Source organism: Zootermopsis nevadensis, unplaced genomic scaffold (assembly GCF_977971745.1).
Source record: "Zootermopsis nevadensis isolate Lab colony 2312 unplaced genomic scaffold, Znev_1.0 Znev_ptg000013l, whole genome shotgun sequence".
Lineage (NCBI taxonomy): Eukaryota > Metazoa > Arthropoda > Insecta > Blattodea > Termopsidae > Zootermopsis > Zootermopsis nevadensis.
Window position 1 is genome coordinate 16,039,159 of NW_028259145.1, and position 486,626 is coordinate 16,525,784.

General features: G+C 37.5%; 8 protein-coding genes and 1 long non-coding RNA gene across 16 annotated transcripts; 4 read left to right on the forward strand and 5 right to left on the reverse strand.

The window, feature by feature from the left end:
* The first annotated feature begins 1,845 nt into the window (after nucleotides 1-1,845).
* On the forward strand, nucleotides 1,846-13,174 carry LOC110832904 (gustatory receptor for sugar taste 64f-like). The gene is made up of 8 exons (XM_087348732.1): nucleotides 1,846-3,244; nucleotides 3,675-3,793; nucleotides 4,913-5,098; nucleotides 7,549-7,823; nucleotides 8,991-9,145; nucleotides 10,365-10,527; nucleotides 10,859-10,948; nucleotides 11,085-13,174. The coding sequence occupies exons 1-8, from the start codon at nucleotides 3,150-3,152 to the stop codon at nucleotides 11,205-11,207; spliced, it is 1,206 nt and encodes a 401-aa protein (XP_087204858.1). The 5' UTR covers nucleotides 1,846-3,149; the 3' UTR covers nucleotides 11,208-13,174.
* Nucleotides 7,126-13,277, reverse strand: LOC110832917 (uncharacterized). Its single transcript, XR_002544088.2, has 2 exons — nucleotides 13,159-13,277; nucleotides 7,126-7,802 (listed from the first exon to the last, which is right to left on the reverse strand). It is a non-coding gene; the product is annotated as an uncharacterized LOC110832917 (long non-coding RNA).
* A 1,317-nt stretch (nucleotides 13,278-14,594) lies between these two features.
* On the reverse strand, nucleotides 14,595-62,639 carry LOC110832853 (gustatory receptor for sugar taste 64f). 3 transcript variants are annotated; one of them, XM_022070263.2, is made up of 10 exons: nucleotides 36,761-37,278; nucleotides 22,730-22,883; nucleotides 21,295-21,592; nucleotides 20,975-21,093; nucleotides 19,755-19,940; nucleotides 19,161-19,435; nucleotides 18,618-18,772; nucleotides 17,990-18,152; nucleotides 16,357-16,446; nucleotides 14,595-15,894 (listed from the first exon to the last, which is right to left on the reverse strand). In XM_022070263.2, the coding sequence occupies exons 2-10, from the start codon at nucleotides 22,734-22,736 to the stop codon at nucleotides 15,778-15,780; spliced, it is 1,410 nt and encodes a 469-aa protein (XP_021925955.2). In that variant the 5' UTR covers nucleotides 22,737-22,883; nucleotides 36,761-37,278; the 3' UTR covers nucleotides 14,595-15,777. The 3 variants fall into 3 exon arrangements, with proteins under 3 accessions (XP_021925955.2, XP_087204863.1, XP_021925945.2); XM_087348737.1 differs by lacking the exons at nucleotides 22,730-22,883; nucleotides 36,761-37,278 and adding an exon at nucleotides 62,596-62,639; XM_022070253.2 differs by lacking the exon at nucleotides 22,730-22,883.
* Nucleotides 26,738-33,643, forward strand: LOC110832842 (uncharacterized). The gene is made up of 3 exons (XM_022070227.2): nucleotides 26,738-26,811; nucleotides 28,550-28,696; nucleotides 30,356-33,643. Exons 1-3 carry the CDS (start codon nucleotides 26,790-26,792, stop codon nucleotides 33,148-33,150), a joined length of 2,964 nt encoding a protein of 987 aa, XP_021925919.2. The 5' UTR covers nucleotides 26,738-26,789; the 3' UTR covers nucleotides 33,151-33,643.
* Nucleotides 38,246-53,663, forward strand: LOC110832846 (sodium channel protein Nach). The gene is made up of 11 exons (XM_087348777.1): nucleotides 38,246-38,618; nucleotides 39,697-39,903; nucleotides 45,704-45,866; nucleotides 47,112-47,257; nucleotides 48,198-48,330; nucleotides 49,341-49,626; nucleotides 49,723-49,730; nucleotides 49,910-49,991; nucleotides 51,193-51,361; nucleotides 52,025-52,131; nucleotides 52,801-53,663. The coding sequence occupies exons 1-11, from the start codon at nucleotides 38,437-38,439 to the stop codon at nucleotides 53,025-53,027; spliced, it is 1,710 nt and encodes a 569-aa protein (XP_087204903.1). The 5' UTR covers nucleotides 38,246-38,436; the 3' UTR covers nucleotides 53,028-53,663.
* On the forward strand, nucleotides 56,464-60,993 carry LOC110832920 (odorant receptor 49b). Its single transcript, XM_022070391.2, has 6 exons — nucleotides 56,464-56,947; nucleotides 57,140-57,341; nucleotides 57,998-58,094; nucleotides 58,431-58,535; nucleotides 59,409-59,564; nucleotides 60,741-60,993. Exons 1-6 carry the CDS (start codon nucleotides 56,587-56,589, stop codon nucleotides 60,798-60,800), a joined length of 981 nt encoding a protein of 326 aa, XP_021926083.2. The 5' UTR covers nucleotides 56,464-56,586; the 3' UTR covers nucleotides 60,801-60,993.
* Nucleotides 61,862-80,309, reverse strand: LOC110832860 (E3 ubiquitin-protein ligase Siah1). 4 transcript variants are annotated; one of them, XM_022070311.2, is made up of 4 exons: nucleotides 80,195-80,309; nucleotides 75,301-75,477; nucleotides 72,027-72,203; nucleotides 61,862-62,758 (listed from the first exon to the last, which is right to left on the reverse strand). In XM_022070311.2, exons 2-4 carry the CDS (start codon nucleotides 75,474-75,476, stop codon nucleotides 62,068-62,070), a joined length of 1,044 nt encoding a protein of 347 aa, XP_021926003.2. In that variant the 5' UTR covers nucleotide 75,477; nucleotides 80,195-80,309; the 3' UTR covers nucleotides 61,862-62,067. The 4 variants fall into 4 exon arrangements, with proteins under 4 accessions (XP_021926003.2, XP_021925967.2, XP_087204866.1 ...); XM_022070275.2 differs by lacking the exon at nucleotides 80,195-80,309 and adding an exon at nucleotides 79,912-80,135; XM_087348740.1 differs by lacking the exon at nucleotides 80,195-80,309 and adding an exon at nucleotides 78,777-78,791.
* Nucleotides 80,310-82,909: 2,600 nt separating this feature from the next.
* On the reverse strand, nucleotides 82,910-91,737 carry LOC110832893 (TBP-associated factor 6). 2 transcript variants are annotated; one of them, XM_022070352.2, is made up of 13 exons: nucleotides 91,305-91,737; nucleotides 91,138-91,224; nucleotides 90,307-90,460; nucleotides 89,421-89,577; nucleotides 88,580-88,715; nucleotides 87,562-87,741; nucleotides 86,880-87,114; nucleotides 86,618-86,766; nucleotides 85,821-86,070; nucleotides 85,317-85,444; nucleotides 84,496-84,672; nucleotides 83,781-83,892; nucleotides 82,910-83,109 (listed from the first exon to the last, which is right to left on the reverse strand). In XM_022070352.2, the coding sequence occupies exons 1-12, from the start codon at nucleotides 91,452-91,454 to the stop codon at nucleotides 83,800-83,802; spliced, it is 1,896 nt and encodes a 631-aa protein (XP_021926044.1). In that variant the 5' UTR covers nucleotides 91,455-91,737; the 3' UTR covers nucleotides 82,910-83,109; nucleotides 83,781-83,799. The 2 variants fall into 2 exon arrangements, with proteins under 2 accessions (XP_021926044.1, XP_021926036.1); XM_022070344.2 differs by having other exon boundaries at nucleotides 84,496-84,699; nucleotides 91,305-91,736.
* An 856-nt stretch (nucleotides 91,738-92,593) lies between these two features.
* LOC110832887 (uncharacterized) lies at nucleotides 92,594-450,573 on the reverse strand. Of its 2 annotated transcripts, XM_087348735.1 has the most exons (6): nucleotides 450,537-450,573; nucleotides 449,355-449,407; nucleotides 351,663-351,781; nucleotides 275,892-275,979; nucleotides 146,030-146,064; nucleotides 92,594-97,809 (listed from the first exon to the last, which is right to left on the reverse strand). In XM_087348735.1, exon 6 carries the CDS (start codon nucleotides 97,477-97,479, stop codon nucleotides 95,455-95,457), a length of 2,025 nt encoding a protein of 674 aa, XP_087204861.1. In that variant the 5' UTR covers nucleotides 97,480-97,809; nucleotides 146,030-146,064; nucleotides 275,892-275,979; nucleotides 351,663-351,781; nucleotides 449,355-449,407; nucleotides 450,537-450,573; the 3' UTR covers nucleotides 92,594-95,454. The 2 variants fall into 2 exon arrangements, with proteins under 2 accessions (XP_087204861.1, XP_087204860.1); XM_087348734.1 differs by lacking the exons at nucleotides 351,663-351,781; nucleotides 449,355-449,407; nucleotides 450,537-450,573 and adding an exon at nucleotides 321,203-322,334.
* Nucleotides 450,574-486,626: the final 36,053 nt, after the last annotated feature.

The window sequence follows — 486,626 nt, forward strand, 5'->3', positions numbered from 1 at the left end:
GACTGGTTGTGTTCATACACAAAGCGATATATCGGAGAAAGGAAAAATGAAAACATGCTTACAAAAAAGTTGCCTCAAAAATATCAGTAGCAGTATCCACAAGAGAAAAGTCGTAAAGAAGACATTTAATTTTCTGTGCGAAAATAGCGAAAATGAAACACAAAATTTTGCACAATATGGCTGACAAATATGTTGATCTTGTGACAGCCGCTCGATATTGCACAGTAAATTAAGATACATAGCCCTTTATGCACAATAATATTGAGATACCTAGATTACACAATCATGATAAGAAACGTATTTCACAACAGCGGTACATGTATTACCACTTTGAGGACTCTTGTCGCTAAATAAAGTTACTGAAAGCGTAATTTAATTAAATTAAAGTAAATAAGGACTGATTTGTGGCATGGGGTTAATTACATAGTACGCATGCTCAGTTATTAATTTCGTAATACGAAAGCGAGAGCAGGATTTGAGTTTCTCACGGCAATGAGCTCGAAAATGGCTGTCTTCTGGGTTGTAGAGCCGTGTAATCTGGTAGAAGGAATTTACCGACGTCTACCAGACTACATGGCGCTACAATCCAGGAGACAGCCATCTTTGACAGTGGCAGTATTTGTAACGTGAAACGCATGGCTTCGTTTCAAAGGACCATGCTGACAAGTTATTTTCTCTTATATTCTACTTGTTTATATATTATTTGATATAATTCCACATCATGTTTAAAAACGTGTTTATGTATGAAGTGCGTCGTGTTATTTTTGCAACTGCCTAAAAAATAGGTGACATGTTGTGGACTCAAGTAGATGTGTACAGTCTGCATCCGTAGGTTCTGAATAATTTAGCTCTAGAAAGCGAACAAGCATTCTTCTTGTTTTCGCTTGTGTCCAGCGGGAAGACAAATTGTCTGATGCCTGTAGTAAACAACATGTCACCTCAGTCATTCATCCAACAGACATTGAACCAATGAACGCTTCCTGTGGGAGGGTTCGAGAAAACCTGTGAAAGTTTCGGAATGCAATAGAACGGAAAACGTCATTACAGCTGAATGTTTCCTGTTTGTCGTCGTTATTTTCAGAGCATACGTCTGGGAATTAACAGGAGAAAACACGCTTATTTTCATTTCTATTACTATATTCTTTTACATAAAATTATTTTTATTAGGCCCAATACTGTTAACTACCCCACATTTAATAATACATCCTTAATTACCATCAGTCTTACCAAATGGAAAACAAAGCTTTGATAGCCATTGGTTAACCTCATGAATTAAGCCCTTTAGAGGCTGATAGTCACTCAGCTGGCCAGGAGATTTCCCTCGTTTTACAGGACCGAACTTCTATTACAATGATAACGTCATTCAGTTCACAGCCTCTTGCATTACGATCAGTTTCAATTCCTCTGTAGACGTACGTGTTTATGTATCGGTATTTATGCGTATATGTGACGTATCGAAAGTGCTGAAGGATTATTTTCATGTTTTGTGGGTTTCTTCTTTCCTTCCTATATAATGTTTAACTCGGCCACAACCACTTCATTTTATATTATTTAAAATTCATTATGCACAACCAACATGCTATGTGGTCTGAATTACTGACGGACATTTTGCATGAGAAACAAAAAGTATGCAATTAAATATAATTATTTTCTTTCCAGGAAAGTGTCAAAAGTTTGTAACACAGTTGCAAAGTTGCATCTACATCACGCCACATAACATAGGCTGGCCTGCGTAATGTCAGACCTCTTCGATTCGTTGTTATTTTTAATAACTGTTCTATTTACAGTGCTTATATGCTTATTACTGTCACTCCTAATGTGTTTTGATAGTGAGACCAAACATTCAATTACGTCGTTCCTTTGTTCTTAAGCACCGCATTGATGGGCACGTGTCAAGTTGTGTTGCCATTCTGACCAAGTTTCATACGCATTGACGCAGTCATTTGTTTTCATCATCGAACACCGTACGCAATGCTACGTCTAAGCTTCTGTATTCTCTCACGTGGGCACTGACTTCATATTGGGCGACGAAGACGCACAATACGGAAGTAGTACAAGATTCTTCTCTCTTCCTTCTGATTGTAAAACTTCATAAAGAAAGGAGGAATTTAATAATCACTTGACACAGTGTTTATTGTTATTTTGTTTATTAAATTCATGTTACTGGATGCATATTTTTCTTGAAAACGCATAAGTATGTGACGTACTTATTTGTGATATACCACGCCAATATTGTGAACTGATATAAATACTGTTCTAATTCTATAAAACATACATTTTAGAAATTCAAGACATGGTCAAAGAACGTAAGTTTTGTATAACATATGGATAAATTGTCGATCTCTGAATAAAAACGACAGTACATCATCTCCGTCCACATGATATGCCTACAATAATTATTTTGTAAACGTGACAAGGACAAGATAAAATTATAGAATTTGCTTATTTCTTTAAAGAAAAGTGGGAAGAATAATGGAATAGCCAGCAATCCTGCGCTGCATACGTCAGGTCCCGAATTCAAATCTCGGCACTGAAACCGGCTGTCCTGACTAAAGATTCACGTGGTTTTCCTTGCAAATTTCGGGACAGTGCCTTAACGTTTGTCACAGTGCCTTCATCACTTATCATTTCCAGTTCATTTTTCATTAAACGTGAAACTGGTAAACCATTCACATCGTTAGCAATATCAAAATTTAGAAACATGAAATTTACGTTCCCTTAAAATGTATATAACAAAACATTCCTGTCCTAATTTTGAAAACGAACCTATTATAAGTGATATATCAGGTTCTCATGGTGGTAAATGTGAAGATGTCTCCTTGGATGTAAAGTCTCGTAGAAATTGACCGAAGTTTCATAAGTGATCGCTGTCTTCATAATGGCATCCTGATCGATGCTAGTTGTGAACTGAAGTTTTTGTCAACAGGATCATTTTCAGCATAAATAATTCTAAGTGCACAGTTATTTATCTTTTCGCAGGCCACAGTCACATTTTCCAGAATAATCAACTATTGACTTTGTCGCGAAGCGAAAGTGTGGCTCCTGTGGAAGTGACTCGTAGGCTGACTCTGAGACACGTGCAAAGCGACTTCAAGACGAATGCCCTCAGCACCAGGAACCTTGTCTACTGCGACGACGATGTCAACTCAATGCTCAGTTCCTTGTGTTGCGTGTTCATGGTCGCCCAGGCGTTCGCGTTGTGTCCTGTCAGAGGAATTACAGGACGTCGGGCTGAAGACCTCTCGTTCGTATTATTCACTTACTGATACTACTAACATTAACAATTATCCACTTCTACGCCTAGTATAATAGCCGATGCAAAAAGAAATTTAACAAATTTCTGACACTGGCGACTCTGGTAGCAAGAGAGCTAGGTAGATTTTGAAGGCACATGGGTAGAGAAACAATGAGTTTGTTTTCTGTGAGTATCCGTAGATTTTATTCGAATCTGATGTATTGGCACTGCTACATATTATAGTCTTCCCTGGACCAGAAAGGAGTCTGTTTTCTTATGTTATTAATTCTCCACACTCTGCCATATTAGACACATAAGTTGGTAGTAAGGATTAAGTCAATAAACCAAAAATACCTTACAGAATACAAAAGAAACTCTAATACAAATTTCTGCACTCAGTTATTTAATATGCGCGTGTCTTAACCAATTTTTCCCGCAGATTCACATGGCGAAGTATTCGAGTGTTCTACACCATTGTCGTGATTCTGGCTTTGGTTGTCTCTCTTGGATTCTCCTTTACATGGTTTCTCATCGTAGGTTTCACATTTACGACTTCAGGTAAGTGATTTCAAATATTGTAAATATTAATATAATTATAAAGAATTGTTACTCGAGTGTAATATTTCGCAGGTTCTTAATTATTCTTCAGCTGTTAACGATTAGTTCTATTGGCCAGTTCCCATTCGAATATGCTTCTAAAATTGTGAATCCGTTAGACATTTGGAAGGAAGCCTTGGACGGGTAGGTAATCAGCTTTTCGCTAGGCCTCTACCTACGCAGGACAGCAAAGAAAACGCATTTACGTTAATTGGCTGTATTATTAATTAAAACGTAAACTTGCAACGTATGAGTGGGACTAGACAAAAATGAGTCAGGGCCCATAATACTTTCCTTTAGGGTTATATGTCTCCGTCGCCAGCCATGTTGATGGATTTACTAGAGTTCCTACGTTCAGGATAAATGCCCACCAAGGGATCGAGGAGTGACTAGCAGAATACTCAATGGCTCCCTTACCACAAATTACAAAAGAATACATTTTAATAAAAATACAAATTAAACCGAACCATGGTAATATATTTGCGCATGAATATAAGAATCCCCAGCAGCCAGATCAATTAAATATGTATTTGTCGTCGTGTTTATGTTAAATTCGAAAGATAAAAATTGAAACTTAAGAACACTAGATCAATTGTACCAACGAGCTTCCAATTATCCACACCGATTCACTCAGTAAACGATCACTAGCAGACTTTCACATATTCGATGACAAGAAATGGGTAGCTTTACATCTCGTACATTGTAATAACACAAATTAAGGGCATTTTAGAATAAGGGATGCAAAGAATATTTTGACCTAAATGCTAAGAACTTAAAAATATTATGAAGAAAATTACGCAACGAAGATATTCATAATTTATCTTCTCCAATAGGTATATTATTGTGACCCTCATATCAATGAAGATAAAAGGGAAGGAATTTGTAGCCTGAATGGGTGAGATTGGGAAGGCGTAGAAATTATATTCATCAAGTCTGAAAGAAAATTTCTCTAAGGAGACTACGTGTAAATTGGAGATTAATATTAAAGTGTTGTAGTAAAAACAGATTTAAACAGTTTACTTCTGCAACGTCAAGTTATTCGCACTAATTTTTAAAGTATATTTGATACAATTTCCACAGGAGCGATAATGTTCTACGTCACTGGACTTACATGCTGTGTATTATTTCTGAAGCTTGCTACAAAGTGGCCAGAAGTGGCAATGCTGTGGCAACAAACAGAACACAACCAAATTCGCTACGGATACCCGACCAACTTACGCTTGAAGATTAGAGCAATGACAGCTGTTATATTAACGCTAGCCTTAGGTGGGTAAGAAATATATGTTTTACCAGTGCTACTATTTAATTATAAGTCCTTTTTTGTTGCAAATACAGTAAACCCTTGTTAAACACACTGCGTAAGCACACAAAAATAAATTGAGCAATATTTTACTAAAGGAAAATTGAATACACCCTCAGTTTGCGAAACGTCCTCTGATATTGTAGACTCAACACACGTATAATTTTAATCTTCCTCATTCATACATACGTAATTTACAGCAAACTATAAAAGTTTAATGTTGTTTACTTTTCCGTTTGTGAATGGTTTTTTATGTTTCTGCACAATTTAACTACCACCTAAAACGCAGCCCAATAACAATCACGTACCGCGGTACAGAAATAAAATCAGAAGTTGATCCATCCTCATGTAAGTGTCTCTCCCGACCCGAACCCCCCCACCCGCATATGCGCGCTTGTGTCCAAAATATGTACATGTCTAATTATCAATGTCGATAATACACAAACTAACCCCAGCGCTGGAAAAGGGTTTATTGTGTTTTTATTATTCATTTTGTAAACAAATTTCAAGCCGAAAGCTTAAAACAGTGTTCATAAGAGACTTAATCGGACCCTATCATAAGTCAGATGAACCCAATTTGTCTCTTCCAACGTGTTAAGATTCGTATTAATATTATATACTCGCCTGGGTTCTCAAAGTTATCTCTTTCTCACAGGTTTCGTGATCGAAAGTCCGTAAGATTCAATTCTAAAGGGTTCTGACGATGGTGGATTACACTTAAAATTATTCACTACCTGGACTTTTCCCATCGTCCTTATTTAAAAGAAGAAACCACGACGTTTCGGAAACTGGCTCTGTTTCCGTCTTTATGCGAGAAGTACCTACTCAGTTGGGTCCGCTAAGCACAGGGGTACACTAAGCAGCGACAGCTGAACAATTATTGCCATAAATATGTAAAGTTTCAGAATATGTCAAGGAAAACTTTCACTAGGTCACAGGTCATGGCGTAGTGTTTAATGGATCTTATAGCCCACTGCAATCGATTTATGTTTAATAAACTGTTGTGTATACAGGACCTATAAAATCATAAATTATTAAGCTTTATGATGGTTTAAAGCAGGGTGGTCCAACTTCTTTCCTCGCTTGGGCCAGAAAAGTTTTCCTGTTGGATCCAAGGGCCAAGAAACCCCTCCTGTCGCTATTTTAGCATTGTCGTTATCTTTTCTAATACTTATTCAGAAATGACATATTACCATTGCATACGCTGAAACACAAATTTTATTTAAACGTACACAAACTACTCCAGAATTGTATATTATTTTAAATTTGCTCCTGCAAAAGCTTGTATCTCTCACAATTTTTAGCTGGAAAACTTACACAAATTATTAGTACTCCGCTACTTTAACAGCTTGTATCTGATACAAGAACAATTTGTCAATGGCTTTGGTGAGAACACTGAGTAGAATGTTCTTTTACCAGTGATGGAACATCAACTTCGAAAAAAATGGGTTTGTACTAACTTTCGCGGGCCAGATTACAAGTGGTCGCGGGCCGGATCTGGCCAGCGGGCTGCCAGTTGAACCACGGTGGTGTAAAATATGTGCGGGCCAATAACCCTTAGTTCTGGCATTAAAAACATGTTGACGAGTTTTCCACGTGCAAGAGGGAAAAGGTTAAACAGCCGGCGAGGTAATAAATCATCGGGCTCCATAAAGGAGGGTAATTTCTTGATCACGTGAGCGAGTCTCAGGGCAAGTAGAGCGCGTTTGTTGATGTGATTTTGTCTGTCTTGTTACTTAAACTCTGTTGGGAAATCATATGACAAAATTTTTTGTGAGGGACAACTATATGTCGAGATGAATACGTGTTGATACTTAGTGTGTGTGTGTTGCAGTTTTACTTACTTTTTCTGAATTAAATCGATGATTTTAGGATGTTATTCTGACTACTCTGACGCAGTTTATAAAATGTCCTGACTTGTACCAAGTTTTTTCTTAAATTTAATCGTCACAGAACTTCGGTGTGACCTGTACTCATAAGTGGTAATAAAATATTTAAGTTTCATAATGTTTATTTAGATTGTGGTATTCTGGGTTGTCATATACATAGTTACAGATTTTACAAAGAAACCTACTGCCACCATGCTCAGGATAGAACACCAAAATCCAATTTTTCACGGCCGTGGAAAGCTAAAATTTTACTGAACTGCCATAATTATTTTATCACACATTGAAAGTGAAATATAAAGCTCAAATTCATTACATTTATTTTGTATAATTACTAGCAATCAGCATAAGATGCAGGAAGTGTGTTTAACCTATTTATAAATTTATATTCCACAAATGTCAGCAACTTTCTCGAATTGGTAAGATGAATGGGATTATTAGTGTTCTCAGTGAACAGTGAACTGTCATAACAATATAGTTATAAATAACAATGTTGAGAGCATATTGCTACTTATTTTTCTTATTTCCAGTCGAATACGTGTTATCAAATGCAAACAGAATGTACATCGCTTCGCAGTGCTCTACTGGAACTTTCGACCTGGTGCGACGTTATATTATGGTGACGCACAGACACGTATTTGGGGTAATCGGGTACACAACTTTCATGGCTTTATTCACTTCGATCGTCAGCGTAATTTCATCATTTTACTGGAGCTACGCTGACATGTTCATAATGCTGGTCAGCATTGCACTGGCGAGCAGATTTCGCCTACTCAACTACCATCTGAAAGAAGTCAGGGGAAAGGTAGGTAATTCACCTAATCAAATGGTGATATTTTTAGGCTACTCAACTATCATCTCAAACAGGGCAAAGGAACAGAAAGTCATATTTCATTTGCTCTTTTTTAATATGTACCGACTAATAAACTACTATCTGACGCAGATCAGACGAAAAGGTAAGTGGTAATTCGTCAGCTCGCATACTTTAATAGGTTACTTACACTCAGCTACCATCTTAAACAGGTTAAAGGAATAATAAGTGATAAATCGCTTACTCAGTTGTCCACAGACTCAGCTGCTCAACTGTCTTGTGAGACTGATCAAAGGAAGATAAGTAATAATTCATTTTCAGATTTCTTAATACATTACCACTTAAGATAGCTTATAAAATAAGTCAAGAAACGTATGACAGGTCAATTTTCTAGTGCTGAACTAACTGTAATATGTAGTGAGCTCACAGGTTTCGAAATTACTCTTCTAACTGTTCTTATCAGGAAGTTCGTAGGTCTTTATATGTCTTTCAAATCAGTGATGAAAGCAGTTAAGTTCCTCAGAAAAGTCAGTGAGTGTCTATCAGATGACAACCCAGCTGTTTTTAGTTGTGTGAATAGTTCATATAGGCTACACGTCTTTTGTTGAAAGTTCATCTGAAAATTATTTTCTTGTTCAATCCCAGGCCTTTTGGAATGTAATGTAACCACCCTCTTCTACTGGAACGAAGGGTGGTTTTAGATAAAACACTTTTTCATATTTGTATCTTTCGTTGCCTTCTTCTTCTTATATAAATTACATTCTTGGTCATTTCTGTCTTACAAATGATTTTAAGCTAATTCAGAGACGCTGTATGACTTCTCTGATGGAAACGAGCTCTAAGGTCAATCGCGAGACACCACAAAAATGCAGAAATAAAAATTTTAGTCAAAGTGTACTCTGACTGTAAGGCGTAAGATCTTTAGCGTTACCGCCTTCTTGCGTCAATAACATTTGGCTGCGGTCCGTTACAAAAATTAGATCAGTACTAACCTGGGCATTAAAAAGCAACGTTATTTCTTCCTTGGTATGTGTGTATTTTTAGATCTAATTACAGTATTTTGTGTTGCAGAGAGATAAAGATAGATGCATTTTAGTGGAGTTATATTTAACTACTGGAAAAGGCCGTTTCAAAACCGATATACAATCCTTATAATTACAGGTAATGCCAGAATGTTTCTGGAGATCAGCACGAGAGGACTATAATGCCTTATCGCACTTGACGTCATCTGTTGACTCCTGTGTCTCTAGCATTGTCCTGCTCTGCTTCGCAACAAACCTTTTCTTCATCTGTCAACAACTCCTCAACAGCATAAAGTGAGCGAATTTTAAAGAAGTGTTTGAAATATGTCACCTTAAGAACACACTGAATATAGACTGATTCTGATTTCGATTAATCGTTAAAGATAATATTGTTTGGAGGTATGACAAAATAATCATGAAATATGTGTGAGTGCACAGATTATTTCCATCTAATCTACCTGCTTCTAGACGTAATAAGTCCAACGCTCCTCAAGTTTCCTGGCTGCTAGAAGGAAAGAATTTCGGTTTTGTCTCATATCACTTCCAATCTTACACTTTCCATAACTGGCGTTTGTTTCAGACGGATTTTCGTTAAATCTGTTGTCCCAGATATTCTGACCGATCTAATTCTTACTCTCAACACGTGTTACATTCAATAACTTCCCAGAGCACACTACACTCGCCTCCCAATCATCAATCTTTAGGCTTGCATTCACACTGAAATGCCAATCTTCTGTAAATTTTACACAACTTCTGCAAAGCTCCATAGGATAGATGTAGCAATCATGTGCAGAATTTTCTTAACAGTTTGAAGGCATTTAATGTGGAATAACTGGAATGATTTTAGAAAGATGTTCTAATAAATCTAAGTATTATACCAAAGTTTAATAATTTAAATGTATTTACCGACACAAAATTTAGTCGAATCTCTCCATATTAACACTGCAGGCACGTTTACATTCATTTTTATCAGATTCCGTAGTCGGTGAAAGGTAAATAAAAGAGATTGTTATAAAACCACGCCAATCGTTATCATTTTAGGAGCGACTGTTTCATATTAATTTTAATTATGCTCAGATTTTTCACTAACAAAGACTTTTGAGGTCCCACAACCGTCCTAATTTCGAGCTACTTTTAGTGGCGGAAGACTTTCTTCGTGTCGCGTAACATTAGTTCATGAATAACTGATGTACTAGTTGCAACCTCGTCTGTTAGTAACGAACAGTCATAAAAAAACATTCTAAATTATTCTCTGAACACCGCCCTGATGATGGAGCCAGCAAACATCGGTAAACTTCTACCGGACAAAACGGCGCTACAACCCAGCAACGTTAGATGAACAGGTGGTAAAATCATGGTTTTAGAGAGGTAACGACAAGGTTGGCAACTGAAAAAGGCTCGTTGACCATCGCTTGTCACAGTACAAGACAACTTACTTCAGAAAGAACTACTAACAAGTTCCTGAACAAATGTGAATATGTAGCTTCAATATATGAATGATTCTCTTTTTCAGCCGTTCCCTTAACACAATACAAATAGTGTATTTTTACGTGTCCTTCGGTTACCTGTTGCTAAGGACCATCGCCATGGCTCTGTACGCAGCCAGTATTTATGACGAAAGTCGAGTTGCTAAAGAAGTTCTCTACGCAGTTCCTGCTCACAGCTATCAAGTGGAGGTAAGATATTCCACACATTTCAGGGTCTCTGTTACCAATCTGAGACAAAGGCAGCGAGTGTGAAGATTAAGTGTCTTCAGGAATCTTCCACGATATTGTCTGATGGAAGTTTACCGACGTATCGGAGGTAATTGCTGCCTCCATAATCAATTCGAATATGAAGGCAGCAAGCACCTCTGAGACGCCCAGTAAACTTCTAGCATACTACACGGTCGCACAACCCAGAAGACATCCATCTTCATACTCGCCGCCGAAAATCTTGCATAAAATGTTAATATGGAAACCAGTGACATAAAGACGTCTGTCCACTTTTACATGATATTCTTTGCAGGTTCACAGATTTCTAATTCAAGTTGCTACTGATAATGTAGCTCTTACCGGATTAAACTTTTTCCCAGTTACAAGAACTGTCCTGCTCACTGTGAGTAATGAACAACTTTTTGCAAAGCACGCTTGGTTTCTAACTCATAATCCAACGAATGATACGTTGGGAAGTCATTACTGTAGGTTCTAAGTATCAATGCAAAACAATAATGACAAATACTTGTGCTTTCCAGCTAGCTGGGACTATTGTAACATACGAAGTTGTGTTGGTGCAGTTTGGAACCACGTCTGATAGCAGTTCCTCTAACATGACAGCCCTGTGCCTCGATCTGACGACGGTGCACTACATACAGTAAATCCACAGTGTTTTCTCCAAAACAAAGCTAAGATTCTCTGAATAATAGAGTTACTTACATGTTTTATATTTATTGAATAGTCGTAATATAAAATATGAATTCATAACCACGAGGTTGCTTCGCCATATGAAGAATGATTCTATACCGCGGTTGATATAATGATTTTAGCTGACTATACGCATATAACCAAGTATAACAATCTTGACTCAACACTTATAAATCTATTTGAAACAAGCTAATCAGTACATTTTAGAGGTGCGTATTAATGTACGTAACCTATATACGCATGAATGTCTAGCTGTATGCATGTGTTTTCTGTATAACCAACTCGAGTCATAATTAAAATTCCTGCATTCATCAAACAAATTAATATATACAATTTATATGAATGTATTATGTTCATATTTAGTGCGTATATATCTGTTACGAGACGAATCAGTATCAGCAGTTAGTATGATCTCTGCTCAGTTCACGGATTTGCTATAGGATCGAAGTCCTTTTAGAAACATAATTTCATAATTTAATTTAATAAAAAAGATAGCGCATACCGCAATACACAATAAGGAGTTACTAAGTTCCATGTGTCATAAATATGAAGTGTCTGTTACAATTAGTTTTATGCAAAAAAATATTCGCCCACCGAAGAAATTCTTAATGAGTGCTCCGTTTCAACACCAAAATAAATTAAATTGCACGCAAAGAATGAACTTTCCATCATGATATTTTTATTTTGTGTTTCGTTGCTGTTTTTTAACATAAGTCGATTATGATAGTCATAGTATTTTAAGGCCAAATGTTCATTACGTCTCTATCTCTACTGACATTTAAAATAACTAAGCATTTAAAACTGTTCGTCTAAAGCTTTATGATAAACACGTCAACTTAAAGCATGTTTCCAATGTTATTTTCTTTGCTTATAACGTAACGACGACACAGTTAATTTGTAAAAAATATTATTGTCGCTATGTGTACCATATTTATATGCTGTAATCAACAGAGTGCCACAAAAGGATACCTGTATGGCTGTATAAAATTTTGCTTCCTACATTGGCACATAAAATCCAATTTAACTCTTGTACATTTATGTATTCCTGATATGTCACAGATACAAAGCTAAGTAAACATATTTGATCTATTATCAATCATTAACAATATTTCTTTCAAAATATAATGATCTCTTTTGCGTTCTGTATTTTGCATCGGCAATCTACCACGTAACACAGATGAAACATTTGAAAACCGAAATTAAAAAAATTCAAGCAATCCCAGCTACATAGGTCTACTTCTTGAAATGGTTCAGAAATTCATACAATTGATATTAATTCTTCTAATTTCCTAAATAATGAACAAAGTCCATTTAGACTTGCCGATCTCGGCTTTGTTTTTCATGACGCTGTGTGGTCGGCCTTGTTAAACGATTATCAAGGTTTTGAAGCAACATGCCCTTTCTATTTAGACTCCTTTATGTGGGGCTGTGTTAAGGAAAGTGTTTACATTCCATCACTGCTTGAAACGCTCGCTGAACTGAAGGAACACATTTCCATAACCAAGAATCATTTAATGTGGATATCCTACTAACATCTTCGCATCAATATTAAGAACTAAATGTTTACCGTGCTATTAGATTTTACCATGTGGAGCACTTGAACACAAATTGGCTTCTCATCCTTGCCAAATGCTGTTTGATTAGCTAGTATTCCTAAATTATCATTAGAGGTATAAACAATAGTAACTGGCGTCTCTTTCAAACAGCCTGTATTGAGAATAAAAATAATTAATAAAATGGCTCATAAAATTAAAAATAATTTCGCAATTATATTATTCTGTACCTAGGATCTAAGTATCAAAATACTCAGAAAGCTCTGGAATGAATTGGTAAACACACTCTTAAGATTGCTGTATTATACTGTACTAAGAAATTTAGTAACTAAGATAAATTAAATGTACTTACAGATTTGGTGATAGAACTGAAATATTTCTTCTTGAAAGTCAAACCACACTGCGCAGTTACGTACGGTTAACCGTAAAAAAGATACCAATGACGTTTGGCATAACCAGCTTCAAGCAGCTACACATGCGATGTAATGACGTATTCCTGGAAGTTGTCAGTCGCCATTAATCCTCACTCCTAGTGCAACCAATGAGAATCTACAGCCCTCTCCTAAACGTTCAGAAAGCAGGGTGTCTAGTGCTGACCTCAAATAATGGAGTGTCCACTGCTCCACACGTCTTCACGGCGGGTGTTTAAAGAATTTTTAGCGTTTTAATTTTTTACCTAAGTTTTATGGTAAAACATTCACCACCACTACTTCCCTCACCGTTTCGCCTTGCTTCAAACAAAAATACTGAATACGTAAAAATATATTATATTTTACTAGCATAATAGCCACGGTGGTCTAGCGGTTAGAACGCTGGCCTTGTAATCCTGGCGTCTCGGTTTCGATTCCCGGTGGTGCCCGAATTTATAACTTGTGTTTGGCAAGGCCATGGTCTAGGCAACACGGAGTTTTCCTCCGGGGGCTTCCCCGGTTTCTCCGTGGCATTGAAACAATTACTCCATTCACACACAGAAGAAGGCAATGGCAAACCACTTCTGGATCATCTGCCAAGAACGTATATGAACAGGTCCCAGTCCGAGAAAAGGATGGAAGGATCCTGTTCATATGGACCTGTCGTCAGACAGAACACTAAATAAATATACTAGCATACTGCAGCATCCACCATACAAGGAAAACAGTAACTGCGACTAGTAAAAACTATACAAATGATTATAAGCTTACCATATCTATAAGACTTATGAAAATATGCATACAATTTTATGGCCAGTTGAAACTGTGGTTTTAAACTCAGTTAACCGCACTAATTTCCATATTTAAATTTTCGCTATTCCCACATAAAATATTTGCTCCAAATTATCATGTCGTTGTGTATTAGATTCACTGCGTTTAAGAGTTTATGGACTGTGACTAATAATTCGGAAATGTAGAAAGGTACGTCTCTGTCTAATTTATTTGTATCAATAGAAACATTTGTATATTTGTAAAGCCATTGGATTTTAATGTTAATTGCTGTAGGTGGTCAATTTGTTAGTCTGAACGCAAGCTTAATCAAATGTTTGGACGTTGAGAACCTATATATTGATAATAATCCGTGGCGTAACAGCTCCAGAAAGCCATAGCCGACTAGCTGGCTGCTGGCCTCACGTTCACATGCCTAAGCAGAGGTGAACGATCATCCAACCAGATACAGAGTGACGTGTAGTCAGCACGATGAACTCCCAGCCATTGCTAGCTTTCCTGACCGGATTACGCTATTCATTGTAACTCCCAAATTTCCTCACGATGCTGGGTTAGAACCTATATAAAGGATCTAAATAAATATCATATCTGTTATTTAAAGCAGGCGTATTTTATTTTATATGAAATCATTAGTCATACATTTATTTTAAACAAAAAATTACCTTTCCTGTTATGCTAAAGTACTTTGTACATGTTCTTTGCAAAATATCAATTTGCAATGATGGCACTGTTCACATTCAATATCAGATAACAGGAAAGGTCAACAGCTTGTTTGCATCGACTGAAGAAATATGAGAATGATACGTAAACCATAACAAGGGAAAAGTATTCCCAAATAATTATGAGAAATCTGAGGATTTGCTGCACTTGAAATAAAATTTAATTTGAAGATGGCTGTCTTCTAGGCTCTGGTACCGTTCACACTACGCCAAGCGTCATTAGACAACCATCTTTATGCCACCTTAATAAACTCAAATCTAATTTAAAATTAAACTTGTTTAAACCCTTAAAACCGTTCTTTAAAATTCTGCTAATACTGTATAATGCATATTTTATGAATTCCACCCTTGTATTGAATGGCATTAAACTATGATGTAGGCTGCGTATAAGAAGATTACAATCCTTTAAGAATCGACTAACACTAATAGGCACTCAGGTGTAAAATAATGAAAACCAGGACAGATATTTTGTTGATGCGATAGCTCTAGAACAGCACGACATAACAAATGAATTCAATACCTAACCTACCATTTAAACAGAGTAGGGTCATATCATGTCAAAGGTTGTCTCCTGGATTTTGAGTTATAAATGGAAACATAGAAACATATTTCTTCCATCTTCAGCCTTGAAGATGGAGGATATATATATATATATATATATATATATATATATATATATATATATATATATATATATATATCCGAAAATGTTGATTCCTATCTACAAGTCCACACGATGTCACAACCCGGCCAACCACTAACGACATTAATAAAGTCTTCTCGGGCTATCAGCCGTGTTAGTTTGTGATCAATCGCCGACGTTTCGAGAACCATCTCTGCCCTCATTTTCAAGACTTTATTAATGAAAGCCGCCGTAAAAGCTTCACATCATATATAACGACATATTTACCGCTCTTATAATCACAAATTACATATGTAGTTAAACCAAATTCTAATTGTAAATGAATTTACGTATAGATACATTTCCTATATTCAACCCTTTACGTGCAAATTTCAAGTATTGCTATAGCTTCACAATGAACATCAATAGAATTAATGTAACCTTGCAGTCATCTTGAGGCACAATTCTGTATCATTAGTAGCGTATCCGGACGAGGGGCTGCTAAACTGTACCATCACCACCACATACGTCACAACCGTTCCGCCCAGCTGAAAGAAAATGAAATGATGGAGTACGCAGACATTCAATTACAGTCATTGACGGATGTAACAGTCCGCATGATGTTGGTGCGTCTAAGAGGACCACCGAGTTTCGGCTATGCAAGAAAAATGTTTGCAACCAGTCTCACAAACTTTCGTCTCGGATCTTGGTGAGGGGCGAGATTCATGCTAAAGAATATTGTGCGTTGTGATCATGAAAACACCCGTTGTCACAAGTCCCTTACGCTAAAATTCGAATCGTGCACAGCCAAACAAGACAGACAGCAGACAGTCGCTGCTGGAGTGGTGTAAATGTAAAAATAATGAGTAGTAAATCTCTAAATCTCGTGGAAATTGGCACACGGAAAACATTGGTGAACAAAATAATAACCATATCACAGGATGGGAAACGCAGGGGAAAAAATTGAAAATGAGGAAGGACTTTATAGACTACGAAGTGTCAAAACCTACCGTGAGTAGCAACGTTCTGTTGACGGTGAAGAATCTACATCCAGTAAGGGCGACTGCATCTGTGGAAATTTGAACCAGGAATCGGTGTACCTGAAATTCAGTTACAAAATCTTTTTTTCGAAGCTCCAAATGTAATCAATGTCATTGTCCTCTGTCAGCTTAAAGCTACCTAAGGGTTTTACAACAATAACGTATTATTTGCCTAGGTTTGTTAGTCTAGACAAAGTAATTTGCATTCAAGAGGTAGGAAAAGAACACAGTTATTAGGAAAGACACATTTTAGATGCAGAAAAGTGTATGTTACACTTACTGACAAGGCGTTGTGTTTCATTAAGGGATCTGTCGAGTGCAAATAAACCTACTAATTTCTCTGTTTGACATGTGTTTCGTAAAAGTTTGAACCCATGGCAGAAACTGACGTTAGACAAATTGTTGCAAGTGGAGGGGAATTATTTAAAGAACACTGTATTATTTGAAGATGGCTGTCTTCTGGGTTGTTGCGCCGTGTAGTCTGGTAAAAGTTTGCCGACGTTTCAGAGGTCGTTGCTACAGTGTGATTTTATCACGCTACATTGGTAAACAATCCAGAAGACAGCCATCTTCAGACTCACCGCCATGAAAACCTCAAATCCTATACCTTATTATTTCTTAGCAGAGACTACACACAATTTCATGTAATTAATTAACTAAGAAGATGCTTATGTTTTGTCACCAAGTTATGCTTCTTTTTAAACAAACTTATATATTGTGTAAAAACATATGCAAGAAGTTATTGCTGGTTAAGGAATTTTTGGCTGGTTCTTCAACCCAAACTTTTATTAACGTATTTCGAAGAATTGGTCACTGGAACCTAATGCAAGCCAGTTTAATCCAGTTTACATCATTTAAACCTACTTGTTCAAAATAATTTTCAACTTTTCACTTTACGAAGATTCACATTGCAATATTCTGATCATTTAAACTTTCATGATGAAGATTATGCCCTCCTCGAGGCGTCTTCCGAACGAAATCGAGCACGTGCTAGGGAGAGTGCAAAAGACGCAGCGTCGTCCAGACAGCGCATCATGAAGCACCAGGGTCAGTTCGCCTTACTTTTTGATTTGGTGTGTATCTTGCGTAAGCTTTTGCTCTATTTATAAACACATACGTAACAATCAAACGCCTACTCGTTGCCTGTGTTTTTCGTTGCAGACAATAAAGTTGTTGATTTTTAATTTTGCTTTCGTAATTTTTCCGTCGTTCGGGAACGTAACGCCAATTATAACCCTGCGCTTATGGGAAATGAAATAGCGTCTCGATTTACGAACTGTCTTCGGGAACCTAACCGTCCACGCCAGTAAGAGTGCGGATTGCCTGCACTCCGATTTCAGCTTACGTCTCTAATGTAGTCTCCTCCCTTCAGGTTTTCCAATTAAAAAGTCATCTTCATGCTACATGTCCCGCCCATCTCATCCTCCTTGAATTTATCATTCTAATAATGTTTGTTGAAATATGTAATTACGTGTAAAGGCTAAATTCCAGACAACTTAGACCAAATGTAAATCTATTCTAATTTAAAACACTTAAATAAAATGTAATAATGTTGCTTGCAGTATACGCCTGTAACTTAAGCTAATATTTCAGTAGACAGTACTTCGATTTTGTAACTTTGTGTAGGCACAGCGTATAAGAAATCTTTGGCAGCTCGGCTTTCCTCGTGTATGCTGGACGCACAAAGGGACACGGCAACTGTTCTGAACAACAGGTAGCTGAACGAAACGAAGAAGTAGACCAGCTTCACAGTTCCGACGGATTTCCTGCAGAAACGAAAAGACTCTTATGTAAGCGCGAAGAGTTTCACTCTGATATATCCAAACAAGATATATCAATCTGTTTGTCGAAAATGTCAACTCTAAGATTAAAATTCTGAATATTAATGTAATTAACTAAAGTTTATGAACTTTCCACATAGCATCTAATCGCAGGTGATCATTAATGGCAAATTTAAAGAAATTTAGGTGTATATTAATTAATTCATAGTGCTGCATCGTTATTTGACAGGAAAAATACTAAACATATTAACACCTCAGTAAGAAGAGTGGACACAGGGCCCATTTTCGAACCTGGGACCCCCAATATGAAGTGTGGTCACTAAAAACTCTAAGGTTATGTATGTATGATGTATGTATATGATGTACCTAATTTAAAAAAAACACAGCTGAAGTTAGAACATAAAATAAAAACTACTTACAGGTCAAAGTGTTCAGTGAATAACTAGCTACCTGAGAGTGTTGTAAAGCTGCTGACAGATATAGAACATGTTTGTAGCAAACGAAAGCAGTACGATGCTGGATATGCAGGAGTCGAGGTACTTCGTCAGGACTGAGAGGCTGTTGTAGTCCTCACGAACCTCTCTCCAAAATTCTTCAGGTTTAACCTAACAGAGGGTCATACTGTTTGCTAAGAATATTTTCAATATTTCCTTCACAACATATTTTGGAGCGAGTACAAAAATATTCCATATGTATGAGGCATACTGTGAGACTCTGGATGAGTAATTTAAGTGACACATTCAAGCTGAATTTCTATGGCCCTGTGTATACATAATTCTAACTTGCACTCCTTTAAAAAAAAAAAAGAAAGGTCATGTTAAATTGAAGCATTATGTATTGAAATATCACTGAAATTGCACCTTTCAGATACGAAGTTCGTAGATTCATACTATAATAAAATATGCTGAATGGCCACTGATTCTATTCTGAACCGTCAAGGAGGCGAGCTGCTAGTTTTGCTTCTCACTCAGTAAGTATGAAATAGACAAGTACCTTTCCCAGTGCCAGTCTTAGGTGGTTGTTAAGCAGGCGGAAACGACTTGATAGCGCCATGCTAAGAACCATTACAAAGAGGTCAATGAAGTTCCAATAAAATGAGGCAAAGAAATTTACGATTTCACACAAAACGGCTAGAGGCGGTGAAAACTTGACGAACTGAAATACATAGCTATAGTCCATGAGATAGTAGAGTTCAATGAGTTCTGCCTTGGTGTCTGAACAACGAGCTACAGCAGAGATCACAGTATACTTTTCTAGCAGGTGTTCTCCTGGAACAAAGTATATTAATACATCTTAAGCGTCTTAAAATGCGTGAAACTTATTTTATTTCGCTCCATCTGCAAATTCATATTCACAAATTTCTTTGACATTGGCAGCAGAGGTTGAATTCCTTTCAACAAATATTTAATTTAACACAAGCTTTATTATAAACTATAGGATTATTCAGAGCAAATTTAATTTGCGTATATCCTTCACAAAATTCTACAAAAATAACAGTTTGTCAATTCGCCTTTTGTTCATAACTATTACGTACTTATTAGTTTCTTTAGTTATTTGTTACTTCTTAATCAAATTAATTTAACTCACCAAGTGCTACAGCGAGTGTTACAGTCGACATAACGTTAATCTTCAAATGAAGATTCTTTGGATATCCGTATTTAATTTGTTCCTGTTCAGTTCTTTGCCACAGATCCTCAAGACGTGGCCATCTTCGGGCCAGATTTAAGAAGCAGACACAGCAGGCAAAGCCAAGGGCATAGAACACAAAAGTAGCTGTAATGAAAGTATTTCAGCATTTTATCATACAGGAATTTAAATTCTGTGTTTACATATGAAACAGATATTCGACCTAATTTCATCAGATAGCGAAATATTTGACAATGTAACACTCTTATTTTATAGAAACTAATATTATGTAAACAAAACTTTCTTATTTCAAGGAAACATCGTATTTTTCGTTTTACATATACCTAAAAATTTATGCCCATAACCATGTATATACTTTTATATAAACCACTACATGTTTTCTCACCTACATTTTCCCGTGAATCTGAATCTGCGAAAGCGCTATGAAAGTCATGCACAAATTACAGTGGAACCTCGATATCCCCAATACGAGTACATACGTTTTATATCGTACAAATGTGTATGAAATGTTCTGGTTGCATTATAAGACCGTATTGCAACATTCTTGCTGTACAGTGTGGGTACAGAGCGTAAAGTCTATAGTCTGAAAAAAAAGCACATCGATTCCAGTTAACTACATTACGTGACTATTTTCGTAAGGAGGCTTAAATATTAAGTAATTTAGAATGCTCTGTGCCAGCAGCATAGGTGAAACATAAGTTTGAAATGCACCTTAAAGGTCATGTATTTTAGTCACTGAATAAATAATACAAAATATCAGGGATTCCATTGTATTTTAATTGCATCTTTCTGTTACTTTGAGCTGGCTTATATAGTTCAGTGTCATGATTAAGCCTTACCAAATTTGTAAACATTGACAAAACAGTTTATATAATAAATCAGAATAATTTACATCGAATTTTATTCTTTTTATTCGATATAAAGAAGACTATTTGTATCATAGGTTAATTATCAAGAGTATAATTAAAAATTGTAAAATTTAATTATTGAAACAAACAACAAACTGTTAATACCTGGATAAGGAAGCGATCATAATTTAAAATAAGAAAATATTTCTTAGCGAATACCACTGTTCTGAAAAGCAGTGCCAACAGTTCTTCAGGTGGAATAGTATAAGATAGAAACGCGAACTTAGAAACGTGTCAGTTCTCTGTACTTACTGGATGTCTCGAAATTAAAAAAGCCTTTCATATAAAAGGCGATGGTAAATACAAATGTTGTCGCCATTCCCAACGTCATGACGATGGAATACACGACACGCAAACAGCGCCATCTGAACCTGGAGGAACGAAAGGGAAACATTTAAATATTCGTTCCTTACGTAACTCCTTCATAATTCATTCGAATTTTTCAGTACTGAGTCGAATGGTAGACATTCTTAAACACCGTATTGAAGTTCCCTAAATAACAAAACCGCAGAATGTCTTATTAATGTTACTGTTGAGATGAGGTGGTCCACGACCTGAGTCACCACACCTACCTCAGATCTTGAACTTGTGGGCTGGTGATCCCCTGTACGGGACAGAGCGCGAAGCACTGAGCAATCAGCATAAAAGAACTCATAGATCTACGAAGAGAGTTTTGATCATTTTCGCTGTAATTAATAGGACGTATATCTCGGATGCGGTTGCTAGGATACAGCTTTATGACACTGGGTTCTACTGCAGATGGCGGGGCAAGATGTTTCACTCCTGCAATTCGCCGCCACTCATCGGGAGCCCGTGTCATGTCTTTTCCAGAAACAGTGAAAATCTGTCTGTTGTGAATATTTTCCGCACCTGCACAGAAATTTGTTATTGATGTCAAGAGCTGATGTGTGATATATATATTATGGTCTTCTGGGTTTTTGTGCTGCACAGTTTTAAATGTCAATACCTCGAAGATATGACTGCCTGCATTGACGTCAATTGATATCCAATGGAAACTTAGGCAGAACAATAGGCTGTTAAATGCTCTTTCCCTTGCTGTGAGTAATAAATTAGTGTAATTTTCTAAAGTTTGTATTATCAATGTTCTAAAGCAAAATTTACAAAAATAAATGTTAAAATACCACAAGAATTCTTTGTCTGGATACTGAGTCGCCGGGTCGAGACTTGAACCTGGACATTGAGAAACAAAATAATTACACAGGTACGCTGTGCAAGATAGTTAAAGGCATCTGCCCTGTAAAGACAGATTAGACCGTGGTGGAGGAAACGGGTGACATTTAACAGCGGATTTTTTACAATAAAGGATTACAGAGTCCTACATCAGCAAGTAGACCTCGAACCAGATTAATATAATCCGATTACATTTTCGAAAACTCTCACAAGTTGCAAAAAATGGGATTATAGTTTCTAACGTAATGTCGTTTTTACATTTTTATGTGTGTAAAACTTAGTTTCTCGCCGTACGAGATGAACATGGATTGATGGTGGTTAAGAACGAGGTGTTTGGGAGAATGTATGAACCTAAGCGAAAAGAAGCAACAAGGGAGTAGAGAAAATTACATCAAGTGCAGATTTATGTGTATTCGTCGTCATATATTAAAGCTATAGAAATGCTCACCATTCTTTTCTTCGCATTCGGAAGGTGTTCGGTTCTGATCTCAGCGCTAACCACCCAGGCCGAGATAATCTTTTTTTTTTTTAGTTTCCCGAGTCCTTGCAAATGTTCATGTTCTTCCGTTCATAGCAATTCCTACTGTCACTCTCCAACATCCTACCAATCGATGTTGATACTCCGGTGTATTTGAATAAGTTTCGCTAAGGAACCCATGAACAATGGCCAGAAGAATTTACTACTTTTTGTTTGTTGAGAAATACAGAAAACATTGAGAGTTTGCCGAAATTTAAGACACTCTGGCACATTACTTGTATGTAACGAGTCTGAAGTAATTGCATTAGGTCGGAGTACTATTACTGCAGGGAACTTACCTTCCATCACTTCTGTATATAAGCTCAGAACTATTACCAGATATCCGTGTAGTTTTCTTATAAATTCTTATTTATATATAAATGACGGATATGTATATCTTACTTTAAAGACAAATATTCTGTTTGAAACTGGTATTCCAAGCGTCCATCATACCTATTATAAGGAAACACAAAATTAATCTCGCTTCTAAATATGAATGAACTTGTAAAATCCTTGGTAGATAAAACACTTAGGAGTTTTCTGAAGTTATAACTTTATAGTAACATATAACTACAGTTAATCCGTTAAAATTAATATTATTTTTAATATTCTAAATAAACAGATAACCTACACAAATATATTTATTCAGCGTGAATGTTTTACTTACTACTTCTTTGCTAATAACTGTGTCAAAAATTCACATTCCTTGCAATAAGACATAGGATTAATTATTTCTTAGGTGCATATATATATATATATATATATATATATATAATGATTTTATTCCTTCTGTTATGGAATTTAAATTTGTTAATGTCTACTTTCTTTATATAAATATCTCGAAATTAGATTTTCTGTTATTCGAGTACAAAATAATATTAACCAGTCTTTGTGATAACTTACATTTATAAAATTACCATTTTACTTTAACAAAAACAAACGTGAGGGTGTTGAAGTTATAAATTCAAGCCACTATAATAACGTCAATAAATATCGAATCACATTCGTGCATAGAGATCACTTAAAATTTTACCAGAAACGTTGTATTTAAGCACAATTTTAGTAATTATCTGTTTTAAAAGAAATTAATGCTTTGTGTTCATGTGCCTGGTTCCAAGATTTGTCTAAAACTGGTTTCGCTTAACGCAAAACAGAAGGATAAAATACCGGCTTTCATAGTTGTTCAAATTTGACATGTTACATAACATAACGCAACACCTGTGCTCACACAGCCTTCATTATTGATGATTCAAACCTATTGATAATTTTAACGACTCTCAGGGGTGACGGGCATGTGAAGGAAAGCAGAGCGAGCTTTGTTTATAAACAAGAAGCTTCGAAATGACGTACGACTTTGGAACAGTTTCTGACAGTCAATTTCGTTCTTTAAGTGAGAAAATTGCTTTATTGCACCGTTTAAGCACGTTGTATACAATTAACTCATAGGGGAGAGATCGCCATGCATCATCTCAGAAATTACTCATCGAATGTCCTCAAAAAATTTCATTGGAGGCCAACGCTGAAGCATGTCGCGGGACACTAATCTTAGTGTCATCAGTCAAATATAAACCCAACTTCACATGAAGCTAAACCCTACCTTTATCAGTTTACTCAGAAAGAGGTAAACTGAATACGATTCTGTCAGACACAAGAATAGATGTAATTAACATCACAATTATTTTTTTGAGTATTGTATAAGACGATTGTGTATTGACCAAGAAATGCTCCACCTTTCATGGAACCAGAAGTTTCATTGCGTATTTGTAGATCCTTCCAGTGGATCTAATCCATAGTCAGTTTAATCCAGCACACATCCTCACATACTATTTCTGTAATATACAATTTAATAATATTCTCCCATCTATGAGTCTCAGAAGTGTTATAATTTACTTTAGGTGATTAAAATAAAGAACAGCAAAATATGCTGTATATGAGAATGTTCATAGGACCTATTTCTTTTACCTTACAATAGCCTATTTATTGGAAGAGGCAGAACTGCAATGTGTAGAGGTCTCTACTGTCGAAGACCGAAACTGTTCTTTGAATTTGTAACCGCCTTCTGGCACTCAATATGTTTATAGTTATCTTTACAGCAATTATCCAACTTGTCAAAATGTCTTTGACGAAGATGAAAAGATTTTGCTTAATTCTTTGTTCGAAATACGCAAGAGCTAATCGCTCATTTTTCTTATAATTCCAGTTACATAAGCGCGCTACCGCGCATAGGTACGAACCCAATTTGATGGATAACGTATTCCGCATTCTTCATACCAAAATCAATATTTTTAGGGGAACGTATTTAACACGTACTAACAAATTCTTTTTTCAAAGTCAATTTATTTTTGTAATATCTTATTTGCCAACGACTTGTAATTATGTCAGTACTTAACATTAATCTGGACTTTACCAGTCGTTAATATTTCCACCTACCTACGTTCGCTATTATGAAGTCAGTCGCCATTACTCGATTGTTTGTACAAGCAAAATGACAGCTTGTAATGAACGTTACAGTTCCATTGTTTTCTACTGTAAAGTACAGGCTGGCGGAGAAATACAATCATTAATGTAAGTACCTTTGAGTTTCCATACACAGACCAGTCCGTGTGGCCGATAAACTGACCATCCTGCTATATGCCGATCTGGCTATGGAGAAGGCACGAAATCGCATTTACCTGATCAGAACTGGCAGAAATAGAAAGATGTGTGTATGTAAGTCTGAGTTACGAAAGGGTGGACATCCCTTTAGAAAAGTGTATTGATACTAGATCATTGTCACAAACCATTTACGAAAGAACCAAAATTATTTATGTCTGTATCAGGCACCGTAAGATCATTCGATTTTTATTGTTTTCAGACAATAGCCTATAAATACCAAAGTGCCCTTTGTGCTGAAGATTAATAGTGAGCGGATAACACATTCAAGGGAATGAGCATATCCGTTGTCGTTACCAGAAAAGTATGTTTCTTTCCATATTCATCAAAGTAACATGTTATTTACTCAGTGTCATCAAAAGCTTGAAGTAGCATATATGTAGATGCTGTCTTCAATATAGTATATTGTCTTCTTCCACATAAAAACAATAATTTTTACATACTTTACAAGTTCATGCACTTATTTTATTTACAGTATATAATAAGATATTTCTAATTCTTTCTTAATCATTAGACTCATCATTGTGTGGCAGTATTTTAACAAAGAAACTGGACAAATTTGGGGGACGAATCTCAACTTGTGGGTCACACGACCAAGGAGAAAAATTCCTCCCTTATTACACGACGATTCAGTTTTCTAAACGACGGGTCTGAAAATCTTCTGCTGATGGCCAATGCCCAATATAACGACACAGTTTGTGGTAATGGTTTGATGTAAAACAGGAAGAAGGCTGTTTCATTTTGATGGACTTAAATTCTTCCTCTTAGGTGTGTACCGCAGCCCTGCGGAGCGCCTATTAAAATCGACCTATTCGTCCGTCTGTCCGTACTTGTTAAACAAATCTAGAATTGATAAACCGATTATGATTGAAACGGATGTTGGAGAATTAAGAAAAAAATGTTGAGTCATATTGGTTTTAATTTAGATCGGGAAATATTAAGGACCGCTTTATATGAGATCACAAATGCTTTTTGAGTTCAGCTCAATAAATACTATCAAAAACTGTTGTACAGATGGATTTGTTAGCTGACTTTGGTACGCCTTCATTACAACATTAATTTCAAAGACCACCCACAACACGAACATTTTCAATAGATTCCTTATGTAATCTACACACAGTACAGGAAAAAATGCATAAGTTATTTCAACACAGAGTCGCAATCAGAGAAACAAAAAAGAAAAGTTTCATTGAGTTTAGATTGAATTTAAATCAAATTCATTTTATTCCAATAATTTACTGTTCTACAGCAAGTAAAAAACAATAAAAATAATGAAGAAAAAATAAATAATAATAAAAGTTCAATTCCTTTATTTAAGTGTTTGCCAAAAGCAAAATCTTATGAGATACAGAAAATATAATAATAACAATAACAATTTTCGAAAGTGGCTATTAGCATGTGGATTTTTTTTAAGAATGCACCTGTGTTTGCAGCACAAAAATATCATCGCGTCTGCATTGATAACTTCAATGTCAAAGTTTAATTTTCCCCTGCCGTGATTTCTCAGAAATTGAAACGATGCTGTGTTCTGCTATGAACGCACCACGATCTGTCAGTTTCTGAGCTGAGCTGGCAGTGTCGTTTTATGATGCTTGACGTAAGAACACTGAGGCCAGTACATGCGATATCAGAATGAGGAATATAATAAAGGTGTGGAAGTTACTGGACGTTACCAGTAGCGGTCGAGCCAGTGACGATAACACCGCAATGGAGGCCAGAGTTCTTCTCCGTAAGTAGGCCTAGCTTTTCTCCACTCACAGATATCTTGAAACCAAGTGCTTTAATTACTAGGCAATGCTGTTCTATTATATGTTGTTACATCGAAATACATGGGTTGTATATACCATACATTTTTTGGCAATCATTTTACACTTTCGATGACCACTGCATTGTTTCCGATCATTGAGATATGTCATGGCAATCCACCACATACAACTTTGCGATAGTCATTTTAAATCAACATGTTTCGTCTGCACGTTAAATATCTTCAGGGAGTTTCTTCGTGATATTATTTTCTAACTCATTCTATCTTTTAAACAATTTGTTGAAGATATTTAGATAGAAATTTAACATTATGCTATGTATATTAATTTTGTGGCTTATTACGTAGATATGTTCTTCTGTTCTTTGTTCTCAATGTCCCGATTTATTGAGATTTAATCTTCTGCGCCTATAGGAGGACGTTAGAGAAGACTGCTTGTTTTTAATGAAATCACAAAATTTCCTTTTTACTGCGTTAAGAGAAATAAAATTATGGTGTTAACATATTCGAAAATTAGCATTTCTCTGACATTCAAGCACACGTAAGCGAACAGTGATTTCGGATTATGTACTGCATTAACTGAATCACACGGTGTATTTAAATGTAATATGTCGCACAATCTTTAGTGGAAAAATATTCATACTTACATCCGGAATAAGATACAGACGACAGGCACGATACAAATTACATGAAACTTTTATGCAGGCCCATATTGCACATGACACTAAATTTTCAGAGCATTAATTTTATAATACGCACTGATGTAAAAGAGTCGAGCAAACACGATAGTTATTATAGATGTCTGAAGGTACTTACAATATTAAAATATGATTAATAACGTCAGTAGACACTGAGAAATTGATTTGCATAAAAATATTTTACAAAATACAGAAATCATCCACTTTTTCGTCTGCAGAAATATCATAAATCAGAAAATTCTTTTAGGTAAGCAAATTTAAGGTGTAGTATATGACTTAAACATTTACTCGAAGGACTCCCATTCAAATCATGGTGGGTAACTCTTAACATTCATACATACAATATTCTCGTAGTCACATAAATATATTATTTTCTCAGTGTTTTATAAAGTGTTGATTAATGGCTTTTGTGTAATGCCAAACGTTCATTAGATTATACTAGTCGCATTCATCCTGCCAGCTATTATTTCAAGCGACCTGTTATGGTTTCATGCTGTCTCTTCTGTGGTCCTTCTGAACTTGTCCTCCTAAGCTTTTAAGAAATAATGTGACTAATGTAATAACATTTATTACAAATGTCCGGTTGTTAGCCTGCCATTTGGAATTTTATTTGTTTGAGTGTTTTAACACATGTATCAATATTCCTGAAGATGGAAACAATGTGTTCCTCCGAATCGTTGGTTTCTTGTTAGTAGAATTATTTCAATGATGTTCGGGTATGCGGAAGATCCTAACCCCCCCCCCCCCCCATTTATAAATTATACCATGAGACTAGCCTTGGCGTTGTCGATTGTATGGATGTTCTAAATTAGAATAAATGCAGACGGTAGGATTCACTAAGTCGAGAATCGCATTATCGCCTACAAGAAAATTGAAAAATATAGCTATATTACTCCAGCGTAGATTGAAGCCTACGCATTTTTCAGATACTTCTACAGTTAATTAATTAAATCTGAAGTACTTCGTCTTAATGTATACTTGATGTTTCTGGAAATTTCTTCTCATAGTTACTGCCTTGTTGATGGCTGTCGATAGCAGATGGATAGTAGATGGTGATGGGTTTTATCACTTGCCGCCCGTCTGCGGTTCAGATGCTCGTGTATATAGCAGCATTCACGAACTGGAGTACGCTAAATATATCACAGGGATAGAAGGTAAGGAGACTTATGACAATTTAAAAAATATGCCCAAAGGCATTTAACGCTTCTAGAAAATGGCTATAGGATCGCCCTAAGATTTCCTCGAGGGTCAAGCCAATATAGCGTGAAGTTGAGCAACCTTAATATCTGAGCGCTTTCTAACCACGCGTTCATGATGAGTTTTTGCTATAGAGGCAAATTTATCTTTGTTGGTTAAATATATCTACTACTGCGATACAATATCACGATTTCACAGAAAAATACCAGTCCGGAAGCACGGGTCGAATAATTATTTTTACTCTCTGGTCCAGTGAGGCTGATTAAAATTCACCGCTGCCTAGACAGACTTGAAAAAAAACTGTTTATTAAATGCTAATTAAGTATAAATTACTTTTGCCGACTGGAACATTAGCAGGAAACGTAAACATAACAGCATGCACGCATACTGCATTTAATTTGAGTGAAATTAAAACGAACAGAAACACACACACACACACATATATATATATATATACGAGGTGCGATCGGAAAGTTTCTAGACTGCGCCTATAAAAACCCGTACACTTATCTCAGATATTAAATTCATCCATCACCCTCGAAGTAGTTCCCTTGGGAGTGAACACAACGATCCCAGCGCCGCTGCCAAGCCTGGAAGCATCCCTGGAAATCTTTCTTTGTCAGCCTGTCAAGCACCATCTGCGATTCTGCCTGAATCTCTTCTATCGTCTCAAATCTCCTTACCTTTAGCTGAATTTTCATCTTTGGGAAGAGGAAGAAGTCACACGGCGAATAAGGAGGGTGCGGGATGACGGCCATGGTGTTTGAGGCCAAAAACTGCCGAACTTTGAGGGCGGTGTGCGCTGGCGCGTTGTCATGATGCGTCGCATGTGGAGTTCTTCCTTTAGAATCAGCTGACAGGTTCCATAGCCTATCCCAACAATGTCGCACAAGTCGTTGATGGTACGACGTCGATCTTCGTGAATGGCCTGCCGAATCTTCGTAACATTTTCGGGCGTTGTGCTCGAAGATGGTCGTCCAGAACGCTCGTCATCATCGACAGAGGTTCGGCCATTTTTAAAACGTGAATGCCACACAAAAGTTTGTGCACGACCCATTGCGAACTCCCCAAATGCTTGCTTTAGCATTTCATAGGTTTCCGTAGCCGTTTTGGCGAGTCTTTGGCAAAATTTGATGCACACGCCATTCCGAAATCGCAGGAGGGTCGGTGTAATGCACTACCAAAACGCCCGTAACTAAGAAACAAATGCTAATTCGATGATGCCGGCTGGCACACTAATTTACTATGAATGTAGGCCGCACCCCCTAAAGGTAGAAGCTCGTACTACATCCGGTTCGCCATCTATTTACACAGTCTAGAAACTTTCCGATCACACCTCGTATATTAGACAGTATGTCTGTCAAAGACGTTGGTAGGTTCTTATAAGTCTACACGGCACCACAACATAGAAGATCAGTCAATTGTAATTTGATATAGCTCATCATTGTAAGACCAGTATTTTCATTGTAATAAAATTAAATAACATCGCGTATTTGTCATCGCAATCTTTCGCTCAATATCGTTAATTTTTAGGCTAAATACAACGAATTAGGCCTATCAGTATGTGACGATGCTGTCCTTATTAACATTCTCTGATTTTTAACGTGTACTTACAGATTTGTATGAGGTACCATTTAGTCACTGTGAAAACCAGGCATCAACGAATCCAGCCATCGTTAATCCTACAGCACCGGAGTGGAAGAAATTCGTATTCCCACTTCATTTCAGAACAAAGGACGAAGTATATCCTAACAACCAACCTAGGAAGTTTGCGCTAGGTGACGACAGCGAGCATAGAGATGTGCCATACATTAAGGCGCAGCTTCAAAAAGTGACGAAACAACCTCACGAAGTACGCTATCATAAATACAACGAATTTCGATATGAGGCTCCAGAATCTAAAGAATCTCAGATACATCGTTCAGCCCTAGTGTCTCGTGAAGACAATCTGATACAACTCAGTCCTCGTATAGGCGAAAGTTACCTGAACACACAGCTACCGACTCGCTTACAAAATCCAAATATCCGACGGAATGATTTCGCTTATCACCAGTCTATTATTCCAAACCATCCACTGGACTTGTTCGCACTTGCAGCACAACATAAACAAAGTGGAAGATATCCATACGTAACCTACGAACAAGTGCAATATAACACAGAAAACTCACCAATTGAAAATCAATACACAGCTTCATACATTTCGCCATCGTACAATGAAACGAATGACTCTAAACCATATTTAAAAAAATGGCCCGAAATAATAAGACACCGATATTCAGTTCCAAATCATGAAATAAACAAATATCCTCTATTTCTTAGCGATCTTCGCCAGTCCATAGATGATTCTGCTTATGTTTCACGAAAGAACCACCAACTCACAAAACAGAAATATCAAAAGATTGAATATCTGTTGACAGGAATAACGCGTAAGAAAAATCAACAAGAACCGCTTGAACAAGCAAAGGGATATCCAGATGATAAACAGATGCCTGACCAGACTCCAGTAATAAGCCAGCGAATAGGCACAGATTTGTTGCTTGCCAATTTTGCAGAGGGGCAGAATGAAAACACAAGTGAGAGCCAAAGCAACGATTTGGATACAAACATTCAGCACTCAGAAAATACTAAGCAATCAACGTGTCTTTGTGGCCAGTCTAAGTCAAATGCAGACCCCCTTAATGATCACGGTTCATTCGCAAACCAGCAAATAGGCAGTGAGAAATTGTCCGCAGAAATTTCAAACCGACAAAATAAAAGTGAAACTGAAACACAACCCAATGACTTTGTCAGTAACATTCAAAATTCACTGAACGGCCAGCAAACTACACGTGATTGTTACAAAGCTAATATACAACCAGAAACAATTCGTCATGAAACACCATTCATAAAGCAATCGACAGATACCGACATAAAATCCGCAATACTTCCAACCGAGAAAAAACCACAAATAAGTGTTTCAGCTACCGGCATTCAAAATTCATTAAACAGTCAACAATCTTTGTATCCTTATAAGCAAGAAGTACAAGAACAAATTCTTAATCCAATCCCTTTCACACAGAAACCAGTAGGCGTTGATATCATTCCCACAGAGATTCCAGCAGAACAAAATGCAACTGAGAACGGGACACAAACCAACTCCTTACCTACGAGTATTAATAATTCATTAAACAATCAGGAATTAGTACAAACGGAATACATCCACAGCCCAACTTCTCTCGAAAACGAACCAAAAGGCGTTAACACCTCCACAGAACGTCGCTCGAAACTAAATACAACTTTGAGCGATACACAAACTAAGTACATGCCTACCAGCGCACAAAACTCAGTAAACACTCAACAACTAATTGTGCCTTCTAAGGGAGAAATACAAACGCAAAATATTAATATTCAAAGTCCCTTCATACACCAGCCAACAGGCGTTGATGTCGTCCTTACACAACGTCCAACCCAACAAAATACAACTGACAACGAAACACAAGACCATGAAATAGCAATCAGTATTCAAAATGCATTAGATAATCAACAATCAAGACAACAATATAAAGCGCAGGCAAAGCATATTCGCCAGCCCACAGGAAATAGTGAAGTGCTCCCAGATGCCCCAAATATAACTGGCAATGAAACACGAACCAAAGAATTCTTAGACAACGACCAAAATTCATTGAACAAAACAGCCAACAGCCAACAAGAACCACAGCCAGAAGACATTCCTGGTAAAATTCCTTTCATAGACAAGCCAATAGGTATTAATCAAAATGTAACTGACAACAAAACACGAATCAGCAACTTAGCTACCGACAATCAACAGTCATTAAACAGTCAATCATCATTATACTCTTATAAGCAAGAAGAACATCAACCTGACCAACAAATTTCTACTTTAGCTCCATTCACGCAAGAGTCTGAAAACGAAAGTGAAACTAAGGGTTCAATTAGCAACGTACAAAACCCCCCATTAGATCAGACAGGGAATGTGACTAATGAAACCACAATAAGTGAAACAAAACTTTCTCATGATTCTGAAGCAGAAACTGATAAACTGATTATTAATGTAACACATACGAACGATGTGACAAATATTAAGCAATCTTTCATTTATCTTCAAAAGTCTAACACAACAGACGAAATCAATGATAACAAGACTAATAAAACTGGTGTGAAGAATACATCCAATACATTGAAACCAACACCTAATAAGCCAAGTAATCAAAATCCAGAACGTCAGAAATCTGTTCCTCGGAGACCAGTCACTCGAAAAATTTTCATACGATTACCAGTCATTCCAAAGCGGGCAGTTTCAGAATCAGGCGCCCTAGATCTGTCTACACCACCAACCGCATCGACGCCTTCACACACCTTCGACGGAAAGCGTTCAAATATAAGCTCTCCTGATAACATATCAGCAAGCTAAAGTGTAACAGAAGAATGTGATTCGTGAAAGGGCGTTAAAGACGTGGACCTGCAGATCTGGAATGGAGTTCAGCCAATTTATTAGGCTCGTATATTTAAATATTATTGTAGTCATTAGCATTCACTATTCCTAAAAACGTGTCTTACATTTAATTTTAATTGCATACATTTCAATGTTTTTGTGTAGATTACCTTGTTATTTAATGAGCAATCTAGCACTTGTCTGCAACAGTGTCTATTACTTGGGGAATAAATAATTAAATCTCATGAAACAAATGAAAATGTCTTTATAAATGGAGTTACACACAATATAACAAATAAAATACGCTGAAACTTTGTTGTTATTACCTTATATTCAAATGTATTTTTTATCTTGGATTAAAGTTTTACATATTAGCTTAATTTCACTCAATCATTATGTCTCTAGAACATATGCCTGAGACTTGTGTCATATTTAATTACGGTAATAGTAAAATAAAACTGTTTCATGGCCATATGGGATGTTTTGATTCAGGTTTCTTATCTGTCCGAGCGGAAAATTGACTCGACCTTGAAGCCGTGTCGTTTGCTCAATGCAAAAAAAAATATATATCTTATGATAGATATGCAAAGTTGAGGGCTGTTTAACCAAATGCATTGGAAAGTAAACTCTTGAAAAAATAAAACACTTATTTTTACTCTGTGATTATTTTGACAAAACTTACAATAAAATAGTGGTAACTTCTCGCCTTATCTTCAAATAATAGTGTCCATTATATAAAACATATAAGAAACTCGGAAATAAATATACAGGATTTGAGGTTTTCACGGCGGTGAGTTTGAAGATGGCTGTCTTCTGGGTTGTTGCGCTGTGTAGTCTGGTGGAAGTTTACCGACATTTCAGAGATCCTTGCTGCCTCCATCATCAGGGCGATGAATTCATCGCCCTGATGATGGAGGCAAACTTCTACCAGACTACATGGCGCAACAACCCAGAAGACGGCAATCTTCGAAAGTAAATAATTTGACTATCCTCATCATACGTGCTTTTTAAATTTGTTTCACAGATTGAGATACAAACTATTTTAGGATATTTAATTGTCGTGTCTATGTTTAAGAGTTGGCAATGTATCATTCTTATTGGAAGAGTATTTGTATATGTGGTTTTAGTTGTTCGTAATAGTTCCACGACGATGCCAATATTTTGTAAAATCATGCTGCGATATATTTTCCGAGTTATTTTTTGCACCTAATTTACTGTACGTGGTAACCTGTATGTCAAATTATATTTCTCGTGAACCGCCAGAACCAAACACTCGATGTTAGGAAACTCCCCGCGTAGTTTCTGTAGTACAGAAGTTGCTAGTTTCTGACTCGAAGAAAACTGAAGTTTCTGAATATCTCTGCATCCTTTACACAAGGAATCGATAAGTAACGGGGCATCGATTTCATGACTTAGTATTAAACATCGGAGCATCGGAGCCTGTTCAACGACACTTCTTATAAAATCGTCTGTTGTTCCTTTGAGTGGACGAAACGCCAAGTCTTTCCATAGCTTCGGGTCTTGAGATACTTCCTTCCACCTCTTGTTCACATGCTGGATAGATAAAACCAAGTCCTCCACGCGGCAGTACGAGAAGATTTCCAGCAATATCTCGTCTGGAAAGCTGTCGATTGTGTTTGTAGGTATCATTACTGAAGACTAACTTCTTCAGGATTCTGAAAGACAAATGTATACGGCACATCGGGCTCAGATCGTCATAGACTACACATCTTTCACATTCTAAACTCCGGAACTCAGTTAATTTGCGTTTGCTTCCTGTCGGAAAGATGGACAGTGAGAGAAAGGAATATGCATAAGAAAAGGGAGAAAAAGAAAATGATAAAGAAAATAAGAGAGAGACATGAAGTATGAGAGAGAGGAAAAACAATATGGAGGAAGGATAAGGGTCAAAATGTAGGTAAAAATACATGAAACTGACGAGTGTATTTTCAAAGTCTACGCTGAATAAACTTCCTTTATTAAAGATTGCAGAAATATGTTCCAGAGAAACGTGAGGTAGCATGAAGATGGCTGTCTTTTGTGTTGTAGCGCCGAAAGGAGCCAAAAGAAAGCTTACAAATTAGTGGAAAGCTTCAGGGGAAAGAGAAAAAATTTTGTTAATGGGCACTTTCTCTGTGGCCAAGATTATAAAATGCGTAAAGGTTAAGGGGCACAAAAGCAACCATAGCACCCGCAATGACAAAAATGCATTTGAATTCTGTATAAATAATGCAAAATTTGCAAGACTTCTGTCCCGATGAAATACGCAAGCCGTGAATCGACGTGACTGTGAAGGCGATTCCATAGAAGAATGAGAATGCTTAACTACATCGTGACCACCTCTTACAATCTTATAAAAATCTTACACTTAATTACGTGCGTTTTTTCGTACAAAATACGTGATCACGTGACGTCCGATAATTCGTTATTCCGAGACAGTTGTCTTTATTAGTTAAACGTGTTCATACATCCAAGAAAAGATTTCGGTGAGAAGGTAGAGAAAATAAAAAATAAATGTTAAATCTTTAAGATATTTATCGTATTAATTAAATTGTAATCACAATGGAACAAGACATTGTGTATCTGACGAAATAATTGGTACTTGTTGATTATCGGGACACAAAACGAAAGAGTCGAATATCTGGACCTGCTTATCCAAATAAAATATAAAAATTTGTCATTTATTGAAATAAAATATAATAACTTTCAAGCATATGTCCCTTATCCACACACATTAACCTAACCTAACCTAACCTATTTTAAAGCGATGTGTCCCGATAACCCACAAGTACCAAATAATTTATTATCTGTTAATTGTAACCTGCACCCAAATACGATGCCATCGTGGCGTATGAGAGAGTGATAATAATGCACTATGCAATCTTAATTTTTATATTAGACGTATGGTTTATCGACTTCAAACCCCGACCTCTTTAACCCATAAGAATGTGCGAACTTGCTTGACGAGATAGTGAAGAACAAAACAGTCAGTAATTTCATTAACAACTATCCAGGCTCAATAAGCTATTTCTGCGATGAAATAAAAATAAACTGTTAGCGTCTCCGTAATATTTATATTACAAGTAATCATGACGCTTGTAAGTTACGTATGGCGACTGTATTTGAAAAATGAATGAAGGGTCAAAACAATTTACTTTACACTCCTATATATACATGTATAGTTCGGTAGTTATAAGTATTTACCACCTCAAAATTACAGAAGAGGGTAGAAACAAGTAGTAGAATTTTGGTTATTTACAAAGTTGTATTGATAGTTCGCTCCGATTCCCAATATAGTACCTGTGTCCAACAGGATACAAAAATTAAAGATAAATCAGCGAGTCCTTTCACTGACAGAATTAACATTAATAGAAAACTCTTCTTAGATCAATTTTTACCAACGTGCTAAATTTTAACTACTACACCAACACTAATTAACAAACTGACGCCACTAACACTTACGCTGCGTCTAGCTCAAAACAGCTCATTCCAGTTTTAGACACGTGTAATTTTATAAAGCAACACCAAAAATGAAAGTTTTTAAATAACAGCTTTGGATTTAATTTAGAACAGTGAATAAAATACTTACAATTGGACATATTTTCTGCAGCTATACGCCGTGGCGTATTCGTCTGTTTGTTTACATCTCAACTACTACCTGCAACGTGCGCAGTAAGACTGGGATATGCGCAGTTCCTGACGATATGGATCCGTCCCGCTGAAACAAGAATAGAACAGACGAGGAGGGCAGAGCATAGTCCACTCAGGAATTCTGTAAAACCTGTCCCTTACCCAAACTGTATCCCTGTGAAGACTACATTTACAGTGACTGTACTTGGCGCAGCATGGACGTATGGGCGTATTGTAGCACCATGAATAAACTCCAGGGTGCAAATATGAAATTTTCGTACACAGGCCTATAGACCTAGACAGTTTACGAAGACTCGTATAATGAAATTTCGTTCACACGAATTTTTATATTGAAGGGCAAACCCTCCGTGTGGCTCGCAATCAGAACAGGAACTCATCCTAAATCTTCAGAACAAATTCCATCAATTAAGCAAACAAATAAGAAGATGAAACCAAGAAATTGTTGTTATTATTCCACTGTTCACAAAAATAATTTGGTATTTTATAGCATACATAAATATCTAGTGTTTCTGTTGCTTGAATGTTCCGTTTCAAGCAACAAAACTCTTGAAGATATCCGTCTTCTGGGTTATTGCGCTGTGTAGTCTGGTCGATGTTAACCAACGTTTCAGAGGTCATACTGCCTCCGTCATCAGGGCGATACGGATATCTTCATACTCACCGCTGTGAGAACCTCAAGGCATATTCATCGCCCTGATGACGGAGGCAGTATGACCTCTGAAACGTTGGTTAACATCGACCAGACTACACAGCGCAATAACCCAGAAGACGGATATCTTCATACTCACTGCTGTGAGAACCTCAAGTCTTAAACAAAACTCTTCATTTTTAATCTTTATGACCACTATAACATTACGTTTCTCGGAAATAGCGACTCGCTTTACGACGTTTCGCTTTAAAAACTCTCTCCAGCATCGTAACTGTTCATGAGAGTGGTTACTGAGAACGCGAAACAGTCCGGATAAAAATTAAAAAGTCGTGTGTGAACTGAGTAGGCGTTCAAATCTACCGCTTATTCTGACAGAAGCGTGTTTCAAATTACACCGCATCAGAAACTTTATTAAGAAATGTTAGATCGAAACAAACTGGTTGCGTAAATAAACTTCAGTTATGTAGGATTTTAGGTTTTCACAGCGGTGAGTATGAAGAGAACTCCCGGAGAGAAATTAGAATTCAGAGACGAGAAATGTAAACGTCAGAAAACATAAAATGATGATAACGAGACAAATAAAAATTGAAAAATAAATGTTAGAATGTATGTATATTTTATTTATTTGTGTTACATTAATGACTGTCAGTAGCTCAAAGCACGTTTAACGTAGGGAAATAAATACGAAAACCAACAGGACTAGAAACGAAATGAGGGCAGGAAATTATCAGCAGCATCGAAACGTCATGCAAAACCGATAGCACACACCGGAAGTTCGTTGCTATGGTTACATTTGTACGTATGATTTATCGAACTCGTTTACAAATTATTTTCCCTTTTCTGTACGAAAGCAATCCGGATTTATGCACTGTGAAGAGGAACCTCAAGTAGGTGTCTGCAATACCTCCTACCAGCCGATTAATGCGCCTAGCGTAGACGAAAGATAGCGTACCTTCAGTTCTGACATGACGCCTGTCACTGTGTTGGGGCTGCAGCCTGTTTATTTAGAAGTAGACGCTGTGAGGTCCACAGCGAAGTCCAGGACATGGCAAGACCTGTTGTGGGCGCAAGTGTGCGATTACTGCGAGAAAACTACTTTGCACGGATGGCGGTATCTGACAGAGCCTGACAGACACAGGGTGGAAAGGTAATGTGTTCAGATTCTACAATATTTTATACCCCAATTCCAGGCTGTGGATCGCTATTCTAATAATGTCCCTTCGCTTTCATTCTCTTTCGAAATAAAGAGTTTTGTTTTTTTCGTGCATTGATAAAACCTATGTGAAACAAATGTTAAATGCAATATATAACAGAAAACCTTCCAAAATAATTCAGATCAAAGTAAAAGAAAACAATTTTGCTCGTTCTTTTGTGCACTAAAGAGGAATGTTATGGAATGAACATTAGAACTCATTGAGGAAATATTAGAATAACGCGTTTTAAACTTTGATTTGAAAACACGTAGGAAAGACAGCAGTTAGACAAAATGAGCTTCTAGGGGAAAATGATCCTACATTGAATCATATATAAATAGTGTGACAGAAAGCGGAATGGATTCAAGTGACTTCGAATAGGGGCACCAGTAACAAATCTTTGGGTGCATAAAAGACAAAGAATGTCTTGACTAGTTGAGAAACTATTAGCTTCTAAAGAAGGACTCTATAGTGTGTTCCGCAGACAGATGGACGAAGGTGCATATGTGGAGACAGGTGAATATAAGGACAGACAGACAGATTAACAACCAGTTGATCAATTAGTCAGTTATATCATTTTACAATGGATTTAACTACGTTCTTAATGCACATTCTTCACTGAAAACAAAGTGTCTGAAAGTAAGATGCTCGGGAAATAAGTAAAGAATTTGACATATATTCGACTTTGTGATAAATCTTGGTGAGATGTGCTGTGAGGATGGCAGGGGGGGGGGATGAAGCTGGCTCAGCATAATATTCAGTGTTGTTCTATGGTACTGATGATGATCAAACGTCACGTTAAGTTTCTGAAGTTGACACTTTTAGCAAAGGATACTGTCGTTGCAGACGCAAATTTAAATACTGTTTACGTCAAATTCGAAGTGTAAGTAGATGTGAACAACATCAATTACGAACTTTAATATAAGAGCGTTATGTATTATATTAAGGAACTTGAATCGGACGATGGAGGAATGTCATAAAATGTAGTAGGATTTAGAGGAAAAATATTAAACAAATATTCATTTTACACAGGTTACTGTGGGTGATAATTCAGTTTCTCGCCACTTGGGGAGTTATTTTTATAATTCTGGATGTATGGAGTGAATATGTCAACTCGCCGACAGTGACAACTGTGGACTCCACCACATACCCGATATGGAACGTTCCCTTCCCTGCTATAGCCGTGTGCAATATCAACAAGATCAGCCGTTCGGCAACTTGGAATCTCGCTCAAAACCTGTACGTCACAGAACAAAATTAGCATAATTTTTATTTACTACCTTAATTTCAAAACATCTATTGCCATGTAAAATTTGAGATTTTCACAGCAGTGAGTTTGAAGATTTCTGTATTCTGGGTTGTTGCGCTGTGTAGTCTGGTCGATGTTTTAGAATCACCCTGATGACGGAGGCAGTATGACCTCTGAAACGTTGGTAAACATCGACCATACTACACAGTGCAACAACCCAGAAGACAGAAATCTTCATACTCATCGCCCTGATGATGGAGGCAGTATGACCTCTGAAACGTTGGTTAACATCGACCAGACTACACAGCGCAACAACCCAGAAGACAGAAATCTTCATACTCATCGCCCTGATGACGGAGGCAGTATGACCTCTGAAACGTTGGTTAACATCGACCAGACTACACAGCGCAACAACCCAGAAGACAGAAACCTTCATCTATTGCCATGTTTCGCTACAAATAGCGCAGATACAGCAGCTCCCAAGGGGGCGATAATAAAAGATCTCCTACGAGTAGAAATCAAGTTACTCGTATTTCATGGAATTGAGACATTATGATATTCTCGCCTCTCTACTAAGTAATCCCCGAGAAGAAATTTACTTAACGCGACGCGAATTAAAATGGATCTTAACTAGAAAAAGCGTCTGATTATCTGCTTATAATATGCCACAATGCTTAAAGACAGTTAATACCTGGTAGAAAGTTCTGGTTAAAAACAAATAGGTCTCCACCATAATTGTAGGTAACCCTTGAATTCGAAACTGTAACCCTAAATAAATTTTTAAAATCAATTTATTATCCCCACTTATTAAAACATTTTAACCCAACATTATTTCTCGATTAGAATTTCACTGCGACGTATGTATCATGCGAGGAATTAATGTCAGCTTTTCGACGGAAATTGAGTAAATAATTAATAAACTCATGCTGGTTTGTATTTATCGTGCCACAGTAGCAAAAGCAAGATCTCTGAGTAATTGCTGAATGGCATGGCAATTTGCATTTCCCTTATCAAAACTAGCAGAATGAATTATCTGTCGATAATTCATTTATATATCTCGATCGAGGTCATCAGCGTTTTGACGCTAAGTAGCCTTGTAAATGGTTACCAACTTTTTGGAGAAAAAGTGACTAATTCATGCCATACAGATGAGAAAGATACGGTCCTCCGAAATGATAGCAATTACCTACAGATTACAAGGTATTACAATGTATAAGACTATGACCAGCATCTTTAAAGTCTACAAATTTCAAATCTCACTTAACTATGAAGCTACTGTCATAAGTAGGTCATCATACATTTCATATTTAATTCATTAAAAGGATAGTTTTAAAATATATTAAAATTGTCCGTCAATCACAATAAAGTAATATAAGATAATTAAATGGTTAAAATATTATCCTTTGTTCCGTATCGAGTACTCGATTTACATATGGAACATTCTCGACATGTTTCAGCTTTCATAGAGCCGTCATCAGGTGTATGTTATAAACTCTTAATTCAATTACTAATTTTTAATTTTCGTATCATTTCTTCCCTTCTCGAAGGTATCACCACCTTGTCGAAGGCAATCTGCCGGGTGAGGAGGCTTGCGTGCTCAAATGACCCTTAGGGCTATGCCGGCCTGAGCTTCGGCTCATGGTAGGGTCACCCAAGCCGGACAGGTCTAAGGAGATGCGCTAGACTAAGAGTGATACCCTGGTCCTCCAGGTTGGGGGTTGGGTGTAGGGCTAACAACCTTTCACCTTTAAAAAAATATGTGTTACGAAAAAATCAACCAAGCCTCGGATCAGGACGGACTCTTTGGCACGACCACGGCAATTGAAAAAGGACATGAGATTTGGTACCTGGAACATTAGGAGCCTCTATAGGGCTGGGGCACTGAAATCAGTGTGTAGGGAATTAGGTAATTATAAGTTAGACTTAGTGGCAGTGCAGGAAGTGCGATGGGAGGGGGAGGGCACGATCCCAGTGGACAATTTTACATTTTTCTATGGAAAGGGGAATGACAATCATCAGCTAGGGACGGGTTTTTTTGTTCATAGCAGAATTAGGGCAGCAGTTAAGAGAGTAGAATTTGTTAGTGACAGGTTGTCTTACGTAATTTTGGAAGGACGTTGGTGCGACATCATTGTCCTTAATGTTCATGCCCCAACTGAAGACAAAAGCGATGATATCAAGGATAGCTTTTATGAAGAATTGGAATCAGTATTTGATACATTTGGCAAGTATCACATGAAAATTCTGCTAGGAGATTTCAATGCAAAAATTGGGAGGGAGGATGTCTTCAAACCCACAATAGGCAGCGAGAGTCTCCATGCACTTAGTAATGATAATGGCGTCAGAGCAGTGACCTTCGCTACGTCAAAAGATTTAATTGTAAAAAGTACAAAATTTCCACACCGTGATGTTCATAAATACACTTGGACTTCCCCAGATGGCAGAACACACAATCAAATAGATCATGTTTTAGTAGATAAGAGAAGGCAGACAAATGTAATTGATGTGAGATCATTCAGAGGAGCAGATTGCGACACTGATCATTATCTGGTGGTAGCAAAAGTGAGGGAGCGGCTTTCAGTAAGTAGACGAACTAAACAAAATTTTGACACAGAAAGATTTGATTTGAAAAAATTAAGTGAGGGAGAGGCAAAGGAACAATATCAAGTTGAAATTTCGAATAGGTTTCAAATTTTAGAGACAAATGAGGATAATGAAAGTGTGGACATCAACAGGGAGTGGGAAAATGTCAGAAACTGCATCAAAATTTCAGCAAAAGAGAAACTAGGATACTACAGGAGAAAGCAAAATAAACCGTGGTTTGATGAAGAATGTTCAAAATTAATAGATCGAAGGAAGCAAACAAAATTTCAATGGTTGCAGAACCCAAACAAAACAAATGCGGATAATCTATGTAACGTGAGACGTGAGGCTAGTAGAACCTTTAGGACTAAGAAAAGGGAATACCTGAAGGGCAAAATTGCTGAACTTGAGACAAATAATAAGGAAAAAAACATCAGAGACCTGTACAGAGGCATTAATAACTTTAAGAAAGGATATCAACCCCAGACTAATTTGGTAAAGGATGATAGTGGCAATTTGCTTGCAGATCCAATAAAAATTGTGAATAGGTGGAAAAATTTCTTTAGCGAGCTCTTAAATGTTCATAATACTGGTGATATTAGACAGATTAAAATGCATACAGCTGAACTGTTGGTGCCAGAACCTAGCTTAGATGAAGTGGAACTAGCCATTGGGAAGTTGAAAAGTTATAAATCTCCAGGAATTGATCAGATTCCGGCCGAATTAATTAAAGCAGGTGGCAAAGGGTTGCATATGAGGATCCATAAGCTCATTCAGTTAATTTGGGATAAGGAAGAGATGCCACATCAATGGAAGGAATCCATAATTATTCCTATTTATAAGAAGGGGGACAAGACTGAGTGTGGTAATTACCGAGGAATATCGCTGCTATCAACCTCATACAAAATTCTATCCAACATTCTTTTGGCAAGATTAACCCCATATGCGAATGAAACTATTGGGGATCATCAGTGTGGGTTCAGACGAAACAGATCAACGATTGATCAGATCTTTTGCATTCGTCAGATACTAGAGAAAAAATGGGAGTTCGGTGGGACTGTACATCAGTTATTTATAGATTTCAAAAAAGCCTATGACTCTGTGAAGAGAGAAGTGCTATATAATATTCTTATTGAATTTGGTATACCAAAGAAGCTAGTGGGTCTAATAAAAATGTGCTTAAATGAAACCTGCAGCAAAATTCGAGTAGGTAAATATGTATCTGAGACATTCCTCATCAAGAACGGTCTAAAACAAGGAGATGCTTTGTCTCCCTTGCTCTTTAACTTTGCTCTAGAATACGCCATCAGGAAGGTCCAAGGTAGGCAGGAGGGTTTGCAATTGAACGGGACACATCAGCTATTGGCATATGCTGATGATGTTAATTTATTGGGGGACGATATAAATACAATAAAGAGGAACGCAGAAGTTTTACTAGAGGCTGGTAGACAAGTGGGGCTGGAAGTAAATTCAGAAAAAACTAAGTACATGTTAGTATCTCGTCATCAGAAGACAGGCGGGCAAAATTATCTTAGGGTAGCTAATAAATCCTTTGAAAGGGTTACAAAGTTCAAATATTTGGGAACAACAATAACAAATCAAAATGATACTTGTGAGGAAGTTAGGAGGAGACTAAATTCCGGAAATGCTTGCTACTTCTCAGTCCAAAATATTTTGTCTTCCCGTCTGATTTCTAAGAACCTGAAAATTAAAGTATACAAAACAATAATCTTGCCTGTTGTTTTGTATGGGTGCGAAACATGGTCTCTCACTCAGAGGGAGGAACACAGATTGCAGGTGTTTGAGAATCGGGTGTTGAGGAGGATATTTGGGCCTAAGAGGGAAGACGATGGGGCGTGGAGAAAACTGCACAATGACGAGCTTAAAAATCTGTACTGCTCCCCCAGTATTGTGAGGGTGATTAAGTCGAGAAGAGTGAGATGGGCGGGACATGTAGCGCGCATGGATGGGACAAGAGGTGTGCACCGGGTACTGGTTGGGAAACCTGAAGGGAAGAGACCGCTGGGGAGACCTAGACGTAGATGGGAGGATAATCTCAGGCGGGATCTATGGGAGATAGGAGTTGAAGGAAACTGGATTTTGTTGGCCCAGGACAGGGTCCGGTGGAGGGCTTTGGTTAATTCGGTGATGAACCTTCGGGTTCGGTAAGCCATCTAGTTAGTTAGTTATCATTTCTTCATTTTTCACATTTTTCAACAAATGTTGATACAATGTGAAAAATGAAGAAATGATACGAAAATTAAAAAAAAATAGTAATTGAATTAAGAGTTTATAACATACACCTGATGACGGCTCTATGAAAGCTGAAACATGTCGAGAATGTTCCATATGTAAATCGAGTACTCGATACGGAACAAAGGATAATATTTTAACCATTTAATTATCTTATATTACTTTATTGTGATTGACGGACAATTTTAATATATTTTAAAACTATTTTTAAATAAAATCACAATATGACGCACCTACAATATCTCATTAAAAGGAATATAACATGTTCCTTGTAGGATGTGATATTTCCACGGCAGTGAGTCTGAAGATGGCTGTCTTCTGGGTCGTTGCGCCGTGTGGTCTAGTAGAAGCAGGAAGGACCTCTGAACGTCGGTAAACTTCTACCAGACTACACGGCGCAACAACCCAGAACACAGCCATCTTCAACATGCTATTTAGCACATAAAATTAATGCTCTTAAATCTAATTCATTCCAATGCCGTGATTAAACTGAAATATGTATAAATCAATAGCAGACTTTTTTCTCTCAATGACGACTGACGAATTTATCTCCTTCGGCTTTAGGTCAACTTACCACACTTTTACTCTCACTTGTTACTTGCTACATAAATATTCGTTGTTTAAATACTTTTTCTTTCCCTCAAGGGATTTAGATATCCATTAAAACCAAATATTTAATTTAATAATAAGGAAAAATTAATTAAAATTTACTTAACACAGTATAAAACATGTTTGTTACTATAAAAATTAATTTTCAGTCTTTTGCAGTCTAAAGCACCTCGATAATATGGAAGAGTAAACAAGTATTTCTAAAAATACGTGCATCTACTCTATTCTCGCCTCAGTTTGTAAATCTACACTCTATCATGTAACCTCCATGTGCATGCAGAAATGTAATTTATACACATTTACGAATTATAAAGATACGAAATTAAAATGTTGTTATTTCCACAGGAGCAAATCACGTAACGTTTCGACAGAAGAATTATTTAGCTTGATGCAGTACCTCGGACGTCTTTATGACCATGACCCGGATGACATCAAAAAAATGCAAAAACTGCACAGTATATTGGCAGACAAAAACGAAAACTACGATGTGGACTCCATGATGAAGAACGTAGGTCCAATTGCAAAATCACCTTCTACGCCCCCATGCTTTCTACTTATGCTCCTTTAATACTTCATAGACTCTTTCCCCAAATTATTGCTTCTTTATATTGCAAAAATGGATGTTTGTACCATTTTTCAGCAAGGTTGACCCTTCGTGTTACAATGCAGACGACTTACAAATTAAGGAGTTTGACGACATTTTCCACATCGTAGCTTAACCAGGCCAAGGCACAAACCCGTTCGATTCTCTCTACCAAGTTTGTGTCTCGGCGCTTCTTTAGAATAAATTGCAGAAGCTAAATGTAATGTATTACCATGTAACGTGGTCACTAAAAGCCTAATATACACAAAACGCAAAATTAGCTACAAGCGTATAAGTGTTGCAAGAGGTTTCCTGTTTCATTTCATTTCATTTTATTTTTATTTAATTTAATTTGTTTTATTTCATTATAATATAGTTTACATATATATTTTAATATTTTTAATTTACTTTATACTAATAGTTTCATTTATTTGTTTTATTTATTTTATTGCATTTTTTGTATTTTGTTTGATATATATTGTTGATTTTATAATATTTTATATATATTATTGTAATATTTTTATCTTACTGTATTCTATTTTGCTATATTTTATATTTCACTAGGAACCAAGATATCTGAAATATAACATCATTGACATAATTTTAACTATTTTAAGGAAATGCAAATAATTCCAAGTACTATCCACACTCTTAAAAAACCGAGTTGTAATTAGTATGTGCTTTAATACTGCAGTGAAAAATAATAGGAAAATCTGAAATAGTGCTTAAAATACCTTTTTAAGGAAAATGTAGCAAAGTAGATATAATTTGCATAGTTAATTATGTTTACTTAATTACGCGGAAGTATCAGCACATCTGTACTGCTGTGGTGTTTCAATATGGATTCTGTGATACATACATTCAGTTCGTCAGTCACTTGGTCTCAGGTATCAAACTGTGTTAAAACTGTTTCAAACCGTTTCGTAATAATATAAGAAACAGGTTGTCAATATCGCTTGCATTCCATTATAGCCCAGAACGTAAACATTCTCTGAAAACTAAATGCCACATTTGTGTCCTTATGAAAATTATACATCTGAAAAGTTACAGTGGTGTCTACTTTGTTACGTAAGTGTTAAACATTGTTTGAAACACTAAGGCACGATACACTCCAATTCATCAGTGGCTTGACGATTGTCTGTAGCACTTAAGTTTCGTTTCTTTGGTCAGCTGACTCCTCAGTGTGACCAACTTCTGGTACGTTGTCGTTGGATGGGCGTAGTTAAGGACTGCTCAGAGATGTTCAAGATGAGAAAGTCAATGGAAGGCTATTGTTGTTCCTTCAATTACATTCGGTCTTCGGATGACTTTGAAAGGTAAGGGGAGGTTCTCTTTTTCTTTGGATGACAGTACACTACAGTTGCAAAGTATATTGGTATAAAATTAATACACTTAATGTTAAATTATACGACAAATAAAAGAAAAGTTCCATTCCTGCTGCTCACAGGTTTAACAGCGATAATTAACTGTAGTGGATTTACAACGAAAATTTCACAATACTGTTTACGTAAAATGCTAAAAATTTAAGAATTTTCGTTACCAGGCAGATAACCTGGGCATGACGCGGAATAGATGACAGATTTGAATCGTAAAATTTAAAGAGAAGAGATCACTTGTGACTCCTACACACAAGTTTGCGCATTATATTAAAACAAATCTTAGATAAAAGTGATGTGACGACATGAACACCGTAATCAACTTTCTGACTTCATAAAAGCGGATAATTTATTGACCACTGATCGACTACGTATTAGCTTCCGAAGAGGCGCTATGCTCTTTGTAATTAATTTGGTACGTACTGTACGTTACCAGAACAGTTTCAAATGTAATTATAAGCATACAGCAAGCTTCAAACATTCATCAGAAAGAAACTGTTTCAATAAATTTACGTAGAATCATTTGTAAATCAGCACAATTTTATGCACGTTTCATTTAATAGACTGTGCCTTAATTTAGAGGACTGCTATAAAAATGTTAGTATTGTGGGCAAATTCTGTGATTAAAATTACCAATAATTAATTCTGAGATACTGTTTGAACTTATATGACATCGCATCATCACGCAGTTCTTCTTTCTATGCAGACCAAACAAATACAAAATCATTATGTAATTGTTCATAATTAGGTTTAGGTACCACTTTCTTTCCAAACAACAATCTCCTTTTTAATTACATTGCTGACGACAACACTTTTATATACAGTCAATTTTGCTCGTCAAACTGTGTTGACTAATATTAGGCGTTGTTTTATCCGACAGCAACAATGAATTCGCGAATGTCTCAGAAGGGATGTACGCGACGGCTCCAGGACACTACATGGGTCTCACAGTACTCGTTAATCCACAACCTGAGGATTATTACTATCCACTTCTTTCATCTTATGGCACAAAGGTAAAGAGAGTATAAAAACTCACTCAAAATTAAACGTGAAGATTTCTGTCTTCTGGGTTGTTGCGCTGTGTAGTCTGGTAGATGTTAACCAACGTTTCAGAGGTCATACTGCCTCCATCATCAGGGCGATGAGTATGAAGATTTCTGTCTTCTGGGTTGTTGCGCTGTGTAGTCTGGCAGATGTTCTCCAACGTTTCAGAGGTCATACTGCCTCCGTCATCAGGGCGATGAGTATGAAGATTTCTGTCTTCTGGGTTGTTGCGCTGTGTAGTCTGGTCAATGTTAACCAACGTTTCAGAAGTCATGCTGCCTCCATCATCAGGGCGATGGTGAGTATGAAGATTTCTGTCTTCTGGATTGATGCACTGTGTAGTCTGGTCGATGTTTACCAACGTTTCAGAGGTCATACTGCCTCCGTCATTAGGGCGATGAGTATGAAGATTTCTGTCTTCTGGGTTGTTGCGCCGTGTAGTCTGGTCGATGTTTAGCAACGTTTCAGAGGTCATACTGCCTCCGTCATCAGGGCGATGAGTATGAAGATTTCTGTCTTCTGGGTTGTGGCGCCGTGTAGTCTGGTCGATGTTTACCAACGTTTCAGGGGCCATACTGCCTCCGTCATCAGGACGATGAAGATTTCTGTCTTCTGGGTTGTTGCGCTGTGTAGTCTGGTTGATGTTTACCAACGTTTCAGAGGCAGTACGACGTATTTAGCTGATCGTTTCTGCTCTGTTCCAGCGTATGGAATACCACTGAACCACGAAAATATGGCTTTTTATTTTTCGTTTTTCAAAGTGTTAGCCGGGCTAACACTGCTGCCATGAACGCTCCGCCCCTGACAATATTAATAATAGTTGAATAAGACAAGACGCGAATTAGCTGTAATTAAAATGGATAAATAGTCTGAAACAAAGTTGTTTTTGTTGTTGTTTTTTGGGCGAAGACGTTAAAAGCTTTCATAAACATTTTACAAGCATCGGCATGTAAATAAGACCTTTTGTCGTTCGTGTCAGTTGTTGGTGTTCAACCCGAAAGACTTCCCCGACACACCCAGTGGCGGTCTGATCGAGAAACTAGTGCCTCCGAGGACCGAGGTGTTCTTCCGACTGGAAGCGACTTCGGTGTACGCTGTACCCAGCGTGCTGAATTTCGACAGGAAGCAGCGAGGTTGCCTGTTCACGAGCGAGTTGTCCACACTTTTCCTCGGCTCCTACTCCTACAGCGATTGCCTTATGAACTGTCGAATTCGGAGCATCCACACTCTCTGTGGCTGTCTGCCCTTCTATTTCCCCATTCGAGGCAAGTTCCATTCAGACACATCGATTTAAACTACTCAAACGCTAGTCTACAAACTCTAGCCGTAAGAACTGCTGAGAAACCAATAAAAGCTTTTAGATAATTATGTATACAGATTAACTAAAACAACACAAATATTGTAAAAATTTAACTGTTTATAAAAAAATTCACTTCTTTTACACCTTCGGGTGGGTCAGACAATGAGTTCTTCCGGTTTTCCTGCATATGAAATGAAAGAAACTAGAGCGCAATTAATGTCTTTGCAAATATCGATTGAACTAATCAGATAATATCGATTTTAATTACAATTTCAGGAAAAACCAGAAACTGTAACCTGCTGGATATCCCTTGTCTCAACAAATATAGAGGTAAGTACGTATTTTTTGTTGTAGTTTTTTAACCATAACTATTCAGTGACACAAATACTCAAACAGAACGTCGTAGTTGAATGGTTAATACTCTTGCTTCGTATTCGAGAGGTCCCAACATCAAATCTAGGCCCGGAGACGACAATGTTGAATAAGGTTTTCCGTGGTTTTCGTCAGTTCCTCTAGGGATACTGCTTACGTTAGTCCACGACCGCTTCCTTCAATATCCTTTCCAAGTCACTATTCACGATTACATCTCATTCGACACTACATAGCCTAGTCTGAGCTACTGAAAACGCCATTACAGAAGCTATAAGACAATAAGAGAGACTGAAATGATCTATAGTTAACAGAACCAAAATGACGTGCATCGTAAGTAATGCTGACGTTCCTTAAATATTGTCGCTTTCAGCAATGTTCACGAAGTAAAAATGCAGTTTAAAAACATATTATTTGTCACAGATGTGAAAGATATTCAGAAATGAAAAACGTGTAACATTTATGCCACAGAATTCGATTATTTATAGACTACCGTTCAGTCGGTCTGTTTTTTTAACAAAAAACTTCGAAAATTTTGGAACGACTCTGTATAGAGTATAAAATGTCACACAATTATTCAAATACTATTCTGCACATATGAAGAAAACGGTGAGAGCATTTTACGTACAAACACGTTAACTTAAAGAGTCGTTATTAAACGTTATCCTATTTTGTACGTACCAGTAATTAACAATGGCTAAGTAGAATAGTAATATATTTAATCCCATTCTATTAGCAAAATTTTCACCTTCAAGTTAGATAAGCATACAAATATGTACTATTTGCTAAAATATCTTCCAGTGTGTCATTAAGCTGATTCATAATTTTAGATATCTTCCTTCGTCTACAAATTTTAAAAAAATATAAAATGTTTTACAAGCATACGACGTTTCGAAAGATAGTTCTGATTACATCATCACGTAAAACCATACAACAGTCATTTTGATTCATTAGAAGGATCAAATTCCAATTCCCGGATATAATTATGGAAGACGAGCCAGATTCTGAAACGTTGTGTGTTTTTAAATTTGTTTGAATACTTTTGAAGTATTTAAATTTATAGACGAATAAACAGTCTAAGAACATTAATCAGTTTACCCCCAACCTACTTTGTCCGCGCTAAGAACCCTGTCTGTGAGTATTCGCCATTACGTTGTTGCAGAGAAGTGGTCTACCCTGCGACCCACGGAAAACATTCCTGGCTTGGCTGCAGAGATGCAAGAGTCGATATCGTGCGAGGAATGTTACCCGGCATGTTCCGACACGTCTTACCACGTGCAGACTTCCTCAGCAGACATGTCGCAGACCCCGTATTTTCGATCCCAATTCATGTGAGTCCACTTCAAACTGGCGTTTGCCAGCTCTTACTTCTCCTCCAGTCATTAACACATGATGAAAACATTGCCCATACCGAGAAATAGCGTGTCTCCAAATTCTTCTTGAAATTTCTTTTGACTTAGTTACGGTACTAAGCTTTACCTCTGCCCCGTCCTCACCTTCTAATACAAGCATAAATAACACAAAAATAGTGCGTGGTGAGTATAATGTATTATGAGACGAGAATATTTGTGATAAATTATGAAACTGTGGAACAGAAGATTTGGGAGCAGTATAAACGAGGAAAGAATGTTTTTCTGCATTCTTGGGGACAGCGGATGGTGAAACAATTCATACGGAATTTGATTAAAACCTATCGATTTGTTCAAGCATTATTACGCTGAACAAACACATAACAGACATTCACACAGACAGCAATTTGCAATCCAATCCAATCCAAAGTTTTGTTCGTTAGTTTGACTATTAATTGCTTGTTTCAGAGGTTTTAACCCCCACTGAGTTGAGTTCATTTACTTTTTCTGTTGTACCTTCTGGAATAAAACCAAAACCAAACTGTAAATTGTGTTCCGTCGTGAGATATTTGTACTTGGCTGCTGCTGGACAGTTGTGTCAAGCCGTGTCATATATTACTGATTATGGTAACTTTCACATTGCAGGGCAAACATAACCCTGAAAAATCACAGCGTATTTCACCTCTACTTTGGAAGCAAGAACACGCTTCGTTTGAAACAAGATGTGCTGTATTATTGGTATGACCTGCTAAGTAAGTTAACTCAGACATTCATTCTCCTCTACTTAGAACTTAGAACAAAAGTAATCTTAAAAGGTAGCATCCTGTTCTGTATATTAATCTTTAAAGTTCTATGAATACCGTCTACATAACTATGCAAATGTATATTTCAGTTACAATAGAGGAATATTTGCACTTCATGTTTCGTCAACGAGGAATCATCGGATGTTCAGGTAAACGTACTAAACGACACTGACATACATTAAAATTTATAATTTACGTAGCAGATGAGTATGTGTAGATTCATATTTACAAAATAAGAGAAAATACAGTAAAAAAATAAGTAGCTAAAAACTTATTAAAATTTTCAAATAAATAAAACAGTAATACTAAGTATAACAAAATTTGAACTGGAGTCTTCTTTTCTGCGTTATAAAATGAGGTTTCGTAGATTGGTTGTTCGGCCTTGAAGACTATGGAATTAGTAGTTTAAACTCAGCCACCTTAGATTCTTAATTTCACTGTATATCTTCAACCACAGATAAGAAATCTGCATCATGTGGCCGTTTCGTCGTAACCGCACAAGAAAAGTATAGAAGACATCAACAGCCTCAGTCTTCAAGGCCTTACAACTGGCCGATGACCTAGATCGAAGCAAGGATGTTAATCCTTATTTGCTGATTGAGGTTTCTCGTATTTTAGGTAACTTCGGCGGAATCTGCGGTCTCTTCGTGGGTTTCAGTCTCATCAGCATTGTGGAGTTCGTCTACTTCTTCACACTGAGACTCTTCTTTGTTGTGAGGGACACCAAGGAGGAGGATACGAGAGACAAAATCGAGTCTCGGAACAAAATTACACGCCGTGCTCACAACAATGGAAATATTTATTGGAGAGAAATCATGCCACGCCAAGTTGCATCTCGCTACTGAATTAGTCCGACCATGGCGTCTAAAGCAGTTCTTGTGCATATTCACCATTCTATCCTATAGGTAACAGTATGTATTTACCCCAAGGTATAACCTTCCCCCACTACACAAACATAGACGCACGGTATCTTTAGAGTGTACCTAACTACAGGAACAAATTATACTTAAAATTAAATATCACGACTTACACAAAATGTGTGTAATTTCAGCTTTGCCCTTCATTAAACGGTTTACCCACAGAAGTTCAATCATAATATAGTTCATATTTTGTTTGCAAGACAATCTCCATTTGTAGATTACGAAAATGGAAATAATTCTTAAGACACGTTTTATCTCCGTTAAAGATACACTCAAGAATACTAATTATTTTTGTTCTATAGAAGGCTAAAAATTCACGAAACATTATGTTCACGTTTAATTAACATTCATGGCTCCAAAGTAGTTGCTTTTTATTGGGGGGCTGAGTAAAAATAGCAGAACATCAATTATGTTTCCATGCACTGTTTATCATATAAGCCTATGCAGATCACATTTTCAATGTATTATATTATTTCAATGTGAGTGTATAGAGTAAATTAATTAACAGCACTGTATGGACCGTAAAATGTATTTACTGTACCAATAAATTCATCACAAACAAGAAAACACCGCCTTTTAAATGTATGATCCTCCCTACAAACAAATCTAGGAACATTACGTCCATACGTTTATTTATGTTTAAGTTTGTTCTGTTTCCAGTAGACGTAGGTCTCATTGCTTACAAACGCCATAAAAATTTTGGCTAGAAATCCTGAAGTGAAGAGACAATACGGGAGACCTAGGCATAGATGGGAGGTTAATATTGTCGTACGTATTAAAGTAAGGCATTAGAACGCGAAGTGGGTTAAACTGACTCAGGACAGAATCCAGCAGCGTGTTCTTACTAACACAATCATAAAACTTCGAATTTTGCGGATTTATTGACCAGCTGAGCGACTATTATCTTCGAAATAAAGACTCTATCCCCACGGAGTTAGTAAATTAGCCTCAAAAACAATTTTCAAATTCAGAGTGTGATTCTTAAGTAAATCTGCTCGACTGATGTATCATTGTATGGATGGTTAGATGGATGCGAGAAATAAAGTGAGATTTGTGAAATAGTAGGATATTAGTCTTAATATCTGTGTTTCACATTTAAATATCGATGCAAGAATTTTCCAGAATTCCTCCAATTGCATGGCTAAAAACTGGACACAGTCGGCTAATCATGTTCGTAAACGGATAGAAGATTTTCTAGAATGTAAGAAGTGCATAACACATTAGGCAGCACCAGCATACGTATTGGATTGTATTGGCGCCATGACAAGAGGACTTTATCTGGAATCCATAAACATTATTCAAAAATCGATCTGAAGGAGCTCCATGACTCAATTTGAAACTATGTGGGACAACGAAAAAGAAATTCATTTACATTCAGACGTGCAATTACTTTACATAATAGATTACAATACGGGATATTTTTAACTTCATATTTGATATGAAACAGTATTATAATTCTTAAAGGGAATATAATATTACTTATATCTACAGTGAAATAAATACACATGAAAGAAAACCATTAATATGTATACTGCATTACAGAGAAGATTCTTTTACATAACGCCACGCACTTATTCGTTTACATACAGGAATGATAGTCTCCGATCACCGAAATCTACATATAGTTGAGCAAATATTGTTTGAAACAAGAGGGCTTACGAGAACATTTAGAAACACTTCGACCGATCTACTTTCAAAATTAGGCATAATACCTCATTCTTCTTACCCATATAAATAGAAGGGTGTTCCAAAAAATAATCACATGTGAATAAATTCTTCTGAAACAAAGAAAGAATATAAAAATACAAAAAAATTAACCCAATTAAACAAATATATTTGCGTACTGTGAACCGAATAAACGCAATGCTAAAGAAAATCATGTCTATTGTACTTTAGTCTCACCAATAATAAATTATTTTAATGACAAATAAAACTGACTTCCTAGAGTGCATTCCAAACTTACTTCTTTCCTGAACTGAAACGCAGCTTAAGATGAATCGGAAATGCCTTTTCTTGATTACGGATGATAATGAAGTAAAGGGAATTTATGACGTGTTTTCCATAAAATGACTGTCAACCATAGTTTTCAAGGAAATTAAAGAGAAGAGAAAACGGATACATAAATTCATTATTATTAATTTGTAAGACAAACGACATATACACATTAATGAACATATTTTACAATAAGCACATCAAGAAGCAAAGAAACATACTCATATTGATAACCAATAATTATGCACTTCGAATATCATTATCAAATTTTTCAATAATTCCATGCAAAATAATCGAAGACTATTATTTCTTCTCCCAACATTCTCTTTTATTCTTTATTTTTTCTATCTTCGTACATGATTTATTTTACTTCATAATCTACTCGTTCTCTGTCCTTTGCTTTATTCTACCTTCATTTTTATATGTATAACTATTAATTTTCCTACTGGTAGTATTATTTTCAAGGCGATTCAAAATTGTTCTTATTCTTTCCACGATCTATACAACTCTTTCCCTAAGTCTAAAACCAAATCGTATGGAAAATTTTACCTAACATTCTTTCTTTTATATAATTCAAGCAGAATCTACATAATTCATGGCTTGTGTTATCCTTGGTCAAAAAAGCATTGTGATATCTGAATCGTAGATGATCCGGACTGTTACAAAAGTGAGAGAGCTCAAAGTCTTAAAATAACGCTGCTTTACTGCATCAATTTAAGGCACGTATAGAATTATTTTCTTGCTGGTCATCCGTGTATTACCATAACAACAAAGAGGACTACAACTGTTTAATACAAATGTATGTAATAAATAATTCTTTCTCTTTTGGATCTTTTGAAATACGAAATAAAGAAATATAAAATAAAGCTCACAATTTTCAGTTACTTAATATTTCTACAGTTTTTTATTTCTTTAGGCCCATAAATAATAGACCTATAAATAAGATATAAATATAAAATGTAAAACTCATATTACACATTTTCGTACCGGCTGGAATGTTCTTTGTTGCTTACGTCAGGTGGATGAGACAACATCAGAGAACTCAAAAAGCTATACGGTCATGAAGAAGTCAAGCGAGGAACCGATCCCAAAATGGCTCGCAAAAGAAGACCCCTTATCCTTGAACAATCGCTTATTGTCATATTGCGGACTTTTACCAGCAAACACAGATGCTGAAGAGCGAAGAAACCTAGTAATCTGCACCGTCATGATTATTCTAAATCTCACGATGATAACAGGGGCATTTATTCAGGCGTATTTTTCACATACAAATTTCATGGAAATTATCGAATGTGGTACTGTCTGCATTACTCAACTCAAATGTCTCTTAAAATTTCTAACAATGCTAATTTGCCACAAGGATCTTCGATACGTTATAAATAACGTTACGAGAAATTTTTACGTTCATGAAAAGTTATTCAAGGAAGAAATAATATCGAAGATTAAAGCTGGAAAAAAGGTGGCCTGGTGGATCACTGTGCCATACACATCCATGTTCATCTTGACCATCGGTTTGATTGCTGCTGAGCAGATCGTGGCAGCAATCAAGCACGCGGACAGATTCTCAGCTGAAGGGAACGAGACAGAAGTCACTGGAGTTTATCATCGGAAACTCCCTCTAAAAATATGGTTACCAATTAATGTAAAGGAAAGCCCGTCCTACGAAATTGGCTTCATGTATCAGATCGTTTGCTTCACTTTCGAAATCTACAGCACGTGCATAATTGACACTTTCATCGTGGTTCATGTAATGTTCGCTTCCATTCAATACGAGCTGTTAGGAGAAATGATACAGCTCTCAGCTGATAAGGTGGTCATGTTACTACGAGTCCGGTCTGAATCTTCGCAACAAGGTAAGTCAAAAAACCACTCTTATCACATTTTCTAGTGATTAGGAATCGTTATTTAGACTCTCAGATGAGAAAATTCTTATCACCTTTCTCCTTCTAAGAAAAATACTTCATTCCGTACAACATCGACATAAAGTGTCGTCAAAAATAGAAAAGTCATAATATAAAAAAAAAATAATAATTTTGTGATTGCAGATTCAGAACATAAAGCTGGTTCATTACACAGCGAGTACGAGACGGAAACAGTGGATAAACAAAATACGAAACTTAGTAACGGTGAAGTCACCTACATCAGCAACAAAGAAAGTTTGATGTCAACACCCACCACAGACGCTTTCCGGCGAGAGATGAACATTTATTTGGGTCGATGCATTAAACATCATCAATCTCTGTTAAAGTAATTCGCTCACTCTCCTTACGTAAATGTCACTGACTTAATTAGTCTTTGCCAAATGCGGTGATTGTATTTTGTAGTTTCCAGGCTTGTCCCTAGGAATTATTCTTCGAAACTCTATATTACTGTGGTATATATATCAGTCGGTCTGCCCACAATTTTATATTCTAATATTCTCCTCCGTTATATGTTCTTTAACGCTCTAAATGTGCATTACATTTAGGTAGAGAAATAATTTTAAAAGGAGAAAATTTATATTTTTGTACAATCCAATACTTATAGTTACAATCATGAACATTAGCTGCAAAACTTTTATTAATAACAGGCCTAATTAGTTTTAAAGTAAGAATTATGTTTACATCTCTCTGTTCATCAGACTTCGTAATTATATCTAAGATAAAATACGAGAATAATGTATTATAAACTTTCCTTTCAATCTTAGGTTCAAGCCTTATAATTAACAATAAACTTATATATTTAACTTATAGGCCTAACCCCTACACAAGAAAGTTAAATAGTATTTATAGAAGAGAACTTTGATGTATTCAGTTATGTATTTTGAAGAGTTTATTATTTTATATTATTATGAATAGGTATATGTTTTCCAAATTTGCTGACAATATTTTCTGTTTATTACGACAACAAATTTGTGCTTTTAGGTACATCGTGCATCTGAATATCTTAAGCAGCCCAATACAATTCCTGCAAGCGCTGACATCTTCGTTACTCATTTGCACCCTTGGCTTTACAGCAATAGTAAGTGAAGTTGTGGCATTTATAACGTTGTAGCTCAAAATGTTCTGGGGACCACAGACAAGTAGCGTAAAGTTGATATTAAGTACGACAGTACCGAAAATTTAAGCTTCAATAACGAAAGTTTAATGATGGGCGTGTAGCATATTAACCGTAGAAAACTGTTTTTGGGGCAAGTTTTACCCTGTAATCTCTTACATAATGTTTTAATACTATTTTAAAATTGTAGTGTGATTACCTTCACAAAATGGACACAGTACATAAGTATGTCAATATTTTTCTAATATATTTAAGTAACAAAGTGTTGAAATGACATATGAGTTCGTTTGCATTAAACAGGTTTCTGGAAGCACATCTATCTTACCGAAGGTCCTTATGTACACCTTTGATGCTCTTCTGCAGATCGGACTACCTTGCTGGTTCTCAACACAACTGCGGGTGCAGGTATATACATATATACATACACCCGCGTTAATAAAACGCATGCAAGTAACCTACAAGGGCTACGAGAAGATCCCATTAAATTATACGCAACTTAATATGTAAATACGTAAGCAGAGAAAGAACTACAATGAGACACGTATGTACGTTCATTAACTCCTCAATTCAAGTAGATACTATTGTTGTGAAATGGGACAATACTTAATTACAACCATTAAACTTTCTTGGGACCGAGAGGATATCATTGGCTCCTGTAATTAACGTCTGTCAGCCCAATATATCCAGGAAAAAATCCTTAGTCCTTTAAAGACTTTATGTGTCGTGTGGCGGACAGCTGAATTATAATTATTCATTAAATACCTCAACTTAATCGGGTAGTGAACGTCTGTGGAAAACCAACTCCATGAAACGAAGACTCTTTGAGAAATTAATAAAGACAATTACATCGTATTATGAAAGCAGCAATATCATTACTGTCTCTGCAAGAGCCAATCACTGGTCCCTATCCTGACCCACATGAACCCAGTCCACATTCTACCAACATATTTTCTTAAGGTCCATTTTAATATGATCTTCCTGTCAACGCCAAGGTCTTCAGAATGGTCTGTTGTCTTCAGGACGTAGAACTAAAATGCATTATGCTTTTCTTATTTAGGTTATGTTTGCTAAAGACTCTCCATCTCATCATCCCTGATTTGATCTCACTGATAGTATTTTTTGAAGAGAACAAATTATAAAGATCCTCACTATGCAGTTTTCTGCAACCTCCAGTCACTTACTCCTCTTAGGTCCAAATATTCTCATCACCCTGTTTCCAAACACGAGTTTCTCATATTTACTGGATTGTTTTCAGTAAAATGCTTCCTTGTGTCCCAGGGCGAGAGGATTGCAGAAGCCGCGTACGCTTGTGAGTGGTACAACGAACCTGCGTCCTTCCAGAAATCAGTCGGTTTTGTCATAATGAGAGCCCAGCAACCCGTCGTCCTCACAATGGGTCCATTCGGAACCGTATCGCTAGAACTGTTCGCAGCGGTAAGTTGGCACTTTTTGCAGATTTCTCGACAACGCTGTACCAACTACAAAGTTTCTACGCGCTGAATAGTATGAAAGAATGATTATGCATGATGAATTGGAAAACAAATAAGTAGCACAGTCTACTTCTACAGCAGAGTCTATCAGCATTCTCCTACAGATACCAGCGAGGGAAACCACAGACAATCTCAGAATACTCGACTTCAGACAGATACTTGAATCTAATGAATTTTCTCCTTCCATTGATTCAAATATTCAGCTTTTACGGATTAAGAACTCTGTCCTGTTCTAGTTCAGAGTTACTTCTGAAATGTAAATCTGTTTATGGACACTTTGGCAGGACTCCTTCCTTGGGCGAGTCGATCCGTCGCAAGGCGTTTCTTTGCCTGCACAGGACAGCGCAACACAGAAGAACGAGGACAAACATTCATGCCTCGAATTTGTTTATTATTCGTATTGTTTAATGAATAGCATGAAGTTCGACTGCCTTCCAACGGCATGCCCTTCATCCTTCCAATTTGACGAAAATCTAGCACTTAGCGTACGGTACTTATCTTAAGCAGAAAGTAAATACCCTCATGAAATTCGCTGACACGGTTCTTAATTTCTTCTAAAACCAAACGACAGACAACAAATTCGTAAAAAGTATATCATCGTCGATTTCTTCAGAGATGATACGATTGTTATGATGACCCTAATCTTTTAAGCACTAGTATGATAACCGTTACGACAAGCACATTGCATTCGAGCGGTTAATACTCTTGTTTCGTAATCAGGAGATCACGGTTTCGAATATTGGCCTGGATATATCTGCTTCAACTTCTGTTCATTATGATTTTCCTTCCTATCTGCATTCAAATTCTGAGACAGTAACTTAAAATAGGTTATCTTTCCCAACTCATCATTCTTGTATTATCCTACTACTCAACACTATATATATCCAAAGCAATTTAAAAGCGTCGTTAAACAACTAAAAACCCAATAAATTTAGAATTGAAATTACAATCGCGCAAACTGTAACTCAGCCCTATTCCACATCAAGGTTTTGAATAATGGTCCAATATGCCTGACACGTTCTACATAAACTCGTTTGTTTGTGTAATGATCTATAAATAAGAAACAGGAAAATTATATTCTGGATGTAAATACGCAGCTTGTGTAAATTTTTTATTTCAGGTGGTGCAATCAGCATATTCTTACTTGGCATTATTGCGGAATGTGTATGCAGAGCAGTAGCAAGGACTGTGCAACGGTTACAGTAACCCAACATTTCAGAAACAGTATTAAATTCAACTAGAAAATTACCCGTCAATAATTGTACGGAAAAAAGCAAACAGCAGAATGGTTATCTTATTTGTTGCACTAATATTAAGTCCTTCAACAGACACATTTGAGATTACAACAACTAAAAATAATGATTTTAATAAATGTTCACCAACCAACCAATAGCATTTACATTGCATTGCATTGATTAGTTTGCAATAAAAAAGTCGAGGCTGCTTGAATCTACAACAGCCAGTTTACAAATTAATAGAAAAGAAAGAAAACATTCAAAATGTATGTTTGTATTGAATACAGCTCACAGGAGCACTTCGAACATCTATTCAGTGGTTCTCATCCTTGAGCCACGAACTTTAACCAAGTGCGTAGCGGGGCTTTGAACATAAGAATGACTATACAATGCAAATTAAAGAATCTAATGTAAGATTTGAGGTTTTCACAGCGGTGAGTATGAAGATTTCTGTCTTCTGGGTTGTTGCGAATAATCGTTCCCTGTGATTGCGTTCCACGTGGGCGACAAGGTTTTGAGCTGGGCCAGTCCACGAGCATTTAGCAGAAAAACATTTGTAGAAACGAAACTGGTCGATGTTTACCAACGTTTCAGAGGTCATACTGCCTCCGTCATTAGGGCGATGAAACGTTGGTAAACATCTACCATATTACACGGCGCAACAACCCAGAAGACAGAAATCTTCATCGCCCTAATGACGGAGGCAGTATGACCTCTGAAACGTTGGTAAACATCGACCAGACTACACAGCGCAACAACCCAGAAGACAGAAATCTTCATACTCATCGCCCTGATGACGGAGGCAGTATGACCTCTAAAACGTTGGTAAACATCTACCATACTTCACGGCGCAACAACCCAGAAGACAGAAATCTTCATATTCATCGCCCTGATGACGGAGGCAGTATGACCTCTGAAACGTTGGTAAACATCGACCAGACTACACAGCGCAATAACACAGAAGACAGAAATCTTCATAAAGAATCAAATATCTGTTAACATCACATTATTTCTAATTCGGTGTTTTTATTAATTAGTCCAAATTTAACAATAAACACATATTTAAAACTTGGAAGCAGAAATTGTCAATGGCCGTATCAGTTATTGTTGTTAATGGTGTTTTAGCAATGACAATGATTGTAACTCACCCCACTTCTTGTTGCAAATGAATTCATACTGAGTGTCTGTTAACAAAGTCTGCCATAACATAACCTAATGATGACCAACAACTTCTATGTTCAGTTTGATTATAAGAATATCATTTTCTGCAAAATATTTAGCAATATTTATAGGAGCCCAAAAGCAATCCTGGCTCTCAAAGATCAATTCGAAATCCATTACATCTGCATGTGTTGTTCTTCTGAATAAGAAATATCTTTCAGAGGTGAAGCCTGAAGCTTTAATTTCAAAACAATATTTATAATTATTAGCCATATCAGTTTGGCCGATATATTGAACAGCTCCAAAGAATGCAGTGGCTGCTTTCTTGTAAATTAACTTCACCCAGAATTTCTCATCTCCACATGAAAATAAGAACATCATGTCCATATCTTCACGATTTTCAATTTTCGTTATTTTGAAGACTTTTTCAGACCCCACGAATAATCTTTCCCTGTGATTGCGTTCCACGTGGGCGACAAGGTTTTGAGCTGGGCCAGTCCACGAGCATTTAGCAGAAAAACATTTGTATAAACGAAACTGGCATCGCTTTTCATGACCGATCATATCGCATGCACGTACCATAACCTCAGGACAGCCTTCAGAGCGGTATTTGCATGTGGTCAGAAGTTTTGTAGCAATTGCTTCCAAGGCACGATTTCTTGGCTCGATGATCTGTGTGCCACATATTGGACACAGTCGATGCAGTGACTCAGAACAGCTGAAGCAAAAGCAGTGGCCAGACCTGTGACACAGCAACAACCACATTTTAATGAAACCGGAGATATAACATGAGTGGGAAAATTTTAAACAGTGTCTAGGTGAAAAATGTTAACGACAGTCTTATGTAAATATTTAGTCTTTTTCAGAGTTTGAGGACAAACGTTGTAGACGGCACTGAGGTTCTAGGAATATTATCTTTTACCCAATTACAAAATTCATTAGTTAAAACATTTAAATCGAGAGAAAAAAGTACCCGGTACTCTTCTCCGTGAACTACTACGTGACGTATGGACACATTCCTGGAAAAATAGCACGTTCTACAATACACGTTAGTCCAAGGATAACCCTTAGTTTTGTGCGCTTTTTGGACGATTTCCCACGTTTTTCAACTTTTCGAAAATGTTCGAAAAATGGAAATTTCTCAAAGGGCGTGAAACGCGAAGAAAACTAAGAATTTTCGAAATTTTCGACAAACATTTTGAATTCAGGTTAGGTTAGGTTAGGTTAGGTTAGGTTAGGTTAGTTAGGTTAGGTTAGGTTAGGTTAGGTTAGGTTAGTGTTAGGTTAGGTTAGGTTAGGTTAGGTGAGGTTAGGTTAGGTTAGGTTAGGTTAGGTTAGGTTAGGTATGTTAGGTTAGGTTAGGTTAGGTTAGGTTAGGTTGGGTTAGGTTAGTTTAGGATAGGTTAGGTTACGTTGGCGTCTTCGGTAAAATTTCATCCTTCAAGAACCTTGTTACGCAAGGCGTCGATTTTCTATCATCGTGCCAAACGTTATACCAAGGGTGGTATGATTCATATGGTGTGACAGCGGATGGCGTCGCGACGCCAGGCGTCGGTTTTCTAATTTCATCAGGAATGATATTTAAATTCATGTGCGATAACATTGGCGCCATGATAGAGCGTGGCAATGTTCGGCGTCGCGACGCCAGGCGTCGGTTTTCTAATTTCGTCAGCAGTGATATTTAAATTCATGTGCGATAACACTGGCGCCATGATAGAGCGTCGCAATGTTCGGCGTCGCGACGCCAGGCGTCGGTTTGCTAATCTTGCAGCCAAAGTTATCCAAATCGATCGAGTCACATTCCTGGGTCTTGTGATGACGTCTTGAAGACGCATAGACCTTGTTAGCCAGAGACGGAGTCAAGCACAGACCTGGTGAATCACACACAGTGTACAGCAGATACCGATTGACTCACAGAGTGAGTACGGCTCAGACTGTGTGAAATAGACAGCCCGGCGGAGTCTAGTCCTGATAAGGATGAGCCAGGTCAAATTTAGAAGAAAAAATTTCAAATTTTTCGAAAAATCAAAAAACGCTGCAAACGCACTGAAATGCGCACAAAACCGAAAATTCGAAAGAAAATTAAAAGTTGAAAATTTTCAAAAATTCTTAGTTTTGTGCGCTTTTTGGACGATTTCCCACGTTTTTCGACTTTTCGAAAATTTTCGAAAAAATTGAAATTTCTCAAATTTTCAAAAATTGTCGAAATTTTAAAAAAATTAAAAATGGCTGCAAATGGCGTGAAACGCGAAGAAATCTAAGAATTTTCGAAATTTTCGACAAACATTTTGAATTCAGGTTAGGTTAGGTTAGTGTTAGGTTAGGTTAGGTTAGGTGAGGTTAGGTGAGGTTAGGTGAGGTTAGGTGAGGTTAGGTAAGGTTAGGTTAGGTTAGGTTAGGTTAGGTTAGGTTAGTGTTAGGTTAGGTTAGTTAGGTTAGGTGTGGTTTGGTTAGGTTAGGTTTGGTTAGGTTAAGTTAGGGTTAGGTTAGGTTAGGTTAGGTTAGGTTAGGTTAGGTTGGGTTAGGTTAGGTTATGTTGGCGTCTTCGGTAAAATTTCTTCCTTCAAGAACCTTGTTACGCAAGGCGTCGATTTTCTATCATCGTGCCAAACGTTATACCAAGGGTGGTATGCTTCATCTGGTGTGAACAGGATGGTCTAGCCACCTAAACTTCCATTCGAGAGACACCCGGTTAAAATTAAGCCCGGCAAATTTTCGTGGGATTTCCTTGTCTCCCCAGGGGAATCCAAGCGAACATGAACGGCTCCTTCCAGATCCTTACCAATTCACTATTCAAGATAATCTTTCTATCTCATTCTCTTATTAATAAAATACTAAGCTGAAACTAACTCCATTACGCAGAGGCCATCTTCAGAATTTAAAACTAGTTGAACTGGTTCAAAACTTTCACGCCATTTTTGGAACTGCAACGTTTATTATCGAGTTTGCAGTAAGTATTCGGCCACTGGACCTTACATTGAGTAAGTTAGACGCAGTTCACTCGGCCACGTCACTTTTCGTAACTGGCCAGTTTATATTTATTCTCAAATCAAAGCATGTGTCCCGAGTACTCTTTTTAAGGATTTCTAACTAAAACTGAATGGGCAAATTTTTCCATCCTCATTTCACGCTATGTAACCACTGCATTTGGAAGCTCGTCCTTAAAGAAGCTAAGATAAATACTCCACAGCAGAAAATGAAGTATTTCATTCAGAAACTTCGATAACAAGTATGGTAAGTTTAATTAAATAATTACATTATTTTTCGTGAATACGTAGGGAAGTTAATGACTGGTATTGAACAATAACGTCTATCAGTATAAACTAAAATCACACTCAGCTTGTGCACACATCTCCGCCATGACAAGTAAACTGTGAAAAAAACCCAACTGCAGGAAAGAAATAAAAGTGATTAATCCTCATTCCTGGTTTATCACATGTTTGTGACGTAAAGTCACGTGATTTTGACGCGTGAATAATTGGGAATACCCGTTCCAATCATAAGTAAAATGGTGGTTCTTTTCAACTAAAGATTAATACCTAGTACTGATAGAGAAGTGACAAACAAGAATTGTTGTCCTGTCAACACATCAAACTCAACATGCTAATATGAAGTGGTCTATCAAAATTATGAAACAAAGGATTTACAAAATAAATGTGTATAGGTACAGCTGATTTGCATTTAATAAGACGGTAGCCTTAATAAAAGGTACGAAATTTTTAAATGTATTGCGGCTTATCGCCTGCATTACTTTCCGTCAACCTAGATTTTTTCAATTTAGTGAAAGTTATTTACTATCTCAAACGTCAAAACAACGACGAAACTGCTTGTAGAAGTGATTCAGCTGGAAAATATTACTTACATTTACAATTATTTGTCACTGGCGCCATGATAGAGCGTCACAATGTTTGGCGTCGCGACACCATGCGTCGGTTTTCTAATTTCGTCAGCAGTGATATTTAAATTCATGTGCGATAACACTGGCGCCATGATAGAGCGTCGCAATGTTCGGCGTCGCGACGCCAGGCGTCGGTTTTCTAATTTCGTCAGCAGTGATATTTAAATTCATTAAAAATGGCTGCAAATGGCGTGAAACGCGAAGGAAACTAAGAATTTTCGACAAATATTTTGAATTCAGGTTAGGTTAGGTTAGGTTTGTTAGGTTAAGTTAAGGTTAGGTTAGGTTAGGTTAGTGTTAGGTTAGTGTTAGGTTAGTGTTAGGTTAGTTAGGTTAGGTTAGGTTAAGTTAGGTTAGGTTAGGTTTGGTTAGGTTAAGTTAGGGTTAGGTTAGGTTAGGTTAGGTTAGGTTAGGTTAGGTTAGGTTTGGTTAGGTTAGGTTAGGTTAGGTTAGTTAGGTTAGGTTAGGTTAGGTTAGGTTAGTGTTAGGTTAGGTTGGTTAGTTAGGTTAGGTTAGGTTAGGTTAGGTGAGGTTAGGTTAGGTTAGGTTAGGTTAGGTTAGGTTAGGTTAGGTTAGGTTGGGTTAGGTTAGGTTATTATGGCGTCTTCGGTAAAATTTCGTCCTTCAAGAACCTTGTTACGCAAGGCGTCAATTTTCTATCATCGTGCCAAACGTTATACCAAGGGTGGTATGCTTCATCTGGTGTGACGGCGGATGGCGTCGCGACGCCAGGCGTCGGTTTTCTAATTTCGTCAGGAATGATATTTAAATTCATGTGCGATAACACTGGCGCCATGATAGAGCGTCGCAATGTACTTCGTCGCGACGCCAAGCGTCGGTTTGCTAATCTTGCAGCCAAAGTTATCCAAATCGATCGAGTCACATTCCTGGGTCTTGTGATGACGTCTTGAAGACGCATAGACCTTGTTAGCCAGAGACGGAGTCATGCACAGACCTGGTGAATCACACACCGTGTACAGCAGATACCGATTGACTCACAGAGTGAGTACGGCTCAGACTGTGTGAAATAGACAGCCCGGCGGAGTCTAGTCCTGATAAGGATGATCCAGGTCAAATTTAGAAGAAAAAAATTCAAATTTTTCGAAAAATCAAAAAACGCTGCAAACGCACTGAAATGCGCACAAAACCAAAAATTTTCCGAAAATTCGAAAGAAAATTAAAAGTTGAAAATTTTCAAAAATTCTTAGTTTTGTGCGCTTTTTGGACGACTTCCCACGTTTTTCGACTTTTCGAAAATTTTCGAAAAAATTTAAATTTCTCAAATTTTCAAAAATTGTCGAAATTTTAAAAAAATTAAGAATGGCTGCAAATGGCGTGAAACGCGAAGAAAACTAAGAATTTTTGAAATTTTCGACAAACATTTCGAATTCAGTTTAGGTTAGGTTAGGTTAGGTTAGGTTAGTGTTAGGTTAGGTTAGGTTAGGTTAGGTTAGGTTAGGTTAGGTTAAGTTAGGTTTGGTGAGGTTAGGTTAGGTTAGGTAAGGTGAGGTTAGGTTAGGTTAGTTAGGTTAGGTTTGGTTAGGTTAGGTTAGGTTAGGTTAAGTTAGGTTAGGTTAGGTTGGGTTAGGTTAGGTTATGTTGGCGTCTTCGGTAAAATTTCTTCCTTCAAGAACCTTGTTTCGCAAGGCGTCGATTTACTATCATCGTGCCAAACGTTATACCAAGGGTGGTGTGCTTCATCTGGTGTGACGGCGGATGGCGTCGCGACGCCAGGCGTCGGTTTTCTAATTTCGTCAGGAATGATATTTAAATTCATGTGCGATAACATTGGCGCCATGATAGAGCGTGGCAATGTTCGGCGTCGCGACGCCAGGCGTCGGTTTTCTAATTTCGTCAGCAGTGATATTTAAATTCATGTGCGATAACACTGGCGCCATGATAGAGCGTCGCAATGTTCGGCGTCGCGACGCCAGGCGTCGGTTTTCTAATTTCGTCAGCAGTGATATTTAAATTCATGTGCGATAACACTGGCGCCATGATAGAGCGTCGCAATGTTCGGCGTCGCGACGCCAGGCGTCGGTTTGCTAATCTTGCAGCTAAAGTAATCAAAATCGATCGAATCACATTCCTGGGTCTTGTGATGACGTCTTGAAGACGCATAGACCTTGTTAGCCAGAGACGGAGACAAGCACAGACCTGGTGAATCACACACCGTGTACAGCAGATACCGGTTGACTCACAGAGTGAGTACGGCTCACACTGTGTGAAATAGACAGCCCGGCGGAGTCTTCTCCTGATGAGGATGAGCCAGGTCAAATTTAGAAGAAAAAATTTCAAATTTTTCGAAAAATCAAAAAACGCTGCAAACGCACTGAAATGCGCACAAAACCAAAAATTTTCCGAAAATTCGAAAGAAAATTAAAAGTTGAAAATTTTCAAAAATTCTTAGTTTTGTGCGCTTTTTGGACGACTTCCCACGTTTTTCGACTTTTCGAAAAAATTGAAATTTCTCAAATTTTCAAAAATTGTCGAAATTTTAAAAAAATTAAGAATGGCTGCAAATGGCGTGAAACGCGAAGAAAACTAAGAATTTTCGAAATTTTCGACAAACATTTTGAATTCAGTTTAGGTTAGGTTAGGTTATGTTAGAATAGGTTAAGTTAGGTTAGGTGAGGTTAGGTTAGGTTAGGTTAGGTGAGGTTAGGTTAGGTTAGGTTAGGTTAGGTTAGTTAGGTTAGGTTTGGTTAGGTTAGGTTAGGTTAGGTTAGGTTAGGTTAGGTTAGGTTAGGTTAGGTTAAGTTAGGGTTAGGTTAGTTTAGGTTATGTTAGGTTATGTTAGGTTATGTTAGGTTAGGTTAGGTTAGGTTAGGTTAGAATAGGTTAAGTTAGGTTAGGTGAGGTTAGGTTAGGTTAGGTTAGGTGAGGTTAGGTTAGGTTAGTTAGGTTAGGTTTGGTTAGGTTAGGTTAGGTTAGGTTAAGTTAGGTTAGGTTAGGTTGGGTTAGGTTAGGTTATGTTGGCGTCTTCGGTAAAATTTCTTCCTTCAAGAACCTTGTTACGCAAGGCGTCGATTTACTATCATCGTGCCAAACGTTATACCAAGGGTGGTATGCTTCATCTGGTGTGACGGCGGATGGCGTCGCGACGCCAGGCGTCGGTTTTCTAATTTCGTCAGGAATGATATTTAAATTCATGTGCGATAACATTGGCGCCATGATGGAGCGTCGCAATGTTCGGCGTCGCGACGCCAGGCGTCGGTTTTCTAATTTCGTCAGCAGTGATATTTAAATTCATGTGCGATAACACTGGCGCCATGATAGAGCGTCGCAATGTACTTCGTCGCGACGCCAAGCGTCGGTTTGCTAATCTTGCAGCCAAAGTTATCCAAATCGATCGAGTCACATTCCTGGGTCTTGTGATGACGTCTTGAAGACGCATAGACCTTGTTAGCCAGAGACGGAGTCATGCACAGACCTGGTGAATCACACACCGTGTACAGCAGATACCGATTGACTCACAGAGTGAGTACGGCTCAGACTGTGTGAAATAGACAGCCCGGCGGAGTCTAGTCCTGATAAGGATGATCCAGGTCAAATTTAGAAGAAAAAAATTCAAATTTTTCGAAAAATCAAAAAACGCTGCAAACGCACTGAAATGCGCACAAAACCGAAAATTCGAAAGAAAATTCGAAAGAAAATTAAAAGTTGAAAATTTTCAAAAATTCTTAGTTTTGTGCGCTTTTTGGACGACTTCCCACATTTTTCGACTTTTCGAAAATTTTCGAAAAAATTGAAATTTCTCAAATTTTCAAAAATTGTCGAAATTTTAAAAAAATTAAGAATGGCTGCAAATGGCGTGAAACGCGAAGAAAACTAAGAATTTTTGAAATTTTCGACAAACATTTCGAATTCAGTTTAGGTTAGGTTAGGTTAGGTTAGGTTAGTGTTAGGTTAGGTTAGGTTAGGTTAGGTTAGGTTAAGTTAGGTTTGGTGAGGTTAGGTTAGGTTAGGTTAGGTGAGGTTAGGTTAGGTTAGTTAGGTTAGGTTTGGTTAGGTTAGGTTAGGTTAGGTTAAGTTAGGTTAGGTTAGGTTGGGTTAGGTTAGGTTATGTTGGCGTCTTCGGTAAAATTTCTTCCTTCAAGAACCTTGTTTCGCAAGGCGTCGATTTACTATCATCGTGCCAAACGTTATACCAAGGGTGGTGTGCTTCATCTGGTGTGACGGCGGATGGCGTCGCGACGCCAGTCGTCGGTTTTCTAATTTCGTCAGCAGTGATATTTAAATTCATGTGCGATAAAACTGGCGCCATGATAGAGCGTCGCAATGTTCGGCGTCGCGACGCCAGGCGTCGGTTTTCTAATTTCGTCAGCAGTGATATTTAAATTCATGTGCGATAACACTGGCGCCATGATAGAGCGTCGCAATGTTCGGCGTCGCGACGCCAGGCGTCGGTTTGCTAATCTTGCAGCTAAAGTAATCAAAATCGATCGAATCACATTCCTGGGTCTTGTGATGACGTCTTGAAGACGCATAGACCTTGTTAGCCAGAGACGGAGACAAGCACAGACCTGGTGAATCACACACCGTGTACAGCAGATACCGGTTGACTCACAGAGTGAGTACGGCTCACACTGTGTGAAATAGACAGCCCGGCGGAGTCTTCTCCTGATGAGGATGAGCCAGGTCAAATTTAGAAGAAAAAATTTCAAATTTTTCGAAAAATCAAAAAACGCTGCAAACGCACTGAAATGCGCACAAAACCAAAAATTTTCCGAAAATTCGAAAGAAAATTAAAAGTTGAAAATTTTCAAAAATTCTTAGTTTTGTGCGCTTTTTGGACGACTTCCCACGTTTTTCGACTTTTCGAAAAAATTGAAATTTCTCAAATTTTCAAAAATTGTCGAAATTTTAAAAAAATTAAGAATGGCTGCAAATGGCGTGAAACGCGAAGAAAACTAAGAATTTTCGAAATTTTCGACAAACATTTTGAATTCAGTTTAGGTTAGGTTAGGTTATGTTAGAATAGGTTAAGTTAGGTTAGGTGAGGTTAGGTTAGGTTAGGTTAGGTGAGGTTAGGTTAGGTTAGGTTAGGTTAGGTTAGTTAGGTTAGGTTTGGTTAGGTTAGGTTAGGTTAGGTTAGGTTAGGTTAGGTTAGGTTAGGTTAAGTTAGGGTTAGGTTAGTTTAGGTTATGTTAGGTTATGTTAGGTTATGTTAGGTTAGGTTAGGTTAGGTTAGGTTAGGTTAGGTTAGGTTAGGTTGGGTTAGGTTAGGTTATGTTGGCGTCTTCGGTAAAATTTCTTCCTTCAAGAACCTTGTTACGCAAGGCGTCGATTTACTATCATCGTGCCAAACGTTATACCAAGGGTGGTATGCTTCATCTGGTGTGACGGCGGATGGCGTCGCGACGCCAGGCGTCGGTTTTCTAATTTCGTCAGCAATGATATTTAAATTCATGTGCGATAACATTGGCGCCATGATAGAGTGTCGCAATGTTCGGCGTCGCGACGCCAGGCGTCGGTTTTCTAATTTCGTCAGCAGCGATATTTAAATTCATGTGCGATAACACTGGCGCCATGATAGAGCGTCGCAATGTTCGGCGTCGCGACGCCAGACGTCGGTTTGCTAATCTTGCAGCCAAAGTAATCAAAATCGATCGAATCACATTCCTGGGTCTTGTGATGACGTCTTGAAGATGCATAGACCTTGTTAGCCAGAGACGGAGTCAAGCACAGACCTGGTGAATCACACACCGTGTACAGCAGATACCGGTTGACTCACAGTGTGAATACGGCTCAGACTGTGTGAAATAGACAGCCCGGCGGAGTCTAGTCCTGATAAGGATGAGCGAGGTCAAATTTAGAAGAACAAATTTCAAATTTTTCGAAAAATCAAATACGCTGCAAACGCTCTGAAATGCGCACAAAACCGAAAATTTTCCGAAAATTCGAAAGAAAATTAAACCAGGTGACAAGACTGTTCACGAAAAAGATACCGAAAGTAATTTGAAAATAGCTACTATATTAAAATTCCAGTTTCAAAGAAATCATGGGGGAAACAAATATCTCAACACGTAAGTGAGTGTGTGTGTGTTTAAGTGCGTAAGGGAATGACTAAATTCTATGAAAAAATTTTAAAGTTTAAAAACAAACAAACCTGCATTGTTTGATAGGTGGGTACATATACCGATGACAGAAACGGTCAGTACATTGCAGGGATTTAAGCATAACAGAGCTCAAGTCGTCTCCCTTCTCATCTGCTAATGCAGAGCTCGACGCACTCAACTGTTTCACTGCAAACTTCTGTATCTTCAGCTTGTTTGATGGAAACATTCTGGAATGCAAATACAAGTAGCCAGTAGATAGCCACTGATAGGGAACCTAAGATGACAGCCACCCAGCGATATGTACCTGATACGTGTTGCTTTACAAGAATGCATAAAACCATGGCTACTACGCCATTATATGAGCCTATTTGGCGACAGTCGACAAAGCACGATTGTCGTTACACGCTGTCTGCCTGCACAGCGATTAGTTCGAAATCACCCACTGATGATCATCACAATCTAGGCTTTCCGACCTGCGTAAATGAACAGGATGGTCTAGCCACCTAAACTTCCATTCGAGAGACACCCGGTTAAAATTAAGCCCAGCAAATTTTCGTGGGATTTCCTTGTCTCCCCAGGGGAATCCAAGCGAACATGAACGGCTCCTTCCAGATCCTTACCAATTCACTATTCAAGATAATCTTTCTATCTCATTCTCTTATTAATAACATACTAAGCTGAAACTAACTCCATTACGCAGAGGCCATCTTCAGAATTTAAAACTAGTTGAACTGGTTCAAAACTTTCACGCCATTTTTGGAACTGCAACGTTTATTATCGAGTTTACAGTAAGTATTCGGCCACTGGACCTTACATTGAGTAAGTTAGACGCAGTTCACTCGGCCACGTCACTTTTCGTAACTGGCCAGTTTATATTTATTCTCAAATCAAAGCATGTGTCCCGAGTACTCTTTTTAAGGATTTCTAACTAAAACTGAATGGGCAAATTTTTCCATCCTCATTTCACGCTATGTAACCACTGCATTTGGAAGCTCGTCCTTAAAGAAGCTAAGATAAATACTCCACAGCAGAAAATGAAGTATTTCATTCAGAAACTTCGATAACAAGTATGGTAAGTTTAATTAAATAATTACATTATTTTTCGTGAATACGTAGGGAAGTTAATGACTGGTATTGAACAATAACGTCTATCAGTATAAACTAAAATCACACTCAGCTTGTGCACACATCTCCGCCATGACAAGTAAACTGTGAAAAAAACCCAACTGCAGGAAAGAAATAAAAGTGATTAATCCTCATTCCTGGTTTATCACATGTTTGTGACGTAAAGTCACGTGATTTTGACGCGTGAATAATTGGGAATACCCGTTCCAATCATAAGTAAAATGGTGGTTCTTTTCAACTAAAGATTAATACCTAGTACTGATAGAGAAGTGACAAACAAGAATTGTTGTCCTGTCAACACATCAAACTCAACATGCTAATATGAAGTGGTCTATCAAAATTATGAAACAAAGGATTTACAAAATAAATGTGTATAGGTACAGCTGATTTGCATTTAATAAGACGGTAGCCTTAATAAAAGGTACGAAATTTTTAAATGTATTGCGGCTTATCGCCTGCATTACTTTCCATCAACCTAGATTTTTTCAATTTAGTGAAAGTTATTTACTATCTCAAACGTCAAAACAACGACGAAACTGCTTGTAGAAGTGATTCAGCTGGAAAATATTACTTACATTTACAATTATTTGTCACTGGCGCCATGATAGAGCGTCACAATGTTTGGCGTCGCGACACCATGCGTCGGTTTTCTAATTTCGTCAGCAGTGATATTTAAATTCATGTGCGATAACACTGGCGCCATGATAGAGCGTCGCAATGTTCGGCGTCGCGACGCCAGGCGTCGGTTTTCTAATTTCGTCAGCAGTGATATTTAAATTCATTAAAAATGGCTGCAAATGGCGTGAAACGCGAAGGAAACTAAGAATTTTCGACAAATATTTTGAATTCAGGTTAGGTTAGGTTAGGTTAGGTTTGTTAGGTTAAGTTAAGGTTAGGTTAGGTTAGGTTAGGTTAGGTTAGTGTTAGGTTAGTGTTAGGTTAGTTAGGTTAGGTTAGGTTAAGTTAGGTTAGGTTAGGTTTGGTTAGGTTAAGTTAGGGTTAGGTTAGGTTAGGTTAGGTTAGGTTAGGTTAGGTTAGGTTAGGTTAGGTTTGGTTAGGTTAGGTTAGGTTAGGTTAGTTAGGTTAGGTTAGGTTAGGTTAGGTTAGTGTTAGGTTAGGTTGGTTAGTTAGGTTAGGTTAGGTTAGGTTAGGTGATGTTAGGTTAGGTTAGGTTAGGTTAGGTTAGGTTAGGTTAGGTTAGGTTGGGTTAGGTTAGGTTATTATGGCGTCTTCGGTAAAATTTCGTCCTTCAAGAACCTTGTTACGCAAGGCGTCAATTTTCTATCATCGTGCCAAACGTTATACCAAGGGTGGTATGCTTCATCTGGTGTGACGGCGGATGGCGTCGCGACGCCAGGCGTCGGTTTTCTAATTTCGTCAGCAATGATATTTAAATTCATGTGCGATAACATTGGCGCCATGATAGAGTGTCGCAATGTTCGGCGTCGCGACGCCAGGCGTCGGTTTTCTAATTTCGTCAGCAGCGATATTTAAATTCATGTGCGATAACACTGGCGCCATGATAGAGCGTCGCAATGTTCGGCGTCGCGACGCCAGGCGTCGGTTTTCTAATTTCGTCAGCAGCGATATTTAAATTCATGTGCGATAACACTGGCGCCATGATAGAGCGTCGCAATGTTCGGCGTCGCGACGCCAGACGTCGGTTTGCTAATCTTGCAGCCAAAGTAATCAAAATCGATCGAATCACATTCCTGGGTCTTGTGATGACGTCTTGAAGACGCATAGACCTTGTTAGCCAGAGACGGAGTCAAGCACAGACCTGGTGAATCACACACCGTGTACAGCAGATACCGGTTGACTCACAGTGTGAATACGGCTCAGACTGTGTGAAATAGACAGCCCGGCGGAGTCTAGTCCTGATAAGGATGAGCGAGGTCAAATTTAGAAGAACAAATTTCAAATTTTTCGAAAAATCAAATACGCTGCAAACGCTCTGAAATGCGCACAAAACCGAAAATTTTCCGAAAATTCGAAAGAAAATTAAACCAGGTGACAAGACTGTTCACGAAAAAGATACCGAAAGTAATTTGAAAATAGCTACTATATTAAAATTCCAGTTTCAAAGAAATCATGGGGGAAACAAATATCTCAACACGTAAGTGAGTGTGTGTGTGTTTAAGTGCGTAAGGGAATGACTAAATTCTATGAAAAAATTTTAAAGTTTAAAAACAAACAAACCTGCATTGTTTGATAGGTGGGTACATATACCGATGACAGAAACGGTCAGTACATTGCAGGGATTTAAGCATAACAGAGCTCAAGTCGTCTCCCTTCTCATCTGCTAATGCAGAGCTCGACGCACTCAACTGTTTCACTGCAAACTTCTGTATCTTCAGCTTGTTTGATGGAAACATTCTGGAATGCAAATACAAGTAGCCAGTAGATAGCCACTGATAGGGAACCTAAGATGACAGCCACCCAGCGATATGTACCTGATACGTGTTGCTTTACAAGAATGCATAAAACCATGGCTACTACGCCATTATATGAGCCTATTTGGCGACAGTCGACAAAGCACGATTGTCGTTACACGCTGTCTGCCTGCACAGCGATTAGTTCGAAATCACCCACTGATGATCATCACAATCTAGGCTTTCCGACCTGCGTAAATGAACAGGATGGTCTAGCCACCTAAACTTCCATTCGAGAGACACCCGGTTAAAATTAAGCCCAGCAAATTTTCGTGGGATTTCCTTGTCTCCCCAGGGGAATCCAAGCGAACATGAACGGCTCCTTCCAGATCCTTACCAATTCACTATTCAAGATAATCTTTCTATCTCATTCTCTTATTAATAACATACTAAGCTGAAACTAACTCCATTACGCAGAGGCCATCTTCAGAATTTAAAACTAGTTGAACTGGTTCAAAACTTTCACGCCATTTTTGGAACTGCAACGTTTATTATCGAGTTTACAGTAAGTATTCGGCCACTGGACCTTACATTGAGTAAGTTAGACGCAGTTCACTCGGCCACGTCACTTTTCGTAACTGGCCAGTTTATATTTATTCTCAAATCAAAGCATGTGTCCCGAGTACTCTTTTTAAGGATTTCTAACTAAAACTGAATGGGCAAATTTTTCCATCCTCATTTCACGCTATGTAACCACTGCATTTGGAAGCTCGTCCTTAAAGAAGCTAAGATAAATACTCCACAGCAGAAAATGAAGTATTTCATTCAGAAACTTCGATAACAAGTATGGTAAGTTTAATTAAATAATTACATTATTTTTCGTGAATACGTAGGGAAGTTAATGACTGGTATTGAACAATAACGTCTATCAGTATAAACTAAAATCACACTCAGCTTGTGCACACATCTCCGCCATGACAAGTAAACTGTGAAAAAAACCCAACTGCAGGAAAGAAATAAAAGTGATTAATCCTCATTCCTGGTTTATCACATGTTTGTGACGTAAAGTCACGTGATTTTGACGCGTGAATAATTGGGAATACCCGTTCCAATCATAAGTAAAATGGTGGTTCTTTTCAACTAAAGATTAATACCTAGTACTGATAGAGAAGTGACAAACAAGAATTGTTGTCCTGTCAACACATCAAACTCAACATGCTAATATGAAGTGGTCTATCAAAATTATGAAACAAAGGATTTACAAAATAAATGTGTATAGGTACAGCTGATTTGCATTTAATAAGACGGTAGCCTTAATAAAAGGTACGAAATTTTTAAATGTATTGCGGCTTATCGCCTGCATTACTTTCCATCAACCTAGATTTTTTCAATTTAGTGAAAGTTATTTACTATCTCAAACGTCAAAACAACGACGAAACTGCTTGTAGAAGTGATTCAGCTGGAAAATATTACTTACATTTACAATTATTTGTCCTCACACAGAGCTTGAATAAGTTGAAACACTGAGCTACGAGTAGATGATCGATATGAAAGCTTTATCAACACTGCGTCTCTCCGATATTTTTCACGGCAACGTTATCTGCACTAGATAAGACAACAAGAACAAGGGTCACTGCATAGTTAATTTATGAGAATCTTTGTATGGCTTACGGATGCAGAGAAGTGCTAGTGTCTAGTGTAATTTTAAATTTGAACTGATATTTGTTTAAAAAACTCATTGTATTTTAGAGAAGCTCTAGTAGTATAACGCAAGGTTCAGCACCTATAATACGAAAGAAAAACGCTTATCTAGTTTAGTATGCCTGCAGTTTTCACCATATATTCTCTCCAGGATCCGAGGCTCGATTTCTTTGCAACATTCCAAGTGACCCTTTTAAAAAACAACCTCTCTAGAAAATTCTAGGTTTCAGTTTATCTCCACCGGATTACATATAGTGCCCATATCACCTTGATATCTGTTAAAAACAACATAGGAGACATGTACAAGTCACGAAGTTCTTCGTTATGTTTACCCTCTAAAGTCAAATTTGTTCTCCATTCTTAGGGTTAAACCACTTTAACTGATATTTTCATTCGAAGAAAGATACAACGTTTCACATCCACACAAAACAATTAGCAGAAAAAGTATCGCTTTGTGCAAGGTGTTCCTTGAAACTTAATCAGTTAAGTAACCACCTCAAAGAATTAACATACAATTCAACGCAAATGGTATCCGTACAGTTTGAACTGCAATTTAGCAAACAACCTGACTTCAGTAAAAACTTCCTAGAAGAAACTCTTCAGCTTGTTAAACAGCCCGGTCCAGAAGATGACGCAACACGATCTTTGAATCTGCACAACTAAACACGTATTTTCCGTATTCTGATAATTAGTTAAAGTGCTGTCAATTTTTAATATACCTTGTGAAATGTCTGTACACTAATATAAAATATTACTGATTTACAAGATGACACCTCGTGTGTTTATCTAAGAATATAATATTAATTTATGTTAAAATCCTGCAATCCACGCTACCCATTATGCTCTGCTCCCGGAATAAAGTCTCGTCTTGCTACCCTAGTTCCACCTATTAACGAATGCCTGTTATTATAAAATAAAGTTCCTTCTTAGATTATTTATTTAGTGTTCTGTCTGACGACAGGTCCATATGAACAGGATCCTTCCATCCTTTTCTCGGACTGGGACCTGTTCATATACGTTCTTGGCAGATGATCCAGAAGTGGTTTGCCATTGCCTTCTTCTGTGTGTGAATGGAGTAATTGTTGGGATGCCACGGAGAAACCGGGGAAGCCCCCGGAGGAAAACTCCGTGTTGCCTAGACCACGGCCTTGCCCAACACAAGTTATAAATTCGGGCTATAGATATACACTCTCGTAATACTATAACCATTAGTCCATGCGGCTTAACGATGTTCTCCTGGATTCCAAAAGTTTCCTACATTATCAAATGCTGTAATTGAAAGCATAACTAAACCTACAGAAAAAGTTGACAGCGGAACCACCGTTCCGGAGAATTTGACGTAAATACGTCTCTGTATTTAAATTATATTTACGTCTCTGTAATGTAACGTAAAATAATGTTATCTTCAATGTCATGCATCTTGTTACGAAAGCGGATTGTTGACGGCAGTAATATAACACAACAATGCCGAGTAAACATATGACGTTTCCTAGGTAACCATTGTTGTCGATTTGATACAGATCTTACACATTTTCCTTTCACTCTTTTGCCGAATGACCCTTCCGTATAGGCGTATTTACGTCAAAAAATTAAAATACTTACCCACTGCGCCGACTGCATCCACCGAAGACCGAGAGCTGGCATTGACGTAGTCCACACAGAGAAATAAACACCTTTCACTACTCACAGACTTCGTTGACCCAAATGATTTGTAATTCGTATTAACTGCATGTTTATTATTTACACTTCACCAAATGTAACTAATAACATCAGACCTAATGTACAGCAAAAGAGACCGAACACTTTAAACGTCATTAACTTATTTTCACGTTTCATCAAAACTTCATAATACCGGCAATATTGGAACATTGGATGTCGTTAAAAAAATATTTATAAACTGGTTTACTATTATTTTGCTGACGTTTGCATAGAATGAAACGTAGTTGGCACTGTTTCGTTATTTCTATTAAATAATGAAGAGGAACTCTTCCTGAGAAAATACATAATTATGTCATAATATTTTATTATGCGTTTAACATTATAAACATATTCCCATTAAAAACCATCATTCAGGCAATGCCATATTTCTAATAAACTCCTGGCAAAACTCGTGGTAAAACCGTGATAACAAGTAAACCTACAATTAAAGTTTTCACTTCACAACAGTGGAAAGAAATGTCTTTTGCATCAAATTGGTTTCTACACGAAAGCGGTTCCACTATCGCAAATCAATTACATCATTTTAGTGCGTTGCATCAACAGTCAAATGGCCACTTGCGGATGCAGGAAAAGATTAATAAATACAACAAATAACGATAAGCGAATTATAATAAAACTTGCACCGTTATCATAAATACAATAAAATATGCAAAAGCCATCAACACACCAAGGCCTCTACTACAAAATGGAGACAGACTTTTAGAGGTCTCAAGAACGAAATATTAATGTTGCAGTAATCACTACTTCTAGTTCTTAGCAGTAATACAATTCACAGAGTCATATTTACGTGCGACGTGACGATGGCATGTCGGAATAAACTTCTTCGCGTACCTGAGTAACCCCCAAACAATCAACATAAAAATACCTGTTCTTGACTCCCTACATACGAACCACAGCTAAATGAACTGCATATTTTTACGTACATCCGCGGTCTGTACGATCCAAGAAATTTGCAACACGTATAAATTTTAAAAGACTGTATATCAAAACAAACGTTTCCGGACCAATGTGTATTTACATTTTTACTTGAAGATGGCTGCCTTCTGGGTTGTAGCGCCCTGATGATGGAGACAGTAAGGACATTTAAAACGTTGGTAAACATCTACCATACATTTGTAACTTGTTTCCACTAGTCTCATAAAAGTAGAATTTATATTATAACAGAAACTTCATAGAACACGCTGACATTCAAAAACAACACGAAATCAACGGTTATAAGGTACCAATTAGTAAAGACATCTAGGCCTATACTAAACGCAACTTTCCATCGAGACTGCCACACCGCACAGCACACAACTCACCGTAAAGCAAAAACGAGTAACGTAACACAATCATAACGTAACTACGGTTCCCACGCCAGCAGATGTATGCTGGAATGGGGGTGGCCATGAATGGCTACGCTATAGTCTGTCGCAAAACATCAATCCAATCCCGCATGCACAATGTACTGCACTGCTGGAAACTATTGGCGCATAAAGTTATTGGAACTGGAATAAGCGGTATGCGCTTGCGTACTGAGACCACCGCCTTCATCAGCTTCGACTTCTCAGCGGATTTCTTACGGCGCGCGAACAGTAGACAGTATGTCCATACAGAAAGAAAGAAATAGAAGCATTTGAAACTTCTCTTGTCAATTAATGAGCATTTTGTGTCAGCCATCCACGTCCGCCTTTCCATATTACACAAGATGCAGTATATAACGCAGAAGAATATACATTTTAGCACGCTTATGAGATGGACATGGCTGGCTAATCGCCAAGGATTTTAGAATTAAAAATATAATTTGTGCATTAATCATTAGTATTCATAGCATATAATTTAAAGACGACCAACTACCTCCGAATCTGGTCACTCACTTCACGCACAACTATGACCAACAAACATCCGAAAAGGAAGCGGCGAAAACCGACAAGAAGGTTGCAGTGTCGAGAAACAACTACATCCGAATAGGCCTGATATTAAATATAAATGACCAGTAAGCACGTTAATCGCAACACTAATTAATTGCCCGGTCACATTAATTATTAACACCAATATGAGCAACTGAAGAACTCCAAATTAATAATTCCACATCATTCTGAAGAATCCCTCTTTCACTCTGCCCTTCAAACTTCTGAACCAGATGACCAGCTATCTCAAAATCTGGTATGTGCGTTATGCTACTTGTGGCCTCATACTCTGAATTACTTACAATCCAGGGACGTGGGAAGTGGGAGCGACATAAGAGCCAATACGGTTCTGAAATTGGTGTGATTGTACAAATTCGAAAATTGCAACTTTTGTTAATTCTTTTTTGCACAATGTAAACCATGAACATTACAGCCACATAAAAATGGTTACATGACAGTAGTCATGGCAGCTCAGTCAGCATAGTGGCAAGGCTACAAGCCGGATGACCAGGGTTCCTTTCTCGTCACCACAACGTCGAGTTCAGCGCTGGGGACCACCTGGCAGGTACCAGGCTTCCTTCCTCGGGAATGTGGCTGGGTACGCAAACCCTCTAAACATTGGTATGTTACAAGTAACAGCAGTACAAAAAATTTCTGAAGAGTTCTTAAGATCATAGGTTCTGATGGAATTCAGTCTGTAACCCATCATCATTATGCACGAAGGTTGTGAAATATAAGAAACAATGCAACAGAACATGTGAACCCTGCTGCGCAAAATTGGAAAACTTACAATTATTAATAATATTAAAACTCTCTGTAACCTTGCTATATGAAAAAGAATAGAACTTGGTGAATTTTTATCTTCATATTTCTTATAGGAGACGCACATCATGGCACAAAATCAAATTCAGGACAATTACAGAATTATTCCAATATAATAAACTGTAATTTCTTTGAACTGCTTTATACAAGTCCTAGCTCTTTAAGACAATATTTTTAACTATGAAACTGTTGAAAGAATATATTTTCACTTGAAACGAGCTTAAGAAACTTCGGTGTGCAACACAATTACATAACTTAGAGAGAGAGAGATAAATTTATGAAGTTTGTGGCATTCGGTTGGAAGCTGCAGTTGTTTGTAAAAGACTTATTTTAATCTATTATACACCGGTAACTTTTCTCTTTGGAGATTCAGAAATTAATCTAAAAACTAATTATGCAGAATCAAGGTTTCATATCAGACTTCAGAATACTATTTCTACTACACTCTAGCCACTGAAAGTTTAAGTTTCAAGAAGCAAAATAATAGACTGCCCAAAATCAAAAATAGAAAAGACATAACTAAGAAACATAAATAAATTAAAAATCATCTTCTTTTTCCAGTTTAACAATGTTTGTATATTTTCTGGTACCCTTTACGGGTCCCCAACTTTTCAGTTGGCTTGATCTATGGACATTCGGTAGGACTCCTTGGACGACAGATCGGCCCGTCGCAAGGCCTCACCTGTACACAGGACAGCACAACACAGAAAAACATCCATGGCTTGAGTGGGATTCGAACCCACGGTCCCAGCGACCAAGCGGCACAAGGCCCGCACGGCCAGTGCAGACCCCCAAAAATTAGAAATGTAAATTTATTTATACAAACCTAACATAAACATGGTGTGCTTTTCAGACATAACAACAAAACACTGGTATTAGTGCAAATAAAAAGAAATAAACTGTATTAACAAAGCAAAGTATTTTCCAGGTAAAAGAAGCGCCATACTATAGGATGCAACAAGATTTTAAAACAAAGAAAATTTATTTCAGTGATATTCAGTAAAATGTCACTAAACAGATGTCAGTGGACCCCACAAGTTATCTGTAATAATCAAAGGTTCCCTACAATTAAATAAAAATTAGTATTGACACCGGAAATAAGCACTATTCGCAGTATAAGTCAAACGTACCTGCAATAAGCCACTCTGCAGTACAGAATTTCGTACTAAAATGGTCCTTATTACATTTACTCATAATTGTAATCTTGGTCCATAGCAGACAACTGCTTTATATAAAGGATACATTTCAATAAACAGTCATCAGATTAAAATCAGAGTAAAGTTGAGGTTGCATTAAAACAAACAGTTGCATTGTACGCAAGTAAACTTTATTGCTCGCACTTTCCCCGCTCCTCGAGATCCCGCGGGTCACAGCGAATGGGATGATGAACAAGTGGGCGGATCAAACGTACAATTTCAATTCCTGCCTCTAAAGGTGGTGTCACTGGCAGACCCAGTGTCTGCAGAAACCAGACGCCACACCAGATGCGTATATGGGCTTCATGACTATGGCAGGTTCAAGACATAAGAAGCAGGATAATATTACGTGATTTCTTAGAACAAATACATTCTACTGTCTGGAAGAAAAGGTTCTGAACAATGTTCAACCAGTGTTAATTAATTAATAAAGTCTTCTCGGGCTATCAGCAGTGTTATTTTTATTTTATATTTATTTAGTGTTCTGTCTGACGACAGGTCCATATGAACAGGATCCTTCCATCCTTTTCTCGGACTGGGACCTGTTCATATACGTTCTTGGCAGATGATCCAGAAGTGGTTTGCCATTGCCTTCTTCTGTGTGAGAATGGAGTAATTGTTGGGATGCCATGGAGAAACCGGGGAAGCCCCCAGAGGAAAACTCCGTGTTGCCTAGACCACGGCCTTGCCCAACACAAGTTATAAATTCGGGCACCGCCGGGTATCGCTCATAGCGCGAACTAGTTCGCGCTACGAGCCACACAGTCAACAGCCTCGAGAATGAGGACAGAGATGGTCCTCGAAACGTCGGTGATTAATCACCATCTAACACGGCCGATAGCCCGAGAAGACTTTATTAATGAAAGCCGCCGCGAAAGCTTCACATCATATGTAACTGCTAATTAACTTCAGCAAGGTTTATATTTGCATATTTTCATAACACAGCCAACCTTTCCTTCTTTGTACTTTTATTTCCTCACCCTCTTTGATGAGATGTCGTCACTGCTCTTCTGTTCCAGACTCTATTTTGACTTGCTGCTGTGTTACAAAAACAGATTTTACTCCTAAATTTGACCCTGCATTGGTTACTGCCTGTAAAATCCAAGAAAAACATCAATCAGCATAAATGTCACAAAATTAAGTGAGAAGCACTGTGGAAACATATATAAAGAGAAAAAGGTAAAGAAATATGTGCTTAAGCAACATACCATGAAGATGGTAGTACAAAGCTTCATACAGTTCACAGGTAAATTGATTTAAATTGCTTCTTCCCATATGATAAAGGTTAAAATACATTAACATTGTGCATTTCTGTACGATCTGAATTCTAGACAAGAATTTGCCACTGTTATTGATCGCAAATGCCGAGATCTTTCAGATATTTATTTGCAACTCTCTTCTCCTTTTATAAGAAAATGCAAGTTCTCCTCGACTGCTGCTTTTACAGTTCAGATTATTAACTTTTCCACTATTTCTTATTCCAATACTTAAAATTCACTGTTACGTTCCTACGCCGTCCATAAACTTTGTGTACCTTGTACATCACAACAGAAACCACTTCTTTGCAGAATGAATCTCAGTATGAAAGAACAACAAAACTCAGAATTTTAATATTTTTCAGTTCCATACTTCCATAAGAGTTACAGAAGTATGGATCTTACTTCGCCAAGAAACTCTAAAACCAGGACCCAGTACCTGAGTTGTGCACGTGGAGCTTCCAGAGTTCGCCATGCATACTACGACCAGCTTCGTCATCTGTTGGTTGGAGGCCGTTGCCTGGACAATTTTCTGTGTTGCGACTGGTTGCGATGCAGTCACAAACTTTACAACTGTCGAACTATTACTCGTTGGGACAGGTGATGGCTGCAGGGCCTGCACAGGCAACCGAACTATGGACTCCTAAAAATTAGATGCTAAATCGTTATTTGAGCTGCATTAAGTCAGACACACCCGAAACAGATACTAAGCATATCGGGTTTATAAAATAATTAGAAGCAGAGTACTAATTACTGTAAGAGCAGATAACAAAAATTTCTTTTCCAAAATCCTAAAACAAAATATCAGTTATGCTTCTGAATGTTGGGGAAAAAATGTTGCATGCAGCTATGAGGATTCATTGCATCCTTTGTTATTCGATTCATAAAAAGAAATCAACAGAATAGACTTACCTGTCATAAACTTGTCTCTTCTATCACAATTACTCATTTACAGATTTAATTTACAAAACAAATGTAAATTATTGGCAGAACAGATAATTCTGTAACACCTTAGGTCCACAAGGAATCATTAAAATAAATACAATGTTTACACACTAAAACACTAAACATATGCAATATGAATTTACAAAGAAAAACAGAAATATATAACAACTCTTTTTCTTCACATGGAATATAACCAAATCAGACTAAGAAAAAATATGACATTACACTACCTTAATGATGCTATTTTTTTTTAAAAATCAGTCCTGTAATTTTCTGAACATACTTTGAGATTGTAGCTAATAACACGAAACTCACTTGGCTTGGCGTGGTCGGACGAGATGTTACGATAACATACTTTGATGCATTACTGCTACCAACAACAGGTCTTGGTGCTCCAGCACCACCCATCATGATTGTTCTTCCACTTCCTGGTTGGGATGAACCTAACAAAATCCACCAAGATCTGTCACATGTTCTATATTTAGTCCCTACATACGCAACATACAGTCTGTTACAACATTAACATTATTAATTTTTATATTTGGAAATATTGGCAAATTAATGGATTTTGAGTGCTCGACATTTCTGGAGATGACTGTACATTAAATACTTTGAAATTGGACAACCCTGGTCATAAATAGTAGCCATGGCGCCTCCACCAAAAGTTGTTATTCTGACTGCACTACTAAGCACAGAAGTGATTACGGATCTGATAGCTATATAGCGGCATAATATATTTTTGTTTGAATTCAAAATCCTTTACAAGCTGTGCCATATCGCACGTATCATCATTTCATAAAACAAAGGTCAATGACAAACCTGTCTGTACAATGCCAGTCTGACTTGGCAGACCTCGCGGTGTTGGTGCTGCTATTGTAGGGGGTGCTGGTGTTGCCGTGGCAGTAGCATTAGTGGTGCCAACGGCAGAGGCCGCTGGGTTAGCCGGCTGAGCGCGAGCCTTCAACACTGCTGTGTGCAACGCGGGACCCAGGTAACCAAATTCATTTCGGTATTCCTCCACATAATCTGGTGGTTGTCGAAGGGTCTTCAGAAGGGGAGACAACACTTTCTGTGTATAAATGATAATGACAAGAAGTTGTTATAGACATTACAAAATTATGAACTCTTTATTCCTTTCTTCTCAGTTCAATCATTCCTTCTATGTCGCAGTCTTCATTAACGTCATCACTATCCACCTTCCCAAAAACCTATTTAGATTGTCACAGACAGTCAAAACAGAACCCCACTTAATGGTACCTGCATCTTCTCGTGGTGGTGGGGCTCGAGTACCTCGGTGACCCCAAGAGCTATGCTGGTGGTAGCATAGCTACTGGTAGGGCCTCCCTAGCCAGAGTGGTCAAGCGGGAGAGGTCAGACTAAGACAGGTACCCTGGTCCTCCAGGTTGGGGGTTGGGGGTTGGTCGCAAGGCTAACAACCTTGCACCGTAAAAAGGAAGATGTTTCGAAACCTCAATCAAAGCCTCGGACAGACGGACCTAACAGAGGACCGAATCAAAGAGGAGAATTGAGGAGGCCATGGACCGAATACGGACCGGAGCGCCATAGAAGAAGAATAGAAGTCAAAACAGAATCCATTTGACAAGAGTGCTACTCACCACAAGAAGATGCTTGATGTGACCTGCAGCAATCTTATCAATATTGCTCAATATAGGACCCTCTGTGGCATTCTCTATACGATCTGCCACATGTTTTACCCTTGGCAATATGAACACCTTCACAACCTCCGTACCCAACTCAGACAATCCTGCAAACATAGAATAAGTTACCTACGTCTGTTTCGTGTCGTACTACATCAATGAATATTAAATAATTGTCAAAAGTGTACAATAAAGAAATATTCTCTATCACACCACTCACCTTCTATGGCACCGTAAAGTGAAGCCAACTGCATCTTCTCATCACGCAATGCTTGACTAAACATGCGAGTCACCCTCGTCTGAACATTATTTGTAGACGTGTTGAAGTTCTTGCAAATCTGCGCCATGAGGCGAGATGCGAAATCACGCAATGCCCAGTGATTATCTAGCTCAGGCCTCATACACAACTGTTTGCTTACGATGCACGTCGCCACTGATGGGATCAACTCGTGCAACTGAAATAGCAATCGAGGAACTTAACGCAAAGAAAGAGAAATATTTTAGCATTAATTACCATAAAAACTCTACAATGTTACTCACATGATACGTGAAATGAAATCTGTGTGCAATGACACGTACGGGATCCATTTAATACATACAATTTCTTCCTAACTATTAGAATCAATTTTAATATTACACAAATGCTTTTTCTTTTACATTTCAGTAGTTCCAGAGAACAGCACTACATATTTAAACCAAGCTTTTGAAACACTGAAGTACGTAGCTTTGCTCAAATGTGCAGGTGTTTGCAACGCACAGGACCCCACCAAAAATAGAGAACAAAAGGACAACCAAATTTCCACATATATTGTATCTGTGCATCAAATACTCCGCCACAAAAACGCGATATTAAATTCTCTGATGCACCAGCTGTACGCATGAGCAGATGTAAGAGTACTTACATACTTTTCCAGGTAGAGTGACTGGTTGTCAAGGAGAGCCTTCACCATCCTCATGAGGTAAATAAGAAGAGCAAGGTTATTCTGCACTACATTCACCTTCACGCCCTCCGCTATGAAAGTGCACATACGAGGTAACATCTCGTGGAGACCAGGGTCTGATGCCAAGCTCTGCAGAGCTTCCTATAAATGTCATAAATAACAGAATTAGTCCTTACAATTCTCCTTTCAACCACGAGGACAAATAAGAAATTAAACAGCTATAATTTCATAAAGAAGTATCACTACCAACTTTGTTATATGGAAGTGAATCACGGACAACTAAAACAAGACACATAAATAAATGAAACGTAGTTAAGAACAGTGAAAAGCATTACTAGACTTTCCCATATTAAGAATAAAGATATTAGGAAATAACTTAAAATACAATCAAGACAAAATATTTAACCACAGACAAAATTAGAAAAACCATTTTGAAATAGTAACACGTTACCCAAACAGATTCTACGGTACAAAGCAAAAGGATGCCGAGACAAAACATCTTCGAAAAGATGGAATGAGTATGTGAAGATCGCATAGGCTTGAGCGACTATATCAGACAAACATGAATTCTGCTTTCAGAGGCTCAATAATTTTAAATATCAACCAGAGAAATGATCTTTGCGGAAGAAAGAATATTGCTCTTATGATGACTGCATTGCAATGTATAAAGCAGGCCACCAAGATAATTGCAAACCAGAAATTAAGAGTATGGTCAATTTATAAACATATTTGAGTTTTACAACTTATTTCCAGGATTACATTAACAAATGTCTTATGCATGCAGTCCCATGACAATAGGTTCTAATGTTGCTTAAGAATCTCAATGGCAGTCCTGAAGATGGAGACCAATGCTTCTCTGAAACGCTGATACCACCTACAAGTCCATATGGCATCATGACCTAGAAGACCACAACTGACATCTTCATTGCTGTGGAAATCTCAACTAGACAGAATACACATTAATTTTTCATGAACGTACCGCTCTGCGAGCTTCGTCTGATCCGACACATGCCTCGGTAATTTCTTTGTAGTAAAGCTGCTGTTCCACGGACAGCTCGTGTGTGGCCAACTGCTTAACATGCACCGTTTCCACGTTGCGTAACTTGTGCATTTTCCTGCAGAAAAGATCACGGAAAGCTATCCAATGAATTGAAACAATCATACTTTCAATTGAGCTTATACTACTTACCTAGTAACAAATATTAGGATCAAATGCATAGAAATACCAGTAAGAAAAAATACACTACAAAACCTGCAGAGTGATCATCAGAGCTTTAAATTATGGAAAATTAATAAACAAAAATTTTGGGTACTTGTGGGTTACGGGACACATCGCTTTAAAAACAGGTTAGGTTAGGTTAATGTGTGTGGATAAATGACATATACTTGAAAGTTATTATATTTTATTTGGATATGCATGAGATGTTAATTGTTGTTACTACCTGTCTCTGGAGGCCAAATTTCGCTTATAGATTTTAGAATCATTTTAAAAATATCGCCGTTATCATTTGTACACCGCCATATGAACTCAGTTAAACATGAATGCAGATGATGTCGGGCCGTGCCTCCTGTTTTGTGTCCCGATAACCCACAAGTACCGAATTTTGCCTTATGAAGAATATTCAATAAATTGAGGCACTGAATTCTACTGCACTTTGAATACAAGGACAAAATACATGCATCACTCTTGACTCCAGAAATCACTGTCAACAGAAGTATTTAGAACCTATACACGTCCTGGCTGCAAAATATTCTGATAATGTTACAAGTGGTAGGGGTTAATTAATAAACCATCACATAATGTTACATATGGATTTTACCCTGTTGTAGGTTTACCAGCTGCTTCTCCTTTCTCCTTCGCTGTTTTATTCAACTTGGTCACAGGATCAATACTCTCCAATTTCTGTTGCTCCTTTGAAACTGGTGGAGGATTTTCTGGTATGGTTGGTTGCACACCGTCAATACATAACCAATGTGCTGCAAGAAATCCATCATCAGATTTACCTGCTAAGCTACCTTCCATGTAAATTGGGAAATCAGAAGTCCAATCAAAACATATCAATACTGAGTTCATGACTCATGTATATTACAATGCACAGGAACCCTGCTGTAAGCAATAAGTCCTCACATGTCCAGGCATGTTGAGGTTATGCCAAAGTAACAATGTCCAGAGCACCGTGGAATGAACGTAAATTAATTTTTTTTAAGTTTGGAAACATGGTGACAAAAACTTACAAATTGAACGAGTTTATAGGTGGTTCAATAATTTTGACCACCCCCAGTTCAATATTTTTGACGTAAATACGTCTATATGGAAGGGTCATTCCGCAATTCAAATTCTCCAGAACCGTGGTTCCACTGTAACTTTTATGTGAATTCTAGTAGTCTGGTCCAAATTAATTTTTCAATTACCACTTAGAAACTAAAATGATTCACCATCATTGTTTTCTGTCTCACTTACTTGTCCAACTACATTCCCAACATTTAGGCTTTTTGCAACAATATGTTACAGCATAATGCATTATTTACAAGAAAAGCATCAGACTACTAGCTGGCAATATAAATTAATTTGGATGCTACTCAGATAAAAATGTGTAGTTATATAATTTTGTGGAGATTTCCATGAGGAAACTACAAATAATTCATATGGCCATTGACATGTGGCAGGAGTCTTCAAATACAGAAAGATATCATTACTGTACATACCTCTTAATGAGACATCTAGTGGCAGTTTTGGTAATGGAGTATTGATCAAGTCATTCAAGTCCAGTTCTTTCTCTTCAATAAAATGTAGTTCTCGACCACCACCAGAAGCAAATCGGAAAGGAATGTTATCATGTGCAGAGAATCCATACAGTGGCTGGCAAAAAATATCAGTTAAACACTTACAAGAAAGCATAACTTAACATAACTCAGTGTATAAGAATGTCATAAATGAAACAAGGCTAACCTGTGATGCACGTACAAAATTTTAATGCCAGCCACTTGCCTTGTGACATTTTTGAAACACTGGTAACCACCTAAAATACTACATGGTATTACCACCCATAAGAGCACAATCCGCATTTTCACCAACATGAAAACCTCAAATCTTAATATTAACTGTTTCAGTAATTCATTCATTATACAAAAATTAGTCTCTGTAATTAAGGGAAATCTATTTAATGCTTTATTCCCACATTCACCAGAAAGCCTGGATAAAATTATGAAAACCTATCACTACAATTTGTTCTTGGTATAGGATTTAAATTAGAACACTCCTGAACACAATGCATAAGTTATGGCTTATAGTCAACATAAATAAGCAATAATAAGGTTTATAGTTCCTTGTTTAAAAAATAAACTAAGCAGATCCAAGCTAAATTACTAACTAACTGAATTCACATCTGTCAATGTTAAAATAAAAACCAAAACGATTTAAATACGTACTATTGTTCATGTTCTTGAGTGTAATTATGTTTTGAGAAGTGGGGCAGTGTTTCGAAAGTATCACCCTAGTAGTACCACTAAATATGCCACAATATAATGCAAACTTACCTCGATATTTTTAACTTTGAGTGCATGATCAATGTCTGATGTCGATAGCTTCATTCTTTTAGCATGATGCATAAACTTTGCTGCATCCTTAAAGAAAACAAAAAAGGAATTTCTTACAACAGTATTATACTATATCCATATCGTCAGACTATTCGCACGAAACTAACCTGTACAATTTGTTTCAGCCTATACGAAACGTCATCGGCCAACTGCTTGGCGGCTTCATCTGGAAGATTTCCGACACCTACACTTTCTGCTATCACTTTAATTGATTCTAGGGACAAAGATGTCCCGTATAACATATCTGCTTCAGTCATATTTAATTTTACAGTAATAAGTATTACTACTCATACACCAATAAAACATTTCTCATGGTACATTCTCACCACAGACTACTACATAACAACCAACGCGTTGTTTGGTGTCCTAGCCAACATCTTACAAACACATCACTCTAACAGTTCACTTTGAAACGTAAAACTTTCTGCATATAATTCAAACGTCTTTCTAATTGAAACTTATCACAACCGAAATAAATTTCTAATACGTGTCTAATAGTCATTATTAGCAAATTATACAGATATATTTACTCGATTTTCATTTACACATTGGCTAACCTGAGAGAACTGAGCATTACGTGCATACTATTCACCTGCCATCTATTGGAGAGCCAAGACAATGCATGAAGGACATAGTGTTCCGTTTGCTAGCACCATACGTTACGTCTACAACGGGAGATCCGGGTGTTAAAAAGGATCATTAGTAATGGCGTCATGATAATGATACCGATGATAGTAGCATTATACACGCCTAATAAAAAAACATAGGAATTAAACAGTTGGATTATGAATAGGCTGTGCTTTACACCACGCATGATGAGAGTAACAAAATCAAGGAGGATGGACTGGAAAGTACCATTGGGGAGATTAAAAGTGCATACAAAATTTTGGTGGCAAAGCCTGTTTAGGCGATGCTGTTGATGGCAGTCTTCGTACTCACCACTGTCAGTTATTTGGTTTTCCCTAGCTAATCATCATTCCCTTGCTCCATATGTGTCTATTACAATCCCATGCCATAGTTCTGATCAAGTAGAACACTACTATCACACTTTCTATCCTAAGTTAAGAGCTTCATCCCTGTCCTAGCACTTTATTGTTTTCAGAGCAAAGGTAAATTAGTTTTAACAAATTTCTTTAAGGGCATGGTGTATCCATAAGCAATGTCATAATGCATGCAATTTGTCTGTTAGTCTGTGCCTAAATTATATTAGTTTTGTCTGCGGAGATGGGACACAAATTTGAACATGTACAACCACAAGTGTATGGTAAGAATGCTTATATTCTGACACTCCATGTTGTTTTCAGGCACAGCATTAGCATCTTCTTCCATTTTATGATAACTGGAAAGGAATCAGTGGAAAAAGTAAAGGTCTATGGCAATCATATATGTTGCGACATTTTCCATCCAATAAAAACCAAATCTCTATATTACTCTAATATTTCAGTCAGTTATAATATATTACAGTATTTCATTCTGAATACTACAGTAAATAGAAATTATAATAAAATCTGAATTCTAATTCTAATACAGTTCAACAAAACATATAAATAAAAAATATTTCCTCTATGTATATATATATATATATATATATATATAATATATGTCAAAATATTGAGTATATTTATCATCACTTGCATCAGCATTAAAAGTAATGGAATACTTATTGGCAACACAATTTGGCCTCTACTTTTCAGTCCAAGTGGTAATCAATGATAAGGTTATCAAAGTTGATAATTATTGCTTTCTATAGAAGTGCCACGTTCTGGTAAATTATTGAGTATTTTCAAGGGGCAGTTCTATTTTATAAATGTATACATATATAAAATTAAATTACATATAATAGGATTTTTATATCTCTCAACTAGTACATGGCTGTGTATTATTTTATGCTAATGTAATCTAGACAGGCAAGATTATTTACCGTATACTTGTGTCTAAACCGAAACAGAATTTGAAACAACATAATATTTACTGTCATAATAAAAATAATAGTTATTATTATAATGATATATATATTACTTTCAAAGGATTTATGATCTGGTAAAGAAAACATCACAGCACAAAACAATAAATTTGCAACAAAGCATAGGAACAAATTTTCTGAATGGATAATACAATTCTATAATATAATACAATCTTGAGATTCTCTAGGTTTCACTTTGAAAATGAAAAACTGTCACACGTTGGGTGTGTCTGCCAACTAAGATAATCTCAGTTGATGAACATATCTGGCTAGTCGCAGTTTAAACCATTTTGTACACAAAGTAGGAATGTCGCTCTTTAATAAATTCTGAAGCTAAGGTACTCGTTCATATTGGCAGCTCTTGACATAAGATCTGTTTGTATTACAATATAAGGCTCTTTCAGATACATCTTTGTTTAGAGGTGTTACAATATTCAGTCTTCGTTAGGTACCCTCAATGTCTTATCAACATTTCCCTATCTATTCTTTACATGGTAAACAGATACAAACAAAGTACTGACGTCATAACAGATTACAACTGAAGAATATAAGCTGTATGAGTAAACCATTTTGAAAAAATATTAATGACATTGTTACTTTCACTCGATATTACAAAACTTTGCATGAAAAATGAAGCGATAATATCATATTTCCAAATTTCGATGCGTTATTCCTCTGCGTCTTCTGGCACAAAGTCTTCTGACGTGACAGACTGCCGATGGATGTGCTTAAGTAACGTTTATGATAGCAATACTGAAGCAAAAATGTTTGTAGAAAGTCTTTCACTCTGCCAAGCATTGCCACTAATTTCAGTACACTGTCGTTAATGTTTTGTAATTATTTCAGAAACTGTTTATAAGACACCCCACTTAATGGTACCTGCACCTTGTGGTGGTGGGGCTCGAGTACCTCAGTGACCCCAAGAGCTATGCTGGCGGTAGCATAGCTACTGGTAGGGCCTCCCTAGCCAGATTGGTCGAGGGGAAGAGGTCAGGCTAAGACAGGTACCCTGATCCTCCAGGTTGGGGGTTGGTCGCAAGGCTAACAACCTTGCACTGTAAAAAGGAAGATGTTTTGAAACCTCAATCAAAGCCTCGGACAGACGGACCTAACAGAAGGCAGCGGAGGATAGGACCGAATGGAAGAGGAGAATTGAGGAGGCCATGGACCGAATACAGACTGGAGAGGAGGAGGAGAAGAAGAAGGAGAAGGAGAAGAAGAAGGAGGAGGAGGAGAAGTAGTAGTAGTAGTAATTTATAAGACAGCAATGTAGAAAAGTTCTCTGATGTACAGCAGTCAGCTATTTAGAACTATACAGTGTCACAGTTGGACAGTAAAACATTTTAACTATTTTATGGAGCCAGTTTTTAGGGGATGAAGATTGGGATTTTAAATGGAACACAAATAATATTACCAGAAAGTTACATGAATTTGATGGATTGCATCTTTACTTTCTGGTAATCAACATTAATGTCCTATATAAAGTTTGGAATTTTTCTAAATGCGCCAAAACACAAAAGGTACTATCTGATTTATACAGTGGAACATTATGTACACAATACTATTATATAATTGTAAAACAAAAGTTATACAACCACTTTTAAGAGGAAGACGTACATTTAACTTTAGTCAAGTGCAGTTTATACTCGTATAAAGTAACTTATGAATGTCACTGGTGAAAATAATATTTTGTACTGACCACTTCATACTACTCCTGCAATGAATTAAAACAAAGTCCTCTTTTATTTCACAAACTAGACGTTAGCTCATGGACTTTTGAGCTCTCACGGATTTAATCATGGATGGTGCAATATGTAACATTTAAATTTAGCCTTATTTAACCTTAGCCAGATTTATTCTTTCAAATGTTTCGATTACTAAACTTTACTCAGTTACATTGTAGATTTTTTAACATTACTACAGTACGTATTTATTATATGACATTTCCTTTGAAAAGCTGAATTGTTATTTCTCTGTTTGTACACAAAAATGTGTATTAATAACTGATCACTTTAGTGAATATATAATCTACGGTATTACCAATTACTTGTAATTGAGAAAAGAGAAACATCAATGCAACCAGTGACAGAAGTTTTTACTAATACTACCGAAATGCTGCATTTAATGATTACAGTGCAAAACCACCTCTAGTTCCACTTAAATCAAATATATATCTTATTTCTCCAATCATTCTTATTTCTAATGATCAGATTCCCTGGGTTCAATCGTTAAGCTTTGTGCAATATTTACTTCTATTGTCTTCAGAAGCATCCTCATGAAGACTGTAACGATGATCACGAAGACTTTGCGCTACTGTACCTCCCCTTGTTAGCTCCTGGTTTTGTTACGCCATTGCTGTTGGCTGCAGTGTTTTTCTGTGCCATGTGGGTCTGGTAATGCTTAGCAAGATGTGCCTTCTGTCTGAAGCTCTTGCCACATAAAGAACATGCGAATGGCTTTTCTCCCGTGTGCGTGCGAATGTGTACATTTACCGAGTACTTATCTTTGAAGCCTTTACTACAGATATTGCAGTAATGCAGGGACCTCTCCTTGCGCACGCCATTGCTCTGTAGCTGGTGACTGCTGTGTGCGGCCTTGGTGCTTCCACCCCCACCACTTCCACTTTGCTTCTTTGTATACTTCTTCCCAACACTAGTTTTTGTTGTGGATTGTGAAGTGGTAAGAATTGTTGAGAGATTTGCGTGATGGTGGTGGTGGTGATGGTGGTGAGTTGAGGACAGTATGGAATTTGGTACGAGGTTATCTGCTGATGAAAGTTGCGTCGAGATGTAGATTCCAGAGGGTGCGTGTTGGGTTGGACTTGCAATGCTGTTTTGGTCCAAGTTGCAGTACTGATTCACAGATTCTGCGACCTCATTGGCAATTCGCTTGAGTTTCTCATAATCCTCAGGGTAGGATGCTGCATCGAGTTGTGACAGCAGAATATCATCCATGCTGTGTGCCGAGGAAGGGTTATCTGAATCCGTCAGGCCTAGACCTCTGCTTCCACCTCCACCATCAAACATGACCACAGCATTGCCCTCCATCGTCACAGTCATCAGCGGAGACGGCTTTTGATCTCCCCCACTGCAGTCATCAGTTATATCACTGGCGATAAACACTGGAGAATGTTCCATGGGCGTCTTTGCTCCATTAGGAGGTGTGGACAAGACCCGTCTAAGTTCAATGTGTCCTTCCATAGGTTTCCCGTTCTTGGGATTCGTGCCGTTGTAACGGCCAAGCAGACTCTTTCCTTGCAAAGCATTTCGTAATAACGAATCTGCGGTACTGTTGGAATTGTTGTTTGCCAACTTCCAGTCGTTGTTATTGTTGTTGAAGCTGGCACTGGGATCTCTACCATTGGCGTCTTGTTGGATGAGTGATGGGCCATCGACAATGTGACTAATACAGTCTTTGTTAGCGTACCCACTGTCTTCATACGTGTATTGTTGTTCAGACTTCACGAGGCCATCCTGACTAATTGTATGATGTGGACTCAAGGTCACTGCAGAATCGTTAGTCTGGTGGAGGTGATTTGAAGAAAGTGAGTGATTCTGACGGTAACCGTTCTGGTGGAACTGATGTCCGGTTGATGTTGATGATGATGTAGGTGTGGGTGTAGCTGAGGGTTGGTTAGGTATAATACTAAGAATTGAATCGAGATCAAGAGCTGATGAATGGTTCTGTTGATTATTATGAGAATTTATTTGCTGGCACTCCATATTATGTGGGGAGGATAATGATTGTTGATGATTTTCATCTTCATCCTTCAGGCTTGTAGGAGCTTCCGGTGTCCGATACCAGGTGGCACTATGATCGCCGCCATTCAGTACTGTCAACGTATATATCGCTCCATCTGTGTTGTTATGTGTACTGTTACTGATGCTTACTTTGTGGCAAGAGCCGCCATTGCTATTTGGGGAGGCGGATTCTGTCGAATCTTGGCTCCAGCAGAATTTGTTCAAGTCCTCCAATATGGCAGTTTCAAGTCTTACGGTTTCTTTGTCGCAAGAGGAGGATGTCCAAAAGGAGTGATCGCCGAAGTTGCCCATACTGTGATCCGTTGGTGGCAGGCCTGATGGTGCCGTCGTTGTCATCATAAGGTGATTGTTGTTAGATTCTTTGACGTCCTGATAGGTCGTGGTTCCAGGGTCGTTGTTGTTATTGCTATTGTTACTTTCGATAAAGATTCCCATGGATTTCAGTGTTCTGTTAAAGTGCAAAGTTTGTTGATGTTCTCCTACATCTGGCGTCACGACGAAATCAAAGAAATCTGTTTTTGAAATATCTTCCCCTCTGAAGGCTTCCGTTATATCCATTATCACGATGTAATGGACGGCTCAGTATCTTGTACAAGAAAAGCGAAAGTTTGTTAGCTGTATTTTCGAATTGGGTATTATTTACATTTGAACTTTAATAATTTGTTTTCGACTTCTCAGACAGTTTCTTCTTTCGAGTGCTCTTTTCAACAGATCTCTCAGCAACTTATCTGCTTGATCTGAACTGAGTTTTCTTCGCTGGTGTTACTTGGCGACTGTGCCATGCAATGGTGTCGGTGCCTTTGTACGACACTGATACGGCCGTGGGCGGACCCGATTCGCAGCTTTCAGTGTGTCGTCGCTGGCGCTTTGTTTTCATCACGAACCGTCCTGAAATGCAGAAAAAATCAAACATTACATAATGCATTCTAAAAGTGATAAAAGGTTAGAAAATTATGGGACATCTTTGTTAAACCTTTATGAAAATATTCGAATTTATTTTAGGATAGAGCCTAAAAGTGCGCACTGGATCGGCTGGGAACGTGGTCCAGTGGCGTACTCTTGTGAATACAGTATTAAAGTTCACGGTTCTACAAAGAGCAGTATTCTTTTTTCACCAGTCGAGCAAGTGTTCGTTCTTCAAGAACTACCCTGTACTATGGAATTAATTATTTCAACATGAATTAGCCCTACATGTAATATCAGCCATAAAATATAGCATACATGTAAGCTAACAAACAGTAGTCAAGGGATTAGTTGCTCAAATTCGAGGCCAATGCTGTCCAAGGTATATTGAATATTGTGTACGGATTCGAGCAGTTTGGGCGACAACCACCGGGTAGGATTTTCTAGTAACTGGTATAAAAACAGATTTTTATATATAATTTTAATATAACGTAATTTTTGGTCTAGTAATCGTAATGAAATCTGATAAACATGTGAGTACTCTTTTGTGAATTACAGGGCTTCTGCTGAAATCAGTCAAGGAGAGGGCGGCTTAATCAGAGTCTCCACTTCTTTAAGCGACGTGTTAAAACTGTAATCAATGAAATGTCAAAAACATCGGAGAGAAGGTCAATTTAAAGTTCATGGAATAACTTTGAACTCTTTATGCCACATTAAGTAGCACAGAATTGAAACAAACTACAAAATTTAAGAAATATTGGTCCAGTTTTCTAGTATCCATATTTCTTCTTTCGGGCTTCCAGTTTTCATTTACACTAAGGTACACTCCTAGTCACTTAGGTTAAAATGCATGAAAGAATTAGTGTGTGTAATCTAATATTCTCCAGACCAATTGTTTTTACACGAAAACAAGCTTAAAATGTTGATGACTTAACTGTTAAGTCACCGCACTTTCCAACACTGCCATGTACGTAACTCAAAAATCAGTCTTGCAAACGACGCTTAATGAACCGTTCTTTCTGCTCGTTGAGACATTCTCGGATCCATCTTAAGAGTGTCCCAACAAACTGAACACTCTTAACAATTCAAAGTATTCGAGTCATTGCTCTAACAGCATATAGCTTAGAACGCGTGTCGCACAGTCGACCACCTGACGTAACAGAACACTAGAATTAATTCAGGAATACTTCTTCGCTGTGCAAGACATCATACGTTAATAAAACTCAATTACATCTCCCATATAAGTGAGCGACTTTAATGTCATTACTCTACTGACTAGCAGAACGTGAAGAAATCTTATTTGGTCGAAAGCGTAATGGCCGATATCAGCAGCAGAGCCGCCTAGAATACGCACTGTGCTAGGTTAGTCGAACACTGGCTGGAATCACGAATTCAAATCCCGTTTCAAGTAAGAATATCTGTTCGTGCTTTCTTATGTTGTAATGCGAAGTTTGTAGTTTTACGATGACTTCATCGTTAATTAAGGATCTCTAAAGTTTGTGAGAGCAATGAAACCAGCGCAACAGAAGAGAACAACTGGCTCGAAACAGGCCGAAGACGACGAATGATTAGATTATAAACTGATGGGTAGGGCGTAAAGAACGCTAGAAGTCACGTTGCAGTTTTCACTCTAAGTTCTCTGCTGTGCAAATCTTTAATATGTCCGCTTCCGAGGTTCTGTGAAACACTTATAGATATGGTAGTTATTTTCCGGTGAGAAGATCTATCCCCGCCTGTTCGCTTCTATTTATTTAATACGTACGAAGCTACTCTTACATGAAGTCTGAATTTTTTATGATGATGGTAAGTAAAATCTGTAAAATTTGTATTTTGTTCTTTGTCCATCGTCTATATTTCAATACAATTACAACGTATCGGAAGTTGGATTTTCATGTTGTCTTCTGGTAAGAAGGGGGGAAACGGAAAAGGATCCAGTACAGACGATGGATCCACATTCTGCAGATTTAGGTCTACAAAGTTAAAATCTCGTTATTGTGAAAAGGTACGCTGATCCTTTACTTAAATTGTATTAAATTTAACAAAACAGTATAAACATTTCTCTTGTATTAATAATTCAAACTGTATAAAATTAAGACTTGAGATCTAAAGAATTATAAAAATTTGTGATTTGTCGTCGTCGCTAACCAATTTATAGCCATTTGTTTACTCGGCGTTGTTGTGTTGGTAGCGCTTTGCGCTAGTAAAGACAAATTTTCCGACCCCTGACTTAAGACGATAAACAATTTGAAGTGTTCTGTATTCTTCCCTAAACAATATCTCACAGATAACCGGCACAATGCAGAAGGGATGCCAACATTCAAGTCTGTAATATCGATTTCTATAGAATAACTTTTATACTGAGAACATTATTACAACGTTTCTCCGAAACTACGGTACGTCTCACATGACGCAAACTGCAACAGACTGCTATTTTATTTACGGTAAACTTAAAACTCCAAACAGGAGAAAACCAGTTTTATTGTTTCATGGAAATAGGTGCCTATAAATTCTTTCCTTACAATGTAGGACTGAGAGAACTGATGCGCCTTGATCTTCCACAGAGTAATAATGTAGTCCATAGTCGCACTTTTTCGAGAAATGTGAGTGCCCTAGGCACTTTCTTTAGAAGATAAAGAAACTGTTCTGGGAGTTACTCAGACTCTCGTAAGTGGAATGACGTTTCACTCTTATTTGGGAATAAACAAGGACAAAGACTGTACTGCAAATGAGATTTTAGGTTCTCATGGCCGCGAGTATAAAGGTTATTTTCTTCTGCGATGCTACGCCTTGTAATCCGTGCGATTGCCCTGTTGGTGGAGGATTTGGACTAATTCTTTGTGATACGGACGGTGCTTGTAGAAAGCATGGGGGTGTGAGAACGCTTAAACATTTCTATTTGAAAGCTTGAAGGGAATAGACCACTTAGAAGACCTATAAATAGTTCGGAGGATATTATTAAAATAAATGTTTTGGAAATATCAGGTGTAGAGTGTGGGCAGGATTTGCTTGGCTTAGGTTAGAGACCGGTGGTGGACTCTTGTGAATAAGATAATGAACAATTTGGTTCCACAAAAGACGAAAATTGTGATTAGCTGAGCGTAGGCCACTGTCAGCGTCTCGAAGCATAGGAGGATTAGGAATCTGCAATTGGTCAGTTAATAGTGAAAAAGCAAGATACGAAACAAGATTGAAAAGACGTACCCTTTGGCGTATACAGAGATTTTTAAAGTATTCTTCACGCCATGTCAAAAAGGTCAATGTTGTAATAATGTGATCCAACAAAACTCTAAGTCATTTTTAAACTCATGTAATCAGAGTTGCGGAAGCACAGGGGGTGTCTAAGACAGGGGAGAGGCGGCCTGCGGAGCAAAGTCCCTAGAACAGCAATTTGTGGGGGCAGGCCCTAACGAAGCAAACATTTTGTAGAACTGAATCCACCGATTATGGCCTCTGACCTTGTAGGGGGAGTCCAGTATGCGGACCAATCGATGAAGGAAGGAGTTTTCGTCTGTCAGTACAGTCTGTGTCAATGCAGCGGTGTAGAAGCCTGATAATTGTTGTCTTGTGACTGTGCTGTGTTAACAACATGACACCTGTTCGTTGCAGCTCCTTTCTGGTCATTGACAACGCCTCGTATCACAACACTCAGACACACAAACCACCGACGTCTTAATCAAAGAAGGACGAAATGAAAGCCTGGCTATTGGAAATAAATATCCCATTTTGTGACAACGTGTTGAAAGCTCAACTGTACGATATAATCAAATTAAATAAGTCAAAGAACAAATAATATGTGATTGATCAGATTTTAGCAGACAAAGAATGTACTGTGCTGAGACTTCCGCCGTACAATCCCGATTTAAACCCCATTGAACTTATTTGGGCAGATGTAAAACAATGGGTTGTAAGCAAGAACACAACATCTAAGATGAAGAACGTCGAGCATCTGTGTAGCCAGAGATTCGAAGAAATTGGGCAAGAGGAATAGGATATTGTGTATGTCGGCATATGGAAAAACTAGAACAAATTTGTTATGAGCAAGAAGGCATAATCGAAGACGCTATTGAACGTATTATAATTGAAGACAATGGAGTGGACAGCTGCAGCGGCAGTGATGAATCGAGTGATGTCAGAAGGCGATGGTCTGAGAGGAGTGGAAGAATTGGAAGAGGACCGAAGAGTTGTGAAGAAGTTAAAATTATCTAATACTCTCTGCAATGTTAATTTTCTAGTGATGTGTTGTGTAGTGAAATCGACTTTCCTGTGTTGCAGAACGTGGTGATATTCTATTTGGAGCGTACTGTACGCGGCCTGCTGCCATCGCTTCCAGGAAATGTTTGGCAACTGACTCGCTCCAAGGTTCCAATTCACAAATTTCAGCGGCCAGAAATGCTGGAACGCAGTATACAAGGATCTGGATCGTAAAGTCCCTCTTTTGAGTACTAGCAGGGGATTACCTGGTGTGTCCCCAGGGTTTGCGGTCACCGGAAGTAACTTACCCCCGTGAGTGGCATTCTCAGTCATGAGGCCTGGATGATTTAACCTGCGACGGTGCATGCAAAGGGGTGTCAAACCCGGCGAAGACAAACAATGAAATAACATTAACTTTAGGAATAAGAATGGAAACCATGACAATAGGAATAATAATAATAATTAAGAACATCAGTATGATCAACAATAATAAATTCCACTGAGTAATGACGAATCTCGGTCATGCAGGCTGCGTACCCGGTAATAAAAGTGCGACAGACGTACTTGAACCAGCCGATACATTGTTCTTCGCTCACGCTAGAGCATTAAGAGCCCCTAATACAAAATGAATTAGAGAAAAGAACAAAGGAAGAGGACAGAAGTTAAAGACACGAAAGCGGAAGGTTTTACAAAGACTAAATGCCTCTTTGATTCCAAATTAAATCCAGCCAGCCTCTTCGTATACGTTCGAAATGACAATCGTACGTTACTTATAACGAATGCAGTATATCCGTTAACGGTTCAGTTATACTCGCAACTAATGTCTGATCTAGACACATTATCTGCATCCACACAATGTTTTCGCTTTCAGCAAATTAATATAACATTGCAGAAGACTGACGCAGATCTGAGAGTAGTTTACATATCACGTTGACAATCTGTGTTCCAGTTAAAATTCCCACCTTCCAATTATGGCTGAATAATCTTTTCGGCGCCAGTAGCAATGCTGCTGTGATTATCTGTCGTCTGTTTTACTAACAAAACTGAAAGTTGTTCGGAGCACCAATTAAGTCGTCCAGGATCGGTCAGCTTCTTTCGTGCCAATGAATCATCATGACGACGGAATTACAAATTCGAAAATAAAATTAAAAAGTAAAACTGTTTTCGTTCTGCTTGAGGGCTTACAGAGGGTTGAGGCAAGTATTGTGAGCATAAACGAAATATATCGGCTTGCACATATAGAGAGTTTATATATCATAGTCTGTATCAAAATATTTTCGAGTGCAGATGCGGTTTATAATGTTAATACAGCAGATAAGAAATGCAGAGCACTTACGTGACAACGCGAAAATCTCAAAGTGCATTTTGCACGAAAAGAAAGGAAACAGAGAAAAATTAGATGGAAATTGTAAGAATTAAAAATTCAGAAAGAAAGAAACTAGAAAATTTAGGAAATATGATGCAAGAACGAAAGATAAGAAAGGGTGGAATTTTTATTTAAATTTTTGTTTGAACTTAAACACATCGGACTATCAATAAGGCTTTAGAAGACTTTTTTATTGCATACAGAAGTAATTGTTTTTATAAAGTGCCTTTTTCTGACGACGACGATGATACTACCAAAGTTTCCCCGCAGCTAAGGTCAAATCCTGCAACAACAAATTATTTGACGTTTCTCATCACAAACTTTCAATTTCATTCAAAATACAAATATAACTAAAGTTTTTCACATTTTTAATATATTTATATTCTCTACCTCGTGGCGTCTTCCCCTGAACTACTAAACTGTACCCAGACAAAATATCGACTATGAGTACTAAACAGGTGTCCTCTATTGTGACAAGTACGTATTTATGTCTCGTCAGGTCAATGAAGTCTCATAAGAAAGAGCAGATCAATTTCTGCCTGCATCACAAATGAAATGTCCTAGTTGATTCTGCGTGCCAGTGCAGTCTCCTTGAGCCCCAGTTACGTACATTCAGTTCTTGCGTAAATGCTAATTTTTTACTACAGTAAACACAAAATGTCTCTCCACCTTCTTGCCGATATAAATTTTCTCGGACAGAGCGAGATTTCCCGGCGTGGACGAGTCTCAAGATGACTGTTTTCGGAGGCGTTGCGCCTCTCAGACCGATACAGATTAACCGAAGTTTCAGAGGCACTTGCCTCCATCATCAGAGACCGATCGCCCTAATGACTGAGGCAGCAAGTAGACCTCTCTCTGAAACGTGGCTAACTTCTACCAACCCACATGGCGCAACACCCCAGAAGACGTCATCATCTTTCTCGGACATGTTTACGTCTTTGTGTTTTCGAGAACTTGTCCATGCTAAGTGGTTTCTTCGCAAAAGAGATTTCAAACGGGAAACCTGAAAGTAATAGAGCATTAGAAGATAAAGGTCTACACAAGAGGATAATATTAAAACAGATATTAAAGAAACGGGGTATGAGGAAGTTGGATTGTGCAGCTGGGTCGAGGCGTAATAGCAGATTTATGAGCCCCGTAACGAAAAATCGAGTCCATAAATGTCAAAGAATTATACGACCAACAGAGCTACTATTAGCTTCCCAAGAAAATTCTGCTTCACTGGTTATTTATTTATTTATTTATTTATAATAGGAACTGGCAGTGAACCGATGAGCAACACAGCGTGCTCCCCAATCGCTATAACATCCATCCGTTCGTAGACGAAGAGTAATAACTTACTCTCACACTTAATATACAATTAAATAGGAGCGATTATTTCCCAAATGCTGGTTCTACCTTATAACGCCTGATTATGAGACTGAACAATGACCTTCTAATGCCCTCCATTAGAACTGCCTTAATGGCAGTGCTCCGGAAAACGCACCGAAAGAAATTCAGTGGAGTACAACCCCCTAAGGTGTGCATTACGGGGGGTCTCATCGCATAAGTGAAGCCCGGGAGCATCTGTCAGTTACCATCTCATTAGGCGGACGGTCGTGGGCACTGAATCCATGCAGTAATTCCTGAAGTGCGCTTTGTTTGTGGAGGATAACATCGGAATGTAAGTCTCTCCGTGGTCTTAATTTACGTCCTAAAAATCAAGATTTTCATGACGTCATCGAATACATAACTCTGTGTCTGGAGTTCATTTCGCGAGTATTCGATACGCGCTTAACACGTCATGTGGAGGACATCGTCATTTCGCAGTTCTGTTCATCTTTTGACATTATCAGTTTTATCGAACCAACTGAACAAATGACTCTATTAGGCAACCCATCTACACGTCTGAATAATTTGTTTTAATTTACACATTATCGCAACAGCTTTGTGAAGTTGAGTGGTAGGCATTTTAAACTGTCACGTATTGTACAGCGTTAACTTACAGACGACAGTAATGACGATGAACTAAATGCATGAAGAAGAGGCCGTAGCCTGCATTTGTAAGATCTGTGATTCTTCTGGCGGTGAAAAATTCAATGTTGGTCTTGCGGATTGTAACGTCGTGTGGATTTGTAGGCAGCAACCAAAGTTTTCGACTAACATACTGCCTGTATCTTCGGGTCTGAAACATCGATATATCTGCATTGATCTAGTAAGGAGAATGATTGCAGGAGCCCCGATCGAGTTTCAAACTCAGCGCGTATCGAACACAAGTAATTTTCGTCGCCAATCAAACCAGCTTAGTTGATAAAGATTATGAAATTGCACTGCGTAACGGCTGAGACACCAACAGAACATACACAGAAGACAGGATTAGTTCTCGTGCCTTTTCAATAAGAGACATAATACATAGCTCTGGAATAAAGGCAAACAGACGTCCCTGTGATAAAAGTAACACGCCGTGAAGAAGTGGAATGGAGGTAGAACTCCACATACTCTTAAGGTCGGTATTTGGTAAAGGTAAGTGAACAACTTTACTCTTCGCCGTTTTTTCCCGAAGGTAGATCCTCCGGTCTGGACATCAGCCGAAGAGAAGGATTTCTGCCCATTTGGTAGTCGATTCTTGGTCGTCCAGCCCGTAGTAGGTGACTTCAATTGATTTGATATTATTTTAATCGGATCATAAAACCTTGCGCTGATATACTTCAAGACATGTTACCACGAACTGTCTCCACGCAAAGACAGACGAACTAAAAGTAATAGAACAAATAAAAATGAACGTGTAGAGTATCACTAGCAAAATACTAATTTGGGTTGACCAGAATAAGAAACTCACTTCCTGGTTTTAAGCTTCTTCGACGTTGCAGAGTGTACCACTCGTAATTTGTTACATCCCGCAGCGCAGTAAACGTTACGTGGCTAACCATCGCTGCGTCTTATCGGAAACAACTGTCAATAATAACTTACGAAGGAGACAGAACAGCTAACACTTATTCATACTGTAGTTGGGCTCAGTTTACAGCTTGCCTAACATAATTGATTATGCATTTAATTGAATTCGTGACGTGTGCCAAAAGCGTTGGGCTACCAAGGACGTAACAGATGCCTCACGTCAAAAACTCTAGTCACAGTAGACAAAAAATACTTTTTTATGGATGCGTATTTTAAGGATTTTATTATTTATTATTATTTATTTTGACTGCAAATGGGTTTTTACCCGGTGGCAATGGCCCTACAATAAGACACAAAGAACATAAGACGTCTATTCAGCTGCCCTTCCTTAATTTTTAGTTGTTTTCGCTTTACTATAATAATACTCAGCCCATAATGGGCTTGTTTTACAAATGACATAATTAGAGTCCTTCAGCGAAAATGTTGTTATGATTTATTTTGCCTAATCTATATCTGTATAAGTTTCGTTTATTATATTCCAGTTACATCGAATTTCTCTCTGTCTAAAAAGTAAACTGCATTTCGATGTAATGACGGCCAACGAAGAAGTGAAAAGAAGACTAGTGTCCGTTATCCACGGTTTTATAAATCTGCATTTTATGAGGCTGAAGTTGTTGCCTTATTTCTCTTAGTAGAAGGCTACAAAACATTTCCTACACAGCAGTTTTCTCTTATTTGCCCTTTACTTCGAAAACGTCTCTCCCGCTGGCAGTACTCAGCTTCTGCTGCTGCCATTATCAGTCTGCATCGCAGGTTGGCAACACCACGAGGGAGTGAGCCGTTTCTTACGTCTTCCACATTGCCGGCCATCTGAATATCCTCTACCTGAAGAAACATTTTGTTATTTGATACACCTAACATTTTTTCTTGGGGAAAGACAAATTGAGGGTATTTCAGAACAGGGTCTGAGGATGGGAGAGGGGGGGAGAGGGGGGGAGATAGGACAGACAAATAACTGGAGGTTCCAGAAAAATACTCACTGAAGAGATTTATAATATGTACTCTTCGCAAAATAGTTGTTATTATTAGGGCGATCACGTCAAGGAAAACGAGATAAATGTAAATCTTTTTTTTTTTCGAAAAAGAAGCAACAGTTACAATTATAAGTTATGCAATAATTAATTATACAATTATAGGCATATTTTCGAACTTTTATAAAGTTCAAGAAAGGAAAATATATTATTTCTGACACTAAATGGACAGAGGTTTTAATTATCCAGCTACTCTAAATTAATAACATTGGTATTTAATGGAACATTTATGAACATAAAAATTATTTCTTGATTCAGCATGTGATAAAAGTGATCAATTTTGTGTTTCCTGTGCTCCTTTTTCAGCTCTGTCTTTAATTGATGGTCTCGTAAATAGCTGTTAATTAACAAAGTTTACAACTTAAAAGGGAACCAGTTTGTAAATTTCGTTTAAATCTTCACCTCACAAAATCTTATCTCTCGCTGAAATCACTGCTCAGTTCCCTGTATTTGTGGCAAAAGGATACATTTCCAAAAAAGGAAAAAAAATAACACTTCAAAGGTTGGTATAATTGTCAAAATGACGGGTAAAAAGTTAAACTGAGATGTAAGTAATATGGAGAAACACTAATATAAAAGAGATAATTAAATATTGTGCAAACAAAATGTTTTTGGAATAAATCCCTTCAGCTGCTTCAGTTTACATGATGAGATTAGCAGAAACTACAGACTAGTACTCATATATTTTTGTAAAATAATTTTATAACATTCGACTACGTTAAATCCAGAAGGCAAATTAAACATTTGCGACGAGACGTTGTTAGCCCCGGTACAAGCCCAAATTGGAGTATCGTCCCTTTTCGACTGTCCACAACAGATTATTCAATATATTTGAGCTTTCTTTCATACCCGGAGGTTTTACTCTTTATCTGCAACCTGCTGACACCTCGCAGGCCAGTAATTCAAAATGCCAAAAAGGTCATGTGACTATTCATTGCTACATGTTCCGATGTGTTTCCCAGAAGAATAAATTGATTGCTGCCCTAACTTCGAGCTAAAGCAAGCCGCTGGAAATGAAAGCGAATAGAATTAACTTTCTTGGTTGAGGTATCTTTACCGATCCGACTTACCTTGAACCTTCTGTGAAAAAGTCATAAATATAAGGTTTTTTTTAACATAAGCCGCAAAACCATTGGCGCGGAAAGGAATGGGTTGAAACAGTTGGTAATACCAAAGTACTGACGTCAAATATATTTAACCACATCCAATGCCATTACACACTGACACCATTTAACTTCTTGGCACTGCTGTACGTACCAAGTACGAAAAATATTGGAATTGTCCAAGAAAAAACACAAAAATAACAAAACTCTAACACCTATGATTTGAGGTTTTCACAGCGGCGAGTGTGAATATTTCTGTCTTCAAAACTCTAACATCTTTCCTTGTTCTGTTTCAGTGTGGAATTTACTGTGTCAGTCCTAAGTAGCGAGAAATAGGCAGAGAATATTTACGAATATGGTGCTGATAAGAACATTCAGATCGAAGGGAGAGGAAATATCAACAGGACGAAGAAAACACAACGAGAACCATAGTAATTTGTAGTGTTCGTCAGATATAATGGGGGTAACAAAATCAATGAGAATGTGACGTAGAGCCCATTAGCGAAGATGAGAAATGCATAAAACATTTTAGTCTGAAAATATGAAGGAATAACTTATGCGAAGTTGTGAGAATAATATTAAAATGTACTTTAAAGTTGTGGGATATAAAGATGTGGACAAGACTCGGATGACTCAAGGTAGAATCCAGTGATAGGGTCACATAATTGAGGAAATGAACTTTTGGTTCCATAAAAGTTGGGGTAATATCTTAACCAGCTGCTCGACTGTCAGCTTGCCGTGAAAGATTGAAGTTGCTTAGCCAGCAGCTATGTCAAGGATGACAGGTCAGTAAAGTTTTAAATATTTTTAGTTGTCTTATGCATTTTAAGCCCGACAAGACATAAGAGAATTGGAGTCATTTCTTTTCTTGAGAATTTTAAATTATGATAAAAAATTAGTCGTTTAATTCCAGTGAGAAAGAATTTCGTTCGTCGAGCGGAAAGTGATTTCATTGTGATGGGTTTTGTGGTAAGACGATTTCTCTAGAGGCCAAATCGTTTAAGTGGTCACAAAAAAATGACTGACTACAGTTGTTAAGAGTTCTTAACGTCTGAAAATCTTCCCCTTTATACTGCAAAAAAGTAAATGATAACGACCAACGCCACCTAATTCAGAGAAAATTAATTGGGGAACAAAAAATTTCAGTATAATAGAAACGTAATTAAAATGAATATTGCTTTGAATATTCATGAACGTCTATCTACGCGTAGCCATTTAAGTAATCTGTATGCACGAAGCATATTGCTGAAACAGCAGTCGAATGCGAAGAATACATAGCAACTATGTTTGTTGAATCTGGTGTTTCATTTGTATACTCGAATGAGCAGGTTATAAACACAGAGCTTAACATTTAGACGTCATTGCACAAACACGTAACACCTTTACATTTACATACAAACAGTCGCACCGCAATTTACCTCTCATTAATCCGAATTTTCACCTGCAGACATGAGCGTGTAATTTTGTTGAATTATACGTTAAAGTCATAAATTGCGTTCTTGTTTGTATCAGAGATTCATTAATTCAGAACGGACGCCATACATCGATGGGATCTACTGCTCCCTCACCGATTGCAAAACGCTGAAGTGGAAATAAATGGGGATTCTACATGCCCACAGACTGCCTGCTCCCGTAATCTCCAACTGTTTATCATTTTGAACCCGAAATTTAATTATTTCTATCCATATTTCAAGAATTTTTTCCAACGACCAAGTCTTATAGCTGGAGAGTCACTTACGACGGAAGTTCAAATGGCAGGAAATTTTGATTTACGTTAGAACTTATGTTAGCAGCACTGAGAAATATGGCAGGCATAAACAACATGAACATTCACTTATTGTGATATACTTGGTCTTTATTATCTCCCAATGGTGACAATTCTCTGATACATGTGAGATTTTAAGTTCTCCACGGTAATCTTCTGTATTGCGACAGAGTGCTGACATGCAGATGAGCACTAACGTTTCAGAGATACAGACAACATCTTCATAATAAACTTTCAGCACGAGCACTTATATCAACCTTTAACTGATGGAGAAGACCTTTACTTTAATTCATTCCTTGGTCGAAAATTTGCAGCTATCGTTGAAAAATAACGTTCCAGTAAATTGGTTACACCGAGAATGAAGAATCAACACAGCAGGCAGTGAATGGGTTTTTGTACTTATTTTTCACGTACTCGCGGTAGGTCGCTAAGCCACGTGTAAGTAGACATGCCTCTTGTCTTAAACATCACAGAAACGTTTCCCCTGCATATAAACTACATGAATTTTGTCTATGGCACTGACAATGCAAAGCAAGCATTTGTATTCATTTCCTCATCAGTATTACTAATACGTAACTATCGTTTTAAGAAATAAAGAGAAAAATATTGCCATTTTACTACCATATATTTGAAAAACTTTATTTCGCTGTACAACAACCAACATCATAACTCACATCACTTTGTACGAAAATCTTAATTTAAACTAAAAAATGTTTCTCAGTATGAATAGAAATTTCAATTTGTTTTCTGTATGCTACTGGCAAAAGTGTATAACCTCTGGGTACTATGTTTAATACAAAGTGTGCCCAGAATACATTTCCATACGTAATTTCACGTGTGGTAACTTCAGAAAAGGCCAACATATTTTATCATATTGTACGCTGTAATTATCAGAGAACCTGAAATTATAGACTTCCTCATACTCTGAATTTCACTTTTCCATAAACGTATTTGGTGTGAATGTTAAAAGGAATAATTATGGCAAACACCAGCAGAAAGAAGTACTAAAATTCTTCTTGGCTGACGAGTTTAATTTCAGGATACTGACGTTGTAGACCAACACATTTCTTTAAATCACTTGTTCTATTCCTAGATGATTTTTCAACATATCACCAAAAAAAATTTCATGTCAGGCTATAATCACTCGTCTTCTCGTCAGTTACCCATCATCACACTACAAAATTTTGCGCAGAAGCCATGAGTTTATATCCCATTTTTACAATATGTATTAATAAAAGTTACACATTTTCCCAAGCCACTTCAAACAGCCAAACTTCAGAAATCTACGCCAGTGGCACCAGTGTTTAATATTTTATATCACCCATAATCATCCAAAAACTTTCACAAATTCGAGCAGTCTTGAGATCATCTTTGTACCAGTCCAGGCAATGCAATGTAAAGTACAATGCTTTATTTTTTAAAGTATGGAATTTGAAATTCATTTTTAAAAAGTGTGTTTAAATAAATGATCAATTCGAGCAGCTCACAGAACTGAACTTGAGACTTTTTAAAAGTTACAGTGTGAGAACCTGAAACAACTTGAAGATGGCTTCTTCAGAAGACCTCTGAAACGTCGGCAGACTTCTACCAGACTACACGACGCAACAACTCAGAAGATATCCATCTTCAAGTTCACCGCCGTGAAAATCTCAAATCCTACCTGAAACAATTTACTCCTTGCTTTCGTAAGAAACTTTTAATCCCTTTTTTTTGGAGCTACAGGAAGAAATTCCCCCCTTCCTGTCTTCCCCTCCCCCCTAGCGTATTTGACGGGAAGAGATCTGCTGTCCAGTTAATGTAAAATACAAGCAACAAGGAAGAATATGAGACATTGAAGCGACTGTGGTTATGTAAGGTGTGCTAGCATTTACCTGATAGGTCAAACGATGATGGACTACTCCTCAGTCTTATGCAACTCGCGTAACGTTGCCCTGCCATGGTTATAGTTGTAATATAATTCTGTATGTCGACTGCGTCAGAGACCGTAATAAATAAACAACTGTTTCGTGACTGCAGAGAAAATAGTAATTGATTTTTGGTGTTGTTATAAATTCAACCTAACCGATAGCCTAATAGTTTATGATTTATAATAACACTACGTCTATGTAGGTGCTTAATTACTACTCCTTAATACACAGAAGAAGCAATTTTCTTTCAATATGAATATTGCAAGGGCTTAAAACAAAATAAAATTTAACCACGTTTGTATCTGAGTGACTGATTTATTGATAAAGACCAACATACCTGGCGAAATTATCAGATAACAAAACCATCACATGTACAAAGCACATTTAAGGAGCAATTCTGTAGCACGAGTTTGGTGTGATCGAAAAATGAAAATACAGAATTCGTAACATATTTTCTAACCGAAACGTGATCTTCTTACATTTATCGCATTTACCATAGACGTTTTGAAGAATATGTTTCATTTCATCTCTTCCCATCAACATATTTAAAAAAAATTGTTGTCCACCGTTTGTATCGAAAAAATAATACAATGTTTTTATGAAACAGAGTCCTCCTTAAGAAGCTGACAGTCGCTCAGAGTGTCAAGAAATTATCCGTATTTTATAGAATCCTAATTTCGTTGTCGTGTTTATTAGAAGACCGCCACTCTTACCTATATTCAACTCTAAACATAATAAAAATTCCAAATGAATATTAATCAACCATTTAAATTTGAAGCTGTACTAACCGGGGTCAGTTTTGTCCACTGCTAACCCTCACATCCCATTTGTTGAAGTTCCATTTTAACATGTCTTCCTATCTACGAATAGGTTTGACAAGTAGTCTGTTTCGTGGAGATAAACAGAGAACATTTTTGTACGCATTTGAATTCCTTACCTCTCCCATACGTGCTACATGATCTGCCCATATCACCAGTCTTCATTTAAACTACAGTAATTAATATTTGATTTAATTAACATACAATTTTCAATGTGGAGTTATTACTTTTGGTCATGCTGTTACATAACCCCTTCTTCAAACCTCACAAGCACATAAATAACAAAATATAAAATTATAAGGTTCTATACATAAATTCTAGTTTGTTTTTTTAGTTGAAGGTTTTGGTAGCCAGCATTTCCCAAATTTAATAATATTTTAACTTCTTCATGTATGTAATTTTAAATTATCGTCGTTCCGAAACATGTGAACAATGACATACTGAGAATATTAAATCGTCTCTCACCTTGATATTAAACCTTCCGCTGATGCTAACTTCTATAACCACTGGTACACAAAATTTGTATGCGTGGTGTCACAAATTATAGGATCCACATCCTTATTGAACTGGCCAATTGGAAGGGGTCTAAACAACAGGATATTAACGATGTCACTGACAACATATGAAGTCCTCGCGTCTTTGGAAAAACAACGTATTGAGCAGACGTCACGTTACGTGACGTGACCGTTTTAGATTAGGCAGCTTACAGATGTTATGTAACTGGAAATAACTATTATTATTATAACGTGCAGGAAGGCAAGTGACGGCCATGCTTTTAAATCCTGTATTTCTTTGCAACTCGTATGATTCCGATGATGAATGTTGAAATGATTACGCATCAGCAACTCAACGGCATAGACCAAGATAAACAAAGAATCTTCTTTCGGGAGAGTCACATTTCGGATTGGATCCAGAGCTATGCAGTGTATGAACTGGGAGTAAATTGTTCCACAAGCTTACGAACTTGTGATGGAAATAATCTAAACACGCCCGCAACGGTTTACGCTTCAGAGAACACTAAAATGTCTTAAGTTCTTTGCGCCAAACCATAGGCAATAACCAACTGAATAATAAAAGCGGCAAAGGCCATTGTTGCGATAATATGACCCCAAGGTCATTGTTTTAACATTAAAAAACGAGGCAGGCTGAAATGGACAAGCCCATAAGCCGTTCTTCGCTTGCGCTACAGCTCAAAGAAATACTAAAGAACAGGCAAGTTGTGAATATACACAAGGCGGCGTCCTACACGCACTCGTTCACACGCACACGCGCGCGCGCGCGAGGGCACAGGGCCCAAATTATACCCTTCTTTGAATTCCATTCTGCATGCATTTATAAACAATCTGAGCTGTGAAACTGCTGCCTGTACGCAGAGTCCCTCTTCAGGAGACGACAGTTACTCAGTTGAAGATGGCTCTCTTCTTGGGTGTTACGCTGTGCAGTCTGGTAGAAGAATATCGAGAAGCTTACCGTGTCTATCATCAGAATCACAACATCCCAGAAAACAGTTCTCTTCATACTCCCAGCCATTACAATCTGAAATCAAATTCAGGTACTCGAGAAATATCCGGCCCTTAATTAAGCTGGATGTTCATTACCGTCTTCAAGAGACCCGCAATTGACCCCTAGCCTAAGTCGGATGGATCCAATCCATGCCCTCATGTAATGTTTCTTTGGAATCATTTCAATATTATCCCCTACCTAGCTACAAGTATCTCGAATGATTATCAACTTCAAATTTGTGTACATTTCGTGAAATTTTATGATATTTAATTTATTTGTCATTAAAATAATCCTACTTCTTTTGTAAATGTTTATATAGTTACTCACTTTATAGAAGACTGTCACTTAAAGACCGCGTTCGTATTTTAAGGAGTCAATGCATCTTTCTGACTGCTTACTGACAAATAACTCATGTTGCTAATGCCCATCTTGCTGTAACCAGCCTGCAATGCACCGGCCACGCTGATTCCTCTCCAGAGTCGTCGACCTAAAACAGTTGCCGCCATGAAAATCCAACGCGCGTTCGTCATTCAGGTCACGTGGCGAATGCCCCAAGTAACCAACGCTGCTCCTTGGTAATTAGGAGCATTATCATTACCCTAATAAGATATCTATCACATACTCTATTCTCTGCTTTGGTCCATTACTGCTAACCATAAAAAACAGTTCTGGTCTTACCAGGCGCGATATTTTTAAATGGCTTTTAAATATTTTTTATATTTATTGCGCTCTAAATGTAAGAGTGCCATAAGAGAAGAATTTATATGGGCTGTATTACTATTAGTAGCTACTTGTCTAAGTTAACGATGTTATTTACTTACACATTTCTGTATCACATTCAAGTTTAAGGTCTTAAACATTTTCCAGAATTCTTTTACGAAAACGGTCATACCACGAAACTTTATTCGGGTTCATTTTTGAATTCTGTCTCACAAATTATTTTTTATGTTGCAAAATCCATATTATAGCATAAGAACTACTTTAATAACTTTTCAGAACAAAGATGCAGTTTCATACTGGCATTTTTTCATCGTTAACAGACACAAATTAAAGGAAAGCCACAATTTCCTGGAAATCTTAACTATGTTTCAACAGTTAGATGTCTATTTAGTTACACTTTATCAAATATACCGGTTATTTTAGATTTGAATTAAATCAGAAAATTATTATGCACAATTCACTCGAAAGTAGGTCTATTTGTGATCGAGCGACAGTGCCCTGTTTTAAGGAACTATCCCGACATTTGCCTGGAACGCCAAAGGAAACGCGTATGTAGGAACGTTCCACATCGATTCAGCTAATTAAAGATATATAGTCCATTATCTTATTTTATTGATAATATTTTTAGATATATCTTTAAACAGTACAACTAAAGCTTACCTAATCCTAGGTTAAATGTTCTTACAGAGATAGCACCGTTACGAAAATCCTTTCGACGCCATGTTTTCGGTCACCCGTTATACCATGTCACTTTGTGTCCCCGGCTTTACATTTTCTATGGCCTGCGGTAGTTACACCCCCCCCTGGCACCCCCTTTTAAGTAGTTTTACGATAATTTTCTCACATGATGTCCCTGGCAGGACCAAAAATTATCGCAAATTGGGCAAGAAAAAGTACGGTCCTTGGTGCTTCTCAGTTATATTTTGATGGTAAAAAAATAAGTGTCGAATGTAATGGCACGGAATCCAATATCAAGTATGTAATTAGTGATTTGCATCTATAAAGACTACAATTATAAATAATACCCGTCTCACGCCCCACATATTATGGTACATAATTTATTATCAGACACAACTTTAACTTTTCGCCTTTCACCCGTATTCATACTGATCACCTGACCACGCTCGTTCTGGGTCCTGAGGGATTTTTATCCGGGTCAAAGCGGTCGGAGCATGAATCTGAGGACTCATTCCATATAATTCCAATATTATTAATGCATGAAGGTGCGTCTTCATTGCCCTATACGTCCTAATGGCGTGGTGCTTATTTTAGGACAGGAATAGTTTGTCCTTTACTCGCATCGACAGGCTATGACGTAAAAGATATTTGCTCTAAATGTCGCGACGTGTTTCTGTTACGTCAGTAATCTCCAAAAATATTTAATATTTTTCCGGTTTACTCATTTATTTTATTATTTATTTAGTGTTCTGTCTGACGACAGGTCCATATGAACGGGATCCTTCCATCCTTTTCTCGGACTGGGACCTGTTCATATACGTTCTTGGCAGATGATCCAGAAGTGGTTTGCCATTGCCTTCTTCTGTGTGTGAATGGAGTTATTGTTGGGATGCCACGGAGAAACCGGGGAAGCCCCCGGAGGAAAACTCCGTGTTGCCTAGACCACGGCCTTACCCAACACAAGGTGCTCATTGCAGCACGAAATGTTGCGTTCTGACGACGTTTCGATAGCTTGTACCTCTCGATCAGACGACCTCCGAAATCAACAGATGCTTTCAATCACCATAGTACGTCACGGGAGTAACTAAATACACGATTATGGCACCGCCTATTCACCGTTTCCGAAAAATCGAACAGAGAATTTCAAATTCCAACTTAATTATTTTCCTTAACAAGAGACCACACCCTTCATAACAAATATATACACACATCAGACTACTTTCGTCCTGTTCAAGGTGGTCTGAAAATCTGGTAAGATTAATTACTTAATTTATTAATAATTACCACGGCATTTATGAAAACAAAAATTCGGCAACTTATAATTATGTTCTGTAATTTTAGGAACAGTTAATGTTTTAATTGATTCATTTGCTTTCGTCTTCCCATTAACCACCAGCGACCATATAACGAGAGAATGTTAATTATACACCGGACTTAGTTCTTAACTCTTGTTTACACAGCAACGGAGTTGGTGATACCACTGTTTTTATGTGAACTTCAGTTCTATTTTGAAACGGCATTGATTTAAGTTTTCATAAAATTGAATAAAAATATTTTGCTATTCTATTTTATAGTAAGTCAAATTTTTATTTTTATTTACATAATTAGGCCTATGCCATCTTCCAAAAATAAATAAAATTAATTTCTATTTATTCCTTAAATGATAGTACGTGTGTGATATACCATAAAGTTCTATAAAACAATGCAGCATACGATCCCCTGCAGTTCCAGTCAATAACGATTACTGAGCGCCAAACTTTTCACGTAAGCGGTAACATCACTTCATTAACAACTTAAATGCACGAACTAAACTGTACAGCACTACGATTACAGGAAACAGAGTTGGATACAAGGCACGCGTGACTCTTCTAAACGAGTTCCCATTCCAGTAATTGGGATATCACGGCAAGCATTTAGTTCGTTGTCCAGCTGAAGAGATAACAAAGTCGTTACAAGTGGTTCAGATTACAACTGCTGTTTAATTTTCTTGCAACAAACTAGGTATAATGCATAAAGCGACCACTAAGTGGTGCCGCCGTGGATATAAAAAGAGACGGATATTTCACATCCTTTCGTCCTTTAGGTACCATTTATGGCACTTCGCAATAAAATTCTTAAAAAAACAAATTAGTGTATTTCGCCTTGCATAACAAATCGAGAATTGCTGAAAAGATTTTCCTGAAACTGATATCGGTGGAGGTTTACTACATTTTGTTGACATATTCATTTTTTTTATAAATCTCATCAATAACAACACTGGACATGAAAAATACCAGCGTTTTAGAGCGTAACTCGATAAATAATCATGAGTAAAAATGTTTCGAAGAAACGTTATAGAGGAAAATTAAGCACATATTTTATGGCGGGCACATTTTATCACAATTCCTGAAAATATTGTTTGGATAATTAAAGGAATTTTATGCTGTCAAATCATAACTCTGAAAACTTTATTGATTCTGATCATATTTTATACTGAAGCTCTTTCTTCGTCTGCCTTGCATGTTTTGAGCTATTTATAACGCTGCATTAATACTTAGGAATCAGAATAGATAAATTATAATTGAGCTATAGCGCCACAGTTTTTAAGACATGCTTTTAATAACTTGTGGTTTTTTGGCCAACAGAAATATAGCTTCATGAGATTAAATATTTTGATTACTTGAGTATATTCTGTTTTAAGACTAATACGGTCGAAAAGTTTGCGAGCAATTTCGCGAGTGCGGAAAAATGAGAAAGACGAATTATGGTAAAGAAGGAGTAAAGTTTGACGTTAATAATTCGATGTAACGTAGTTAAAATATCACTTCAGTCTGTGGTGCAGACGGTGTCTTTACATATGCAAATTCGTAAGAACATGGTGATGGAAATGATGACCAACCAGTCGAACTACTGCGGTAACAGGCCACTTCCTACTCAGACCCTTCACCCGCAAGCAATTTTTGGGCTGCCTTATCATCAGGGTTCTAATCAGTAAATTAATCATAATCAACACTACCACATTCACCGAGAACAAATACATTTAAGTCTCTTTTAACATGAGTCAAAATCACTTTCTTGAGATATAAATTGTTCTACAAACGAGACACTGGCGACCAATCATTAATACTGAAGGGAACACTATTATTAATATTTAAACTTAATTTCAGTAGATGTGCGATATTTTTCATTAATATCTGTAGGACTATCTTTATAACAACCAGTGCTGTCAAGTTGACTTTCAGCATACTTCATTATTCTCCTGCTTTTATCATTATCATTTTCATTAAATTCCTCTCCTTATTTTATTCATCTTTATATCAAGACGCCATCTTGAGATATGCTACAACAAAGTAACTGCATGGAACATTGAGACTAACAGTACCCTCAGCTAATCAAGAAATTCCTCGCATTTTATGAAATCTAAATGTTCAGCATCGTGTTCACAAAAGCCTGTCATCGGTCCCTATTATGATCCAGGTAAATCCAATCTATACCCTTAAATCCAATTTCCCCAAGATCTAATATAATATTGTCCTCCACGAGCGTCAGATTTCCGAATGGTCTCATTCCTTGAGACTTTATAATAAAAGATTTTTACGAATTTCTCATTTTCTCCATGCAAGCTACATGCCCCATCCACCTCATACTCCTTCATTTCTAATCGCGCTAATAATACTGGTGAAGAGTATAACTATGGAAATCATCATTAAGCAGTTTTATCGGACCTAACGTCTCATCATAGCTTACTTCCAGATAATTTCCTAAGCAAATTCGTCAAAATTCGTAGCCTAGTAAAACATTTTGAAACATACGAGTTCTTTCACAGTGGACAGTTGTTAGCCTCCACCTAACCAACAAGGTGGAGGACCACTTCTTATCGGCCGTCCAGGACTATTTATTCAATATATTCACAGCTGCAACCCACATTTAGAAGCCCTCTTCTCCACCTGCAACATGTGGACCTGCCATGTCGTGGCGACAAGAAACACATTTAGTAGTATCCTCCCAAACCATGTCTCTTCTTCTCATTCTACAATAAATAACCTCCAAAGGTAGGAGAGAATAGTTGAATAACTTACCAAGCAGCCGTATCGCTGTCCAATAAAATAACACTGGATAAAATGTAACTACCAATACACTTATAACTCACTCCTTGAAAAGATGACGTTTGCTAGCCGAAAAAGAAATTTCCCGACTTTTACGAAAAGCGAAGGTAGGCAGGACGCCACATTAAGTCAGTCGAATCCAAGTGATATTTGAGGTTCTCAAGGCGGCGGGTATGAAGAGGACTCTCTTCTGAGTCGTTGCGCCGTGTGGTTTGATAAGATGATGATCGCTCTTCAGCAAGCACCTCTGAAACGTCGGTAAGCTTCTACCATACTACACGGCGCAACTACGCAGGAGACAGTCATCTTCAGTTGAATGTAGTCTACACATTTACGACATTTTCCAATTGGGTTCCTTCCTCTGGGTTTTCTAAGATTTTGTATCTGTCCCCCAGCTAACTAAAAGTGCTAAATGTTCCGCCCATCTCATGCTTCTTCGTCTGATGAAACTATTAATTTTTTATACAGGCTACATTACAAATTATGACGTTCCTCATTATGTAATTTTCTCCATCCCCTGCTATATCCTCTCACATGTGTACAGATATTATCCTAAGTGCTTTATTCTCAAACACATGTACAGACACACACGTACTAACTTCCCTGTCAGCACCAATTTTACAATCGTCGAGCTGTTTAGAGTAGGGATTTCAACATATGTCGAAAATAATTAACATTTTTCGAAGACTGTTTATTCACACATGCAGTGTCGGAATTATGAGTGCGATGCTTTGGATAATGACGTAGCTTACTAATGGCTGCAGCAACATGTATTGCGGGGCTTTCGCCAGGTTATATTTACACCACCAAGACTGTAGTGTCTTTTATCAGTATTATAAATTTATTATATCTACCCATTGTCATGTGGAGTGGTCATCACTGACTTCGAAAAACAGTTTGCGGTGCTAATCAATTTAAGTTTCATTAAATATTCAGTGATTTACAAAATGTTCCATCCATGATGTATCATTGTCATAAATAAACTGTTTATGATGTTGAGTTGTGACTACTGATGAAAGGTCCAACTAAGTGATTCTGCTTTCGGGCTTAATTTTAGTTGATCATTCCGATCAGACTCGTTAGGGATTTTGTACGTTGCGAGACCCAAGTTTCAGAAGCATCGTGTGTGTGTGTGTGTGTGTCTACAGCAGCAAACAAGTTGCTAACTGGCACAATGCATCACTTATACCCGGAAGTAATCAAGAGAAAGCTTAAATTTAAAGTTTACAAGACGAGCATTTAATACAGTGACCTGGCGCCATTTCTCCGGAAATTCTTGACACATCTAAAATATTTCGACAACGAAATAAAACTATCAGTCACAGGTTTCTACTCTACATACTTCCGGCATCTTGAAAGGAAGGCCTGTGGTTAATGTAACTACAGCTGTTTGGATGAAGACGCCAAGTTATTTTGTAAACGGAATATTTTATACTGCGGTAACACAACCAGCTACTGTAATTGTGAAACTGTTTGTGGTTTCTTCTAAGACACTGATGACAAATGCTTTCCTTCCAAGTACCATCAACGCACTTCAGTTACGTTTATTTAATGGACTACTTCATACACCTGGCCGCATTAAAGAAAAACATGATTAATTATGATAATTTATCAATCAGTTCTTCGATTTCTCCTGGTACATAAAATGAAGAGAAGAAAATTTCTTCTCTGTTTACAGATGAATGTCACTGTAATTAATACGAAACTTTTGTTTTATGTTCGCACGTTCCATAGCGACAGATCTATTTTATATCAGTAAAATGTTACGCTGCAAGTGGGTCCCTTGCAACCACAGTACATCAGGTTCGCAGGCTTCGGAGAAAGACGGCAGTCTACAGACATGCAAGGTATCCGCACAGCCACTGAATAAACAATTGTAAATAGCCGAAAAGGAGTAATACCAGCATCGGGTTTAAACTGGAGGCCAACAACTCTTTACTGTAAAAACTAACAGTTACGAACTATAAAGGGTATTCACGGGGATGAAAAGACATGAATACAACAGTACAATCGGAAGGGCCGCTTGGGTACTTCCAAGAAGAATATCTTAATATTTGCACCAAATATGAACTGTCACATTATAAATGGTATGGACGTGTCATATACGTGTTGTAGGAGTGATAGAGCAAGATTTGCTACGTTCAGGCACTGTGGACGTTGTCATTAACTTCAATATTGCCCAATTCAAGTGTTCGCCCTCTGTCGGATATTTTTCCTAATTTTCTATCCAGAGACGTAGAAAACCTTAGATGTTGGATCATACGGTTACCTAGCCTCTACTGTTACGGGGTAAAAGACAAAATCCCAGAAAATGGTCCATGTCTCAAGCGGGATTCGAAGCCCTGATCCCACAATACGATTAGTAGAAGCAGAAGTAGGTTCACATAATCGTCGAAAATGAGCTCTACAAACAACAAATTACAATGGGAACAATAAAATTAGTAAGAATTTGAAGTAAAAAGTTTATTATGATGTTAAAAAATTCCATTCCTGGGACTATTACGATGGCCAGTCATCAATTAGAAAGTTGACCGCAGTTAAAGCAGAACAAAAGAAGTGGTACTACCGAACAGCGTTGCTTTATTTATCAAAGAAAGAACTTGGTGTCAAATTAGGCAGCTCAGAAACCAGTCGAACGTGACAGCATATTAAAGTTTTGCTGCCTTCCGTATTCATGTTAACATTTCTTATTAAACAAACTTGCAACATTATATTACGATACTTATTAAAATATTACATTCAATAAGTTGTGCCTCATTTCGTTTATCTTTACACTGAAGCATGTTTTAATTACATGGCTGTAACATAAATCAATAGGTGGACCCACGACGTCTGTCGTGTTCCTGAGCAATTACGGGGCTCTGGACCTGAACACGATCAAGTATAACAAGATTAGAGAGGGCTTTACAAGTCCATACTCGCGCCGTTTGAAGCCTGAGATAACATTTGCACAAATGTTCCTAAACTTCACTGGTTTCTGTCTGACGAAAATATAATCGATTTAGCGGACAGTGTTTTGTCTTTTCACCTCATAATTTCGACTAAACGCGTTACTTATTCTGAAACCAATTATTATAATTGACAGTTCCTTAATTATTTTTAGTTCTGGTGATGAAAGCAGTGACATTATTATAAAAGGAACACAACTATTTTATCATCAATTTTCATTTTCTCGTTAATTTAATGTTTTCTTCTTTCTTTAGTTCTTTCGATTCTATTTTCCTATTTTAAAACGTCGTTTAATTCAATATTCCATTTCTTTTAGTTTATATCTTTGTTTCATTCGCATTCCACTCGTTCTTATTTGTTTGCTTATTTTACTTTTCTCATAAAATCTCTAAATTTTATATAAAATCTTAAACAAAGAACACAACTTTTACACATGGCTCAGGTCACAAAATACAGACAAAGCCTAATTGGATTTCAGCACTTTTCCGCTTTGAATTGAACATAATGGACAGATAAGCCGTGAAGCCGTGGCTTTTATTAAAGTAAACTGATGGAAAGGAAAATAAGTATAGCAAATTGATTCACGTGTACCTACACAAATGCACATTACCCCGATCCTAAACTTACGATACACCTCTGAAGTTCACAGGGATATGTGGCAGGGAGAAGAAGTCGAGGTCTGATTAATATGCAACGGAAGACAGTCCACACATCAGCAGCTCCATGAAAGCTGGGAGTGTCCCAGTCGGAGCTGTGTGCAAGCACCCAGCATGTATCCCACCTTATCATCAATCATTTCAGTACCTGAACCACTGCTACCTGTTCCTGACTCTGAAATCATGGGAACTATATTTTCTCTGATGTAGAGTGTAGTTTTATATACGGCATCACAAAGCCATGACCGCTGTGCGATTTCCCTCTGCCGTGGCATCGGACTAATCAACGCTCAAAGTGCAACATTTGAGGGGTTCACAGCGATGGAAATTTGAATTGTGGGCTCTGAGTTATGACGTCGTAGAGTCTTGTACATAATTATCATATAGATGGTGGCAATAATTTTCTCCGAAGCGTTCGTGACCATTTACAAAACTACATGGACTCATAATCCAAAAGACCAGAATGTTAACTTCTTTAGTTGCATAAAATAAACAAAGATAAATCAAAAGTCGAGTAATAGTTTCCGAACTGGGCATGTCGCTCGAGTTCTTTCCGCTTTGACGTCACTGACGGTCTAATCGACCTATTTCCTCTTTGTCGTGTGTTTTCTGGTTTCATCACGCTAATGAAAACCCTGATCCGTATATTGACTGAGTTATAAATCACACCGCGGTTTCATAATTTTCCGAACTAGTATTCTCTCTCTCTTATTTCCCCTCAGTGTAGATAAATACTTGTGTTACAAATTTTCTATTCAGGGCAGTCTGGAAAAAGGAGACGATATTCAATTAATTTCAATTCAATTAATTTATTTACGTGTTTGCCAACAGCAAGAAGCCAATAACAGGCAAACACTGATAATACATACAATAATAGTGAAATAATAATGGATAATATTACACAAACGGATTAACTAAACTTATACATGTACAGTATTAAATGTAACTGCCAAGTACAGACAAACCAAAAATAGAAACAATATTAACAGTGCAAAAAATTAAGAAATATAAATAAAAACAAATAATCCACCTAGGGAACACTAATATAATTGTAAAACGTTAAAGAAATATAAAAAGCAGATAACGAAGCTAGATCATCTACAAGACAATCTATCTAGATCATTTCCCTTGTTGAGAACGTTCGCTCAAGGGAGACAATGTTTATGCTAAATACGTCCAAAGATTTACATACGTCATTTGCAGCGATGACGCACCTGGCTGAAGGACTATGTCTTAGTGCACTGCTCACACTAAAAGTAGAAAATTCTCTTATTTGCCTCGCCGGCACACGTAAACCAACAGTGTCCATAACGGAATGACAATTTATTTTGCCCTTAAATACATTAATAAGAAATAACGCATCGAGATGTCGTCGTCTGGAATAAAGTGTTCTAAAATTTAAAGTAGATATGATCAGTTCATATTTGCGGGGGATATTAAACTGGAAAAATCGGTAATTGCACAAACGTTCTAACTTTTCTGTAAAATACGTCTTTAAGAAAGTCTCAGAAAATCAAGGGGTGTTGAAATTGAATGCGGGACATCCGACAGTGGCCTGTACTGATAACCCCCTTGAATTAATTTCATGGACAGAGGAACTAACACCAAAATAAACACATAGTATGCTTCTAGGATGGAATGTGTAGAAATACAAACGGATAAAATTAGTCTGTGGTCACATGAACAAAGTCTTCGGAAACATGTCAAAGTTAAAATATTTTAGAACAGCTTAAATTTCGACTAACAGAAATGATCGACGTCTACGTTAATCGAAACCATTAAGATCATATTAACACGTACATTACACGACAAGAGCAGCTTAAGGAAGAGGTTTAATTTTTTATATAAGAATTTACTAATAGTTTAATTGTCGCATGCAAAGAATCGTTTTTGTTTCCTGATCTGATATGAGCTGAATATTTACTGAAGCAAACGACCCTATTTTTACATACGATTCACTAAATATTTCTAACGCAATTCTTTTGAGCTCTTGAACCTTGAATTAATAACTAAACTACGCATAAGCACATTTTAGGGAGGCGTTTTCGTTTACGTTAAGGAATGTGAAATCGAATCCTACCGAATATATAATCATTAAAATTATATTCAAAATGAAGGACCAGTTGGAGTGGAAGTCACTTAGAGCCCTTTCTCTTTACGTTGGCTCATAACCTAACATCCAGTAGTTACCAAATAATAATGGGTTTCAAATGAACCTAGTAAAATATGTCTAACGCTATTATGTGTGAGTAAAAAATAAATTAAAACTGAAGTTAAAGATTTTGGAGCAAGCTGTAAATGAGTTTATAAGTATTCACGAAAATATTCGTAGTTTAATCGGACGGCTTAAGGCTACGAACCCTCGTAAATTAGATGAAACAAATTGGGAAGATGTGTATTATTTCATGGGTATTCTTTACATATACAAAACAGAAGTGATGTGATGTTGCCATAAGCAGAAGGACATTTTCGTTCCCCCAATTTAAAGATCAAAATTAGAGCCCGAAGGCACCAATTCCTGTTACAGTAAACTGCTATGTTATCCTTCGAATAATGGACGCACAAACCTTGGGAAAAATAAAAACAGAACAGAATTCATTGGTCTGAGAGAATATGACACACCAGAAGCAGATTTTCAGGATTATAATCTGACAACGGTAGGCAAAAAGCTGGTTTAGAATACCCGATTCTTTCTGACAGAGCCTTCAAACTTGAAATCTCATTTGTCACTACGTATCACAGTAATGCTGCTGGCTTTCCTCTAGTGGTCAGCATTAAAAATAAGGAAAGGAATAGAGTGGATCATGACTTGAGATGTGTATTATATCTATGACAAAACCCCGTATCACGTGGCTTGTCAAGCAGACGAATATCGATATTCATGCTGATACATGCAACAAATGACGCGTTTTCATGTTCTGAGTAACAAACCTAACACACAGTAAGTTTCAGATCTAATTGGTGTTTAATTTTTCAGCATTTTTGTGAGAAACATAAGAAAACTAAATACATTAACATAATTAATCGTACTTAAAATTATTCATTGTCAGTACTTTTTCCATTGTCTGTTCTTTAAAACCACGACTTTTCGGAGGCTGGTTCTGTCTCTGTCTTCAGGTGAGAAGTGTCTACTCTGAAACGTTGTGGTTTTAAAGAACAGACGATGGAAAAAGTCCTGACAATAAATAATTTTAAGTGTAAACTACCGTCGACAAAACCCTTTAGAATTGAATAATTAATCATAATTTTCCTTTTGTATATTACAATGATTCTTAGACTCTTCGGCGTGCTTAAGATAAGAGGAGGGTCGTTTTAATTGGTTAAAACCCGCGGAGCAAAAACTTCAAAGAGGTTAAGAACCACTAGTTTCCAAAGTAGGACTGTTTAGACGACTGAGCGTCTGTGACTGTAACGTCACGAGGAGTGATGGTGTGATAATTGTGTTAGTTCTGGTGTTAAATCCGGTATGCAACCTCACACGGTGATACTGATTTATTGCAGCTCTTAATTTGTTCTGTGGTATGCTCGTAATTCCGTAGTAAAACGATGTGTGGATAATTTGACAAAGATGTCAACTCAACACAGACATTTACTACAATATATTTTTATTAACAGTGTAGAACGAGTGCACAGGCGTCAGAAAACGCACGACTTTAAGGCATGACGTTCCAAGACTTAAACTGTGCCCAGACACCGTTTATCAGCGATTCTCATTGTAGCCAATCACACTACGTCTCATAATGAATCGACGATGTTTAAAAAAATTAAATTAATTTACTGAAATTATTAAAGCCAGAAAACAAAGCCAATCACAGCCGAGCATTGACATATTATTCCAAAAAGCAATTAACAGTGTAAAATAAAATATACAGGTAACGTATAGATTAACACATAACACAGAGAGCAGAATCAATATGTATATTATAAAACCTAAAGAGTGTGGATAAAAGAAGGCCAAATTAAAATAAATTTACAAAATTAATATTAAAATTATTAAGCTTTCTTAGAAATGCAGCTAGTATTAGTAGCAGACGATCTTACTTCTAATTAATATTTATAATTCCATTCAGTTCATTTATTGAAGCATTTTAAAACTACAATATCAATAATAATTTATAATTCAATTATAATATAATAAAATGGCACCTTGTTTTAATATTTTGTGCCCTAACGACTAAAATGCACAAAGCTGCTCACCGTTTTACAAGGGTGTGAATCTTGACCTATTCTGAGGCTACGTTATATAATCAGGGTATTATAAGAAGTGAGTATATATTTTACAGAAAAGAAAATCAGCATCCTGTCTGGTTCGAACAAAGTCTACCTTTATTCGGTATTAAATGTCTTCGACCAACCCTTTTCGAGAGCCTACGTTCCAATCCTGAATGGGGCCCTAGATAAATATAAGTAAATATACGGCTTTTACAGTGTCAAATGAGAGAATTTTTGTTACTGAAAATTTGTAATTAAAGTGGATGTAACATAGGTATCCATTTTTTTTATATTGAGGCTAAAAATCTTCGTTAATTCTCAACTAGAAAAGCCAGATTCGGGGCCTGTAATAGAAACCAAGTCCTTCGGAAAATGGAGCATGAGTGTTAATTAAATCTATGCAATATTTGTACATGGAGCGAAAATACACATGTAATCCAAGAAATTGTAACTTTGTTTTGAAAAATGTATCAACAGCTCGGACTTTCGATCTTCCTTCCTTATAGATTTCGCAAGTTAATAATTTATTCCACGATTCTTAACGTGTATAAGTTATGAAATGGTTCTTTTGCTTTAATATTGTGACAGGAAATTCTGAAACAGGTTTAGAGTAGGTCAGGTTATGCATCGACTGATTTCATTACAGTCACTCCACACACGTGTAATACTTCTTCAACGTCATTTACCTGTATCTTCCTGGCTTCAGAAAAGCAGGCATGCAATATGGAATTCTCAGGATAGTAATTACGTATTTCAATGACAATGACAATCTCAGAAGACGACACAGATAATGCATCTATAATTACGTGGAACCTAGCTGAAACTGCCCTGAATTCGGTCGGTTTTATGAAGAAACTCAGGAAGAAAAAATCATAAATCGTGACGCACAAAACATGGGCCATTAATATTTCTTTTACACACGAATTTTGCGCATGGCTAGCAGTGTGACGTAAGGTGATTCGACATATAAAACGGCCCGAGTGTATTCGCGTACAGCACGTTACTGTTTCACTTCATATTTACGTAAAGTTAAAACTTCTCATAAAACAGACTGAACTTAATAGCATGGAACACTATCAGACTCTAGGCTAGGGCAGTGGGGAGCTCTCATCCTCAGGGCTGCTGCGTAAAATACTCGTAATACAGACACTCGGTGATATCTTGGCGAAGACGTTGGATCGAAGAGTTTCAAACAGCAGATATACCGGACAGCCCATATATGGAAGAGTAGTACCGTTTATGAGGAGATACAAAATCTGGCAGCGACCTATATTCTACAATCTATATATTGTAAAATCCTTGTTCTTTTCCAAGGCATGGCTTATAATCATATTTTAACTTTATATCATTGTGAACAGTCGACGTCAAACCACACTGTAATTACCTTGCTCGAAACACTGCAGTGTATCATGGCCGTCCCTGTATTAAATATAAAAACAAATGGAAAAGTCATGAGATCATTCTTCAACTTGCGTAATTTACTTCACTTTCATACTGAAAATGTTTCTCCTGCATTGGTATGGCAAACGGTAAATCTCTTTCCAAGACGTGATCAATTAACTACAGTGATACTGAAACGTGTACCAGATGTTATGTGAACAATTAAACACACTCGGTTTAAAGTCAGTAAAATAAGGTTAACCGGGATTTGCAGATAGAATGCCTCTAGCTATGACTGCTTGTTTCTAAAGACTGCCTCGATGCAATATATTCTCTTATTTTTCCACTGAAGATGCCTTTTTGTTTTGTATACCAGCCTGTGCGCCCTAAATTGGAATATTCATTTAGCCTGGAACACAATTACATCGGCGGATTTCTACAAATTATGGAATTAAAAGGAAATTTTCTGCCTTACGGTATAGCAAGTGTTTGTCGACTCGTGTTGCAACAATTATGAAGTTGTTTTCGCTAAACTGAATCATTCAGCTGGCGGCATCTTGATGCCAAACTTCTTATTAACGTATTTAAAAACAAAATTGGCTCGTCCATATTTGTTCCTACCAGTGAGTGTACGTATATCTACTAGGATAATTAAAGACTACTTTAAATTTATGGCAAGTAACAATTCCAGATCACTCCCTCAGCTAAATGTGTTTCTGCTGAAAATACTATTTGCAAGTATATTAATATTCTAAAACAGATTAAGTATTGCTTATGGGCAATGTATCATATAACATTTCATCCGCTTATAATTAGACATCCACTCATTTTTTACATCTGGCCTGCGTTCCTCTTGTATTTCTCTAAATATACTTATTATTATTATATTTAACCACTGAAAGTTGTTTATCATCATCGCCCATTGATATTGTGGCAATTGTTAAAATTTATTGACTAATTTTCTCTCTTCCAGAAATAATACGACCTTATTTCGGGGCACGGGCGTCTATGAAAGCATTGCGTATCAATCTGTTGGAGCACACACTGTCGGTATATTTTGTGTGTCGATGAACTAGTAAATATATTTCTTCGTTACAAAATGTACGTTCCTCTCATTTACGCCACGTGTTTTCAAACGAATATAATTAATAACGTATTGCACCAATCGACGAAAGAGAACACGTTGCATTACTACCACTAATTCATTCAACTTAAATGGTTTACTCAGGAACTTACTTAGCGTAATATTCGAATTTAAGACAAGGATGACGTTCTTAGAGTTACGTATGCATTTCATTTCTTACGCCGAGTTATTATCTGTAGTAACTACACGGAGGACGAGATCTACGCACGCAATGTGAGCGAGAATTAATAATTACGCTTCGCACGCACAAATTACCCGCAAGATTCCTTTAACATTACACACTACTTGTAGGCTGCCTTTATATCAGATTGTAGCGTAATTGAGCTACACACGCAGAAAAGCGTTTGCTTCAAAATTCCTATGTTACTCTGCAGCCCGTGACAAGCACAAGACAAAATTATATTTATTAGTCCCTAAATTATTATAATTCTTATAAAGTGGGGACAGGGGGTCCCCTAAAATAAATTTCTGAAATAACGAAATTATTTATTTATTATGTAATTAATTTCTAATCCGTATATGCAACAATCTACATATTACATTGGTCTTCTTGTAGTTTTGGGTATAATGAACATGAGATATGGGTGCATTATAAACAAAACGAGGACACCTTAACCCATTAACTGGCGCGTAAGAAAGTTATTTTATTCACCAGTACCCTACAAATGTTACAATGAGGCTAGACGATTTTGGAATCTATTAATGGACCTCTCTTGCATAAGACAGCCACACTAACCATTTCAAGTACAGAGATAACTAAATTCAAAACCTTTAACATTCAAAAACACAGCACAAAGTGAATTTATGATTTTCGCATGATGTCCATTGTAAACAGCTATTATTTCAGGCGCTAATAGCCAGAGTAACTGATGCACCTATAGACACACTACTACATTTAGTAAATTTAAAGTAGGATAATTGGTTAATTTTTAGTTTCGATTAATTATGTCCTATGGAAAAGAGGCTTCCAGTATCACTATGTCCGTGGGTCTGTGACTCTAATAGGATTCTAATTAAGAAGTTCAAACGTGCGTGATACACTTCTATGCCGTGAGAGGGCTTCCATCCCGCGATCTCGCTGTATTTAATTATTCAGTTCTACTAAGGAATTTTACACTTGGAAAGTTGCCGGAGACGACAAATTCGATATGGTTGATACGATTTAAAAAGTTGTCCTCCTTTATTATCAGTTGCTGTCAAGGACTGAATGCTACTAAGCAAGTAATCGTCTATTTATAACCTGTCAGCTGACCTCGACAACGAGGAAGACGAGATAAAATAATTCGTTCCGTAAAATAACCTGGACCGCTTCATTTTTAGGTGGATTACGAGCGCACACGTGGAAGGGCTCTTACGTCTTTAAGAGAAAAAATAGGTAAATATATGCACCAGTGTCTTATTTTCAAGAAATCTTGCTCTTGTACACTGTATTTGCCTACAGGCGTGTTGATCACGAACTTAACCAAATAATATTTCCAGATGAAAGTGTAAACTTGTACAAGAAAAAATAAAATAACTATGTTATTCGTTCTAACACGGGAATGTATCCTTACAACAGTAAATATAGCCACTAACATCACTACCAACAAAAATAATAGAAGTTTTCTATATGGAAATTCCATTAATAGATCAAAACTTGCAGACTAAATAATTGGCAAATACCATGAAACAGTCCCTGCTGGAAACCTAAGATAATAAATATATTTTTGAGAATTTCTTGATTGGCTGAGCGACTGTTGGCTTCTCAAAAAGGACTAGGCTCAATGGAATAAGTAAGTTGTTTAAGCAAGCTTCGACTTTAAATGTTTAAAGCTGTCCATCCATCACCTTATTACGAAACAACATTAACTTTTATTTCATTGCTATTCAAATTTATAAACTGTTACCCACCTACGCTGCATACGGTTTATGCTTTTGGCTGTGGAAAACAGTAAATATATACAAATCTCGATTATTACGCATAAAATCATGGAAGGATTTCCAACTATGCTGTGGAAGGTACATAGACGCCCTCATGTATGTATTGATAATAAATATAAACTCATATACAAAAATATATCCGATAAACTAAATTATTTCATATTGGACGTATTTACCAGATACGATAGGACTGAAAGCCGGAGCCCTGAAGATGGAAGCAACATGTTCCTACTAAGGGTTGGTATCTACTACCTGCAAGGCCGCACAGTGTTAGAACCCTGAAGACCAAAATCGACATCTTCACAGCCGTGAGAACCTTAAATCTCACATGAAATTAATTTATGTGGCGGCAGAATAATGGAACACGTTCATGTGGTTAACACATGAAGATTGAAGGTTGTGCAATTAAAAAGAAACCAATTGTACATAACCAGTACTCAAGCGAAACTGTTCTGAACAAGTGTAATAAATAACATTTTCAAGTCTTGAAAGTCAAAATATTGAAACGTAAACCAGTTTTAATATTAACGCTGTTTCCGAAGTTGTTATAAGTTTAATAATTATAAGTAGGCCTATTAAATACACACTACACAAATTTATCACAGTTTTAGTTGTACTACCACTTCATAATAAATTAACTATTCTAACCTAACTCCAAATTAAACTAACAAAACTTTCGTTCTTCAAGAAGGAGTCTTTAAGTCTGGTGTTGTCATGAGTCAACAGTCAGTTACTTAATGCCCTGTTTTTAAAAACAAGTGGAATTATAAAGTTATGTCCCGCGTGCCACATAGGTAATTAATTTTTGTTTTTCTTTCTAGCTAGCGTAGGGGCATTCCAAAATGAGGGTTGTGAAATACTTCTTACAGTTGACGTGTTATAATATTCGAAATGTTATTGATTTCTGTGCAGTCAGACAGACCAAGATCGCTGTTTATGAAACAGCAGACACGTAACGAAACAACCAAAACACCCACACAATAAGGAACATTTTAATTCAAATAACAAAGTTTCCATTATTAATTCATACGAAGTTCTTTTAAAAATTACGAATCTCAGAATACGGTATGCGAGCTATTGGAATGCTTCATACATATTTGAAAAATCAAGTATCTAGACCCATAATAAATAATGGCTGTAAATACAAGATGAATGTGCCTTAAATATAGCAACGAATCTACGTCTTTGGCCTCAGAAGTTACTAGTTCGCACTCGAGAGCGATTATAATGATGATGATGACGGTGATAACTCTCTTTTGGGATGTTGAGCCGTGCAGTCTGGTAGAAATTTACCGACGTTTCAGAGGTGCTTGTTGCTTCCATCATCGCCCTGATGGTGGCGGCAGAAAGCACCTCTAGCAGACTATACGGAGCAACATTCCAGAAGACAGCCATCTTCAATGTCCAAGAAGTCTGTCATTGTAACAGTTTCTTGTAGACCATGAAAACAGATGTCACCGAATTCGTCCTACTTAAGACACGCGTTAGGTAACGTGTGTGAACAGAGCTGCCACTGTGCAGAACTGCTGGCAACGCACGGACAAGCACTGCAGCTGTGGGATTTCCAGGCGAATAAGCGACACAGCCCTAGGTAAAGACCAACTCATTATAAAACAAGCCACATATTACGCTTCACATGTGTTAATTTGCCGAAACCAACCTGACGTAAAATTTCATAATTGCAGGGCAGAGAAAAACCAAAAGATACTTCAATTATCTTATCCGGTTCTGTGATTTGTTCAAACTGCAGAACAGATTCCCCACGTTAACACTATCCGTCTTTAATTTCTGACCCCTAGCCAGAGCTTAAATTAGATGGAAATTTATGGACTAAAACTTATCCTGAAATGTCAGCGAAATATTTCACAACTTGATTGAAAAAGTGAATATTTTGCGGTGAAAGGACCAACATTTATCAAACAGAAGTACAGTCTATGTGAAAACATTGACCTCTCCACATCACAGTTTTCCAGAAAACCTAGATTTATTGCCGAAAGAGATGTTATACTGAAATTTCTACGATTTGTTTCCCCAGCGAAGAGCAGCAAATCCCGTAGATCAAAAATACATATTTTTTTAATTTTGTTTAGATCTCATATGTTTTATTCATATACATGTAGCTGGTATGAAAAGTAAGTAGTGGTACTTCGCGATCCATCTCTGACAACAATACCGAAAGCAGAAGTTATAAATATAAGACATTCGTGTCAACTGTTTTATAACATGGATCATTCACATTTTAATGCGTACTAAGCACAGCTTAAGATTAAGCAAAAAGCCATTAAATACCTGGAGATTGCTGTCTTCTGGGTTGTGCAGTCAGATAGACCCGATTACACGGTGCTTCAACCCAGCTACAGCCATGACAACCTCAAATCATACAACTGATACCTTCATTTACTGGAAAATTTGTTACGATAGAAATTAAAAGGCGCGTATCTGTTTTCCTGGACCGAAACGAGTAATTTCGTGGCTTGGTGCTGTTGTTTTGTATTATCTGCAAACACGATGAGCATTTCACTGCTACAGGTGTGCGCAGGTTCACTGATCTAAGGATTGCTTGGCTCGCCTTCCTTCTTGGCACGGGTCCCTTCATTAGTATAGAATAGCAATGCGTTGGCATATCCCGATTAACGGAGTTTTGACGTAAATTAAGGTTTCATCTCCCCCCCCCCAAGCTGCAGTCATAGGCATAATAACCCAGTCACAACTACCCACGACATATTAAGATAGTACAGAATATGACGTCACAGGCCAAGTTTTTGCAGAATCTTACCCATTTTATGGATTAGGCAAAACTTTGTAAGGCGTTTAAAGGTTGAAAAAGAGAATGTTTAAACCCCATCTGTTTTTAATTTTGCTCCACAAAGCAGCAGAGGACGAGGTAGAGCTAAAACTGAAACTGATATTTTTACTGAACAGAATCATCTGCTGAGGAAATAGAAGAATATAATTCAAGAGATGAATGATAAATAGCAGGATTATTGCGAATTGAGAGAAAAACAGGGGTGTGGTAAATAGTGTGGCATTTGCCAAGGTTTGAACCCCTCAGTTTAAGTTCGTCCACATTTAATTTAGAAATAATATTACTATTATAATATTAGAATCTTTATTATACACTATTAGTATTCATAAGATGATAGAGTTGCGTCATATTGTGAAAATATATATTTAATTTATTAATCTTGTCCGTGTAATCACAATTTAAAATTTAAAATTAAGATAGTTAAAATACCATGTGATGTGAGAAAGTGGTGTTCCAAATGTAAATCGAATGTTTCGATAAGGAGCATCACATGGTATTTTAACTATCTTAATTTTTAATTTTAAATTGTGATTAGACGGACAAGATTAATTAATTAACTATTAGTATTATCATAAATATTCACATTAACAAATTATAAAATAATCCAACTATTTGTGAGATATAAATTCTCAAAATATTACAGAAATTCTGACCTAGGCTGAGAAAAAGTGCTGAGAATTTTTCAGGCTAGCGTAGAATACGTAATAGGGTCAACCCAAATCATTTTCACTACTCATCACATCATTCAACGCTACACACTATGATTTACTAACAGCGTTGTTAAACAGATCTTAAATAAAAGTCCACAAACGGCTGGACATTTGTTGATTTTCTGAGCGACCATCAACTTCCTCTCAAGAAATCTGAGGGGTTTTCTTCTTAACTTCAATTTTCATATTAGCATGTCGAATATAAACAGCGTCTTTCTGTTCCTGTGTAGCGTTCATTCTACTTCGTGAAGTTCACTTCGTTGACTACTGACTCCACACTTTTAAACAGAAACCTCTAGAAGCGTGTCCATATTCGTAAAATAATAATCTGGTATGAAATAAAGTTCACCTCATTCTTAAGATCTAGGTCAGTGTTACATTCATCAGCTCTAATGGTTAATGAGAATGCAAGCTGATTCACAGATGTTAATATACTCTATAACAGTTGTTTTCAGCTGAAAGGAAATGAAACGTATGTAAGCCCTCTGCTCTCCTTCCTGAGAACACAGAACTGCACCTTAAGGTAAGACAACCGGAAATTAAATACCAGCCGCACAAAATAATTCATCTACTAAAACACAGAAGAAATAAAAAGTCTGTAATAGTAATTATAATCCACACAAATACTGTACATCTCTTATTCCACGAAATATACAATAGTTATTATAATATTTAAAAGACAACGTATTTTAACTTAGTTTTATCATATACTGGTACGCGGCATTAAATATGGATATTGTTTTATCTTCACACGTTTAACATATTTATAATACCTAACATTTTAACATTGAATATATTCTATGAAAACAACATAGTGTTAATGATAACTTTTCTTTCTAGTATTAATAATTACAATAATAATTTTGTTTTGGATACACTACTTGTTCGGCCTGAGGACAGGCCAAAATAGACCAAAACATGTCGCTCTAGAAGATATATAATATAGAATAAGGGTGCTGAGTGACTGATTTTTTATTTTAATTCATAAATACCATAAAATTATGTATAGAAATATGATCAAAGTTGCACATTCAATCATCCGAACTTCAATTCTCTTACTTCAGAATTCGAAGCAAACTCTCTGAACAAAGCAGAGATTTTCTTCTCTCCGTGTAGGCAAATCTTATTATAGTATCTTCCCTTTTTCCCTCACCTTTTTGCACATAGCATTAATAATCGTCTTGTCATTTGTTGTTCGACGCTGTAATCTTAATGTACTTGAAAGTGTAGCTAAAGAATTTAGTAATTATTAATTGCTGTTTAGAGAGTTAAACAATTAACAATGTTAAACTGGGTACACAGAGATATATTCTGCTATAACGAAAGTAGTATCCGACACCCATGTTATGTGGTCCATGTGTGTACCACGGGTTGGGGGAGTGTTTGGATAACCAGACTCCAAGCTTGTCATAAATGAGACATTTGTTACCGGTAAAATATTAGGAGCAGTTGGACAGTAGCAAACACGTGGAAACATGTCTTCTGGGTTGTTGCGCTGTGTAGTCTGGCAGAAGTTTACCGACGTTTCAGAGGTCATACTGCCTCCGTCATCAGGGCGATGCATCGTCCTGATGATGGAACAAGCAAGGACCTCTGAAACGTCGCTAAACTTTGACCAGACTACACAGCGCAACAACCCAGAAGACAGCCATCTTCAAACTCACCGCCGTGAAAACATCAAATCCTACACGCGGAAACATAAGCCGACACTGACTCGGTGTTGTAACCCAGAATCCTTTGATGGTCGCTAGCAATGATTGCCGCGAACCAGACAAGAGTGAACGATCCAGTTACAATACGCACATCTGCACATTCGCTAATTAATTATGCTGTTATATTACAGAATCACTTGCATGCGTTTCCTGCTTTAGGTTAGAAAAAACAACCTTGTAGTGTTAACTCGAGGAACACAGTTCAAACATTTTGGGTTCAATTCATATGGAATATTACAGGTATTTTTTTAAATAAATTATTCCTCTGCATTTGACGTACATGTATATCAATCATTAAGATTATCCTGGCGATGTGTATGCTTCCTGTTAATTAATTGTTTTAATACTACTGACCTACAGCCGAGTTTGTGTGGGATTAGGAATCGCCATTTACCCAAATGCATGCCATGCCATGCTGGTACCTTCTTGTGTATAATTACAAGAACTTCTTCCATCGCTGATGCTATCTCTGACCGCGTTCTACTGCCTCTTCACGTTTTTTACCTGTTAAATCTTGCTGCATTTATCGTGTTGAAAGTAACGAAACGAATGACCTCGGCTGACATAGTACAAAAACTTCAGTCGTTCTTAATTCGTTCTATGTTCCGGGTTCTTTTGCCAAAGTTGTTTATTTTATTACGTCACGTCACCGGTCTCATTTCGATGCGATTGACATCTGACTGGGTGTCATAACTGGTCATGTTGCGACAATTCATAACATTCGTAATTGTGAAAATAAATATGGTAAATAACTGTTACAGATAGGCGAGATGGTTTATGTTACTTTACGTATTTTTACTTTACCTTCCTGTCTCAAGTAGCAACAGCGGATTTGAATGCTTCTAATGTCACGTTTTATCTGCTCCACCACGAAAATGAGTACAGAAGTTACTTATCACAACAGTCGGGTCATTGAGCAGTTTAAGCTGTCTTATTACTGATGAAATGACGTAATTATTACCTAGTTATTATAAACACATTATATTTTGGAAACAGGTTTGCATACTAACTACAAAAAACGGAGATCCATTTCAGATGCCAATTTACTTTAAACTGGCGAAAACACTTTCTGGTTTTATAAAAGCTGAAAGTTCATTGCAGTATTTATAACAGCCCGCCACTGAAACCTATCATCAGACCAGTGTTCTGCAACCGCTGTGACGAGATATAATGGTGGCTGCTACAAGGCTACAGGTGTGCCGTGAATTTTTATAATACATTACACATTCGCACCTTATAGTCAGAAGGCAATATCTTATCTTTCGTAATTAGAATTTGTAATACACACAAGGGTTCGTCATCAGTAGTTTTATTCATGTGTTGTTTTTTCACATGCCTGCATTCTTACAGGGAAAGGGTTTTATTGTACGTAGATGGATATTTATGACCACATATAGATTCGTAACCCTTCGTGAGGCCAAATTTTGTGGTGTGCCGTCACGTTTCTGACAAATTAGAGTCTACATCGAGTAAAAAACTTTATGGAACATTGCATTAGACAGATAAATCTTGTCTATACTCTAATCCTTACATTCTACCTCTTTAAAATCCACTTTAATATTGACCTCAGGTCTTCCCACTTTGATCTCTTGCCTTACGGTTAGTTATCCTATTTAAATCTTGAATTCAAATTTCTCATTTAACCTTTGTGCTACATGTCTCGCCAACATAATCATAACGAGAGAGTTTGGTGTCAGTAATGTGAAGAAGGGCCATACCTCTGTCTCTACCTGTTTATGGTCCGATTTTCGGTGCAGGGAGTGACACGCGAAAAGCTGCTCAGTGATGTGGCAAACGCGAACACCTCTTACCGGGCGGGAATCTTTAATCTGACTGCTGCATCTTACATACACACACGCGGGCGAGCGTTCTAATCATTTTTTGTAGAATTTAGAACTGACCTCGTTCGCCGAGAAACACGAAAACATGCAAAACAAGCTAAGAAGCAAGAAATGGATCACGAATAACAGAACTGAAAAACATCCCTCATCTGTGTCAATCGTTTTTGTAATCCCTACTGTTCTGAACTCAGGATGGTAACTTTGGCACAAACTAGATGAAATCTAGATATAAATGGTTTTAAATCTTGGTGCGTTGCATTTAGTATTGCTGTTTCTCTGGACTTGATCCATCGTTATATATTATGAAAACGAAGCCACTACTCTTCGGCAGTTGACTCTGCTTCCGACAGAAGGAGCTAATCCCAATGCCTGAATTAACGTTAGGCATTCTCACCTGAAGATGAGAGCAGATAAAGCTCCTGAAACGTAGTGAATTCCTTTCTAGAAAATTTAATTATGGATTAAGTCCAGCAAATCAGCAAATACTGGATTTAATCTGCGTCTCTACCTGAAATTATTCTTCTACTACCTATTCTTCCTTAATCCTTAACAGATATTTTAAAGTTTGGCAGCATTCAAACGTTTAAGAACAATATATATAAACCAAAATTTCATTCAGGAAGAAGTTAATAACTTGTGTTGGTCTAGGCAACACGGAGTTTTCCTCCGGGGGCTTTCCCGGTTTCTCCGTGGCATCCCAACAATTACTCCATTCACACACAGAAGAAGGCAATGGCAAACCACTTCTGGATCATCTGTCAAGAACGTGTATGAACAGGTCCCAGTCCGAGAAAAGGATGGAAGGATCCTGTTCATATGGACCTGTCGTCAGACAGAACACTAAATAAATAAAAACAACAGCTACCACTCGGTCCTCCATGAAATGTGCGAACGTGCAAAATTATAATTTGATTTCACATGAACGTGAAGATTTTGTTCTTTACCACGATGAAAGAACATGGATTGAGGTTTTCTGATGATGTGAGAGAGCAGTATTTCGACTAAAGTAACAGGCAGCGACAGCAGGACGAGGAAAAATACAGAGCGAAGAGCTTCTTTATATGCGACCATTTTACCAATAAAGTAGGAAGTTCTGCATTGAGAGTAATTTGAATTTAGAATAGCCTAGGATAGAATGTCCTCACTGAAGATTTTGTTCTGTCACTACTGGTAAATATCGAAGACCATGGCTACTTCCTCTGCAATCATTTGTATTTCACTTCACACTCACGCATGCAAACACATATACTCGTGGATCTCATTCGAAGATAATTTATCTTCAAGCTGATATACTGCCATTAAATAATGCGCGGAAAGATATGTTTAAATAGAAATTATACGCTACAAATTTGCATTCCTTCAGAAGGTATTTATGTCGTTAGATTTGCATTGCATTGCATTATACTGAGCATAATGCTGATTCTGTTTGTAGTGCCATTGGTTACACAAAGCAAGTTGCCTGCTTGATTTACTTACGTGCTGTCATTGAAAACATACTATGATTACTATCCAGCAGAACTGTGTCCCTCGGAAACTAATCGATTTATTTATGCTGCTTTACTACGCTCTTTCAACCGCATAATGTGTAAGGTGACGGGAAAATAACCATAAATAAAAAGTAGGCACGAATTTGGAAGAAAAGCTTTATGATCTTACTAAATAAACTATCCAAGTATTTACAGGAAATACCGAGTAATACCGTGAAACAAGTCGGTGACAATTTTGGACATTGTAACAGTGAATAAAACTCTACAGTCAATAAAATCTTCTCGGGCAATCAGCCGCGTTAACTGGTTACCGTAGTAAACCGACGTTTCGGGAACAAACTCTGTCCCCATCTTCAGGGTTATGATGTGTCTCGGAAGGATTCAGTCACATTAGAAGATTTTATTGACTGTACTCGCCGCGAAAGTTTCAAATCCTATAAAACTCTACAGCATAAACGTTATGCGAACCTGCTCGTTGGAAATAGCTTACTAAACATCGGGAAATGAATACAATTCATCAAAGTGTAAATTATATAAAGAAAACCGGTGTTCGAATATATAAAATAACAACAAAACAAAAAATTGTCACCTAATGTTGGTTATTCAATTCTCTGTTGCAGACAGTTCGCTGTTGACATGACACTGTATTATAGCGTTAATTTAAGTGACCTATTTGGGGACCGAAAACTGGTTTTTCCGACTGCAAAGCGGAAGTATTGCTATTGTCTTCATGGCTGATTACTCATACAGAGTCACACTGAAGTTGTGGGAAAATAGCAGTAAGGACAGTCACAGGCAGTTGGCAAGTACTCTTGGAATCCAGAGACCACATATGTCTCTAAGCACACCAAAGTATAATAGCGCTGTGTTGCAATGCCTGTCAGGAGTAACAGGTGTCTTACTATAGCTACATAAGGCACCGTCTTTATTATGTACTTACAGGGACAGATCATCAATTTCCATTTTCTTGCACAGGTCTGAAATATGGGTTACAGCGTATCCACCCACTGCCTAAGAACAATAGACAATGAGAACTCAGGAAGATAATAGCTCGATCAGCTGGTGACGTTAAAACTCTTACTAGAGCACGCCCAACACGATTATATCCAACACGTAATATTTTGCGTGTGTTTTGATTTAAAAGTACGAAAAATAAAGAATACGGAACGAACGCTTGTATCCGGATGAACGTATATTTCAAACAATGATTATTGAATAGGCGTAGTTCTATAAAGTTTAATTGATGTCGCTTAAATGAACATTACATCCATTGACACAGTGTAATTTGTGCTGTCATAGTGATGCAATAAAAGTTGTCGACGTCAGATTAATTTTACTCAGTTCAGACAGATTGCAGTAACATGTTATTTTTCACTCTCTTTCAGAATTATTTGTCTTGCAGTTGAAAATTTTTGGCTAATGTTCCATCTTTCTACACATTAGCATTCTGTATTTTCGAATTTTCTAAACCAAGAACTCTACTAGCACTTGATTAAGAATAATGATAAAATATTATAATAAATTAAGTTTATGTTGATGTCTGTCTTTAGGCCTGTTTCGCCGTATAGTCTGGTAGAAGTATACCATTTATCGCCCTGATTACGGAGGCAGCATTTACCTCTCAAACGTCGGTAAACGTCCACCCAACTAACGACGCTACAACCCAGGAGACGTTTTCACCTCCGAGAGAATCTCATATCTATTTAATTGATGTTGTACACGATTTCCAGCATCTTAGTTTTTGTAATATTTTGCTGACTAGTGTGGATGCATTTATATCTGAATAGAAGATCGGTAAGTGGGTTCTTCCTATTACCTTCTGAATACCTTCTGAAACAGCGGACTAGTAGATTTAACCCACAGTTCTTAGAAGAAAATTTCCACCCGAAGAAAATCATTCATTAACAGAGCCAATAATTGTTGTTATTGTCAACTTTTTCACGTACACACAAACCATTATGTGACTAATTTTACTCACATTCAATTCTGTTTTAGACTTGTAAAACCAATACAAAATAGTTCTAAGAAAGTAAGATGACTGGCAGGGAGTAGGTCTACATTGGACAGCCCTTCCAGCCAATTGTTTTAAAGTAATTAATTAAGTCTATTTAATTCTTGTACGAAGAATACCCAGAAATAAGTGTGACGAGCAAGAAATACGAAATCGATCACGCATTTCACCCACATAATCTGGGACACGTGGTTTTATATCACACACAGACTTGCCCAAACAAGTATTCTAACCTGTGGGATCGTTGAATCTACATGATACATTGTGACCAACACGTAAGTGTTTAAATAACCAGTTACTAAGTTACTGCTGATAACTATGCATACAGCTTTTTACCTGGCTGCAGTTCGTCTTTTCAATGTGTTCACAATGTATTGAGAATCCTTATTGTGACGTATCACACATCCTTAAGATGATAATCATTCTCTGACCTAATCTAACCTCAATAAGAGACAAGTATGCTGAATAATGTTATAAAACAGATGGTAAGAGCAAACACGTTACAGTTCAGTGAAAAACGCGTAACATAAGATGTAGCAAATAAACAACCGGATTAATTCTATGAGAGAAAAAACGCTGCCACCTACTGTAAGTAATGCACTCATTTTCCAATTATTTGCGTTCCTACTTCTCTGTCAGACGCGCAAGCTTTCATAAAAACAATTTTCATTAAGTTATTTATGTAATGTCGTCCCATTGTTCCGTATGTCTGCCAGTGTTTAGAAATCGGTATTTTATGGAGAATTTTAATTTCTTGGAAATGAAGCCATAAGGCGCCAGATCAAGCAATGCCACAGCGTTATTTTCTCTTAGTGAAAAAGTACCTTTAATGCAATTGCTGGTGAAATGTAAAATTTATTTGTTCCGCCAAAAGATTGATATTCTCAGAAGATTAATGCAATTAAACGTTCAGTGTGGTATTACATGAAGTACAGTTTTATAAAGTGCGACCTTTTTATGCTCAGTGATTTATAATAAACCACCGTCTTATGAATTGTATGATTTCATATACAGACTAATGAATTAATGTTTCGTCACTGATAATAACCTCTTGAATCCGAAACGTGTTTTCCAACGTGTAAACAGTTTTGTTTGTATGCATGATTCTATATATTTTAGATAAATATTAAACACTTCACGGTAAGAAAGGTTTTAAGATTCCTGTTATTAAACCACTAGATTTTCATAAAGTTAGATTGTTAACAAAATAATATCGGAAAGTCTGAGCAAATTTCTTTCTGCTAATTTTTTGACAAAGCAAGCAGAACATCGCCCCATAAAATATTTATATCAAACATAAAAGAAACAGAATCCGAAAGACGTTTCGTCATAAAATTGCTTATTCATTAGTCACCCTACCCAACACGCCTCATTTTGGCCAGTGTTGCCAACTACATCACAAATTCACAACTACTGTCACTTGTCACACGTTGTATGCAATTAAATCCCTATTGATCAACGTTTCTTAATTTCGGGTAAGTCAAAACAGAATATTCCTCACACCATCGCACTCTTCGGTCAGGAGCCCTGAACTTAGGACCACATTGTTACATCCGCTATCACGTGCTTCCGCGGCCCCATTTCTCTCCTAAGAGATACTATAGTACCTGGAACCGAAAGACGACCGATAACTCAGAACCCACATTTGCAGTCCTCTGTCTAACCACGAGGAAACATATCACGATTTGAGGTTTTTACAGCGGTCAGTATGAAGATTTCTGTCTTCTGGGTTGTTGCGCTGTGTAGTCTGGCCGATGTTTACCAACGTTTCAGAGGTCATACTGCCTCCATCATCAGGGCGATGAGTATGAAGATTTCTGTCTTCTGGGTTGTTGCGCTGTGTAGTCTGGTCGATGTTTATCAACGTTTCAGAGGTCATACTGCCTCCGTCATCAGAGTATGAAGATTTCTGTCTTCTGGGTTGTTGCGCTGTGTAGTCTGGTCGATGTTTACCAACGTTTCAGAGGTCATACTACTTCCATCATCAGGGCGATGAGTATGAAGATTTCTGTCTTCTGGGTTGTTGCGCTGTGTAGTCTGGTCGATGTTAACCAACGTTTCAGAGGTCATACTGCCTCTGTCATCAGGGCGGTGAGTATGAAGATTTCTGTCTTCTGGGTTGTTGCGCTGTGTAGTCTGGTCGATGTTTACCAACGTTTCAGAGGTCATACTACTTCCATCATCAGGGCGATGAGTATGAAGATTTCTGTCTTCTGGGTTGTTGCGCTGTGTAGTCTGGTCGATGTTTACCAACGTTTCAGAGGTCATACTGCCTCTGTCATCAGGGCGATTCATTTAATTAAAACGTTCCAGGAGGCGTTTAAGCCCAAATCAACTAACAACGTGTGTATACAACAAAACTACGATGTTTTATGTGAATTCTAAATAAATTAATCCATGTGTTCACTATCTTATAGAATTATGGATGCTGCGTACTAGGCACTGAACTAAAACAACTACTAAGTTTCGAAATTTACAGTCCAGTATATATTAGATATTTAATGAGAAGAGGTAATTTTTGTGCACTACAAACTTGCAGACTCAATAACATTAAATTTTACAAAACGAGTAATCCTAGAAATACTAACTGAATATTTGTACATAATTTAGATGAGATGCAGCAGTTGCCGACTAAGATCTTCCTGCATTTGTTTTTTTAACATACCCTTTCATTAAATGTTTAACAGGTTTCGAATGTATACCGTCAACTACATTTAAATTAAATTATTTTACAAAACTGGAATTAAAAGTAATATACACTTACTTACTGTTTATATGTTCATATAAAAGTAGCTACTTACAAAATTAATCGATATTTTACATTTATATTAATTATCTGAAACTCGAAGTTAATCTTTACTCATATTATTTAAATATTTTGATTCTCACCTCTAAAAAGCCAATCGAATTTCTGTTACACAAATCAGTCGATTTAGTGGATGATGTAAAGAAACCTCTTTCTGAGAACCAATCACATTGCTTGAGTGATATATCGATATGAACATGCTGTTATCAGGCACGTAGGTATGAAAAATATCTACGTCACCTTAGTTGGAACAATATGACGTTAAATCACATTTACTCGTATTTCAGTCTAACGCCATTACATGTGCTGAATGCATTATTGCAGAATATTACTACATTACTAATATTACGATAAACTGTAATGAAAAGCAATGCAAGACTGGAAGTCAGACTCTCATATAAACATTCAAATTTTCCAGCCCTCAGATACAACATAGTAGTTGTATAAATATTCCATAAAAAAGGACTTACGTCTATTTGGAAATCTGTCTGTCATTCGCTCGTATCTGAAAGTAGAAAAAAAATTATATCAGACATCTGTTAATCAAAATCACAAATTCAAATAAGATTTGATAATTGTATACTTTGTGATTAAGGTGCCATTTCTTGAGTTTGGTTTGGCGTTAGCCATCGTCTAGGTGGTATAGAATCACACCATAGACCAGGCTTTTGTCCTCGTTTGCCCTGAAGATGAAAGCAGAAACTACTTCCGAAATGTTGTGATTTTAGTAACAACACCTATACGATGGATACAGTAAAAAGGCAATGACGCAATATGTCGCCCGAGCGTCAAAAATTTTAAAGAAAATCGAGTAGATTTTCTTGACTCCCCTTTTTAAGATTTTCGGAATTTCACCACGCATGTGTTCGAAACTGTCTTTCATTTATGTTAAAATACAATTATTTCACACTTAAAATCGAATTCTGTTAACGTGTGCTATTCTATTATTTTGAAAAATACGTTGAACTCCCAATTGAGGGTTATGCCTTCACAAGGTAATATTGTTGTGACTTAATTTACTTAAACTACCAAATTTAATATATTTATAAAATTATAAAAATGCTTTGTAATTCACTTTTTGATTATGAAAATCACACAGAAGCTCGTAGTAAGCATTCAGAACTGTTACTACTCTTCCATGTTTAAAGTTAATTCCAATGATGATATTAGTTACTTCGATTTTCAGTGTGCCATATAACACCATTAGAAATAACCTTCGAAATTATCGAAATCCTTACTCTACGAAGATGATTACAAATTTGTCCACCTTTCAGCAAACACGAAGGCTCATAGCTTCGCTCACATCACGCGAATGGACCCTGTGTGGAGGCAGATAACTGACGCCATATTTGTTTATGGTCTTATTAAACATTATCTTTCAATCTATGTCAAAGTCTCTACCTTTCAAATTTTCAGACCAAAACTCAGCATGTGCTTCTCTCCATAACTCCTTGAGCACTTAAAACAGTGTTTCATAAAAGTACGTGGACTGTGCTGTATGAACGTTCATGTATTTTGTTCTGCTGAGATTTCATTGGACGAACAAAGACTGAGAAACACTGACTAGACGTGGCTGACAAGAAGTACGCGGTGCAACATCTATGAGGTATTCTTTGGCGTCCAACCTGTTTGTGTGTGTTTTGACAGAGAGAAAGTTGTGCTAAATGCTTCGTCTCTGGCTAATTGGCGGTGGGGAGTCATCGTGATGATGATGAAAAGTGACTTGCGGCCGAAACGTGGTTGACACCTTGCAACGTCGATACATCAATGCAGAGACAGCCTCAGGAACTTTTAGAATCGATTTCTATCAACGATTAACTGAGCCAAAGTGTCGGAACTATTACGAAATTTGGTAGGTGTACTTTTTGTAAATACGTAGCTACATCGAGTGGAGCGTCTGAGGTAAATAAAGAATTCTTACCTCTTGTCAGAGATGATAAAATTTCGAATTTAGGGACTGAGATCAGCTGCAATAAATTTGCTTTTCTGTGCATTAACTCGGCCATTTCATGTAAATAATGGGAAATGTATTTTTTTAAATAGGCCACGATCTCATTCTATGTTTAATACAATAATGCTTTGTATTATTGTGACATATACAAATTTGCTAATAAACGAAACGAAGATGGCTGTCTGTTTACCAGCGTCTACAGACTACACGGCGCTACAACAACCCAAAAGACAGAGACTTTAGTCATCACCGCCGTGAGAAACTCGGATTCTGCGGAACGAAAATTATCGCCTATTTCTTGTTGGAGGAAAATGATGTTTTGCATCGTGTTGGCTATCTGTACGTTGTAAAATCCCCTGAGGGCGTGGTCCAAAGAGAACAAACTGAACCAACAATGCAGTGGCTCCACAGGAAATTAATTTCTTTTAAGGCATTATTATGTCTAAATGGTAGCCCTGTCTTATGCTGTAAAGCCAAAAAATAATAACAACAAATAATAGCATTACCATATAAGGAACAATGAAAATCGTGTTCAATTGTTTTGTACTAGAATTGTATACCGTTAGAACTTTGTTCTAAACTATAATAATACAGCACAAAAATGTGGCCCATATTTCAAGTTTTATCTAATGTAATTTACTTAGAAACTAATGCTCTTAAGAACATGGCAGATTCTAGTTTCCGTGAGGTACGAGTAATTGGATGGACGTTTATTATTGACACTAATCACGCTATTGCAATATTATGAACAAAATAAGGAACACTTGATTGTTGAAAAAAAAAATCATCTCGTGAAGAAGTTAACAACATCTCTTTGGACAGTTTTAGCAATTTGTTTCCATGACCTACATCGGATAAATAATCTAATCTTTCAAGTAATTCAGAAAGGGGAGAGAGAAATGCAATTCAAAGACACAGAAATTCTTACAATTTTTAAAACCGCAGTTTTCTTATTTGCATTCTATTACTGTCAGCAATAAGAACAGGATTTTTTTTAAATTAAAGGAAATATCAGATGAATGAAAGCAAATAACGCTATCTTAAATCACTTTATTAATTTATGAACCACTCTAATAAAAATTATGTTAATAAATAACAATAAAACTGTGCACAACGTCCTAGTAGCTAAATTGCGGGCTTATTAGATGATAACGTAAAAACGCGTTACAGCCTGACTTCCTGTTTTATTTTAAACAAGCGGAAATAAGTCCATAAACAAAACCGAATTCTTTTCTGACAATTGACACTTGTCTTCATTCATGTAAAAACCTGTCGTGGACCAAGCGTTTCTAAGCTAACCAATTGTTACCAACCAATCATTATAAACTTTTTGCTACTCCACTGTAGAGTGGCGTCAATGATTATACACGTATATTTCCGAGGAATGAACTTAAGTCACTAGTGGTTATTGGGGCACTCTCAGAACAGCTGTTTACTAACAATGCAAAAAGAAAGATTAAGTCCTCCATCTTGAGTAGCAACTATTATTTCCGGTCCAAAGACACTGTAGTAATTGTGGACTTCAAAAGGCCCCGCAAATCCGGAATTTTCCTACGTCCAGTTCCAAAACGTTCTCTCAACGTGCGTCTGAACTACAGACGAATCGGGATTGTGTTACAGACCCGGAGTGACCGTTGCCGGTATGTGAAGTCAGCTACTCTACCGACATTGTAGCGAACCGAGCGAGCATTATTATTGTTACTACAGCATTATAATATTATCATGATCATCATCACCACCACTTTCGTAGTTTTCGGTAAATGACGCTCAAGTCTAATAGCTGGTCAACAAAATAGCCTATAGACACTCGTGTAGAGACAAGTTACGCTCCCAAGAAAGAGTAGAGTATCTGCTTCTCGTATGTTCCGTGCTGGGCGAAATCCACGTTTTTTACGAACAACAAATGCCTGAATTTTTGCTCATGGCCCACAAAATGATTAAATTTTTATGACGTCTAGGGAAGCAACTGCATATCTGATTTTATGACGGCACCCGGGTGGTATCCGAAGTATGAAGACAGCTATCTTCTGGGATGTGCCATCATTTTATTTGGTAAATAATGACCGAAATTTCAGAGGAACTTAATATCTCCATAATTATCCTGATTGAGAGGGCAGAGACTCAGGGGCGCGCAGAATTCATGATTACCGAAAGTCTAATTTCCTTTAAGATAAGGAAAGTAGGGTAAAACGGACAACCTAAATTTGAACGTGAAAGCGGCGTCTTTATTAGTTATGGAGATGCTCTTTACAGAGGTATATATTAGAGAACCACACGTTCGTTGCTTGAAAACGTACTCATATTTAAGTGTCCATTAAGAGACTTGGCAGCCGCACGAAGCTAAATGTTATGGGACGCATCACTGCACACACTAAGACGGGGCATTTATCTGGTTCCATTACCGAAAAGCAAGGACAGCGTGCGATACCGACGAGCTTACGTATTGTTACAGACCTTGTGTACGTGGCGCTGAGATCTCCCGACAGTTTTATCCTGAGGTATTTACTGGCCAAACTTCATGGCCAGAGAGATGAGTTGATCTACTCAATTCTTTCTTTCACTTTCTGGTGAGACGGTCAAGATATTACTGAGTATTCGGCTTAATCTTGATAATGTATGTTCGGCTTATCCAAAGATTGAATCAAAGTACTGGTGAAATTCTAAGAGCGAAATAGGTCGCTCTCTGGCCTGCAGATACCTATGTCGAGGACGTGATCTGTAAAATACTCAAGTACGACGGTGTCTTTGATCTTGGTTGTTGCCTTCACCAGAAAACACTTCACATTCCGAATTGTGTTCACCAGCAAGTTTGTCATAAATATCTGCTGGTATTCCACTTTTATTCTGTATCCTAAATATTTTATTCCATCGTCATATCTCCTGCTGCCGTTTCTCAGGTACTGGCAGTTCATTAAGCCGACAGACAACAAAGAGGAACGATACAGTTTGACACACTGTACTAAACATAACCTATCGAATTACTAGTCGACAGTAAATGTATTTGATTTGCTGTAGTCCACACGGCAGTGAAAATGAAGATTGTAAATGTCTACCAGAATACGCGCTGTAACAACCCAGAAGTCAACCATCATCAATAGCAGTGCTGTTTCTCGGACTGAAAATTACCAAATATACCTAACGTCATAGTCAAATTGTTGGCATCCCTACTTCGTATTCTGGAACTAGCGGGTTCAAATCTCGGCAAAGAGGACTCTACCCCGACTGACGTTTTCGGTTTCTTGCTGAAGTCCTTTCAGGCATATACCGAACACGTTACGACCACCTCCTTCTAAATATATCCAATTCATAAATCATAACAAAATGTGATGCTTCGTACGCATCATAGGAAACTGAAAAATCACCCTTAAGCAAATCAAGAGTCACTGATATAAATACGGCATAGCTTCAATTACATATTTATATCTACTCAACAAAAACAGTGCATTAACTGCTTTGAAATATATATTTCCTGCAGTAGGCTGTCCAGATAAATGATCACGAACTCACCCATTATCGACTCTCTCCTAGCGTGTGTCTTCTTGCGTACCGAATTAGGAGGTTCAAGCTTATTTCGCAGACCCTTCAGATTTACTATTGTAATGTGCATATTACTGGACAAGAAACCTTGGCTTATAAAGGAATAGTTCGCTACTTATAATATTCAGATTTCATCCACTGATTTATTATATAATGGAAGTAATTCTTATTGCTTTGGTTTAAGGTGTAGGAAGTTTTATTTTACACAGAACTTTGTACTAACTTTCTCTTTGCTTTTGGAAGTTGTTATACAAATACATAACTGAGTAAAATTACGTTTGCGCAGATGAAGAAATAATTGCGAACTAGAAAAAGAAGGTTTTTACATGTTTGATTGTTTGTTTGTCAACACATGAGAAATGGTGGTAGCTAATGCGGTAGTGGACAATTCCAGAAAATAAGAGAGAGAAAAAAATGACTTAAAAATGAAAATAATTTAAGAATCAACTATGGAGGATGAAAAACAGATGGACAGCTACGAATAAAAATATTTGAGAATGAAAGTTGACCTTGGATTGAAAAGTTGACAGCGGACGAGTAGCGGAAGATGTAAGAAGTAAAGAATTAAGCAAGTATATAATGTATATAATTACGCCAGTAAATGTCGAAACTTTATTCACAATTTTTCCTTTTCCAACATCGTAAACATTAACTTAGCATTTCAAAGTGGATGTCACAGCACCAAAGATGTTTATTCACTCAGGTGAAATAATCTTCAAGTCATCGCGAATAATATAAGTAAACTTTCTCTGTAAGAAATCTTTAAAAAAGACGAAAATGCCGTGGACTAATTACGGCTCCTTCTGCTTCACAAATTTGCAGAAAAATGTGGGAGTTTATTTCTACTGACTAACTGTTGTTATTGAAAGACAAAAATTGATTGAGAGTCTTTCGTTGATACAAGCCTACCAGAAACGAAATGTCAGATCCTTGAATAAAATTGTGGACTGGACGAAATTTATCACAATGAAATACATTGAATGGTCAGGAACTCATACTAAACCATTAAGACGCCACTCGTCAATTACGGCTATCGAAACTAAGCGTGTCACATTCTGCCAAATACTGTAACATGTCACAGTAAAACATACACCGAACGGCGCTAAAGAGTAGTTAGCATTCCTGCTTCGTATTCTGAAGGCCCCCGGGTAAAAATATCACCCTGACGAACAGTTAACGCTACAGAGAATGTTCGTACTCTTCCTCAGTCCGTCCAGACGCCCGATTCCATCCATACAATTTCGGTGTTATTATTCATTAATCATCTATCATTCAACGTTATGCAGTCGGAGATAATAACATCGTGGTTAAATTCTTATCCTTCAAAGTACTGTGCAATGTTCACCTGTCGAAATAAAAATTTAAAAAATAACATCTTTAAATTCGAGAACATTTCACTGTGAAGAAAGGTTTCGCTTTGTAAAACAGGTTTTCTTGCTTTTTATTCTGTAGCATCGAGCCCTATATTTAAACTGTTGGGCACAAGACTGAATTTTGTATGTGCTTACTCACCAGTGATTTATTTGAAATAATTTATCATAAAAAAATAAGGTACGCTTGTATGATTTGAGGTTTTTACGGCGGTGAGTATGAAGATTTCTGTCTTCTGGGTTGTTGTGCTGTGTAGTCTGGTCGATGTTTACCAACGTTTCAGAGGTCATACTGCCTCCGTCATCAGGGCGGTGAGTATGAAGATTTCTGTCTTCTGGGTTGTTGTGTTGTGTAGTCTGGTAGAAACTTACCGACATTTCAGGGGTCCATTATCGGGCATCGCCTTGATGATGGAGGCTAGTACACGGCGCAATAACCCAGAAGACATCCATCTTCAGGACGTCTTTGATTTGAAAATACGCCAGGTCTTGTAAATTACTTGCAATTGCAAGCAATTCTGTGTCGGTAATGGGCATTGTACCAAGGTTCCTAAACGATATCATATATTTTTGCAAATAGATGACACTGCACAAATAATCTGTAATTTATTTGTCACGATTGGTGCAAAATGTATTAAATCAGTTACACGACATGATATTTTAGACTGATATGCGTTATAATTAATTGTAATAAATGTAACTGACCTCTAAGATACTATATAATTAATAAACTTATCACTCCGAATCGTATTGAAGAAGTCACACGTCCTTCTGTCAATCTGGAGACAGAAAATCCTGACCGAGATATTCCACGGTTTTCTTGAGTCCCTGCAGCAACATTTTGTGGTAATTATGACCACTTGCTTAAACACCTTCTGAATCACTCTTCTCGACATTCGACACACTACAAACTGCGAAGTTGATAAACCATCGTTGAAGTCATAAGAAGCAAACGACGTCAACTTCAAGACCTGTGACTGAAATTAAGCCTTTCCCAGACGCAGTGGGTAAATTCGTTGTTCTTATTTTAAAGAACTGATTTTTTTTATTAAATCGCACCTGAACACAATTAAACTGTGAATTACATGGTGAAATTCTTCCGAATTCTATGCCATCATGCCATATGGTAATTATCATCAGCCTTATTATTAAGGAACCTCATTTTAACCACGAATGAAATCTTAAAATGCATTTTTCATGACTCCTTCGGATGATTACAGATTTTCGTGGCTCGAGTCCAGCCATGACAGAGTTACTTCGGCCATACCAGTTAACAACTCACAAGCTCCATAGTAAGAAAATAATGATCGTTGAATCATATGGAATAACATAGAATTACCCTACAAAAGAAGGAGGGAAATAATAATTAATTAACTTCATGTAGCAAAGTTCCTCAGAAGTTCAGTTGATCATGAATAGTCCCGTCTTTTGTAAAGCATTAAAGTGTAAAATAATGTTCATAAGAAGGTAAAACTTAGGGTATTTTACATTTCAACATTCGAGTTCTTGGATAGTAAAGGGGATAATAAATTAGTCATCACCACTTTTCTTTCTCATACGTGAAAGAAGTCATGTTTATGACGTAGTACTGTCAACATCCGAGTTTTCCAGACTCGAAAAGTTTTCAAGTAAAATACAATAACTTCACACTGTTGAGGACCCACGTATTTCGAATTCCTAAGGTAAGCAAGCTGCTGTTGGAATGGTGACTTGGCAAAAATCTTAAGTCAGGCAGACCAAGAGCCAATGACCGTAGGATTCTGGATGTTTGTGTCTAAAGGACACAGTTCCGCGGTTTCTGGCGTTTTACCCGACTCTCAATTGTGACCTGTGTTCAGGTATGGAATGCGTGGAACAGAGGGCTAGGTAACATGCACATCAGCCGTGGGCACTTCGAAGAGACAAGAAAAGTACGTGCTGGCAATTATCGAGCGCAAGTATAATTATGGTGTATTCCGTCACTAATTGGAAACTAGTGTTAGGGTAAATTAAATCTCCATTCCTATTGTGATGCTGTGTAATTTTACAAATGGTTACCTCCGTCTCGGAGAAACAAATCAGCTTCATGGTTAAGGTTTTGTCTTGAGGACTAAAGCTGTTAGAAATTATGAGGCTATGATCGACTTCTTTTACCGTGGTGAGACCTTCTGATCGAATCCCCCTTTCTAGTTCTAAGTAACATGTCTGAAAAATGTTGTAAAATTAGTATGAACAGAGATAATTTCATTAGAAATAAATGTTAAAAAACTAAAATTGTACTCTGAACCGATCTTGGCTAAATCTGCTTGCTTCCAGCCTAATGAAATTTTTATTTTAGTACGTAACTATGTTTCTATACATCAACAAATAATTTTCACAGTTTAATAACGAATATCACAAACTTCATCCCAATCGCGTAACACAAGCAGATTGGATTTTAATTACCTGTTCATATCACAGGTACTCTAACTCTTCTTCCGTTGTACAGGATATCTACACACCAATAGTCTGTGTTCTGGTATTATATCCTATTTATCTTCATCATCGATATAAGTATTTTGTAAGTCTTTAATTTAATTGATAATACTTTAAACGTTTAATTTTTCAAAACATTGTGCAACACTTCTGTTTTTGAGCACTTTCTTCTGTTGGGGGCAGATAAATAAATAGATGCTTAAGACGACTGAATTTTAAAATAACCAAGTGACACTATAGAAAGTACAGATAAATTAATATAATTTTAATTTAATATTTGATTTGTCGCACAATATGTATCCCTGTCCACTCGAATTTAATAGACCGAATCAAAATAAATTGTTATTTTTTTTGTTAGGTTAGCTGGCTCACTCTAACATGGAATGGGAATGAATGCATTTATAAAACCACAACAATATTTTAAGCATCTCTCTGGTCTTTGTATGTCAATGATACTTCACGTTGAAAAGAGATGGACGAAGAAGTTTTGTTAAGTATGCAATGAAGTTTAAACGCGCAGGACGAGGATAATACAACGTGTAGGTCAGCCTGGGACTCTGCAAGAAATGAGTGGGCGATGAGTGGCTCCTACAACGATGTGCAAATTATGACGCGTGGAACTTAATCACATCCTAATACGAAACGAGTAATGTTTTATATAAGAAACGTAGACCTTATACTGGCTGTTCTTTTATATGTAAAAGGTTTATGGTAAAAAGCATTATACAGTGTGTCCGTAAAATAATGGTGGGGTAACAAACAATCATAATTTTGGAACAAAGCACGATAGAGACATGAAATCAACGTCAAAATAAAGAGACACTCTCCAATGTTTCGATACTTAAACAGGTTCTAGCGCAAGAGCATGCGCGCTGTGTTATAAGGTCAATAGATCATGATGGGGAATGTTTAGACAAGTTTATGTACAGTGATGAGGCTACGTTCATTCTCCAGTTAGATGGAGCTCCTCTACATTTTGCCACATTCGTGCGGGATTACCTAAATCAAACATTTCCTCAGCGATGAGTTGGACGAGGAGGGTGGATAGCCTGGCCTCCACGCTCTCCAGATCTTACCCCTATGGATTTTTATTTGTGGGATTATGTGAAGTAACAAGTTTTCTCTGTCCAAGTAACAGATTTGGACCATTTGAAAGAACGGATCACTGAAGTTTTTCATCTATCATACCGGATGTTCTCGGTCGTGTATGGCAAGAGCTTGAATATCGTCTTCATGTCTGCAGGACAACTAGAGAGCACATATCGAAATCTACTGAACAGGTAAGATTCGTGGAGAGTTTCTCTTTATTTTGACGTTTATTTCATGTCTCTATCTTACTTTGTTCCAAAACTATGACTGTTTGTTACCCCACCATTAATTTACGGACACACTGTATATGTAGTACTATAGGGAAATAAAATTAAAGTGAGGAACTTCTATTAGACTACACAGCGCAACAACCCAGAAGACAGAAATCTTCATACTAAGAATCGCCCTGATGACGGAGGCAGTATGACCTCTGAAACGTTGGTAAACATCGACCAGACTACACAGCGCAACAACCCAGAAGATAGCCATCTTCAAAATTAAAAGATCTCTCTCTGTTGCGAAACGTACGAGTCTACATATTTACGTAATAAATGAATTTATTCAATTAAAAAAATTGGTACAGGAAATCAAAAGTCTTGTCAAGTCACGTGAGATATAATGTATCTACACGTTACTGTGTGAGGATGCAAGTTACCTACTGTTTTGGCTGGGCATCATATTTGATATGTCATTGTGAGGAGTGAGAACAGAACTATAAGGATAATATATAGGCCAAAGTTAGAAATACTAACAGGATAATGGAGAAAATACCACAATGCGGATCTTTATAATTTGTTGTCCTAAAATAATATTTAGTGATGAAATCAAGGAGGATAAAGAGGGGAGGGGTGTTGCATGAATGAGAATATAAACTAATACAAAATGACAGTATAATATTAAAACTGATTCTGAATAGAATGTGGTGGTGTAAACTACATTCAGCTGGCTCTGTGCAATGTCTCATAAAGGTTGGGAAGCTTCTTGAACAGCTGAGACTGTCAGCTTCTCAATACAGGCTCGGTTTTCTAGTGTTAATTGGTTAGGTGTACTTTTATTTTTAAATGTACCGCAAAGCAGTGAAACAAGTGACGTGACGTAATAGGAAAGCTACTGATTGTATAAACAAATTGGCCAAGACCTATTGAAATAAATGTCGAATGTTTGCATAAAATCTTAGGCTATTCACTTAATCATTACATATGCAACTTCGTTTTGTGAAGCTGTCTATTACTCTAATCTTGAAGTGTTTACAGAGATGTTACATTTTTAACTGCAAAATAGCAACTTACCGAAATACAAAAGTCAAAAGTGCTTGAACATTATTTACTCTATACTTATATATCTATGGATTTATTTGAATAGTTTATGTTATTGAATAGTTACATTCTTAGCTGAACTTGTACGTCTATTTGCATGCATCAAATAACCGTGTACGAAACTGTCTTAAAATATATTTTGCTATTTAAAGTTATTAGTGTAGAATACCTTTACTTTTCAACTTCACAGGTTCCGCTGTGTATGTCGTTGTTACACTCAGATCAGGTGTACGAGATACGCAAATGAGAATGAAATGTCTCACGAGCTGAAGGAACGACTAAACACATTTTCCATTATTGAAACATATATCTTACATAAAGAATTGACAGGATTACGAGGAACGAAAAAAAACATCGATACCCACAGGGGGGAAAATGAGAATGGGGTATACCTACAGAAAGACGGAAATATAGTTTCAGGGTTTCAGGAGAACAGACTATTAAGTCTAATCTCTCAAGTTGTTGACAGTGACGACTACTTTTGTGGCATTTCCATGCAACATGACTTCGTAAGAACGTTCGCATTTCATCTTAAAAGTGGATATTATGACTGCAGTCGTAGCAGGAGAATTGACAAAATTACATAATTATGTTAATAATTTATTATTTTTTCCAAAATATTAATAAAGATATGTGACGAGTGGGACGTGTGACACGTACGGAGGAGATGAATGCAGAATTTCGGTCAGAAAACCTGAAGGGATGACACCGCTAGGGACACAAATGGCAGTATAATATTAAAACTGTTCTTAAATGTGACGGCTGTGTGTGGGCTACGATTAACTGCGACGGGACAGGGCACCGTGACGCTCTTAAGGAGAAGGTAATGAACCATCGGGTCCACAGAAGCCGGCAAACGTTCTTGACTAGCTGCGAGACCATCAATTTCTCAAGGACTCTGGTCTATGGAATTAGAACAATGCTGGTAGAAGTGGTCACAAAAAGAATTTGCTCCATGCCCACAGCCTTGACAAGAAACTGAAAGCTACTGTATTCCTTTAGTGATCTTTTAATACTAAGCTCCGCTCTGTTACGGTACATTTGAGGGACTATTTAGAAAAAGAAAAAAAAACTTCACAGCTATTCGAACATCATCCTATTTCCACCATCACCGAATATCTGCTCTCGTTGCATTCACGACATTTTGATTTACGTTCCGCGTAATAAGGTCTTGCAGAAACGCTGAGTACCCAATTACGTAATGCAGATACGCCATCTTAGTCGGTAAGCAGGCGTCAAGACCAGTTTCCTATTGTGGTCAGATTTTCATACATGTACGTGTATATGTATGCATACGACCGTAACAACAGACTATCAGAAACTTCAGATCTGACGAGATGCTCAGGGTTCGATAGTTACACCGATTTATTCTCGATGCACGGCAGTCAGTGAAATTTACAACCACGCGTTCTTGTACCAGACATCTGAACGTATAATAACTTCCTGGTGAGGACCTTTGTTATGATACCAAGAGTGACATATGATCAGGCACACCTAAATATTACATTTGCACCACAAAGCTAGGCCATCAAGTTTCCCCAACACGCTTATGGATCTTATGGTAAGAGAGAAAAATATTTACATGATGAGTGTTAAAGTATGAAGACTATTGTAATGGATGAGATTTTATTTTTCCATGATGACAATTTAGACATATTGATTAACGTAATTTTAGTGACGGATAAAACAAAAGCACGGTTACCACGCGAATTGTTTCTTCAGAGATGATAATTTAAGCATTAATTTAAATGCACATGCGAAATATGTCAGAAACATGTTAGTATTAGTGTCATTAAAATCTGTAGTCTAATACTTCGGAACCCTGTAGTTTACCGCTTACTTATGAGGTATTTAAAGCTGGTTTTAATTTGAAAATTTTGGCCGATTTTCGTCCACTATCGTCTAAAAGATTAACTTCAAATAGCCTGTGTGTATTATGTGACTATATAAATGTAACGACCTTTTACTTACGCTGTCCCCACTTTAATATTGTTGTACGGTGGTAATTATATTCACCACCCATTGTAACATTCAGCAAATCTGCACTTTGTCCACACAGTGCATTCATGGGTTTTGTATAATTCTCAGAAAAAAACAGCGATTATTTCCTAACCAGCATTAACTAGTCGAGCTTTGTAATGAAGACTGGTTAAATTTTATTTGAGGTACGAACTAATCTCTGTAAATTAAATATGTTAAAATTTTCAAAATAAAGAAATAGCACGGATAAAAATTACAGCTAGGGTTTCAGCATTTACATTCCAGACTTCTGGAAAGAAGTCAGTACACACCCATAAGATTCTGTGACCAGACAAATAGATCACGATTTTTTCCGTAGTCTTTCTCGGTTCTACAGCAAATGGTGAGTTGTTAGCCAAATTTTACGATTTACTGCATATTTCTCATGCAGGCGCCCCCCCCCCCCAATATCAATATCAAGATTCTCCCTAAAATATGTCTGTTCACGTTAGCATAATTTTAGCCATCCCGCCCTTCCAAGGTTAATACGAATGAACATCTAACAGTTATGTATCATTTTCATGAGCCGTGTAACGTCCTCAGGGCAAAAGTTCATCACATAATATGGGTAGTTAATTTTCATGGAGAAGGATAATGATCAATACAAGAGAAAAGTAGTTCTCTTTCCAGGCACTGCGAGTTAAATGTCTGAATTAGCCTACACCACAATTTCGGATCACTCTGTACCTTTTTAACGATCCTGCTAGTTGTTCATTTAAGCGCCAAATCTGATGAATGATCTTAACGAAACATCAAGCATTTTAAGTTTGGCATGCATCTGTCGAGTTCTCTTTGCCATTATAAGAAGCGCGTACTTATTAATTCAATACGAGTCAGAACTAGCCTGCTTAACACCTGTAACTTTCTCGTTTAATCAAGAGGATCATCGTGAGAGCCAGTCCTGGACGTGTAGCACGAACAATTTTTAACCTTGCATTGGCTGATGTATTCCGCCTATTTCTTTCAACCCGATTCCCTGCAAGTAAAAAAATTTTGAATACGCCCTTCCAAATTAAAGATGTGACTTCACGTCTCATCATTCTTACCACATCTTCGGTTGGACATTGATTTTTATAATTATACCCGGAATCCTGTAAACAGCTTCCAGGTTCGACTACTATGGTTTTACAGTTGTGCATTTTCTACGCCTATCTGCGAAGAAACCCGGGTCATCCTCTTGAAGAAGTACAAGGTGGAAACGTATCGCTGCAAACTGCTGCTTGATTTCCAGTACATAACTGAAAACGTAACTTTAACGTCAGACTATATTCCATAAACTTATTCGTTTCTAGTACACTTATTGGTACACGGTGGTCTAGCGGTTAGAACGCTGGCCTTGTAATCCTGGGGTCTCGGGTTCGATTCCCGGCGGTGCCCGAATTTATAACTTGTGTTGGGCAAGGCCGTGGTCTAGGCAACACGAAGTTTTCCTCCGGGGGCTTCCCCGGTTTCTCCGTGGCATCCCAACAATTACTCCATTCACACTCACACAGAAGAAGGCAATGGCAAACCACTTCTGGATCATCTGCCAAGAACGTATATGAACAGGTCCCAGTCCGAGAAAAGGATGGAAGGATCCTGTTCATATGGACCTATCTTCAGACAGAACACTAAATAAATAAATAAATAGTACACTTAATATGGCTATATGCTTTTGTAATAAAGACAGTCTTATAACAAAAAACTATGCATGTTCTACTCAATTCTGAACAATGCGATCTTTCATCACAATAACGTCACATTTTTATTGAAACTCTTCGGCATCTATCATTTGGTTTATACAGAGATTCGATATTCAGGAATTATTTTCTTATATTATATCTATTTATACGTATATATTTCGGGGGTGTATTATGCCATTTCCAACATGGACATTACTTATACGATCCGGCATTCTGAAACCTGTGAACGATCAGAGCAAATGCATTTATGAGGTCTCACTAGGTTAATACCTACATGTGATGTGTTTAAATAACATCTGACATTAATACTGGTATAATAAATGAACTACAATTGCAATACGTGAACCGTGGTATTACGATATTTGACGCAGTGTCATCTTGCACGTAATTACTAACAACCACCGACAATACCACAAAAAGTCAAAACCCAAAATTCCAAGATCGACACTTTACATTCGAGTGATTCGATTCCACATAAAATCAAAGGTAAAACTTTTATTGTGGAATGCTAATAGCATTTGCTTCTGGTAGTTCGCAAAGAATGCAAGTCTTATGGCTTCACAAAAATACCGAAATATAATTTAATTTTGTATTATTATCATCACTGTCTATCTCAAAACATAAGTTATACCAGAGCATAAATAATCTAAATTTCTCGCTTGACCAAGTGATTTATTATCTAAAATAGTTTTTGTTCCCACAGGTTATTTTCCTTAATGCAGTGTTCTTTACTATTATATATGAATAGCCTAATAATGAGGCGGATAGGTTTACCAAACAAGACTTTAATGAAATACCGACTAGGTAGGAAACATTCTTTACAATTTCCTTAAATTAACACTTTTTGTGTAGCTCTGTGAGATTAATTAAAGCTGCTGCAGGCTATAATTCAAGGTTTCAAGATAGATTTACTTTTAATTCTATAATTTTTGTGTATAAAGGAGTCAGTACTCTGTTATGCATTAGGTTACTACAGGCGTTAAGGTTGGGTCTACCTAACCTAACCTAAACTAAACTACCTAACTCTGAGACTATCCAAATGCTAGGTCGAAGATAAAGCACCTCAGAACCGAAGACATTTTAAAATACTGCTTGGTCAGGGCGGTGGAGTACTGATTTCCCGTCGCTCACTGTTTATCAGAGTTGCATCTTTAATGAAATTTCGATGAAAACTGTCAGCATTTAAGAATACACATAAGGTAAAGTAAAGTTTGTCCCGCTATGCGCCATGTAGGCGCTTGGGGTGAGCGGAGGTATAGCTCCTCTTTTCCTTGACCCCGGCACTAGATGGGGGTGAGTGGTCAGCATCACGCCCCGGCCGGCTTTACCCCCGGGAAAGGACCCCGGTACCCATTGTAGAGGAGGCTGGGTGGGCCCCAGAGCCGGTCGAAAATTGTTTCAGGTGTGTGACAAGAAATGAAATTATTTCAACAAGTTTTATATTAAGAAACCTTTGGTCCAAGAATAGGTACTTTAAAAAAAAGAGCTGGATAAATTTTTATATGAAAGATGCATATAATTGGATAAAACTTAGCCGCTGTTGTGTAGTATCAAATTAAGGCAATCTAAGTCTTTGTGATAGTATCAAATCGCTGCTGCACTGTCAAGCACTTAGCCAACATGAACCACTTGGTTGTCGCTGTAGCGTATCTAAAGAGCGAAAACAGCCATCTTTGTGCCAACTATGCGCGCAACATCAAGTTTGTATTGGTCGAAGATCGTTCTTCAGGAGAACAGGAAGTCAAGACTGTTCACGCATGAGTACGCTACATCCACAATGCCACGGCTTCAAAACTAAAGAAACGCTGAAATTCTTCATTTTCTGAACAGTTATTTCACAAGAAAAAATATTCATGTCGGGGAGGAGGCTATTTTATTTCGCCATTTATGTAGATCTATGAAGAAGTATCGTTTAAAAATAATTAGACCATGCACCATTACTGAAGTGCATTATAAGAAGTCATAAGATCAATGGAAGCAGCCAGAGTACCTTCCACCTTGGCAGCTTTGAAATCGGTTTGACAGACTCGTATATTCGTGTCTTGCACTCAGAAAACGTCCGACACACGACTTCAAATTGTCCACACGCGGCGACTCATAAAAAGCAGAGCTTAAAACAGTCTTTCTACAGTTGAATCCTAATTGTGGTGTCTCTGCATGCGTGTTAAGAAGTTGCTATCACCGAGGCCAACATACGGACCATCCAGCTACGTCATTTCTGATTATCTGCACAAAGGCAAGACAAGTTTTCACACTTTGTTCCAAGTATAGCTTGTCTTCTCCGAGGGTGGTCTTATGTATGCACACCTCTCTACTATAGATTAATGGGCAAAACGTCCCACAAAGTTCATGAACTTCTCTTCACAGTTCCTACAAGATATACTATCTCCTTCCGTCAAATTCGCCTTGTTACCTCTCTTTATCTGGTCCTGAATAAAATAACAACAACAAAACTGCTTATTCCATACCTTTCTCAACTTTAAGTTTCACGATATAGTTAAATTTGATGTAATTAGAGTTATCATACGAGAAGGTTCTGTTGGTGATTCAAAGAAAGGAGACACAGTTTGTGTGTACGTTAACAGCACGGGGAGATAATGCATGGTTCACTACTCGTGGTAAAACACTGAAACAAGTGGCCTCGTTAAATCAATTGTTTTCAAAAGAGGGAAGGACATTTTCAAGGTAGACACAATGTAATGTGCCTTTTCGAACGAGGAAGGACGACTTCGCGAACAACGTTGATTCGACACAGCGTTCTGAAAATGATTTGCATCTGGCGACAGCCAAGCCAAGGTGAATGGAACTCACGAGATGAAAGTGACGCAAAGAATAAAGTGTTCTTTCGATAGCGTTGGTTGCTTATCCCCGAAATATTTCATAATTATTGACTTAGCTAACAAGTAATGTTTGCTTTCTGCTATAAACAATTCTATTCGATTCCAGAAGCGAATGTAGAAATTTTACCACTAGAACTAAATTTTAAACACGATGTAGACCTACACAAATTTTTGCCGAAATCACAACTTACTTTACTTTTTCCATAGCTCTGGTTGTTCTGATGACGGCGGCAGTATTGACCTCTGTACCGTCGGTCAGTGTCTGTCAGACTACGCGGCACAACATCCCATATGACAGGCATCTTCTACTCGTTGTGAGAACACAAAATCTCAGCAGGATATTTATTAATTGAGGGAGAAAGTTGCGTGGCTTATTTAAAATTTAGGACTTTACAAGCGTAACTGAAGAAAACTTCGAGAAAAGATATATTACTGCAAGAAACAGCCGTGAAGAGGGAATTATGTTAGAGGGAGCTAAATTGCTAAGAATGTTACTGGAGTTCTTCACAGTTTTAATTGTTAATTTTGTAGTGAATCATTTACAAGTTCTAAGATTATATAGAAATACATAAATAAAAGTCTTACTATTGATATTAATAATCAAAGCATTATTTCAAAAAAAATACTCCACAAATATTTTCCGGTTGATACAGTAGAATAAACTGCCTGTAGGTTGTAGGATTTGAGGTTTTCAAGGCGGTGAGTTTGAAGATTGCTGTCTTCTGGGTTGTTGCGCCGTGTAGTCCGATAGTTTACCGATGTTTCAGAGGTCCTTGCCGCCTCCATCATCAGGGCGATACCTGTAGGTTAGCATACACAGAATGTGGATAGCACTGAACAAAACGGTGATTATATGAAGTCACCTCTGACTCAGTAACGGTTTATACTCTTGTCTTTAAAATGTACAGAAATAATTAATCCACACCTTTACATAAGCCTCTCCTTTAATTAAAGCCTGCATATGAACGGAATACATCTTCTCAGAAACGTATTAATTTTCATACGATGATTATTCAAAATTTGTGCCGATGTGAAAATACAATCATCGTTTCGTGCTTTAAGGTTTCTGACGTACTTACAAACGTACACAATTCAGAAATTTAAAACAGTAACGTGTTCATTTAGGAGAAAACTACACACACTGTTATTACGCGGTCACATTATCGAACCACTTATTCGCTATCTTTTATCGCAGTTAATTAATGCAGAGTACATGAATGCATATAGCCGGAGTTATTTTATTTAAGACTACTTATCGCGACTTCAATCACGGCTCTATTTTGTGTGCATGATCTACAGAAACGAGATACATACATCGTGATAGGGTACACTAGGGTACAAAGCAGACAGCCGCAGGAGTGGTTTAAACCTGCCTGCACGTGTTCTTAAGGTTTCGTTTTGTTTAGGGCGGTCATTAAGAATGTTATTCGGTTACGGGGATTCGAAGGGAGGAAATCTCTGGAAGTTTTGACAGATACAACGATAAGAAACTTTAATATAGATTTATTTGTAGTTTCCGTCTCCCTCATAATCTTCGTCAGTCTCATGACGTGGTTTCGTGAAAATAACTCAAAAGCCCATAACTCTGATAAATTAACAAGTGTATACAATTACGAGTACAGCTGGCAGTCAAGATACATATGGATACACATACATTCATAGCAATGGTGCCCATTATTTACAGTTGTAACTATGGAGGTGTGAATCACGCGAGCTCGGAAAGCAACGTAGTTCTCTCATGCAAAAGACCATGATAAGAATCCACTTAAACCACACTTGAAATTATTAAGGTACAATCTGGCTACACGCGACAGAGACAAGCAACCGAGGCAGGCGACAGAGTTACGAGACCGAGACTGGTCGCTTCCTGTCTGCTCTCCGTACAATCGTATGAAGTACAATTACGAGCGCGAGACAAAGACAGGCGACAGAGACAAAGCACAGGAGACCGCTCTCGGACCAGTAGTGTCTCGCGACGGGCTCAGGCAGCACGTGTGTTATTGAGTAAAATAATGGCAGAAATTAAATTTACTGGTGACCAAGATGAGCAATTGGTAGAATTAGTAGCAGAAAACCGACCACTGACAACCGACAGAAAGATCCTTCTTCGCCTCTGGTTTTGAATATTGAACTCATAGGTTTTCTTTGTTTCTTTCGCAACAAATAACACAGCAACACATCATCTTCTTCTTCTTCTTCGAGTAACCTTTTTAGAAGCACTTTTGTACTCATTTTTCACAGAATATGTGCACGTATGTCTCAACAAAACAAAGAAAACAAACACTTTGCCGCATGTCTCGGTCGTCACCTCAAAAGTGTGTGGCGACAAGCTGCGATGTGTCCGTTTCCCGTCTCTGTCGCCTGCCTCGGTCGCTTGTCTCTGTCGCGTGCAGCCAAATTGTACTTTTATGTTATCAATTCATGCTGTCGAATTAAGCTACGTACAAGCAGACTTCTGTACAAAGCAAGAGATGTATAAGCAATTGACCAATCTGGCTCAGAGGTCAAGGAAGATTTAAAACTGAGAATAAAGTACGAATTTCACCAAACTTCTCTGTTCGCGATGGAATGCTGCCTGCAAACAGTAAAATGCTTCTGTCTCCACGTTTCTGCCGTCAACGTTTCGTTCCTAAGCAACCGTTTTATTCAAGGACTTTTCGTTCACATTCTTGTTCGAGAATATTGAGTCTTGTTATGGAGTACAGTTCTCCTTCATAAGCAGATATTTACCTATTTATCCCCACATATTTAAGAAAAACTGAAAGTTTATTACCGTAAACAATAACGCATCATTACATCCTATTCTGAAGCAGACGGAAACCAATCCACAACTTCAAAAACGATTTAATTAAGATCCATTTTAATACCGCCTTTATGCCTACATCAAGGTCTTCCAAATGGTATTTTGCCTTAAATTTATGACGAGAATTTTGAGTAAAATGTTCATCTTCCCCATGTGTTTTCAGACCATCTTATACGCCTTAATATATTCTTCCTAATATTAATCAGTCGTGAATCTCCTTAGTGTTTCTTACTTCTAAATAAATTAAACTTCATAACTCCTTACTTTTCAAGTCAATTTACACTAAAATCTCTATGAAGATTCACTTTCAATAAAAATAAACCCGCCGTGAACACATGTTGTCCATTGCCTAGGAGTCGATGATTTATGGACCTATTATTTTTTGACTTGACTGGAACCGACTAACACGCGACTGCAAATGACTGACACGAGTCAAGGGAGACCGGGCAAAAAGTTAAAATATAATTTAACCAACTGACTGACACAGGCGGTGAACAACACTTCCGTATTTTTATTCAAACGTACTATTAAAAATGTCTAAACGCATAATTCCCCTGAAAGTAATAAAGAATTGTTTATAAATTCTGTTAAAGTAAAACTGATGATGCTGTTTTTCCCTTCTATGAATAAAATATAATAATAATAATTTTCAAAACAAACTCTAATTCTAATGCTGAAATACGTTGAAACCACACACAGTGGATTAATCCTTCGAAGTATGAAGCTGAATCTAAATTATATTTACAAATTATGTCCCTGCCTTAAAAACAACAGGTATTCTATGAAAGATTAGTTCGTTATTGCTGTTTAGGGAACTAATTGCTGTTTACTCTGAGCATTATACAAAGCCCATACATAAAATTTGTTGGCAAAATGCAGAGTTGTTCAATTTTAAAGCAGATGCTACATCATGCAGCCTTACCGAGTCTGGCGTTCGTGCAAGAGAGACACTTGGTTTAAAAGAGACTCAGTTTTAATCTGTCATGACAGCCATATATCATACATCCTTACACTGCCGATCGAAACGAAGCTGAGGCAGCTTACAGATAAAATAAGAAAACAAATGAAGTTATAATATGTGTGAGTAATAAAAGTTATCACGCATCAACATTATCATTAAGAAGTCCACTCTTCAAAATGCAAATGTCATGTTCTCCGCTTTCTAATCAGTTAGCAGTCGCGCACATAAAGAGGGAGCGAACATGACTACATTGTTATTTGCATGTGGCTGTCGTCATATTGAATTTCGGTAGCACTCTTTCGTTGTACAGCACAGAGCCAAATACAGACTGGCAGGAGCTTTGCGTGAAACATGAAGAAGTCATCGAAACAAAAACAAAAACAAAAAACAACAACAACAAGACACGCGCAGCTCATAGGTCAACGCTGAGCCGCTTAAAAGCCCCTTATCTCGTCTGCAAGAATCGTAGGCTTCCCATTGAGATGTTCTGTGGCTCTGATGGACTAGAACAGCGGTCTTTTACAATTTAAAATTAACACTGAAACCACAGTCCCTCAAACATTTTACAGGATTTCTTTGCTGGCTAACCGGCAACATCGTAAGATCTAAATTTCTGTAACAAATTTTTATAATTTTAAAGTCTGTATTCTATAAATCATATAAAGCTTCGGATGTGAGGTTCTCATAGTGGTGAAGATGTCGATGTAGCCCTGCTGGTTCGTGACGGCGTGTGGACTAGTAGGTGAACTCTTGGCTTTACTACCCAGAAAATCAACACGGACGTAACAAGATTAGTTTATGTTACAAATAATACAGAAAAACAAGTAATGTTCTCTCTGCGATTAAGCATCTAGCCATGAAGACATATGGGGATTGGCGGTCAGCTTTAAGCTACGGTCGACTTTCTCCCAGCAAAAGAGTCTCCAATAAAATCTTCTCTGGCAATCAGCCGCGTTAACTGGTTACCGTAGTAAACCGACGTTTCGGGAACCAAATCTGTCCCCATCATCAGTCGCGACTTCGAGGTATCCAGTCACATCAGAACCCTGATGATGGGGACAGAGTTGGTTCCCGAAACGTCGGTTTACTACGGTAACCAGTTAACGCGGCTGATTGCCAGAGAAGAATTTATTGATTGTACTCGCCGCGAAAGTCTCAAATCCAAAAGAGTCTCCAATAACTATTGTACTGAATCCTAAGTGGGTTAAAAAAAATCCGCCTGGACGTAATGGCGTAGAGGAAAAATCCAGTTGCTTCCGGTCAACAAACCAATTTGTCTAGTTAGTCATTATAGAGACACAAAAAACTTCAACAAATAGAATATGTCATTCAACGTTATTTTCATCGCTTAAAAATGTTTAGTAGCTGCAATGAAAATACACTGAAAATTACAAATTCGAAATAATTTATTGCTCGATACATCCGTTTTCTGCCAGAAGGTCACTTTTCGGTATTCTTAGGCTCAGTCGTAAGCAAATAACACAAGGCATCTGCATAATAAAAGCTAATTTTGCTAACGTCGTCGTCTTTTCTGACAATCACATCAAACCCACAAACACACACTTCGGGTCAAATACAGAGATAATGAATGTTAAAACAGTTGTTAAATACAGTAGACTGAGAATTAAAATTTAAATATAAAATGATCCAACGTGGTTCGTTTCGTGTCTCCATCTACAGTAAGGCTTCGGTATTACCACGGTCTCCAAGCACTCTTTATGAACAAAATCGAAAGTGTAAAATCGTGTGTTATTAAATCGGAGGCAATCAATTTGTTTCATAATCGTGATCTAGAAAGCTCCATTTAACTAGTAATACAGATCAATTTCAACTTACTTCATTGACTTAAATATACATTAAGTTTTTGGGGCCCATTATTAGAATCGTGACTTTTAAAGGTAATTTATTGCGTTCACTTATTGATCAATGTAACTCAAATTATTCTTTCGTATATTAACAGTCCAGGTACAAGTCGTCAATAGGTTAGCGTTGCATGTGTGAAGTGGGTGTATTAATTGCTTAAACTTCAGTTTGGATCGGTACGTGCCACATGACAACCGAGCTACATTTTAGTAAGAAGTAGGACCCAGCCCAAATTATGCAGATAGCCTATCAGGTTTCATGGTCACAGTTGCAGTCTCTAAGGCTGAAGCATGGCTTTGTATTCACGTTACTTAGTGAAGGGATATACGTCTGCTATTATCGCTAGATATTTAACATTGCACTGACATTCAAACAAACTATAGCCTGTCATATCGTATTGTGCAGGCTCAAAAGACTTCTTTCTTTTTATTTTATGGTGCACCAATGTACCAAAGTGATGTATAGAGTGTAGAAGTTAATAAGGTCGCCGGTCTGACTTATCTACGCTGGTGTTTTAAATATAGTTTGATATATATATATGCTATCTTTTGTTTTGGTTTTAGGAATGAATGCTGACATTCGCGAAACCTTTTGTCCAGCGTGCACGAATTTTGAAGGTAATGGTATCGACGTATTAACAAACTAGTCGTTTCATGACTTAAGACAACTTATCATTATTGATTTTATGCAAGAAACAATTTAATAACTACATAATACAGACTAATAAAATTACAATTGATACTTAAGAATGTGAGAGGGGTTTTGTTTGGAGCGATTTGGAGAGTTACTTGAAAGTTAATTACATTTTAAAATTCTTTTAGAAATTATATTATAAAATCAGGATTCATTACTTTTCTCATACCACGAGATCTAGGATTTTCACGGCTGTGAATATGTCGATGGTGGTCTTCTGGGTTGTGACGACGTGTGGATTTGTACGTCGGTAGCCACCTGCAAGTCCACACGGCGTTAAAACACAGAAGACCACAACGCCATTCATCCATCGTCCTTCCTAAACAAGCAACAGGTGATTGAGCGTCATGAAGCTGTCGACTGCCAGGTCGTATTCCTGTTCCCTGGAGGACAAGTGCCTTAACAACTCCAATTTCAGTAAGTTCCTTCTCTTGCTGTTTTATGACCAGTTCCTGTAAACTCTCTCTACTAGGTGATAAAGCATTAGTATGCCTGTAGAGCATTTACAAGTTATAGACATGCTCATCCTTTAAAACTTTGACTCAACAGTTTGCAAACCAGCTGTTCTTCGTTGTATTATCTGATGGTGACTAACATAAAAGAATTATTTTAATTCTTATAAATAATGTTTCCAAGTGTTAGTTCCCACGGTCGCCTTGCCCTCTGCGCTAAATGTTACGAATATTGTATTTTTTATCTTTATTAAATGTGCCATGAAGCTAGGCGCTATCCGTGGACCTCTGACCGATGGCAAACAGCCAACTCCCCACGCCCAGTTCAGGTGTTCTCTCTGTATGAATTCTGCGCATAATTATCGATACCTTAGCGCAGAGCGGATGATGATGATGGTGATGACTGGAGCCTGATGAAATAGATTTTAAATATGGAGGATGATTCAAATTTATTGGTGGCATATTTCAGGTGCATACAAAGAGACCACCTCAGCAGCTATAATCTTTTTTCATTGACGACTCTACACACTTCGGCTATTAATTCCCCCAGAAATGTGTAGACAATTTTATTAGCTTATTTTAAATAAATTACGTTCGTCACATTTCTTATACAAATACGTATTATAACTTAAAAAATACAATGACATAGCCGCTGAAACACTGGTTAAAGTGTCTGACAAAGAAAGAATAAACTGTGGTTAATTACTTCCGCAAACATACACTTATAAACTTGATTTTTTTGAAGAGCTGTGCAAACGTTCTGTACATTGAATGTGCAGTTTCCGTGGGTAGGAGTGCACTGAAGAGACACCATTGTCATGCGTATCTGCAGCAGAAGAGAAGAAAAGTACGATCACGGATCGAACGGAAAGAAACTGTATGTCGGCAGGTTTTCTGTTCTTCAAAGAAACCGCCGAGATGCTGTTTCTTGTTTATGCCGGGTTGTGCACCTGCTATTTGTCCATTTAGTATCTTTCACATTTATCGTATTAGTCGTGCTGTTTTCATTATTAAAGTTTAGTGTCATTGTTTTTTATCTTTCTGTACATCGTATTATTTCAGGTCCTAATTTCTGCATCATTCTTAATCACAAGAAAATAACGTCTCGATTTTCAAACTCCCGCTGAGTCACCAGCTTCCATTATAAGGCCAAATTCTTTGTATCAAAGGATCAAGGATATTGCATTATATTCAGCCAAGTCACTTACAGAACACGCTTTACGAACGAAAAGAAAAAGAGTAGTAAAAATAAAGAAAGAAATAAAGGAGTAGAAATAAAAGAAGTAACAACACCCAACCAGCATCTTGGTGGGACAGGTACAGCAACAGACAAACACTGCCCGGCCGAGCATGGCGAAACTGTATGTAGGTCAAATAGAATCGTGACTTCCAATGCGTGACGAAACAAGCACTGCTGGGACCACAGACTGCTCATGAAATATGTACACCATGCTGAAAACCTCTCCGATAGTGATCAAATATTTGCGTTCCGTGAATATAAGTAATAACTATCTGGTACCTTTAAACACGTGTAAGTTACATCTCTATGTACCATAATCAAAGGAGTGATCTTAATATTATACACTTGTCCACTTTCTTTTCCCGGAAAATGGTAATATAAAAAATAAAATATTAAAACTTTGTTTTATTATAATACTACAGAAAAGGAAATTTTGCGGTAGATGGCAGGCCGATAGTATTGTTACTCAGAACACGATCTCTGCTTTCTCTTTGCACTTGAATTTAATCGCTGTACCGTGTATTTCTTTGACATTATCGTTATGATGACATTGATAGACGACAAGTAGGCCCGATGATTAAATAAAACAACGACCAACGCGCGCAGTGCCAAAATATGAGAACCGATTGTATCATTTCTGTGCCGTATCACGACCCATTGCATCACAACTTTGGTATTATTCTTTCTGCAATAAAGCTCTTAAAACATGATTCATACTGAATGACAGTACAGGTTTCCAGGATAGTAAAAATATGGACCGTGTTCTGATTTTTAACTCCGTGTAACATTGTACGTACTTAACAATATTTTGGAGGAACGTACATGGTAGCCTTTATCTTCAAGGTAGAAGTGAAGATAGAGATATTCCTTTGAAACGTTGAAGATGGTTGTCTTCTGGGTTTTTGCGCCGTGTAGTCTGGTAGAAGTTTACAGACGTTTCGGGGTCTTTGCGATGAGTAATCATCGCCCTGATGATGGAGGCAAGAAGGACGGAGCAACAACCCAGAAGACAGCCATCTTCAGACTCACCGCCGTGAAAACTTCAAATCCTACTTTGAAACATTAGTAACAACATACAAAACTACACGATGCCATAAGACTGTTTCGTGATAGAACTCCTTGAGACACATTTTTATTAACATTGCACCTGAACCACCACATGTGAAAAAGAAGACGCCAATAAGATGTGATAGGAGCACGCGCTGAGCAGCATAATCAAACAAGTTGCCTACCGTGCACGGCGTTCATATTTTCTTTATATGCTATGTAACGCTTATAACGTTTCCTCCAGGCTCTTTTACAAATTTACGATTCTGCAACCGCATATGATATCGTAGACTTGTTTGGTCTAGTACTTTAAATACATTCTTACTGCACAAAGACAATTTACATATTCAAATTATTATTATTATTATTGGATTTTAAGAGAGCACGCAAATAATTTAATTATTAAACAAGCATATTGATATTTATGGGTTGTTTACTCCGACAGAAGACAACTATAAGTAGCTGATGGTATTCAAAAGAGCTTCTGATTTCCTAGAAATACTCAACACTGGTTCTTTGTCATCACTTTTAATATAAGAATTCAAAGTGCGTTTGTTACGTTTTAAAAAGGAGTGTGTTCTACAGAATTTAGGTTACTTCGCACTATAAAACTTTCATGTATTTCCTGATCCAGCAAATGACTTTACTGTTACAAAACCATACTTTTAAATCTACTCATAGGCATTTCAACAAGGTGGTTGTGTGTTCATTGTGCGCCAACCTAACCTAAATTCCCAATTACAAATTACGTTGCATAGCAAAAAACATACATTTGTCATTTGTCGTGTCGTTTGATATAGTTAAAGAAAGCAATATATTCTGGTCAACAGACATTTGGAACCTCTTCCAAAAAATTTTAATTGGAAAATTACTTTATTAGAAAAGTTATCTTTGTGTACAGAATTGAAACAGTTCATCCAAGACTTTACAACGATTCGCCATTTAAGAACACTTCTATAGCATGACGTCCAGGGTAAAACTGCTCTACAGGGATGTCAGAAGCTGCTTTCCTTTCGAGCAGGGCACATAATGGATGTGATTCATTAAAGAAATCTGTAATGGGTGGATTTATGTGAGGGAAATACACAAATGTCTGAATTTAAATTATATCAGACAAATTGTAAGACAAAACAAAACGTATTAAAAATAAAGTTCAAAACCGCATCCAACTAATATGACAGAGTCTAAGATTTCTGGCATTAGATCCAAATATCAACCGATATTTTTAGCAGTACTAACTGAAGAATTTCTAAGTGGTTCATAAACAAAGTCAATTATATTTAGGAATCACAGAAGACCATGTTTTATGAGGTTTGTTAAAAGTGGAATTCAATTCTTATGCAAAGCGAGTAGTTGACTAAATTGGAACTCCGAAAGGGGAGACATGAGAAAATTTGGCAGTGTTTCAACTGGCTCACATGGCGTGACTCGGGCGGAACGGATAGGACAAAAGGAAGAACGAGCAAAGGGCCACGAGACTGCATTCGGGCCTTCGTCTGGTGCAGGATTCTTCACTGCGCGTGACCCAGTTCGTATGTTTGGAATTACAGAGAGCCGACCAACACTTCGAATTCACCGCGCAGTTTGCTAGGATTATTCGTACGCCATGTCCCTGAGACTCTCCTCAGTCGCTCAACGTAAATCGCTTCCTTCCACAGATTTATGTCATCATTCGCAAGTCTTCTAACTTTCGACAACTTCCCTGTTTCCAAACGACCAGACCTGATTTCGATTTCGACTTAAGGCGTACATTTCTCTCTCTTTACTTATTTCTTCCTGAATCTAACATCACTGACATTAAAATGTATTATTATCCTTAACCGATATTACACCTTTAAATAAACACGTATCTTGGTGTAAAAATCAATAAAAACATAATAACTGCATTGTCAACGTACGTAAGTTGCCGGTTTACTTTTCAAACGTAACTTATAACATACAGATCAGTTGAGTTTTCTCTCCAATATAAAACAAAGGTGTTTCCTTAGACTGTAATTTTGTCCCGTCATATTTTAACATTGTCCGTAAGGCGCGTACTGAATGCGTGTGTGTTGTCTTGAAGATCTCTGACGTTTTTATGTGATTTTAACAAGTTTCATCCTGTGTGACCCACTATACACGTTAAAGATATACTGTTAGTTACCAAATCTTCAATCTATAATAACTCATATCTAACTGTCTGGTAATATATATTTAAGAAAGAGTTCGATTCCACAAGGCGATGAACTAGGTACACTGTCACAAGATGTCTTGCTGTCGCTGTAAGAACTCATTTTAAAGTAAAAGTAAATGTAATTTTGCTTAACGGTCAGACTGTTGGCTGAGGAATAATGGCCTGTAAGATCAGGGTCAGGAAATGAAAACGCTGCAGTTGCTCCTAGAAGTCCTCAACGCGTGTACCAAACAATTTCTTGATGCGAGACTGAATTTTTATGTGATTGGGAGACGTGCCTTGAATCCAAGAGAAATCTGCACCAGAGACCATAATTCAAAGCCTTACGCCTTCGTATGTATCAGCGCGCGGGAGAAACTCAAGAGAACGCTGACCAATAGGTATTCAAGTCTTGGCAGGGAGTTGAATGAGATTTCTGATCTTGAGATATATGGACAGCAGAAGTGAAAACACTCGATTTATGCCGGAACAAGTTATGGTGAGAAAACGGTTTGGAAATAGTCGTGGGTTGTAAACTCGGAACAATTATTAATTTCATGACAGCAATACAGAAACGAAATACTGAGAATAAATACATACGCAGTGTACAAATAATTTAATTCTTTGCTTTTATGTTTCGGGTTCCTCGTATTCCGCTTGATGGATCAGTTACATATAAATCTATCATGACTTCTCTTCACCAGCATCAGCGAGTACAGAAAGAAAATTAAAAAGCAATACTTCCAAACGAACCTCTTCTCTAGGGACTAACAGAGATTCGTTGTTCATCTGTATGACATTTATCTTTTGCCAAATAAATGATCATTATACGTATATTCCAGAAGCTGGTGAGTCCATTCGATTCGAATCCCTACTCATTGTATTGACCTCCCTAATTTGTTATTTTAAAGCAAAATTGAAAACCCGTTGGTGTAAAACTTATGCGTGTTTCATGCCATCCGGAACAGAACACGAACCAGGAAATTTTATGCCTATAAAGGCTTGACCGTAGGTTAAGTTTAAAACCACTTTAATTATCCCAAGACTCACATGCACCCAAGTTCGAAGTAATTTTGTGGAATAATTCTCTCCTACGTGTGTTTACATAGTTTGTTGAAATAAATTAAATAGCTAATTTATTATTCCATTACACTCCCATTTTTCCGCTAACTGACGTCTGCTGAATATTGTATCATAGTTGACAGGACCTCATTACGCTGAAATTCACATTGATTATATAAAACAATTTCATCTGCGTCCAAAGTTAACCTTTATAGAAGAACGTCGAATGAAGTTTTGCATGAAAATTAATTTTAATACCAATCATATTCCTCAGTGATAATAACTATAAGCAGCCATTTCTATAAAGACATTTTTATTATTATTAGTGTTCTGTCTGACGACAGGTCCATATGAACAGGATCCTTCCATCCTTTTCTCGGACTGGGACCTGTTCATATACGTTCTTGGCAGATGATCCAGAAGTGGTTTGCCATTGCCTTCTTCTGTGTGAGTGTGAATGGAGTAATTGTTGTGATGCCACGGAGAAACCGGGAAAGCCCCCGGAGGAAAACTCCGTGTTGCCTAGACCACGGCCTTGTCCAACACAAGTTATAAATTCGGGCACCGCCGGGAATCGAACCCGATACCCCAGGATTACAAGGCCAGCGCTCTAACCGCTAGACCACCGTGGCATACAATAATATAAATTTCGCTTAATACTAATAGGATTATAAAATGCAGAAAATGTCTTAGTCTTCAGAATTTAAGTATACGAATCAATAACCCAAATCATTTACAAATACATTTCAGACATTCACCCATTTGATATTCAAAAATCTATAGCATGTTATGTTTCAATGTTTCTGGTGATATAAGTCTGTTCGCTTAAAACATCGTTCAGCAAACATTTAATCGTGTTTCAGAACGCGTAAAAAGGTAAATCTTGTGTAGCAACGTTTGTTCAAAAGGCAACTTTACTCATGTGGGAGTGCCAAGTGTGTAACAAGATGTTATTAAGTTAAACTCCATCTATTTTAATAATATTCAAGATATTATCACCTTACATATACGGAGTTGTGCCAAATTTAATAATAAATTGAGGTGAAGCTACATACGATGCGGGTCCCACGTCATATAGCTATTGTGCCAGAACAGAAATCCTTCAAACAGGATAATATTGCCATCAATTTACCAGCACAAATACAACCGTGCAGCTATAATCAATCAGCAGTGTAATTAAGTATTCAGTAACTTCGTATCAGACTGTGAAATTTAGAATTTTTCGCAGAGCGTAAAGCAACTGCACGTATAACACATAAAAAACCTTCTTTTATAGCCATATGCATACGAAATTGAACATGTTTTGTATGGTTGTGATACTTCATCTCTCACCTTCAGGGTACAACACAGATTGAGGGGTTGAGATACCAGGTTGATAAGGAAATCATATGGACATAAGAGAAAGTAAGAGAATGCTAGAAGGTGAGTAACGAGGTAATGAGGAGCTTAATGAGATGTTTTATTTACAAGCTATTATTAGAAACACCAAATCAATGACAATGAGATGGGCGGGGCATGTAGTATGCATGAGAGAGGAAAAATGTATGCAAAAGTTTAATCTAAAACCATAAGAGAGCAGACCATTTCAGTTACCTCGGTAAGAATAATATTAAAACGGAAATTTAATACAAGGTTGAGTGTGTGGGGACTATACTCATTTGGTTCGGAACAGGGACAAATAGAGGGCACTAAAGAATGTGTCACTGAATATACGTGCTCCTTGAAAGGCGGGCAGCTACTACGAACTTCAAGAAGGATTTTTTATTCCGTGTAATTAATTGGTTAATTAACGTTTCAAACTTCGTGTATTTTATGAGAACGTTTATCACACAAAGTCCAAAACCCAAAACTTCTAAATTCGGAAAAATACGTGTGGATGCATAGCTTTTATTATATGGTGGTAGGAAATGCAGGAACACTCTTTCATCCCATCTTTGATTTTAACAGACATCTTCAAATACAGAACGCGCTGTATGTGCAATTTAAACATCGACACTTGGCCTATGTGTACTATATTTACAGACTGATTTAATATTTTTAGAACTGTGTTTCCATTACCTACCTTCTACAACATACTATAAACCTGACGTCATTGCACTACTGATGTATCATCACTACGTCATTCACGTCTGTTACAGTCTGCTGGGTGATTACCAGTGCTTCGGCGATAAAGAAGCGTACCTCTCAAGCACTGGTAACCACCTACAAGGCTACTCAATTCAGAAGACCAGGATCGACATCTTCACCGCCACGAGAACCTTAAACTACAAATGGAGTCCACTCCTTCTTTTTTATTCTTTCAAACGTTGTAGCGGTAATATTAAGATAAAATTTAAAATGTATAAGATCTGAGGTTCTCACAGCGGGAAAGATGTAGATGTTTCATTTCTCGGTTGTAATTCCGTGCGAGCTTGTAATAAACTACTCAGCAATTATACAGTAATTTATGGGATCAGTTGAACGTATTGATTGATTTCATGAAGTTCTTGGCTGTACGAGTTTCGTATTAACATCTAACAAGCTTCTGGGATCACAGGCTGATGTGAAAGTTAATTATCATAAAACTTTATACGGAAATGTAACACAGACAGCTTATGGCAACATTCATTACGGAAACAATGAGATAACTGTCCTTCGAAAGGCTAAATCCAACATATTTCTTCCTTCTTAACAAAGCGCACTAGTTTTTATGCCACTTCTTCAGCTTATCGTTAATTTAGATACAGTAAGATAAATTTACATAGCAATATACTGTCCCTTTACTTTTTATAATGATAGAAAAGTCTCAATCTCTTAAAATCACAAAGAAAGATGGAAACAAAAATTTTACGTGGGCGCAATAAAAATTAATTTCTCATAATAAAGGGAACGATTACTGCAATTAAACATAAAGGAATGTTTTACTTGACAGTTATTCAGTAATTTTGCACAGTTACTTCTCGAAATTTAACCTATGAAGTCCACAAACTTCCACCAACGACATGTACTTTTGTCAGTTCGTCACGATAGAACTGTTGGTCTTGTTTTACGGAACCACATCGCTGTCTTGACTTCATCGTCTGATAAGAAGTGATATCCTCTCAGATGTTTCTTCAGTTTTAGGGAGACTCTGGAAGTCAGACGTAGAGAAGTCTGGGATGTATGGTGGGTGGTCTAAGACAGTTAAAACCAAGGCAACGAATCTATGCAGATGTTCATGCGCTCGTGTTAGGCCTCTCATTGTCGTGCTGGAGGAAAACCTTGTGCATATCAGAACCAGTTCTTCGAATACGTGCCTTCAATGTTTTCAGCGTTTCAATGCAGCTCTCAAGAGTCGATGGTAGTGCCAGTAGGCATTAATTCCGAATGCACCAAAACATTAACGCATCAAAATGCAGGGATCATGACTTAGCCACTAGCACGTGCGGTCTTGAACTTTTCTGATGCTGGTAAATACATGTGTGGTATTTCACTGGCCGTCTCTTGCTTGCAGGCTCGAACTTAAGCAAAAAGCTTTCGATAAAGGGCACAAGGTTTCTCAAGAACAAGTCGCCATCAAGTTCACGTCGGAACAACAAATGTTAATAAATCTTTCGGCATTCAAGATCAGCAATTATCGCCTGCATTCGCTCACGTGAAAGTCAGCAATTTTTGCCATTGCCCGTCGAAATACGCACTAATACTCCTTGGTCAACGCTATTTCAGCCACCCTCGTAGGCTGCTTGTCATTCAAGCTGGCATGTCCGAGGGCTGCGTCGCGGACACGTGCAGTCCAACGTCGAACATACTGAAGTCTACACAATGGTCCTCCATAAACAACATTCATTCGCAGATGAATGTCAACTAGTGGGACGTTATCTGTAGTCAAAAACTCAATCACTGTGCACTGCTTATTTCACGTTGGTATAGTCTCCTGACGAAGCCATTTTTACGTCTGAAATTTAAAAAAATCTCTAGTGGAAGAAATATGAAACATAACACAAACGTGCGGGAAGGTCTAATTGAATTAGTGCAATTTAGTTCACACCGCTAAGTGGGTTTGTTCCATAGATCAAGTTGGAAGCGTTACTTTTCAGCACGCCTTCCTAGATATGTAACCTTTAAACGAGATATTCTCCCAAAACTGGGATTATGAATTTGAAAATACTATTCAGTTCAAATGATTACGTTCCTAAGAGAAGAAACAACGTAATTTCAAGGACGCCAGCTTTTACTAAGAGTGTGACGTGGTAATTTATTGTACTGAATTACAGTAACGGGTGTCGAGATGTGGCCATTTAGTTATAATTATTATCATAAATGATGAAGATTATAGAAAACAATAATAACCCTGACTTCTTTGTCCTTCCATCCTTATCCTGCAGTATATTTATTTCTTGCAAAACAGTGATTTCACTAGGGATTTCAGCCGCAAAACTGACGCCTAGTAACTCAACGCATTTGCAGCTGCAGGCACAAATTCTGAAGTCCTGCAGTAAAACTGGGAAAGCAGTGTTATGCTAATTGTTCTACTGAAATTACTTACAAATGCGGACGACTCATAAAAGCAATGAGACAGGTTGTTTAATTCATTTTTTAAATTTTAGTGCGCTATATCAATATTAAAATTTAGTAGCGTAAAATAATATGTGTGCAGAAGACCAGAAAACACGATTAGGGTAGTATTTCAAGAATGAATTTGATGTTTTAAATAGGAAGGGAGAATTCGTCTGGCGAGATTAAGGAAAATTATAAGACAGCTGACCGCAGTTTCCCCCTGAACCCGTTATGTGCTGGATATCTCATTAGTGAATTTTAGTAGACAACAAATTTTACTTAGCTTTTGAAGAGGAACGTTTTAAACATGCCTATCATGAAGTATGGCGAATGACGTATTCTTCTCTTTTATTCCTACTTTTCCAATATTTATGAATGCTGTGAATATTTAACCAAAGACACATTAAAATTAATATATGAAGTAAATGTCTTCTGTGGATGGCGTTAATATTCTGAGTTCATTACCTTATTTACATATATTTTTGTTTATAGTTTATTTAACAAAGATTCCAATAGCACGGAAGAAAATGGTCGTTGCCTAATACGTTTTAGGTACTACGGCAGCATTTGCCTAAGAGCTGAAGAAATCTATTTAAAAAAACACTCAATTAGGACAGCCAGTATATGGCTAGAAATTTGAACCGAGGACCTCCCAAATATGAAGCAGGTATACTAACCTTTCCGCCGCGAACTTTGGTAACAGTATACAGAAATCAGCATTCCAAATGAAACAGCCTGGTTAAGAAGACGCGAGGCAGTAGGCAAGCAGGCAAGAAGGCCGACTGGATGGTAGGCGGTGGGCTTGCTGGCAGGGAGAGTCACTCAAAGGGAACCGGTCACGTTTTTCCAAGTCGTGAATTCTCAAAGCCGAGTCACATCGAAATGCAGCAAACCTCGTTCTGTCTCACCACGCATGCGGCAGAAATAAATATTGTATTGGTACGGAGCGTGATAATAGGGATTCGTGCCTTAGCCATGCGTTGATATCTCCACAAACGAACGTTGCTGAGATTCTTTCAGACATAAACTTCAAAGTTGTTGCTTGTACTTTACTAATACTGTATTCGTAATTTAAAGTTGTGTCACGAAACGAAATCGGTTGACAAATTTATGCAAAGAAGCTAGTCCATTAGCTCTATTAGAACGGACATAACATGTGCCATTGTACATGACTGATATCCGTTTTCCATTACTATTGCAGACACATCCGGGATAGATTTATTAGAATAGCGACTAGGTTATGAAGCGGGCGACTTGGTTCAATTCCGGGCAGGATAATGTTTTTCTTTACCACAACGTTCAGGCGGTATGCGGTCCATTATCCAATGACTATCCTGACGAGGTTAAGAATGCGTGGAGCTGTGCCTCCCCCCCCCCCATTCGTCTCTATAACTTGTTGCATAAATAAGCATCAGGAACAGCTTTATCTTTCAAGTTTGTTACTTGAACAGCAAAGTTACTGCTAATTCAATTAAATCTAACAGTTGATTTGAAACTGTAGGTCTATAAATTATAGTATACATAATAAGGTATGAAATGTGGATCCACAGTCTAATCGTTAGGTTTCGTTGACAATATGACATGGAGAACAGTCAACTTTTAGCAGTAATTGTTCTTTCTCTCTTTTGTGGCTATTCAGACGATGACGTGATGCCAAAATATCGACACGAATAAATTTCTTGTATGCAGTCAGGACGAATAAGAAGCTATGAGATCGAGATGAAAATTGATCAATGTCAAAACTGACCACACGTCAGTTCTTCATTGTTCTTCTTCTTACTACATAAATACAGCAGCGGGTTAACTTCTATTGTTCTCATGAACTACGACATCAATCATTAAATGAAAATGAGGTCTGGGTTAGGAAATTTTTAATCAGTGCCAGATGACGTGTTTTCTATTCAACAAAAGTTGTATTTATGTTCGTATGTATCAGTCTGCGACGTGATACTGTAACAAGTATTATTGAGGTTACTGTTGGGAAAATACACGTAATTAACTCACGAATGTATTGTTACAGAAAACCATTTCTACGGGCGACAAGGTCTCTCCGTTAAACTACAAGAAGGCATATATACAAAGCTGCAAATCTCACATAACACAGGCGGTATGATCAAAGAAGCAACTTCCTCGCTTAATGGTTATCGTTAACTTATCATAAATAGTACAAGACAGTTAAAAATTATGAAAAAATGCTTGGTTTAGGGAGAGTTTGGATCTCTTATTCATATTTGTGTTAAATGTCTACGTTTAAAGAAAAATAATAAAGTGAAATTTCATATATACACGTACAGTATCAGTACACGGTGGTCTAGCGGTTAGAACGCTTTCCTTGTAATCCTAGGGTCCCGGGTTCAATTCCCGGTGGTGCTCAGATTTATAACTTGTGTTGGGCAAGGCCGTGGTCTAGGCAACACGGAATTTTCCTCCGGGGGCTTCCCCGATTTCTCCGTGGCATCGAAACAATTACTCCACTCACACACAGAAGAAGGCAATGGCAAACCACTTCTGGATCATCTGCCAAGAACGTATATGAACAGGTCTCAGTCAGAGAAAATGATGTAAGGTTCCTGTTCATATGGACCTGTCGTCAGACAGAACACTAAATAATAATAATAATAATAATAATAATATTGAAATATTACGGCTATAACTTGATACGGCGTAGCACAGCTCACACTGTTTACAGTATCAGTTGTCTCACAACGTTTTGGACAAACGTCGATTAATGGATACGTTTTTGTTTTAGTATTAGTTAAGCAAATAATGACTGAATTTTACATAGTATTTTTGTCGGAAAGTCCTTTTAAATTGTGAATTGTGGTAGTTTTCTACAACAAAGTGTGCATAAGTGAATACAAATGTTTAAATGCAGGGGAAAAACTTTTTTCTAATGCAGGTAAATAAGGGCGCGAAAAGATTAATCATCGGTGCCGATTCATGTTAAAGAAATAGGTGAATTTTACCAGGGTTAATTTAAAAATTCTGAATGAAGTTTCCAATTTTTTGTATTACTTTATTTCCAGCACGCTTCATAACGGTGTAATAAACAATATTATCTCAAGGGTATTTTGCTTCATCAGTCTTTTAGATTTTGTATAACTGAAACTTAGTTTTTTAATTTGGTATTGTGATGTCCAGGTAAAATACATTTAAAAACAATCTTGCCTAATTTAATTCCATGGCTGTCAAAATAAAACACGCTGCAAACCATGTTTTTAAATGACACAATTTTTTTATATTCAAGGTGAATCACGTTTAATTTAATATCTCGGCTAAACCGCTTGATGGTTGTGAACGAAGACATGCGACAGGTAGTTACCATGGTGAACATGGGGGCAGTATATTTCACTCAAATGCTAGTTACTGTCTATTATTTCATGGTGTCACAAGACCACAATCTGAACACATGGGCGACAAACTTAAATGGACAAATCTCTACATTTTTGGCAGAAGGCTAGAAGTAGTCTAATTTACATTGCTACTCCTACATGCACTGTGTATCGATTCCTATCTGCTTCATACCGCCTGAGGAACATATCGGGACCGAACAAAATTTCTCTTACCTACAGAATGAGGCAGAATTTGCGAACTTTCTTGTGAAACTTGAACGCGTTCATCAAGCACACATTTTCTTAATCTCCATGCTGAACGACACATAATTGTCTGAAAACAGGTTTCTGTAGAACTTGACTTATTTCGACACAATTACGTAATAGTAACTTTGGTTAGTATCTTGTGGTAATTCCATTATTGTCAGCAACATATTAAAGGAAAACAGAACTACATAACTATAACCGACACAGAGCTAACACAGGAAGGTGAAAAAAATGCCTACAAAATATTTGTCAGAAAAACTACGGGAAGACAAACTTGTAAAAGTATAATTTTTGAAGTGTAACTAAAATATATAGTAAATGAATAGTTTGTTGCATCCTTCTGGCTTAAGATATGATTCAGTTGCAAGCCCTTGTGAACATGGTTAACGAATCTTTGTGTTAAATAAAAAGCGACGAAATTCTTGACCAATTTCTCAACGAGAACTCTGATGTATGGGGTTAGGAGTATTAAAACATGGGAAATTAAATGTCTGTTTATGTTTCTGAAGCCAATATCGAATCTAAAAACCATAATTCTGACACAGTACCTTAAGTATTTTAAATAATTAATCAACCTCCATTTTTAAAACGAAACCCAAACTACAAATGGTTCTGTTCTTGATACCGTTTCACAAATACGGTATTGCTATAAATGTTATTTTATTGAAAATAACTACCTTGATTTACTTATTTTTTTATAGATTGATACCGAAGATGAGTCGACTGAAGTGTGAATATGATCGTTAATCCACTCTAAGGAATGGATTGGATTATATTCAATCAAATAAAATTTATAACAATATTTTATCAGCTCGTTATATCAAAAATCTTATTCTTAATGGTTAAGAGAGTGTTGTCGCTGAATTTCTGTCAGCAACTAATTAGTCTACTAGTTTGTACGAACATTTACTCATCTCCTTATATCGTAAAGCACACCACGATACTTTGGTCCCGTGTCATTAACAAACCGCAAATAGTAATGCTCAACAATATATTCAATTCCTTCTAAGCATTTATTCGTTTAAAGCTAGTGCTGTAATCATCACCCAAACGTTTATCAGTTATGCAACCTGCAACTAATGTCAGCCACAGGATTGCATGACAACAGCTGAGATTCTTAAGGCATCCCTAATGCTAATGGCCTACAGCTGCTTAGTGAAACTGCATTCCCAGTCTTGCCTTTTATTCTCCAGAATAAATTGTTGGAAATCACTTGAAAATGTTCTGCTCCGTTAATTTTGCGGTATTGCTATTTGGCGATGGCAGACAGATAAAAAAGCAAAGTTAAAAAATAAAATCTTCCATGCAGTGGATCTGTTGGGAATTAAATGAAATCAGTCGTATGGCGAGTTTTAAATCTTCCGTCCAGCTTGGTTTGGCTTAGTGCAGAACTTAACAGAATGTTACATATATTCAGTTAAAATGTTGAGCGATGCTTTTTTCCTTTGTTGACAACATTTCCGTATATCAACTACTGTAATTATCGTTACGAAACTAAATTATATTATTTAAATGTCATAAACATTATAGAAAATTTTAAGCTTTTCTTCACTTATTAATTTTTTTTAATATGTATATTATAAGATTATATTATTATGAATACAATTATTATAATCATCTGTTATCTATGTAAATTTATTAAAGTCATTGTCACAAATGTATTCAATAAAGATAACCTACAGAAAACTTAGCTTACTTTGTGCCCCTCAACCTTCTGACACGAGACATGAAATTGACATGAAATATGCCAGTAACGTCTGTCATTCACTTGCATTTTCCAAGTTGTCTCGTTAATTGTAATCATTCGGAAAAACGTGCTCCATGGATGGAAGAAAAATAATCCACCAAAACTACCGCACGTTTGGCCAAAATAATGAATAAAAAAGCACAATCAACCCTGCAGCTAACAATTTGAGGGGCGTTGCTTTTTCGCAAAGTTACAATTTGGACCGATGAAGCCCTAACATCGCGGTGAATGTTTAGCGCAATTTCTTCGTCGTACTTCGGAGATCCCGTTGTTCAAACATTGACCAGAAGATCAGAATTCTTGAGGTTTTCTAGTCCCTTCAGGAAAATTGCGTGTATCACCGTAAATGACGGCAATACGTCCACATCGTTTCGAATATATTATTCACTGATCGCCCGAAGCTATGCCCGAGTATTGATGACATCGCTACATAAACCATAAACGAATACTTTGTAAAGTGAACTATTTTTTACTTGTCGTATATTTTATTCTTCGGAATGAATTCATATTCGATTCACTTATGTCTATTACATCCTCATATTACTAAGGATAGTTTCAAAATTCTGAGTAGGCTCTCTTAAAAATTCGTAAAATTGAAAAAAAAACCACCTAATTTACCACTTATAAAACTAACCTCTAAATTTAATTAAGACAACGCATTAAATATAACTTTCTTAAAACTTTATTGGAATATGTATTATTCAGACGTGTTCATGCCTTACAGTCTTCTTGAACTTACAGCAGCCCACATTTTGATTTACAAACAACAGATTTACATGCGTGTATTATGTACGCTTTAGAATGGCAAGAATATTTAGGTAGGATTTAAGATTTTCACGGCAATGAGCCAGAAGATGGCTGTTTTCTGGGTTGTATCGTCGTGTGGTCTGGTAGAACTTTAACAGTGTCAGCGCCCTGATGATGGTGGCAGCAAGGACCTCTGAAACGTTGGTACACTTCTGTCAGAATACACGGCGCTGCAACCTAGAAGACTGCCATCTCAGGAGTAGTTAGTTGCATACATTTTACTCGCTGTTTTGGAGAGCAAAATTTGTTGCTAGAAAGTGTAAGAAGAATGTTAATTCGAACAAGCTTGAAGTCCAGACACTGTAGCAAAGATCTCGAGAAATGAGGCGTGTGAAATGAAAGTGCCGGTTGGTGTGTTCATAGACTGCGGCCTTTTCGCGGGCAATAATGATACTGGTTCTCGAGTTGAACTGGTTGGCAGTCAATACAATTTGGAAACATAATAAATAACTTGAAGGCAAATATCATTATATATACGTATAGTGAAAGTGGACAATAAGTTGTTTGATTGTACCCATAGAGTTGTCTTCACTTGTAGGTCCTGAATAAACTCCTTCCCCCGGCAACCATTCATTGCGGACCATAACACATCAAGTTACTACCACATCCTGTTTGCACAGACGATGAACAATACCATCAGAATTCCAACAGGACTTCTTTTATCTGTTGTTGCTGGCACACTCTCAATAAATCTACTGCACGAGTAGACAACTCCATTAGCAAAGAGGCGACCGGATGATTTCCATACTAGGGTTCGAAATTTGTCAAGAACACCGCAGTAATGGACGCCCCGCTTCAGTTACAATAATTCACTGCCGAAGATATTTTTGAGATGGGACGTAATCGGTATTTGTTGATTAATGTGAGGTTAAGCACTCTTGCTAATGAAACTACAATATTTTTTGTTACATCCCTTATTAATCGTTAACGAACGTTTATGGTGTGTATAACGTTTGATCGATGATTTTCCAACACACGTAGGTCATATCTCATTATTCAAAGCACAGGCTTCAGTCGCACTGCACTTAGTCATAATTGCGACCGAATACGCGTCTGTGTGTATACACTAATAACGTCGGAAGAGTTATAGACATTTCGAATTATCAATGGTGTCTGGAGTTTGATTGGCGATACTCTGTATAAGTGACCATAATCCTAATGGGAGAAACTAAGACGTCACAAACTGAGGGTCAATTGAACTGAACAGTGTATGATATCATCTTTTATTCTAATAATAAATTTAATTATTAATGATGTAATAAATTTTTATCGAAGTAAACTAAAATAAATTTATGTTATATATTTTTCATATTTATACAAGTATTCTAAACACTTATTTTATGTAACATTTAACGCAAGTATAAAGTATTCACGCTCGTATGTAAAGTGGCCGTTAAAATAGTACATTGTAAATTAAAATTAAAATGGTACGATAATTGAGTAAAATTCTCCAATACTAAGTTAAATTAAAATAAGATTATTTGCTTTCGAGGTGATTCACTTAGATACCTGCGGTGTATTATCACTCTCTAGGTCATCAGCTGGTCATTAATACATCTTACTTATTCCAACCATGCCTATAATGAATGGTCCGTGGACACTTGGAATACAAGCCCGTCCTTCTGACATCACCTGAATTATCGTGAAACTAGAAAATATATTAGCTTAAGGGTCAAAATACAACACAGAATCTATTACTTCTGAAAGTTAATTCACTGTAAGGTACGCTTCTTTACAATAAAGCTCTGTTACTTTAGCTTATGAAAGTTGCAGCATCTCTTGCTCAAGGAGGAGAAATGTATTCACACTTAAATTTTCTTTACAGCTTTTGCCGAAGGCTTTTCGCTCATTTCTCAGGCACCTGGCAATAGACATGCAATGATCAAGATCCTTAATGCACCAATCGCTAGAGATAGTTAATGCCAATAAGAAACGTTTGCTATGAACCGAGATAAAGATATAATAAAACAATAATTCTACCGTAAAAGCAAACGTTTCGCCTCAAGGGGCGTCTTAATGCAGGTAATCGTGACTCAGCTGTATTTTTACCCAGATTATTATTATAACGGCCACAACTTGTTAAGCTTATGTAAAAGTGGTTTAAGTTAAGGTAGCTCTCATCACATGACCCCTCTGAGCATTCAACTTCAATCATGGTCCTAGGTGAAGTTTTGAAAACAAATTTCAAAAGTCATTTTGTTACGACTCGACACGGTTGTCAGATGCACCTCAATACATTCGTTTCGTAGCCTATCACGTATCTGCATGTTGCACAGTAAATCTAGACATACAAATGGCCACATGAAATTCAAACTGTCGAGCGATAAAAATGCAACACATTGTATTACTGTAACTCACTCGGAAGAACAAAGTCCTTCTTGAGAAGCTACAGAATCTGTGGTAATCAAGAAATACTCCCACCTTTTATATAAACCGAAGGTTCATTGTATATACAGACACAAATGATAATGACGTTCGGCGACAATAATTGCATCTTCATTAAATCAAAAAAAAAGGAGAATGAACGCGGTAAGCGATTGTTCATCACGCCTGCTTTGTGTTCGAAGGTCCCGGATTCACGTCCCGGCCCAGAGACAGGCCGTCCTTACGAAAGGCTGTTCGTTATTAACTTCAATCCTTGGGCAGTTCTTAAATTAGGCAACGATCGGTACCTTCCATACATTTTCGAAATGGTTATTCATCAATCATCCTACCGTTCAACCGTATACAGTATGAGCTATTGACGAGTCGCTAAATAAACCATAAACAAAGAAGATGGTGGAGTAATTATTTTTTATAATCTATACTAAATTCGTTATTTTTTTAGCTGTCGTTTACACTGCTTAGATACTAAATATTTTAACCGATCAGGGCACACATTTTACCTTAAATCACCATTCATTGCACTCCATACAAAAATTATAAATGAATATTAAGCTTTGCCACAATGAAGCCTGTATTTTTAAAGTTACAATATCATAGGCGTACATAAAATGCATCCCAGAACAGATATAGCATAGATGGACAAGATTTAAGTTCGAAAGAAACAATGAGACGCTAAGTAGCATTTCAGGTTTTCACGGAGATGAGTCCAAAGATGACTGTCTTCTGTAGCGCCATGTAATTCGGTAGTAGTCTACCTCATCTCCCTGTTGATGGAGGCAGTAAGGACCTCTGAATCAGTGGTAAACCTCTACCAGACTACACGCGCCTTCCCCTAAGACTATGTATGGAACTACGGTCGCTTAAGGGCCCTGTGTCCAACCCCCAGATGATAAAACGCCTGAAGGTGATAATGACAACTAATACATTATTAGCACAAAAACTGAAACACAGATTTGAACTTGATGTACGTATAACAAATACTAGGCATTTAAGACAGATAAAATATTTAAATAAAGACAAATTATTTATTGAAACAAAACTTCTTAACCAGTAAAGTGTATGCAAGTGAAGGCGAAATTGAGAGATCTGATATCTATCTGAGTCATTATCGCACTAAGCGTCCCGCAGAGACCGTTAATTACTTATTGGTTCTTTGACTATTTTTCACGTGCTTACTTTCGAGCACTCCAGACGTGACCAGACAGTTCAAGACGTAATTCTTCGTTCAATATTTCCATGCGGTTCCTCTCATTGTATGCCAAGAAATGTTCAATTATTTAAATCTCTGTAGTTAAAATTTATTATTTTCATTGTTTTGCATTACATGTCGGTAATGATAAAACTAGGCAAGTGGCATGTTTCTGCTCAATCATCAGAACGCATAGCAAAACTATACATAAAGAAACTCCATAAATCATTGGAGAAATGTGGCAACAGTAAATTACTTTCGAATGAGAGTAACGAATAAATTACATCAGCAAGGAAGTTAGAAAGAGATTAAATTTGGTGAATGATTAGTATCATTCTGTTCAGAATCGTTTGTCTGAAAACTTAAAGACAAAGTGAGCTAGCATTTAAATTCGCATATTATTTTATTCTTAGCCTTTCACACTAATCGAATAAGAATGATTGCGATGTCTCACAACAAAATGGCGAAGATATTTTTAGATCATAAAGAGAGAAAATAATGGAAGCTTCATCTGCACTCTTCCTCAAATTCTATCAGAACGACCAAATCAATACATTATTACTACACGATAAATTAACACAAAATATTTCTCGGAAACGTTGATTAAATATTACCGCTCAAAAGGCATAAATGCAGAAAGGAGGATAATATTAAAATATATCGCAAAGGCTTAAGGTAAGAACTGGATACATCTGGGTCAGGTACACTGGCAGTCTCATAAACGCAGTAATTAACCTTCGAGTTCCATAAAAGACTTAGTTTTCAGAAGGTAAGAGAGTACCAGTTTATAAATGTGAATTCTAATATTTAAATTAGTTACGTAGTTTTGCCACGTTGCTCCACGATCTTTGAACTTCCTTTTATGGTTTCTCATTTTTTATCTGTCGCTTAATGCACACTGAAATGATAAACCCAAGTGGGGTGTAGCTGAAAATCTGAAAGTAATTCAGGAAAAGTTTCTGCATGGTAGACGGATAAATTGAAACAATAATGTGCAGTCTTTTATGTAAATTTCGTTACGGGTGTTACTTCATTGCACACGTTACTAGAATAACGAATTACCCTTCCTGTATGCCCGTCAACGAAAGTTTTCTGCTTGTCACTTCCACGTACCATACTCTCTTAATATTAGATACAGATCTATGCATTCATTTGATTGACATACGGAACATAACAGCAGATTATCTAAACAATTGTTCACAGCATCGTCTAAGAATGGTGTGACTTTCAAACTTCCCATCCGCCAAACTGAGTAGAAGCAGATTAGTTGTACTGGGCAGCGAAAACAAAGAATATTTTCACCACCCACAAATCAGAATTTAAACAAGGAGAAAGTTTCTTTCCATCAGTCAGCCCTGAACAAGGTTTTACAGCTTCGAGCCAAGCGAAGTATCTACCGGACCACAGAAAAAGAAAATGCCCGCTCCGACACCTGGCATGCTACATTATATGCGCTTATGTTTACACCCTGAAAACCGATGTTTGCCTCGAGACCAGCCAAGGGCAGGGTCAGAGATGAAACCCCCGACTTAGGACGGAAGATGAGATAAAGTATGGGTTGACCAGAGCCACCTCACATATCACGGGCCAGTAATCGGTGAGCATGAAGCAATAACGGAATGATTATTAGCTGTCGAAACTGAAAGCAGTCGGAGAAAACTTGCTTCGGTGCCTTTTTGTCAAATTCGAAGTTTATTTGGTGTTAGCCGTGATTGAACTCGGATCTCTACGGCGTAAAACCAGCTTCTAACCTCCTGAATTATAGCAGAACCTATACATAATCCTTGAATAAATGCAATGAATAATCACGTTTGATTAATATTGCAATATCATTTACATAATATACAATTACTTTTTACTAATTAACTACGTACATTTTTTAACAACGGAAATAAACCAAATGGAGGCACGTCCTGCAGTTCCGTTACATTGCAGAAATAAATATATTGTTGCAAAGTTGTTACATTATCTGGGATCACAATTACTTTCATTTTTTTATTTTGTCCGTAGTTCGATTTTATCGACATAATCAATCGATTAATAACTTATATCATAGATCAGCCTTCCTTTTCATTAAAATCTTCTCAGCGTCAGTGATTAAATACGCAGACGGACGAGCGAAAACAGATAGACGCGTACCTGTTGAGAGTAGGCTGCATTTCATTTCTTAAATTTGTGCGAAGAACGCTGAAATGGAGATGAGATAATATTTATTCTAGGAGTGTCGTCTGAGCGGGCTACATTCACTACTCCCACACCATAAAAAGAGTGTACATTCATCAACCACGGCCAATTATAAAAGTTTTGTTCATAAAAGGTACTAAATTATCTGATACTCGTTCCATAATGGCTGTTTGATAGGCGTACCCATCATTTGTAATTGGGAGGAGTCGTGTGCTTCTCGCAGAATACTAAACAGATTCCTGATTATTGCACTTAAGTTCAAAGAAACTTCTCATTACTTCCCAGTTTGTAAATTCCTCCCAGCTCACTGTATAGGTCGGTGAAGTAACGAAAAGTGGCATTTCTGTGGCATGCAACTGATTTTACGTACATTAGAGACTTGTTATTTTTTGCGAGGAATTTTTCATTATTTTACTGTAATTTCACAGCTTCAGTATGGGTTTCCCTTACACTATAGAGCAGAGTCGTTCTTTGGAAGCTAATAGTCACTCAAATAATCAAAAAAATTGGTTCTTATAGAACCAGAAATTCGACTAACGTATTCGCAAGATAACGCCACTGGATTTCTCATAGTTTCCATGTGTGTTACGTGCTCTGTTCGTCTTGTCTTCTTACACTTAGTCATACTAATAACTATTTGCGTTGACTATAAATCAATTTTCCAAAAAATTACATTTCATTGACATTATAAATTTTCCTGTAATTATTTTTTATCAGCGACAGATTCAAAGTATCTTTAAATGAGATGTATCAGGTACATATAAGTGGACAGATTGGTGGAATGGCTAGCAGTTGTAACCGTCATTCAAGGTAATATCTCGGGGTTCATATGGAGGAACGAAGGAAAATCACGAGAAACTCCGACAAGGACAACCCTTCTTTCCCGAAAATCGAATTGGGCACGAACAAATCTATGACAGAATAGTGTGTAGTATGCAAGTTGGCTCCTGGAACGCCACGAAATGCCGGCACTACATTAAAAATATTTAATAGGTTAATTCGTGGGTTCTTGATTACGATACTAAAATTATTTCATCCCCATTCAGATGGGAAGAAGGCCGTGTATGTTAAGACGAAATAATGTATATAGTCGGATATAATATATTCGAAGGTAAATATTGTAGTATTTATTCTGAAGGGAATGATAAAAACATCGAAATACATCAAATCAAGACTAGAACCGGATATGGATGTCAGGAGGGTATTGCTGCATGAGCTAACCGGCCCACTGATCGTCTGTTTACGGACTATATCCGCAATGAGAATGATCGGTGTTATGAGAATCAACTTAGAAGCGACTTCCAGGGTAACATCCTTATTTTTAAAATGCAAATATTTTATGAAACATAAATTTGTTGAGGACTACAGATAGTGGCATCTACGAGGTGCTTCTGTCAGCTTCCAAGACTGCCTAAGCCATGCAGTACCAAATATGGTTTCAGAGAATTAAAAGCTACTAGCCGTAGTACTGTATGCCCGATATAAACGTATTCCAATTTACCTCCCATAAATGTACTGTAAAATGAGGAACAACAGAACGCTATAAGTCGTGACAGAAATCGATTCCCCGTGCCACAACATACGGTCGTCTGTACCGTTAATACAAAACACGACCTTACCGACCTTTACAAGATCTCACCCACTGCGCTTTGGTTAAACTGCGTTGAACACGCCCATTCCGTGCACGATCGACAACTGAGGAAAATATCTGAACTTGTTCAGGCTTACACACCTTTCTGATTGTTTGCGCAGGATCCACTGTTCTGTCAACGCCTATCTCTAATATTTGTTAATAATTTATTTGTCAGTGACAGTGTCATGACATTTAACACAATTTATTTCTAGAACCATTATCAAAACACACACAGTACATAGGGAAGGCAGATAAACTATGATCTGGAAGTTGTAACAAAATATTCACAGATAGTCACACGTAGCCTTTTTGTCTACGTAAGAGCACTACACTTGAATGCATTTAGTCAACAGAAAATTAAAAGCGTTTCATATGGTCGCAAAACTTGGCTAATTACATTATGGAGAAACACAGATCAAGGGTGTCGAGAAATATAATTGGACGTATGAAAGGCGTTGTGAGGGAAACTGGGGAAAACTGCATAATATAAAGACCCATAATTATTTTATTCGCTTAATACTATTAGGATAAAATCTTCCCGGGAAATCAGCCGCGTTAACTCGTTAACGTAGTAAACCGACGTTTTGGAAACCAACTCTGTCCCCATCTTCAATCACATCAGAACCCTAAGATGGGGACAGAGTTGGTTCCCGAAACGTCGGTTTACTACGGTAACGAGTTAACGCGGCTGATTGCCCGAGAAGATTTTATTGATTGTACTCTCATTAGAATAGGCCTAGCAGAGTACGGAGTAATATAAATGAATACAGAACTTTAATTAATAGTTCCCATAGTAACGTGACATATGTTAAATTACACACCATTTTAAATCAATTTATAAATTAAATTTAATATAAATTCTTTGATGAAGGTCTTCTGGTTACGAAACCAGTGTAGGCAATCTGAAGTTACACAAAAATCATACGAGGACCTGTAATACAAGCAGCCGGTATACAGAAGTAAGTCCTGTGGCTTTGCTGGGAACCAAAATCTGTTCTTATACAAACCAAACTTACAGCTCATTTCGTCTTATCTTTTAGGTGAAGTGATGTAACTGGCAGACTCAGTGAGCATCTGTACTTTGTACAATGCAGACCCAGGTAATAAAATATACCTTCTTGTATAAAATTAAGGGCTCGTGGTTGGTGTTCTTAACATTATACGCAAGTATTCATAATGACAGTTAGAAAATAAAGCATAATACATTGCTTTGGTACGCCTATTATAATTTAACTGGAGTTTACGAAACTCAAGACCATTCATTTCAACGTCTAGCCTTCGTCCGCGAATCCCCTCAAGTTATACACGTATCTACACCGAGTATGAAGTTCCTTTCATGATATGTGTATCCTCTGTCTTTAGGACGTGTGCGTGCATATTAATTTGCCTTCCGTTTCTTGTATTCCCATTATTAAAAAAACATAAATGCAGGTCACAAGGGCCGCAGGCGACAAGCAAGTTACCTGCAACACTGATTCCTGTTCTTAGCTTGGCGTGCACTGTATCAGTGGGTAGGAGATTTGAGGTTATACAACAGTGAGGATATCCATGTTGTTATCGTTGTGAAGATGCTTCGATAATTTGATATCTGCAAATCTACAAGGCGTCACAATCTATGACATCGGTATCAGAACAGAGGTTGTAAGATTTGAGGTTTTCACAGCGGCAGGTATGAAGATTTCTGTCTTCTGGGTTGTTGCGCTGTGTAGTCTGGTCGATGTTTACCAACGTTTCAGAGGTCTTACTGCCTCCGTCATCAGAGCGATGAATCACAGTATGACCTCTGATACGTTGGTAAACATCGACCAGACTACACAGCGCAACAACCCAGAATACAGAAATCTTCAGAACAGAAGTTGTTGTTTTTGTTGTTCTTTGCTGAAAGAAAACATAAAATGAACGTAACAGAATGATATAATAATTATATCTATCTTTACCTTAGAATGTTTTATTCCCTGAACTAGTATGCATAGTTCAATATTTTACACTGGTGTGCTGGACCTATATTATAAATAATAATAATATTTTGAATATCTATCAGAATCCTTGTGTGATCTAAATATTTGTGCTAAAATTCTGTAAAACGTAAAACTTTAAGGGACAGGATGAAATTTTATTTAATTTAAAATATATCGCCAAAACAGTCAAACTTCTAAACCAAATACCTCTTGTAATAAAGTTCAGTTTACTGCCAATTTAATTCATTTCAGTATCCCTGTCGTAAAGCTTATGACTCGTGTTTATGTGGGGTCGACTCATAAAACTACGTTGTCCCTCAGTTCGCATAAATCAAACTGCAGTATGTATGGGTTACTGACGTCACAAAAGTGTGTGTGTGTGTGTGTGTGTTAAAAGCAATTGGTCCAATAAATCAACGGGAATGGGAGAGTTATTAAAGAACAGGCTATGTTCACACGAGACAAGTAAGACTACAGAATTTCACTTTTAAAATCTTTCCGATTTCCTGAAGTTATTGATATCCAGTAAATGTGTCGAAGGTCTTATATCGTCACCATATATTTCTACCCTTTCTTACTGCTTGCACTATACCGGGCTGTCTCAGGATCCTACTGAGTATCCATAGTCTACATCCGATGAAAAGAAAAGTGTTATTCCGTACATCTGAGACGATTCTCAATTAAGTCACTCTTCACACTTTAATGGCAAAGCTCGTTTACATAATGTTTAAAAATCCAGTCAGTTAAAAAATAAAACACAAAGGTTCTTCAACATTATAAGAACAAGTTGGTCAGTAGTGTGTAGGGACAAAGCTGCCGTTAGTCTGAGAATATTACGAAACCCATAAATACGCCTGTAGACAAGTTGCAATGCGACACAAGTGGACTGAATTTTGATGTGAACTGATCCCACATGGAGTGTTTCACTTGAATTATTATAATATATCACAAGAAGTTTTTGTTTCTTTAATTTATTGCATTTGTATTACAAAATATAAAACACGTAATGAGCAGGAACTCGTGACAGCCTACGGCATTAGCGACCGGCCTTAATTCCCGTCAGGACCACAGATGTTTAATTTTTCCATTGCGTCCACCAACGAGCTCTTGGGATCCGCCCAATCTGTCCAATGGGTAGCTGTGACATTCCCCGTAGGACCACAGTGGCCGGAGCTGTAACCTGGTCACTCGTTCGCGTCTAGTACCAAGGTTAACACCGCGTGAAACTTCACCTCCACTCCACCACACGCCCTCAAGTTCTGGTCCTCACTCAAAGGCGGAACTAACTGTCTTTTACTTTTAAAACGTTTTGTTTTGCTCATAACTATTATCCCCACGACGCGACTGGATTCTTGTGAGATTTCAGGTTCTCACGGCAGCTGGTATGAAGATGGCTGTCTACGACCGAAAGGTGCTTGCTGCCTCCATAATCAGGGCAAGGAATTAAAAGCGTCGTTAATTTAACAATAAACAAATAATAAATAATACTTTAATGGATCATACATCTCTTAAGTACCTTCTTTAGCGACTACGTGGTACGCGGAAAAGAAAGAGTGGTTTCTTATTTTGTAGTTTTTCTTTCGTCCACTAAATTAGAGACGACTCGAAATTGAAGACTTGGTACATGCCTGCAGATGTTTAACTTTAAACTAGCATCCGATTCGAAAGCAGCCGTAATATTCCTTGTCATACCTAAGTTCTTATCCGAAATTTTATTAGACAAATGTCATAATACTACCCAGGGCTTAATGTCTTCGATCTCAGCAATTATGTTCTTGTCTAAAATTTTACATTTTGCTTTATAAGGTTGTGATACTCAGTTTCACACGCAAAGGAAAATAGACCACACAGACTGAAGGCGTTTGTGAACAAAGCACGATCACTTATTACGAATACTTCATCTTGCTTGAGTAATTAAACAACTCCATTCAGTAGAGTCCTTCTCGAGAAGCTCATAGTTACTTAGCTGGTTAAGAAATACCCCGCCATCTATGGAACATCAAAATTAATAAAATGCTCACAGTAACCGATATTCTTCCTGTAATAAGCCGGTTGAATACAATCCACACCGTCACGTGCTCTGTTTTAAAATCGCGTATTACATTCCTAACAACATACTGGTCTTGTAAGTGGTATTTTCCTTTTTGCTTTTAACTAAAACTGTGTACGTGATAGGTTCAAAGATCAATTTCATGATTAATACATTTACTGATATGAACACTCCTGCAGAATATGGGATGCTGTAATCATACATTTCCGCCGATATGTGTGCTTTGTATTGTTGGAAACGTAGAATCTGATAGGCAAAGTCCACCAGGTCAAAGCCAGCGCATTTTATTGTAGTGAAATCTAAAGTTGAGGAAAGATTAACACAAACACGTTGCTGGACCAGCGGGGCCTGGCAGAGTGGTTTGGCTGGTGTGCACGCAGGGCGTAGTACAATGTTTCCAGGACACGATCTCTCCCACTGATTGGTTGATTAGTTTCTTCACTTACGCATTATAATTTAGAAGAAGGGAGGTCAAAATATAGTTACTTCAACGTTGCAGATATGTTATTACTGTCATTTCATATACCAGTTTTAAAGAGTATGTCTTGGTTTTGTAAGAACCATATGTTATAGTGGGCTGGCAGCATTCTGTCCACCTCCCTTTAATTCTAGAGAGCCGCTAATATAAATCCAATATCTGTTACTCAAACAAGATTTTCCAGTCGTTCCTCATGAAAGCCTCTCATAGGCATCATATTTCACAAAACAATGCTTAGAGTGCAGAAACTAATTTTCTCAAATATAGTCACACGAATTAACATGGTCTCATAAACATAAACGAAAACTAAGATAATTACCAGGATAGAAAACTTTTCATGATTATTTTAAAGCGTGTTGCTTACATATTATTTAAAACGTCAGGTGTCTCTTTCAAGTAACGGAATAAAAAATTTACGCTGAAAAAAAATTCAGGGAAACAATATACGATTATGTTGATTCTCGAAATCACAAGAAATAAATTATACTGTGAGCTGTTAAATGTTAAAACAGCTGGTACATAAAGCTGTCACTTCTGCTCAAAGACTCACAAATAGCAAAATGGCTGATGTGTTTTTTAGTTATGAAATCTCTGTTCCGGCACGCAGAAGCAACCTGCTGAACAAGATACTCAAAACGTCTAGACAGAGCAGAGAAACATTCGCAGAGTCCGTACGAAGAACGGAACAGAATTCATCCATTCTAAGAGCAGTCAGCCAGCTGAGCTACAAATTATTTCTATCGGAGACTTCTTCTTCGCCCTACCTCCCGGACACCACATTCAAGCGGTTAGCGCTTTTATGTAGTATTTTGGAAGTCGCAGGTTCAAATCTCGGCTCGGAGAATGGCTATCCTTACTGAGGTTATTCGCGGCTTTCCTCAGTCATTCGAAGCAAGTGCGGGGATATTACCTCAAATTACGCTACAATGCATTTCCTTTCTCATTCATTGTTCAATAATCATCCAATCATTCGACACTACAGACTTCGAGCTATTGACAGCTCCATTCAAAATACCACACATCAATACACTTCTTCTACGGGATTATCATATTTAGAATTGCGTTACCTATAAGGTGATATTCCTTTTTTCCACACATATCTGACCACAGATTCTCAAATTCTCTAAGGAGCGTTCTACATTACTTACGTTCATACACTGATCTTGTTTGTAACAGATACCCGTCTCTAAGTGCCCAAACAAGGAAAATAGCTACTACAGACCTACAGCTAACTTAAATTGTTATTCTTATGCTTAGAAACGAGTGCTCGTACAAAACATTAAATTATGAATGTTCAAAACAGAAAATCATACGGAATTTCAAGATTCGTAAACATGCAACAGTGATTATTTGGCGGCGTATAGGAAGTTCAGAGGGACGAAGCCCTTCAGAGTGGTACGTATTTTTAACTGTTGGTCGAAAGCAGGATAACAGACGACAAAAGAAATTATACTGTATACCCAGAGATGGAAGAAGGCGGAATTATTTAAAAGTACGACACAAGTATAACATTGGCACAGCTGTCAAATCTACAGAAATACGAAACATTCCTTGATATACTAGACACTCATGGGGAAGGTAAGAATCGGTACTTAGCATCAACCGTGTATGTGATGATATGAATATTGACATGTTTTAATCTACTACTGAAACAAGTTTAAGACTCGCCTTCCGTGGTGCTTCCTCAATCCTCTTACGACAACGCAGGCAGTAAGTACTCCTTACCTGAAACGTAACCAGAAAAATAAATTAAAATTCATTATCTTAAATATCACTGGCGTGTTCAAGTCCAAGAAGCTCACAGTTGCTCAGCTGGACAAGAGATTTATCGCACTTTACCAAACTCAAATTACCATTCTCACAAGAGGTCTACCACAATTTAAATTGATTCAGTTAACACATTTATACAATTTTCCTTCAACATCTATCTTAATATTATCCCCCAACCATAGACAGTATTCCCATGTCCTCTACTTTATACCAAGCTAGTCTCCGGGGACACGAAAAGTCTAATATTTGTTGCGCTGCAGCTGAACATCTAAAAATTATACTTTGGGGACAATTGTTATGGTCACAATCACCTTGCTCTTACCTAATTTGCCAGAATGAGTTTAGGTAATTTATTTTTTGACAGACAGAACGTGTGTCATGAAAGAATCGTGTCACTTTTCTATCATTCTGCATTCTTTGAGCAACAGTGGTAAAAAGAACAACAAGTCTCCATAAATTAATTCAGAATAAGGACCGTCTTACGAGCTCGTCTCTCAGTTCTGCTAATTATACTGAGAAAAAAAATTATTCTTAGTTTCTAATTTAGGCCACAGATCTCATTTTTTCTAAGTTTAAATTTGCTACCTCTTATGGGGTCTTTCATATCTGCTTTTTCTTCAGTGGGATTTTCTCTCGGAGATCGCACAATCCTGTTTTGTGCCATTCGACATACATGTTTTTTTATCAGTCCTTGTATTAATATATTCACACATTCTTCTATTTTCGTGATATCTCACTGAGGCCTCACATGTCAGCTACTCATATGGTGAATCTTTGATTTTTTTTTCCATCCTCTCTTTCTTTTTAGGCTAATTTCAGTTCTGTCTGCCTGTGTGTTTTGTGTGTGTATTCGTTCTATGACATCTGCTCTTGTTTCAGCTACGAAAATCATAATGGGCTGATAACTCTTTTAAATATACTAGCTTCGGTTTCCTGAGAAGATATTTAATCACCCGGATCAAAGTAAAATTTGTATTTAATTTTCTTCATTGTCTCGCATTATAAATAACAAAAAGTAGACCGGAGCGAGAACTGTTTTAACATTCTCTTTCCGGCTTCATTTTCGGCTACATCCAACACAATAGCTTCTTGCTAGACGCGTGTGGAAATTGGAACACTACGTCTTCTAAGACGTAGCAGAGCTTTCGTGGCTGCTTCTCAAGAGTTTGTTCCTTTTCAGGCCGGGCAGGAGGGCTCTAGAATATCCCGCTATGCCAATTCAAGCATTCCACTTTTTAACATCAAAGAAGATAAGACATCTTTTTGTATTTCCTGCCGTGATGTCATTTATCACAATAATATATTGTGGACGCGTCAGAAAATCCAAACAAGGCTGGCCACAGCTTGTGGTCATGATGTATTATATCTATTGATCTTGTTCACGCATTCAAAGCACACAAATGTTATAAGTTCCATGCCACTTTCAAGGTGTTTTTAAAAGCACCGAACTGCCAATTGTTTCTGGACATTTCCTATTCTAAAATCACAGTCTATGAACTTAGGTAGCATCTAATTTTAAATGCAGTATGACAAGTTAGCACGATATTTAAAAAAACTGCCATGAATTGCAATGTTTTCTTCACTTTTAACATTGTGGCCTGGGAAGGCGAGTGCTACCCTAGCTTTAGAAAAGGCTCAAAACTCCTGAAATATATTACGGTTTCTGAAGTAGCTTGGGTTTTATTTGCCATGAAGAGTAGAAAATAATAGTACCATAAAACGAGAAGTCTCAGTTTCTAACAAAAGCAACAAATTCTCTAATTTAACCAGATTCTACAAAATGGAGCAAAATAATTCTTGACAAAGTGACCTTTGCTGATCTTGTTAATAATTACCTTTCTTTTACGAAACAACGTTTACAAAGAGGAACAGATACTTTTTCTTTAAGTTTTTCATACGAGAACTTCTAATGCAATCATCTCTCCCTTGCGTTCTACATGTCGCGTACATCTCATTAACTTTGATTTGACTATGCTAGGTAAAAAGTACAAATTATAAAGCTCCTCATTTCCTAGGCAATCAGACAACTTTAAAGCTCGTCAAACCCATTGTCTGCTTAGATTAATGCTCCATTTTAGACGAGAATCACTTCTCTGTTTGTTCATTTCCTTTTTAATTATAGCCGTGAGGCTAATGGGAACCGGAAATTTTAGAATGATTATCATCAAATCTTAAGTAGTAAGTAGAGGAAGGAAGGAACAGAGATAAACCTGCGATGTATACTTTAGATTACTTTTCCAGTAAACGCCACAAGGGATTGAACACACCGGCCACATGTCGCAAGCAAAAGCAAATTTCGTTCAGTCACGTTTTGTGAGTCACGACTGCGACGCGATGTGTAGACTGTTGCTGCAGTGACAAAGTAATGTCAATTCCAGTAAAATAAAATCCGCAAGAATACTACAATGTCGTAGCTCGAAAACAAATCTATGAACATGGCTGTCTTCTGTGATGTTGCGTCGTACAGCCTGGTGGAAACTGACCGACATTTCGGAGGAACGCTCATGCTATTCATGGTACTCCAACTTGTCGCCGTGGGAGCTGAGGACCGCACAAAGTACTTCAGTCCGAAAAACTGAAAGTAAAAGACCTAAGAGTAGACGGAAGGAAATATTTAAGATGAATATTAAACTTAATATGGTTCAAGAACGTTGAATGAATTTATTCGGTTCAGAATTCAGATATTAACGCAATAATAAATGAGGCATTTTTATGACTTGAGGTTTTCACAGCGGTCTCATTGAAGATTTATGTCTTCTGGGTTATTGCACTGTGTAGTATGGTAGATGTTTACCGACGTTTCTGCCTCCGTCATCAGGGCGATTCATCTACCACACTACACAGTGCAACAACCCAGAAGACATAAATCTTAAATGAGACATTTATATCAATGTCAGTTAAAAATTCGAAAGAATTATAACAGAACTTTTTTTTATAAAACAGGCCAGATAAGAATAGAGATCAGTGGCGGACTCTTGAAAACAAGGTAATGAAACTTTGTGTTTCACAAAAATTGAAAAAAATTACTGATCAACTGAACAATTATGAGCGCCTCAAGAAGGTAATACACTATGGAGAAAATTAATTAGTTAGTAGCTAGTGAGTACTTACCTAGACTTGCTGAAAGAGAGTAAGGCTATCATTAATATTGTAACCACATAGAACTATGCCCCAGTTAAGGTCAGGGATCTGTTGCATAAAATCAGGGCATATGGCGAAATGACGCACAGCGAAGCCAACTTCTCACAACAGTTAATTCTAATAGGTGGGAACGCATTCCTACTACAGTTGTTCTCATAAATCGTAAAGTAATACAGTAGGTGGGGCTGCGTTTATGTTGTGAGAAAATAAAATATGGGAGCAAATTAGCTTCAAACCATCCAAGTTTTACATATTTTATTGCCAGTTAAATTACACATGAAATATTTAAATCAGATAAGTTATGTATGCATGCTGTTAAACATTCCGGAAGAATTTAGCTATGTACATTACATTATTAAACATTTTAAATAATGGTTAAGACAGCTGGCGGGCTCTTGTGAACATGTTAAGAAACCTTCTTATTGCATAAACTTATATTTTAAAGAAAATCATCAATACAGGTCTATCCTACTTCTTCAACAACGTAAATTCGAGTCACCAGTAACGACCTAAAATCGAAATAAAACTACATTACACGCGATACATTTGTATTTAATTCTAATTTTGTCTTACCTGATATATCAATCTTGCGTCTGTGTGCATTTACGTCATTTGGCTTGGATATAATATTTAGTTTTCACAATGGTCACGAACCATGAAAGCCCAGTAAGTAACTCGTGTGATTACTGACTGGATTGTTCGATTTTCCACTTCTTAGATAAACCGTAGAATTTGGCTAAATCACATCAAAATGGCTGCAGTACACCGTTATTAATATGACACATATAATTTTAAAATAAATACAACCAATTAAATTTTGTAGCACTTGAATAACGTCTCATTATAAATGATAAATATCTTTGGTGCCTTAGGATTCACACGGTCGAGTGAACGTGGGTTCATGACTAAGAGATATCATCCTGAACAAGGAGTTACGACACATTTAAGGCCACACCTATAACAGCGACTCTGGAGATATTAAACCAGTCATTATATAATCTAAGATTCATTATGCGAATACTAAGTGCAGAACAACGGAGTGTCCATGGCCAAGTATTACTGTGTGACCAAGTCAGGAAGTCTAACGTGTGGAGTCGAAATCTGTTCTCTCACATGAAACACTGGCGATTAAAGAAATGGACTTTACACGATTCTAATCTGTTCTTTTCTGTGGGCGAATAACATTCTTCATAGTAAAATAAATGCGCCTTTAGGAAAAGGAAGATCATTTACCGACGTTTGTTTACATTTTCTCCATTGGTCAATAAACATGCTGAAACTTGTCTTCATTTATTTGCACTATAAAATAACTTCTCGGAAACTCAGTTTCTGCAACTCTTTCAAGAGGTTTAAATTTCCACTGATTTATTTCCTCATTAATTTCTCCAGAAAACCGAACGTCGCGATCCTGCTAGGTATTCGGGAGGTCCCGGGTTCAATTATATTGACTGGAGACCTGCTATGATGACTAAGGTTATCGTGCTTTTCTTCAGTCGCTTGAGGCAAACGTAGTACCTTAAAATAGGCCACTGCCATATCATTCTATCCAATTTCTAATAGATTATTCAGTCATCTAAGCACTCAGGTTTATAAATTTTGAGATACTAACAGCGTAGTTAGCATTTTGTTGCCGAACCCGGTCTAAATAATATTTAAACATTCAGTGCGTACCTTAAAGCAAGCACAACACTTCTCCTCTACTAATATCAAATGAAAAATGCTGCGTATGGAAATGATTTGTTTAACCTGAGGAACGCATGGAAGTCATAAATACAAAATGTCAAGTTCGTGATTATTAAAGCATATGTTATATGCAGTTACCACTGGGCTTTAAAGGGATAAGTAAATCACAAATACGTTCTATAAGTGACTGTTCTGATATATTATTTATAATGATAAAGGTCGATTTCATACTTATTCCTAATTAAATTAACAAACGACAGGATACAGCTTACCGCCAATTACTTCTTACTAGTTGCTTCGGTATGAATCCTGACAAAAAGTCTATCTGCTTAGGCTGCAAGTTCAGTGAAAACTGAAAGAACAGTCTCTCCTCTGATATGGCATCTGAAGTTCTAACCATACACACCATATGCTTATTCCTGCAGTTAACTACGCTTTAAGAAGCGATAGTCGCTCAGCTCGTCAAAAATTATTCGCAATTCGTAACTTAATTATCGCTCGCGTTCAGAGCAGTCTGCAACTAGACGCTACGCCGAACGACCTGAATGCAGTTCCTTCCACACACATACACCATTTCTTTAAAATTCACTTTAATATTATCCTCCAAACAACCGCTTGATATCACAGGTAGTCTCTTCTCTTCACTTTTTTCAGCTGTACCTGTTACGCATTACTCATGTCTCCATATGCGTTGCACTCTTCGTGTTCAATAAGTCATAATATAAAATTATTCATATACCAATTTCAGATGTCTTAGAAGAACCATCTTCCCAAACTCAATGTATCATCCTGGTGATGTAGTGATCTTTATTATGGTGAAGTGTAAACACAGTATGACAATAAACAAGACATCAGTCACAAATGGCTGCAAAGAATCCTTTACTACACATCTGTTAGTGTTTCGAATCAGGAAACAGTGATTAATTTGCTTATATGCGCCATCTATGAACCCGTTGATTATGAACCTACTATTTGTTAGTTTGATGTCAATTATAATCCTATCATTTCAACTCCTTAGATACAATTCCCTTTGTATTGTAAGAAGAGATTACTCAACATCCGATCTCGTATCAATGTAACTCATTGGTCGTAGGAAGCACAGAACGTAAATCGTATTAGTGACAGGTTTATCGGTGTATTTGTATGTGGTTGCAAGCAATTATATTCCTTCAACGTGCGGTCTAATTCAGGGGTAGACAACTTAATCTGAACGATGGCAGGTATCTCGTTAAGGAGGTACCTGTATGACTTTCCTTCATGTTCAATTCTAGATACTTAATATTCTGGATTGTTGCGCCGTGTAGTCTGGTAGAAGTTTACCGACGTTTCAGAGGATGAAGGTAGCAGTGCCATCTTAATTAAAATGCATTATTTGTATGAAGCATTGAACGTTTTAAAGGACAGCCCATCAATACATTAAATTGTGCATAAATCTTGTTTATTGGGTTGGGATTTGAAGTCACATCACGCGGTGTCGGTCACACATTTAAAGAGATCAAACACAAAGAAAGAGAACATGGAGACACTTAACATATAATTATATATATTCCACTGCATTACAAATAAATTTTATTTCTGGTCAAAGAGAAGAAAATGTCAGAACCTTTTAAAGGAATTCATGACACATACTGGCTTCATAGTTTTGTTAGAAATTCAAATACGCAGGGATATATTGGGCAGGAAATAAGGTAGAATGGGAGAAATAATGGGTGTTTACAAAAGTTTTGTGCGGAAACCTCTGAAAGTGGAAGACCGGGAAGTAAACGAGAAAGTAACATTAAACTAGGTATCTAGAAGTCAGTTGTGAGGATCAGAGCCAAGCAGAAGTGGGTCAGGGTCATACCCGATGACAAGTTTTTATGTCAGGGAGGTAAATCTCTGGGTTCTACTATCACACTGTTAACTACGTGTGTACTTTAAGCTCACAAAAACCAAGTAATAAGTAAAAGACGTAGCAACTTCCTTGTGTCAAAAGGGTGGAAGAAACACAGCAAAACTGCAGAGTGTATAATCACTACAACATATCTGACAGTTGTCAATTTAAACAACAATTTTATCCTCTGTTGGCCAATTTCTGAGACGGTGTCTCTGTGACCGAATTCTGAATTTTACCTTCAGATAACATCGTAATTTAGAAAATCGTGTCTACGGATATCGCAAAGGCAAACAGGCGGAATGTCTGTAGCCATTTAGTTACGTAAGACAGCACGCAGCACCCTGCTTCGCCTGGGGTTACGCAGCCACACCACCACATAAACCCTGTTTTCTCCCTCAATACGTGACGCGAGAGACCGCCTTTGCTATTAGAATACTCTACATGAGATCTAGCATCAAGGGGAGTCTGTACGGAAAGATTCAACATACACGTGACCAAGTGATGTAATAATTTCACGAAATCATGCCGAACCTGTCCTCGTCTGTCGTTCATAGAAGCACGTTTTGCTGAGGTCACACTGTGGCGTCATGCAAAGTCACAACAGAAGTTTCCTTTTATCTTCACCAAATCTTTTAGATGACTGCAATAAACTCCCGAACCACAACCTTGCTTTATATAAGATATTCGCGGTGCAGGTGTCCACCCGTCGCTTAAATTTGCCACTGCCGTATTTTACAGAATGAATCATTCAGTTCCGCTCCATGAAGTAGCGGAACTCAGACTAATGAAGGTTGATGGGAATAAAAAATATAAATTTGTTAAAAATATATAATAATAATTAATTTATCGCCTTCTTACTATCCCGCAAACAAACAAATTATATTCTAAAGTAACAGTGATTCTTGTCCAATGACCGAAATAATTATTACGCGTGGAAAAAATTCAAACCAGAAATAACGAGCACAATTAGACGTTTGATTTTAGGTGAACAGCGTAGAGTACACAAGATGCAATTTCATAGAGCTTATAAAGTTTATGAAAATATTAGGCCCACACGCCTAGTTCTGGTAGTTTAATACATTAAATCTTCGAGTCCTTTATTCCTTTCGTCCTCTCTATTGGTTGCTGGGAAGACATATCGGTCAAAGGTTAAACGCGTGAAGCGATTTGTTCATTTACGAAAGCAGTGTTTCTCTCGCCAGCAATTCCATGTTGTCTCTTCCAGAACTGGCATTTCAAAAACTGTCTCCCCACAGATAAAGGCTATAATCAATGAGTACCAAAAGATGTTACAAAAAAACAACTTTTTTTAACACTTTTTATCCCCAGTAATAACTACTGTATTCGTGAGGTTCATGACATTGTTTCATGAAATGTTATTTTAAGGGAATTGGCGTAAAGGATGGATATTATTATGATCACGTGTTAATGGCGATAGCCGCACTAACGAAAAGACATGGAACTCCTATCGTTACTAGGTAAAAGACAGCACCTTTAATGTAGTGACTGCTGAAATCTGCTTGTAGAGAATATAATAACGCTTTGATCTTATTAGCATGAAAAGGCTGGGATGCTGAACAGGATTTACAGTGCCACCGGTAACCAGCCGATGTAATGCGTTACGGGTTCTCCGAATCAATACCTCGAGAATAGTATCACGTTTATGAGTGGGCGTCCTATCGATTGTCTTCTTTTTACCAGTACCCATGTTGCTCAGTTTCATCGCCCCAAATCCTTATCTGATCCCTTTGTGGTGCACGCCTACCACGCTATTTCAAAAGCCCCTTGCATGGAAAGTTTCAGCTGTTCCAGTCGCCGAGTTACTAATTGTTTTCTATCAAAAAATTTTGTTTCAAAGACACGTAGAACTGTGTACGCCATTCAGGAAATAAATTTTCTGAGCGGTGAATGCAGACTGGTTTTAAATGAGATCTGTCTTTAGATAAAGTCCTGGAACTCGCCGGAATTGACTGTCGCAGACCTTGACGACACTTGAAAATGGCTGTCTTCTAAGTTACAGCGCCGTGAAGTCTTGTAGATGTTTACCGATGACTTAGATGTGCCTGCTATCTCAGACATCAGAGCGATCGTCCCAATGCTGAGGCACGTAGCACCTCTGAAAAGTCAGTAAACGTTTACCAGACTACACAGCGCTACAGCCGAGAAGAAGCCATCTTCATACTCGCAGCCGTGAAAACCTGAAGTCATTGCATGGAGACCCTTGGTTATGTTAACAAGTTCTTCGGCGTGCATTCAATCTGGTATCTCGCAAGAACAAGTCAGACATGTTACCGCTTTGTAAACCTGCTCGGTATTATTGTGTTACTTAATTCTCAGTAATTGAAAATTACATTCCGCTTTAACGTACGTAACTTATTTTATACGCAGACATGCATAAGATGCTGTCGTGCCCGTGCCTAATAACGCATGACTTAACTGATGGACCTTTATGAAATTCCGTGTGACCGTCGTGGCATGTAATATCAGACCATCAAAAATACCAATGATGCTCAATTCTGAGGTGGAAGCTAACTATGTCACTTGTTGCAGAATGTGAAGCAAAGGTCTTTTTTCCAGTATGATAGCGTTAACTAAAGAACTACTGGCACAGACATGGTCTATATACACACTAACAATACATAAACAATTATAAATATGATAATGATGACAATCATTTATGGTAGATTATAATGGTATAAGTAAAGTTTAACGCAGTCCGGAATTTGTACTAGCAGTATGCCTAATTACACAAAGAAATGCATCACTAAACTGTATACACATTTAATTTAGTCTCATCATTGGATATAAGCATTCGAAGTAAAGTAGGTATCATTGATCTTGACAATACTCTTGCTTTTACCTGTACGACGTAGACATTTACCCACAGCTCTACTAACTGCACACACTAAGACGGAATTCCAAACTTAGCCGTTAGGGATCGAAATACTTTACGAGGCTGACGCAACTGAGTGACATGTAGGCAGAGTTATTACAAGATAGACGAGAAAGTGCAATACATCACGGGCCACAAATTATGCAAATGCATAAGGCGGTCCTGGAAATTGCTCCTCTCCGAACATCCATCCAACGCAGATGCCTACATTGCGGGATGCATCAGTAGGCGTCAGGTCACAAATTGACTGGGCGGTGCCTTGCATACTTACGTCAGAAAACGTAGGCTTTCAATGCATATTCAGGAAGATCTTGTTTGTGTTTTGGAAACGAGAAAGTCATTTAATCAACATTGCGTGATGACAATTGTTCGGAGATGCAGCTCACATCTAGTGGCGCAATTTATTTAGTGGCCAAGCTCATGACAAGCCTAGTGATTAATAATTGGTGATATCTTATTGCAGACGGATACAAACAGAAACAAAATATACGTGGGAAGTAACCTTAAAGGCTACGCAAAACGCCAGTTCCCGTATTAAACTCAAATCATCTTTAAAAAAGCAAATAAATAATCAGGGCGATGATGGAGGCAGCAAGTACCCCTGAAACGTCGGTAAACTTCTACTAGACTACGTGCACCAACCCAGAAGACGAATATTTTCCAAGGAAGACATTCAGGTAATTAATTCACTTGTAACTCTGCCCCTGCTCACGCGAGCTCCGATCTAAGTAATGAAGTACAGTAGGAGTAGGGTGGCGTTATGTTTTAGGGAGTGGTAAGTCTCCCAGCTGTGCTAGACAAATGCAAGTAGCAAACAATACTGCTGTGAAGCCCAAAACGGCTCGACAGGACGAGGCTTCCAATGTCTTGCTCTAAATCAACACGACACCAAGCAAGAAGCCGATGGGTGGCAAGTTTTCGCTGCAGTGGGGAGACAGTCAATTGAAACATAAAGTGCGACCTTTCCTACATCCGCCCAGCGAAGACGCACATAACAGGAACTTAGATGGGCTTATTATTTCCTGTCCGCCTCTCTACTTGCATATTACAACTCGATAACTGCTGAATATGTTTTAATGGGAAGCTTTAATATTTTTTTATACATTCGGACAACGCTTTCTGAAAGTATACACGCGCCTTTGCGAACTGGTGACTGGGGAATCATGACGTACGGACGTTCCAGGACAACATTTACCTGGGAAATCTACGACCTGTCGCGAAACCACATGAGGAATTCTCCTTGATGACGCCATCCCTCTACTTGAAGGTAGAATCCCCACTCACACAATGGCTGTTGTCCCCAGAAACCTCTGACGTCCCTGGAGTCGAAAGTAAAATTCTGACAAAAGCGCCAAACTTCCTAAGTTCTTTGCCGGTTTTATAACATGTCAGTTTATTATAGCGAGATGTCGTAGCATATTTTTGGATATTATCCTCAGTCTCGATTTAAAGAACTCAACGGATGCTGTCTGTACTTCCGTCCTCACACGACTATTCTAATTAATTTTGCCCGTTGGTAAAAGCTCGTCTCAAATCCCCAACCGAAAGGTAGTAAGATTTCTTAAACACATACGTAAGAAAATGTAAAAAATGCATCAGCTGAATTATAAACCTTTGTAAAGAAAATAAATCTTTAGACTAATCTTACCCCTTGCAGGTTCCTTCAAACTGCTTAGAAACTCAGCTGTTGGATGTTCATTATATAGTCACAGCAAAAGACAACGTACGGGCAAGTCCATGTTTATGATTCTGGCCCACACATTCTACAGCTCCGAGCATCGTGTTACCTGGACCAGCGTTTAATATAATGTGCTCTTAAACATTCATCAAATGATTCTTCTTTCTGGAACATTCTCATACTGACGTCCTGAATCCCAATAAAATTTATGGAACGTAATTTAGAAATACCTTGTAAGATTTGAGGTTTTCACAGCGGTGAGTATGAAGATTTCTGTCTTCTGGGTTGTTGCGCCGTGTAGTCTGGTCGATGTTTACCAACGATTCATCGCCCTGATGACGGAGGCAGTATGACCTCTGAAACGTTGGTTAACATCGACCAGACTACACAGCGCAACAACCCAGAAGACAGAAATCTTCACAGAAATACCTTGTAGAATAGGAAAATACCTAATTCTAGAGCGACATGAAGATGGGTTATGTAGTCAAGAAAGACTCTTGGAATTCTTATGAAAAGACGAACGGGTTAAAAGTGTAACGTGCAATAGTGACAGTTGGTAGACATGTAGAAATATTGTGGTGTCGCGCATAGTAGCCCCACAGAACTAGTTCTTGCGCAGGTAGGGAGCTAAGCCTTCCTCATGAAAAGCTGCACAGGTTGACAGTCGCCTTGTTTCTGTTCACGGACAACGGCAGATTTACTTATCTTCACGTCGCTAAAGATAAAACGCCTTATCAATTACGAACATGTTTATTCATCCAGCTCTACAACAACTTCTCCACGAATTTAATCATTTTCGTTAACTCAGTATCTAAACTGTTATCGAAGGTCACTTACAAGTTGTCGTTTTAAAATCCATTACTCAATCAGCGCCACAACTAACACTGAAGCTCAGGGGTAACTAGACGTTCCACCTACTTTAAAATTCAATAACTATGCATTTTCTCACTGAGTGTATTTACGTGTTTGTGTGAATCTCTTCTAAAGCAGAGATTATTTCCCTAAACTGAATTAACTAAATGATCTTTTGTAATGGAGATACGATGAGATTTATTTGAAGTACAGACAAAATTATTATATATCGTTTAGACAAATTTTGATTTAAAAGGGCTTTAAATTCTTTTAACTCAGGTTAACGTCCTTTAACACAGATTAACTCTCATTAACTTCATTAACTCATGTTAACTCCCTTTAATACAATTTTAATCAATGTAACTCTAAATTCCATCAACATAGCTCAACTCAATTTAACTCCAATAACACATTTTAACCCTCACAAATCCATTAACACATTTTAACACAGTTAAACTCCGCGTAACTCCTCCATTTAATTCCGTTGTTCAGAATACGGAATTAATAAGTGGTTTAGGTCAGTTTCGATTGGATCAGTTTAAGTTGGGTTAGGCTATATGTTTGGGTTGTTTATAATTGCATTAAGCTACTCCACAGAAGGCTTGTTCAGGCACTTAGCAGTTTTAAGATTCTTGGCATCATTTCTATTGAGGTTATTTGGCGATCTAAATAAACAACTTTTTCTGATCCTTGACCAGAAATCGTTTTTGAGGTTTGTTCCTAATGTATCTGTAATCCCTTAGCCGAAGGAACAACTTTAGTGTTGGTGCTGTTCTTATTTTGTTATTAGTTTCCGAGGTCCAAGAACCGACCTCAAAGGGACTCGATCTAAGTTCATTTTACCGGAGTTTTATCTTTTCTAATATGTGTTTCTGGTCTCAAGGAACAGGCATTTCATATTTGGTGCGTATTGATTTATCCGTCCCCGAACTATTAAAAGCGATGATATATAGACATACACATAATTTATAATTGATTGATTAATAAACATGAAAACTTTAGCGTTGATGTTTACTAGGACAATATCGGGTTTCGTAGCTGAAAGTTGTCAGAGTGATCGAACGATACACAATGCATGGCGGACGGAGAGACAAGACTTAATAAAAATGGCAGGTGATCTTCGGTTGCCTGCCTACCTTCGAGTTCATCTCTTTACACACTTTCTCAAACAGTGCCATGACAGCCTAATCTCGTTTAAATCTCAGGCACCGCTCCATGAAACGGTCAGCCTCAAAGAAATCGACAAGGCAATGTGTCATCTGGAGGAGTCTCTTCAGAGCGCTGGTAGTCAGCTCCATGCCCTGCGCAACAGCATACGCGAAAGAGTGAGGGACGTACGCCGCGAAGAGAAAATTTTACCACAATAAATTTTCCGCTTATTAGAAAAACCGCGATGTGTATACATACAAACACGTCAGGCCTGTTGTAAATGACAAATTTTCTGTTTAAACAGAAACTGTGTTCAATAAGTGCAAGGCTAACTCCACCCACAGTCAATTTTAAATCACTCTTAGTAACTTGAATAGGTGCATAAGCAAGCAATCAATAATTCATTTCGCTGCACAACCAGTCATAGTAATGAACTAATTTATCCCTTAGAAGGTTTATGTTTATAAACGCGGTGTAAGAATAGTTTATTCACCACGCAAGAGTAAATTTTAAACACTAAATCCTGCAACAGGTAGTTCTCAAATTTCTAGCTCAAAATGTTGGTCTTGCCTTCTTGAAAGCTGAAAAATTAACTACGACCATGTCTTCTGTCCATGATGATGTAACAGAACCGTACAACCTACTTTCTTCCAGTACGCAACTCCGCCAATCGATATCAGGACCTCAGAATCCGTTGAATTCATTTCCCTGTACAGCCTTGATTACCAACCGAAAGGACAAACACGTAATTGCCATTAAACAAAACAAAAAATTAAACTCCCGCATTTCTCAGTCCTCAGATTGAATGACTATGGACACGGCAACCGGGGTTCGACTCCCGACACTGCTTGAAAGCGAGCATCATAAGTTAGCAATTGCGAATTAAAATTCTAGAGGAAATTACATACCGACTGAACCAGAATTTTTACGCCATTTGTCATTTAATAACTTAGTGTTACACGTTTTCATTTAATGAACAGTGGGGCTATTTTAGACAAGCATGTAAGGCATTCATTGTAAAATTTCCTTGCTTAATTCCTTAGAAAATCTGCATGGAAAAGGATAAACCAAGATTTCAATAGAAATACACGTCCTCTAATCTTTCGTTAAAATTTAGCCGCCTGTGGATTAATCTGGCCTCTGCAACTTAAAAATATCGAGGTAGGATGGTAATTAGAAAGCACGTGAAAATTATTTAATAAAATAAGCAAAGAAAATATCACTTCAAGTATTTCCGGAACCCGAATTCCGTACATCCCTACAGTCTGTAAGAGTAAAATGGCAATACAAGTTTGAAGAATGTATCATGCGCGGTTTTTGTGAGAGCTTCAAGTTAAAAAAAAATTAATAACCTTCAAACTGTAAACAAGTTTATGGAAAAGTCAAGATTACGCAGTGTCTGCCTTCAGCTGCCCTGAGAGCGGAAGTACAAGTGTTTTGTGGCTGTTAAATATCAGCATGTCGCAACGAACTGCATGTTATTATTCTGTTGATAGTCGTTTATCTGTGGGATGTAAGAATCCGTTTTCTACCTCTGGACTGTAATTTTATATCCCTTCATAATAAGACTTGCTACGTAGATCGAAACGACAGATCCAACACACGTTATATCAAACTGTAGGACGAGTTGTTTTACGTAATAACAGTGCCTGAATTGAACTTATCTAAAAAGTTTTATGTTCTAATAGTGATTATGTGACTTGCCACTAGAGTGTCTATGAGTACGCATTTAACTACTTTCATTAGCTTTATCATTCTCCTTTCTCGTGACTTTAAATTCCATTTTTATGAAATGTCCTTCCCCTGCCAAATCTAAAAATACAATCTGCATGCCTCCCATTTATTAATTAAATACCAAGCTTGTGTTCACAACCAGAAATGTGTTAAAGTGCGATGTGAATATACACATACATGTTTCGTACTAAGGTACACACAAAATTCATGACGTTTGTGGGGGCATGATGGAAGTAGACTCAAAATTGTTAGTATATTTTATTTTATTTCTTATACGTGATAACATTCGCCGATAGGATTGTCAGAACTACTTCGTTCGAACATAATTCCCCGACGTCGAACGAAACCGGTCAACACTTCTGTGACACCCTTTTGCTGTCTACAAGGAAGACAGAAACATAACTACACAATTCTACGATAAATAAGCACACAGCATTACAATAAAAGATTTATTTATGTAAGTGCATAAAACAAATGAGAACATAAAAACTTGTTATTAATCTTCTGAAATTACATAATGAATTTCGTAAAAACAGGATAAAAAATAAATTCCTTCTACCTGGTTGAAGCAGTAACTTGAGTTTAGAGAAAAAATATTTTGTAAAGCAAGGTATTGAAAGTATCCCTCCCGAGATTCAAAATCATGACCTCGCCTTCAGGGTAAAGCACCACCGCCCATATTCTATTGTTCCGTTTCGTTACCTGACCACGCCATGTCTGAATTGATTGATTACAAAGATTCTGTTTCCTTGCTAACGATATCAGTTGAACTGTTACACAGCACTGAGCTGTTTTTTGGTGTCTTGAATGACGCGGCGGTTTATTTCTTAAGCAAAACACGCCAAGGTGAACGTGAGAACGTAACATTAATCGAAATGAGCGGATTTAATTTCCACACCACCTTCAAATTTTCCATATGCAAATTTTTTTTTTTTTTGCCGTGGTCTAGGCAACACGGAGTTTTCCTCCGGGGGCTGTATCCCCCCTCTTACACCCTGCGGTTAACAGTCTTAATAATATTAAAATGGATCTAGAATATGAAGGTGTGTGACTGGATTCATGTAATTCTGGATAGGAAGGAGGGCCAGTTGTTGGGAATATGGTAACAAACTTTCGGATTCAATTAAATGCGCAGAATTTATTCATCAAGTGAACAACTGTCAATTTATTATGAAGGAATATTCTCCATAGAATTCATTACAGTTTTACGGGATAAAAGAGTTTTAGAGACATTTTTTTCTAGGTATTATTTTAATTCATGCTTAACCATGTAAGATTTGATGTTTTCACAGCGGTGAATATGAAGATTTCTGTCTTCTGGGTTGTTGCGCTGTGTAGTCTGGTCGATGTTTACCAACGTTTCAGAGGTCATACTGCCTCCGTCATCAGGGCGATGAGTATGAAGATTTATGTCTTCTGGGTTGTTGCGCTGTGTAGTCTGGTCGATGTTTACTAACGTTTCAGAGGTCATACTGCCTGAATCGCCCTGATGACGGAGGCTGTATGACCTTTGAAACGTTGGTAAACAACGACCAGACTACACAGCGCAACAACCCAGAAGACATAAATCTTCATACTGTACAGAAGAAGGCTATTTAAGGACGAAATTCAGATGTCACGATAATAATGACGATAGCTTAAATCTTTATTCATACAGCGCTGATTAAATTAATACGTAGGTTTACTAAGTAGGGATAAGTAACCTTTATTCTACAATTCGATTTAAACCTCTTGTTTGTCTTTGCGTCCCTAGAAGTTAGCGAGGCACGTGACAGGGTTCGGAGTTTTTACACAGAAATGAAAATGATGACGACGTCTATTAAATCTTTTTACTAAGACGTTACGCCAGCTGATGAGTGTGTCTAGCGTTGGATGAACTTCTTTACACAGATTGTAGATTATCCGAAGAATCGTTACTGGAAGCGGTCGTGGCCTAACATAAGGAATCAGGGGATTTTCTTGGAGGTATTAAAAAATCAAAAGGCTTTATTCAGGGCAGTCGAATGGGATACCTCCCTTGTGCCAGTCAAACACCTTATCGCTGTGCTAACACACTTGGAAATGACAATGGGCTGTATCAATATTTAAGGTATGACTCCTGGCATTAGCAATGCAAATGTAGCCTAACTGAAACTCGTAGCTCACTGTTTAAATATTACCGCTACATCAACATTTTCATACGGTAGAAATAATTGTGTATATAGAAAATGTCTGACAGCCCGCGGTCACCAAAATCTGCTGATTTGTAGCAGTACATCCTACTCGAGATAAATTCACATAAATCAGTACGTGACCTGTTCGATACAAGAATTCAGTAGGATTTATTAATATTTTTATCAAGTTTTCATTACCACAACCACTAAGATTCTTTATCCATTATACAATAATATAAAATATTAGAACTTAAATGTTAATGACTTTGGGCAGAGAGCCTATAGAACACTAATTAGTATATATTACAGTGCTAATCCCGAAGATCAGAGTAACGTTTAATGTGCTGAATAGTTTGGCCCGATTTGTGTTACTGCAAATTTGAATATTAATATGGATCTTAAAATGTACAATAATAAGGTGTGGATCTATATCACGGCAGGGAACAATGATGATAATGTGCATTGCATAAAACCGTAGGAATGTGTTAACCAATTGATCAAGTATCAGATTCTCAATGACTCCAGTGTCATCGAATGTCTTAAATATAGATTGGCTTAATCGTGAAACAGTGCCCCAGAGTACAGTCACATGTGTCCATAATATAGTAGTCCTTTTCCTCTGCAATTCTCACCTTTCATAGACAATGGCTCTAGATCTTACTTGAACTAGACTATACTGCATTAAAGAAAGCTTTGGAATGTGAGAAACGACTGACTTTGTTTCCTATTATAACAATGAAGCTACTTTTACAAAGGTGAAATGTTAATTTAAGTACAGTATGGAATACAAAAGAAGATATAAGTTAATTTAAGCTAGTACAGAATCTTTACAGCAATTTTTATATTAGGCCCCACGCGCAATGTTGAATGGTTATGAATATATTTTAGTTACACAACATGACATACTTAGTTCCTTCCTGTAAATCATTCACTGGAACGTTTTCTTTACGTGGCCTATTTCTATTGCAGATATGATCATCCTAATAAACATTTTCTTTTAGCGGAAGGGGGGGGGGGTCATTGTAGGTTACCACCTCGCCAGTAGTAATGCAAAACCACAGCAGGTTTTGGTTTGGTTTGGTTTGGTTTGGCCATTCTCCCCGTACATCAGCAGCCGGCCAGAAGATCTGGGTCTTCATGTTGTAAGCTTATGCAGACAGCGGTAACACGACGTGAAAGGAATTCAAACACTGCAAGCAGTAGCCGACGAGGACCATCAATGGCCTGCTCTTCTGAGCACAAAACATGTACCTGTCATTCTAGGCTAAAGGTCACGCAGACAAATTATGCATGTATATTTCAAACTGAAGAGATACATAAGATGAAAACTCGGACTGTAGTTATGCACTGTAATCAATAGATGCAAATTACATTAAAATAAAAGGCCAAAGAATCGTGATGTGTTTATATAGTTACATGTAAGGGTACGCATTTCATTGGCATGAAAGTCGAATGCATTCTTGATTCTGTTTGTCAAAAGGAGTGGGAGACTTTAATCACAGTTCCTTATTAGTTCTGCGGTACACGCCAGCAATATCCTGAGAACGTTTTGTGGCTGAAAGGTGATTTTAATATTTCGTGTGCATATTAAGACTTAGAAATTAATGTAGGGCTGAAATATTTCCTACGTGAGAAACGTAAAAAAAGACGCATTTTACAACATAGATTCCTTTAACAAAAACCTGCCTCTTTTAACCGTAACGAAATAACAAATAGGCCCATTTTGTCATTAGAATTTTAAACTGAATGTTGATTTTTTCAAGTACGGTGGCACCTGATATGTATTACCCACTTTAACGTTTAATTATTCAGCATTCTATCCACGTCGTGTATTATTAGATTCGTACGTTTCTGAGAATAAACAGCAATTATCTCCACAAACAGCATTAAGAAACTGAGCATTTCTATAAAAGGGAAAATAATTAACGACTAACCTACCAATCCAACTAAAGTAACTCTAGGGAAAGAAGCAGAGAAGCCAAAACTCACTCGGTTAACCAAGAAATTCCCAGCATCTTATAGAACCCGAAGAGTCATTACCCTGTTTACAACAGCCCGCCACTGATACCTATATACTGGGTCAGACTGATCCGGTCCACATACTCAAGCTCTACACTTAAAGATCTATATTAATATTATCTTCCCGTCTACGCCTTGGCTTAAAATGAAAGTTCTTCCTCCAGTTTTCGCAAACATTTCTTATCTCTCCCAAGCGTGCTGTCTCCTTCCTTACCCATTTTCCTTTATTTTATCACCCTGATAATACTCGATGAACTAAAACTTCCCATTATGTATTTTTCTCCAGTGTTCTGTTTCTTCCTTCTACGCCTTTAACCTTTCCTTAAGTCCCAAAAAATCTTAACACAATGCTGACATATGGAATGGTTGTGTATACATATTTTTTGAAACACACTATATATTTCATGTATTAGAACAGTGTTAGGTCTAGGGTGCGGGTCTTGGCCTCTTGGGCACTGTAACTGCGGGTTTGAATGTCGCTTAATGTGTTGTCTTGTACGGGTAGAGGCCTTACAAAGGGCTTGTCATCCGTCCAAGGAATCCTGATTCATAATTTGAGATGTAATTCTGAATTGGAACAGGCCACGAAACCTAATCCGTAATAAGAAATAATTACGATAATGATGAGATCAGTAAAAGGGACTGGTACTAGTAAAATGTTAAACAATCATTAACAAAAGTGAACTTTTCATCGAACGCTGAGTAGAACAGACTAAGTTTTGTATGAATCCATTTGTTCTCTATTTACTTATCCTGCGGATAACAGCTATAAAATCCGTTTTCCTTCGTAAAATATGGACAGATTCGGAACAAGCCACACACTTCTCTGCTCTTTGAGTTCAAAACAGGTGATAATAGAAACCCGTTCACGCCGTCCGCGGTCCGTCCGCGCAACGAACGAAGAAGAGGAACACGTGCGCTTCGCTGAAAATGGATCACGTCGTCTGCTGCTGTTAAGTCAACACCGCACCGTCCGCGCAATTAAGGGCGCATTTCTGACTACTGCATCGTCATCCCACTTAAACAGCATTTCTCATGCGAATCGACTTAAACTACGTACGGATTCCTCAAGAATACGTAGCTCAGTGAGGGGTGGAAGCGTACGTCGTTGTCTTTGTACCACTTCCTCCATTCGTTCCGATTCTTCATTTATTTATTTATTTATTTTTACTAATTAACTTCATTGAGAAAAATACTTATTCCGAAGCTCATAGCCGCTAACCGGTCAAAAAATGTCTACCTTCTATGAAACCTAAAGCTTCATTATCATCAATTAAATCTTCTCGGGCAATCAGCCGCGTTAAGTGGTTACCATAGTAAACCGACGTTTCGGGAACAAACTCTGTCGCGACTTCCGAGGATCCAGTCACATCAGAACCCTGAAGATGGGGACAGAGTTTGTTCCCGAAACGTCGGTTTACTATGGTAACCACTTAACGCGGCTGATTGCTCGAGAAGATTTTATTGATTGTACTCGCTACGAAAATCTCAAATCCTACTTCATTATCATATTCACATGAGCCGACTGAGGGGCCTAAAATTAAAACAACTGTACCCAACCCATATTCAGACCCTACTTCTTGAACAACCATTTTTGTACGTGGTTGATTCTAATAAAATTTCGATAACCATATCTTTACAGAATGAAAAAAACTTCTCTTTCAAACACTGTCATTGTAGTTTTTTTATATACACTCTAATCATGAAACTACTAATTTATAGCGTATTCGTCCTCTTACGGAATGCTGTAACTTGAAACACGGCAGCATTTTCTACGGTGTGGGCGACTAATTAATATTCTGGTGACTATGTGACACGCCTGGGCTAATTCTGCAGGAAACATTACAAATTACTATGTGAACCGAAACAGAGGAAAATTTGTATTAGAAAGTATAATGGCACGTAGAAATGACAGGTATATAACGTAATTATACTTAAGTTTGCCCATCAGTCTTCGAATTATTTATACTAATTATAGATCGTTGGAGTTCATAAATCTGTTAGAAAATTCAACTTTTACATGAAGTACTGCGTCTTTATCACATTTTCTTGTTAAAAAGCAGACCCCTGAAGGCAAAGAAATGACGGGGATTTATAACGTAAATGATTTTATAGGTCCAGGTTGTTTGAATTATCATCTTCATGTATTTGGCGTGGATGGGCAGTCTAAATCTTTGGGTGTTTGTTCATTCTTTTATGATATTTATTACCAGAGGCGAAAATGCGGTCTTGTCGCAAGCACATTGTTAGGCTAACGCAGAAAACTGCATCATCTAATATTCTACTAACTTTTCCTTCAAATTTAGACCTGCACCTCCGAAAGTTTTGTTTTCTTTCGTTATTTACTTGTTTTCAAATTGAGTTGTTATATAAAGCAGTTTCAAGCGACTTGATTAATAAACTGAGGGTACCTAAATTTCACTCATTACCTGTTTTCATCATTCGGAAGGTGTGGTCTGCCTCCCGGATGGTAGGCGTGTCGAAACTGACTAGTTTATTGACATTCAAGAAATATATTAAAGGTAGACATTAAACCGCCGGCGATTTCAATTTAGTTCCCGTCCAATGTCACCGAAATTTGAAGACGCTGGTACATCACAATACAAGAGATCTTTCTATATGAAAATACTTATGGAGTTTCTTTTATCTACCACTAATTTATTTAATTAACACACTTGCACTCCATTTGTGTAAATACTGTAATTTTCCTTCTTGGTTTATTTATTAATACTTTATTAACTACGTGGTGTTGAATATCAGTAATTCGAAATTACTGACTAGAATAGTTGTTAAATAATATATTGACTTCTTCTGTAACTATCCCAAATTTTCTTCCAGACACTACGAAAAATCACGAAGACTATGAGTCGATACACGGTACTGAGGAACGTAATTGGACCTCGAAATTTCTCGAATAAGAATTAACCGAAATAAACGATTATTTCGTAGTAACGTTCGGTGTTTGTTTTATTTTAATCCAACTCTCCCTGACTATGAACTACAGAGCAGAGCAACAGATTGAACAGGTAATATTTCAGATTCTTATGGCGACGATTATAAAAATGACTGTCATCTTGGGTATTGCGCAGTAAAGTCTGATATTCGTCCTGGTGATGGAGATTGTAAGCACATACGAAACACTGGTCATTTCCTACACGACGGAACATCACAATGGACTGAACAGCTGTGAAACAGAGTAGTTTCAGAGAGAACATACCTCACACCGCCATAGCTAGCAACACACTGTACCTAAAGTTTAGACTAGACAACTAGACTTACTAACTTTAGTTTAGGGGGGGGGGGGGCGGGCGGTAAGTGTAGACGTATTTTTTTCAATTCTCCACGTGCATGCGAGCGCGGAAAAAATGATTAAATGTAATAACAAGCGTATGGTGTATTTATTAAATATCAAATAATTACTTGTTAGACTGTTTTAGAGTATCGGTGCACAATGACTGATCGCTTTCTTCAGAGTACTTCTTCTACACGTTTACGGTAAATTTTAATGTGTATTCCGAGGTTTGTCGTTACCGAAAGAAAAACCACTATTACCCCTTTTTTCGGTAATTTACCTAGGTTTGTGAAGCACTGGTCTATACAATTCGACGCAGAATACTGAAACCTCGATACTGTGTATCGTGTGTAAGCCTAAATTAATGTATATTGCTCTTCCAGAAGGGTTGATGGCATACATAAAGCTCTCTCCTTTTCGTGGTCCTGTACGACGTTCAGGGTTTTCAAACAGTACAAGAGGACTGGTAATACTTCCGGCTGCAACGACGTTCATATCTGATTCATGCGCAATGTTAGAGTGGTTCAAAGCACTGCAGCTCATCGGAGATTTCGATTAGATCAACATCCGATAGCCGTCTTGGCCAAGACCTGTCCTGTTACTCGTTTAACGACTCCTCGTCTGATTGGCTGCTGTCCGGTTTATGAGAAAATGACTGCTTTTCGGGAAGTAGTCCTCACAGTCTTATTTGAGAGAAAGTTACAGCAGCTGGCGGACGGAAGTGGTTTACTCATAATGTTGCGACTCCAGATAAAGTAGATCTCTGTTGGATAACCAGTCTATTCACGTACCAAGCGTAAAATTCAGACGTCACTCTCATCAAAGGGGCATGACACGAGCAGTGACTGTTTACATCACACAGAGATAGTAGCTTTCAAAACTTAATGTGTTAATTAAGAGAGAATGCTTCGACTCTTAGTAGTAGGCTAAAAGGTTTTAAAGCTATTTTTCTTACTACTAAACTTTTAATTTACCGATATATTGATATCAAATGATCAAGATATATTTCACGAATTTCCCTCTAGATCAGGGGTTTCACCCTTTTTCGCTGGCGTACCGCCAATTCTAATTTAACACATTAAATATACTACTAACCAAATGCGTTCAAGGAAAACTTATTTATTTTAATATTACCCTTCGATTTTCTTACTTATTTCGCCTACCATAGGTTGAGAAACGCTGTTCTATGCCACAAAACGTAATGACAGGAATATCACTTTAAAGTTAAAGCTTTTCATGCCACGATATTATTAAACAAAGCACATTATATTAAAAATGCTGCTTACTCTGACATTTCCATATCTGGAATACATGGAACATGTGACAGGACCTAAAACGACCCAACATAAGATAGCATACACTCTCCCATTTTATATTAAAGAGCAAAATGCTGTCAAACAAATCATGGCAGGTTACAGTACTAGAAAATTTCCTTACGAATTTTATATCCATTACAGAAGTAGTCTTTAATGCCGCAAAGAAGCCCCTTGAATAACAGAAGTCTTTAGCATCCGTATTTAAACACAAGCCATCTACGTTTTACTTACTGACAATATGACTTCGATATTTGTTTTTTTTCTTCCCAGGTTAACGACCACATGCCTATACAATAATTAGTGCTTAAAACTCGAAGCCATTGTGATTCCATCTCAGGAAATGTAATAATAAAACCCTTCAGGAAAGGCACCGAGCAACTCCTACACATAAAGACAGTTTGTAACAGTGCTTTAAGCAGCTGAAATACTAAGATTGGGATTGAGCATACATATTTGCTGGTTTTCTTGTGGTATGTCGGTAGATGTCACGGCTTCTAATTGGCCTGTAGTCCCTCTTGAGCAACTTTTGCAGGTTTCGCCTGAACCACTGACGTCAGTAGAAGAATTGATGGAGTCTCGCAACCCACCTGTGCAAGTAACTAACTACATGCAACAGAGTATTTTGTGAAGAGGTGATTGTCATTCAACCGGTCAAAGAAATTCCCTGCCTTTTATGGAACCAAAACGATCATGACCGCTTTCATTAGTGGAATCTACCTCAGTCCATAAAATCCCATCCTCCTCATCGTAATCCTCGCATATACGTCTAACTCTTTCAATATATGCAACTGGCACATCCCCTTTTGTGTTTTACGGCAAAAATTCTGTTTGTATTTCTCACCTCCCCTTGCATTGCTACCTGTTTATCTCGTCTTACCTTTTATTTAATCACTTCAATAACATCTAGTAACGAATTAGAAAGCTCGCGCGAACTATCTTCTCAAATATTGTCAATCCATTTTGTTCCCTTGGGGCGAGAGACTACGTTTCACACCCAAAGAAAACAACAACCTACAAGGCGTTACAACCCTTGAAACAGCCATCTTCGTACTCACTGCCGTGAGAACCTCAAATCCTACCAAGTAATTATAGATTTTTAGCATATTTTAGGTTTACAAAATATATTCTTTGAATGTTACTTTTATGTAGGTCAGATATATAAATAGAGAGGAGCTCAGTAAAAATAACTTCAGAATTTCTTCCCACACAAATAAATTTAATGTATAATAGTTGTATACTTCAATAGTGTTTAACATTCTTTGTTGGAGATGTTCTGAACGACAGATATGTCGTTTTGATTTCTGTGTTATTTAATCACACTCTTTTCAACTCTTGCAGTTATATAGCTTTAAATGAGTTGGTGAAATAATGAATGATTAGTAGGTAATACGACCTTCGTCTTATTCTATGATAATAGCCTAGCACTCGCTTGAAACGACCGAAGATACATATAGGCAGATTCAACAGCACTACGAATTCCACGTGATTTAGAAATAAAGTGTTCTCACATTAAATTTCGTTTCTGATGAAGAGTGCTAATAATAGTGTTCTACCGAAAACCCGAGAACATAAGCTCGTTTGAGAGTCATTTCCTCTGTCCGATGTGCATCTACGTAACATTTAAAATGTCAGTTGTGCACAAAGGAAAACAAGGCATCTCTATTACAAAGATAAATTTATTAATGTCTTTCAGGAAATGATCTAGAATTTATCTTAGAATCATATAAAACCTGAAATACTTTCTGTGGGCTAAATGCGGAGTTTAGTTAATGTCAAAGCATGTAATAGATATAAGTACCACTGTACTTTAAAGGGTATGACCACGACAAATATTTATGCACGAGTGTAACTGAAGCTCAAATCATTTTAACCTCCACACCAAACGCAGTTAAGCGATCAGCTTCATACTCCGGCAAGCATGCAGCAATATATAGTACACACAATGCCTGTCAGTTTGTTATCAAAAGTCACAAAGAGGCTTTATTTGTATGAACTGCAGTGACTCGCGTTTAATCGAATATGCAGCACGTGCTCACCGTGTCCTTCCCTCGAATTAAGTCACCCACGAAAGCAGGAACGTAAGCTGAGCAGACAGACCTAACCTCCGGCAAAGAAGTGAGGGTAGATACAGCGTCTTGTTTACCAATATAATGAGATTAAAGAGCATCTTCGCAATATTATGAGACAAGAAGTGATGCAGAACAAACCTGTTTTTCATGTCCCACTTTTACAGAATTCTACTAGTCTTCTTAAATGAAAGGTACTAATTACTTCATTTTACTGTCATAATTCACGTCTGACTGGATACGAGACCTGGAACGAAGTGATTTACTGACATGATGGAGCTGGATTTTAGTTCAATGCTTCATCGACGCTAACCCTAATGTTGGCATTACGTGACCTTATAACCTTTTACAGTCGGTGAACAAGAGTTCTCGGACAGCAGCAGTAATAATTTCAAATAAACTGTTTTACGTGTGTTGTTGAACAGACCCAAATCCACTGAATGCTGCGTTGGATTTGCTAATATTCTTTCTACATAGCCGGAAGGTTCGGGGTTCGATTTTCAGTCTGGACAGCTGATACCATGATGTCGTTCGTAATTTCCACGCCCCTTTCAGACAAGAGTTAGGACAGTGACTCAAAATAAACCACAACCGTTTCCTTCCACATTCTTTCCAAGTTATTAATAAAATATCGTTGTTAAGTAACACAAGAATGAAACAGTTAATTAGGCTTGTCGTCTTTCAAAAACCAGCCTCGTAAATAGCATTTTATAAAGTGTTCTGAACCGGTGTTTATCAAACTGTGTAGTGGCACTCGCCACTGAGCGCACCAAAAAGTGATTGACATCCTTTTAAATTATCAATATCTTGCAATGTATAATTTATAGACGTGTTGGCGGTCTATCATACTTTAAAGAACATTTTTAACAACCCCCCCCCCCCCCCAAATCTTGAAAAGACTCGTTAGAAAGTTTCTAGAAAATAATATACAACAAAATGCACAATTTTCTGTGAACTAATAACAAATAGATACAACTGGAAAGGGATCCCGTAGCTTCTCCGTTACGTGTGGCGTTCTTTTTAACAGGTTTCACGTATATTCTGTCAAAAATAATACTCCTTTAATAACGCAACTCTGTTAAAGCTACCGGACATAATATGTTTTAATATAAGTTGCAGTGCCGAGTTCCACATCTCAGATGTTTCTAGATGTCTGTAACATATGACGAAGTATTAAATTTAGTATTTCAGTTCGTGCGGAAATTCTAACGGAGGCCTTATGTAACTCTAGCACGGGTCCAGTACCGAGTTTCTAAAAAGTACAAAAAAAATCAGAAGAGACATTCTGCGCTCGGAAACCTCCTATGGCGTACCACTCAGCCCAATGACGAGGCGGACTAACACAAAAGCACTGTAGGTCTGTATCAATGAAAACTATCGCACCATCTGTCCCATCTGTAGAAGTAATTGAATTTATTCTTCTTGTTTGCGTCAGTTTCTGGTTTCTGATTCTGCAGGGAAAAAAAATCTGGACCACCCTGATTTATTTCATCTAGTTCAACTTTCCTCGGTAGGGGACAGATTAACTGGGGCATACAAGTTCTGTTTTTTTTACAGTTTCAAACAAGATAACAAAAGAGAAAATAGTAATTGTTCTGTAAGAATACACAACGTTCTCTTTCTATTTTTGGAGAAGATATTTGTCATGCATTACTATGTTCGTTGGTGACACAGATAAAGAAAAAACTTTTCTCAATGTCATTATTCTCTTAGATACAACCGTGGTCCATCTATCCCGCCCTCTTATCATTCGTGTCTCCACCTCTCCAGACCTGTGACGTACTAAGAAGAAAACAGAAATAATGGTAATGAAAGAGAACAGACAGTATACCACCCACAGTTCGTGGGTGTCCTGTAGTGTACGTGGCAAATTGGTGATGACAGATTTTCACTAGTCGCATCACGATTTTTAAGGCCAGACTCACGCTGAGTAAAATAATACAGCTACCGTTACATCATGTGTCCGGTCCTCCACATGTCTTCAAACGTAACCACTGACATGCCTGGAAATGAATGAAATTAGACGGAATGTTCAAGAAGTGCCTTGAGAGTTTGGATAATACACCGCTAAGCAAGCCTTGTGCCCTGAGTAAGCTGTTCGAACAATAATTTATCGAACAACATTACTGCATAAAACGAGCTCCACAATTTTTACACTTCACCAAATATTATTAGAACGATCAAATCAACAAGGATCAGACGAAAGGGGGATATAAGACACAAAAATACCTATGAAATGAGTGAAATATTTTAGTTCGAAATCCTGAAGTAAAGAAACCACTCACAAGATCTATTTATAGATGGAAAGATAACATTAGGAAGGATTTTAATAGGTGACAGACTGAGAGGGTGTGGACTGGATTAAACCGGCTAAGAATAGGGACAGGTGGCGCGCTCCCATTAATAAAGTAAAGAAACTTTGGGTTCAAAAATTGGTGAGGAATTTCTCAACTAGCTCGGGGTAGCCTACTATGATTATCACATGAAGGACTTTGCTCCATGTAGTTCGATACTCTGTTAGTTACTGAATATACTGTCAGACTAAACAGTCATGTCTGTTGTTGAAAAGAGTACGTTATTATATTTTATTACATTTTTCCAATACATACTTACGAAGAAATATTATTTTCATTTTTAGGTATTACTTATGAGTCTAAAGACTGTATGTCATCATGGTTTTTGTCACAGTTCTATTACATTTACGACACAACTCAAACAAAGGCCTACTTTAATAGACCTATGTACCCTAAAATGTGTGTGCGTGGATCTGTTTCTTTCGTCTTTTCTTCGTTTGAAAAGAACAAGTATGCAATATTTATTGTCACTTGGATTTTACAGACTTTCCTGTTCATCTTTTTGGAGTTACCCAATTTGTATTAACTAGTCACTGTGAACTCTTTGCCTGTCCAACACTTCATTCAATTTTTTTTCATTTCATCACTTTGTAAGTTCCAGTTGATGACGCAACTGCATGGCAAGTGCTGCACGTAACAGATACCAGCTCAAGAAGGGGCAAAATCTTTTCTTCTGCGTTCCGGTCAACTACAGCAGTTAATTGGCCCTTCAGCTTTTCTGTATCTTCACACCACGTATCATTTAATTCCTCCAGTTATGACTGCAAAAACCCCAACGCCAGCAAGCATTGCGACTATTTCTTTATTGGGTTACGCCTGTTAGGGCTGCTTTCATAACGCTGCAAATCCCCGGGCATTATGCCTAAGACCACCACAGTGGCATTAGTTCCCCTTCATCAAAGTGTAACTGGTACAACTCAATAGAAGTACAGTAGTACAGTGCAGTGCATGGTCACTTATACAGAAGGTTATTACTTCAGGTTCTATTCAGGCCACAAAACTAATTTTTACACTTTAATTTACATAATAACTGACGAGTCAGTCACCGCGACCAAAGTTACGTCAGCATTTGAAGGCCCCCAGTATCGACCTGTAGCGTGTTTCTTCCGCCATTTCTACTGTTCGTCACAGAAGGATGAACAAAATAAGTTAACACGAGTCGTGGCTACGATGCTAATTACCGTCTCTTACTTTAAACAGTTGCTTAGGAGAATATCTGGACCCAGCTAAAATTTCACATTAGGCTTGTCACATTTATGTTTTTAAGTCTATAACGATTTGACTAGGTACACGCTCTTCAGCGATCCATGGACTCAAACATATATTCTTTTACTGTAGCCTGCGGGTTATAATTTGTCTAACCAACCTGGGGAAACTACGAATCAAGACACTAACAATTTAACACCTGCAATAATTTTGTATTTATAAACTTTTATTTTTTTTTCAAACCTGAGCAGAAAGTGTATAAAATAATGACTTATTATCTCCTATAAGCACAACAATTTCTGAGACAAGATGATTGTTCTCACCTCTCTTAACGAAGGACATTTCACTTCGATGCACATCATAGACTCTAAATCTGTAGCCGGCAAGTAGTGTAATATAATTTCTATAAGCTCCAACTTATGACCGTGTCTTTTCAATCTCGCTTCATTCAGCGGGTTCTCTTCAACGGTATAACTGTATACGTTTATTTTAAATTTTATTCCATGCGCATTTTAATTTTCCACACCAGTACGTAGTTCTTACCTACACAAGTTAAGAACAGGATTATCCAGAGCCAACTTTAAAAAAAAATATTTCTCTCTACATCAGGATGATAAAATACGTGACTCAGTCACTCGGTCCCTGGTTATCTTTCTCAGACCAAAATTACTCCGAATTTGATATGACGGTCCACACAGAATTGGCTGGGCAATTCTGACCTTGAAGAAAAATTTCTCCCTAACACTGATAACCACCCACACATCGTCGCAACCTAGAAAAACGCAATCCACATTTTTATCGACTCGAAAATCTCAGATCTGTAACCAATTTCGTTTTCTCAAAACCTGTTCTTCATAAAAGACACTGCTTCCTGAGGTGTAATGACACTATGACGTACGACGTGAATGTATTGAAATATAAAGAAAATATTTTATGTCTCTGCTCTTAATTAGCTTTTCTAAGGTAATAATGCACGACTTTATGTGGTGTGATATCTGTACTGACACTTTGCTTGCAGTAATATTTAATTTGTAACTGTAATAAAATAACAATAAATCTACCGAAGTACACAAAATGGCAAAAGATGCATCTGAAAAACATGAATACCAGTACTTTATATAAAATCATGCACACAAACAAAACTTTTTACACTTGATTTCCTGTTCTGACATAGTCAGGACAGACTTTAATAACGTAGATATCGTCTGTTGAACCATATGTTAACATTAGAAACTAGAAGGTTCCTTTTCAGATTAAGAAATTTAAACATGAATCTACTCTGTTTGGTGACAATAATCGTGAAACCTTGCATACCGTGCAGTGTATTCATATTGTTTGTATGCATGATTTTATATATCAATATACTGCAAGGTATGCAAGGTTTTAAGACCAATACCTTAATTCAGACCATGATCATTTCCATTCTTTCTTAATTTCTTGGTCAATGAAATTCTTCATTAAAACTTGTATCTAGGATTCAGCGTTACTAAATATTAGATTTATAAAAGTATAGACTTGTTTTAAGTCCGCCGCTAACTGTCGAGATGCATACGGCAGAAATTATGACTTTATGTAACTAATTACGAGTTCAAACGCAACTGTCTGGATTAGATTCTACACAGTTTTCCGGAGTGTGTTTGCAATAGAGAACACGGACATGAATATTATTTAAAGTAAGTCACAAATTGAGTATTATTTCCCATAGCTAAATATCTTGCCTAATTAGTTTTAATGTGTTGTAAACTTCATTAACGGTGACAATTTTTCGATTTCAGTACTGCGTCATTTCAAAAATCTCTGTATCCAACCACATTTTTCAACACTTCAAACATGGAGGAATGAACAGGTGGAGGAAATCACGTAATAAGGTTCTTAATCTTTTCTACTTATCATGTAGAGTAGCATTAGTGAATAGTTGTAGTAAGCAGTAGTGCTAATAGTGCTACGTATGTAAGGACTGTGGCCGTGAAAACCTGGTGTTAGGCGGCCACAGATCTCTGTATATAGTTCTAAACCAAATATATTATTATATTATTATTATATAATATTAGGCTATAAAATCAAAGATGAAATAGATGAGGTATGTAGCAAGCATGGGAGATGCGATAAATTCATAAAATATTCAGTGGGACAACTTGAATGAAAGATGGTACGTGAGTCGGCAGACTATTAAAATAAATCTTGTATAAACAGGATTTGAAGATAAGAACCGAATTCACCTGGCTCAGGGTAACTTTCGGGTTTAATAAAAGGAACCTACGTTCAGGTTTGACACTAGCTCGACCATAGGCCCAACAGATGAGGCTTTTGTCCTCCTTCATCCTCCTGCTTTATCATTGTAGCGAATCGCCTTGATGATGGAGGCAGTATAACACTCTGAAACGTCGGCCAGCTTCTATGAGACTATATGGCGCAACATTCCAGTAGATTGTCATCTTCAGTGTCTTTTAACGTCACCTCCGAGACTGGCATGCACGCCATAGAGGTTTGTAGCTAAGTAAAAGTAACTTTGAAAAATTCTAGACTTCATCGCCTAGCGGTGAGTTAAACGCCTCGGCTTACTTTACTCCCGGGAAAAGAAACCCAGTTGTTGATTGCACAGGGAAGAACGTCGAAGTTTAGTGGTCATAAAAATGCCTCAAACTTGGCAAGCAGTCAATTCAAGTCTTGAGTATTCTTCACCCCTGAAGCTATTAGATTATCTAAATTAAACTTTTTACTCTTTCACACAAGAAGTTGTCGGACGAGTTTACTAACCGACTGCGTTTAGAATGTTTAGGCCTACGCTCTCTTTACTAACTGGGTACAGTTGCTATCACGCAGTAAATTTTAAAATATATGCACGGATCTAATTAAAAACTTTAAGTTTAAATTAACGCATATACATATGTGTATCTTTAAACACACAAGATTAAAAGTTCTCACCGCGGTAAACATGTCGATATTGGTCTTCTGGGTAGTGACGACGTGTGGACTTATAAGTAAACACCAGCGTGTAGGAGAAACGTACTGCACGTATGAATTTATAACTGCGACCATAAATATAAGAACGTGTGCCTTTACATGTATATCTGTCGTCATATGTTACCTGTCTTCTTTCATCACAATGTATCTACTATCTTTTCCCCTCTTACTCTTCTCCGAACTCCCTAATTTTTTTCTTAAGTTATGGGATAAAATCTAACCATCGAACCATAGTTGAAACACAGTAATGTCTAAAAAAGTATTCTAAAGTTGTGTTCTAATGTCTACAAGCACGAAGCAAGCATACATAACTGTAAAACATAATCGTGACACGTTTTGAGTACTTCTTCAATTGCCGGAAGCGGAAACAGCATAAGTTTCATATTTACCACGCGATTTGAGTCAAGATATTTACCCTTTCCACTTTTGTTGGCCCTGATTTCTTCATACCGATCACCATTCATATTATAAATTTTACAAAAACACAGACGCAATACGGGTTACTCATGTTAATAAAACAGTTTTTGTGACGCTCCTCTGGGTTTTAACGCCGTCCGGACTCTTCTGTAGATGCCAGTGTTTCGGAGAAACATAACGCCTCCCTCTTCAAGACTGAACACGGAGAAAGTATGTTAATCCGGAACGCTAGCATCTACTAAGAGCCCACACGTAGCCACAACTCGCAAGAATATTATCGTAATCTCTACCGCAGAGAAAACCCCACTATCATATATTTATTTATTTATTTATTAATTTAGTTTAAAAAGTCTGTAACAAATATTCTCTTATGTTAACAGTCCGCATTCCGTCCACTCTGTCCTGAATCGCGTCTTTTGTCAGTTATTTTTGTCTCGTCATGACAGGCGAACACCATTTAAAATAAATCTCCATCACGTCTACGGAAAAAACCGTCATATATTACAGACGCTTTGAAGCAAAACGTACGATATCTATTAAGTGTTTTATGATGCAACGGGAAATTTTGTGTCGTGAATGATTAAACTAACTGTTCAGAGTGTTTTTATACGGATAAGGCCACCCATCGCTGGTAATGAACCGTGAAGCATTACCCACTGTGCGAGCCAAACCAATAAACATACACCTATTAGAACAGATCGCGCAGGAAACGCGAAACTGTACTTTTACTTCAATGATGTTTTTGTATTGAGCCTCTGATATAGGCCTATTTGTAAAAATTATCTTACTATTTTATTATTTTAGCTGCCATATCTCTACCTGAATCGGCTTACTCCTATTTTCCCCAAATAGACAGTAAGTTTGCTAGCATTTTATTTTTGTTTGAAGATGATTGTCTTCTATGCTGTTGCTCCGTGTAGTGTGATAGAAGTTTATCGACGTTTCAGATATCGTTGCTGCATCCATCATTAGGCCGATCGCCCTGATGATAGGGCCATCTTCAGACTCACTGCCGTAGAAACCTCGAAATTGGTTTTTATAGACCCATGGCCTTGTAAATGACCGATTCAAATACTCCTGCGGGCCTTCTGCTTGTTATTTAGAGTATACTGGTTGATATATATCAACATTTCGAAGAAACATACTGCCGCCATCTTAAGGACTGAAATATTGATGATGAAAACAGTATGTATCTCTGAAAAGTTGGTATCTGCCTACGAGTTTAAACGGCATTACAACCCAGAGGAAGAACATCGATGTTGAGTACCTCATATTTCACTCTTTGATAATTTTCCAAATCGGCGTCGTCGTCATAATTTAGAACAAATTATTCGGTGTTGTGGGATCTCAATTTATTTTACCGGGATTCCCCTTGCAGGTTCCGAGTTCATTTCCGTTTACGTTGTCTACTCTTTAGATCGCCACAATTAAATCACCAGCATCAGATATGGTAGCGTTTATAAATGCAACGAGACTCCGAATCTTTGCATTCTTCCTCCATAAAGACAAAAAACCGTCACTACATTAATTACTTTTTACGTTAATTAAGTTCATGAAGTGCTCATCCACCAGGAAGCTCTTAATTGCTTGCAGGTTCATATCTGAAACAATAACAACCAGTATCAAGACAGAGGACGGAATCGTGTTCACAGCATTTACGTCATTCCGCATTAGTAACAAGCAGGCAGAGAAAACTTGTTAACGGTGTTTACGAATAAGCTTCACAAATCGAGTACAACATCAACACCCAAGTAAGCCAGAGTGCACTAAACTTGCTGACTGGTTAACAAATAAATTAGGTGTTCCAGATTTTGGAACTGAGCCCAGGGTAACTGAGAATAATATTTTATACAGAACTGTTGCACTACAATAAAATCTTCTCGGGCAATCAGCCGCGTTAAATATTTACCGTACTAAACCGACGTTTGGGGAACAAATTCTGTCCCCATCTTCAGAGGGTCCAATCACATCAGAACCCTGAAGATGGGGACAGAGTTTGTTCCCTAAACGTCGGTTTACTACGGTAACCATTTAACGCGGCTGATTGCCCGAGAAGATTTTATTGATTGTACTCGCCGCGAAAGTCTCAAATCCTGTTGCACTACAGTTTACTTTACCGTCTTCAAATTTATTACTTAATTTGAAACACTTAAACGTGTATTATACATGCCAAAATATTTAATAAATTCACTACGATGAAACACGATATTTAACATCTACTCAAATAAACAGCCAATGTTCGTCACGCCCGACTCTACGAATGCGCTTATTGTGCGATACGGAAATAACAGACGACACGGTGCAAGGACCAAGAAGACAGCCAACTTCATATTCGTCACCATGAGAAATTAAAATAAAAGAAGTGGAACGAGATAAAATTATAGACGCAAAATTGTAGTCAATGCTACAGGCTACAATTTTTAAAAACAGATAACCAAAACTTACAGTCGGTTTCTTTATTATCGTGCATGGGTATAAAATTCATCAGCGAAATAAACTTCATCCTCCATTATGTGCAATTAGCGCCCTCGAAAAAGCGTACCGTCTTGTAGGTATCCTATTCTTCCTTGTTTTACCACTGACCTAGAATTTGTTTCGAGGTCGTTGACGGCTGATATGTTACCTTGTTAACCCTCATTTAGCCAGGAGCACTGTGAAGATGATGATGATGATGATGATGTTAATCATAACTGGGTTTGTGCTTTCTGCAACAGGGTGGAACTCTATATACTGCACCTTGTTCAGACTGCAGAACCTCGTGAATTTTGTGTAATAATGTGCCACACGAAACAAATCGTGCACACCCAAGGAAGTATAATTGCATTCTTTTCCAGAACTAGTCCCTTGGACCAAGATGTTTCTTAAATAGTCGTACCACACTTAAAAATCCCTATACTGCGCAGATATTAAAGAGTTTCATAGCATCTACATGAAGGCATATCCTACGTTCTAATAGCCTAGTGATATTTAACGTCGTATTTCATTACCAGACTTATGACACTATTAAACCTACTGGCATTAGCCTCAATGATTGCAGTGGTCACTGTGTTAAAGTACTCCCAGTTTTGCAATGGTCTTAGAATATTAAGTACATTATATGTGTAACTAATGGTGTGGTTCCAAATCCTGCAGTGAACTTATGACATTTCTTTCCCATGTTCATGTGTAAGAAAGTAACGCACAAGGATATTTCCAGGAGCTGCCGGCAATACGTTTTCAGCCGTCGTTAAACACTATGAGGCGACAGGTTGTGTATAATAGAAAAATCAATCAAAAGCATTTCATTATTTTTTTAATAGAAATCCCAACATTAAATAATCTCAAAGTTCTGAAAGCAACTCTTTCAATACTATCAAATAACACCATTACAGGTTTAGCATGAGCGTTGTCCAACAAGTATAAAATATTTGTACGTTTATTTGATGACACTTCACAGCCGCAAGAAAGCAAACATCTAAGAAATGGACAGACGTCCCACAGCCGACGAGCAATGTCATTGGGTTAAATAAAACAAGAAAGTAGCTACATACACGCTTTGTATTGTACATCGCAGTCTTCAATTGCTTCTGAAGTAACTCAGGTTTTTGTTTAGAATAATCGAATACAAAACTCAGGAAAATTCAGGAAGTACATAAAGACTAGCTTTTCTTGTGACTTGTAACTAATGTATGTAAAGGAGATAGAAGAGAATAAAGATGCAAATATTTATGAACACAATCTATAATGAAAGACACAATCATTTTATCTACCAGAAGCTAAGAAACCCAAGTTATCAGCGTTTATATGTGTTCCTGATATTTAGTTTATTTACTTATAATGTTTTGAAATTGTTGTAACTTGATCTTTATTTTTAAAACATTTTACTTTCGTTTACACAATCTGTCCAAGTGACAAAATACGAGCACGTATTGATATTTTAAAATTAATTTAAAGAAGAAGAAACAGAAATATAAAATAGATTTTACGTAGGATTTAAGTGAAACCATAATTGTAACAAACACTACAGGAAAATCTTCGAGGTTTTCGAAACTTCTGAGCTGTTGAAAACATAATGGTTGTCCCACATATGAAGCTGCTCGTCGTATGCCTAAGGAAAGAGCGACAAATCTTATCGTAATTGTCGTTAAGGTCTGTACTCGAACCAGCGACCTCTCGACTAGAAGTTGACCCTGATAGTTGCAATACCCGAGGTCTCTAGAGACCATTTACTCTTCCTATATGTACAGGCATTGTGTGCATGCATATCATCACTTAATGGATACTTAAATCAACAAAACAACCTACACAGAAAACACACTCCAAAGAAATTTTGCCAACAGGTACGAGTATAAGGGTCTTCATTTGTGTGCTTTGGTTTGCTGTCTTGTCTCTTTCCTCTCTGACAACGAAGTACCTGATGAATATGTATTCTCTGAGCTTGCATATACCACGTTAAAGTTAGAACTAGTAAATGCAGAATTAATCAGACTGGTAATTTATGCAAGTTGGGGGCTTGGGTGAGGACGACGTGGCTTGTATTACGGGTGGCTGTTAATATGTCGATACTATGTGGGATGTTTTCCCACCTTCAGGTCACAGGCCAAACAGTTCCATGCCTTCGACATCGAATCTTCCGTCATTAAGTAACATTTCAGGTTCTTCACCTTTAAATGAATTTGATCCGTGTGTAAGATACAGTCATGACGCATCGAGTACACATAATTAATGGATGAGGAGAGACGTCATAAGAATAGTCTGTCGAGGTAACAACTAACTTCACGGAGAAAGAGTCCTGTTTGAGAAGCTGATAATTTCTGGGTTGGACAGGAAATTACATGCCTTTTATGGAAACCGAAGTATTATTACCGTGTTCCCAAGGCTCCGTGTCATGACATATTCTGAATCGTTTTAATGCAGTAAACACACCCACACTCTTCACATAAGATTTATTTTAATAAAAAATTTGTTTATTCATAATTATCTCATGTGTTACTTTCCCTTCAGGTTTCTAGACTACAATGTTGTACCCATACGTCATGTCCAAGTATAGTACATATCTCTCCCATTTCATTTATTTTGATATAAGAACACAAGTAAGACTTTACAAAAAATTTTAATTATGATATTCTTCTTTAAATAGTATTCACCATTCTCGTGTTTCTTCCTATTATATCAAAATATTCCCATCAGCACTTGGTTCCCAAACATTTTACGTATGTGAAATTTAAGGTTCTCTCGACTAAAGCATGAAGATAAATGTCTTATAGGATGTAGCATTGTGTGGTCTACAGACGTTTCGAAGGGGCTTACTACCTCAGTTATCAGGATGACGGTGGAGGCGTTAAGACACTATGATTTGATTCTGGAACCTAGTGTATGGAAACCAATAAAGTCGGTCCGTATGTTATCCAATATTCTAGGCTTCGTACATAAATATGAAGGAACAGTTGGGCCTATATAACCGTTAGTTGCAAACATAAGTCTAATTCCTTATGAATATTTAGGATAATAGCTTTGAGGGAGCGAGGCAACATATTTCTGTTTATTCATTCGCTTTAGACAGTAGATGAGCAGGATATCTTACTATTGGACTCTGCTTTCCTCCTTAATAAATGTATCGCAATAATTTCTCCATCAGTGAAATAACAGTTTTATTCACTGAGCAATGCCGTAGAGATTTTCTTATTATATTAACTATTGGCAATAGACATAACTTATAGTTGATGAACTAACTATGTTGAAGATTTCTGTCTTCTGGGTTGTTGCGCGACGAATCGCCCTGATGACGGAGGCAGTATGACCTCTGAAACGTTGGTAAACATCGACCAGACTACACAGCGCAACAACCCAGAAGACAGAAATCTTCATACTCATCGCCCTGATGATGGAGGCAGTATGACCTCTGAAACGTTGGTAAACATCGACCAGACTACACAGCGCAACAACCCAGAAGACAGAAATCTTCATACTCATCGCCCTGATGATGGAGGCAGTATGACCTCTGAAACGTTGGTAAACATCGACCAGACTACACAGCGCAACAACCCAGAAGACAGAAATCTTCATACTCATCGCCCTGATGATGGAGGCAGTATGACCTCTGAAACGTTGGTAAACATCGACCAGACTACACAGCGCAACAACCCAGAAGACAGAAATCTTCATACTCATCGCCCTGATGATGGAGGCAGTATGACCTCTGAAACGTTGGTTAACATCAACCAGACTACACAGCGCAACAACCCAGAAGACAGAAATCTTCATACTCACAGCTGTGAAAACCTCAAATCATACAACTAACTATGTTGTTCCTCTGTCTACCTTAAGGTATACACTAAAATCATTAGAGACTAAGAACCGATTAACCTAAGTTAACAGTCACCTAATAAAATTTCAGCAATTCAAATAAAAGGTCAATACTAATTCTGATCACGACCTACGAGCGTCGCGATCAGGTGGGTGCAGAGATGTCCTTCCATCCCTGATTACCCGATCCTGCCATTCACATTCAGAAAGTTTAATTCAATGTGCAGAAGTACTGACGTGTAGTACTGAAAACAAGAAATTCTAAAAGTGAATCAGGTAAATAAATATGTTCAATACATTTTCAATTTCTGTTAGACAGACCATCATTGTTTTAAACATAAACGCTGAATGTGGTTAGTGGTAAGAACCGAAAGTACGGAAAGGTGTGCGTGAAAAATCGGAAATAAATGCCTCAACAGGTACAAACGAAGCGGATTCAAAATGTAAATGCTTTCTCTTCGCATATTTTTGCATACGCGGGAAGGAAGATGTGTGTACGCCCTATAACAGAGCTGCAGGAGGCTGCCGGCAGACTCAGGTTGATGATCTCGGTACAGACAACAACATAAGAAAGATGATCGATGCTTCAACATAAGAGACAACGGAACTAATTCCTATCATAAAGATTTGTATTACAAATATACGGAAAAGGTACAAGGAACTTTATAATAAAAATGTTAATTCTATTTGCAGGTGAAAATAACACAATTTGGCCATTTCTGTCTCCTTACTTCAGTTACCTTACTTTTAAAATGACAGAAATAAAATACGTAAGGAGTTTAACGTTTAAGATGATTGTCCTCCGAGATAATGTCGCCGTGCAATGCAGTAGAAGTTTGCCGACGTATCAGAGGTGTTTGCAGCCTCCATCATCGGGACGAGCAGCGTGTGTCCGATCACCGGACCTTCGACGACTGCTCCCAATCATATTCGGCCCACCTTTCATAGTATCGGATGACTGCCTGTTTCAAGGCTGCAACGCCGGATGTGGCTTACTTTGATGGTGGAGGCATCAAGCATCCGTCAATTTCTACTTGATTACACGGTGCAACATCCCAGAAGACAACCATCTTCGGTTCGCCTTCCTCTAATAAGTTAATTCCATTGAATTTTATCTTTCAGTCTCATACAATTGAAATAAGGATCTCGCGGTTTTATTTGAACCACATATTGATACTGGCACCACATGTGAATGTTTGTAGTGTTCTACTAACAACGCCTTAAATTATAAGTAATTATGCATGCGTCCTGGACTTCTCTGAGTCTAATTAAAAACGCTACGCTAATGGTATTTATGTACGTGGGACTGAAGTAAATGCGAGCACTAACTCTCACAAACAAGGGGGATTCCCAAGTGGGACGTGTGCCCCTGAGCTACGGATTCCTGATATTAAAAAGAAATATTAACCTCAAAACACAGACCTGGTGCATGAAGACCAGAGTGGGCAGAATCCTATACTAACAGAACGAAGCAAGTGCTGCTATACCCTGAGGTTTCAGTGAGAGGTCATAAGGGTTTAGAGAGATGGAAGAAAGTAAGTGGCGAAAATGTGTGCTATGAAATCAGTGGCGCAACTAAAGCCGTTTTAACTATAACACGACACAAAACCAACAACAGATTAATGCGCCTGTACCTCGTCCATCAATTTCGACTTGAAAAACGTGCTCTTAGTTTTCGACGATCCGTTACTCCATGAAATTATTTAAGAATTTAAATATTTAAATTTAGGTCTCACTAACATTTCTATAAGCTACGTCAATCTAGTTGATAATTACACTTTCCTTTATTATGCGGAATCTCTCATAAGTTCGGGGCCACAGGAGAACTCCTTTTTGGAAACATGTAAAAATGTAAAGAGTAAAAATTTGTTAGAAATCATACGACTACAATCTCAAGTATAGGAAATTTTTACGAGCCGTTACGGCGCTGCAGTCTGCATTATCAGTAATAAGAAGACGACGTTGCAGCATTCACACTGATAGAGAATGAGGGCGTGTTTCCAGCATGGGGGGAATGTATTATTAACGACAGAGAATTAGAAAATTAATGGTTGGAAGTAGCGTCCATTGCCACAAGGTGGCTGCATAAATCCGTCGATTAGATTCTGTACAGTGTGGTCTGGTAGAAACCGACCGACGTTTCAGACGTACTTACTGCCTCCATAATCAGGGCTCAATAGTCTAGAAGACAGTCACTTCATACACGTCGCCGTAAGAAAATGAAATCTCATCCGACGCAATCAGGCGCGACACGGCACAAGAATTACAATCCGCTTGCGCACCTCACCTTATAAAACAGACAATCGCATTTGTTGCAACTCACACTGAGAACAGTAGTCAATATTAAGGTTAAATAATTAACATCTGAGTTAAATGTCCGTCTTAACAAACTGTAAGTAGTCAAGTTTTATAGAAACAGAAAGTTCCTTCCTATGATCTCAAGAGCTACGACGCTGGTCTTTATCCTGACCCGGATTAATCTAGTCTTTAAATACCAATTTTATTTAATTTAAAATTACCTTCTCATAGACCTTACACACTTCAGCCTCCAACCGATCTCTTAACCGTAAGGTTTTCCAAATAAATTTAATGTCTAGTACAGCGTACGCGAGAAACTAAGCAGCGACAGTTATTATTAATTTATCTCGGCGCGCAGAGCCATATCCGGGTCATCGGAATAAATCCGTACTGTCGTTACGCCACTAGACCGCTCTTCCCCTTGGCCTACTGGACTCGTAACTTTATACTTCGCATGCTCCCTCCCTCTCGATCTGCATATTAAATTACATTGAGTTCATACAGGAACTTAGCAAACCATACGCCTTCTGAGCAAATTGTATTCATTACAGAATTTCTTACACCTTTCCATAACACGACCCATCCTAATGCAATTTTTAACCCTAAAAAAATATTTAGGAATCAGGGTCACTGTATGACAGTAATATTTGGTCGTAATTTCACGGATTAAAAATCAAGACAGACTTTGCCTAAGTTCTATAATTAAATTTTGGATGTTAAATGAGGCGTAAGACAGGAAAAATAACAGCCAAAATGTCATCGGTTGTAACAGAGATCTGCTATTAGACTGTGGCAGTTTTTACAGTCACAAGAGACTTTATTTCTGTTACATTCGAAGCTACTTAGATCTCCCTCTCACAGACACAAAGAGAGCAATTTATTGAACTATACTATTAAGGTTCATTATTTTATTCACCACAGAGCGTCAATAGACTCTGTACAGGGCCAGCTGACCTGTTCTCTATAATTTTGTATGCATTTCTCATTTATTAAGTGCATTCTACATGCCACTTCCATGTCATCCTCCTTGATTTCATCGTCCAAAAATATTATACAATTGTCTTCAGTTGGTACAGCTTCGTTCAATGACCATGTATTAACCTATGGAATGCGTGCTCTACTCCGGAGCAACGTGACTGTGGTGGCTGGGCCAAACAAGACCAGTATCTTCGCAGTGCCAATATAATTTTTCACACCGCCCTAAGGAAAAGCGTTTCCAGCTCCATACTTGCTACAAAGTAAAAGTTGATATAAAGGAAACAAATCTTCTCTTAATGGATCCTACTCCATTCCAACGATTCCCATCAAATATCTTAGTTTAGAAATTTGTTCTCAACCTGAAGACGCTGGAGGATAATCCGTGAAAGCTGAAGAATTGTAAGAAGAAGAAGAACAAAAAGGACACGTAACTGACGTGTCCTGTTATATCTTCTCGTTTTCTGATTGACAAACATGGCAGAGAGAAAGACAAGGTAAGAAGGGATCAGGTAATTCAATGCCTTCTGTTTAGTGATGTTGACAGCAAGGTAACCGGCTCTCATTGGGAGAATGCTGTTGGTGTGTTGTCACGTAAATCCCTTTATGGATGACAGTAACCGCGCTAAACCCGTACGTGACTTTATTTGTTAGTTTCTTGGTTTCGTTTACTTCATCAATTGCATCCATGACTTAGCGCCGAATACTAAATTACACGAAGAATGCAAAATCGTGAACGGCTCGGAAGTAAGCGGTCCTATCATCTTAAAGACATCATCCCGTAATTTACTAGCCGATCTCCTGGCCAAGGATCTAACCCAGAAGCTTCCCAATAGAAACGGGAATGATAACAAAGACACACCAACTGGTCACAACCTAACGCTTGTGACAACGTGTGTTACAGACTAGTCTAATGGTCCGAATGCGAAAATAATTACAGGCCTGTGAGAAATTTAATGAACCTGAGCTCCATATCTTAAATATTCTCGGGGAACACTTTGATGAAATTTATACGAAAAATCTTTCTCTGCGTCAAAAACGTGTATTTTTTGTGCCCCTCGCATTATGGAGATAACACAGATTAAAGGTGTCTCGGAACAGGTTCTGAGGAGAATATTTGGACTCAAGTATAATAAGAGGCTGTAGAAAACTGCACAATGAGAAGCTGACTCCACAAATTTTACTCAGAATAATATCAAGATGATAAAATTAAGGAGGATGTAAAAAAATTTGTGTTGGAAAGCCTGAAGGGAAGACACGGTTACGAGAAGACGGACATAGGTAGGAGCATTATATGAGCGTAATATAAAATAAGTCTTTGAAAAGTTGAGTGTGAGGGCGTGGAATGAATTTATCCGGCTTTCTTTTGTGAAGACAGTAATGAGCTTACGGGTTACTCCTTTACTAGCTGAGCGACTATAAGCTATTCAAGAAGGCCTCTGTTGTTCGTCAAACACATGCCTATGATGTGTAAAATTATCATTACAGAATTTAGGACAGAATAAAACAGGAGTGTAATCGCTCTAAATCACCGAGTTTTATTAAAGAAAACTGTAATCAAACAAGGAACAATTTGAAGATGGCTGTCTTCTGGTTGCGCCGTGATAATGGAGGCATCAACGACATCTGAAACGTGGGTAAACTTCTACCAGACTACACGGGGAAACAACCCAGAAGACAGCCATCTTCAGACTCACCGCCGTGAAAACCTCAAAGCCTACAAGATACAATTTTGTATCATTTGAGATCTTACCATCGGGTAGTGATCACTTCGTGAATTAAAATGCTATCAAGTAAGAGTGAGCGGTGAGGTTACGTCGTTTCTGTAGTGCAGAAACTCTCATGATCGCCCAGCCACCATAAAACATGGCAGAAGCAGATAATACTGTTGGAAAGGACTGTATATCTAACATAACATTGCCTTACCCTGTCGGTTATACTTTATAATCCATCCACATAAATTCAAAATATCATGAATTACGTTTTTATCACATCTGTAATATTTATCATTGAACTGTATTGTGAGAGAAATCGGATATATTTTATAGTTACAACCAAGAGCACAATTTAGTATCAGCCACATTTCTCTGATTGCATCTACGCGGCACTTACAGAGAACTCGCCCATTAAACTCTCTCCCCTGTAAAATGTACCGAAGAAAAAGCGTCCTAGATGACAGGATGAACCTTCTACGTATAATAAATAGCGCGGCTTTGATATCACGCACTTTCACACGGTTATCCAACAATAATGTATTTTATTTGGTTACTGCATAAATTTACTTAGCTGCTAGCAGGCAGAATAATCAGGTTCACAAATCACAGAAAAATATGACGAAAATAGAACAAGATTACTGAAGTATGTCATAAAATTGTCATCACGGGAAGGTGATTTTATGCAAATTTTTATTCAACAATCATTTGTTTTAAAAGAACTCTTATGCACATTTTGAGATTCTTATTAAAAAGGTAAATAAACTTCGAGTTTCATAGAAGGCGAAGAATTCTACGACTAGCGAAACAGCTGTCAACATTTCAACAAGCAATCTGCTCTATGGTGTTAGATATTTAGTTGTTCGTATAACAACACAATATTGTATAAATGTGTGTTCGAGCTCAACAATATTTTAGATTAATGTTATTTTTCATTTTAACCATTCGAAGCCAGAAATTCATCTAAATAATAGACAGAAATTTTGTTCTTATCTCAAAGAAACCAACTTGTCACCATTGGTTAATGGTGTTTATGGAAATAATAACAATTTTTCCTGAGAATCATACGAAACCTATTAATCAAAACGTGTAGACAGTGAATGTTAAACCATGTCGTACATATAGGCAACACTGTGCTTTAAAATATTAACATAAATATTCCACACGCGGATATTGTTCGAATTCCATCCGACATAAAAACAAAACACTTTCTAGATAATTAAATTTGATATTGAGGAAATCACGTACGTGTCTTAACATATAAAAATTTCTTTTTTAACTTCTGAATGGTGGTTCAGCTTTAGCAGTTTGCTAGTACGCTTTGTACAGTCTATCACCGATATTTCTCGTTTTACGTGCGGCTACTGCCTACTTGTTATATCCACTACAGATACATCCATTGACGACGCACTATGTAGGACGTCCCTGCACGCATCGCCGTATCTCTGTCAAGAACGAAATGCTGCAGCTAATACAGACGATTCGTGTCCTTATCCTTGTTCACCAGTGAATTTTCTTTATTCAGAACCTTTTGTGTTGCTCTACTCATACAGCTGAATGGCAATGCTAATGCCAGAAATACTTTTATTATTCTCCTAAAGTAATGTTAATATTATATTGTCTAATACAAACATATACCTCCCGCTGTCAAACAGCAGCCCACACACTGTGTAAAAATCAGACAATGAAGACTGAGGCTAAGAAGAAAGGTAAAGGATGCGTGTAAGAGGCAAACTACACCCCCCCCCCTCCAAGGCCTAGGCAACATGTAGCTTCAACAGTTAGCATCAATGTTTCGGCGTTGCACAACATTAATTCATTAAATATTTGTGACAATGACATGTTTATTTTAATAATACTATGTTGGACAACCCATGACTTAAGGTATCTTTATATTTGATATGCACGACGTTTTGGTACCCGGCTGAACTTTCAGCCGATCTGTTGTATTATGGCAGTTTTAGACGCGTTGGCAATAAATATTAGCTTCGCCATGTCTGTCTGTCAGTAAATACATCTTGACGACTGTCTGATCGCATGCAACAGTTTGCAAACATTTGAACTGGTATTCGTGATGTTTTAGGGGCTTGGGGATCACTACAATTTGTCAGCACAATCCCATTTTGGTTGACATCTGACAACATCTGCCTGTTTGTCTGGGTGCGAAGTCCAAAGGCAGCCGCAAAACTATGTGGAGGTTCCCCGTATGATCCACAAACTCCGACGTCATTGGTGCCATTTACGAATACAAAGGTTCAGATTCTAGGGAATGAGACAGAACTGTTACGCTATTTCATTGAATGTCTTTACTCGTTTTATTCTAAGATCTGTAGCGACGGTTGGGATCGAATCTGGAAAATTTCTGCGTTGCGATAGGGGCCGCCTCCAATTTTGAACAAATACTGAGGACCTTAGGTAAACTTCATTTTTAATTTTGTACAGTAACGCACCCCGGCATTTCTTCTAAACGTCTCTCGGCTGCAGGAAACCTTTTCTTAATCCGAGCTTTATTTCCATTTAAAAGTACGAGAAATGCAATCCTTTGCTTCTTCCGTTAATTATCACTTGTTTGTTTCTCGCCCCACATGTTCTTTCATGCCAAGAGTTTACCTCGTGACGCCGAGGTTTAGCGAACTGCGCTAAGCAATTCCAGGCGAGAAATTTCGAGTGCACTTTGAACATAAAATACTTTAAGTGACGAAGCATATACAAAATGAGTGATGTTGGTTTGTGATGGTTTGCCATACTTTTGGGAATGAGCAGACTTTTCTCCGTGTTTATAAAACAGAGTCGAATAATATGCCCACTCGATTCTGCATGTATTTTGGCTGCCAAAAATGGTTACGATAAACTCAACTCCATCCAACAGAGTCTGCACTGAAAAGCTGACAGTCAGTTACAGAACATCTGTCTTTTACGAAAGGCGAAGGTTCATTATCGTGTTCACAAAAGCCCGCCACTTCTACCTATCCTGTGCCACGTGAATCAGTTCACACTCACACATCCCATCTAAGATCTGAGGCTCTCATTTCGGTGAAAATGTCGATATTCATCTTCTGGGGTGGGACATCGTTTTGGAGGAACATAATGAGCCCATCTTAAATGATGGAGTTGGAGACAGTACGTCCCCCAAAAATTTAATTATCTATTAACAAGTTCACGGTGTAATAGCACACAAAACGAACATGTCAATTTTATGTGCAGGATCCATTTTAATATTATCCTTCCTTATGTCTAAAATCCCCAACTGGTCTCTTCATTTCAAGTTTTGCGACTAAAGTGATTCATGTATTTGTCACTTCTCAATGTATTCTGAATTCTCCGTCCATATAATCATCCTAAATTTTAACTCTTATGTGAAGAGTACAAATTATTAAGTTCCTCACTGTGTATTTTTTTCCTACGGACTTGTTATTTCGTCTCTATTAGGTTCATATATTCTTAGCATGTTTTTGTAAAATGCTCCATTTATGTTTAGGGTCAGAGACCACGTTTCACACCCATCATAAGAAACATACCTATTCATCTTTCAAAACGTCCAAAGTTTATTGTTACTAAATATCAGAATTACTAGTACATAATTTTCTAGTGTTCACTGGGTCATGTGTTTTTTTAATAAATTGCAGACTTGTCATGTTTGTGTTCTGAGACTTAGCATTTCGTCGTCATGTACTAGTATTAACACAGTTATTCTGCGGGGAGAGTCGAAACGTCGAGTCACTGCCAATAATCGGCATGGCGTACAACAAGCAAGCATTCCATTTAAATCGGGCATAGAAGCATTCAAAGAATTCATCCTAGGAGTTAGACCTACATCTTGCCTCTAAGAATAATGCCTTTTGACTGTGAGCAAAAGCGAACTAAATGTAATTTACATTCAGTAAACTGCGTTACAGAAATAATCATAAATTTTGTTAATACTTTACCAGAGTTTGATGTTTAAATATCATTTATGAAGTGTTGATTGATGTTCGGTTCGGGGGCCCTGTACACCTACTGAAGGATACGAACAGAGGCCTGCAGGTTTGTAGTGTTCATATTCGTCGATTATATACGTCAGTGCGAGGTCATATCGTCGAATTATACTCAAATTCAACACGGTCATTTTTTTTAATCGTCTTTCTCCTCCTGTTCAGCAAACACGTTAATAAATAAACTATTTCATTAGAACAGATTAAAATTTTTGTACAACAGCGAAACAATATTTTCAATGAACTTACTCAACGATGAGTTTTAAGCCACTTTGCTTCTTTACTGACTTTCGAGAAGACGCAATGACACGATTTCTCTACTGTACACCCTACTACGTCCGAGGAATCCCATCCAGCCACTTGTTTCGAGTCGTTGTATATGTCTTTTAGTTTTCTTATCCCAGACTCCTGTGTGCACACTTAATACTCTTTACGTATTAAATGAACAACAACTTGCTTAGAATACATAGAAGCGTCTTCTATAGTTACATGATAACTTTTTAAACCAAATGAACGGTGCTTCGGATAAAAAAATAATCGCTCTTTGACAACGAGACATTTCCAAGTAAAAGAAAAGTCGATATCTGTGTCACTTTTTGTACTTCGTTAAGTAAGACGATTAGTTAGTTTTCCTTAGTTTTTTTAACTTCTGTTTATTTCCATGTCATTCTAACGTCCACAGAATAGAGCTGTTGGTAAAAAGGTGATTTCTACAGGTTGTTGCTGCCTTGTGTAAACCACATAAAAGAAACACTACCATTTGCAGTAATGTTTGGCGTTCAGGAGTTTACATATGATATCCTTAATGTTTCTTTTAAAGAACGGTTAATCAGCGTAACCTTCAAAAACGTCTGAGTACGTCATAGAAATAACAAAAATACGAGCAGTGCTAGTTTTTGTGACTCATCTAAAACCTTCAAGATGTTTCCGGATCCGCCGATAATTTAGGGCAAGAGTGGCCAATGACTTTTTTTCTGAGGCCAAATGGGAATATTCAGATTTGACCACGGGCGTGGTAACACCAAATAAATATTGTTTACGTAAAATTCTTAGCGATATATAAACTGCTTACAAGTAAAGTAAGTACAGCCGGGCATTTTAATATAAAATTCATATTAATAATTAATTATAACACAATATTCTAACTTCTCATTGGTGCTTTAAGGACATTAAAACAGGCATTCAATCGATTCTGCAGTCGACTTCAGCATACCCAGTATATTTAGTGATCGATGGGACGAGTCGCCCGTGATTCGTGACAAGGACACTGCGGCGTTGAGAATGCACCGCGACGTGATTTCAGGGTTACGAGGTTTCGGTGGTCCTTGACTCGATCTAACCTAACCTCACGGACGTCACGACGGCGAAGGCAAGAAGCCTGTGTCCTTCCTAAAGATCTGGAGCAAGGAGTGTTTGGCTACCAAAGCAAAGGAAACCGTTACATGACACGTTTTTCTAGAAACAGCGTAGAAAATTAATTTCGTTCTTATCTACTGGCGTCGTGTCTTTAGGATTTCTATACACATAGTTATTTTGTTTTCTGTCTGATAAGAAACACACATCAACTGTGTTTTCTCCGGTGGCCACCTCTTTCTTATGAATTCCTCCCCATATGATTTATCACACAGTAAACTCAATATAATTAAACGGTCTATAACTGTTATGACAATTTTGCCAGTTTTGTAAAAGTGTGAAATGTGGTCTCTTATTTGATCTAGATAATAAATTACAAATGAGAAGATGGCTGTCTTCTGGGTTGTTGCGCAGTGCAGTCTGGTAGGAACACCCCTGAAACGTCTATAAATTTCTACCAGACTATATGCCGCAAAAACTCAGAAGACAGCCATCTTCCTTCGCGCCGTAGTGTGAACCTCAAATCCAAATCGTAAATTCAGTAATTTGAAAAATAGAAATTAAATCCGAAGCAGGTTCACCCCCATGCAATATATAGGTCGCTGCTCGCACTAGTTGCGATACATGTGTGGAAATGCGACCATGGCATAAACACGTGTGTTTATTAATCAGCACTGAAATCGTCTTATAAATCATTTTCCAATGCGTATCCTGACAAAAAAAGATTGAACAAGACAACAGTATAAAGACTTGTAACAAAATTTCGGGGAAAAGGGAGTGTTTTTCTGTGTGAAATGCTCATCGAGACAAAATACAACTGAAATTAAGACCGTACCGATTTAATTGAACATCCTATACACACATATGAACTCCTTCTTTATAATTTAGGGTCTCTAAATTTATTCCCATTTTCAATTTCAGCAGTATTTGGGTTTGTAGTAGTTCAGTTTACATTACTGTGTGAAGCCACACATCCCACACACTCACTCATAGTCGATTCTGTGATTATGCAGCCGAGTTACGCGCAGTCAGAAGCACTGCCATAGCAATCCAAACCGGAATGCACGACTTGTATGTAGCAAGCCATTTTATAAAAGTGCGGCCCCTAAATAAAAGAACTGTTGTGTCATTTATTGTACAAGCGCATTCTAATAATGCAAGTGAACAAAAAGAACGAACACAGTAAGCCAGATTCTTGTACGTGGCCACTGCTTCCTAGTTGCAACAAGCAACAGTCTCCTTGGGGAACACAGGGTCACGAGGCTCGTTCATTCACGAACACTAAGAAACGACAGTCGATTAATTCACGTAATAAATCATATATTTTTCATAATGTCCCATAAAAAATCTGTTACTCATGACATGAAATTTTGGTACAAAACAACCTTACACTCACATAGATCCTACATGTTTACATAGAAGACCGACATAATATTACTGTTCTAACTGCGAAAATTGATAATAATAGATTCTTATTTATATTCTACTGGTTTCACATTAAGTTCTTCACTCGAGAAAGCCACACATAATACAAAAACCCAAAAGTGTACATTTAGATTAATTCTCCTCTAGTTTTCTATTCAGAAGAAACAGACCAGAACAAACCACTTGAATGTAGAGTTTTAATGCGCAACTCAACATGTACAGGCTTACTCACACACGATTCAGATTAGAAGAAATTAGTTCCTTACGTAAACCGTTCAGGAGACATATGGCTACCGACGTTTTCCTACAGCCATAAAAAATCGCTCTCTCTGCGATATTTTTTCTCAGCTTAAACACTGATTATTTTTCCTTCTAAAAATCATACAATAACAGACAGAACCAAAAGTAACAATCATAACCAGATTTTGATAACCCACCAGTTATTCCCAACATATTTCTCATACACTGACAACAGAAACCTTAGTAGCTTTATACATTAGTTTCTCAGAAGAAAAATCTGTTGGAAATGAATAAGACTCATTATCACATTAATCGCTGTGAGAACATGAAGAGTCAACTTATGCAATTTTAAGTTCTATTTCACAGTCTCCACAGTCAAAATGATGATTGTTTATTTTCAGCATGTTACACCGCTCACTACTATCAGCTATATTTAAATAATCGTATTTTCAACCCTATAATACGTACTGATACCCCGGAGTCGTTACCTTCTGAAGGTTACGTCGTGTATTGCAGGAAAATGTGTCTACAGAAAACAGTATTTTATTTTGTATGTAATAAAACACTAACATACTGCCCAGCCGTGTTAAAAGCTTTCTGAATCATAACAAACTTCATGAAAGCGAACGTTTGGCTTTGTACAAACTCATAGTCATCACAGCTTAGGCTATCTGACCCGAGTTGATTCCATTATTTTTTAAATCAATTTAAAATTACTTTAAAACTGATGACTTGAATGTTTCTCGTGGTGCTGTGTCACTAACAAATTTTTGAATTCTGTTATGTTAAGCTTTCTCTCCGTTACTCGGGAGAAATGGACAAAGAGAATGCAGCATGTATTGTTGATAAAAGAAATGCTTATAAATACTGGTCGAAAAACGTGAATGGAAACTACAATTTGCGAGACCTAGACGTAAACTGGTGCATGGAAAAAGGTATTAATGAAAACATGCTGGGGAGGGCATGGATTGGATTCAACTAGCTTACATCAAGACAAAGACCGACGGCGGACTGTTTAAAAGATGGTAATTAACCTTTGAGATCCAAAAAAGAGTCTTTTCTTGACCAGCTGAGAGAATATCAGCTTCTTACAAAGAGCTGTAATCTAAGGAGAGAGTTCCTTTCAATAAAGCAAATGTTCTCGTGCGTCTCCGCATTAAGCACGAGTTAAGTTTGGCGTAACATAAGGTTAAATAAATCAAGCCCGTCACGCGACATAAATACCACAGAAATAAGTTCCGGTTTGGACGCATGCGCGCTACTGTAACAAGAACTTAAAGAGTACAGTGCGCACATTTACATTCCAGTGGCTCTGGAGCAAAGCGCCAGTGAGTACATAGAACTGAAACGGCGATAAGCGATGTCTCATAATGGACAGAACCTTCAGCTGCGAACAATAGGACCTTTAATGATTCTTTGCATGAAGATGACTGTCTGCTGAGATGTTGCGCCCTGCAGTCGCGTATAATTTATCGACCTAAATTAGTTTCAGGTGTGCAAGTATAAGACTCCTGGGGTCCCAGGTTTGATTCCTGGTAGTGCCCGGATTTATAACTTGTGTTGGGCAAGGCCGTGGTCCAGGTATCGCGGAGTTTTCCTCCGGGGCTTCCCCGGTTTCTCCGTGGGATCCCAACAATTACTCCATTCTCATCATTATTTACACACAGAAGAAGGCAACAGCAAACCACTTCTGGATCATTTGCCGAGGAAACATATGAACAGGTCCCTATCAGAGGGAACTTGTTCATAATGTCACCAGGGGTCGGCTCCGACCCGATCTGTCAATTTTTCTCCATATCTTTGCTAGGAGACAATGGTTGTTTTTTAGTGCAGAAAGTGGCTATGTCCTTCACTGGAAGAACCGGCGCTACTGGGAGAAACGAAATACATTCTGCATAATATCAACGACACTTAGTAAGCAACGACAGCTTGGCCTGATTGACATCTGTCAATTTAAATCAATATGGCGGCCCACAGAAACATCGCAGTGGAACAGAGTATCGAGTTCGTGCTGTAAATGCGTGAATAAATTTATAATTGTGACCATGCATTTCAAAACATGGCATGACAGGTCCTCCCGAATCCTCGTCACAAAAACTCGCCCCGCCACCGGGGCGCGGGGCGAGAGTTCAGTGAACTACTCGGAGCGTGGGTGGTCGATTCTTCGTTCGCACCAACAGCCCTTTTATTAAAACGGTTTACTAGGACCTCCTATCTGATGTCACATCCTTCACATATGAATACGCACTGCCACGAAGATTGATGGCAGGCTATACCCGTAAGCTACATCACTCATATGTTTCATATATGATATTATTTCGAGTCGAATTACTGAGATTATAAGCAATTTTGAATGCAGTATGGGAAGGGTCTAGAATAGAAAGCATATTAATCATATTTTGGCTTTTGACTCCGGAAAACGAGAGAAGGAGACCAATAAACATTGACAAATACAGGATACTGTATTCGTCAATGCAGGAGAGAATATTTGCTGGAGACAGTCCGATGCACTACTCCATTATATACAAATGTTTAGCGTCTTGATTCACACGAGAAAGCAACGCGTATGCTTATGTTACACAATTAATTTTTTCTGATTAAGAAATTCTTCTCGTAATATGTTAGGTTTGAGGTTTTAACGGTATTGAAACTGACGATGACCTTGAAGAAGGAGAGAATATGTTTCTCCGAAACGTTGGCAGCCTACATACGAAACTCTAAGGCTTCAAAACCCAGAAAAATAACACCGTCTTATATTAATAGATGCACTGTAACACCGACCGCTATGGAGAGACATTTTACTGCAGTCTTCATTCTTCACATTTGTTTCTTCTGTTAAAGTTAACTTTCGGAGCCACATATAAACATACGTATACTATATCCTAAAGAAAGTCAGTAAGGTATTCATTCAGAAATCTCCTAAAAACGTGCATTTATAATTTTACAGAACCCGTTAAATTTAAAATAGTCAAAGTCAAATCTGACTGCCCGTCTTAGGTTACTTCTTCGAGTGATTGAATGAGTTAAATAATTTACAATTTTTCGCCGTTCGTAAAGAAAACGAAACCAGCGTCATCGTTCGAATCCCTTAATACTGTGGTAATAACCACAAAGTCATGACAGAAAATCAAAAACTTCATCCTAGCTTTCCTGCAGGTGCTGTGCATTTCATATGACTTTAGTAGCCGTCATATGTCCACATAGAAAACAACTTAACTTAGAAACTTGCATGTAATTTTCACACCTCACGGGGTACTCTTACAACGCGCCACTAAATTTTTGTGTTGCGACATTTTGGTAGCAGCTATTACAGAACCGCTTCAGCGTCGATGTCTGAAAACGTTCTGCAGTTAAATAGCATTAAAGGGTAAGAAAATATTCTCTTTGTTGTGAATGAAAGTCCTCTGACTTCTTGTGGAGACCGTGCGTGAGGTTGCGGTCATGCAACAGTTCGAGATATAAAGTTTTCGGGAGACATAACAATCCTTGATATTTCATCACCACACACTACAGGCTCACTTCTTTGTAAGACGCAAATGTTTCGGTAAAATCGTTTTGGTTGTGTGCGTCCCGAATATTATTCTAACGTACACAACTTTTAAATAAATACGTAGAAATAAAATAATTTACCAGCTTTTACATTTCAAATTACTGGAAAAAACTTTCTTAAATAAATGCACGGGATAGACAAAGGCGTCGTTTATAAATGTAAACTCGACGATATATTGTGAGATGTATAAGAAACACACGATATAGTTTACCAGACAAACGGTTTCTGCGGTCTGATGCCCGAAAACAAAGATGGCGCGAACACGTCTGAGAGAACAAGGGGAAAACCTTACAGAACTGCTGTTTGTGTCTCACAAATATCTTTCACAATTTGTAAACTACCGTGAAATATGTTAACGTGTAAATGACTCACATCTAAATGTTCCAGAATGCTGAATATCAAAACTCCGCACACAAACCACATTCAGCACGTTAAAGCCGATGACAGCGTTTTTTCGCTTTGCCGTATTCTAAGAGATTCATCTAATAAATATCAATGAATAAAGAACAGTAATACAGCTTACAAACCATAACAAATTCGCTGTAAAATTATCTTTTAAGCATCATAATCAATTCAAATATCTCGTTATTAAAATTACTTATACTGTCAACTTCAAAGACCCACCTAACTCCATGGTAGTTTAACAAAGGGGCTCAATAATGCTATAATAATAATAGCAACAACAACAACAACAAAAGCAACAGTAATACTCAAGCACGCCACTAGATTTGAAAACAAGAGACCCACCAACCTCTCTTCTATCCTCATAATCTTCCTCCCTGAGAAGCATCTTAATGTTATCTTCCCATTTTTCCTCAGCCTCAAGAGGGCATTTCCCAAAAGCTTTCCCACAAATATTCTGCACATCCACCGCAACGTGTCATATTTCACTCTTCTGTCAACATCGGACAAACTGTAGTATAAATCACACTCCTCGTCGTTAATAACAGTCTAACCTGTTCGCCAAATAATTCTTTTATAACCGTTGCGTTTCCAAGCACTTCCATTTATGTATTCTCTTAGATTAGGATATCACGTGCAGTAGACGTACTTCTGTTTCTTGTAGTTGATCCCAGACACTTCAGTACAGTAAAGCGTCATTAATTAGGAACCTCTACAATTCGGAATTCCTTATTTTCTATATGCATTTCATTTACGAAGAACGGGGACATTTCACGACTCCTGTTTTGAATATCGACATTTTAATAAAACTTTCTTTTCCTTCTTTCGTCATATTTGTATTCTAAGACCATCTAACTTTTCATTATCTTCATAATTATGAATGAATCTTCTTGTTTTAGAACTGCAACTTTAAAATCTTTATGTATAATTACGTTCTAATTCGGGATTTTCACTAATTCAGATTACTCCTTTTCCCTTAATAGTCCTAACCACTGAGGCCTTTAAGCACTTAAATGTTCAAAATTAAAGTCAAATGCATCACTTTAAATAACTCAACATGAAAATCTTCACGAGGTACAAATGTAAGAAATTCCAATGCGTAGAGAATAAGAAGATTCCTCTATAACATTAATATTGCAGCAATTCGTAGTAATTACTCATACCATTGTCTTCTAATAATGCAACACGTTAAGTAACTTTTGGCAAGACAGTAATAGCCTTCATTGTTTCGCTGCAAGAACAAGAAACTGTCGCTGAGCGTATCTTATACACTGGTATGGCCTCTCATCGCAACTCTGCACGTTTGTGTGGTTTGTAGAAAATGTTCTAAGCTGAAGCATAAATAATTTCATTGTTTAGATAATTCCCCAAGAGTAATACTACATTTGTATTGCTCTTGTTTTTTGTGTCTGTAATGTTCCAGATAAAAACCCAGAAAAACGTGTGAACCGTTAAACAATGTTACATTGGTGTTCTTGAACCGTTGCGTTCAGCTGGTTGGCAGAACGACTGAGGTCAATATTTCGGCCTGTATTATATACTTTTGTCAGTATCTGCTAATCTCTGAAGAATACAGATGATAATAACGAAGAATCTAAGTACCCTTTTACCAGATGTAATATATGATATACGACTTCCAAAAAGAAATTGTATAGGGAACTGTTTGAAATATGACCACAGAAATTTGGTTGTAGAATTACATTCAAAAGCAGGACCTCTTGCGAGAAGCTAATGCTCGTCCAACCAGTCAAAAAATTGTCCTGTTTTAATGGAACTCTAAAATTTATTATGTTGTTCACGGGAGCCTGTGACTAGTCCCTAACTTGAGCCAGCTGAATTTACTCTCATTCTCATAACCTGATTCCCTAAGCAATTAGTTCACGAATAGCTGCAAACATCTTTCATTACGTCTATAAGAAATTTTAAATAACGTTCATAATTCATCTTCAGTGTGCACATTTTTGCCGATGTGTCGCACTCACTTTTAAAAGTTAGGATATATATATATATATATATATATAACTGCTGTGTTACTGAAGAAAATAGTAATTAGTCATACATTCTAATGATTTGCTAAACTGAGTTTCGTTTCGTTTTGATTTATGCTTGGAATAACTATACGTCCCCCGTGGGAAGGACATATACTGTGGAGATCCAGAACACGATGCTGAGAAGAATGCATGGACCTAAGAAAGACAGGAAGTAACATTGGCTGGGGGAAATTGAATAATGAGTCGTCTAGTAATTTATACTCTTCAGCGTACATATGAGGGAGCATGAAATGAGAAGGAGATTTGTCGCTTATGTATAAGATGTGCATACACAACTTGTCAGAATACACGAAATTTTTATATATATGTATATATATATATATGCGCCTACATTTCATATCAGGATTATCTATAACCTCAGACAATTAAATTATTATATTTTAAATTTAGTCCTTACTGTAAATTTATCCTAAGATATTTCAAAGCAACAGAAGTATTCATTTTATTATATTAAGAACTGGATTTAAAATAATTGCTTAAATTAGTGGCTTAATGAACCAGAGCTAAAAATTAATAGTTAACAGCACTGAGCATTGTTGCCCTTATACTAGGAGAGCTGACGATGAAAGAACTGAATGTATTATGTTTTAACAGATTATATTATGTTGAAAGCCTAAACAATATCTGTTTTAAAAATCAGAAGACTGAATTACATAACAACTAGTAGAGTTGAAAGATTTATAACTGTACACATTTGTTTCGTGTGATGAACGTCTCTGTAAATTGACCGCCAAATTTAAAATGCGTGTTGCTAAATACCAACTTATCCCTGTGGAGTCAACAGCAAGACTATGAAGAGTATTTAACTTTAACAGCATAACGAATTTCCTAGATTTTAAGACGTGCCCTTGATTAAGAGCAGAGTTATAAGAAGAAAATACGTATATTCCAAAGAATTCTCAATATTTAAATATAAAACTTCTTGTTATTGATACTTTCGGAATCTTCTTTGTTATTGTCTTTGTGTTTAATGTTACGAGTCCTATGCTATATCGACCCAATATAAATTTTTGATATCGATATTTAGGCGCCGCCAAATGTAAAATGCATCCCGATTTCACAAATGTCAAATTTTGAAAAAAAATTCTGACTTTAATTTTTCGTTTATTTCCAGGTTTTTAAAACAACTGTATTATTCATGAAATCGTGAATCACCATATGACATTTCATTTACAACTTGTTGCAATTGAAGGTTGCCATTCTAGAGGTTGTTATTAACAATTCGTGGGATAAAATCCGCCTACGCTTCAAAACGTATTCTTGTCTGTGACGTCAAATGAATTGCAATGTTGCAATCACTCGTTACTCAAGATCAAACTCTTAATATGAGTTGATTAAATTATGATCTTGCTTCTGATTACTCTGAGATATTTTCTTACACAACACGTGTTATGGAATGTAGAATAAATCTCTCTCACTACTATTTCATTATGACCAACGCGAAAAATGTGCAGTGGGCTCTTACAAGTTACTGAGTCACTTTATGTAGCTCAATCTTAGCATATGTGAGAGTTTTTCATATGTCTACACATCCTTCACCTACTAATGCAACCTCTGATGACGTGGAAGTTAGAAATTTATTACTGCTAACGTACTGGCACATATATATGGCTCATCTACAACATTTCATTCTCTTTCTTGTGGTCCATGTGAGAAAACCTACTTTGTGGAGTACAGTTCTAACAAGTTGATTGTGATTCGCCGGATTGCCAGCAAACTGCATTGGAGTAACTTCAACAAAGTTTAGAACAACTGTCAACTGTTCATCTTTTTTCGGTTGCCTTCATTATGCTAACGTGGTCACCTCTTGGACACACACTGCAAAATAATAGCTGTTAAAATACGAGATCGCATCTGGCAAGTCACTGAACACTTTAGGAAGTCAGAACTGGCAATGCAGCTATCTCAGCCTTTTGCAAGGCAAACAGAAAAGTAGGTGGGGTGGAGGAGACAATATAGCAGTAAATAAGAGGGGGGAATGAAGAGGTGAAGAGGATGACCAAGAAAGAAAGAAAGAATAAATAAATCCATGAGTGAAGTGATGAAAGAACTAAAAAGGAATCTAGAAATAACCCACGTAAAAGAGAAAAATGTAGAAATAAATTTTACCATGATGTTATGTGGTCATTTGTAGCTTCTTCTTGTACTTATAGGAACATATGGCCCATTACTCGAAATACTTTCTATTCCTGATAAATTATTACAAAGTTTAGGAACGACAAAATGAACAAAACTGTTAACATAACGGTAGAACTGACAATGAGCTAAAGAAACGTGAAAATTTTAAAAGTTCTACTTTACTCAGCCTATTCCACATGTTGTATGAATATATAACTGAAGGAATATTATCTGTTAAAATCTGTGTTGCGCAAGTCACGAAACGTCCGAGATTTTCATGTTTGTAATTTTAATTTCCTTTCCATTATGGCATATAGGCTTCCGTCTCAAATACCAAGATCACTGACGTTCAGGAAGTCTTCCAGTCTCAGAGATGCCAAGGACTTCTCCTCACACTGACGCCACCTGTGGCGAAACTTCAAAGTTATCTTGACCGCAGTTCAATGTTAATATCTTTTGACCCTAACCTTTGCTTCATATGTACATATAAATAATGTTTCCTTAATTACGTACTTCGAAGATGGACCACCTGTCTGCCAGCCATGAACAACGTTAAGTGAGCCAATTCTTTATTGTATGAAAAATATTATTTACAATTATACACCGAGAAGTACAAAATCCATACGTTTCAATGTTGAACTACACATAATTCATAAAAGTATTTATACAGTATAAAATATTTTAACATGAAATGTTAAATACGTGACGAATTAGGGATGAAGATAAACGTGTTTATCACATAGCACTCATACGTTAGGATGGATTAGATATACCGATGAAGTGAAAGAAACAAGAACTACATACTAAAATCTTGTAGCAATATAAACTGTAAAACGTCAACTTGGAAATCAGAGAAATATAATGGGTAATATTACTGAAATGAAAAATAATTTGACTGTGAACTGGTTTGAACTACCAATTCTTCGTTAATAATCTTATTCTGCCATCAGAAAATAAACTTATATGAACTGCAGACAACCCACGGTTAAATGACTAAAAATTTCCGTTAATTTCTCGTCAACAAATTGTATGAATGTGTTTCATTATGCGGTAAAATTCCGTGGGGTCTGTTATGCGTGAGCAGCTGTCGACAATAATAATTCCATGGCATTGGGACATGGTTGTGTTTCCAATGACATTTACATCGCACCTGTGAAATGCCAAAGGTCTCGCAGAAAACCCGAAAGCCCTGTGGCAGCGTGAGCAGGGAGCTGCAGATATTACGAAACACTACCGCCTGAAACGGTTGACTGCTCTTACTGACATCCTCATTTAACACCACAGCGAATCTTAAAAAAACAAAAACAAATGAACGATTTTGCAATTCCTTATTATAAATATTCCCACGCTCCTTGCGCAAAAATCCTAAAATGTCCATGGCCTTAAAATATCGCCGCACATGAGCGAGATTAGTCGTAGGCCTTGGAACAGAGGCAAACCTCGTATCGGTATGTATCAGTCACGACTCCATCCATTGGCATGGGAATCAGAGAACGAGATGACGCAAGTTGCCGGCCGGTGTGCGGTAGGGGGTCCGCTACGTGTTCGCTGCGGAAGCTGTATGTACCCATTTATTCGAATTATTTGGGATGACAACGTAACGAAAATACTGCGAGAACGCTGTTTTGGCATATTCACCTGGAACGAGTGAGGGAAATTTGAGTGATTCTCGTTTAGGAAAGCCAACCCTTGCCAGGGCAAGTCCCAAATGCAAGTCGCATCACTGCTCTGACCGTATATTTTCTTCTGGTGTGGAAATGCGTCCCTCAACGCGAGGAACGGGAAAAATATTGAGGGCGTTTGTGTCCAAAGTTCTAAGGAGAATATATGGACGTAACAGAGGATTTTAGGAGGAGAGCCTGAAGGGGTAGCCCATTCAGATGGGATGGGAGAGTAATATTAAAATGACAAAGAGCCTTACGGTTCCTTACAAAGCGAATAATTTCGAAGCTGGCTGAGCGACTATCAACTTAACAACAAGGACTGTGGTACATGGAGTTCCTTAAGAAGATCTGCAGAAAATGCAAAATGCAATCTGGATGTTTAAATCAAGGTGGATCAGATTTACGGGGCATGTAGCACGCGAGAATCAGATGGTAAGTGTATAGGTTTATATCGTAAAACCTCCAGGAAGTCCTGGCTTCGATGAGAGAACATTATTAAGATAGACCTTGAGAAACAACGCGTGACTACTGGATTCAACTTCTTCAGACAGGCGCGACTCTCCTAAGCGCCAATTAAACCTTGGGGTCAATAGAAGGTGGGCAGCTTCTGATCTGCTGATCAAGGAAGCCTCGGCTCAGCAGTTGCACCTTCAGTTATATTTCTCAGCAGAATATCCAAAATTCCTACTCTGTTGTTGCTGTTGAAGACAAATTATCTTTACTCAAAGTAACGATTATGATAGTCAGATATGTAATTAACTATGCAAGGCAATTAGTGAAACACGGAATTTTATATTCATATTACCTTGGCAACCAACACTCAAAGCCGCCACCACCTTGACGACCTTGGCTGCCAGGTCATCACTAATTGGGTTGGAAATGAGATTAATTTCCTTTTAGTGATGCAGCCACTGGGCATTTGTGACCATCCTACATTCTCATACAAAACATGAAATACTAATTTCCTCATGCGTTTAGCGGCTACAAAATGACGGCGGTACGCCTTGGAGATCACTCGGAGATTTGAAGGAGAATGATCAGGTGACCAGACTCTTCACTGCTTGTCCTTAACGTAAGATGTGCACAGGAGGAAACGGTGCAAGGCAAAAATGGTAATTACTCCTCGCGTATTTTTGCGTATGTTTAACGCAGAGAACTAATTAAACGCGCAGTAGACTTTTACAAAACTCGCAAATAACTTAGCAGAGCCATCGCCTGGTGAGAGTAAAGAGTTTTTTTTATTTATTGTTTTTTTTATTTATTTTTTAAAAAATATGTAGACATGAGCAGGTACACGAGAATCGTGCCTTTTATATTACGTAAAACTTACAAAGAAATATTAATCTCCTTTGTTTTGTTTCGCTTTCGACATGGCCAAGATGTGAAGGCCTGTATGTAATCGCCGCAGATTAATCAGATCAGCGGTAAGTGACATTTACAAAATATAAATTTTACATAACTTGAATTAGTGGCTTCAGCGCTAGAGGATATTAGGCAAGTATAAAATTTGTTACATTCTTAAACAGTAGTTGCAATCTGAAAAAGTACAATATTCTTATACTTTTTTAGCTGAGGCCGTAACAGCATTTTAACGCAGACCAGTTACGATTTGGAGATAACTGTCTCTGTCCACAGATATAACGTCATCGGTCGATTATTTTTAATTTAATAACTCTTTCTGAACTGCATGTATGTCGTAGCGTCGAATGATAATGATCTGTGAAAAATAATTTCGAAAAAAGTGCTCGATGAATGCCGTAAGGTGCTACATTAGCATCTTTTTGGAGGGACTGAAGAAAACCACGAGAACTTCAGCGAAGATAACCAATCATCGGATGGAAAATGTAACCAGGAACCTTCCGAATACAAATCATGGGGCGTTGTTCAAATGAGTACGTCGTTTGTTTTTTATTCTGTGGTGATACTGATTACAAGATGCTGATATCCGTTATAAGGAGACGTGTTGCGTGTCTTAAATGGTTTATATCTCTGAGGGTAGTATGACCGAGCACGTTTCAAAGTGTCTATCTAATCCATATATTTCTGACATCAGCCATGAGCGCTACATGCCTCGCCGAAGTCATTATGTTTTATTTGATCCTTATAATATTTTGGAAAAGTTGTAAATTCTGGATCGTCTCGTCACGCATATTTCTTCGGTCTCCTATCACTTTATCCTTCTTAGGCCTAAACATTCTGTACCCCTCCTTTCGTTTACGTACTGTTATTTATTAAATTTAATCAACAATGTCAACAATACCAGAACGCGGTAACGTTTTAACTAATGCATAAAAGTTAATGTACTAAAAGAAACAAACACTGAATTATTCTTACTTTCATCATATTCATGTTCTAAGAACGAAACATTACGTCAAGCGTTTGTCTATTATTTACTACCATGGTGCTGCTTCATAGTTATGTAAACAGAAATGAGAATGATTTACACATTAAACATCATATGGATGTCCAGTGACGAAAGAATGGTGAACACAGATCTCTTCAGACGTTGTACATTATATGGTCTCCTAGCAACTAGTATGACGACAGTGAGGAAGGTAGCCTGGAAGATGGATTTTATATTAGTCGATATTAGTAAATAAAATATCGTAAAGAGAAACTTGTTTTTCTGACTATCGTGTTGTATATTTCGGGATGCTCTTGACAAGACTACATGGCGCAGTTTAGAACAACAAAACTGGCATGCTATGTAAGGAGTAAGCGGCCATGGCTTATTATAAAATATCCCTTCATTCCCATGCTAAGTACTGAGGAAAACCACGAGAACCGTAGTGGGATTAGCCATCTCGCTCTCAAGATGCGGAAAATGTGGCTACCGTTTTAAAACCACAAGTGCTAATCGATACACCACGAATATCTTAAAAAACAAACGATCTTGAAGTCTGACTTCGAAAGTTTGTCAGATTGCGGTTTCACAGAATTATTATTATTATTTTAGTGTTCTGTCTGACGACAGGTCCATATGAACAGGATCCTTCCATCCTTTTCTGGGACTGGGACCTGTTCATATACGTTCTTGGCAGAGATGATCAGAAGTGGTTTGCCATTGCCTTCTTCTGTGTGTGAATGGAGTAATTGTTGGGATGCCACGGAGGAAAACTCCGTGTTGCCTAGACCACGGCCTTGCCCAACACAAGTTATAAATTCGGGCACAGCCGGGAATCGAACCTGACAAATAATTTGCATGAAAATTTTAAATTTAAAAAATTAAAAACTGCAAATTAAACCTTTTCGGGAGTCAAAAAGCCTAAATGGGTGTTCTAACCTAACCTGGAAGTTTGTTATTTGCTCGTAATTCATCGTCTCTATTCAAACAAATCTCCGTGTTTTCCACCTTCGGAAGACGGATTGTCAGAATTTGTTATTAAGGCCTACGAGCTATTCATTGTTTATAAGGCGAGGATGTTTGCAGTACAGTTTAAGTGCAAAAAGTAGTAAAAATATAGAGAACACTCAAGTACATGATGACCCATCCACCACCGGCACATAACCGACTCCGAGACTAGCAAAGCGAAGAAGCAAAGAGGACCCCTCCACCTCCTACTTGAGCCAAATTGCTGGCAGAGGTAAGGTTAGTGCACGTTCCGGTGTGCCAGACTGTAGCCTCGGGATTTCCAAATCTTTCAAGGATAACACAACCACAGCCCTCCTCCATATAGTAATGGTCACCGACTGCGAAAATTGGTTAGCAACACAGTTGAAAGACATGTAATTACTCGTAATTATGGAAAGGCTCTTTTTCCTTGTTTATTATTTTATGTTTATTAGCATCAGAGAAACAGGGAATCTGAAACACTCAGCAGCTGACGTTTATTCGAGACGTACTTATCAACCAACGATATTTATCTGAAGTAAACCGCATTTAATGTAAATGTTTTCCTGCACAAGCTATAATTTTATTTTTATTATTCTTAATGTTAACAGGATGGCAGGGTAAGCTACATAATGAGAACCTTCATAAAGCGTACTCTTTTCCAGATGTTATTATTATGATCAAATCGAGGGGAAGTAAACGCAGAAGACAGCCATTTTCATAGTTCGCCACCGTGATACTCTAAAATCCTACAAGAAGCCTACTATTTATAATATTATCTAACAGCTTATGAATTTCATTACTTCTGTTCCCACACCTGATTACTAAAATTTATTTATTTGATAAAAACATCTCCCTCCAAAATCCTTTATGACGTCGATGATCCAAAATTAACAGTTTCGAGAAATGTTTTGACTCTTTTGATTTTAGAATTAGGCATTTCCAAGAGTGCATGAAGACATTAAGTACGAAGTATGAAGGAAATACGAAAATCATTTAAGTCTTGAGACCCAGTAATATCTTTTCATACTTTTTTGGCCAAAAGGTGTAGATAATGGTACTTACAGCAATCGGGCCCATTCACATAACGGTTTTAGAACCACTAATGGACGCTGTCTAAAAAGTGCACCCCTTTGAATGGGACCTTCCACACACACATCACGATTTATCTGATATTAAACAAACTCGAACTATTTTATAATTTCATCCTTAGATTATTCTTTCTACATGCCGTAGCACGCTTTGGTTTCTCCATTGTCTACGAAATAAAACTTTTTTTTCCCCTCACATATTATGACCTTCGAATACTGAACGCTATATTACATTACAAGAAAAGCGCAATAAATTACATCAAACTGGATTTTATACTTTAGCAATGTGTACCGTTTATTCTTCAAGACTGGTCGCTACATGATCATAACCGGCTTCATAGTAGAAAATGATCCACCTGTTTCATAGCTTGACCAAATTTTAATTTATAAAGTGACAACCATCGGTAAAAATACAACACAGGCCACGAGTATATAAGCTATATCTAATGCAAATAATGTCATGATGGATAATAAATTTTATTTCGGAAAACCAGGTCGAAGAACTGTCGCTTTCGTTGGCAACCCTGCAATATATTATAAGGATTCAATGCTTTTGAATTCCGTATGCTACGCAGTCCCGCACAACATCCGCTACACAATCTTACTTGAAACATTAGTCTCTATTTCGTATTACAGCAGGTGTTCGAACTGGTGACCTTGAGTTATACATGCCAGAAAACTTAGTCACCGTCTTTCTTTCCCTTTTCCGTTATCCTATTCCTTATTCCATACTTTCTTTTCTGAACTTCACTGTACTCTGTAACAAAGTTTATACAAAGACTGCATAGTATGAAAAGCAGAAACTGGCTCTTAATCGGTTAATTCACAGCACACATTGCAGTGGCGCTATATTTCCATACAAAGTAGAAGACCAGCACAAGAGACTTCAATAGATTGTGCAGTACTGCATAACAAATTACAAAGGACGCTGAACATTCAAACCCTATACACTAGTAGAAGTTTACCGACGTTTCAGAGATGCTTGCTGCATCAGTCATCAGGATCCTGAAATCTCACTTAGATTGTACTTCTTGCACGGTGTTTTAACCCTTCCTCTACCAGTGCGTCGTACAAGGTCGCGGTCTGTGTCCTTCCACCACGCAATTGACAGTATTACCTAACAAACTGTAAAACGGGCGAAGCCAGAATCACATTACAGAAACCGCATTACTTAGTCACAATGCGCCGAGACTAGTAACGGCATCATTATTAATAGAAGTCGTCGCCTCGATGTATACCGTGTTGACTACAGAGACGCTCTCCTAGACTAGAAGGGCGCTTGTATTAAAATGGGATGTGTACACAGCATGAACTGGGACACAAAAATATATCTGAAGACAAAATCTTGTGAAAATACGACACGTGGTGCCGACTTGCTCATCTCCCTGATGATGGAGGCAACAAGGACCTCCGAGTCTTTGGTAAACTTCTACCAGACTACACGGCGCTACAACCCAGAGGACAGCCATCTTCAGATCACATTTGTTTGCGAGCTTTCGGTTACAGATTGGTAACCGGTCACATGATCTACTTTTAATAATCCCAGAACTTTAGGTAACAGTAAAGATACAGACAAAACCACAAATTTTGTGTCAATCTAAAAAATTATAATTAAATTGACTGCCACAAATTCTACAATAAACTAGAAATCCAGCATTACATAAACTTCCATGCTAATCAAATACTAAAAACACACACTAGAACTTACTCTTAGATTAAACTCTAAATCAGTGTGAAAACTCATTCGTGGATAAACAGTAGAATAAAATAACTGAATAAAAATAAAATTTCGGCGTGAAAGTAAGCGACAAAACGTACAAAAACTGTTGAAACACAGAAAATCTGTGATAATAAATAGACCACAACTTAGACAGGCCTGAGTAAAAATAAGTAATCTCCTTCTACAAACAGTTTATGGGCACTGCTTTATTGTTTAATTTCTAAACAGTGAAGTCAAAATGTCATTTTATGAATGTGATCCATGTAAACGTATTATAACACCCAACTCCACATTCCTGGGATATTTTCAGAAGGTAGTAAGTAGTTACCCAGATGGTCAAGACATTTTCTAACTTGTACGGAACACCAAGGTTAATCACCGTGCTCACTAGACTCCATTACCTGTTTCTGTCTTTAAATATGTGAATTCAGTGTGCACCTCAAAACCTACTTCTTCAAGATCCATTACATGCGGGCTTCACCTCTGGCCCAAACTATTGGCTTCTGTCAGAGTAAATGCTCTTTAGTTTAAAAGACATTCGCCCTTTCAAAAACTCACATCACTCTGACAAAATGATTATTAAAACTTACCAACGGAACCATAATTTTGTTATGCATTGTTTGAAATATTAGCCTCAAGCCAACCAGCTACTTGCAAGGTGCTAACACATTTTTTCGTGCAAGTTATCTCGCGCTACTTATTCAAAAAACAGATACCGCAGGCAAATGCCTGCAATGATTTGTGGACATAATTGCCTACTGTATATCAGACTCTTTCTAAAACAAATTGTAGTTGCTCAATATTTTCACAAAAGAAAGTTTTGAGTTGGATACACAATCGACCAATCTTAATAATTTACGATTCTTACGTAATTGGCGTAACAGACTATCACAGACATCAAAACTACTTAATAGGTTCTAGATTACAGTTTGCTCATTGTGAAACATATATTTAGGTGCACTAAAATATGTCTCAGCCATGATACCGAATTATTATCATTAAAATCAATGGATTAAAAACTTGAAGCACGCAAGACGAAACACAGTGGCCGTATGAAGTCAGACAGAAAAGAGATAAGGCAGAAATTCCATCAGATCCAACTTCAGCGTTCACAAATTTAGTCCTTAAAAAATTTGATAAATGGAATTATTGTATGCTCTCTTATAAAAGTGAACTGAGACATTTCAATCTATACCGAAATTAACGTTTCGATAATTTCTGAGTCACAACAATTTTAAAAGCGATGGGAGAAAATTCCTGTCAGTTTTGGATAGGATGTTTGGCCGTGCTACACTCTCAAATATAAAGCTACACAACTTAACTAATAACCAATATAAATCCGGGGTATCAGAATCTGCCGACATTCTGTAATATAAGATTACAACTAGTCTTGTCTGTAGATAAGATTTGAGGTTTTCACAGCGGTGAGTATGAAGATTCCTGTCTTCTGGGTTGCTGAGCTTTGTAGCCTGGTAGAAGTTTACCGATGTTTCAGAGGTCCATGCTGCCTCCATCATCAGGGCCCTGAACCCAGAAGATAGCAATTTTCAGACTCACCGCCTTGAGAACGCAACCATTAACTTTTTTTCTATTACATACAAATCAAATTACAAGGCACGCGCGTTGTCCGTATAGGTTGCGTGCCGTTTATAGACAGAAGGGGCTTAATGTAAACGCATGGCTTCGTGCGAAGGCTATTACAACAAAATGAGATTCATTGTTCTACTTAAAGTAAAGTTAGATTCCCTCTTATTATTATCCGAGACATTCCTAATCTAATAAATACACACATTTCTCAATTTTTAACACAAATAATGCATCATTAAACAACGATGCAATTAGCTAATATTAGAAAAAGCAACGTTTAGCAAACGATAACAGCACACGCCGAAGCTATTATCATGACTCGTGTTATATCCAGCATTCAACTATTTATTCTAAATGCACATTTCTCCTTCAGTCTCACACAAACAAGATATTTTACATTGATCAATCGCGTACTTTCGTAATTGTCGTACTTATGCTCTGACACAAATCGCAAAGCTTTAATGCTTAATTGGAATGAAACTTTCATGTGCGTTGACGTTTTAACGTGTAACAAATTTATCCTCTGAAAATAAATGTATCCAAACCCACCTACCGTAAACAAGAGGTAAAATAATTGTGTATATTTTAATCCTAAGACTCTTACATGGAAAATTTAAATAGAGATTATGTTGAAATGAAACATCTCCCGAATTTATACTGATATTAATTTCTTCGAGATGTAATTTCAGTTTGTTACTGTCGTTGCAAACTTCATATTATGGTTCTGACCTGTATTTCTATGAGTGACACGAACATACAACCTACATATATTATGTGCCTATATATATACCAGCCTATTTGCTTATCTTAGATTTCTCTGTGTCTATCCCTGGACCAACCTCCTCACCGTCCTCTACTGAGGATTCTGGGTCCTTTATGGCTATTGTTTTTTTCCAAACTCATGGAGCACAGTAAAGAAATTCCCATCTTTTATGTAATCAGAAATTTCATTGTAGTGTTCACAAAATCCTAGAACGTCGATGCTTAACATTTTGTAACAAGCTTTGTTTACGGTGAAGAGTTATTAGATATCGCTCAACCCCTGGGCTAGTGGACTGTCTCTTGTCGGCTGTCCGCGACTAACTTAACATATACGCAGCTACCCTCCATAACTGTAGGCCATATCCTCAATTCGCAGTCTGTGAACGCGTGGTGCAGTGGATGAATCGCCCTGATGATGGAGGCAGTATGACCTCTGAAACGTTGGTTAACCTGAGCAGAGTCGATCATATTCGGAAAGTTAGGAGCAGAAAACAAAGAACAGATATCGGAAAATATTCCTTTGTAAATAGGACCATCCAACTCTGGAACCAGCTACCTGCTGAGGTTTTAGGGACTCTCTCCTGTAAACCAAGTACGTTTAGGAAGAAGGTTAGGAAAGTGATAAATGAGGTGAAGTAAAGGGAATAGATGGGTGGGTGCAGTGAAGGGGGGTAAATTGGGGTGAGGATGGGAAGGCTTCATAAGTGTAGTGAAGTGAAGAGAAGGTCCTGATGAAACGTGTGATTCATTACTGTTACTGACTTATGTCTAGTTGGTATTAATTTTTAAGTTATGTACTTTAGGTTAGATGGTTTTGTAATATTATGAGTTGTTTTATTTTGAGTGTGGTGTGTTGTTTTGTTGTGTCTTATTGTTCTTGTTGTGCCTTATGTTTTTTGTGTCTCATTGTTTTTGTTGTGTCATGTCTTTTTGTCTTACTGTATTGTTGTGTCTTATTGTTCTTGTTGTGCCTTATGTTTTTTGTGTCTCATTGTTTTGTTGTCTTATTGTTTTTGTTGTGTCTTATGTCTTTTTGTCTTACTGTTTTGTTGTGTCTCATTGTTCTGTTGTTTCTTATTGTTATTGTTTGTGTTGTCTTATGTTTTTTGTGTTATTGTTTTGTTCTGTTTTTATTGTTTTTGTTGTCTTATGTTTTTGTTGTGTCTTATTGTTTTGTTCTGTCTCATTGTTCTGTTGTTTCTTATTGTTTTTGTTGTCTTATGTTTTGTTGTGTCTTATTGTAGGACCACTGCCACCGGGTAAAAACCCATTTGCAGTCAAATAAATAATAAAATAATAATAATAAAAACATCGACCAGACTACACAGCGCAACAACCCAGAAGACAGAAATCTTCAATATGACTTTCATTAGTATTCTGTAGGCATATGGTCGTATTTATTTGTAAGTAAGTAACTCAAACTACGGATATTAAATTCGGCTGATGTGTGACGCTGTACGCAAAAAGTAAAAAGTACCTATGTCTTACTTCGAATTAAAGTATTTTCCCACAATCATTACACATTCTTCATAACATATAACGTAGCTGCTCTCTGCTCAAGGAGACAATTTTATTTCAGTCGCAGGACAGATATTTGTGCGTTAAATGTACGTTTTATTTCTGTCTGCCGAAGACAAATGGATACATCTTTTGAAAATGCATCGTTGGGTATCATCCTCAAGTTCTTATTTTTGATAATGTATCAGACTCCTTGCAAGATATTTCATTTCTATATTTCGTACGCAATATTCTTTCGGCTTAATTACGCTCGTGATTGCAGCCATTTTTAATATCGCTATCGAAAAAAAAACTGGAATGACTTTCGATGACATTACCTTCATAGGAAAGGTCCCTAAGATCACTAGCATTTATACGCCTGCAGACAATTTCATATAGACAAAGATAAAAAGTACAGAATTCTTCAGAAACGTTTTCACATTCCAGAAACCCGTTTAAGTTTATACAATTACACTGAATTCTAAATAAAAAAATATTTCACAATAAGGGCTGGAAAACAAACGAAAATAAATAACTGCGGTTTCATGGAAACTATGCGGAGACAAGACGCTCGTTTCGGCTGGCTGCTTAGCTGCAATGAAGCCCACTTCAAACGACAAATGTCGTGGGTCCGGGAAAACCATCTCCACGTCATCCAAACTACTTGCGTATTTGTGTTTTGTACGAGACTTCCCCCAGTTTCAAACACCCACTCCCCACTTCACACAATGCTGTGTAACCACTTTTATTACCATAAGAGTGACGAGACATGAGTGCTTCTGTGAACAGCAGTTAGTTATATGCTTGTAAAATGTTTCTAATGGCTCCTTGCATTAAACTTTAGCTACATAGTGCCAGCAATATATTATTAATGTGCTTATCTGGCTAGATGATAACAAACAAGTTGTTTCTTCCAAAATTCTTTTAACTAGTGTAATATTTTGTGAAATTGACATTTCTTCTTCCCCATCGCACATGTTTATTTCTTTTCTATTTGTAATATACAAACGTCAACTTTCTTTCTTAAGAGAGCTGCTTATTTTCATAATAGCCCCATTTCTTGTCACTTCAAGAGAAATCGCTCTTAAATTACTGTGACCTACATATTCAAAGATTGGTCAATTTACGCCTAAGCAGATGGCTGAATTTAGAATAATTCCAGTGACATAATAGAAAATATATATACATCTACGCACTACTTCCAGCAAATCGACGTCCGGAAACCGGTTTCGGCAAACACGGCACGCGAGCAGCCGCTCAAATCCCACGTCAAAAATATTCAAAAGAAACCTTAATGAAGAGCGAGCCGACGCCATGGCTTAGGACTGACGGAACAAAAGCTCAGCTCTCGATTTGAGAGATGTTATTCGTCATGTGTTGTCACGTGTCATTTGAAAGAGAAATGGGCTTGGAGACTGGAATGTCTGGCTGTGCGTAAATTAAAAATTGTGATATATGAGGTTCTCACGGCGTCGAGAGTGAAGGTGGCTGTCTTCTGGATCGTTCAGTCATGTAGTCTGGTAGAAGTTTACCGACGTATCAATAAAATTTCGGGGAACAAACCAGTTTTAAGACAGGAATTACTGTAGCAATTGGGTGAAAGAAGCTAGCTGCTTAATGAGGACCAAATCAAAGGTGACTGCATAGCTGGTATTTTATAAGAACTAATTATCCCTACACAGTATCCTAAAATTTTCATAAATTCTTGATAGTGAAGAGGAGTGGCGCTAGGACTAACGTGAAAATGGGAATGAAATAAGGACGAAAGAAGACTCACTCATCGCTCTGATAATGGAGGCAGCAACGACCTCTGAAACGTCGGTAAACTTCTACCAGGCTGCAGGGCGCTACAACCTAGAAGACAATCATCTTCCCCCTTGAAATATATTAACATTCTTCCCTCAATGTAAATCTTTGCAGTGCGAATCAGAAGCAACTAACAAGTGTAATGAAACTGATAGGTAAAATAGGAAACCTGTAGGCGATGTAAATGCCACGACTACAGGTTATCAAACACGTCCAAATACTAAACAGTGTTTATTGTGTGTTTATTCGAACATTGATTGATAAGATACTAAAGTTTGCATACAGGTGAAAAATAAACAGGCAATGAAGACGTTTCATCTACAGCGTTCTTTAAAATAATGCTACTGTTATATGAATCAGTAAACTTCCGTGTTATTTACGTTTGAAACACTGGCATTGGTCGGCAAGCTTTGCATATTTATTCTGGGTGCGCGAAGTACTTTGTGAATTGCATGAGAGCGAGATCTTTGTTCTCTTATGACAAGGGCTTTCTCCTCAGGCATCACGACATGAAAACAAGACAGGTGTTCTCAAAGCTCTCTTCTGTTCGTGTGCATTTGAAATAAGGAATCCAGTCGTGTACGTAACTTCCATTGTCGGAAACTGTTTGGGTGTCTTCAAAAACACGCGTGCTGATGCTTCGTTGTTATTTCGAGAGCACAACTCAAGTAGGAAGGGATACAAAACTGTTGTAGAAGAGCCGAAAGAGTGCCGATTATGACTTTCTTATAAACTCACACTGGCACATACATTTCTATGCAGTAATCACTTTGTGATCTTTTTCACCCATTCGAGGAATATTTCAGGCAGTTGGACGCATAGTCAAAAAACTGGACGACTGTGATATAAAAAACAACATTTTCATACCATATCATACTAATAAATTTAGAGGTACTTGGTTTATTCTATAAATTAAAATTTTATTGATTTGTTTTAAAGAACAACTTCCCTTTTCTTTAGCGAGCATACATAAATTGTAAGCTGTGTTAAGTCAAAGATGGCCAAACGCTGACTTCGTACCGCGGAGGCCGAATTCAATACCAGGTTACTTCCAGGTTAGTGCCACTGTCGCAGGCTTTTCTCCGAGTTCCTTAGGTTTCCTCTGGTAATCATTATTTATGCACCAATACCCCACGAGGTGTGCGATAGATCTGACCAAGGAGCACATTTTCATGCCCTCGGTTGTAAGGTAGTATCCCCTTATCTAGCCCGGCATTTCGCTGATTTACGTAGGCAGTTTAGTTACTATTTTAAAAATGTCTGATTCGAATATTTTAATTATTTTGTGAAAATTACGGAAGAAGGCTAGTGATCTAAGAAGAAATCTCAATAATATATCAACTATGGAAAAAGGAAAAACAAAAGACACATCCAGTTAGTTTAAATATCACACGTAAGCCTCTTACCCTACTTTCTACGTATATCTCTAAGTGATGCAGGATTTTTCTCCGTAAAGAATAACCTTCTGCCAGTGCTAAGTGCTTGTGTTCTCCCTATTCACCGAACTGCAAATGAAGGGAAACTTGCTGTCAATTTCAAAATAATTAACACAATGCTGTCTAAACGCAACGTGATCTTCCCGGATACACAAAGAAACAAAGACATTTTCCTCCTTCTGCAAAAATAACTTCAAACGTGGTTCCAAGTCGAGGATTCTTTAGCAACTGTCAGGAAACTGCTATATTAAATATTTGTAAGAGTATGAAGCCCTGAATATCACCCTAATTAATAACACTGAGCACAGTGTATCTTGACAAGCTAATAGCACAAATTCCCCACCCTTTATAGAACCCTAAGTTTCAATTCCGTAAACACAAGGGAAGCCATTGGAGAATTTTTGAACCTGGGATAAAGAAAGTAACAGAAAGATGAAGAAAATTATGTGATGAGAAGCTTACAATTTGTAGCTAATTTTCGCCAATATCATCACGGTGATAGAATCAATGAGTATGATTTTTGCAGGGCACATATTAAGTAGAAAAATATGGCAGATGTACAAAATATTTTAAACATAAAATCTGATCGGAAGAGACCATTTGGCAGACAAATGTTTTGGGAACATAATATTAAAATGTGTCTTGAACAAATGAAATTAAAACGAACATATCACTGTAAAATATTAAAGGCTTTCTTTAAAATATAATTTCTGTTCTTCATTGAATTAACTGAATATTAGGACATGCAGTATACATGTATATTTTTTTCATAAATTTATAATTTCATTAATGAAAGGCGTTTCACCTCTCTAACAGCCACAGATACAAGTATCCCAGTCCTAAAACAGCGCCTTTATTAATTTGTTTCCTGAATCATTCAAAATTTAGACATTACGTAGAAATTTGAAAGACTAACTCAATTTAACAAAACCGCTCTGAATCTCTTTTATTCTGAGCATCTTTGAAAGTGGTACCTGATGGTTATTTGTGCAACAAAACTACGCTGATTCAACACATTTTTTCAACCTTCAAATCGAGTGGGAATAAAATTACATACCATAAACTGGAAAATATTAGGCATTTTTCAAACTAATATTCAAACAGTAGTAGGACTAGGGAAAGTCATGAAAAATCTCAGTGAATGTTAACCGGTGCTCCAGTAAAGATCGAAACCCGGTGCCTGCTAAACACAAGGGGTTTTCCAGCTGTGTCAATCCGTTCTGTGATTCAAATCGATCACAGCACTTCCAAGGCCTTCTGGTTTGTTCTGCGCCAGGAACTAACGCTTGCATTGTTGCTTCTGGGCTTTTCTGCTCCTTAAAAGGTTTTTTATTCGTTCACGCAGCGGTGCTCTGATAGAATCTCACCTGCGCGTTGTATTAGAAGTTAACTGGATACGTAGACAAATCATATTCCTACCTGTAGCTTGTCGACTTCAGTGGGCCTCAGCTCCTGGACTGCGTGCGCTGCACCCACCGACGTCAGCAACATGGCGCTATGCTCCTCCCTGGAACGGAACACAGATACTTTGCTTAGACAGTTGTATCAAGTCACTTAGGAGACGACCCAGATTTTGAATCATATTTTAAAAAGTTTCGAGGCATGGGAGCAGAAAGAGAAGGACTGAAGAGGAAATGGTGCAGAATGAAAATGAGAGAAGGGAAGATAAAAGTAGTTTTAATACAGAGTAATCGAAATCTCGCAAAGCAATCGTGACACAGGTTCTGTTTGTCAAAAAGTATGTTACATTTAAGTCATAAAAACAATATAATATTAAGTGTCGAAATGTCCGCCGCGTTCGGCGATGCATGCATTCACCATTTTCATCATGTCTGAAGCACCAGAAGAGATGTCCATCTGTTCGCAGGGGAAAATCGGAAAATGTATCCTTAATTAATTCTGGCAATTTAAATAAAAACTAAATGCCAGATAGTCTTCTACAATGATCACTTATTGTACTTGTGCAAAAACATCCTAGCACTTCGACTCTGAAGACAGCTGATTGACTGACTGGCGCGAGCAGGTTACAATATGACGTGATCTGCGTGGGTTTTTGTGTGGTCACAGCGATGTGTTTATTAATCCAATCGAATTGTACTGAATTGCAACCATCAACAAACATTTCAGTGACTTTTGATAACCATATAGTGACCAATAAAAGCATTGATTTTTAAAATGGATTTTTAATATTATCTCTCTGTCCATTCGTAGGTCTCTAAAACCTAATTAAGGTATAATTAGAGGACCTACTTTCTTTTGTCTGTGAGTGTTGACAGTCCAGTAAACTGAGTCTTACAGCTACAGATAGGAATATAATCTGTATAAATGCATCGTAATTTTCAATAACATGCACGAGTTGACAAAAGATAGCATCGAAGTAGAATACGAATGTTATAAAGTAAATGAGCTTAAGTTATTTATAAGGAATATTCTATAAGACAATCAGATTATACATTTTATTACAGGTTACAAAAATAAATATATTTCAACTATCCATCTAGATCTCTATCAGCAATATGCTGACAGATTAGTGACGTTGGAAGATATTTCTAGCAAAACTTTCATTATATATCCTTTCCTAATATAAGTATGGCAAATCAACGGTTTTTCAGTAAAAGGACAGAATCCAGTGTCAATCTGCTACAGGAATTACTTCATTACTTTCATGCATGCAAAACGGGAATTTGAAACATATCTTAATTTCATTAAATTATGCCTACAGTAGCTGTACAGAAGCACAGAGACCCGCATACCTGCACATTTTATGTTTCTATTTTGAAATCAGTACATATAACTATCTCTGTCTCGCCAGACCGTTAGAAGCAGCGTAATACCAATGACTTATGCAAATACATTTCGCGTGTATCGCTGAAATGTGGGCATTTATGACGTACCGTATTCATCACAAAAACCCAACATATCGAACAGAAATCGTCAACAGCGAACTGACAATTACCTTCCAACAAAAATTCATTTTATGCCTGAAATCTTTCTAACAAAGTACCATTAAGATGACTGTCTTCTGGGATGTTTCGCCGTGCATCCCAGATGATAGAAGCAGCAAACACTTAAAATGTATATAGATTTCCTCCATTTACACAGGTTCATATTTCTTGTCTTATCTGGAAGTAGGGACGAATATGGTGCATCGATATTTTGATACTGGTGCATCACGTGTTTCGTTTGATACTTTCTGTGCCGATAACAAAGGACTCGGATAATTAGACAAGAAGATAACCAGGGGCTCGCGCCGGCCCCTGTAAGCCCCCTGGGGCAGTCCTTCGTTCGAACTCTTCCAACACTGCATACCGAGCGGGTTAGCGCAATGGTAATGCGTCAGTTACGTTGAAGTTTCCAGTTCCGCTTGAAGGCTGGTGGTAGACATTCTGTATGTTTTTCTAACTCCCTCTAGAAGACAGATCCTGCGGCAATGTGAAAAATAGACCATGGTCACTTCCCCTCACAGCTAGACCAAGCACTTGCCTGTGGCTAATTAGAATCGATGGAATTATAACTGGAACAAAGAACCTTGGACTACAACACAGAAATGACTAAAGCATAAACATAGGTCTATAAGTGAATTCAAAAAAATAAAAAATACACAATAGATTCCTCCCTGTTTTCACATAATTCTGACAAAAAATATTAAGATGCTGTTAAAATCATTGACATGTCGCTAAATATAATTTCTACGCATGTCCGCAGGAAGAGTAAACAATTAATTTTATTGGCTAATGTCAATGTTCAAACGTCATTTGCAACGAAACATTTAAAACTACTTTTAATCGGTTTTGTTGACTGTTTAAAGTTGCTACGATTTATTACAAATTCGTACCTGCGTGTAAAACTGTGATGGCACTTCGGAGGCCTTAGGGTTCCACAAGATGGGATTCTTTTGACGCGCTAAACACTACCGTCTTCTCAACAACTCTGCCCCACGGAGTCCGAATTTTTTTAAGTTACCGGTAAAGTTCTGGCTACACCGAACACGGACCATATAAGACGTGGTGAAAGTGCCTCAGTATTGTTAGCGGTATTATGTGTTTTCGCCTCTTTGTTACCTTAACATTAGAAACAAGGCCTATACGTAATTCAAACGCATCTTAGCTTTTATATGTAACATTCAGCCATGATGGAAACTGCCACCACGAAGCGTCAGGAATTTGTTCTGCCATATCTAACTGCAGTTTCCTGTTTATACTGGCTGAGCACGGCAGTGACGCACTCATTCAATGTGGTCGGAATTGACTGTGGTTCTGTTACAAATCCCACCTCGACAAAAACTCCGTCTATGCTTCAGTGAGAATGCGTCAATGGTGACCAGCTCACACCTGCATGAGCACACACCGAAGAAATAAAAACGACTGTCAGAATTTATATGCCACTAATTACAGTCGGCCTTCTTTCAGAAGGCCATTACATTATAACGTAAAGTCACTTAGCTCCTTCACAGATCCTCTTCTTACGTCCAGGACATCGAAACCCGCGGTGTTGCCACTTCGCAAAAACTACGAAGATTACAGTTATACAGTAGCACAAATAATTTTATGTCATCGTCTAATTTGTTTTCTCTTGCGTGTTTTAATTTATTGGGTAAAAGCATTATTTAGTGAAGAAGACGACAAAATCTCTACGTATTAGGTAGTGGTGAAAAGGTCTCGTCAACAGTGGAGTATTAATAAAACGTTACAATCTTTGGAAAACCACAATAATCACACTACAAAAAAGATTCAGTTCTTTCTCTGGATCAAATTATCAATAAAATATTTTTATTTGCTAACTTTCTAAAGCTGACCCAGTCTTCTAGTCCAGCAAAAATAGTATGGTATAAATGCTTCAAAAATTTGTTAGTTCAAATATTTCGAAATGATACTAAGGCAATATCAAAATTCTATCAATAGTACAATGCCATATAATTATACAGCACGTTACAAATTTCTGCCATACAAGGCTTCATTTCGTTGCGCTGAATACTTTATTTTTGATACATTCTAAGTTGTTTTATTATATTATTTACAGGTTTTTCGCAGTTACATGTCCTCCTTTAGGTTTTCTTATTTCATACCTGAGCGCAAAAGAATGTCGCGTTCCATTTGTGACAACTTTGTATCTATTCACATCCTCCAAGGCGACTGATTCTCAACCGAAAAAAAAAAAGTTCGACTCGTGTGCATCAATACAATTGAACAGAAAGGCAGGGGCAGGCAGCTACGGTCTCACGGTCCGGCATTGTGATCTGGAGATCGTTGATCCTGATAGTCTCCAAGTGTCACTTGTTTCGAATCTAGAACGAAAATACCATTGCCTTAAAGTAATGACCTTTCCTGGCCGACGCAAATATCTGTGTCTTCCACACTTTTGTCACTAGATATAACTGGGTTTATGAATTTTGTCGATAATGTACTTGAAGATTTCTGTCTTCTGGGTTGTTGCGCTGTGTAGTCTGGTCGATGTTTACCAACGTTTCAGAGGTCATACTGCCTCCGTCATCAGGGAGGCAGTATGACCTCAGAAACGTTGGTTAACATCGACCAAACTACACAGCGCAACAACCCAGAAGATAGAAATCTTCATACTCACCGCTGTGAAAACCTCAAATCTTAGATAATGTACTTACCCAGATACGGACAATAGGTTACTTAAGGGCAATATAGCAGCTACAGATGGTTTTTTATTGTATAACCGGACGAGATTATCGATTCTGGCGAATTTAAAAGAAGTAGGAAGAAAACGGTAGTGATCTTTTCCGCTGTAAAAGGTTACTCCGTCGGGACAGCAAGTATCCGGGCTGATAATTGAACAGGGGACCTTCTGAATACAAAACAAGAGAGCTGATCACGAAGCCCCGACTTCTGGTAATGTAACTAACAAGAGAAAACAATAAGAGGTGTTTAGATAAACATATAACTAATTTTAAACTAGTAAACCATTTCAATCCGGAATTATCGCCTAACTTATTCATTTACGTATTGTATCAACCGTTAATTGAACCGTGTAATGCGAATCACTGGATGCAGTAAGACCGACTGCCCAACGCGGGCCCAAATACACGTCTGCAATTAATTAAGGTGCTTCATAACCACGCGTTGTGTTAGTATACTTTCCGATAAGTTGTGCTAATTACGCTCTTGGAAGTTTGTTTCTCTTTCTGCTGAATCATGCCCTCTGCATACAACTAACTCCACTCAGTTATAGGCGTCTTTTGTTTGATTTCAACTCATTATGGATCTGACCTTGATTAAGAGTAAATCAATTTCGTTTGTGGTAAGTTGAGTAAAACAGAATACCTTGTTTTATTTTTATTTTTGAAAGTTCTTATATCGGCAGAAATGTGTTCCCTCAGAGTGGTAAGAAATGCAGAATAACGACGGATCGTGCACAAAAGTTTATGAATGGAGCTTAATACAGATTATATGATACCTCTTATTACCATACAACGACTGGAAGTTTTGAAAAGAACAAAACCCAGTCCCGATTTTTCCTGAACTTGCATCAAAGAGCAGAAGACACTGATAAAATTACACCACTTCGATGAGTGAATAATACCAAAATGAAATGTGGCTGGATAAAATGCAATATGGGGTTTTTGTGGTCATGGTGATGAACCTTGGGGTTTTATAAAGACAAGACGTTTCTGTCCAACTAAATAGGAACGGTGTTACTTTCTGCTGGAGGACACACGCCATCCATGTTATTTACGTTTGTACGCACGAAGTTGATTATACCAGATGAAGCAGACTTCCTCCAAGGAGGGAGTCGCCAGTCGACAAGACTTGCGGCACTCTACAACGTAAGTTTCCTGCCACTTGAAGCAACCAACAACTCCATAGAGTAGAATGTTTGAGAAGAAAATAGTCGAGCAACTAACACAGGCATTTCCCGCCGTTTATGGAAACTCGAGAACGTGGTGTTGTGTTCACGACTTCCCGTTACTAAACGCTGTCCGGAGCGAGCTGAATCAGTCCACACTCTCGCATCCTAGTCATTCGTTTCGATATTATCCTCCAAACTACGTCCAGGTCTCTCAAGTGCTCTCTTCTCTTCCGATATTAAATGAATCGTGTGAATATCTTATCTCCGTCATGCGTGCTACATGTTCCGGTTATTTTGTAATCCCCGATTTAATTACCCTAATAATCTTTGACGAAGAATACAGTTTGTGAAACTCATAACGTATCTTCTCCATCCTCTAGTTTCTTAATGTCTATCAGTACCAAATATTCTTCCCAGATTATAATTGAATATGGACCTAATAAACGTATTTCATATACGTGTAGATGTTTCGGAAGAGTAACTTTTACATTACCAGTGGGAAGGAAGTGGTCGCAGCCTACTTTAAGGAACTGTTTTATCTGTCGCTTAAATGAGATAAAGAAAAGTTGCTAAAACGTAAAACGCTTTACGATTCCTCGGTATTTCTAAATTCTCTTGAAGGTCAACTTACAATACCAAGCAAGTAAATTATAATAATAAAAACAATCAGATGAATCAAGTGACAGTAAGACGTAAAAAAATTAAAACTTGGACCTAGCTCTACAGTTCAGCCGAAACCATTAGAATTAGTAACGCATACGTAATGTAGCAATATTTAGATTTCAGCACATCGTGCCATCTACAGACTAAATTTAATTCCTCGTGTTTTGGTTCGAAACAATAAATATATTTAATCCATTCCCGATATCAGTACGTAGATGCTGATTATTATTAAACAGAATATTTTATCTACGTGCATCAGTAACATCGTATAAAATCACCAAATAGATACAGTGCAATTGCAATGACCTAGAATCTAGAAACGACGACACATCGACCAATTTCTACGAGGTTGCACGGTGCAACGCCCATTAAGACAGTCATATTTATACTCGCCGCCGTCGAAACATAAAACCTCACCGAGAGAAGTCGAGGTTTATTGTTCAGAATTACAGTAAAGAAGTGACCGATGATACAAGTCTCTTTTTTCTCGGGAACGTGTTCGTGACGGGTTATTCATCAGGAGCTGCAGCGTTGTGTTGCTGATTGTCTTATTTTACTCAACAAGATTCGTCCTCGATCTCTGCACCAGACAGCATGAAGCAAGTAACGGATGGCGTAGGCAGAGCCTGTCCTTGACAGCGTAAGTGGCGTAGGTCACACGAGCGATGTGTACGCTCCGCAACATCTGAAGATGACCCGGTCAGCAACGACATGTTGCTCTGATCTTCGAGCGCTTCGGTTTCTCACTACCGCACGTCACCCCAACTTCTACACATGTAAATCTCAACCTGAAGGGAAAAGACAGCTTGGGAGACCTGGACATAGATGAACGCAAACTATTAAAATTAATCTAGAGAGACGCAGTGGATTTGGCTGGCTTAGGATAGGATTCAATGACGGGCTCTTGTGAACAGTAACGAACGTTCGGGTTAAATAAGAGGCGGGAAATTTCTTGACGAGATACGCGAACTAAGGAAGCTGATTTGTCATAAGAAAGTACACGCAAAATGAATTTTAAAACCAATGACAATGAACTTCGTGATTTATGTGTTCTTCCAAGCATTGACATGATAGTCTAATAAATTAAGGGAAAACGTAGATCAAATGCAGATGAAAAAATAAATACATAGTATATTTTGGTGGAGCCTCTCAGAGAGGGAATACTTTAAAAATCAAAATGTAAGCGAAATATGAAATTGGTATAAGTGAAATGCGTACTTTCAACCGAATTGGATAACAATGTCTCAGGTTAGGTTAGGTCTGAGAATTTAATTTCCGTTGTTTGTTTTTGTATTCACTTTATAAGTTAACTGATGTAACAGTGCCTGTTAAAAATGTCAAAGACTAAAGAAATGCCAAAAGAAAGTTTAGGGGAAACAATGGACATTTTACACGTGCAAGCCACATAACCTCATAAAGATTTCAAGGTTTATTCCTTTTAAAACTACAAGAATGAAACTCAATGTTTTATGGAAAAAAGATACGAATCTGTATGTCACGGCTGATATGTTTCCATTAACAAGTTCTCTAAGTTATCAGCCACTAATACCACGGATCTGGTCACGGGGTCCGGTTCTGCCTTTTTAATAGCCTACTAGTGCACGTTTACACTGAAACAATGTCCGCTGTAAGTTTATTTAACAAACATGAGACCACGTGAAGATGTTACACAGCTGAGCAGAAATAGGGCATTGTAAATAATTCGCAAAAACTAAACAAATAATAAATAATACTTCGAAGGACGGTATACTGAAAGGAGAGACACCGCCGATTAGTTTATTTAGTGTTTAATAGCGTCAACAACTTACCCTCTACAAGAACAGCATTTATTCTGTTCTAAGGAATTTACCTACAAAAAATATTAAAATTATTTTCAGAAGTGCTAATGTAACGGAAAACAACGAAGCGTTATATGTCACCAGAATTTCACACTTTCTAAAAGCACGTTTTACACACTTCAAATACGTGATAAATTTTACAATCGCCGCTACTAATATTTGAAACTTAATTAAAAATCTTTTCTGCGTATTACAAGGCCAAATGATTGTTTAAACATAGAATTTCCTTCTGAAATAAAATTCAAATGATACAGACCTATAGATTTAATTTCTGCTTTATAAAACCCTATTTCTAAGAGACGTCACTCTGTACTAGAACTAAACAAGCAAACATTTAAGAAAGTTTTCGGCTATTTCGCTTAAATATGGCCTAATAGTGTTCATATAACAGTGTAATTTGATATGTTACATATATATATATATATATATAGTGATGAAAATTTCTATATTTTAAAATAGTTTGTTCTTATAACTCAAATGGATTAACCTGACATCGCAGAGTTCAGAAAATGACAGTCTTTCAGCTCGTCAAGAGATATCTCACCTTTAATAAAATCCGATGTTTCATTAAGTCAAGTCGCCCTATTTGACACACTTGAATTCTGTTTATACGAGCACCATTCTAATTATTCCTCACACATACGATCTTGGTTGCTTCTTCCCATCATATCTTCCTATTAAAATTTTGTATGTATTCTGACCTTGCACAATTCAATTCCTTGTACTAACGCTCTAATTAGGTTGCTTGAAATGGGCAAGTCATTGAACTAGTATATCAAGGCGTGGTATTATATGGAATGGAATTACACGATATATGATTATTATAGTTTACAGGAAAAAATTTGAGATGCAGTACTCGATTTGTAGGTACTACCCCGAAACTTATCCACAGAATCTGAGGAAATGCACGAAAAACGTACTTGGATTAATCGGTGGTCTGTAGAACAGCATAGATAAATACAATGACAAAAAAGACTACGCAATACTTAAGCGAATTTTGCAACAGTAGCAATATCATTCTGCTTTCAAGAACATAACTCATTTCTCAGTTCAGTGCTTTAAAATATGTAACTAAAAAGTACAAGAGACAATTCTGTAATAAAGATTTGAAGCTATGACTAGGCCACTTTAGCGCGGAGTTAAAATGATGCCTAGGAAGTGTAGCTTTCTCTTGACTGGTGTCATTGCATCTCAATGTGTGCATCATGTAAGTCAAGATTTTCATTTTTACAATATACTTTATTTAAGTAGCAGTTTTATTTTGTCGTTAATTTCTCTTTCTGATATGTGCAATTATTTTACAGAGCTAATGTTATTCTGTACTGTACATAAGACAACGAACAGAAAGTTGCATGCTCATAGATGAAGCATCCGGAAAGCTGCCCAAGTATTCTGACGCTTAGTAGTGAAAACACAGAAGTATTACACGTTACATTATTTACACACACATCATAACTTCATCTAATAAAAAAACTGTCATCTGGTAGTAGTTTAACTACGACACTGTCAGTATCTCACATTTATACCATTAAATGATCCAAGCTGTAAGCAGCGTAACCAGAAGGTGTCACGTCGCTGAGTAAGCTTACATCGCGGCAGACGCTGTAAGGGAAGTTGATGTCACGAAATGCAAACACAATAAAATCAGTAATATTGAATCCGAGATTTTGTTTACTCGCAGGTTCAATGCTACAAATTACAGGACATTCGATCGTCAAACGAAAAAATTATGCCCCTAGAATACACAAAGCCACTATGCTAATCAATGACCCTCAGTGGTCTCGGTGTGAATGTATTTGTGTAACTTATTTTACGTTCATGTGCCAGCAACGAATGGCAGGATAGCTGTGAAAAATAATTTGGAAGTATTGTGTTTTGAGGAAATACCCGTGGTCTGTGTTAAAGTGCCATCCCAAAAATACTCGGAAGGACTTCGTACAAACAACGAAAAACCAGTCTGGATAGCTGGTTTCCAGGCCGATAATTTAATCTAACCCAGGACCTTCCTAACGCGCAGGCGTGCTACTCACACACCTGTGATATTCAGTGGCATTGTGATTCATCCTTAGTGACAAAGAGCCTGGAAAATGACTTCCGGTTACGCCCACACAAACCGACTTATCACAAAAGAGATAATCTTTAGATGGATAAAGTTGGTAATTTTTTATACAAAATTATAAATCATTTTACTTAAAGATTACTTCTACTGTATTATTACTTCACACAAGCCTGCTTAGAAATTCCTTCCGAGATAATAATTACAGTACTTCTACTCCATGCCTCTAACTTTAACCATGAAGTTATGAGGTCTCGTCTTTTGTTACAGATATTCATAAACTTAAAGCGACTCAAACAGAACTGAAATCAGCACATGAAAGGTGTGGTTATGAAATTAGTTGCCTAAGCCGTGTATCGTGTTAAATATTAAACAGTATGTTACTTTTTATTTGTATTTTATTCCCTATTCATTTAACCTGTGAGCACGTTGAGTCAGGTGTTGAAGAAAGAATCTTGTGCAGTCCGTTGATCCCTCTACTTGGACCACCATCCCACGTACTATTTACAATGTTAGGCCAGGGGCTATTGAAGGAAAGAACTACATCCTCATTGGATCGCTGTGTGTATTCGTTTTATGGCTATGCGTAATAACAATAATTAAACCATTATGTCATCTGTGGATTCAAATCCGTGTCTCAATAACCTCAAGCAGATACTGTCTTCCGATCTCAGAGTTTTCAAGCAAGAGCGAACTATGTGTGAAAATATTCTCTCTTTAAAACGAACGTGTGAGGTCAAAGGTAAATGAGATAAATCAATATGTCTGTCGACAATGTCACTGAATCTGTTAAAAGAATTTAGAATGTGTTTAATGTTTTAAACATCCAACACCCCAAACCGAAAGAAATTTCAAATAACAATAACAATAATAATAATAACAAAATAAAGGAAATATTTTTGACGTTGACACTGGTGGAAAAGAAGAATGTAAAATAATATATATAAATACAGTTAATGATCTGCACTACGGGTATAAAGATGGCTGTTTCATGGGATGTTTCTTCGTGTAGTTTGGTAGATAATGATGCAGTGATCTCTCTGAAATGGCCGTCAATAAATACCAACCAGACTACACAACGACGCTAAATTGTCTGAGATACTGAAAAAGCGTTGTTAAATAAACTATAACTAAACTAGACGGTGCACCACCTTGGAAGAGAGCCAACTTTATAACTGCAGCCGTGAGAACCTGAAATCTCACAAAACGTGAATAAATTAAACTACTACTCGCAAAGAAGCAGATATACAAACAGCCTATATTTCATTTCTATGGTAATCCAAGACCGGATGGTGAGTCTCAGGTTACATTTCTGAAGGCAGGTCTACAGCAAAGTACAATGAATCTCTATCATTATCATAAACATTTAGAGAATCGATGTTTCTTTAGCTGTATGAATCGGATTTTACTGATAATATTATTGTATCTTGGATTCCCCATCGCTTGGATCAACCAGTACAACAATGATTTATGACGCACAATTTGGCACGAAATTCAGAATCTTGATCATGTTTCACTAGTGCTTTTTTCTTCATGTGAGCTGTTTGTATCACGATTTTGGATTAATAATTTATTTCTGCAACTTAGAACGACATTGTTAATGGTGAGCCTTGGTAACCGAGTCGATCGATTTATGGTCCATGTCACTTTCAGTCATTTAAGGTTCTGCGACCGCCTACCGGAACACGCCGTTACACCAATGTTGCTCAACCAGTGACACGCATATCAAATAATGCTCTGGTTAATGACATGTTCAAGAACGCAAGTAGAATACGAAAGAGACACTTCACCTGGTGTTTCTGATACAGTAAATACTTCAGTTGCATACCGTGCCATTCAAACGCACAATTAAGCTACTGACGATGGTGTTTTGACAACAACGTGATTACCATTGGTGTTCTTGTTCTTGGTTTTGGTTTCGGAGCCACGTAGACTGGTTTGCACATGCCAACGTTTCGGATAAACATACTGGCGTCATCTTCAGGATTGAAGATGGAAACTATATGTTTAATTTTCACATTCCACTTGTTACTACTGCACTCTTAGGTCTAAATATTCTTCTCAGCATCCCTAAAATTATGTTCAGGGAGAGAGATCAAAGTTTCAGACCATTCGAAAATGAGTAATGTTAGGCCTGTAACTTTTTTACCTTAAAATTGCTATTTTATGTAGAAGACGTAGAAAGAAAAGTTTATAATGTGAATATTAATATATTCTTCCTAAATAAAATTGTTATCTTTACTGTCAATATAAATTACAAATTTTCAGTCCCCACTTCCGTCACAAGAGTTCAGAACAAGATGAATGAGACGGAGAAAACAATGAAAAAATTCACAGTGTTAAACCTCTTTAATGAAATAATCTCTATTTACAGATCCATAAATACAAAAATGCAGAATTCCTGAATGCTATGGCAGGTGACAAATATGGTTACCAATGGGATTTATGAGTTAAAATACACTATAGTAACAAAGTATTAATTACAAAAATACGCCTACATATAACCACTGCAATTTACTTTTACATGTTTGTTTTATAAAGGCGAAACAGCATTAGGGTCTGAAATTTAAACTACAACAGCGCACATTATGCCATATTTGTCAGGCAAGCGCGGTTTAAAAAACCAATACTTACAGAGAGACACAACAGACTCTTTGTTTACAGTATAAAAAGTGTACTCAGAATTTAACTGCAATGTGTTGTTTCTCAGGTAGCTGTGCTAAACTTAAAAATACCTTTTACACATCCAAGTCATGTAGTCGACACTCTCCAATAAACAACGCCTGGCAATTAGTGTACTACACGTTATAAGCAGAAATGCCGCTGAACGAACTCGGCCTGACTTTCGTCTAACAGATGTTAGATCCTAATCTGACGCTCCGTAGAAGGTTAGGTTCAATTGACGTATGTAACCAAGATCTTTGACACTAGATTTCTAATGTAATCTTATTATAGATCGAATTCACTCGCTACAGAAAAATAAGTGTAGAAACCTATGATTGCACTAGCGGATGAATGTAATTTTATCCATTAAATTTCTTAAAGCTCATTGATTCGTAAGAAGGGAGGAATGTTTATAAACTACGAAATATGCTTATTAGTGAGTAAAATAGAAAACCTAGAGAAAATAAAGAATAGCTTCTGGGTTGTTGCGTCGTATAGTCTGATAGAAGTGAACCGAAGTTTCAGTGGTCGTCGCTACCTCCATCATCAGGGTGCAACAAACGGTAATATTGTTATGGCAGACAGAAGAACTGTTTTATGTGAAGAAGTAGCTTAGGATGCACTATAGAAATTGTACCGATGAACAAGCGTTAAATTACTTCTGTTATTCATTACTGACCGTGCCACGGTGGTCTAGCGGTTAGAACGCTAGCCTTGTAATCCTGGGGTCTCGGGTTCGATTTCCGGCGGTGCCCGAATTTATAACTTGTGTTGGGCAAGGCCGTGGTCTAGGCAACACGGAGTTTTCCTCCGTGGCATCCCAACAATTACTCCATTCACACACAGAAGAAGGCAATGGCAAACCACTTCTGGATCATCTGCCAAGAACGTATATGAACAGGTCCCAGTCCGAGAAAAGGATCGAAGGATCCTGTTCATATGGACCTGTCGTCAGACAGAACACTAAATAATAATAATAATATAATTCATTACTGACTTGAGCTGAACCTGAGGCACCAGTTTCGTAATTTGCGGTTTTGCAGGCCTCTTTGAAACACCCCATCCATATTAATTAAACGCCCGACCATAAGGACGAGCGCACATACAATTTCTGATGATTTGTTAAGTGCTGCTGTGGGGTCCCTCGTGGACCACTCAAAGTGAACTCTTATCCGCCAATGTCACACATTTGAAAAGAAAATTACTCAATAATAGTTATATATAGGGTATAAAGTATTTAGATAAAAAATAATCAGTTCACTCGCCTGTTTCAGTCACCCACGACTTCAACAGTTTTGATTTTGAAAACCAGAAGCAGCGTTTTTAATACGTTTTTCCACTTCGTTGGAGCCTAACTTTTCAGCAAACACGGTAATCATTACGCACTTTGTATCATTCTTGTTCTAAACAATTGGTTCGTGAATATTATGTAGCATAATTAAATTTAAGAATACTTTAACCTAAATCTAAAACTTACAACGACAACTTTCACGAATACGTTTCTGAAAGTTTAAATAAAACTTTGGGAATTCGTTTATACTGATTTTATAAATAGTAATACTACACTATACAGCTGAATGGCTAGTAGTGATTCTTTCCACATTCATATTCGAAACTGCATTCAGACTGAAACAGGCTGTAAATCAACCGCCTTACCAAAGGGTACATTAATGTCTCCTTAGCAACGATCATTTAGAAAGAAGGGAATATAAATCGTACGCATCAACCAGAAGTTTAACCACACACAGCCCCCGTAACAATCTTTGTTTCTTGTTGGTCTATAGTTTATTCACATACAAACAAGAATTATACGTGACAAAGTTTTGAAACTTGTGTAATTTATTAGGGGTCTACGTACTTTTGGTTAATGTACACAAACACATGTTAAAAGTCTTTGTTTCAAACCAGTATAATACACAACTTGCAGTAACTGCATTTACTTAATGCGATCGCAAAAGTGTCCTTAAGAAACTAATTTAAACGGAAACACAGTGTTGCAAAAATTCCCTTATGACGAATCAGATACTTCGTATATAAAGCACTTATAAAGCAAATATAACGAAGAGACTCCAAGCTCCTCTGCATGTCATTTTTGAACTGTTATGTTCTCAAAGTATTACCTTCATTACCCTATTGTCAAACACCCTAAATATTTACACAAAGTCCCTCGCTAAAAGATAATAATCCATGAAAATCATCTTTAATTGAAGAAATACACATTAAAGGCTTAGTTCTTTTCAAGACAAGCAACATACTGCACACAGTGAAAGCCAAGCCAGCTGAGCTCCAAACGTTTTCAAAAGGGGTCGCTACGAGCGCCCCGACAGACCGAAAATGGGGGCCGTGTGATATCACAAACTTATCGTTAGTCGAAAATGTGTCACTGAGAGAAACAATGGGATTCTGTGGGAAACAGAACGTTAATCGAAATATCGTTAACCGAGGGACCACTGTACCTCCCTTTGGGTGAGTGGCCAAGTTGCAAACTTAAGTGAAGAATTTAGATGGCAGACGGAAGATGAGATGTACAGAGTATATTTCCTGCATCTGATAACAACAGAAATTATAAAACGCAGCAATTTGATTAATTATAACAAGTATAAACTCTGAAACCCTTTTTCACCGTCGATGTCTTGGCAGAACACCTACGAGGATATACGAGGTAACTGACTGCAGGGGTCAGACCACGCAGTTCCCACATCTGTTGTAACACGTTGACGTGTAATCATCGTCTTTAGGTGCTTACATTACTGCTTTCGGTTATGTGAGCAACTGGAATCAACCCCCCCGTGTTAAGTGGTCATTATGTCTCGTGTATTTGGTGCTGAAATTACCCGGTAGTTTCAACAGACATGTGGCAGTTTCTTCCAGGATTAGCTAGATTATCTAAATCAAATTTCTGATACCATTAAAGTGTATTTTGTATACGAGAATCTCTCAAACTAGATTAAAGTTTAAGTTCTGCTTCCTCTGATAATCACTAATTACAGAAGATGACTGTCTTCTGGGTTATTTCGCCATGCAGTTTAGTAGAAGTTTACCGACGTTTTAAAAATGCTTGCTACCTCCATTGCAACAGCGATCACTCTGATGATCAAAGCATCAAGTCCCCCTTTTTTGAGAAACTTCTAGCAAATTACACGGCGCAACAAATCAGAGGACTATCATCTTCATATTTGTCTCCGTGACATCCTGAAACCTGACTGAAGTACAAATAAATGTTACATGGGGACGAACTGTTTCTGCGAGATCTGCAGATAAGAAAATATGTACGCTAAGAAGGGGCCTCATTGCACACGTTTACTGACCATATACTGATATATATCCATACTAAATGACAGCGTTTAACAAATAAATATTAAGGTTAATGAGGTATGAAAACTACCAAACCAAAAAACAAGTGTTTGGAAAATATGTTTCACAAACACAGTAGACCTACATTTCTCTCTTTCTATCAAAAATAACGAACACATCTTGTCAACTACGAAATCAAAACTAATTATGTCAAAATTAGGCATGTTTGAAAGGTTAATGAAACCGATTCACGTAACTACTACAAGAACCGGTATATGAGGCTCCTACACTTCACGAACTTCCTACTTGGCGGGCGAACATTAGTCAGGTTATCTATAACCTTAATCAAAACTGCTAAAATTATAAAAATCTTAAGTGAAACCCGTTTCTAATTCATCTAGAACTTAAAAATGTATGACATTTTAGGTGCTTATTAATAAATAGCTTAGCAAACGCCTGAGGGAACACTAAAGAGAACTTGATCAAGGAAGTGTTGCAAAGGAAACAGAAAAATGCATATGCCACTTATTCTATTCTGACAGTTACAAATTGAATTTGTTTCTAAGTCTGACCCATAAAACAGGATCTGATTTTTATAGGGAGGTATTGGTTCACTTTCCTAGTCTGACATTTGATGTAATTTGTCAAGGACTTCCGTGGACAGCAAGAACGAGAAACTTTCTTAAGATTTTGAATGTTTTTATTGAAGCTCTCACTAAGCAATAAGCGCGTTTCGCTGTGCATTAAATGTAACTGCTTAAGAGCTTTCCAATCGCTGTAATCTTATTTATAACAACAACTTAATTAACTCCCCTCAACGCCAACGAAGACATAAATAAAAGTATTTTAATCGCAAACCAATACTGCTAGTACTATTTTACACCACAAATTATCCTAACATTCTTTCTATAACCTCATGATCTCGTCTTACTTTGCGTATGTACTGCGTCTTTTTTATTTTCAAAGATTGCACGAAGTCTCGACCGACCGGACAAGACTTTCTCAGACTCTGCATGGAACTTCAAGATTTATAAAACAATCTTTACAAGAGACCATAACTAAACCTCATCCTGAGCCAGATGAAACTATCCCACTTCCCACTTCCCATTTCCATTTTAATGTTATCCTTTCATCAATGACTAGATCTCCCAAATTGTCTCTTTCCGTCACGCTTTCTAGGTAAAATATTTCAGTGTTACGCCTTCAACGTCTCTTATATGTCTAATAGCGAACAGAGACACTGGAGTGGTTTGATGGGTGGACAAACGAACGTGCTGGTCCAGAAACCAGTAGTCAGATGCACACATACAGAGACGTAGAGGCTGGGAAGTTCATAAAAGACATCGAGAGAAACAGTTAATTACTAAACGGAAAGTTTAACTCCCTCTTTTCAAATCTAAAATACCGGGAGCAAAACTTTTATTCCTATCTGAAACATCCAAATTTAAATCGGCCAATAAAAACACAAAACACGATACAATGTTTCCTCCACATACATTTTCCAAAGTCCCTGCATAAAAGCAGACCTTACTTCTTAACTTCTATCTGGAATGTTTCAAAATTTTTCACATAAAAATTATACACCGGAGGTCCTGTCCTGAAACTTCGGTCAGCATATTACGATGCGTGCAATATCAAGGGCCGCAGATGTCCTCTTGTTACTCCAACAGGCTTTAATGGCGCTAATCTAGACTGTTCAGATTGGGTCAGTAGTTCATAATAGCATCAATGCCGCTAGTCACGCGGTAAATTATCTCAGCTGTATAAATTACACACATTCCCGGAGCATGAACAACGGCACGTAGACCGCGTGCGGCACTTGGGTCTACCTGTCGGCTACAACAGCACATTCTATTCGTTCATGCGCTTAGGTCCCACGCCATTATGTAGCGTAATAAAGGTGTAACATCATACATTCCTAAATTCGGCACTATATGAAGGCGAATAATTCATTTTACGAGCCCAGACGTTTTGTGGATCATCACTCTGGTGATTGAGGCAGTAGGAAACTCTGAAACGTGAATAAATTTCTACCAGACTAGACGCCGCAACATCCCAGAAGACGGCCATCTTCATACTTCTCAAGTAGTGATCTGCTCACGTGGTTTTCAATTCACGGGACGAGTGGAAAGCTGATAAAAGCAGGAGGAAGACATTTTGTGTAACGTTGAATGAACTGCTAATCATCACGAACATTGAAGACCAAGACTTTTCAGTATCAGAGACGAAATTTTTGAGAAATGTTCTGACCTTAGTAGTCCGACCGTGATTCAATCTTGTCTATTATTAATTGCTTCTTTGCAAGGTTTACCACATCACGAAGAGATGAATGCTGAAATAATACTGAGGATATCTCTCAAACCCTTACTCCAAGTATTATCCATAAATCAAAATTCGTAACTAATACTTATATTGCACCAGCAATAAAAATTTTCCATGAGCTATAAGAAAGGCAATTTAGGAGGTTAAACCCCTGGGCAGATATCCAACCTGCAAATTTTCCCAACTTTCTACTGCCATAAACGAGCTGAAATCTTTCTCTTCATCTGTACGTCCAATCCGACACCGTAGGACCACTCAGAATCATTGCATCCAATCAGATCTAGGGTTTACTTCCCTGAGGACAAAGCGAATAGAGAGTAAATCACCTCCTTCTAATGCCCTTGTTATGAACGCCTGGAGCTGTATATATCAACTCCCTCACGCTTGATGTTAAACACAGCGGCAAATCAAAATTTTACACTCGTATTTCTTGCACCGACGAAGGTGCAACTCGGGCCGTTGGCCGGTTATCCTGACCGAGGGTTTCCGTAGATTTCCTCAGTCCCTCCAGACAACTACCGGGACAGTATCTTAAATTAGGCCACGACAGTTTCCTTACATATCCATAATTCACTATCAACCACTCATTCGATCATATATAGTCTAAGCTCCTGAAAAAGAGTCGTTAAATAATATATATATATATATATAAATAAACGTAGGTGTACTATGCGTATAGACGATAAATAATCGAGTACGCCAGATAATCCTCCTGTTTCTTGGGAAATCATGTCGTTTATTTCTTAAATAATTTAAAGCTACTCTCAAATCATGCACGACCCACCGTTTGAAAACAATTCCTGGAGAGATCTTAATCTACCCCTTCTAAATCATCAGTCATAATTTATTGCACAGCCGTTATTATTATTATTATTATTATTAAAGAATTTAATTGAATTTAGTTTCTACTGGGGTGAAAGTCGAATTGCACAATGTTTCCCGCTCCTCATGAATCGGTTAATCTATGAGTCACAGAGGAATGCTTCTTCTAATTTATCATATGTTTTATTACCAGATTTCACAATCCTTCTTCATGTACACAGTACTGACACACATTAATCAAGATGAAATTTCTTCCTTTGACTCATTTTCTGGGCACTGAATTCATATTTAATGCTTACTAGTCACACATGTTATTAACTAAGGGCATGTTATTTATCTGTTCATTATTTTATGTAAGTAGATTAGCAAGTGCAATTAGTTTCTAATTTTCATTGTATACGAGATTAAAATATTTGTTTTCTGTCTATTTATACAAATTCAGCGTGTAAGTGCTTGCTAAGGCTAGCATCCAGAGATGGGATCTTGTGAAAATGGTAATGAATGTTCAGGTTCCATAAAAATCAGATAATTTCTCGACTAACCACTATTAGTTTCTCATGACAGATTTTTCTTCATAGAGTCAGGTAAAAAAATTCTACTTAAGACTCACAGAACGGTCAGAGTAGATCGAAATAAGATTGGTAAGGTATTAAATCGATGGGTAAAGACGTTTTGTTAAAATTTGTCTGGTAAAGAGAATAAGAACAGCATTGGAGCTTCGAACCAGGTAAATGTTGAGAGAGTCAAAATCCTCTTTCAACGAGGCCGACTGATAGATGCATATCCTGGTTCTTTGGTCATACAAGTGATGCTAAAATGAATTATTACTGTAACTGAACAAATGGTTCAAAGGCCTTAACAAGCTGCCCCGCCCCATAACAGATTTATTTGCTATAGATCTATGACAGACCTAAACCAGAATGTCAGTCTTTCACTTGGCGATAGCAAAGTATCCGGTTATAGCGCAGACGACTTATGTAACTGAGGAGCACTGACACATTAACCTAGCCTTTGGGCGTTACTGGCGCACTCACAGAATCTTTCTGGAAACATTTAGATTTTTACTGATACCAAGGACAAGACTGCAATTAAAGAGTTAACATGTGAAATATTGTGGAAGGATAAGAACGGTCTAGCATTCGGCGCTGAAGGCAAAAGATCGATCATAAATGTTTTCCTTTTTGTTTCTGCAATAACAAGTCCGAGGATAGTTTGTCAACTAAAGACACATCTGCACGGGCGACAGAAACGTAAATCACAACATTTAATCTCAGTGGACATGATAACATATTTCATGGACCTCCACAAATTTTGGTTTTTGTCTGTATTTTAAGGTTTCACGATTTTGATGGTTGAATTGTAAACTGCGTGTTGGTATGAGGATAGCGCTAACAACTGACTGGCTTCGGATACTGTGTTTATAACGGAATAGTTTTAAGGACTGAATTGGTTGTAGACAGCAAAAATTGTTGGTATCGGGAAGGGTTTGACAAGGAGTGTTCGGGACGGAAAAGGTCATTACGTTTTGCGTGAATCTGCAGGATAACGTTGGAGCTTTTCTTATGTTTAACAGCCTCTTAAACTCACTTTATGCACGCACCATATTACGGTTCACGTACAAGGTCACGCATTTTTCCTTCTGTTAGACCATCATCGCTTCGTTTGTCTGTACATGCTGCCTACCGCATTAAAGAAAATTCCATGCTTCCGCCCATCAAAGAAGTTAAGTCATTTGCCAATCTTGCATTCTACCCTGAAGATGTATTTACACAGAAATAAATGCGCACTTACGTAATCCTGGTTACAAACTGAACTAGTCTAATAGTTTCTACGCTGAAACCCTTACATGGGACGTGCAGCTTTTACCTTCAATGGACTGCCCTTATTGGGCCAAGCAGGTTCCAGCTAGATACAGCCTAAGTCGTTGGCTAATGACACAAAATACCAACAACGTTTTTCCATTAATACGGTTACTAAATTCTTCACTACATTTTGTTGTATATTCATTACTTATTGTATGAGGCAAATGGACTGTTTACAAGCCGATGAGTTTAAACCAAGAGAATTAATTTTAGGTTTGTGGAGTCAAAGTGTTTTAATATTGCTCAAATCATTTTATGCCAATAAAAATTTTATTATTAAGTAAAATTGTCATTAAACGTGCTTTTACGTAGCTTTTATGTTAATTTAAACAGCTATATTAATAAAACCTTCGGTTTTATTTTTAAGTCCAATGACAGAAATTAATTGGCTTCTGAACCGTCAAATTTTTCGTACTGATTAAAAATAGTATGTACAGCGATAAAACTGTCCTGTTTTTCTCTATACTTTTTTTTCCCGCTGTGATGACTGAACCCCTTGGATTCGTAACACACTTACTACCGCGTTATCCGAGCGGGCTTCAGGCGGCTTCGTTTTGTTAAGTCAGGAGTCTAACAGCTGCCGCTGGATATGCCCCAGGGCCGAGGTTCATTGTGAAACTGCAGAAAACGATTACGTAACATCGTCCAGACCCGACGTAAATTACCTTATTCATAAGGGCAATGACGTTTACTTCCCTGCGAGATGACGTAAAAATTTATTTTTGCATGTCTGAGCGCGTAGCAGCTATTCCTTCGTGTTTCCCCCCCCCGTTATTATTATAAGCAGGACATTTGCAGACAGTATAATAAACAGTATTTTATACACACTGACATTAAAATGCCCAAGTCGTGCATATGTAACAAGTAACAGGAAAAGGAAATTTAAAATTACACCTCAAGTTTCAGAAACTTGACTTTGTTTCCAGTAACATCACATCAGTCTAATACTCAACAGTACGTAGCCCATACGTAATGTACTTTCGTTTAAAGGATGCAACTTTACTTATCAGTTGGAAGGTATTCAGTGATTTCCTACGAGCAGAAATGTTTTGACGGTAGTTACATCCTTGATGATGAATAAAATTCATGTTTAAACACAGAATAATTTCTATCGCAGTTTTATGAATTAACATGCGACTATAATATTTTAGCTACAAAGCCGATTACTGCCTGCGATATTTCTTCATACTTCAATCACATATTCAAGTTTCGGGTAATTTCCTCACATTCTTAAGCTTTCACGGATCACGTCCTGTGGAAGCCCCAATGGGGAGAGCTCAGTTAGCAGAGCGACTGGCTGTAGGTTTGAAACCCAGGGTTCAAATTCCAATAGGGGCAGATACTTGGTTAACGTCCGATCCGTAGCCAACCACAGTACTGACTGAATAATCGAATGTTGTACTGTGAAAGCATTCGGTGTAACTGCATTAAGTTTTAATTTGCGTACAGTAAAATACGCCTTAAATTCTCGATTTTTGATACTGAGGCCCTAAGTAGAGGCAATGACGCTGAAGCTGTGTACGTGCGTGCTTGCCGTGGCTGATCTGATATTCAACATGTTCTTCTCTCTGAATTCTAGGCTTACCTGTTCGCCTTAATTATTAATATAGTTAGTCACCTGATTAAACACAGCATTATCTCGGGATTAGGTTTATTCTACACAAAGTAATTATTTAATCTTGCAAGTGGCAGTGATGGTTTCTCGGAAGACAATTATGTCGCCTGAACACATGTGTACACGTAAATGTATTTCGACATAAAACAAGATGAGAGTATGAGGAAAGTACACCCGACCTGACGGTGAAAGATGTAGGTGAAGATAGGACGATAATGCTCAAATAGATCTTCGAAAACAGGAGATGAGGCTGTGTGTTTGGTTCATCGGGGTTTAATAGCGAGCCCTTGCAAGCATGGTAATAAACTTTCCACATGAGAGGGGATTTGTATTGGCCAGATAAGCGACTATGAGATTCTCAAGAAGTACTCTGCTGAAGTTTCTGTAGTTTTTTCACTGATTTTATCATAATATAATCAGGAAATACTAAATTCTCTGCAGAGATTCCCATGCACAAATTAGTTCCTCTTATCTGGTGAATATACACCCGCTTAAAGACACAACAAGTCATTAAATGCGACGAGAAAAAGCATCCCTGCTGAGAATCGCCCCAGATTATGTATTTATACTCGGTCAATATCACAGGAAGCTAGAAAACGAGGCAGCGTTAGCTGCTTTCCAATGCCATACTCTGCAAACCTTACTAACGAGCTTTTATAATAACCGATTTCAAACTCCACAATCTTCTCATTTCCCTGACCCATTGTCTCTTCGGCCCACATTGGTATAATTACTTCGGTGCCTTAATAATACTACGTGAGCGTGTTCGGCATAAATCGGCCCCATATCTTCAGAAATATGTTAAGTGGCTATTTATACGAACGACCAGCTAAATAGAGTACAAGTTTATCGCCCGGGATGTTCTTATTCCAAAAAAATACAATTATTATAAAGAAATGTAATTTATTAGCATACAAAAGATAGTGCACTGTAAAGTATAACAATGAATTGTTCTCTCTTGCTGTTAAATTCAGATTTTAACAAATGAAATATGTGACAACACATAATTCGTAATTATATACTTCTGGGTGGCCATAAGGTGATCAGTCTTGCAATAAACAAACAGATCTGATTATGCATTAAATATTTTTGGTCTCATAGCAACACCAAAGGAAAAGCATTAATTAAATTAATGACCTTATAATATATTTTGTTTCTCACGAGTCTATTTATAAGCATTTTTTCTATGAAGGTTTCGTAAATCAGTCTTTTAGATAATTCTTAATGTTTCAGAGAGACACCACGTTCAAGTTAACGTGTTCCAGTACACACACAAAAGGTTCCCTAAAAATGAACGTTATACGAATTGCTTTCAGGACGTTTGATGTGCAAATGCTTGCCCATTCTAACTGTGAACTTCACGATTTTTAAAACCCAACAGAGAATAATGTGTTGCAAGCGTTGCATCAATACCCATACATTTCACTTGCTTTCTCAGTAGAAGTTTTAATGCCAGTCACGTGTATCTAATTATCTCATGCTGAATAACCTATATAATTTGTAGATAATCAAGTTTTTTTTACTAAACTAAAAAAGAAATGTACCGCTTAGTTGGATGATAAACCCGGTGCAACACGTTCATTACTAACAGTGCATATTACGTACATAAAGAAAAAATGATGGCGCGAAAAAAGATGAAAAAGGCATTTTGGATGTAAATAGTGAAGTTTTGTTTTTCGAAATCAAGAAGGTCGCTTCAGGCCTTGACATGAAATAGCAGATTGAATGATAATATTGAAACGAATCGATATCAAATGTAGGGAAATCGACTGAATTCAGATGGCTCAGGGAAGAGTCCAATTGCCCGCTCGTTTAAACGCGGCGCTGAGCCCTCGACTTCCACAAAAGTCGAATTTCTTGACCAGCTGAGTTGCTATTTCCTTCTCCAGGAGGACTCTGTTCCATGAAATAAGTTATTTACAGTGCGTCTGTAATGAATAATCGCAGACACCAACCTACGGTTGCAAGTACCATCAATAAAATGATCAACAAATGTTTTTATTATGTATTTGAATGCTGGGACTGTTTTCCTCATTGGAAAGTGATAAAGCAACTATACCTATGATAATTAGAGGTAAAATATTCCACCGACGCAAGCAGCTGTCAACACGTGACGTGTGAACGACCAGACGTTCGTATGACCGAATTATTGTATTACAGTGCTTAGTAACTTCGTTCCGTATTTTCGGAGCTGTACATTGTATCTCGGAGACTTCCTGTAACTAAGTTTACATCTCGTATTAATTAATTACATTAAAGACACATTTATAAAGTTGCTGGTAATTCAAAGAAGTAGCAGCTTTTGAAAACTGACATGTAACTTCATAAAATGTAGACGTAATCGACTTGGGTATTTTTTGTAAGTATCCTACAGCATGATAAATTGACCAGAAATGCCTTTCGTACTAGTTTGTAAACAGCAATACAACGTACGCAAAAAACCTTAGTTTAATAAACTCAGAAATTCATAATGTCAAGGCATCTAAAGAGCCTGCTTTTGTTGTCTTTAGGATAGTTCAAACCGTGTATCAATAATTCTACGACTTTTGTAGCCGTCGCCAAATCGCATGACTCAAGGTCATAGTAAATTCGTACGTCGCAACACAAATAACGAGGCCCAGGTGAGTAAAGCAGCTCTGAACTCGCAGCGTAGCAAATTAAGCAACTCTGTACTTGTGAATAAGAGTAGCGCGGAAAGATGGAGCAAAGTCCTTCCGTGGCCTTGCAGCATGCAACTTAATGGCGGCTGGTGCATCCATCCAGTTTAATCCAGGATTTAAAATAGTAGACTATAGAATCCGATTGCGTGAGTCGTAAAAGTGACCCAACGTCTGAATCTGTCGCACGGTCAACATATTTGTAATTAATAGCACAATATTTTTTTCAGTCAATACAGATTTTGCACTGATATCATGTTTTACATTTACAAAAATTACGTCCTTGGAGGTTCAATGGATTTCGAGAATCTGTCTCCACACAAAATTACAGTGCCCGAGTGACGTGCTAGTTACGTTCCACCTCAGAACATTGCACGGTCATCTTGCTATTATTATCGATGTTCCGATATTAACAAGTTTAAGGGTGCGGTGAAAACTCGTAAGTTGTTTCGATCTTTTGTGAATGGAAACTGATGGATCACGATAAAAAGTTTGTCCTTCGTCACAAATTTAGAGAAAGAAGCTAAAATGTAGGATAAGGTAATAATGACAACTGATTCAGAAATGAATAGCAGAAACTGAACAAATGTCCGTGGTATTATTGACTTGCAACTAAGGACCACTTTCCAGCTATTTTGCGTGTGTTTGATGACTGTTAACCATGTCGTGGGATGCTTGAAGGACGTACTTGCTTATGGAACCTACATGTTTTGAAGCATCTACCTTGAACTTTGCGCTTGGTTAAAAGGGGGCTACTGAGAAATTAGAGGTCATTTATAAAATTTAAGAAACTGTAGGTCCCTGAAAGTGACTTTTTAACCCAGTTCCTACTATCTATTTAACGACGCTATATAGAGTCGAATAAGACTATGAGAGTGCATTATGAATGGTACAGAATGTGTAAGGATGCGGCCTTGGCCTACTTAAAGCACTATCACGGCATTTTCTTGGATAGACTGAGTAAAACCACGAAAACCTGTTGGGAGAATGAACCCGGGACTCTCCGAATAAAGCGGGAGTGCTTCCCACTTTATCACGACGTCCGGTCGTACTATTAATAGATGCATTGAATAGGTACACTGCAGTTATATCTGCACTGAACGAGACTATATCACAGAGTGTTTAAATTCGAAAATGGACACCGCACTATTATTTCGACTAATCTTATTTCGCTTATTCAATGTTGATCGTTATAAGAACATAAGGGCATGTCAGTCTCGTAATGAACCATCAGTTAACCAAGTTTATCCAATGTATCAAATTAACAAACGACCTTGGTTTCCACTCGACCAACTAAGGCTTACACAGCACAGGCCTGCATGAAGTCCAGCTTTCGTGTAGTTTCTACCTGTTCGAAAGGGATAGGAAAACGCATAGCAGGCGACATTACGGCAGATGCCTGTCTTGGCTGTGAATGTGGCGTACAATTGTGGCATTTGTCTGCTTGCTTAAACACTCATAATTTATACATTGTTCTTTGTAACCCTTTATTCCGAATATTAATCTTTCCAAAATAGGCAGGATATTTCAAGGCCGAGAATCCGAAGATGGCTGACTTCTGGTTTGTTACGCCGTGTAGTCTGATAGATGACTTACGTATTTGAAATTATGTCCGACAACTACATACCACAATATGTGACACAGAAAATTTAACACACGTTTTTATAATTATTAATTTCTAATTTAAATGGAAGACTAAACAAATGTGGAGGTCATCCGTTTCCAGGAACTTAGGGAAAAAGTACACCTATGGTAAAAATATATCAGCAGCGACTGGGAACTATGAAATATAACAGGGCACTAGACTGCAGTTGCGCTGTGCTCCGTTGCAAAACATTTCCGCATTGTAATCCAGACGTTAATGTTGCTGCAAAGAGCCATCACAAACAACGATTCCGTGTTGCTTGACTTGACTGCGGGCAGCCAAATCAAGGACGTCCGGGTTTGTCGCCAGCATGCCAGTCTGCTGTATCCGGCTGCCAGTGTGGGCGGTTGTACTCACATGCCATGACTCCCTCAGACAGACGTCTTCAAGACACTGAATTAACTGCATGCTTTGTACGTACCTCACACACCTTGCAAGGCTACTAGCATTGAACCATCATTTCTACCTAACCTAACAGATTCAACAACACCGTAACCATTTATTTATATGACGCTTTTAGTAGGTCGGGCTACTTAGCGTCGAATAATAGGATGATAGTGAGTAATGAACTGGAAATGACGTGGACGAAAGTGGTAGTGGCCAAATTTAAGGTATTATCCCAGCACTTTCCTCGATAAACTCAGAGAAACTATGAGAAACCTGTCAGGACAGATGGTCTCGGAGCTGAGATTTTAACTAAGAATCTCCCAAAGACGAAGGGGGATTATTAACCAGTCGACCATGACGTTCGGTAATAGCATAAGGACGATTTTATTTCGATTAATGAGAGATGTTTAAAAAGACAACTAACGAAACACACATCTTCAATGTATAAACCTGGATAGCTCAGCTAATAAAATGAGTGAATAGTGGCTCTACGCCCGGAGTTAAATTCCCGGAAGAAGCATAAACGTTTCCTTCCGCTACAATATCGAAGCCAGCTTAGAGAATCTAAAGGAACTGGGGAATATTTCCTGAGAATAATGCGGTCTAATTCTGAGACGTGTGAATCCAGTTCATATTCTCCGACCCTTATTTCCTCCAAGTTATATAATGTCCAAGTCAGAGGCTGTGACGTCTGTAACAATATACTTATTTTTGAATAAGAAATTCTTACATTCATCTCACACACCACAATCTGGAGGACCACTCCTTTTCGGCTGTCCCCGAGTGCCTGTTCGACAGATTCGCATCTAACCTCCATCCACCTTCTGAGAATCGCCTTGCCATTTGACACGGAATCTGCCTTACATGGAAGATGCAGCGTTCGCCGCCAGAAGACTCGTTTGTTTTCGTCCGATCACAACACATGGCAACTGTTTTCAAGAGAAGGACAACCTTGCGCTGTTTGTTTTTCTGTAGTTTCTCAAGTCAGCTGACTAATGTTTATATTTCTGTGGTCCTTGTATCTCAGTAGGTGAAAGGTGATTCATGTCCGAACACAAAAGTTTTCCTTGAATTTTCAGCTTGCGTTTTCACACTGTTCTGCTTCACGTGTATCAAAAAGTTGTCTCTGTTTAGAGAACGTTCTCCAAAAAGGCAGATGTAAGAGTTTCTGGTGCAGGACACACGATATCAACCATCACGTGGAACATATCCATCAGGAATGACACGCAAATTCCAAATCACTGATCAACGTGGCAGGAGGGTGTTAATTTGAGTTGGACAGAATACATTTTATTTTTAAGCGCTTCACTTCCTCTCTCAAAGCATAAAATATTATTCTGAGTACTTTTCAGACCGAAAAAGCAGAATTTTCTTTTAAAAATCTCAGAGAACAATTAAATTGTAATTAAAATTTGAGCATGTATATTTAAAACACTGGGATGAGCTGTTGTAAAAATGTGTGCCGGTACTGACATTCTTGTAAATTTAAAAGTGTTTGCCTTTTCGAATATAAACCAAGGTCGAGGCTTCATTACGCGTAGAGCTCATTTACGTACACGAACACAACAATTCCAAATATAACAACACTGGTACAGTGACCTAGTGGTTTGAGGCACGCCAATGACTTGGAACACTCGAACGCTAAGATGACGTGACTTACATGTTTGTCTGCGTTCATCCATGTTCTGTGTCGGCAGAGGCAATGCGATGAACTGGTCCACCTCAGGACTCACAAAATATGGGAAAGATCTATGTAGGGATAATTCTAAGTCGAAAGATGCTACGAGTACTAATCAATGACAGATGAATACTAATATGTCTACTGGTGTGAAACGTTCAAAAACCCTGATCGAGACATCTTTTTCGATTAGACTGAGCACCCGATCATTGTCTTAGATGTTTCAAACGAAATACACGCCGTTATGGATTAATATACTAAGTGGAGCCCACACTAGATATTATCAACACCTGTATTGACGATAATTAGATATTAGAGGCGACTTTCCGAACAGCGCAAAAGAAGTCTGTTAACAATTGCAAAAATGAATGGCTAAGACGATTTGAATTAAACTCCCAGTGTCACACCTTTCTCGTCAACTGTAACGTCACTCGACATATATAAGCGTAGGAAATATGTAACCATAACATTCAAAATGGAAACATTTGTTTGTATGAAACGAATCAACGGAACTCAATAAAACATTTTGTAAATAAATTTAGTTGTATTCTAAACAACTGATACAGGTTTTGTTCATATCCGTTCAGCTAATCATTTTTAATAATATTTTGAAGAAACGTCAATTTTTGTGCGATCCGTTATGGCCGCTCACTACGAAGACAAACATATCCTGTTCAGATATTTCAATACAATAATGACAATCTAAAACATTCCAGAAATAAATACCAGTATTCAGTAAAGAAACTGTACGCTTTATACCATTTTATTCAAATAGACTTCACTGCTTTCGATCACAAACACCAAATGACAAGCGAAGGGCTTTTGGTAAGCGCGGTGTTTTATTCTGACTTTGTGCAAAGGAATTCGCTTGACTGAAATGCCTCCGGTGACATTCTTTACACAAACTTGTTTTGAATGGAAGTGCCACTTGTCAACTGTGCAGGGATGTCTCGCCACTGAGACGTCTCGCCACTGATGCAGGAAAAACGATAAGATCTAGTGTAAAAACTACGTCTAAGTCGCAATTATGCTCATACTTTTAAAGGCACACTTGAAAGTATAAACAAACAGAGTAAGAAATGAAAAGGAGGACAGTTCTTATATTATGACCTAAAATTGCCACAGGCTGCCTCTGATAAAACGATAAATTTGGAATTCGACCTTCCTTGGATTACGGTTCATGATAATTTAAGTTCTTGCGCTTTATAATATTTTACGTCTGTACACACAGAGAAAGAAGCTAGATTGTCGTTATTCACACTCCCTGAAAACCTCAAATCTTTTTTCGTTGGATCCCCGGAAACCTAAAAATTAACTATCATTATCGGTAATACATCCGTGAACATCATCTTACTGCATGAACTCACTGATATGGGGAAACGCAATCAGATTTCTTGCAGGATACTAGAAACGCTTCCAAACTCTTGAAAAAACAGGTGTTTATAATTATCTGAATTTGTAGCACCCCCAAGTAAGAACCTACAAAAATGAACAAACTTAACAGAGGCATATTTGCAGCTATATTATGGCTCACACAGATTCAGAATTCGAGAAACACAGGGACCTCGTTTCGAAGAATATCTCCACTTCTTATTTCCGTTCGGTAAGTTACACTAGATCTCTTATCCTCCAGGGCATTCCAGTAAATTTGAAGTTGAAACTTTTTTGTGGTCTGGTACAAAACCGGTATTTCATAACTCACCAAGAAGCAGCACTCACTTGTTTATTAGACACAGGAAATATTCCGCAGTGTTGTAACATCGCCTGATATTTCTGAAGGCATTACATTCTTCTCTTCGCATCACCGTTATAGCTCGAAGATTTCTGTCTTCTGGGTTGTTGCGTCGTGTAGACTGGTAGACGTTTACCGACGTTTCAGAGGTCCTTGCTGCTTCCATCATCTTCTACCAGACTACACGGCGCAACAACCCAGAAGGCAGCCAATCACCGCCGTGAAAACCTCAAATCCTACACCGCCATAGCTCGTTTTGTGTTTCCCCTCACCTTAAATAATCGGCTGAAATGGCAAAGGACCAAAATATCGAATGACACAGTGACACCTTTTCATGAGTGCTCTTAGTATTTGGGGCCAATGGTCTCCGTGGTCGATTCCACGCCTCTACCAGTTCCTGCTTGTGACCACGTATGTATATTTTCTGCTACATTGCAACCACGAGGTGAATTTCTTATTATTCAGAATCAATAACTCAAGCTATTCGTCCTAACTCAAAGTTGTATTCTTGTAAAAAAAACACACACATTACTAAATATAAATATTTATTGAAAATAAATGTTGTTCAAATGACGACTGAAGAGACCAAACAAAACTGAAATGTCACCAGTTTTACACAGGCGTGAAATTTGATCTTTCAGCCTACTGAAATAACACAGGTTATGGGTGTTTTAGAAACAAGGGCTGAGGAAGGTATATGTCCCCGAGACACTAGAAATCACAGGAGGATGAAAAATTGGAGTTATGAGCTTCATAATTTGTACCCTTCAATTAAAACATTGTTGTGATTAAACGAAGGAAGCTAAATTAAGCACCTCGCCTTCTCAATTCTGTTATTTTTCAACGTATGCTAATAATATATACTAAACCATGTTTACATTTCTGCATAATAAATTTAAGCAGTGCAAAATTTCGCATGTTGATTGCTAATTTTAAAATCGAGAAGCAAGTTTATGTACAGAGCTTATGCAAAATTGTTCCACGTTCTACAACTTAATGACCATAACAAGTGTAATTTTACATATGAACATATATTTCGTATGGCTACAAATTAACGGATACTCATCCCAGTAAAACTATTTATATATATATAGCCTAGACGTATTTAATACTGGTTTTAGTTCAGAACGTGCAGGAATTCATTTAAATGTCTAACATACCAGTAGGCTACATAATTTATGTACAAGAAGGTTGTCTTAAACTTCGCTGTAACTTTCTGGAGCTCTGTAATCCTCACCGTGAGCTAACCGGTAAGCTTCCACGACAACAAACATGCAGAATCATATCATAACGACGTAAGAACATTATAATATATTATCATATATTAAGTTAATTCTTATCATTTGTTTATTCTGTATTTCTTTTTATCTGGAGTGCTACTGTGGGCCGCCATTTCACTCAGTAAATATTTCTTCCTGCATATTTTCTTTCATTTATCTTCTTTTCTTTCTTTATTTTTGTTTTTTATTTCTTGTGATGCTGCGATGACTTCTGAAATCACATCTTGTTATAGTCTTGCAGATAATTCATACCCTGAAAGACAAGGTTAATTTATGTTCTTGTTTTTACTTCACTAATAAATGGATACCTCATCAGGAAGCCAGTAGTTAAGTAGCGGCAATGATTACAGCGGAAATTTGCTTCACCTGGCTTCTGCTGAAAACAAAATCCATTGTCGACAGTCTCTTACTAACACGTTAAATTATTCTGAACTCCAACTGCACGTCAATCTCTGACTAGGCTTCGATTAAACGAAAATATTTTTCCTTTCCTGCATAACATGAAGAAATAACTGCGACGTCACATGTTTGTAGAAGTTCTTAATAATCGCAGGAACTCTTATTTTGAACTTCTAACCAAGTTTTGCCGAAAACAGCAGAGAAGGAATCGCAGTTCATGTTCCTGTCGGTTTCATCTGCAGAACAGGTTGAAGAGACTTGAATGCCCTGAGGCCGGCATATCCGTGAAGAACACAGCGCAAAAACGACACAACGCGGAGCCACATGTGTTCTTTATTTTCAAGGCAGAAATGGAGCAAGGTCTTTTCATTACATTCGATTTGTTCAAATCATAAAAAGAAACTGCGTTCTCATTTTGCTTTGATTGGCAGAAGAGTTGTGTGATTTCATATTACCAGCTGCTCAACTACTTCATCAACAGTTCGTTTTATTTTCTCTTTCTGTGGTTGCATTAGTTTCTCTAGCAGTTTTTCCAATTTAGAAACGTTAAACAAAATACATCAGCGCAGCAAGAGATCTTGATTTCTTCGACTTACTTTTAGAATATTCGTAAACCTCCTGAGTTTTAAAATGTAAAAGTGGAGCGGGGAGATTGTCACATAATTCAAGTGCGACTGGAAACGATCTGCGAAAATCATATGAAATGCCAAGACAAGACACGGATATTTATCGAGCTACCATTCTTATAATTAAACTGTGTGTGTGCTATTTCTCTTTTAGAGTATATTCCTTCGTAAATATTTCTTAATTCAACTGCCGACTGCAGTTAGCTGCCCGGAATACTTTGTTCTTCAACTGACAAGATTATCTTTAAACACGGACCACATTGTGAACAGAACATTTTTTGCTTCGAAACGGAAAATTAAGTAATCAAACTGTAGCACGAAGAATTGAAAAAGGAACACAAATTAGCCTAAATTACAAGGAATTTCCTACCAGCCGGGAATCGAATACGATGCATGAGGAAACTCTTATATGGAATAACAAGTTACAAAATTAAAACCATTCAGTAAATACGAAGTTTCCTTTATTAAAAACTTCATGGTTCAAAGACTTTCATTTCAAGTCACTTAATTGGTAAAAAAAAGTCCTTCCTAATATGAAACCTGACAATAACAGGCCGTCACTGGACCATATCGTGAGCCAGTTGAATCCAGTCTACACATACCCTACTTTTTAAGATATAATTTAATAGAACCCTCGCATATGCCTCTAGAATTCGCCAAGTGGTCTTCCTTTTCAGGTTTTAGTACAAATATTTTGTTTAATTTTTTATTTCCCTAGCAGTGTTAGATATCCCACCCAAATCATCCTAATCGATTTGATTACTCCGACACCTGATAATGAACAGAAGCTAAGAAGCTCATTATTAAGCACCGTTCTCCATTCTGTTGCTTCCTCTCTCTTGCCATGACTGCAGCACTCTGCTTAGTCACACGGATAACTTTATCTTTACCTGTAACATTCTCACGTGACGTATTATTTAATTTATTCGGTAACGGTTATTTGAAACTTCCTAGGAACGAATCGGTCAGTTTCAAGCGTCCGTTTTCCATACAAAAGAGCGAATACAGAATCAATGAAGTATGAAAGTGACTCGGGTTTTAGTGTTGCTGTAAGAAACCGGAGGTTTTGTTCTCGTTAAGTCCTTGTCATTGCATTTACTTTTGTTTCAAGATCGTAATTTTAAAAACTGTGCAAAATTAGACTCTGATTCGTCCGACCTACTTTTATACTCTCACAGTCTCTGAGGTTACGACTTCATATAGGGATAAAGATGGTCGTAGTTGGTTCTTACTTAGTGATGTTGTGTCAAAGATGATATGACCATTCAGACATGTGTATTTGTTAGGTCACACGATAAAGTGATTGGCTAAAGGCAGGATGAAGGGAACTCGATTTCTGACAGGGAAAGCAAAGAAATGTTGGGGAAAGAGATTCCACCTTTTCGTTCACAAGAATGTGAGAACAGAAAATCTTATTGTTTCTGTTATGGTAGGCGGTTAGTTCGAACCGGAAACCTTCCTAATACAACTTTGGCATGGCGATATATAATCAGTAGTTGTTACTCAGCTGACGGAGAAATTCTCTGCTACGGATCGCAAACGTTCATCTCTTTTACTGCAGGAGACAATTTTGTACACAATTACGAGGAACTTTGATCAAATTAAAATCTTTATAATGACCTTCAGGCCTATGTTACGACTGTGAGTGGAAAACCCCGTTTAAATTCAACGGGAAATTGCTTATTTTGCACTTTTATCGTTTATCCCATTTTTTCCTATTCGTTATCCCTTTCGTACATTTGTCTCGATTAAAAACACTTCTAAACCTGCCGAATGGAAGCAGCTCTTGCAAAATAACATTCTGTCATGAAGCGTTTTTCTGATACATTGGCCACCCGCCCAAAGAACACACTCACACGTACATGGTCATAAACAATATCCTATTTTATAAAACTCACCTTTCCGGACTCTACCCGCTCTCAAATAAATTCGAAATGTACCACGACTAATTAAAATGCATTATGGTTCTTCAATGAAATTTCATGTTTAAGGACACTTCAAATTTTCCATTTGCACAGGATATGACAATTGAGAAGAACGAAATAGGATGTGAGAGTAAACATTTGATTCAACTGGCTCAGGATACATTAAATTGGTTGGCTCTTGTGAACACAGAAAACTTTCAGGTTCCATAGAAGCGGGAATATATTTACTGTCAATTTCATAACCAGCTCATTCGATTTGAGAAAAAGCAGCTTGTGTCAAGCATGATATCAGCACAATCTAAAAACGTGTTATCCAGTGCTCCTAACCACACCGTTAGTTAAAAGTTAGTGGCGACCTTCACGCTCCTGCCGCCTTGAACCCGATTAAAGAGCCTCCGTTACGATTGGTATGCTCTAGAGCCGGTCTGACGTGATGGCAAGCGAGGAGAAAAATCTTTGTCCTAGCCCGAAAACTGAAACCAGTCTCTTAGCACAGTCGCGAGTAAACAAACTTAAAAGCAGAGTGTGGTAACCGAAGGAGATCACGCGGGCACCCTGGAGTCGCTCCACTTCATCATCAGGTATCCTCGAGACGCACAGCGGCGTGACTCAGCTACTTAAGCAGGTACACCTTGTGGCAACCTCGCGCGTCATCTCCATATAGGATCACTCGTATCCCCGTTGCTGAAATGCCATCATCGGTCCTGCATAATACATCCATTATATTTCCCGGGGCTTTACATTGTTTGTGTGTCTGATTTTATGAAGATATTTTCATGAGCGTCTTCACAGTCATCTCAAGCCATGTTAATTGCTTTAGTCGTTACACTCGCAGTTATGATGCTTTTAAATATTCTATCCTGTTAGTATCAAAGTGTACGAGTTAATATTTACGACATTAGACCTGTAAATCAATACGAAGGTAGATGTAATGCCTTACGTGAGCATAAAATACTCATTGAATTATAATCTGGGTTAAAAAAGTAAGAGGCGATATAATGCAGTATATGGCTGTTTATTTTTGTAAACTACAATTTTTTCACTTTTAAACACGTTCGGGAAAATGTATTTGATTCCAGGTCAATAATATTCCGTTCGTCTTTCGTGAGATTATAATGTACCTATAAATCCTTATGATTTATGGATAAATTACTCGTTATGGAATCCTGCTAACGCTGATTCTTTGTGCGCTGTATTCTTATGCTGTATGAACATTATTGTTATTATTATTTGCCGATACAGTATACTAATAATAAAGAATTTAATTGAATTATTATCTTTATTATTTAATAAAACACAAAGCTAAGTAATAAATCCTATGAAAATAAGTAAATATTTAAATAATTGAGAAAGAGGACAACAAATAAAAATTAAATTCACAAAGAAATTATTAACCAATTTAAGATGTATAATGTTTCTTCGAACCATGGAATTTCATTTTTCTGTCTCTTGTCTAAACACCAAACGTATTTTTACGTAAGAAGTAAGGACATAACAGGAACATTCGAGTGTCCAATGACCAAATTAAGTAGGTAAAATGGGCGAGATATGTTGCACGCATGGAACAATGAGAATTTGAATGGACACTTTAGACGGAAAATATGAAGGGAATTAAACTGATGTGGCCCAGGACACGTTGCGTTCTGCTGTGAATATGGCAATGAACATTCACAGTCCATACAATGCGAGAGATTTCTTGACTAGAAAAAATCGGATATCATATTTTTAAAAGTACTCTCAATATTGCACACTTTATACATCTGCAACTGTCTTCTTGTATTTAAATTCTTTCTTCTCTCTGAGAAGTTTAGTCCTTAGCACTGGTTTCAAAAATCCCGATTAATCTATCGCAAAAAAACACTATTTACTGTTTTACGAGTAATTATAGACTTTACAAAAATTGTTTACAGTAATGCAAATGAGAACTAGCATTATTGTGGAAAAGAAGCAAGACCGATTTCTAATTTACAACTGTCCTTTTTATAACCACTATTGTCAATCGCCAGCATCGACATTTGCATTATTTTTTCTAAAACACGTGTTCTGCAGATGCGTCTCTATTCTTGGTTTCTAAGAGTGCAAAACGAAAGTAGCTTTCTTCAGAAGAAGAATAATAACATTAAAATATACCGGATGTGGAGGTTGGGGCTCACGAATTCTTTGTAGTGCCGACTTCAGGCTACTGTATCTAAAACCGCTGCGAAAAAATCCTTGACTTCACTGGGTATGAGATTAAATGGACCACGAACCATTCTGAATGCTGAAGTGGAGAAAAGAATTCAATTGCCAGCAATCGACCAACGTAATTCCGGTTAAGTTCTGTCCTAGATAATGACATGGTCGTCCTTATTCGCAGGTAACATTCTAATCTAATATCCAGATGATAATGATGACGATTTACCAATGAGCTTACGGTGCAACAGGCTGATACATAAATAAAATCAGAAAAAAAAGTTACTGAACGCTGCGGAGACAAGATTGGAGTGATATGTATACAGATAAAATACGCGGGTTAAATTGTCACGTGGAGAGAATTTGCTGCTTGAAACATTTACCGTTATCGCGTAGTGGACAGCAAATCCGTGAGTCATAAAGCGCCGAGCAACACGTGCATTAAGCGACCGGATCCTGAAGAAGATTTTAAAACGTGGAGCCTTGCATCCACATTTTCTTGGCAATCCGCTTTATAAGCACCGGTTCTCAACATTTTACTTAATTACAAAAGTGCCTGACACGATTTTTATGAGAAGAGTAAAATGACACCCGAACGGAAGGCACGGGCGATGGTCCGCGCAGGTAAAGGGAACGCGGGTGTACTGATGCTGCGTGATCCTGTCCCGTTACACGGGACGCAGCCTGCTTCTCAGCTGATCGCCCGTTACAACAGCAACCTAACTGTCTTGCTTCAGAAACGTAACAAGGTATCGCGTTCTTCAGACGAGGAAAAAAAAGTCAACGCATTACTTAATCAGAAGACTGTCCGTCCATTTGTCTACCAGCATGTTTCGCCTTCCAAACCACTTAACGAATTTAGATTAAAATTGATCTTCCAGAATACTTACCAAGAACCTAAAGATAAGAGGTAAGACTTCACCTGTTTCTTCACTTAGTTTTAACACATAACGTTTCATATACATTAATCTTCTAATAGGGCACATGAAGACGCAGGTCTCTGAACTTAGCAACAGCAAGTGTCTATGCCATTTAATCCACTCTTTAACCACTTGTAACTTCTTAGCGTATGTTAATTTCCAAGGACTTCGGTAAATGCGCGCATTTACTTCAAAGTGGTTATCCGTACGCAACTCGAGAAACCCTGAAGGAATTTCATGAAACTTGACATTGATGAGTATTACTAAATTCTATCCATATATATACAAATACCCATTAAAATCGGATAAAGTATAGTTGCTTTTCTGCACACCTCGAGCGTCAGTTAGACATATAGGCTATTTGTCATAGCAAAGTAAGGTTTGTAACAAAGGTTATAAAGAATAAGGAACCACAGAATTTACATCCAACGTACTTTCCCATATCTGTTGCTGTTTTCTATATAATTAAACAAAATTAATTTTATGCTGTGCCTAGAACCGTTGGATTAATTAAAAGGACGAACATATCAAAGTCTTTTCAGTACGCCTTCACTTCCTACTCGTTATTCCTTACTGTAATTCATTTAAGATTTTTAGCTCCCCCTGTACACTTCGCTTGTCCTTCAATTTCCCCAAATCTAATTAACATTAATTTATTCTTTAAATTAAAAGACTTGCTGTTTTTAAGAGACATTTCACTGTTGCATGCGCGTCGTGAGAACTTCGGTCGTAATTACATTAATGAACACTGCTTGTCTCAGGAGCCACGTTGTTTCCGGTGTTTTACTCAAGGGAACTGTGTTTGTTGTACCTACAGCAACGATCTGAAGACTTCGATGCGCTGAACTTGGCTTATGACTCAAGATTCGGACTACTGATTTAAGTGACATCTACGTAACTACTAAAAAGCTACAGATTCTATCTCAACAGCCATTAGCTTTACATTTTATAGTAATAAACAAGGTTCGTAACCAGTTGAGCTTATTTGTTCCTATTAGAAAATTAAAACAATGTAATAATTAAACTGAAATAAACTGCATATCACAATGACTATTTTTCACTCAATAAGCAAATCTATCTGACTATTTGCTTATGCGATAAGTATTATCTCAGTTCAAGTTGGTTGTTATTTTTTATTTTACGCATTTTACGTCAATCCGTATACGTGCCCTGTGAAGTAAAACTTGGATATAAAGCGAGTGTCAGAGGACAGCTTCAGTACTGGCGTTACAAGCGAACGGTATAAAACATACGTAATCATATTGGGGGACATGGTCATAGCAGTGGAATCAGCGTTATAATTGGGCGCGTTATAACAAGTTTCACTACATTATAACAGAAAACCTGACGTCCTTCCTTTTATCTCTTTCAAAAGACGCCGCCCTTAAGTCGCAGATGTTCAATATAATGCTCGCAACGATTTTCACACCGTTACACGCACTCCGACAATTATCCGCGAATGCTGGGGTACAGAACGTTATCCGACTAACATTTATCGTATCTAGACGTATCATCTAGCTAGAACAATGACTTAACAGACGGAAATAAATTCTATTCTAGTTAACAAAATGTTTTCCTATTTACTTTAGAGAACTAGGCCTACTGAAGGTTTATACAAAGGCATATTTCTGCGGCATCGTTTGAAATGCATTCACATTACAGTGGGCGGACACACGTCATCATTGAATGCTAAGTATACACGTGTTTAAAAGCGGTAGCTGTACTTATCATGAACCAATCAGGATAAGAATAATACTGATGTATTACTTTAAAGCCTTTTCAGCCGCTCATCAGTTACAGACCGCGGTAATAAAACTATTCCTTTTATAGTACACGATATTGCTTGCTTGACATTTATATAAAATAAATTCTCTCCCTTCTACGTGTATTAAATACGAAAACAGGATGTAACATATATTTTATTAAGTGCACAAAGAAAGAATTTCGATTACTAAAAGAAAAGCATCCGACACTCTGAAGTAGTACTCGGACATGTGCATTCTAACAACCACCGACTATTAAAAGTAATTTTAAATTTATTAGAACTTCACAGAATGAAGCAGACATTCGATTATCAGCTTAAGAGAAAGGTAACAAATTTTACTGTCAGACTGGCTTCTGAACGGTGCTGAATGGATCTGTTATAACGTGTCCTGTTTTACTGACCGTTATCTTTACTCGGGAGATTTGACTGTGATTTCAGTTAAGTTCAGTGTTCCAGCATCTTTTATAAAGAAATACAGACACATGTTAAGTTACATTCATCTCCGTGGTCAGTTTTGAAAGAACTGGCTTGTCTCCATGACATTGTCATAAACATTCTGTCATTTGGGGACACAACAACTGTGAACATTTTTAATTTCCTTCTACGAATAATATCAAAATGACGATCAGGTAAACATCCGAGGTAGAAGTGACATTAGCAGTTCCAGTTTTGTCAAAGTAATTATAATCTAGAATTTACTACAACACGGCGTTTTGTGAAATGTAGACCTGTATCTATTTAGCCCTGTGACAGCGAAAATTAGGGAACTTCTGGTGCTTAACAGGCAAAACGTTGCATATAGACATAACATTTTTCTGTTTTACATTATAAGAGTTAAAAACAAGCATTAAAATCTTGCGAAATGCTTATGTTGTATCTGAAAAACTTTACATAACTGGGATATTCAGTAACAACATTATACATTAAGCCTAAATGGACAGAAAACTGTACATTTATATTCACTTATAATTCCTGTCTGGCTCCCGATATGTGAAGGCTAGAAGGTGTCATTAATTTATTCCGAAAACTTTTTGTTGCACTATTATTCATATTACGTAATGTCTTGTTTTGTCTGCGTCATTACATAACGTATCGTCGCGTATTTACACACACGCAAATAGGCCTACAGAATATGTAATTTGGCTTATACGTATCTGCTCTTGTATTGAATCCGATTTAGTTTCTAAAGAAATTTACACAGACAATACGATAATATGTGAAATTGTTCATTCGGAATGTCTCCGTCATCTAAATTATAACACTACAATACTTCGAAAGCTGGATTTAACTTCTGTCTTCAGGTGAAAATGAGAGGATGAGGTCGGAAAGCCCATCTGTTGGGCCCCCTCGTTCAGCTAGCCACAGACCAGGTCCTAGGCTAGCGTTCTGTCTTCTTACCAATTTTAATTGAAGACAGAATCAGAAATGTTTTAGTTATATAATTTTATAATTTTGACTGTAGACTGAGTTGAAAAGAATAATTTTACATACTATAACCACCATCGCGAGAAACTCAGAATTAAAATCACAAATTAAACTTCAAATTTAACGATAAAAATTTCTCTGACTTGGTCATTTTAAACCTTAAATTTACTGTTCGTATTGGTCATTAATTCAATATTTATGTACGATTTGAGGTTTTCACAGCGATGAGTATGAAGATTTCTGTCTTCTGGGTTGTTGCGCTATGTAGTCTTGTCATCATCGCCCTGATGATGGAGGCAGTATGACCTCTGAAACGTTGGTTAACATCGACCAGACTACACACCGCAACAACCCAGAAGACAGAAATCTTCAATATTTATGTTAATTCTCCATCTAGATTCACTTTATCCGTTGTTTTAAAATTGAATTGTCCCTCATTAACGAGGTCTGGTAACCACAAATAACACCCAGAAGTGGAATTAAACATGAATTTGATCGAAGTTGTCACTGGTCCGGCATTCCTCTTGACGACTTTACACGAGTCAGGAAAACATAAACCTTGGAACCCGCTGAAAAGAAGATTTCATGCACGGTGTCATGCCTCATCGACACATTCTTGAAAGAAATGGCAATTACATGTTTCAGTGATGAAAGTTTTTGTTCTTGAATTAAAGGATAATCTATAACCTAATTCGCAAAACAAAAAACATTTGGCCATTCACCTTTAGAGCCGCTCAACGAATCAAACTGTATTACTCGTACCAGCAGAACCGTTAGTAAACCGCATCTGCATGAAACTCGTCCTGAAGTAATGTGTTCACACAAATTTGAACTTAATGCCATAATAATGCAACGCGAGATCGGTGTGAGGAGATGTGGGTCGTGACCTGCAAACACGGAAATATGGAAGACGATTTACGCGGTCTGGAGATCGTAAAGACAAGGAACAAAATGGATGTGAACAGGGTGCAAGTCTTCTCCCTGACCGGAACCAGAAATAAATGCAAACTAGGCACATACAACGTTGCTCTGTGAAGTACAACTTGCCGGAATGTAATGAAATACTTGCTGCAGAAGTGATTAAGTGTTTAAGATGCATTAGAAATCCCAGAGAAACTTTCTAAGCATATTATTTAAAATTCCTCAACATTTACTACACGATTTGACATAGCTATCAATAATCCAACAGCATACAATTTAATGACTGTAATTAACTAATTAGTAAGATGTACATAACGCCGAATAATTTCACACACACAGACTTGCATAAAAGATTGCCAGTCTAATTTAAAATGCGAATATTTCTCGAGACAAGTTAAATACAGCAACAAAATTATGATGAAAATAAGAATGTATTTGTACGTTTTAAGTGTAAATGACTTATTAGCTGTACATCTGTCGTAAACCCAACTTGTTACACGGTCAGTGTATTTATTTTGTTTGGGCGTTCAGTCCGATAAGCTCCTCGGTGCAGTCAGCATTATACTATCGCACAAGAGACTCGCTCCTAGCCTTCCCCTTGAAAATTCCACTACTGCACCGACTATACTGTCCAATAATGAGGATTTGGTACTAAAAACTGACAAGTTAACTAAACGACAAACCATGTAAATCACCCATTTCACCTAGTTTACCAAATACCTTGACAATTTTATTTTTAACTAAGATTTTTATATTTGTGCATAGTTCCTGTAGTCTGGTCACATTTCACTTATTTACTGATTAGCAAGGGCAAATGAAGAAAGATATTTTAATTGAAATATAAATTGGTCTAAGAAACTGTGTCGTTACAGGACCGTGGATATTTCTACGCGTGATATAAATATTTACCAAGAAATGTGTGCTAATGTAAAGATAACAGTTTCGTTACTTCTATGTTAGTTGACAAACAGGATTGGCGGGTGATTAATACGGGATGTTATTGCAGAGGCTGTTTGGCATTCAACAGCTTTTTCTAGTTCGTGTTTTGTTCCTATTGTTTTATTTTATCACAACTAGGAAGACGATGATTCTGTTATGTAAAGCGGAAAACTTGGGTCAGAACTATACATCCTAGGCCTAGGATATCCCAATACGAAATAAAACTGAAAAATCCTAGCAATTATACCACAATGCATTACAGCTTAAATTAAAGAAAACTGTGTTTCTTTTAGCATCAGAACTTGTCTCTTACACAAATGTAACGTTTTTGCACAGCCCAGGGCTGAAGGTATCAGCTGTTTTCCCAAATGATATGCAACCATCTGTACACGAACTGAGTCTGAAATAGGTTCTCAATTCGAGAGGTCGTGTAATGTACACCATCACTTCACAGCGGTTATTACTATTAAATTACTCAGCGGTAGTGTTTAAGATTGAACTCTGATCCCATGTCCAGCTGTAACATTTAATTAGAAGGTTACTGAATTAGTCGCGGAGTGTTCGGGGCAGGAAGAGTATAATTACAACTGACATCTGTAAGAAATTTAATTTTCATTAGAGCAGAGCTACTCAGGAGGTAACCGGCACTTGGCCACGTGCGTATTACGCGGTTTTATTCGCGATACACACAGACCTAATATTATCTGGCACTGAAATTTAAATTATACTCATTTCTTATTTAATGAAGAAACATATTATCAGACAGGTATGTTGCATGTAACGGGATGCTGATCTTAGACCGCTTATAACTCCGTTGTGCTCAGTCTATTTTGAGAACCGAATAGTCACTCAGCCAGTCAACAAAAGAAACACCTTTTATGGAATCTTAAGATTCAGTATCTTGTTCATATAAACCTATCACTCAACTACAGCCTACACCAAATGTATCCAGTCCATACCCTATGTCTTTACGATCAGCTTTAGTATTATCATCCCATCAAAGCTTAGGTTTTCTAAATGGTTTCTTCTACTGAGGTTTTCCAATTAAATTAACCAATTTCTCGCCTCGACCATGTAAGCTTGTGCACATCGTCCTATTCGATTTCATTAACGTGTAATATAGATCGAAGTATAAGGCTTACACATTTTGAGGCAACTTCATTATTCATCATTCTCCCTCCAGCTTTGAATTACTTCCTCCCCCTCAAGTTTAAACACATCCCTCCTCATATGCGAGGATATGTTGTAAAAACTTCAACGTAATTAGTACCTGTGACGGATTCAAAGGATTAAGTATTGTGCGCTTATTTACTTACAACAACTTCAACATATGTTAAAACTAATATTGTGTTCTATGTGGCATGGAAGTAGCGGGAGTATTTTTTTTAAATAAATATAGCAAAAAAAGGACACCTTAACCTGAGAATATAATGGGCCTAGCTCTTCTCGCCAAACATTCTTGCAGGGACGTGGTTTGTTCTAAAATACCTTCAGATCCAGTATTTTCGTATTCGTTTCCTTGTACATATTTCTACAAATTAGCACGTCTAAGGCCACAGTATTCACGTACGTTCGACTTAAGAATCTTTCTGTTAATCAATGTTCTATCTCTGCAGCCAGTGAGAAAGATATGAACAGCACAACCTTGTTCAGGGAGATTTGTAATACATTTCGTTTTGTTTGCCCCACATTTAGCGACATGTCACCTACCAAAATGGGATCGAAATAATCTTGAAATCCTAATAAATCCGAAGAGTATGCGTAAAAGTTTGAATAGGCGAGCTGATAAGTTACAAAAAATTAAATTCATGGGGTAAGTTGTTGTATCTCGGCTCTACAACCCTGTTGTGGGTTTTCGCCAGTGATTTATCTAACTTCCTTTAATTTATTCCTTCTTTGTTCATTTATTATTTGTATGTTCGAATTACCTTGCGGACTATGGCGTGAAATAACTATAATGAAGAAAAGATTAATAAAGTCTACTAAAATAATTCTCAGACATTTCGACGTTTAAGCTGTAGCCAAGTTGTCTATTTACAACGGTAAAAATATGTTAAAGATATTTATAAATTCGTAGGCGTTTCAGGAATTCTCTTGGAATAAATTTGACGGAATTGTTGAAGGTCAGACTGATGCATGGGCCTTTAAGGACGCTTGTCATGGCCAAATCTTAGAACTAGTCCATTAGTAGTGTGACGAGAATAAATACTTCCCGTAAACACGTGACTCTGGTCCTCTTGTTATTGACTTAATTAATTATTAGTGACATCAATGCAAACACCTTAAGTCTCATAACACATGTGAACTTACCTCAGACAGTCAACACCTCCAGCGCTTGTTTCGTTTCTGAAACATATCAATCCGTTCTGACTTTTTTGAAAGTTAATTTGCGTGTACGAAGGTATATTTCATATAATCACTGTTATGCGGAATAAAGGACGCACTCAAACTAGTCAACAACACAACACTCCTAGGCCAGATAATAAATACATAAATTATTAGATTTCAGCACAACAATCACGAAGTGTTCACAAGTGTTTTATCACGCGAAAATGCAGTCCTCTCTATACTAGAAAATCCCTATAACGGTTCTTGTATGTTTACAAATAAATAGCCAGCATTTATTAGTCTTTGGATTTATTTGAACTGTTGTGAAGGTATTATAATATTTCACAACAAATGTTGCAGTTTATCTCGTTCTATTTCACTAATAAATTGTTTACACTCATGTCTTACTGGATTAAATAAAATTTTCATTCAATCACTTCCATCCACAGTTTAAGAAAACAGCACTTCTCAAAAACACAAAAACTTATTTCACGGTCCCACAAATTCAGTCCTCAAATGTGTTGATATTTTAAAGCTTAAATATTTTCATTTTGAAAACTGAACCTCGTGTCCATCCGCCTATAGACACAATTTGACTAACGTGAGCCACCACCACCTGGAAGTACCCGCGCAAGCAACAAGGAAGGCCAGCTGCTACCGCCACAAACACTGGTTCAGTAGACTATGCCAATAACCCTTACGACACAGGTACTAGTGCACTACTAAAACTATATTCCACAACAACAGTTCCACTCACAGAGTCAATCCTCCCAAGGCACTATATTTCTTGTCTTTTCTCTATAACCCCTTCTCATCTCTTTTCCTCCCCCTTCTCCATCATCTTGAAACAGCTGACCCACCCACCATCACCACCCAATCAAGACCCAAAGACCTACATTTTCCTGTCCGGCTAGCAGGTAGTAGGGAGCCAGCCGTTCTTAATACCTGGTCTGCCTTGTGCTGCCTTGCCTTGGGAAGGCTGACTTGCCTTCCCCTCTAGTACCACTACCAGCACTGCAGCAGCGGCCTCTGTACCGTGTCGCCACAATTGGCCAATCTGTTTCTCCCACTACCCGATTCATGGTTGTCATTGTTGTACCATTAATGACAAAGGTACAGTTGGTCTGATTCACCCAACAAATCGTGTTACGTTGCGAAGGTTACGACGTCTTTGTTGTTGAAACGTACTAGGATCCACGGCATGCATTCTGACTGACACATTCTTGGCTGAAATCAAGACGCCTAAACAAAAACATAAGTTACGTAACGCGGAATAACAGGATTAATGCGACTGATGAACGGACAAGAACGTCGTAGCCAATGCTAAGGCACCACTGAAACAGCCACGGCAGGAACTGCCGTAAATAACTCATTCTTCAGCCATGACCGGCGGCCTCAGAGCCGAAGATAGAACTTGGGAATTTCCCGAATACGAAGTGGGAGTGTTAATCACTGGACCGTCACGATCAACACTTCATTTCTGTACGTCTTCTTCGCGTGTATTTCACACTAAGAAAGCTGTGCCTGCAAGGTAATCAGCATGTTACGAAGGAGTATGGTGGCGTGGCGGTGAACTTCCACTCATTATAGGTCTCTGCACCAGTTGTGAGAGAGAGAGACTTCGCGCTTCGGTCGCTTAATCTCCCAAAATACCTCGTATACCCATCGGCTGAGTGTGGTACAGTCCAACCACGACGTCGAGAACTCGCTGAGATTCATTTGCATGCCCCCTGTGAGCGCGGTGCTCAGATAACTTTACCTTGAGGCATACATCCGGAAACGAGCTGAACTGACGTCGGCTATCAGCAATGGATTTTTACGGAGGTGATCCAAGAACCCCTCACATGTTTTAATTCATGATGCTACTGAAACTCGGTTCCCAGCGCCACGTCATCATCTTCTCCCACAGCTGATACGGTATCAACAGCATGTAATTAACATAGATCTTCAGGAACTGCTAGATGGGAGGATACACATTAACATAAATTTCGGTTTACTACAGGATATCTCCTCGTGGTCTATTTCATATTTGAATGGGTTGGATGTTTCGGTGGAAGGAATGAACACAGAATGTGATTTACAATCCTTAAAATTGCCTCAAACATATTCAATATGCAAAATACACTACACGTCACAAGTAATCTATCGTATAATTTTATTCACAAACTAAACGTTCCAATCAATTTCACGGGAGAGTGTTTTTCTTTACAAAAAATATGAAGGGATTGATTATTAGGATTTAACGCATGAACGCCACACCCAAATGAGGGCACTAAACAGGGGCAAGACATCAAATCTTGCTCTCAGTATGAATCGACAGACACTTCCAGTCGTCACTTCGTTTTATTTGTTCTTCGTACAAAGTGAACTGAACGCATTATGAGGAGCTGGAATGCTTAGCTAAAAAACCATAGCAGGAACAAGCTGAAATCACTTCTTTTGTTGTGGCTTTATAACAAAGTTTAGTAACGAACACACACGAATCTTGCTATAAATCATTGTGTTATTGCTCTTATAATCTTTTGTGTTTCCTTTCATACACTCAAGCAAGGCGCGTTCTTTGAAGCTGGTGACTGCCCAGTCACTCATTGAATGTCCACAGGAATATTTTTACTAATCATACTCAATTTATGAATAGATTTCTCTGATTAAAAAGGAGCCACAGTTTAGCTTTAGCCTGTTTCGACTGTAATATTAACAACACAAGACCTGTAAAGTCGAAAAACTTACAGTAAGAAAGCAGGTTTCATTACGTTCATCACGAAATTTTGTCGGAACACAAAAGCAGATACGGAGGGCGGAATTGAATCTGTGTAACTCATCATCATGAGTTAGTAGCTGTCAAGGAAAACTAAATTTAATATTATAATTCTATTCAGATTTCAAGTGGTTCGTTCTAGAAGTTCTGTATAAAGGATTTAAGGAACAGACATTGCAGCTAAGCCACATTAAAGAATTCTTAAGCTTCCACGTAACCAACTCAGGCAATTCTAACTGAATGTGAAGGATTCATTCCTACTTATAAACTGAGGTCAGAAGCTTAATTTAAAGCACAGTGGCCGCTATATGAAAGACTCTTTATTTGTGGATTTCATATAACTAGAAGAAACAGCAATTATTTCTCTACATAGCATGGTTCAACTGAAACTGAACTTTATAATGGAGACGCTTTGAGTTTTCTTTGAAGTACGGACTGAATTCTTATAAATTGGTCTATTCAGTAGAATGTTACTTTTCCCTCATAATTTTCAACTTTCTTATATTTTTTCTATTCTATCCTAACTCTCTTTCTGTCTTCGTCGCGCTTAAAATGTGAAATTTAATTAAGAGCGTATTAAATTCATTTAATTCATCCATACATCCATAATATAAAACCTTTTTGCTCCTAGATGTCCTTTCGTTCTGCCTTCTTGCGTTCTCGGTAGTTAGCCTCCTAGAATATAAGCGGTATAATGCAAGAAAGGATTAGTTCCCGTTTTCCATTTTTTCGGTATTTTAGTAAATAACTGAGTTATCCTATGGCCCCGACTTACGGGGCACCTGCATATAAATATAACAACTCATGTTAACGGAGTTATTCTTGTACACCTAGCCACTAGCGAGTACAATACGTCGAATGAAACTGCCACTCAATAGGAGAGGGTCGCTTGTTCCTGCCCAAGAATTTATGTCGGTTTGTTGTATCTGATAACAGTGGCTTCGCTCAGACTCACTGATGGAATTTACGTAAAAATTTCCAAATTCCAGACCCCTCATCCTGCCAATCGTCTGCGTAGTGTACTCGTTCTTCTTAATGCTTTGTAAATACGTCCACTGTGCATGTAAGAACACCAAAGTCATTTGTTGCTTGTAGTTACTGGCTGCTAGGAGCCAAAAGTTATGTATACATTCAGATGACTCCGTTTTGTGGTAGAATATTTTGTTGACCTTTAGTAGACACTGCATGCTTCATTGCGAAGGCGAAACATCTACTTCCGAAATGTTATAAAATCAACCTGCCATTTTATGGTTTCGTCTCGTCAAAAATGAAAATATTTTCACACATCACTGCAAGAAACATCGTGTAGTATGGTAGCAATTTACTAACTATTTAGAAATCATTGCTGCACATATCAATTGTTACCATACTACACGTCTAGAACCCAGAAGACAGCCATCATTTTACTCACCGCTTTGAGAACCTCAAATCAGAGTTTATACTTTCATATCGTGAATGGAAATATTACGTCATAGAGGGTAAGACTCAGGTATGTTTCGTTTATGTCTCTAAACTGCAGCAAAAATGACAGAGTACATGTAAACTTTGGCTATATGAAGAAGTAATCGCTCAACTAATGTTAGTCATGGTAATGCCACCATTAATGTACGGGTATGTGAGATAAACACTGAGCTCATTAAAGGATGGTGTGGGACTGTAACGCGAGCAGAACCTATGAATATCCGATGTACCCAACAAACCTCGAAATGCAATATTCTGGGCTAGAGCCCGCTTAGCTTATAAATGTTTTCCTACATCTGAGCTGCTTGGACGCTCTTCCCAGCAACGCATGCATGAAATCTTCGTCGTGTCTGATCTGTTGTTTCTATGTCCATCCGTCCGCAGTTTAGAATGAAAATGCATACTTATAGAACAGTGCGTACGTTTTTATTTGCCCAAGAGTTTCTGAATCAGTTGAATCTGTCAATCAGGTGGGAATCCTCAAGGGATAAGAAAAACGTAAGTCAATGACGTAAACTGGATAAAAAGATTGAAATGGATGTTAAAGAAACAGAACCTGAGGTTAGGGTTTGGACTGATTTTATAAACACGGTAAATAACGTACATACGTGTTTTAATAGCAAGTCATTAATTTTTAAGATCATATTTTCGAAGATGTCAGTACATCAGGATGCCAGTCACAGGGGTTAGCAGGTACTGCAGTGCCCCTAATATTAGTGGATATTTGCTACAGAAATATGTTTCCAGCCGAACAGTCCATCATTACAAGAAATCGTGACCGAGAAATAATTCATGTTGCTGCGATGGCTGATGGGAATTATAATATCTATCAGATTTGAATGCTGAATGACAAGGATTTGCATAGAGGTCATGACTTTTGGTCATGTGTGCGGTTTTATGACCGTATCGTGGCATTACACTTCACGTGGCATGCTATCCGCTGTCAGCCCACATTTAAAGAAAGATTAATTTTTGCAAGTAATATTCTGCGACATTATTATTAAATTCTGCTTTAGCCTAATAGTTATATAATTCAGGACAGTCAATTATTATGCATCACATTATCAAAACTTGTTACTGACAGACGCCGACAAACATTCCCAGTTTACAAATTTCACTACTTGCCACTACTTGTCTACCTAATTTTAGGTTTGCTTTTAGATAAAAAAGTTGCTTCAGCTGACTATAAAGTTCACCACCCTCTTACAAGTACACAGGTATACTACAAGTCTATAGCTATTTTAATATAAGGAGTAAGATTTTTTTGTTCAACATCGGAGCGTAAATGTTGTAGCGTTTGTTAGAATTTATTAATTCGTCAAGGAAGTAAAATAGAAAGATAAGCATTCGATAATATATGTGTACGTCACATATTAATTAAAACACATTTTGACTTGGTCATTAAATTAACACTTTCGTTTCTTCACACATGTAGGGGCAAGACCTCTAAGCCACGTCAAAATCATGGCAGGGTGTAATAAAGGGCCCAGTATTCATAAACGCTGTCCACTTCCTTTCTTGTTCACTAGAATTAAACAGTCCCTTGGGTTAATTAACATAACGAGCGTTAAACTTAAAGAATGTGCCCTTAGGTCCTTTAGAAATTTTGCAGTTTCACTGTGGGTCATAACGCACTTTGCGGCTGCAATTAATGAAGTGTCATAATTGTACAGCGTTAATGGATTTAACTTAAGTTGATTAATAGTAACTTATGTAGCTTAAAATCAATTTGGCATGCGGGAATGAAAGGCAGTCTATGATTCTGATTACTAATTGTCCAAGCACGATATACAGGAGCAGCTGTTTTCTTTTGTAGCAGGCGGGGCACACTTCACATCCTCGACAGCTACAGTCGAACACCGCAGACTGGCTGAGGGCTACCTCGGACAGAGTCAGGAAAGTTCTCGTGTGTTTACGAATACAGGCCTGGACGTTTCCAGATGCACAGTGTAAAAGCACTGCTAAATATACAATTATCAATAAAGCTTAATGCACTGAGACGAGCTCTTGGAAAAATATTCCAGGAAAACAATAGATGTCTGTGTAGAATTCTCTGCTTTATGCTGCAAACTAATGTGATGATTTGTTTTTCGTGACGTTCCTAAAAACGTACATAATTCTTGATGGAATGTTACATTATTTTTAAACTACGCGCCACGAGAATAGGCTTTTTCAATTTCACGGGCCCAAAAACACGATCTTTTGCATTCTGATTAACATTTCCGGGAGGCACGGTGATCATTAAGTGTGAAAAGATTTTAACATCAACAGGTCGCTTTTCTGTGGGACGAAAGAAAGCTTACGTAAAGTATTCTTGAGAATTTACTGTGAGGCTAACTCCTGTCTGCGATCAGGCCTACTTTTGTAACAACTTAATTATAAGTGAGCTCATGACAAAACAACTGTCAGCTTTCGTAAAGAAGGAGAAGGCTTCTTGAAAAATAAAGGATAGACGAGTAAGTAAGTTTTATATGAACGTAGTAATCGTATTAATACGTTTACATATGTGATAAGATATATTTCTTGGAATCAGGACTAGCTGGGCAGTACTCGAACAAACCCTGCCATTGGAGCTATTTATAAAAGCGGTGATAAAGCTAACAGTAGTAACTATTGAGAAATTTCACTCTTATCTACTTCGTACAAAATTGTATCCACCACCCCTCACACAAGTTCCGTGCATTCGAACCAACATCATGGATTTCCACGGAACAGATCTACTACTAATCTTAGGATACTGGTAAAAAAGTAGTAGCATTACAATGAGCAGAGCATAAAATATTTACAGACAAAAACAAGATACATGCTGTAGTTGAATTAGACATCCTAACTGAATTTGGTATACTCCAAAAACTAGAAAGTTTGATTAATAATTTAAATGTTTGAAGAAAACTGTAGCATTATAAACACCGATATGCTTATGATATCCGTATTCTACTCATAAATATGTGTAGATATAAGATACTTCGTCTCACATGCTTTTCAACTTCGTCTTAACATAAGGCATTAGGAACAAACAAAGAATAAACAAGCAAACCAATAGGAAACGGAATTAAATGGGGAGCATTTCATCTGCTCCAGTGATAATCAATTTATTAGACGAGAAGAAAAACACTGCAAAGGAAAACAAACATAAGTTATTTTCAGCTCTAGCAAGAATTCTAGGCTATAAATACACATGTTTCAACGTCTTGACGTCAGAATGCAGGAAAAGTCATAACATGAATACAATTTATACCCTTCAAAAGCGAGTCAAGGTTCAAATATTTGGTAATTATAGTAATAAATTAAATTATCTTCACTAAAAATTAAGTGCAGAGTGATTTCGGAGAGTTAATACTACTAAGCTCAAAATTAGTTACGTCACAGTTGAGATGCATGAGAAGTGATAGAAATCTACGAATTATAGTTGAACATTTATATTGTACTCTACCTGAAGAAAATTCCTAAATAACTTATACCAGATTCACAGATTCATCTACATGAAGCAGATTCCTCCTTGGCAAACTAGCAACAGCTAAACTTGTCAAAATATTCCTCGCTTCTTATAAAATCCCAAGGTTCATAACTGCCTTTACAAGAGGTGGCACCGATCCCCATCCTAATCCAGACTTCTAGTTCACATTCTCATGACCCACATCATTAGGACAAAATTTTTAGTATTATTCTCCAGTTTATGCTTATGTCTACGAAAAGAACATTTATCTTCAGGTTTTCTGATTAAAATTCTGTAAGCATTTCTCATGTTCTATTTGCTTCGCCCATCTTATCCACCTGGACTTCTTCCCCTGTTAATAAATGATGCAGAATACAAAACACAAAGCTTCTCATTACGTATTTTTCTCCACCTCTCCGTTACTTCATCTCTGCGTAGGCATTCTGGGGACCGAGATTTGAACTAAAAACACCCCAAATTTAAGGGAATGCTAACTCGACCGCGACATTTGGCTGTAACATTAATTTAGCTCCTCTTATATAAATATATATAAATTTAAAATTTGGGCTAATCGATTACTCCTCTTTCAGAAATAACCACCGACTATGGGAAAACGAGATTTGAAATTTACACTGCGGTGAAAATGTCGGTTGCGGTCTTTTGGGTTTATGTGGTTGACAAAATGTTTGAGGGAAGTGTCGTCTCCATCTTCAAGGCATAAGTGTGGAGTCACAGTTATCCGAAACGTTCGTAACCACCTACAAGAATACTGGGCAGGCGACCACAATCCACAAAAATGAGAAAGTTCTACTTTTAACAGACACGTGAAGAAAAGTTCTAACTGAAACTTTGTAAATCCCTGAGCAAGGTTCCAGGATTTATTTATATAGGCCACGAGAACAAAGACTACATCCACCAGAGGTCTCTGGTTTCGATAGTCATCAGCCGCAGAGCAGCAAGTAAGTCCAGGTTCGCTAAACCCGTACCGGTTTAGCATTCAGTCAGCTTGGCTGTACTCCAGCTCATCCTGCCCTTTAGTTAGCACACAAAGCTTGGAACTTAAAGATCGGTCACGTCCTACAAGGGCTCACACGGTCAGCAGTTGAGTTATTTTACCGTCCGAAGTAAGTGGAATTCTTCACCTGTGTATACTTCAGTCTATAAGTAGAGACTACAAGATGTAGCGAACATCTTCGGAGAATCAGTGTATATAAGATTCTCCGTCCGAATCGTATGACGTCATTCTTGTGTTAAGCTGCAACTATACGACAATGTGTTATGTGAGTGTGCACTCTGGCGTCTTAGTCTTGTACTCAAGATTCGTGTTATTTGTTGATTTCTGCAACCGAGCGTAATTATGGTTTAAAATGCAGACAACTAAGCTTTATATAAGTTGGTTTCTTCATTGTGGCTGTGTCTTGAATTGAAGAAAACCTATGTGATACGTTAGCTCTCGCATTTGGATATTATTTCTTTCATTTACGTATGTTCAAACATATAAATACGTTTCATAAATATTCTACATGACTTACTAGAGACTCGTGTGTTTGCTAAAATTGTCGGTTATATTACGTTAACTCCTTATAGCCAAAGCTCATCAAAATAATGTTAAAGAATTCAACTCGTTCTTCAAAGAAAATATAATCCTCCATTATAAAGATTTGTTGATTAATGCTGTTAAGGAAATAACATTTGCTTACACTGACAATCATATGAAACCCATAAATATAAAATGCATATTTATTTATTGATAATAAGGAGGTATATATATTTGCCACTAGTATTTAAAGGGTTAATTTGAAAAAGAAATGATCTGTTGATAGATTATTACTACCGTGGATTAGGACATCATCCCCTGAGTGGAAATGAACGAACATTTTTGTCAGACTGGATTAAAACATTCCCGGTAAACGAGCGGCCTGCATTTCAGGGTTTTCGTACTTAATTGCTACGAAGTATGTGGGTGACAAACAGCGAAAGAAAGTGAAAATTAATTACTGGAAAGAAAATACGCAACTAATCTTCCACGTGTTTATTTGTATGCGAGTTATCTCGGTGTTAGAGAATTTTCTCAGATGGGTATAGCAGTTATATACTCGTACTGTAGATTCTAAACATATAAAGTCAAACACTTCAGTTCTTCTAAGTGCGACCACTGGCTGTCTGTATTCATGTACAACACAAAACACGCAATATATAATTAAATTTGAACTATTAGAAAAATTGTTTCCAGTCCTGGAATTTTCTTTCTTGCGCGTACTGAATGAACTCGATGTGTAAATTTTGGAATTCCAATGATTTAAATCGAAGAATTTCCATTAAATAAATTTCTATAGGCTACACCAAAGGTAAGCCAGTTTTAATCTCTGTTTAATTTAATGCTAGAATTCGTACTACGGAACACATTAAAACGTTTCTGAAAGGTGACAGATTTTTGCTGGTGTAGATCTAGTCCGTGTTTAACATTTACAGATATATGTTGCCTAATGAACTATAATTACGGAAGGAATGATCGCCTACTTGGAGATTAGAACGGGAACTGGCTTTACGTTTTGTAATAAAGCGACATTTTCATGATTTACATAACACTGGAGTATTTCGAGACGCCCACACACTATTATCGCGAGTCTGAAATTCTGATCATGGGAATAAACATTTATCCTCGTTTGTCTGTATTGTCCTGCGTATATTCAAACTTTACGATGAACTGGCTTCTAGTCTAAGGAGTCCTGTCGTCCATCTTTAATAGCATTAAAAACCTACGTGATTCAGAGAGAGGAAGTGTTCGAATGAGCTGTAACAGCTGTCAAGTTTCCTCTCGTGTGTAAGAATAATGGGCAAATTCACTTTTATGTGGCATTAGAAAGGTTTGTTTCGACTACGCACGTAGTTTTGGTAGGCTACATTCAATCAACAGCGTCATTCAGTAGCATATTAATCACAATTATTTGTCTTAAATTATGTTTCTATACACCGATTTGTTGATTAATAATCAACAATTAAAAATTTAAATAGAGTGTAAACCGTTAGAAATTTAATGATTATATCTGTAGATTGTAGAAACTGAGGACATGAGATGAATATATAGAACCAGTCGAGAATCAGATAAAAAGACGGGCTTTGTAATATTCCTGATGCTGGGATTTGTCTGACTACAGAGTTAGAAAAATAATTATTGTTACAATTTAGTTTTTAAAAGAAACACAACAGCTGAATTAATATTAATGATTAATGATCAGTAATTGAATCTTAGAAGGGAATGTTAACAAAATATTTAAGAAACTGTACGCAGTCTCATTTAGCAATAGAAATGCTTGAGAATACAGAAGGTAAGATGAAATCAAAGTGGGGCATGAGCATGGAAAACATAAAGTTTCATTATTAAACCTGCATGATTTGCTAGTTTTCCATGGACGATGTTAGTGATAGAGAAAAATGTAAAATTGGCGATCGTTAAACTGCTGACGTAGACACGACATCAGCATCACTTAATAATGTCACGCGCTAATTGCTCTCCGAGAATCAGGACCTTTTTCTTGCAATATAGAACAAGAGCATGGCGATCATGTTCAGCGATCTCGTTTGTGGTGGAAAGTACTGAACCACTGGAGATGGACATGTGAAAGTTTATTCTAGACAGCTCAAACATAGTCTTACAACATCTATGTGAAATATAGTTTATATTTTATAGTTACAAATATGGAAACGCTTGCTTTATGTGTGACATATTTAATGCAATCGAGAAATTATGGATGTTGAGGAAACAAGTTGTTAGTAATAAAGTATAACGTCTGATAATCTCACCTAACCTAATTGTAGTTTTGAAGTATTTTAAGAAAAGCGGGCAATATAGTTATTTCTAGAACATTGTGATTAATAACGGCATTAATATAACTTAGAATTTCGTTTCCTTGCCCTTTTTACTCTGCGACAGCGTCCATTAGACTTTCTACTGCCAATGGCTCTTGTTTATATCAACCATACCGACTCTTTCGTACCAGTACGAGGCGGCTGATATCTGGCTACATATAAATTGGCTTCATACGGAAATAAGTTTATTGATGTATGAGTTGAAGTTTTTACAGCTGTAAGTTTGAAGATTTCTGTCTTCTAGGTTGTTGCGTTGTGTTTGATTTAATCGCCCAGATGACGGAGGCAGTATGACCTCTGAAACGTTGGTTAACATCGACCAGACTACACAGCGCAACAACCCAGAAGACATAAATCTTCATACTTATCGCCCTGAAGACGGAGGCAGTATGATCTCTGAAACGTTGGTAAACATCGACCAGACTATACAGCGCAACAACCCAGAAGCCAGAAATCTTCAAGTTTATGAATGCCTTGTTAATTCTTGTGCGATTCGCAAAAAGAATAAAAAGATAACATGGTGAACATGTCGCAAGAAGTCACTAAGTGCCATAACTTTACAGAAGAGAGTCTTTCCTGAAAATCTGATAGTCCCTCAGATTGTCATGGAATTCCCCGTCGTTTATGGAAGCCGAAGGTTAAGTAATGCGTTTACAACAGCCCACCGCCTGTTCGTATAAATGTATGTCTATAAAAACCGTTTTAATATTATTCTCCGATGTATCCTTGGGTCTTTCTAGTTGCGTCTTCTCTTTAAAAAATCGTGTATGTAATTCACATCACGATCATGTGTTACTCCGCTTATATGATACACGAAGATTCATACTCATAAAAAGTGTCATATTGCTTTTCAAATTGAACAATAACTCAAGTTGGACTATAGGCCTATAAAGAAGAAGAATTTAAAATATATACCGCTTTGGCATATGCACCCAGAAAGATACATTGCAGGTCCATGTATGTACACTCGTTTCCTCTCCCGTCTCGGCCATCGACTCTCAGTCTATAGATGCAAAATAAAAGTCTTACAACAGAAGTTAAATCTCTGGTATTTCGTAATTTAGGCCTGTAATACAAGTGGAATTTATCTTCAATGGTTCTTTATCAAAGAACATTTATCCAATCAGCCAAAAGGAAAGTGGGAAAACAGTAAATCCGCTTTCCAAATATGGGTGGCATTTTCTAGTATAAGGAGACTTCAAAGAGACGTATACTCTGTGGGATACTGGTATAATGTTAGCACATTACCGTTGCCATCAGATAAGATTCCTAAGGAGCGGATTAATTATAAGTCCCCTGCAGTGGCTGCTTTGTTGTCAGAAGCGGTCAGCTTTATCTGTTTTTCCCTGGATCCCACCTACCGTCCATTCGATTACTGATGGCCTGCGATCAACAAACCGCTTAAAATATTTGTTGCTACTACAATATATACACTACACCACACTACATTTACATTAATGGCCCCGTCCCACTTACAATAATTAATTACCACTGTGAAAAATTTTCTAATTTAAACTTCATTAATGATAGACTGACACATGCACCCTGATTTTGCGTACAATAACGTATATTTAAAAGGGCCATTCTACACAGTTCAAAAAAATGTTTAAATGTGCTAAACGTGTATCAGAACTAACTGAATTCTGACGATACACGTTCTCTTCCGGGTTGTAGCATAGTGTAGTCTGCAGTCTGCATGAATCGCCCTGATGATAGTGACAGCAAGCACCCATCAAACGTCGGTAAACTTCTACCAGACCTAACGACGCAACAACCCAGAAGACAGCCATCTTCATTTTGAATTTTTATTTAAGCTGCATTTAATTTAATCTTTAATGTACTAAATGTTCTGATTTGTAGCTTAGATGCGTCATGTTTGTGTTGAACTAAGTATGTATTTATTATTCCAGTCTATACACAAACTTAATTTAATTTAAAAATTTAAAATGTTGTTGTTAAAATTATAGCGCTTTTCATCGTATTACGATGTTACATTTATTCGGCGCTTATTGTTAACGACATGTTTCGATGTTATTATTGCATCATCTTCAGGTTTTATCGTTATTTATATCTTTAAAACTATTATATATTTTAATGCAACCATTTATTGATTTTTTGATTTGTTTTGTAGATTTTCTTTTGTAGGTTTTTCAGTCTTCGTAATGTTCTGCATGTCTATGGTCAGATGTTCATTTTCAAATTTGTGATGTGTGGTGTGTCCTACATCTGCTATCGGGTGATGACAATCACTGACTCACTGAAAATGAATATCTGACCATAGACATGCAGAACATTACGAAGACTGAAAAACCTACAAAAGAAAATCTACAAAACAAATCAAGAAATCAATAAATGTTTGCATTAAAATATATAATCGTTTTAAAGATATAAATAACGATAAAACCTGAAGATGATGCAATAATAGCATCGAAACATGTCGTTAACAATAATCGCCGAATAAATGTAACAACGTAATACGATGAAAAGCGCTATAATTTTAACAACAACATTTTAAATTTTTAAATTAAATTAAGTTTGTGTATAGACTGGAATAATAAATACATAAATGTTCTGAATACTGACAATGGAGTGTGGAAACTTCCCAATTGATAAATATTTCTCTCTAAATAATAATTTCAATTTAGTTAGACTCTTAGCGACTTCTGAGCATTCCAATTGTAAAGTAACCGTGTTATTTGTGCTTCGTTGTGGCATGTTTTATTTTGTTTCTCGAAAACTCTAATTATAATGAGATTTCTCCTGGAGGCTTGATGTAGCTGTATTTATCGCTCACTACAGAAACGCCGATCCCTTGTAACTGATCTCCGCTCTCCCTCCATACGATGAAAAGTACCGAAACATGATGCCGACCGATTCCTTCGTCTACTCCCGATGGAAGAATGATCAGAGCCCTTGTTTTTTCTCTACCATAAGTCTTCAAACCCTGTCGCTTAAGCACGATTTCAACTTTGCCTTTTACCATATTCTCGACGGTTTGGTTAATACAGCTACTTTGAAGAACAAGTGTTCAGTATTTATGATGTTCAACTTGGATTTATGCGTCAAAGATATATATTGGCTTTAGTTTAAAAACTGTGAGCCTACAGTTGATTAAATAATACTTTTCAGTAAAATTTGTGGAGCCAACTAGTATTACAGTCATGTTACTTCCAGTCATTTCTTACGTGGAGAGAACTAGTTTTTACTGCCTGGCACACAGAGTGGGCTGTAATAATTTCCGAATTACGTATTCTAACCAGAGGGGTAGAGCGGTTGAAAGTTTCCTTGGGCCACTAATGGCCGGAAACAGCCAACGAACTTGATGGCAATCCAAAGGCAAACTACTCGGCAGCTATTTTTTGTTTCGCACTTGTATTCCTATTCTGGGCAGATAAAAAAATAATACTCTGGATATCCATTGACGCGTGCAGCGATCCTGAGAGGCTGCAGTTAAGTACGTATGCTTATCGTGTGAGTTCTAACATGGTTATGCATGCCTGATTGTAAGTAGTGATGTGTGAGAATATTTCATGCAATGAAAAATATTATAAGAAATTATTCCGCAGGGCCCCTAAGAAGTAAAAAAAAATATCTGAAGTAGAGCAACATACATATGCATAACCCTATATTTCATACGATCGAAAAAACAGAACGAATTTCTTCTCCGAAACTCAGGCACCATACAAATAATTCAAGGTCAGCAAAGTTCTGCTCCTTCTGCCCGAGGATATCATGAAAGAAACAGGCTTTGTTTACGAGAAACATAAAACTTTCAAGTTTTTGACAGAGTTCCCAATGTTTATATATGCAAATTGGGCACTAAATTACTACGTGCAATGAAAGAATTTACAATAATATGACTAATTATCAATACTAATCTGCGTCAAGTACAACGAAAAATAAGAATCATTTCCTCTCGGAGGATGTAAGCAGGACAAAACAATTCTGGAACATCCCGATCCAGCTCGAGTCCTCGTAATATATTCCTTCAACAGGCCTACATATTTTAATATTATCCTACATCTTCTGCGTTGTAGAGTCCCTTCAGGTATTCCGAATGAAATGTTGTACGCATTTATCATTTTTCTATGAGTGTTACAGTTACCGCCCACTTAATTGTTTGATTTTATCGTCCCAATTACAGTTGGTGAAAAGTACAAATTACGATCACCATCACATACTTTTCTTCACCGTCTTTCACTCTCTCTCGCTCTTGGGTACACTATTCTTCTTTTTGCCCCATTCTCCAAATAGTTCAATCTGTGTCCTTCATTTAGGACGGGAGACCCACGTGACCAGCGCTCTGAAAAGGCTGCACACTCATGGCGTATCTGCAAGTATTCGATTCGAAGTTTTCATCTGTTCTTCTTGCTTACGCGATCGATTTATTTCCCGTAAGTACCTAAACACTGGTTTACATGCAAGTTTCGCATTCTTGCGGTGTAATATGGCCAACATAGCCATATTACTTTTAACCCTTTGACGTCATAGACAGAAGCGAGATACTCTTTATTTGTGGATGATGAAAGATAATCTTATTATTAGAAGGATTACCGGGCAATGTTAGTTTATCCTTGTAGTACAAGTGGAATAAAAGTGAGGAATTTAGGGCGGTACGTAGTAGCTTCAGACAGACACGACAGAATTTTTGTTTTATGATTAATGTTTCTTGAAAAATTAATCTGGAAACTTGAGTAATTTAATGGTCTATACCGCAAGGGAGTAGTTTTCATAAATTTAGACCAGGAGACTGCATGAGAAGCATGTAGAAGAAACTTGGATACAATCTCAGCTTTTGCTTGAATATTTTATGTCGAAGTTCGTCTGAATAACATTTTAAAAATCCAATTTTCACTGCAAACACAAATAAATTCCATTATAAAAACGGAATTGTTAATGCAGTTCAGGAAAATAATATCTGTTTTTTTTTCGAAAAACATATGTAACCCATAAATGTTCGTAAAATCTGCGGAGAAAACACAGAGTTACTGAATATTATGGGAGACGACACACAGTTACCACTGGGCTTTAAATGATTACATTCTGTAGGCTTTAGTATATCTCATTAAATTTTATTCATTCTTAATTGAATGCCTTGTGGGTACCGGCATACGGTATTTTATAAAATGTCGACACATTATTAAATATTCCGGTTCATCTACATATAAAGTGCATCAGATTCTTCTATTAGCAAACTGATACACGCAGGCCCTAACACCTGTCTTTACATTCAGGTGCCGCAAACTTCAAAATTTCTAAAAACTCAACGATAAAAATGAAGCCTCTTATGTTACCCTTCAAATAAGATTTAAAAGTCGGTCCCTCGGTGTATGAATTACGTGAACCGGTTACTCAGGGAAAATTATGCCGCCCCTTCAAGAGAACACAGATAACATTTATAGATCACAGCTTCTTCCCACAACCCTTAATATTAATCACTCCAGCTCGCCAACTAAATACCACCTTGATCACATAAATGTAATTTGTGAGACAATGAAGATGATTATTTTACAAGAACCTTACTACCTCCATCGTCAGGAATATACTAGAACGTCAGACAATTTCTAGAGCCCGAAATTACGGAAGACAGCCATCTTCAAGCTCGCAGAGACAATCTGACATCTAGCAAAATATTATCTTCGTGGCATAACTTCACTGGTTAATAGAATGCCATAAAAACCAAGTCAACCAACGAACTAACCAACCAACCCCAACACCAAAATAAACAACCAATCAACCAACCACATTCGATATTATAGTCGTTATTTGCATGTTATATTCTTGTTTCCAAATCGTAATGTGTTGTAGTCAGTTATGAATTAATTCTTCTTTGCTTCCAAGAGTCACGTATTCATTTGCATTAAAGAAACACATGGGCGTTGTGCAGGCAAGCATTATGGGAGGAGTGATGTGGCTTTTTATAAGACAGAATGGCACTGCCAACAGAAGGCGGATGCGAGTATCCGATGCTGATTGATGGTTCGTGATAGATTCGTCGGCTGTTACAAAGACATTTCCACTCTGCGGGAGAGTCAGTTCTGTCGTCTGTACGTGCTGATTCTTCTTGAGTGCATAACTGATTTATGTCTTACTAATAGCTGAGGCCTGGCACATCACATGCATCTGATCTACCACTGGAGCTAATTTGCTTAATCGATGCGATTGCGAGGAATCGATCCTGTCCGTCGGGACTATTCTATCTTCGTGTTGAAGTTGTTTTGAGCTACAGAGGGACGGTATTTTTACTAGGGTGGGATACCTGCCCTCCGCCACTAATATCTACAAATAAACCAAAATAAGATATGTAAACAAATTAAATAATGATTACTAATAGTAATTATGTTATAATGTATAGCAGTCGCCTTTCAAAATTATTTGCATCATAACTCCCATAACGTTAAATGGCAAAACAAAATGTGAGTTTAGTTCTATTCAAAACATGCTAATAACTATAAATAATTTTATACTTCAAGATTTATGTAGAAAATATTCAAGGCCATGACTGTACACTTAAGCTAACTAACTTTCTAACAATACATACGCAGAACCCAGACCATCAACAACCTCAATTTCAAGGCATAACATCAAAAACGATGCTGAGCCACTTCCATCCACCCGTCACCTTAAGATTATTCTTCTATTTACTTCTGAATTTCTAAATTGACATTTCCGATGACTATATACTATGTTCCCTGTCTATTCCTTCCTAGCCTCAAGCCTCATCCATCATAACACTCACAATTTCGCTGTTCTGACAACAGTAGTTCATGAGTTTAAGTTACTAAATTCCTCATTAAGGAATGTTCACTTGCTTCATCCTTCTTACGTCAAAATATTTTTCTCAGCACTCTGTTTTCAATAACATATAATCTACATAATTCCCTTTACGTGACGACGTTTAATAGCCATAAAAACTAACTAGTATAATGATCCTTTTGTACACTCTTATCTTCAGAATTCCGAAAATCAGACGGAATGACAGCAGGGAAATTTGTAGCAGCATTTGGCTGGATTTAAAGGAATAAACTCACTCCTCCTAAATAACCTCAACAACGGGGACTGGATGTTGAAAATAACTGAAAATTCCGATCGACAAACAAGCACCGGCTTCTATAGTTCTCTAGTCTCGTCAATGAATTAAAGGTGTTTCTGACTAGAATACAACCTGCGCGAGCCTAACGACGAAGTGAACACTAAACTAGACCTCTGCCTTCTTTCCCCTTTAGCCAATTATTCTCTTGATAAACTATAAAATTATTATGTCCACCTATTCTTTTAAACTTCCCCGTCGACTTATTTTATAAAATAATATTGTCCTTTCATTACAGTCATTATACTGGAGATAAGGAACGATAATTTGACAAAAACGAGAGAATAAAATAAGATGAGAGAAGTCGAAGAGATTTTGTGGTGAAGATTTTAATGGTACTGCCGCTAACTTTGACCACTAGACATGCAAGTTATACGACAAACTTATAACACTTAACAGTAGGTAACATTCAGTTTAGGTACGGAACACTGTACAGACATTGAGCACAAATGGATATTCTGACTAAGAAATATATGGTTTTAAGGTAAGAGAAGTTTGCTATTGCAAGACAGATACACCATGAAACAGCCCAGATGTAAAATCGTCCAGGGTTTTAGAAGGAGTGGATGGAGACATGTGCTATACTATCGGAAAGATGGTGAATGCAGAGTGTCGCCGTCTTGCCCACGTCACAAAAAAGATTTTATGAAACTACTGTACAAGTTCATTCTTACACTTTCATGCGTGTTCTAAACGGTTGTTTAAAATGCAGGTTTCGTGAGGTGAAAACAATAAATGATCCCTGATGGCGAATTCTGAAATGAACATGTACTAATGGGAATGTCACAGAATAAAGCATCTGTGACCATTTATTATTGCTGTTACTTTGGATTAAATCCATATCTCAGTATTCTAAAATAAAACCACGACGTTTCAGAGGCTGGCTCTGCCCCCGTTTTCAGATGAACGTAGCACACCATCGTTAAAATCCTTCAGATTTGTATGTGTCATCATTTTAGTAGAAATTTCTTGAAACATTGGTAAAGTTTGCAGTTCCATTTTACGTGACGAATAAACACAGGCGAATTAAAATTAAACCATTTGTATTTAACTGTTCTATACGAAATTTGCATAGAATGCAGAATTACGTACCCGAGGTTCCGGATACGCTGAATTTTTGCTAAGCTGAGCGCCGTTTTGTGCCAGCTGTTCAAATGTTTTGAATGTCTTTTTCTCGGTAATGGCACAGAGATCTTTGCGTAGGAAGAGGAGGACATTGAGTAGTGAGTATCAAGAATAAGTGTCTCTTTCCACGCGAAACGGAGAAGAAATGATAAAGAGACAGAATAATCTGTAGGAAATAACAAGAAGTGTATTTTCTACGGGGAACGAGACGAGTCTAAAAGTTGTAGTTCATGACGTGAAGTCAGCAGACGAGCGGCACGCGAGTGTCACTGTAGAGGTTTTTCATACGCGTCTCCCTTCTTCGCGATCATGCACAGAGAACTGGAGATCGGTAAATCAAAACACGCAGAGGCGCATGGTCATATGTGCTCATACACTTTGCCGGTTTTGTAAGTACGCGCATTAGCGAACAGGAAGCCTTACAGCGCGACAATAAACTGGACGGCTCAACAGTGAAACTCAATAAATGTTAACAGTTTATGACGGAGTTGTTGAAAGCAGAGAATGCCTTTATCACATTTGAAAGAAACGTCCTTTTCCCGACCTGCACAAGGCGACTAGAACCTCAAAACCATACTTGATGTGTTTAACTATTTAGACAGCGCCCAAGGCTCTAACCGTACAAAATTATTAATGGGATGTTGAGCTACGTCGGGACAATTACGGTCCAAGCCGCAGAGATTCTTGCTTCTCTTCCAGACGATCCCGGTTTGAGTCTTGAACGAGGCATCGCTACCCAGAAAATTTTAGTGATATTTTTCAGGCATTTCAAGCGAATATCATAATACTTCTTTGGAATATTCCACGACCGTCATCTTCTCGATAGCGTGCAATGAAACCTACATGACGAGGTCGCCCTATCCGATGCTGAATAAGGTCTGATGTTGGGAAAGAGTCCAACATGAAATACGTTTGAAACCGGTATCACAATTTGCCATTTTATCTCCCTATCATCTCCATCCGTCACGTATTTTCAGAACCGCAACCATCAAGTATTGGCTAGGAATCAACCGTGACCCATATTTTTAACCTATTTTCAATATTTAGTTCGTTATCAAAAGGCGTGGCACTTACTAATTGCAAATATATTCTAAGTGTTTGTTTACGGTAATGTTTTTCCCTGCGAAGACAGTTAAGCCCTAAATGTTAATTCATACATTAAGCAATAAAACCCTCCCCACATACATGAAACATTTCAAAGTCATAATGTAGGGCGTGCTTAGAACATTTTAGTTTATTTCACAAGTAAAATATTAACAAATACAAATTAATATAACTAACTGAATGGGGTAAAGTCATTCTTCAGAAGCTAACAGGACGCTCACCTAGTCCTGATATTCTCCACATTTTACGAAACCCGATTTGATTACCGTGTTCACAAGAATCCATCACCGGCCCCTATCCTAACTCATACGAATTCTCTGTAGTCACTTTGCTGTGCAGGATAATGATTTTATGAAGAAAGGATGTGAAAATTCAAGATCCCTTCTGGTCCATAGATGTACCTTTCTACTGTCGAGTTTCCTTTCTAGAGGTCAGGGGTGGAATCCTCACCCCAATCTGTCGAAAAATAATCTTCAGACAGCGATGGAGAATGACAGGAAGTGAAACTCGACACCGATTTGTGTCACGCAGACTCTTTGTCCCCGTGCGATGTGCTCCATTAGGCAGATATGATCCCTGACGAAATGCAAAACTGTTGTACACTTTTGGCAACATTATATAAAGCAAGTGTATCCTAGTCTTTATTCTTCTCTAAGTCACAATGAGATTGCAAGAATTTCGAAAGGTGAATGCGAGTTTGCTTAGCTAAAACAAATCTCCCAAACATACGCGTAATGTTTATTCTATTTTTATTTGAAACAGGATCTTAGGAACTCGCATGGTAAGACTCGAGGTTCTCGGGGTGGTGAGTCCGAAGATGGCTGTCTTCTGGTTTGTAGCGCCGCGTAATCTAGTAGAAGTTTACCAACCACACAGCAAGGACCTCTGAAATGTTGGTGAACTTTTACCAAACTACAAGGCGTTACAACCCAGATCACAGTCATATTTAAATTCAAATGATTTACATATTTTAATGTGGAATTTAAAATTAGTACGAAGCAAGACTTTTGGGTGTAATGGGCGTTCACGCGCTTAACACAATGTCGAATTTCTGAGTTTCTTCCTCACAGGCATATTTCATAATTTAAATAAGTTAGTTTACAATGTTCACACGTTCCCCGTTTCTTCAAACCAAAAACTACTAGGACTGTAATGACTTTCTTCATGTCATTCTATTCCACAGCCTTATGAATTTACATGCAACTACAGTGGTTACAGTCTATAAATTCTACATTCTGTAACTGGTGTCCCTTATATCTGTTGGTTTGTCCACCTTCTTTCTCTTTATTTTCGTTGGATGGGCAGGAGGAAGGTATTGCAGAGGAAAATTTTAATCTGTCCTTTGCGCAATATGTTTATTACATCTACATTTCTTCCGAACAATAACATTTAGGTTACTGGGTCTTATGCGTATTATGCATGACTACTGGGAAGGCATAAATCGAGGGTCATAAAGAGTTGCATCCTGTTGTTTTGTTAGTACACTACTAAATTATACACCGTTAACAAAAAAAAAGCATTTCATCACATTTGCCGAGATCAAGAATGAGTACGAACTATACGCCTCTCCCCCGAAGCGCCTACATGGCTTATAGCTAGATAGCTTTACTTTTTTAGGACAACTCTGTCAATCTTTACATCGCATACGGCAATACATATTTCGACGTTTCGCCAGCATCAAGAAGAATGATGCTATACCAAAGAGAAAAACTTGGCCAAGGACGGAGGAATTAGCAGGAGCGATGAAGAAATTTCACAATTTTAATCCTAACTAAATATTAGCAGGACAATTAAATGTGGAAGATAAGGTGGGTGACACGTGTAGTACGTATGGGAAAGTGAGAAATGTAACTAAATGTCAGTCGGAAAACTTGAAGGAAGAGAGAACTTGACAGACCGTGGCGCAAATAAGAGGATAATATTAAAAAGATTATTAAAAACAGCGTGAGAGGATGTGGACTATGTTAAACTGACTGCTGACAGTGTCCTGCGGAGGGCTCTTGGAAATTGATAATGATCATTTAAACTACAGAAAAGACACCGAATTCCCGGAATGGCTGAATGACAAGAAGTACTTTTTTTGCGTTTCTAAACCCCCGAAATATTTTTTTCAAATTTTTAGTGAGATTGCAAATGCGGAAAGTGAAATGTAATGACAAAACATTGAGTTTCATATGCTATGGTAGCTTATTTTTTGAACAACCAAACAAACTTGCCTATAATTAATTCGTTAAATACATGGTCCACATTTATGAGAATTCTTACACAAAACCATACAGGCGTAACTTAATACGGTCAGGTATTGTTGTTATTATGATTATCTTCATGTCATATAGCTTGTCCAAAAACAGATGCATCCCGCATGTCCCACATGCTTCGACAATCAGTAACTTCAATTTTTATTTTTGGATTTTGTATGATTCTAACTGTCCTGTATGACAAATTACTTGTTTCCTTTCGTCGAATTAAAGTTATAAGATGCATCATTCAATATCCAAAATAATATTTTCTGATTGAAATGAACATTGGCGTATTCAAATACTACAGATCTTCATCACCATTAGCCTCTCAGCTGACAGTCTGGACTCGCAATATTGCCAATCAATGAAAAGTGTCGACAGTGGTATTAACCGACATAAACAGAAAGCCAGTGGTGAAAGCAGTTTACTTTTCACTTTGTTTCCAACTATTTTGTTGTTGATTTACAAAACTTTACTGGTTTAAATACACGTATGTTATCTTCTTAAACATAATATAACTGACAGCTTCGAGGCAAACAAGCTGAATACTTTATATACACTACTTACAATTGCCTGCGTTTGTAATTAACTTGTCGTCTCACATGCCCCTATTCGATTATCATTAAAAACCTGTCCTATTTTTATACGAAAATGAGAAATTCTAAAAGATGTGGTATTTTAGCTCCAACAGATACGTTATTAATTAGTACAGTGTCATTAATCAAGCCATTAGCCGGATGACATTTATCATTGGAGATTGTTTATGCCGCACCGCGAGTACAAACACAGTAAAGACTTACTACCTAGCATGAATACAGACTGCTATGATAAAGAACGGCTGCACCGTGGGATGTTTCATTATGATGTTTCTGTCGAAAGTCAACCAAAATTTGTAAACAAAACAGAAAACGTGTATTGTGTAATTAAATTATCAAGTGATGCTGAAATAAAGAAATGCTGGACCGCTTACTGTAATCTGACAACGTTATGCATGAAGATTTCTGTCTTCTGGGTTGTTGCGCTGTGTAGTCTGGTCGATGTTTACTAACGTTTCAGAGGTCATACTGCCTCCATCATCAGGACGATGAAGATTTCTGTCTTCTGGGTTGTTGCGCTGTGTAGTCTGGTCGATTTTTACCAACGTTTCAGAGGTCATACTGCCTCCATCATCAGGGCGATGAGTATGAAGATTTCTGTCTTCTGGGTTGTTGCGCTGTGTAGTCTGGTAGATGTTTACCAACGTTTCAGAGGTCATACTGCCTCCATCATCAGGACGATGAAGATTTCTGTCTTCTGGGTTGTTGCGCTGTGTAGTCTGGTCGATGTGTACCAACGTTTCAGAGGTCATACTGCCCCCGTCATCAGGGCGATTCATCGCCATGATGATGGAGGCAGTATGACCTCTGAAACGTTGGTAAACATCGACCAGACTACACAGCGCAACAACCCAGAGGACACAAATCTTCATACTTACCGCCGTGAAAACCTCAAATCTTACAATGATATGCATCTTTGGAAAAACTTTTTGTACTATGGACTGTTAGGGTGGTGAAGTCTGGTCTCACAAAATAACAAAAAAATAATTCAATTCAATTCTTTAACACTAAATTTAACTGGGATCATTGCATCATCAATGGACAAGCAGGTACAACACAGAACTAACTTGATACGAAGTATCTCAGACCAAGTTTAAAAAGAACTTCGCTGTCAGTAAATTACAGTTATTATGAAAGAATAATGTTCTCCAAAACTTTGAACGAAGTACATAGGAATTTGGAAATAGGATAGCAACAATGATGTTCTCAGTGGTGATTTATTCTTGCATTATTTAACGACGCATATTCAAAGGGGAATTCATATAACGAGGAATATATTCATAATTGTGAATGATGAATATGAAGGGGATGAATATTTCAGCATTCCATCTCAGTACGCGTATGGTAAGAGAGTCGTCCAAGAAGACTGCCCATCTTTGGAACCACACAGGAACCGCTACATCCTGAATGCGGTGTATCAGTGATAATCACTGCAATTTTATGGTAATAACGACATGGTTATCCAATCACATTAAAGCAAATCAAACAAAACGTAAGTAATGTTCGTCCGATTTCCGGTAGGAGAGAAAACAAGACGGACTACATCGTGCTCATTTATTTCCATACGTACATATATGACGTAATAAAGCCCTGCTTAAAAGCAACTTATTTATTACGGTACGGGTCCACGCTCAATAACATCTCTATTCAAGGATCATAGATTACGGCCGTTTTCATGTCTTCGGTGTTCTCTGCTCGGCCTGTCTGCGGTCTACCCTGACGACGTCACAACCCAGATCACCACAACAGACAATTTTGCAACCATCTACTCTGCTTCTGACGGTATTAATAAAAATAATTACCACAAGTAGCAGGCGGAGCCAAAAACAGCTGAGAGCCGGACAAGGAGGGACGGAGACGAGGTAAAGGGGAGGAGAGAACAACAGAAACTGTAAGATGGAGGAGCCCACGCACTTCCGAGAAAGTTCCTTGCGTTCTTTTTTCGCTCTCTCCGATTAGCTCTACGGCTACTTGACATTACTGTTATGCAACATCTGATAAAACTGCTGTCCAAAAATTTTCCCCTTCTACCTACACTTGTCCAAATATAAAGAGCAAACTGGTGTCATTGGACCTGGTGCTAACGCATGTTCGCCGTTCGGCCGCTGTCATAATCTGCCAGTCACTCAACCTCCCATCTAGCAGATCTAGTTTTCCGCTGTTTGACTCCCCCTTCTTCCAGCAAATAATGTTTCTGATCTGTCTTTGTGTTATAGTCTGACAACCTATGACCTTTAGTATGTTTTCCGTCTGCATGGTATGAGTCAGATACTTCCGCATACTGTGTTTAAGACGGCTGTTAAGTATGGTACTAAATCTTAGCAGCAACTGGCAGATTCCTTACCGTTTATGTGCAAACAGATTCACTGCACTTTTCCAAGCTCCATCCAAAAACAAAAAAGAAGTATTTAGCCAACAACTTCATTTGGTAGAATTTTTTATACTGGCTTCAAATAATTATAGGCAGTCCTCGGTCTTAAGGGATACTCGCGTTCCTCGAGGGGATTAAATAAACGAGACGCTCTTTCCTGAAGGTGCAATGTTATATTGGGGGTTACGTTTTCGAGCGACAGGAAGTTGACCAAAAAATCTAAAAATCAACAACTTTGTTGTCTAAAAAGAAACATACAAGCAACGGAATAAATCACAAAGTTGTTAAAGCACAGCAAAATCTTCCACAAGATCACGCTAAAGCACAGCTGCGTCCTTTGCGTTTTAGTTAGCTCGTCTTCGATTTTGTTCGGAAGATTTCTGATGAGCGAGTTCGCGTTCAGACAACGGGCCAAGCGAGAATATTTCAACAAATTTCTGACTTGATTTATCTCAGTAGTGTTCAGTGATCACACTAAAACTCGTGTTGCTTATTAATCGCACATTATTTGTGGATATGTATAAAAATAAAAACCATTACATTACAGTAATATTCACGTAACAACATAAAATCATGATGCAACGTGACCCGCTAGTAACACATGCTCCAATACTTAATATGTTTACAGTGGTCTGCTGTTGAGTGGAACACGCGGAAAAGAAATATGCTCGTATATCCTAAATTTATGTGAGAAATACGATTTCATTTTTAAGTATTTTATTCACAATTCGTAATATTAAGATCTTTCAAAAAATATATTTAAATGTTTTGTATGCTTTGATAAAAGAACATTGTACGCTACGACATTTAATTTGAGATAAAAGAATTTTTTTTTCCGTACGAGATTGTCCAAACGCAACTGATGATTGCACGAATAAACGGGTTAATTAAACAAAAACATCTGAAAATCTGACTGGATCCGAACTCAAGACCATAAAACACAAGGCGCATATTAGAGCTTGTCGATGCCAATTCAAGATTCTGAACTACCTCCTTCACAGATAAATTTTCGAGACTTTCTCTTTTTCTCTGATTACCGCATCGTTAGATCAACGTTGACTGTAAATAAAATTGGTAATCCGACAAACTTTGTATACAGCTTAATAATATTACATAAAAAAATGTAATTGTAAAGCCGATAGTCTGACGTAGATAAGTTATTAGGGAGTTCGCATTTGGTAGTTCTTTGCCTTCGTATGGGCCTAATGTAACAATGACACTCATTGAGTTGCTCAAATACACAACGCGCGCAGAACACAGGGAAATTTGCTCAAGGAATTTAAAAGTTCCTTAGTTTACCTTACCAAGTACGGCTGAACTTAAAAACTAATTAATGAACAGTAGTAAGGAAACAAAACTAGAAATCTAAGTTGAAATAACATTGTACTTCTATACTTGGCTGCAGTGTGGAATGCAGATATGTGATAAGGACCGGGTAAAATCGACTGTGTCAGATTCGGTTTACTTTCATGTTGCCGAAATATGTATTTCGATTTGCTAAAACGTCATTTGGAAACATTGAAGACGCAAAAGTACGAGGGAAAGACAAGCGCAATTGATGAGACTAATAAAAGTCAACATTACAACACAGATAATTATTCCATACTACGATTAAGCCCGTCATAATTGACCATTTATTGTTTCTAGAAAGTTAAGGAACGGAACATAATGAGTCGTAATTTTTGTTTTATATTCTTGTCTTGTTTTAAATTATCCCGAAACAAAATTATGAAAAATATTTTCACATGTAAGAGTACAGATGACAAGAACAAAACTTTTTTTCTTTGAAAAAATAAAATTCCACTACTTCATCATTTAACAGCTATCGTATAATGACAGAAGAGGATAAAAGAACCAACTGCGGCACAGAAGCAAATGTGGGAAGATAATATTAAAATTTACTCTGAATAAACAGGTTACAAATGTGTTGACTGGACTCAGGTGGCTCTTAATAGGAACCAGTAGTGGGCTATCGTGATAATTACAATAAATCCGCGGTTTCCATACATGGCGTATTGTCCCGTCAGATGAGAAATTACCAGCTTTTCGACAAGAACTCTACTCCGTGGAGTTAGTTAAGGAGCAAATCTTAAGATACTCCTCGCAGAACACACGGCACGCGCCAAGAAGCGTGGCTGGTGACGCGTGCGATGATACACTGGACACTGGACACGTCAAAATACATCTACAGCTCCACGAACTCAGACAAATTACTTGATCTTCGTTGCTTTCCATGACATCAAGTGAATGAAAGTAATTAACGAGATCTCAAAATGGCAGAATGCTGATCGCCTAGGCCTATTTCAAAATGCAATTAAAACGCACTCAGCTAATAAAACAAGAAACACTAATTGCATTGCCCTAAAACGTTCTGGAATTTGTACTGTTTTGTGTTTCGCCATTTAATCAATTTGCTGTATGGGATTTACACTTATCTGACGTGTGTCTCTTACGACAAGCCTTAGATACAGTTGTTAAAAGCCATATGGTGAGACATATCTTGTCATGCTTATTGCATGTGTGTAAATAGTTTTCTATAGAAATTATTGCCGTGTTATGTCAACAATATGCTATTACAACCTGAGCTACAATTTGACACGGTCCGTATTTCTCTTCTTTTCATACTCCGTCACGTACTGAGAAAGTTCTTAGTGTACTCACATTCTATGCATTTCTTGCAGAAGAAAGCGCATATCAACTACGTTTTTAAACATTTTTGTTGCATGAAATACTTTTATGTAGAACCATTTTTCACGGGAATGACAAGGTTCTGAGATGCATGAACACATAAAACAAGTTTCTCTCAAAGAGTATTGAAGTGCTCTCAAGCTGTCGGTCAGTCATGCCGCCTCCACTTTTACACTGCTAGTTGCCGGAAGACTTCATTACACTTGGCCAACGTGAAAGCTTCAGAGACTTAACTCTGCTATTTACTGTGTAGTTTTTAAGACCTGGGCTACTCGTCTATGAACTCTGTGTCCATATCACACACGTGATATTTCTATCACATTTCAAAATGGATGTTGTTTGAATCGACTGAACCGACTGTTCAGTACTCTTTCACTGGCCCCGAAAATGGACAGAAGTGGTTCGTCTGACAACCTTTAATCTAGAGGCTCTCACTAAATAAATACATCAAGCATGCGCTCTGAAGGTATAATCGGAGCTCAGAGGCAGTCAAAAAAGCGTGTGTTCCAATGTGAGACTGCACTATTTCATTTGAACTACAGAAACCCGGACTTGGTAGTGATTTTACACTCTTCAGCAACCTACCAAGAGCAGAACAAGCTCGCCTTTCTCACCTAAGAGTGGACTTCAAATGCGACATTAAAAGCAGCACTTCGGTTATGTGTATGTTTTATAATAAAATTTAATACTTCAGGTTTTTTGAGAGCGACTGGAACTGAAAATTCCAGAACACAAAGAAAAATATAACTAAATGTACCGTTCTAAAATATTTTGATAACGGTGTCTCTGTATTGTTACTAAATTTTCTTTTGACATTAGCCGTTCCGCTATTTAAAATTCCACATTATTAAAAATAGGAAATTAAAGATTACAAAGTATGCTACGCTTGAGGGACTACTTATTACACCGACTACAGGTAAGAAGGTGAGGTCTGCTAGACAAATGTAATCACAGCTTTATTCAATGGGCCCTACCGAGTAGGCACCTTCTCAGCTAAAGATGGATACAAAGTCAGCCTCCGAAACTTATTAAATTGTACAATTTTTAAATTTTATATTGTGTAATCTTAAATAAAATATATGTTATTACTATTCTGTAGGATTCAAACAAGAAAGCTAATAAAATGAAGGCTTGTCGCGCCGAGAGTGACAAGGCTACAAGGTTATGACTTGTCTTGCCACATTTCCGCTTGGACTCGACTATCTAACAGCTGACACCACATTCATCAGCAATGATTTCTTGAGAGCAACACCATCCACGGGTCAGCTATTCTCCTCGTCTCGCTTGAAATAACTTAGAAAGGAAATAAAAATTATGACTGTAGCTTGTCTTTGTGAAATCTGACGCTTGGATCGTTGATATCCAACTTTTAACAACACAGAAGAAACTTAACATTAAGCAACAATACGAAATATTTCATTTCGGATATAAACAAATGGAAGTCACGTGAGAAAGCTGTAACGCCAACTGAACAACGCTTTAACTGCCATGATGAAGCAATCACTGTTGTAGTGCAAATGACAGCCACCCCCGCATTCGTGAGTGAATCCCAAACAGTGCCAATGACACACGTGCCAACTGAAGCGAATTCATTATAATAAATTACTATAAAATAAATATTGAACGTGGACGACACGCTGAAGTTTGTAAGTCTATAAAAGAAAATTGCAGCACTAAATCGAATTGAGAACAAATTAACTTACCACAGCCGGCTTCATCCCTTCACAATATAGCACGTCTCAGATCATGGACCAGGTCTGTAATCCATTTCAGTGTTTCTTTCAAGTACTTCAGGTGAATAAAGCACATCGCCGCATTCATCCTGAAAATAACAGAATATTTACTGAAGATTTCTGTCTTCTGGGTTGTTGCGCTGTGCTATCTACACAGCGCAACAACCCAGAAGACAGAAATCTTCATACTCACCGCTGTAAAAACCTCAAATCATACAGAATATTTACTATTTAGATTCACTTCACAATAATACCCTCATCTATCAAGCAAGAAACAAAGTATTATACGCCTGAGAGTAAACTATGTAAGTCAACGTATGGAACGATATATCACATCCACGATCCAAGCTTCAGTCTACATTCACATTGGCTATTATCAGCCAAGTGAACATACGTATTTAACGTAACAGATCAACTCCGTAAACTAATTTATCCATAAATCTTAACTCTTAAGTTCAGTAATGTGAGATGGGCTACTTATGTCTCTGGACCAACCGTTTACGAAAATTTTCAAGAAACAGAATTCTAAAGAAAAATTGACTATTAAGAAATACAACTTTGGTTCTCAGTAGGAGTGGTTTAAATCAATAGCGAAATTCTTTTAGTAACACCTTTCCTAGTTAGTTTTAACCCGAGAAACTAAGACACACCAAAAAATGTCGCCCCACCAAACGTAGTTACGAAACCTTACACAGACAAAAACACGTATCTGCCATACAAATACTTGCCACAAAAGAATGCATGCATATGAATACAAAACATAACACAAGTTGAATAAAACTATCCATGATGAACCTGTGAGTGTGTGTGTGTTTTTCGCAACACACCTTTTGGGGAACACTGCCGTAAAGGACAACACAAATAATATTCATATCGCGACCGAGACTTGAACACGTGATCCCGACATTCGAAAGGTCCCTGATCACGAGCTCTTACATCCCGCGGCTAGTTATTCGAAAGGTGTTACTTAATTAAATTTAAAGACCTGGAATATGCAGACAAGATTTACTCGACCTCACTCAAAATGAGGCACTAATCATCCTGATGGTGGAGACAGTAAGCACCTCTGAAACGCATGCCAACTAGTACGAGACTACATGGCTTAATATCCCAAAGCGATTTCGGTTTCATATTAGCTTCCGTGAGAACCTGAAATCTCACTTGGAAAACTTACTTTTGTTATGTATTGATCTTTTTATTTTGTAATTAATATAGGTTTTCGATTTGAGAACTGATAAAAATTTTCAAAACTTCTTTTTCTCCTAATTTCTCATCGAGTCTCATTTAACCTAAATCTATTAGTGTTGCTCCAAATATATTCTGAAATATCCTCAATTGTTTATCAAGGCATAAATTTACTATTATTTCGTTTCTGATATTAGTTTTACATCGTGGTTATAGGTACATTAGGTTTTTCATTATTTAATATGTTTCGGTCGTTGTTAGTAGATACAGATCTAATTTTACTAAATGCGTTTTCGTGTGACGACAGGTATAAATTCATAACGTGTCAACCGAAACGTACCGGAGACGTAATAGAGTAAAGTTATTCTAATTAAAGACTAGTTGGCTTCGTGTTTGACGTGTGTTACTGCACATTCGACTAACCCATCTGTCAAAAACTTTGTGCCCACCCATGCACTACGAGTTATGATAATGTGGTACAAGCCATAGCTAAATGGCGTACAAATCTGCAACTTCTGACACGGACAAATTGCTTCAACTTCATTTTATTCTTCATTAGACTGGAAATAAACTTTCACGGACTGCTATGAGCGGTTAGAAATTTACCGGTGCAAAAGCAAAGGCTGTTTCCAGTTCTCCTTCTCATTGCCTCTCCTACTGTTTCGTTCTCTCGTGCTAATAAAACTGTTTGTTGTACTTTCCCAAACTTCGGTTAAGATCTGTGGTGCTAATAACTACGTTTGCATAACAAGACATAGACATACACAAATTTACGACTAGGTTTACTATGTATCAATTTGTGAGCAGAAATTTTAAAGAAACTGGCAGTGAACATTTCTATTTATGTTGATGTAATTTTCCAAATTATACACAACAGAAGGCTAGCCTACATGATGAGCAAACAACAGACAAAGCGACTACAAATATTCCAAAATAACCAAACCTATTAATATGCCTCAATTGAGTATTTATGTAATTTTAAGTACATCAGTCCAATTTCCTTAAATGATTGCTTGGTAATAATTCTAACCATGGATATGTACCTTATTTCAGTCTGATGACTGTGCTTCCAAGAGTAACCTGTGCAACTGTAAGAAATCGATGCAGTCGTTTGCAGCCCCAACTTAGCTGCTCAGAAAACTGAAGTTAAATAAATAAAATTTTCTCGGGCAATCAGCCGCGTTAACTGGTTACCGTTGTAAACCGACGTTTCTGGAACCGACTCTCTCCCCATCATCAGGGTTCTGATGTGACTGGATCCTCGGAAGTCGCGACATTCGGGACAGAGTTTGTTCCCGAAACGTCGGTTTACTACAATAACCAGTTAACCCGGCTGATTGCCCGAGAAGATTTTATTGATTGTACTCGCCGCGAAAGTCTCAAATCCTATATGAAGTTGTATCCATTGGTTAGTCCTGTCGATTATTTCAATCTCTTTGTTCGATTTGAACTAAATTTAGTACGAAACCTAATATAACGAACTCCATTAAGCAGAGTCCTTTATGAAAAAACAAGCGTCGCTGGACAAGCAAAGAAATTTCTCATCTTCTGTGGAAACCGACGGTTTCTTTACCACATAAAAAGGATCCCCCCAACTGGTCTCTATCCTTTGGTAGATGGAAACAGTATTTCTTTTACACTTATTTTCGTAAATATCCATTTTGATATTATTCTCCCATCTATGCCCAGCTCTCATCTCTCCCATGCATGTTACATGAAAGGCGTAATTACACTACCTTAAGATTTCCTCTGACTTCGTGTATATCTCATCCAGTGCATTCAGAACAGCTTCATCGAAACTAACCAACCAATTAAATAATTCCAAGAGCACGGTAATTCTTGTGAAGTTGAGAGATGCTCACATGTTCAGGAAATTCCCTACCTTTTATAAAACACAAAGTTTCATATCCTGAATCAGTTGAATCCTGCCGTAACAATCACACCTTGTTTCTCTGACATCCATGTTCTATCATCCTCTCATCTATTCTATTCGGATTTACTGACGATGACTTTTATGAATTTCTCGTAAACGTGTTTTGTTCCTTTATTAAATGTTTTTCGACATTTGTAAAGTTATTTACTTACCCAGCTGGAAGTCAGCCAAAACCCCAGTAAAAAGCTATACAAGGAAGTATTTATTCTCATGTAAACCTAAATTATGCCGACATCTTTGAACTGTGCGTGTATTTTGTTTCCAAAAAAATCAACTTAACAATTATTTACGAACACAGTAACTATCACAATCCAGTAATAAAACATTCTTATTTCTGAAACAAATGATTATTTTTGAAAATTCAATATGTGCGAATATTCTTGGGGGAGCATGATTTATATAATATGAAATTTTCATAATTCATTTGCCTTGCTGTTAATTATTGCTACAAAATCTGTTAAGTAAGATTTCTGCTTCTCACGGCGGTAAATATAACAATAACTGTATTCTGAGTTATTGTGCCTTTTTGGTGCTGTAGACGTTTACCGACGTTTTAGAGGTACCTGCTGCCTCTACCATCTGGGTGATGAGGAAACCAGAAGAAAATCCATGTTAGGAAAATCTGTTATTACAAACACTGGACAGTTTTCCTTCTCTGAGAGCTATTCTTCCTCTACTGCTGACAAGGAAATACAGTAACTTATCTAATGCAAAATGTCAGTCTACACCTTGCATGCAGCACTGATACAAAATTACATCAAATTAACGCGCGAAATATGGGAAAATCCATTTTTTTGTGAGGGTTTCTTCACCGCCATAAAGGTTTGTAATATTCCTAATATTCTTGCCGCATCTTTTCAGTTCCCTTAACCTTTGATTTCACAAGAAACTAGTCTTTCGAGGCGGTCCCTTGCATTGCGGGTGGAACACCTGGAACAAGTCCGTCCGCGTCTGACTCAGCACTTTTCACTGTAGGTCATGACACTGCAACATTTCCCATGCCCTTGTTGCACCGAGCAGGCCTACAAGTTGATACTGAATTCGATGTGTATCTAAAGTTAACACCCACAATTCACTTTCATTTCCAGGTACAGATTTGAATTTTCTGGGCTACTTCTGTTTAACCGAACTTCCAGGTTGAGTGGTTAGCACGGAGCAAGCCCTGTTATTATATACAAATACAAAATATGAAATCGTGGCTGGCGAAAAATTAAAAATTGTAGAACTTTATGAGTGGGTCTGACGAAATGCTACAGCAGCGAGCCGGATACGGCAGTGGGCAACGAAAGGTTTAATCGCTGACAGGAACCGAGATAAGTTGCAAATAAAATGACTAAGATTTCCCATAATGCCTCAGTCTTGACAACTGTAATAATTTCGACAGTACCAGGTTTAGTCCGCGTGTATTTCTAGAAACATATCGATAAATCTAGTGTAACGCGTTTTTGGCTTAACGATGGTAAGATTTAAACATGCACACTTCCTGTCTGAAATACTATCAGCGTCATTACAAAAGACCCTTTCTTAAGTCATTCTAGGAAATGGTATAAACAGAAACCGACTAGGGGTGCTCTTGTATGTCACTGATGACTCAGCTTCCGAGAAGCCTCTGAAAGAGTTACAGTAATTTAATATAAATTACAGTTTATACCACACTTCAATTTAAAAGCATGACACTTGTTTAGCGATGAAAGTGAGCCTTCAAAGCGAACTGGTTTGACATGGAACTGCTGCTCCTACCGGCAGGTATAAACAGTCTGAATATTTAGAACTACCTGGCTAAGCTGTCTTTTCTTAATGACATGAGTACGAAGTTTTCGTACATCTTTTCAATAAACAAATTTGTTATTACCGCGCAAGTCAAAAGGACAATTTTTCATTTGATTCTTTGTGTTCTTCAACATTCATCGACTTATTTCATTACACAGAACCGTGAAGGTTGAAATGCTGAGTGCACTGACCGCTCTGTGAGGCGAACAGAGTTTCGGTCCAAACACCGGGACTGAGGTTTTAATCTTTCTGGAACTGAATGACTGTCCACGTATATTTTGTGCTGTCCTATGGCGGCAGAAATCCTGTCAGGATTTGACTGTCCAAGAAGTTCTATCCCTTGTGTTGGTAAAGATTTAGGAAATATCTACGGCGCATGTAGCAGTATTACAATTTTAATTATACTGCGTCTTAACCACTGGTATTGAGGGTCCAAATTCCTTACGGTGTATGACTGTCCTGCCTTGTTCTTGAAAAGACGAAAGACTACACCTGTTTTTAAATAGTCAGTACCTCCTGACGGAACAGAATTTAAAAATACGTTATGATTAGGAGTAGGCCACGATTGGAATATAATTTTATCGTCAAGATGTGAATATGAAAACCCTTAGAGCATCTGACTTTGTAACATAAGTGCTGGAGGCATCACTGATCTAAATTCAAGACACTTACGACTTGTATGTGAAATCTGAACCGACTGGAAGCGTCATAAATCAGTTTCCTTTCCATTGCTTGTTTAGTTCATGCAGTCTTACGGAGTAATTTGTCATAGTCCCTTTTGAAAGACAAGAAACCCCGAGTCATTCATTCGATTTTTAATCATCTCCATATTCATCGGAACTTGATTATACAAAATTAAATAATGAACCAAGTCACGTACGAAGGTTTTCTCTTGCCCTCAAAATAACTTTAATTAGTGGATGGTGTTCAACGGGTTACACAGTCGTACTATAAAAAAACTTCTTTGATACTGACCTCTTGAAAATGTTATTTTAACCTTTTGAGAGAGTATTAAGGAAGGTTGTAGGAGTTGAGACTTTTGACTCTTGACACTTTTTAAAACTTCTCCGTTTCTTATTTTCCTAATGAGCGTAATAGCGTAAGGAGAGACGGGGATATGTTAAGGTACAATGTGCAGAGTCACGGTGTCATGACGCCAATCAACTTGTACGTACCACACGTTACCAAAATAATAATATGAATATACACGTACATTAATCGAGGAATATATGGGAGAGTAATAAAAACGATTTCTAGATAAATAATTTACGTGGCTGTGAAGTGGATTCAACTGGCATTAGGTAAGTAACGTGCGAGTAGCTGGTTCTTCTAAATACGGCAATAAAATTATCCTGTGGAAAATATCTGGGCATAAGACAAAAGTAATGACAGGGGGATAGAGAGAATTACACGAGGAGGAACTTCATAATACATACGCATAATACTGGGGTTCTCAACCCACGGTCCGACGATGTCTTTATTCGAGTCACGAACGTTTCTGCAAATATTACATTACTCAGCATAACGGAAAAGAGCAAGTGTCAAAATTAAGCTTTTAATTTTAACAATAAACAAACCTGTTACAAAAAATTATAGAGTGGGCTAATATGTGTACCTTTTTGCTGTAGTTAATAGTATTTTTAATAAACTTATACAAATGAGAATTGGGTGCTCTCACGAAGGCGAATATTAAGACGGTCGTCTTTGGGTTATAACGCTGTGTAGTCTGGCAGACCTGGTAAGCTTCTACAAGACTACACTACGTTACAAACCAGAAGACAGCCATGCTCATCTGACACGAAGTTTCAACAAACTGAACTCACTTATAACCAGTGTTGGTAAGAAAAGGTGAATGCGACCCCAGGTTTCAAATAGAGACAGAACCCATGGTGAATAAACGCTATAATATTCTAGGACATTTGACGCTTATACATCTGCGAGGTATGCAAACGAGATTGCAGCCCACGTACTTTAAGTTTTTCATAAATGCCTCTGGACTACGGGAAGTTTTATCGGATTATATTAAGGAGGCACCTGCTTGAAATCTGGTCCTAGAACGGCTAAACCATTATGCTATTTGCTGGCAGTGAGAGATGTTTAGCACAGATATTAAGAACCACCCAATGTCGACCGTCTCGACTGCTTATTCAAAACATTTGCAGCTATCTTCCAAGCTCCATGCCGTGATAAAAATGGAGCCACGTTAGAACCTAACCTAACCTAACCTCCGGTCACCGTTTCCTGTCCGATTCTTAATGTGGTAGCATCGTAATCACACGGCCTACTGCCAGCAGCGCCCACACAACGCATAGTAGGTGCATCTATTTATACTGAGGGCTGGTCATTGAAGAATGTTGTGCATGTGTGACTGATCTTTCAGATCACAAAATGAAAGCTCCAATTTGTTGTTTAATTGGTTAAAATAATAGTTTTAAATGTTTTTGGAGGACTTAAAAAGTTAATAACTTTAAAAAGTCGCAAATGGTTTCAAGGTATTCTGATTGCAAGGAAGTGACGCACTCAGCTGTAGATAATTATGTATATTTAACGTTTCGCCTATGGCTATTAACGAGCTATAATATTCTAATAGAAAATACTTTCGCTGGAGATAAGACAACAGAATAGTGACTTCACGACACGGTCTCTTCGTGTCACGTTCCGAAGGATTTAACTCCATACTTCCAAATGACAAAAATAAAACCAAATGTTCAAATCAGAAATGTTTTAAAAACGTGTGACAAACGCACTCGAGCATTTTTCTCTCTCCCATACAGAGAAATATACTCCAACGCGGGTTCAATTATAAGCGTGAAAATGAATTCCAACAATTATTTTCCGAACGTCGAAAATTATAGATTGAGCTCTATCAACGAAACACCGCTGCTGTTAAAAACTAAAGACTGTTTAGCTTTTCTCTCATTTATTCGTATTACCAACCATGTTTCATTCAGCATATGTAAGAATGTAAACAATAACATCAACTGTTGTCCCGCGATATCTCCCTACCGCGGACCTCATCCACTCTCCTTGTACCAAAATGCAAACGCTGTTACCGTGATAACTCGTCTTGTTATTTTATGATATTGCCCGGCATCACTGAATTAAAACCTAACCATAAAAGCAACAATAAAGCAAAGAAAAGTTGTAACGTTATGATAATAGGTAAAAATATTAAGATTCTGTTTTAGTTGTGAATTTGTATGACTGCAACAGGAGTTTGCCTTATATAAAACTTATATTTTATTTTAAAGTCTAGACTAACTTTCTGTTGATATTTATAATTATTTTTTTAAGTTTCCAATGACACGGTGACGAAGGAAGATCATCTTTCGAAATTAAATTTTTAACTAATTTAAAAAAAAAACTTTTAGCAGACAACATATACAGACTAAACAAAGACATTATCAATGTAAGACCAGTGCTAAGGACATTTGGGGAAGGACTGCGTAGCAAACATTTGTTGCGTGAATTAGAAATAATCGTCATGATCGGATATTAATGTTTTGATCCTTTGTTGGGAGAAATAATTCTGTCATTAGCCTTTATATACACACATGCGAGTCTTAAGCATGCAAGTAGTTAACAACGGAGTCCTGATGCAGCAACTTCTCCAGCACGCGAGTGATGCAGGGAGTCGAAACATGGGTCTGACAGGCGTTCTGCTATGTTATGTTTCGCAGTGAGGTCTAGTGCATGTTCTTGTGGTTAGCTCTCAGATATTCAACCCTGATTAAGGTAGCAGCAGGTTATTCCGACTGGTATTGCTGATGTCAGAAAACTGTAAAGACGGATTTCTCTCCCCAGGCATTTTGTTACCGAGTTGGGCATTACTGTCGTAGACGCCATATTTGAATTAACCTGCATTTTACTGATGGACTCATACAGTTTGCTAATAGGATTACGAAAATGAACCATAGGCCGCCGGGTCCTTTCGAATCCACAAAAGTATGTTTCGTAACAACTGCGCTTAAAGGCCACTTGGAAAATTCGTGGAGGGCAGCTAATATTTCTTCCACAATTTTCAAGACATGGGTTGCTCACACATATTAGATAACTTCCATTGTAAAACGGAAAGTATGTCTGACCGCAGAAAAGTTCCTATGTTAGGTTCACTGGGGCCTCCGCCCAGGGCCACGCCCATCGATACAATAAAACATTAAAAACTTTCACAGGCTACACCACCCTAGTTTGGTGGTGGTAAAACTGTATATTAGTTCTTTAGATTAAAGTGTCTTTCCCCTGACATTCTGAATTAAAATCTGTTCTTATCCAACTAACTTATTTCTGCCACAGTTAATTGTAAAAATTTAATTACATAACCTTAAATAAGCCACAGTCAACATTTGATACCTAAACAGAAAGATGTAACGTCGTTGTCAACAAAATTAATGGCTTTCTGAGGGCCCCTTAGAGCATATAAAGGTCATAATATTGTAAAATAGACTAAATTAATTTTAAAAATTTTAATTTTTAAATGCTTTCCAAAAAACAGTTGTTGCTCCTCAGCTGATGTACTCATTTCTTTAAACGTGTTAAGTTGCAAGGAAATGTTATGAACAGAAAAGTAATGGCTAAATGAGAATCAAGCGTGGAATGGGTGTGACATGTAGCAAGCAAGCAGGATATGAGAAACACACCATTGTAGGCGAGATTTCAGATTCACATGGTGGCGAGTATGAAGTTTGCTGTTGCCTGAGATGTTGCACCGTCTGGTAGAAGTTTACCGACGTTTCAGAAGTCTTACTACATTCATCATCAGATGAATACCTTAATTTCGCCCAAATTCGTGTATGTTTCTCACATCTATTTGTCATTAGATGGAGCCAGCTAGGACCTCTGAAACGTCGGTAAACTTTACCAGATTACACGGCACAACAACTTAGAAGACAGTCACCTCCTTATTAATATTTTTTGCCATGCCGAAATAAGCTGTCATATTATTTTCATTATCATACCTAACTGGATTTTTCCTCCAGCGAGAAGGATCTGTAATTATTTATTTCCATCCTTCACGAAGTAGCAAACTACTTTCATCAAAATATTATTACCGTTTTTATCGATTCATAGTTACAGTAGATGACATTAAATTAAATTACTCAGAAAGAAAGGGACAAGTATTCAGTAGCTAACCTTCCAATGCAGACCACATGAATTACTGTAATTATACGTGGAAGAGCTGTGTTTGAAATCTTGAAACCGAGCTGACTGGTTCAACTGTAATCTTTTAGGCTTGTATCTGGGAGGTCCGTGGTTTTTCGAGACACATAATTTAACGTTATAGATTATTTCTACGACTTCAGTAAACAGAGCTTAATTAATTTTTACTTAGAAATGTTACGTGACAATTTTGGATTGAGAAACTATTTTGTATGTTCTACAGACTATGTTTGATGTAATCGGTCTCGGAAGCATAAAAGTTGGTATTAAGATCAAAGTTATTTTTAAAATAATTTTCAGGCAGAATTTTTAAATATAAAATATATTTATAGCTATCTGGGGTTTCATTCAAAAAAATAGACCTACCGCATATCAGACAGATTAAGCAAAGAAAAAAATTCTTGTGGCTTCTACTTTAAGTCTAAGTGAAATATGATATCATATACTTATAGATACTTAGTGTAACTATAACATCGGTGGTATGAACCTTACAATTCTCTGAGATAGTCATAAATGTAGTTTCAATACTTTAAGCGTGTGTACGCCTATATTAGTATTCAACAAAGTTACTCCAAAGGTAAATTATAGGGAACATACCAATGTGGGATGAATATCTGCTGTACTCTCAAACAATAGAGATTAATGCCTAGTGTATGCCCACTAAAACAGGTTTCTCGCTGCATTTATAAGTAAATTAACTCTTACGTCTGTGGGATACTGCTCCTTCCCACCCCCGTCTTCCGAAACTAATAGTTGTCAGTTACTCAAAGACTTTTTTGGTTTATTGCCGTTTTTACAAGAACCCAACAGAAAACCTCATCCTGAGCCACATGAAGCCAATCATCACACTCTGTTTATTCAAGAGCCGAGATAGCACGTATTAACTTCCCATCTATGGCTATTTATCGCAAATGGTCTCTTTCATTAAGATTCTTTTGTGAAGAATAACAACCATAAATGACAGAAAACTATTCAAGAAAGATGCAGTATCAGCAATAATTTCGTAACTACTAAGCTCATGATTTATACAGGTAATCTCGTGATCTCAGAATAATGAAATGTGCTGAGAAACAGAGAAAGACAGGAAAAGTTTTAGTAGGCAAAATATGGGGAAAAGTCCACTTGGAAGACGAAGGAAAAGATGGGAAGGTACATGAAAATGTTGATTAGGAATAGAGATTATGAAGCTCGAGGTAAATCGAAATGGTTCGGCGCCATGACGGGCTTTGGTGTTAGAGGTGATCAACGACGGATTCTGGTACCACAATGTTACGTTTTCATAACTGAAAAAACCTATTAACTATTTGGTATCACGAGCTTTGTTTTGTTTCAAATTAAGATGTGGCTGCTACAGTGTTCACATCTCTTCCAGTGGTATGGAGATGACCTCAAAACAACCCACTAATAAATTAAAGCATATATCTTCATGTATGATCTCTGGTGGAAATACATTCTGCCTTTGCTTGGCTCGCTCTAACGCACTCGTTGAATCAGAGAAATCAAAGTCATTTATCAATCAACCTCAGTACCACCAATGCCTTCCCCTGCATCTCCCTCCGGACGTCAGCTAGCAATGCAACATGTCCTTCACACAGATGGATTGCTTATGCGAACTCGCATAAATATTACAGCAACGTGGTGAGCAGTTAACAGTATCAACGCAGACCACCAGCAGAGACCAAGAATAAATGGGCATCTAACAATTCCATAATGAAATTAAATCAGGGAGAGCTGCATGCACTCACTCCCATTAAGGACGTAACGCCACCTTAACGCTGGTAATAAATTTCATGTATGGTGCCTCATTAGAAACTAACGAATATACCCAGCATAGTAACTGAGGAATTCGAATGCCATTGCCTTGCCTTGTAAATTAAGCGAAATGTTTACAATAGACACATGAATACTTCCTTTCCAATTCATTATTCCCAATAATCCGATTATTATATTACATATAATAGAGTCACATGATAAATCTTCGTTAAATAAATCGGAACCAAACAATTATCCCTCTTGTGAGATTTCAGGTTCTCATGGCGACAAATGTGAAAATGTATGATCTGCAAAGGTCAAAATTTTAGAATTTCACAAGCTGCTCCCAAATATCATTTGGCCCAAGCCCGAAGTTTATCTTCAAATATGTTACCCGCACTCGACCGAAGCCTGACTTTCTTTTATTCCAACCGGAATACAGCCCGGTCTATTTACAGCGTTAACAATTTGATCCTTGTAACGGTGAAGTCTGGTGTTTTGTTCTCGGTACAAACTGAATTCTTAAATAAAGAGGAGGATGACTCAGGTTGGTCAATTTCAACGAAACTTCACGGCGAAATATTCCAGACAAACGGTTTTCATCTAAACCGCTTTACTAAACAAAGTCTAGTACGTAAGGACCTCGAACCCTGAACTTCACAATATGAGATAAGGCCACGAAATTAATTGTGCAGTAACTTGCACTTCACTGTCACTCCTAAATAAAAATAATGAAATTAGTTTAATTTTTACGTTACCAGTAATATCACTGGGTCCATCTTTTGAAATCTAAATGGGACAGTGGGCTTACGTAATTGCAGAGTCACGGAGGCATATGAGGGAGGGACAAAATATGATCGTAATTTTCCGACTCAGGTTAGACCTAATTAAACCAGATCTCAGTTTCTGGTACGTCATTCTGTTTAGAAACTGAATGATGGTAGCTACAGGCATAATACAGCGATATCTTGTACGTTATAATCTCTACCGGAAAAATAATTTATATAAGAAACAAATAGTATTAAAAATATATTAAAATTGGCCGTCAATCACAATATAAGATAATTAAAAGATTAAAATATCATTTTTCGTTCCGTATCGAGTACTCGATTTACATATGGAACATAAGAAACAAATGTTGACTAATTGCTAGAAAATTTGATAGTTACTTCGGTTTACTTACACATCGTTCGAATGTTACTTCCAAAATAGCCGAAGCAGAGTTCTTTTGAGAAGCAAATGTTCGCCCAACTTTCCTAAAAGTTACCCGTGTTTTATGGAAACAGTACTTCGCCATTTGAATCCTGTTCACACGCTTATGCCCTATTTAAGGTTCATTTTAATCCTTTTAAAATTCTGCATGCCTTTATCATCTTACTTACTGAGTATTAATAAAGTCGATAATGTTTCTCTTCTTTTTATGCTGACGAGTATAACTGCGTTCAAAATACAGTGTCGACTAATTTTAAAATATCGTTTGTATTAAGTTCAAATGAGTCGAAGAAAATCGTGAGATGGTTAGAACTGGCGGCATTGGCAAACAATTCTGTAAGCTGTCCCAACAAACGCTATCGTCTTCGGGGGGTTTCAGAGTTTACAATCTGAGTGCCTGCAGAAGACACCGGAACCCGTTTCTGTTTTCACTTTTCCATATCATCGAATCAACATCTTCACTTTACAGCCATTCCAAATCTTTGCTCACGCCAGAAGATATTTAATTAAGTATCCATCTTCATTTACTGATAGATATCATCGACAAGATGGGCGGAGGTGTTGGTCAGGTAACAGATAATTGATGGGTACTAGGAAGATAATGATAGGTAGTAAGCCATACCGCCACTCAAATTAAGGCATGGACCAAAGGAATGTGTGCTATGGAGTAACAGCATCGCAGTCACAAATATGTATGCCCCAAAAGGTTGTTTTAAGAGCACGCTTCATTCTTTAATGTGAATGATTGTAAAGACGTGTGCCAATGTGGTGCCGAAAACTTAAAACTGAAGATCTGCTTTTCCAATTACATGCCAAAATAATACACGCTTTTCACATCTGTGACGTTCAGACATGCAGTCGAGCGGACGGATGGAAAGAAACCTGAGTTACATTGAAGCTGACGATCCTAAGCTGGTGGAAGACGGTGTAACGCTACCCATTTTTCCATAGTTGCGCACAATGTTGGAAGCAAATAACAAGTTTCCCTATTTCAATACCAATAAACAAAAATCTTGGTATTGCACAAATGACTATAAATATTTCGATATGCCATCCGCAGATTACAGTCAAGATAAGTTACAGCAGTAACATCTGTAGATCTAACTGGTTCATTCTGCTTGTTCTCGAACATTGTAGTAGGCGGGACTCCTGAACGAAATAAAAATGGGTGTTTGGTGTTTGTTTCTGAGAACTTAATCACCGCCATAACAAATTTTAAAGCCTCTACGATACTTGTCACCATACATGCATCTGGCACAAACGACAGACAGAGGGGTCGAAGGAGACTCAAAGAGAGAATGGTTTTATATTCTAAGACTACTTCCGTATTAATACATGCTTTTCATAGGCCTACATAGTCATTCACGGTTTTTACAGAGAGACGTTATATCTATTAGAATTAGAATAGAAGCTTCTAGGTGGGTAGGTGACGCTCTGCTGGAAATGGGGCATATGTTGGAGTTTTATTTCGAAAGTAGCTCCTCATATTTCACTGGTTAGATCTATATTAATTATATTAACTATATATGTTGGTTATTACTATGAAATATAAATGCTCCAAATTACAATTCAAGATAAAAAAAATAGTAGATCACTTACTGAAAATGTCTTCTCTGTGTTCTCTAATACACCTTCAGGTCTCAGTGTTTAAGAACTGAGACAACTATTCACTTGAGAAATTTCAGGTTATGAAAATGGCTGTCTTATACATCGCTCAGACTTATAGAAGTTTACCGACGTTTCAGATGTACTTGGTACCTCTATCATTGGGGCGATCGTCTCTCACACTTCAAGTTTCCGGTCATATCACTTTATGAACGCAGAATGAGTGTGTAGAGTTTTTTTTTACATGTTTACTTCTGGTACTGGGATCTTAATTTTTAATTTATCAGTCCTCACGTCCTTACCAAAAAGGACTGATGTCATTGTTATATAGATTTATTAGCGACAGAGTGTGTTCTAGCAGTGGCACATGAGTGTCACGTAGCGCAGTCACTCACTCGCATAAGGCTGTCAGTTCTGATGCAACTTTCTCACAGTTTTCTTGCGAATACTTGTGATTGTTTGCAGCCTGTTTGTTTTCATACGCTTATTTAGTTTGTCTGGCTTAGCAACTTTTATTTTGTACTTACGCTGTCCATTACAAATGACGCTGATTTTCTTAGCTGTTAAGTTGAATGAGAGTTCTGTCTTGCGGAAAACTGAGAATTCTTGTTTTATTCACACTTCGATTGTTCCTAAAGGCTTCTCGATATCTTTCCTGGATGTAGAGGTCAGTGTCAGAACAGCGTTCTGACACAACTGGCAGCGAGTACGAACGAAACACTACTTTTGCTACTAAATAAATCACTTCGTAGCTGAGTGTGGCATGCTGATAAACGCACATGCAAACGAATTTGTTTAGATTTGGAACAGTATATAAAATTAACTCTTTAAGGAAATGCGCATACTGAAAACTAAGGAACAGATTATCAATATGAGTGGAATAACTAACTTACACTGAGGAGCAGAGCAATCCTTAAGGAATCGAGTGTGTCCAACCTGGCCAAAGAAACTTTCTCCGAATTTTAAGTCACAGTAAGATTCATTACTGTGTTCTCAAGAACCTGTCATTTCAGTTAATTGAATACTGTCAACATATTTATAATCCATTACTCTTAAATGCTTCTACGCCTAGGTCTCCCCATGTATAGGCCTACTAGAAGTTCCGCCCAATTCATTCTTCTAGATTTAATCATAAGGACATAAATTTGGAAACGTGAAAGAGGAAAATCAGATAAATAACGCCCTTAAGCAACGATTTTAAATCAACTCACGAAATAAATTCCAAGAAAACATATTTGAATTCTGGGACGTTACATTATAGAGTAATTGAACGGGCCTCAGGTTTACACAGCGATGTAAATGAAAATGATCTTCTGCGTTTCTGAACAGTGTATTTTAACTGTGTGTTATGAATGTGTTGATGATTGATCTACTTTTATCATCAGGGCTAAAAGAAGTTTAATCTATGGGTAAAGTTAAGGAAAACATAAAAATGGATCTTCAATGAATAAGGTCTAAAGTTTTCGACTGGATTTATCTGGCTCAGGATGTGGGAAACTGGCGGGATATTTTGAAGAAAGTAGTGAACCTTCGTGATCTATAAAAGGCCAGGAATGTCTTGACGAGCTCAGACACTATAACTTTCCAAGGAGGACTCTGCTTCATGGCGTTAGCTTTGTTAGGTTATAATTAAAGTACTTTTGTTATGAATCTACCATTCAGCTCACGTTTAGTTAGAAATCACTGAAACACGTACACTGGTATAAAATTGTGAGAATGTTAACTGAAACAGAAAACCTTCACGTACAAACTAACCGAAATTCGTACCTTGAATTTTACGACTGATTTTTTGCGCAGGTGGGCGTAAAATAGTGAGGACATTTCAGTATTTAAACTAACATCTGTGAACATGGAAACAGGAATTCTGTGAACTGTGAAGGCAATGCAGTGTTAACCTTTCAGCCAAACGATTTACGCATAACAGCAGATATTACCTGGAACTTTTGTTGTGCTTTGGTAAATATAGGCGTTTAAAATCGCGATCCTCTTGACTGCTTCGAGTTTTTATATCTTAGAAGCTTACGTCATCCATCGTGCGTGCTGGCTGCGCTAAATGTAACAGGCCCATAACTGGTAATATATTATCTTGACTGAAGCCATAATCGCTTACATTACACTAGTATCTAGCATGATAAAGTACAGGTCTGAAATCTATTGACTTGTAATAAGATGCCGAACGCAGGCATTAATTAGAATCTGCAGAAAGCTTATATACTCTGTTATGAAATAATGGTGTTTGAAAGTACGAGATGTGTGGTGCGTTACTGTTACTTTTAGTGATACGATTCTTATAAACTTGAGTATTTACTGTTTCATGTCTACAGTGCTAAAATTGTATTTAATAAACAATCTCTGACATTGTTTAAAACAATGGCGTATATTATTACTTTTCGCGGTGACCGGAAAATAAGAATTCAGTGTCCTAAGAGACATGAACCAAAAGGAAGGTAGGAAACATACGACAAGATGAGGAGGAATGCGTTAATATATTTGCGATAACTAAACACGTGAAGATAAGATGTGCGGGACATGACGTACGTTCGGATTATACTAGAAACACACAAAACACGGACTTTTAGTCGGAAAAGTTGGAGGAAATTGATAGTGTCGTTCTCGTGGTTGGAGAAGTTGTGTAGACACCAACGTTTCGAAAAACACGCAGTCTTCGTCTTCAGGGCTCGAGGTCCTCATCTTCGAAACGCTGGTGTCCACCTACGAGGGTACACGGCGTCACAACTCGGATGAACAACATTGACATCCTCAGCGTCGTGAGATCCTCAAACTGAGACGGGAATTGCCAACTTGGGTGACGTAGGCACAAACTGGACGGTAATTTTGATTAATTGATTTTAAAATATGGGGTGTGAGGATGTGGTATGCATTTGTGTTTTACGTGATGGTGTTTGAAGGCGGACAGATATAAGGGAAGCTTTTATGATTTGAGGTTTTCACAACGGTGAGTATGAAGATTTATGTCTTCTGGGTTGTTGCGCTGTGTAGTCTGGTCGATGTTTACCAACATTTCAGAGATCATACTGCCTCCGTCGTCAGGACGATGAATCTCAGTATGACCTCTGAAACGTTGGTAAACATCGACCAGACTACACAGCGCAACAACCCAGAAGACAGAAATCTTCATACTCATCGTCCTGATGACGGTGGCGGTATGACCTCTGAAACGTTGGTAAACATCGACCAGACTATACAGCGCAACAACCCAGAAGACAGAAATCTTCGTAAAGCAAACAGTTTGACATATATATATAGAAAAATTATTATTTTAATCATAAGATCACTGCATAATTTATACTGGCAATTTGACGTAAATTAAATTCAGAAGCGTTAAATATTTTAAAGCATATATACTGCAAAATTAAACTTCCACATATTATGCAAGGTGCGGGAGCAGGAATCTTGTCCTATATTCTGCAACGCTGTAAAACAAAACAGAAATATTAAATTTCATTTTGTATATACTTACATTAAGAAACCCCCCTTCCGATGCAAGTTGTGGTTTCAGTCTCATTTTATAGCCTACTCTGAAAAGTTGTTGGTGAATTGAAATTAAAATATTTTCTAGAGGTAGCTAGACCTACGAAGAGCAGTGAAAATCAGATAACAGCGATCTCTAATTTATTTCATTAAGACCATTAATATGGACCGGATTAAGTTTATTATAAATTTCGTGTTTTACGACTCGCACGCGCGTGCTCGCGTCACACAACCGACGCACACGCACAAACTTCAAAGAAATATAAAACCACGTTTTATACAGCATTTAAAATAGATGACTATCTTTCGGTAACAGATGGGAGGACTCCTGCAGAACGAATGTTTACTATCTCGCAGTCGAAACAGCATAGACTTCGGTATATCCGAAACGCGTTTACTTCCATAATTTATGTTATAACCAGCTACGTACCTTCCATCGAAGGAGTAGTCACGCGTTGACTAATGACTTTAGTTCCCCCGTATCCTGTGCTTTTGCATGACAGGGTTTAATGGGAGTATTATTTTATAATTGAAAATAACAAAGTTTTGGGATAATATTTTGTTGAAAGAATACATGAATTGTGCGAAAAGTTTTTGATAAAATTTAAGTAAAATTAGGAATGTCTATCGATTTTTTAATAATTTTTTCAGCTGATATGAATCGCCCTGATGGAGGCAGCATGCACCTCGTTTGAAATGTAGGTCATCTTCTACGGGACTAAATGGCGCAACGTTCAAGAAGACGATCGTATTCGTTTCCATATGAGGTCCTCACATGAAAGGTTTACCAAATAAAGTCTGAAATGTTAGGTATGCATTTTGTTTCAGCAGCGTTCACAAACTAAGTGCAGGACAAAGACACGCCTGCCACTTAAACATAAATGGTAAGTATGCCTTGTGAATGCCCAGCTACAGAATGACGAGAGAGATTTCGAGACTTGTTCTCTGAGAAAAGAAAGGGCTCAATCGGTCTGAAGCTGTTACAAGCGTAATGGATCAAAACTAGCCACTGTTGTAGTTTATGGGTGTAAGAGCACATGACAGAGACATGTCTGGACGGTGCGTGGTGGCGTGGAGGGACTAGCACATCTGGTAGACAAAGATGGACATTTTGTTTTAATTTAATTTATTTTAGTAATTATTGTACTATAATTTGGTCTCTCACGCAGGTAAGGGAACACAGATTCAGGATCTTACAGTTGGAATAGTTGAGAATAATATTTGACCACAACAAAGAGGATTTAGCAGAAGGATGGAGAAAATTGTGTGAGGAGCTTCATAATATGCACTCTTTTTAATATCATTCTATCACCTGCATTAAGTATTTGAAGTCGCCTTTTTCCTTTGGGTCTTCTTATCATCTCCTTTCATCTTAATCCTCTTCGATTTGATAGTAAAAATACATCAGAAAGTATATATTATGAAGTCTCTCAATAAGTATTTATCCATATTTTTTGTTATTAAACTGTAAGTCCAAAAAATCTCATACTTTCAGATTACGAAATGACACACACAGCCTCAAAATATGTCGTGTTCTTTGGCAGATTTTAACTTCGGGGGAATTATAAGATAGCTTATCGTTTGCAGGTTTCAGACTCGTGCCATTAATAAAACAAGACAATCACACATACATTAACAACGATTGGACGATCCGGATCTGTCGGGTCTCAAAATTTTACCACCCACATTAAAGACAATCAGGAATGTTCACTATGAATGTCGTCACAGACGCCATCACTTGGCACTTTCTTTTGTCAATCGCCGGCAGGCTATACAAGTCCTACCGGTTTGTGTTCCCTGTCCTCCGACTTCCTCCTGCCTGCTCATGCTGCAATAAACTTCTTTTACTAATTTTTTATGGCTTATTTAACGACGCCATCAGTAGTTCACATTTCACGCATCTGTCTTCGAAACATAGAGTAACTATGAAGTTAACTGTCTTCTAGGATGCACCGACGTTTCAGTGTATCTGCTACCTCCATCACCAGGGCGATGAAGGCAGCATGCATCTCTGAAACGCCGGTGAACTCATACCTGACCACGCGGCTCAACCTTTCATAAGAAAGTCATTTTCATGCCTGCCCCCATGAGAACCTAAAAACATACCTGGGATGTGTATGGAGTAGGCATCAGCATACAATGCCAGGCTAGCACATCTGACAGCGTTTGACAACATCTACTGTGCTTCGCGTCGTGTCAAAATTTACGAAACCGCCCCAGAGTCTGACTGCAGGGACTCAGAGAAACGTGAAGAATCTCACTCAGGAAAGCCGCTCTCCTGGCCGAGATCAGAATCCCGGATCTTCCGAATACGAAGCAGAAGTGGTTAACCGTTCCGCCACGACTTTCCGGTTTACTTGCAAAATGTCATACAGAATAGCACAGATTTGCATTCTTGCCTTAATGTCCCACTCATACAAGTTCAGTAGTCAAAAATAACATACGTTAAACCTCGCGGCCTGAAAGTTATAGTTATTAATGAAAAAGATTCAAGAATATAATGCAATGAATGATGTATAAACTAGTATACCCACATATTTATTCTCTTTTTACGTCTACTTATTTACTTTTTATACTCGATTTTCAGATCTGCTGTAGTCATTCTGCAGCAAATGTAAGATACGTACGAATGCTACGTCATTTATCACACAGCAGTCTTTGGTTAAGAACTATTATTTCCACGACTATTGCATTGTGAGCAGCTGTTGTTGCTAAAACTAATCTAAACTGCCACTCATTACCTTTACTCTGAGACTAACAAAGTACTGGGTCATAGATGATGCCCTTAACTGAGTCCTATTTAAAATATGCCAATAAATATTTAGTTTTTCTTAATGTCTTGAACAGTGACTTTCACGAGATAGCACGCAAAATATCGTATTGATTAACAACTCCGTGGAGCAGATCCCTTCTTGATAATCTGACAGTTGCTCAACTCGTGGTGAAACTCACGGCTTTTATGTAACGATCTGTATTAGACATCCTGAATCATTCAATTCCACAAAAAGTTTAAATTACGGTCGTACCGATCTCAAGATGTACGTGAAGGGATTCATGTCTTGGACAATCGCTTTTGAAAGAGGGGGGAGTGGTCAAAACAGCTGACTGTAGCCTGATAAAAACCTACACTGTAAGGAATGTATTCTAATTACGTTTTGCGCAGAAAATTCCATCGCTATCAACTGACATGATAATTAGACGAGTCTGAGAAGTCTGTTTGATAACTGCTGGCCATTTTGACGACTATGACATATAATCAGATCAACTGTTTTAACAGTTAAATAATTGGACCACATGGAGGTAAACTTGTACTGATGACATTCTTATAAAAATATTTTACTTGTCTGAATTACTTTATATATAAGTATATATAAAATATAAATGTTTAATTATTATGTCAATTATGTTAATTTTTGTATTTTTATCGACACCTCTTTTTAAAAGTCTTTAGATGCAATCAAAAAATATGCGAAGAGTACTTATGTGTGCATTTTACTTAAGAGCTATTTGTTTCCTATGGAGGATAATATTAAAATCTATCTTGAATAAACAGATTTTGAGGGTGTGGACTGGATTTATCAGACACAGGAAAGGAGCCGATGTTGGGATTTTGTGAACATGGATGGATGTGAGCCTGAATCATATTCTATTTCTCCTGATAAATTAATTTTCTAGACTTAACTCCCTTTTCTCCTCGCATAGGCATTATAATGACTGCATGTTCTAGTCCAACACAATTAGCACTAGTGTTGTTAGCCATTTTTATGTCCCGTGGCGTACACACCAGCTAGAGAATGAGAGTGTAAATAATAATAAAAAAGTCAGCATGCATATCCTGCAGCTATTGGTTCTACCACGCACGTCAAGTTTCGATCAAGTGACATAATCAGGTTTAACTTCCGCATTTAATACTGAAGGAGATTTTCAAACGGGCACTCAGTCACAATAAACCTACAGCGTGACCGCGGAGGTACAGGTGGCTGGCTGGTAGCAGGCGAACCGACCGGCAGCTTATGACGTTTGCCTGGCCGAGGACATCCAGAGAGGCGTGGCTACTTCCGCAGTGTCTCGCCTGCTACGGCGTCGATATCAAATCTTTAAAATGGTGCCTCTGGGCATGTGATAATCATCCTGAATTCCTCTTGTTCAGAAAACGACAGGTCTATATATTAAATCAGAAGACGCATTTACATCTAATTACGGACTACTTATTTAAGCACGTGCATTGGTAAAGCTGAAGTATCCCTTATTCATCGGCTATTTTTCTGGAAATAAACAGCACAAAATAGTATAATTGCTGTTTTATTATATCATACAATAATTTAATACTCGTAATTATATATATTTTATTCTAATCATCTATACCATTTTAATAATCTTTACAAAGAACGTAATTTATTAACTGATACGTGAAAGTCAGTGCACTACAAAGAACGAACACTAAATTATTTTAATTTATTAATGAATGTCGGTTCTGAAAGAAAGAATATGACATCACGTGCCTCGTATTATTTACCGCCGTGGATACACATGGCCAAGCGCTGTGTATTAATAAAGCACATAGGTGCATGCAGATTGCTTTATGTAGTACACCAAAAGCATGATGTCCTAGCAGTCACCAGGTAGACAGAACGAAGAGAATAGTTCTTGTGGGTCCGCAGTGGCCGCACGGTCTGAGGCGTGGGCCTTGTGCCGCTTGGTCGCTGGGACCGTGGGTTCGAATCCCACTCAAGCCATGGATGTCTGTCCGCGTTTTTCTGTGTTGTGTTGTCCTGTGTACAGGTAGAGGCCTTGCGAAGGGCCGATCTCTCGTCCAAGGAGTCCTACCAAATGTCCATAGATCGAGCCAACGAAAAGTTGGGACCCGCAGTGCTCAGGCACTTGAAGAACGGGTCGTTCCCTGTATCCAGTATCCAATAGTTCTTGTAAAGTAAATGAACAGGTCAAAATTGCAACTAATTAAGTGTATCCCTCTGGAAGTCCCTCATCCTCCTATCCAATGGGTACCGGGGTCCTTTCCCAGGGGTAAAGCGCGGCCTGGGCGTGACGCTGACCACTCACCCCATCTAGTACTAAGGTTAAGAATGAATAGGATCAATTGCTCCTCACCTCCCCACCCACAAGCGCCTCAATGGCGTATAGCGCGACAGCTTTACTTATCTTATTAAATTTTGCTACAGACAGCAAATATATAACACCTAAAACAAAAAATATACCAATATAAGTAATCGAAACTTTAAATGCATAATGGAACTAGCTCCGTGGCCTAATGTTCCTTTGCGAAAGTACCAAGCTCAGTTCCATATTGCCAATAAAAAGGCTACGTCTTAATCAAAATATATGTTTCAGAATAAAACATTGATGTACTTATTCAGAAGACAGGAAAAACAACCAGTTCAGCGCTGATGTCATTGCAAGTTACGGGAATGAAGAATGGAATCAGTTTGCACATGGTTTCTTATAGTAACAAGATCATACCTTTTACATAACATAAAATTATGCAACTGTTTTCTCGCCACGTTCCTTTGTGATTGCTCAGTATAAAAAATAAATATGTAGCCTATTGGTAAAAGAATAACAAATGAGTACTTGTTTAATATACTGCGCACTGTATCTTGCAGTGACAAGAATTCTCAACAGCTCAGTTCAGTTTAGCTTCATAATGGATACAGTTCTATTTCAAATTTGATTTTAATGTTTAAAACGTAAATATACCTCAACTGGTTTACCCATTGTATCCTTGTTGCCGTGGGTCTCTTTGGCAGATATTTCACTTTTATTAAACTAATTTTATTCAAGAAATTTCGCATACAACCTAAAATTCTGAATGGGTTCAGAATGTGGTTTAAAACGAATTCTAAGAAGATAAGATGTCGGTATTGTAAACCAGCCACAAGGGAAGCACCGTGAACATCTACCGGTGGTCACAGATCAATGACAAGAGGATGGAATTAATTAGGCACAAGTCGGAAGAATTTATTAATCTTGAAGAATATGGTTAACATTTAAAATTGTGTTACTATTACAGAATTCTTATAGACACATTGAGTACAACAACGAACAGCTTACATTGCAGTTCCTGTATGCTATATATCTTAATTTAAAATTAATTAATCTTAAAGAAGCATAGTTAAGTAGGTTCTGCATTTTAGAATAATCATTTACATTATAATATTTTAAAACTAGTAACGTATGATTAATTATAGACTGTCACTGAATAAAATGTGTTAAGTTGATGTTCCATTATTTCCGATCGGATAGTGTGGGTATTATTTAACTGGATATGGATGTTAAATCGTGCTATCAGTTGCAAATTACATGCATAGGCCTATTAAACTTCCTACGCTTAAATGTTTAACGATCACATGATGGAGAATATCATTAAGATCACAATCATTAAATTGCCGTGTAACGCTATAATGCAAATTTGATGTATAAGATGCCGGATGAGTGAAACAAAATTAAGGTCTTGCAATAAATATAACGCTCGTTTATAGATATCTAGATACATAAAGCAAAGTCGTTCTTAATAATCTAATAGTGGCATATTTTGAAGATCGTCAATGTGCAATCAAAATTCATGCTAAATAAACAAGTGGTTGTGTGACTGCATTAACGATGTGAGGATAATGTCGATTAATGGTCTCTTGTGAACACGTTCATTAAATTTAGTGACCAGCTGGGCAACAATCGGTTTCTCAAGAAGGATTATGAAATATGGATATAATTACAAAGTTATAACTGAACAGCTGAAGAGAAAAATCTGGTAGATACAAGAAGCAATGCGGCGAAGCTGTGGTTTTATTATGTAACCTGAATGATAAATCAGCAAACAGCAAAATAAATAATGTGAAATTTCAGTTTTAAGAAAACTTAAATGTAGGAGTTGAAGTGGCGTATTAAATAAAACTTACCACGAGAATAATTTTGTAATAAATATCATATAACAACTGAGATGTATAACGAATTTCAATGTGTAAAATAACCGGAAGGTAATATTGTTTGCCTGCTGTACGAATACCACCATCTTCTTTGGAAAATATTTGTGATTTTTTCTTATAAAAGTACAAAAATATGACTTGACAAGTGACAAGCGTGCAGCTGTCTGAATATAACATCAACGGTCAATCAAACAACATTGATAAGACTGTCACATCTTGCGCTGATTGGTTTAAACACCACGACGTCATATTCGGTGATATATTGTAAGGCTTTTTGTTTGTTAGTTTTGACATTTTTTCGTTTATCTGTAATGTGCTGCATAAAGAAAAGTATTTTGTATTTCACTTGTTACATTATTAACTACAATAAAATTGTATCTGTATATAAATATTTCATTTCCCTTCTCCTGATGGTCTGTGATGACAATTATGACGGTCAGATTTAAATTCGGCTGTTCAACATTATTAGACTCACCTAGCTTTATTTAATTATGATTAAATGTATTTTATTTTATTGCGCAGTTCAATTACAGTATGGAAAATTATTTAAGGAATTGTTACGTGTTTTGGAGATTTTATGTTACGCCAAGTGTTATGAGATTGGCGTATTTATTTCAGACATGTGATTAAGTTCAATTCGAATTTCAGGTAGAGCAAGGGGTACATATAAATACAAATTCAACCAATAAAGTTTGGTTTACACAGCTAACAAAATGTTTTTTTATGAAATAAATCATGTAAGCGAGAAGACAGGTAAAACTTTCTCATCATACGTCCATTTATATGCTTATATAACAATTCCATCGCAAGGACTGATTAATAGTGTTTCGTATTACTTGACAGACTGATATTGCACCCAGCTGATCTTCAGAGTCCTATTATATACCCCGATGACCTCCACATTCAACACAAAAACCAGTCATCTGACACTACTCTGAACCTGTTTCGCCTGCTTTATGTTTTTATCAAATATTAGGCCTAAGCTTGCCCTGAATATTTATTATTCACTTACTAGTGATATTTTACATGATATTTTCAGCAAAAATCTGTAAGAATGTCTTATTCATTATTCATACGTAGGCCTGCTAGTACATTACTTGGCTGGCGGTTTCATTATTAAGTCTCATACTTCCGCTGATATTTTCGTGTGACTGCAAAGGATCAAAGTCTAATTTGAAACCCTGTCCCACCACACGTCAATAGAGATTCAGTAAAACCTGTTACGACAACACAGTATGTCAGAGAAAACATGTCAGGCTGCCAGATGCAGATATAAATCTGCCAGTCAGGAACATTAACACTAAAATAAATTTCTGCGTTTTAATAGACACTTCAAAATATTTATGAATGAGGGTAACAAATCAAAACTGCATTCATAAAGAAATTAAGAGCAGATTAAATTAAACTTGCTACCGTGCAGTTCAGAATTCTGCCTTCTGTAAACGTGAAGTTACGCATACAAAACCATAAGTTTCCTGCTGTTCTGTGTAAGTCTCACATTAAGAGAAGAGAGTGTCTTAGAACAGGTTACTTACGACGATGTAACAGGATAATGGAGAATGTTGTATAATGAGAATCTCCATATTTGCGCTCTTATCAAATACTATGGTGGTCAAATCAATGAGAATGACATGGGAAGGATCAGAAACTTTAGGTTGGAGAGACTGAAGGAAAGAGGCCACTCTGAAAACCTAGGCATATTCGGGAGGATAATATTACGAAGAATCTTACGAAAATAGGGATTAAGGGTGTGGATTAAATTCACGTGGCTCAGGATATGATCGGCGGTCTGCTCTTGTGAACATGGTAATGAAGCTCCGGGTTTCATAAAAGCTAGGAATTTCCTGACTAGCTGAACCTACTATCAACTCCATAAGGACACTGCTCAATGTTCATAGATAGTTACGCATTCAATCAAATAATCATTCGCAAAAGAAGTCCTTGTCACAATGCCACACAACAAATTAGGTCTAGATTGTACCATAAGGTTACGTGACCACTAAATGAGTATACCATCGCGAAACTAAGCAGCAGATTTATAAAACTGATTAGCTACAACGTGCTAGAGGACTGCTGGAACAACTTCTGAAATTGAAGTTTCAGTTATATATGAAGCTGAACCGTAATATTATTTCCTGGAGAACCGTAGACCAGAAACTAATTGTTTCTCAGCTGACCAATAAATTCCTCGACTTCTACGGAACCCAAAGGTCCACTGACGTGCCCACAAGAACACGCTGCTGAAGCTGTTTGTCTTCTGGATTGTTCCGCCATATTTGCTGATAGATGTTTACCGATGTCTTAGCAGTGCTTGCTACCGCCCTGATAACGGAGGCAGCAAGGATATCTAAAACGTTGGTAAAAGTCAACCACACTACACGAGGCTACAACCCAGAAGACAGTCACCTTCGGACGCACTGCTGAGAAAACCTCAAATCCTACTCTCTTACTTCAGTCGTCATAATCAGTGACGTCATTAACATAGATCTCTCCTCTATTGTGCCTAGTTCTTTCTTTTCATGCTCCTTAATTAGTGAGAATTTATGCCTCATTTTCTTAATTACTTCCTTTTATATTTTAGTCATCTCATTTTCGATAATAAATTATGGCTCCTTCAATATATCATATGTTGTTTTGGTTTGAACGATTTTCTTGTCTTCTCATTCTAGTTAATGAATTGACTGGCCACCTTTTCTCTTTCTATCTCATTCCCACGCCGTTACACTTCAGTTCAAGTTGTTGTCAGGTTCTGACGTTTCGCTCACGTAATTGGAGGCGTGCAGGAATAAGTGTATTTAAATATGACCAGTTAGCACACCCTGATCTGGTCTCAGCCTCTTGAAATCGTGGAAACCCAGAACAGGTTGTTTCAACATCCGACATATAAACATACACATACGCAATATGCGATCGTAGATCATTGACCTACGGACACACACAAATGTGGAGATAGTAATAAAATACATAGCAGAAAAGGAATTCAATTAATATTCAAATATCAAATGGCAACTTACTTTGTATATAAAGCTTTCAAAACATCCGGAAGTTCTGTGAACCCACTTTATTTACCTTACAGTTAAGTAGTAGCCTGCGGATTTTCAATGAGACAAGCAAAACATCAAAACTATGAAGTTCAGTGAAAGTACTTTAGTGATACAATTCTGCACTTGCCAGAAGCAGCACTTAGGCCTACACATAAAATCTGTCCAATAGTTGTAGGAGTCTCCAAGTGCATTGACCGACGAACTGGGTGGAGAGGTTTTTGCTAATTGCGGACTATTTTATAACAGACATGTTTTTGCAACGAGATGGTTGCGTAATAAAACAGACGCTACAACTAGACCGGCAGAGGATCAGAGGCATTCCTCAACCACAAACCCGAAGCACCCGAAGCCAGAACTTATTCGCTACTCTCGTTCTGATAATAGGAAACTGAAGAGAATATCCAGAACTAAGAAACGGGAAGTAGTATAAGGATGGAGAAAGTAGCAAAGTGGGGATTTTCATCAACTATTACTACGATTATCAAATGAAGGTGAATAAAACAAACGGGAACCACGGAGGTTTGCTGTGCCGCATGTACGCTAAAGGTTAGTTCTTCAGCTAGTTCACGAAACGCCTACTCTACAGTATCTAGAAACAACCTGTTACCGATACAGGTACACAGATAACCCTAATTTTTTTAGTGAAGCTCTTGAGTTAGACTCTTAATACATACACAATAATTATTACTTAAATTTTATAAAAGGACATGTTACGAATGAGCTTTAAAGGGTTAATGTATCCTCCCGTCTATCATAAATATTAAGATCTATGAAACTATAATTATAAACATTGTTCTGTCTGGATGTTTATTGCCCTAAGGAAAGAATACAAACTGAGGGTGAGTAAAATAAATTGATGAGAAGAATATTTGGGCTTATGAGAAGGAAAACAACACAAGGGTCAAGAAACAATAGTGTAATGAGGATATCCATAAGTTACCTTTATTAATTTTTACATCTGTGGTTCTAAGGTTTAGGAACAGTTCTTGGTCCTTCCATAGGACTGCTTTGACGAAGTTCGATCTATCTTAAGGCTTCTACCTGCACAAGCCTCAGCCCACGAACACAGTACTCAATAGGTCAAAACCCACGTCTTACACAGTGCACTCACTATGATCGGTCACCAGATATTATTAGGGTGGTCGAGTTAAGGAGTAAGAGCATGGAACTAAATGTAGCACACATGAAAGTAAGGGAAACGCATGATGGAAAGCTTCCTGGGAAGAGGCCATTTTGGAAAACTGGGTGAGCTACAAAGATACTGCACGAAAATACCTGAAGGAAATGGGGTGTGGGGTGTGGACAAATGTCATCAGCTGAATGGCATTAGTACGGAGTTTCACGAGAAACCAAACCATTCACCTTAATTTATTAACTGGGTCCTATCCCTCTTGGCTACCGGTCCGGCCAAGGTTCTACCTTGTCCGACTGGTTCCCGCATCTCAGATTCCCTGTGTGCTGCTAGCATATAGCTCTCACCTCCGAAACGTCGATAAACTTCTATCAGACTACACGGTATAATATCTGAGAAGACAGTAATCCTCATGTTTGATCACACTTATTTTGTAGAACTCCAATTTAATTATAAAAATAATCCTAACTGTTTACAGTGCACTAACGTATGAAACGGGTACAGTCAAGACGTTAAATCATTCTGTTACTTTCTGTATTCTTTGTGAAGCGCATTAAAGATGCATGTAGAAGATTAATCTAACATACACGTAATTACAGAATTAAGTAAGATAAAGCGATTTAATTATTAGTACAGTGTATTTTACGAAAAAATAGCAAACAACGGACAATTGAGCCAGTTATATGACGTAATTTTGAGTGATCCGTCACGCCTTTACAACTCCGTTTAATAATCCCAGTGCTTTAGGACACCAACAGATCAGACCAGTGTTAAGACGGAGACGCTTTCAAGTAGTACAGACATTCGTTATGGACTGTCAGTTCGGATTAACGGAAATATACTAGGCATTTTGATTTACCGATATTTAAGTGGCAGTAGATTTATTCCCATGCCTAGTTTCGCCTGGTCGGTGTCTGCCCTTTGCATTAGTCTTGGTGAATCAAATGTCGCATTCCTTCACACTTCATTACTAACACGCCACCAATGTGTGCCTTAGGGCAGCTTCCTCCTGGTCATATGGGGACAATCACAATTCAAACAAATATTTATAAATAACACCAGTTCCCTCCAGTCCCGAGACTGCAATATACTAATATAAGATCCACCTTAATGATATCTTCCCAGCTGTTTTTGATATTCCACGCATGGCTTTCCCTAGAGGATTTCCACCAAAATACTATACGAATTTGGTTTCCTTCCTTCCTATTTAGCATGCATATTTCTTATATTTCAATATCCTAATAATACATAGTGACCGGTATCCGTTACAAAGTTCCACGTTATAATGTATCTGAACGGTTTAGATAAATTCATTAATTTTTTTAGTATTGTACTTTCGAAAACCTCAGTCTTCTGGATAGTGACACAGTGTGGAGGAGTAGTAGGTATATATATATATATATATATATATATATATATATATATATATATATATATATCAACCTTATCGATGGACATACTGCCTCTATCTTCAAGATCACAAAGTAACAGAAAATTTATAACTTTGTGTATTTTAAATTTTAAGGTGTTAAAAAGAAGGCGGTATGAGCTGAAACCTTACAGCAGCTCATTATTAAATGCCAATAAGATCGACTTCTGAAATAACTATATGAAGTGTCATATATTAATAATTCAGGATACAGAATGACAGATCGTAAACGCTATAAATATATTTGAGAGCTCGCACTAAGATATGCAGACACAATAGCAAACAAATTAGGAAATGCAGGCACCGCGTAACAGTTGTGGCCCGTTGTTTTTGTTGCTAGCTATATATTCTCATTGCATTTATTTTAATTACCACGAAAATATGTTAAGGTTCTTTGCGTATTAAATGTGTTTCATACTTGTCTACAACTTTTTCTTAAAAAACGTTTAGCTCCAATAAATATTTACCTAGTTACTCTCCTAAAACTCTAGAACAAGCCCACGTAGTCTAAATGCAAAGTATCCATCATTGTCGTCAAGTCCTAATCAAAGCTGGAAAGTGCCGATAAACGTTAGTAAAAATCTTCAGTATCGCACTTCATAAAAGTCTGTTCTCGACTTATGTACAAAAGCTATACACGGTGAATCTAATCAGCGTATCAGCAACTTTGGTGTGAACACGCAGGCGCTATCAACGGATAAAGTTGCTCTACGAATATAAACCTAAGAGTACGAGGAACCAGTGTAGTTCGAAAGAAGATAAAAGTAAGTACTTTAAAGCTTTACGATTGTAACAGGACAAGAACTTAATCCGTCATGATTATTTTTATTTCCCTGTAATCTCAAAAGGCATGCAAGTAAATAATTATCCCTCAGCTTTTAAATACCACAGATTACCTTCATTTCATTTAAAAATGAAACTCACTGCATGTCAGCAATCTATCATGCCTGACCGCTTATTTATTTCCTTGTGGAAATAATCACTCAATCTTAATTGAATGCCAGTCCTAATACAGCTTATGAGATCCCACGAGACGGTGCCTCTCTGCTGTGCGAATTAAAAGTGTACGTCACGTCGATAGACCAGTTTCGAGTACCGACTGTCTATAAACAACTATGTACACCTGCACTTCGGTTTTTGTATCCCTGATCGCGGACTTAGACGAGAAATTTCTCATCTCAAGGAATCAACGATGCATGATGAGAAGCCGAGTACATCGATGGCTGACGTTGTTGACTACCGACTGGTTTCACTGCGTACAATAACTAGGAGAAGTATGAGAAACTTAGCTGGCAGAATTAATAAAAAATTGAGGCACAGAAAATGTGAGTTTATATACAGAGTTTACCGCAAAATGGAGTAAATGTCTTAATTATTGAGATTATTTTGAGTCAAAAGTTCAAATAAACATGAGTCCGATCTGCAACTTTTTGTGGAGATAATGAGCAGTTTTTAGCTCTTGTAACTTTTACATTATTTACATTTTATTTTAGATTACATTATTGTTATCGTAATAAGGTATAGACTACAATCTAAATTGCATTTTCAATTACGTGACTCGAAATGGCCACCCTGACTGTCGATGTACAATTGAATCGTGATCATTTTTGATATTAGCACTGGAGTCCATTATTCGATTCAGCAGGTCAGCCCTACTGGTTGATTGGTGGTATACACCAGGGATTTCATGTGACCCCAGAGAAATTAGTCCGGAGGCGTAAGATCTTCAGATCTCGCTGACCAAGCACACTGGACCTCCTCGGACAATCCAAGAGACTGGGAACTGTTGATTCAGAAATGCAGTCATCTGCCTACCAAAATGAGAATACGCTCCATCATGCTTCAGCCAAGTCTGTTGCATGGTTAGCAGAGATACATCTTCTAACATCAATGGCAGCTCTTCCGGTAGGAAACGAAAGCAGCGCTGAGATGTCAAGCGGTCTTAAAGAACAACCGGTCAGATGAGCAAAGTCAGTGCGAAATATTTACTTGAAAAACCGTTAAAGATAGGACTGAAACATTTCGACCCAAAATGATCCCAAGAGTAGATAGTGATGCTTCCGACATCCTGTTAAGGGACACCCAGAAATCTGCCGTGTTGAGATGGAGCCGTGAACCCACTGTCATAACATTGGTCGCGATGTTATAAAGCCGACGCCAGGCGTCGCGACGCTGAAAATCACTACGCAAAACATTGAGATGACATTAAGAGACTCCACATTTACCGCAAATAACTCCCCAAATAACGTAAAAAACGAAACTACGAATACGTTACAATCTTAGTATGAATGCAACGCTCTTTTTTTAAACTGTATCAGTCTAATAAAGTATCAGTATTTTATACAACCCATAAAGAATAAATACAAACTGTATTAAAGTGGTCTATAAGAATTTGTAACCGGCCGCACGGTATGGATCTTGATCACTGGAACACTAACATCGCGGTTTTGAATCCCGCTCGAGGTATGGCTGACCTCGTTTTTCTATGTTGTATTTTTCAGTGTAGGTTGATACCCTGCAACGGGTTACCCACCTGCTACCTACCCCCTCTCATCCATATTGGTCTAAGCGATCCGAAATCCTGCTGCTGACAACTTGCTCTCGTAAAGCTAAACTAATTTGTACTGGTAATTTAAATTTTCAAGTGTCATCTAACCAACTCCAGTTTGTACCCTATGTCTGCCGGCCGGTGGTATAAATACGTAAGTCAGACATGTTGCGCCTGACTTGTTTCCAAATTTGTTGCTTGCTGTCTTATTAATTCCGTGGTAATCGATTTCTTGCGTCAGGAATTTGATGAATCGGCAGTGATAAAAAGATTCGTATGGTAAGATAGAGTAGTGATTGATCAGTGATCGTGTAACTGATATGTAAAACTGCTAATTTCAGCCGAAAAAACTGACAAATACGTTGAATTATTATTATTTTTGGCGTTGTATTTTTTCACAATATATTATCAAATCAACTGTAGTTAAACATTATTCATTTAAATGGTGTGGTTTATTTAACCAAGCTGTCAATAGCACAAACTACACACTCTTGAGTGATAGCATGATTAATTAATAATGAATTAGAAAGGATATGGAAGAAAGCGGTACTATTCTGGCATTTTGCTAGAGACACAGGAAAATCCTCAACCAGTTGAGCTGTCTCTGGATCGAGATTCAAATCCCGGACAAACAACGCTGTAAAAATCAACTTTGTATTTTAAAAATTAAACAGAGGGATGTATAACACTTTCACAACAGATCGTCTTAAAAACAAATAGTTAATATAATATACGTTACTCTGCGTGAGACAATCCCAGGAACATTATTTGCTTTTATTTCGAGATTCATAAAACCAGGTCCAAAAACATATACTTCATATATATAAACTTCCCTGTTTATTTTAAACCGCACAACGTTGAAAGAATGCATAAGAGCCAAATAGTAATTTGTAGGTAGCAGCTGAGACCCAGCAGTGGCTCCGTACGCACCAGTGAAACACCCAGAGACATGCGATCGTTAACGTTAGGACGAGGAAACAAACCTGGAGCGATATATGAACTTGGGTGAGGCTGCCGTTTCATTAATCATTTTAATCAACGTAAACTAAAGATGGGCGCGGAGCTTAGAGGCACTCGTTAAATTTGTAATGTAGCAGTTTGTAGTAGCAAGGGCTATTTCCCTTCCTCACGCAACAGTTTTTAACAAGTCTCCTTCCACTCTTGGATATGTACAAATATTGTTTGGACCTACACGTTCGTTTTTACGATATGAATCGTATTAACATTCCATACACAGAGAACAATTTATTTTCTTAGAGCTCATGACTATCACGTCAATTATTCTGAAGATTGCTGTCTTCTGGGTTCTTGCGCCGTATAGTCTGGTAGTTTACCGACGTTTCAGAGGTCGTTGCTGCCTCCATCACCAGGGCTATCGCCCTGATGATAGAGGCACAAGTACCTGAAGCTTCTATAGAAATCGGACCTTCTCTCCTGCACCCAATTTGTCACAACTATTGCACATCTTTGCCTACTCCACAGAAATGATGTCTTTCTTCAGGCTTCAAACGAAAAAAATGTTATGATACTTATAATGACCATGCGTGTTTTATATCCCGTCAATATTATTCTTCTTATTTTGATCATAGTCGTAGGCCTTATGTCTGGCGAAGTGTACAAATTTCCAATGAGCAGTAGATAACAAGAACTTATATAATGTTTTAACATGCCGCGTATTCTCTATTTAAAAACACAGATACGACCTACGGCTGAAAGTAGTGTCTGAGGAAGAGCGACGCGCAAAACCTCCGCCTTTACACGTATTAACGTTGCTTTATGCATGATTAGTGCAAGACCGGAATGTGGACCTGCTGAAGCAGATACAAAACGCCAGAGCAAATTAGCACGTAACAGAAAGTTGCCTTCTTGTGTCAGTTCGTAAATTCCAATTTCGCTTGTTTATTGCTTGCTTAGGCCTTACTGTACACTTAAGTTGGCATAATTTCGGATGACGTGAGGAGATGCACAGTGGAAACAAGCTTTTTTTGCAATTTGTGAACGTGTTTGGCTGTAGGTTACTTGCTCGCATATTCGTCATCAACGGCTATGAATTACTGATTATTAATAAATATCAGAAACACATCAAAATATTCATGGAAAGGATAAAAACTTTTTCACTTTTCCATGCCCATGAAAATTTCTACTGGCCTAAATCTTTAGTTTTACTCGGGCCCATAGATTGTGAAACTTCAGGTTCTCAAGGCGGTGAGTGTAAAGATGGCTATCTTCTAGGTAGTTGCGTCGTGTAGTCTGGTAAAATTTTGCCGACGTTTCAAAGGTTCTTCTGCCTCCATCATCGTCCAGAATACCAGATTTCACTGGGCAGTAACCCTAAAGACAGCAATCTTCAGGTCTACAGATTGTTTCACAGCCCGTAGAAAGCGGTTATGCATCGGACTCGGTTTGTGGACTTGTTTCCAGTGTTTGACGTCATTAAAATCGGTCTAACGCAGATTTTAAACACGGTTAATACAGTACATATGCGTCTCATTAGCATACAGTAAATATGCAGCATAATCCGGATAGAAATCTACAATTCTAATCGCAACCTTTAAACTATGAACCACCAGTGTTTTATAATATATTACACACTAACACAGTGAGATCACGTGTTTCTCCTTTGGGCTACTTACCCCCTTCTTCTTTCAGTAATGGTGCAAATATGGAATATCGCCTACAAATATTCGCCTTAAAGTCACTATACTTCCTCGTGCAGTCAAAATTAAGTAGATGTAAGATCTGGTTTAAACAGTGAGCAAACGTGTATCTGACAATGAAGAAAGAAGTCTGCAACTTTTGACATTGAATAAAAGAAATATTAGAATAAGTACTTTTACATATTTACTTCGAGTCCCCCTACAATGTTTAACAACATGCTTTTCTCTTAATGTTATTAGCCATCTGACAAATCTCCAAGGAAGGTGGTCACCCTTTGTCGGCTGTGCGTATACAATCGGCCTGTATTCCGGAGGTCGCCTCCTACATCTGCAATATGAGAAGGATTCGCCATGTTGCAGTGACAGATTTTGCTGGGCGACTATTAGCTTCTCAAGATGGACTGCTTTACGGAGTTTGGTCCTGATTCAGGCTGTGCCAATATTTCTATAAAAAAATATTATGGCCTCTTTTATCAGTCTACATTGATCACAGCATGAAACTTACCAATCTCCTTCATCTATTGCCGAGTTAACAATTCATAAGCATTCACCATTCAGACGTTTAATTTCTTTAACTACATTTGTTAAATCATCTTATCTGTGTTTGTTCAATACAGAACTATCAAAACTGAACTAATTTACGAAGGATAAAATTCGTGATGAAGGAACAAAGTTAATGCCGCCACAACAAAATTGTGTTAAAAGTACATTCTATATTTTAATTAACACGATTAACTCCCACTGTGAAATGAATTTCTCGACATGCATCTTGTCTGGGTGTCTGTGCTACCAATGGACGAGTTTAGGATCAGTGTTGCATTTTAAAAACTCGGCCTTAACTCAGCAGGTTTTAGAAACGCAGGAATGCAAATTACTTGAAGGTGGTCGATTTTAGTTTCGTATTATTTGATATACAATTACTTGGCCTGTAATATGTCATGTTACTCACCTATTAATTTATAACAAGGACACAACTGATGCTTTATCTGATTTATTTGTCTCTCTTCGCCAACTTGTTTAAGTTGTGTCTGCTATTTTAATTGATTTGTAATTGTAACATTTGTAAAGTTGTTTACGTGGTTATGAACCACGCCATAAAACATATGGAGAGTAGAAATAAAGCTTCACGTATTCTTAACCTCGGATCTAGCGGGGTTGAGTAGTCGGTTTTATTTTCCGGTCCTTTACCCCAGGGAATGAACCCTGGCACCAATAGGACAGGAGGCTGGGTCATGTAAATGTCCATTCTCCAGCCGAGGAATAAACCCTGGTCATCTGACCCCTGAGAAGTTACTATACCGACTTTTCGACGATGTTGTTCTGGGTTGTGACGACGTGTAGACTCGTAGGTAGAAACCAACAAGTATCTAATCGTATGATTTGATGTGATTATAAAGATTTCTGTCTTCTGGGTTGTTGCGCTGTGTAGTCTGGTCGATGTCCGATATTCATCGCCCTGATGATGGAGGCAGTATGACCTCTGAAACGTTGGTTAACATCGACCAGACTACACAGCGCAACAACCCAGAAGACAGAAATCTTCATACTCATCGCCCTGATGACGGAGACAGTATGACCTCAGAAACGTTGGTTAACATCGACCAGACTACACAGCGCAACAACCCAGAAGACAGAAATCTTCATACTCACCGCCCTGATGACGGAGGCAGTATGACCTCAGAAACGTTGGTTAACATCGACCAGACTACACAGCGCAACAACCCAGAAGACAGAAATCGTCATACTCATCGCCCTGATGACGGAGGCAGTATGACCTCTGAAACGTTAATAAACATCGACCAGACTACACAGCGCAACAACCCAGGAGCCAGAATTTTTCATACTCATCGCCCTGATGACGGAGGCAGTATGACCTCTGAAACGTTGGTTAACATCGACCAGACTACACAGCGCAACAACACAGAAGACAGAAATCTTCAAGTGTCTAATCCTCACCTATTCCTTTTACAAACAAAATTAAGATGCAAATGATTAACAACTCTGTTATTACATCGAACTAACTGTCTGGACTTTTTACGGAACGCGTAACAATGACTTCATATTGGCCTAGAGTTTTACACAGACTAAGCAGGTACTAACGCCGCTTTTGCGCGTTTCAAAAATTTCACTGCACTAGTTGCAACTTTCTCTAAGGTTATGACTCTTTAATAACAGGATTTGCAGTTAACTTCACATCCTGGGTTTATTTCCTGCACTATGAAGGCGTATTAGGCACGTGAAAATGAGTTACTAAGCTTAACTTAATTTGTTTTTAGAATCAGTGTCAGATGTAGACATCACACGCAGTCGACTGAAATTTTGCTGAGTGAAACACGAAAAGTACGTAAAATGAATCCTACATTTCTGTCGAATACCTGAGCAAAAAGATCATTTGATGATCCAAGCGTAGATTTACGGGCATGTTAAAATGGACCTTAAATAACTGGGGTGCAACAGTGTGGAATAGTTTAGAACACTGACCGGTAGCGGGTTTTTTACGTATCAAATAGAAACTACAGGGAAATTCTTGAGAAGCCAAGTGACTTACTTAACGGTCTCTGAATAAGGATTAATAAATTCTTGGTCTTCTGCATGGAAATTAATAAAACAGACACGTGTTATCTGCCCTCTGTTAAGATGGTGTTCCAGTCGTTACGCTAAACCGATTTTTCAGATTACAGACTGGATTTATATTGCAACATAACTTTTAAAACTAATAAATATAATTAATACGCGTAGGCGATAAAACACTTCCGAAACAATTACATCTTATTAAAGATTACATGAGCTGATAACAGTATGCTCGAGGTTTAAAGCGTGGGTTTTCCCCGCTTGGATACTGGGACCGTGGGTTCGAATCCCGATCAAGGCATGGGTGTTTTTCCTCGCGTTTGTGTTGCGCTGTCCTGTGTAGGCAGAGACCATGGATCTGGCCCATCACCCGTCCAAGGAGTCCTACCAACTATCAAAAAAATGTTCTAAAACCTTACCTAAGGAGGCGATCGAGGTTCTCTGAGAACCATGGAATCTCGGGAAAAAATTAGTTACAAGTAATGTTTTCCCAGTGCTAAATAAAGCACCACGTAATGTTGCAGTCTGAAGACTTACAGACGTATCTAACTCCATGTAGTCTTAACCTCCACATTTGTTGGAGATAAGTGACTACTTCTCGACACCCACCAAGACATGCTTAACAACCAGGGCCGGAACACATACGTAAGAAACTCAGAGCCATAAAATTAAGATGTCACAACCATACATTTCACAATTTCAGTGTCCAAACGTTGGCAGACACTGGGTTTTCTAACTCATGCCGCCAGAACTTTAATAATTTTAAACAGACACATTATATATCCTATACTGCTTTGTATAAATTACTTTTACGAACAAAACTCAACAGATTTCGCGATTTCTTTCAGCGTAAGCAATGAAATGTGATATGAAGATGGGACGAGAAAGCACCAAGTAATATAAACTTAGTTCAAAAATAGCTTCTGTATAATACGATAAAGCATTTGGACACTGTCATAAACTTTTACCAAGATCCAAGGCATACAACACATCAACTAGTAAGAACGTCTTCCAACGAAAGGCGAAAAGGACGGGGTTTTCATTCTCATTTGCAAATTCAGATAAACTACATTAAAACAGACAATGAATATTTCCTTTCTGGTCCCCGCTGTTTCGTTATTCATGGTCATCCTCGTTAGGCTCTGGAGCTATAATATCTAGTGATTTGGTTAAGCGTCGTTACATAAGTTGCGAATAAATAATGCCTATAAGAACCTATAAATATAGACATACCCAGCACATTTACAACGTTGGTGGGTCTTCTAAAGGAAATGTGATTTGAGTATCCTACACTGGAGGACCAAGTAACTTCACGGACAGAACTTCTTCTTGAGTAGCCGAAAACTGCCCAAATGGTCAAGAATTCTTCCTCTCTCGTATTAAGGAACCTGGTAAATTACAGTATTTACAACGGCTCGATCTTGGATCTCGTCCTAACACACTTGAATCATATGCACACCCTACTTCTTTAACATCCAATTAATATCATTCTCTTGTCTGTGCCTAAATCTCACAAGTGGTCCTTAGCCTTCGGCCTAAACCCTGTGTCTGTCCCTATACGTGCTACATGCCCTGTCCACCTCACTCTTCTTTATTTCATCGGCAGACGTTTAACGACGTTTCAGAGGTTCTTGCTGCCGTCATCATCAGAGTTATGAGTAGCCTGAGGAATTAAAAGTCGTCGTGGAAGCTTTAATTCTTGACTTAGAGGTTTTCATGTTTGGAGACATCGAACAACTGTAACAAACGCATCTGAAATATATATTTGGACGTCTGACATAATTTATTCTTCACCTTAATTATGTGTGAATTATTGTAAGCTTTAGTCATACTGCGAAAAACTTTCAGTTTTAGAAAATGAATTTAGAAAAGATCACTTGCCTTAACAAAGTAGTGTGATTTGCAGAAATTACCCTGCTCCATTTTTCCACGAAGATTACAAGGATCTAGGCGCAGGTCTCTATGATACAGTAGTCGCTTTCGTTGTTTTGTTAGGTTTAAAATCTGGTTCGTACCTGATTCACCGATCGCTAAATCAGTCCACTGATCCTGAAATTGATACAGGTAACAATGTTTAATATGCGACACTAATTAGACTGGACTAAACGTAAGTAGCGGAAGAGAAATGGTTGCTGCACAGGACATAACTTTTCCAGGCCAATTAAATTCGCTGCAATTTCAGTTCTCATGCAGTCTTCAAGATTCAGATACTGTGCGTTGCCTCTGTGGTAATGATGTATTAATGGCATCGAAATAGCTACAGTTGTCAAAGAAACATGTTTCTGTGTCTTTGTTTTTCAACAACTGGGGTTTTGTAAATATTCTGTGAAATAATGCCGGATTTATACAAAGCCGGTCTATTTTTTATTCGTTACCAAGGTCGCGATATTAAACTACTTTACGAGAAAAAACCTCACACTGTTTGATAAACAAGGACTTCTGCATGAGAAATTTATAAACCTTTAAGTTCTTTAAGTACAATAAAGCTAATGTAAGAACAGCTATAGACATGTTTTGTGGCGATGTATCTCCCAAGTGTGCACATGCTGGTATTCTTATAATTTCTAACTTCATGAATCACACTTTTCCTTTAGAAGCTAACAGTCGTTTAGCTGATCAAAATATTTCCAGCCTTTTATGGAATCCAGCGATTTATTGAGGTGTTCTTTTCATCTTGTTAATGTAACAAATCGAACAATATAAATCCAGTTCTAACATCACACAATATATTTTTTCGTCAACCGTTTTAATATTTTATTCCTATCTACACCTAAGTCTACCAGCAGCCTTCTTCCTTCACGTTTTAAATTTCTGCCAAGCTTCTTAAGTACAGTCAGTTCAAAGCCAAAGTAAAACTGCCATCTCCTCACAGTACGATTTTAACCCCTGATCCTTAGTATAATCCGCTTTGAGACTGTATCCGAAACTTGCGTTATGAAAACCAGAGCTATGTCAGCTGTTTTCAATTATCTGTCTCCTATCTTTTTTAATAACAAATACAATAAAATAATAGCTGTGAAATTTGAGGAATGTCATAGTGAAAACAATGAGATTTATAATAATGCAATAAAACCCATGTAAAATTACATCTGAAGTTCTTTTTATCAGTCTCTTGAACTACAAATGTCCGTTTAACATTTAACTAAATAAGTTTCAAGCTAAGATTTTTGAAACATACGTGGACTTACGCGTTTCGATATCTTTAATGGCTTCCCGCTGTAACAAAAACTTGCCAAACCAAGCATCTGATCCTCAGTCTGTAGATCATAACCTGCCGACGTCGAATAGCGTCGTTCAACTTTCGTCCCTATTTTTCCACTTTTCTCCCAGACACCTGCCTTTGTGGCTTATTAGTATTGTTCAGCTCAAATTAAGTATTGTTCATTGCAATAAATGAGAACTTATTGTTCTATGTGCAGTGTAGGCCATTACACAGAAGACCTGATCTTTCTTTACTGACGTTGTGCATAACGTCAGATCGCAATAACATTAAACACTGGCTTCAGATTTATGAAAAACTGATTTTGTTTCACGAAATTTCGCTTAACGCTTATATTGCACGTCTCTCTAACCTGCATATTGTAATCAGCTGATCCTGACTTCTCACTTGAATACCTTGCAACACGCCCACAAATGCTTCAGTGATATTACATAGACGACATAAGTCCATTGATCTGTGCTTCCGTGATACTGTTTAGTCTTAATGATGACCACGGCCCGCGTCTTAACCGCTGTCAAAGCAGATTCCCGCTCTCAACTTATTCACATAGGCCCAGTCTTGCGAAAGACCGGGAGCCTCTGTAATCATGCGTACCTGAAAGTTCATGTCTCCGAGCCACAGTGATTAATTACTATTATTCTATGCAGTAACCAAAGAGGAGCGTTTGTGTCTGCCCTTTTTTAGTTATTTAGTTTCTATCTTTTTATTACAATTCATAAGCATAAAGGACTTTTGTTGCAGACTTCGAAGTTACATATTTCATACTTCTATTTGTTCATACATTGATTTACTGCTAATATCAACTGCTGAGATTATGTAACATGGAACGAAAAATGATGCATACCGACAGTAAATCGAATTCTAAATCGATTAGATTCTGAGTCAGTAATTTATCACGCAAAAAGTAACAAATTTGTTAGACTATAAATTTATATAATAATAATTATAATTAATATTGATACCTCAAATTCAGACTACAGAAGGTGTATGTAATGAAAAAAACATGATTTTAGTACGACCCGAACCTGGTATTACAGGACCTGATCACTGAAGATTCAGAGACAACAGGAAAAAGTAAACGTTTAACAATAGCAGTGGGACTGGAAACTTCTGAAAGAGCTGGCTATAGAATGAACACAAGTAGAATGCCAAATTCGGCACTGGAATAAAAAAATCCTGAGACCCGAAGAAAAGAATAAGAGACCGAAATACTAGAAAAAGGTTTAGGATTAGCCAATTAAGAATCCTGCATAGTTCATGAAGAAACTGTTATATTTAACGAAGATGTTCTCTCTGTTCAAATCGCCCTCCACATACAGATTAAAGAATTGTACAACTCACAACTTCAAAAGAAAATGTAGCTTATTCATTGCCTCCCACGTAACTTCTATCTGTACAACAAAACATAGCTCTCGACAATGTCAGATTGTTGAACAAATGTCACACTATATTCGCATGTTACATGCAGTCAGTGCCTACGTGTGTCATAAACGTGGTGATCAAAGTGAAGCACAACATATATGATTTATACGACACAGAATTAATGGTAAAATTAATTATACAGATGGAAAGACAAATCAGACCCTCACAGGACCTTCATTCTGAAATTTCGCAGTGGATACCAGACCTACGCACGTTAGTTACGATAAGATTAAGAACTTTATATAACCCACCTCTTGAAGCAGTTGCTTGTGGGCCTAATGGCCGACTTTCTTTTCGCACTGGATGCAGCTCTGCTCTTAAGGGTATTGACTGCGAATGTGCACGCCAGGGAGACACCAAAGTTACATCTGACAAGATACCTAAAATCATTCTTAGCATCTCTCTCACTATCTTCCTGTCTTCCTGCTGGATAATAGATGATCTCACAACGGAACAATTTATGAAGATGACTGCCTTCTGGGATGTTGCGCCGTGTATGAGTCATCGTCCTGATGATGGAGGCAGTAACCACCTCTCAAAGGTTGGTCAGTTTCTAACAGACTACACGGAGCAACATTCCTGAAGACAGCCATAATCACCGCCGTGAGGACCTTAAATCTTTCGAAATAATTGATGTCTACTACTGACAACAACGTACCCTTTAATACACACGGAAATCTGTGTCTTTGCTGTTTCTTCGCTACAAAACCTAATACTGTTTAATGCATATAACGATCTATTGAGTATTTACGAGCTTTATGACTGCGGGGAGCAAAGGCGGCAAGTTCCAATATAAGAGATGTGTGATTTCGCATTCTTCTTGTTTTCTTTGTGATATTTATGCTTTTGCCAAGTTCCGCTCATGACACATACTCGTCTTTTATTGCCCAGTGAGGTGTACGACAGTCCTGACCAAGCATCACTCGGTTTCGAATTTGATTTTTCATCTCTGACGCAGCACTGTCTGGTTTCGGAGTAAAGAAAACAGTAAAATTAACTTTTTTAGAAATATATTTTCAAATTCCAATGTAACTTCACATAACAAGGTTATGAAGCTGATTAATCCAAAACCAGTCCTGTTAATTGATGTACTTCAGATGACTGTTACAATTAATGACTCTGGGCTTTACGGCAGTGGACGTAAAATCTATGTCCGTTAATGAATGTATCATAAGACGCACCCAAATGACTGTCTTATGGGATGTTTCTCCGTATAGCCTGATATATGTTCACCGGTGTTACAGAGGCGACTACCGCCTCCATTATCGGGACGATGATACCAGAAGTCAGTCATCGTCTCACACTCATCTAAATTTATTCACTTTTGGTATATTTAAGAAATTTTTCGGTAGCTCAGAAAATTTAGCGTTGAATGACAGGATAATTAATGAGCAGTAAGTTAGAAATAATACAGAAGGAAACCGTTGTTGCTTAATTTATGACACACTCTTGGAATTTTCCTGGAGGGTCTAAGTAAAACCACGAAAACCCCCATTCAATACAGACGGCCTCCGATCTAGGATATGAACCTTCTCCATAAAATATGAACTAAATCTATAACTTCTTTTGTAGGTCTGAAAATATTTTTCACTATTAATACATCCGCTGTGGATATAAATAGAGCAGTTTATGGGAATTCAATGCAGCGCCAAGCTAAAAATAAATGGAACGATAAAAGAACATAAAACAGGTATTATTGATAGGCAGTAAAGTTATACATAACTGCAGTGAGTGTAAAGTTCCGATAATTAACCGCAGTGACTGAATGCATTTTGTTACAAGTTATGTCATGCTTAAAATTACCTAACGAAAATACCACGCAAAAGGTCACTGACCAAACAGCACTACACGTGCATGAGAGTATCTGCAAGATCATGGAACTGCAGTGGTCAAACTAGATGCAAGTTTGTTCCTGTCTTTTTATATATTGCAGCAGCTACGTCGAGTGGGCTACACTTCCTTCTATACGAACACAGCGCCTTTCAAACTGTGGGGCAGCTGACAGCTGAATTCCTTCAAGAAACGAGCAGTACGTATTATGATGCGACGATGATTTAGTGAAGATATTCTTCAGCTTAAGAACCACGCCATGAAGAAGTATGCAGAGTGCATTCTTAACCATGGTAGCGTATAAGGATTAAGTGGTGAGCTTCGGGTTCTTGCTACATTACGACCGGGGCAGACCCCGGAACCAAACGTCAAAGAGAATACGCAGGCTCAAGAACAGTTCTGGACGTTATGGAACCAAAATGTGGTGGTCCAGCCCGTATCCAGCCACTTAACTAACTGGGCTAATAATTCAATTCATTCATTCATTTAATTAAGTGCTTGACAACAGCCCAAAAGGCCAATAACAGCCAAGCACTAACAAAAATACAGAAAAAAATAATAATATTAGTAGTGAACAGTCCTACTGATGGCTGAAATTGGGAGACATTAAGGGAGAAACAGAAAGTAAAAGTGAGGCACTTCAGAATTGAAAGAATTTCATCACCTCCAATTACACACAGAATTTCTCTTCAGTAAGGTATATTTTAATGCCTTCAGGTCGATTAGAGACCGTGTGAATCTAGTTGTAAAAATATATTAATTGCTTTCCCTATAACAGAGACGTGTCGCTCGAAATGGAACGGGTCATTGGGGTTTTCTGGTGAAAACGTTCAGCAACGTGTTTCTTTGCAAACCCGACCCGAATCCCCACTCGGCGATTTGGTCTGTTCCGTGTCCGTCTTCTGTCTTCATGGACTAGGGCTGGCACCCAGGTCTCTGATGATGGGGGCAGTACGTTCCCCGGAAAGTTGGCATGGCCAACGGCGCTACATTCCACTACCATCATCCCAAACACCTCAAACTTTAACACATGATCAATCAGCTGTCTTAATGTCTCTATGTACGTCAGAACCATACATCCCTGAAGACGGAGACAGTATGTTCTTTCGAAACGCTGCATTTACTGACGAGTCTACAGGGCGCTAATCTCCAGAAGACCATAATAATCGTTCATTGCAATGGTCACAAGCATCCTTTACTGAAACGTTTCCAAACTCAGTCGAATCCATTCAGCAGCCTCACGGCCTATTTCTTTACAATCCACTTCAATATTACTTTCCCAACTACGCCTGGACTTACCGACTGTTGTCTTACAATCAAGTTTTCCCGAACAAGACAGAACGAACCGTTAAAACATTACATCTCTTGTAGCTTAATATAGACGCGTCACTTCTGAGTCGATTTTTATTCAGTCACGGACTACGATGCAAATTAATCTGACCCCTAACCTCGGCTTCATGTACAAATATCGGATGCCTTAGAAGTAACATTAACGGGTAAGAAATGTCAAAACCGGTATATATAGTCGTAAATAAACTTTAAATGTGGAGGGTGTACGTAAGCCGCGTGTTCCCTTAAGGAAACATCACTGTTCTATAAAGGTAATATGAACATGTTCATTGGTTTAAATTACAGATTTAACCATTCGTAGTCGTGCATTCTAGAGTTCAAGCTACGAAGAGTGATGAATCAATTTTGTTCGCGAGTTTATACCGAATGAAAAGGTTTTACCATAGTTGTGGAAACTGGAAGATTCAAATCATAAAGCAATACATTTAGCCTACCCTCATAGTTGAGTGTTAACAAGTTGGCCAAAAGTTCAGAATTACATGGTGCTGTTTTATATTCAGCTGGAAAAAAATAGGGACTCCGTAATCTTCATAATTATGTCATTATCATCTTGTACGATATAAAGATTTTGACATTTTGCTGTAAAATGACTGTACGGCAAAACTGTTTTAACCTGAAAACTAACTGGATAGGCTTATTGTCACATGTCTGGTGAACTATTTAAGTGGGCTCATGCAGATAGTGGCAGAATGTATGTATGCCAGAAAAAGTTAGTGTTTGGACTATCTCTTCATAAACATTTCTAAACCTGGTTTTGAGTCATGCTTTAGATTAAATTTTAAACCTCTTATACAGGAACACAATATACACTCATGCGTGTGTTACTGCTATCACAGCCTCTGCACTAATTGATGCCAAGCACACATACAAATAATTCGAAATTCGGAGTTCGCTTGAAGTAACTCTCAATTGCCACGGCGTATTACAGTGAGGATATGTCATTCAATGCCCCTAAATTCTCACGGGGTAATAATAATGCTCTTCTGGGCTTTGGCGCCGCGCAGACTAGTCAGTAGAAGCTAACAACGTTTCAGAGAAATGTACTGCCTCCATCTTCAGAGATGAAGATGGAAAGAGCATGGCTATCCGAAACGTTGGCATCTACATACGGGTCTACATGGCTCAGGGACCGAGAGGAACAACACAATAAAAATAATGTAGCTTAAATCGGCAGATTATGCACCCAAAATAGAATTTAAAATGCAGGAGCTCGTAATAACAGCGGAATATTTAACGTATATAAAGTTGTATGCTTCCTAAGTCCCATCGAGCCCCTAGAAGCAGTTCAATCTGCCCCTTTAAGGTAGGTTGTCATTTCCGTTTTGTCTTCGTGATGTATTAAAACGCGCAAATAAACCACAAAGGAATTAAATTGCCATTATGCTATATTCGTGCAGTCTTGTTGAACGATACTTCACTTTAATAAACGTCGTAGCATGCAAAGACCGCTCTGTTTCTGTTTTCTTATGAACAAAGTCCATGTAAGGCAGCGGCTTGTTTTCTTGCGTGGTCCACGAAGACGAAAGAACAGACTGGACACGCCATTCGGATGCACGTGTCTCCCGCTGCAACACAGGTGGGCGGACCAAGGTGGAAACAAACATCACTTAATACAAATACTTCTGACTCGAAACTGCGATTTAAATTAGACTTATATAGGACACGAGCCTGTTCTGAAAGAGGAGACAGACCTACTGTCAAGCCAGAAACATGGAACCCGTGCCTCGTATGGTTTACTGACTGCGCGGAGTAACCTCACGAACCCAAACTTTACCTAACTGCAAATCTCTTATCGATTTATACTATCTCTGTCTTGTTTTCCTTTCCATTCGATGGCTCATGATGCAGGACTATCCAGGTACTTTAAAACTCAAAATTACTTCCAACAGGGTGTTGGCGTTCTAATAATTTTGTCCCCACTGTGCTGGTACAACTTTATCACGTACATGTACTGGGTAGCGCGTAAGATTGGATGCTGTTTATGCATTTCTATGACCTCCCGTACACTACAAGATTGCTTGATTTTTGTGTCAACATTATGTTCTTGTTTCGATATTATTTCCGATTTTGAGAATATTTTTAAAAAGGCAAACGTAACTAAATAGATTCCCTGCTGGTGGTATTGTATTAAAAAATAACTTATAAAAATTAAAAATTTTCAACATATAAATAAAAGAAATAGAATATGGCCGTCTTCTGGGTTTTACACGGTGCTATTACCATGAAGTTAGCAATCTTTGGGCTCACATCTTTCAAAACTTCAAATCCTACATAAACGAAATAGATCAAATGGAAACATTATGTATGGGTGTGAACTGGGTCCAACTGGTTCAGGTTAAAGTCCAATGGCGGACAATTGCAAGGTAATGAACCTTTAAGCTCCATAAAATATGGAGAATGGCCAAGTAACTGTCAGTCTCTCAGAATTATTCTGCTCACTGAGTTAGTTACGTGAATAGAAAAGTAGTGTTTTTTTAACTTTTAGTATCAAATGAAGGATAAGATAAACCATGATGTACTATACAAAAGAATCACGTTTTTTTCCGAAACTGGAATCGGGTGCCCTCAGAATGCCAAGTAAGTGTGATGACCAAATTACTGCAGAGACCAACGGAGAGTTCTAATGAATATAACTTATTTACTGTTGCAAAGGATGAGGTGAACGTTTTCCTAAGCTTGCCTTCGGTGATTTTGTGACGTTAGACACATGCGACCATTTTAAATAAGAACTGAGAATGTTGTTTGACTGCAGATTATACAATAAATGTCAGTGGGACATCAACCATATAAAATACCTTTTAAATCTTTTTTGTCGAACTAAATATACAGAAAATATTTTCTAAACTATAATTAACATCACTTTTCAAATTAAATACAAGTGTGACGGAATGTGAGTCTAGAAGTAGACGTGAAAAGTTAAGAAAAAGTTCAATCCTTTCCAGCCCTCTAGCAATTGCATGCAAATAATTACCACCTTGTAATCGACAGCCTATCCTGATTTTCTTGGTATTAGAAATATCGCAAAAAAATTCAAGTTGTTCTAAAACACATGTATATAATTTGTCACTAACGTTTAGGTTCAAGGCATTTATAGCTGCCTTCAACGAAACTTTGTCATCATGTCCTCAGCTAAATATTTAAACTGACAATGCTCTATAGCAGCCTTACAAAAATATACAAGTTCTTACCATATAGAACACGGCGGAAGAAAACTGAAAATTTATTCAACAATTTTGGTTTATAAATATCGAAATTTTTAAAACTACTGGGTACCAGTTTTAAAGCATACATGACACCAAAAAGTGTGTGTGTAGACCTACAAATTTATATGACTATATCGAGAAAAATTTAGTTTCCTACAGACTTGCAAACAAGATCTGAAGTTTAATATGGCTGCAATCTGGTTTGTTACACCGTACAGTCTGGTGGAATTTTACCGACGTTTCAGAGTTGCTTGCTACCCCATCGTCAGGGCGGTAATCATCGCAGTGATGATGGAAGCAATAAGTACCTTTGAAACGGCTGTAAACTTCTACGAGACTACACGGCATAACGACCTACAAGATAGCCATTTTCATATTCGCTGCCATGAGAACCTGAAATCTCACACAGGGTTTTAGTTTACCAATCATTGACATATCAAAAACGTCGATCTAAATCGGAAATTTTTATATATTCTAAATACCTAAGTAGCCTTCAGAGTGTTATCGTCTTATTAAGTACATTGTAATTAAATAATTTAATTCACACTCATACGCTATAAATCAACTGAGACAAAAATTTAAGCTTGTTATTTATGGTAAATAGGTTTCTTTAAAGGTAATATATTCCACAAAACTGATTTCAAATTTAGCAAATTTTCTATTTCCCTTTCGGAGTTGCGTCCAATCACAACTAACGGAATGCACAGAGTGGATTATGGGGGCAGTGGCGCGCCTAAATATTCCGGTGTGTTGTGGTTGCAGATTTAGTATCTTCAATATAAGAAACCTCTACCTCAATTTGGGTGCGTGTTGCAAGTAGGTGAATTTCATTCACGAGAAACAGCAGGAAGTATATCATCTTAACCAAGTCAAGGCGCAGCCTGTACGGTCCATTGTGATAATGGTCACTAGGTGCGAGCTCAACAGTCAGTTACAGGGTACGAAAATGATAGGTTATATCAAGGTAACATCTGTTCGCCTTACTCCATGTATCACACTTAACTACACAACCAGTGTCTCTAATATGAAAACCATGGAACTGTGTGTGTGTGTGACTGATTGATAACTCTGTAAAGTTTGGTGTCCTGTGGTAAAGCTAGGAATACAGAATAAAGAATCATAAAACGTGACAAGTGACAAAATAGATACTGTTCTCATAATTAAAATATTGCGAAATTAAGGCACTCCAATTCACATTAATTTCCAATACAAGGATTACTTTGCAGATTGTGAGATTTGAGGTATCTGTAAGAGTACTCATTACCCTGATGACAGAAGCAGCAATCACCTCTGAAACGTCGATAAACTTATACCAGTCTACAAGGAGCAACAACCCCGGAACAGAGCCAATTTCGTACTCTCTGCTGTGAGAACCTCAAATCTTTTCACTTACTCGGCTGACTCCCTTGCGTTCATTGTACTGGTTCAATTATTCAAGAGAAGTTCTTACTATATCAGACTCCACTTACTTCATTACTGATAGCACCATAACCCTCTTATTCTCCCATGTTTCTTCACGTTTCAGCTATTGTGTCTTCCAAACTTACCAACTACACGAAGTAAAGTCATTACAAAACTGGCCAAGAAATTATCCTCGTACATAACTTAATTTCTTTTCCTGCAAATATGAATGAGATTTAATCGATTTAACATATCTACATAATATGCAGGTGTTGGTAGTTTGTTGTTGATCATTTGCTGTTAAGGGATTTTGGGTGTTATGGATTATTATTTATTTCCATGTGATCCTTCACTTATGGCAAACTATGTACATGTATTTCGATACAGAGATGTTATAACTTGAAAGTTATTATAACCTCAATAAATAACATATTTGAGATTGCACTGCGTTAAATCGTATTATATTCTTTAATGGAACAAAGATAAGTAAGGATTTTAATCATTACTCACACAGCTTTACTTAATTTTAATCTGTGAATACCGCTTTGTGAAAAGGTGCTAAAACAGAATTCTGTTTACTCGTTCATGGTTGATTACGTGCATGTACATCTACACGAAGCACGGAAACCTACGTTTACTTATTAATTCTTAGGTGCTTTAGTAATTGAGCAGAAAAATAATTATTTTTATATGTAGCTTCTTACACTTTTCAATAAAAATGTTTTGTGCAAGATTTTCCGTCATTTTTTCCGGGAAATGTTCTATTAGTTGCATAACTGTTTATTCTTATCGTCCCGTGAAATTTCTGCAAAGCAGTCAAGCACACGTTTTTCAACCAGAAGTGTTGCTACTGAACCTGAGTTATAGGTGTGTTGGAAATATCAGATTTTGCCAATGTGTTGTACTGTTATAGTCAGATATTACTTAGGGTGCAGGCAGAAGTAGGCTACTAGGTTCGTGTTATGGTCGTGACTGGAAATGGCGGTGATTGATGATACACCGTATGATGAATTTTACGGCGGCATCTCTAAAGTAATTTGAATTTAACACCACATTCGATTCGACCTCATGAAACAGGGGTCAATTAAATTATTAGTTGCATTTGTGTTTATTAATAAAACAGACGGCATAGCATTTTAAGAAATTAGCAAAATGATATTGCCGCGGTATACAGCATCTACTCCATTATAGAATTATTATCTGACTGTGTCGCTGAACGATGAAGGATTAATACACAGAACATTACAGGCTCGAACCATTCTACAGTTCGTCATATCGTACTACCTCATACGTTTCAAACACGATATTTAAGACACTTTGCAACAGCATTTATGTTCTTTTCATGTTTTATACATTACAGGAATATGTTCAATAAAGAAACGTAGAAAATTATAAATCTAACGAAGAAAACCAGGTATTTATTATCGCTCATAATTTGAGATGGAAAATTTGCCATGCTACATGAATGAGTGTTTGTATTTCAACCGTATAAATCCAAAGATGATAACATCTTGTTCTATAATATGTCGATTTTGAACTTCGTTGACCTTTCTTATTTCGTATACGGTGTTTAGCAGAGGAAGTCCATTTGCTTATACAAGTGTATGCCACAGTACTGACGCCCTAAGGAGGTTTAGAAAACGCTATGTTCATTAAGCGAGTCTATGAACTGTAACGAATGGACTATTTCCCGACAGGCTATGCGTAAATTTTCTGCTCAGTAAGCCATAATGCTGCAGTGGTCATTTGTCTGTAAATAATGATGGAGTAGACGTCTTACTACTTACAAATTAAGGAGTAATTTGCCCAAAAAATAGCTAATATAAGGCTATTCCCAAGACACTTTTTAAGAAATACAGAGAGCAGATACCTCCATCTGAAGCTGATAGCTGCTCTGCTGGTGAGGTTACTGACGTGTAAGCTGTGGTCTTCTGGATCGTGGTGATCACTGTTATGTGATAGAAGTGAGCTAAGATTTGGATGTAGGTCCGTTGTACAAGGGCAGGGGCACATTTTCACTACCACAGAACACAAAATTATATATAGGTTTAATACCAATATTTACGTGCATTATAGTATTCATAACAGTCTGTCTCTATAATATCCTGTCAGCTAAATCCAATCTCAAATTTTTTTGTCCTTAAGACAAAGGATTCTGGCAGGCTCTGAAGATGAGCCTCTGAATCGCCGGTAAACGTCTACCAGTCTACACGGCGCAACAACCCAGAAGACATCCAGCTTATTATTCTATACTTTTAATCTAGTTAAAATGTAATATGTTATTTTAAGAGAAATGTAATATTAACATTGACAGATATAAAATTAACGAACAGACAAACTATTAACGCTATAAATTACACTGATGCCAAACGCGTTTCGATCTCAAGAGGTCATCAGTGGCAAAAGGGGAATTAATTCATATAATCAAAAATAGTTTAAATAAACAAATCATGAAGTTGAGTTGATTTGTTTCTTTAAACCATTTTTGATTATACGAATTAATTCCCCTTCATCGCTGATGATGACCTCTTGAGGTCGAAACGCGTTTGGCATCAGTGTCATTTATAGCGTTAATAGTTTGTCTGTTCGCTCATTTTATATTCTAATACACTACACGGTATGCAAAGTTTTAAGATTATCGACGGATGTTGGCAACAAATGTATAAATGTACACACGTGTGGTATGTAATGGAATGTAAACATTTTGGCCTAGTGACTGACAGACTTGTGTGGTTGCCTAAATTAATGACAAGCTGTCAGTCCGTGAGAACATGTAGTCTAACGTAATTACCAGAGAACAATAGCGTTAAATGCAGAAATAAAAAAACGAATTCCTTGAAGGAGCACTCCCATGTTTTATATGGCACAAATACAGTAGAAACTGCTATGTGACCACGTGTACACACTGACCATCTGCCTACTGTGTTCCTGTGACCACTTTTTACGGACTCATCTGGTTTATTCAGTCAAGTAAATTTTTTCACTGGAAGGAATCTACCATTATTTGCTACAGTACTTCACCTGTCTTAATGATGTCACAGCCTTTCTTAGTCAGGTTACATTATAATATTAGTCGTCCACCCAGCTTACTCCAATCTTTACCCTTACTACGAGAGGGTAGGGGTAGGAAAAGGGCATTTCGCCTGTGATTTGGGTTGAGTTGGCAGTCGACAACATACCACAGCAATTGACTGCATAGTTTCTCTTCAAAAATAGTTTCAGCTTTAGACAAAATGACAGTAAACTGAAAAGAACTAGCCCTTAATGGAGGGTACAAGAGTTGTAGTTTTTATGAACTTATAGTGACAGAAAACCTCGAAAAGCTTTCGGAATTAACAAGACTTATGTGAAAAATATAAAGAAGCAGAAAGCAGATGGAACATGAAAACGATAAATTTTGAAGGAAAGCAAGAAAAACAGGCAACGATGATATAAATATCTTTAATAAAATGAAAGGAGTATTGGCCCTGTACAAGATACCTTAAGTAGTATAGAATATTTTATAAGTTAAGGAAACTTAGCCGTTTTGCCTTGAAAAACAACACTGCAATTTTAAAATATATATATATGAATATATATATATATATATAAGTCGAGAAGAATGAGATGGGCGGGACATGTAGCGCGCATGGATGGGACAAGAGTTGTGCACCGGGTACTGGTTGGGAAACCTGAAGGGAAGAGACCGCTGGGGAGACCTAGACGTAGATGGGATGATAATCTCAGGCGGGATCTATGGGAGATAGGAGTTGAAGGAAACTGGATTTTGTTGGCCCAGGACAGGGTCCGGTGGAGGGCTTTGGTTAATTCGGTGATGAACCTTCGGGTTAGGTAAGCCATCTAGTTAGTTAGTTAGTTATATATGAGTGGTGCTGAAACTAAAAAATGCTCAACAGAAAATTGATTCCGTTTTGAAAAAGAACCCCTCGCTAACAAAGATTTTTAAGGAATGTAGCTATAACATAGCTGATATAAGAACTGTTGTCGCTTCTGAAATATTTTCCTTAAGATTAATAGAAAAAATTGTTTTGTACTCAGAGGAATTATATTTCTTGTAATTACTGACCTTCATAATTCAGTTACTGAATATCTAGAACTGCATAAATTATTTTTGCAACTTCCAGGAAACAGTTTCTGTATAGCAACTGCAACCGCCCTTCCGCTGACTGTTTTTATTCTCACTCTGGTTGCCCCGGGATCAAACCCAGTAGCGTGCCCGGTTTGCTTGCGGTTACAGCTTGATATAAAGCGGAAGGATATAAGGAATAATAATTGGTATAAGGTTTGTCGGCGAGCAAGATTGTCCGACTCTCAGGGATTATACGGGGACTGCGATAGTTGGAGCGGCCGTGCGCCAAGGACGTGAAATCTGTGGGGATGATCAACTGCAGACCACACCGAAGTCACCTTGGAAATATTCCACCTTTTAATTCCTTTCAATTAGTTATGCTGATTTTTGGGCAGCGCGATGATTCGGCTGTTGTATTTGTACTTGTAATTTGATGAATCGAGGAGAAACTGTCTGCTTGCCTTGAAGAACCGAACTTTTTAGAGAGCGAGCCCCAACGCAACCTCGCTTTTTATATTCCCGCAACGTAACTGTTTTTGAATTTTGAATTGAATATGACAATCCGATTCGTCCCCCAAAAAGTCACTTATGACGTCGGAAACGTGCCGAACAGCCACATTCAAATTCCATTGGTCCGAGTCGTAGTGGAGCAGCGGTCATCTGGCAATCGTCACTTCACACCTACTAGGGCGCCCCAAACCAACGGTCACTAAACCGAATGTCGGGGGAAGAGACTTTCACACGCCAGGATAGCGCCACTCTCTTTCCCAATGTGATACATTGGACAAAGCTAAAACTTCATAAAATCACTCAAATTTTGATGAAGTGAGGTGTACCAATTATCATCTAATCACACCTCCTTCGTTCATATAAACCAGATTAATATGCCAAAGCCTGGTTTACCCCTCTTCTCAAGTTTCAGTCCGTTCGGCAATTGAACCACGGACCTGGACTGGCACACAACCACTAACTTCTCGTCCCGAGAGTGGTCTCTACAGACACGTTCTGCTGTACGTAGGCTGATGTACTAAGTATGAATTTGATACCTTGCTGAGAAGAAACTGGTAATATTTACAAATTTCTTAACAGGAAACTTTTACCGCATAATTTACTCATATAGGTGTAAACACGTGTACACTGGAAATTACTATAATTTATTCCAACACGCACTGTGCTGACATTTTAATTTCCTCCACACAGCCACATAACTCACAAGAAATATTACTAAACATTATGGTGCTAATGTAATATAATTTATACATTCTCAGCGAAACAAACGCTGGGATAAAACGTATTACCATTTCCGTCTGCTTGCAGGAGACGTGTTGTCCGAGACGTCACGTTCTACAAAGTAAAGAGACGCTGAAATATTGACAGCAAAGCGCTTTAAATTTTACTACGTGGAATACGTAGACGGAGTTAATTCATTTTTACTATCAGAAACGGGAAATTAAGTGACATTAAACATAATAATTATCATTTTAATAAAACAATATTCATAAATGGTGAGTTAAAATCTCTCATTAACATTATTATAACTGGGGAATGTTGTAATTGACATTTATACAGAAGTACAGAAAGTAAAGAATAAGGAGACAGAAATCTTCATACTTACCGCTGTGAAAACATCAAATCTTATAAAGAATAAGAGGTTGTTTAAAACGTTTTCCCTTAAAATAAATAACCAGTTTTAGTTAAAATTATGATATCCAAGTAACAGATAAGCTACCAGAAGAACTATGCGAACGTCTTATAGGGGACTGAAATAACAGTTTTCAGTCTCATGTAATTAAAATGAATAACATTGCTTTGAAGTGAGATTTGAAGACTCAGACATAATTAACAACCGAAATGAAATGTTTCATGTCTTGCACATCGTAAGATGAAATAACTCAACCAATACGATTCTACTCTGCGTGAGAATAAGGAGGCTGAAATTCTCTTCCGTTTATAAGGTGCAATGAAAACCAGCATATAACTTGTAATAATCCGTGTTGGGAAAACGGGCAGAGAAATGTTACAGTGAAACTAAGACAGTAAGAGAAAAGTCTTAAGACAAAAAGAAGCTTGAATCTCTCTCTCAGAACCAATGTTAGTTAGGCCCTCTACATTTCGAAGAATTAATTAAGTGAACACCGCAATGAATCTTCGGGACCCATGTACGACAGGGAATGTCTTGAGCATCTGACGATTATCATCTTCTCAAGAATTACTTTGCTCCATGAAGATTATTTATTTATTAACACGTTTCAAACATACTACTATACTCTATAGATCACGCGGAAACACGAAAAACTTTCTAGTCCATGATTGTTGTATTGGTTTCCAATAACTATAGAAATTTGCCCCTCAATATTTTAAACAAATTGATATTAGTTATTATACATGATAATTGTCCACAAAGTCTGTGTTAAGTTGTGCAACTCTTTGTAACAGGAAGTAAATCGATCAGCCGCCAGAACGTGTTCTTATCAGATCAGACAAAAGAACATACACTTAAGACAGCCTGTCGAGAATCGAGCCCCGGACAACTCGGATGTGAAACAGGTCTGGTAATATTTGAACGTTGACGTCAAATCAGTAAGCGAAACACTTCTTGAACCAGTTGTAAGCAGACTTTATGGAGATATGCAATACCTTTACAGTTTGAAACAAATAAACCAACATTTCTACATTCTGGTCAGCTGAGATTAAACGGAGACAAATTACTGAGTAAACAATATATATAAGATGGCTGTTTTCTGGGACGTTAAGCGATGCTGTTTGATAGAAAACTGCCGACGTTTCAGATGTGCTTGCTGCCTGCAACATCGAGGCCAAGTACACACTGCTAAGCAGTTTGCACATAATAATCTGTTAATCGGCGAAAGTAGGAGAAGTGTGTTAGTGATTTGGAAATTTAACAGCGAGCACCAATGACATGGAAATAAACGTAAGAGGAATCTTGAAGTCAAAAAATTGCTCTACCAGCTTAGCAACTACAAATTTTCAAGGCAAATCCTGCACCATGAAGTTAGTTATACAAAATATCTACAACCTTTCAGTTTGGATTCTGAAAGGGATAGAGGAAGTGTGTATAAACAGCATTAATTGGCTGCGTCCAACTTAATTAGCATTAATTATACGTTAATTAGCTACGTCCGACTTAAAACTGTAATACAAACGGATGACAGAAAGCGCTACAACCCAGAAGACAGCCATCTTCAAAATACAATTTAGTCCAATTAAACACCTTAAGCACCTTATACATAAGACGCAGGAGAAATATTTGTTTTACAGACACTTAATAACCCATCTCAAGATTAGCATTTTAATAACTTATATTAGTTAGAATTACATTTCACTGAGCCTCTACTGACAAGAATGAAGAAAGGTGATTAACTTTCTTTTGTGTTTATAATTCCGGGCCGTGGACACATAAATCTGTTTCCAATTTGAGCTGTAGTAGAACTAATATTAATTGTATTCTTTGAACAAGGACTGAAATCAATTTCAACCATGACGACAGGACGTAATAAGACAATGTAAAGTTGTTGTCATAACAGTTACAAGGCTACTCTGCGTCGTTTGTATAAATATAATTAAAATACGGGCATTTTATTAGAGGTCAGTGGCTTGACAAAATAACCAAACAGTAAATAAACACATCCTTCGTATCTAAGAAAGTGTCTTTCAAAGTGGGAGCCGTCGACCCCCATTTTATCGTAAAATATCTTTTCCGAGGTAGAAGTTAATAGCATAACTAGAGACCCAACACAAGTTAACCGACAATAAAAAGTCCACATTTATTATAATCATAAAAATTAAGGCTTAACAGAAAAACGTATTTCGCAGATGCCTAACGTTCACTGGTAATTATTTGTTGCTAAAACACATTTTCAGTAGGCCTATCGAAAACTCAAATTTTTATATAGGCCTACATCTACGGAGCTTCAGACTAAATAACTTTTGGAATCGCCTTACATAACAGCTCGGTGAGTGTATTATTTTAATGGTGCACAATTTTTCAGGTTCAATTACAATTAAATGCTTTAATTTGAGCCCTACATCATTCTTGCATCCCTTCCTTCGTAAACTTTCCTCTAGCTCTTGCAGTTTCTACCGTTCTTACGAAAATTTCACTAATTCTTACTCTCTCCACCGCAAAATCGAATTAAATATTACTGTACTTTCGTGCACTTTTAACAATGTGTAATATATTATGTTATCTCTCAAAATATAACAGCAACCAACTGTGGCTCTTACCACCCTAAGTTGAGGCAGGGACAATTCGGCCTCCAAAGGTGTAGTGTTAAAATGCCATAAACTGAATGACGGAAGTCACAATGTCCGACAAAACGCATGAAAAATCTCCGTGAAAACTTCAATCTGAATGATATTTCCTCTCGGACAACGTTTCTCAACCTATGGTACGCATACCACTGCTGATACGCGAGCCAATGTTGAGCGGTATGCGAACTAAATAATGTGCTAAATTATAATTAGTGGTACGCCATTGCAAGGGGTGCTCTAGGATGACCATTACTCTAGTTCGGAGTTTAAAACTCTCGCTTCTCAGTTAACAAACGCCAGCTGCCATTGTTCTAGGTCACAGTATTTCGAAATCGACCTCAAAAAATTTAACTGAGAATGAATAACTGCACACATAGGAGTCAGCATGCAACACCCTCGTAACTCATACTTGGGGTGGATCCTGATGGCCCTTGGGCTACCAGCAGCACGAGCCCTTGGCCATCCAATCCATCTACCTGCCAAGACTGCGAAATAAGTACTGGTGGCTCACGCAAGCAATGGCCAAGCAACCGAATGGCGGTTCTAACATCGTGAAAAAGCATTACGCTTGACAGTATATAACCGTACATTACCAGAACTCTTATTTAATTTTTCTTTCAAGAAAATCTGCCACTTTTAATGGTTATAAACTGTCGAATGAGATAGAAAGTGGTTTTATATCGATGTTGGTATTCTGAGTCGTGACGCCGTGTGGACTTCTAGGTAGATAAGCTTTGCAGATACATACTTCCTTCATTTTTCTTCGGCCCTGAAGATGGAAGCAGTTTGATCCAAAACGTTGGTATATATCTACATGTCCTGACGGAGTCACATCCCACTGTCTAAGAGTTACAGTAGATGGGTGGCTAATATTAAAATGAATTATTAATACGACGAGAGGGTGTTGATTGGCTTAAAGTAGCTCAGGTTAGTGTCCAGTAACGAGCTTTCGTAAATGTCCGTGATCCATAATAGAAGGTAAATAATTTGCATAGGTAAGTGACTATTACTTTCTCAAGTTGAACACTGCTCCATGGAATTAGTTAATATAAGAACTTCGGTTTGGTCATCCCTGAAAGATTTCGTTAAAAGAAAAAGAAAAGAATGGAATGACGGACTTTTGGCACTGTATTGCAGAATACGTAATACATTTTAAGGCGAAATGAACCTGCAGTCAATAAAACCAAGGATTATAAAATAAAAATCCCGACTATTTTTATCTGCTCGTCGTACAATCTCAGAAGATGTAAGACCATTAGCATAGGACAAGTTACTGGAATGTTCCATCTTAAACCTCAGCTGTGCCTTCCCTTCTGCAGAAACTGTTTTCAAATCGAGCACAGTTTACAAGAGTCCATAGAATATATCGTAACATATAAGTGACAACATCTTTGGTTGACATCCAGAGAACTCGAGCACGATGTTCAGATTAATTACTGTACTTGCATTACACCGCATTTATAATAGTTGCATGAGGAGCTATAAATTTACATCAACTTTTTTTACTATTATCCAAACTATGCACGTACGAGCAGATATCTAATGCAGAATCTCTGCAGTAACAGTTAATGATCTGATATCTACAGACACGAGAAATGGATTTTGACGGGCACCGCAGTATAATGCAGTTTTCACTTTACATAAAATTAAATGGATAGATATCTTGCTAACACATTCGTGCAGAGACATTATTTTATAGACAGGTGTAAGTTGTGCCGTATTTTAAATAGGGTTTTTGACATTTTATTTTATTACGTCCGGAATTTTAACTGAAATAGGTCGTATAAAGTATCACACTTTGGAACTTGGATAGATAATGAATGAATGAATAAAAACGAAGCGTGTCTGCAGTGCACATTCCTCCTGTGGGTCTATCTATTGTAGCATTCAAATCAGAAGGCGGAAAACATGCACAGTAGCAAAGGGTCTCTCCTGGGCACAAAAGAATAATAATTAATTAATAATCAGAATATTTTATTGTTTCATGCAGCCAACATATTGTTTCGTAGTGTAAAAAATATTTACTTAAATAAAAGTAGTGTATTTTTTAAACTCTATTTTCACACATATTTTCATATTAAATGGCGAGTGTCACTACCACCTCACAAGGTCGTGAGTCTGACATGTTGCGATTACCACAAGTCGGAAATGAAAAACCGTAAGTATGGAGGTAATATTTGAAGGAGAGATAATTATTAAGAGCTTTCCTTCAATAGTGCCCATTCTAGACTTTCCGATTTACAAAACGGTATTTAATCCTTCCCTGTACTACCTGCAATGACGTAAGATAATTTTTTTACAAGTTAAGCCTCGTAGCTGACATTTTTATCTCACGTCAGTGCGAAACGAAGAAAACTATTACAATCTGAATCACGCTGCACTTGATTTATGTAAGTGCATTAACAGTTGTTAAGGTTTTGCGCATTAAGCTTAATATGAGTGGTGTTCCAATTGCTTTCACCAAACATTTACGTTGAGTTCATTACTCTGCTGGCCACATGGCCGAGTTTGATTCAAGCTTTGCTTTTCACAGACATATACTCCGAACTCCGTTCAGAATACAACTATTAGAGCATATCAATTTTTTGAAGATAAAATCCGTCTAGTAACAATGCATGCATCCAGCATGGCGGATTTCTATAATGCAGAAAACACTTTTTTGACTTCTAAATATTGAAGATGTTTCGTCAAGGTTTGTGAGATCATTCTTGTTGCTGGTATAAATGGATTTATCATCACTTTTTACAATCTTCACATAATTTTAACTTTTTGTACCAGGTTCATATACTTTTCGCATTGATTTCTGAGCCCAAACTATTTAATGTAGTTGAGTTGCAACATTACACACGAATACCCTCTTGCCTTCTAAATTCGCACCAATATATTTGGTTTATTGGTCATAATCGCTTGGTCGGCGATCACTGCCATGTCCCAATGTGGTTTGCAATTATGAATCCGTAACACTACGTGTTCCACGGTGGTTTAGCGGATATAACGCTGGCCTTGTAATCCTGGGGTCTCGGGTTCGATTCCCGGCGGTGCCCGAATTTATAACTTGTGTTGGGCAAGGCCGTGGTCTAGGCAACACGGAGTTTTCCCTCCATGACATCCCAACAATTACTCCATTCACACACAGAAGAAGGCAATGGCAAACCACTTCTGGATCATCTGCCAAGAACGTATATGAACAGGTCCCAGTCCGAGAAAAGGATGGAAGGACCCTGTTCATATGGACCTGTCGTCAGACAGAACACTAAATAAATAAATAAACACTACGTGGTTGAAATTCGTGATATGGTTTTGCTTATTTTAATTATAATCGTTTTATTGTTGTTATCAATATCTTCTTAATTTGTCACCAGGTCTGCTGCGTCATCAAACTCACCATCACTAATACTACTGGCGTTTCATCTGCTTAGATGATGTCACCACTACATTACAGTGTACGTACGGGCTATGTTACAAAAACATCTTGTTTAATGCAAGAAGTTTGATTTTAGTAGAAGCCAGCCATCTTCGGGTTCACCGTCGAGAAAAACCCTCAAATTCTACTTTTATTCTAGTGCTGCAGACTTTACACTACAGGCTACCTCAGCTTCTGTTACGCAATTTCCGACGCGAAAAGAACAGACTCGTACTTTCCACAGATCAGAGGCAGCCCTCTGGCATGTCTGGTGATTATGTTCGAGTGGACTTTAGTATAACGACACATGACAAAAGTCGCGGTGTAAATGGTGACGTTAAATGTCCAAGCGTGCGTGTCAAAGAAGTGTTTTGCTCTCGGTCTTTCTTGCGTGTGGAGAATCGATCACCAAAGCACGAAATATAATGACCCATTATTACTGCTTAAACTGTCTTCATGTAACTTGCAAAAAAAAAACACCAAGGTTTGATGCTGGTAGTAAGATCTTACATTTTCAGTCTACAGTTCAATAAGTTTTATTAAAGTTGTTCTCAAATTTCGGTTGCTATTATGAATGCTAATGTATTTACATTTTGCTCTATGAACTACTGCTTATGTTCGTTAGGATACAGAGGAATTAATGTGTAAATTTTACACACGAATGTCACATCCTAGTTGCTGTCATTCTTAATGTCTGCTTTATGTCTTGCCTTAATGAAATTCGCCTTTTCTGTACGTGTTGGAGGGAGTCACTCATGCAGTGATGCCTTCGCCATAAGCACAACTGCCGTCAAGTTGATTACTGGCTTCTATCTTAATATTACTTCTAGTCCCACTATCTCACATTCCTCGACGATGTGATGTTTAGTATTGTAACTCTGTCTCAACTGAACCTACGAATAAAGTTGGTCTTTTGATTATTTTCTCCGCAGATCCAGTCTTTCGCCTAACTTATAATTGTACTCTGGTACTCCATTATAGCAGCCAGTCACTCCTATTACAGCTTCCATTAAAATTGTTAGATAGTACGTTAGTGCAGCCACATCTGTTCGCTACAGCAGTCACTGGTTGGAGTCCATTAGAACAGCCGACTGAAGTAGTATTTTGGAGCAATGCGTTACACATTTCTTGAATTTGGATAGCTTTACAGAGCACTGCAAACATATCCTGATCTTTTATTTCGTAATACTGAAACAGAATGTGCTTCGTATTTCACTTCCTGTCAATACGCACTGTAACACTAGCGCGCCTTACACCACGATTTGAAATGATTTCATTTCAATTTGTTTGTAACTTAATCACAGACTTAAACCACTTCTTTTGTATCCTTTAATATTGTGTGGTTTATAGCATAGGCGCGTCCTTTAATAATAATCGACTTAAAGTGATAGAGGCTGCTGGACACATTCTAATGCTTGTATTATTTGTATTAATCACTTCTTTGTCTATCATGAATGACGTATGGGGAATTAAATAGAAAGTGACTCTGAAACTTACAACCAAAACATAATTAAGCACATTCTTTACCCCTTCACAGCAGTGTATGACTCGCTATGTGACATAAATCAAGTACAATGAAATGCACGTTAAAGAAACGTGCAGCCCCTCAACCTCATTTTCCTGTTACTGACGGACCGACAGACCTTCAGCAAATGTTATGGCATCAGTATTTTTCTTCAAAATCGAAGGGTCGTATTAAATTCGAGGTTTTGAATACCTGTCTCAATATCTGAGGCTTTCTGACCTCCTCAAGCCCAACAGTCACAAAAAACAACAGCCTTCCCGTAGTAGATAAACATGGCTCTGGATCTAAAAGATGATTTTCTTCGTGAGTTTTCTTTACCGTCACTTCTAAGGAAATCACGCAATTATTACGATAATGTAAAGGGTATCATAGTCATGGTTATACCGCATTAGTTTCTACTGCCTGTTCGTAAATTCCAGATTCTATAAATTTCTTTTCTTCCCACTTATTCGTATTCCAGTACCTATACTGTGATTACTCTTACATAAATGTCACTACTCTTCACAAATTCCGAGCATAACAATAGAATGATCGTGTGCTGTTCTTCTGTGGCGCGCTATATCAACAGAGAAGCCATACCAAAACTTGTCACGGCGTACCACCCTACACGAGACAATGGAAAATCAACTAAAGGCAAATGGGGGAAGTTTCATATTTCAGAATGAAGGCTTTTGGGTTCCATATCACGTCACTCCGAAATGCTGGGTAATCTTCTACAAGACTGCACGAAATCAATACACAGATGACCACAATCCATTCCCAGCGCCGTGAGAAAGTCAATTTCCTTGTAAGATTTGTACTGTACACATCCTCCGTCATCCTATTCTGCGCTGCCGACGTGATTTCTTAGATTAAGTAAGATTGCATTTGCCTCTGGGCATTACATCGTAAATTAACTATTCTAATAATGCCAGGATACAGTGACATCTAAAGGCGTGAATTTAAGTAACACAATACTCCTCATTTTATAGCCTATATTGAAAGCGTTCAATGGCCTTCGACAGTGGTCTACTCACAAAAGAAGTTAAATGCCTGAGCAGATTTCCTGCATTTGAACTCCAGTTTGCGAGAACTTCGCCACACACAACACAACGTGTACGTTCTTCTCCGTTCACGAGTTGATACGTACACGTACATGTGGAAACAAACGCCAAGAAACGTGAGGTTTTCCCAGCCTTTTCTCCACAGCAGACGAACCATGCTTACCTCGGCGCAAGAGTGACGTAGGTGATCTGCTTCATTTTCCGACCGACTTAATGCATGAGCAGTTCTGAGAGAGGGTCTAAAGGTGGCACAGAAAAACGCCGGGGGTCGAACTCTGGTTGTCTAGATCGCAGCCTATCACTTTAAGTATTTTAAGGATAAATGGAATATTCCAACAGCGTACAGAGAACTCTCCAGATGTGTTTTTCACGACTTTGAACACATAATGGTCTTGAAGTTTATTTAGTTCAAACAAAAATATATCGAAGTAAATCGTATATAATTACATGTAACATACTGTAGTTTACAACAACCCACTACTGGTCCCTAACTTGAGGCAGATAAATCCATTCCACACCATTCCTTCCTATTTACTTAACAGATCCACATTAATATTACCCTCTCTTCTTCGCTTCGACCTTACAAGTGATATTTTTCTGTCATGTTTTCCGTATAAAAATCTGCAAGCATTTATCTTCTCTCCATGCGTGGAACATGTCTCGCCCATATTTATCTTTGATTCGAATATCTTAGGCCTAATGATATAAGTGACGAGAACAACTTTCAAAGCTCTCCGTTATACAATGGGGTCGCGATACCTCCATCTTCTTAGTTCGAAACATTTTCCCCAGAAACAAGTATTTAATTTACGTTTTACTCTTAGAGGGAGAGACCAAGGTTCACAACAGAAACGACTGATAAAATTGCACATTTATACATCATAATTTTTATAATTTTAAATAACAACTTGGTCGAAATATATCTTATATTGTATTAGATTTCACAAAGCTCTGTCTGGCAGCCTTTTCCACTTGTTAGTCACAAAATACATAGGTCAAACTACACAGTTCTTGCAAGATTGACTTTCTTTGTTATTCTTAATAGCTTCTGAAGCATTTTTCCTAACCAGAATATCAATTATCAGTTGTTATTAAACACTAATAATCATTGCACAACTGAAGTGCACAATTCAGTCCGACCCAGATTCATTTCAAAACCACAGGCTATCATGTATTTAGACTTTATCTTACCTAGAGTCAGTTCTTCTAAAGTGGTCTGCTACCATGGGAGTTTTCTTCCTATATTTTATGTGAAATTCTTGTTTATCTTTTAAATCTGCTACTTGTCGTTTCGATAGTTTAGGTTTGTCCTGTTTCCTTTCAACACTTCTCGCCGTACGAAAAATCAACATTTAAAATTTGTTACAACAGAACCTTAAAAACAATTCTGTTGTGAAATGTCTTAAACTTCTGTGCTTCAAGGTCTGATCAAGGTGGTGTGAAAGTGTTAACATTTTCAAAATCAGTTCTCAGTTTTTGTGCAAGGAAGGTCTCTTCTTATAGAACCGTCAATGATCAACTTAAGTCAGTTTCAACACAATTAATTTTGACTGGCAGGCCGCGTCACTAAGGTGCGTATTTACTACATGAAATTGCAGAAAGAGGAACAATATGATGGACAAATTGTATCTCCCCCCCCCCCATTTAAAACATATGTGTTCTACGTACAGTCAAGCAGATTTGAGTGCCATTTCTCTTAATCTCAAGTCGTCTGAAGTTGAACAATCACGCAGTGAAAGATGAGACTGGAGTTATACATTAGTGCCATTTAGTTTCTTCATCACACAATGACAGACAAATTATTAAAGTGACAAGGTCTGACGGGTCACAGAGACGTAACAGAAGCGTTTCAAATGAAAAGTGCTGAAGTTTCAAATCATCTTTCTTCGTGTTGATCTTTGACCACACGTCGAACATATATTGGGGTCTATTCGTTCCGCCCATTTAGCGACCTACACGATAAATCTTGAGGAAATAATTACACCAGCATCTTGTACTGATTGGATATATTACGTAATAAATCTTGTTACCTCATCTGGAAATGTATTACATCGTATTGCTCGTCACTATATGAATTCAAAATACAGCCTTATACTCTTTTTAAGAAAAAAAGCCATTTTACACTACGTCACAAAAGGTTATTAATGAAAGTTCAGTTGTACTGCACGCTAATTTGGTTAATCCTATATAAAAATGACTTGGTGTGCAAGTAGCTTAAATGTAATTTCCACAGAATAATAAGTGCTATGCTACTAAAATTCCTTACCAACTCTATATCACATGCCTCCTGCTTCTGTTTTACAGAACGCCTGTTACATTCTACAAAGAATCAAAAATATTTATAAAATTAGCTCAATCCGAGCTGATTTAAATAAACTGCTAAGCACACTCAAAATATATCGACTGACAACCTTAAACGTTATTAACGTGGGAATAATCGGTAAATTTATCTTAAACAATGCATTAAAGATTTTGCGCAGCACAGAAAATACCACTAAAACTGCAAGTTGTACAGTCTTAGACACAGAATCCTTTCGTACAGTCTTCTCGGTTTCTCCCACCGTTTCTGCTCACCTTGCTACGCGCGATCACTACTCAGCGGTACAGCAGTAAACGACATGGCACAGGTCATCCGGAATAATAGGCTACATTCTTAAGAGACATTTCTTTGTTTCACTATAGTTTATCGCAAATTCCACGGCTAAGAACAAGTGTTTTCGCTAGCATCGCTTGATGCAGTATTTCTAAGCGTTGTTCCAATTTCTGTAAAGTAATGTTTAGGTCCTACAAACAGTTATCGATGAAAGAAAAGAAATAAAACACAGATCATAACAAAATTCCTCCCAGGGACTGAGGCATACAATATTTCTTTCGCTATAGTCCGTCTATTGTGAAGGGATAGTCCGTTCGCATTTCTGGATAAAACTAAGGAATATATCTATTTAGAATCTTTTCGACATATTAACATTTTACTGGAAAACCAAGTAACTAATCCAAATTTTGGTAACTTTTGTGGTATCAGAGAGTGCGTTTTGGGTCAGCAGATGATGAAACTGTCCGGTGTCTTTTTTGTTACAGACTGCCTACTCGTAAGCACACATCAACTTCTATTAGTCTTTTTATTTGGTTCCAAGACGAATAATTAATTACTAAACAGAAACCATGTACATATTAATCTTCTGCTGTACAATAATATTTTCTAAACGTGTCCTCGGGGTTATTTAATTTTGGGCTTGCGTTTTTTAAGTGGTGGGAAGGGAACTGTTAGCGTGGGTAGGAAAAGGCATATGATATGTGTAGGTGTTCCCCAAGTTGAGTGATGTGGTTCTGGCTTTCAACTCTATCATTCGCAGAGCTCTTGAATATATTCAATGAGGCGATTATTCGATTTGGTAGCAACTCTAAAGCAAAGTAATATTTAAGATCTGTAGGGTATGTACTAATGACGTCTGTATCACTGTTGAAGAAAAGTGGTGTTTAATGGATTACTAATGGAAGAAAGACGCCATGGTCCTGCATCTATTTGTCTACATTCTGAAGTCTTAAGTAGTCAGTAAAAAAGTAAAATGTTTTCTATAATTCCTGTTTCAATAAAAACTAATGTTTTGCAAATGCATTACTATAAATGCGTTCAATTTTTTTCTGATACTGGCCTCATAACTGCATATGAAGACTGATTATATAAGTTGAGTCATAAGGACTTGCAAATGCACTGCAGTAAATAAAAGTATGCACATGGTGTAACGAGACAAAACAATCCACCTCAGATTTCCGTGTTTAACATGTAAGGCCAACAGATATAGTCTACTGCGGCTTTCGGGAATAAGCTGCCGCGAATTATGAAAGCACTCAACATTTCTGTGGATATTCAGTCTCAAGGTGGAAAGGGCAGTTTCTACCAAAGTGCTGTTTATCCCCGAAAACCGAAGTTTCACATCGAACCCCGACAGTGAAAATGTGACGACAAGAACACAGGTGTTGTTTTTGGTTTCGCCGACCATTCAGGTCACATAAAGCACGTCCGCTATTGTCTCTTCGACACATCAAATGTGGTGAAGAACTCGCCATATCTCCACACAAATTTGAGTTAACTTCGATCGAGTACAAACCCTACTACAATCATGTGGGGACCCGCTTTCAGCCTATGTCGTTTAATAAGCAACGTTATTAGTTTAAGACCATCCACGAAACACATTTTTGAGAATAATGTTTTTAGAAGTGTTTTCTTTAATTTTTATAATACTTTGATAAAAACTACAGTAATATTTGATTTATACCTGTACAGTTATATCGATATTCTACACAAAATTTTAGAGCCTCTACACAAACACACAATTCAATTCATATTAATGAGAGGTAGTTGACATTCTGCAATTAACTATTCAATAAATTTAATTTCAGAAAATGTCACAAGTAAATCAGTTTTTTGAAAATTCTGAATATAAAGAACAAAAATTTCATCATTGCTTTCGACTTATCACTGGTAAACTTTTAACTATGACACAAAAACATACATTAAAATTACTTGTATATAATATACTACGGAAATGTTTGCACGTAAAGCAGATTATCTGAGTGATAACTGAGAACAGACACATTTACAAATATGTTTGAATTATGATCACTGTTTTCACTGTTCAAGTATGGAATTGCTATGGACTTGACAGAATTTACCTGAGCCAGAAAAATTTCCCTTGCTTTTACAACGGATATAACTGACAGACCCGCCGGCTATCTTCGACAAATCTAAACCTCTGGACCATTCACGTGGAACAGTAAAACATAATATTATATAATCCCACACACCGATAATCATAAAAGACTGACACATAAATTAACATGCTCATAGTCTTACAAGATAAAATGTAATTACTCTTTGTGACAAGCCCTAAGCTGTTAAGAAAGGCACATCTAACAGAATTATTTACGGTTAGGTTACTGTTTTTTTATAACCTATGCTTTATTCTCGCTGTATTTCATGCATTATACTTAACAAACAAGAAAACAGAAAGCCCTGTGCCGTGTAATTTACATAGGAAAATTGTAAGGTCTCTCTTGTTTTTTACATTAACTTGTTTACTTGAAACTTACACTAATCTGCATATTCAATACAAATAATCTTAACAGAACTCGTTAAATTAACAGATGTAAATTCGCTAACACAGACATCTTCAACACACACATTACAAGTTAAAGCATCCTGATGTAAAATTGTACTACAGCTGGACATACTGTTCACGAAGCGCAAGAATTGAGCGCTAATTCCCATGGGGCCAAATTAAATTTAATTAGACTTTTCAAAATCGACTCTTTGTATTTCACATTGTTATAAATACAGAATAAAATTTAGATCGCACCAAGTGGACGATTTTTTTAAAAAATATTTTTCGATGTGCATTAGAAGAATGTAAAATCAAAGTCAGTGGCTGTTTGTCACCATGGACCATCTATAAACCGAATTACATATATCCACTTTCAACATTCTTTAATTTTCTAAATTACTGATGTTTGTTTTCTTAATACAATGAAGACCGTGTTACTGTTCTACTTCGTTTTCAAGTCACCTTTAATGGTAACTTCTTTTATTATTTTCACATGTCATTATGTTGAAGATTTCTGTCTTCCGGGTTGTTGCGATAAATCGCCCTGATGACGGAGGCAGTATGACCTCTGAAATGTTGGTAAACATCGACCAGACTACACAGCGCAACAACCCAGAAGACAGAAATCTTCATACTAAGAATCGCCCTGATGATGGAGGCAGTGTGACCTCTGAAACGTCGGTAAACATCGACCATACTACACAGCGCAACAACGCAGAAGACAGAAATCTTTATACTCACCGCTGTGAAAACCTCAAATCTTACATATCATTACGTTCTTTAAAATTTTCACTCCAGCCTATATTCCTACAACGTTAATTACTAAGCGGCTTGACTCGGACTCCTTAAACGCTCAAGTAAACGCCACTAAATTACAGCAAATATTATTCGAGATATTTATGTAAACATGAAACTAGTACGAAAATTAATTTCCCTCTCGTACAATATCTTTATTTGAATGTAAAATGGTTATAAACGAATAGCGGGTAACAAAGAAGAGATAATGTTGGGAAACAAAAGAAAATATCACGAATCTTTATATTCTTATCAAAATTAATTGGATATTAAGTTCCTTTTAAAGACATGCGATTGATTTCCGCTGTGACTTCTAACGTATAGTCTAAGAATTCGTTCCTATAAAACCAACTACCAGGTTCTTTTGCTATGGAAGTAATTCTCTTTTGCACAAACACTTGCTTTTTCCCTCACAATGTGTACTGCAATGTGCTTGACGCTAAACATCTACTGTAAACTTACGACTGAAGCTAATAAACTGGCTTTTCAGTGTAAGAGTGTCACAAATATCAATGTTAGTTCTGCTTGACACTGCACAAATTTTACAAACGTCGTAGTAGACTTCTTTCCTGTATACACTTTTTCTCAAAATTTATACAATTTGTTAATAAAAATTTTCCATACTAACTCTTCTGCCTAAGCTTATATCAAAGAAAATAAATGTTTATCCTACTTGCCTATGTATAAAACCTCTGGCTGAACCGACGCCATCCGAAAACTGAGGTTAGAACACGCCACTTTCCTGTCTACATAGTTTGCCTCGGGGCTGCAGCATTTCATAGTTAAGTAACATAACACAGCGAAGAAGCACTTCAGACCATAAGAATGTTTTTGCTTTAAACTGTTCATGTTAATAAGACAGTTACACAGAATCATACGTCACGTGTGCTCTTTACCGAATAATTTTAGGGGCAGTAAACTTCAATAGAAAATGCAGTTTGTGAGAACAACATCTAGATTGTGTAGGCCTGTTAACGAATTCGTGTCCCAGTGTAATTGGATTTAAGAGACTCGGGACATGATCCAATGATGAAATTTTGTGAACACGGTAATGAATATCCAGGTTCTTTCTTGATTAACTGAGCAACTGTCAAGTTCTGTACCATCAAAATAATTAGTTATATAATGGAAGACTTGTTTGTTAAGGAATACTGCATAGTGCAGAGATTTTAAAGTACCTGTGCCACTTTATTACAGGAAACTCGATGCCCAGAGTAGTACGTGCCACGCATGTCTTATGTTTATGTTGCGAGCGTAAACAGCCTGTCAGCCAGGTCTTGTTGCAACGAACGAGCTTAATGTCTGTTTCAAAAAGAACACCCATCAAGTCTTCCCAAGGACTGTGCTGTTTCAAAACTCTAGTGGTGCCAGAGATTGTATCTAGGCAGGAGAAATTGTTACAGAGGAGAGCCCTAAGAATTATATCGGACATTCAAACTTGTATGCCACGTGCCATTACGTCACTTTATATTTATTTCGGTTTTTTGCACATCTCACGTTTACTGTAGATTATTAATTTCTGAAATTACAGAGACCTGGTATCACACAGTCATTTATAATTTCCTTAAAACATATTTTACGACATACACACGTGTACATTTCTCAGATTAAATAGCGCTAAGTGACATTAATGCGTCTACTGAAAGACACATCACATGCCAGTCAAATTTGTTACGAAAATTGTGATGTTTTACTAACATCGCAATAATATAAAAGTTTCAGGTCAGCTCAAATCTGCATATTAATAAAACATTTCAGGTAATTCAGCTTATGTGTGAAATACCTGAAATATGAACATGGCACTGCCTTTAAATTAGTATTACATGGATTTAATTAATTTTGCCTGCAACAAAGATCGGCTAGTTTAGAAAGCATGTAAATAAAAAAATTCTGGCTGGTACAGTGCTGGGGTAATGTCGTCTATGTGGAGTCCATCATCATGCCAATCAATCACAGCTTATGTGGCGTGCTGTGTGTTTAAGACTTATTTCAACCTCGGTTTGAATAGGGGTTTCCTCTGACTCCACAGCTGCCTGATACTTCAAAAATGGGTGTCTCAAAGTACAACGCCAGCTTTCGGGAATGAGTCCCGTCGAATGTTGATAATCATCCAACGTTTCTGCCAACAGTACAGTTACGACCATCAGATAGAATTAGATAAGAAAAACGCGTATAACCATTTACCACTGTTCAGAACATATAAGTAAAACATGACGTTGACATTACCAGCATTGGATATTAACATTTATGTAACTTGTATCACGGCAACCATTACAGCATAACTCCGTGTGTTCTAGGTTCAGAAATGTCTTATTCTATCCCATGAATAGTGCGACTGGCTTTCTGATTTAAAACCAACCAACACTCTGGGCAGTAATCAATCACACGTTTGACGAGCGGAGTTTGCATGTGGCGGCCCGCTTAGGCTAACAGTCACAGCAATGTTTTGCTCAAGGCATTACAGAGCTCGCATGGCGATTCTCCGCCTCTCAACGAAATATTTAGATAAAATATATTACAAACTTAAATTTGTTATTCACATACTTTGATTTATTCCTTCAAAATAAGAGACCATGTTTCACACTCATAAAATCATCTATCTAATTTTTGTGTTAATTTAGTTTTAAGCTATAAGATTAAGTTGGCAGTTGATACAGCGTCGTAAAATAAAATAATAGGCAAATTGTTCCGATTTACAGTGCTACTATTCCCTTTCCATTAATATAAAAATACGTCGGTTTCATTAAAGTACTTTGGCTTAGACGTAAGTTTATTTTAACATTTGCGTTGTTCTGAACTTGCTCGTCTTGTTCTAAAAATCATGTTAGTGATTTACATGTTTCACAAAATGGTCTGATAATTTTAACTATGAATTTGTAGTCTGAAGTTCAATTGCTGGTTGACTGTTTCTGGTACTTCCGGAAGAAACATCGCTATGCTACATCACTTGTCTTTTAACTTATTTATGTGATAGTTTTAATGCAATTCAGTGAGATTATCGTAAGCGAAATAGATATAATTAACGACCATTTTTGTCATATTCGTCTGACATGTTCTGTTTGCCTTCGATGCAGAATAATCGATTCACTCATTTACAAAGTGAACTTGTGTTTCAAGTTCGTATGCTACGTACAATTGTTCTTTGGAGAAAAATAGAAGAAAGAAAGTCTATCTCGTACACTGACTAAGATGCTGCAAGTCTAGACTTTACAGCTATTGGTAAGGATCCCTTATGAGCTCTTGTTGCATTTGGCTCAATAAAACTTGAATTCTCAACCTCACCCTTCACGTACCGTTGTTCCTGCCAAACAAAGGAAGAAATAAAACCAAGTAAGACAGAACGTAACATGCGTCCGGTCTAGAAGCATTTATTCCGTGATCTTATTTTTACTTTCTAGTAGTTTTTTATTTCATTTTCCTATTTAAATTAAATGTTAGTTTTAAGAATCTCTCTTCTTGTTTTGTTTGATTATGTCCTTACGGACAAAGTAAAATGTCTTATCATGCAGACCCCTAGCCATGGGCTACTCAAATGTTCAGTGTGGCACAAGAGTCTATAAAATGACCATGTGGATTTAAGTCAGGTCGTTATTACTTACTCATATTTTTATATAATGGTAAGCGAATGGAAAACATTTATGTCTCCACTATTTTTTATAAGCAGAGATGGCTTCGTAATGAATTAATGTAATCGTATATTAAGTGTCCAATTATTTAATAAACATCTGACTCACGGAAAATATGTAGATGTCGTTAGTGACAAATAACAAAATAAGACGTTGTCCCATTCTCTGTGCAAGCATAACCAAACGGAGTAAAAGTCTTCCTATTTTAATTATACGAATGTTTTGTGAACGAAGTCGTAATTCTCAGTCCCCTGTTAATGCCTAGGAAAGTGTACAGCACATGCACAAATTACTCGGAACATGACCTTTTCCCCCATTCTTAAACCAAATTACCAGTCCCTAATATACTGTGACGGTCAACTGATTCTACACACCAGTGCAGATGAATAAGCGCTATCAGATATCCTAAGATAAACAAACCTGAATATGGAACAAGGCTCTTTGCTTATAACTAGGTAAGACGTCTATGAGTAGCCTTTGTGAAGTGAACAGATACGCGTTGTTGTGTTGTTTCGTAGTCACAGAATTAAAATGCAGGCTGCGTTAAAAAAAAAGCATTTTGACGTAACTTCGCCGGAAGTGTCAGCACACACAGTTATTTTTATACTCTTTTATTTCGAAGATTGAGACCTAGAATGTGTGATGTGGTGTTCGTTTTCTACGGTGAGGTATTATAATAATCTCGTAGTGGATTCTGATTGCTTCTGACAGCTCTCTACCCAGCACTGTTTGACCTTCTGACAGATATCTTTCACGGCATATCCCTACGACCTGTTTCCCTTACAAATAATGCTTCAAGCAAGAGCCAAATATGTGCAGGGTACTGAATATATTAACTGGTAGTATAGTAATCCAAAATGTATTCAGACACGGAAATCAAAACAACGGAGAGTCTCAGAGAATAGACTTGGCTATTATTATTTGCATTTTCTTTATTTCGTGAAGCACGTTCAAATTCAGAGAAACTGTTAACCTATAGACAGATCAGAATGAAGAGTGGATGCAGTTGGATATAAAGTCGTGGTTTAAAGTTCTCCTATAAAATAATTACGATCATTCAAACAATTAATCTAATTTTGAACCTGCTTTGTAGCCAGTTTCAACTTCAGTGCCAACGTGTGAAAGGATTTTCCATGGGCTACTTACAATTCACGATTAGTTTTGTATGAACAAATTAAAATTCACAGCTTATCTTCAAGGCATACGTACATATGTGCACACGTGTGCATGTGACTTACAAACAGCAGGCATAAAAGTTTTGTGTTGTATACATTGTTTGCACAGAATGAATAACATGAACACGTGTAGACATGTTGCTTTGTGTGACCGCACATTTGATTTTCAAGAGAATTACGTCAATTTTAAAAAGTTATTAAGGTTAAATCGAAAGCTGTCATAGCAAATTATTTTTTAAATACGTTATGTAAAGCACTGTCCGTCGCCACCCTGACGACCGAGAAAAAAAGAACATCTGAAACATCATTCAATATCTATGAGACTACTCGCTACCGTCAGAACCTGAAATCTTTCCTAGAAGAATAATGAACAATGAAAGGTATATCAGATCTAAAACTTCTTGACGATGGTAAAGAGTTATTTGAATAAAAATTTTCTTAGATATTATTCATCGTCTAGTAAAATATAAAACGTAAAACGAAAAACGACGTTTCGGAGATGGGGCTCTATCTCCGAAACGTCGTTTTACGTTTTATATTTTACTATACGATGGATAATATCTAAGAAAATTTTTATTCAAACAATGAAAGGGTTATAATAAAGAACAGCGGCTTGACGTGAACATTTAGGCTATTTATAAGACAGCTATAAAATACAGACAAAAACAATTTCATTGTGTAAGTACTGTTTATTTTAAGAAAGCCTGATGAATAGCGGGTGTTTCCGCAAGTTATGTGAACTGAAGCGGAAAAACGTATTGTATTTGGAAGTTATGATCAAGAATCGTAGAGGAACGGACGTCGAGAAATATTTCGTGCCTTTCTTCAAACCCTGTAGATGAATTTTAGAATAGTATATCAAAACACGCAATCATCCCTACCCCTCAAACCCCTTCCACTTCGCATAATTTAATTTAAAGATAAACTTCTCAGTCCGTGTAGCGTCGATAGATATCTTACGATTCAGTTACGCTTTAACCGGAATCCGACGCTGTCCTGACATAGGCCAGTCTTGTCTGCATCAGATCTAGCCCCGAATTGTACAGCAAGTTCTGTTGCGCGGGGCGGACAATTCGTGTCCACAATGGCCTCGATTTCAAATCCTAAAACTCGTTCTTTTATGTATCACAAATAAAGAATGTCTGGAATTAAACTGTCTGGTGCTCTGAACAGGTGAGTAGTAACTATCCCAAGACCTTGCAACAATTATTTCAACTCCCGTTTCTTTCCCCTAAGAGCCTTACTGCTCCTAATCTGATGCCGCCGACACATATATCCTTGAGCTTAATCGAGTTGTCTAATCATGTTAATGCATCTATTTGTTTGTCTCTATGCTTAGAATATTAACACTGTGCTCTGCTATAATATAATCGGTACAATTCGCAGGCTGGTCCACTTTTAATAGACCTCGGACCCTTAAATTTGGAAAGTTTGCCCAGACTATTCGCAGATGAAGGGTAACTGCGAACAGAAAGAACAAACAGTCACGGACAGCCGACAACCCAGGGTCATCTAACTCGGCGCTTGGGTGAAGTAATAATATTCCTTCAAAGGAAAAGTAGTAAATTAATAAATGTGAAAAATACGTACACAATTTTGGTCTGGATACGTAAGAAAAAGCGACAATCTGAAAGTCTGAAGCGTAAATGATAGCACAGCAGTCCTAACGTACAGTATTTTACACAAATCTAAAACTAGAATGTTTATTGGACTAAGTAGCGGGCTGATGTGGACACGTTAACAAATATTATTCGGGTTTCATAAAAGGTGAGGAACATTTTGAATAGCCGAGCGACCACAACTTGGGTCCGTTCTAGAACATTGTTTCGCATCAAAATTGTTGCTGTTAGTGAAACACGATACTGAAGAAACAACTAACAACACTGATCCAGAAACACGTTGCAAAGACGTACCAACACACTAAAAGTGGTGTATGATCATGTTCAAGCAGGTGGTGAACATTTTCAGCATCTGCTGTAAAGGTGTTCTGTGTTATGTAAGATTTGAGGTTTTCACAGCGGTGAGTATGAAGATTTCTGTCTTCTGGGTTGTTACGCCGTGTAGTATGGTAGATGTTAACCAACGTTTCAGAGGTCATACTGCCTCCGTCATCAGGGCGGTGAGTATGAAGATTTCCGTCTTCTGGGTTGTTGCGCTGTGTAGTCTGGTCGATGTTTACCAACGGTTCAGAGGTCATACTGCCTCCGTCATCAGAGTATGAAGATTTCTGTCTTCTGGGTTGTTGTGCTGTGCAGTCTGGTCGATGTTAACCAACGTTTCAAAGTCATACTGCCTCCGTCATCAGGGCGATGAGTATGAAGATTTCTATCTTCTGGGTTGTTGCGCTGTGTAGTCTGGTCGATGTTTATCAACGTTTCAGAGGTCATACTGCCTCCGTCATCAGAGTATGAAGATTTCTGTCTTCTGGGTTGTTGCGCTGTGTAGTCTGGTCGATGTTAACCAACGTTTCAGAGGTCCTACTGCCTCCGTCATCAGGGCGATGAGTATGAAGATTTCTGTCTTCTGGGTTGTTGCGTTGTGTAGTCTGGTCGATGTTTACCAACGTTTCAGAGATCATACTGCCTCCATCATCAGGGCGATGAGTATGAAGATTTCTGTCTTCTGGGTTGTTGCGCTGTGTAGTCTGGTCGATGTTAACCAACGTTTCTGGAGTCATACTGCCTCCGTCAACAGAGCGATGAATCTACCAGACTACACAGCGCAACAACCCAGAAGACAGAAATCTTCTGTTCTCTGTTCTTCTTGACAATGAAATTCAAATGGCGTATCATTTATCTTGTTATACTGACCTCAACAAAGCTTACAGACACTGTTATGGTTAGGGTTACATTTCAAGTGTATCTTACTGTATATAGGTATCATGGTGTTCTTACAGTGATGTAAATATGCAAATCACGTCGGCAATCAAAAGAGATATAAAAACATTCACAGAGGCGCGATAAATAACACACGACTCGTTATTCTTTTCGAAACAAGGGAAATGTGCTAAAACTAAGCAAACTTACACACTCAGCTTGGTGTTACATTAATTTGTACTTAAGCTTGAAACAGTTCTATCTTCATTTCGAAACACCAAGCAGAGACTTAATTCATTTATCTCCTGGGGAATACAAAACTTGTCACCAAGGTCCACGTAACAAGTGCATTTTAATGACTCCATCTGTAAAAAGGGCATAGAAATATACCTAATTTAGTCAGCTCTTTTATAATGTCTCCACCTTTCTAATCACAGCCTCTACTCTCGGTTTTTTCGTGACTTTTCAATGACGTCGCATAAATATCATTGTTATTATTATGTCGTTACTCGAGAATATTTTCAGTTTATCAGAGACACGCAAGTCAGTTTGCTCGCGGAGTGGGTTGGTCCACGCTCAGCATCGACTCTGGTACACGTATGTCGCAGCCACACTGCACTGCCTAATCGCTCAACATTACACGCTCGTGGCAGTGTGTCACCTTTACGTACAGCTTCACACCGCCTTGCACTCTTGATGCATCCGACACATTTCCTGTCTACACTAGAGTGGTTTGGTCCTGCTTACGTCTCACAGCTCCAAAAGAATTTTGCTGAATCCTAAAACCCATAATAGCCATTAACAAATATCCGGTAACCAATATCTGTACACTAATGTGTGTTACTCTGTGCTCTGTTTCGTTTCTATTATTTGATCGAATTTCCTAAAACGTGTCATGTATGACAAGAATACTATTCGAGGTTATCGATCTTGGTACTTCAGAGCACCCTGGCATTAACGACACCACCTGGCTGTCACGCAGACTTTGGCAGAGTGTTACAATACTCTGTTCAGTGTTCTGCCTGGTAATGATATTTTCAAACACAGAGGATTTTTAGGAAAATAATGGCTTTAAGAGTATTTTTTATGTTAAAAATCGATAAATTCATTTCTGTAGGATTTTAGGTTTTCACGGGGGTAAGTCTGAAGATTGCTGTCTTCTGGGTTGTTGCGCCGATCGCCCTGATGATGGAGGCAGCAAGAACATCTGAAACGTCGGTAAACTTCTACCAGACTACACGGCGCAACAACCCAGAAGACAACAACCTTTAACCTCATTTTGCGTGTAACATATTAATATCTCGTGGCAGTTAGTGCCTGCACATAAACCTTAAGGTTATATGAAAGGATGGAATTTCTTCACAAGCTTAGCGACTAACAGCTACTTAAATCTGCTGAACTGTGAGTTAGCTACGTACTAGTGGTAAACAAGAAAACGGAACAAATTATGTGATCGAGCAGAATATTCTGTACGACGGGCAGATCCAGAAAGAAAGAAGTAGTGTGGCTCAAAAACTGTCTCCATGAGTAATTTAGAAACAAGTCGCACACTGTGTTCTAGAGAAGCGTGAAACAGTCTTGCCGTTAACAAGATAAATTTTCCACGTAAAATACCATAAAATTACTGAAGATCTGAAGAAGCCGAGAACCGTTCGAACAACACAGGCGAGTGAGTGGCCGAAATCAGTAAATGATGCGACAATGTGCTTTCTTACCGCTGGGTGTGTCAAACGGTCAGACTAAAAAGAACTTTCTTTTTTCTTTAGAAAATAGTATGCAAATTTATTTTAATTAAGATCTGGCTTCTCAAACAAGCCTCAAGCTGTATTCCGTAGTTACTGGATTAGAAATTTTTTTAGGTAAAACTCCATGTTCTCACGGTGGCGATTGAGACTACTACTGTCTTCCGGGATTTTGTCGTGTAGTATATTAGAAGATTACAGACATTTCAAATGTGCCTGTTGCATCCATCATCAGCGCGATGTTGCATATTTTACTCTGGTAGATGAATGACTTTTCAGAGTAGTGCACTGCTAACATCATCAAGGAAAAGATGGAAACAGATTCTTGAAACGTCGGTCAGTATCTTACACTGTGTAATATAACAGAAAACAGTGCACAACTTCAGATTTGGGGAAAGAGTTGCGTCGAATGTTGAAAATTGTTCGAAATTTCAGAAAATATTCCAGTTGCCATTTCCAGGGTTAATCTTCGATCTCACGCAACTTAAATTAAGTTCATAAATCGGGGCTTTGTAGTTGTGCACGCATATGAAGAACCAATGTACAAAAAAGACATTTAACGTTCAAATAAAGAGGCAATTGTTCCAAAGCTATATTTCAAATCTTTAAAAACATTCTGGATTCTTTGTAAATTTAAAAAAATCAGTTCTTTCTACCGTACAGTACAATCTATGCACTCTTGCACACAGGATCCTTCACTGCATGCGTAGTTACCTAAGCGTGTGCAGAAAATCGTAGTCATGGAACCCAAATGTTCATCTCCGTGTCAACAAAAATATTGTCACAGAATCCCATTGTATTTTAAACCGATTTTAATGTCGTATTCTATCCGCTACTGAGTCTCCTAAAAGGTTTCTTTCTTTCAGATATTCCAGCTTAAAGTTCGCATGCATTTCTCATGACCCCTGTGTGTGACACATATTGTGCCCATTGCACTCTCCTTGACTTTATTATTTAAATATTTAGTGAAGACAGCAAGTAAAGAAGCCCCACATTACCAGCGGGCGGTGTAATTTTCTCCGTACTGTTATTCCTGTCTTCTGGGCCTAAATAGTCTTCCATGCAATTTGTTTCCAAATTATCTCAATTTATGTGTATCAACTGCAGTTAAATCCTCAACATTCTCAGCGTACGGTCCTTCTCTAGGGTGAGAGACAAGTTTAATACCCTTAGAATAGGTAAAAGTTAATCTAGTCGACTGGATAAAATGTCGTTTATAAATAGAAACTTCGCCTACTGAAAGCACAACGTATACAACACGATGAAGCTGAGAGTGCAAATATGCTCTGGACAGTATTTTGCACTGTCATCGTCAGGTTATTTAATGACGCTGTAAAATTTGTAAAGCAGCTTTGAGATGCAGTTTTCCTGTCGAAAGAGTTTTTGCATGGATTTTACGAGTTCGCTCGGAAGTCAGTAACGTGTACCAGCAATAAGCTGTTTTTAACTTGCATGGGGATCTAGCCCAAGGCTGAAATCGCAGGCTAGGAGCGCAGAGTTTCAGATGAAATGCAGTGATGAAAACAAAACACACATTGGCCTCAACTTTACTTTAATGCATCGAAATCCGTCAGCATTTTAAATCTAACCTATCCGCCAGCCATTTTGCCAGGGTAACACCAACAGTTGTATTAATGAACCGGATGTGAGGGTGATGTATGGTTTCAAATAGGACATGTCAGGGTCCACAGGATCTTCCGAATATGGTAACAGACCTTCGGGTTCCATAAAGGCTGGAAATTTTATCAACTGGACGACTGACAACTTCTGAAGGACTGTATGGAATTAAACTAGTGCAAACGTGTAGATGTTGATCTTCCGTGTACTAACGCCATGTGGATTTGTTGGTATTCACTGTTGTTTCGGAGAAACATTCTGTCTCGATTTTTAGCCCTGAATATGGAAATAATTACTAAACAGAAGACCAAATTCCGACATTTCCACTGCCTCAAGATCCTCAAATCTCACACAATGTGAAAATGCAGAAGAAAATCGCAATCAAAAAAGTGTTTTGAATTATGTTCCTGTAGTAAAATCCGTGCAACGCTGGCCTTGTAATCCTGGGGTCTCGGGTTCGATTCCCGGCGGTGCCCGAATTTATAACTTGTGTTGTGCAAGGCCGTGGTCTAGGCAGCACGGAGTTTTCCTCCGGGGGCTTACCCGGTTTCTCCGTGGCATCCCAACAATTACTCCATTCACACACAGAAGAAGGCAATGGCAAACCACTTCTGGATCATCTGCCAAGAACATATATGAACAGGTCCCAGTCCGAGAAAAGGATGGAAGGATCCTGTTCATATGGACCTGTCGTCAGACAGAACACTAAATAATATAAATAGTAAAATTAATGTTGGAAGAACAATAAAATATAACTAACCAAGGGATAATGTAAACTGAACGCAGCGGGCCTTTTGAGTCTAATCCTTAAATCTGATTAAACCTTTCTGTAAATAGCAAAACATCGACCATAAAATATTTTGGGGCGGGATGAATGTGTCACATCGAGAATTTTATGAGGCCGATTCTGAAGTTTCAAATTAAACACTCCCACCTGTAGTGCTCACACTTGTGTGTATAACCACAAATATCTTACAACACTAATTTGAAACGTCCAAGTTCTTACTTTCTCTCGCGGCCTGTTACTAATTTAGTGACGGTGACTAGTAATATCAACGTAAACAGCGTCTATTTTTTTGATGGAGTGCATCTTAAATCGGTTAATATTACTTTTAATGCATAAATATTAGGGTCATGAGGTCACTACTGTCACACAGCGAGCATCAAATCAACAACTCTATTTGCACCCAGTTGCTAATTGCACATCGAGTTTAGGAGCCTCTCTGTGTGACGACATAAATCCTTCTTTCTCAGACAGCGAAACACTAAAAGTTTTAAATATAATTTTGTACATTTGGACTTCTCAGTTCACTCTTTACTATAAAAGAATTAAAAACGCAACAGTAGTCTGTGATGGGAACACAAGTTGACCAGCAGTCGTGAATGTAGGACCTACTTCCGGCGAATAAAACGAATAGTTATAATTCATTTTCAAGCAAGAAAATGTAATGTTAATGAATCCATATGCTAGTTTCATTCGTACATTCAAATACTAAAAAGTTATCCTTAGAAAGTTTAATAATCCACGTTGTAAGCTACGCCGTGTAATTAGGCCTACATCTTCAGCTCGCGCCGAAGCAGTCACTGGAACAAAACACAGGTCACTGTTTTGGAATAATTTGTTTCGTGATTCTGATATGCTTAAAACTTATTTTATTTCCCTTGTTAATTAAGGGACAACGAAACTAAGTAATGAAATGACTATACTAACTCCATAAAGCTGAATTCTTCTTGAGGATCTAACAGATGCTCAGTCAAGAAATTTTCTGCCTTCTTTACAGAACTTGTACATTGATCTCCGTTTCCACAAAGGCCCGGCATTGTTCCGCATCCTGGTAAAGATTATATGAGGAAAAAAAACAAATGACGGATGCTCACGTATACAAAGACGCAGCTAATAGAATTTGTATTTGTTCACTTTACTGATGATTATTACGATTTGTTGCGAATTTTTAACTCCGCTATGAAGAACTCCTATTGGCACATATTTTACGTTCCTTATTATTAAGCAACGCGTTTTTAAACAGTACTGGATTGTTTCACTATTTCATAACATGTAAAACAATCGAATACACAAAAACCTCGTTACTGTTTTACAGAATTATATTTTACATAGTATAATAACTTTATAAATGTCCAGACTTCTTTAACTTACTATTCGTCGCCGACAAAATGGTTACACAAAACAAAACTACTAACCCTCTAAGACGCAGTATAAGATAATTATTATTACAAGGACTAGTCAGTTTTGTATCTGTAATAAGAGTTAATTTCAATCAACTTTTTGCATCTTTTTACTTTGTGTAAACAATATTTTCAATCTGGTATGTACGCCTAAATCTGATAAAATCAACACTGCCTCTTATTGATTACACTTCAAACTAACATGTCTATTATTATTTACGTCTTAGGCTAGAAGAAATCCAGTTGGTTCATTTCTGCAATAAGAGGAACACGCCCACTGATAATTCAATAACCAATCATAACCGCCCACCAAATCTTTTCAGCAGTTTTTCTAACCGTATTCCTGGAGTTTTGACTGTTACAAATTAAACTCATGAACTTCTTGTAATTGGCTACAGGAAAGCAAATTTTCAACAAAGAAAACTATGCAACTGTACGGTTAATCTTCTGTCAGAACATATAGTCGAAATAGGTTAGGGTCAAAGTCCTCGAGGTCTGCGAAAGGAATCAGTTGATTTTAAAATTATATCACAAGAAGCAGGTGTAATGGATTTTGTTCTCGCATTCCTCATTAACTTTGTTTTATGTAAAACTAAATATTTCTATATAGTCACAAATATCAGGCTAGTAATAAGCTTTATACGACTCTACATCATCTTCGCATGTTTTATTCATCCTACAATAATTTGAATATAAATTAAATATACATGCACCAATTATCATATATCTTAATAAATTAGTCTAACTTTGGGGGGACTCAGGTTATAAGCGTGCCACAAAGGTACACAAAACATTGCATTCTGAAATAACATCAAAGTTTTACTGACTATTCATAATCACCACATGTCTCTGTTAAATATTAAAAATTGAATTTAAAAATACAACTATTACATACACCCAGCACTAAAGCAGCGAACAAGTAATTCGAGGCAATTTCTTTGAACACTGGTTAATATAACTGAGACTTTTCGTATTTTATTCTTACTACACCAATGAGAATGGATTACTGAGTGATAACATCGAAGGCCAGGTTGAAGGAAAGCGAGGACTGGGAAGAAGACGGATACAGCTAACCGACGACCTTAAACAAGGAAAGAAGATGAAGTTTCAGGATTTAAAACGAGAAGCTGAGAATAGGGAAAACTGGCGAGCTCTTTTTGGGCAGAGCAATGGACCTGTCGTCAGACAGAACACTCAATAATAATAATAAATAATACACCAACGAAGATTTGATTGACTCCTCGCAAAGGGTATGAAATTCATTATTTTTGTAATTTTCACTAAACATTATAATGGGGATCAAAGACCAAATTAAAGAAATTAGATTGGCAGAACAACATGTAGCACGCGAGGCATAATTTCGGCGGAATCCTGTGAATCCGGTAACGAACACAGTTTCCATATAAAGATGGAAATTGTGGGCCAACCGCAAAATTGTAAGGATCTTATAAAAAGGCTCTGTTCCACAAAGGTATTTGGTTTTAATAATTTGGTTTCCAACACAGAATGATCATTAACGAGTTCCTGTCACAGTATTATGCTACTTTCGATAATTATTCGTGCCTAGCTTTCCTCCTTGAGCGTACGAAAAGCGGGTCATTTTTGGAGCTTTGTATTCAATCCCTTCAAAAAGCTGACAATTTTAAGTGAAAGCTTCACTCTGCAAAAAACAAGAAACCACGCGAAAAGGTTACTTCATGACAGTTGCACTACAGTGAGTATATTAATGAATGTTGAAACGGAACGATGTGTCTGTAGAAGTGTTGTAGTCTGCTGTATGGCACTACAATACACTACAATGACCCTCAAATAGGGAAATCACGAAAATTTCATGTCATCATAAATTAAAATAACAATTATATTACTGAAACATAACTTAAATACTTCATTATTCAAGTCTCAGCACTGTTATCTCTTTTATCTTAATTGTAACGGTTGTTATTAAAGATTATCTCCAATTTTGTAACAACTTGGAACCCCGATGTGTCCTCGATATATGGAAAAATATTTTGAATTAATAATATTCATCCCAATACCTTTGGAGTGGCTCTGATCAAGGTGCAACTTTCTATGCCCTCGGTTCTGAGTTAAGTGCTACATCTTTGACCCGACACGTATCTGGCCTCGGAACGAGGTAGTTTAGTCTTATGAATTCAGAATCGGCTGTGTTGTGCTGAATACTGAAACTCGGAGGTACTCACAGCAAGACAGAAACACTGCTGGGAAGATAGCTGGCTAACTGACTCGAACCAGTGACCTTCTGACTAACAGTAAAAAGTGTTTTTCGTTTGCCTCATTTGCATGTTATTAGCATAAGTACACTTACAGCGGGTAGGGACAATCTATATGAGGCCTCGGGGCGGCTATAGTTTCCTCATCAAGTAAACTATTGCCAGTGGTTGAAAGAAGTTCTAAATCGTGGCTAGTGTAAATATTAACTACAAATGTTGACCTATCAATGTAAGACACATTAAGCACGTCGTTAGTTTGTACATTAAGTAGATTATTACAGTCGTTAATTTAATATTTTAAGCAAAGTTTTAAGTAAAACTTTACGAGGTTCGTATAAATAAATTACGGTGGTCCCGGGGTTACCTATGTCAGATCGATATGTAATAGATTCTTAACAGAGCTACAATATTTTAACTGAAGGGAATATAAGGACATATCTTAAACTCCTCTTTAATTGTATGGTTGTTCTTTAATTAATCCTTATGATATATCCACCCATTTATTCATTTGATAAAATCAAACCCTCAGACTCAGTTTTATAACAAAGTTGAGGCTGACACTGTCGTGTCCAATTACGTCATTTCCATATCGCCCTCGAAAGTAATTTCTTATGCCAATCATGAATTTAGTCCACCAGTTAATGTAAAGTTGTGCTTCATTTTGTGCTATTTTTTATTGAATTATATGCAACGTCTGGTTCTAGGAAAGTGGGGAGGGGACATTGACGGAAACGGGTCTCCGAGTGACCTTCCGGCCAGCTGAGACCAGAAGCTGTAACACGAGTGAAGCAGAAGCCACTTTCACCATACAGGAAGACTCACACAAAACCATCAGCACAATTGCATTGTACAAATTGGATTCATGTATTAATTTTATCAGATAGTCCACTTGTTATTTGAAAACACAATTTACGACTGCATCAACCACACCAATATGAAATGGTTTCGATTGGTTAATCTGTTAATGTGGTCATGACTTTTAAACAAGAAAGTCAGACGTTGAGTTAATAAAATGCCATAAACGATATGCTTAATACGATATCAGTTTCCGTAGACCAAAATATTATCTGAGGACACAAATGAACGAGATTGAGAAGTGTGGGACACATAGTACGCACGTGGGAGATGAGAAATTAACATAAATTTTCGTAGTAAACCCTGAAGAAAACACTTGGGAGACGTGTTATAGATGGGAGAATGATATTCAAATGAATCTTAAAGTTAGAGGAAGTGAGGTTGTAGATTCGACTAAAGTAGCTCGTGACACAATCAATTTGCGGGCTTTTGTTAACGCGGCAATGAACTTCGGGTTTCACAAATGGCAGGGATTCCTTGACCAGCTAAATGACCACCAACTCCTTAAGAAAAATTCGGCTCAAGGAATTTATTTAGACGATTTAAATTGGAAACATAATAATTATACACCCATGAAAATATTAACTTTTAAATATTATGCTTATGCAACGTACAAACATAATAGCGCTCTAAGAAATAAACCGCCTTGTTACATTTATGAGGCGCCAGGACACTGCTCACACGTGCATAATGCAAATGGGCGTGTAACAAATTTTTGCATCGACCTTTAAGGAAATGCAGTATGTGCAGTCGCCTCGTACTTATTTTATTTTACTCACTACCTTATTGCGAAACGAAAGGTCTGCTGATCATTGCGGATAAAACGAGTAAAAGTATCTGTCAATGTCTATGCAGCGAAACATTTAGTTTGTATATCTAATGTCAATAAAACCTACTGAACCAAATGACAGATTTTCATGACTGTGAGTACGAGTAATGTCAATTGCACACTACAGCGGCTTCTTGATGTTCAACAGTATAAACATGGCGGTCGTAAGAACTCCTGAGGTGGGAAAGCGAACAGAGCTTTCCAATGTTCTGATAAAAAATAGACAAATAAGTGTATCTGGAAGGTTGTTCGGGCAGAATCTATAGATCTATAGATCTGTATACTTTAAGTTATGGGAAATAATTACTTATCTGTTATCGTTAGCAATTTGAAATTTTATATGACGATAATTATAAGGGTTTGGCTATAGCTACAGTTATAAATTTCTTTTAATACCTGTACGTATTATAAAATTGGTGACAGTATGGGATTGTCAGGTTATGAACGGAATATAAATATTCTTATTTTTAAAATTTAAATTTATGTAATTTAATTTATAAACTCTGATCGAAAAAACTAAACGGAATATACCACTTGGAAGACCTAGAAATATATAAGAAGAAATTAAAATTTATATTAAAGAGATGAGGCTGGGAGATTGCTCTCTGGACTTATCTGACTCAAGAGAGTACAGGATGGCGGTCGCCAATAAACACTGTAATGAACCTTCAGGTTATGTTTATAAAATTCGGGTAAGTATCTTGACTAGCTGAGAGACCATTAGCTTTTTGAGAAGTTCTTTGCTCCATGTAGGTATTGATTAATTAACTAATTAATTTCACTGTAATATGAAAGGATTTAAAATATTTGTCACATCTTTCCACTACGTTTTGTTTTAAATTTCAAAATACACGTAGCATACTTGTCTGATTCAACTGTACTAATGTTGTTATCTGTAGATTGTCTACGTGAACGAGTCACAATCCAACATAAGAACGCATCACCTAACTATTTACAGACTCCATTAACACAGTATGCTACCGGCAGTTCTTATATAAATATCTCTTAAGTCCTGTATAACAGCGAAAATAATGCTCTCATTGTGTGAATAGATTTCTACGTTCTGTCGCATTATGATAGCACCTCCGTAGCATTCTGCCTCATTAACATATTGTGATAACATCTCTCTAATTATACGAGTAAATTTATCTCATTATATTGAATTCTTCAAATCATATATCAAGTCTGTCTTTATCGCAGAGAAACGGGTGTAGTAACGTCAATTCCACCTACTCTTGGAGAGTTTAAAGGGTCCAATGACCTCTGTCAAGTGTACATTTGCACTTATTTGAAAAGTGTATTCCTATTTCCCATAGTCCTACTTAACTATTAATTACGGAATGGCCTATTTCAAGTAAAAGGATCAGTTTTATGGCACCAGCAATGAGTGCGAATTGTTAAAATTCATACTAAACTGTATGCATTGTACAATATTTATATTTCTAAGTGTAATCTAAAAACAAATATGGGATTCGCTCAACCTTGGGGAATAGGCCGTGTTGATGGTAAATGAAAGAAATAAAGTAATACCCCGGTTAACGCTGTTTCGTTATAGCGCTCATTGGCAACTCACTTCGAAATCATTGCTAACACTCATTTAGGTAGCCAATTAGTCATTCAGAGCTCTTTGTACGGAATACTGCATATATATACGTGGCCAACAGTTGTGTAAGTTTTGGCAAATATTTTCTAGTGCTATTTACCCGTTATATCGGGGGGAAAAAGTTTGTAAGTGGTGTTGGTGCATAAAAGATACAAAGGAAAAGTATTTCTTTGGATATGAAATTGCAAGTGTTATGGCGGATAGGCCGGCCCCTCATCTAAAACACAAACTGAATGTCAATTCATCTGTGATTGCCTTGACTCAACCAGACCACATGTCACATTTATTTTACCAAACAGAAGGACGCAGTGCGTTAACTGCCACCTGGTATTTTCGCGCTTTTCTATATCATTTAAATAATCATATAAATACTGTTAATAACTTTTGGATCACCGTGCACTCAACTGAAACACCTGTTTAGGGCAGTGTTCATGTGAAGTCGTGCGAGAAGAAAATCTACGCTCTGAGAATCAATATATCATCAGTTTATAATAGTCTGATATTAAAAACACAGGCCTACCGATGGAATTGTAAAGCAGCTCGGTGCATGGTGATGCGCCTTCTATATTAACAGGTAGGTGGAGCAGAGACAGGCACATGATTAAAGACCCCTTGTTAAGGAAACGGATCAGTTGCGGCCATAATCTAGGTTACAGTTGGCTTCTGAGAGGTGAATAGCCTTGCCGCTAATACAAATTTCTACGTGTTAGTAGCGCCAATATCGTAGATATTAGAGAACGTTCAAATAAAACTACATAAAGAATATTTGAGCTGTTCGTTTATCGTTACAAACCCATTTCAATTTCTCAGGGTTCTTGCCCTTGTTTCTGTAATCTTTTCTTGGAGGCAAACAACTTCAGATAGTAGTTCCATTCATCTGTCGTGCTTAGTTAAGCAGCTACAGAAACCATCTTCCACATAAATCGAACCCAGAACTTTCTTTCGGGCTTTTGACTTTGAAACGAACAACTTTTGTCTACATGCTGTTCTTCTACCGTGTTTAGTTTCCGAGCTACTATAACAACCCCCACCGGTTCTCGAACTCTGGACACTTTACTAGAGTTTTGATCTTTGAGTTCTCTTCCTTGTCTCAAGGAATAAGCATATAATTTGTGTGAAAATCTGCATATTTGTTCTCGAGCTACATGGGAACATACACACACGCCCACAATTTAAATTTTATGTTTTAGATTATCGGCATTATAGAGATAAACGAAATGTCTATGTTTGTTCTTTGTTCATTTCTTAGTGATTAAATTTAGTTACATTCAGGATAAATTAACACCCAATGTAGAGTGCATTGTCCTGATCATGCCTTGCATTTTATCCAGACTATGTATTTACCTATTTATTATTTCCACAGTCTTCATTAATCTGGAGGCAATGATGAGCTAATGACTGGCTTCGTTCTGTCACGTATGCTGAAAATGGATTTGTGGTTACCGTGGCTTATTTTAATATGATCATTATTATGTGCCTGTGCACAGCTTGTGTGTCTTGTGATCTGGCTCTTTGTTACGTCATTCAATGATAGCCCGTATGCAATTACCAAATATTATATCCGAGCTGGGTCCTCGACATCAGTGGCCCTTAATGTTTATAAGATCATGTATTATTTATACTTCTCAATCTATGTTAATAGCCTTGTGTCCGTCGGTTCCGAAGTTTCAAGATATATCAAACATTTAAAAACATTTACTGTGAAAGACGGATTCGTTAAAGAAGCTAATTATAATTGAATATCCAGTAAATATTTCATGTGTTTCTACGTATACTAATTTAAATTTAATATTTTGATATCTGACTACTACAGAGTATTTCGGAAATGAATGGAACCTCTTTCGGGATATGTTCTGTGCACAAAACAATGAAGAATATCAATATTTAGTCTGACCCTGAGACGTTGAATTTCGAGATAATTCCCTTTTGAAAAGAGGCGCCTAGAAACATTTATGGGGGCATTTTAAAAGTGTTGCATATGCTACGGCATTCTATGACGAGTTAATTTGTTAGACGCGTGAATTTTCTGGGTGTCTGACAACTCTTCGACGCGCAGCACGCCATTTGGAAGGACCAGGTTACTGCATCAAGAGTTTTATGTAATTTTTAAATGATAATCTTTAATATCTGAGTCGGTGATCTGTAAAATTGTACATTCCCGTCGAAGTGTTTACACTTTAGTTATATTCTGATTCTTCCAAAATAAAATGAGCCATAACTGAAAGACAAAACGTCGAAAGACCCAAGTTTAAGAATTTTTAGTTTATTTTGTGCACAGAACGTCCCTAACGTTGTACCGTATATTTTATAAACACTCTGTATGTGCTGTTAATATGCTAGTAGTTATGAGTAGCATGCTTTTCTCCAGAACACCCTGGATTAGCATCCTGGATCGTTTATCATGAAAAATTTTCTCGTATAAGATTCGGCATTCTTAACTTCGCAAAAAACCCGTTTTACGGAAATTATATTCCTTAAAATAAGAGTACCTTTCGCTTAAAAAATCCCCAGATTGAGTTTCGAAGCCGGCCATCTTTATAAGTTTTTCCGTATCCGAGGTTCTGCAAAGCAAACAGCAGAAGAGTACCAAGTCTCAACCGTTTCTTTCGCACGCTGACGTATCAAGGTCGGATATGACTCCAAACAAATAGCTACGTTGCGTTAGCCAACCACGTGCATGGTACCAAGAGTTCGTTATCCTCGCAAGAAGCCGTAAGCTAAAAGGTGTAATGGATAGAACACTTACCATTTTTTTTATTTCACCGTGTAAGAAAAACTTGCACTGAAAATTGACACTGCGCAGAGTGGGACGCACAAAGGTTTCTTCCATTCTTGTTCTGGCTGTACATAATTGGAGCTGCACACCTTCTGTTCCTGACATAGACGTTAACGCAATACAAAGCTGGCCGCAATGGTGGCATTTGTCGTAATTGAATTAACTATGTTTTTCAGATGAAAAACTTAAAAAATAGTTTTCAATAAATATGGTGCTCGAAACTATTAACACATCAACTGTAAACATGTTTGTGTAAATTATGGATATCTAAATTAATGATTTACATCCCTTCATTTATTAATATTTCAGTAATTCAGTATTCGAGAATGTAAACTGAATTCGCCTCCTCCGGATAAGGACCGTAGGTAAGATTCTGTGAACATGTTAATTAATCTAGAGGCTTTATAAAACGCGGGTAGTTTCTTGGCTACTTCAGCCTACTGTCGGCTGCTCAAGAAGAAAAATTTTCCATGGGATTATTTATTACCAATAGTACGCATAGAACACTTGTGTATAATTATTTTAAAAGCTGCATGATTTTCTTTTCGTAAAATACGAAATACAGTAAAATTGAAATGAATTCCGAAATTTTAAATGCGAAATACGTAACTGTCGAGAAGAACAGAAATGCTGTTAATAAGAATGAGGCAGAAAGGGTTATTTTGTCTTTCGTTGGGACAGATTAACAACAACTTTAAAGGCGATTTTTATATCACTTCCAGAAAAAGAACGTACTGAACTAACAACGCCGGATTTCCGGTTATATTTGCAGACACAAAAACATTATCAACAGATTACTTATAGTCCGCTACGTAGAGGATGAATGTCGACGGGTGGTAAAGTTGCAGTCCGCGAGAGTTAAGGAAACCCCTATGACACTGGCAACCCGGTAGGCAAGTCATGTGCGCATGCGTAATCCCCTTCCCTATTTCTCAGTGGAGTACATTGGTCTTTAGTATTAAGATATTTCTGACACGTGTTTGTTACTTTCTGCTGCTACGCTGATCGTAGTATCTTGATTCTTTTATTTAGTATTATTTTATAACAGTTTTAGTGTTACAAAGTTTGTCTCGTAAATTTACATAACCACGTTCTTCGTTTTGCTAGTAACGCAGCACATGACTTACGAGCTGCAAACGTCACGGGTATTTAATTAACTCTCGCGGACTGTAGAATCACTGCGTGTCTGATTAGCCTAAATCAGCCTTTCTCAACCTATGGTACGCGTACCACTGGCGGTACGAGAGTCAATGTTGAGTGGTACGCGAACTAAGTAAGATAAACAAAGGTTAATATTAACATAAATAACAGTTTTCCCCGAACGCATTAGGTTAGTGGTACATTTAATGTGTTGAATTAGAATTAGTGGTACGCCGGCGAGAAAGGTTAAGAACCCCTGGCCTAAATCATACAACGGATACTAGATACAGGTGTTATTCTCGTCATCTGAAAACAAACGTATCGAAAACGTGTTACTTCAGACAATCTTTCTCTCACATTGTAGAAAGATTTTTAAGTCTTCGTGAAAGGAGAAGAACAGGTAATTCAACTCTTCCATTTGGAGTTTAATATGCGAGTACTACTACAACAGGTCACCTGCAAGAATCCGGCAGGAGGAAATAAATCCTTCATGTCTGTATACAGTGTTACATACACCTACTCGATATCTTGAACCCTTATTGGCTAACTTTCTATCCCACTGTGCTTAACTAAACACGTATGTATATGTCCATTGGTTATAAACCTGCGATGACCATATCGACCTTTCTATAAGAGTTATAGTGGGGATAAGAAGCATTTACTTTCATGGGTCAGTGGTACCATTTATACACGAATTTACGCGCAATAAATTAAAGCCTTCAGTTCCGTATTTCATCCACTTGTGCTTTTAAACACAGTGTTAATATTCAGGAAATCTGATACGACTCTTGACATAAATTTTAGTTTTCTTCTCTCCCAATCCGACCCACATTCGCAGACCATGCACTTTATTTTAAATAAAATAAAATTTTAAAACATACATAAAATCACATGGAGAGATCCGAGTTAAATGACACGCCAGATTTATTCTCTCCCGTTTTTCCCTGCGACGTTTATTAACATGAATAAGGAAAACTGTGGTAAAGAAAAGGATAAATTAAACTATTAGTAAAATTCACTAACATTGTTTCTAGGAACAAGATATTTAAGGCACCAAGAAACCTTACCTTGAAGATCATAGGAGTTACCACATTTCCAAATGTGGTAATAGCCTAACATTTTTTTTAAATACAGTTACTAAACCACCTTCCGTTAAAAGCTTGTGTCCCATGTGAGTGACTATCAATTTTACGTGTGTGACAATTCTGTACACGTATAAAATTACACAGAAGTATATGTGCAGTTACAGTCTCTTATGTTTGTTATGTTGGAAGGCGTGCATGCGAGTATTTTTATTTTACTGTTCAAAAGACAAAAAGAACAGTAGATATTGCATTATTTCGCCATAGTTGCCAAAATTATGGCAACCGCTTTGTAATGAAATTTGCATGACGGAGCTACATTTCACAAAAGAATCCTTAATTTATTGGTTCTGTCTTTTAGATCACTGTAGGATAACCCGTAAAATGTGTCCATCAATCACAGTTATTTATTTGCTTATTTACCAGATAAATCCAGGCCTTGATTAAGTCATGTACATAAAAATTTATATTAAAATTCTTGCATAATATATACAAACTAATAATTCACGTCCTAACTAAACGTGAGAAGTGTGTTAGCATAGTTCGAGGCTGACACTTAAAAACGGAGTGCAAGGAAGGTTTTGAGAAAGAGAGATGACCTCTGGTTAGAGGGAAAGACGTTTTCTGCATATTATAGTGAACGTTTCGATTGAGGAATCAGAGGCTTCGTTGCTCCAGAAATATCTAACTTAACAGATCCATTTTAAAATAATTATTATATTTGTTTACCGTCAAATCACAATAAAATAGTAAGATAAGATAATTAAAATGATTAAAATATCATCTTATGTTCCATATCGAGCATTCGATTTACATCGGAACATTCACAACATGTTTCGGTTTATCAAACCGTCATCAGGTGTAAATTATAAACTTTTAAACTCAAATTACAATTATTTATAGTTTTTACAATTTTATAAAAAAAAATTAATTTTTTTATTATTATTTTTTATATTTTTTTATCATCTTTCTCAGTATATTTTATGAAAGTTGTGTCTAGATATTATTAATATAACATTATTGTTGAGGTGGTGTTATTGATATTTGTACCAGTCATATATGAAATAGCAATCGGTTCAGACGTGTTCAGAGGAGAGATCCAGAAGCGTTACCATCTCAGAACAAGGTTCGTTATTGATATTTTAATCATTTTAATTATCTTATCTTACTATTTTATTGCGATTTTACGGTAAACAAATATAATAATTATTTTAATTAATATCACAATATGACGCAACTATACTATCTCATGAGATCCATTTTAATTTCTGTTGTATGAAAATGTAGTCCTCACATGCAATCTGAACTTTCTTTATCACAGACATAATCGAGGGGCGAAATTCAGCTTGACGTATGTGCGAAAGTTGAATGGGATAGGTCTTTGAAGTTCCCTACTTCTTTGTCGAAGCCAATTTTCTTGTTAAATATGTGTGTTCTCTCGGGCATGTTTCTACCACAATATACGCTCCTTTCTTACGAATACCTAACTAGATATGGTTAAAAAGATTCACAGTCTGTCAGACCACATGATCAAGTGAGGGGCTTGCTGGCAGTGCAAACCACACCCTGCATCTCACGCAGTGGCAAGTTGCACACGTGTCATCTTGACACTGCATGATGTCTTGCCAACCTGTCAGTCACTTCTAACCACTTCTTCTAATTTGATATTTTCTCTTTGAGCATGCGAACCTTGTTCCCTTATTTCTTTTTCGGCCAACACAAATTCGAGACGACATAGACGTTGGTAGGATCTTAAAAAAGTTAGTATCTTGACATGAAAATCACTTGAACATAGCAACATTAAGATTTACAATGACACAAGTGAAACTTCTATTAATAATATAAGGCTGACATACTGCGCCTAAGTGGAGATTTAACATGGATAATCTGACATTTGACGCCATACTGACAAGCTGCAGATTTGCATTCTCAGGAGGGGTCTGGAGCTCTTCAAAGAAGTACTTCCCACTAACAATTTCGTGGCTTGTCCTTCTTAAAACGTGGATGGCGTTCAAAATTTTATACTTATGTTAATGGCCAGAGACGTATAGTTATTTTCTTGTACCAGAACATTCTTCCACCTAGGAGGCGTCAAATCTTTCTTTTGCTTAAAAATTTCTGCATTTATCTCACATGGAAATATGGCAAGGTAGTTTTATGTCTACTAATCTTAATTCGATGCTCTGTATAAACGTTTCGAAAATACATACTTTGCAAATAGAACAAGCAGAATTAAAGTACTTGGGACCAAACATAAGGCTAGAAATTTTCGGACCTCAAAGAAAGGATTCGTGATTGATCCAATGCTTCTGCCAGAAGTATTAATAGTTTACTAAACTATTTAATGTGGCGTCAGCTTCATTTCAACAAATTTTACTCATATGAGCTGCTCAGTACAATTAAAAGCACGAAAATCTCTGCTCTTATGTGAACTTCGTCTAGAACCATAAAATATTTGTCAATGCTTTTGTAACAGAATTTACGTAAGTTTTATAAACTAATACAATTTTAATTTTGCGATTCCAAACGTAACTACCAATTCGTATTGGTACTTCTGATGGGCCATTCTCAAACGCTTACATTAACCGTACATAAATAAACCTGACGATGATAACGTCTAACAAAATGACTGAAAGGACTAAAGACCTGCGTCACGTACTTCACACTATTTCTTGTTAAACCTAGATATGTACAGATCGATTAATACAACGCAATTTTGTGTTACGTGGTTGTATTCCATATGACATCACAAACGGTGTTGAAAAACAAACTTTACTGTCAACGTTATTATATGTGTTATACAGAAGTTACATGAAATTACGTGTCATCGTTTAAGAAATGTAGTATTTGTCATCATATCTTCAATCCAAGTCTAATAAATGTTTCTACTTATACGATAAACTTTGAAGTGATCACGCCCTACCTTTTACGAAGCAGGCGTTGGCGACGAAACAGCTTTTGAAGTTCAAAGGTAACCTGAAAAATATATCTACATAAAAATACTGATCGTTTTACATAAAATGTTCATGCTAAGTAAAAAAAACTGAGAACTCTATTGATACATTATTAAATCTGCAAGAATCGTGTTGTCGAATATAAACTCATATATCAACTATAAGTCATAATCACACAATCACACTGTTGTGTTAGTCTACATATATTTATTGCATTTTTCTAAAATGCCACGTCATTCATTTCTGGATGCAGTTGCCGACGTCAGTGTTTTATTAAAACTTACGTCATTCAAAAACCTGTCTAACTCTTATTTCGTCTACATTTGCCATAGCAAATATTAATGCGACCTTATAATATTATAATGTCAGCACCTCCATTTCAAGCAATACATGCGAATTTAAATGGATTTAGTGTGAATACTTTTCCTTTATGAAGAACATCACCTTTTTACTTCTAAATTTCATACCGTAATACTCCAACAGAGCCTCAGGCTTCCCTAAGTTTACAATTATATTTCAAGTAAGAAAGAACTGCAGCAGCAGCAGAATAAACAGTTATAGAAAATATTTACAAAAAAGGCAATAAAATTTACTATAGCAGTTATCAAGGAATATCAGTTTTATTATCTACATAGAAAACTTAGTTCAACATTCTTATTTCAGGTTTCACTCTATACGTAAACAAATGTACTTGGGATCAGCAAAGTGTATTTAGTAACAGAAGGTCAACTACTGATCAGGTATTTTCAATGGGCCAGATATCGTAGAAAATATGGGAGTACAATGAAACAGGACATCACCTATTCATAGATTTCAAGAAAGCCATGATTCAGTGAGGAAGGAAGTGTGGCTACAACATTCTCACTGAATGAACGAGATAGTTTAATTAAAATAACTTTAAATAAAGTAAATATCGAATTTTACAGGTATACATTTGGCTGACAAAATTCCAACTCATTATGGCCTAAAAATATTAGAAGCGTTATCACCATTACTTTCAAACTTAAACCTTAAAAACACCATTAAACATATACAATAATACCAGAATAGATGGTGAGTCTAAAGTATGTTTCAAAAATGTAAGGGCATATTCTCGGAACCAAAACAATAACAAAATTCCTATGAACACGAGGTCGGAAATGCTTCCTTACCTACATATATCTGCATCGCTCTTCTGATGCCACTCTACTGAACTTTGTACATTCACGTGCCCAACCAATAACCCAGGCAAGAGATTACCGGTTATGAGTTTTGTTAGTACGACGTCGGCACATTGTGGTTACAAACCTATCCAGGATTCAGTGAAGGGAAGTCTATGATTTGGAACATAAGTGCTGTAGTTTGCTAGAGCACGTAAAAATGTATCTGCGATTCCTCGACAACGATTTGTCATTGCTTCTCGAAGATGAAATCCGCGGAAAATGTAGTACATGTACGATGGGGCTCCTACTCACTCCAGCTGTGTAGTCAGAGGTTACCTGGATTAGACGAGGAGGCCCTGTGGCATGGCCACCGCGATCTCCGGGCCTGAATCCCTCGGACGTTTACCTGTGGGGTCACTTGAAGTCCCTGGTGTATACAACGCCAGTTAACATACAGCAGGAGCTATGTGGGTTGCTTGTTGACACGGTTAAAACAAGCTCCGGTGTGTTCGAGCGTGTGTGGAGGTGGAGAGATCAAATTTTAAACACTTCTTGCAACATCGCGAATTAGATAAATTGTAACAAACACTTTGTAACACGAATATGTATTCTGCATTCACTTATATTATCTAGGTAAGGAAGCATTTCCGACCACGTGATCACAGAAACTATTTTATTATTTTTGTTCCCAGATCATGTAATTAAATTCTGCAAACATACTTTTGACTCACTCTGTATATTGGAACTGAGTGGGAAAAGTTAATATCGCAAAGAAAATCACAGAAGCTCTATAATACGCTGATGATGAGATTGGTATTGAGTCCAATGACGGACTCTTGTGAACACAGTAACGAATCTCCTGATTCTATGTATGACTGGGAAATTCTTGACTCCTTGGTCGACTGTCAGTTTCCCAGGAATGATTCTGCTTCATGTACCTAGTCACAATCATGTTTCTTTGGGCTGTAAACGCTACTTATCCAAAAAGCTGCCACTGAAAGCTGAAACGTTGTCCGCCCTGTATGCGCATCAAAATGCTCGCTGTCCTTTAGATCTAAATCATAGCTTAGAGCAGATGGAGATATCAGAGCAAAGAAGAGCCAGAACTGAGTTTCCTTAGACCTGTCAGTGCTTCCGAACAATAAGATCGAGGAATGTTTCTGTACGCACTGAGGTATGTATTTTTCTCTCGTCGGATACGGTCACGAGTCACGAATAACTCTGCTCGTCCTGTGGCAAGTCACGAATACGTGTTGTTTTGTTGTCCCGTACTTGCGGGAGACAGCGGAAGCACATCGACAAGACGAGCGGGTTTAAACAAGCCTTGTGATAGGCGGCACAAGCCTAGTTCACACACACCTGTTCGAAGCAAGGAACTGGACACAACAAGCCCTGTATCGTCTTCTGAAAAAATCTGGTCAGATTTTTGACTGTCTTCTCCAAATACTTTCGTATCCTCCTTAAACGTCTACACAAATGCAACTGTCTCTGGTTCATGAGCCATTAATTAATAAAAACACCTGTGACGAGTTATGAGCATATCTATTATCACTGTAACGAATTAAATTATTAATATTTTCAGATTTAAAAATAGAGTGTTCTTCGCCGTCTTTTACACGTACAGTCCTGTCACCTTTTTCCTTCGTTTATATTTGCTTCAACTTTAATATTCGGTTTTCAAGAATGCCTCCAAAATAGTCTATCCATTTCTACTAAGACTTTCTTATTATTGAACTGATATATGTTATTTTCAGTAATTTTTATTGCTTGCATTATTTTTGTAATCCGTCTGTTCATATGTTGCGGCCACTCTAAAAAATATTTTTTTGCCGTGTAAGATATTTGGATCCATAGAGCAGCACAGGTACAGCGAAAAATTACTCAACAGAAACTTAGCAATTTTTTTTTAAATTACCCACATTTGTCTATTTACAGTTCCAAAGAGCTGTTGAAATCTACCTCATAGTTCGATACGTACATATTAAAGTCCTTATTCTTTGCTGTCGATTGAGTAATATCAGATTATTCAAATTTAAATGTCAAATATTATTTGTAGTTACTTTAGTTATACTGTATGGAAAAGTGGTGCACACTTATATAAAGGGAGAGAGAGTGAAGGTAAAATAGTTCTAGTGTATGTTATTCTTTAGTTACGAATTCCCTTGCAAACTTATAAACCATTAAACCTTACAGCACATAACTTGTTCGTAATAAACCTAAAAATTTTCAGTTCTCACCAGAAGTGTTAACTCAGCAGGCTTCCTGTGTTCTTTGTCATTTTAACGTGTTTATTGCGGTATACGAGTGCAAGCCACTGGCAGAAAGTTATGGAGTCCGCACACGAGCACTTAATGTCAGATGTGTATTGCATGCTTCAATTAGGAGTAAATCTAATTAACTCTATGGAGCAGAGTTCTTCTGGAAAAAGTAGCTGATTGTCGTTCAACTGGTTCAATAATTTCCCTGCCTTTTACAGACTCCAACGTTCACTACTGTGCCCTATACTGAGTCACTTCAATCTACATTAATACTTGGTTTCTTAAACACATTAGAGACCTAATAACATTCTTCTATTTTCGCCTCTCTTTTTCAAAGTGACGTCTTCCCTTCTCGTTTACCGATTCCAGTCTTATATGAAGTTTTTACCTTCCATATGTGTACTATGTGACCCACACGTCTCGTCTTCCTTGATCCCCGGATTCCATTCCGTCCGCATCCAATAAATGTCTGATTAATACGTATGATTGCCCGAAAAAGTATGTGCCGATAATGGATTCAATAAAATACTTTCAGTTTGTGCTTTCTTCACCGCGTGATGTATGTTTGATGCAAAACAAACGTCTAACGCTGAGTTCGGATGTTGTTATGCTGTCATTTTGTGTGGCAGAGCTCCGGATTAAAACTGCGGTCGTCCTACATCCATAAGAGCTGCTGGTCTGCTTTTATTTTATATTTTTAGGATGAAAGAAAATGGTTCTACGTAATTTCTCAGTAGTTATTGTTTTTCAGCAGTAGAAATATACGTTATAATTTGCATAAACACTCTTAAAGAAAACAGTTCTTTAAATAAATACCAAAATAGAAACAATAGGCGAAGTGGAACATGAAGTTGTGTTGCCTGACTGAGCAGTTCGCCACGAAGTACAGTTCCAATAAATCTCAGCTTGTACCAGAGATGACTGGTCGGCTTCACGCTCCGGGAACTTTATCCCCAATAAAATAGCCCCTAGTGTCTTTTAAATATGAAGTTGCGTGGACGTCAGAGTTTTTCTGGACGTAGTGGTGAAGAGAAAGGTATCAGCCCCTACCTATAATCAAGCACCAATCGCCTATCCTATAGCCAATGTCTATCCTGCCTAAACAGTACCAGCCTATACTAAGTCCACGTGGTTATGGCTGTTGGTTTGACTAGACGTATGTCAAGTCAACATCATCTTTTAACCTTTAAGTTCTTACTGACTAATGTTAAATTTAATTTTTAGGAAACTAACAGAGGCATGGAATTCATTGTAAACTTAATCCATACATTACTAAAAGAGTATAATGTAAGTAATCTTTTATTCAAGTACGTTTTCAAATATTACTGCTCTTTAATTCTGTTAAATCTGCCCTTGAATATATTTAGGAACGTCCGAAACTTCCACGCAGGGCACGAGATGGCAATAATTGCTGCATACGTTACAGAGGTTGAATTAAAGACCCATTTCTCCCAACGTTGTTCGGAAACTAATAGCAATTCATAGCTGAAACAAATGTCAGTGCAACAACAGACCCATTCAGAAATTTTGACGAAACAGTGCGCAGTGTAAACTAGGCTTTACGCTGAGTCAGCAGCGAACAATCTTTATCTTCTTGTAACTAATGATTTCCCTATAAGGTGAGAATTACATGGGACCCAATTCTATTTGATAATGCAGGGGCTTGTAACCTCGTTTGGTCTGTGTATGATTGATCTAAAGGACAATGACGTCATTTTCAAACATTTAAAATAGCGCAGTGTTATCAAAATGTTTCAACGATTGTAATAATTTTGGTGCTACTATTTATATTTCTTAGCACGTCACTACAAAATTTATGGTAGTTGGTTAATCTGTGAAATTCTTAAGAATATCGGTTCTCAACAGAAAGAGTAAAGACAGTAGTAACATATTTAAGTATGTCGTGTAATTTTCCTTAACTTAAGACAAACCTCCCTAATTTCATTTTCCTTTCAAGATCACTGAACAGTATCCAGCGGGTTTTAAACGCAGGTACAGATGACAACTGAAGAAAATAGAACAGTAAAACGGCAGTGAAACAGAATACTGGCCTCAGGTATCTTCTAACCAAACCGGAAACTGAGCTCATCTAAGTTTTAAAATTCCCTATGCTATATAGTAATAATATTTTCTGTATTCTGTCAGATTAGGTTGACTGAAAGTTTATACAAAAGGAACTGTTAACGTTTTGTATCTTATTGGTTTCAAAATAATTTATCATATTGTTAATTTTATGAACTCAGATAAAAGCTTTGATTTGTGACTTTATCAGTCACAAATGTTTTTTTCTATGAGGCAGACACAGAAACGCTTCGTTATAAAATATTAATGTAGCGATATCAATTATTTAAAATATTCTTGTGCATTCTCTTTCAGTTAAAATGCTTTGCAAAGCACTCTGTTTCTAAACAATTTAGTTTTTATTCTTGTATCAGCTTAAGAAATAACTTTTGAGAATCATGTCAAACAAATATCGCTCTTTTTCACGAACTGAAGTTTCGGTATATCGTAAAGAACATGAAAGAAAACACTTTATGAACTAACAAACATTCCTTGAATGTATTTTTCTCTTAATACAATAACGAACATCTGTTTTATCACTGACTGACTTTTAAATACCAAAATACGAGCATGACTTCCGCTTCAGATAACAGACATTCCTGCTTTCCATCTTCCTACAAAAAGCAACAAACCGCCGGGTATTATTGGCTTGGCGACGTGCCTGGAAGCTTCTCGAACACATCACCTGCTCCACAGCGTGTTACAGGCCCATTGCATGCACTTTATAAAGAAAGATCAAGAAGCTTTTTGCCGATGTAACCAGTCTGGAGTTCGAACTCCCAGGTCGAGTGCGCATACCTTTACGGGGGCAACCTACTCGTTAAATGATCGCCCACAGCGGTACTTGTCATCCTCCCAACCGACCACCATTCCTTCTGATGGTCTGAAATTGATACTTGTCCTGCATAGCGAACCAAGATTTCTTGGTTATTATTTCCTTTTATTATCAAATATACGACATTTTCCTTTTTGCCATGATTCCTTACAGGGTTTAAATTATGACTGTGGCAACATATCAATTCGCAGCCCGCGGGCCGTATGCGGCTATCTTTAAAGATTTATATTGCGCCACAGAGTCCTCGAATTATAAACTATACACACACGTATATAATAATATTAGGAACTTTAATTGTCAGGAGATTCTATGGGTCAGATTTGTTAAAAACTGTATGACTAACGATAGTGGTTTAATTTAATTAAATTCTTTAATATTAGTGTACTACGTCAATAGCCAGAAGGCCAACTGGCGATGATGATTATAATATGTAATAGCAAGCTTTGTTAACATTTTGTGAACTACATTATACATACGGGCTTACTAACGCTTCTATGAGTAGGCCAAGCCTTATAGGCCATGTCTAATTCCTTAATAAACTAATTGGAGCCGGGCCCTTCCTTGTTCAGCTGTCAACACTTTCCCGGTGTACGTAGGTTTCGAAGAGCCATTACGGCATTCACAAGAAAACACCAGTGGCCTCTATTCTGAGCCAAAATAAAAAAACAATCTACAGACTCCCATCCTATTTCTTCATGATCTTTTAACGGTATTCTACATTTATGCCATGGTCTTCCTGGTAAGCTCTTCCCTTCAAATCTTCAGACCAAGCTTTGAATGTAATTCTCTATCATTTCCAACCTTTACTAACAGTAATATATGCAATGCTCTTAAAAACACACTTTCACTTAAGATTTTAAGTATTCTACATAGCCAGTCACATTCATAAAAACAAGAGTTGAATGTTTGAAGGCGAGCATCGAAAACGGGTCTCATATATACAAGTAACTTGTCACTCGATTGCTCAGTTCATTGACACTTGCGTCTTGCCTTTACTAACGAGCAGTTTTATGTTAGATTCATTACCATTTATACAGATTACTTTATGGTCTCTTCTCGTTCTAAGTTGCAGGATTATTCTTGCTTTAAACCACGATAAATGTAAGTTTGCTTATTTAAATATAAAATATTTTCTATTCAGAAATTGATTAGGGCAGAAATGCCTTTAAAGCCATAAAATTATATTAGCTGAACATATAAACCCCCAGTAAATAAATTTAATAGAATATGAATCAATATTATGAATCAGCTTACTAATTAAGTATTTCAATCTTTCGTGTGACGTAAGAAAAAAGGCCACTCGTCGGTGGAAACAAGAATCAGTAAAAGTCGCTTATTAACGGGAAAGTGGGATTAAATTTTATTACAAAATTAATACACGTACCTTGCACAAAATCTTCGAGACTGCATTTTGGCAGGCAGTTTGCTAATGAATGTACAGTAGACTCACCCAATTAAACCGCAATCCGGTTAACCCGCTCCCGGATAATCGGGAGTCTACTGCAACATCACTGAAATTGCACTGTTGTTCGGTTGCGATCTCATTATCGCATTTCACTCCCTGTATTTGCTTTATCATATTGTGACGCAACTTTCAACACCGTCTAGGAGAATCAAGTCTTCGTCGATGTTTTAATCTTCACAGTTTGATATTTTACAGTTTCGTATAAAATGCTCGGGGTTACAAGTTCTCTCTGATGAAAAAGAGTTTGAAGTATACTTCTTAACATGCATTTATGCAGCAATTTTCCTACCACAAGGCATTTGTAACAACGTAGGTTCTCTCTGAGTATAAAAGAGAAGATTCCGCACGAAGGTCAGTCAGCTTGCAGTATTGACGTGAACACAGCAACTTGTCCTCCTCTGCCCTGAGCTTGGCTTTTCAGAGACACAAAGAAATAACGATCACGAACTGCGGCAAAGTTTTGACGCCCGCTGGCCATACATTCCCTTCCTCTTTCTAACCCAAATTACTTACACTAGCATGAATTGTAAGCAAGTATTTCGTTTTAACGACAGATATATAAAACCGCTACTTCACAATTTTCTATCACTATAAATCTGTACGAGAGGAGTATATGTCACATTACGTACAAACACAACTTCAGCGACGTTTCTGACTTAAACATTTAAAGTTGTTTCATGCTTCGTCATTAACACAGACATTCAAACTGTGTTATTTGGGAGAAATTGCATCTAGACGTCAAGAAAAACGTGAAGTGTATAAAAAGTCCCAAATGCTTGCTACGTAAATCAAAGTGCACGTCTTCCACAGACGGCGGTAAGAAACGTGAACACACTTGAAACCCTGAAGACTCCGTTCTGACTAAGAGACGTCCTTATTCCACAAATGTTGTCAAATATCGAACAGATGTTGTTACGGTTATTAGAGATTCCGTCTTCTACAATAATAAATCGCCTAAACTAGTTATATGGAAATAGATGCCGCCGGCCTGATAAAAGTGATGGAAATCCTGTCGACGAAGCCAAGTCAAGTAAATTGGATTCAGCTGTGCAGCCTGGCAACGTGCGGAACCATTTGATCAAAGTTGTAATTGTTTCTGCTCAACACTCCCCACGAATCCAAATGAGGTGGCTGCTTCCGTCAGAGTAAATAAGTAATTGAAGACCAAAGGTGTTGACCGGACATACCTTTTATGGTAAACTTCAGCGTCTATTACCTTTACTAATATGGACGTATGGATTAAATTAAGTGCATAGTCTTAAAATGTAGTCTCTTAATGATCAGCTGTTACCTTAATGAGTATATCGGAGGATTAATATGAAACAGACGTCTGGAACTTTCATGATATTCCAGCACTGTAGTTGAAGCTATAAAGCCCTCGTCTGGGCTGTTTAATGGTTGTGAAAACGAGGAATTAATTAAACTATCCCACAGGTTGTTATTTAATCATTTATTTAATCACTCTGCAACAAAAAGGTAAAAATATTCAAACATGCATATTGACTATACGACAGCCGTTCTTAGGGGGGGGGGGGAGATTTGTAATCAAACCACAAGGAAGTGTATAAAATTAATCGTTTGTCTCCTTTAGGCGCGTTCGCAACTTGAAGTCGCGAAACTAATAAAGATGAATTACAGCCCTGAAGATGGAGACACTGTTTCTCCGATACATCTTTGTCTATCTTTGAGGCTACACTGCGTCATTACCAAATCATTATCAGAGCAGTGAGAACCTCAAATCTCACACAGTCCGCAGGAAGATTCTACGAAAGATGTATTAAAATAGTGTTACTTAAACTTGATTTGGAAGGTACACGGCATTTGCTAATGACAAATATGCCTACGAGTACAGAAGTCAACTCGCTTCCCTTACAATAACATATATTATGTGACAATATATTGCGTACTTCATGTACCAATATGTCTTATGCCATGGAAACTTATGAGATAGGCAATTTACTTTTCGTCTTCGTCCAAACACTAAGAATTTGGTATTTAATTTCTTACCAACTGGTCACTCTGGAAGAAGTTTCTTAAAATGGAGTGTGGAGAAATCGCTAACTTTCACCTTTATTGCAATCCTGCTTTCATACATAGACTTTCCTTCTCAACAACGAGAATTTGAAATTATTAAGGCATGCATTCCTTTGGAATGTTCTGTTACTATTTTCACAATTGCATTACTCAGACTGATAATAATGTAAAGATAATTGGCGAAACGACAAGTTCTGGCGAGGATGTAGTCATGGCATGGCGGTCGATGACCTGCATGCACATTAAGCGATAAATGTGCACCGGCTTCGATAATTAATGTGGGGACATTTATAATTCAGTTCACAAACCACGCAGTACTGTGGGGTCAGTTCGTGCTCTGATAATAATACATTTATTTTATGAGAGAATGTTCTCTTACCTAAAACCGAACCATAAGCTGGCCACTCAATTTTCGAAACTGCGACAAGTGTCGTCTTTCCTGTTCATGTTCTTTACTGAATGTGACTATTTCCTTGGTCACTGCGCCGTGTAATCTGGCAGACGTTTACCGACGTTTCCTGCTGTCTCAGTCATTTGAAGACTGAAGGCCTGAAACGTCGGTAAACTTCTACCAGATTACACGGCGCAGTGACAAAAAACAAACATCTCTCATATTCACAGACGCCGGCGTTTGTACCTTAAAACTCACGTGTTCATTTCCAATCCGCCCACGAACTTAACTCAGTAAAGCATTTTAATTCCGCTATACATCGCCAGAGGATATAAAAGTGAAAACAATTGGCAATCTCAGTGGCGGCACAGCGGCAGGCTGGCGGAGGTCAGTTTTTTGTTCTTGTCGAGTGTTACAGCACCAAAAAGGTCGAGGACAGGTTATTGTCGTGATGACTCCAGCCCATTAGCCTCGTGATCCCAGCACAGATTTGAAGCGTAAGTACACAGCTTCGACCCCCACGCGCTATCCCGCTTTGTTTAGCCGACTCTAAAAAGTGTAACGTCTGGTTTGAGGCAACTGAAATTCCGAAAGGCAGGGTTCTTATTGGAATTGCTGTTATGTTAAACTCTTTCCTTTTACCCTCTTAGAACTTAATTATCGGCGACTTATTCAACGTTTAGAAACGACAGCGAGGCAATGCAGACACATTACATACCAAACTTCAACGCACTGCCAAAAAGCAGACCTCTTCTCCTATCGTCAAACTGTTGTGGTGGATATTAACTATCTGCAGTCTCGGCGAATCTGCGCGTATTTTATATACTGTGCGAACCAAAGACATTAACTACATAAGAAGTAGGCACTGTCGCCTGGAAATAATGTTTACAGTACGCTCAGTATCTGCTACCCCGTCCAACCCCTCTGAACCCCTTACTATTTTCTATTTCTGACGTACCTCGAGCGAACAGATTTGCCACGACTATAGTAGCTGTACAATATATTGCTGATACATTATGGGTTTACTACAAGCAAAGTGAAGTTACCTAAAAATATGAGTTGGATAGCATGTGAAATGAGATACAGTCATTTCTCGAAATGCAGTTTTGCTCACAAATCTAATCTTAAAATAAGATTAGCATATTATTACAAACTGTGTTTAAAGAAGTCCCTGATGATGGAGCCAGCTGGGACATCTGAAAAGTTGGTAAACTTCTACCAGCGTACACGGCGCTAGAACCCAGAAGACTCACCTAAGTGAAAATCTCAAAACTTACTAAGTTAAATATTTTGTAAGATTTGAGGTTTTCACAGCGGCGAGTATGAAGATTTCTGTCTTCTGGGTTGTTGCGCTGTGTAGTCTGGTCGATGTTTACCAACGATTCATCGCCCTGATGACGGAGGCAGTATGACCTCTGAAACGTTGGTAAACATCGACCTGTCTACACAGCGCAACAACACAGAAGACAGAAGTCTTCATACTCATCGCCCTGATGACGGAGGCAGTATGACCTCAGAAACGTTGGTAAACATCGACCAGTCTACACAGCGCAAAACACAGAAGACAGAAATCTTCATACTCATCGCCCTGATGACGGAGGCAGTAGGACCTCTGAAACGTTGGTTAACATCGACCAGACTACACAGCGCAACAACACAGAAGACAGAAATATTCTTAAATACTTTGGTCGTACAAAGAAATATTATACTTAGTTTCCTCATACTGTAATTGTTCATATCACGCTTAGGTTATGCGGACAAATGGTGCTACTTTGAGACACACACGCCTTGTCATTACCAGAATTATTATTTTTTTATTGGTAACTACACGTAAGTATAGGACCTGGGTTATGTTTGTTGCACATAAATATCACAGTTATAAATTATTATGTATTTTTCTTGTTGAAAGTTTTCTGTCATGTCGAATGTATCGTAAGGCTCTGTCATTGGACCTCTGCTTTTATTAACAACCTTTGTACTGAAATTAACCAGTCTATATTTCTCTTGTTAGCCGATGTTAAAAATATGTCGAGACAATATTTGTGGAAGATTGTAAATTTCTATAAACTGAAACTGACGTAGTAGAGAAATGGTCTTGAAGAACTTAAGGGACTCGAGATTCTCGCTGCATTAAACATGTATTTGCCAACGCTTCGGAGAAGAAAACTGTATCCATCTTCAGGAATTCAGCCCACGCGCCTTTAGCGATTATTTTTATAGTACATATAATTTTTCTTAGTTAAATATTCTGTTTTGTGTAATGCTTTAATGAGATCAAAACTAGAATACGCCTCTGACGTGGCCCTGGTAATATTTCTGTCAAGTTCGCCCTTTTTTATCTGAAGATGGAATCAAAATCCAGTTTCAGAAATATAATTTTATAATTTTGACGACAGACAAAGTCCAACAGAATAATTTTACATGTTATAACGCATCATCCTCAGATACCTTCAGACTTCGCCCAGACGGAATTATCTCACGATCGTCTCCAATGACGTACTTTGCTATTAACACCGTCGAACCTTTGAGTTCCGCCGCCACTGTGTTATTGCAACACTGAAACGTCTTCGTTGCCTGTTGTTGAAAGATTTGTTCGTAAGGGAACGAGTCTCCTGTGCTAGCGCATTCTATTGATTCTGAAAGCAATCACATTCGAAGATGTATCCAGATTCTGTATCCAATATGATTTGTATCTTTGTGTTCTAATAGTTCAGCGGTTTCACCTTCGGAAAACCAATTGTTTCCATCGCAACACGTCTTTATTGAAAATATGAGGACATTCCACGAACCACGGAGGAGGGATTAAACGAACAAAAATATTTAAAATCGTACAGCGTTCGTCAGCATTTTGACACCCGTTTGTTCATTGTGTAAGACTTATTACGACTGAAAATTAATCAGTGACAGTTGTGGTTATTTGATTTCTCAGCCATTTTGTCTTTCGGAGTGATAATCATAACCGGTAGCAAGACAAAACCTTACTGGTTCTGTTTAATTTCACCAGATCTACCTGCAATGGGCCTACGACAACAAAAGGAGTCCATAAATCTATCTTGGAAAATTTAACCGAGACCACGCCTTCACATGCTATTTAAGATCACTATTAACATTATCCTCCCATTTACGCATAGGCCTCTCAAAGTACTATGTACTCCTCAGGTTTTGCGACTATAATTTGCAACGCATTTTGAATGTCGTGCTACATGCCCCGCCATCTCATTTTTTAATGGACCTAATAACATCTGATGAAATTTAAAATTTATGACTATCTTCATTATGCGTTTTAACCAAAATAAAATGTTTATAGCAGACAATTATCGAAATTAAAATGTCAATTAAAATGTAATTCTTTAATATCATTTGATAATTTATACAAACATATTAGCCTGTAAGTGTCTGTAAGTCGTTCAGCTGTTCATAAAATTCCATTCCTTTATGAAACCCGAGGTTTCAGTACCGTGTTCACAAGATCCCGAATATGAAACAAAATTTGAACCAGTCAAATGCAGTCCACACCCTCCCATCCTGTTTATTTGTGATATATTTTAATATAATTCTTAAAATTATCACTAGGTTTCCCAATCTGTTTCTTCGCGGTTTCTTCCCTCAAAGTCATCCACGTAATTCACCCTTCTTGATTTGATCATCCCAATAATAGGCGTATCTGGCAAACAGTATAAATAATGAAGTTCTTCATTGTGTAATTTTCTCCAGCACAATATTACTCCACCTCAGCATCCTGTTCTCAGACACACGGATCGCATATTAGGGTTGGCGATTAAGTTTCAAGCCCACGTAAAGAACATGTAAAATTATAGTTTTAGATATTTCAAAGGCTGTGGTTTAGTCAGGAAACGAGCATGTAAAACACGCTGAACTCCGAAACTAACGTTTATGCTAACATTCAATTCAACAAACAACATTACTGTTATGAGATAGGCTTACGACGCATAATTCAGAACCTAGAACCACCAGTAACTCGCTTAATAATAATTTAAACTTATCAGCATTCCGAAGACAACATAACAGGGACTTTTCCTCGTATATAACCTACAAATTGCAGGCGTATCGCTCACGTCTCCTAACAGCAGCATCTCTGGAGGATGTTCGTTCGCACACTCTGTAGATACATTAGGTTCCTGACACTTCTTGACTAGAAAGTGGCTGATTCGCGGATCAAGATAGAATATATGCACAACACCATAACTCTAAGGGGAAATGGTCTTGTGGTTAGCCTTCATTCCACATGTTTGCCAAGAGTTGTTCACACTGGTTGCAATAATAAGCTACAACAGCAGAATGATGAGAATATTTTACGACTTCCTCACGTTAGTGAAGATGTCGAAAGCGATCTTCTTCATTTTAACGCCGTCTTATAGGTGGTTACCAACCCTGATAATGGGGATTGTACGTTCTTCATAAAGGTTGGCCATTTAGTTCAAACTCAGACCTAAACTTTCAATAATCCTCTCGTCTCATTCGATGCTAAAATGTGTTTGAACTTAACACAGAATCTTACGAAGCAATCAGCCGATAATTCTACTGTAAAGGTGCGGCCAAACTATCCGCGGAAACTGTTGTCGGTGTGTACAAACATCTGCTATACCGATACTGTAGCGAAATCCTCCAACCCATGGATCCGGTTAAAAGCGCTGTTTCATCTCGGACTCGTGAGTCCGTCGACATTTACGGAGGCACACGGGACGAAGTACGAGCTCAATCCGAAAAGTCTGGACTGATCTTAAGACGGACATGCAACTCATCACATACTTTATTCAAGCACTGGGGAGCCAAAAGTGGGTTGCTGGTAAAAGAGATGTTACCATGTACACCACTTTTGCACGTAAGGCGAGGCAACGTGTCGTGCAACTAGTGGTCCGTTGCATCAGAATCACGCGGTGTCCGGCCTCGCCCACTAGCGTCGGTCACGATGGGTCTACAGACCCAATTTTAATACCCACGCCACCTTATCCACACTTGTATTGCTACTTCTACGTACTGATCGTCTGCACATGCTCAGCATGTTTCGCAATTACCGGTGCCTTCAGTTGTATGACCAGAATGTCACAACACCACAAAATTTTAGGCCTATATCTCCATTGGTAAACTACCAAATGTTGCATAAAGAAAAGCCAGTTTTATAGTTTGCACGTGCAGGTACGATAAAGGGGCGGGGATTTATCATTAGCCAAAAGTCGGATTGAAGTATCTGACGATTCGGCAATGCGTCCTCGACAACAGCAACACTCACTACATGGCTCTAGAGTACAGCTTTCCAAGCCGTTCCACGAAATGTATGTTCACAGGCGAATTATAATGAAACATTATGCATGCAAAATATATAGGCACTACTTATAAAATATTAATGAGGTAATTCAGAAACAGAATGAAACAAACGTCAGTCGGTAGCACGAAAATTTTAGCATATAATTTCCCTCAAGGTATATAATTTTCTCCGTCCTTCTGTTAATTCATCTGACTTGGTTCCAAATATTCTCAGCATTTTCTTTGTTCACAAACTACTTCGACGTAATTTTATAATAACTGCACTCGTGCTTAATTGCATACACCAAATTAGACCTGGAACCGGAGGTCACACGCCCTGCAGTCATACATTGCGTTCGCACGCAGTCTGCTCGCTGTGCTTCTAACTGAAGGGAATGAACGGACGGACGGAAACTGACAAACTGAACGGATGATTACTAACTCACTAAACTAACAAATCTGTACTAGAAGATTCAAAAGCTGCGTGTTTGAACGAAAAACTACCTGGGCGACCAAACAAAAGAGGATGAGATGAGTGTAATATGTAGCACGCATGAGATACAATGAGAAACTCACAGAACAGTATCATCGGAAATCCTAAAAGAAAAGTCACTAGCGGAACTTATGGAGATGGAAGGACAATGCTAAAATTTATATGAGCACGTAGACGGGGTCCACGTGGTTAAACCAGGGCCAACTTGTGACTGTTGTGAACATGGCAAATTAATTAAACTCTGATTCCGTAAAAGACGTAAACGTTTTTGAGACACTGGCAAGGAGGATCTGCTCTAAAACCCTTATAAGTTATTCTAAGGCAGTAAACAACAACTTAATAAATAAAATTCATAACGAGATGTTTCACCTATAGACAAGTATTATTAGGGTCATCAAACCAAATAAAATGAGAAGAGTTGGACATGTAGCACGCACGGAGTGATAACAAATGCACATAAAATTTTAGTTCTGAAATCTGGAGATAAGAGACCAAAGTGACCTAGGCGTGGGTTGGATGTACTTGTCTTGGATAGGATCCAGTCGAAGTCTCATGAACACAGTCATGAGCCTTCGGGTCCCAGAACAGGTTGGTAAGTTCCTGTCCAGCTGCGAGACTTTCTGAGTCTCAAGGACTCACCTCCGTGTAGTCAGGTGATTCTATTAACAACGGATCAGTGCCAGCACTGCCAGCATTATAACTGTCCCTTCGAGTTATAAATAGAACACACATCTAGGCAAAGGTTGGAATTTGCTGGATATTGAACGGCTTACACGCTTCTGATCAGTGTTACAAAGCAATTCGTTCGAGTTTACTGGCATCTGTTTCAGCAATAAGCCATTCCCGACTCCTTCAGTTATTACAGGCCTTCTACGTGCAGAACAAAAAGCCGTCTTTGTCTCTTGCCTTGTAACCTTCATTGCTCTGGGTTATTTGCAATCTGCATCCAATTTTCTTCGCTGGTATCTTTCAGCATCTTCATTTTACTTTTAATTCTATTTTGTCTTGTGTCCATTTGTTTCGTGAAATCTGTGTTACTTGGACTATGTTCTGTTATTAATCTAGTAAGCGAATGTTTCAGTGTTAAAAGGAAATATGAAACAGCTTGAATGTGTAGGCGTTGGACGACTTCCACCCTAAGCAGTCTGCCGACAGAATCCCAAGTATTTAATTACGTTTCTTTACTTTTCTAACTAAAATGAAGCCACAGACTTAAACCAGGTTATAGCCTTCCTATCCCAACTATTCTTCACACATAACGGAATGTATTATAGATTATCTGTTACGTTACCATTAAATTATTAAAAAACTAAACTACATATCTTAATTCGCAATATGGGATTTAAATAACTCCATGGCCCAAAGACCTTCTTGGAAAGACAACAGTAAAACACGCAACCAAGAAATTAAAAGCTTTTTGTTGAACATGAAAGTTTATTATCTTATTTACAAGCGTCCGCTTTAGGTACGTATTCAGAGTCAATGTACGTAGTCTACATATTCACACATAATTTTCTTACGGCTCATTTGAATATTATTTTTCCATTCATTCCTACGTTTTCCATCTTTTCAGGTCTCCCGACTAAAATTCTCTATGCATTACTCGTTTCGCCCGTATGTGCTGTATGAATTTCTCAAACGTCCTCGATTTAATCAATCTAATAATATATGGCGTAGAGTAAAAGTAACGAAGTTTCTAATTATGCAATGTACTCTGCTTTTTCATTACTTCCTGCATATAAATGTAACATTTTTCATTGATAAATTGTAATAGAACAGGCTATGAGAAATTAACAATAAACGATTCTGAACCACTAGAATGTTAAAATCAATGCAATTAACACATCCCCACCTATCCAGTTGATATAAGCTGAAAAGCATACATCATTAACTCATATACTACACGAAAAGAAAATTGTATGTAACAGCGACATAAGGAAACGTAAGTGTACCATGCATTGTCAAATATTAAGTAAGTTTTAAATGGCTAAAACTGGATAACAAACTGTTATCAGTGAGATGCTTTATCTTTCTTCTGGTTGACAGAATTCTTCCTCCTTCTTATTTTAAAACAAGTATATACTTCTTGTTGGATTTTATCTCTCAGCTACACTTATCTGCTCCTAAGGAAGGATAATATATTTGGGATCAAATTAGACCCATCGTGAGAGTGAACATTCACCATTATCTCACAAACAATGAACTGGCCACCTGCTGATCCATTTCCGCCTCATTCGTCCAAAACGGTTTTAATATTGGATGAACATTATCGGGTAAAACTTTATGCATAAACGTATTAATTAAAAAAATCTATTACTACGAGACTTCTTACTTTGTAAGTAACCTCAAACTTTGAACAGTTAGAATAAAGAATAAGAGGAATTTTCTTTTAAAATATGTTGCGGAACGTCGCGGTCTAGTGGTCAACACTCGTGCTTCGTATTCGGGAGACCTCGGTTTAAAATCTCTGTCCGGAGGTTGGCTATCCTGATTCAGTTTCCTCATAATTTTCCTCGGTTTCTCCAAGCACATGCCAGGATTGCAACGTAAATTAGGCTCAGGCCGCTTCCTTTCACATCCTTTTCGAACACATAATTTATTAATCATCCTATCATTCGATAATGTATGTCTCAGCTAATGACATCGTCGTTAAACAGTATATGTTTTTTACATGATCTGACACGTTTTAAATAGATCTATATGTTTTGGGATAAAAGTTACATTGTGAGTGTTAAGAATAGTTTATTTTACATTATATCAATTCCACGTTAAAAATATACACAATTATAATTATGTCTACTGTTTCAAATGGGTTTTAAACTAGGTTTTCTTTTTAAATGAAGACTGAGGGAGTTTCATACAATGTCGAAGAGAATATTTCTATCTAGGAGAGAAAAATCAACAGGAATAAGAAGATCTATTACATGGGAATGTCCACGGATTGTATTATTTACACCAAGTATTACTACAATCCATGGTCTTTGACTTCTTGGATCGTTGATTCGAAGCCCGGTCTGGGTACAGTATTTCTTCGGCGCGTGATGGTAGATGCATTGTGGTACATGTCCTTTCCCACCCAAAGAGTTCTAGTAATTATCTTATTAAGAATTTAAGCTCTGCATGAGATAAACGCCAAGGCTAGAACCCGGTTTTAGCACAACAAAGAGAAAATGGAGATATGAGAAAGCGACTTAACTCGTTCTCGCATTGACAAGTGGACTGCTCACTCAGTCGTCTCCTGCGCTGTCTGTGGGGGTCGCCATTCTAATCATACCGCGATACACTTACCGCTCGTGTGGGCTGCATCCGGGTCATCTTCGCGGTGGGGCCGGTCCTTAAACCGAGAAAAACATAGGCCTATAAAGCACACAAACTTTTAAAGCCTAGGGGTAACTCTTTAAACCACCCGCTTTAATCATCAATAACTTCTGACCAAAGGATGTGTGTATGGATTTCCTACAATTCTAAGAAAAAACAGCTATTACTACATTAAATATATTAACCAACTGAATTCTTTACCGCGGAGACTCGTATTTTCTTTGAGGTAGGAACTCGATTTTTAATTATTATTTACATGGTCTTCGATTTCGAAGGGTTAATTACGGATTGACTCTACGTTTTCCGAAATCTAAACACAAACTTGTATCTCGTCCCTGGATGGTCCGATCTGTAGCATCTACCGATGGAGATGCAGCGCCCGAAATCTTAATTCTGAGAAACTGCGCCCACCCACTGCTGCTCGTCCATCCTAGGACATTCTCTTGCCTTTTATCCGCGTTATATATTCATGTAGATGCTATCTTCTTGACATCTTACAATACATTCTGTTCTGTTATGCTCAGGGAAGTAGCATTACACATTTTTTTTAGAATAATACATTAAAATCAAAGCAAAATGAAAGCTCAAAGGTCAAAACATATTTTATCAAAGCAGTTCCGATGGCGCTGTTGATACACTGGAACACGAGGGACCTCGGACACAAATTTATTAGTTAGAATTTTGGTCTTCTCTTCTTAACTAGAACTCTGTAGAAAAGTTCATAGTTTAGTCATAGATTTTTGTGTATGTGTGTGTGCGTGGGATTAATGGTGAGTCAGCTTCCATGGCTATTTGTGCCTACATATATAGTCATAAGGAGAAACTATTTCTTAGCAGTTACAAAGTGACATTTTTCACTTTGATATTTAAAATTAACATGTTTGATAAAATTGTCTTCTATGAAACAGTAAGACTTGATTACACACTTTGCAAGTATAGGTTATACGGACAGATCGTATTTCAGTATTCTGTAAGCGTCTTTATGTCCCCTGACGGTTTCTTAATTCTGTAGCTGCTTTATGAGTTCTCTTTTTATGGCATTGATTGTGGTCTTACGGGTTATGACGCTGTGCAGTCTTCAGTGTTCGGATGGAGGCAATACGGTAGTAATCACCTACAAAGCTACACAGCGCCGTATTCCGGAAAAACACAATCTAAATCTTCCTGCCGTGAGAACACCAAATCTTTTTAAAATATTCTTTTATTAAAAATAAAATGGACATTCAAAAACACAAAGATACTGACATAAATAATGAATTCCTTCAGAAGGTGATTATCGCTAAGTTGATCAAGAAACTCATCGCCTGTTATTACAGAGTAGGTTTATTTCCGTGTTCACAATAGCCGCCACTGTAACGTATTCTGACTCATATAAATCCAGTTCAATCTTGCATTCCTTATATTTACGATCTCTCCCGATCGTATCCTTACATCTACGCGTAGGTCTCCGAAGTTACCTTATTCATTTATGTTTTTAAAATGTTATATCTATATGCAGTTCTTGTATCACGCTGTGTGCTACATATCCCGCCTGTCTAAATTTCCTTTATTTCATGATCGCAATAATATTTTTAAAAAAAAAGAATACAAATTTTAACAGAGGAAACGGCCACCAGGTTTGGGGAGAGCAGCGAACTGACTTCCAAATTAGGAGTTACGCGGGGGTAACACCCCCTTGCCAAAAATAAGTAGTGTGTTACGCAAAGCCTCTGTCAACATTACTTCTCTTAAGACGTAGTTGAGTATGATTTGAGGTTTTCACAGCAGTGAGTATGAAGATTTCTGTCTTCTGGGTTGTTACGCCGTGTAGTCTGGTAGATGTTAACCAACGTTTCAGAGGTCATACTGCCTCCGTCATCAGGGCGATGAGTATGAAGATTTCTGTCAACTGGGTTGTTGCGCTGTGTAGTCTGGTCGATGTTAACCAACGTTTCAGAGGTCCTACTGCCTCCATCATCAAGGCGATGAGTATGAAGATTTCCGTCTTCTGGGTTGTTGCGCTGTGTAGTCTGGTCGATGTTTACCAACGTTTCAGAGGTCATACTGCCTCCGTCATCAGGGCGATGAGTATGAAGATTTCCGTCTTCTGGGTTGTTGCGCTGTGTAGTCTGGTCGATGTTTACCTCTGAAACGTTGGTTAACATCGACCAGACTACACAGCGCAACAACCCAGAAGACAGAAATCTTCACGTAGTTGAGTCTTTACTAAAATAGGTAAACCTCTTAAGACACAGTCCATTACGTAGTGTAGTGGATTCTTAATAAGCACTGAAACCGTAATTAATAATCGTTATTTGACAGACTGTCAACACACAACTGGATGCATCCCTTAAAACTATACATGCCCTACTCGAGGTGAAGCATCAGAGCAGGAAGAAGGGTACTTGGCATTGTCAGATGTCGATATTAAATGGATGTGAAGGCGGAACTTCACGCCTTTGCCACTCTTCTCCCAGAATTAACAGGGCAGAATAGTGAATGTCACCTCGAGGCATTGTAACGGTAAACAGGAAATTTTCTAGTGCCACTGAAGAGCGCCATCTTCCAATCTGCTAATTCATTCTAGTGTATTGAATGGCTGAATGATTGCTTCGTACGGCATTTAACGACATTTTTGCAACTTTAAACTGTGAACGGTGAGTATTTAAGCATTTGGAAGGAATAGTCGGTGGCCTATTTGGAGCTATTCGACTGGAGTTGATGAGGAAAGCCCCAGGAGAGCAGAGACTTAAACCGGGTACCTAGTTAATACAATTCTAGGCTAAACAGATAGGGCTTCCATACATAAGAAAGGCAGTGCTTATAGCCAAGTACAAAAATATAACTTTTCTTCCAGCACAATTAATAAGATTTTTAGTTACATGTAACAGAAGGTTTAGATTTGGGGGAGGGGGTGTATAAAGGGTGAATTAATAACAGTAGTATATCGCACATTGTACGCTTAAGCCTTTCACTGTGCACTGTAAGTCGACGATACGACGTACAAAATACAAAACAGAAACAGAATTAAAAATTATTTCTTATCGAACTAATTCCGTCGGTGATAATTCTTCTCATTTATAGCGTTCCGGTATGGAGAGGTTGGGATCCAGAAATTAGCATTGCAGATGAGTCCTGTCCAGCAGGTAAGGTTACGCTGCATCGTAGCTCCTGTTTTTACTGATGTAAATATCTCTGTACTTCATCTTCTAGACCACTACTGTATGCACCTAGCGACGCTTCAGGTGTTCAGGCAACACCAACCAATCACCACGAATGTTTTATGCTGTGGTCAAGCTGCTTCCAACAGCTCGCATGAGGCACATTCAAACGAGTCGAGTCTAGCTTTCTGGATTCCAAGCTGCATTCAAAGTCCATATTGGGGCAGAAAAACTTGTAGATAGTTCACGTTGAAATGACACGTCTTAAGTTAGGTTTTATTGTAATAAATTATTGGCTTAAAACGGATAAAATCTTTGCAAAGTAAAGTACGCTACGAGTTACTGTTTCGGTATTGTGACTACACAACCTGAAACTTCCAAATGTTAATCGTATTATTATATACACTAAATGATTGCCTTCACACTCACGACTATGTATGTAATTTTACCAAACAAATTTTTTGTGTATCATTTTTCTGCTCTCGGAACGAACACGTAACTGCCAGCGGCTTCGGACTGGATGGCTGGGGTTTGATTCCTACTTGGACATAATTCCTTTCTTCTCAGGCCGACAACACATCTCACGCAGTGTGAATCTGGGATTCCTTCTGCTGGGTTAACCCGACCCAAGCATGACGCTGGCCACTCACTCCATCTAGTGCTGAAGTTACGAATTAGTGGAGATTTACCTCCATTCTTCCCATACGATTAATAATCTGGTGTTAAAGGGACAACTTTATCACAGCTGATGATTGCTGTCTTCTGGGTTGTTGCGCCGTGTAGTCTGGTAGATTCCCATCACGGCGCAACATCCCAGAAGACTGTAATTTTCGGAGTCACCGCTGTGAAAACGTCAAATCCTACATTTATCATAGCTACTAATTTTATGCGAATTGCCAAGTAAAAACGTCATCAGCTCTGTTTGTTAAACGCGATGCAAACGAAAAGTCAACTGCTAGTCTCTACCACGTACGAATGGTCCCTCGAAGTCTGAAACATTAATGTCAATCAAATTTTGCTACTGATGTAAAACATATGTCATTTTATTCTTAACATACGAACGTCGTCAAGTGTTAAACACCAGCGGGGGTTCTCTCTCGCATCTTTTCCCAACGCATGTACGCTGCTGCTGAGTGGATCAGGCAGAAGTCGGATGATGAAACACCAACGTTGTGAATTCCGTTTATACAGAACCCCCGAGGGAATCCTTTTATAGGGGTTAAGTGAGAAGTCAACGCATGTCCAAGAAGAGCGACGTTCTATTTAGAACCGGAACGATATTAATTTTATGAAGTTTATGAAACAAGTTCGTCGTTTCTCGGTAGTGTTACAGTAGTATATTACTTCGTCCTTTCGTAGTGCCACATCAGGAGTAGCAAAAACTACAGCCTGTAGCTCGTATGTAGACATAGGAACCTTTGGAGAGTGTGAAACTTGCTATTCGTATTGAACCGAAAGTATGGCGACAATTTATTTAATCGCTCTTAAGTATAGGCCTTTGATTTGTTTTTATATAACTATAATGTTTATCTTTAACATAAATTAACATCACTGTTATTAAGAATAAAACTTGGTTCATTTAAAGACATTGTATCAATTACTACTGCTATTTAGAGTCGAATAATAGAACGGCTGCTTCTGGTGAATTTTGAAAGAACTGCTAAGCATTGTTATCGTAATTCAACTCCTAGCAGGACATCCGCATGGAAGAACTGAGTAAAATCACAATACACCAGCAGTTCTGAAAACATAAATTATAAAATTCGAATTCTTTAAGCTGCAACAGTGGGGTTTAATAATCTGAAGATAGTGGGTCTATTTATGCATTCTTTTAAAGTAGTCGTTTAAACTGTCAGATCTAAATTAAATATGAAACAGGTGAACAACTGTTCGAAAAATTCTCCAATGCCAAATTTAATAAATATCGGGTTATCTGTTCCCAACCTGTTCCATAGTGACAAACAATATTAATATCAGCTCCACAGGATTGCAGAAAAATAAAAATGAAACCGCAAAGCTTAATGGAAGGAGAATATTGCGCCTTATCTTAAATAATCGTTGAAAGAAACTCCGTAACCAATGCCAGCGAAGCAAGTAAGAACAACCCAGATAATAGCGAAGATTTTCCTTATTTAGTCATTACTCCACTACAGCTCAATACTCAGATAATTGAGGATATTCCTAGCAACGAGAATATTAAGTGTGTTCATTATCTCTCGTATCAGTTATACATTTGCCTTTGCTGAAACATCCGCCAGACTACAAAGAAATTAAATTCTTACATTTTATATAAAAATAATTACTTTCTGAGGTAGAAATGCATAAATCATTCAAGAAAATACAACACATGGTTACTGGTTTGTCTTATTAGCTGCGATAATATTGTTTTCTTAATTTAATTCTCATACTGTTATAAAAGTAAATGCAGACTAGAATACAAACAACGAAATGTACTTAAAGACTACCAAACAATTCGTTACATAAGTCTTCCTTTGTCTCTTTATTTCTACAGCTGAATTCCTTGATTCACTTACCCACTTAACACAGCCTATAATTTCCATTAGCACTGCGCTGACAGGTTCCAGAGACGTAAATCAAGACAAACCTTCCAAGTTCACTTCCATATGTTTATAATTCCTCGTTGCAATGGTTTGCTGTTTTGCAAGATTTAACTGCAGAGCTACAAGAACAACCGGGTTCAAGCAACTTGTAAAGTTTCCTCCAACAAGCACAGACATTTTAGTTAGTGTTGCTAGTATGCATTTTGATTTGCTCCTATTTACCGACAGAGAAGATACAAGTACTAGATTACGTTGTCATCAGTTAAAGTCGTAAAACTGAATAAAAAAAACACACATGTTACTGTTTTCTAACAGATATACGTTGTCTCTCCTGTTTGTAGAAATGCGAACAGGGAGTCACAAAGCTGCGTACTGATAGAGTGCGGCTTCGATGTATTTCAGGCACACGGAAATCAGGAATAAAAGAAATTCAATTCAGTGCAACAGCGGTGGTCCGCAAGACAATTATACTAACAGACCCGCGGATATCTATACAAAAATTCCCTCCTCAAAAATAATAATAACATTAATTTGATTCCGAATAAAATAACGTATAGAGTAAAACTTGTTCCAGCTCGTTATTATTATTATTTAGTGTTCTGTCTTACGACAGGTCCATTGCTCTGCCCAAAAAGAGCTCTCTAGTTTCCCCTATTCTCAGCTTCTCGTTTTAAATCCTGAAACTTCATCTTCTTTCCTTGTTTCAGATCGTCGGTTAGCTGTATCAGTCTTCTTCCCAGTCCTCGCTTTCCTTCAACCTGGTCTTCGATTATATCACTCAGTAACCCATTCCTTCTCATAATATGTCCCAGCCAGTTAGCTTTCCTTCGTGTAATCGCCTGCAGAATGCTTCTTTGCTCGTTGACTCTCCTCAATACTTCTTCGTTGGTCACTCGATCCGTCCACCTGATCTTCTCTATTCTTCTCCAACACCACATTTCGTAACATAATTTAATAAACATAAGTAATAAACGCCGATATTTTAGGCTGCAGCATAAGTTATGATGGATAAAAAAATATTGAATGTATTGGGCGTACCGGATTCAACTTGCTCGGAACAGAATCCAGTGATGGGACCATGCGAACCCTGTAGGTAATGAACTTTCGGGTCCCATAAAAGTCTGGGTACATCCTGACCAGTTGTATGACTATCAGCAAACTAAGAGCTCTGCTCCATAGAGAAATATAGACTATAAAAGACAAAGATGTTAACCGTTTAAAGTCCAGTGGTAACTACGGAATCTGCTTTATCAATCAATAACTCTTTGTATTTATGTGAAAATTATGATTCTCAGAATAATTGGTGATCATCTTCTTAAACAGCATTAACCAACTAATTTCTTTAATGGAGACAAATTGTATTTTTGTAAATAAAATCTAAATTCTTAAATATTACTGAGTCGAGCTCTGGTTTTAGTAGATCTGTTGAACTATAAAATGTACGTTCCTCATGAAATTACAAAAGTAAAAATCAATAAAAGTTTACATAATATACACCATATCAGTGTTCTTACATGGATCTGATGGCTGGAAGTTAACGAGATAACACACAGAATATCTGAAGTGCGTTCCCATAAAGCTAATAGTAAACATAAATTCACATATTACAGAAAACGTGCGGGTAACAGATGTGAACAAAATAGTATGAAAATACACAGTTAGAATATTTGAAATTGTTGCCTATAAATCTAATCTCGGAACATACCTATCAATATAAACAGAAGGGAGGATATTCCAGTGATATCTGGTCACGACTAGATGCTGAAAAGTTGAGAACCTCAAGAAGATGTAGCACAAGATACGGTTCACAGACAATTGATGATAATTTATTAGTTGCAACAAGATCTCAAAATGAGAATTCATTAATATCATTCAATAGGCGGATGACAGACTGCAGTCCTCGTTAAACACCTTGTGATCAAAGGATTTTTTAAAAGTACATATTCTGAAGCCGTATGTTAATATCTCGGCCAGTAAATTCAGTCTCTTATCTGTTTCAATATCTCAATTACGTAAATAATTAATTTTTTAGCCGCGAACATTCGAATATGTTTTGTATCGCCCCAATACCCGGAGGCAGAGTGACGTAAGCTCAGATCACCTGACCGATTTTCTTGAAGCTCTCGCTGCAAGCTGCAGTCTCCACTGACCGCGGGATCGTGACTCTTGTTTCACCGTGAATTCTTATCATATCACTACGCGTTCACGCTTCATCGGCTCGCAATAATACAATCCAGTCCAAATCAACTGTCAGCTGGAAACAGCAAGTGTAATCAGATACATCATCAAATCAAACACCGTGCAGTCTTTTATCATCTTTTAGGTCGTACAAATATAAACTGAAGATGAAGGATGGAGGGAAATAAGATACTACATGAAAATCGTGAATGTCTTGCACGGATAGAAAAAATATAGCCCAAAACAGGTCAGGCTATAATTCATGTTCCCTTCGACTTTAAAGGTTTTTTGCTTAATTGCTTATAACGTGACAAAAGAAAGAGTGCGGCTGAAATAATGGTGATTGATGATATGATATGTTGACCATGTACGCAGGCATATTGGTTTAGCACTGATACCGTATCGAAGGCATGATTATCTATGGGAACTTGCTCGTGGACTGATAGGGGTCCAGTTACAGCAATGACGTACAGTCCCAGCCAGAAGAACTAGATACTCCATTTGGCATTTATGTCTTGAGTAAGAACGTGTACGAAAAATCTGTTCGAATCTCAAATCCCACAACCACGGCGTTAATTAATGTCACCTATAATGTATTTGTTATGATCTAGTAAAGAGATGCATCCTTAAGCCAGTTCGTAGAGTTTTAAAACTTTTAACACTGTGTGTACTGCTCAGGGCATGTTCAATATTGCATTTTATGGATTAAAAATGCCAAAAGCTAAAATTCGGGCTGGCATTATACAACTATTTTTTCAACCATGCCATTTGTTGTTTAATACAACCAACGAAATTTTTCAGTTTTCTCTGACAGCGTAGCCATATTTTCTAAGAGGTTGTTTTCAATAGGACGTACGTTAGCTATTAAATTATTTCTGAAAAAGACGGAAAATATAAGTTATACTTCAATACAACGTTAATTAATTAAAAAATAAAATCTACATCCTGGAAGAAATTAAGGGAGGATTAAATTTTGTGAACGTTTGCAATAGTTCACTTTAGAGTCATTTAAATGTTCGTCTAGAACACCATAATCATTCAAATATATTAACTGTTTGTAGAGCAAGGGCAGATCTCATGCAAAGTGTTCGTTATTACTATCCGATCTTAAAATAAACCAAGAAATTTTAGTAAAATACCTTGATGGTACTAACAAATTTCGTGGAAATCCGTTCTGGGTTCATCAAGATGTTTGCAATATGAGGACACAGGAACAGACAAACGAACAGCCATATAAAGTAAAACTGATATGCAAATTTTCTTTTAAGTTTTAGCTGCTAACGCGCCTGAAGAATGGACTGTTGATGGCCGATAAATGGCTGACGGCTCATAAATGAAAGTCAAGTATTAGAATGGATGAAAAGACCATTTTAAACATAATGTAAAAGCTAAAGCTCTATCCATTTCATATCCATTTCACCTCCGAAGAAAACAATTATGTTACACTAATTAGGCACGTAGTCAGAGAACGAACTACATTGCACTCCGGACGGCTATGCGCCGCTGCGGTGCAGTGTGAACCCCCCGACGCCCTGAGGAACACAGCAGGTAACCTAACCATTCTAACGCGGTCCACTAGAGCACACAATGTAATGGACTTTGCAGAGGTTTGTTATTGTTTGCTTCACCACGCGGCACGAGTTCGTGAGTTTTCTTCTCGAACAACAAAATAACGAGAGTGGCACATGACATATCGTCGCATCTGCTTCCCTTCGCATTAGATAGACTAACTACATCATCTCCACAATTTATAGTAATTGAAACACCCAAGTATAGCCCCAGTGGTAAGAAAATAGTTACCGACAATTCGATAGCTAATGCGCAATGTTTGTTTTGGAAAATCGCATAACGATTTACGAAAGAATTCCCAGAAAGTGCAAATATGTTTCAAATTTCTCGAATATTTTCGGCCTGATAAGCGTAAAGAAAGGCAGAATACAAGAATAAATCGATTGGTCTTTTATTTTAGCGGAGAAACTATGTTTCTGATAGATCTCGTACGTCCCAATATGCAGGTATGAAAACAATCTTCATTCTGGTACTTTTCTTGCCACATAATTTCAGAATATCTATCACAAAAATTATGATCCCAGTTCCCCCGGAGATCTGCAATCATTTATGCAGATTTATTTTTTATTCTATTGTAGCATTAATCATTATGGGAATATGTAGTTATAGAGAGACATATTATTAAAATGTATCTTAAAATGTATTGAGGTGTGGACTAGATTCAAGTAAATCGATAGGGTTCAGTAACTGGCTCTTGTCAACATCGTAATGAACATTTACATCCATAAATTCTGCGACTATTTAGATCAGTTTGGCCAGCTGACTTCCGTTACAATAATTTATTATTTTAATTCACATGTGTCGATTATAAGTACACATAAATCAATGTCTAGCATTTTTAGCCTAAGACTCTTAACCTACTAAGTTCTGAGAATTATATTCCAAGTCTTCATACCATATGAATTTTAACACACAATAAAATTCCAAGACATTTGTTCTGACACAAAACTACGTGTGTTATAAATGCAACTGACATCTGGACAAACGCTCAGCTTTAGACGCCCGTCGTCTCTCGGCCTTCATGAGTATCGCCTCTTTGGGCTGGCGACAAGAGATGTACCTGGTTACAGGAAGCCACTTGAACAAGCGCAATTTATTTAATGGACATTACTATCAGGTGATGAACAAGCAGGACAAAGTCCGCTCAGCTTATTCGTTGTGGTCTATAAAATTCGTATGATTGACGCGTTCCGTTAGTATAATTTTCTTCTTTATAAAATGGCCACCGTTCGACTTATGTCCGAATAATCTCTTTTGCCATGCCCACTTAAGCCGGTAATGAAAGCGAACATTATCTGCGCATACAAGATACAAATTGCTCCTATGACTTCGATGAGTTTCCTGTGTCCATCCTCAGAGTCTGTAGCTGTTACGGTTAATAAGTTTAGTTCGTTTTTTAAGAAGCCTTTAAATGTTCATGTGTATTCAAAATATATTAAAATAATCAGGTACCATATGCCCTGGGTCCCTTGTCATCAAGGTATGAGCGTTCTCATGTTGCTGATGGATTAGATGAACTCCGGAAGTGGAGGGTAGTGGCGAGTGAACTGAATGAGCATTCGAAGGGTAGCTAACAATGGGTGGTCCTCTACACAGGAGGTTAGAAACCAGTTTAACACACCCTTACCTTAAGAAACTACAACGTTACCAAATGTTACACGAGACCTCGGACTTGGATGGATAACTTGTAATGAATTAAGATACGTAGGCCTAAAGGAAATGGTGGTCATAAAACATCAAGGGAAGAGACTACTTGTAGCTGGGTGAATAGTATCAAGATGGATCCTAAGGAAGATGTAGAATGGACTGAACTGGATCAAGGCCCAGTGACAGGTGCTTGTGAACATAGATATAAACCTTTAAGAGGCGGGAAAATACGTGACTAGCTTCTCACCAAGGACTCTGCTAAACAGAGTTATAAATATTAGGAAGCTATGTATCGATTCTTTGAAACATTATACTGATATCAGACGGTTTGTAACTTGAATATAACCCAAATTACCAACACGATTGTTCTTTATATAAGAAATCGAGCGAATTTTGTACAGCAGAGTCTTTCTTCAGAAGTTAATAGCAACCTCAGCTAGTCAAGGACTTTTGTCACGAGTAAAATTCAGAAAGATCTTCCTACTAATTAATTACTCACTGTCTATAAAATAAATTTGAATATTTATAGACAGAATGCAAACCCTTGCTGTTTGGATTAATAATATACAGGATCGTCCCAATATACTGTCAAAAAATACTTAATCATTCATTTTATGTTTTAAACCCACATTTGTCAGTAGTGGGCCTATATATTAACTTATACCAACATATTAAATTAAAATGTAACTTAATTTATAGATAAACCTGATAGAGTGGGTCAACTCAGTAATACCAAATGTCTGATTATAATATATGATACATAAGTGCCATTAATCATAACTCAAACGAACGTTTAATTTTAAATGAGAATAAACCTAAAATATCGAAACATTACTTATACCACACTGTTTACCCTGTGTCTGTAACGCACTGTAGGTCAACATCCTCATCACAACTTGCGCTCAGCCTCAATGTTCTGATTTATATGCATATGCGGAACGTAGCTCCTTCTTTCACTGTACGAGGCTCAGATGCGGGGAGTCTATTTCTTCAGGTGGACACGGTCCAGTAATTACAAGTCGCTGAAACAATGAGAAAAGTCCAGTGATGTCACGCCCACTCTCCGAGCTTCATACACCTCCAGCGAGGTAGATAACCACGGAAATTGAATTTGGGGCAAAGTCGCTTGTCCACCGCTCTCTCATATCTCATTATTATTATTTCTGCCGCTGTCTTCATTGTCATCGGACAAGTGCTTACATTCCCTACAGAGTGAGATGCAATTCTATTGCTTTTGTTCCGGAAAAGTTTGGCTTTATAGCGAGTTTTGAAGGCAGGATGGTTTTCAGACATGCACTCCTTTGCACACGACTTCATTGAACTGAATAAAGTTGAAATTGGTAACTTGAAGATAGAATTCAAGTATTGGGTTACACGATATGTTTACATAGTCATTATATATGGAAATAGATTATTATTATTTACTTATTTGTGTTCTATTTAACTACGCTGTAACTAGCTCAGATTATATGATGTCGAATGGTCGATAATAATTAATAATGACTTGGAAAGGTTGCGGAAAAAGTGGGAGTGTCCTAATTGGCGGACTATCCTGGCATTTTCCTCGAAGAACTGAAGAAAACCACAAAAACCTCATCCAGAATGTTTGGTGTACGGGCGGATATTTGAACCACTAATAACCCGAATACGAAGCATACGTGTTAACCACTCGGCTGCAATATTCGAAGGTCTTGCTCTGCCGTGACATTTTATAGTGTAGAAAGGATCAACGTCAGTGGTTAGCAAATTTCATTACGTTAGAAATTATTTATTCCCTGCTATTCATCATATTTTAACAACCAGTCTCCGCATAAAAATGTATAGACTGAATTACATAAAATAATTTCATTCACTGTTTGTACGGTTGTGAAACTGATTCATCGTCCTGATGACGGAGGCAGCATGACCTTCTGAAACGTCGGTGGGCACATATCAGATTACACGGCGCAACAACCCGGAAGACAGAAATCTTCAGACTCACGGCTGTGAAATCCTCCAATCTTACACCTAATAACCTTGTACTTCTTTGTGATCTTCGATATTTGTAGCTGATTGCTATATGGTTTTAATGAACACGTGACTTATTTATTACCTAAGAACTGTGGGGTCGTGCGAAGAAGTGGAGTTTTCTTATCAGAATAAATTACTCATAATGCGAAATTTATGGTGAGAAGTGGCCTATGTAACATGCATGAAACATAGTATGTACTGCAGTCCTCGACCCATTGCTTCACGCCTGAGGTGAAGAATAACAAAGATAGTTTGAATGCTCTGATAACCAATATGACCAGTCCTAGTTAATAAGGTAGTTTATCATTAAGTAGAATACATACAAGGAGTGCTGTAGATTATGTTAATTTAATAACAAATGTACAATTTGGAATCATACAGGCCCATTATATAAATCAGATAGAAACCTCATCTGCAACTTTAACCTATTATCCTTCTCATAAAAAGCAATTAGCTTGACGTATGAATATCATAAATACCACAGCACAAACCATCAAATTCCACTTTATTCGTAAAGTGGGTAAGAAAAATGTTGGATTTGATTTTAGCGCGTATGACAAGAGTGCTAAAGTGAGATAAAGCAGAATATTAAGAATATTTAGACCACAATTGTTTCCAGGTGGCATAATTTCCGTTGTTTTTGTTTATGCTTTTTATTACATGTTCGTTTTGTTGTTTCGACTCTTTTTGTATAATAATAAATTGTTTACGCTTTCAAACTGGGGCAATGACGTGTGAGTCTTCGTTTATGAAGCTCAGATTACCTCTTGCTCGACCACTTACCAGCTCGTCTTATTTTCGAGGGTAATGTGTTGCCACAAATTGATAGGTGTAACACAATAGCTGCATAACCTACTAATCAGCCTCACATAATTAACATCTGTAATCTCTAAATACGTAGCGAGGTACAGTGTCAAGAGCCATTGTTTCAAGTTCCTATAACTGTTCATTACTCTTTCTCTCAACAAGCAAATAACGACAGATCCTTATCAGCATCAACCTAAACGTGATCTAACACTAAACAAATCGAAATTATCGTACACTTATTTGTCCTACATTCAGAAATTTACACATCCAGGCTTCTTTATTTGCTTCTGGTCCACACACGATATAATGTATATTTAATCATGTCTCTTAAATCTTAACTGCTCGTCGTAAGACGACTCGCTTCATGAAATTAGTTTAATTCTTGTCTTGAGATCTGTTGGAAACTGCACGGAAATTCAGTTTCTCACACAAATAACTGCTATTTCAACGAAAAGCAGCTAAGAAGGCACCAGTAAGTTCGTAAAACGCTGTACAATACTGAGCAAAATTAAAGTTTAAAAGGGTAGCTTCTGGCTAAAATTTAAGGACCCAGCCATACACATACGAGGGTGAGTCAAATGAAAACCGTAAAACTGAGATAAAAATTCTAAATATCGCTCCATTGTCCTATAAGTTGGCAGACATGTTACCAATGCTATAAAGAGTATCCTATAGGTGGTAGTATAATGCAGACAAACATATCGCCATCACAGTGCCAATTTGAAAATGGCTGCTCCACTAGTTACGTGCACGAAAGAAGAACAACGTTCTGTAATTCGTTTTTTGATCAGTGAAGAATCTTGAAGAATCATCTTCGACCTGCAGTCAGATCAAAGCGACGTGGACTTTTGACTAGAGGTGTCCTTGACATGACAATGCTCGGCCCCATACTGCCCGTGCAACAGTTGCAACAATCCAAGACTTGCACTTTGAGTGTCTTCCACATCCGCCATACTCACCAGACCTAGCCCCAAGTGATTACCACATGTTTGGGCCATTCAAAGAGGCGATGGGAGGAAAGAAGTTCCGTTCTGACGAAGAGATACAGCAGGCGGTGCATGAGTGGTTGCGCAGACCACCACAAGAATTTTTTTCTAGAGGAATCCATACACTTCGTAAACGCTGGAGGGCCTGTATTGTGTACCGCTTTCACTCAATAAATTAAATTTAAAAAAAAAATACGGTTTTCATTTGACTCACCCTCGTATATACAAACACTCAAAGGTAAGTAAAATCTTAAAGGCAATTTTATTATAGGTTTTGTTAAAATAATTACATGGTAATTAGATTTATTTTATTTTTCGACGAAATAATTACGCTATTCAGTGCTTGAACTCTATTCACATATTTCTTGATTCTATAGGAGTAAAATTATTTCTGTTTAGCCCTAATCCATTTTTAAGCGTCTTCTTTTATTCAATACGCTCACTGAAGTTGAACTTTCATCAGCGCTGGCTCTTCGGTTGTCACAGGTACGCTGATGTCTAATCTCGCCAATCGTAAACTGTCTATATCTGTCCGGAACGCGCATAAACAACACTCGTTAGCTCTGTTTTGTATTTTCACTCATTCACAAACTTTCCTCTCGCTCGTACATTTATCTACATATTTAACTGCAATGCTTTCTCAACTTTACCAATTTTCACAACCTCTGGCCACAAAAATGTAGTTGTTTTTTCTGATGCATAGTGAAACAGACAACAAATAACACATAAACCAAGGCCTCATATTTTTTAAACTCGTAATCTATTTCAGTGCTGTCAACATTGCGTCTGAGGTAAACTAAATTTGCCTTTAATTTTTTACTTCTCCTCGTAAATACATTACACGTCGGGTGTAAGCGAATGAACACGTAACCATTCGCTTACATCTCACACTGTTATTAGCACTCCGAATTAGCATTCTGGTTGTAAAGTCTCGGGCAACAAGATAGCGGTCAGGGTACCTAATTTAAGCAGATACCTTGGTGTTTTATTTGATAAACTGGATAAAACTGCGAAAAGTCTCAAGGTACAAATTTGTGCCCGTGGCCTTCAGATTAAGAAGCAAGAGTTCTAACCACGCGGCCGCAACTTTTGTGCCAAAGATAGTGAGACATTATGTTAAAGCGCATGCATACAGAAACATAAGACAGAAGCATATTTAGTCAATCGTTACTACAACGTCACTGCCTTTATTAATGTATCTTAAGCGGATCATAAATCACTGCTGTCGTCCGTCCTTCTTTCCTGCCATTAATTTGCCTAACATGCCAGAGGCATCTGAGAGCGTGACAAAAGAACAGCACAAACATTTCTGTGCCTCAATACAAACTGGAGCGGAAAGTTAGGGATGTTCCCCGTCTATCATCACACGTTTAATCCCGTATGAACAGGCGAAAATCTATCATAATTTATGACACAGTTCATTATTAAGCTTCGATATTCTTGAGAGTGCTAATTTGAATTTATATCAGCATCCTTCTATCATAATTATGACGCACTGTATAACAAAAATCTTGTCCACGGCGGGGAGAGAAATAAATCAGTCTGATATATAATAATTAGCAGAGTGCTCGAAGTGTGATTACCAGAAAATCGTCAACTGCTTACGCGCTCACAAATATTCTAGTTCTCTTCTTGTCACGCTTAGTTCCTGACTTACAGAAAGAATCTTTACCGGAACTCGAAGCCGGGAGAGATTTTCGAGGATATGACCTTCGGTCCCGTAATTTCCTCACCGAAAGAGAGAAATTTAGTAAGACCAGAGTAGAAAACTTAAATATCCGTATAACTTGAATTAACAGTTATTTTATTTTCCGAAAAGGACAACATTTCTCCTGAAGAGATGTTTACTCACGAACTGTTTCAATTGTGATCGTCACTTCCTCGTGTCTTGGGTCTTAGTTTTCCAGCATTATGCCAATCTTTCGTATTGCAGACAGAGCAGAATATTTTGTTATGCACTCATTCATACATGCATACATACACATTTGAAGTAAGATACTGGATTACCGGGAAATAAATTAAATCAGAAGTTACATGCATAACATTCCCAGGAAAGGGAACGCCAATTACAAAACCACTTTACTAAGTATCCAACTTTATTTGCAAAAACTCTGCGGATTTGCAAAGATATTTCCTCAGTTCTGAATTTTATTAAACCTGGCATTTATGTAAGCATAGGTTAATATGTCTACTAAACTATATTAAAGCATGTGTTGCAGTTATAGTAAAAACAATGCAGTCACCATTTTAATTTCTATTCTTGAGAAGTTATTCGTTTAAATGAAATAGATCAGTTATCTCACGGTAAAAGATATGTGCGTGGTAGAAATTATATTACATCTTGTTTGCTGGCTGTACTACAATGCAATTAGCATATGGAAGTAATGGATAAAAACTGAGTTCTGAGTTCTCGTATAGCCCCTGGGGAAACAAATTCCGCGGAAAGTGCGTTTTAAAAATATGTACGGCATGAAATATATTTACATATGAAAGTCACAGCAAACCGAAGTTTTTACAGCAACGTTTCATTACATTTCTGGCTAATAAAACAGAGATCATTCATTGTACTACACTCTTTGTTTCGACGTAACTTACACGACTTAATTCCTACGCCATGCGCCTGTTTTCACTTTACCTTGTTCCTCAGCCAATGCCCACATTCCAGTGCGCACTCTACTAGTGGAATATCCGTCCAAATACATTTGGTAGTTTGTCTTAACATCGTTGAAAGACAAGTATTTAATTTGGTCTGGCCTACTACATAATTCTCACAGCCTCTTTTGTTTTCCATTTATTCAGTAGAATTACTTTAACTCTTTTGACATTACTCATTGCATTAAAACCCTCTGACAAATCCACTTTTAGATGCGATATAGATTTCTTAACGTAAAGAAATGAGCGCACGCCGTGGTGTCAGTCATTAACAGCTGAACAGACAAAGGCAAACCGCGTATCAAACCGTAATCCCGACCAGCCGATGACCGCATAGAATGTGCCCTTTTAATTCATAACAGATATTTTCCCCCATTTGTAAACTTTCGATACCATTATAGACATCCTGAACTGTCATTAATCCTCCAA

Coding starts and splice junctions, on each gene's coding strand:
- LOC110832904 (XM_087348732.1), top strand. CDS start 3,150: ATGCTCAGTTCCTTGTGTTGCGTGTTCATGGTCGCCCAGGCGTTCGCG. Junction 3,245..3,674: donor CGTCGGGCTGAAGACCTCTC/GTTCGTATTATT, acceptor TTTTTCCCGCAG/ATTCACATGGCGAAGTATTC. Junction 7,824..8,990: donor TGAAAGAAGTCAGGGGAAAG/GTAGGTAATTCA, acceptor TTATAATTACAG/GTAATGCCAGAATGTTTCTG.
- LOC110832842 (XM_022070227.2), top strand. CDS start 26,790: ATGGAGGCCAGAGTTCTTCTCC. Junction 26,812..28,549: donor GGAGGCCAGAGTTCTTCTCC/GTAAGTAGGCCT, acceptor TTCTTCTCATAG/TTACTGCCTTGTTGATGGCT. Junction 28,697..30,355: donor ATATATCACAGGGATAGAAG/GTAAGGAGACTT, acceptor GTGTACTTACAG/ATTTGTATGAGGTACCATTT.
- LOC110832853 (XM_022070253.2), bottom strand. Junction 19,436..19,754: donor AACACTCGCTGTAGCACTTG/GTGAGTTAAATT, acceptor ACTTTGTTCCAG/GAGAACACCTGCTAGAAAAG. Junction 15,895..16,356: donor ACAGAACGTTGCTACTCACG/GTAGGTTTTGAC, acceptor ATTTTCTTTCAG/CTGGGCGGAACGGTTGTGAC.
- LOC110832846 (XM_087348777.1), top strand. CDS start 38,437: ATGACGCCTGTCACTGTGTTGGGGCTGCAGCCTGTTTATTTAGAAGTA. Junction 38,619..39,696: donor GACAGACACAGGGTGGAAAG/GTAATGTGTTCA, acceptor CATTTTACACAG/GTTACTGTGGGTGATAATTC. Junction 47,258..48,197: donor TCTTCGGATGACTTTGAAAG/GTAAGGGGAGGT, acceptor TTTATCCGACAG/CAACAATGAATTCGCGAATG.
- LOC110832920 (XM_022070391.2), top strand. CDS start 56,587: ATGTTCATCTTGACCATCGGTTTGATTGCTGCTGAGCAGATCGTGGCA. Junction 56,948..57,139: donor GTCTGAATCTTCGCAACAAG/GTAAGTCAAAAA, acceptor TTGTGATTGCAG/ATTCAGAACATAAAGCTGGT. Junction 59,565..60,740: donor CGCTAGAACTGTTCGCAGCG/GTAAGTTGGCAC, acceptor TTTTTATTTCAG/GTGGTGCAATCAGCATATTC.
- LOC110832860 (XM_022070275.2), bottom strand. CDS start 79,976: ATGTCCTTACTGTCTCCATCATCAGGGCGCTACAACCCAGAAGGCAGC. Junction 75,478..79,911: donor AGCCATCTTCAAGTAAAAAT/GTAAATACACAT, acceptor TTTGCATTCCAG/AATGTTTCCATCAAACAAGC. Junction 72,204..75,300: donor CCACCTATCAAACAATGCAG/GTTTGTTTGTTT, acceptor TTTGCATTCCAG/AATGTTTCCATCAAACAAGC.
- LOC110832893 (XM_022070344.2), bottom strand. CDS start 91,454: ATGACTGAAGCAGATATGTTATACGGGACATCTTTGTCCCTAGAATCA. Junction 89,578..90,306: donor ACTAGATGTCTCATTAAGAG/GTATGTACAGTA, acceptor GATTTCTTGCAG/CACATTGGTTATGTATTGAC. Junction 84,700..85,316: donor GTCCGACCACGCCAAGCCAA/GTGAGTTTCGTG, acceptor TCTAATTTTTAG/GAGTCCATAGTTCGGTTGCC.
- LOC110832887 (XM_087348735.1), bottom strand. CDS start 97,479: ATGGATATAACGGAAGCCTTCAGAGGGGAAGATATTTCAAAAACAGAT.